Source organism: Peromyscus californicus, unplaced genomic scaffold (genome assembly GCF_007827085.1).
Source record: "Peromyscus californicus insignis strain IS unplaced genomic scaffold, ASM782708v3 Scaffold_4__1_contigs__length_199733344, whole genome shotgun sequence".
In the NCBI taxonomy this organism is placed as follows: domain Eukaryota; kingdom Metazoa; phylum Chordata; class Mammalia; order Rodentia; family Cricetidae; genus Peromyscus; species Peromyscus californicus.
The window spans coordinates 112,527,413-113,104,128 of NW_026294562.1; the positions used below are offsets into that span (position 1 = coordinate 112,527,413).

The 576,716-nt window shown below is 42.8% G+C and overlaps 5 protein-coding genes and 3 long non-coding RNA genes across 15 annotated transcripts; 4 read left to right on the forward strand and 4 right to left on the reverse strand.

Moving 5' to 3' along the window:
* Nucleotides 1-10,379: 10,379 nt before the first annotated feature.
* LOC128125158 (uncharacterized) lies at nt 10,380-20,801 on the reverse strand. The gene is made up of 2 exons (XR_008223104.1): nt 17,907-20,801; nt 10,380-17,720 (listed from the first exon to the last, which is right to left on the reverse strand). It is a non-coding gene; the product is annotated as an uncharacterized LOC128125158 (long non-coding RNA).
* Nucleotides 20,802-65,307: 44,506 nt separating this feature from the next.
* Eed (embryonic ectoderm development) lies at nt 65,308-92,613 on the forward strand. Of its 2 annotated transcripts, none has more exons than XM_052712303.1 (12): nt 65,308-65,844; nt 69,266-69,418; nt 71,355-71,447; nt 72,500-72,565; nt 73,846-73,971; nt 75,458-75,539; nt 77,434-77,525; nt 81,103-81,236; nt 83,441-83,546; nt 91,070-91,228; nt 91,865-91,938; nt 92,210-92,613. In XM_052712303.1, the coding sequence occupies exons 1-12, from the start codon at nt 65,731-65,733 to the stop codon at nt 92,334-92,336; spliced, it is 1,326 nt and encodes a 441-aa protein (XP_052568263.1). In that variant the 5' UTR covers nt 65,308-65,730; the 3' UTR covers nt 92,337-92,613. The 2 variants fall into 2 exon arrangements, with proteins under 2 accessions (XP_052568263.1, XP_052568264.1); XM_052712304.1 differs by having other exon boundaries at nt 65,623-65,844; nt 91,070-91,139; nt 92,210-92,326.
* Nucleotides 92,614-102,288: 9,675 nt separating this feature from the next.
* On the forward strand, nt 102,289-127,443 carry Hikeshi (heat shock protein nuclear import factor hikeshi). Of its 3 annotated transcripts, XM_052712504.1 has the most exons (5): nt 102,290-102,506; nt 107,541-107,778; nt 122,257-122,408; nt 125,961-126,079; nt 127,128-127,443. In XM_052712504.1, the coding sequence occupies exons 1-5, from the start codon at nt 102,477-102,479 to the stop codon at nt 127,180-127,182; spliced, it is 594 nt and encodes a 197-aa protein (XP_052568464.1). In that variant the 5' UTR covers nt 102,290-102,476; the 3' UTR covers nt 127,183-127,443. The 3 variants fall into 3 exon arrangements, with proteins under 3 accessions (XP_052568465.1, XP_052568464.1, XP_052568466.1); XM_052712505.1 differs by lacking the exon at nt 107,541-107,778 and having other exon boundaries at nt 102,289-102,506; XM_052712506.1 differs by lacking the exons at nt 102,290-102,506; nt 107,541-107,778 and adding an exon at nt 116,880-117,000.
* A 26,238-nt stretch (nt 127,444-153,681) lies between these two features.
* Nucleotides 153,682-166,805, reverse strand: LOC128125328 (uncharacterized). The gene is made up of 2 exons (XR_008223138.1): nt 163,599-166,805; nt 153,682-162,675 (listed from the first exon to the last, which is right to left on the reverse strand). It is a non-coding gene; the product is annotated as an uncharacterized LOC128125328 (long non-coding RNA).
* Nucleotides 155,153-191,404, forward strand: Ccdc81 (coiled-coil domain containing 81). The gene is made up of 15 exons (XM_052762621.1): nt 155,153-155,261; nt 159,638-159,699; nt 162,628-162,784; nt 166,689-166,945; nt 169,919-169,998; nt 171,728-171,849; nt 172,627-172,750; nt 175,993-176,083; nt 176,486-176,632; nt 178,209-178,313; nt 181,041-181,213; nt 182,590-182,668; nt 182,863-183,083; nt 187,777-187,902; nt 191,150-191,404. The coding sequence occupies exons 1-15, from the start codon at nt 155,183-155,185 to the stop codon at nt 191,289-191,291; spliced, it is 1,965 nt and encodes a 654-aa protein (XP_052618581.1). The 5' UTR covers nt 155,153-155,182; the 3' UTR covers nt 191,292-191,404.
* On the reverse strand, nt 172,757-182,694 carry LOC128125327 (uncharacterized). Its single transcript, XR_008223137.1, has 3 exons — nt 182,432-182,694; nt 177,830-177,895; nt 172,757-174,574 (listed from the first exon to the last, which is right to left on the reverse strand). It is a non-coding gene; the product is annotated as an uncharacterized LOC128125327 (long non-coding RNA).
* A 13,904-nt stretch (nt 191,405-205,308) lies between the features above and the next one.
* Me3 (malic enzyme 3) lies at nt 205,309-402,266 on the reverse strand. Of its 2 annotated transcripts, XM_052761645.1 has the most exons (15): nt 402,053-402,266; nt 401,492-401,695; nt 315,463-315,596; nt 313,476-313,625; nt 270,635-270,710; nt 259,356-259,517; nt 249,680-249,783; nt 226,767-226,876; nt 211,359-211,456; nt 210,946-211,059; nt 209,081-209,186; nt 208,328-208,470; nt 207,614-207,787; nt 206,836-206,934; nt 205,309-205,533 (listed from the first exon to the last, which is right to left on the reverse strand). In XM_052761645.1, the coding sequence occupies exons 2-15, from the start codon at nt 401,672-401,674 to the stop codon at nt 205,372-205,374; spliced, it is 1,815 nt and encodes a 604-aa protein (XP_052617605.1). In that variant the 5' UTR covers nt 401,675-401,695; nt 402,053-402,266; the 3' UTR covers nt 205,309-205,371. The 2 variants fall into 2 exon arrangements, with proteins under 2 accessions (XP_052617605.1, XP_052617604.1); XM_052761644.1 differs by lacking the exon at nt 402,053-402,266 and having other exon boundaries at nt 401,492-401,955.
* A 105,790-nt stretch (nt 402,267-508,056) lies between these two features.
* On the forward strand, nt 508,057-517,580 carry Prss23 (serine protease 23). Of its 4 annotated transcripts, none has more exons than XM_052762006.1 (2): nt 508,057-508,318; nt 515,796-517,580. In XM_052762006.1, the coding sequence occupies exon 2, from the start codon at nt 515,807-515,809 to the stop codon at nt 516,953-516,955; it is 1,149 nt and encodes a 382-aa protein (XP_052617966.1). In that variant the 5' UTR covers nt 508,057-508,318; nt 515,796-515,806; the 3' UTR covers nt 516,956-517,580. The 4 variants fall into 4 exon arrangements, with proteins under 4 accessions (XP_052617966.1, XP_052617968.1, XP_052617965.1 ...); XM_052762008.1 differs by lacking the exon at nt 508,057-508,318 and adding an exon at nt 508,443-508,585; XM_052762005.1 differs by lacking the exon at nt 508,057-508,318 and adding an exon at nt 508,477-508,585 and having other exon boundaries at nt 515,799-517,580.
* The last annotated feature ends 59,136 nt before the right edge of the window (nt 517,581-576,716 follow it).

Consider the following 576,716-nt stretch of genomic DNA (forward strand, 5'->3'; position numbering starts at 1 on the left):
TCTCTCTCTCTCACACACACACACACACACACACACACACACACACACACACACACACACACAGAGTTGCATATACATAAGCCTGGAGAAAGAATCCTGACTAATACAAATGTGACCAGGATTTCTTACCTACAATGTTTTCTGGCAGAAGGCTGACATCCACTGCTTCCTGTGGAAAAGCAAAACTCAGGAGCAGTATATTTTCCACGACTCTTGGTTTCCACTCCTAAAACTGAACGCCTTGCTGGAGAAGTGGGGTTGACAAAGGACATAGAAGAAGCAGTTCCAGAGAATGAAGAAACTGATTTATTACTAACAGACCATGCTTAGCATTTAGGAAAATACTTTCTCTAATAACCAAAAACCAAAGAAAGAGACTGAACTGGAACAGAAGGATAGGGAGATAATTCCTTTCTTGGCCTCCTGAATCACTTCAGATCAAGATCTTAATTGAAAAGTAGAACTTTTTGTTTAGTGTGTGGCTTGGCAGTGAACCTTTATAGTGTGACCTTCAGCAGACATGCTAGGTGGGTAGATGAGATGTTCAGAATCAAAACAATCATGGCACCCTGGCACGTGGTGCCACAGTCAAAGAGATAAGCAGGACGGCCCCTCTAGGAAGGACTTGCTGTCCAGAGTGTGGTCAGAAGACAGCCTTCAGCTCTCAGTTTCTTCTAGATTGTCTCAGCTGCAGGAAATCAGCTTGCCCTAGACGGGGTGAGTGCCCAGGCATCTGTGTCCAGTGGTTGAGTGGGGTACAGGCGAAAAGATCCAGTCAGGATGCTCTGGAGGACAGCATGTGCTCAAGAGCCTTTGCTTGAATGGAGGCTCTCTCAGACCCTCTGTGAAGTTTGACTTCCTCTCTGCACTCCACTTCCTCCCTTCTTCTGTCACACATATTGATCCCTAACATAGACCCAATCCTATTTCCCTCAGTATCTGCTTCCAAAGAAACCAAACTGTGACATTCGTAGACAGTTAATTGCCTCGAAAATGTTCTCAAAGAAACATCCAAAATCATGTTTGAGCAAATATCTGGGACCAGTGACCCAGAAAAGCTGACAAAAGTTAACTATTGTAATAGTATAAGTTGAATTCATGGCAGGCAGAATATGAGGAAACGTATTGTGAACATGAAACCACACTTAGGGAGATGTTCATAAGTGAGAATCACAGCTCTATATAGATTTGGGACAGAAAAATGAGCTGCATTAGCTGAAAAGGAAATGTTTCATTAAGAGTGGGGGAGGGTCTTATGGAATTCACTTGTCAATAGTTCGTGGAAATTATCAATAACTAAAGTTAACCTCTCTCTTTCCCTTCTCCCTCACCTCTTGCTCTCCCTCTCTATCTCCCCCTCTTTCTAGTTCCCACTCATCGTGGTGCCTTGTCTGTGTTTGTCTCCTCAGCCATCAACCGTGGCTGGAGACTAGGTCATTTGGGATAGAAAGCTACCTTCCTTCTAAGGTTGTAGATAGATTATTTTCTAAGAAGAGGATGTGAGAGTTAGATCTGGTCTTCTTTATTTTTTTAAGATTTATTATTCTATGTATGTGTTTGCCTGCACGCATATATGTGCATCATGCATTTGTACATCCCCCTCAGAGGTCATTGGATCCCCTGAAACTGGAGTTATAGATGTTGTAAGGCACCATCTGTGTTGTGGAATATTATTTTAACTAGGCAAAGATGTGTTACATTTGTTTATGCTGCGGAATAGTACTTTAACCATGTGAAGGTGTGTTATATTTGTTTATGCTGCACTTGTTTAATTATGAAAAGATGTATTGCTGTTTCACCTTGCCTGCCTAAGGTACCTGATTGGTCTAATAAACAGCTGAATGGCCAATAGCTAGGCAGGAGAGGGACAGGCAGGGTTGGCGGGCAGAGAGGATAAATAGGAGGAGAAATCTAGGCTTGAGAGAGAAGAGGGAGATATGCTCAGGCCAAAAGCCAGGTAGCCACCAGCTAGCTAGACATGGGAAGCAGGGAAGTAGGACATACAGAAGGAAAGAAAACAAAAAAACCCAAGGTGAAATGTAGATGAAGAGAAACAGGTTAAGTTAAAAGAGCTAACAAAACATTAGCCTAAACTAAGGCCGGGCATTCATAACTAATAATAGATTTCTGTGTCGTGATTTGGGAGCTGGTTGGTGGCCAGAAGAAAAAGCCTGGTACACATGTGAATTCTGGTAACCTATCCCGGGTCCTCTACAGAAGCAAATGATTGTAACTACTGAGCTATCTTACCGGTCCCTATATCCACTCTTACAGCTTACCAAATCACATGACCCCCAAACAGAAACTACAGAATATCAGGCTCAGTGGCCCCATTCTCTGTCACCTTAGAAGATCAGAGCCTGTGGGTCCTCAAGTAAGTCCTGACCTGGCTTCCTCCTCAGCCATCAACCGTGGCTGGAGACTAGGTCATTTGGGATAGAAAGCTACCTTCCTTCTAAGGTTGTAGATAGATTATTTTCTAAGAAGAGGATGTGAGAGTGAGATGAGTGCCTCTAACTTGAAGTGCTCACAGCTACGATGCTGTGGGGAAAATGCCCAGCTTTGAAGTCAAATAGTCAGGTCTGGATCCTTTACATACCACCTGTTAGTTGCATTAAATTGAATAGAGTCAGTTAGTGTTGATCCTGTTTCCTCAGCTGAAAACATAAGGATAGTTCTTCTGATTCAATGGGGTTTTTAAAATTTGTTTACTTAAAAAAAATGACTTTACATTTTGTTTGTTTCAAGACAGGGTTTCTCTGTGTAGCCCTAGCTGTGGTGGAACTCACTCTGTAGACCAGGCTGGCCTCAAACTTACAGAGATCCACCTGCCTCTACTCGTGAGTGCTGGGATTAAAGGCGTGCACCACCACCGCTCAGCTGAAAAAATGATTTTACAATTTTAAAAGTTGGGTGCAAAGATGTGCACCAGAAATACAGAAGTAAGATGCAGCTTCTGCTGTGGACAGCCATTTTCATTCTCATGAAGGAGGAAAGTAAGAAAGCACATAATTATGGTCCTAGGGGATATGGAGTGAAAGAGGAAAACACGCTTGGGTTAGGTGTCCTCCCTGTGTGCCCTCAGTGTGTGAATTTGTGTGATAGAGTCAGAAAAGAAAAAGGAGGGAGAATGGAAAAGTCTTGCAGAAGAGATAACCCTGAGTGGAGGCTTGACAAGCAAGAGGAAGAACTATATGGAGGGATGAGAATATCATGTACCAGATCATAAATGTGTGAGAGACTGGTCAATTTCAGAGACGAGGCAGTGGGTGAGCAGGACCAAAATAAAAGACAGTGTCTGGCATGGAGCCAGGCAGGAAGTGTGATGTGGCTTCTAGAGATGAGGCTGGACCAGCGATGAAGCTGGGTCAACATAACTTCTCTGAGAAACAAGAAGTGAAACAGTTTGTGGGGAGCACTAACCAGAAGTGCTCCAGACAGACCAGCACCCAGCACTGGACTGCTTATAGCTCAGGAATTAGGCTAAGCTGTCTCATGAATGTGTCTCTGGGAGAAAAGTATTATCATCTTTATTTTGCAAGACTTGATTTGAATAATTTTCCCAAGTGCACCTGGTATTTTAGTTGGGATCCCCGGGAGCAGACCATGGGAACAGAAGTTAACTGCAAGTAGTTTATTTTGGAGGTGATTCCAGAAAAAAACCAGTTGTCGAGTTGGACTGTGAGGCAGAGAAGGGAAGGGGTTACTGTATATCGTGCACTATCAAGCAGGTCACCACTAAGGGTACCTGAATCCCGTTGGGAATTTTTTGGAAGGCATTGAAGAATAAACCTCAGAGTTTTTTCCAGCAGGAGATGAGGCCAGGCCATTTCTCTATTAGACTCACTGGTATCGTTGTTTCAGGGCTGTTTTTCAAAATGTTTACTCTGGCATTCCCAGTTTTCTGGCACAAAAGCCAAGCACACTCTTCAGACAGGGTCAACATGTATTCTCAGTCAGCCGTCCTCAGTCATGTGTCAGTGTGGGCTGAGAGGGCATGAAAAGACACTGGCCATACATCCTACATGCAAGGAACAAGTCGGGCCATCAGTTTGGTTACAAGCAGTCTAGCTTGGTTTTTATTTGATGACTTTCATCATCGGTCTACCAGCATGGGTAGGACATGGTAGAGCAGAACCATTCACATAGTAGTAGCCAGGAAATAGAAAGAGAGGCAGGAAGTAGAGAAGAGGCAGGGTAAGTGATAATATATCTACAGAGACCTACTCCTAGTGACTTGCCTCCTCCAGCTAGGTCTCACCTCCTTTAGTTTTTAGAGCATCCCAAAATGGGGACCAGCCATTCTTTTGTAAGTAGGAGTAGTAAGGAAAAAACTCAGGCAGTTCAAGCTGGTTTTGAACTTGTGACTCTCCTGCCACCCTTTTGAGTAATGTCACTGCCGGTGTGTACCAGCCTTTTCTAGGGATACTTCATATCCAATATCATAGCCTTCTGCTTTTGCCCCCCTAGGAAGCTAAAGTCAGTAAAGCATTTTCCTTCATGACCCTGTAGGAGCAATCTACCCCAAAGATCTCTCTTTCAAATGAGTTCACAATTTTACAACTTTGCACCCTAAAACTTGTGATGGTTGGGATCTGGCCAATCTTTTGGATGCCTTCAAAGTATCTTTCCTATTTTTCCACAAAAAGTGTTTTTTCCTTCTTCTCCTCCTCTTCCTTTTCTTGTTATTTTTAAAGGCACTAACCTCTGTAATACCACACCTTTATTTCAACTACTTCTTTTCCCAGTGAGAACACACATCTTTTAAACTTTTCTGTGGTTTTTGCTCCTGAATCTTGCTGTAAACCTGGCTATAAGAATCCAAAAATAATGGTGCCACATCTTGAATGCTCTCTTTTCACGGAATTTCCCCTACTAAATCACTCTGCCATTTTTAAAGTTGGCTTCCCATTAAGTTTCAGGACACTGACAAAGTAGAGACAAATTCCATGGCCTCTACAGGGATTTGTGTTCCAATTCCCTACAGAGATTTGTCTCATCTGAAACTCATTAAGTGCAATCTCTACTGTCCACCTTTCTTTTTTCTTCTCCTTCTTCTTCTTTCTCCTTCTCCTTTCAATTTTATGTGCTTGAGTGTTTTGCCTGCATGTATGTCTGTGCACCATTTGCATACCTGGTACCCAGGGAGGGTATTGGATTCCCTAGAAACGGAGTTACTCATGGGTGTGAGCATAGGTCCTCTAGAAGAGAAACCAGTGTTCTTCACCTCTGAGCCATGTTTTAGCCCTACATCACTTAACGTTTCTAACAGCACTCTCTCTTCTGAGCTCTCAGGAGAATTGCTTATTAATCTTTGCTTACAGACTTTTAGAATTTTTATCACCTACTTCCCCAAACTCTTCTAAAGTACTCCCAAAAACCATTTTCACAGTGGTTGGGTCTTGCCACTTCAACTAATCCAATCAAGGTAATCTCTCACATCATGCCTAGCAGCTGCTCTCCTGAGTGAGTCTAGATCTCAAGTTGACAGTTGAGATTGACCATCACAATCATCACACTTAAGAGTACTTTCTAGAAAACACAGTAGGTCCTGATAAATGACAAATACATAATTGGTGGTTGGTGAATGTTTGTGGATGAATTTATTAAGTCAATACAAATTAATCATTTAGTATTATTTTTGCTATAAAAAGGCTTAGGGTAGAAATCAGGAGGTTTGGAAAAAAGGCAATTTGGAGGCCTCTCTCACTAGTATGGAGACCTCAGAGAGGTTGTTTAAATTTGCTAAGCTTTACTTTTCCAATCTTCAAACTTTGTTGACAGCCTGCCCTGTCCACTGCAGTTAGGGTTTTGAGAATGAGTGTGAAAAGATAAAAGCACAGCCTAGGAGGTGCTTATCCCACATCTCTGTCCTGGATTTGGATCAGGAGTGAGACATGTGTTGACCTTTGGATCCCCATTATCTAAGACCAAGTATTTTGGGGTCACTGAATTTATCAGCCAGGCCTTTTAGTTACAAAAAACATCAGCCAGGCAGTGGTGGTGGTGCATGCCTTTAATCCCAGCACTTGGGAGGCAGAGCCAGGCAGATCTCTGTGAGTTCCAAGCCAGTCTTGGCTACCAAGTGAGTTCCAGGAAAAGTGCAAAGCTACACAGAGAAACCCTGTCTCGAAAAACAAAACAAAAAACAAACAAACAAAACAAAAAATAAGTACTAATTACAAAAACCATCAAAACAAACAAACAAACAAACAAACAAACAAAAAACCTGAAAACAAACCAAACCAACAAACAAACAAAAAAACCCAGAAACTAATTCTGGCTAATATAATCAAAATAGGAGTTCATTGGAGGCTACCTTGAAGGTCTCAGAATAGACAGAATACTTAACTAATGACCAGGAAACACAGGTAAGACAACACCACAGAAACTTCACTGTGCAGTGCATATCAGTACCACCACTAGCGTAAATTCTAAACTTTCCTACTTCTAATTTGAGGTCTTCAGGGAGATTGGGTCTTATTCTCCAGTAGCCATGGATGCTGGAAGGTGATTGGCGTCTCCCAATTTCCATAAGTGGAAGAAGACATACTCTCTCATCCTTTGTGGTAAAATAGCAGTTTCCCCAGATATGAGAAGGGGGCTTATATGCTAAGCAGCCAGTAAGAATGCCAGCCCCATCCAAGACAGGATGTAAAGGAAATGAGGTACTGATAATAATCGGGAAACTTAGACTAGGAAAAGGGCAGGGTTTATTGAGCAGCAACACTGACTTGAGACTTTGCTAGGCAGTGTTTGGGGTCCTGGGTACAAAGACCCAGTGCTCAAGGTGCTCAGCCAGTTAGGGAATATAATATCACCACTGTGATAAGGAAGGGCTGTAACCAAGCTATGACAAAAGACAGTGGAGCACAGAGCAAAGGATTAGTTCTAGAAAACATACAGTTTCTCAGAAAAGCTCTCAGGGAGGAGATTGGTCTTGGAGGGTTGCGTCAGAAGCACGGCCAGCTCTGGTATTTGTTAATCTTGCTCATTAGCCAGAATCTGGGTCATGGTATTTCCTGTTCAGTCCTTTCCTGTTGCCACCAACCACAACACATATGCTATTACAGTTAAGGTCTAAAATTAGCATTGTTAGGGCCCCAGAACTATTAGGGTTCTGTTTGTTTTCTTCCTTTACTCTCCCCAAATTTTGACAATGGCAAAACGTAATGGCTGCTTCTGGTGCTTTTCACTATTTTAGCTGTAAGTGTATACTTAGAACCAGCATTTAAATAATAGCTCAGCCATGGACTGCTGGTATGATCACCCTAAGACCTGATTCCTCAAAGATAAAACAGGAAAGAAAAATATTCGCCTCCCAGAACCACTGTGGGGATTAACTGGGGAGACCTCCTGGGGGTGCCAGCATTTTGGCCATTAGCAGCAGGATGAGGCAGTTCACATATCTGTGAGCTTGAGGATGCCTCTGTTGGTCCCCCTTTGGCTTAGGGGCTTTCATGCAGCAGCAGAGGGGCTACAAGAAGAAAATGTCTTCCAGGAAAGCAGGAGCCCAGAGAATGTGCCAAAAATGTAAGACTATTGGAGTAAAGGAGAAACAGACAGAATTTCCCCTTAGCTATGAGACGCCCCCCTAGACACTGTCTCCATGGTGGAATGAGAGCCTGGCTTCTGGATTTGCGTGACGCTTTCCAGTCCTATGAGAATGATTTCAAAAACAGCTGTCCTGACTCCAGGAAGGTTCGTCTCTGTTCTTTATGAGGAAAAAAACGATGTACCCAGACGCCGGCCAGAGCAGGCTCCCTTCTCCATCGAGATCTCAGAAGGGTGGAGAACAGAGTGTCCACTAAGTAGACATTGTCACACGCTGTCCCCACAACATCTGAAATGTGTGCACAAGGGCAGGTTGAATGCCACTGGTGGGGCAGCTCTCTGCCCTGTCTGAGTCCTAAGCACAGTGTTTGAAGGGAACGTGCCACAGGCTGAAGGGATTTCATAAAGGCTAGATTCAGACATAAACATGCTGCGTGGCTTGGAACAGACAGTGAAGAAGTGTGCGGCGTGAGAATTAGCTCTCCTTTCTGAGAGTCCTTGAGTATAATTTAGGAGCCTCTTCTTGCCAGTAAGGCATGGTGTTCCCTTCTCACCTGGGAGTTGTGAGTAAATTCTGATCCTTTGTTCCTGTCACAGCCATCCACTGAGAACCTACACCATCCCAGGCATTGGAGGGACATATAAGATCTCAGGTCTCATTCTAAGAAAGGAGGGGAAGTTGCCTTGTAAAAACCCAGGCTCCTCCTTTTGAGGGAAAGGATGACTGCCTCTCTCGACTGCATATGGAGAGAATAATTTCATGCAGAGAAGCTTAGTTCTGGTGTTTGCCAAGCTCCTCATCCCATCTGGGGGCAAGCCCAGGACTGGGAGCAACGGAGCAGCAGAACATGTTGCTATGGTAACTTGGCATCACACACCTTTGCTCCTTTGTGTCAGCCTCCCCCTACCCCAAACCTCTAAATTACCTTTATAACCAGCGTATCTTTTCAGAATATGGAAAGCTTTTCTTAATTTTCACACAGACAGTTATAAAGACATTTTTTTCAAGGCACTGGGACAAAGGGACAATGCTTCCTTTTGAAGGTTGAGGCTCTTGCTGATCTTGCTTCCTGGCACACAACTAGATAACTGAGACCCAGACTAGCTTATCTTCTGTGGAAGATTTCCCTTTCAAATTCCCTTCATGTTGGTGGACTTTATCACCATGTTGTTTCAACCTCATACTTAAACAACCCTAAAAGAAAATGAGCCCATTAAACATGCTGTGCCTAGAAGCATCCCTGTGAGGTAGAACTAATTTTCCTACTTTACAAATGGAAAAATAAACTTCAGTGGTCCTGGAGCAGTAACATGAGAGATGGTGAACGGGTGAGGTGGGTCAGTGGATAAAGGTACTTGCTGCTAAGGCTAATGACCTGAATTCGATGCTCGGGACCTGCATCGTGGAAGGAGAACACTGGCTTCTGACAGTTGTTCTCTGACCTTTACAAGCATGCTGCTACGTACCGCATGCACACACCTGTACACTCATGCACATGCATGAGGACACATTCTCTCTCTCTCTCTCTCTCTCTCTCTCTCTCTCTCTCTCTCTCTCTCTCTCTCACACACACACACACACACACACACACACACACACACACGTAAATATAAAAAAAAATTTTTTTAAGATGAGGAATGGAAATAAGAGGAAAAAAAAAGATGAGGCATGGAACCAGGACTTTGACTTCAAATTTGATATGTCACTCATATCTCAACCGATGTTCAGTCTCTTTCATCCTTCAAATTTTTACAAATACACAAATGCAACCAAAGCAGCAGCCAGCCTGTGCTTTGGTTTCTTAAAAACAGCTTTATTAGCCAGGCTTGATGGCACACACCTTTAATCCCAGCATCAAGGAGGAAGAGGCAGTCTACCCATTTTGCCAGGCACTGGTGGTACATGCTTGTAATCGCAGCACTAGGGAGGCTGAGGCAGGAGGATATCTGCGAGTCCAGTGTCAGCTGAATTACATAGTGAGTTTGAGGCAAGCCTGAGCAAATTAGCAAGACTCTGTCTCAAAAAAAAAAAAAAACAAAAAAAGTACGCACCCATTACAACTTTGTATACAATACAATGATTTGTAAAGTTTGTAAGCTGAGGGATATGCTGGGCTAATTCACTTGCTGTGCGATTTTGCCCACTTAAAACCTACACTCTTATCATTTTTCAATATGTCCACAGAGTTGTGAATGATCACCACAATCAGTTTTAGAACATTTGTATTCTCTCAAAAAGAAGCCAAAGGTCTTTTAGCTGTTATTCCCAATCGATTGTCCCACACTCACTTCTATGCCCAAGCCGTAAGCAGCCACTAATATACTTTATATCCCTGTAACTTTTCCCATTCTGGGCACTTAATATTAATGCGTGTGTGTGTGTGTGTGTGTGTGTGTGTGTGTGTGTGTGTGTGTGTGGAGAGAGAGAGAGAGAGGGAGGGAGAGGGAGAGAGTGTGTGTCTTTCTTCATGACTGCCTTTTACTAAGCATGTTTTCAAAGTTCATGCATGTTTGGATATAATAGCATAGCCAAGCAGTATTATATTTCTTCTTCATTTACTCATGAGTCAGTGGGCATTTGGATTGTTACTATACCTTTTGCTGTTATTAGTAATGTTGCTATGAATGTTTGGGTATCAGTTTTTGTGTGGAGCTGTGGTTTTCATTTCTCCTGGTTCATGCCTAGGAATGGTCTAGCTGGACCAAATGATAGTTCTGCATACTGCCAGACTGTTTCCCAAGGTGATTTTGCCATCTTACATCCGACTAAGAAGGCATACGAATTCCAGTTTCTCCCCACCCTTGCCAATGTTTGCTGAGATCTCTTTTTTTTTTTTTTTTTGCTTCATTTTATTTCACAGTTGCATTTTCACGTCTACACGGACATCATTTTTGGTGGTTACGAAGTGTTCTGTGTCGGTTGGTGTGCCGTTACTTAATCACAGCTTTAAAGTGGAGGCTTTGGATCTTGCCCAGTTTCGCACTGTTGTAAACCGTGGGACCTGAATTATTACCACACACTCCTTTTCTCCCTTAGTCTTTTTCCTTGATGTATGTTCCAAAGCAAACAACTGATACACACAGGTTTGATATGGCTTCTCTGATCACTCTGCACAGAAAATGGCCTGTTTGTAAAATGCCACCAGCAGAGTTGGTGCCTGCCTCCCTCCCCACAGCCTCTGTTAACAGAAGGATTTGTCGACTTACTCAGGAGAACTAATAACACCGGTGTGTTGTATAAAAGAACCATAGGTTGCTTTGATTTGGGTTCCTTTTGCTGTTGGGAACTTACAACATTTAACAGCCATCAGATAGCCCAATTGAGTCATGGAGCCAAGGAAGCCAGGCAGTGCAGGAAGGTCCAGGGATCAAAGCAAAGAGCAGAAGTTGAAAGAAATTCCCTGGGTGCAGGTGACCAGTCTAATGGGTAAGTAGCTGTAGGTGAAGAGGCTGCTGGGAAGGGCGCTGAACTGATCTCGATGCTTCCTTCTCCAACACCTGCTGCATTCAGCACCTCTCCTAGCTCTGCTTCTCCCTCTGATCATTCCTTCTCATTTTCTTTAAGAGCTTTCCCGGTCACTTCCCTCTTTGGCATTGGCATTCTCTAGAATTCCATTCCTGGATTCTTTCAGCATCTGAGTCTTTCTGAGGAAGTTCTAATACTATGCAAATTCCAAAAGCTCCCATCTAGTTACCTCCAGCTTAGGCTTTTCTCCAGGAGTTCCAGTTCTTGCTGTCTACCTTACTGAACGTCTATCTCCACAGGAAGTCGTCTGGGCACTTCGAGTCCAGTGTTTCCCCTTAGGCCCCTTCTTCCTCATATGCCCTGTCTTCATGATGGTAGCAACATGGGCCCCATCTCCTCAAGCCAGGAAATTGTTCGGAACTCTCCCCTACACTAAATATTCCTAACCGTACGTGGTTTTCTCCCCTAACAGACCAGATTTGTTGGATTTGTGTTTTCTCCCAGTAATCGTGGCACTATGGCACACATTAGAGTTGTATTGGTGGAAAATGTCACCTTAGGAAGGAAAATAAAAATGAACTGAGTGAACATGTACATAGAATGAAGGTAGACTCACTATGGACCCGCAGCCTTCATGGTAATTCCTCAGGCTTCAGCAGCAATGGAGGTTTCCTGGACCTTTCGCTAAAGGGTCTACATCAAGTGTGACTTGGCTGTAACAATGTTAAACCTCATGGTTCAAAATTCCTGGGAGAGCTTGAAGACCAACACTAGTTAAGAAAGTAGGGGTGGTTCAGTGAATTACTGATGCAAGAATAGCTGTGGAGAAAGACCCTTGTGTCCTACAGTCATTTATCAAGAAGAAAGAGTTGGCATGAGATGGATGATCTACCCAGAAGCTGTCTGCCACATGGCCGTAACCTCTGGCCCCGTCTTTCTGCTTCTAGTTTTATCCTTCTTGAACCCATGTTCTGCTGTAATGATCTCCCACAACTCAAGTCAGAGAGAGAAAGAAAAGTGTAGACTTTGAAATCCTTCCTCACTTCTTAGCAGGCTGGGGGCTGGCGGAGAGACTTAGAGCAATACCAACTGCCATTTACCTGAGATCCCACTCATGTCCACCTCTGCAAAACCTTCCTGACGATTATCTCTACCCTTCATGATAGCTCCACATCCACGACAGTATGCTTAGTATGTAAAAAGCAGCAGCCGAGACTGAAAGGAATTAGTAAGACTGTCCTAGGTATTATGATACAGTTTGGGTGGCCTTGGCGGGTTGGACCAAGGTGCCCCACGGGTGAGGAAGACACGCCATACAGACCCAGCGGGGGCTGTGGCGCATGCAAAGTCATTCATACCATGAGACACAGCATCTACGTGGAGAGTTTATTATAATAGATAGAGAAAGAGGGGGAAAGAGAGAGAGGGGGAAGAAAGAGAGAGGGAGAGAAAGAAGGAAAGCGGAGGCGTGCACACCTCATGTCAAGAAAGGGAGGAAGGAGAAGAGGAAGAAGAAGAAGGGAGGGATCTTTCCCCAAAGGAGGCCTTAGTCAGGACGCAGGGCGGGTCCCCAAGGGAGGGGGCAGAATGCCAACATTAGGGCCCATGACTGCTAAGTAGTGGAACTGACCCCAAGCTCACCACACCGGTTGTTTTTATGCAATGCAAGGGCTCAAGCGTGGGGTTTTGTGCCTGCTAGGTGATCACGCTCCCCACTGAGCTACATCCCCAGTCCTGGCACAGGTTTTCTCCTGATGAAACTTTCATTTTACCACACAGGTATGCTCTTGGATAACTTACTTCAATCCTAAACCTCCGTTTTCACATCTGAAGAATAAGTATAATGAAATGGTACCTACACTTTCACGAGGCTCAAATGGCATAGCCCATGTAAAGCACTTAGAAGTTAGCTATAATTAACATTGTAATATCCCTGGAACTCTAACCACTGAATCATCAGCCTGTCCTGTCCAAGGCCGGTCAGGTCCATGTGTAGGTCTGTTCTGGGCACTGAGCATACTTTGAGATCAGGAACTCAGCCAGTCCTTTCCATGTCCCTAGTAGGGGGGTGAATACAGAGCGGTTGTGTTTACCGAAGCAAAATAGGAAAACGGGTCTCAAGAGAATACATGCTAAGTCTATTCTTGGATTGTTTCTCTAAAACATTCATCCCATCCTTATCTCCCTGCAGCGCCAGCCTTAAAACATTCCGTTGGTCTTCGGTCCACACTAACCACCTACCCTGTGGTGCCCAGCTTCCTTTTGTCGTCCTTTGTTCCTGCCACTTCCTCTTTTTTTTCCCCTTTCTACTTCCTCCTACTCAAGCTCATCTCATGCTGTGTCAGGTTTCCATCTCTGTCGTTTTTGTCAGTGCTGAGAGACTTTTCCCTCCAATTCATGTTATTGCAGGCTTCCCAGAAATCTGTGGAGAGTTACAGTAACCGGGGAAAGCCCCACCCTTCCTTTCCCCCTCCTGCAGCAAGTCCTTGAGGCCCCAGAATATCTGGTGGAGTCAGCCTGAGCTCCCTCTCCCAGCAGGATACAGGCCTGTAAACATTGGACTCGGAGTTAATGTGCCCAGCCACACAGTCAGAAATTATTAGAAGCATAGGGGAGCTTAGGCCTGGCCATCCCCATGAGCTCACATGTGAGGAAGTTGTAGCAGCATCAGATAGGTTCAGAAAATCCTCCACTTGGGCTTCACAGAGATCTGAATTCTATTTAACCCTTCCTTTGAACTCCAGCCTTGAATACCGCATAAAGGGTTTGTCACCTGATAATAGACTCTGCACCAATAATTATCCTATATAATGATCTGCCTGTAATTAAATCTGGACTATTTGATATGTAAACATTAAACAAAATACAAGATTGAATGGGATTAAACTTGCTGGATGGACACATGCCTTTAATCCCAGCACCGGCAGGAGGGCAAACCTCTGTGAGTTGGAGGTCAGCCTGGTCTGCATAATGAGCCGGGTCAGCTTCACATTGAGACCCTATCTCAAAAGAAAAGAATGAGGAAATAAAATACATTATAGCTGGTAAAGAAAAGACAGTAAGGTGTGGTTAGAAGGAGGCTAGGTTTAAGACACCCAGACTGTTTTCTTTGTTCCATTTAGGTTAGCATACAAAGTAATGGTTTTTCACCATGGTATATATATTCACGAATATATATGAAGACTCTTCGATTCTTGTTTCAGCTACCACTGTTAATGGAGTATTGGCCAAGTCTCACAACCTCTGCTGTTAAACTGAAGGGTTATTCAGTATGACATCAAAGAGAACTTTGAACTCTGACTAAGTGCTATATAAGAAGGAGAAAGGGAGAGAGGACTTTGGGTAGGGTTTATTGTGCCTGTCTTGCCTAGGGAAATGAGCCTGAAAGTCATGTGGGATTTCTGAATGAAAAGAACAGAAGACTACTGTGGAGCTAGAGATGAAACCACCCGTTAAAATAAGGAGGCACACAGCAAATGCTCCATTCAGAATACAAGGCCTCGTGAGCTGTGGGAAGGGTTGAGTGGGCAGGTTATGGAGGGGTGTTGCAGGTCATAATGGAGCCTTAGGAAGGTAGAAAGTGAGAAACCAACCCCCAAAAGTTGTTCTCTGACTTTCACAGGTACAACGTAGGGTACCCAAGCTCTGCCATACAAGCACACACACATAAACATGGAATAAAATACACAGATTTCATATAAATGTTTTATAACACTTAAAATGTTTTAAACATATGAAAATACACAAACAGATTTCTTTAAATGTTTTATAAACATTTAAAATTTTTTATTCTATGTGTATTGGTATATGTCTGTGCACCATGTATGTGCCTGGTGCCCAAGGAGGTTAGGAGCGGGTATCAGATTCCCTGGAACTAGAGTTACAGCTGTTTGTGAGCTGCCATAGGGGTCTGGGTCCTGAAACTGGGTCCTCTGCAAGAGCAATCAGTGCTTTTTGGCTTCCGTAGTTTCGCTTCTGGCTAAGTGTTCTTGCTAACTGAAGTATGTCAAGCTAGAATATGGTTTTTTTGTCTTTGAAAGTTCACCCTAAAAAAGGCTCCAGGCTATACTGGGACCCGGAGTGTAGTCACAGTCCAGCTAATAAAGACTTTCTATTGGCTTAAACCTGTGTCTGAGCAGTATTCTCTGGTGGGATACCCCACAACACAATCCCTACAGGAACAAGTTGTTCCACACACACACACACTACAGCTGGTTACAGGCTGAGCTGCCCGATCTGGGTGCTGGGACATGAACTCTGCCTGAGCAGTATGTATTCTTACACACTGGACCTTACCTCCTGCTCTCTTCCAGTGCTAAATCTTCTTTTGGTCAAAAAAACCAACAGTTGCAGGACTCTTTGCCCCTTCTCTGCTCCTGAGGTCCCACTTCCCTGCCTTCTCTGGGGAGACTCAGCCCTGCTCTGTCTGTCATGTGCTTCCTTCTTAGTGTTTCACTTCCTTCTCGCTCAGCACGGAAATGACCCACAGGCCGAAACAACCAGCAGGCAAACAGCAAATATTGCCCAATCTGTTGTTTGTTCTTTCTGACTCTCATTAGTTGGTTACCCTGATTTTTCAGTCTGCAACATCCTGTGAGTTGTTGACTGGCTAATTCTGGTGAGAGCTGCTCCTCCTTTGTATCAGAATTCCACAGAACTCTCTGAATTTCCCATCAGATGATCACAACCACCCTCTGCATTAAGGTTCTGTTTTTGTTTTTGCACGTAATTCTCTTGTCCGTGATATCCTTACTTGTGATTAACAGGCAGTACATACCCAGAACTTGTTAACCCACTGACAGATACTATATTTGATGAAACTGACTTAGTTTTAGTTACATCGAAGTAGATCTTGGTCCACAATTACACTTACTAGACTTATACTCACATCCAGAAAAAAAGAATATGCTACAAATACATTAAAATACAATTTTTCTGGTTACCTTTCTACTACTCACTTCCTGTGTTGCAGTATAGTGTTATTGTTTGTTTATAATTCATACCACACCTTCTTCCTTCCTTCCTTCCTTCCTTCCTCCCTCCCTCCCTCCCTCCTTTCTTTCTTTTTCTCAGAAGAGAGACCTTATTCTGAGATAGAATAACAAAACAAATAACTTCAGATGGAGAACAGTAGAAACAAGGCTCAGAAGACATAACTTCTCCCTCTCTGTAGAGCTTCATGCCAGCTCCATAACTTCCCACTTAACCAACTGACCAAAAAGAAGTAGACCAAACCTTGAACTTCCTGTCATCCATATACTCCTATGCCTACAGTACTCCTCATAAGGGAAATGCTTAGACCCTTGAGGACATTTACAATCTACATCCCTTTCTCGATCTTGGACCTTCAGCAATGCTAAGAGAAAATGGGAAGTCACTTTGAGGACCTACCTTAATTTACTAGTAACTTAGCTTTAACTTGCATCTTAGGTGTGTGACCTAATCTTAGTTCTAATTACTTAGCTGCACCACTAAGGAGAAACCCACAATATGCAAAGAAGCTAGGAAGCATGCACACAAACTGTGTGCTCAGAATCCTGCTGTGCTGGAGGACAGACCCTTCCAGACCAGGAAGCAGCTGCTCGGGATTACACAACCCAGCAGGAATCTGCAGATGTAGGATGATGATACAATCTCATCACAAGGCCAGACATTTTTATCAAGAAACCTGTTGTGGAGAAAGACAGCTCCGTGCTTAGGAGTATTTACTGAACTTGCTTACGAGAAGGCTTATGGAATTAACAGTGGAACAGTGTGGCTAGCCTGTCACAATGGTGCCATCGTGAGACAAGTCCATGTAATGTAAAAAGTGAGGGAGGAAATAGAAACTCCTAGTGAAGACCACGTGGCCAGGAGCTGCAGAGCCCTGCCAGACTGCTCTTCATCCGCAGCACGGACATCAAATGCACCTCGTGGAAGTGCATGAGTCTCATCTGACTAGACGTTCATAGCAAGTTGAAGCATAAATCTGTACTCTGTCATTTCTATGAACGTACTCAGATTTTAAGTTCATTTCTACAGCACCAGTAAAAGGTAAACAATATCCATTCCCCATGGAGGCAGCCTTTGCTTTTATTTTTTTAACATATAATTTATTTTTATTTTCTGTGAATTGCCTATGTGCATGTCTATGTGAGGGTGTCAGAAACCTGGAACTGGAGTTACAGACAGGTGTGAGCTGCCATGTGGGTGCTGGGAATTGAATCTAGGTCCTCTGGAAATGCAGCCAGTGCTCTTAACCACTGAGCCATCTCTCCAGCCCCCAGCCTTTATATATAATAAGGATATATTTATGCATTTTTGGTTCCTGGCACACAGCTCCTAAAATGCTGGGGACTGCTGGAATTCTAAGTATCTCTTGTATAATAATGAGATGACTGGTAGCCTAAGCAAGCTTCAGGATGGGGACTAGAAGGCAGAAAGCCTTGATTTGAACTGTAAAACTTTCAGCCCTGTCCCTAAACTCTGGGACAGAAAGGATGGATATTGAATTCAACCACCAATGGCAAAATGACTTATTGTACACATCTACTTAATTAAACCTTCATGAAAACCCCAGCACGAGGGGGCCTGGAGAGCTTCTCAGCTGGCAAACACATTTACCATCCCTCCGTGGACAGAAGTTCTTACGCTTAGGACCCCTCTGAACCTGTCCTCTGTACTTTCTATCTAGCTGTTCATTTGTAGCCTTTAAAATAACCTCAGAGCTGGGCGGTGGTGGCGCACGCCTTTAATCCCAGCACTCGGGAGGCAGAGCCAGGCGGATCTCTGTGAGTTCAAGGCCAGCCTGGACTACCAAGTGAGTTCCAGGAAAGGCGCAAAGCTACACAGAGAAACCCTGTCTCGAAAAACCAAAAAAAAAAAAAAATAAATAAAATAAAATAACCTCAGAAATGTAAAGCATGAGCCTTCTTTAATTCTGTGAAACATTCAAGCAAATTATCAAGCCCCCAAACAGAGAGGGACAAAGGAAAGGGACAAGAGACAAGTTAAGACCAGGAGTATGCCTTCAGTGACCCGTTTCTAAAGTTTCTGCCACCTCTCAGTAATGCCATCAGTGACTCTGTGGATTAACCCATATATGAAGACAGAACCCTCCAGATCCAACACTTCCCCAAAGCCCCACCTCTGAACATTGTACTAGAGACCATTACATAGCATTGCACTATGAGTCTTTTTGAAGGAAAATTCATATCTAAATCATCAAATTACCTGAACGGACATTTTTTTTTTTCCGGAGCTGAGGACCGAACCCAGGGCCTTGCACTTGCCAGGCAAGCGCTCTATCACTGAGCTAAATCCCCAACCCCATGAACCGACATTTTTACAAGGAAGATTTTTAAAAAAAGGCCGATAGGTACATAAAAAAATTCTTAACATCACTAATCACCAGAGACATGCAAGTGATGGACTAGAGAGACGGCTCAGTGGTTAAATGTACATGCTGCTCTTGCAGGGAAGCTGCGTTCAGTTTTCAGCACCCACATGGCATCTCAAAACTGTCCATAACTCCAGTTTCAGGTGACCCAATATCCTCTTCTGGCTCTGTGGGCACAAGGCATGCATATGGTGCACACATATACATACATAAAGGCAAACATTCATACCCATAAAATAAAATTTAAAATAAGAAATCTTAAAAATTAAGGAAAATCGCTGGAGAGATGGCTCAGAGGTTAAGGACTGTTCTTCCAGAGGTCCTGAGTTCAATTCCGAGCACCACATGGTGGCTCACAACCATCTATAAAGAGATTTGGTGCCCTCTTCTGGCCTGCAAGCATATAATCAGACAGAACACTGTATACGTAATAAATAAAATAAATCTTAAAAAAAAAAAAAAAAGCCGGGCGGTGGTCGCACACGCCCTTAATCCCAGCACTCAGGAGGCAGAGGCAGGAGGATCTCTGTGAGTTCGAGGCCAACCTGGTCTACAAAGCAAGTTCCAGGACACTGTTACACAGAGAAACCCTGTCTCAAAAAACCAAAAAATAAAAATAAATTAAAAATGAAATAAATAAAAAGAAAATCAGAGGGAAATATTACCTCACACCTATTAAAATAGCCATTACTGAGAAGGCAAAAAATAGTGTAGGTGTGGATTGTAGAAAAGGAAACCCCCATACACGGTTGGTCAGTGTGTGAATTGACACAGGCAGTATGCAAAGCAGTATGGAAGTGCCTCAAAAAATTAAAAATAGAACTACTATATGATTCAGAAATCTCACTACTGGGTATATACATAACCAAAGAAAATGAAATCAACATGTCAAAGAAATATTTGCAATATTATTTACAGTAGCCAAACTATGAAACCAATTGTCTGTCAGCAGGTGAACAGATAGAGAAAACGTGACACACAGGCTCTTAAAAATAAATCTTACCATTTGCGACAGTTCACATAAACTTGCAGGCTATTATGCTAAGTAAAACAAGCCCGGTATAGAAAGACAAATACTGTAAGGTCTCTCTCGTATGTGCAAACTGAAGTGGGTGAACTCAAGAAGCAGAATGTAGAATGATGGTTGCCAGGGTCTAGAGGTGAAGGAAGAGGAATATAGGGATACTGGATGAAGAATCTAGTTTCAGTAGATCAGGTGGCCAGGTCACTAAGTTCTATTGTATAGCGTGGCAGCCATAGTTAATAATATTATTATATGTTTGAAAGTTCCTAAAAGAGTAGATCTTAAGTGTTCTTACCACAAACAAAAATATGTGGTGGATGGATCTGTCAAATGTGTACATATATCAAATCCTCATGTTGCATACTGTAAATCGATACATTTTTTACTCATATACTCCACATTCCTCTCCAGGAGAATGGAAACATAGAGGTGTCTTGACATTGTGTCTGGTATCTGAAGTGAGGACTGAGCTGTAAACCTGGAGTCTGATGCTAACTCTTGGTAGTTAATGTCAGACTTAAGTGAATTGTTGGAGGCACTGTTAGTATCCAAAGAGTTGGGGAATTGGTTGCTGTGAGGGTAGAGAAAATACCTATGTTTGGTGAGCAAAAATAGATGGTCTTGGATTAAATATATCTGTTTAGTTGGGGGGCAAAAAACAACAAAATGCTAGTATAAGTATCCCCAGAATTTCCCAAACATTTTCCTCCCCCCCCCTCTCTCTTTCTCTCTCTCTCTCTCTCTCTCTCTCTCTCTCTCTCTCTCTCTCTCTCTCTCTCTCTCTCTGTGTATGTACATAAGGAGTTGGGAATAATGTTTTTAGTAGATGTTGGGGTATGCTGCATTACTTTTCTTCTAATGTTCCAGGTCAAGATTTAATATTTGCTTTGTTTTCTCTATTCCATTTCCTTTATTTACTTCTGGCAAATGTCAAGCAAACTCACTGTGTTTGGAAGCCTACATCAACTCCATTTCTCAGTCCCCTCTCCTTTTGGTTCGGCCATGCACTCCATTTTCTAGCATATTCTGTTTGGCAGTGATGGAAAGGATTTAAACTTTGAGAACATGGTGAATGTTGCCATGTGATTTGAGAAAGCCCTATGGAACACAAATTTAAAGACAGAATCTGCTACAGTGTCTGCTTCGCGTTCCTAACCATGTCGATCTTTGATATCTACTTTATTTCTTTTTAAAGACCCAAGGCCCCAACAAAGGTCATTCTAGGCTTCCCCTTTCTGGACCCACACATAGTCATTGCCATCTTCCATACCATTTCTCCCCTGGCCACCTAGAATGAGCACCTCTTTCGGGTGGGGGGTGTTTCACCTGTTTCTTAGTTAGGGTTTCCATTGCTGTGAAGAGACACCATGACCACAGCAACTCTTTTTTTTTTTTTTTTTTTTTTTTTTGGTTTTTCGAGACAGGGTTTCTCTGTGTAGCTTTGCGCCTTTCCTGGAACTCGTTTTGGAGACCAGGCTGGCCTTGAACTCACAGAGATCCGCCTGGCTCTGCCTCCCGAGTGCTGGGATTAAAGGCGTGCGCCACCACTGCCCGGCTCACAGCAACTCTTATAAAGGAAAATCATTCATTGAGGTGGCGGCTTACAGTTGAGAGGTTCAGTTCATTATCATCATGGTGGGGAGCATGTCAGTGTACAGGCAGACATCATGCTGGCTACATCTTGATCAGGAGGCAACAGGAAGTGGAACTGTGCCACTGAGCGAAGCTTAAGCAAAAGAGACCTCGAAGTTTGCCCCTACAGTGACACTCTTCCTTCACCAAGGCCACACCTCCCAATAGTGCCACTCCCTATGAGCTTATGGGGGCCAATTACATTCAAAGTACCACAACCTGCACATATGTCTGTGTACCACTTGTGTTCCTAGCACCCATGGAGGCCAGAAGAGGGTGTCAGATCCCCTGAGACTGGAGTTATAGATGGTTGTTGGTCTCCATGTGGGCGCTAGGGATCGAACCTGAGGCCAGTGCTCCTAACTGAGCCGTCTCTCAGTCCCACCTCGTTGCTCTCTGCCACATCATCAGCTTTCTTGCTCCATCGGCTTGCTAATTCACTCAGCATATTCAGCTTTTTTTTTCTTTTTCACAAAATGCTGTGGATTTAGGAAAACAAAAAGTAGTACTCGGTAATTCATATGCTGCTTGTTCAGTGCTCAAATCAGTGATTCTTATCCTCAGAATTAGAACCACCTGTTGTTGGGGACCAGCTCTGAGCTGTCAAAGGAGTCTTGAGGGGAGGAGAGAGGAATGAGGAAATATTAAATAGAAATATAGTGGAGACAACGAGAAAGACAGAGACACAGCATAGCTTCAGGAGGGCCCTGGGTCAATACCCAGTCACCCAGAGTTTTATTCTAAGGAGCTTTTTATACACAACCAAAGAGAGGCAAAAGACCTCCCCCTTTCAAGATCAAAGCACAATGTACAGCCGAGGGTAGACCCTTCAAAACACCTGGTAACCATGCCCCTGGCCAATCATCCTATTATGCAGCCCTCCTGGGTAAAGCAAGCTCAGATTCTGACCTTGATTAAGGCCTTGCTAGGGAGCCCCTGTGGGCCCCTACAACCTGTGAAGTTTTTCAAACTACAAATGCTCCTGTCTCACATAATTTAGTCACTCCAAGTTGTATGTAAAGATATGCAATTTCAAAAACCTTTTTAAGAATTTGGCTGTCTGGGACCATGACCCATAGAACCTGCTGAGTAGAAAGGTGACAGAAACCTAGAAATGTTGGGTACACTTCACATTCGAGATTTAAATTGTGTGCTGATGGCTGGGTAGCTTTCCAGTCGAAAACTACATTCCAGAAGAAGGAAAGCGGAGCGCCTAAACTCAGTTGCATTTATCAGTATAAATTTTACTAACACACAAAGAGAAGATGGGTAGAAGACTCTTTTCAGAATCACCATCATGCATGTAGCATGTTAGCTACAGAATTTGGAGGCTTGGAGATGCCTTTACTCTTACCCAGAAATGCAATTAATATAGAGAATAGTAACAGTTTGATTTACACACCTAGTTTCTTTCTATAAATTAGGAGTCTTCTCAGGAGACACACATGGGTGTTAGCATTTGTAATCTTACAATTGATGTACAGTAGATTTTATTTTACTTTTTTTCCCTTGAGATAGCGTCTTACTGTGTGTCCCTGGCAGGCCTAGAACTTTCTCTATAGACATCAGACTGACCTTAAATTCACAGAGCACATACTTCTGCCTTCTGAGTGCTGTTGTTAAAAGTGTGCACTGCCACATACAGCCTCTGATTTTTTAATCCAGAGGTGTTGAAGGAATTAATGATAGCGTCAGTGTGATCATCTTAATAATGGTCATTCATGATACCTGAAGGAGCAGATACTTACAGGTAAGCTCTCATTACACTCACAAAGCATGCAAGAATGGCCTGTTATCTGTCTACATGTTATGACCTTGTTTTGAAATACCCCAAACTGAGCCATTTTTTGACAACAGAGAATAATGAGTTTCCATTATATACCAGACCATATACTTGTATATATCCTCAAAGTGATATAAAACAATTTCCTTTTCACTATGTGTGTATATTTCCTCTCTCACCACTATTTTTGTTGTTGTTGTTTATAGATGAAGTCATGGCTACTCAGAAGATACAAGGTCCAAGCTCCTGTGGTCCATGGATAGGTGCATCAGGATTTGAAGCTAGCTTTGTTTCCCTTAAAATCACAGGGCCATCTCTTCACACTGTACTACTGTTGGGTTAATCCAAAGACCCTTTTATAAGACTAAGCAGGTTGTTGGTAAATACTGTTAAATATACAAGTAAGGTCAAACCTGAAACGGAGCCCGTGTAGCACAAACCATCAAATGTTTCCTTTAAAGCACATCGGGGCTGAAGAACCAGCTCAATTTGTGAAATGTTTGCCTTCTGGGCACGAGGTCCTAAATTCTATCATCAGAATCTAATAGCAAAATTGAAAAGCCAGCTGTAGTGGCATGCACCTGCAATGCCAGCACTGGAGAAGCAGACACAAATGGATCTCAGGGCTCACTGGGCAACCACAGCCAGTTGAGAGACACTATCTTAAAAAAGAAGATTGCCGGGCGGTGGTGGCGCACGCCTTTAATCCCAGCACTCCGGAGGCAGAGGCAGGAGGATATCTGTGAGTTCGACCCCAGCCTGGGCTACAGAGTGAGTTCCAGGAAAGGCTCCAAAGCTACACAGAGAAACCCTATCTCAAAAATAAATAAATAAATAAATAAAAATAAATTTATATATAATATATATATAACATATATATTATATATATATGGGCTGGAGAGATGGCTCAGCAGTTAAGAGCACTGGCTGCTCTTCTAAAGGTCCTGAGTTCAATTCCCAGCAACCACATGGTGGCTTACAACCATCTATAATGAGATCTGATGGCCTCGTCTAGCCTGCAGGCAAAAGCATGCAGGCATAACACTGTAGACATAATAAATAAATAAATCTTTTTTTTTGTTGTTTTTGTTTTTTGAGACAGGGTTTCTCTGTGTTGCTTTTTGCACCTTTTTCCTGGAACTCACTTTGGAGACCAGGCTGGCCTCGAACTCACAGAGATCTACCTGCCTCTGCCTCCCTAGTGCTGGGATTAAAGGCGTGCGCCACCCTCACCCGGCTTAAATAAATCTTAAAAAAAAAAAAACAAAAAACATGGTTGACAACAATGCAGAATCATCCAGGTTTATCCCCTGGCTTCTACTTGCACGCGCACACACACACACACACACACACACACACACACACACACACACACCTAGTAGCTGTTCCCCTCAATCTCCTGTTACTGCTTGTTTGCTTGTTTGTTTGTTTGCTGCTGCCAGTTTTTGACATAGGATCTCACATGGCCCAGGCTGACCTCAAACGCACTATGTAATAATGTAAACTGGCCTTGAACTCCTTCCTAATTCTTTTGCTTCTGCCTCCCAAGTGCTGGTGTTACAGGCCTGAGTCACAATGCCTTCTTCTGTTACTTCTCAAGAGCATAATTCTGAGTATTAGCAACTTTCTGGCTAACTCTGAGTAATAGTGTATTGAATTGCAGCCAAGCAGTGTTGGAGCACACCTTTAATCCCCAAATTGGGAGGCAAAAGCAGGTGGTTCTCTGAGTTTGAGGCTAGCCTAATCTACAGAACAAGTTCTAGGACAGCCAGGGCTACACAGAGAAATCCTGTCTTGAAAAACAAACAACAAAAGAATTGAGTTGGTAAATAGAAAGTAACCTAGGACCAAATTCAAGATCTGATTCTAAAATTATTAGGATGTGCTACAAGTAGGCCAGATATCTTGAGAAGATATCCATCTAACTCCATCTATAAGCATCATGGATAGATATGAGGGTAAGACTAAAGGAGTGGTCAGTATATCCATCTCAGAAACAAGAGGGTTGGTTCTATGATATATACCATATTCTGTACAGTATAGACCACTTCTCCCAAGCACCCACACACTGACTGCATCAGTGGCTGAGCCAACTAATCCATGGGGTCAAAAAGATGATTCTGAGAGATTCAAACTTCCAGAGTCCATGTTGAATGCTTCCTTGCCCAATTAGTACAGTGTGCTCTTTAACCTGGTCTTAGATCTGGTTCTTTCCTTGTTAATTTTTTTTCAGGCAGGATCTTGCCATGCAGCTATAGTAACCTTGGAATTTGTGATTCTCCTGACTCAGCCTCCTGAGTGATGGGATTATGGGCATGCACCACCCGTACCTGGCTTAGATCAGTTTCTCGTACATTAGCAGTGCGTGTTAGCAGTCTATAGGATGAAATCTTGTCTGTACACCTTAAAGGGTTGATGACAGAACATGTGGGAAGCAGTGAACAGTACAAGGCAGTGAATATACCCCTAAAATCTAGGGTACAAGCTACTTAGGATTTTCCTCAAAATTATAATATCATCAGATACACTATTTAGCCCCCAAACAGACTGAACATTAATGCATAGGAATTCTCTTTGACCAGACACAGAAGGTCAGCTCAGATATCCTCTAATTCTGGCTGGAGCAAAGGTTCCTAAGGCCTTTGACAAAATATTTTTATTGTTGTTTTGATTTGTTTGTTTGAGACAGGGTAGCTTTGGATTGCCTTCAGGTCACTATGTAGACCAGGCTGACCTTGAATTCCTAGAGATTCACCTTTTGGGGTGAAAAAAGAACACTCCCACGCCTAGTACCACAAAATTCTTTAAGGGATTACAAATTAAAGATAGTTTGAATGGGGAAGGGGTACTGCCAAAGCTCAAGAGCAGGAGCAGCAGACTGGCAGGAATTGCAACTATTAACTGTACCTTCTTGGGACCCACCACCCCCTCAGTGTGAGCAATCACCCCAAAAAAAAGCGATGTGGTGGAGAAAGAAGCCCTGAACTCTGGTGTCAAGCCCCAGAACCAAGAATATCTCTGGGTTCATCAGTAGAAAACAAACAAACAAACAAACAAACAAAAAGCAGCGATGATCGAATTGAAGGAACAGCACTCCTGACAGGTTCTCTGGACCTGAGATGAAGGGCCTATCCCAGTATACGTCCTGGGGATGGGCACTTGAGGATCAGTGTGCTGCTTTTGATCTGGGGACCATTTTCTTCCTCTAAAGTCACTTTGTGTTGACTTTTCTTATTCATTAATTATTGGTTCGTTTTTATCAAATCTGAGTTCTGCTGATGTCTGTATTCTACCCACATTTACATTAATTATTGGTTAGGTTTTTTTTTTAATCAAATCTGAGTTCTGCTGACATCTGTATTCTACTCACATTTACATTTATTGAATGAGATCGAAACAAACCACTCAACTGATATGTATTTGGCAAGGCATGACAGCAAATGGTTGATAGTGGGAATTCTGGTCTTTAAGTGCTAAAATTCTGACACTACATGCCCTTGAATGAGTTATTTAACCTTATATCCCTAAGATTAAATTTTTCTCCTTATAAAATGAGAATAATAAAATATTACAAGTTGTTAAGGAGATTAAATGAGATGGATATGTGTAAAGTATTGCTTAAACCAGTGTCTACGTGAGTAACCCTCAAAAATGCTGTTCTTTGTTCTTACTTTCCTTATCATCATTATAGCTTTAATTTTCATAAAGTACACATATAGTTCTCATTAGAGTTAAGTATTTAGTGTTTACACACAGTGCAGTATAGAGGTGAAGATGTAGGCTGGAAAAGGAAGAAAACCTGGAAAAGAGAGGTACCTTCCTCTCCTTGCTTGGCATTTAATGCTCAATAAAGTTTCTAAGCCATCCTAACACTCTGGATCTCATATATTCTCCCCCACTTCTCTCTCAGGGACTTTTAGCTCCTCTTCTAAATTCATGGTTGACTGCCATGACATCCACACTGCCACACATCACTGCTCAACCACCTCACCTTTCCTGTCCATCACTTAGTCACTGAGGCCTTCTCCATCTTGATCAGAAAAGGCTGGATCCCCCACCCCCATTGAGGGCAGCAAGGGCTCACCCACAGGCCTCAGCATGTAAGTAGGGCCTCTCTCTTGGGGAATGCCCAATGCAGCGGGAGGGCTGGGTTCTTAGTGTCACCCACAATGTTTCTCCATCTTCCTTTTGCTTGGGGCTTCTCTAGCAATCTGGGAAAACCCAGCTCACTCATCTCGTAAGATGTCTTAACTAAGATATTGATTTTACTCTGTGGTTGCCTTTGGTGGGCAGAGCGTGATGAAGTAAGTGTCCCCACCTACATCTAACATTTCACACTGATCTATGTAAGCTTTGCAGAATTTTCTGTCTTCTGTAAGAGCCTGTCCTGTCATGCCCAAATTAGTAAGAACCATGAATGTGCGGGAATTTTTTCTAAAACAATGAGTAGCACAACTCAAATGTCCTCTAACCCAGGCTGAAGGGACACTCCCTGCCCAAGTACTTTGACATTTCTTTACGGAATTTAGAAAATAGGCTTAATAACTGCTTTTATGGAGGAGGACTGTGAAAGCCCAGAGCAAGATCAGTGGATTTAGGAGAATAACAGCTGAAACTCTGCCTGCTCAGGACCCCTCAGCCTACAGGAAGGAGGTCATGCACCTAGAGTTTTGTTTGACTTACTCTTTTTTTTTAAGTACTAATCAAGGATCATCTACCAAAAATGATCATGTTGTCTCCTCTCACATTCTTGATAATAGCACATGAAGGCTAGCCTGGCTTCCTTCTTGTTATGCCACTTGAAACAGAAAAATATTAAGTGGGACTGGAATTGTAGGCCTTGAATCTCAGCTGCTTAGAAGGCTGGGACTGTAGGTTCACAAGTTCAAGGCCTGCCTGAGCTACAGAGTGAGTTCAAGCCCAGTCCACACAACTTAGTAAAACTCTGTCTCAAAATAAAAAGCAAAAAGAGAGCTGGGGATAAACCTTGGTAGTAAAGCACTTGACTAGTGTATGTAAGGCCCTAGGTTCAATCCCTAATACCATTTAAAAATATATATTAAACAGTATTAAAGAGATCATAGAGAGGCTCACACAGTCAACTAACCTGGGCTCATAGGGGCTCACAGAGACTGAACCGACAACCAGGGAGCTGGATGAAACTGACCTAGGCACTCTGCATATATTACAGTGGTATAGCTTGGTCTTCTTGTGGGACTCCTAACAACAGAAATAGGCGCTGACTCCAACTCTTACTGACTTTTGGGATCCTTCTCCTCATACTGGGTCACCTTGCCCAGCCTTAACACATGGGGAGGTGCTTAGTTATTGCAACTTGATATGCCATGTGTTATTGATACTCATAGGAGACCTGCCCTGTCCTGGATGGAGATAGAAAAGGAGGGGGTTTGGGGTGAAGGGGAGCTGGGGTGGGAGGAAGCTGTGGCTGGGAAGTAAAATAAATAGATGAATTAAAAAAAAAAAAAGAGGGGCTGGATAGATAGCTCAGAGGTTAAGAACACTGGCTGCTCTTCTAGAGGTCCTGAGTTCAATTCCCAGCAACAACATGGTGGCTCACAGCCATCTGTAATGAGATCTGGTGCCCTCTTCTGGCCGGCAGGCATACATGCAGGCAGAACCCTGTATAGATGATAAATAAATAAATCTTTTTTTTTTTTTAAGAGATGGGAAGGTTAGAGAGATGGCTCAGTGGTTAGGAGCACTTGCTGTACAATCGTGAGGACTAGAGTTTGGGATCCCAGGACCCACACAACAACCCTAGTGTCCCATGAATTCCAACAACCCCAGCTCCAAAAGACGTAGAGACAGGACTTCCAGTAGCACCAATAAAATGTGAGTCCCAGGATCAAGGAGAGCCCTTGTCTCCAAGAAATAGGCAGAGAGTGACAGAAGACTCAATCCAATGCCCGCTTCTGGCTTCTGCACTCATGCACAGGCTTATGCACCTTCACATACATGTGTGCCACATACACAGAGGCATACAGCCACACACAAAGACACATCCATAAATACATGTTTAAAAAATGTTAATGAGGCCGGGCGGTGGTGGCACATGCCTTTAATCCCAGCACTCGGGAGGCAGAGGCAGGCGGATTTCTGTGAGTTCCAGGCCAGCCTGGACTACAGAGTGAGTTCCAGGAAAGGCGCAAAGCTACCCAGAGAAACCCTGTCTCGAAAAACCAAAACAATTTTTAAAAATTTTAAAAAATGTTAATGAGCTTGATCGGTAGACTACAATGAGTAGCTACATTAAATTAGCAGGTAGATTGTGAAAGCTCAAAAATCCCCTCTGCCACCAAGGCCCTGATTTTTCTGATATCCCTCACCTTGCTTTCTGGTATAGCATCTGTGCAAGCCTTCCACCAGGCTGCTTTGGTCCATTGTGCCTCTGGCTCTTACCTTGGATCTTAGTTCTGGGTACCATTTCTTTTCTTTTACTTGAGACAAAGTCTCCCTGTGCAGCCTGGTTAGCCTGGAACTCACTAGATAGACCAAGCTGGCCTTTGACTCATAGAGATCTATCTTGCTTCTGCCTTCCCAGTGCTGGGATTAAAGTTGTGTGCCACCCTGCCCACCAGATATCATAATATTATCCTAGACAGTCTCAGTCTAAGCAACCTGAAACATTGGAAACCCACAGCCTATATACCGAACACTCAAGCCTCAATGTGACTGATTTATTTTTTTATCTCCCAATCTGATATACCAAGACTAGCTAAGTTGTTATCTTCCAGAAAATGCAATCAACTTTAAGACTGGTTCTCTTTGAAGATTGTCCCTACTCCCTTTCTATTATGAATCAGTGGGAATGCCACCCCCACCATCCAAGAGAGCAGCTGCAGCTGAATAATGACCACACGAAGATTTCCTTTTTGCTGCAAATGTTGCCTTATTTGAAAAAAAAAAAAAAAGTAGTTCAGATATGATTAATTTAAAGATCTTAGGTTGGGAAGAGTATCCTGTATACCTGGGTAGAACCTATATGCTTCGTAAGTATCTTCATAAAAGACATTTGACATTCTGAGAAGCTTGCATGCTTTGTACTTTCTCAACCAATTCTCCCATCAATTAACCAATACTTTGGAAACCTTTAGTACGAGGACAGTCTTTATAACATTACCTTGAAAACACTAAAGAGCCCTGAAACATTTTCCAAGATACCGAAAGGTTAAATTTACTGATTTCTCTATGTCCTCAGGCAAAGACATAGCCATTGAATTCCCTTGGGTCACTGGGGTATGTTTAGGTGACATTGAAAGTCAGAAGCCAGGAGGCTGGTGGAATGAGAAGTGACGGAAATGTTTGTCATCCTTGATGCATATTCACTAAAGCAGAGGGAAGAGGCCAGGAAAATCAGAGGAACTTAAGGCCTGAGGGAGTTGGAGGGTTGGAGCTTTTGTGGGTGTTGAGGGCAGAGTCTTGAAAAGGATTCAGGAGCTTAAGGAAGGCAGGAGAAACAACACTTAGTGGTTGTTAGGTCTTGGAAATGAAGAGTGAGGAGTAATCTCCAAGGCATTGAGTTTGTCTAGGATATGAATTCAGTATACAGAGAGAAGAAAGAAGAAAGACACACTTTCCAGGCAGAGAAAAGGCTTTAATAATATTTAAGTTGACGTCTGTGCTTGTTTATGGAGTATAGTATTGTAATTCAATACAACTACATACTATACAAAAATCAAATTGGGATAATTGGTGTATCTCCTCAAAAAATCATTTCCATGTGTTGGGAACCTTCAGATGCTAATTATTTTTAAATGTATATTCCTCCTCCCTTCCTGCCTTCTAATTTACTCCTATTCTTCCATCTATTCTAAATTATCAGTTGCTTTTTAGCTTTCACAGATGGGCTAGAGTGTGCGGCACTTGTCTTTCTGTGTCTGGCTCGATGTGATGAAAAGCTGCAATGCAGCTTTGTGCAAAAACCCTTGCCTGGCTCATTCAAGGCCCTGAGTCAGGTCCCCAGCAACTGAATGCTGGCGGAGGAGTGGTATCTATGGGGACCCGTGTTGAGGATTTTGAATAAAGCCAGTCAGATCAAGCAGTGGGGGTGGTAGGATGTCGAAAATGGCTTTTGTTGTTGTTGTTTTATTTTCTCATAAGGTAGGATGAACTAGAGAAGTGGAAACCATATAAAAAGCTGTTGAGGTTGTGGTTAAGGGGCTATTGATGGAACTTCAAAGTGGCAGTTACTGCATGAAGCCAAAAGCTAACATTCTCAAGGCCATTCTTAAAAACTTCCCTCTCAGCCGGGCGGTGGTGGCGCACGCCTTTAATCCCAGCACTCGGGAGGCAGAGCCAGGCGGATCTCTGTGAGTTCGAGGCCAGCCTGGACTACCAAGTGAGTTCTAGGAAAGGCGCAAAGCTACACAGAGAAACCCTTTCTCGAAAAACCAAAAAAAAAAAAAAACAAAAAAAACTTCCCTCTCAAGCTGGGTGTGGTGACACACAGCTTTAATCCCAGCACTTCCCAGGCGGAGGCTGGTGGATCTCTATGAGTTCCAGGCCACCACAGGCTACATCGTGAGACCCTGTCTTAAACTGTTGTTTAAGACAAACCAAAGCTGTTGTGGGATATTTTGATCGCTCTCTGACACCCCCAAGACGGACAATAAAGTTTGCCTTGAATCAGAGGGTGGAGCTGACCAAAATTAGCCATAGAGGTTTTAGAAGACCCAGGACGTGTAGAGACACAGGAAGTAGTAGAGAGAGGCCTGGAAAGAGGCTTGACCCTTTTGAATCAAGAAAGGAGGTCACTAATCGTTTTTCTGCTGCTTCTTTGATCAATCAGGTTTTTACCGCATTGTCTGAGTCCTGAATTTTTAATTGATAAAAGAATAACTAGATAAATGATACATTTAGTGTCCAACACTCAGCATGTAAAGCCACAGAGAGCCTGAGAAAACTGAAAAAAAATTTCTGAGTGGGCTCTGTGTTTGCAGCATAGAGGCAAGGCTCTTTGAAGAGGCCCTGCTATTGAACACTTGAATGAGGTTTATGCTCTACTTGATGGTGGGAGACCAAGTAAAAATGCCTACTGCAATGTGGACCCAAGAATTTCCCAGAGCTGGGTGGATAGACTGACTCCAGGCTGCTCCCACCCCTCCCCCCGCCGCCAAGGTATGAGGCTCTGCTCTCACGGACCCAAAGGAGGCAGAGCCAGCCACCAGGCCAAGTGCTAAGCTAGAGCTGCCACTTAGCACTTTAAGTTTTGGCTCACTTGTCAGAGAATACTTCAAGTTTGCACCTGTGGGCACTTAGAAAGTCAAGTTCAGATAGAGAAAACTTCTGAACAGATATAGAATGCTTAAAAATATGCTTAGATACCAAAGAAAGAAAAGAAAACGGCTGGGCGGTGGTGGCGCAAGCCTTTAATCCCAGCACTCGGGAGACAGAGCCAGGCAGATCTCTGTGAGTTCGAGGCCAGCCTGGGCTACAGAGTGAGTTCCAGGAAAGGTGCAAAGCTACACAAAGAAACCCTGTCTCGAAAAACCAAAAAAAAAAAAAAAAAAAAAGAAAGAAAGAAAAGAAAATGGGTGTAGACAGTCAGAAAAATAAATAGCTTAAAAATAATAAAGTGGCGCACGCCTTTAATCCCAGCACTTGGGAGGCAGAGGCAGGTGGATATTTGTGAGTTCGAGGCCAGCCTGGTCTACAGAGAGAGATCCAGGAAAGGCACAAAGCTACACAGAGAAACCCTGTCTTGAAAAATCAAAATAATAATAATAATAATAATAATAATAAACCAGAAGTCCCAAGTTCAATTCCCAGCAACCACATGGTGGCTCATAACCACCTGTAATGAGATCTGGTGCCCTCTTCTGGCCTGCAAGGACACATGCAGGCAGAATACTGTATACATAGTAAATAAATAAATCTTTAAAAAAATTAATAAGAATAAAGTGAAATCTTTAAAGAGAATAAAAAATAAGCCATATAAGGATGGGAAATACACAGGGCATCTGGATCCTGTATGTTGCTTTGTTGACTTTGAATTTTTTAAATGCGGATAAGAGAACAGCAGCTACTGAGAGACATTGGATTATGGAAGGAACTGCTGAATTAAACCAGCCCATATACTTTAGGAATGTCTTGGCTTCAGAATGGAAGTTGGGAAATGTTGTTGGAAATGAAGTTGGGAGAGTTTGTGCTTTTGTTTCCACAGGAAACAAAAAAGCTATGGATTCCTTCAACATTAATAAAGATCAGATTTGACTGGAGGAGACCTTATGAGAATTTTGCCTACAGAAGTGAGGGAGGAAGCCAGGAAAAACTACAGGACAGGTGATGTGTATGCTGATCCCTCTTCATGGAAACAGTTCTGAGACTGAATGAGACATGATGAATCTTGTTGGCTACAGAGTCCTCATAACAGTCTGGTTATACAGTCCAAATGGACTCATAAAGTAGATAGGTGCCTTTTACCTGCTCAAACATAGAACAAAAGAAATCATCTTTAGCTGACTTGTGCATATCACTGAACATTTCATACTTGTGTTAATGCAGATATGTATTTTACGTTTAAAAGTTTGTATGTTTTCAGAACAAAAGGACCAGACACCAATAAAGATAAGTAGCCCAGGTGATCCAGCCTCTCAGAATGCCTCTGTTGCAGTTTCCTCAAAATTCTGCATCCAGAACAACTTTAAAGCTGCTAGCTGAGATGGTCCAGCCTCATGCACCACTCCAGCCAGGACTTTAGATAAGCCCTGCACTTTCCCATCACACAGAGACTGGACAACAAATAATACAGCTAGCTCTCCCAGGACTTGACCATTATCTCAAATTTCTCAGGGTCTCCTAGAGATGCAGGAAGCAGTCTAGAAAACACAACTCCCCCAGACAACAGGAAGCAGTTTGGAGAAAACAACACCCACATTCCCAAGAGGCAGGGTGGGTGGGTTTTGGTCAATCTATGGGTTATGAATGTTTATCATCATTTAGGGTGGTTGGTTGCAAATTGTTACTGGTCATGGTAAGGGAAGAAATTAAGCAAGGGAGGTTGCATCCAAGGATCTCTTTCTGAATAGAAAAAAGGGTGACATGGAAAGGATAAGATAAAAGGGTTGATTATTGAATCTACTTTAAACTAAAAAGCAACTATTAATATCAAGTATTTCACATTGTATGAATTTTTGTATATTGATACAAATTTAAGGGTTTTTTGTTATACTGCATATATGTTTCAACTCTTGTTTAAGGTATTATACTTATGCAGTTCATTTAAAAATGTAATTGTATAATTAAGAAATACAGGTTAGTAGTTATCTACAATAATCAAATTTGTAGTCATGATAGGTAATATTTTCAAGGTTAAACAGAGGTATATTTTCGATAGATAGGTGGTCTTCAAACACTTCAGAGACCTACAGAATAAGGCATTTAAGATGTTTAATAACCTAAGGCTTTTTATGACAGTGAGACACATCTGCTCCTGGCAGTATCAATTCACTTCAAAAAAGGATGATGGCCCTCTGGAGCGATGGAAGGATCTTTCTACTGGCACTTGGAGGAGACCCAATCAGGTATTGGTGTGGGCCCAGGGTTCTGTTTATGTCTTTCCTCAGGACAATGAGATTCCTCTTTGGATTCCTGAGCACTGAGTGCACCCTATGGCTACTGCTGAAGCCCAACATGGCAGAGACCTATTGGGCCTTTGTGAAAAACTCTCCCCTTCTGATGCCAATGGGGATTGAGAGCCCAATATGGCCAACTTTGGCAAGTATTAACATAAGCCTAGGAACTGTAACCATGCAGTTGGATTCTCCAGAAGGTAATGCATGGTAACTGCTTTTTCAAGTATGTTTGAGAATGTGTCACCCAGACACCTTGGAGACTAAGGATAACCCTGAAGGTCACTGACCTCTATTTGTTAACAGTTGCATGCTAGCTAAGCCTTTTCATTTTCAAAATCCTCTTCAAGCTGGTGTAATACATACTTTTCAGGAGTGGCTCTGTGCAACATTTATTGGACTCGTGAAATTCATTTAGCCCCCTTTGAAGATACCTTAAAATTTATCAGCCTGGCCTTTAATCCCAGCACTTGGAAGGCAAAGCCAGGCGGATCTCTGTGAGTTCAAGGCCAGCCTGGGCTACCAAGTGAGCTCCAGGATAAGTGCAAAGCTACACAGAGAAACCCTGTCTTGAAAAACCAAAAAAAAAAAAAAATTATCAGCCTAAATGTAGCCATTATAAGACCACTAGTTATGCTCCTTGTGATCTGCCTGTTTTTTCTTTATGGTTCTTAGTTGTTCTTTTGCAGAGTTGCCTGATTAGGTTGTGCTCGGATCAAGAAAAATGGACCTTGGCAGTTCGTGTTCCTGGAGTTGTATCCATGTCAGTGGATGCCAACACACTCCAGAAGAGAATTTGACATTGCTGCTGCTGTTGTTGCTGTTATAGCAGAGGCGGCCACCACTGCTACTGTTTCTGGGATTACTGTTTCATAATTGCTTACTACAGCTAGCACAGTGGAGACCCTGGCAGCAAAAGTAGCTACCACAGTTAATTAATCTTTCATTCTATTGGGCATGATACATTTAATTCAGTAGTTATATACATTTCGATTGGCTTTAAAAATTAAAAATTTATAAACTCAAGTTCCATTTGCTTTTGGGATACCATCTTACAAGGACTCCAATTTGCAGTAAGGCTTGTTAAGGAAGGGAATGGCTCAGTTGCCTTTAGCCTACTGGCTATGGGTGGGTTAGGACCTCTGTTGGTCTTTTCTGTGTCAAACACACAGATTGCAAGCCCAGCGCCACTTTGAGATCTTTGGCAGCAGTTAACTCTGCAGCTCACACACGTGAGCCTGTATGATAATGAGTATCCAGAGACGGGTAATGCCTTGGGGGTGCTCACCAACCTAAGACAGAGCGCCTGTGTGGCCTGGGCAGGCATCTCCATGACGGGTAAAGTGACCTGCTGACGTCCCACGCAACCTAAGTCAGAAGCTCATTTTTTAGTAAAAGGGGGACCTGTAGGGCCCTGACCCTTGTTTTGGATAACTGTTGCCTTGCTTGCTGACCTTGACCTTGATATCCTCCCTATGCTAATTCCCGCCTGGGTTTCACCTTCCTGAATGCTTAAGGGAAGTTCCTTGTCTATGTATCCTGCATAATGGGCGTTAACAGCTTAGATGCAAGATTGTAAAACATCTGTAGTGAACTTCTGCCCTCCAGGGTTCTCCCATTGTGCTGTAAGCCTTTATTCAAGACCTCCTCCCTCCTTCAATAAACAGCATTCGGCATTAAAAAAAATACAATAAAATAAAAGATTATGGGCATCAAAGAACCTCCATATGGAGTTTGCTTTTATCATGACAAAGTTATCCACTGGGCAAGAAACTGCCCTTGCCTCGACTGCTGACTGTATGCTGTCCTAACTATATAAGCAGAATACAAAAGAAAGTGACTGCTGAACTTTGCCAAGACAAGGTGGGACAGTCCTTCAAAAATTCCTGTTTCACGGAAAAGTCTGTCAGATATTCTAGACCTGAAGGCCAGAGATAGATGCCCCAATGTTTCAGAGGAACCCAGGTGACTGTTCAGGCAGCCAGATGTCTCTGTCATTTATATACTTTTGGAAGTTGCTTACTATGCACTTCCTGTTTACTCAGCTAATATTTTATCCTTTTCAGGTCTCTGTTGAAGTTGATGACTAGATAGTTATAGTTGCAGTTTTCCTTGTTACTAAATTCAGAAAAGAAACTCCCAAAAGAGATGTAAAGTACATAAGGTTGAGAGACATAAAAGCTTAAGTTGTTCATCGAAGAAAATGTTTTTATGTCTAAAAAGATATTTTAGGATGATAATATGAGTTATGACAGAAAATGGTTTAGGTATAAAACTTTGGAGGGAGCTGGAGGGATGGTGCAGGGGTTAAAAGCACTGGCTGCTCTTCCAGAGGACCTGGGTTCAATTCCCAGCACCCACTTGGCAACTCACAACTATCTGCAATTCCAGTCCCAGGAAATCTGATACCCTCACACTGATATGCATGCAAGCAAAATGCTGATGCACATGAAATAAATAAATAAATAATTAAAAACAAAACTTTGGAGTCATCAAGATTGGATAGAAAAATGGAATAATTTCTCCGATTTTGCCAAATACAAATAGACTGGAAATTGTAAATGTAATTCTTACCTGATAATTGTTCTTATTGGATATATTTTTACTATGTTAGAGTTAAGATCCTCCCTTTTTATTTAGACAAAAAAGGGGAAATGTTGTGAGATACTATTACACTGTGTGAAGATATTTTGCTGTGATTGGTGTAATAAAAAGCTGAATGGCCAATAGGTAGGCCGGAGATATAGGCAGGACTTCTGAGGAGAAAGAGAGAGAGAACTCTGGGAAGAAGAAAGGCAGAGTTGCCAGCCAGAGGTGAAGGAAGAAGGACATGCAGGAGCCATGAGTAATATGGCAGGAGGCAGATTAATAGAAATGGGCTAATGTGGGGCTGGAGTGTGGGGCATACATGGGCTGCAAAGAGGGTGCTGAGAGAAATTTAGATAAATAGAGCTTAAACTTTAAGCTGTTTATGCAGAGAATAGATACAAAGGATGGCTAAGAGAAAGTTAGCTTGGGTTGTTTGTATGGAGATTAGAGACAAATGGTGAGGAAGGAAGTTAGCCAAGTTGTTTATGCTAAGATAAGATACTAAAAATAAGAGATAATGTCAGGACATAAACAACTTGTAAATAGGGTGACCTTTAAAATGATTGGTTGGTTCCTTCACCCTCTCCTAGGGTTCTGAGGTTTTCTGGTATAAAAGAGGCTTACTGCTTATCAATAAAGGAGTTCTTGCTTGACTTGACTCCCCGCTGCGTCTGATTGTCTCCGGGTAAGAGGGAGGCTGGGAAACTGGCATGAACTTTCCTTTCCTGGGTTCCAGGCCACCTCTTCACAGGTGACCTAAGTTCCCAGTGGGGCAGAGGTTAAGAGCACTGTCTGCTCTGCCAGAGGTCCTGAGTTCAATTCCCAGCAACCATATGGTGCCTCACAACCATCTATAATTTAATATAGTGCTCTCTTCTGGCATATAGGCAGAATACCATATACATAATAAATAAATTTTTTAAAAAGATCTTTAAAAAAAAGAAATGGGTTAATTTATGTTATAAGAACTAGTTAGGAACAAGCCTAAGCTATAGACTGAGCTTTCATAATTTATAATAAGTCTCTCTGGGTCATTATTTGCAGGCTGGCAGTCATGATGAGAAAGTAAGACTACAAAACCACCCATTTTACTCTACCAACTCTTCTACCTCCTGGACTCCATAAAAGAAAGCCCCAAATAATAAGTGAATACCCTTGAACTCGAGAACTCAAGAAGTCTGCTGCTTTCTTGCTGTGTGTCTGATCTGCACTTTCCTTTTCCTTCTGAATAAACTTTCCTTGCCTTTGCATCTCTGGGTGGTGGTTTGACTGAGAATGGCCCCCATAGGCTCATATATTTGACTGCTTGGTCATCAGGGAGTGGCACTACTTGAGAAGGATTAGTTGTGCTCTTGTTAGGGTAAGTATGTCGTTAGAGTTGGGCTTTGAGGTTTCAAATGCTCAAGCCAGGCCCAATGCCTTCTCTTCCTGCTGCCTCTTTTTTTTTTTTTTTTTTTTTTTGATTTTTCGAGACAGGGTTTCTCTGTGTAGCTTTGCGCCTTTTCCTGGAACTCACTTGGTAGCCCAGGCTGGCCTCGAACTCACAGAGATCCGCCTGGCTCTGCCTCCCGAGTGCTGGGATTAAAGGCGTGCACCACCACCGCCCGGCTCCCTGCTGCCTCTTAATGTGGATGTAGAACTCTCAGCTACTTCTCCAGTACATTGCCTGTGTGCTGCCATACTCTCCACCATACCAATAATAGACTAAACTTTTGAAATGTATGCCAGCCCCAATTAAATGCTTTCTCTTATAAGAGTTGCCTTGGTCATGGTGGCTTCTTCACAGCAAGAGAACATTGACTAAGACATCGAGTGTGTTTCTTCATTTCTTTGAAGATGACATCAAGAACCTGGAAACAGTGGAAACATTGTACTCCTCCCATCACAACAAAAGGAAAGATATCTCAGATAAAGTAATGGGCAAACAATCTACATTTTTAAAATAGGCAATAAATATGAACAATCTATTGGTGGAAGAAATGTAACCAATTAACACACAACAATATAATTGAAATAATTATCAAATAAGTGAAGAATCCCAAGACTTAGATGCCATGGCCATTTATACAATGCATGATTTTATCAGGCAATTTGTCAATAGATATCAAAACCCTTAAAAAAAATATGCACACTCCTTGAGTGCCGATTCTGCTTTTAGGAATTTTTTTTTTTTTGGAGTTGAGGATCGAACCCAGGGCCTTGCACTTGCTAGGCAAGCGCTCTACCACTGAGCTAAATCCCCAACCTCTGCTTTTAGGAATTTACACTTGGAAAATAATCCAGAGGAGTAACTGGGTCCTAAAAGGAATGTTTAAAATGCTCTCAGTGTACAGAAAAAAAAAAGAGATTAAAAAATTATAAAAAGGTAAGCTGGGTGGTGGTAGCACATGCCTTTAATCCTAGCACTCGGGAGACAGAGGCAGATGGATCTCTGAGTTCAAGGCCAGAGTGGTCCACAGAGTGAGTTCCAGGACAGCCAGGGAGGGCTACACAGAGAAACCCTGTCTCAAAAAACCAAAACCGAGCCGGGCGGTGGTGGCGCACGCCTTTAATCCCAGCACTCGGGAGGCAGAGCCAGGCGGATCTCTGTGAGTTTGAGGCCAGCCTGGACTACCAAGTGAGTTCCAGGAAAGGCGCAAAGCTACACAGAGAAACCCTGTCTCGAAAAACCAAAAAAAAAAAAAAAAAAAAAAAAAAAAAAAAAAAAAAAAAAAAACCAAAACCAGTAAGGTTAAAATTGTGACATTCTAACACCAGCAGGTAACAGTGTGTCTCATACCTGTGCAGGCTGCCGAGGGCTGCAGTTAGGCACCACTCTGGACTAGGAAACTGAGCATGCGTGCTATTGGCTCCTCTCTGTGTGTCACTCACGTGTCTCCCTCATTCCTCCAGATTAATCACCTCTCCAGGATCCTAGATTTATACTATCATTTGTTACAGGAATTCCCTGTTTGTTTGTCTTGCAGGCTATGTCTCTTAAACTTGAGATCCTCCTGCCTCAGCTTCCAGACTGCTGGGACCACAGGTATGCCGCAGTGCAGTCCACCTCTCCTGGCATTTCTATTTCCTCTCTCCTAAACTAAACAAAGTTTTTTCTACCCAAGAGTGCGTTCTGCTTGTAGATGAGGTGCTTGCATATCTCAGGTCTGGCCCTGCATTCCTAGAATGCCAGATATACTGGGAAGGTTTCTCTAGGCACTGAAGAGGGCAGCTTCTGCTCTGTGTGTAAGGGGCAGAGCCTCACAAATGGGCAGGTAGTTTATCAACGGTACTCCTTCTTCCTTTCTGCCCACCCCACCCCCATTTTTGTTTGTCTGTTTTGTTAAAGACAGGCTCTCACTCTGTAGCCGTGGCTGACCTGGCCCTTGCTGTGTAGACCAGGCTAGGCTCCATCTCCTCTAGTGCTGGGATTAAAGGTATGCACCTCCAATCCTGGCTTCTCAAGGAGCGGCTTCCCAGCTCTGGAAATAGGTTTTCCTTTTCTGCCTTGTAATCACTAATCAAAGCTTGGATGAAGTCTCCTCATCAAGAGTCATGCCCATCAATTCCCTGCTTCCAAAATTCTCGTTCCCTACGCCATCCTCATACAATTAGCAAGTGGAAACGTTCTGGCCGGGGTCCGGAATGATGCAGTCAGCTCTCATCGTTCCTCCCCCAACAGAGCACAAACCATGCTGGGAGCAAAGGCTCATTCTTTCCTGCCAGCTCAGGCCAGGTCCCGAACACAGCAAGCCTCTGGCGCAGTAGCCAGCAGGACAAAGGCCTCCAAGGAGACTTTCTCCCTAGTGACTTAATGTCCCAGCCATCCATCAAAGACAGGGAAGAGATAAAATATAAAAGCATCGCAAGAGCCACTCAGAGGATCCTCAGAGATTATTAATGAGGAAAATGTCTCAGCTCACTTCCATTAACCTCTGTACCTCCTCTAACTCCGCCTTCCCCTTTCATCTTGTTCTGGATTGTTTTTAGATATCCCTTAAGAAGGAAGGATGGAGATCTTGGGCTCCCCCTTGAGGCAGAAGTGTGCTAGTATGTCTCCTTGTACTGGTTCTTGAGTTCTCCCACCTTACTCTTTGCCCTCCTAAGCTCAGTTGTTTGGTTTTACTCATTTTCATTTCAGGGAGACTGTCTGCAATTCTCATGGCACCTGATTGGCAGTTCCACACTCTTTGTGTCTTAGCTACTCTGATTTTGACAAGCGGGAGGGCCCCTGGCCTGAGGCGTAAGTAGCAGTGTGTTTTCCAGTTTTGATTTTGATCTCTCCCACCCGCCCCCTGCAGAACACACCACTCTACTGGATCTCTCCCCATCTTGCCCTGCTCCCTTCCTCTGGATCTCTGGATCTCTTCATTTGCACACAATTCTTTTCCTGCCTTTTTCTCAGCCCTCTTAAATAATTCCTCTTCAAAAGCCTAATTCATGCAACACCATCCCCCACATACCTCTAAAATCCTATAAATTGGTTTACAAAGCTCCTGTCAAATGCCTTAATTGTTGTCTCTCTATTTTTTTTAATATCCCCACTGGTAAGTACACAATTTCTAGCACATGTGAGAATCATTGGATAAATATTGAATTAAGTTGTTGAAGGATGATTTCAAACACCCAATTTTCTACAAGCAAATAACTTCATTTTTAAAGATCATAAAAAGGAAAGTATGGGGGTGGGAGGAGGGAGGACAGGGGAATCCATGGCTGATATGTAAAATTAAATTAATTATAAAATAAAAATATTTGCTGGGCGGTTGTGGCGCACGCCTTTAATCCCAGCGCTTGTGAGGCAGAGGCAGGTGGATCTTTGTGAGTTCGAGGCCAGCCTAGTCTACAGAGCAAGATCCAGGAAAGGTGCAAAGCTACACAGGGAAACCCTGTCTCGAAAAACCAAAAATAAAAATAAATAAATAAATACAATATTTATTTTTTTAAAAAAAAGGAAAGTATGAAAGAGGGAGAGAAAAGGAGATGGCAGAACAGGAAAAGTAAAAACAGAAGAAAGGAAAGTGCCTGGAAGGCAAAAGTTAGGAGACTCACAGAATATTCCAGGAATAGCGCTGGTGTACCAATCAGGAAACTCACTCAAGCCCTGATGTGCTTTTAAGGCGTCAAATGGCAACCAAACTACTCTGTGAGGCCTGGCTTCTCTAAAGGAGAAAAGCACTGGGTTATATGCACTCTGAAATTTTGTGACCATCACCGCACGCCGAGCATACTCATGGCTGACTGAACAAAAAAGCATTCAGGGGCCCGTGAGATGGCTCAGTGGGTAAGATGTTTGCCCCTAAGCCAGAGGACCTGAGTTCAATCCCTGGGACTTCCACTGTGGGAGGAGAGAACCAACTCTTGGAGGTTGTCCTCTGACACTGCACACATACCATGGCAAGCCCTCCTACCCCAAATAAAATAAATTTTTTTTAAATGAGAAAGAATTTAAATAAAACATATTAGAAAAAGATACAGAGCCCAGGGAATTAAACTGTAACTTCTGGGACCTATGATGAATATAAATATTCAGGATCTTAAAGGAATAGGAGTTATGCTAAGAGACTTTGGTGATTTTATTAAAGTTTAGTTTTTTTGTATGTTTTTGAAATGCTGCTCTGAATTTGCTGTTCTTACAATGTTTTGCTGACTTCTTTTAGGCAATTTTAAGAATTATGTCTATGTTTCTGTGTAGGGACTTGTGCATGTAAGTGCAGGTGCCCACAGAGGCAGAAAACAGCACCTCTACTGGAGTTAGAGTTATAACGTCTTAGTTAGGGTTTCTATTGCTGTGAAGAGGCAGCATGACCATGGCAACTATAATAAAGGAAAAACATTTAATTGGGGTGGCTTACATTTTCAGAGGTTTAGTCCATGATCATCATGGTGCAACATGCATGCAGGCAGACAGAGTGCTGGAAAAATAGCTGAGAGTCCTGCCTTTTTTTATCCGCAGGCAACAAGAAGTGAACTGTCTCACGGGATGTGGCTTAAGCATATATGAGACCCCAAAGCCTGCCTCCACAGTGACACACTTCCTCCAACAAGATCACACCTACTCCAACAAGGCCACACCTCCTCGTAGTGCCACTCCCTCTGGGGGCCATTGTCTTTCAAACCACCACATATAGGTACTTGTGAACCAACTGATGTGGGTGCTGGGAACTGAACTCAAGTCCTCTGTAAAAGCAGCAAGTACTCTTAACCACTGAGACATCTCTCCTTCCCCCCTTTAAGGGATTTCTAAACTACTCACTGTCCTTGCAAGTAAGTGTTGCTGGTGTCCCTCTGAGCCTTCATGCATGCTGCTCTCTTCCGGAAACCTCTTCTATCCCATTCTTCACAGTCTATTTTCAGCCTTTGCAAAGACATCAGCAAAGTAACTCACTCCATTTGGCCTATCAGGCTTTTTTTTTTTAACATTTTTTAAAATTTATTTATTATGTATACAGTATGCCTGCAGGCCAGAAGAGGGCACCAGATCTCATTACAGATGGTTGTGAGCCTGTGGGGCATTTACCCAACCACCCCCACAGTTCCCCAGAGTTTTCTTGAGTGCGAGCAGCAGGAAATATTAGATAGAAGGATTTATTGTGGAGAATATCGCGGAGATAAACAGATAGAAAATAAAGGATAGCCTCAAGAGGGCCTGGAACCTATTCCAACGGCCCCGACTGTCTCTGCCCCAGGGTTTTTATAGAGATGCCAAGGGGTGGAGCAAAAGACCTCCTCCCCCAGCACAGCCAAGTGCAGACCATCTCAGATACCTGCACTCAGGCCCATGGTCTAATCATCCTCTATGCGGACCTGCTGGGTAAAGCCACGAGGAACCCAAGAACGGGCTCCCACAGGTCCCCCTTTCTTAATATATAAAAAAATAACTATTAATGGCTTACAGCAATCTCCATAGCTGTTACACCTCCCAATATGGGAGTAGAGGATGATAAAGATGGCATTTCTCTTTTGAATTAGGTCCAAGGTGACTATAGCAGTCTTAGCTGCCTCAAGCCCTTTCCAAACCAAAAACTCTTAAGGTGACTACAAACTTAAAGAATCCCTTAGCTTCATCATTACCATTAACAGGTTAACATAAATATTGCTATAGTCACAATTCTCTCAATCTTACAACTCAAAGCAAACTCTTAACAGAACCATTTGAATTAGCATATATGGTGCTATTTATAGTTAACAATTTTCTCCGTCTTACAACTTTATCTCAATCATTTGAATTTTCTTGCTAACAGAACATAGGAAAAACTTCGATGTATTCACATCAAACTTAAATATTTCCTTAACTCCACAAAACCAGGGTGCATTAATATCAATAGGTTTCTGCAAACATAATTCAATCTCATAACTCCTCCTTTTCTTTATAATTTTTTAAACAGAATCTCAAACCTAGTTAGAGGAACCCAAACTCATACAATTCCTACAAACCCATATTGAAAAGCAATCTTCTCAATCTAACCATTAACACTTTGAAAACTTAGCAAAACATCCAAAAGCAGTTTCTTAATAAAACTCTTTACAAGTAGTCTCTTAATATACATTTCTTACTAACAAAAACATGACATGAAATTAGACTACGGAATATTAACTCTCCCCCTTTTCTTTATAATTTAAGCAAAATCTCAAGCCTAGTTAGAAAACCCAAACTTTTCCATTTAAACAGTTCCATTTATAACACAAAACCAGTTCTGTAAGTAATTTCATTTTTACATAAACAGTTCCACAAAACAATCCATGAATCACCAATTAATAAAGCATATATGCATACACAAAACTGCATCTTGATTCTAGGTAGAAATAAATTTCTTCATTTAAACAGTTCCATTTTTAACCCAATTCCAGCAAACAGTTCCTAGGTCATTACTATGAATTGTCCCGTTGCAATGAAATCTCTATTGTTCATTTCATTTCTTAAGTCCCAAAATTCAAATGATAAATTCTGGTACTAGCCTTCCAAATATGAAGAAATCCACAACCAAAATCTTTTTGTAGTTTTATCTCATTTTAAGTTCAAAAAGTTCAAACAAGAAATAAATTCTGGTATCGGACTATCACTTCAAAATATGAAGAGATGTTTTTCAACCAAAACTTTTTGCAGTTAACAATTTTAGTTAAAACAAGCATATCTGCAACTTTCATTCTCAAGCTGGAGACCTTTTTAGTTACAGTAATATTCTAAACCGCACCGTTTTTTATGTTAGCTCAGGTTTTTCTGTGTTGCGTCGATTTTCCATGGATCTCAGCTGCGGATGCCTTGTGCTGGTTCTGGCATCCGCCATTCTTAGCTTCTTAGCGGCTTCTGGAGCTTTTGAAAACTGCTCAGACTGCCTGCTTTGCAGTCTACTGGGACACTAACCTTCTGTGTCTCGGGTTCTTTCACCATATATATTAGGAATAGACTCACACTTAACATTTACACTTTTTAAACTCACATATTACATTTTTTGCCTTGCAAAGCATTTAGACTCACATTCAACATTTACACATTTTTACAAACTCACATAACATCTACTTATTTATACTCCTTAAGGAAACTCTAGAACTACTTTAGCAAATATATTTCTTATTACTTATATACTTATATTCATTCCATCTTATTTCTTATTTAAACTTACATTTACAACTAGCATCTTTACTTCTTACAAGCTTATTACTACATGTCTTAAGACTACCTTAGATATTTCTTGCAAGCTTATATTCTTAAAGGAACTCTATAGATCTATTTTACAAACTTATATAGGGCTACCATTAGCATATATTTAACTTCGAAAACACCTAAAGATTACTTAACACAGAGATCTAACAAGAGAATTTTTACAAACTCACATATCTTATTTTCATCTTTTTCTATTTCTTACTCTTAATTATTATTACTATCTCTATTAGAAAGATTTTCTTAACTAGACAGGAAGTACGTAATCATTTCTAAAGTTTAGAGTTTATAGTCAGCTTTGTTATAAAGCACTGGGATTTAGTGAGTGTTGTTGTTATAGAATTGTGATACTTGTTGCTAGGGGACTATAACCTTCAGGACAAAGCCACACTCCAAAGTTGCCAGTTCTCTCAGCCGTTCTGGACCGGCAGAGATGCACTGTCAGTGGTAAACGGTTTTTAACTAGAGGCTGTTCCTTCACCCAAATTCATAATAGCTCCCCCTATGTACTTCAATTCAGACAAACGTTTCTATTACAGTAGTACTTTTGGTTTGTTCTACGGAAAAACTTCACTTCATGCTGAGGATGAAATTACCATATTTAGCTGCTGTAAAGCTCTTCGCCAAATACTGCACAGCTATTAGGTGATATAAAGTATTTTTCTAAAGGAGCTAGTAAAGCCACAAGTGGCACAGCTCCGAACTGTATTTAGTATTTTCTCTTCATTAGCTTTAACTCCTGATGTTATTAGCAGCTATAATATTTAGCATTGATTTATTATAAGGAACTTTCAGGTGAAGCAACTCTTTTGTAAGACAGCTTTTCTGAAGTTTGTTCCCCATCTATAAAGCAGTCATTTCTTTTTTGAATGCCTGTTTCCTTGTCTCCTTATTAGATTTGCAAAGGAATTACTCATTGCAGGCAGTTTGTTCAAAAGGCAAAGAACTTTTAATTTCAACATAAGTTTCTTCATATCTAAGACAACGTTCAGTGTATAAACTGCTCTCTTGCTTTCTTAAGGATTTTAAAGTGGCTTGTTTGCTCTTAAAGGTAGCTTTTTGTCATCCAACTGCCGCAAAAACTTTGCACAGCTATTAGGATAAATAAGGCATTTTACCAACCCCCAAACCGCAAAGTGCCTAGTTCCGTATCCTTTCAATGTTTCATTGGAACTGACACTTAAACTCTTAGATGATTTTCCTCCTTATTCTTTTAAAAGCTGTATTTTAAGTTTATCATGAATGTATTTTTGAGCTGACAAAATTGTTTCAGGGCAATGTCGCCATCTTTAGCGGAAAAACTATCTTTCCCAGAATGCATTTCCCTTATATCAGTCCATAATAATATCAGTCCCTTATATCATTTTCCCATCAGTCATTTCCCATAGTTCTTTTCGGGTCTGAGAGTCAACTGGTTCTCTTTTACCAGACTTGCTTACAAATTCTTGCCCGGGAGATTTGAACAAGCATTTTACATTTTCAATTATGGGACATTGGGAGGGTTCTGGTCTCTCCTTAGCTGGCTACAACAGGTGTCTCTCCTTCATTTGACACTGGCCCCCAAATCAGAACTGCACCTGCCTCGTTAGCACACATTGAGGTGGACAATTTCTGATAGCAACTTTCCTCGGGGCTTGTGTTTGTCTTAGCCAGTCAGTGAAAAACATTTACAACAGCTTTTCCATAGCTCCTTCAGAAGAGATTTTTCTCCCACTGATTTTATTCTCATTTTGCTTGTTCCTCTCTTCCCCAGATGCAGAGCTTCAGGTATCTGTCTGCGGCTCTGTTCCTCTGCTAGCTGCCTTTGGGGGTAGGGGCTTTTTTCTTCCCCCGAATCTGCCTCAAATTCTAGCAGCTTTTTCAGGTCATATTTCTGGGGAGGATTATGTCCCTTCTGTTTCTTCAGAGTCTTTCTCCCAGACAGTTCCCAGTTTGGTCTCAGTTTATCCCCTCTACCCCAGAAACAGTTTTTGACACTACAGTGGCGGCTTTCCCTGCTACTGAAGGTAGGGGCTTTTTGTCCGTTTGTTTTCGGGTCTGTGTGGTTTGCATACAGACTGAAAATCTAATAAGGGAGGTTTTTGCCATCTCTAAACTCCCATTAGGACAGGTGTTTTGCCTCATGAGGCCTTCACCTGGCCCAGTCCCCCAGTGGGTTGGGTTTGCTTGTCTTGGTGCTCAAGGACAGAGCTTATGCCAGAGGCAATCACCCCTCAGGGCTACACTCCCTCATCTCAGGGAGTCAGTTGAAACAAAGCTTTTTTCAAAGAGGTGCTTTCTCTGACAGAAAAAAAAGTTTTACTCCTGGATAGTTCTGTTCTGCCCTGGCTGGGCTCTTTCCCCAGACAGCATTCTGACTCAGCAGCACAACTGCTTCAGACACAGTTCAGCTTTACTGTTTTCCCAGAAAGGTCCTTTCTCTGATAGGAAAGCTTTTTTTCCTCAGATTTCTTTTTGCAGCTCTGGACCTATCAAGCCAGGACTTGTAGGAAAGCGGGCAACTGTGTTGTTCCCACTGGCTTTAGTTTTGTTTGTTCATTAGCAATCTTCCCCTGGGTCCTGCACCTTCCTGCCTCAGCTCTGTGCTCCAGGAAGTTTGCAACTGCAGGAGCCCTAGTATCCCCGAAATGCACTCCAACTCAGAGACGCTGGCCAGTCGCCTCTGGGTTTTTGGTCAGAATGGAGGATACAATGCTAACAGTTTGCATGCTTCAGGGGATCTTTGCATTAGGACGATTAGGAGCACCTTTTTATTCTGAAACCCTCAAACAAAACCCTTGCTGCCTCAGCTGGGCATAACTGAAAAGCTTGGATTTTTTTCTTCAAACAAAACCCTTGCTGCCTCAGCTGGGCATAACTGAAAAGCTTGGATTTTTTTCTTTTCTTAGGTAAAGTTTCCTGCCCTTTTGGGCTCTCTGTAGCTCTTTACCCACACTCTCCCAAGCGTTTCCCTCAGGGTACTCTGACCCACTGTCTTTTACTAGCTTGAAGAGACAGAGCTTAGAAGAGGTTTTTAGGAACTTGTCCCTGCCTCCTGCATTGCAGGGAAGATTTTTAAAGCTTGAAAGAACTTAGGTTTTGCTGTCTTAAGAGGTTTGTTGTTTTCCCTTAGAGCTAATCACAGGTGGTCCCCATACTAATATCTTCAGGTGATTCTAATTATTGTCCTTCTGAGAGAGTGAGTTCTGAAAGGCTTTAGTTTTTAAGTTTAAGAGAGCTTTTGAGAAAGATGAAGGCTTTTTAGAGAGTTTTTTCCCCCCAAATTTTCCAAGAAAAGCTTTTAGTTTAAGAGAAAGATTTTTTTCCCCCAAGAGAAAGACCAACTTTTCCCAAAACTTCCCAACTTTAAACTTTTTGGCTTTTTACACCCCCCATTTTTGCCTCAGGGAGAAATCACTTTCTCCTGCCGCTTGGACTTAGCACTTCAGCTGTCCCCAGGACAAAAGCTTCCATAGGAAATTTTTTCTTCCTCATAAGCTCAGAGCTTTTTTTACTACCTGTAAAGCCCAAAGAAAGTTTTTCCCCCAGTTTGCATTCAGAGCCCCCAAAGTTAGAAAATTGAAGAGTTTTTCTGTCTAGTTGCCTTTTTTCTACACAATCTTACACTTCTAAGTTTTTCCTACACTATATTACTACACTATACCTTATACTTATTTTTCAGATAGAAATTGAGAAAGGGATAGAAGATAGAAAATTTTGACAGAAGAGAATTTCGCTGCAGCATCGGACATCCTTCCAGTCCGCTTTCCTTTTCTCTCGAGGATAAAACCCCTGCCTCTCAATATATATAAAAAATATATATTTTCCATAACACCGGCATGCCTTATCCACTGGCAGGGCTGACTCAGCACTTTCGCCAAAAACTCTAATAAAACTATTATTTTCCTTTATCTTTAGTCCCTATTTGTCTTTAGTCCCTGTTCATTTGTCTTTAGTCCCTTTTTTTTGTCCCCCCCCTTTTTTTCTTTAGTCCCTTTTTCTTTTTTCTTTAGTCCCTGTTCATGGCGCCATTCTGTGGGGCGTTTACCCAACCACCCCCACAGTTCCCCAGAGTTTTCTTGAGTGCGAGCAGCAGGAAGTATTAGATAGAAGGATTTATTGTGGAGAATATGGCGGAGATAAACAGATAGAAAATAAAGGATAGCCTCAAGAGGGCCTGGAACCTATTCCAACGGCCCCGACTGTCTCTGCCCCAGGGTTTTTATAGAGATGCCAAGGGGTGGAGCAAAAGACCTCCTCCCCCAGCACAGCCAAGTGCAGACCATCTCAGATACCTGCACTCAGGCCCATGGTCTAATCATCCTCTATGCGGACCTGCTGAGTAAAGCCACGAGGAACACAAGAACGGGCTCCCACATGAGCCACCACGCGGTTGCTGGGAATTGAACTCAGAACCTTTGGAAGGGCAACCAGTGCTCTTAACCTCTGAGCCATCTCTCTAGCCCCGTGGCCTATCAGTCTCGACACACACGACCCCGTCATTTTCATCGTCACTGTGGCCATGGTTGGCTGACGCCCTGCACACCCAGTTGGCAGTTGGTGTGGTTCTTGAGAAGGGAATATATTGGTGCAGCAGGAGTCAAGCGTGAGAAACTCGGGCTTTCCTTGGCAGGGCATCCAATGTCAGCAGCTGCAGGAATGCTGACACCAGTCCTGCTGCCCAGCCTGTAGGTGAGGTCTTCCCCTGTCTCTTAGGGACCTTAGCTCACATGAGATCCTTAGCTTTGAGGAAGATCCTCAGTCAAAACAAAGCACAATCGGGGTTTATAATCCCCAGAGATGGATGTTTTTAGTATCAGTTTTAATTGTGAGAGTTAAGAAAGGAGCCCCAAGGGGCTGGAGAGATGGCTCAGAGGTTAAGAGCACTGACTGCTCTTCCAGAGGTCCTGAGTTCAATTCCCAGCAACCACATGGTGGCTCACAACCATCTGTAACGAGATCTGGTGCCCTCTTCTGGCCTGCAGTCATACATGCTGTATACATAATAAATAAATAAACCTTTAAAAAAAAAAAAAAGAAAAGAAAGGAGCCCCAAAAGAAAATAAGGCAGGCTTGGGCACGGGTTCATCTAACCGAAGCTGAAGTCCATTGTCTTTACAATGTTAATTTGATCAGTTCAGCCCAAGTCCTGGGCCATCAGCACTTCTGACCAACCACGGTGTTTGATAATCTATAGGAATGGCTCACAGATCTCTTGAAGGCAATGCGCTTAACGTTTACCAGTTTGTTGTAAAGGATACAAGGAATGTCGGGTTGAAGATATATACAAGGTGAGTTCTAGAGGGATCTCAGAAGCAGAAGCCCCTGCCCCCACAAAGTAAGGGAGTACACACACCTCTCTCTCAGCACCTTGATGGGTCACTGACTGGGAAGCTGCCCATCCCCATCATTTAGTGCTATTTATGGAGGTTTTGTAACATGAACATAAATAATTAAATCACTGACCAATAGTGAATGAACTCAATCTCCAGGCCTTTTCCCATCTTTGAGGATAGGTATGGACTATAATTCTACATTTCCAAGCAAGTTGTAGACTTCCTAGTTGTCAATCTTCATCCTGAAGCTATCTTGGAGGCAAAAGTTGCTTCATTAGATCAAAAACTGCTCCTACCATCCTTATTATTCAGGAAATTCCATGGGCTTTAGGAGCTCTGTGCCAGGAACCTGGACAAAGACCAAATATCTTTCTATGATACCACAAAGTGGCAGTGAATTCAAGGGCATAAATTTCAGGGTATATGCAGTTAATAAGTAGTTTGTAGTGATGAAGCCAACGATGTTGCTGACTGTGTTTCAAAGGTAATGATAAATCATTAGGTTGCACTTACCTTTCATTGTAATTTATTTCCCACTAACTTCTTAAATTGACAAATTAATGACATCAGCATGTCTTCACTTAGTAATTCCAAGCCTGCTCTCCCCGTTTGCATCTAGTTCTAACACTATCTTTCTCTGAGTCATTTATTTGATAATTAGATGTTACATGTACACATGGGACTGTGTGACTGAACTGGGTGTTCTGATGCTGTGCTCCACTGATGCTGTGCTCCACCGATGCTGTGCTCCACCGATGCTGTGCTCCACTGATGCTGTGTTCCACTGATGCTGTATTCCACTGATGCTGTATTCCACCGATGCCGTATTCCAGATACCTTTTCTAAGAAGGAAACGTGGATGATTTTTAACTTTGGCCTGTTCATAAGACCTCAGAGTTTAGCTCCAAACTTTGCTTCTATACACCAACACTTTCTCTACCAAAACACATGTTCTTGCCCAACAAACTAGACATATGTTAGTATTTTAAAAATATTTATTTTGTAGGGGTGTGTATGTGTGTGTGTGTGTGTGTGTGTGTGTGTGTGTGTAGTTGCCTGTGGAGTCCAGAAGAGGGTATCCAGTATAATCTCTTGTAGGTGGAGTTACAGGCAGTTGTGAGCCACTTGGCATGGGTGTGAGTCCTCTGCAAGAGCAGTTCATGCTCTTAACTGCTGAGCCATCTCTCTAGCCTCAATAAGTTGATAATTTAAGGGACTAAACCAGACCCTGATGATCGACATACTCGTGCTCAAAACTGTTCCTGACAGGATTATAAAAAGTAGAAAGTTCCCTCTTTCTTCCACAGGAAGAGAGCAAGAAGAAGGCTATCTATAATCCAGAAAGAAAGCCCTCTTTATAAACTACACTGAGTAACACCTCAATCTTTGGTTTCCCAGGTCTCAGAACAACCAGAAAGCAAAATAGAAAACAGAGACCCTTAAAACACCTGCCAGCTTCCAACTCCACACTTGCTCTTCCATTCTTCTTCCAGCGCCCCTAGTGCATCACAGGGGACTCTGCACAGGACGAATGTGTGGCGATGATGCCAGTAACCCTGGCGACGGTGAATGATTGCTGCAAAGTCTATAGAGGCAATTCGAAATGGTATTAAAAGTCCAAGATCGTATTCACCAGGATCCTGAAGAATATGGGCATAAAGTATCAGAACCATACATGCACCTGGATCACCAACCTTAAGGTCCCTAGGAACCCTGACCAGAAGTAGCATTTGGGGCAGCAGAACCATCTCTTCCAGGCTGTTAGCAAGATAAGAGCAAAGGAAATGATTAGTGACAAACTGAAAGAATTGAGGAACAATCCCAGGGCCATCTGTGAGCACCAGACAGTCAATGCTGGCAGCACCCACCACCGACTGCCCCCTTCCAGGGCAGCAAGTGCCAGGAGAATCATGTTCCTCTCTACCCAGGCACAGAGAACTCATGACTGCTTTGCTTTTGGTGATCATTGGAAGTTCTCTTGGTTCTCACCAGGACAGCAGTGATCACGGTGAGGAATAGAGAGGAAACACTAAACCATGTACACTGCAGGGAAAATGAAGAGGAAAACAAAATAAAACAAAATTAAATCCCAAGTCAGGTGTGGTGGCACATACATGTAATGCCAGCACTTGGGAAGAGACAGGAGGATCAGGAGTTCAAAGCCAGCTTTGAAAGACACGGAAAGTTCAATGATAATCTAAGCTGAATTATACCCCTTCTCAACAAACAGGCATGGCAAGACAACTCAGTGGGTAGAGGTGCTTGTGCACAGTCTGATGACCTGAGTTCAATCTTCCAAGCTCAGGCACAGATTTTGCTATAGCTTTAGAATATGAGTTAGGGGCTGGAGAGATGGCTCATTGGTTAAGAGCACTGGCTGTTCTTCCAAAAGACCAGGGTTCAATTCTCAGCACCCACATGGCAGCTGACAACTGTCTGTAACTCCAGTTCCAAAAGATCCAACACCCTCACATAGACAAATATGCAAAACATTTTTTAAAACAGGAATATGGGTTAGAACATCTTCCTTTAGCCTGAATAGAGAGCAGACATTAATTCCTCATAGAGATGTGTGTGTTCAGAACTTTTATAACAAAGGCCCCAGAAACTAAATAGTATATTTTTACCCTCTACTAATATCATTAGAGAGGACTATGGGGCTTCTTAATGAGTTGCTTGGATTTATACAATGATTTGTATTTCTTTTTTTGAAAATGTGGATGCTGTCATTTTCTCTAGTACATGACATAAGTGAGTGGCTCCGATAGTAGACTCCTTATAAAGATATTGGCAAAACAACAATCTTGGGACAATTATAGATGTTTTAGTGGAATTTGACCTGAAATAACAGACCCTGGGCATCAACTTCCACACAACTCTCCTTCTGAGTGCAGTTTTCCTGCTGATGTGAGCAGGGATTTTCTTTCCTTCTAGGCAGTATGTAAAACATAACATTGACTGCTACAAGTGTGTCAAAATTTGTACATTCCAAATGCAGGTTTAGACAAGATTATTTTAAATCCCTTTACTTACAGGGATTTCTAAACCTCTGGCGCTGTCTGTGAAGAAGCCTCAAACTATGAAACTGTTTCTATCTTTATTCAGCCAACTCCAAGAGCTTGTTATCTTTTAAATCCTCTAAAGAAGTCAACACAAACAAGGGTGGGAGCCAGGCGTTGGTGGCACACGCCTTTAATCCCGGCACTCAGGAGGCAGAGGCCTGCCTGGTCTACAGAGAGAGTTCCAGAACAGCCAGGCTACACAGAGAAACCCTGTCTCAAAAAACAAAGAAGCAATGAAGAACCAACAAACAAACAACCAAAGACAGAAAAACATACTTGGGTAGGGAGCAGAGATACAATGCTGATTTCTCGTAGTCAGAATGTACTTGTTGGGTTTGGAGGCACTGTGATGTCAAGAGGAATCAAAATGAAGTTTGAATTACAGATAGGCTGGCCCGGAATAGGACTGAGGCACAGTGGACTGAGTTAAAACAGGGGGTATTAGCCAAGTCCCTGTTTGGTCCCCAGGACAGCATAAACTTGAATGGGGTGCTGGCAAGATGTCCCACAGGGTAAAGATGATTACCGCCAAGCTGATGACCCGAGTTCAGTCTCTGAGACCCACATGTGGGGAGAACCAATTCATATAAATTGTCCTCTGACCTCCAAATGCACATACACACACACTAAACAGACATAATTAAAAAATAAGACAAATAGAGGGGAGGGGGCTGGAGAAGAGGAGGGAGTCAGGATGCAAAATAAGAGAGAAAGATAAATAAACAAATTTAAAAAACAAGCATGGTAATGAAAACCTATAATCTCTGGTCACATAGTGTGTTCAGGGCCCAACCTGGGACACACAAGATTCAATCTTTAAGTTAGACTGAGTGATGGTACTGTAGAGGGCCCCCAAAACAACTTGACCACATAGCTACCATGACAGGCTTAGATGTCAGTCCAGGCATAACTTCTGTGACAGGCTTACTGGCAGGCAACACCCAGACCCAGGAAAAGCCATAAACTGACCCCACCCAGGGAGGGCCTACATCCAAGGGGAAGTACCTGACATCCTAAATATTGCAACCATTAGATAAGGTGGCCAGATGTCCTTGAGTCTAGCACACACCTATTTTTGTTTTACAGATACCCCTAGACAAATGTCAGCCAATCAGGGTCCTGGACCCTGGAAATCCCCTCACTCCAACCATTGCTGTGATAAAAATCCCCACCCTACCTGAGCTCAGGACTCTCTGCTCTCACCACTGTCAGACAGAGGGACCAAGCTCAGAGCTTGAAAATAAAGGCTCTTTGCTTTTACATACGGGATTCGGTCTTCATAGTGGTCTTTTGGGTGTCCCCGAGATCTGGGCATAATAGGTATAGCCATTAATCCCAGCACTTGAAGAGGCAAGAGGCTCTGTGAGTTCCAGGCCAACTTGGTCTACACAGAAAGTCCCAGACAGGACTACATAAAGAGAAAGAGACTCTGTCTGAATGAGAGAGAGAGAGAGAGAGAGAGAGAGAGAGAGAGAGAGAGAGAGAGAGAGAGAGAGAGAGAGAGAGAGAAGCAACTTAAGAAGCTCGTTTGGTGGTGGTGGTATGGACTAGGATATAGAAGCCAGCAGACAGGACTTGTGGTAAAGATGGCAATGAAGTGCTTGCTTGGGGCGTTCTCTGTGTCACCTGGAGCTGCTTGTCTTGTTCCTCCATGGGCTCTTACCCCATCATTTTTTCCAGCCCTTCCAGCGTCTGGGCCCTTGGGGGATTACAAATCTTTTAATCATCAAATAGTAACCTAGCTGCACTGGGAATATTATCTTGTACAAGACTAACAGTGTGAAATATACCTTTGAATATTCAGTAGTTTGGTTTCTCTCCTTCCCTCCTAAGGAAGTAATTGGGGACAATATAAACATGCATGGGCTAGTATGGGACTGTGTATGGCAAGCTCAGAAACCATATAAAACCATTAAGGGTGAGGTGAAGCAATGGCTATCATCATGATGTAATACTAGGCATGTTTTAAAATGATGTAGAAAAACAACACGTTCACTGTATATTGTCATAATAATTGCTTACAAAACAATAACATGGTTGGGGATGTACCTCAGTTGATAGAATGCTTGACAGCATGCTGAAGCTTTTTTTGGGTTTGAGTCCCAGCACCATGTAAACCTGGGATAGTGGTGTGTGCCTATAATCCCATGTACTCAGGAGGCTGAGGCCGGAAGAGCAGAAGTTCCAGGTAATCCAGGTAATTATATGTATTATATATTATATAACATTATATAACACTAAGGGAACATTTTTTTCTGTGCTTTTCTTCTATTTAACAAATTATCCAAAATATACACCTTACTCTTGTCATTCCAAACAAATTCTATTTTAAGAAGAACCTAAAAACTGCTTAGCTTTCTTTGTGTAAAAATGTCTCAGCCAAATTCCCTAAGGGTAAGACCGGAAGGCTATTTCAGGATGCCAACTGCGCAGACTCAGAACATTACTCAGACAACATGTATTTGGAGACAAAGAAAGAAGTTACTTCCTGTCCTGCCTGTCTGGGGTATACTCCCAGGAGCTGCAGGGAGTGTTTAAAGCCCTTCACACTGTTATAATGGTTCAAGTTTTTGAAATGTATTGATAATGTGTATGTCTGGTGCAAGCTTGTGTGCTCCATTTGCATGCAGATGCCTGTGGAGGCCAGGGAAGGGTGTCACATCCCCTACAAATGGAGTTACATGTGGCCTCGAGCCTGGTGTGGGTGCTGGGAACTGAACTCAGGATCACCAAAAAAGCAGCAAGTGCTCTTAACCAATGTTCTCTCCACCCATGTTCAAGGGTTTTTTAATTCTTTGATATCTGGGAATCCATTAGAAGTCTCTCCAGGCACACCAGGCAGCTATGTGCTAAGAGGATCACTGATGGCCTTGAGTAATAACCTAGAGTTTCTGAGAGAGGGAGGCAAAATAGATCTTCTCAGGAGGCCCAGTAGTATAACTGTTAAGAACTCAGACTCTGTAGCCAAACTTACCTTAGAATCCTAACTTTGAAACTGGTAGTTTGTATGACCTTAGATTCATGACTTAATCTCTGTGAGTCTCAATTTCTTCATCTGTCAACGAGAGTATAATAGCATCTATTTATAATGTGTCAGTGATGACTAAAGCACTATTGCATGTTAAATACTTAGCACACTTGGTACACTGTAAATAGGAACACAGCGAAGCTATTAAGTTACTATAATAAGTAACACAAAAGAGACCAGATAAGAGTCTTAGATCAAGAGGGATTGTGGTTGGTTTGAATGAGAATGGCTCCTGTAGGCTCACATACTTAAATGCAGGCTCCCCAGTTGGTGGAGATGTGGTCATTAAGAAGACCTTTTTATTTATGTGCATTGGTATTTTGCCTGCATGTGTGGATGCTTTGATTCCCTGGAACTAGAGCTACAGACAGTTGTGAGCTTCCATGTGGGTGCTGGGAATTGAACCTGGGTCCTCTGGAAGAGCAGCCAGTGCTCTTAACCGCTAAGCCATCTCTCCAGCCCAGGATATGTAGTCTTACTGAATGTGGTGTGTCACTGGGGGTGGGCTTTGAGTTTCCAAAGACTCATTCCATTCCCAGTGCACTCTCTCTCCCTTGTGGTTTTAGATCAAGATGTGAGCTCTCAGCTGTTCCTTTGCTCTGCCATTATGGACTCTTAACTCTCTGAAATCATAGCCAAATCAAACACTTTTCATGGTGTTTTATCACAACAACAGAAGAGTAATTAAGACAGATATACTAGTTCTGACCAAAAAGATGATGAAAGACTTCACAAAAAGGGAAAATGTATACATTCCAAGATGAAGGATGAAAGATGAAGACATTTCAGGAGGTGGAAATATCAGAGCATAGAGGTGAGGCCATCATGGAGCATGTGTTGGACAGCTCTCATGGAACATCACCTATTAGAAGATTGTGAGGAGATAAGAAGAGCAGGGAAAGGGTTTATCTTAGCTCATGGAAGTTAATAGATGTCCCATCTATTTGTTATAATCTTCATCCTCAAACAATTTTTTGAGACAGTCTCTATGCAGCTCTAGGTGTCCTGGAACTTGACATAGGCTGGTCTCAAACTCACAGAAATCTGCCATTTCTGTCTCCACAGTGCTGGGATTTAAGGTGTGCACCACTATGCTTGGCCCTCAAACAATTTTTGTAAAATCACATAGGCCTCTCTTTTCTCAATGAATCTAATCTGAGCATGTACTGAAGTGCCTCCCCTGCCCTCTTCAGGATCCCTTACATTCACTAAACAAAATTTCAGCCAGTGTTCAGGGAAGAATCTCCTATCCAAAGTATGACATCATCTCCGGAGACAGGAGAAGAAATGGAAATCATAGAGTAAGGGAACTATAAAGCCTCCTTTGCATCACTGTGTGGGCAGTTTAAGCTTGGGAAGCATCCTAGTCACTCTTCCATTGCTCTGATACAACACTGTGACGACGAAAGCAACTTGAGGAGGAAAGGGTTGATTCGGCTTACACGATACAGTCCACCGTCAAGGGATGCCAAGGCTGGCACTCAAGCAGAGACCATGGAAGAACATTTCTTTCTAACTTGCTCAGATTGATTTGTCAGACACCCTAGGACCACCTGCCCAGTGATGGCACCACCCATAGTAGGCTGGGCCCTCCCCCATCAGTCATTAATGTGTGTCTACAGGCCAGTCTGATGGAGGCATTTTCTCAACTGAGACTCCCTGTCTAGGTTTGTGTCAAGATGACAAAAAAACAAACAAACAAACAAAACTGAACTGAGGCAGTAACTGCAGTTTGGACTCCAGTCTTCATAATTGTATGACTCAATCTCAAAAAAATATGTATGCCTGTGTGTGAATACATACATATATATCTACATGTCATATATATATATAGAAATATAAATGTTAGTTCTAGATAGTGATTTTTTTTTCTTTTTTGGTTCTTCAAGACCGGGTTTCTTTGTGTAGCTTTGCGCCTTTCCTGGATCTCGCTCTATAGACCAGGCTGGCCTCGAACTCACAGAGATCCACCTGGCTCTGCCTCCCGAGTGTTGGGATTAAAGGCGTGCGCCACCACTGCCCAGCAAATGTTAGTTAGTTCTTCTATGGAGAATCATAATATACACTTGTGTTGCAATCACACTGATACAGTCCCTGATGGAAGAGAGGGAGGAAAGAGGCTAATCAGACTCAGGAAATCACAAGAAATGTACAAGGTTCTTCCCCGGGTTGTATAAACAGTAAACAATGACCAGGGAAGAGGAGAGTCTTGGGTGGAGGGGCCTCAAGTTGTTTTATAAAATCTGTGTAATTTAATCTATGTAATTACCCTCCAACACAACAACTTCCCTGATATTGACTTACTTCAACAAAAACAGTACTATCTGATCCAACAGGACAAGTGCTATATAATAGAACACTATGAACACAGGTAAAAAAAGTAGAACCAAGTCTTACAATGAAAACCCAAGTGTGGCTGGGCGGTGGTGGTGCACGCCTTTAATAAACCAAACCAAACCAAACCAAACCAAACCAAACAAAAAAAAAATAGAAAACCCAAGTAAGTACTTCTCAGGGACTACTGTAAAGTTAATAGCCAATAGCAGGTCTTGCCACCTGTTGGATGTTAACTTTGTTAAGGAACAGTGGCTTGCTTGCTTGCTTTTTTTTTTTTTTTTTTTTTTTTTTCTCCTTTGGTTTTTCAAGACAGGGTTTCTCTATGTATCCCTGGCTTTCCTAGAATTCATTCTGTAGACCAGGCTGGCCAGAGATCCACCTGCCTCTGCCTTCTGAGTATTGGGATTAAAGGCATGTGCCACTAATTCTTGGCTAGGATTTTGTCTATAAAAAGCAATGTATTTACTTCTTAAATATAACATTAGTCATGGAGGTGTTTTGACCTTCAGTGAATAAAGGAGAATTGGGCTATTTTTTTTTTAAAGAAGATTTATTTTTGTATATGAATGCTCTATTTGCATTTGTGCCTGCATGACAGAAGAGGGCATCGGATCCCATTATAGATGTTGTGAGTTACCATGTGGTTGCTGGGAATTGAACTCAGGACCTCTGGAAGATCACCCAGTGCTCTTAACTGCTCTCTCCAGCCTCTGAGAATTAGGCTATTTGAAAATTATTATTAGTGCTTTTAAAGTTACAACAACCTTTTCTCTTACTTCAAGTCTAACCCATGCTTATAACCAGAAAGACAGAGAAACAGAAAGAGAGGTAGATATGATGGGGATGTGGCTCAATGGTACAGTGCCTGCCTGGTGTATGTGATGGACCATTGGTTAGATCACTAGCAAGACAGGAAGTGGATGAAAGGAAAGATGAACTTATTGGCAGCTTAGTGGGGAGCCATATGGTACTGGGAAAGGAACAGGCCTCAGAGTTAAACTGTATGGATTCAGACCACCTTTGTGACTTGGAGCTGTTTGATTTCTTTGCCTCAGCTTCCTTACCTATAAATAAAATGATATTATAAAAAAATTAGAGATTAAATTAGATAAATTGTGCAACAAACCTTGAGTGCGTATGACCTCTGGACACAACTTTCTGGGTCCTTTTTGTCCTAGTATCTTAAAATAGGGATTGTGCTGGTTTTGATACATTTGAAAAGGACATCTTGCATCTCAAAGTCACTTTCTATAGATATGAGGTAGATCAATGAATCTACTCTGAGAAAAAAGATGAAGAAATAATAGGATAAATGGGTAGATGATTGAATCTACTCTAAAAAGAAAAAAGAGGAAGATATAAAAATGACAAAAGGTAGATTACTGAATCTATTATGAAAAGAAAAAATACTTTTGAAAAGGACCTACTTGTATTAAATAGGATAAGTAATGAAAAATTTTTGGTCTGAGTTTATCGAATGTTCCTGGACTGGACATTGTTAATATATATAATGGAGTTTTTGACTGTATATATTGTATATACTTATTAGATAGTTTTTCTTTTATTAGTTATAAGCTTTTTTTTAAATTTTAGACAAAAAGAGAGGAAATGTGGTGGTATTGTGTTCCCCAAAATATTGTGTACCCTAATAAACTTATCTGGGGTCAGAGAACAGAAAAGCCACTAGATACTTAGGATAGGCAGTGGTAGCACACGCCTTTAATCCTAGCATTCCAGAGGCAGAAATCCATCTGTTCAAGGATACAGCCAAGCATGGTGACTCAAACCTTTAATCCCAGAAAGCGAGCCTTTAATCCCAGAGTGATGGTAGAAAGCAGAAAGGTATACAAGGCGTGAAGACCAGAAACAAGAAGCATTTGGCTGGTTAAGCTTTCAGACTTTCGAGTAACAGTTCAGCTGAGATTCATTCTGGATGAGGACTCAGAGGCATCCAGTCTGAGGAAACAGGATCAGCTGAGGAATTGGCAAGGTGAGGTGGCTGTGGCCTATTCTGTCTCTCTGATCTTCCAGCGTTCACCCCAATACCTGGCTCAGGTTTGATTTTATTAATAAGAACTTTTAAGATTCATGCTACAACTTTCGACCAAAATGTTTTCCCTGAGTCTTTTTGCCTCCTGCCTATGAGGGGAAAATAAATATACACAGATAAAATCTTACTCATAAAATTAATACTGGTAACTGTAAAGCAAGGTGAACTTTTGCTTCAAAATTCAAAGTTTATATTTCAGCAACTGTTCCAGAAATGATGTTTAAGCTCTTTTACATAAATGGTCTCATTTAGCTTACACGAACTTCCTCTGAAAGACTAAGACGTTGGAATTACCTCTATTGTTTGAGCCAATCCTTCCTTAAATCAGGGAGCGACCACTGCTGACTGTTTGAACTTAGGAAGTAAAATTACAACTCATCTTCTCAACACTGAAGTGAAAGATTTTCACCCATGTCTTCTACCTTCCCTATCTTAGTGACACCGACGACATTCAGGGAGTCAGCCGAGCTCTAGGTGGGCTGGTTAGGTCTTTGTCCAATATACTCCTGCTTTGACTCTGACATTCTATAAACTACTGGAATGTTTCTTTTTTGTTGTTTTTAGAGACAGGGTTTCTCTGTGTAGCTTTGGAGCCTGTCCTGGAACTCACTCCGTAGCCCAGGCTGGCCTTGAACTCAGAGATCCACCTGCCTCTGACTCCCATGGGATTAAAGGTGTTGAGACAGGGTATCCTGTAGCCCAGGCAGGTTACATGAACACCTGACTCTCCTACCCTCCCGAGTGCTAGGATTATAGGTGTGCTACCATGCTTGTGTATGAAAGAGTTTTTTGTTTTTTTTTGTTTTAAGTGCTGGGCATGGTGGTACATACCTTTAATCCTAGCACTTGGCTGGTAGATCTCCATGAGTTCAAAGCCAATCTGGTCTAGATAGTGAGAATTTGTCTCAAAACAACAACAAAGTGGTGTGTGTGTGTGTGTATGTGTGTGTGTGTAAGTAAAATTACAACTTGTCTATCTTCTCAATGCTAAAAATAAAAGTGTATGCATTGCTGGGAGCCAGAGGAAGACACAAGGTGTCTATCCTACCACTCTATGCCTTATCTACCCCCTTGAGATGAGGTCTCTCACTGAACCTGAAACTGGCTGGCAGCCAGCAAGCCCCCTTCCCCATGTCTGTCCTCCACAGCACTGGTTACATCATGCCTGTGCTCATGTAGCTAGCTAGTAGGGATTCGAATTCAAGTCTTCAAGTTCTGTAAGTGCTCTCACACACTGAGCCGTCAGCCTTGCCCAACACCTCTTTCTTTTTTTGCTAGAAGATTAGGATTTCTGAAGGTGTACCCAGCCAGTCTCATTTTTTCCTTTATGGCATGTCCCACCTGAAATTATCATAAACAGCACATAAATAGCATTTCAGCCATTTCTAACTTCTAAATTGTTACATAGTCATTTCTTTTTTAGTTTTTTTAAATTATTCTATGTGTATGGGAGTTTTGCCTGAATGTCTGTCTGTCTGTGCACCATGTGCATTCCACGAGGCCAGAAGAGGGCTTTGGATACTTTGGAATTGGTCTCTCACACCCTGAGCCTTCTCTCCAGCCCCAGGGATCTCTTTTTAGCTGAAACATTCCCTCCTGGTGGGAAGCCTAAATTTATGACGCAGTGCATAAAACTTACATGGTCCAGGAAGTAATCAAAACTTAGAAGGCATTACTCCAGAAGTAAATAAAGACTTCTGCCAGGCGGTGGTGGCACACGCCTTTAATCCCAGCACTCGGGAGGCAGAGCCAGGTGGATCTCTGTGAGTTCCAGGCCAGTCTGTGCTACCAAGTGAGTTCCAGGAATGGCACAAAGCTACACAGAGAAACCCTGTCTCGAAAAAATCAAAATAAATAAATAAATAAATACTTCTAAGGCTCATGAAGCCTCTGAAACAAGTCATAAGCCCCTACCAGGGTTATATAAGCAGTAAAAATTGCCAGGGAGGGAGTGACTCCTGGATGTCATTGTTCCTTTTCTCATACAAATCCGCCAAGAGTTCTCATCTCGAAAAGGAAGAGTCCTCCAGATAATGAAACTGATGTGTTCACTGTTTACATGTTGAAGTCTTTAAGTAAACTGGTATGTAAAGGATGGTGCCGTCCTTTGGGAGATGCAACAAGGTCTAAGGGGAAATATATACACTATTAAGGAGGTGCCCAGCAAATGGTGGTCCTTCTCTACCTCTTCATTTTACAGATAAACAGATGTAAACTTCTGTCCTACAACTGAGGTGGGAGGAAGCTTCTCATTCAGTCATTACATGCCTAATGATGCACCCACCAAATCCACAAGGCTCACAAAGCTACCGTCACCTGTCTGTCTAGATTGTACCTGAGGGGGCTGGTGAGATGACTCCTGGTTAAGATTACCGGCTATTCTTCCAGAGGACCCACACAGGGTGGCTCACAACCATTAGTAACTCTGTCTCAATGACCCAACACCCCATCTGACCTCTACCTGCATCAGGCACACATGTGGTGCACAGACATACATGAGCGCGAAACACTCATACACATAAAAAAAAAAAATCTGAAAATGAAAAACTAAAGAAAAAGGTTTTATGTGATACAGGCAATACTTCAGTCAACTAACAATTTGGTTACCTTTTCCTATATAAAAAATTGCCTTTTGCCTAAGTCTCACAAACTCATGCAGTGGCTCACACTGATTCATAGGCCTTGTCAGTTTCCTAGGACCTCAGTTTTCAACAGCTACAAACAACATTTTGACTATAAATCATGGTAATTTAGAATCACGTAATTTTGTTTCTTATTTTTATTTATTTATTTTTGGAGATAGGATCTATTATGCAGCTCTGGCTACGACTCCTTGTGTAGACTAAGCTGGACTCAACTGCAATCCACCTGCCTCTGTCGCCCTAGTGCTGGGATCAAAGGATGAGCCACCACACCTGGCCGAACCATATAATTTTTTTTTTTTTTTTTTTTTTTTTTTTTTTGGTTTTTCGAGACAGGGTTTCTCTGTGTAGCTTTGCGCCTTTCCTGGAACTCACTTGGTGGCCCAGGCTGGCCTCGAACTCACAGAGATCCGCCTGGCTCTGCCTCCCGAGTGCTGGGATTAAAGGCGTGAGCCACCACCGCCCGGCTATTTTTAAGATTTTTTTTTCCGGACAGATTTTTTTAATAAATAGCCCTCGGTTGGCTTGGAACTTGCTCCATAGACCAGAATGACCCAGAGATTGAAACGATCAGGTGATACTACTGTTGTTGCTTCTACAATGCTGGGATTACTGGCATACATCATGAATCGCAAGGTATTTTTACTTGAATCTAAATATATAATTTAAAATATAGCTTTCCTTAAGCCAGCAGTGGCACCAACCGGTTGAATATAATCATTGTAATAAATATTCACTAGATAAAATATCTGCCCAAAAATTTAGGCATGTCTGGAGGCACCGATTTGGTACCGTGTTGAAATCCTCCCCCGGGCTTTGGGAACCGGTGGAAGACTACCTGGTTCAGCAAACAAGAACCGTGAAGAGGAGGGGCCTGAAGGAGGCCGGTTCCCCCAACCCAGCGCGAGAATACGCCTCAGCGCATGCGCACCTCCGGGTGGGCCCCTTCCATCTGCCCGATGGGGGTGAAGGCAGAAAACTACTTATAGATTTTGATTTTCTACCTTCAAAAAAAGAAAAAGCCTAGGTTGTGAGGAGTCCCGTGACCCATATTACCACGTCATTCTCCAAACTCTGCACAGGACCTTTGGCACAGACGCCCAAAACAAGAAGCCACTTCTCGTTTCTCCCCCCTCCCTCTGGGACGGTGGTGGTCTGATCCAGGCCACAGACTTTCGCTCGTTTGCAGCGGGTCGGAGAGCGAAGGATTGAGCCAATTGCGGACCAAACGTCTTTGCAAGGAAGGGGGTGAGGGAGCAGCCCTTTGAGTTCCGCCTCTTCGCTAGGCGCTGGTGGGGAAGGGGGACGTGGGAAACCCTGCCCTCTGAGCCACCGGACCCGACGCCTCAGTGCAAAGTGCCGAGAGGACGGCGGGAAAAGCGCCCGTCGGGAGCAGGGGACGGGGAGCAGCCAGGAAGCCGTGCGGGAGGGCGCGCGCGCGCGCGCCCCTTTTTCAGCAGTGTGGCGGGGTCGCACGCACGCCCGCCTCGGCGGCTGGGCGCGATTTGCGACAGTGGGGGGAGCGGCGGAGGTGGCGGTGCCGGCAGCTTTGCGGCAGGCTCCGGCCGGGCTTGCTTGACGGCGGTGTGGCGGAGGCCCCGCCCGAGGCGGCAGGAACCTGGAGGGAGGCGGAGGAATATGTCCGAGAGGGAAGTGTCGACAGCGCCGGCGGGAACAGACATGCCGGCAGCCAAGAAGCAGAAGTTGAGCAGCGACGAGAACAGCAACCCGGACCTCTCGGGAGACGAGAATGTGAGTGCAGCCCTGGCTGTCCCGGGACCGAGGAGTGGAAGTTTCAGGTTCTTTGGAAACTGTGCGCGCGGGGCGGGCGGGCGGCCGTGGGGGGAGGGAAAGGTGTCACCCCGCGCTCAGGAAAACGCGGGCATGCGGGGACATCCAACTTCTCTGAGGGGTTCGAGCTGGGGCTGCGGCTGGTAGCAAGCAGAAAGTTGGCGAAGGAGCGGATTAAGGGTCCCAAAGGTGTGCGAGGTCTGCTCCGATCATCCTTGCGAGGGAGAAGGAGTGTTTGTGCCTTTGCGGGGCTTGACGGTGACTGCGAATCCGAGATTGTACTAGTTTAAAAGGCATGCTCGGGGTAAGAGATTTTGTTTCTCAAGAAAAGTTGGTGGAAGGGGGCTGTCGTTAGGTCCTCCAAAGGGAGCTGAGGGACTGTGTCACTCGCGGAGCTCCACGGAATCAGGATGGAAAGTGTAGATCTTTGGCTTGGGTTTGCGTGACTGGGGTGTGCCTTCGTGTCGACTTTACTGTGAGAGGAGCAGAATCGAGAAGATCATGGGGCGGAGGGGAACCACCTTTGATTAAGGCAAGGGAGGGGACAGAAAGTTTTTACTTAATGTAAAGAGATTGGAAGATTTCAGGCAATCGTGGTAAAGACCAATGTGTTTGAGCAAGTATGAAGATTAAGTGAAGTCAGTGCTTAGAGAAATGCTGCCCCGTAAAAAGTACTATACAAGTGTTGTAAAAGAAGTACTGTACACGTGTTCTAGTAATTAGTTACTTATATTATGATTGCGTAGTGTAGAGTTACGGCTTTGGCCTTTTCGTATGCTCAATTACCCAGAATTTAATGAAAATGTCAAATTTGTTTAGAAGGAGGAAATTGTCGGGGCGGGGGTGGAATTAAGTAAAAGCTCGTTTTCTTTTTGCAGACTCCTAAGGGAAATAACGTTTTTTGATACTTTCTAAAATTATCCATAACCGAATGATTGATAGGAACGGATTGAATTCTTGGTCTGTGTTCCTTTGACACATTACTGAACCCTTTGGGGTCCTCTCAGAATAAAACTTTGTTCTTTTGAGTCAGAGTCTCCCTATGTAGCACAGGCTGCCCTCAAACCTGTTACATTCTTACCTTAACCCTATCAGTACCTAGAATTCGTTCATGCGCAGAATACTAAAGATATATAGATAAAGTATATAAGATTACAAAGAAGAGCATGTATAAACCTTTAAATATATTTAATTTTTTTAAGGGGCTGGAGGCATAAAGCACATTTATGTGCTTTACATTTACTCATTTGTAAAGCACATGCCAGACGTATAGGAGGCCCCAGGTTCTGTCCTCAGCCAAAGGGTTACTTCTCCGAGTTGTATTTTATTTTTTAAATTAAATTTTTAGTTTTTTGAAACGGGGTCTCACCTTGTACCCTTGGTTGGCCTGGAAGCCCACTGTATCCAGGTTGGCCTTGAACTCATAGAGATCCATTTGCCCCTGCCCACTGAGTGCTGGGATCAAAGGCCTGAGCCACCATAAATGGCTCCCCATTTAGATGGAGTAATATAAGTTTTTTGGTTTTTGGTTTTTGTTTGTTTGTTTGTTTTTTCGAGACAGGGTCTCTGGGTGTACTTTTGGTGCCTGTCCTGGATCTTGCTCTGTAGACCAGATTGGCCTCGAACTTACAGAGATCGGCCTGGCTCTGCCTCCCGAGTGCTGGGACTAAAGGCCTGTGCCACCACCCTCCGGCTATATAAGTATTTCTTAGCCCAGTAAATAGCAGGATTTTCCGGAACCATTGGTAGAAATGATGGGCTGATTTTTAAGATCTGCAGCAATTGTAATAGAAGATGGAATTCTTAACCTGAAAATCCAAAATCAGAACTTTTTGCATATAAGAACAATTGGCAGGTGAGGAGAAACAGATAAAAAGTGATTTTTTTTTTAATTTTTTTAAAAATCACGATCTTGTTATGTCCATGCTGGCTAGGATCCTCCTGCCTTTACCTCCCGATTGCTGGGCAAATATAGATGCCTAGCTAAAATTGGTTTTGATTTATGAACTCAATTTAAACTTTTAACATTTTAAATTCCCATAGAAACTAATTGTACATTTACATTAAATTGCAATTCAAATATTTATTAAGCACCTACTTTGTGGGAGTACTTCATTCCTTGGGTGTTTTTGCTTGTTTGAGTCTCACAGGCTAACCTCAAATTCATGGCTATCCTCCTGCCTCAGCATTCCAAGTACTGGGATTATAGGCGTGAGACACTATGCCTAGCTTCATTTCTTTTCTCTGGTGTTAGATAATGTATTCTAGAATAGTGTATCTACTTAAAAAGCATTTCATTTTGTACCAGTGTGAACTTTGAAAAACCTTAAGAATTAATGTTTTTAAATGAATTAATGATTTTTTAAATATCTTTTGACACTTCCATTTATATTTAACCTTTTGTAATATAAAGCCAACTGTAGTCATCAGTAACTTAGTGACTTGCAAAGGCAGTGCAGACTTCATAGACTTCAGTCCAACAGCTGCTAGACACACTCTGACAGAAGGCTTCCTCTGGGATGATTCAGGGACCACCGCCCCAGGGTAATAGATGGAAATCTTTGTATTCCAGAGGAGACTTAAGTATGGGTTCTGAACTGAAGATGACTTGGAAGAATTTTCAGTATTTCCTGAAGCCATATCTATGTCTGCACAGATTATAGTGTACAGAGTTCAGATGTGTGCATAGTAGTATTCAAACCATGAGGCCAATTGCATTTACACATAGTATAGATTCTGTAGCACTTCTCTAAAATTCTAAGTCATTTGTGTTATAAATAAGTAGGATTTGCGTGACAGATTTTGTTTTTTCAAAACTACATCTAAAATAGTAAGCATTAACATTCCTGCTCCAAATGGCCACGTGTCTACACTTAGGCTTCCTCTTGAACAGCAGTCAAATAAATTATGAAGATGTGTACGTAGGTCGACCAGATTTGCTGAATTTATTCGGTTATTTTCTGTGTTAATGAAGTATTGAATCCTAGCAACTCTTTACCAGCAAGAGAACAGTTAGTTTTACTCAACATTTCCTTGTCTAATAGTGGCTTTTCCACAGAGCTGTGTAAGAGTGAACGATGAATTGTATTAGTGTCACTGGCATAGGCCAGTGTCTCATTTAAAGGCAAAATTACTCTTTCATTATCTTCTTAGTACTTTGTTTTTATTTTGACTGCAGTGTAAAATATCCACAAGTGTTCTAATGCATAACTGGATTCTACTTCCTAAAATCCCCAGCCACAGCCAGGAGTACATGCCCCGTTTTTCACACACTTTTAAGTTATCATCTTTCTAGTGGTGCAGTCAGTTGCTTTTAAATACCGTGTGCGTCTGTGTGCGTCTGTCTGCCTGACGAAGGTATTCCCGATTTTACTGCTCACAGGATGATGCTGTCAGTATCGAGAGTGGCACAAACACAGAACGCCCCGACACACCTACAAACACACCAAATGCACCCGGAAGGAAGAGCTGGGGAAAGGGAAAATGGAAATCGAAGAAATGCAAATATTCTTTCAAATGTGTGAACAGCCTCAAGGTATGTACAGGAAGCACTAGGCTGTGGACTTCTCTCAGGGACAGACAGGAGGATACCCTTGGGTTTAAAGTATTCTAAAATTACAGTGTTTCAAAGGTTCGTTTGGTTAAACTGAATATTATAATCCATCATACCTTTAGTCATTTCAGCTTTATTTATTGTTGTGCTGGATCAGACTTTGGGGACTCTAGACCAGGAGGTTTCTTGTAGGTGTATTTAAACACAATAGAATATGGAAAAGAGTCTCCAGGCAACAATAATTCCCATAATCAATCCACTTCCAGGTGCGAAATAAAGCTTAAGGTGTGACTACATAGAAACTCTTTCACAAAGTACGTGTGACTGTGAGGGTGGGTCCTATAGCTGAAAGGCCTAGGCTCTGGTGTGGTCTCTTGACTGATAACAGAGGTCAGCTGGCCATAAAGTACACGTGACATTTCCCCTAAGGTAGTTAATGGTCTAGGGAGGGAAGAATCTGGAATAACCATTCTGGGGAATTTGGGTGAGGTCTGCCTCCACAGATAGCAAAAAGGTCACCAGGAAGGTCACTAGGTCGTCAACAACCTCCATTCTCAGCTTTCTGGATGGAACTCAGTATTTGATTTTATCTCCTCCACTGAGGAGACACCCCTGTGTGATTAACATTCCTGGTTTTCTTAGTGCTGCTCTGAGTACAAGGCCATAGTGCACTCTACAGTGTGGGTGCTGGAAATTGAATCCAGGTCCTCTGGAAAAGCAGACAGTGCTCTTAACTGCTGAGCCATCTTTCTAGCCCTGCCCCCTTGAAAGCCCACAAAATTTAGAAAACAGGAAATGGACATAGAAAACAAAGTAAATAGCAAGTCCTTACCACCAGTGGTCTTTTTTTTTTTTTTTTTTTTTATAAATTAGTGAAAATGCTACTGAGAACACAATAGTTTAACTCCAACTGCTTGTTTCCCCCTAAATATTGCATATTTAAGTCATTAAACTGGACACAGTGCTCACACCCATCATCACAACATACTGAAGACTGAGCTGTGCTGGGTGGTGGTGATGATCTATAAAGTAAACTCCAGGATAACCAGGGTTACATAGAAAAGTTCTCAATCTGTTCTGATACAGAAAGACAGTTGGGTTTAAGAAAACAGGCAGAGGCCGGGCGGTGGTGGCGCACGCCTTTAATCCCAGCACTCGGGAGGCAGAGCCAGGCGGATCTCTGTGAGTTCGAGGCCAGCCTGGTCTCCAAAGCGAGTTCCAGGAAAGGCGCAAAGCTACACAGAGAAACCTTGTCTCGAAAAACCAAAAAAAAAAAAAAAAAAAAAAAGAAAACAGGCAGATACCAGTGTTTCCAGGATACGTATGTTTTCTAACATGTGATGTAAATCTTTGTTAGAAAACATTCTAGATTTTAAGATGTGGATGCTTGTGTAGTGTCTTAATTTTAATGTCAGAAGTAGCAAATGCTATATGCCTTTGTGTTCTATTGCTGTGAAGAGACGTCATGACCATGACACCTTGCAAAAAAAAAAAAAAGCATTTAATTGGCGTTTAATTGGGACTTGCTTAGTTTCAGAGGTTTAGTCCATTATTGTCATGGATGGAAGCATGGTGGCATGCAGGCAGACATGGTGCTGGAAAGGTAGCTGAGAGTTCTACATCTGGATCCACAGGGAGGGGTAGAGGACATTTGGCCTGGCCTGAGCTTTTGAAACCTCATGGCCTACCCCCTCCTGTGTCACACTGCCTCCAGCCAAGCCATGCCTCCTAATCCTTTCAAATAATGCAGCTCCCTAAGCATTCAAATAGACAGCCCTATGGGCTCATTCTTATTCAAACCACCACAGTATCTAAGGGCGGGAGTGGGCTGAATCTGGGGAAGAAAAAGAAAGGGAAGTAGGTAAGTTTGCTAATGTTTTCAAAACTGTGTTAAAATTTTCTTTTCACGATTTTCTAGGAAGATCATAACCAGCCCTTGTTTGGAGTTCAGTTTAACTGGCACAGCAAGGAAGGGGATCCTCTGGTGTTCGCAACTGTGGGAAGCAACAGAGTGAGTATCGGGGGCAGCTTGGCAAGGGAGGTTATTTTATTACATCTGTTACAATTAAAGTGTTGAAGTGGAATGATTTTATTATGACTAGAAAGTACATTTTATATACATTTGTTATGAAGCAGGCCTTATAGTTTCCTTTATAAGTATTTTTGAATAGCTGAAAGAATTGACTGTTATTTATCATTCAAACATGAGACAGGATTTCTCTGTGTAACAGTCCTGACTGTCCTGGAACTCGATTTGTAGACCAGGCTGGCCTCGAACTCTAACTGCCTCTGTCTCCCAAGTGCGGGGATTGAAGGTGTGCACCACCACCGCCCAGCTGTACTTTTATTTTTGATTTTATGTGTGTCAGCGGGCTGCCTGCATGGATATCTGTGCGCCACCTCATGCAGTGCTCCCGGAGGCCAGAGGAGGGCATTAGATCCTCTGGAATTAGAGTTACAGAGGATTGTTAGCAGCCATGTGCGTGCTGAGAACAGAACCTTCTGGAAGAACATGCTCTTGTCACTAAGCCATCTCTCCATTCCCAGAAGCCTGTCATTTTTTTAAAAAAAAGTGTGATTAATTGTTCTCTAACGAAAGCATAAATCTACTGGATTCAAATAATAATTTTGAAAGTGTTAATTATACGTAAAGTCATTAAAAACTACGTATTTATGGGGTATCAGATGGTGTTTCAGTACATGTGTATGTTATGTGGTATTCTTTAATTATTTCATGATACTAAAGATGTTTTGTTACAGATTTAATGAAAGAGGATAAGCCATAATTATTTTAAGGTTTTTAACTTTACTCACTTTGAAAAAGTTGTGATTATATGGGTGAAATGTATGTTTAAATGTTTGGAAATAGAAACTACTATTACCAGGCTATTCAGTGTAGTCTAGTATTACATAAAAGGTGTGAGGATTTATAACGGCTTAGGCAAGCTTACGGAGCTGCTTATAGCAGTTTCTGTAATGTTTTTAAGTTGTAATTGGGCCTAGAATGTTTTCAGAGCCAGAGACTGTTTATCTGAGGTGACATGCATATTTTTGTTTCTTTAGGTCACCTTATATGAATGCCATTCGCAAGGGGAGATCCGGTTATTACAGTCCTATGTAGATGCTGATGTATCCTTCTCTTACTGTTTTTGCATCTCTGGTTTAAGACGTTTATTTTGATAAGTACACTACAACTTTTAAAAACAAATTCCTTAAAATTACTGTCCCATCTTTCTTTAGTTAGGAGTGTTGTCATTGTTACCCAAGGGGATTGTATCTCGTTTACCTGATCTTGAATTTGTCATGAGGTGGATGTGATGGTGGGTGAAGAGGAATGGAGTTGGGAGCATTAGAAATCCATGCTACAAGTTATTAGCAGGGACCAGCTAAGCCTAGAGTTTGACAGTTTCAGTATAGTTTCAATACTTAGCTGGCAGTCATTCTGAATATTTGATCAACAAATCTGAGATGGAAAAAATAAGTGTGTGTAATTTAGGAAATTATTGGAGAGTGAGTTATGAAGAAAAGGAAGATCTTAATTTAAAAGCCCAAAGGTTTTTTTTTTTTTTTTTTTAAAGGAGTTTTAAAAAGCTGAGTGATAAGATGTTTCTTCTACATCCATTTGAAAAAATACAGCAAGTGAAGCAAGGCGGCATTGAATCTGCAGATGACATGGAGATAGTGAACAGTTGCCATTAGGAAGGTGGAAAAGGAACCATTTATAGGTTCACAGGAGTGTCAGGACAGAGGGTCAGTAAAGCCAAGCCTGCAGGCTTACCACCTAGCTTTGGTTTTTTGTTTTTAGATTTTTTTATTTATTATGTATACAGTATTCTGCTTGCATGTATGCCTGCACACCAGATCTCATTACAGATGGTTGTGAGCCACCATGTGGTTGCTGGAAATTGAACTCAGGACTTCTGGAAGAGCAGCCCGTGCTCTGAGCCATCTCTCCAGTTCCCCCCGCACCCACCCCCCCACACACCTAGCTTTGTAAATAAAGTTTTATTGAAGAACAGTCATGCCTATGTTGAGCTGCTCTTTCTTGCTGTTTTGACAGTACTCTAACAGTAGAGTAGTTAGTTCTACAGGCAGCTAAAGAGAAGCATGGTAGAGTGAAGTACAAGGAGGGAGCTCATTTGGTATGGATTTTAGACCTAAAAGTGCTGCCACTGTATTTATTTTTGAGAATGGGGCCTTGCTGAGTAACCCTAGCTAGCCTTTGAGAAAAATCCTCCAGCCTCTTGAGTCGTGGGATCGCCTGGCTAACAGTATGCAAATTTTGTAAAAAGAAAAATAAGCACTTAAATATCCAAAACCTTAGCAGTTGTTTGGAAGATTCCATTTATTGTTGCATTAACATGTTTATTTTTCAGAATAAATTATATTTCTTAACTAGCATTTCTTAGGCAGATGAAAACTTTTATACTTGTGCATGGACCTATGATAGCAACACCAGCCACCCTCTGCTTGCTGTTGCTGGATCTAGAGGCATAATAAGGATAATTAATCCCATAACAATGCAGTGTATAAAGGTGCGTCTTCTGGTCAAATTGTAGATTTGCTGCTTTTGAATACTCATAGGTTACAATACAACTTCATGGATTAACTTTAAAACTCATGTAGTCAATAACTAAAATAGCTAATTTAGGTTGTACCTTGCTTATTGTTTCCTTTTTTATTGCACTTACTCACTTTGGGTGTGTGGAGCAGGTGCATACGAGTGTGTGTATGTATCAGGTATCAGTGCCCATCTTCCGCCATGTGGGTCCTGAGGATCCAGCTTGGCTTTCAGGCATGCCAGCCAGCACCTTTACATGCTAAGTCATCTGGCTAGTCTCATTGTTTTCTTTAGAGTAGTCCTTTGAATGTAAGTTAAGGAATACATAGGAAAGTGTTGATATCCACCATTTTTGTTTTAATTTCTCTCCTTCCTTTGCTTTGAGCGTCTTTTTTTTAAATTAATTATTTTACATCCCAGCCAAAGCTTTCCTCCTTCCTCTCCTCCCAGTCTCGTCTCCCCATCACCCCCCCCCCCCCCCAATCCCCTTTCTCTTCTGTTTCTGTTCAGAAAGGGGCAGGCCTCCCATGGGGATCAACAAAACATGGCATATCAAGTTGCAGGAAGACTAAGCACCTCCCCTTGTATTAAGGCTGGGCAAAGCGATCCAGTATGAGGAATAGGGTCCCAAAAGCCAGCACAGGAGACAGCCCCTGTTCCCACTGTTAGGAGTCCCACAAGAAGACCAAGCTACACAACTGTAACATAATGCCAAGTGCCTAGGTCAGTCCAGTACAGGCTCCTGGTTGTCAGCTCAGTCTCTGAGCTCCTATGAGCCTAGGTTAGTTGATTCTGTGGGTTTTCTTATGATTGCTTTGAGCATCTTTTTTTTTTTTTTTTTTTTTTTTTTTTTTTGGTTTTTCGAGACAGGGTTTCTCTGTGTAGCTTTGCGCCTTTCCTGGAACTCACTTGGTAGCCCAGGCTGGCCTCGAACTCACAGAGATCCGCCTGGCTCTGCCTCCCGAGTGCTGGGATTAAAGGCGTGCGCCACCACCGCCCGGCTGCTTTGAGCATCTTTAACTGAAGAGTAACAGCTTTTTCCAAGGGACCCAAATGAAAAGTGTGGGTTCCAGGGCACCCTGTAAGAGGCAGGTAAAGCGAAAGAAGCTGATAAGAAGGCAGGCTTTAGATGTTGCTGTTCTTAACCTGGGGCTCATTGGCATCTTGGTGGATATCTTAAACAGTGCTATTAGCTGAGTAGTGACTAACTGGTCCCATTTTCCTTTCTTTAAATTTGTTGGGTGATTTTAGTATGTAGCCAAGGTTGAGAAGAACTTGAAATGTAACTTTGCTTGGGAGGCAGAGGGCAGCTTTGCTGGACATTGAACTTTGGGCCTTGAGTATTCTAGGCTTGTGGTCTACCACTGAACTGTATCTCCAGCCTTTTGTTTCTCTTAAGGTTTGTGAAAGAATTTATTGGCTTTTGAGATATGAAACAAAATATTTTGAATTTATTATAGCACTATGTTGGCCATGGAAATGCTATCAATGAACTGAAATTCCACCCACGAGACCCAAATCTTCTCCTGTCAGTAAGTAAAGGTAAGGTTACAGAGACAAATGTTTCCTTAGTTCAGATTGTTTTGGAATAATTGTTTTAAAGAGACAAGGGAAAATAATCAAAATTTTAAAAAAAGGTTTTAGTAGAAAAAAATAGCCTATATTAGCATCTCGTAAACCAAGACTTAGAGAACAAACCTCACTTCCTGTATTGTGATAGTTCTAGAACCTTATCCTCACATGAACAATTATTGTTTTATCGGTATTGAGTGACATATCAAATATGACATATCATATTTGTTTTTCAAGACAGGATTTTTCTGTGCAGCCTTGGCTGTCCTGGAACTCACTCTGTAGACCAGGCTGGCCTCAAACTCAGAGATCCACCTGCCTCTCCCAGCTGAGAGCTGAGATTAAAGATGTGCCGCTGCCACCACCCAGCCTCAATAATGCTCTAAGAAATGCTGCATGTTAAATGAAAAGGGCTGATGAGGTGGCCTGACCATCCTTGGAACCCTGTGAAGGTGGAAGGGGAACTACAGCCACAGAGTTGCCCTCTGACCTACACACACACACACACACACACACACACACACACACACACACACACACACACAAATAATAATAAAGGAAGCACTGCAGTGAAGAGCCATGCTTTTATTTTTTTATTTTAAAAAGATTTTATTTTTGAATCCCTATAAAATTTCTTCAAACTCGGCCTGCCTTGTTTTTTGGTTGAGACAGTTTCTTAGTCTGTATCCCAGAGTGATACAAAGCCACAGAGAACTTTGAATCCCAGCCTTCTCAGTCTGAGGTTACAGGTATAAGCCACTGCACCTGGTTATAATTCCTTGAATGGCTAAGGTCTCTGGCGTGAACTCTTGGAAGTACTTCCTGGTTTAAAAAAAAAAGCATTGCGTTGCTCCTTGTGCCTGCACTGCCATTATAAATGTGTAGATGTGTATGTTTGCATGTGGGTATGTGCATGTGAGTACAGAAGTGGGAGACATTGGATCCCCTGGAGCTGGAGTTAGAGATCATTGTGAGCTGCTGTGGATTCTGGGGACTGAACTAGGATCCCCTGAAAGAGTAGCAGCTGCGCTTAATTGCCAAGCCATCTCTTCTCTCTCCACTGTTTGTTTATTTATTTATTATTTATTTATTTATTTTTTCCGAGACAGAGTTTCTGTGTTGCCCTGGCTGTCCTGGAACTAACTCTGTAGACCAGGCTGGTCTCAAACTTAAGAGATCCTCCTGCCTCTGTCTCCCAGAGTGCTGGGATTAAAGGCGTGTTTGAGACAGGATCTCTCTCTCTCTCTCTCTCTCTCTCTCTCTCTCTCTCTCTCTCTCTCTCCCTCTCCCCCTCTCTCCCTCCCTCCCTCCCTCCCTCCCTCCCTCCCTCCCTCCCTCTTCCTCTCCCTCTCCCTCCTTCCCTCCCTCTCCCCCTCCCTCCCTCTCTCCCTCTCTCTATACACACACACACACACACACACACACACACACATATCCCAGATTGGCCTTGAACTCAGGGCAGTTCTATGGCTTCACATCCCCTCTACCCCAAGTGCTGAGATTATAGGTGTAAGGGGAGGAGGATTTTTTGCCTTTTTGTTTCAGGCTGGTGCTGGAACCCCTGGCCTTGGGTGTGCTAGGTATGCCCTGAGCAACATCCTAGTGTCTGCTGTAATTTTCATTTTGTTTGTTTTTGAGGCAGTGCCACTGTGTAGCCCCGTGTGGCTTGGAACTTACTTAACATCACCATTTCTTTAGTTAATTCTACATGTGGCATATTTTAAGTTGTTATATATCATGGATAATAAATAGTCTTTATTGCGCATAATCTAAGTTTTCGTAACTTTCACATAGTAATGCAGTACTAAAAGTTTGCAGTAGATGAGTGATAAAAGTTGATCCTTATTTTCTGTGTTTGTAATAGATCATGCTTTACGATTATGGAATATCCAAACGGACACGCTTGTGGCAATATTCGGCGGTGTGGAAGGACACAGAGATGAAGTTCTGAGTGCTGTAAGTTGAAGTTGGGGTAATGACTTTGGGTTTATATAGTGTGACTCTCTCCACTGAGCCTTTCCCTTCGTGCCTATGTCTGCTTCATGCAGCCTGCCAGGCAGTTGTCTCATCTGTTTGACAAAGATTTTGACACTGCACATGAAAGGGTAGAGCAAGTTCAGCCATTGGGAGTTTCGGTTTTATAAAAATGGCTCAGACTTTATACAAGTACCATGATCATTCCTTTTTGTGGGGTGGTTGTTATGGTTTCAGAGATAGGGTTTTACCATGTAACTTAGGCTGATGTTGAAGTCTCTATCCTTCTGTCTCAGCCTCCTGAGTGCTGGGATTACAGACATGCTCCACCAGACCCAACTTTTTTCCATTTAATCTAAAATCACCAAGTTAATTTTACCTTCTCCCTGTTACTAAAAAACAAAAGTTTAACTATCCATAAGAAATATTTTGTTTGGAGTTGAAATAAGTGATTCACTTTTAGGAAGTCTTGTGGTGTGCTTACACTTGCATTTTAGAGTGCCTCTTTCCTGGGTAGCATGCAGGACCAATAGTTGACATTTTTAAAAAAAAAAATTGTTGCTTTGTGTTTTGCAAGCAAGGTTTTACTATAACACTGGGTGGCCCAGAACTTTCTGTGTAGACCAGATTGGCATCTGACTCATAGATAGCCTGCCTCTGCTTCCTGAGTGCGAGTAAAGGCCGTGCCGCCCAGGCCTGGCCTGTGGGTTTGTTTTTCGAGACAGGGTTTCTCTGTATAGCAGTCCTGGCTGTCCTGGAACTCGCTTTATAGACCAGGCTGGCCTCCACTCACAGAGATCCGCCTGCCTCTGCCTTCCAAGTGCCGGGATTAAAGGCGTGTGTCATCACCGCCCAGCTTAATGTTTCTTTATTGTGTGTGTGTATGTACATGAGTAGGTGTGTCTTAGGGTTTCTGTTGCTGCATTGAAAACATCATGGCCAAAAAGCAAGTTGGTGAGGAAATGGTTTATTTGGCTTATACTTCCATATCACTGTTCATCACTGAAGGAAGTCAGGACAGGACTCAAGCAGAGCAGGATCCTGAAGGCAGGAGCTGATGTAGAGGCCATGGAGGGATGCTGCCTACTGACTTACTTTCCATGGCTTGCTGGGCCTGCTTTCTTATAGAACCCAGGACCAGCAGCCTAGGGATGGAACCAATCACAATGGGTTGCCTTACCCACCCACCCCCACCCCACCAATAACTAATGAAGAAAATGCCTTACAGCCTGATTTTTTGGTTTGGTTTGGTTTTTTTTTTTTTTTTTTTCTGAGACAGGGTTTCTATGTGTAGTTTTGTTCCTGTCCTGGATCTTACTCTTGTAGACCAGGCTGGCCTCAAATTCACAGAGATCTGTTTGGCTCTGTCTCCCAAGTGCTAGGATTAAAGATATGCTGGGATTAAAGATGTACAGCCTGATTTTTATGGAGGCATTTTTCTCAATTAAGATTCCTACCTTTCAGATAACTAGTTTGTGTGTCAAGTTGACATAAGACTAGCCAGTACAAAGTGGAGGTACAAAGCCACAACACTTTACTGTGTAGCAATCAGAGGACAAGGTGTTGGAGTCTCTTCTCTGTTTCTGCCATGTGGTTCTAGGGACCAAACTCTGGTCTTTAGGCTTGGTAACAGGTCTCTTTGGCAGCAGACATCTCACTGTCCTGATTGTTTAAAGACAAGCATGTACTATCTTTATGCTGATACACTGTAATCAGTGACTGTCAGCTTTAGTAAGTGTTCAGGTTTTTAACATTGTAGCTTTTACATGTTAACTCACTTGGTTTTTTTTTTTTTAAGCTTTCTCTTCAGTTTTTTCTTTTACTAATTTAACTACTTAATGATCAATCATTTTGGGTTGGAGAGATGGCTCAGTGGTGAAGAGTACTTGGTTGCTCTTCTAGAAGTCATGAGTTCAATTCCCAGCAACCTCATGGTGGCTCACAACCATCTATAATGAGATCTGGTGCCCTCTTCTGGTGTGTAGGCATACATGCAGACAGAACACTGACTACATAATAAATACATAAATCTTAAAAAAAAAAAAAAGACAACAAATCACTTTGAAGCATATATAGAGGTGCCAAAATACTGCTTTAATCAGGCTTATCTACCTTTGAGGATCCCAACTACCTAACGCCACCTTGTCAACTTGGATTTTTCTAGAAGTTGTAGTGTCATTGTATATCAGGCTTTATGTGGGAGTCAAGTCAAATGAACTGTCCTTTATTAAAAAGTCTGACTTAGAGGAACTGGACCCTCTGTACCTCTGGTTCCAGGGGATCTGATACTCTCTTCTCTCCTCCATGGGCACTACACACATGCAGTGTGTACACATATATGCAGAACACCAGTAAACATAAAAATAAATGAATCTTTAAGAATCAAGAATCTTTTTAAAAAAGAATTCTAACATAGAGCCATAGACCCTAAAGGTATCTTGTTGACAGTGTGGTTATTAGAAGTAGTGACACAGATTGGTGAAATCAATAAACACCAAGGCTAATGTTATGGTAAGAATAGTTTTCAGGTTTGAGTCACTACAGAATAGGTTGGTATAGATATCTTCTTGGCTAGAACTCTTCACTGTTCTCTCTCTCTCTCTCTCTCTCTCTCTCTCTCTCTCTCTCTCTCTCTTTTGTCGTCGTCGTCGTTGTTTTGTTTTTTGAGGCAGGGTCTTTTCATAGCCCTGGCTGTCCTGGAACTCACTCTGTAGACCAGGCTGTTCTTGGACTCAGAGATCTGCCTGCTTCTGCCTCCCTAGTGCTGGGATTAAAGACGTGAGCCACCACCTTGTTGGGGGAAAGGGGTGAATATGAACAAAATATACTATAAAACAACAACTCTTAGAGCATTCTCCTCCTCCTCCCTTCCTTCTCCCTACCCAGTCCAGCTGTGTTAGCTGATTACTCATGGGCATGGGGCATGCCCAGAAGTATGATACCAGGTGACATACCGTTCAAGAACTGACTCCCTCTCTCAGAAGCAGTCCTCAGCTAGGAGTGGGACTTCATGTTCCTTTAGTTTGTTTGTTTGTTTGTTTGTTGAGACAGGGTTTCTCTGTGTAGTTTTCGTGCCTGTCCTGGAACTCACTCTGTAGACCAGGCTTGTCTCAAACTCAGAGATCCGCTCGGCTCTGCCTCCCAAGTGCTGGGATTAAAGACATGTGCCACCACCGCCCGGCTTTCCTTTAGTTTCTTAACTGCAATTAGACAAGAAAAGTAGTATAACTGTTCAGGTTTTTTGTGTCAGAATGGTTATTTTCAGCATTTGATTTACTTTTAAAATCAAGGGAGATATTTAAATATAGTTGAATAGACGAATGTAAATTCAGGTAACTTAAATTTTGCCTTTATTTTGCACTCTAGTGGTGACGAAGTAATTAAAACTTTAAATGGAAAATACTAGTGTGACTTAGGATGTGTTGAGGTGAAGCCCAGAATGTAGTAAACATTGTAGTTGGAAATACAGTGCTCACTGTATTGTGCACCAGGTAAAAACTGGAGAAAGAGCATTTGAGACTGTAATTTACTTCTTTGCACTGTTCTGTTTTATTCCTAGGATTATGATCTTCTGGGTGAAAAAATAATGTCCTGTGGTATGGATCACTCTCTTAAACTCTGGAGAATCAACTCAAAGAGAATGATGAATGCGATTAAGGAATCTTATGATTATAACCCAAATAAAACCAACAGGTGACGGTTCTGATGCTTTGCTGTTGAGTAGCCATGTTTCCCTTTTCCTCAAGTATTGAGAAATAAGCCCCACTGCTGCCTTAGCCCTTCTTTAATATCTTATAACCTGCAGGTATCGTTTTCCTACCATCAGATTCACCTTTTCCAAAGGAATCCCTTATTTAAAATTTTTTCAGTCTTACTTGAATTGTTTTTGTCTAATTTAATGACACATTTCACTTATTTTGATTTATGTGTGCATGTTCTTGACTCACTAAATTAGAAGTATAAAAGTTTTAAATCACCTGAACCTATTGTGGGGTAGAGAAGGGAAAAGACATAATAATAAGTTCTAATTCAATATAGTAAACTATGGTTTCAAATTGGTTTTCTAGCTATAGTTCATGATAATATAATACTTTCCTGCTGGGCATAGCAGTAAACACCTTTAGTCCCAGCACTGAGGAGGCAGAGCCAAGGGCGTTTATGTCAATTGGAATATAGTAAGCCAGCCTGGCCTACAGAGCAAGTTTCAGGCCAGTTAGGACGGCATACATAGTGAGACTCAGCTGATTGATAGATAGATAGATAGATGCTGATATTTTTCTGTACACAATGCTTCATTGAATAGAGAAAATTCAAATCATGGAGTATTGTTCCATCATACCATGAGGTGGAGATTCCGTATTTTTTGAGATGTTTCAGTTGTTTCTCTTTTGAAGTGCTTCAGGTCTTGGTGTAACTACCTTTTTAGTATTTATGAGTTGTCAGTAATACTTCACTATAAACACATTTACATGTGTTATTTCACTTTGAGCACCATATGTTTAAATTGTTAACTTTGTATTTTTATTTTAGCAAAGAGTTTTTAAGTCTGATTATTAATAGGTTGTTAATTTTGCAAGCTTTAGTAAGCATTGGAGTGCACTTACCATACCTCTTTGGCTTTAAGAATTAGTACAGTTTTTAGGGTTTCTACCTTTCAATGTCAGGTGCAATGTTAAATTTATGTTTTGAAATGATTGTTAGATCTCTGGAATAAGTATAAACTATATTTCACAGTTTCCTTGGTCTTTTTGAAAGGCTTAACTCGTAAGATAATATGCATTTGACTAAAAAGCAGCTGAAGCTGTAACAGTTAAGAATTCATGTCAAGATGGCTTGGTGGGATGGTAAGAGCATCTGCTATAAAAGCATAGCTCGGCTCTGACTCCTGTGATCTCAGGGCTGGGGAATGGAGCTTGTCAGCCATGCAGCCTAGGAACCCACTAACTTCAGGCTCTGTGAAAGACCTTGTTTCATAACAGCAGACCCTAGACTTTGAAAGGAGTTTGAGATGATAAGCCTAATCTTTTTTTTTTTTACATATAAGGGAAAGGAGGACATGATTGCCTTGGGCAATTAATTGATCACAATCACAGTTATATAATTAATAAAAAGTGAATCACAGCTAGGCAGTGGTGGCTCAGGCCTTTAATCCCAGCACTCGGGAGGCAGAGCCAGGCGGATCTCTGAGTTGCAGTAAGAGAAAGAGAAACCCTGTCTGGAAGAGCAAACAAAAAGTGAGTCACAGAGGTGGGGTATGGCTGTGGTTGAACATTTGTCCAGCAAGAATGATGCTCTGAGTTGTGGCCCCCAAAAAATGAAAGAAAGAAAAGCAGACAAGCACCACGGAAGCACTTACTAGATTAGAAATGTTAAGTGTGCTTTTAATTTATCACCTCCAGAATATCTTGTTCATTGTTTTTTCACAAATATATTTTAGCAAAAATGGAGGTCAGAGGTCACGGCCACTTCTAAACTTCCCCTTTTATGTGGGTTCTATACATTGAACTCAGGCCAGACTTGTGCTGGCAAGTGCTTTTACCATCTCTCCTGTCCCAAATTTAAAATCCTAAATTTAAAAAGAAAAGTGAAACATTGTATCAGAAAGCTGATAATGAAAGAAAATAAAAATGAAAAATGGATACTTTATCTCTAAAAAACAGGTTAACCAATACATTTTATCTAGGAACATAGAGAAATTAATTCATAGTCATATTTTGTGGAGTTTTAAAAATTGAACTGGAAAATGAAGCTCAGTAGGCCGAGTGCTTGCCTGATTTGCGTGAAGCCCTAGGTTTGCTCCTGAGCACTACACAGTGTATAAATCCCAAACTGAAAAAACAATATGAACCTACTACACTTGGTTTCTTTTAACTTTTACATTTCCATTCTTCCTTCAGGCCATTTATTTCCCAGAAAATCCACTTTCCTGACTTTTCTACCAGAGACATACATAGGAATTATGTTGATTGTGTGCGATGGTTAGGCGATTTGATACTTTCCAAGGTATGGAAAACTAGAGTTAAACTGTACTTGCATTGTGTGTGTGTCTGTTTGAGAGAGAGTGTGTGCTTTGCAGGAAGCAGTTAATTACAAAATTTATTAAAATCAGTAGCAGGTCGAAACTGTTTACAGTCTTATATTTTGGTAAATTTGCAGACTTATTTAAGGAAAAGAGTTCACTAGATTGTAGTTTATGCTCTAGTAAGAAAGAAGTGAGCTTGGAAGGTGTGACTGACTCTGGGGGTCAGTGATATGAAAATAATAACCAAAACCAATAGGAATGTTTTCGGGTTTATCTCAGTCAGTCATTGTTTGTAAGAACAGGGCTAGAGGTCATTGGCTTACAGGCTGCAGTTTGCTTGCCCTACTTAACCTTGTTCATGGATATAGATATAGATGTACAGCTCTCTGTATCCATGGATTCCACATCTTTTAAATTAATCTATGATTGATCAAAATTATTGGAACAAAAGAATTGCATCTGTGCTGCACATGTACAAAGAGCTTTTATTGTCATTCACTAAATACAGTACAACTAAAATATACAAATTGCATTGTATTGGGGTTCATAAATATAGTCATGCTTGAAATTATGTGGGAGTATGTGTACATATGACGCCATTTCAATAAGGTACTTGAGCCTATACTATAGACTTCGGTGTTTGGAGTCAGTCCTTCCAGGGAATTGAGGGGTGACTGTAACTGAAAATTTCCCTGTGTCCACCCAGCTCCTGCAGCCACTCAGATCCTAGTAAACACACAGAGACTCATTACTTACAAACTGTATGGCCGTGGCAGGCTTCTTGCTATCTAGTTCTTATATCTTAAATTAACCTGTTTCTAGTAATCTCTAAGTTGCCACGTGGCATGTGGCTTACTGGTACTTTTGCATCTTGCTTCCTCTATGTCTGGCTGGCAACTCCTGACTCAGCCTTCCTGTTCCCAGCATTCTCCTCTCTCTTTGTCCATCTATACTTCCTGCCTGGCTACTGGCCAATCACAGCAACACATTCACAGCATACAGAGTAATATCCACAGTAGGTGACTGTGTCTTGTTTAGTTTTGTTTTTTCCAGTTGATCATCTAGAGGAGTGATCAGGCAGGCTTGTTGGAGTTAGAGAGATTCTTGCATGGCTTCTTGAAGTGAATGTCAGGGCCTTTCACATTTCCTTAGGCAGAACCTAGTGTGAATTTTTTTTTCCTTTTTGGGTTTAGATTCATTGATTTCATGTTCTCCTCTTTAAACTCTTGATCTTGGAATAGGCTACAGGAACTTTTAAAGGTATTCAGAGAGGTTCAGTATGACCATTCTCACTTTTTCTCAGTAGTTATTATTATTATTATTACATATATTGTTATTTTATGTGTATGAGTGTTTTGACTACATGTGTGTCTGTGTACCTTGTGCGTGTCTGGTTCCCTGAGGCCTGAAGAGGGTATTGGATCACCTGGAACTGGAGTTATAAATCAGTAGTTATATGTTACACTGTTGTGCTCTTGAAAACCTAGAAAAAGGAACATCTGTATACTATGGATGCTGTGTGTTTAGTTCCTTATCCTTTTGTCACATGATTTTGTCATTTCAAGAATGCTACGATTGTTCTTTACTCAATAGGATTCACTGGAGATCCATCCAAGTTGCTGCTTGTAAAGAAGTTCTTATTTTCCATTGCTAAGTCATACTGCATTTTATCAACTGTACCATCCCAATTAATTAATTAGTTAATTTTTGTTGTAGAGTAGAGTCTAGTGAAGCCTTGGCTAACCTGGAATTTGCTATGTAGACTAGGCTGGCCTCAAACTCTCCCTGCTTCTGCCTCCCAAGTGCTGGGATTAAAGGTGTCTACCACCACTCCTAAGCTTCATCACACACAGTTAATTTAACACCATATTATTATATTAGTTGTGTTAGTTGTTTCCAATTTGGGGCTACAGCATACTTACTGATGAACAGTTGTATACAGGATTTTGTATGGACTTAACTTATTGTTTCTCTGGAATAAATGCTTAGGAGAGCAATTGTTGGGTAATGGTTAAGTTTTTAAGAAACTACTATTTTCCAGAGTGTCATACTACACTCTCATAGCAAAGTATCCAGTGTTTCTGTATCATTGCCAGCAGTTAATAATACTGTTATTTTTATTTATTTGTTCCAATAGATGTGTAGTAAAATCTCATCATGCTCTTGATTTGCATTCTCTGTTAGTGATGCTGTTGAACATCCTTTACATTGCTTATTTACCTTCTGTATTAGTCAGGGTTCTCTAGAGGAGCAGAACTTATAGAATGAACGTGTGTGTGTGTGTGTGTGTGTGTGTGTGTGTGTGTGTGTGTGTGTGTGTGTGTGTGTTCCAGCTAATCCAACAATGTCTGCCTATGAATGGAAGGTCCAAGAATCCAGTAGTTTTTAAGTCCACAAGGCTGGATGTCCCAGCTGGTCTTAAGTATACACCAGAATCCCAAAGAAGTAGACTCTAATGCCAGTGAAGGAATGGACTTGCTATTGAGAGTGAAAGCATGCAGACCAAGAGAAGGCTTCCTTCTTCCTGGCCCTTACATGGGCTGCCAGTAGAAAGTGTGTCTGGCTCTTCGCACCTCAAAAGGTCTGGATTAAAGTGTCTTCCCATCTCAGAGATTCAGATTAGAAGTGAGTCTCCCGCTTCAAATGTTTAAGGAAAAAAAAAAAAAGCCCTCACAGGTATGCCCAGCCGATTGGATTCTAGTTAATTCCAGATGTAGTCAAGATGACAACCAAGAATAGCCATCCCACCATCCATATCCTTTTTGGGGATATTTCTTTTGTTTTTTTGTTTTTTTTTCTCGTGACAGCGTTTCTCTGTGTAGCTTTGGAGCCTGACCTTGAACTCACTCTGTAGACCAAGCTGGCCTCGAACTCAGAGATCCACCTGCCTCTGCCTCCCCAGTGCTGGGATTAAAGGCATGCACCACCACCACCCAGCTTTTCATCTTCTTAATAGGGCCTTTGGCTAAGAAAATGCTTAGTTCTTTCTTTTTTTTTTTTCTTAAAGATTTTATTTTTTTATGTATACAGTATTCTGCCTGCATATGTCCCTGCAGGCCAGAAGAGGGCACCAGATCTCATTACAAGTGGTTGTGAGCCACCATATGGTTGCTGGGAATTGAACTCAGGACCTCTGGAAAAGCAGTCAGTGCTCTTAACCTCTGAGCCATCTCTCCAGCCCCCACCATTTACATTCTTGTTTGTTTTGGTTTTCTTTCGTCTTTTTTTTTTTTCTGAGACAGGGTCCTGGAACTCACTATGTACCAGGCTGGCCTTGGACTACTCTACAGCTTCTACCCCCCAAGGCCTAGTATTAAAGGAATTTGCTGTATAGTCTGGGCTGTCCTCAAACTCAGCAATCCTCTTGGCTTAGTCTCCTGAGTGCTGGAATTTCTCCACACCCAGCTCATTTTTTGTGATCTTTTCCCGACCTTTTACCTTGACTTCAGTACTGCATAGTAACTTAAGACTGAATCTAAGCAAGTGTTCTCCCACCAAGCTACATCCTCAACCCTTTTATTATTTGGACCTTATCTTTTTAAATTTTTTTCTGCTACTTTATATTGTTTGTTAGCCCCCAAAGAGCTGAACATTAAATCCAGTATTTCCTGGCCTTTTTCCTATCTGTTTCTTGAGTTCACCGTGTACTTCTTGTAGGTTATTTGAACCTTTTGCTTCATTTTGTTTGGGGCTGGTTTCTTCTTCTTCCTCCTTCTGTTTCGTTCTTGTTTGGGGCTTTCTCCTCTTCTTCATTCCTTTTCTCTCCTCCTCCTCTTCTAATTCTTCTCCTTGTTGAGATAGGGTGTCCCACCATGAACTGAAGCCAGCCTTGAACATGCTATGTAGCCTGAAAACTTGGAAGTCTCCTGCCTCAGTCTCTCAAGTACTGAGATTATAGACATGAGCTCCATGCCTGTAATGTAACACTTTTTAGAAACCCCTTTTTATTCATGTGTAGCTTTTTTGGTTTAATTTTTATTCATGTGTGTGTTTGTATGTGTGCAGGTGTTTGCCTGCTGCTGCAGTGTGTGGAGGTCAGAAGACAACTTTCAGGGATCTGTTCTCTTCTTGCATGGAATCTGGGCATTGTACTGGGGTTGTGAGGCTAGTACATTGAGGACTTTTACCTGCAGAGCCATCTTGCTGGCCCATATATGGCACTATTATGTAATTATGTGTATTTCTTTGTGTAGCAGTTTTGGAGGTTGCTTCAGATGTATTATTTCATGTATGTAACTTCAGTCTACCATATATTGGCATATTAGCAATCAAAGGAAGTGTAGAGCCCTTTATTTTCATCATTTCATCCCCAGGTTACAATCTAGTGGAATTATCTTAACTATTTCATTAATATTTGAGAGCCACATTGGATAGTGTAATTTTTGCAGTGAAATATAATTTAGAAATCTCAGGAAACATCATTGTATTTACTGCTTTTGTCTTTTCTCTTTCCTTTTCTTAGTTTTAGGGTGCCACCTTAAGTCATTTCCTTTCTGTTCAGGAAGCTTCCTGCAGGCATTCATTTAGAGGTCTGCTATTGAAAGATTCATATTCCTTTTCATTCCTGAAGACTGTACTTATTAAATACACATTTCTGGCTTCATGGTGTCGTCCCCCCCGCCCCCGTCCCCATGCTTGGAAAATATTTGCCCCTTCTCTGGCCCCAGTGGCTTCTGATGTGAAATTCTGTCATTAAAACTTTTTTCCCCCTGTATAACTGTAGCTATGTCTTCTGTCCTAACTGCTTTCAGAGTTTTTCCTTTTCCTTTAGTTTTTCGACTGAATAGGACTATATTTTAGTCTCAAGTTTGAGTATGATTTGGCTAGATGGGCATTACTTTGATTTACCTTATTTGTAGTTCATTGATCTTGAATCTGTAGTAGATTTATATATTAGAGAAATATTTTGTCTCATACTTGAACTACATCGCCGATGATTCAGATTTTTTTCAGCCCTGATTTCTTCTCTCACTTTGAGACACTAATGAAATACTAGGTATTTTTTACACACAGTGCTGGCCTTCTGTTGTCCATACTCTAGCACTGAGATTTTTTTTGTTAGATTTGTTGTTGTTTGGCCCCTGTCCTCCTCCTCCTCCATCTGTTCCTTTTTGTTCGGATTATATTCTGTTCTACTGGGTTGTCCTTAAAATCCTTGGTTCTCCTCTCTCTTGTTGAGCCCATCAGTCAAGTTTTAATTTTAGTTATAGCATTACTTAGTAGTTGATGGGACAGAACAGCTGGCGACAGCTATTGAAGGAAGGAAGGAATGTTTTGTCATTCAGCTTGCCATTTGTAAAATGGTGCTAGATATCAAACCCAGGGCCTCACTCTGCTAGGCAAGCACTCGGTCACTGAGCTGGCCCTTAGGTCTTCTTGAGATCCTCTTGTTAGTGGGCTTTCTGTATTATCTTCTCAGCACTGGAAGGGAGCATTTTAGCTCTGCCGTGCAGTCGCCAGGTGAAGGAAGTTCAGGCTTCCCACTAGGCCTCAGCTGACACCACCTTAAAGGAGGTGAGAGGGATACCTTTTCACTGCTTACCTAGTGGCCTCTACCTACTGGCTCTATGGATAGATAGTCTGTTGTACTCTTACCAGTGGGTGGTTGTCATGTCCTGGCTGCCAGTCCTTCTCTGATACTAGCCAGGCCGGAGAGAGCTAGCAGCACATTACTACAAAGAGTAAGGAGAGCCAGGGATGTACTTGTTAAGATCTAAGGAATGGTTTCTTAAAAGCAGGTTTAAATGGAAGTGGTTTGTTTGGTGGGAGTAGAGCGTTTTTGTTTATTTTTGTTCTATTAGGCTGCTGCTATCTTAGTTCTCTGGCTTGGAACAGCAGACTTTTGTGGGGCCTTTCTGTTGGTCTTAGTTGGGGTTTTTATTGCTGTGAAAAGACACCATGATCACGGCAACTCTTATAAGGAAAACATTTAATTGGGGTGGCTTCCTTACAGTTTCAGAGGTTCAGTTCATTATCATCATGACAGGGAGCATGGCGGCATGCAGGCAGATGTGGGGCTGTAGTAGCTGAGAGACCTACATCTTGCAGGCAACAGGAAGTCACCTGACTGTCATACTGTGGGAAGCTTGAGCAAAAGAGACCTCAAAGCCAGCCCGCATTGTGACACACTTCCACCAACAAAGCCACACCTCCTAGTCTTGCCACTCCCCTTGGGGGCCATTTTCTTTCAAACCACCACACTCTTGTTATCCATTAGCATTTCTCAGTCATTGCTTTCTCAGTGTCCAGTCTAGGGTAGCAAAAGAAGCCCCAGGAAACTGTGAGAGAGTCTGTCTTAAGAGTTTGAGCCAAGATGAGTCTTTAGAGAAAACTCGAACTATAAATTAAGGGCAACATTGGGCTAGTGCTACTGTGCATTTAGTAACTTGTGTAGATATCGCTTAGCTTGAGAATTTCCAAGTTTGAAGATGGTAGAGAAGAAAAGCTGCTGTTCTTATTATAATCTTCCTCTGGACCTGTGGTTAAACTGTTTAAATATGGAGACCTCAGTGGGTTGCCATCTGTGACTGAATAGGCTGCCCTGAAAAACTCTAGAGGGCAGGGTTGTTAATTAGGTACTGTTGAGGTTGGCCCGGCTTGAAGGAGAGGTTGTTGATATTTAACAGCATCTCTGGCTTTTATCAACTAGAGGCTGGACACACTGCCAAAAATTCGGTAGTGTGCACCACTGGCTGAGACAGTGATTGAAATAATGGCCAAAGGGAGATTATTTTAAGTAGAAGTGTCAAAGACACCATGTTACAGGAATGTATAATTTCATAGCCTGTTTGATCCTATCCCCACATCAGTGTCTTGAGCTACCTTATAACCTCTGGTCCTTTCAGTGAACTAATCAATTTCCTATGATGTCTTCTAAGCATCTACCATGTAATACCCACACTGTGGATGAGGCCTTAGTAGATAACAAGGTACAGGGAGCCGCTCCTGATTACATGTGGATTGGGAAACCACTGGCCAGATTTGAAAAGCCTTCTTTTTTTTTTTTTTTTAAAAGATTTATTTATTTATTATGTATACAGTGTTCTGCCTGCATGCAGGCCAGAAGAGGGCACCAGATCTCATTATAGGTGGTTGTGAGCCATCATGTGGTTGCTGGGAATTGAACTCAGGACTTCTGGAAGAACAGACGATGCTCTTAACCTCTGAGCCATCTCTCCAGCCCTTGAAGAGCCTTCTATTGCAATACTAAATTTTTCTAATTTTCTATAGTACTCCTCAAGTCTCTGGGTGCCAGCCTGTCTGGAGCTGAACTTAATTTGTTCTGGAAGAGAAACTATTTCAAATAGCACAATTCTTTTGTATTGTTTAATTCTTTTGCTAGTCAGATTTCTTGTCCTCAGGTGTAAACCTTGACCTGGTGATAAACAATCAGTTTATAGTCCTGGAAAGCAGGTTCTTTGAGCTATTCTAAAATGATAAACAGTTTGATTTTTATTTTTGAAATTCAGTTCTAATACATGTCTCTTATTTCTCTCTCTTTTAGTCTTGTGAAAATGCCATTGTATGCTGGAAACCTGGCAAAATGGAGGATGATATAGATAAAATTAAACCTAGTGAGTCTAATGTGACTATTCTTGGGCGATTTGATTACAGCCAATGTGACATTTGGTACATGAGGTTTTCTATGGATTTCTGGCAAAAGGTAGCACATACTTTTACATTTGGAATTGTCTTCTGAAACACCGTGTAGTTCTACCCTTTCCTGTTCTGTCCATGCTCCTTGTCCTCAAACATTGGTTGTCTTGGTCCTGTGTTGATTACTTTGGCTGCCTCCTGGGTGATGCATATTATCTACAGTGTTATAAAAGAAATGGGCAGTTAGGTGTTGGTAATGTTACATTCCTAATGCCTGTTCCTAAGATACAGTATTTTAATGTGTTTATCATCTTAGCTAGCTTTTTTTCTAGAAAAACCAACATAGAAGGTAAAATAACTATTATCTAAGACATTAAATTTTGCTGCAATTTTGTCAGACATTTAACTGACTATTTCTCTAACAAAGCTTTGAAGAGCATCCCACTCTTGCTGTCTAAAGTGGAGAAAAAGTACTGTAACACCGTCTATGAAATGTCGCAGAGCCTTATTTTCTCAAGATGCCAAGGAAATATTACTCTTATTCCTACTTACAAATCAGTAACATAAGATGCAAGAATTAGTCAAGAGGGCCATCAAGGCTGGAGCTGAGGCTTCTCTAAGCAAGGAAGCTGTTTTAGGATTACTTGAATACCTTAGTGCTTGGTGGTGTGTTAATTTTATGTTTTCAACTATGTTTACACAGATGCTTGCATTGGGCAATCAGGTTGGCAAACTTTACGTTTGGGATTTAGAAGTAGAAGATCCTCATAAAGCCAAGTAAGTATAGAATTTTCTGAAGCGTTCTAAATTATAGCCCTTATGTCATCCTTAAATCATTACTTTTTGTGTTGCTGTGGATTGAGTATTTTTTGATATTTCAATTAACTGGTATTTATACTGTGGTGACAAGAAAAAATATACCAAACTTGGTGAAATTTGAGAATGAATTCTTAATGAAGATAGCTTTAAACTGCACATTTCCTTAATTCACCTTTAAGGTAAACACTGTTGTGTGTGCTATTTAACCTCTTGCCATGTTTTTCCCTAGGTGTACAACACTGACTCATCATAAATGTGGTGCTGCTATTCGACAAACCAGTTTTAGCAGGGATAGCAGCATCCTCATAGCTGTCTGTGATGACGCCAGCATTTGGCGTTGGGATCGACTTCGATAAACTATTTTTTCCTAGTAAAAATTAGAATATGTTGTCTTTGTAAAATAGAATTAATGTATCTTGCTAGTAAGGGCACATAGAGCATTTAGACTTGTTTTTCAGCATTCAATCAGGCTGAGCTGAATGTAGTGATGTTTACATTGTTTACATTCTTTGTACTGTCTTCCTGCTCAGACTTTACTGCTTTTAATAAAAATTTATTTTTGTAAAGCTGTGTTATTTTTATTGTGATGCAAACAAGTTGGAAGTAATAAAATTATACCATATCTTTTTGTAATTACTGCTTTAACTGAAGTAAGCTATTTACTGTGGAGACTTAAGTGTCAATTGTATATCTAAACTAAACTGAAATCTTGGCTCTGCCACCATGTAGCCTTGGATATTGTCTTAGTCAGTGCTGTGAAGAGTCATGACCAAGACAACTCTTAGAAAAGAAAGCATTTATTTGGGGCCTTTCAGAGGTTTGCTCCATTATCATCATGGTGGGGAGAATGGCAGCATGCAGGCAGGTGTTGAAGCAGTAGCCGAGAGCTACATCCTGATCCACAAGCACAGAGAGACAGACTCTGGGCTTGGCTTGGGTTTTTTAAACCCCAAAGCCTGCCCCCAGTGACATACTTCCTCCAACAGGGTCACACCTAATCCTTTCAAATAATACCACTCCTTGGTGACTAAAAATTCAAATACATGAGCCTCCTCTAAGGGTCGTTTTTATTCAAACCATTATAGCTATGTAATTTCATATCATTGTACTTTTAATTTCCTTATGTGTAAAACAGCATACCTACCCTAATGATATCTGAGGCATTTTGAACATTATGTGCTAAGTAGTTCTAGGCTGGAGAGACAGTTCAGTGGTTAAGAGCACTGGCTGCTCTTCCAGAGGACCAGGTTCAGTTCTTAGCACCTGCATGGTAGTTTACAACCGTCTAACTCCTGCCCCGGTGAACTCAATGTTCTCTTTTGGCCTCTGAAGGCACCAGGCATGAAAGTGATACACAGACATACATGCAGACAAAGCACCCCCCCCACACACACACAAATATATTTTCAGTTCACGGTTATTGAAATTTGATGTCTTATGGATTTAAGTTCAGGAGAAGTGCTGGTGAGATGGTTCAGTTATCAAGCCTGATGACCTGAATTCAATTCCAGGGACGCTTACAGTGGAAGGAAAGAACAACTCCTCAAAGCTGTTCTTACCTCCAATTGCATGAACCTACACACTATATATATATATATATTTATATTAAATTCAGTAGCAATAGAACATATTTTTTTGTATAACTAGGCCATAGTAATCTGAGCGGAAACATCAATAGAACAGAGGAGAGAGGAGGTTGAAGAATGAGGCTATGTAGTAAGTTACCACCTTTTCTAAAAGGTATTATTGGCTTGGTGAGACAAACAGCTAGGTCTCACAGAGTCAAGAGTATATTTTGGACTTGGGTAATAGATGCATTGGAAGAGTTAGGATTGGGCTGGAGAAATGGCTTGGTGGGTAAAAATGCAAGCCTTCACACTTAAGTTCAGATCTCAGCACCCATGTACAAAACTAGTCATGGCCACATGGATACCTATAATCCCAATGCTTTGCTGGGCAGAAACCAGAGACTCTGGGATTGTTGCAGATCCTGAAGAGACTGCCTCAAGGGAATAAGGTGATTGCTAGAACACTTGATGCTCTCCCCGGCTTCCTTTCAGGTGCATCTTCTACACACCCATGTGTGGGCCATGATCACACATGGAGCCGAGGAAGAAAGGGTAGAAGGAAAAATGAGATGAGCCAGGAAAGTACAAGCTTGATTTTGTTGAGTTTTTAAAGGTCCATATAGTTTTTGTTGGTTTTGGTTTTTTCAAGACTGGGTGTCTCTGTGTAGCCCTGACTGTCCTGGAACTTACTCAGTAGACCAGGGTAGCCTCAAACTCAGAGATCTGCCTGACTGCCTCCCAAGTGCTGGGATTAAAAGCATATGCCACCACCAACAACCAAAATACATACAGTTTTAAATTCTGAGTGACATGATGTAGCATGTGTTTTTTGTAGTCTAAGCTGTCCTAGAACTTGATACATAGACTGGGCTGGTCTTACAAAGATCATCTTGCTTCTGTTTCCCATGTGCTGGGATTAAAGATTTGCAACACCCCTCTCTGGGCTTGGCTGTAGGTTCTGGCAACATGGCTAAACGCACCAAAGAAGGTTGGGAATCATTGGGAAATATGGACCTGCTATGGTGCCTCCCTACAGAAAATAGCCGGCACACCAACTTCACTTGCTCCTCTGTGGCAAGACCAAGATGAAGAAACCTGGGCTGGAGAGATGGCTCAGAAGTTAAGAGCACCAGCTGCTCTTCCAGAAGCCATGAGTTCAATTCCCAGCAACCTCATGGTGGCTCACACCCATCTATAATGAGATCTGGTGCCCTCTTCTTACTTGCAGGCATACATGTGGGCAGAATACTGTGTGTGTATGTATATATATATATATTTATCTTTAAATCTTAAAAAGATGAAGAGACCTTTGGCATCTGGCTTTGTGGTTTCTGCATGACAATGGTGTCTGGGAGGGCCTGAACCTACAACAACACCACTTCTGCTGTCAATCAAGTCTGCCGACAACACTGAAGGAACCGAAAGATCAGGAGAAATGCTACCATTCGAGACTTGCCTAGCCTTTAATGGTTAATGTACATTGAAAAAAAAAAAAAAGATTTGTAGCATCATGCTGGGCCTCCAGAAAGCCATGTTTGATAACCCCTTCAGATTCACTAACACAAAAAGTTAAGTTGGCTGAAGATTTAGGTCAACCAAATAGTTCACATCCAAAGCTTTGCAGACAGTGAAGCAAGCTCTGTACTGAGCTGAAACATCAGATCCCCAAGCCTTGAGTTAACTAGAATTTTCAGAGGACGCAAAACAGCCTAATTAAAGTCCCACCTTTCTAGCACCTGGCAAAACCGGGGCAGGAGGACCATGAGTTTGAGACCAGCTGAGATACATCACAAGATCCTGTCTCAAAAAGAAGTCCACCACACCTTTCCCATCTCTGTACTTTCTCCTTTGCGCTTTCAGTGTCCATTTGTTAGTACATACTATGCTGCAAATACTACTTGAGGGCAGGCAAGAGGGCTCAGTGAGTTTGCTATACAAGCTTGACAACCCGAGCTCCACTTCTGGAATCCGTGGTGAGAAGGGAATCAACTCCCAGAGTTGTCCTCTGGCCTTCGAATGTGCTCATACTCCTCTATCGTGCACAGACACAACAAAGCTTTTTTTTTTAATTAACCTTGATAATTTCTCACTGTGTTGTATGTCTGGGTAGGTTTTGTTTTATTTCACCAGTATAACTCCAGCAACTAGAAGAGTGCCTTGCACACAGGACCAGCACCAATATTTACTGGAAGAATGAAATAAGAGATAGTATGACTATGGAGATTGACCTTAGGGGAGATGATGAAAACAACTTTTAGAGATGAAAGTATATTGAAGTAAAAAAGATAGTGGATGGCCTAGTAGACTACATATCCTAAGACATCACCTAGAATATGGCCCAAAGCATCAAAATGGAGAAAGGGAACATAGAGGATAAAATGAAAAGGCCTATTAATACGTTTATTTGGTTACCGAGGGAAAAAAAGGGCAATACTTCAGTGCTGCAGCCCTTTAATACAATTAGTTCCTCATGTTGTGGTGATTCTTAATCATAAAGTTATTTCGCTGCTAGTTCATAATTGTAATTTTGCTACTGTTATGAATCATAATGTAAATATGTTCCAATGGTTTGAGGGTCGCAACCCACAGGTTGAGAACAACTGCAATACTTGAAGGAACACCTAAGAATGTGTAGGGTTGGGCTGGAGAGATGGCTCGGAGGTTAAAAGCACTGGCTGCTCTTCCAGAGTTCCTGAGTTCAATTCCCAGTAACCACATGGTGGCTCACAGCCATCTATAGTGAGATCTGGTGCCCTCTTCTGTCATGCAGGCATATGTGTAGACAGAACACTGTGTACATAATAAATAAATAAATCTTAAAAAAGAAAAAAGAAAAAATGTGTAGGGTTGTTTATGACGGATCTAGGATAGATGGGTGACTTTGGCACTGTCCCCTCATTGAAGTCATAGTCACTGATGGGCCACTTGACTTGTCTCTACTACACTCAAGAGCTTCACTCCAAACTATAGCATGTCCTAGAGTATAACTTGATCTAAACTCCTTCTTCTTGGATAGGTATACAGTTCAGTAGTTAAGAGGCTGATGATATAATAAGTTAAGTATACAGATGATATAATAATCTTTGAGTTCTACATTTAACTATACAACACAGAGCCCATTTCTTTACTGGATTACACCTTCAATAGTGAATGTACCTTTTTAAAAATTACATTCATTGTGTTGTGGACAAGTGTGTGGGTATATGCATGCCCTGATGTCCATGCGGAGGTCAGATGACAACTTGTGGGATTGGGTCTCTCCTATCATAATAGCTCTTGGGGACTGAACTCAGATTATCATCAGGCTTTCTGGCAAGTGCCTTATCCCACTGAACTGTCTCATTGGCCCCAAGGAACATATCCCACCCCTAATTTTTTGTTTTGTTTTGTTTTGTTTTTTGACAATCTTCCTGTGTAGCCTGAACTTGCCCCCAAACACTCCGGCCTCAGCCTCCTTCATGTTGAGAATATAGGGGAATGCCACCACACCCAGCTTAGTCACAGAACTTTTGGAAGTATATAGGCAATTAACCTGGGCATCTCAAAAGTAGATAAGACCAGCTGGCAGAGTTTCAAGCATCTCTACATTGCTAATGCCATTTGAAGCCAAAAGCATGTGCTCTCTCCCAAGGGCACAAAGGACATGATGACAAGTGCTGTTTGAGGATAAGGAATACAGTAAGATTCTGACCTGTGATTCAGACAGTCTTCCTAGGGCCCCTGATCTGCATGGACTCCATATCCAGTTCATTTATGAAAGAAACAGAAAAAATAAAAGGAGCAGAACACTACCAGACCTATTTCTAGCCCTCAAGACAGGATCAGCTACAAAATTTGTAGGGTACAAATGAAAATGCAAGCTCCTGTTTAAAAAGGTGAATGTAAGATTATGACAGTAACTAATGTCAACTTGACAGGGCCAAGAGTCACCAAAGAAACCAATCTCTGGGCCTGTCTGTGAGGGATTATTTAGATTAGATTTACAGAGTTCCAAAAACCAATCCTAAGTGTGTGGCACCATTACAAGGGTCCTGAACTGCATAAAAGAAGTGGACCAAACAGCAGCATTCATTGTGTTCACTGATGCAGTGTGACCAGCCATCTCCTGCCCCTGCTGGCATTCTGTTCCCACCACAACAGACTGCAGCCCCTCACACTAGTCGTCAGTTACTTTGTCATAGTGACACAAAAGGTAATACCAAGTTCTAGACAAAAAGCTCTCTTTCAGCCGGGTGGTGGTGGCGGCAGCGGCGGCGCACGCCTTTAATCCCAGCACTTGGGAGGCAGAGGCAGGCGGATCTTTGTGAGTTCGAGGCCAGCCTGGTCTACAGAGCGAGATCCAGGAAAGTCGCAAAGCTACACAGAGAAACCCTGTCTTGAAAAACCAAAAAAAAAAAAAAAAAAAAAGCTCTCTTTCTGTTTTTTTTTTTTTTTTTTTTTTTTTTTTGCTTTTTTTTTGCTTTTTAAATGCTTTTTAGTGCCATTCAGGTAAATTTAAAATGTTCTGTAATTAGCATGCAGTTTAGTATTGGCTCTCATCTTATACTATGCATGCAAACATATGATGAATACATGAAAGTCACAGAAATTAAACAAGTGTTATTTTGTGATCTGTACACGTGTTTGTATATTTTGTTCTTCCAGTAAAGTAGAAACACCACTCCCTAGAAGTATTTCAATGGTTGATAACAGTCTACACTAGTGAAAAATGCTGTTACATGTGTTCAAAGTAAGTTCTGTTTTTAACTGAGAGCATGGCCTCCTGGGACTGTCAGCACTTCTGTCTATCCTGTTGTCCATGTAACTTGCTTCCCAAGCACTTGTCTGGAACCTTGCTGAATTCTACATGTTATGGGTCCATTGGCATTTCTGTGTGTCTGGGGATCTAGGAGTGCCATATACCAATGGAGGGCAGGAAACAGCTGAGTTGTTATCTCCTGTTTCACCACACATTGATAGTGACAGCAGTGTTAAACAAGACATAGGCCCTTTCTGAGGAACAGGGAGGCACAGGGCCTCAAACAGGTGTGATCTAGACAGTTGTTAAGTCAGAGCTCAAAAAAGGCCTTATGTTCTTTTCTTTTGGTGTACTGTAGTACTCTGTTAAACTACAAGTTTATATACAGCTACACACAATGTTAAGCAGCCCAAAAGTCTAAAAGGGAAGTGTTGCGGAATATTACTTTAACTAGGCAAAGATGTGTTACATTTGTTTATGCTGACGAACATTACTTTAACTGTGTAAAGGTGTGTTACTTTTGTTTATGTTGCATTTGTTTAATTATGTAAAGATGTGTTGCATCTGTTTCACCTTGCCTGCCTAAGGCACCTGATTGGTCTAAAAAAGAGCTGAATGGCCAATAACCAGGCAGGAGAGGGACAGGCAGGGCTGGCGGGCAGAGAGAATAATCAGGAGCAGAAATCTAAGAACGAGGGAAGAAGAACCAGAAAGAAGAGAAGGAGGAGATAGAGAGGGACATGTTCAGGGCCAGAAGCCAGGCAGCTGCCAGTCAGCCAGACATAGAGACAGCAAGAAAGTAAGACAGAAAGAAAGAAAGGTAAAGACTCCCTGAGAAACAGATTAAAATAAGAGCTAAAATAAGGCCGAACATTCATAACTAATAATAAGTTTCCGTGTCATGATTTTGGAGCTGGTTGGTGGCCCAAAAGAAAAAGCACAGTACAGGGAAGTCCTGAATGCCAGTTGTGACAATGTAGACACTTCCTTAATTTAAAAAAAAAAAAATTAAATGTCCCGGGGATAGAGGCCAGTGGTAGAGTACTTGTCTTACACATACAGGGGGGGCAGGGAGGGGGCTAGGTTCAATTCCTGTATCCCCAACAGAAGGACTGGGGAAGAAATGAATGTCAGCATTCATTTATGAATGTCTATATATAACCCCCCCCCCCCAGCTGAGGACTGAACCCAGGGCCTTGTGCTCTACCACTGAGCTAAATCCCCAACCCATATATATATATATATATATATATATATATATATATATATATATATATATATATATATATATATATATATATATATATGTATATATATATATACATATATATATATATATATATATATATAACAATACTTTCCATAGTGAAAGAAACATTATAAAGTAAATATAGATTATGAAGGAACTAAACACTGGGAGGTGGTGGTGCACACCTTTGATCCTAGTACTTGGGAAGCAGAGGCAGGTTGAGCTCTGTGAGTTCAAGGGCGGCCTGGTCTACAGAGTGAGTTCCAGGACAGCCAGGGCTACACACAGAAACCCTGTCTTGAAAAACAAACAAACGAAACAACAAAAAAGGACCAAATCCAAACAAAAAAAGGAAAGCACTGCATGACATTAGCTTTTCCCGCCTTCCTTGTTGTAGGAATTTAGCAGTCACTGTATCTAGGGTAGATACTGGAATGAACAGCTGTTTTTCAGAAGTACTTTGACCTGGAAAAATCCTTGTGGAAAACTGATTGTTTTCCATGATTTGTAGAACTGTTTTACTGAAGGGGTATTGTAACCATCCCATGACTGGTCACAAGATGCCTCAGGCACACCTGAAGCTCTTGTATTATTTTATATTGCAAACGATATATAATAAAAGACTAGAGTTATGAGGGCATGTGATGCTCTCCTTTAGTAAGACATGTAAATTAGATTAGGGACCTTGGTACGAGGAAATACTTCGTGTAACAATCAATACATACACCTTTGTATGGCTGTTTGGGGTTCAGTCCATCAGAGGCTGGACCTTCCTGCTGCCACATGGGCCTTAAATTTCATCTCGGAGTGCCTTCTTTCTTCAACTGATGGCACTACATGGTGCACCCCAATCCTTCCTTCCTATGCAAAAGGCACAGGAGTTAAAGCTGAGAAAGAGAGAATGAGTATCAGTGGCAGTGGATAATAGGTTTCTCGGCCAATGCAGTAAGCCAGATCAAGCCAAACTGAAAAAGTTTAACAGCAGGTTTACTGAGAAAAAGCAACTCCCAGGTGGGTTCACTGGTCTCAGAGGATGAGGCAAGAGAAGTCATATGCCTGAGCTAAGGCAGGGAGGCAGGTGATGATGTGCCTGCCACAAGCTGGGTTTGTGCCCAAGTATGGTCAAAGGTTGAGCGCTTAGGTGGCCTGGGCAGCTGGCAACTTCAGGGGAGGAAGTTGCAATAGCCACCAAGAATGCGTAACTGGGCTTTTTGGCACTGCCTTTCCTTTGTTAGGAGACTCTCTGAGTGGGCGGGGTTTGGAGAGACAGGAATAGGGCTTCCTGGACCATGCAGAGGAGAGCTGGAGGCTCCAACCAACAGTTAATCCTCGATGCTACTTCTTTTAGATATTGTTTTGTATTTCCTATGAGCCTTTTATGGAAATGCATACCCCAAAAGGGGGGGGGGGCATTTAAGCAAGGTATGGTGCTCGTGCTTGTAACTCCAGCACTTGGGAAGTGTAGGAAAGAGAAAAGTTCAAGATCATCCTTGACTACATAGCCAAGCTCCAGGCCAGTCTAGACTACACAAAACTTTTCTCAAAAAAAAAAAGGCATTTTACAATAAAATAAAACTCCCACCAATCCACCAATTAAGCACCACCAGATGCTATTCTTAGTGGCAGTTATCAATTAAATTATCATTTAATCAGCCGGGGTGGTGGTGGCCCACGCCTTTGATCCCAGCACTCAGGAGGCAGAGCCACGTGGATCTCTGTGAGTTCGAGGCCAGCCTGGTGTACAGAGCGAGAGCCAAGACAGGCTCCAAAGCTACACAGAAAAACCCTGTCTCTAAAAACAAAACAAAACAAACAAAAAACCATATATATATATCATTTAATCCTCACAACAACCCTGAAAGATACTGTTCTCATTTTGTAAATGAGCCACTGAAGAAGCTGTTATATAGCTTGCCCAGAGCTGTACAGCATATTAGTGGGAAGGAAAAAAAAAAAAGGAATATAAGCAAGAAAAGAACACAACTACTTGTTAAAATTAGTACTTCCGGCCCTTCATGGCCTCAGGAGGAAGGAGGTTCACAAGTTCGAGGTCAACCTGGCCTATATAATGAGACCATGCCATAAAAATTATGAGATAAAAATACGGAAGCGCTGGACAGATGGCTCAGCAATTAAGAGCATGGCTGTTCTTCCACAGGACCCGGGTTCAATTCCCAGCACCCACATGGCAGCTATCATAACTGCTTGCAACTTCCAAGGAATCCGAAGCCTTCACACAGACGTACCTGCAGGCAAAACAAGAGTGCACATGAAATAAAAAAAATTATAAAAAAAATACAGAAGCATTTCTGAGATAGTGTTTGGCAGAAAGAACGCTGGAATTGGATGACGACTTGAATTTACGCTCCAAGATTCACACTTTTGTCAAGTTTCAGGGCTGGTCACGCTGAACTTCAATTTTCCACTCGTATAAAACGGAGATAATATGTACCCCATAAGGCTTTTGTAGGAAACAGGCTACGTGAAGCGATTCTGGTAAAGGCGCATTACTACTCCTAAAATGTTACACAAACCTCACAAACGTCTTCTTTCAGCACCGTATTTAGAAATTTTGACTCACACAAGCACGGAAATCACGTACTAACATTCAAATTCTCCGGGCTCACCTCCCCGGAGGTCGGCGCACGGCACTATGGGATTTGTAGTCTTGGTGAGATGCCGGCTCCTCCTTACTCCCTTAGAAGGAGGAAATGGGTGCAAGACCCGGAAGTACTAGTCCCTGAGAGGCGTGCAGGTTAGGGAGGGAGGGTCAGAGGTCGCCGGGCCAGAATGCGTTCCTGTGTTGCTATGTAGTGGAGGGACACGTTCCCTCCTGCAAATTCTGGAAGGTTCTTGAGTTCACTTAGGAGAGTGGCTGCGGAATTCCTGGTCTCCGGCCCGAGGCGCCCGCTGGCGGAGCAGAGGCGCCGAGGGCGCTGCCATGTTTGGCTGCCTGGTGGCGGGGAGGCTGGTGAGGATGGCTCGGGCGGTGGCAGGAAGGGGTCGGTGACCGAGAGCCGGGTGGTGGCACGGTGCACGGGGCCAGGAGCGCGAGGAAACCCACTCGTCTTTTTTTTTTTTTTTTTTTGGCGTGGGCGTGTGCGATGGGGAGTGGGACGCTTGCCCAACCCTTAGACGTGTTTGAATGGTTGTCAGGATTTTTTTATCGAGTGCGCATTTTGCTCCACGTCCTGGGCTGAGTGCTCCAATTACTCGTTCTTTCAGCCTTCTGTGTGGCGTTTATTTCGGCATTTCGCCGTAACCGTGCTAACTCCTGAGATAGTCATTCTCTGTTTGCAGTTCAAGAACTTACACTCAATAGATGGTGTAAATAGTCGCTTAAATTGGTAATGCCACTTAGAAGTAAAGCTGAGATTTGTAATCTAAAGCTAAGTGTTTTCCAGAGATTTTTAAGTTGCTCAGGCAATGAGTTTCCGTTGGGTGTATTTGGAAGGTTCCTTTTCTGAAGTTTACTGATCCAATTTAAAATTTTCCACCCTGTGTACAATTGTGCTTAAAATAATTGGAAGCTGACTAGTAGGAATGATTGAAATTTAAGTGTGAACCCTATCTGTGGTAACCAAGAAGGATTCGAGTGAAATGCTTCCTTATTGGTCAAAAGAGATGCACTTGCTTTTCCAGAGCGTTAGAATGAAATGAAATGAGTGCCTGGAATTGTTGGGGAATAATCCAGAGCGAGTCTGGTTTGTTAGAAACCACCCGTATTTCCGTCTTGAGACTTGACTCCCTTACATTCAGAGCTCTTTCTTTGCTTTGTTTCTCCCTGCTTTGTTAAATTTTGCAGCCTCTTTGTTAAATTGTGTCTCACGCGTGGTAGGCAAGCTCTCTACTGCTCCCAATCCCTTTTCACCAGCTTTTGATAATGTATTCTGTACACTCAGCTCTTACGGAACCACGTGGTTGAAACCACGGGCTTACCAGCGTCAGAAAGCTTGGTTTCTGTCTAATGGGAGACCCCTGTGGAGGTGTGGTGGTGGTAGCACTGGTGATCTACTTTTGGAATGTCCCAGCTCCGGAATTGGAAGATGAAAGAAACAGTTTGAGATGAGTGTGGGACTCAGATGTCTGTCATTAACAAAGCCCAGCCTGCTGTCTCACACCTGTAATTCCAGCTATTCAAAAGGCAAGGGAGGAGGGTCACAGTTGCAGGACTCCTGGCTCAAAAAAAAAAAAAAGCGGAGTCGGGGGGTGGGATCGGGTGTTGGAACTGGGCAGTGGTGTCAGGAGGGAAGCAGAGGCAGGCAGATCTCTGAGTTAAAGGCCAGGCAGGCCAGCCTGGTCTACACAGTGAGTTCCAGGACAGCCAGGGATACACAGAGAAATCCTGTCTCAAAAAACAATACAAAAAGGGTGTTGGTGGTTGAATTATTATTATTATTATTATTATTATTATTATTATTATTATTATTATTATTTTTGAGACAGGGCTTTTTTGTGTAGCCCTGATGGACCTGGAACTCACCTCATAGACCAGGCTAGCCATGAATTCAGAAATCAGCCTTCCTCTCCCAAAGTGCTGGGGTTAAAAGAGTGTGCCTCCACACTGGGCTCAGAATTCTTGTTTAATAAGCCCAAGACTGGGTTCAAACCTCAGCACTACACACCACAAAAGCAAAACAGCAAAAATTACGTTTTTAAAAGAATTAAAAAACAAACCAAATCCTATGTAGAATCTATGTGTCATGTTGTGGACTAATCTGGAAGAGAATTTAGAGTTATGTCCGCTTTATTTGCCCAACATCAAATTTATATAATAAATATCCAGTAGGTATTTCTTAAGATTTTTTTTTTTGGTGATGTTTGGCTTGAAATTGTGTATCAATAGACATAAATGAAAATGCAGAACAAATAGACCTGCTTTTTTTTTTCTTTTTCTTTTTTTCTTTTTCCCTGGAGCTGAGGACGGAACCCAGGGCCTTCTAGGCAAGCGCTCTACCACTGAGCTAAATCCCCAACCCCCACAAATAGACCTACTAACAGCTCAAAACTTAGCTACATTCTTCTCTTGCCAGAAAATTCACCTATTTAAACTTATGAACCTAATTTTCATTATTTGAGTTTTTTTCCTTTTTACTTGAGATGGATTTCTCTGTGTGACCCTAGCTGTCTTGGAAGTTGCTCTATAGAACATGCTAGCCTCAAACTCAGGGTTCCACCTCTCTCTGCCTCCCGAGTGCTGGGATAAAAAGCCTTCACCACCACAACCAGCTATGAGGTTTTTTCTTTGAGAAAAGTACCCAAAGAAAAAAAGCAAGGTTCCCCCACTCCATTTTTCCTTTGTTTGCTTGTTTTAACTAAGGTCATGTATTAGAGTGTCTAGTTGGATGTGGCGGCACATCACTGTAATCATCCTAGCACTTGGGAGATGGAGACAGAAGACCAAGGAATTTGAAGCTGGTCTTCACTACATAGCTCACCCAAGGCCAACTTGGGTCACATGCATAAGGTCCTATCTTAGAAAAGGAGATTGGATTATGGGTACAAATTTACAGAATGTCTCTTACCTGTGCAATAAAAGTTGAAACATACTTATTTTGCCTTATGGTTATTTCAAGACTTGTGAATACCATAGTTTCTCATGCCTTCCAAGAAATATATGTGCTAAAACTTGGTGAAGTTGAATTTAATCCTACAGGAAGGCTTGGTTTATATTTTTTGTTTTAAATTTTATGTTTTTATGGTGGAAAATTTTAAGTTGGGTCAGTAAATTTCATAAAAGGGAATCAGAGCTTGACCTTAAAACACTCAGCCCCAGTTGAGTATAGTGGCTTGTACCTGTAACTGTGACACCTGGGAGGCAGAGCATTAATTAGGATTGAAGGTCATCCTCTGTTATATAAGGAATTTGAGACTGCTTGAAGGCTGCTGGGGCCTTCGTGAGATCCGGACACTCAGCCTTGACATCTTGGGGTTTAGTTTAAGAATGAATGTTATACTACTATATAGATGGAGTTAAGTAGTAATTTGGTTTTTAAGGTTTCTTGTATTGGTAGGATAGAAAATTATAGAAAAAAAAAGTAAGCATTTACGTAGCAGCAAATACTGGGCACAGAAAATTAGTTGCATCACGTTTTAAGAATTCAGTATTTGGGTTAGGCGGGTCATGGTAGCACATGCCTTTAATCCCGGCCTTCAGGCAGAGGCAGGCCTGGTCTACTGAGTGAGTTCCAGGACAGTCAGGACTATTCAGAGAAACCCTGCCTCAATAAGTAAATAAACAGACAAATAAATAAGTTAGTGTTTAGTCTTCAGAATAATTGTGGTGATGCAGATTTGTTGTTTTGTTAAATAGCAATTACAATAAACCAGAAACATGGGAGGCAGAGCCAAGTGGATCTCTGTGAGTTCGAGGCCAGCCTAGTCTACAGAGCGAGATCCAGGACAGGCACCAAAACTACACAGAGAAACCCTGTCTCAAACAAACAAACAAACAAACAAACAAACAAACAAACAAAAAACCCAAAAATAAATAAGTAAAACCAGAAACAAACAAAACAAAACAAAACCTCAACCCTGTGTAAGTTAAAATACCTGGGTCCTCTCAGAATTGCTATTTCTTTTTTTCATGATGCATATGGATATAGCAATATTAGTATTAACAAAGAATTTTATGTATAACCAGCCCCAACCCGCAGGATCTCATGTAGCCCAGGATGGCTTCCAACTTGCTATGTTGCTGTGCTTCCAAGGTTTGGCCATGATTTCCTGATTCTCCTGTCTCTGCTTCTCAGATGTCGGTGCCACCACACATGGTTAGTCACCACTTATTCTTCCCATAAACTAAGTTCCCTTTAGTTTGAATGGTAAATCTTTGCAGCTAGTTGGACAGCAGGATTAGGTTCTTGAGAACCTTTGGTTTCAGCATTAAAAAAAATCATGCCATTACTTTGTTTCATATGCATTTGTGTTTAAAAAGGTATGTATTTAAACACAATTTAGCCAGGAGAGATGGTATACAACGTAATCTCAGTACTTCAGGCAGGAGAGTTACTATGAGTTCTAGACTAGCAGGAGGGGTGTGGGAGATTTACATAAGCCAGTACTAGGTCAGCCATGGTTACATAGCAATATTCTGTTTCCAACAGACATCATTGTTGATTGGCCTAACACCATTATAGCTCCTTGCTGAAGAAAAGTACAACAATGCATTTTTCCATGGAGACATTTCATAGTCATCTTACAAGTAGACACACTGGAAGCACTGTATAAAGTGAGACCATTTTAAGTTTCAAAAATCACAAAACAAAAGCACAAAGTGGAAAACATGGCACTAAATAGGTTGCAAAAAGGACATTTGTCACAACATGGATGCTGAAACAAGAAGGCACCACACAGCCTTGTTCCATTTTAACTGGACATGTTTCTCACAAGGCAACTTAAATTGTTTTGTTGTGTTCTGCCCCTGAGAGTGTTGGTGAGTGTTTGGAGAAACCGTACAAGCCTTGTCTTTGGGTTATAAATCAGTTTTAGTGGTTGAATTTGCTAATCTAGAATCTTAGAATAATTCAGTACCCATTTTAATTACCTGACCTTCTGTCCTTCAGATTGAGGCTAAAAGCCTAGTAATGTTCAATTCAACACGCTTTCATTTTTACAAGGGTTTCATATTTTAGACAGAGTCTCATGTAACCCAGGTAGCCTCAAACTAGCTATGTAGCTGGGAATGACCCCACAAGTCCCGGGATAACAGGCATGTGCCACCATGTGCCCATTCTTAGAATGTTCTTGTTATAACCATAGCTATTTATTTTGTAAGTAAAAATCCATTAGGGAATTTCTGAGCGAATGTAGCAGTATTTTGAAAAGATTACATTCATTAAATGAGTATTTAAGGCTGACTATGGTTTGGGATTTTATCTTTTGGTATATTTATTTGGTGGTTTTGTAATTAGAATATTAGACTAACTGCAGGTGACAGTGGCAGTACTAAAGGTTAGAGTAACCCATCACATTCTCAAACTAAGACTGGTTTCTTATTTTCTAGGTGCAAACAGCTGCACAGCAAGTGGCAGAGGATAAATTTGTTTTTGACTTGCCTGATTATGAAAATATCAACCATGTTGTGGTTTTTATGCTGGGAACAGTCCCATTTCCTGAGGGTATGGGAGGATCTGTCTACTTTTCCTATCCTGACTCAAATGGGGTGCCAGTATGGCAGCTCCTGGGATTTGTCACGAATGGGAAGCCAAGTGCCATCTTCAAAATATCAGGTCTTAAATCTGGTAAGAACGATATTCAAATAATGTCATAGTTAAGCTTTTTCCTAACTAGTATTACACAAAATACAGCTTTTAAGCTTCCACCATGTTTTCTAAGTAACAGGTCATATATTCTATTCTTTTCCTAAGAATGAGGATGCTATTTAGAAACATTTAGAAAGTAGAAAGTGAAAGCTCCCCAGGTACACACACAGTGCTTGCCCTCTGGTCCTGAGGGAAAACACTCACTCTCTACTTTGGACCTTCCTGAGTATTTTAGTAAAGAAAGGTGGTCTCCCCACATTTTGCAGTATGCATGTCTGTTTTAAATACAAATAGATAAAAATGCAACTGTATAGGAAATAAAATGGAAATTCTTCATTAAAAATTTGAACTCTTATGGCTCAGTTGGTAGTGCCTAGCTGTAAGCATGTAAAAAGTCAGATGTGGTGGTATGTGTTTGTAATCCCAGCACCAGGGAGGCAGAGACAGGTGTACTCTAGGGGCTTGCTGGGCAGCCAGCCTAGCCAAACTGACAAGCTCCAGGCCAATGAGAAATCGGTGGCAAAAACAATTTGGACAGACTCATGGAATAACACCAAAGATTACCCCTGGTCTCTATAGACGTGTACATGTGCACTCACATATGTACTTGAACATGTACACCTGAATGCATACACACTTCCTCATGTATACACATACCCACATGCACACACATGTGAACATGCATGTACACACAGTTGTTTTCAGCTTTTGTGTTTAATCTCTAGCATTCTTGTTTTGGTTCTATTAAAAATGAGGGGACATGATCTTCACTTTAACACTCTGCAGTATTTTTTGAAGCAATGTGAAATGAGTCTCGATTGGATGCCATTTGCTCCCTCTGAAGCTTTGTTTTTCTCAAGTCTAGATGGAGGTGTGTAGAAACTCTTCAGTGTGTTTCTCATATAGAGATTGCATATGGAGGCCGAGTGAAAACTGATTTAGGCAGTATAGATAACATGTTTACATACTTAACAAATAGGTGCCTGCTCTGGGAGTTTAAAGATAACAATTAAGTTCTTGTCTGCAGTAATGGCTCAGTGGTTAAGAGCACTGACTGCTGTACCCACAGGGCAGCTCACAACTCTTTGTAACTCCATTTCTAGGGGATCTTACACCTCTTACAGACATACATGCAGGCAAAACACCAGTGCTCATAGAAATTAAAATAAAATAGAGAAAAAAGGTGAAATGTAGCTGTGAGTGTAAGTACTGGGGAGAATGGATTAGTAAGCTGCAGGTGGTTGGGGAAGTTCTCTGGAGGAGATAGAATTAGTGCTCTTGGGAAGAGTTTGTCAGGCCTATGGCCTGTTGGCATTATTTTCCAGGAGTGGGTACATTTTCTAGGTGAAGGAGTAAGTCAGAATTTGAGAACGTGCTGTGCTCAGAATGGTACAAGAGTGCCTGTGGCAGGGATAGGTGTGGATCATAAATTGAGAGGTTACTATTAATAGATTAGCAATTTTTAATGTGCTTGAGGTACAGACCTGTTTGGTGTACAAAGTTTGTGTACTAGAAATGCAAACATCATTGACTTGAGAAAATTGAAGTTCTGAATAGACATACTATGAATAAATTGAGTAGTTAAGATCTTATGTCTGCATATACAGAAAACACAAAGTAAATTGAGTTGCTATTGTTTTCATTATAAAAATTTCTAATGTATACAATATTAGATAAAATATTCTCATCATCCACTTTAAAAATGACCATCTTAGGGATATCATTTTGTTTAAATTCCTGTCCATGTCTCTTTTGATACGATTGGAATCAAGAGTCCTAAATCACAAGTAATCTATAAATATGTTAGTGTCTGTCTTGGAAAGATAAATTTTAAAAGCCTTTTTTTTGAAGGCCAGGAGTGTATATCTCAGTAGTCAGAGTACTTGCCTCCAATGTACAAGGTTCTGGGTTCAAGGCCAAGGACCACAATGTTGATCTGTCCCACAGAGGGCATCACCCCACACCACATCACTCATCTGGGGTTAGGGCTTGTGGGACTGTGCACTTGTCCTGGCTCACCTCACCTATTGGTGAGAATTCTGGTCTCCTGTGCCCACACTACCCCTTTCCACTCTTACTCTTTCATTTCTTGTTCTTTTCAGCCACCTTGTCACCGTCTTATGATTCCTGACCGTCGTTCTTGCTGACATGGTCTGTCCTGGTTCCCTAGTTCCTCGTTCACTGTCTGGTGCTGCTGTCTCACTCTGTAGGCCCTGCTTCTCCTTTGTATCCGGTCTGTTATCTCCTCCCCAGTGTAGGCAACTACTAACCTACTTTCTGATGCCATAAAATCAGTTGTATTTTCTAGAGTTACATATTGATGTCATGTAGTGTGTACTTTCTCGAGAAGCGGCTTCTTTAATTGAACACAATTGATTTTGGAGTCTTCTATATTATAGTGTGTATCCCTAGTTCATTCCTTTTGTGGTTGTTGAATTACAAGCTCTTTTAATAGAATTTCATGCCATACAAAGCTTAAGTGTGGCACATTTCTACTATGAAGCATTGAATTATTTGTGTGTGTGTGTGTGTGTGTGTGTGTGTGTGTGTGTGTGTGTAGCACACATGAATGGAAACTGATACATTACTCAGTTCACTGCTAGGTAGCATTCTATTGATGTTGAACACACTGCAATTAATTTGTTTATTTACTCCCTCTTCCTCCCCCGCCCAAGAATTTTTTTTTTTTTGACTATGTAACCCTGGGTGGCCTGAAAATGACTATGTAGAACAGATTAGCCTGAACTCATTGAGATCAACTCGCCTCTGACTTCCAAGAACTGAGAATAAAGGTATGTCCCACCATGTTAGGCTGTGTATTAATGATTTATGAACATTTGGGATATTTCTAGATAATTGGGTCCTAAAATAAAGTTGCTCAGTAGGTAAAGGCACTTGCCATCAAGCCTGAGGATCTGAGTTCAATTCCCAGGACCCACATGGTAGAAGGAGAGAACTGACTCCCACAAGGTGTTCTATGACCTCTGACCTCCACACCTATACTGTGACGTAAATACAAATATTTCTACAAACGTGTATGTGAACTTTTGCATGGCATTTACTTCTGCTTCTTTGTGTAAGAGCAGAGGAGTAGAATGGCTGGATAATATAGTACTTGGATATCTTACTGTTGAAGAAGCTACTCTAAATTCTTGCCAGCCTTTGGTATGATCTTTCTTTGCCGTGCTAGTAATTTAAAAGTAGTACATCATTGTTTTTTTAATGAACATTATTTTAATGTCTAGTGATACTGAGAATGCTTTTTCATGTGCCTTTTTTTCTTTCTTTTTTTTTGTCTTCAAAGGCAGGGTTTCTTTATGTAGCCTTAGCTGTCCTGTAAACTCGCTTTGTAGACCAGGCTGGCCTCTGCCTCTCTCATGTTCCTTTTTGAGGTCTATGTAACTTCTTGATGAGTGCTCAGATCCTGAGATCCCCCTCTACCGCTCTCCCCCACCACCGCTCTCTTTCCTCCTCAGCCAGAAGAACTTGGCATATGGTTTAGGAAGGTCTTAAACTTGAGATTTCTCTACGTCAGCTTCCTAGGTGCAGATTACAGGATCGTCTGCTGCTTCTGGAAGTTAGAGTTTGGAGAGTTCTTGGCATGAGTCCTTTATCAGATTCATGGTCTGAAAATACCTTTGTCTTCACCTTTGATTGATTACCTTTTTTCTCTTTGTGGTATGTTTATTTAATATATGTTTACATTTTTGGTATAGTCTGTATGGATTGTGTTTTTTGTTTCTGTCCAGTACAAGGTATGTTTTGAAAGTTTTTTTTTTTTTTTTTAATTCTTGGCAAATAGATATCTAGTAGTTCCAGCACAATGTGTTTAAAAGATGGTCAAGAGCAAATTGTCTTGTCATTGAGCACACTCACTTGGTTTTCATTTGGGAGTTCTCCCTACTTTGTTTTAAAAGTAAAATATAGGGCTGGAGAGTTGGCTCAGTGGTTTGAGAGCACTGACAGCTCTTCTAGAGGATCCGAGTTCAATTCCCAGCACCCACATGGCAGCTAACAACTGTCTGTAACTCCAAGATCTGACAACCTCACACAGACATACATGGAAGCAAAATACCAGTGAATATAAAATAAAAAAAATAATTTAAAAAGTAAAATATAAACATACATTAGTATTAACCTACATTTTCAATTAGAATATAATGTACATGTATGTATATAGGCACAAAGGTGCAGAGATCAGAGGGCAACTTTTGGGATTGGTTCCTTAACCATGTGTGGATACAAGATATGGAACTCAGGTTGTCAGCCTGACAGCAGGTACCTTACCTATTGAGCCATCTTGCTGGACTGTATTCATTTAGTTTAAAAAGATACAAATAAAGTGGAAACAGATGTTTTTCCTTTTTTTTTCTCCTTTGAGACAGATTTCTCGGTGGACCAGTTCTGGCTGTCCTTGAACTCACAGAGATCCACCTGCCTCTGCCTCCCGAGTACTGAGATTGAAGGTATGCACCACCAGCTGCCCTGGTGAAATATATATGTTTGTTTATTATTTTGAGACAGGGCTTCTCTGTGTAGTTTTGATGCCTGTCCTGGATTTGCTCTGTAGACCAGGCTGGCCTTGAACCCATAGAGATCCACCTGGCTCTGTCTCCCAGTGCTGGGATTAAAGGCGTGTGCCACCACCACCCAGCGAAATAAATAGATATTTTTATAGTGTTTTTTAAACAATAGAACGTTAGTTGGAAAATGATGGAAATATTGGATGCATTTGATCTGTATTTGTAGTAATATGCAGTATGGGGAGAGGAACAATGGATGGGGGAACAAAGAATACTTTTGGTTTGGAGTTGAGAAGCCCACATGGCATGATGGCAGAGCCTTAAGTATAAAGTTGTAAGTTGAATTTGTGGCAATTCAAAGCCTAGAATTTTGCTGGCATATTTTACACCCAGACTTGTAGCATTGATTAAGATGAAGGTTGGACTCTTGGTCACCAGCTAGTAGATCAGGGCATGTTGGTTTGTTTTAGAGACATACCAGTTAGATTGTCTATAGTTGGACTTTTCTTTGGGCTTCCAGCTCATAAATAATGACATGGAGACTTATGATTAATTATGAAAGCTTGGCTCTAGACTTTTTCTCAACTAGCTATTATGACTTAAATTAACCTGTTTCTATTAATGTATGTTCTGCCACGTGACTCAGCTACCTCTCCTCTGTACTGTAGTATGTCCGACTTCAATGACTTGCTGGTGTCTCTTCTGGGCCTAGATTCATCCTGAGCTCCTCAGAAGTCCCACCTAGTCTCTCCTGCCTAGCTATTGGCCATTCAGCTCTTTCTTAAACCAATCACAGTGGCGCATCTTCACACAGTGTGAACAAATATTCCATTACATTGTCAGTTTGTTTGTACCTTATCATGCCATTGCCATAGCTTTGCCTACATTTTTAGTTTGGAATGGGATTTCTCTTTTGTTGTTGTTGTTTGTTTATTTTTGTTATTTTTGAGCTTGCTCACTCTGTAGCTGAGGCTGGCTCAAAGCTCACTGTGTAGTCCAGTAGTCTTTCACAGTTAATCCTCTCACCTCAGTGTCCCAGATGTTGGGATTACAGGCGAGAGCTACCTTGCCTGGCTTGGAATGGGTTTCATTGTCCCTTTTCTTTTTATGAGCAGTACTCCATGTCCTCTTTCCAGAGGTTCCTTGGGAACAGTGAAAAGTACCCTCTCTTGTCCATTTTGCCTTGTCTTAGCCACATTTCTTTGTCTTGTGACACCTAAGAGGAGTGTACTAATCAGGATTCTTAGAGGACCAGAACCAGTAGAGTGGATATATATTATAAAAGGGGGGCTGTTAGATTGGCTTACACAAGGGGGCCAGGCGGTCCAACAATGCCCTCTTCAGGCCGGAGAGCTAAAGAACCTGGCAGCTTCTCAGGTCGTAGGGCTGGATGCCCCAGCAGTTCTGATCTGCTGCAGGCCTGGAGGATTTTGGAGACTGCTGTTCTTCAGATCCCGTTGGAAGACAGAGGAACCTGGGTTCTGTGGCAGTGAAATGGGCAGCAAGAACTGGTGGCAGGCAGACGAGCAACAGTGCTTCGTCCTCGCCATAACCAGGCCCAGGAGTTGTCTCTGTGGAGACTCTCAGTGTCCTTAAGTAGGATAACTGTCAAAGAGGCACTCAAGAATCATGAGTTGAGGCATTTTCTTACTCTTTTCTTTCATTCAGTCTGAGAACATTTAGTAAAAAATGAATTAATCTAATTTAGTCATTGTAATGGAAATTTTAGGAACGATGACATAACAATGTCATTGTTTTTTCTCATGAAGTTAGATTTAAATTGTCTAAAATTAGTTGGGTGTGGTGGCTCATACTTTGAATCTCAGCACTGGAGATAGAGGCCAGCCAGGGCTATTGGTGAGGACTTCAAATCTAGTAATAATGCTTGATCACTTGTTGATCCATTATAGGAAAGGATTTGTTTTCATTTTGATAATGAATAAGATCTTCTAGTCTCTTATTTAAAAAGTAGTTTCCCCTTATTTCCGTTTAAACATGGCTGTTGATGGTTTTATCCACTAAAAAAAATTGTAAGTAGTATTTGTAATGGTTTAGTAGAAATAATTCAAGGAGCTTAAATATTTAGAGATCCTGTGCATTTCAACATCAAATGATAAAATGCTGTTAAAATGGAAAAGGCACTTTAAAAATACTTTTTAAAATATTAGAATTATTTTATTTTATTTTATATGCATTCGTGTTTTGCCTGAATGTATGTAAGGGTGTTGAATTCCCTGAAACTAGAATTACAGACAGTTATGAGCTGCCATGTGGGTGATGGGAATTGAACCAGGGTCCTTTGGAAGCGTAGTCAGTGCTCTTAACTGCTGAGCCATCTCTCCAGCCCCAGATATTAGAATTCTTAAATTTATGTATGCAAGATAGTCTTATAATTCACAGGAAATATAGTGTAAGATCTAAAAACACATGGGCTTGTGATAGATTCCTTTTTTTGTTTGTTTTTGGTTTTTCAAGACAGAGTTTCTCTGTGTAACAGCCCTGACTGTCCTGGAATTCACTCTATAGACCGGGCTGGTCTCAAACTCACAGAGATCTGCCTGCCTCTGCCTCCTGAGTGCTGGGATTAAAGGTATACACCACCACTGCCGGCCAGATTTCTATTTTTTAGCTTTTGAGATACTCCTTCAAGCCCGAGTCTTAAGCTTGATTAGGTTGAGCAAAGCTGACCAAGCACATCGAGCCTGGAGGAGATTTGCTCTTAGCTTCAGGCAGCTGGAGCTGAAATTATTCTTACAACCACCAGCTCTCTAATAAGGTATTTAGGTCAGCTCAGGGTTGTTAGTATTCGTGTGCTCTACTTTAACTTTTTTTTTTTTTTTTGGTTTTTCGAGACAGGGTTTCTCTGTAGTTTTGCGCCTTTCCTGGAACTCACTTTGTAGACCAGGCTGGCCTCGAACTCACAGAGATCCACCTGCCTCTGCCTCCCGAGTGCTGGGATTAAAGGCGTGCGCCACCACCGCCTGGCTACTTTAACATTTTTATTTTTATTTTCTTCTGTCTTTGGCATTCTTTTCATTTGAATATTTTAAAGCTTATCTGTAAGCTATATTTCTTTACTTTTTTTTCTTTAGTATTTCCTAGAGATTATCATTCACTTTTTACAACATTCCATGAATTAATACTATAGAAGTAAATATCTATATATGTTGAGAACTATAAAGTGAAATTTGGTAACTTTTTTTTTTTTGCTTTTTTGAGACAAGGTTTCTCTGTGTAACAGTCCTGGCTGTACTGAAACTCGCTTTGTAGACCAGGCTTCCTCGAACTCACTGAGATCTGCCTGCCTCTGCCTCCCAAGTGCTGGGATTAAAGGTGTGCGCCACCAACGCCTGACTGAAATTTGGTAATTTTTATAATATCTCATATTCCATTTTCCTTGTTTATTGGTTCATTTAGTAAAATTCTGAATATAATGACAAATTTAGGGCAAAAATAATTTTGACTATTTTTAACTAAAAATATTTGTCTCCATTCTTACTGTTTTTATACTAAAGTTAACATTGGTGTTGCTATTTTGTTTTGTTTTGTCTTTTGAGACAAGGTCTCTCTACATAGCCTTGGCTTACATAGTCCTGGAGCTTAATATGTAGACCAGGTTGACCTTGAACTCACAGAGATCCTCCTGCCTCTGCCTCTCTGGTATTGAAGGCATGGACCACCATGCCTGACTATCATTGGTGTTCTTGGTAGGCATCAAGAAAGTCAGATGATGGAAAGCCAGGTGCTCTGTTAAGATACTCTGCCTGTTTTTTCCAAGGTTTGGAATTTTTACATTTTTTCAGAGTCAAATAACATAGGCAAAAAGGCTATTTACTTACACTTTTGTTTTGACTTAATTTGGTCCACCACAGCATTTCATTTCCAGATTGTCCTGAGAATTTTCTTAGTGGACTACATCTTTAATTTTCTCAATTAAATCCTTTTACTGGCCATAATCTTCTGTTGCATAGCTATCTCATTAACATAAAAGGTACTCTATGATTTCAAAATCCATTTCTACATATACCTAGTGTATCTCTCAAGTTTTATGTTAACACTGACTATTGCTTTTTTCACTTGTTTCTTTAAATGCCATACTGAGTTCTGAAAGTGGTATCTGTGCTTTGTAGTATTTATTTTTAGAATCTTCAGAAAACTTGATACTGCTTCCAGCATTCAGAGAGTCAACTAAAAACTGGTTCAAGTTAAGCATCTATCAAAACCCGTAACACCTGTGAATAATGAAATGTTAACTTTTGGGTTATGATAAATCAGGAATATGAGTATGATATTTTTAAAATTATGAGTTAAAATTTTGATTCTGAATTTAGAAGTAGAAAGCATTTTTTCTTGCCAAAGATAATTAAGTACTCTGGAAAAAAAATATCAGTAATGTATATTTATGCATATTTATGTGCATTTGTCTGTCAAAGAGAAATGTTTGCGGAGTTCATATACTATTTGAAGAGTTTGTTGAAGCCACATGCACATACCCGTTCATACACACAAAGTTCAATTTCAAACCTTCCTTTTCTCTGTAGGTTAACTATTTGTAAAGTGTTTCAAGAGACAAGGAGGAAATAGCGCAATGCCTCAGTCAGGGAGCATTCCAGTGACATCTGCAGTGGAGAATTATATGGAGAATGGGAAACAGAAGAGGCCAAGATTGGAAGAGCAGGTGGGGGAGTAGGACCTTAGGTCAGATATGAAAACACTTACATAGAGCTTGACAAATTTTTCATTGTATTTGTAGCACTTTTAATATGTGATTATACTTAATAAAATAATAAGAAATAGTTACTCAAATTGCCTGTAGCATAAGAGAAAATAAGTATGAATAAATACTGTAATAGGGTTTTATGAACTATAAACCTTGTTATTAAAAGGATTATATTTTGTGTTCCAGGCCTTTAGAGTAAATCAGGTACCTTGTAGTTGAGTTTTCCTTTATGTTCTTTTGACCAAAGCCTGATTGTGAGATACTATTAGTTTAAAATTCAAGTTTTTATTTTTATTTATTTATTTTTGGTTTTTTGAGACAGGGTTTCTCTGTAGCTTTGGAGCCTGTTCTGGACTAGCTCTGTAGACCAGGCTGGCCTTGAACTCACAGAGATCCACCTGGCTCTGCCTCCCGAGTGCTGGGATTACAGGCGTGCGCCACCACCGCCCGGCTCAAGTTTTTAAAATATCAGTTCTAGAGGCTGGAGAGATGGCTCAGTGGTTAAGAGCACTTACTGATCTGGCAGAGAACCTGGGTTCAGTTCCCAGCACCCACTGGCTGCTCAAATTTGTCTTTAACTCTAGTTCCAGAGGATCTGATGCTCTGCTGTGGTCTCCATGGACTCCATGCACACATAGGTACACATCCATGCAGGTACTCACACATACACATAATCTTTAAAAAACTCGTTTATATATTTTTTTATATTATAAAATTTTTTATATTATTATTTATATTATGTGTATGTGTGATAGGAATGTAAGACAAGCACTCTTCTACCACTGAATTACATCCCTAATTCTGCATCAGAGATTTAAGACTTTATTTTGAAAAAAGAAATTAGTGGAGAATCTAAGAGTTGTTCCTTCTACTTCCCCCACATTTATCATTTTTGCCATATTTGTCATTATCTAGATAAAAATTGCATATATTAATTTGTATGTGTGTTATGCATGTGCTTGTGTGCCATGCTGCATGTGTGGAAGTTGGGGATTGCTTCTCTCCTTCCACCATGGGGATTGAACTTAGTGTATTTACCTGCTGAACCATCTCACTGGCCCTATAGACATGCGCTTTTCTTCTGGAAGTTTTGCAAATATGTTGTACTTGCTGTTCTTTACTCCTGAATGTCGGAGCTTATGTTTTGTAGGTCCATGGAAGAATCTTGCCTATAGAAACACAGTATAATCAAGTTCAACGTTAATGCAAACAGAGTACTCTCATCTAATTTGCAGTCTGTATTAGTTTTGTCATTTGTCCCTAAAATGCCTTTTGTAACTGTACCATTGGCCTTCATCTGAGATCCAAGCAGGATCATGCATTGTGTATAAGTGTTACACCTCTCGTCTCTGATCTGGTACAATTGCTTAACTTTCCTTTGCCTTTCATAACAGTAACATTAGAATACCTGTGAAAAAAAAGCTGAAAATTGTTTTTATAAATCTCCATTTGGCTTTTCTTTCTTTCTCCCCTCTGCCTCCTCCTGTTTTCTTTTTTCTTTCAAGTTTTTGAGACACAGTCTCATTATGTAGCTGGCTGGCCTGGAGCTCCCTTTGTAGACCTGGCTGGCCTCCAGCTCACAGATCCACCCACCTCTGCCTAGTGTTGGCATTAAAGGTGTGTGCCATCACACCTGGCCCTGATTACTTCTTTATAATTCTGCTCTTTTCTTTTGGGGCTTGCTGCTGTATTTTTAATGAGACCGCTCTTAGCTTTTCCTATATGTGGTGTAAATGATCTCTTATTCAATTCAGTTGCCAGAAGGAAAACTTACACAGACTCCAGCTTTGTTTTAAAATTGGGTTGAGTTTGTCAAGAAGGGATAGAAACCAGCTCAAGATGTTACTATTAGTCTGTGTTCATGGCAGGGGCTGGTTAATCGGAATGGCACCTTGTGCGCTCCCACAACTTCCCCACTCGCTTCACTGAGTGGTTTCATTGTAAGGATTAAAGAATGAGTTAGAATGTTTACCAAAGAATTTGATGGAAATGGGTAGAATAATGGGCTGGAATGGGCTGTGACTTTGGAGTTGGGCTTCTCTCTTTTGTTCCTCAGTGGTGCTTGTTACTGGGTGTGCATTCTTTGTCAGTAAATTCATTAACTTAGTAACATATTTGCTGTTTAACATACCTGAAAAAACCTTTTTTCCCTCCACTTTTGTGTGTATGTGTATGTGTGTGCGTGTAAATATATGTATGGGGCATGTGTACATTTACCTGTGCTTGTGCTTGTGAGGCCAGAGCAGGACTTGGGGTGTCTTTCTTTTTCACTCTCTGCCTTATTCTTGAGAGGTCGGGTCTCTTATTAAACTTGAAACACCACCCACTAGAGAGCTCCAGGGATCTGCATGTTATGCCTCATAACCCCATGCTGTGGTTATTGGTCCATACAGCCTTCAGTCTAGTTCAGATCTTTCCTCTCTGAGCCATGTCTCCAGTTTCACGGTTTTTGTTGGTTGGTTGGTTTTGTTTTTGAGACATGGTCTTTTGTACCCCAAGGTGGCCTCAAACTTGTCTATGTAGCCAAAGATGGACTTAAACTCCTGCCTCTACCTTCCTAGGGCTAGGATTACAGGTGCACACTAACATGCTCAGGTGCCAAGGTGTCTTGCTATGCTGCCTAAGCTGGTCTCAACACTCAGGGCAAGGAATCTTCCTGCCTCAACCACCTGAGTAGATGGGACTGCTGGCATGTGCCACCATACCTAGCTCTAGGTGTGTGCTTTAGACCAAGATGTTTTAATCATAGAGGAGAATTCACATACAATGGAAATAATAGCTAGAGTGCAAGTTGTTTTGCAAGCATTAATTGTAATGTATGCAAAATGCAAGGATAAGATACAAGATATGGAAAATACATTAGACATAAGATATGTAAAATGGCACAGCTGGTACTCAGTACATGGTTGTTTTGTTTGTACAGAGTTGTGAAATGCCAGTGCTAGAAGAAATATTAGAAATCACTAGATAAACTGAATATGGTGGTATCCCCCCAGCACCTTAATCTCAGCATATTGAAGAGGGGAGAGGAGGACCAAGAGTTCAAAGCCAGTCTGGGCTACATGAAATCTTATCTCCAAAAACCAAACCAGAAATCACCCAGATAATGAAACTTGTTCAGAATAGTTAAGTGACAGTATTGTCCAGTTAGGAGTTTAAGCTTGTTGAGAGTAGAAACTCTTAAGATCTCCTAACTTGGTAGAGTTTGGATATTTCTGTACATACATTTTAAATATCCAAATTCAGGTATGTTAAAACATCAAGGGCTGGAGAGATGGCTCAGTGGTTGGCTCAGTGGTTAAGGGCACTGGCTGATCTTCCAAAGGTCCTGAGTTCAATTCCCAGCAACCACATGGTGGCTCACAGCCATCTGTAATGAGATCTGGTGCCCTCTTCTGGCCAAAAGGCATACATGCAGACAGAACACTTTATACATAATAAATAAGTCTTTTAAAAAAAAACATCAAATACGTTACCATTATGTAAGTTAATGTATTTACTGATAATAAAGTTTTAAAATATACACTTTCTGAAACTGTTAGTGAAAAATGTATTTTCATGCTTGTTATTCTGTTAATAAATATGAAGCAAAGAGGTATAAAATACATATTTCATATATATTAATATATAAAGGATAAGTAGTATATTATGTACAAAAGGTATATATTATTAATATATAAGATATATATGTGATTTCTAATCTTTCTGTTCAGTACTGAGAATGCTGTTAAGATGTTTTCATGTAACATACATTGTCATATTCAGATGTTACTGTGTGGCAACTTCCTTCTTTCGTCATAAGCATTTTCAGTCGTCTTCTTTGGCTGCTATGTGCACATACAGTATCTGAAACAGTGGACTTGCAGCTTTTTAGTTTTTCTCTTGAGCACCTAATTAGATGAATTAGATTTCATGATTTTCTTCTTTTTTAGAAGTCTTTTGGAGGAACAGAGGAAACTTTTACATGTATAACTTTGGGTGTTGCTCCTGGGAGATGTCCACCTTGTTTTTTGAGACAGGGTCTTTCACTGGGACCTTGGTCTTGCCAACCAGGATAGGTTGGCTGGCTGGTGCTGGGATTACAAGTGTGACCCATCATCCATGACTTTTTTATGTGCATGCAGGGGATTAAATTCAGGTCCTTGTGGTTAGGCAAGCAATTTCCCAACTGAGCCATCTCCTCAACCCCTTGTATACATTTTGGTAGAGCAGAAGCTTATTTTTATCTTGCAGTTATAGAAGTCCAGTGGGTCATTTTTAAAATCAAAGATGTATTTGAGGCTGTGTTTTACTATTCTAGTATCTCATACACTGTGGCACTCAGTCAAGAAATAATTTTACTTTCAACTCATCACTTATTTTTAACTATGCTAAAAGAAAAAGGTTGAAATATATAAGAAAGGTGGAAGAGTGATAGAATTGCTCATGACAGAGGTTAGCTAGCTTTTTTGTAAAGGGTCACATAGTAAATATTTTAGTCTTTCTAGACCACAGGTGGTCTCTATGGCATATTTCTCTTGCAATAACTTCAGACATTTAATCTGTATTCTTAGGTCTCAGGTCATACAATGGGATGTGAGATTTGCCGTTGCACTGATGTGTAATCTTCATAGAGCAGTTTTCTGTTATGTAATATTTTTTTTTTTTTTTTTTTTTTTTTGGTGGGGGGGTTTGAGACAAAGTCTTTCTATGTAGCTCTGGCTGTCCTAGAACTCACTCTATAGGCCAGGCTGGTCTCAAACTCAGAGATCCGTCTATCTTTTCACCCCACGTACTGGGATTGAAGGCATGTGCCACGTGCCCAGCTGCAGTTACACCATCTTTAAAGGAAATGGAAAAAGGAGACTAGAGACATGATCATCATGGCTGCCTTTTATTAAACAGAATCCAGAATTCACACTTTTCAGACTTTGTTCATAATGGTAAAAGAAGGAAATGGGGAGACTTGTGTTAGCGAGAGCAGGGTGTTCATGTCCACGGACAGCTGGTGTAGGTTTCCTTTATCAGTAGAGTTCCAGCACTGAGCCTGAAGTGGGGAGCAGGCCTTCAGGTCCAGAGCAGCTGTCATAGAGAGCAAGCAGACCAGGACACTGAAGTGAGTCATCTCTTAGTTATCAGAATCATAGAGAAAAACTTAATACCTCTTAATGTGTTAAGCCAGAGAGAGAGTCCTCAAGTTAGTTTGAATTTGTAGCACCTGTAAATTTCTTTCAGGAGAAGGAAGCCAGCACCCGTTTGGAGCCATGAATATTGTGCGAACCCCATCTGTTGCTCAGATTGGTATTTCAGTGGAATTGTTGGACAGTCTGGCTCAGCAGACTCCTGTGGGCAGTGCTGCTGTGTCCTCGGTTGACTCATTCACGCAGGTAAGGCATACGTATTTTAATGCTTTTTCTGCCCTCTCCCCCATTGTGGTATAGTGACAAAATTGTACATCTTTATGGTGTTTAAGATAATGTTTCGATATATGTCTGCTTTGTGAAGGAACTAAAGCCAGGTACCATGCCCCTGATGTCACATTCTTCCTTGTGTAAGCATACTTGAGCTCTGATGCAGAGTTCAGGTATACTTTCAGTGTATAGTCTTCTGTTGTACATAAACTTTGTATGCCTTGACCAGCACCTCCCCTTGTCCCCAAACCCTTGACAGCCACCATTCTCCTGTCTGCTTCTGTGAGGTCATACACTTTTTGAGCTTTTAAATAAAGGACTTATACTTTTATTGAACATTTTACTTTGAAATATTTTAGGCACATAAAGTACAGAGAATAAATTAGCTATTGCACAGATTTTTATTACGTACTTACTCAGTGTCAAGCATTTTTAAGTCCAAATAGATACAAAGTAACACCTGCCCTAAAGTAACACCTGTAGACAGAATAAAATAACACCTGTCCTTGTGGACAGAATAAAGGACCGCCTGTCTTTGTAGACAGAATAAAGTAACACTTGTAGACTTGTAAAAGCACCACCCCCTGATTTGTTACATTCTCTCATATCTACTCATTTCTGGGTTTCTCGCTCCCTTGTCTTTTGCATACATTTTTGTTTCCTGTTCTAATTTGTGCCCAGAGTCTGCAGGTATAAATTGTAGCACTTTGACCTTCTTCTGGAGCCCATCTTCTCTGACCTCTCCGCTTTTCTTTCTTTCTTTCTTTCTTTCTTTCTTTCTTTCTTTCTTTCTTTCTTTCTTTCTTTCTTTCTTTCTTTCTTTCTTTCTTTCTCTCTTTCTCTCTCTCTCTCTCCCTTCCTTCCTTCCTTCCTTCCTTCCTTCCTTCCTTCCTTCCTTCCTTCCTTCCTTTCTTCCTTCCTTTCTTTCTTTCCTATGGTGAATTGGTTATTTAGGTCTCTTATGTAATCTATTTGGGTTGTTTTTTACGATTAGTATAGATTCCTTTATTCCTCTTCTATGCTGATGAATTTCTTTATTTTTATTTTTTCTGGCCCATTGTTTTAATAATTACCCCTCCCCCAGTAATAACCTTTGTCCTGTATTATGTCACATATACTCAAGTATATTCTGGATTCTTTTACTCCAAGTAGTTTGTCTGCTTCTTTGCAGAAAGTTTTATTTTCTCTTTTGTTGTTTTGAGACAAGGTCTTGCTATGTAGTTCCAGCTGTGCTTCCTGAGTGCTGGGATTAAAGGTGTGTACCACCACTGCCTGGCTGCCAGTTAAGTTTTAATGTCTAATAGTCCAAGTTCCTTCTCATTATCAGAATAGGCCTAGGTATTGTTCCTAATAATTTTAATCACCTTGTTGTGTTCCAGATAGTACCACCTAGTCAGGCTCTGTGAAAAACTTCATTAGAATTTTGTTGAAAGTAGCACTGAACTTACACATTTAATTTTCGGAGACTTGGTTCCTTTCTTTACACATTGTCTACCTCTCTGTGTTAGAAAAGGAAAAAAAAAGAAAAAAGTCTTGGTGCTGGTGTGGAGGGTTGCTGTGAACTTTGTTTATAATGGTAATCTTTTGGTTAGTGACCTTACTAATTCTTGATATTAATGCTACCATAATGGTAGATCTTTGACTTACATTACCTCCATCCCAATGAAATGAATAATATCTCTTGTGAAAAGGAAGATGCATCAGGAACTTTGAGGGCTGGTTTTGTATTTTTGAGAAAGTAATACTGGGATGATCATTTGTTTTAAATTTATTTGTGTGTGTGTGTGTGTGTGTGTGTGTGTGTGTGCGCGTGCGTGCGTGCATGCATAAGTGTGGTATGGTGATTGTGGAGGTCAGAAGACAACTTTTTGTGAGTTGATTCTCTTCTTCCACTCTGGGTTCCTGGGATAGAACTCAGGCCCTCAGGCTTGCATGGCACCTTCCTTTACTCTCTGAGCCATCTCTATGGCCTGGGGGACTGTTTTTGAGTGGGCCCTAAGTAGCACTGTCTTTAATTTCTTTACTTTTAGGTTCATTGCCTGTAAGCACTTGGTTTTCATGAAGAATTAATGAGTTTACTTCTAATTTCTACTATGGACACTTGAAGGATATTAGTAGCTTTGATCATTTTAGGGTCAATAAAAAGAGACAGATTAACAAGTAGAAGAAATGGAATAGTACTTTGCCCATCCTGCTTTCTTTTACAGTAATGGTTCCAGTAGCTTTTCTTCTTTCTCCCTTTATCTATCTTTCTTTCTTTCTTTCTTTCTTTCTTTCTTTCTTTCTTTCTTTCTTTCTTTCTTTCTTTCTTTCTTTCTTTCTTTCTTTCTCTCTCTCTCTCTTTCTTTCTTTCTCTCTTTCTCTCCCTCCCTCCCTCCCTCTCTCCCTCCTTCCCTCCCTCCCTCCCTCTCTCCCTCTCTCCCTCTGTCCCTCCCTCCCTCTCTCCCTCTCTCCCTCTGTCCCTCTGTCCCTCTCTCCCTCTCTCCAGACAGGGTTTCTCTGTGTAGCCCTGGCTGTCCTGGAACTCACTCTGTATATCAGGCTGGGCTTGAACTTAAGAGATCTATCTGCCTGCCTCTGCCTACTGAGTGCTGGGACTAAAGACTACTGCCTGGCTGTAGCTTTTCTCAAGATAGTTAAGCTTTTATATTTCTGTCAAGACATAGACCTCATATAGCTGGTTATTGTTTTATATGGGAAAATATGGTGATTGGAGGAGAGTGATTTTAGAGGTGTGTGTGCTGTGGGATGTTCTGTATGGCAAATATGTTGCTCTGATTGGTTAGTAAGTAAAACACTGATTGGCCAGTAGTCAGGCAGGAGGAAGTATAGGCAGGACAAGGAGGAGAAGAATGCTGGGAAGTGGAAGGCTGAGTCAGAGACACTGCCAGCCGCCACGATGACAAACAGCATGTGAAGATGCCGGTAAGCCACAAGCCACGTGGCAAGGTATAGATTTATAGAAATGGATTAATTTAAGCTGTAAGAATAGTTAGCAAGAAGCCTGGTACAGCCATACAGTTTGTAAGCAATATAAGTCTCTGTGTTTACTTGGTTGGGTCTGAGTGGCTGTGGGACTGGTGAGTGAGAGAGATTTGTCCTGACTGTGGGCCAGGCAGGAAAACTCCAGCTACAGGTGTGCAGACATTGAGATGAAAGGTTTGAAGGAAGATTTTCCCTTTACTCCTGTAGACCAGTGTCATCTTATGACTACCCTAAGCTTTCCTCAATAGACTGTCTTAGATCTTACTCATTTACGTAATTTATTGTAAATACAGAGACCCTGTTTCTCTAGCACTGGCTGGCCTGAAACTATGTAGACCAAGCTGGTCTGGAACTGATAGAAATCTGCCTGTCACTGCCTCTTGTGTGTTCGAATTAAAAGTGTGTGCCACCATACCCAGCTGTCTTAGAACTTATATTCCTTAGAACCAAGTTAATACAGGAATATTTTTAAATAAATAAAAATATTGAGGTCTAAACTGAATATTTAATGTAATTCACTAACATCAATTATTAACTTTTCAGTTCACGCAGAAGATGTTGGACAACTTCTACAATTTTGCTTCATCGTTTGCTCTCTCTCAGGCCCAGATGACACCAAATCCGTCTGAAATGTTCATCCCGGCAAATGTGGTTCTGAAATGGTATGCAACAATTTCAGTCTCTAGTATTAAGACTTTAGTAACTATATATATTTTGCCTGTGAATGTATTTCCTCTTAGAGAGGTAAACATAGTCTTTTATGGTGGATATCAACATATGTTAATATATTGCATACCAATAGTGTATATTCTGTAGTGTTCAGATCTGGAATAGTTCAACCCTAAGTATCCTATTACATAGCAACCATTAGAAATTCATAAAGACAGGGAAAGATAATTGTGTTTTGGGGATCACTGTTAGGGATGATAACATTATGTATATGTTGAGTTAGAAATACTATATTGACACTTGATATTTTTTCCCTGGGGCTGGAGAGCTGACTCTGGTTAAGAGCACTTGATGCTCTTATAGAGGACCTGGGTTCAGTTCCCAGTATCCACAACCAATTGTAACTCCAGTTCCAGAGGAGCTGATGTCCTTTTCTGGCTTCAGTGGATATCACACACACACATGGTACACATACATGCATGCATTTAGAATGTTTTTACAAGTAAAATAAAAATAACTCAAAAACATTAACAAACAAAATTGAAAGTCAGCACCCCAGGCATCATGTGGCTTATGCTGCACCTTGAATATATGACCATTTTTCTCCAATTTCCTGTTTTGTAGGGATTTTTTTCACTTTGAATGTCCCAGTGGGGAGCTGGTTCAGAGCTCTGTAGGAGGTAGTACTTTTCTGAGCAAGGGCCCTGGAACATACTGGGTTTGTGTTTTGTCCCAGTGCTGCTGTGGCTTTGAGCCAACTGTTCTCAGGGATGTACAGTGATTCCCTTTCCTGACTTTCTGTCATGGGATCAGTGTGATTGGGGGGTTGGGGTGAGCGCTCCTCTCCCCCAAGAGCTGTCTATCCCACGTTACCTTAGGTTACTGTTCCTGCTCTTCATAGTGATGACTTCCAGAGTTACTGTCTACTTTTTTATCGTAGTTTTTGGAAATGACATAAATTTATTTTTGATAAAAGTTATTTGGTAAGTTATGAAATTGTGATTGAAATGTTCTTATATAAATCTGAATTTTCTTTTCTAGGTATGAAAATTTTCAGAGACGACTAGCACAGAACCCTCTCTTTTGGAAAACATAACTTGAATAAAATAATTTGTCATGTCATTTAAAAGCATGAAGTCAAAGGGGTCATGAAGCCTACCTTTCGAAACTGCTTAGTGACTATGAAACTTACACAAAACCCTTATGAACATTAGACACTTTGAACAAGGAAAATGTTCAGTATTAGTTACCTTTTCCCTTATAAGTGTGAAATACTTCTTGGAGGCAAACATTTTGTATCAGCTGTCATTCATTTCTTAAAATAAATCCTACTCACAGTAGTAGTATTTGAAATACCTTTGCATGTGTACCCTTTTTGTTCATTCCCACAGTACTTTGCTAGAGTAGTTAACTTGGTTGGTTGGTTTTAAGGGTCTCATGTGCCCAGGACAGCCAGTAGCTAAGTTAATCCACAGGCTTGATCCACCATGTCCTGCTAGAGTAGTTAACTTTAAGTCAACTATTTCATAATTGGGGAACTTCTGAAAAACATGTCAAATATGTGTTTTAAGATGAGAAAATTAGCTTCAGGGAGTTTTTCTTTTCTTTGCTCTTCTTCCTGCCCCCCAGGGTGTGTGTGTGTGTGTTTTGGTTTTGAGACAGGGTCTCAAAACTCCCTCTGTAGCTTAAGAATGTCCTTGAGCTCTTGGTGCCCAGCCCCTGCCTCCTGAGTGCTGGCATTACAGGGATACACCACCACATTTGGTTTCAGGGAATATTTCTTAAGATTGGCAAGTTTGTTGTTTTTCAGTCAAGAAAGGTTGGTTGCCAGTTTTTATATCTGCAGATTGATGTACTTTTTTTATTTAATAAAATTTCTATGTTTAATACCAGTGAACTTTTATTTAACACTGTTAATGTTAGTAGGCAGTTGTATATAAAATGTAGGACTGAATTCCTCTGCATATGAAGACAGAGCTTTTTGTCTCATTTAAAAAGGACTCATACTGGTGAAACACATTGGCTGAAGACCACCAAGATCTCATCTGCAATCAAAACTGAATATATTAGCTTACTCAGTGAAGGAGTATGTACAGTAGAGGGGCCACAAGGTCCCTATATAGGAAGGAAACATAACAGTTTGGGGGCCTTGAGTTAATTTTGTGCTGTTTTGGCAGATAATTTTATTTATTTATTTATTTGTTTGTTTGTTTGTTTTTTGAGACAGGGTTTCTCTGTGTAGCTTTGCACCTTTCCTGGAACTCACTCTGTAGACCAGGCTGGCCTCGAACTCACAGAGATCTGCCTGCCTCTGCCTCCCGAGTGCTGGGATTAAAGACGTGCGCCGCCGCCGCCGCCGCCGCCACCGCCACCGCCACTACCACCACCTGTCACACTGTTTTGGCAGATAATTCTAAAAAATTGGAAAATAACTTGTGGATGATACAGTGTCTTTTGTCTTTAAAAGGTGAAAGATTAAGTGGTCTGTATTAACAGTGTCTTTAAAAATAGGAACCCGTGCAGACTTACTTGTTAGATCAGTTTGCAGTCTTTTGTTGAAACAAGGATCTACTTTAGTTTTTAGCTGCACCCCAACCCTCTCCTTGGTAATTTCTTGCATTGTCAGAGTTTGGTAGACTTTGCATATGGTGTGACTTTGGGGGGGGCGGGTTGGTTTTTTTAGAGACTGGGTTTCTTCGTGTAGCTCTGGAGCTTATCCTGGAACTCACTCTGTAGACCAGGCTGGCCTCAAACTCACAGCGATCCGCCTGCCTCTGTCTCCCTAGTACTGGGATTAAAGGCATGCGCTGCCACCACCCAACCTGGTGAGACTTTTTCCAAGTTATTCTCAATTCTCTTCTGGCCTTCTTGAAGTCAGAAGCCTAGGTTACTGGGTTATAATAATCCAGTGTATTATGTACAGTGATTATGCTCAATCCTCCTTATTGTCCAATCATGTACCTTGACTGGCTATACAGCAGCTACTCAACAAAAAGCACTAGCAGACTGACAGGACGATTATTCTACCAGTGTATGTGTGACCAGGACCCTAGGTTACCAAACCCAAGCAACAAACTGTGACCCGAAGCTCAAATAAATCTACTCTAGTAGTGTAGCTACTTGTTTTTACCTAGTCAAAATTCGTTCTGGGGCTGGAGAGATGGTTCAGTGGTTAAGAGCACTTGCTGCTCTTTCAGAGGACCCAGTTCCTAGCACATAGTGGCCCACAGTTATCTATAACTCCAGTTCCAGGGGGTCTGATACCTTTTGTCCCCCAAGAACCAGACATGCATGTTGTACACAGACATACGTGCAGGCAAAACACCCATACATATAAAACAGAAAAAATCTTTTTTTTTTCTTCTTTAATCTGTTCTGCCTAATCACTGATTTGTTACAGGTACAAGTTATTTAACACAAACTTATCCTCGGCTTGGTAAGAGGACACCAAAGACTGTACAATTGTCTGTGATAATCCTGGGTCAAAATATTTAGACTGGTTTGTTTGGCTTTCCAGAGCAGATGGTGAGAATTAAATTTTGGATGACCTTTTCTACTTGAGTTATTCTTGCTCTTGCCATAGCATTTTGCATAGTATGAATAAAGTGAGTGAGTTTTCTTTTCCAAGAACGCTTAGATGTGGCATATACTCCTGGCATGTTGGAAATGCTTACTTTCCCCCAGGGAAACAAAGAAGAGAAGAAAGGGGCTGGAGAGATGGCTCAGAGGTTAAGAGCACTGCTTGCTCTTCCAAAGGTCCTGAGTTCAATTCCCAGCAACCACATGGTGGCTCACAACCATCTGTAATGAATCCTGGTGCCCTCTTCTGGCCTGCAAGGATATGTGCAGACAAAAAAAAAAAAAAAAAAAAGAAGAAAGTTAATTATCTGAATGATTTAAAAAATGACTCTGTATACACAAGATGGATTTTTGTGTAGGACACATGTATAAGCCTGGTTTTGCAGAAGTAATTCCTAATGGTACAGAAAATAATGGGAACATTAATATCATTTATTTTGGGTTGTTTAGTGTATATGTACTTCTTTAGAGTAGTTAGTTCAAAATGACTAAGGAAGTACCCAGGAGAAATAAAAATAGTGGGCGGACAGATAGCTAAGTGCTAAAAACTCAGACTGCCCTTACAGAGGACTCAGGTTCAATTTCCGGCCCCCATTTTGGGTGGCTTACCTTCGCCTATAACTCCAGCTTCAGGGGACCCGGCAACTCTGGCCTCTGTAGGTATATGCACATACCTATACACAGACACATAATTAAAAATAATAAATCTTTTTTGTAAAAGAAAAACATTCTTATAAAAAATAGAACATAGATGTTCATAGCACTTTTCTTAGTAGCCTAAAAAAGTGAAAACAACTTAGTTGTCCATCAACTGAGGCTGGGTATGGTGTGCTGTGTTCCCACAATGGCATGTTTCATGTGCAATGAAAAGAAATGAAGAACTAGACTTGGCTGTGGCATGGATAATCTTGAAAACGTGGTAAGTGAAGGAAGTCAATACTAAAAGACCACACACTGATGTAATTTGCATAAAATCTAGAAAAGGTGAATCTGGAGACAAAAACATTAGTTGCTGCTTAGGGCTGTTTTGGGTTTGGAGATAGGATTAACTTACTGAATAGGAGGTTTCTTCATGGGAGGGTGAAGGTATTGCAGGATAAAAAGGTAAAAATTTCAAACAGAGAAGAGTGTTCTAGAGTCAGATTGTGATGCTGCTGGCACAGCTGTGTGTAAACTAAAAACACTGTGCCTTTAGGTGGTGACTTGTGGTGGGTTGTGTCTAAAAGCTTTTTTTAAAATCTAAGGCAACTGCTGAAGTAAATAGGTCATGGGAAAATATAAAAGCTACAGAAATAAAAGAATTCTTGATGATTTTTAACCGTTCCCCTTCCCCCCCCAAAGTATTGCAAGTACAAGAAAACAAGAAGGAATGACAAATAGACTATTAAAGACTGGAGTTCAGAACAAGCATTTACAGGATCTTAAATGCTCTCCAATAGCCTGTGTACTAAAGGCCTGGTAACCAGTAGAGCTGTGGGACCTTTGGGTAGTGGAGCCTGGTGGAAGGCCGTAAAGTCATTTAGGGGCATAACCTTGAAGAGGACAGCGGGACTCTGTTGCCTTCCTGTCTCTCTTGCTGCTTGACTGCCGTGAGGTGAACAGACGTTCACCACATGCTTCCATTATGGTCGGTCCCCCAGGCCTCAAAGCAGCAGGGCTAAGCCACTGTGTGCTGAAGCCTCTGAAACCCAACCAAATAATCCTCGTTTTGAGTTGGTTATTTTGTGCCAGTGGTGGAAGTCAGCACAGCCTGTTCTAGGTCCATGCGTGATACTTGTCCATATTGGGTATCTGTGTCAGCTATGAGCATACAGAAAACACCATTTATTAAAATGGCTAGCAAATTTTTTTAATTTAAATTTTTTATTATTTAAAATGACTAGCAAGTTTTTTTTAAATATCCTTTTATTTTTCTTTATTTTCTTTATTAATTTTTTAGAGACAGGGTTTCTCTGTGTAGCCCTGGCTGTCCTGGAACTCACTCTGTAGATCAGACTAGCCTGAAACTCACAGAGATCCGCCTACCTCTGCCTCCCAAGTACTGGAATCAAAGGCGTGCACCACCACCACCTAGCTGTTAAAGATTTTTAAAGTGGCTTCAACACAATTTTTAAAATTAATCTCTGAGACAGAGATGTTACATAGCTCTTCACTTTTTTTCTAGTGTGTTGAATGCAGATGTTGACAGACTGTTCTTTGGCCCTTCATACATTTTGACTTGTTTCTCTTGTCCCCAAGACCAACCTTGTGTTCCCCAAATTCAGGGACAGTACTGGATACTGGTGAAGTGTCTCTTATGCCTGAACTCACTGGGTTTCTTTGACTTGTGCATGAAAAGATGTAAGACTTAAAAGTTTGCTTGGCATTTTTCAGATTTTAGGTATTCCAAAACAACTTTAGGATCCCTGATTTTAAAATCCAGCTTAAAAACAAACAAAAAACTGGAGTCAGTGAGATGGCTCGGCATGTCGAGGTGCTTCCTACATAATCTAGACAACCTGAGTTTGAGCCCTGAACCCATCAGAGGAGAGAACCAACTCCACGAAGTTGTCTTCTAAGGCATGCACAGGACCCCCCTCTCCCATCTTACACACATACACTAATAAAGTTATGGGAAACCTTGAGAGTTTTCACTGTCAATAATGTACTCGTGATAATCATTAAAATTCTATAAATTGTTTTGTACCTCAATAGTGGGAATAGTAGATTCCACTTTCCTACTGAAACACACACACCCCACAATCCCTTTCACCACAAGCCCACAAACAAAAACAGCATTGTTTTCTGTAACGGCCTCAATTATCTTAGGAAATAAAGTCTTCTAGAAGAGACAGAAAAATGTCGTTATGGGATGCTGTTTAACAACTAGCCTGGCAATAAACCTCCAAGATGACAATCTTTGGGCCTGTTTTCAACTACATGACAAGTATCTTTTCCAGATGGCCAGACAACAACTCCAACAGAATCTAAGCCAGTGTTCTTAGGAATGCTGCAGTAGCCAATGTCTTGAGGAAGACAACTAATTAGGCCCTTAGTGGGGGACCAGCTGCCACCTTTTCCCCCAGGGTACTCTTGAGGAGTGAGGGATAAGAGATCTAGATAGAGGGGAGAGGGACAGAAAAGCAAAGTATAGCCTAGGGAGGGCCTGGATCCTTATCCACAGGCCCCTTCTGTCTCTTCTAAAGGGCTTTTTAAAGGAATGCCAAGGGGTGGAGCAAAAGACCTCTCCCGCTGGGCGGTGGTGGCGCACGCCTTTAATCCCAGCACTTGGGAGGCAGAGCCAGGCGGATCTCTGTGAGTTCGAGGCCAGCCTGGGCTACCAAGTGAGTTCCAGGAAAGGCGCAAAGCTACACAGAGAAACGCTGTCTCGAAAAAAAAAAAAAAAAAAAAAAAAAAAAAAAAAAAAAGACCTCTCCCTAGCACAGCCAAGTGCAGACCCTTCCTAACAGCTGGTAACCATGCACGTGGTCAAGCCATCCCCTTATGCAGTCCTGCTGGGTAAAGGTAAGCTCAGATCTTACTAGGAAACCTCTGTGGGCTCCCACAGTCCTTCACATGAAGATGGCAGTGGAAAGTGGATAACATCTTTCCAAAGCAACAAGCAAGATGCATCTATTAATTCTGTCACAAACAGGGACTGGGGATTGTACAGGGCTGGCTTCTGAGCCAAACTGCCACCATCTTCATGAGTTCTGTTGTGCCTGCTTGCCAATGATCACCGTAGCTGGGCCCATTGACAACTGGCCTTTCATAGAAGGAGGGCTGGGGAGAGTCATAATACAGATTACCCAGGTACCCCTCCCAACTGGGCTTTTGCAGCTGGCCTCAGGGAGGAGCTAGAAGTATATAAGTTGGGAAAGTCTAGGGGCTCTATCTTTTCAGTCATGTGGGGGTTGTTGACCTATGCTGGGTGTAGATCTTCCAGTGTGATTGCTTTAAAGTCACCCTGTATGGAACCTTTTTCTGTCCCTGGAAGCCAGCTCCCAAATAATACATTGAGACTTATTAATTATGAAAGCTCAGCCTATAGCTTAGGCTTTTTTTTTTTTTTTTTTTTTGGTTTTTTCAGACAAGGTTTCTCTGTGTAGTTTTGCACCTTTCCTGGAACTTGCTTTGGAGACCAGGCTGGCCTCGAACTCACAGAGATCTGCCTGCCTCTGCCTCCTGAGTGCTGGGATTAAAGGCATGCGCCACCAATGCCCAGCCCAAAGTAGCTCTTATAACAAATAAACCCATGTTTTTATTAATTTACACTATACCATGTGGCTTTTACCTCTTTCCTATTCTGTGTGTCTGACTCATTCTGTGTCTGGCTGGCTTCTCTGTCTCTCTTCTTCCCAGAGTCCTCTCTGTGCTTAGAAGTCCTGCCTATACCTCCTGCTCAGCTACTGGCCATTTAGCTCTTTATTAAACCAACCAAAGGTGCCTTGGTAAGGATACAACTTCACAGTATACAAAAAGATTATTCCACAACACCGCCTAATCTCCTGTTCATGTTCCCTACCCCCATTACTATGTACGTAAGCCTAATGGACTCATTGGTTTTCCAGAGTGAACTTTGGTGGAATTATACCTTGGGTTTATCACTGGGACCTTCTGAGAAGAGTTATATAGTTATGTCTCACCCAAGGAAGGAATTTTAGCAACACAGAGGGTTGTTCTTTTGCTGTTGAGGTAGAAAGTGGGAATAGGTGAGGAGTAGCCCTAGAGCTCAGAAGAATGTAATGCTTATAGGCTAAGGTTTAAAAACTCAGAGACTTAGAGTTCAAGGCCCTGGGAACTAGAGACTTGTGACTCTAGGCCTGAAAATCCAGAGGCTCATAGCTCTAGATACCCATACCAAACCTTGGCCAGAGGCTGTGACTCATGGCATTAAGAAATAGATGATAAAAAAAAAGAAAAAAAAAGAAATAGATGATTATTCTTCCAATCTTCAAAGCCACAAGCAGCTCTAGGTGCACAAGTGAGGCTCACTGCTCTGTCTTTGAATGCCAGTAACTCTGCCAGCACCCAGGAGTTAGTGTTAAAGCTCCCATGTTTTGGAATAAAGACTCTTCACCTCTTAAGCCGTGTTGGATATCGGGACATCTTCCAGTGACTGGGACTTGTGAGTCTCACCTTTGGCTCTTTGCAACCCCTTCTGTAGTCTTAGCTGTCTAATTTCTGCTACTGGTCAGTCTGAGAAACTTTAGCTATCTTCTTACAGTTGCTAGGTGGGTCTGAGGCTAAAATCAGGAGCTCTTCTGTTCTTTGTGCAACCAGCTTAAACTACCATGGTGATTAAAACCATAAGGAGGCAATGCAAGACCATTTGGAAGATGCTTTATTTTGGGCCTGATATTCTAAGGGTAATAGACCAGAGAGAAATCTTCTATAGACTGACCTGGAAAGCATGAGAGATAGATTACTTAGACAGCCTGATGGGGAGTATGCCATGCATGTGCACAAGTTACATAAACTGCTATGTATATCTAATTCCCTCATTCACAAGCCTTATATAACAGGCTAATCACACACCTTATAGAACCAGACACAGGTATTGTGTTCCCCAAAATATTGTGCACCCTAATAAACTTATCTGGGGTCAGAGAACAGAACAGCCACTAGATACAGAGGCTAGAAAATGGTGGCACTCACGCCTTTAATCCTAGCATTCCAGAGGCAGAGATCTACCTGGATCTCTGTGTGTTCAAGGATACAGCCAAGCATGGTGACTCACGCCTTTAATCCCAGAAAGCGAGCCTTTAATCCCAGGGAGTGATGGCAGAAAACAGAAAGGTGTATAAGTCGTGAAGACCAGAAACTAGAAGCATTTGGTTGGTTAAGCTTTTAGGCTTTGAGCAGCACAGTTCAGCTGAGATCCATTTTGGATGGGAACTCAGAGACTTCCAGTCTGAAGAAACAGGATCAGCTGAGGAACTGGCAAGGTGAGTTGGCTGTGGCTTGTTCTGCTTCTCTGATCTTCTAGCGTTCACCCCAATACCTGGCTCAAGGTTTGTTTTTATTAATAAGACCTTCTAAGATTTGTGCTACACACAGGCTCTTGTTTTTACCAATCACAGGCATTTTGTGATTTCACCAGGGAGATGTTCTTGCATCCTGAGTGAGAAGGCTGCAAGGTGAACAAGGTCATCCAAAATTCACCAAGGTTTGTCTGTCTCCGAATAGTGTTCAAAGCCAAGGTAAATTGCTGTCATGACTGGAGCAAGTTGTCTCTGAGGTTTTGAGAGCCATGTACCATTCCCAGTTCACTCTGCATCCTGCTTTCAGTTCAAGATGCATGTTCTCAGCTCTTCCTGCCACCATAACAGACTTGTCCCTCTAGAGTTGTAAACCCAAATGAACTCTCACTTCTGTAGTTGCCTTGGTTATGGTGTTTTATCACAGCAATTAACTGATACAGATGGGAAGAAAACCCTTTCATCCTGAGAGAATGCATGTACAAAAGATGTAGTTCACGGTGGAGGGCTTGCCACTTGCCATAATCCTGCACTGCACACACAAGCAAGCACTCTAGCACCCAGCTACATCCTCAGCTCTGCTGGGATCCATTCTTATCACCTTATTATCTCAGTCATTCAAATTTTTATATCTCTGATACTTTTTCATCACTGAGGAGAATTGATTTTAAAATTAAAATAGCTAAAGATTTTAATAGACACCTCTCCAAAAAGGATATGTGGGTGTTAAATAAACATTAAATGGTGTTCCATTTCATGTTCTAGGAAATGCAAATCAGAACAACAGTGAGATACTGCTGCACCCTATTAAAATGCCCCAAATCTAGAATACCAACACCAAATGCTGATGGTAACATGGAACAACAGCCGCTCTTGTTGGAAATGCAAAATAATAAAACATCCTTGTAAGAGAATATGCAGCTTTTCATAAAACCAAGCATACTTTTATGATGGAATGTTATTCATCACTACAAAGAAATGACCTATCAACCTATGAAAAGGCACAGAGGAACCTTCAATACATGCAACTAAGCAAGAGAAGCCAATCTGAAAAGGTTACATATGATATGACATTCTCGAAAAGGGAAAACTACGGAGAGACTAAAAGGTTGCCAAGGGGAGGGTGAAGGGAATACGTAGATAGGATTTTAGGGCATCAAAATTCCCATATACTAGTACAGTGTGAAATGTCTGAAATGCATAGGACCCAAAGTGTCTCAGACTGAGGTTTTATTTTTATTTTAAAATTATTTCATAGACTTTGCTGGTTAGCTACCCTTAATCTGAATATCTGAAACCCTAAGTTCTCCAAAATCTTAATTTTGGGCTGTCATTAGCCTTCAAGAGCTTTTGGATTTGGGGGTTTCAGATTAGTGATATTCATCTTATGGATGGACATACCATTGTGCATTTGTCCAAATCTACAACACTAAGAATGAACCCTAATATAGATTGTGGATTCTAGGCCATAAAGAGTCAGTGTAGGTTTGCCAGTAATAACAAATGCACCACTGTGTTCTGGGATGTTATAGTGAGGAGAGCAATGTGGGGGTAGGGCTGGGTGGCTGGCAGATGAGTGGGAAATTCTTACACTTTCTGCTCAGTTTTATTATGAACCTAAAGCTGCCCTTAAAAAGGCCGGGTGGTGGTGGCACACACCTTTAGTCCCAGCACTAGGGAGGCAGAGGCAGGCGGATCTCTGTGAGTTTGAGGCTCGCCTGGGCTACAGAGTGAGTTCCAGGAAAGGCGCAAAGCTACACAGAGAAACCCTGTCTCGAAAAACCAAAAAAAAAAAAAAAAAAAAAAAAGGTCTCCTTGAAAGAGAAAAATCAAAATCAAATGACTTATGTAGTGAAAGGATTGAGAAACACTAGGTAAAGTCTTCAGTGATGAAAAATAAGTTTGTGCCAGTCAGTGGTGGTGCACACCTTTAATTCCATCACTTGGGAGGCAGAGGTAGGCTTATTTCTGAGTTTGAAGCCAGCCTAGACTATAGAGCAAGTTTCGGGACATCCAGGGCTACACAGAGAAACCCTGTCTTGGAAAAACAAAACAAAAACAATAAAAAGAAAAAGAAAGAAGTGTTTTCAGCATAGATGGATGGGTAAACAGATTGTGTTGTTCATGCAATGGTATGATTTGTGAGCCTTAACAAGAAGGATTTTTCCCATGTGCTACACCACAACAACACCAGCCAGTTACCAAACAAATACTGAACACTTCCACTTCCTTTTATCTAGTATCAGTCATAGGAACAGAACTGGGAATGGCAGTTATCAAGGTGTGGGGTGAGAGAGGAGAGCTGTTTAACAGCTGTGGTTTCAGTTTTGCAAAAGAAAGCTTTGGGGATCGGCTGGAAACAATGTAAATAAACCTAACACCATTGTATTTTACTCTTAGAATGGTTACATACTAAATTGTATATGTGTTTTCTAATTAAAAATAAAAGAAATAGTGGCAAAAGTTACTATGTGTAATTTCAAAAGTTTTATTTTATATTCTAGTCTCATGTTTTATTGGAATTTTATTAGGGCTTGTTCACTCATCTGCTTCATTCTTTTGGTTATACCAACCTGTAGCTTTCCAGGCCAGTAAGAGGACATGGTAAGCAGCTGTGTGCTCGTGGTTAGGTTGTTCTTGGAGAGCTCAGATAATGAGACGTCAAGACAGAAAAAGCAGTACTGGGGACTTCAAATAATTGCTTTTCCATCTGCAGCGTGGGAAGGCTGAAGACAAAGGACTGCCTTTATAACTAACAGCAGACCTGGAGTGTGCAGAGACAGGCAAGACGAGAGCAGGGGAGCTGGGAAAACAAGCCCAGATGCAGTTTGGCAAAGGAGTAGCTAATGTAAACATTGCCTTTAGAGTCTGGAGAACCCACATTAAAGCAATCCTGCCAGTGCTGGAAATTAGAGCCTTTTGTGAGGAGCAGTGGCAGAGACATTGCTGGAGGACCCCCTAGGAAGGTCTGAAACAAGACCCGGAAATAAACTATAAATGATGAAAAATTTCAAAGGATTATAGCAAGAATTGAATTTTTTTTTTTTTGTCTCTCAAGACAGGGTTTCTCTGTGAAGCCCTGGCTGTCCTGGAGTCCTGAACTTGCTTTGTAGACCATGCTGGCCTCCAACTCAGAGATTCACTTGCATCTGCCTCCTGAGTGCCGGGGTTAAAGGCATGTGCCACCACTGCTTGGTTAAGAATCCAAGATCTTCTGTGATGTTTACATTTACACCACGTGATAGAGCGTCTGTCACCTTTCATTAAAAGAAGTACAGTATGCATTTGCTTATGTTTAATATGCCAGATGTTGTGGTTTGGTGATGCAGAAACAAAGACGAAGAAATAAATTAGACACGATTCTCTTCTGTGAGCTCCTGTGGTATGGCAAACAGATGTTACTATGATGAGTATAAGATGCTAAAAATTTAGACAAGGTCCTTTGGGGCCATAAGAAAACATCATTAGTAAGCTCTCCATTTCAAGTTTTAATTCTAGGGCTGGGGAGATGGCTGTGCCTGTAAAGGGCTTGCCTTGTGAACATGAGGACCTGAGTTTGATTCCCAGCACCCAAGTGAAAACTTAACTGTCAACTTGATGGAATCTAGAATCACCTAGGAGATGGACATTTGGGTGTATCTGTGGGGATTATCTTGGTTGCCTTGACTGAGGTGGGAAGACCTTCCTACTGTGGGTAGTGCCACTTCCTGGACTGTATAAGCAGATAAAGGGAGCTGGGCAGCAGCGTGAACTCATTGCTTTCTTCTCTGCTAATGTAATGTGAGCAGCGGCTCCAAGCTCCTGCCCTGACTTCCCTGTGGTGATGGACCGTACCATAAACTGTGAGCAGCTCAAATAAATGCTTTTCCTTTGAAGTTGCTTTTGTCAAGACAGCAAAAAGAAAAGCAATGACACCAGGTGTGGGAGTGTCTGCTTGTGACCCTAAAAATGTCAACATCAACTTTGTCACTCCTTAGGCTTCCTGGTCAAAAGAATAGTTTATCTCTGCCTTGGGTAGAAACATGACATCCCCCCCAGCTGAGGATCGAACCCAGGGCCTTGCGCTTGCTAGGCAAGCGCTCTACCACTGAGCTAAATCCCCAACCATCTATCATTCTCTTTCATATTCCCTTGAGACCAGTAAAGTCTCTCACTGACCCTGGAGGTGACCCTCAGCTAGGCTGGCTGGTCGGTAAGCTCTAGTGATTTTCCTGTCTCTGCCCCAGAGTTACAGCTATTCTGGGTTACATCTGGCTTTTTGTTTGAGTGTTGGAGATCTGAATTCTGGTTCTCACGCTGGCATAGCAAGCATTCTTTACTCACCAAGCCATCTCCCTGCTCCAAGCTCTTTTCTCTGAATATTAGCTAGTCTTTATAACTCAGAGCAGCTCTTTACAAATGGGACAGCTGAATTCCCCCGAGTCACTTGGAGTCTAAGGTGGAGAGCAGCCTTCAGTTTTAACTGGTCTCTCCCTCACCTTGTATGAGAGGCAGGGAGGCCTGCATGCACAAGACATCCAACATCTCAAGAACAAATCTTGCTTGTTTCCTTCATGCAAGCCACTCCTTGGCAGAATAAAGTTCCAGACCCTTTGTATCTTATAAACTCTCTTGCCCAAAGTACCCATTGGTTGTGTGCATGAGCACGCACATGTGTACACACACACACACACACACACACACACACACACACACACACACACCGCTGATTGTTTCTATTTGCTCCTCTGGGAGGGAGGATCGTTATGGGGAGTGGGGGTGTGGAGAGCAGGGGCAAGCTGAGGAGTCCTTCCCAGCTGCAACTGTTTTTTTCATAAAGTAGATGATTTGATGTGCCGTCAGGCAGATTAATTTCTATTCCAGAACCACACGATCTAATCTACATTAGGCAAGCCCAATCTTCCTATTGGTTTTTGTTCTTTCTCTGGTTTTCAAAGGATCATTATGTTAATAGCATGTGAGCCCATTGGAGCCACCTGGTTAACTCAAGGTAGGATTTAAATAGATCTCTTTAATCCGATCATGATGTGGGAGAGTGGATGCCTGCCTCCTTTGATGCCACCACACTAATCTGACATTTAGTTGTCTTTATACATTTGTAAGCAATAAGGTCACAGATGTTGACTTGAATTAATTTGAGAGAGTTATTGGAAGTCTGTGGGGGAGGCTATAGAGAGATGGAAGCCGCAGGAGTCAGACAGGCAGGAATGGAGGGCGCTGTGAAAGGTGGCATTATGAACCCTGGCTTCTCTTAAATCTGGGTAGAGGAAAGCATGCCCTGTCTGCATGGTGCTGTCCGATTTTCCTGCTGTCTGTGTCTGAACCCCTGAGCCATCTTCTCACATGAGCTTCGGTCACATGCCTGACCCCCTGTCCTGCTGAGTCAGGGAGGGTAAGGTCTGTTCCCTTCAGCTTCTGAAATGCAGTGCGGCCACTGGGAAATACTGTCCCACTTAGATCATGCACAGTGGATGTTCTTAAGGAGCCAGAACATTGCAAATGCAAGCCAGCGTATTCTTACAGCAAACAGCTGGAATGTAGGAGAAAAGGATCGAGGATATAGGATGGGACAAAATGGGGAGGAAAGTGAAAGAAAATAGAAGTGGGCAAAAGAATAGAACACAATCTCTCAAAAGTTGTTTGGCCTCAGATAACATACTCATGTAGACCCCTGTGGCTCGCCCCGCCCCCCCACAACTGTGGTTCTCAACCTTCCTTGCTCTGTGGTGACCGCCCCCCCCCCATGAAATTATTTCGTTGCTACTTCCTAAGTGTAACTTTGCTACTATTATGAATCGGAATGTAAATATCTGATATGCAGGCTATCTGATATGTGATCCCCTGCCCGTGGGATCGTGACCCACAGGTTGAGAACTGCTGTAACAGCAGTTCTTTTACAAGGTCTCTGAAAGCTGGAGTAGAAATTAGGCAGTCGAGAACTAGTTACTTTCTCTCACCACTAGATGGTGCTTTACAGATGGCTGGTGTGCACGGATCCTGGCGAAGTGTCCAGCACACTTCGCAAGTTTGCTTAACCAGTCATTCAAGAAACATCGAAGAAATTCAAGCCCCAAGAGGGGTTACTTAACCCACCTGTACAGATGGGCAGAGGACGGTTCCTAATAACATTTGAGACGTGGGGACGAGGTCAGGGTAGAGGTTGGAAGGAGATCTCCAATTCAAGAAAGAATCCCAGCAGGGCAGCCGTGGATCACACCTTTAATCTCAGCACTTGGGAGGCAGAGGCAGAAACCCTCTCTGAAAAAACCAAGGTGGGGAAAAGAAAGAAAGAAAGAAAGAATCTTAAGGGGTAAAAGTGGCTTGAGAAAGTGCCATGTCTTACAAGAGTTGAAGGTGGTGGATTAAGAATGGAGAATCTGTGGCTGTCGGTCCAGACTCTGTGAGCTCCTATGAGCCCAGGTTAGTTGTGTGTATGGGTTCTCTTGTGATGTCTTTGACTTCCCTGGCTTCTACAATCCTTCCTCCCTCTCTTCAGCAGGATTCCCTGAGGTCAGCCCAATGCTTGGCTGTGGGTCTGCATCTCTTTCCCTCAGTTGCTGAATGATGCCTCTCTGATGACTATTGGATTAGGCACCAATTTATGAATATAGCAGAATATTGTTAGACATCATTATATTGACTTTTTCCCCCCTCCAATTGTGTTTGGTTCTATCCTAGGCCTCGGGGTCCTGGCACTCCAGGCAGTGTCAGGGACAGGCTCACTCTTGTGGTATGGGTCTGAGGGTGGACCAATCATTGGTTGGCCACTCCCACAATCTCCACCCTTGCTCCCCGCCCCACCCCCCACATTCCATAGTCAGGACAGACTATAGGTCAAAAGTTGTGTATCTGGGCTGGTGTCCCAATCCCTCCACTGGAACTCCTGCCCAGTCACAGGAGATGGTCAACTCAGGCTATGCATCTACTGTTGCTAGGAGTCTTAGCTGGGGTTATCCTTGTAGATTCTTGGAGTTTCCCTGGCACCAGGTTTCTACCTGACACCGACATGCTCCATCTTTCCCGCCATCTCTTTGAGTATTCTCCCTGTCTATCCACCTGTAGCAACGCCCGCGCTACTACCCGTTCACCATGTCCGATTGAGGGGCTGAGGATTAAAAAGAGAGACAAGGCAGTGGGTCATTCATCTCAGTAGAATGCCCTTTATTGAAGGAGGGAGGAGGCCTTAAATACAGACTTACAGCACAGTGGAAGAACCTGGGAGGGCAGAAGTTCTCTACAGATGTTTTACACTCTAGCATTACACCAATGTGCAGGATATGCAGACAAGGAACCTTCGGTAAGCTGTTCAGGAGGAATGGAACCGGCAGGGAATTAGCATAGGGAGGACATCTGATCAAGGTCAGCAAGCAAGGCAACAGCTCCCCAAGGAAGAGGGGCCAGGCCCAACATCCACCTCCAACCAACCAGATCCTCATGTTCCCATCTCTACCCACCCCCAGTCCACCCATAAAGTCTCTTCTATTTCCCCTTCCCTGGGAGATTCAAGTATCCCCCCTTTGAGCCCTCCTTGTTACCTAGCCTCTATGGGCCTGTGGGTTGTACCATAGTTATCCTTTACTACTAATATCCATTTATGAGTGAGTATACACCATGCTTGTCTTTCTGGGTCTGGGTTACCTCACTCAGGATGATCTCTTTTCCAGACGCATCCATTTGCCTCCAAATTTCATGATGTCATTATTTTTACAGCTGAGTGATACTCCATTGTGTAAATGTACCACATTTTCCTTATCCATTCTTCGGTTGAGGGGTTTCCATGTTGTTTCTAGGTTCTGGCTATTATAAATAAAGCTGTTATGAACATAATTGAGCAAGTGTCCTTGCGGTATGATTGATCATCCTTTGGGTATATGCCCAAGAGTGGTATAGCTGGTTCTTGAGGTAGATTGATTCTGAATTTTCTGAGAAACCACTATATTGATTTCCAAGGTGGTTTTACAAGTTTGCACTCCCACCAACAGTGGAGGAGTGTTCCCCTTTCTCCACATCCTCTCCAGCATAAGCTGTCACTTGTGTTTTTGATCTTAACCATTCTGACAGGTGTAAGATAGAATCTCAGAGTTGTTTTGATTTGCATTTCCCTGATGGCTAACAATGCTAAACATTTCTTTAAGTGTACCTTGGCCATCTGAGATTCTTCTATTGAGAATTCTCTGTTTAGCTATGTACCCCATTTATTAATTGGATTATTTGGTGTTTTGATGTCTAGTTCTTGAGTTTTTTTTTTTTTTATATATTTTGGAGATCAGCTGTTTGTCAGATGTGGGGTTGGTGAATTAATTTAATTAATTCATTTATTTTACATCCTGACCGCAGTTCCCCCTCCCTCCTCTCCTCCCATTCCCTCCTCCTACCTCCTCTCCTTGCCCCACCCCCCCAATCTACTCCTCCTCTGTTACTGTTCAGAAAGGGGCAGGCCTCCCAAAGGTATCAACAAAGCATGACATATCAAGTTGAGATAGGACTAAGCTCCTCCCCTTATGTTAAGGCTGGGCAAGGCAACCTAGTATGAGGAATAGGTTCCCCATTCTGTAGGCTGCCACCTTGTCCTATTGACAGTGTCCTTTGTCTTACAGAAGCTTTTCAGTTTCAGGAGGTCCCACTTATTAATTGTCAATCATAGAGCCTGTGCCATCAGTGTTCTATTCAGGAAGTTGTCTCCTGTGCCAATGCGTTCAAGATTATTTCCCACTTTCTCTTTTTTTTTTTAAATTTATTAATTTATTATGTATACAGTGTTCTGCCTGCATGTATGTCTGCAGGCCAGAAGAGGGCACCAGATCTCATTACAGATGGTTGTGAGCCACCATGTGGTTGCTGGGAATTGAACTCAGGACCTCTGGAAGAGCAGTCAGTGCTCTTAACCTCTGAGCCATCTCTCCAGCCCCCCCACTTTCTCTTTTATCAGGTTCAGTGTAACTGGGTTTATGCTGAGATCTTTGATCCACTTGGACTTGAGTTTTGTGCAGGGTGACAGATCAACAGCCAGGGGGCCTGCATAGGACTGACCTGGGCCTTCTACGTGTGTGTGACAGATGTGTAGCTTGGTTTACTTATGGGACTCCTAGCAGTGGGAGCAGGGGCTGTCTCTAAAGCTTTGGCTGGCTATGGGGAACGTATTCCTCATAAGAGTCATTTCATTGACTTTTTTTTTTTCCTTTCTTGGTCAGTCATGTTTGGTTCTATCCTAGGTCTCTGGGCATCCAGTCTCTGGTTCCTTGCCCTCCAGTGTCAGGTATGGGCTCCCTCTTGTGGTGTGAACCTCAAGTTGGACAGTGACTGATTATTTTTTCTTAGCAGGTTTTGAAAGTAGGAGACAAGTCTGACTATACGACTTCAATGTTGTGCTTGCTTCCCCATTTTGAGAGCATTTCAGAGGCACATCCTGACTAGAATATTAGCCACCTAGGGTATACCAACTGGGGAGTCTCCAACGGGTAGGAGAATTAGATCAGCCCAGAGATTGCAAACCTTGGTGTGGCAAAGAAAGAACCCTGGGATCAAATAAGGAAAGACACTAAAGTGAAGACAGCTCTAGAGAACATCAGCACAAGTCACAGAAGGACAAGAATCTACAAGTTCAGTTGACTCCTTCCAAAGCCTCTTAAGGGACACTAGCTGACTTGAGTAGGTGACTCTGGTAGGTCTTGCCCTTTTCTCCAATCCCCTCTGCCTTGCTAAAACCCATTAGATTACATTCCTAAAGCTAGCCACCAAGGTCTATTTGGCCACTTCCTCCTCCTGAGGCTGATTACCAAGGTCCAGCTATCAAAGTATTAAAGTCTAGCAATCAAAAACCCCCTTTGATTCACCTAATTAAAAGCCCAATCGGGTGGGGGATTTAGCTCAGTGGTAGAGCGCTTGCCTAGCAAGCACGAGGACCTGGGTTCGATCCTCAGCTCAAAAAAAAAAAAAAGCCCAATCAAAATCTACCACCACATCCTAGCCCATTCTAACACAGACCTCTTCTTTTTCTCTTCTTAAAAATTACACCCACAAGGTCATTTGCTGCTGTTTTTCTGCCTGAGTCAGAAAGTAGCCACTTTAACTTTTCCTCTCCACTTAATAAAGGATCTCTCTGTGAAAACAGGTGTTTGGGTGTGTTTTGTGCCTAATCCGGGTCGGGAAGAAAGCCCCCAGTGGTCAAGGTCTCCTTCAGCATCTACCTGACAAGACACCAGTCTACATTTTAGCAGGCCCAGAAAGCAGCCACTTCAACACTTCTCTTCTTGAATTTCTTTTTTTTATTTATTTGTGCTGGAAATCCAACCCAGGGCCTCATGCATGAAAGACAGTACTCCACCAATAGAGCTATATCCTCAAACTCTCTGTTTCAGTTTTTAAAAATGTGTGTGTGTGTGTGTGTGTGTGTGTGTGTGTGTGTGTGTGTGTGTGACATTGTGGAGATCAGAGGACAACCTGTGGGAACTGGTTCTCTCCTTCCACCACACAGGCCCTGGGGATTGAACTCAGATCCTTAGTCTTGGTGACCTATACTAATGCTCTCTGAGCTACTTCTGGCCCGGCAATGGACTGATTTCACTTCCTCCCTGTAGGTCATGTGTTCTGCTTCTCTGAATGCAAGATCCTTTCCCTTGGATGCTAGATGCTAGGAATTTCATCATGCTCCATTGTGGATACTTCTCTACTTCTAGCCACACCATGGAAGATTCGTCTGGGCTGCAGCATAGGCGTTTGGAAACAGGGAACTTGTTCTGGTCTTTTTAGCTTTGTGAGTAGAACCGGAGCATTTGGTCCAGTTAATTTTCCTTCTTTGCACCAAGTTTCTCTGTGGTGGTATTTTACTTGTACTAAAATGTGATTTTAATTGTATGTTAATAAATAAAGTTGTCTGGGGGTCAGAGCTATTAGAGTCATAGCAAGTGCGTGGCGGCGGTGGTGGCGCACGCCTGGAGGGCGGTACATTCAGGCAGTGACGAGGCAGTCACATGTTTGGGTTTACAACCAATGAGAAGGCAGAACAGGAAGACTTTAAAGACATACACACAGGAAGTAGGTCCTTTTCGGAGAGCTCTCTTGGCTGGAGAGGATCCCTGAATCAGGAAGGTTGAGGCTCTTAGCTCTGACCTCTTGGCTTTCTTCTCTGAATTGGCTCTGTGTTTCTTATTTTATAAGACCGTTGGTTACATCTACATTTCTCTCTCTCTTTTTTTTTTTCTGGAGCTGAAGACCGAACCCAGGGCCTTACTCTACCACTGAGCTAAATCCCCATCCCCTAAGTTTCTCTTGAAATAAGAGATTTTCTCCTCTGCTTGCTGGTAGCAGGCACATTGCTTGGGCCTTACTATCTGAGGACACTGTTCTCCCCCAAATCTTTTGGTTGACTTTTTTCTCCCTAGTACCACAGGCAATTTTCTCATACATGTGACTAATCAGTATTACCTTCCACAGAATTCTGAGTTGCGATTTTAATTAAAGTCCTTATTGAGGTATATTTCACACACAACAAAATGGACTCACTGAAAGTACACACTGTGGTAAGTTTTAACAGTGGTGTATTCTGTGAGACCAAACTCATTTGGATGCAGAGTAGGCCCTTCATCTCCGACATACTCTTGTACCTTTGCAGTTCATCTTCCTCATGATTCTGGCCCTGTCCAATAGCTGATTTCTTGATTTGTTATAAATTACTTGGCATTTTTGGAGTTTTATAAAAAATAAAATCACACAGTAGTCATTATTTGTATCTTGTATCTATGAGCATGGTGACTTTGAAGTTTCCTGGTGTTGCCTATAGTAAGTAGTTCATTCTGAGTCTGTCCCCGACAGTGTTCCATCGTCTGGATATATTACTGTCTGTTGTTTATCCACCAACCTTTTTTTTATATACCCAGTCTGTGTTAGGCAGCTTTCTGTGTGTAGCGAGCACATACCCTGGTTATGGGGGAGGAATAATCATTCTTGATTCAGACTTGGTATAACACTCATTTATTAACACAATAAGATTACAAGCAATATTTATCCCGTCTTCCAAATGGAAGTGGGAGTACCTCTCCGGGTGTACAGGTCCGGACTCACCACATCTGTTCCTCTGTATCTTGGGTCAGCCTTCCTTCCTCAGGTCAGCCACGTCTGCACTGGGGACAGGATCTCACGTCTCTGGCGGAGGAGAGTCGTCTCACGTGAGGGCCTGACGAGCTTTGTTGGTCGGGTCTGAGGCTTCATCTTTTATATTCTTTTCTGGCTAGGTTTCTAGTCTTATCCCTACTTCCACACATAGCTATAGCTTATCACTACTCCATTTGTGGTTTACTTACGTCATTCTATTGCTTATCACTCCTGACCAAGGTTGTTCACCCTAGGCCTTACATGTTCCTTACACTGTGGCTGTGATAAAATAACTGAGAACACCAACTTCAAGAAGAAAATTTCTACTTTGGTTCACAGTTTTCGTCCATAGTCACTTGGTTCCATTGCTTTGGATTTGCCTGAGGTAAGGCATACATCCTGGCATGAGCACAGGGTAGATCGAAGATGCCCTCTTCATAGAAGCCAGGACAGAGGGAGGTGGAGAGGAGTACAGTGGAGAGTAAAGAACCCTTCGAAGGCACACCCATCATAACTTGCACCTTCCAACTAGGCCCCATCTCCTAATTACTCATCTAGCTAGGAGTTCACCAGTGAGTTAAAGTATTGATGAGGTTATTGATAAGGAGTAGAACCTGAATTAATCACCAACGACTACTAATCATATTTATGAATTGAAACTTCCATGATACCCCTAGAGAAAGAGGTGTAAGAAGCCCCTGGGTTGGTAAGCAGACTCATTTGCATGCCAGGACAATGAGGTGTGATTTGGTTTTCTCACCACTGTGGTCCTATATCTGACAGGAAACAATTGGGGGAGAGAAGGCTGATTTTGGTTCAGAGTTTAAAGGGTGTAGTCCAAGGTGTTTGGGAAGAACCAGGAGGTGTGGCTCTTTTTTTTTTTTTTTTTTTTCCCTCAGAACTGAGGACCGAACCCAGGGCCTTGCGCTTGCTAGGCAAGCGCTCTACCACTGAGCTAAATCCCCAACCTGATGTGGCTCTTACTGTGCTGCCAGCAGTACAAGCTGCTCATTCAGCCCCAGGGTAGAGGAACAGGAAGCTCCGCTGGGAGAGGAAGCTGGGTCAAGCTACAGACTTCAAGGTCTGACTCCTGCCTCAGGAACCCACTTCCTATAGATAGGCCCCATCCCATTAGACAGTGTTTCCCTCCGAGGACCAAGTATTTGAACCCAGGAACCTGTGGGGGCACTTAACATCCAGGCTGTAACAGATGGCACACTCTAACTCCCTGATGGGGACAGACGCTCCAGTGTACAGGACCCCTCAGGACCCTGTCCTGTTTACCTTTTTATCTGGATGGATGGGTTTCTTTTATAACATTCTTTGTCATAAAGCTGTATAGAAAAGGAACATTTGGGTTCAGAAATATCAATATTTGTCTGCCGCATAAGCCCATTTATATTAATGTTAAGCTCAAAGGCAGGCCTTTGAATGCTGGGTTCCTTACTGTTGTGTATATGAAACAGAAGAAGCGGGAGATGATGGAAGAGGAGCAGGTCAGGGGTAGGGATTAAATATCCATTTTCCATCCTGTTTATAAGTGGATAGTGTTGTGTATATGGGTATCATTATCATATTTATTATTAATCAAAATCACATCTATTATACATGGCGAAGTCCTATTGTATGATTTCTGTCCTGCAGAGGGTGCAGGAGAATGGTGACGATGTTATTTCTTCTTTGGCATAGTCTATTTAAAAAAAAATTTTTTTTTTTGACTGATTGGTCTTTTTGAAACATAGTACTACATACCCAAATTTATGGGACACTATGAAAGCAGTGCTGAGGAAAATTCATAGCACTAAATGCCCACATAAAAAATTTTTTTTGAAACAGGGTTTTATTATGTAGCCCTGGCTGTCCTGGAATTCTCTCTAAAGCCTAGGCTGGCCTTGAACTTACAGAGATCTCCCAGGGTATGCCTCTTGAGTGCTTGAACTGAAGGCACGTGCCACCATGGCTGGCTCTTCCTCCCCCTCCGCTTTTTCTTTATTTGTGGAGCGTCTCTTTCCTTGGAGTCCCTTTCTACTGTCTTTAGACTTTGAACATGACACTATATGTTTGTTAAAGAGAGTTGCAGTGGATAGCAGTTAACATATGTTGACTGTAGCTGAAACAAAGCTGAAAGAAAGTTCATGGTTTTTTTTTTAAGGAATTTTTTTTTCATTTTACATACCAGTCACAGATCCCCCTCTCCTCCCTCCTCCCACACTTCCCGCCTTCCCCTCCCCAACCCATCTCCCATTTCCTCCTCCAACAAGGCAAGGTCTCCCATGGGGAGTCCGCAGAGCCTGGTATATTCAGTTGAGGCAGGTCCAAGCCGCTCCCCCTGCACCAAGGCTGTGCAAGGTGTCCTACCATTGGTAATAGGCTCTAAAAAGTATGCACCAGAGATGGATCCTGATCCTACTGCCAGGGGCCCCTTAAACAGATCAAGCTACACAACTGTCTTGCTTATGCCGAGGGCCTAGTCCAGTCCCATGGAGACTCCCCAACTGTTGGTCTATAGTTTGTGAGTTCCCACTAGTTTGGTTTGGTTGACTCTGTAGGTTTCCTCTCATGATCTTGATGCCCGTGCTCATAGAATCCCTCTTGAGTTTTAACTTCCAGTCCCATAGCAGAGTTTAATTAGAGAAGGAGAGCCTCTCTGGTGATAGAGAATGAGGAATTTATTGTGGACAGAAGCTCTTACAATGCCATAGGAGCTGCTTACGTCATCTGTGGTGTTGGCCTCTCTGAATGGTGCTGAGACTAAAGTCAGTAGAACCAACAGATGGCCATGAAGTACGGCGAAGGGAGTAAGGATATATGGGAACTGGTAAGAATAATCTAGAACCGGTCTGGCTTGGGTTAAGCCATTCAGTCTTCTTTCCCTCTCTGTCCTCACAGTTGATGTAAATGAAGTGACAGGCATCCTGCTGTGGTGTCTGTGAGTCTGTGACTTTTTTTTTTGCTTGCCCAAAGGAAGTTTGTCAAGCATCCAAAGCTAGCAGAGGCTACAAGTGGCACATCTCATAGGATGGACACACATTAACTAGAGGTCCTGATGCCTGGGAAAAAGATACAACCTGATTGTAGGTACATACTACGGTTACTGGTCCTCTACATGGGCTCTCCCTGGTTGTTCTGAAACCTGTAAGAGAACACCTGCACTTGGCCTCATGGGTCTGAACTCTCCTCGGGCCCCCACTGTGCTGCTCTACGCTTGTTCACGTTGGGAAGACAATAGTGTCCATCGCTTTCCTTATTCACAAAAGGGTCGTGTTAAATGACAAGGACAGAATGCAGAGAGAGGACAGTCAGAACAGAGGATATAATTTATTTTCTTCTGTGTGTTGCTGTAGCAAGAACCATTTTTGCATTCCAAAAGAATCCAACAGGCTTGCTCGTTAAAGCTGGACTTCCTTCTAATTTCCGATGACCATTAGTGTGACAAGGACTAGACATGAGCAGTCACTAAATACACTTTTAATCCAAAATTTTTATTTTTATATAGTTATTTAAAAATTATGCCCTTTATTTTTTGATATTAGAATATAGTGACACAGTTTCTCCCTTCCTTTCCTCCCTCCAAGCCCTCCCATGTACCCCTCCTTACTCCCTTCCAAATTCATGGCCTCTTTTATCATTAATTGCTGTTACATATGTGTATGTGTACATAATCCTGAACACACAAATACAACCTCCTCAGTCTGTATAGTGCTACCTGTATGTATGTTTTCAGAGCTGACCATTTAGTATCAGGCAAATTTGGCAAATTTTTCTTTTCTTTTCTTTCTCTCTTTCTTTTTTTTTCTTTTTTTGAGAGGGGGTTTCTCTTTGTAGCTCTGGCTGAAATAATTTTTCTTTTTTCTTTTAAAAGTATATCAAATCATTCTACATAGTGTTATTTAAATTATATTTATTTCTCTAAAGGATTCTTTTTTGTTTGCTTGTTTTTTGTTTTTATGCACTCCATAGACCAGATTGGCCTTGAACTCAGAGATCCACCTGCCTCTGCCTCCTGAGTGCTGAGATTAAAAGCATATGCCTAAAGGATTTTTGTTGTTGCTTTTGAGATGTTATGTAGCATAGCCCACACTGTCCTTGAATTTGCTGTATAGCTGAGGCTGGTCTCGAGCCTCTGATTTTCTACCTCTACTTCTCATGTACTAGAATTATAGACATTTGTCTCCTCAGCTCCTCAAAGTATCCAAGGACTTCTCATCCAAACACTATGAACACACTAAAGGACGAAAGTCAGGCTGTAAACTAAAGAGTGGGATGGGAAATTACTTTCCTGAAAGCTAGTTTAAGCTCAAAACTTAGTTCTGAGCTTCTTTTGTATAAGAAATATTTCACAGGCTCATTATTTTCCCGGAAGGAGATGCATAGGTAACACAGGTTGTATACTCATACTATTTAAAAGTATTAGCTTACAAACAAGTAGGCTTCACTACAGTGTTTTCCAAAGGTATTGTTGCTTTGTTCTGTTCTCTCCCTGCCCCCTTCGCCCCCTCTCTCTGTGCTTGTCCATCCCCAGCAGCCTGTATTCCCCTCTCATGTCACAGTGCCCCCTGCCCCCTTTCAGTACTCCCTTCCCTCTTTCATGACCCCCTACACACTTTCACAGCCTGTCCCCAATCTCACAACCTTTATTTACACACATACAAACCCTGCAGTTAGGATTTACATATGGGAGACAATATATGATCTTAGTATTTCAAAGACTTCACTTACATATTCTTTTTAGTTCCTTCCATTTTCCTGAATATTTCTTTTTTCTTAATAGCAAAATTCCACTGTGTATATATGCCACATTTTCACTATCCATTCTTCTGTTGATGGACAACTAGGCTGGTTCCGTTTCCCTGATGTTGTGAATAGAGCAGCAGTACACACAGATGTGCAAGTATCCCTATGGCAGGATAAAGAGATCTTTGGGTACATGCCCAGGAGGTATAGCTGACCTCCCCATACTATTTAAAAATGAATATAATATCTCTAGCACGAAAGATATATTAAAAGTAATATACAGTAAAATGTTACTCTAGTTTTATTTCCGTGGCTGTGATAAAATACCTTGATAAAAAAGCAGCTTATTTTATTTTTTGATTAATATGGATATTAATATGGGATTTATTTCAACTCATAGTTCTAGGTTATAGCCCCATCCTATCAGGGAAGTCAAAATAGCAGGTGTTTCAAGCAGTTAGTTACATCCATAGTTAGTTAGGGCAGAGAAAAATGAGTGCATGCATGTTTACTTTGTGCTCAACCTCCTCTCCACACATCCAGTGTAGGATTCCCTGTCTATTGGATGGAACTACCCACAGTGGGCTGTGTTTTCCCTTATCAATTAATATAATCAAGACAACCCTCACAAGCAGGCCCACAGGCAAATCTAATCTACTGAATCCCTCATTGAGACTTTTTCCAAGTGAGTCCACATTGTGTCATCAAGCCGACAATTAAGACTTAACCAGCAAAAACACTGTATTTCAATGTGTGTGTTTCTGTGGTGGATTGTAAGAAAATGACCCTCAAAGGGAGTGGCACTATTAGGAGGTGTGACTTTGTTGGAGTAGGTATGGCCTTGTTGGAGGAAGTGCGTCACTGTGGGGCAGTCTTTGAGGTCTCCTATGCTCATGATACTGCCCCGTGTGACAGTCTACTACTTCCTTTTGCCTGCAAGCCAAGATGTAGGACACTCAGTCACTTCCCCAGCACCATGGCTGCCTGCATGCCACCATATCACACCATGATGATGATGTACTGAACCTCTGAAAATGTAAGTCACCACTCCAATTAAATGTTTTCCTTTATAAGAGTTGCTGTGATCATGGTGTCTATTCACAGCAAAAGAAACCCTAACTAAGACAGTGTCCAAGTATGACTACTAGGACCTTAATGATGCTATTACAAGCTTATATCTGTATAATAATCATTATGAATGCAGCATATACAAAAGCAGCCTGGCTCAAGTGTATGGATTACAGCTTTTTTATTCTAAGCTGCAAAGCAGCCTTTTTTGGTTTTGGATTTTACATGGACATCAGATGAAATGTTTAAAAATGGTGACTGTGGAACAACTCTTTTTCCTTTCAAGTGATCTATCATGTCTGACCTCTGTCCATATTACATGCCAACGGCTCCTCTTGCCTCTCCATAGCAACAACCACTGTGGGAATGTGCTTGGCACCATCTAAACCAATCACCTGCCTTTCCCATGACCTACCAATGTACTCTGAGTTATATACACATCAGAGATGAATACATATTAGCAAAAAAATTAAAAGTCTTGTACAGAATGCTTGCACTAGCATATTCTTCCTAATGCCAGAAATGGAAACAACTCAAACGCTCCTCAACAGGAATGGATAAATAGCTTGTCCTTTATGCACACAGAATTATGCAAGTCAAAATGAACAAATAGCTACCACAGAAAGCATAAATGACTGTTACAAAAAATGTGATAGAGACAGACAAAATATGTATTACATGTTTTCAAAAGTTCAAATACTGTCAAAGCTAATATATAGTTTAAGGTGGGATAATGATCTCAGGGGAAGGAAGAACACTTCTGTGGTACTGACAGCCTTGTTTCTTGACCTGCGTGGGGTTGACATGTGCAGACTTTGCAGGAGGGAGGACACCAAGGTCATCCCGAGGTTTGTCCTATTCCCTCCTCTATAGGGAAGGGGAAAAGAGGGAGTGGGGAGTAAACGCCTAAACTCTGCCCTCCTTCTCCAGCCCTCCATTTGCTAGAGAGGAGCCCGGAAACAAAACAAAGCCAAGAATAAATTTCAGCTGGGCTCAAATCCTCAATCAGGATAGAGTCTAATCTACATCGCTGTTAGCAAAACGCACCCTCGCCCTCCTCACCCCTACCCCACCACCATTCGCTCTGGATGATTGCGACATGGACCACCTTGAAGGCCAAGTCTTTTCCCAGCCCTGGACAAGTGGGAAGGAACAATTTTTCTTTTAATTACTTTCTAACGTCTCTGCCTGAGTTCTCCAGCAGCCTAGAGATCCGATTCTCTTAGGGGGCGGAACCTCGATGCCTTAGCAACCAAGCGAGTCTTTGTCGCGTCATAGCAACGCTTTCAGCCCTCCCCTTCCCAATGCCTTCTTGGTTCAGCGACCCTCTAAGCCCTCCGTCTGCCCGAGGTCCTCGCTGTTTGGATGGGCGTGGATTTGCAGTTCTAGCTTAGCGAGGGACAGCGCTCTGGCTTCGTGTTGGGGGAACAGGTTATCCGCGGGCCAGATCACCGGGGGAGGGACGGCGATAAAGAACGTTTATTTAAGGAAAAATAATATCAAAACATATCAAGACTTTTACAGCAAATTTTCGATTTCAAAGTACACCCTAAATTCAGGGCAAAGAGGGCTGGAGGGTGGGAAAATCCTTTTTAGCGCAAACTCCATATAACAAAGCAGAGACTATCCATCAAGGACCCACCACGGAGTCAATCGGAACGGAAGATGCTGGACAGGATTGCGCCGGGTTTTCAGGACCTGTGCAGGCAGGTGCTGCCCACACTGCCTTCGCTGAGCCAGGAGGGTAAGCGACTTCATGTGGTGTCTGGGGCTGTACCTTACTGTGCTTCAAGGCATGACTCAGAGCTTATTTCGCTGTTGCCAGACTTGAACCTGCGCAGGCGTTTTTTTCTTCCGCATGGCCTGATTAGCACTAAGTATTGAGAACAAGCTCCCCCACCTAACCTAGGGTGGATGAAAACCCTTATGGCTACCTACAGAAAAGCGTTCCCAACTCGAGTCCCAAATGGCTCATTTTCAGAGTTTACTTTGGAAAGGGCACCGATATTTGTAGTCCTTGACGTCTTACGGGTATGTTAGTGGAAAGTGATGTTTCTTGACAGACAATTTTCATAGAAAACTCAGAGGGCAGTAGCAAGACGCAGTCCGTTTTAAGTATAGTAAGCTTTAGAATAAGGTTGTCGATGTGTAAAAAATGGCTTGCTGGGAAGCTGAGACTGTATCGAATCTATAGAAACCTAACATCTTGACAATGCTGAACCTTCTCATCCACAAAATGTTCTAATACGTAGTTCTTCGATTTCTTTCATCAGTTTTGTAAATATTTTCTCATAGATTTTATGTTCTTTTTAAAATCTATACCTATTTCATTTTTTAATGAATTCTAATGTTATACTGTGCTTACTTTTAAAATTCTCTTTATTCATTGCAACTATATAGACAATTCACTTTTAACTATTAACCTTGATAATTATGATTAATTGTGAAATGGCCCCCATGGACTTACATGTTTGAACACCCAGATCCAGCTGGTGGCACTGTTTGGGGCATTGTGCGACCTAGTCAGCAAAGATTGGTCCCTGGAGCATTCTTTTACAGCATGGCCCAGTCTGGGCTCTCTGCTTCCTGATTCACCTGAGAGGCTCCTGTCACCACCGACTGAGACATTCTGGTCATTGTGCCTTCCGTGGTGGACTATACCCTGAGTCAAATAACCCCTACCTAGGTTCTTTTGTTGAGTATGGAATATACAGAGAAGTGGGGTCATTGTTGCAATTAACCTGACCATGGTGTGCATAGAACTATTGGAACTGGTTTATAGGAGGCATGTAGAGAAGTTCTGAGATGTGGCCTAGAGAAGCCCTTAGGACACTGTTCTCAGCTTAATGGGTCATTCTGGTGAGAGAAGACAAAAATGTGACTAGGAATGTGGAAAATAGAGATTGCTCACAAGATTTCAGAAGAGAAACAAGACCACATCAGGAATTGGGTGAGAGGCCATTTGTGCTGAATTCTGTAAAAGTGGTTGTGTTCTGCTCATGTGCTGGAGATTTGAGTACAGATGGATTTAAAAATACAGAGTGATTTACTTCATGGAGGGAATTTCAAGATAGGGTAACATTCAGGCTATGCCATGGTTATTACTCACTGATTTTCCCCTTGATTTATCGTGAGAACTTAGAACAAAAAAGTAAAGCAGAAAAGAACATCCAGTTTCATAGCAAAAGAGCTTGAAAGAGTTCAAGTTTGCTATAACTGTTAAAGAGATTACATCACTAAAGAAAATCCTGTACTTAATGCTGGGACAATGTGGAAGGTGACCCAAGAGCATCATCTATGACTCCCAAGTGTGAAATGACAAACTCATTTGAAAAATGTTCTCCGCAAAAGATCGTTAAAGTGTGTCCTCAGCATTCTAGAACACCAGTCTGTCCCTCTCTTCTCCCTCACTCTAGTTTCATATTTGGTCATACAATCTCTTCCATGCACAAATATTCTCACCATGATGTAGCATGGACGCAAAGCCTAAATCACTGGGGCTGCCTGATCTTGAACTTGGAACACTTCCATAACGCTGAGCTCAATAAACTTCTTTATAAGTTAGCCACTTTGGATATTTCATTGTACTTAAGCAAAGTAAATGAACACACTAGTTTCTGAGGGGTGTGTATGTGTGTGTGTGTGTGTGTGTGTGTGTGTGTGTGTGTGTGTGTGTGTCTGTGTGTCTGTGTGTCTGTGTGTCTGTGTGTGTAGGGGGAAGGTGCTGGATTTTGTTAAATGAGCAGACTTTTCTTTTTTAGCCTGTTGTCATGGGTTACATTTAAACTGATCTTTAGATAGGGTTGAAATTATTTTTATTCTGAGATTTAGTGATAATCTTCCTAAAACTGGGTTATCAGAACAAATGGTTTAGAAGCCATAATTGGTAACATTTACAAATTATTCTAATTGAATTGCAGGGGCCTGAAGCCTCTTTTTCCAGTGAGAAATATCAAACTTCAGTTTAAATAATTAACTCTACTCTTGTGTAACTCTGCCTGACCTACTTTATTGAATAAAACATTACATAGACTTCAATACATCATCTCTATGAACACAGAGCATGCTCAAATTCCCAGTTAAATCAAAGACTTTTCACCAGGGTTTGGTTACAAAGTACATAGTTTCTCCTGGCCCTGTTTAAATCATTTCCTCTTTGGTATAGATAGTTTTCTTGAAGTCTGAGCTGCATTGTAGACTTGTTATCAGTTTTATATTATAAACCTGAAAATTCTCCATGTCAATCGGGATAATAAGATTTCTGTTAGTGAGTTAATTACTTTTATGGTGTCAAAGAGAGTTTTAACTCAGTATATAGTTGGGATTGATTGACAGACCTACTCTTTCTCTTCCTCCTTTTTGTTTCAGACAGGGTCTCACTGTGTAGCACTGTCTGTCCTGGAACTCTTTATGTAGACCAGACTGACCTGAAACTCAGAGATCCACCTGCCTCTGCCTCCCAAGAGATGGGATTAAAAGTGTGCAGCGCCACACCTGGTCTTTGGTAGACTTTCTTAGTTTTCAGCAGCAAGGAGTAGAATCCTTTGGGTTATTGGGTAAGGATGGAGGGGGTAACTACTGTAGGATGGGGCACAGTCGGGGGAAAGGCAAAGGTATAGAAACAGCAATTACCGGTTCCCAGTGGGCCTTGTGTTCACCGTGGCAAGTAGCCCCCGTTTCATTGGTCACGAGTTTCCATTGTTAAACTTGTTCCAAGATGCTCAGGAGCACAAGCACTGATTTCTGTCCACCGAGCTTGCCTGTTTCCTGCCACATTGTTAGTAAAAGGTATTTTACAGTCCTGGTAAAATATCAGAGTTAGAGGCTGTAATCTTCCTGCTTTAGTTAGCGGTTTAATCCATTCAGGATAAAAATAATACCAGTTTGCATTGTTGGTTTGGCCTTTTGTTGCTAGCTTCTTCCATGTCCCCAAGTGGTGGCCCAGTAGAAGTTACTTTTTTCAGCCCTTTATTTTAATAATTAAAACTTAGCCTTCTTGATTTGTAAAAAATTTCTAAATTAGAAATTATCACTAATAATAAATATACAATTAGACTTAGGATGGTGAGGTCAATACAGACATAGTTTTCTATATTGTTAAGTGCCACTCATATCCAGATTACATATTTATTTTGTACATCAACATTGGTAACTATTTTTTTTTTTGCTAGTTTTTTTGGGGTTAGAGGGAAGAGAACTGAAGTCAGTACAAGAAAATAAGAAAGTCTTTAGATCAGAGGAGAATTATGAAGTCCATCTATTAATTCAAACAAAAGAGCCTGGGGCCCCTCCCCATACTTAGTGTTTATAAGTTAACACCGTAGATGTATGTTAGTTTATTTGTTGTTTTCAGAACATATCGGACTAGCAGCAGTAAATTGGGAGGAGCAGGGAGCCTTCAGAACAATAGTAGCAGAAAGACAGGACAGCTGCTATCTAACAGTGAAACATGGACATGAAGAGCATCTCTGAGAATTTTGCAAAAGCAGATGAGTAGGGACAGTTAGTATACAGAGCAGGCAGGCAGCCTTTCATGTGTCAGTAGCCCTTGGCCTTGTTCCTGTGTTATAGAATAGTATAAAAGCTCTTGTTCATACTAATCAGGTAGCCATAGCAAATACTTTAGGAATAGCCGTTGAATGAATCATTAAGAAAAAAAAAATACAGTTGGTTAACCCTCCATGTGTTAGATAAAATGAAACATGACTTATTTCCCTTTATTATAGAGAGGTTTTCTTTATTATTTTCATTGTTATTACTGTTATTTAGTCCTTAAGGACTGAATGCAGGGCCTCATGCATGGTAAGTATTCTACTACTGAGTTACACAATACCCCTCTTGTTGTAGTACTGAAGATTCAATCTAGGGACTCACACAGACCACAGTCCCCAGCCCCATTATTGTTGTAATTAAAGCCCTATCTGTGGAATTTATCGGCATAGGCTTTAGTTAACAAGAAGATTAATTTAGGGGAATGATTTTATTTCTGTTAGTTCATATGCACTAGAAGTTACAACCACTTAATTATTCGTTTTATATTTATACTTTTGCTTATTAGGATTAAAATACTACTACATGGTTGCTCACATAAATTGTTTTCATTTTTCCTTTGACTTTCAGAAGTCTCTACCATCTGGGGGAATGTTTCAGAATTTGTGGAAAAGCAGCTAGCTATGCATAAGGTAGGTTTTTTTCTTTTCTTTTGTTTTCTTTTCTTTCCTTTTCTTTTTTGACAAATGTCGTTTATTGAAGGAGGGAAGAGGTCTTAAATACAGGCTTACAGTACAATGGGAGAACCCCAGAGGGCAGAAGTTTGCTACTGATGTTTTACAATTTTGCATCTAAGCTGTTAACGCCCATTATGCAGGATACACAGACAAGGAACTTCTCTTAAGCATTCAGGAGGGTGGAACCTGGCAGGGAATTAGCATAGGGAGGATATCAAGGTCAAGGTCAGCAAGCAAGGCAACAGTTACCCAAAACAGGGGCCAGGGACCTACAGGTCCCCCTTTTACTAGAAAATGAGCTTCTGACTTAGGTTGTGTGGGATGTCAGCAGGTCACCTTACCTGTCGTGGAGATGCCTGCCCAGGCCACATAGGCACTTTGAATACTCATTATCATACAGGCTCAATTGTGTGTGAGCTGCAGAGTTAACTGCTACCAAAGATCTCAAAGTGGCACTGGGTTTGCAATCTGTGTGTTCGTCACAGAAAAGATCAACAGAAGTCCTAACCCACCCATAGCCAGTAGGCTAAAGGCAATTGAGCCATTCCCTTCCTTAATGAGCCTTATTGCAAATTGGAGTCCTTGTAAGATGATATCCCAAAAGCAAATGGATCTTGAGTTTATAAATTTATAATTTTCAAAGCCAATCGAATTGTATATAGCTATTGAATTAAATGTATCATGCCCAATAGAATGAAAAATTAACTAACTGTGGTAGCTACTTTTGTTGCCAGAGTCTCCACTGTGCTAGCTGTAGTAAGCAATTATGAAATGTTAATCCCAGAAACAGTAGCAGCGGTGGCTGCCACTGCTATAACAGCAACAACAGCAGCAGCGATGTCAAATTCTCTTCTGGAGTGTGTGGGCATCCACTGGCATGGATACAATTCCAGGAACATGAACCGCCAAGGCCCATTTTTCTTGATCCCAGCACGACTTAAGCTGGTAGCTCTGCAAAAGAACAACTAAGAACCATAAAGAAAAAACAGGCAGCTCACAAGGAGCATAACTAATTGTCTCATAATGGCTATATTCAGGCTCATAAATTTTAAGGTATCTTCAAAGGGGGCTAAATGAATTTCAGGAGGCCAATAAATGTTGCATAGAGTCACTCCTGAAAAGTAGGTACTACACCAGCTTGAAGAGGATTGTGAAAATGAAAAGGCTTAGCTGGCATGCTACTGTTAACAAAGGGAGGTCAGTGACCTTGAGGGTTATTCTTACTCTCTAAGGTGTCTGGGTGACATGTTCTTAAATATACTTGAAAAAGCAGTTACCATACATTGCCTTCTGTAGAATCCAACCGCATGGCTACAGTTCCTAGGCTTATGTTAATGCTTGCCAAGGCTGGCCATATTGGGCTCTCAATCCCCATTGGCATCAGAAGGGGAGAGTTTTTCACTAAGGCCCAATAAGTCTCTGCCATGCTGGGCTTCAGCAGCAGTCACAGGGTGCACACAGAACTCAGGAATCCAAAGAGGAACCTGCATAAGGTAGGTTTTACACTCCAGTTTCAACACAATAATTCGAGAGCTATTTCTTCCGAGGACTTGCAGACTTCTGCTGGGGATAGTGCAGTAGATTTAGAGCCATTCTGTTTTGTTGTCTATCCTTTGTGATTTTGTTTTTTGATACATGTAGAACTTGTGGCAAGCTGGATATTATCTTTAGACAACACATTTGTAAATCTCTTTTAATGATACAGAGAACACAGTGTTGCTCCATCTGGGTTTGTGTAAAGAAACTATTTGTGGTCTGATAGTTCCTGGCATGAGTATGGAAAGGAAGAAATTTCTTGTTCTGCCATTTTGCTGGAAATAAATTTTAATTGGAATCTATAAATACAGAAACTAAATTCAGCTAGTGCAAAATAAGAAACTACCTGTGGTTGGACTATTTCTTCAAGTCAAATCTTGGGTTTAAATGCTGTAGAACTAGGTAGAGATTTTGGAAGGAGCCTGGAGGCAGTTAGGAGGTTGTGGAACTTTTATACCTTACTCACATGTCCTAATGATGACAGTCCATGACTGAATGAACCCTTCAAACTTATTTTATTTGGTTTGGGAATTTGAATTACTTATCATTAATTAAAATTGGCAAAGTATTTGTAAAGCTTCGTATTTTTCTTGCCATTTTCTTGAAAACTCAACAGGCTTAATGATATTGGTCTTTCATATTTGTATGTGATCATGGATGCAGGCCATGATGTGTTCTTCCCTTTACATGAAGCATGCATCTTCTGGCCACCACACATTCTAGTTGGTTCCCTTCATGCCCTGGCTTTTTTTTTTCTGTTCCTATAGATTTGAGTTTGTTACCACTGGTGTATGATATCTTAGAGTATCACATGTCATATCACAGACCAAATTTGAGGTCAAGAGGTATTTGTGTTTACTCAATGGCCAAGGTTACATTGTAGGAGATTCCTGGATGCTGGTTTGTCAGATTCCATTTCATCTCATCTACTTATCCCATTTCGTTAGTTAACACACAAGCACTGGGCTTCATTGTGACCTTTTCTTACATACATGATTGGGCTTGCTCATATTCAGCCCTCTCCCACTAGTGAGCTGTCTGACTTTAAATGGGGAACATAAAATCTGAGAGAAGAAGAAAACAAAGATTTCATTAAATGGGAAATGATTGAACTTCTGCCACATGATTTAGGACAAGGATAATATTTGATATGAATTTTTAAAAGCTACGGTACTCATAAACATTTTCATAAAAATATTACATCAAAAAGCACTCACAGAGACTACTGAATGTTAAGTCAGTAAGCTTAAATCTTCACTTTCTTTTTGCTGATTGGATGGTTATGAAACTTTACCCTTTAATGGAACTGTGTGTGCTCTTCTCTTTTGTCTTCTTTTTCCCTTTCAGGGAGTTCAGATTTCAGGACTCGGAACTTTCACCTTCACCAGGCAGAAGCTTGAGGTGGGAAACAACAAGTTTATTCTAGTGCAGAGGCCAGTGTTTATCATGGCGGAGAAGTTAGTGCAGAGCCATGGACTCAAACAGAACAAAGTCTTCTCTCCCGGTAAATCATTTTAACAGATGAGACTCCCCCCCCCCCCCCCGCCCCCCCCAGAAATGGATTGGCCTGTGGAGACAAATGGAAAAGGCAAAGCTTGGTCAGTGCTGCATTAGTTTCTGGTTTGAGAGACTCAGGTTTCACATGGTACTTTTGGCAGAAGGAGGAGCCAGAGTGGAGAAGTTAAAGTCTTCCTGAAGTTCATTCTGTTTACTTTTTAAATATATATTTTAGTGTGGTGTGTGTGTGTGTGTGTGTGTGTGTGTGTGTGTGTGTGTGTGTGCATGTGGTGATCAGAGGACAACCTGTGGGAGTCAGTTCTCTCCTTCTGCCCTGTAGTTCCTGGGGATTGAACTCAGGTCCTAAGGCTTGGCATCATGTGCCCTTACTCGATGAGTCGTCCTGTCAGCCCCTGGAGTCCATTTTAGACACTAGTAACTTAAGAGGCAGGCACAGGAAGACCGAGCTCTTTTAAAAGTCATGCTACAGAGTTCTACAGCCTTATACTCATGTTTAGGTCCTAAGAAACTATCAGTGACTATAAAGAAGAGAAACCTAATTTAGAGTCTCTGGGTAATGAGAAAAATAATGTCTATCATATATATAATCTAAATTATTAAAAGTTAAAATTTAATAGTGCTGCACTTAATATATATTAACTTACAGGTTCTTTTTTTTCATGCCCTACTTCCTTTCTTTCCTCCCCTTTCCTTTCTGTTCCTCTCCTTCTACAAATGTTTATCAAGGGCCAACTCTATAGGTTCTAGAGCTACAGTGGTAAACAAAACAAACATAACCCGTGTTGTATTTGCACACTTACGTCTACGCTCAGTGTGTGGGCTTCACCATACCGGAGGGGCTGGTTATCCACAGTTGAGGGCTTAGCTGTCAGGCTCTGTGTTCCTTATTGTCTCCAGTGGCATCACATTCAGCTGTGGTTAAAGAGAAATGGTGTGCCCTTGGTGGCTGAGGTGAAAAGCCTTAATTTTCCTTTAAGTTAACTCTCCAGAAAACTGGTTTTCAGGGTAACTCTCTATGAAAAGGAGAAAGCTAGCCAACTGTCCAGGCACAGTGGCTCACTCTGTAATCTCAGCACTAGCAAGCCTGAGGCAGGAGGATTGCCACAAATTTGAGGCCAGCAAGCTCCAAGCTGGTTGGACCTACAGAGTGAGACTATGTCTCAAAAAATAAAACTGCCGAACAAGCAAACAAAACATATGCTGGGGAAACAAAAACCAAGACTAGAATATAATTTACGTTGCATATATTCAATATGGTGGGTTTGAAAACATTTCAGCCATTCACCTAAAATTGTATGTTTTATCAAACAGTATGAAAGGAAATGGAAACAAAGTGGGTTTCTTTTGAAAAATACGTTTGCAGCCAGGCGGTGGTGGCGCACACCTTTAATCCCAGCACTTGGGAGGCAGAGCCAGGCGGATCTTTGTGAGTTCGAGGCCAGCCTGGTCTACAGAGTAAGATCCAGGAAAGGCGCAAAGCTACACAGAGAAACCCTGCCTCGAAAAACCTAAAAAAAAAAAAAAATTGCTTTAGAATTAAGAGTTTATTCTTCCACTTGGATCTTGTATCATAATCTTAAAAAGTAGTTTAGATCTACAACTCGTTTTTTTACAGAGTGTAGAAATTTCAGAATTAAGTAGTCCAAGAGAACAACCCTGTCTACATCTTAGATTTAGAGTTAAAAATTATTCGTTATTAACTAACTACATAATCAAACACTGTAGAATGGTTTTCAGTAATTGGTAAGAGATGACTCTTTCTTAGAAACTCTCAGGATTTAGTGCTGCAAGAGCAGCCTTGGTCAGAACTGGACCAAATGTGATGCAGGTCTGCGGGAGATTATACCTGTCTCCATCTGGGGGAGGTTTTGCTGGCAGAGAAGCCATGAGACCATATCTCAGCAAGTGTATGAACAACTCAAGGCTAGGAGACAGAGTAAACCCTGTTACGAACATCCTGGCACTTCTGTGTAGCCAGAACTGGCTGTGGCAAATTGGAGGGGCGTAATTATGATAAAAAATGGTAGGAAAAGATTACTGGTGTGATAAGGGTGTTAGGATTCATCCTATGGGCACTGGGAACTCCTGACAGGCTTGAAGTGGTGCACTTTTGGTACTGGTTAGTCTTTAGCTTAAGAGGAGCACTTCAGATTACAGCAAGTTGGTGAAATAAGTCAAAAGCTCAAGCGGAGGCAGAGACGGTGAGGAAAGAATAGGATACAGTTCAGGTGAGAGCCGATGGGACCAGGTAAGAACGGGGGAGTTACTTAGAGTAACTCAGATTTCTTGTGAGAGAAGAGCGAATGCTCACGGTGACGGGTAATGTAGCAAGCTCGTCTTGAGACACATTGAATCTGGCATTCTTCTAGGGATATGTAGACAGAGGTGATCCCAGAGCTTAGAAGAGACATGGAGAACACAGATCTAGCTTTGAATAAGACTCTCTAGAAGAGGATATGAAGAAGCAGGTGAGGCTAGAGTGGAAAAACAAACTCTCCCAAATCAATACACGTGAAAATCAGAACAACTCCGCAAGCCCCTCAGTATAATAATAAGGAGTAAAAGACCAAAGCCAGCAACTAGACCAAGAGGAATTGGAGAAGCGAGGGTGGTGTTGCAGATATAAGGGAAAAGAGGGCGTGAGCAACAGGTCCCTGAAAGGTCATGAGAGGAGATTTGCAAGTATCCACTGGCTCATACACCACGAGAGAAAGTGTCTTTCCTGGCATAAGTGGACTGGAAGACTGGCTGTGGAAATGCAAAGGGCTATGGGAAAGCAAGAAATCTGACTTTCTATTTTAAGAAGCATGCATTAAAAAGAAGCAGAGGGAGGTGTTAGGAAACCATTGTTCGGGCTGGAGAGATGGCTCAGTGGTTAAGAGCACCGACTGCTCTTCTAGAGGTCCTGAGTTCAATTCCCAGCAACCACATGGTGGCTCACAACCACTTGTAATGAGACCTGGTGCCCTCTTCTGGCCTGCAGGGACATATGCAGGCAGAATACTGTATACATAATAAATCTTAAAAAAAAACAAGGAAACCATTGTTCATTGTGCAGGAGACTGGGCTGATACAGTGTAGGTCACAGCCGGTAGAGCTGCTAATTCTTATCACTCAGCAGTAGTGGGCAGTTGAAAGAATAATTTGTGCTAAGTGAATGCTTGGAGCATGCCTCTCTGCATGTTGCTCCTCCACCAGTGGACCTTGTTATGGCCATTCTTTGTCATGGTCATCTCTGCCATCTTTGCTGTTTACTTTTTTCTGACCTGTGGGCCTTGCACAGCTCCTACATCAGTTCTAGGTAAATAGATCCCCGCTTCCTTCAAGCAACACACAATCGTGTTCCTTTGCCCTGTCGTTTGTGAGCTCTTTGGAAAGAAAGGCTTTCTGCATCTCGTCTAGCTGGATACTTTTGTATAAGACTTAGTTTCAGGAAAGATAAGATGGCTATCTTTTCAAACGTTTAATATTTACAAATATTTGTAATTACCTAAAGATGCCATGGCAGCCAGAAGACATTCATAAATACAGATGCAGAGTGTTATGGAAGAAGAGGGATCTGAAAACCTCAGAAAACAATAAATAGAAACAATTTTTCACTGCTCTCCTCCCAGAAAACCAAATCCTTGTTTAGACTATTTAAATGGCCAGTTATTTTTATCATGAGCCAATTACATTATACTTTTAGGTGACATTGAGATAATGAATACATATATTCATTATCTGAAATAATATTACAAGTATAAGGGGAAAATGGAAAATTCTATTTTTTAATATTAATCAGGTAATTAATTAAAAGTGTTCACAATATGTCTTTATTATGTCTTTAGTATAATCTTTAGTATGTCTTTAGTATAATCTCCTCCCAACCCTGTCTTTTTCCCCTCCAGGTGATATACCAGTTGTCCCACTTAACTTTGTCATGATATCTCTGGAGGGCCCATTTAACAGGGATACAATAGAAGGATGTGTGAAGGAGACATTGCTTTTTTTATCACGATCCATATCTGTCAAACAAAACGTGGAGTTCACATTCAAAGGAATCGGGGTCCTTTCCATCAGAGACAGCAAAGTGAAGATGAGATTTTCTAAGGACTTCCTTTGTACGATGGATGGAAGTGGTACCTTGACAAAAGCCCTTGCAAATGTAAATTGTTTTCTTCTAATCTTCCCTGGTTTTGTTTCTATGATTGTGATAAAAGAGCCCGATGAACAGCAACTGAAAAGGGTTTGTTAGCTCACACTTCCAGGTTACAGTCCATCAGGGTAGGGATGTCATGGTGGCAGGAACTTAAAACAGCTAATTACGCCACATCCACAGTCTGCACTCTGGGGCAGTCCAGGGGCCAAATCTAGGGAATGATACTGTCCACTGTCAGTCTGCATCTTTTCACATCGATGAAGGCAATTGAGATGGTCCTCTACAGACATGTCCACAGGCCAGCCTGAACCAGATAGTCCCTCACGGAGACTGTCTTCCTAGGAATTCTAGATCGGATCAAGTTGACAATTAAAATTAGCCATCATACAACCTCTCTTTCGATCTGTGGTTCTGAATCAAATGTGGCTGTACTTTCATGAAGAAAGTCTATTGGGGCAGGACAGGCATGGTGGTACATGCCTTTAACCTCAGCACTTGAGAGGTAGAGGCAGGCAGATCTCCATGAGTTTGAGGGAAACCCAGTCTACATAGTGAGTTCCAGGACAGCCAGGGTATGTAAAGAGACCCTGTCTCAACGCCCCCCCTACCCCCAAATACCAAACAAATAAAAGAAAAGCTTCTGTTGACATATTTTAAGTGACAGTTTTCTCAAGTGTGTGGAAATGTGTGGCTATAGGCAGCCAGTTCCTTGACAAGTAAGACAAAGAACTTCAAACCACGTTTCAAATCAGTGCTACCTACCCAAGGAATGGAAAAAGCAATAGAAACTCATAATTCTGGACATTTTATAGTACCTTATTGCTGAAAAAACTGTCCTGCATGAATTATTTCACTTCAGTCTCAAAATACCACAAAAACAGCACTATAGGATCATCACTGATTTCCCATGCAGAATGTAGAGGGTCCTAGTGGTCATATTGTGAAGCCCAAGTCAACACAGTCAGCACAGGAATTCAAGCCCAGAGTTCCCCAGCGCTCAGTTTTTGAAGCTTGTACTATCTCATCTTAAGAAAGTTTACAATAAAATCTAATTCAAGCCATGCAAACACACTTCTAAGCTTCTTGTCCTTTCACTTTATTTCTTACGTGTATGGTGTTTTGCTGGCATGCTGTCTGTGCACATGTGTGTAGTGTCCATGGAAGCCAGAAGAGGGCCCCAGATACCCGAGAATGCAGTTACAATTGTGAGCCGCTGTGTGGGTGCTGGGACTCAAACCAAGGTCCTCTGGAAGAACAGCCAGTGCTCTTAACTGCTGAGCCATCTCTCCAGCTTCATACTTTGTAGCTTTTAGTTTGTAGTGTCTTAAAATACATTTCATAACTGTCACCACCATTGTTAACCATTAAGTAGCTGGCATGATGTTCATGCTAAGTTAGAGATAGCAGAGTTTAAAGAGGCAAAGAAATAGTTAATCAGTAGCATTTATTTAGGGTTTAATGGCTTTATGTGCACATCTGGGTGCTAATAAAAATGACAGGAATTAATTAAATCGTCACAAAATCCCAAAAGCAAAAGTTTGATTTTTTTTTTTTACAGTGAAAAGACTGTGAAAACTGTCTGTCCATTTCTCCCTTCATGGACCTCTGCTGTGGGTATTGAGAAGATGGGTCCGTGTATAAGGAGGCCCCTTGGAGTTTTCCACATAATCTTATTTTATGCAGGTTTACTAAGGGGGGATGCTGCCCCACTGTGTGGAAAATAGAAACTGAGAACACAGGGCAGGATCTGCAGATGTACAAGAAGGGCCCAAGTGGCCGGCTGGCTTCTTCCTAACTTTGGAGGACTCTGCTGAATTTTAAGCACTGTTTAAAGAGGAGCTGATGTTCTATCGGTCCACTGAACTCTAAAGTGTAACTGTTCTGTGTCCCTTGCCCCGGTGGACAGAGGCACCGTGTACACGGGGTGTTACGGAGCTGAGAAGTCAGGCTGTAGTGCAGCTGGCTTGACATGAATTTAGCCCTGGAACTCTGGGCTAATCATACCCCTTAGCATCTCATTCACTCCGTAAACACTGTGAAGTGTGGTGGGAAGTGCTAGTTTGACCGGCAGATGTCCTATAACTTAAACCTGAGTGTGGTCCTGAAAATAGTCCTCTTGGGAACTTCATGTGCATAGTTTGGTGATTAAAAAAAACAAAGACAAAACACCTTTTGGGAATTTTCTTAAATTTTTTTAAAATTTATTTTTATTTTATGTGCGTTGGTGTTTGCTTCCATATATGTCTGAGGGTGCCAGATCTCCTGGAACTGGAGTTATAGACAGTTGTGAGCTGCCATGTCGGTGCTGGGAATTGAATTGGGATTCTCTGGAAGAGCAGTCCATACTCCTAACCTCTGAGACATTTCTCCAGCCCCTTTGGAATTTTCTTTAAAGCCTTTTGTAGGCGATAGAATTTATTCAGAAATAATTATATATTAATCCCCGATAATAATGTGGTTATTATATAAGGTGATAACCACAATAGCTCTTGGCTGCATGCTCTGTACACATTTCCATAGAATATCTTATTAAAATCCTGCAAGACAGCTCCAATTGTTATCCCTACAAAGCCGGTGCCTGGGGACACACAGCAGCTAGCAGTGTGCAGGGGACACAAGCCCGCTTGACTTCAGAGACCTCTGAACTGCCTAACATTCGAGTCCTGTGGGTCAAGAGGGGAATCTGAGCTGTGTTCGTTGTCTGAGAGTTTCTGGCTGTTTGCTCACTTTCCAAAGATGTGTAGAAGAAGCTTCAACTCCTAGGGCAATTTTCAAAAAGAGGAGATGGTTTGAGAAAAGGCAGCGTTTGTGGAACTGCTGTTCAGCGTCCCATGTGAACTTTGGTGAAGGAGGTCACACTCTACTGGACTTGAATCGCTGAACAAATAGAAACAGCGCAGTGGTAGCATTGCCTTGGAGGCAGCCTGTGTGTCTTGATCTGTTCTGGTTCACAGCTCAGGTTCTGTCTCTATCCTCCAGCGGCCTGGCACCATGGACTCAGTGCTGTCTAGCAGAGATGGCTTTGGAAAGCGTCCCAACAGCGCACTGGCCTTTCCAAGGTGAGTGCTCTGGGGGTTAATCCAGGCACCAGTTCTCTTTGCTTATTACGTAGTATTTGTTTTCCAAACTAATTTTCCAGCTTCTCTCCCCTTTTCTGCCACCTTCTCTGTTTCTCTCACTCCTTTCTTTCCTTTTCTCTCTCTCTCTCTCTCTCTCTCTCTCTCTCTCTCTCTCTCTCCCATCTCTGTATAGGCACCAAGCAAGAGTTTATTGCATATATTTTCTATGATTAAATTTTAGAAAAATGACCTCTTCCCGATGATTCTGACCCTACATACCACTCATCTTGGTTCCTGCAATATTTGTAATACTCTTGCCGCTGGATTTCCTCTATTTTTTTCCTACTCCCTCCATCCTAGCTTCTTTTTCTTCCAGCTCCTAGCACACCTCCTATCTAAGCTTTGACTATTAGGACTGTAGAGGAATTTCTAAACAGTCTTATTAGATAAGAAACACAGAGCCAAATACAGGGGTGCAAGCTGTAGAGATCAGAGTGATACCCACCAACTAATCTTAGCTCACCACACCACCATCACTTCCCAACAGAACCTCTTCCTGTTTAACCTACGCCTTTATTGCCTTACTGTTCTGCCTTCTCATTGGCTCTTAACCCAGGCACCTCACTTTCTTGTCACTGCCTGTCTATACAGACCTCCAGGTCTCTATGGTTGGCACTAGGATTAAAGGCATGTGTCACCATGCTTGGCTGTGTCCTTGAACACACAGAGACTCTGCCTGCCATGTGATCAGATTAAGGGCATGTACCACCACCGCCTGACTTCTATTTATGGTTAGTGATGACCTCTGATCTCCAGGCAAGCTTTATTAACATACAAATAAAATATCACATTTCAGCACAAATAAAATATCACCACATAGGACTAAGCATGCTGATTCTGTACCCTCAAGAAGATGGAGAGTGTTATCCGGGGGCTGCTGCTGGCGATGATAATTGTAACCCATAGCACTAGTAGTTGCTCCTTGGAGCAAGTGTTCAACTCTTAGGCACTCTTTCAGTAGCATTATAGTCAGTCTTCACTATATAAGCACTCTCAGGGGGTGGTTAAAGAGTTCTATATGTTTGAGAGTGTTGAAATGGGTATGAAGACTCAAATATGCAAAACAAATGTCAGAGTTTATTTCTGTAAAGTTTGGTCCTTGAATTTATTTCAAGGCACAGGCTCTCATTCCGGTGGGAGTGCCCTGAACTCGCACCTGAGACCAAAGAAAACCTTCAACTGCACACACCAGCAGAACAGCACTTCCCAAACTGTCTCTTAACGGTTCTTCTTTTTACGCAGGGAGAGATGGGGGAATGGAGAGGAGGAAGGGGATAAATGGTTATTACAGGGTGCAGTCTGGCTATCGGGCTATGATTTCTTGACTTCAAGCTGACAGACATCTCTCACAGATGTAGAAAGGACAGAAAAACTCAAATTGAAACCAAAGGGAAAAAATTTAAGTTGAGGTGTTCAAGCAATTTCTTTATATCAAGCTCTTTTTGGGGCCCATGATACAAGGGTATGTGGTTTTGTCAGGGTCCCAGTTTTGGCCTCAAAGAGAGGGAGTTCATGCTACATATTTCACAAGGCAAATCTTGCACCCCCTTGAAGGAAGTAGGCTTGTTGTGAAATCAGAGAGGTGGTGGGTTGCTTCTCAGAAGTGAGAGTCCACACAGTCACCTGTTCAGGATCAGTGCAGAGGACAAACATCTTGATTTATTCTTAGGATTGAGCACAAAGAGACAGAGAACAAACCACCCATGGAGGCCATTGCAGAGGAAGGTGGAGAGAACAAACCAAGGAAGACCAAGTTGAAAGACTCGTCAGACAAAGAAGAAGGAGCCAGGGGTAGGCCAATAGTTTGTGGGTACAGGCTATTGTTCTTTTGTGAACTAGGTGGTATTACTTAGGAACACATATGCTCAAAGTAAATAAAGTTAGTGTGTTAGTTACTTTCCTTGTTGCCATGAAAAAATATTTGACGAGAAGTGACTTAAGGAAGAAAAGGTTTACTCTGGCTTGTGATTGGGTTCCAGGAGCTAAGCATGGCAGGGTGGGAGGCCAGTTGATCACATTGTATCTGGAGATAGGAATCAGAGAGTGACCAGGAAGTGGAGTCCACCTGTAAAACCTCAAGGCTCACCTTCAGTGACTCATTTTTTTCCCCCATCAAGGTCCTACCTTCTTAAAAGTTCTTAGCCTTCTCAAACAGTGTCACCCACTGAGGACTTAGTGTTTTAAAATACAGGAGTCTATGGGAGACAGTTCACATTCAAACTGCAACTTTTAGATTCACAAATAGCCACTGTATCCTTTTTTCTTCTTCTTATAAACACTTTTTAATTCCTGGAACCCTGTATCTTGCCTTAACCCTGTGACTCCCAGCTCTTACACTGCTATCTGTTTGGTAGGACCCCCTGTTGCTTGAGCAGGTTCTGATAGACAGCATAAACGCATGAAGTGGACTTTAGGGCGTACTCTGTCTCAATAGGGTAAGAGATATTTAAAGAAAAGAGCATGTCCTACACGAAACTTTTCCTTGGTAAAGACCTGTTGGAATTTATGTGTGTATTTAGCTGTTTGAAAATCGAAGAGACTGTCACTTGTGTTTGTTATTTATTCTAGATATCTCATCACCCAAGAAACATCGTGATAGGCAAGCTATGTCTCCTGCTAAAGTGACAAGTGTCAGCCTGCTGGACAAGTTGGATCGAAGTGGGAATGGTGGGAAGGCCGTGACCTCTGAAAAGTAATGCGCTGACCTTTTTTGCTTCTGCACTTTGCTAAATATAATCTTGAAGTCTTCCCCGGACTGAGGAAATCTTAGTAATTCTTCCATTACTTTATTAAGTATTACTGAGAACATTCCATGTGGGAGGTGATGGGGACTATAGAGGTGACCAGGGCTCATAATCTAAAGGGAAATCCAGGTACATGTGAATGAATGTTATTCAGCTGAGGCAGCTATAGCACAGGGAGAGTTCAGCAGGCCTGACTGCTTTCACAAGCTGCTTCCCAACTCTGCAGGCATTGTTGATTTCTGAGGGTTTACAAATCTCACGACAGTTTTATAGGGACATCAAACGGAAGGTAAGTTTGTCACACAGGCCTGGCACTCCATCATTTCTTTATTCACCAGTGTTCTGACGTATCTGTTTATGTTGTCTTTCTGCGTGTTCTGTAATGATTCTTTGGGCAAGTTCTCTGCTTTTTCCTGCTATTCTTTTTATGCTTTTTCCTCTATTTCTTTTACTGCTTAAGTGGACTAGTATTGTGTTGCTGATTCTTGGTTGATGGTTATTTTTTTCCTCGGCATTTTAATGAAATGCCTCTACTTTCTCCTGTTACAGGTCCCAAAGAGACCTTTGAGTTTTTCCTTCTTGTAGCTTTTACATTTCCTTTCTTAGTGTTTGCTTTTCTCACTCTTCACAGGAGTTACATACGGCTTTCTAGAAAATCCTTAGCCATTGTTTTCTAGAATATTGTTCTTTATTGTTTCATTTTGGCTCCTATGAAATGCATATTGGAGCACCTGAATCTTTTTTTTCTCTATTAAAAAAACCTTTTTATTTCTCTTATTTTTGTGCTGCTTTTAAAGTAGCATTCTCATTTTTATTTCAAATATATAGTTCGGATTTTTATATATCATATTTTATTAATATATAGAATGTATCTTTCTTGCCTCTCCTCTGTTTGTTTTAATTAGAGGAGCCAGTTTTAGGAGTCAGTTCTCTCCTCCACCATGTGGGGTTCAGGGTTTGAACTCAGGTCCACAGGCTTCTACCATGTCATCAGCTCTTTGGTCTCACTTTTAATTACTTCCCATGATTCTCCAGTTCATCTCTCTCTTTGAGTACACTTGTTTAATGGTGAGTTTCTCTCTCATTGTGCCATTGCCTTTATTTCCTTGGGTCTGAATTACGTCATTTGTTGGGGCTGCCGACAGAGCTTCTCTTTTGGTTCTTACATACTTAAAGTGCTCGGCAATTTTGTTTTGGGAATTTGTAGAACTATTTTCCCATGTGTTTTTCTCTGTTACATTGTTTGCATAATGTTCATGTTGTATAGCTAAAAACACTGGCAAATATTTATAATAACATTGAAAGCCATTTTCCTGGGTAATGTTGGAAACCATTCCCACATCCTGTGTGACCTCACTTCTTGGTTTCTGGAGCCTGTGTGAAGTAAGAGAATGAGACTATGTTTGATCAGGGGGTGGGAGGTGCGGGGTTAGGATTGTGGTAGGAAACACTCTGTGGCATGGAGAGAAAGCGAAAGTTCTTTATCTTATTAGAAAATTCAGCCAACTGTACTTCCGACACATCTAGATAACATATCCACAATGCAGCCACTTCTTATGACCTCTGCTGCTACCACCTTGGTCCACACCACTTTCTTCTGAGTTACCAGAACTCTGTTCTATCATTTGCCTTTGCTTCTGTATTATTTTTCTCGTTGCTGTAACTAAATGTCTGATGAAGGCAGTTTAAGAAAAGAAGGGCTTATTTTGGCTCACAGTTCAAGGATGGGCACACCATGGCATGAGAGCTTGAAGCAGCTGGTCATATTGCTCCTGCAGCCAGAAAGCAGAGAGAAATGAATGTGGGTGGTCAGCTTGCTTTGTTTTTTTTTAATTAATCCTGGCCATAGGATGGCATCTCCAGTACCAGAGTGGGTCTTAACACCTAGGTCAAATCAGTCTAGAAACTTCTCTCGTAAACACGCCAGAGATTTGTCTCCTGGATGATTCTAGATCTTGTTAAGTTGATATTTAAACACCACAGTCCCCACCTGATTTTCTCTCAGTGCTGTAGCCAAAATAATCCTGTGTAAGACAGATGATGGCATCTACTACCTAAACCCTCCCTGCTCCCCACTCTCCTGTAAGAGATAAAGTCCTTCTCCTGGCTGTAAGGGTCCTGCCTGATCTCTGATTTCTCCTGTGCTTCTCATCCCTAACTCATCTCCCTCCAACACCATGGATCCAGGAATGCTCCCACCTCCAGGTCGAGGTCCCATTTGCTCTTCTGAAATGTCTTTCCTATTGGGAATCCATGTTGTTTCTCTCACTTCCTTTGGGTATTTATGCCAATGTTTCCTTCTTAGTGGGAACTCCCCTGGTATTTGATTTGTGATTTAATACTCCATTTCTTCAGTGCACAGCATTTATGATCATCATGGAATATACTTATTTTATTTCTGCCTAGCTTTCTCCATCAGAATGATAAATCCTGGAGGATAAGGACTTCTGTGTGCATGGGTTTTGTTTGCACTGCATTTCCTGAAGAATCACACAGCAAGCAGGCATTATATTTTTGTGAAATGAATGAATTTGTCCCCATTTTGCAGAAGTGGTAACAAGATTTCCAAGATGACATACTTGGTCATGTCATCTACCTGCAAGCCACAAAATGAGTTCAAACCCAACTCTGACACAAAGTATATGTTCTTAACTTGGATGCATGTAGCTATTCTAAAGGAAACCAGTCAGATACTTTTTTCTGTATCTTTTTCTTTTCTTTCTTTCTTTCTTTCTTTTTTTTTAGGACAGGGTCTCTCTGTTATGTAACTCTAGCTGTCCTGCTCTGGCTATGTAGATCAGGCTGGCCTTGAACTCACAGGAGCCATCATGCCCAGTCCTTTTTCCTTTGTCGTATGTTTACACTTGTCTCTAAAATTATCACTCTCCTGGGGTTGGAGGGATAAGTCCTTGGTTAGAAGCACTTACCATTCTTCCAGAGGTCCTGAGTTCCATTCCTAGCACCCATATCAAGTGACTCACAACCACCTGTAACTCCAACTCCAGTGGCTTCAACACTCTTCTGTCATCTGCACTCATGTGCATACTCCTACACACACACACACACACACACACACACACACACACACACACACACACAGCTTTACATAGTGTAAAGAATCTTTAAAATAACCATTGTTCTAGAGGCTAGATTATATTAAATAATAATTTGTGTTCCATTGTCTTTGAAGTTTATCCTCTCCAGGTGGTCAGAAAAATGACAATGAGAAGCCCAAAACATCTCCTGCCCCAGCTTGCCAGGATCATAATAAGGCAGGACAGGTACAGTGCCTTCCACTGAATAAAGTCCACTCAGGCTCATTCTCTGATTTCTGTTTCTCCAAGAGAATTCTGGGAATCACTCCTCTTTAATATAATCTATGGGCACACTCAAGTGTCTGGACTGAGATTTGCCTGCTAGTCAAGAGTGCCTACTTAAGAGAAAGGGGCTAGAAAATCCCTTCTAATTTTCAGCTCTTCTGGGAGTTCATTAAATCCAATTTAATTGCTTTCAAGATTTACTCGGTAAACCTTCTTTTGCTAATTGCGTATTAGATATTATATTCACCAATATAAATTATTTTATGAAACATGTTTCTTGACACACCTAGTCTTTAGAAAGGCTGTGAAGAGAATAAAGACAAAAATTAAAATGTATAATTTGTCCTGAAATTTGAATGGTAGGAAATGTGCTATGTGTGTTTGCAACGAGCGCAACGGAATTTCCCATTGTACTACGGAGATGACAGGAGGAGGAGGGAGATAGAGGACGAGCGACTCATGCAGCAGTACCAAATTCTGAAAGACCAGGAGGCTTTCTTCAAAAACCAGGTAGACTAACCCCTTAGCAGGAGAGGGTTTGATGTGGGATGGACACCATTCTCAGACTCGACTGAGAAGCATACTGCACATACTTGCCCTGTAACACACTTTGTATGCTGCTGGGCTAACACAGGTGGTGTGTTGGTTGGTTTTATGTCAACTTGATACAAACTAGAGTCATTTGGGAAGAGTGACTTCCAATTGAGAACATGCCTCCATGAGATTTGCCCGCAGGCAAGTCTATACAGCTGGTTCTTGATAAGTGGTTGATGTGGGAGGGTCCAGCTCAGTGGAGGCAGTGCCACCCCTGGGCTGGTGGTCCTGAGTTGTATAAAGCAGACTGAGCAAGCTGTGGAGAGCAAGCCAGGAAGCAGTGTTCCTCCATTGCCCCCGCTTCAATTCCTTCCTGCCTTCGGTTCCTGCCCGGACTTCCCTCAGCGATGGAGTATGATTTGGGAGTTAGACTGAACTCATCTCCTCCCAAGTTGTTTTTGGTCATAATGTTTTATCACAATAGAAACCTTAACTAAGACAGGTGGTGTCCACGTTTTCACTGGTGAATGTCCCTGTGTTTAACACTGGCATACATTATGGATCTTCCCCTCAACCCACGGGACTGAGTTTTAAAGGTGTTGTGCACGCCTTTAATCTCAGGAGGCAGAGGCAGACAGATCTTTGTGAGTTTGAGGTCAGCCTGATCTACATATACTGAGTTCCAGGCTAGCCGGGGCTGCATAGTGGCACCTTGCCTAAAAAAAAAAGTGAAAATGATGGGTTTATTTATTTATTTGATTTTGATAAAATATAAATCTGGTCAAATCTTTATTTATTTTTTTGTTTCTCAGTGTAGCTTTGGAGTCTGTCCTGGAACTCGCTCTGTAGACCAGGCTGGCCTTGAACTCACAGAGATCTGCCTGGCTCTGCCTCCCGACTGCTGGGATTAAAGGCGTGCGTCACCACCGCCTGGCTAAATCTGGTCAAATCTTATACCTTTTAAAATCATGGTCTGTCTCAAAGTGTGTGTGTAGGGGGGGAACGACACAGAATGGTACCTTTACACTTTCCCTATGCAGAGTCCGTGGTCTCCAATAATGCTTCTGCTACTGTGTCCTGCATTTGTAGTAAAAATCTTCCATGCCTTTTTGCTATAGTTGGAGTGATGGTGTTCAGAATCCAAAAATTGGGAATAACAAACAAAAACCTCACCTCATGTCTATAAATCTTTAAGGACACCAGAAAGTGCTGCTGCATCCAAACAGGCTTCTGTGTTGGCTGGAATATGTTGACGACATAGAATTGAAAGAATAGAACATAATTAATTAATATTAATATAGAATTAATATAGAATGAAGGGTTGTTGTCATTGCTGTTGCTTTTGTTTTGTTATTTTTGAGACAGGGTTTCTCTGTGTCTCCCTGGCTGTCCTGGAATTTGCTTTGTAGATGAGGCTGGCCTTGAACTCACAGAGATCTGCTTGCTTCTGCTGGGATTAAAGGCGAGCACCACCACCTCCTGGCAGAATAAAGGGCCTTGAAGATTATATTTTATTATTAAATTAAAAATAAAAAAAACCTGTTTGCAATAGGTGAAAAGTATGGCTGCTAGAGAGCAGAATCAGAAAAATGCTGCCTATAATCTTGGAGTCGCTGAAGCTATAAGGAATCACAAGAATGAGAAACCCGAATTTTATGTGAGTCTCTTTAAATTTCTATTGATAGCATATAAGCAACACTAAAAAAAGAGATTGTGTGTTTTCTGCCAAATTGTTTCCTATCAAACTTTTTATCGCTTAAGCATTACCTTTTTTTTTTTTTTGATAATTGGATCTTTCTCAATCTCTAATTTTTTTTTTTTTTTTTTTTTTTTTGTGTGTGTGTGTGTGTGTGTGTGTGTGTGTGTGTGTGTGTGTGTGTAGTTTCAAGACAGGGTTTCTCTGTGTAATAGCCTTGACTGTCCTGGAACTTGCTTTGCAGACAAGGCTGACCCTGAACTCACAGAGATCCTGCTGCCTCTGCCTCCTGAGAGCTGGGATTAAAGGCGTGTGTCACCATGCCCAGCTATTAATCTTTAAAACAATTTTTGTTGTTTGAATATGTGTTTTTCTGTGGGAAATGAGTGACTTTTGTAACTTCCAGAAGTATTTGTAATTCCGCTGGGGGGAACTGTCTCTGGGTGGTTGGCATTTTCCTATTCAGAGCTTGGACCAATGGTTGCTCAGCACTGCAGCGCTTACTCCCCAAGTTCTGCTACTTGTGTTGGGATATTAATAAGGCAGCAGTCATCTCTTTGCAGTTTATTAACGTTGTCTTTGTTTTCATCACATAAAAATTTCTGTGGCTAATATCTCCTCACTTGCAAGACTTTGAAGCTAATATCCTATGCTGCAGGTTGTGCCATTTGAAGTAACCAAGTTGGAAAGTGGCCTGTGTAGGTCTGTCGAGGGTCGGCCTCCACAACACGGTTCACAGTCACAGTATGAGTTCTATTCATCGCTACAACTCTTGCTAACTATAGTCTGCCAATCAGGCCTTAGGCAGGCCCTAATGCCCAGCCCTAGGATCTAAAGAGAAAGCCGCAGCATTGACATCGTCTGGGAACTTGCTAGGAATGAAAACTTTTAGGGACTCACCCTAGACTTGCACCATGTGGCTTTGGAGTAGGGTGAGATCTCCAGGCGATCTGAGTGCATCAAGGTTTGAGAATTCCACTTCAGCTGGAGGCAAGCTATCTGCTTCACTTCATGTCTTCAACCACTGAATCTACCTTTGTTCCTGCCTGAATCTTTTTTATACCACTATTGATACAATCTGCTATTCTCCACCTAGATATAATAGGAATGTACTTTGTTCATCATTAGACACACATGGAGCTTCTCTGGACTGGCCATTCTGTTGGTATCTACTAGACACATATAGTATTGTAATGAGATCTTAGTCTAGAGGAGACAGATGTATGTAACCACTATGTAAATCTTTGAAAGAGCACCATATGAGCAAAGAGGAGAGCCACTTAATCCAGATTAGGGATCAAGGGATGATTCCTGCATGTAAGAGTAAGGCAAAGACGAAAATGAAGGAAGAGCTTTCCTGGCCAGGGCATCCGGGAGGGGAAGAAAGTACCGGGCTGCCATTTAGACCTGATCACTGCCTCCCTACAGGATAAGTTACAGACTACAGTTATGACCGCCCACTTCCTGCCTCTTCATAGAAAGACTAAGAGCTTCTGTTTCTATCCTCCTCCATTCTTCTCTGTCTTCTCACATTAGTAAGTTGATTGAACTAGGTTAATGTTACAGAATTTAGTTTCTGTGCAGGCTGCCATCACCAGCCAGCGCATTGCACTGTAGGAGTGATTGGTTTCTGGTTTCTTTCTCTCTCCCTTAAGTGCAACTATCTACAAGTCCAGTTGCATTTATCTCCCAAGCATATCCAATATTTGCACCAATCTCTTTATCATCCACATTACTGTCTTTCTCTAGGACACATTACAGGCATACTTCTGTTTTGCCCTCCAATAATTACTCCCCTACAATCAGTTCTTCACACAAAAACCAAAATGATCTTTAAAAATTCCTAATCAAAGTATATTACTCTCCCGTTTAATTCCTCTAATGGTGTCCCATTGAATCAAAATGAAATCCAAATTGCTTTAGATTTTGGACACAGGCACATTGCTCTGCCGGATCAGACCCTGTGTGGCTGTCCCTCCCCTCCCCCATCTTCCTTAGCTTATTGACTTGTGCTTCTTGTTCACTATGCTTCAGCAACACATCCCCCACTTTCTCTCACTGGCCATGCCTGGTCTCTTAGCACCTGTGACTCCTTCTGTTTGGGACAGAGGACCCCTGGGTATTTGCAGTGGAGGCAATTATTCCTCTCCATGGAAAAATGTCAGGCGATGCATCCAGTCCTCAGACTCTTGCTAGGATTAGGATTTCACAGCACTTATTACAACCTTAAATGACCAGATGACTCTGTCACTTTCTGTCTGTTTCCTACAGCAGAATGCAGCTGACGAGAGCAAGGTCTCTGATCTTTGTTCTTGATGGAGGGGCACCAGTTCTAGAATGTCTAGGCTCACAGTAGATATGCAGTAGACTCTCTTTCCACCCCTGCCATGTCCATGTCCATGTCCTTGTCCAGCCTCTGCACACACAATTCCCTCTTCCTTTGTAAGGATGTTGTTATTACCAGCTCAAGATCTTTTCTGAGAGAGGCTGGGAACTTATCTTAGCTCAGCGTTATCACTGAACCTGCTCATGTCATTATTATTCTGTGCGTTGTCTAAATACTAGCTGGCTAATGTTTTGGGGGCTGGGCAAATGCTAGAAATTAAGTCATGCTTGGATTTTAGTTTGTGTCGTTAACTTTACTTTTTGGTGTGTGAGAGTAGAAGAATTGCTTGTGTTTCATTTCAGAAATCCTTCCTGTTTGAAAAACGACCTCTTAGTCCTGAGATTAATGCTTTTAAGCAAGAGGAATATTCCCAGAGTCTCCTGAAACAAATGGAAAGCAAACGGGAGAAGGAAATAAAGCAAAGACAAAACAAAGAGTTGATGGATCGCTTGGAACAAGTGCAGCTCACAGAGGAGTGAGTCCAGCACATGGGCCTGGAAAGACAGAAGTTTTGTGTTGACGCTAATTTCTTTGTGGGATTGAATAAGCATTCAACATTTTGTTAGCACCTACCTCTGTAGCCGAGGGAACAAGCTAACCCAAATGACCGCTAGTACCACAGGCATAACTGCATCAAAAAGAGAAAGCCACCATTTCTCTAGTTACAGCAATGACAGGTTCTGAAAGCTCTGTACTTAGAGAGCAGCGTTTCGTACTGTTTATGATTGGCAATGCTTCTGGTAGATACAGGGAGGAACATAGCTTGAGCAGGCATCACTGCCAACTGTGAGATGCTCAAGGGACCTCACAGCAAAGCTGAGGTCTTGCTATAAGCATTGCAGCATGTTCCATTAAGCCCAAGGGCACAGACACAGGTGACATTAGAACCAGCGATTGAAAAGCAATGTGGATCAGTTTTCCCTCTGCTCACACCCACAGCTTTTTACTCGGTACCACCTTTATTCCACCTTGAGCTTGGAATATATATAAATAAATAAATAAATATTTTTTTCGAGACAGGGTTTCTCTGTGTAGCTTTGGAGCCTGTCCTGGATCTTGCTCTGTAGACCAGGCTGGCCTCGAATTCACAGAGATCCACCTGCCTCTGCTTCCCGAGTGCTGGGATTAAAGGTATGCACCACCACCGCCCGGTTGAGCTTGGAGAATATTAGTCTCAATTCTAAATTGTCAGAAAGGAGAATCTTATTGCTCAGGTTGAGTTGTCTGAGGCCCTGGGTAGGGCCAGGGGCATGAAATTTTTATCTGCCTTAGGGGGCTCCTACTTTTGTTGCTGAAGCCAGAACAGTAATTGTGTAGCATGAACAGAGATTGCTGCAATAAACAATAAGCTAGTTTCTGTGCCCAAAAGAATATACTGTTCTAAAATTTATCTGCTCCATTATACCAATTTTATTGATCATTACTAGTTTTTGGCAGGTTTTATATGGTGACTGTAAATTATAATAGGGTAGATTACTTTTCTTAAGGAAGAATTATATATTGAATCTGCCTATAGAAAGTATAGGCATTGCCTTCTTGTCTAGATCTAGAAAAGCATTTGTGTATGTGCAAGGGGTGGGGAGGGTACCTGACGTATTCATCCCATCTGGATGATATGGCCCACCCTCCACTTCTACCTGTCCTGTCTGCCCTGTGTGAACACAGTGTCTAATAGCCTGTAGACTTGAATTACCTTTTCTTATCAGGAGAGCTCCCAGAATGGATGATGAGTTTTTATGCATCATGTACACATTCCTGTTAATACCGAACATGTTTTGATAAGGCTAGCTTGTGTTGCTGTACTCAAACTGCAAAGTGGCTCTTTCGTCTTCTCTGCTTCTTAAATATCAGGCTTGCTGCACAAAGAGCCCAATACCTAAAAGAGAAGATGGAAGAAACACAGTACTACAAGAGAGCTTTGGATGCGCAGGTAGGGAGAGGATGATCATTACTTAAAAATTGTGCACTGCATCAACACTCTTCTGTAAATAAGCACACAGTGATGCAAACATGCATACATGCTATTCATTTGGTAGGTTTTGAGGCCCCTGTTCATTCCCATAAGCCTCGGTGTTGGTATTTTACTAAGTTGTAGAACTGTCCATTATGTGCTGTCCATTTCAGTTGAAGAACAAGCCCTCCCAGTTGCCCATGTTTGAGCCCGATTCTGCTGAGCCCATCTTTGGTAAGGACGAGGGTGAAATGGAGGTGGACAGGCGAAAGCGAGAGCAGAGTTGCATGAAGCACCAGGTGGAGGCAGCTGCCAGCCTCAAGAGGAATGCCATCCTGAACCAGCTGGTGGACCAGAGGCGGGATCTGCAGATGCTTCAGAGGACGCAGAGAGAGTAAGGAGAGCCTGGTCTGACTTCTCCCTCTTCCCCTCCCCTTCTTCCTCTCCCCCAACTCTTTCTCTCTTGGTAACAATAGCAGAGAAGAAATGTGGCTAACATACTGAGGAGTTATGCAAGCCATTCTTCTAAATTTGTTACATATTTCACTCAGTTTTATACTTATAATTCTTCCAATGAAGAGAAAGTTATTAAATAAAAAAGTACCCTCTCTTGATCTCCACTTCTCCTTCAAGTCCCAACTCCACATTTCCCCTTATAACACAGTATAACTTCTTCTTTTCCTCCTCCTCCCCCCCCTCCTCCTCTTCTTTCTTCTTCTCCTGTTTTTTGAGACAGAGTTTCTCTGTGTAGCCCTGGCTGTCCTGGAACTTGCTTTGTAGATCAGGCTGGCCTTGAACGTGTAGATCTGTCTGCCTCTGCCTCCCGAGTGCTGGGATATAAGGTGTACACCACCACTCCTGGCAACAGTATAACTTTTTAAAAGAATCATAACATCAGCACTGCCCATTGGTTGTAGTAAATGAGCTAGAAATATGCTGCCACACTCATGTAGATCAAGACCTGACGCCAGGTCCTTCCTCAGTTCTCAGGACCTTCTGCTTCCATCATGGAGGATGGGGAAGGGAGTTCTGTCTCAGTGCCTGGATCTCTAAGTTCAAACACCAGACACGTGATTTCTCAGAATGTCCAGTTGGTCACCTAACTGCTGGGGAAAATTTAAAGGTCCCGTTGGTGCTCAGTCTCACAGCATCTTCATGGTTCCTTCCTAGCCTTCCATCATCCATTTCCTACTTCCCACCCCAACCCAGATTGTCAGAGGAAACTAGTTTGTTTTTTTTTTTTGTAAATGTTTACCAACTTATATCTTTGATGAGCCAAAATTATCATCCATTCCAAGGCTTCTGGCCAAGGAATCCACTCTTTTTAGAAGGTAGTTGTACTTACAAAAAGTCCTGTTATTAAATTTTTATAAATATTAGGATGGTCCCAGTGGGATAGTGTATGGGTCTGTTCTATTCTGTGCTGGCTTGGCTGGACATGAGCTGAGTGACAGACTGAAGGTGACACAGTGCTAGTGGGGTTGACTGTTGGTAGAGAGGGCATAGGAGGAGTTAAATCATGAAGTTTATTCTGTTAGAATCATGATCTATCTGCATTACACGTTTCCCTGTTTTAGTCTAATCTGTACAAGGATCAGAGCTTTGCCTTGATATATATCAAGTTTCTAAAATCGTGACATATTTCCATACTCAGTGATAGGTTTTGTTGTCCGAAGCCTGACAAGCACACCCTTTCTACCTAGGCTGCCAGGATGCCCCCTTTCATTTTTTAAATTATTTATTTTTATTTATGTGCATTGGTGTCTTGCCTACATTTATGTCTGTGTGAGGGTATTGGATCCTCTGGAACTGGAGTTAGACAGTTGTGAGCTGCCACGTGGGTTCTGGGAATTGAACCCAGGTCCTCTGGGAGAGCAGCACCTAATCACTGGGCCATCATCTCTCTAGCCCCAGGAGCCACCTTTTCAGCCCCTCATGACCCCTTCTTTGAACCCGGACTTCAGCTTTTCCCTCGGACCTCCAGACCACTTCTCAAAGGCATTCTGATTAGCTGGCATGTTTTTGTCACTGTATTATTGGTGATATAGAGCAGGCTACATACTTTCGAGGGCGCTGGGTTTGTTTTTGTACTAGGGCTAATACAAGTATTTGCCTTCTGATGGTCCAGAGTTAAGTGACTCCTGCAAATAACTTAGCCTAGTGTTTGCCTCAGAGCCACTCAGCAGAGCTACAGCCATTACAAAGAGAGGAGACTGTGTGTGTGTGTGTGTGTGTGTGTGTGTGTGTGTGTGTGTGTGTGTGTGTTGATCTTTTGCAGAATTATAAATTCGTATATAATTCTCCATTATATGAGCTTAAGTAGATAATACTTTTTGTTATTGTTATTATTATTTTTTTTGAGGCAGAGTTTCCCTGTGTAGTTCGGGCTGTCCTGGAATTCACACTGTAGACCAGGCTAGCCTCGAACTCACAGAGATCCACCTGCCTCTGCCTCTTAAGTGCTGGGATTAATCTTTTAAATTAAGTGTCTGCAGTGAGTAATCTTTTAAATATTTATTATTTGTGTGTGTATGCATGTATGTAAGTATGTATATATGTGTTTTTGTGTGTGTATGCGTGCATGCCATAGTGTTCATGTGAGAGTCAGAGGGTAATTTATAAGAGTGAGTTCTCTCCTACTACTATGTGGAAATGAGTCCTCTCCAGCCAGAGATCAAGCACAGGGCATCAGGCTTGGCAGCAAGAGCCTTTGTCTGCTGACCCACTGCACTGGATAGGTTTATGTCAACTTGACACAAACTAAAGTCATCTGAGAGGAGGAGCCTCAATTAAGAAAAAGCCTACGTAAGGTTGGGCTGTAGGCAAGCCTGTAGGGCATTTTTTAAATTAGTGATTGATGGGGGAGGTCCAGCCCATTGGAGATGGTGCCATCCCTGGGCTGGTGGTCCTGGGTTCTATTAAAAAGTAAGCTGAGTAAGCCATGATGAGCAAGGCAGTAAGCAGCATCCTTCTATGGCCTTTGCATCAGCTCCTGTCTCCAGGTTCCTATGCTGTTTGGGTTCTTGTCCTGGTTTCCTTCATTGATGAACAGTGATGTGGAAGTGTATTCCAAATAAACCTTTTCCTTCCCCAAGTTGCTTTTTGGTCTTTGTGTTTCATCACAGCAAAGAAACCTTAACTAAGACATCCATCTTGCTGGCCCTTCAACAGGTGCTTTGTTTGGAGGTCTTCCTTGGGCTGACTCCTCGTCGGTCTATTAGCATATAAAAACAAGTGATCCTAAATGTTCTACTTAGAAGAGACAATGCTAAAATCTTTATTAAATTGCACAAAGAATTGGCTGCAGAAAGGCTACAGTAGCTCTGCATCTGTGCACGGTGGTGAAGCGGTGATGAGGTTACCGAGTCATAGCCAGCAAAGCACTGCATGTGAAGACATTGCTCAGTTCTGTGGGAGTGGTGACTGCAAAGGCCTGTGCTACAAGGCTTTCCCATGACTCTAACTCTGCATCTTGGGCCATGACGGTGTGAGTGCATGACATTGACTCTAGTGTTATTTTTCACCCAAGCTTGTTATTTCATTTTCTACAGATTCTGTGGTTTAGAAACCACCAGGTTTGCTGCTTGCAGAGTCAAAGGTTATAACGCACTCATCCTGAAGGGCTTTGTGGGCATGTTGGTGGCGGGAGGAGAGAGCGTGGCAGCATAAGAGGATTGTTAAAACATAGTCAAGCCTGAGAGAAGGCATAGTTTTCCTAATGATTTTTTCTTTATGCTTTTAAAAAATAACTGTTGAGATGTAACTGGACTGTGTGTAAACATATGTATATATATATATATACATATATATATATATATATGTTTAGATATGCAATGGAACTATACAGTAAGTGTATATTTTCACCTGGCTTGTCTCAGGAGAAATGACGTTGAGAGTCATCCCATTGTTGGATGAAACAGTAGTTCTGTGTCTCTCCCTCTCCATCAACACACAAGGGGATAAAAAGAAAAAGCTCAGGAGAAAAATAGATACCTGTCAAAGAGTTCTATTCTGTGATGTGTGTGGCATGTTGGGTATATTTTATCATCTAATCTTCATGATAGCCACACAATGGCAATTAGGTTTAATGGTGGTTTTAGGAAAAAGTGACCCCGGTGAAGACAGTACTGATTTTTGTGAGGGCCCTGACACTCAGTGGCAGATGTCACTTTCACATAAAGTCTGCCAGAGTAGCATGAGCCAGTCGTCACATTTAATGAAGCTCCTGGAAAACTTTAATAAGAACTGATGGCAAAGATTTCATTTTGGCAAAAGCGGATTCACATAAATAATGTGAACCAGACTTATGGTGATTTATGACAGGAGTGATGATTTGTATGGAGACCAGTGATGGTGATTTGTAACAGGAGTGATGGCTAGTATGGAGACCAGTGATGGCAACACAGCCAAGCATTCTCTTCCTGGGTGACTTGCCCTTCTTCACGCATTCCTGTTAGCACTGGGTAGTTGTTTCCTTCCTCTCGCTTACAAGTCATTTCTCCTTTCTCCACTTCCATTTGTATGGCTCTCCATTGTCTCCTAAAATGCCTGCGGCACCCAAGTGTGATAGTGCACTTCTGTACTCCCAGCACGCTGGAGGCTGAGGCAGGGGGATCTAGAGTTCAAGGCCACCCTGAACCATGCAGAGACCTTCTCTGAAAAGGTGGAAAAAAACCCCCAAGAACCAAATGCTTTTAGCAACGTGTAGACTGATTGCTGACGGCTGAGTGGCTGGGAAGAAACACACAGTATAGGGAATCCATTTAGGATGATCCTTCAGATGAGCCAAATTAGCTCCGAAGGACATTAATGGCTGTGGAAGCTGATGTTGTTAATTGGAATAGGACTTAAGTCCTGCTAATTTAAGCCAGGATTCAAGATGAAAGATCTTAGAACCATCCATTATCTGACAGCTAGCAGTTTCACCATGCTTCTACAGCATCCATGTCTTCTGCACAGTTCAAAGACTCCTGAACAGAACCAGAATGCCTTCTGTCTCATTTAACAGAAAAGAATTGGGGCTCCCAGGGTGGTCATAGGCCCTTCCCAGCATTATGAATGGAGTCAGGCTGTTCTTTTCTCCCCAGGCACTTGGCAGACAGAGTCGCTGAGCTGGATCGAGTGAACAGAATCAACCAGTGTTTGCAGGAGGACTGGGACAGGAGCCTGTGCATGAAGAAGCAGCGGGATCTGGAGGAGAAGGCCTTTGAGCGGTAAGACCTAATGGGAACCAGCCGCTCTTTGCTCACAAGAAACTTCCTTGTAAATCAGCTTCATGTTTTCTTTTCTCTATCCCAGTGGCTCTCAACCATCATGATGCTGCGACCCTTTAATACAGTTCCTCATACTGTACATACCCTAATATATATATATGTATAATACCCCCCAACCACAAAATAATGCATTGCTACTTCATAGCTGTGATTTTGCTACTGTTATGAATCGTGATAAAAGTATCTGATATACAGGATATCTGCTATGTCACCCCCAGGCTGAGAACCACTGTGTGTCTAACTCTAGGGTGGCAGAGGGTTTGAGTGCCTCCAGTTGATTAATATGGCCCTCAACAAAATTCTGTGGGGAGAACAAGTCTGCTTAGTGAGAAATGCTGCTGCAATCGATTAGCAATGTCTTTTATTGAGCAAGGGGCTGAAAAACACTGTGTTGTATGTTAAGTTTTTACTGACCCTGCCCTGATCCTTGCTTCTGCTTTGGTGGTTCCACTTTGCTGAAGGCTGTAACTCTCTTTGGATAGAGCTGCTTTGAAGCAAGATGAGCTCTGCTCTGAACACTTCCAGGCTTTATGAATTGCTTTTTTTGAGAGAGGGTATTGCTATGTAGTCCTAGCTGGACTGGAACTTGCTGTGTAGATCAGACTGGCCTCAAACACACAGAGATTCATCTGCTTCTGCTACCTGAGTGCTTGGACTAAAGGTGTGCACCACCATGCCTGGCCCTTATGGTTAGGTCCTAAGAGCAGAGTCAAGGACAGACTGATAATGGGAAAATCAAGCTACACACAGTGGAGCTGGGCCTCTCTTCAGTTGTGTAGTTACTATTTGAATCTGTTATTTATAATTAGCACTAACTTTGGAAAGGCTTCTAACACTAGTCACGTTTTTAAATTTGTAAACTGTGAAAGGAAATAATTGCCTGACCAAGCTAGCATAGGAGTTTTAGGGGTAAAGAAATAAAAAGATGGGAAACAGTTATATTTTGGAAATAATAGAAATCCTTTAGAAATTTAAGTTGAGATTTTATAAAATGAAAAAAAGATTTCATTAAGATGTTAAGATTCCGATGAAGCTGATCCAATCTATACAATCAAATTATCAGGATCAAATGCAACCAAAACCAGTTTAAATAGCTACTTTTCTACTCCTGTTTAAGATTTCATTTTGTGTGTGTGTGTGTCTGTGTGTGTGTGTACATGTGTATCTGAGGAGGCCAGAAGACAGTGTCAGAGCCCCTGGAGTTGGAGTTACAGGCAACTATGAGGCACTTTTGGTTCTGGGAATCAATCTTAGTTTCTCTGGAAGAGCAGCAAGCACTCTTAACTGATCTCTCTGACCTTGACTTAAAAAAATTCTTTTTAAAGATTTATTTTATGTATAAGTTTTTTTCCCTCCGTATATGGCCGTGTACCACTGTGTGCTTGGTTCCCAAGGAGGCCAGAAGAAGCATGTCAGATTTCCTGGACCTGGAGTTACAGACAGTTATAAGCCACCATGTGGGTGCTGGGAATCAAACCCGGGTCCTCTGGCAGAGCAGCCAGTGCTCTTAACTGCTAAGCCATCTTTCCAGCTCCAGCATCATCATCATCATCGTCGTTGTCGTCATCATCATCATCATCATCATCATCATTATTATTATTTTAATCATGGCTAAAGAGCCATGGATGAAGATCTGCCACTTTTCGAGTTTCTTGAAAGGCACTTCTCATCTGATTTCCTAATCATGGAGAAAGTATGAGGGATAATATGACAATCAGGTGCCATAGGAGAAGTGGGGCTGTTTGATTCAGAGAAGAGGAAGAGTGTGGGAGTGGGAGAGTTCAAACTATTTTTTTTTCAATCTTGTGGAAAAACAGTGAGAAGCAGTGAGACTTATGCCAGCAAGATTTTGTTTAGATTCACAAAGAATGCTTGGCCAACATGATGATAGCGGATAGAGGAGTCACAGGAAATAATTGTGAGCTCCAGTTAGCAAATGTGCTCCAGGGGTGTATGTAACACATCAGAAGTGATACTTCACTACCCAAGCCAGGCTGTGGTATGCAGTGATGCAAGCAGGAAGCAGGTAGGAAGAAGGAAGTAGTTGATGTCAATCAAATCAAAACAAAACAAAAAACAAGCAAAAACAAAAGCAAGATTTATGTTTATGCAGTTAGCACATGCCAACTCTGTCCCATTTCTGGTGTAATCCAGATAGGTCTTCCCTATTCCTTCCAAGATTATTCTTTTCCTTCTAAGGTTTTCCTAGATCTCTCTCTCTCTCTCTCTCTCTCTCTCTCTCTCTCTCTCTCTCTCTCTCTCTCTCTCTCTCTTTCTCTCTCTCTCCTCTCATATTTGTGTATGCATGTGCCTTTGTGAGCATCAGCCTGTGGAGGTCACAGGTCAACCTTAAATGGGACCATCTACCTTGCTTTTTGAGACAGGGTCTCTCCTTGGCCTGAAGCTCGTCTATTAAGCTAGGCTGGCTGGTACCCGGGTTCTGAGGATCAGACTCAGGTCTTCATGCTTGCACAGCAAACACTTTTTTGACAGCCCTCCCTCCAGCCCCTCATAGTTTGGACCCAATTTCTTACTGGCTGCTGGGAGAGGGGTACTGACCCAGCCTTGTGACTTTTACAGAATTCTGTGTCCTTACAGAAATGTTGATGGGTCACGAGAGCATGCTTGGAACTGACTTGCAGAACCAAGAACTTTCAAAACGGAGACTCAGTCACTGCTGTCCTTCATCTCCACTTCCAGTTTGTTTTTCCTTTCTTTGTCTTTGCTTTCTTTCTGGTGCTTAACTCTCCAGAAGCTCTGGCCTCTTGGGACTTTTCTTTGCGAGTCTACCCTTAGTTCTCCGCAGGTATTAGGGATTACCTGTTAGTTAGTCAGCAGCTTCATCCCCTTCTCAGACAAGGTCTCCAGGGAGTGAGAATAGTGCAAACATAGCAAAACACCAAGGCCACACCTTAGATGGTGGGGATGACCTTGGACTTCATGTGTTTGGTGTTAGGCATGTGTGGCTAGGCATGAAGGAAGGGTCAAACTGTTGGGAATTTGCACAAGGCCTTTGATTCAGTGAAAAGTAGGAGACAATAGATGCCAGGATGTGGGGTGAGCAGCAGCAGGCAGCAGGTGGACTGTGAGAGCCGAGAAGGCAGAGCTCGGTATCACTTTCCTTCTCTCTGCTTCCAGGGACTTGGGGGACACCTGATGACATCAACTTTTGCTTTCTTCTCCCCAGGGCTTCTGACAAGCTGTTCCTCTTGGACCAGTGTGAGAAGTACCGGCGCTGCAGGCAGTGCCAGAGACGCACCACCAACGTGGGCGAGAGCAACGTGTGGCCCCTGAATAAGTTCCTGCAGGGTTCACGACTGCTCGTGTAGAACTCAAAGTTTGAACCTATGTATTCTGAGGAACATTTATTTGGAGTGGTTGAATATTTAGAGTGTCTAAATTTGTACCTCAGAGGAAAAAAAAATGAGTGCTTTTAAACCCTTTCTTGAATTCATGTCGACTATTATTTCCTTTGTGTTCTGCCTTCCGCTCACCCCTGCGTATTCCCTGAACTTGGCTCTGACAGCAGTGACAGTGTCGGAATAATTCTTAGCCTAGAGCCCATTTGCTATAGGGACTGGGAATGGGACCCAACTTCTTGCCAGGATGCTGACACAGCTCTGTGACTTCTTTTAGAAACTTCATATTTTCCCATCTGTAATAAATATATTATAATAAATACTTTTTAAGTGCTGAGTATGCATGATTATTTATAATGGTGCACTTTATCCCCTCCCCAAATCTAAACTTTTAAAAATATGTTTTTATTTATTCTTTGAAAATTTCATGTACTTATACAATATATTTTGATCAGATCCATCTATCACTACCTTTCTCCAGTTCTCCCTAGTACATCCTACCCAACATCCCTACCAACCTTATGTCCTCCTTTGTTTCTTGTTATAACTAACCTCTTGAATCCAATTAATGCTACCCATATGTGCTTGGACGTGGGCCTTTCCACAGGAGAATGGGCATATCCCCAAGGAAGAATGACTTTCCTCCCTCAGCAGCCATCAACTGCCTCAAGAACGTCTCCCTCACCCATTAGATGATCCACTAGAATTCTGAGTCACTGATCTTATGCAGGTCTTGTGCAGATAACCACAGTTGCTGCAAGTTGATATGTGCAGCAGCCATGCCATGAAGCCAACAGTTCACAGTTCTCCTCCCTATCTGCTATCTCTCACATCCTTTCTACCTCCTCTTCAGCAATGTTCCCTGAGTCTTGGGTAGGGGGAGGTTGATATAAATCACTGAGCACAGCTAAGCACTCACAGTTACTTATACCTGGCACTTTGACCAGTTTAGTTTTTCCTCACTGCAAAAAAAAGCTTCCCTGATCAAATGCCAGTAGCTGGTAGCCATGTCAGAGAAACAGCAGGTGGCAGTTGGGGTTCAGGGTGTCAGCACACTAGGAGGAGACTCTCTGATGGGCAAACATTGTTAAGCAAGGCTACAAACTCCAGAATGTCTTTTGCTTCTGTTGTCCCTCTTCATGTTTGCTGCTACAGTCTTTTCTCTGGTATCTGACATGGTGTATATTGGATGTGGGGAGTCCCCCACTGCCTGTATTGTAGTGTGTTTATCTCATGAAAACATCCCGATCTACTGGGCATTTATATCTGTGGATTGTCAGGAAGATGATTCCTCCTTAAGCTGTATTGGATAATTGATAGAGTTTTGATGAATAAAAATAAATACAAGGATATGTTTCAGAGCTAAGGCCTATGAGTTCCACAAGGCCTGTGAGTCCCACTTAGGGGCTGCTTTAGATCACAGCTCAGATTTATGATTTAGGAAAACATTTTGAGTTCAGGAGCCAGGCTGGCTCAAATTTCTTTAATCTTAATGCTGAGAAATGAAGTCACAGATTTCATGTATACCATTAGGTTAAGAAAAAGCTTCAAAATAGCTCTAGATTAGACCAGATGCCTTGCTAATGGCTTTTAAGGTAAACATTCCCAGAAAAAAAAAAAAAAAAAACATTCGCAATGACACGGCTGAGCCGTCTGGCTAGGTTGTAAATACAAAACAGCCCAATTATTGCCAGCTGGCAAGTGATTAATTCCTTGCACCCATTCCTGACCTCAATTTGTAAAAATAAATTCTGACTAGTCAAGGCTACAAAAAATAATTTGACTCTGTAGCTCCAAAATAAGGGCTACAGGTTTCTTTTGATAGTCAGGAATCACACACAGGGCAGAAAGTACATTTTGAGTTTTGATGTGTCATAGTATCTTGGAAGTGCAGACAAGCTGATGCTAAAAGATTTACAGTAGCTCAGAAATTTTGTCTTGAGCCTAAATTAGAGGATTTATGGTGTCTCTTGCCTGGAGACTCAGCACTCTCTAGATACCTTCTAATTGCAGGGTGTTAGTTCGATATGTTTACATAGTCATTGAGTCAGGTTAAATTGCTTTTCCTCTGCCTGAGAGATTGCAGGGCATAAGGTCAAAGCAGCTAATACACTCAGACAGGTTGCAAGTACACAATTTTCTCATTCTCTGGAGCTCTTCAGCAGTTTAGGTTTGTGATTCTTTTAAAATTCCTTACAAGATTACCTCTCAAGATAGATAATAAAGTAATTGATTCTTTCTTTATAATTACAATTTGCAGGCTGTCAACAAAAGGGTTGGCTGAGAAAAATGCTCCTTGATTGCTCATCACAGGCTACTTAGATGTATTGCATGTGAGTTGTTGGGATGACTCTTTCATTGTTGTTTTGTTTTTGTTTTTCAAGACAGAGTTCCTCTGTGTAGTTTTGGTGCCTATCTTGGATCTTGCTCTGTAGACCAGGCTGGCCTCGAACTCACAGAGATCCACCTGCCTCTGCCTCCCAAGTGCTGGGATTAAAGGTGTGCGCCACCACCACCCAGCTGATGACTTTGTTTTAATCATGTCTTTACCAATGGAATGTAACCTTTTTATGACTCCTGTATTGCCTGAAAGAGTTTGTTGGGGTCCATAAGCTGTGAAAAGACACGAGAGCAGAGCAACAAAAGAAAACAACATAATGAGAGAACAGCATGGTGAGAACAACATGAGAGAATAAAGAAAGGAACCACCAAGGGAGTGCAGCAGTGTCTTGCTTCCCTAAATGCCCTCAGATAGAAAAGTCTTAGTTTACACTAATGCCATGGATTCCTTTTAAGCCCTGTGTGCTGCCTTGGAGGCTGGATCCCCGAGACGGCATTAATCAAAGTTTCTGAGCACACACATCTATGGGCACAAACATAAACAGCATGGTCATTTAGTCAAACAATAGCAGATTCCCCCACTAGGACCTATGAGCTTCTTAGTTACGGAGTTTTTACCAGGTTTACAGTGCCAGGCATGAATTCCCTTCTGTGGTGCTGACCTCAGGTCCAATCAGAACAGCAGTTGAATACCTCCAGTAACAGTTTTGCCACTATTGTGCCAGTGGTCCCATCTTGCCAGGCTGGTGGGGATTTTAGCATCTGGAGTCCAGTGCTGGTGGAGTGATTGCCACCTTTTCTCCCCTAGCAGCATGCACAGCACCTTCTGGTACTATGTAAGCTAGCTGGCAGCAAGAGTTTCCTAGTGAATTGGGGTTGATTTCTCTCAATGCTGCCTCCCAATAGTGCCAACCTTAGACTTTTATGGAAGTGTACATCACCTCAGAGGTTCAGAGCAATGTTGTCAGAGTGTTTTAGTTAATGACAACAGGGACTTAGTTAATGTCCCAAGGAATGCCATTCCCTTGGAGATCTCCCATGATGCATTTTGTTGTCCCGTCATTTCTACATCCTGGTCATATTGCAGAAATAAGTATGTACTGTAGGGAGAGTCTGGCTGGCTTGGCAGGTACCCCCTTCTCCCACTGTTTTTCTCATGTCTGTTCTTAGGCTCCATGCACTGCTGAAGAAGACTTAGGTTCCCATCAGAGGGCTGACCAAGATGTTCAATCAGGATCTTTTTGTTTTGTTTTGTTTTTCGAGACAGGGTTTCTCTGTGTAGCTTTGGAGCCCATCCTGGAACTTGTTCTGTAGCCCAGGCTGGCCTTGAACTCACAGAGATCCACCTGCCTCTGCCTCCCGAGTGCTGGGATTAAAGGCGTGTGCCACCATTGCCCGGCTAAAGAATTATTTATCATTATATATACAGAAAAGGGTGCCAGATCTCATTACAGATGGTTGTGAGCCACCATGTGGGTGCTGGGAATTGAACTCAGGACCTCTGGAAGAGCAGTCAGTGCTCTTAACCTCTGAGCCATCTCCCCAGCTCGTCTCCTGTTTTTTTTTTTTTTTTTTTTGATAAATGTGGGTTCTGGAGATTGACCTCACGTCCTTGCAAATACAAGCACTTTTTTTCTTCCCTCTTTTGTTAACTACATATTCACACAATAACCATATGTATTACAATTATGACAGTGAAAACCTCACCAGAAAATGTTAACATTTTTTGTTTTAAAATTGTGTGGCTTAAAAAAACAAAACAAAACAAAACAAAACAAAAAACAAGCCAAGCAGTGGTGGCACACGCCTTTAATCCCACCCCTCGGGAGGCAGGTGGATCTCTGTGAGTTTGAGGCCAGCCTGGTCTACAGAATGAGTTCCAGGACAGCCAGGGCTGCATGGAGAAATCCTGTCTTGAAACTCTGTTCCCCAAAACCCCAAACATACACACACACAAAGCAGCAGCAACAACAAACCAAAGGAGAGAAGCAGTTGTTAATATTTACACCAAGTTTTGCTAACTCTTTTATTCATTTTTGAAGGTCTTATGATTCTGGTATCATTTCTCATACTGAAAAACTTCCTTCAGCATTTCTTTAGTTCAAATTTGGTAGCTATAGAATCTGTTAGCTAACTTGAGCTCACAGGGGCTCACAGAGACTTAACTGACAACCAGGGAGCCTGCATGGGACTGACCTAGGCACTCTGCATATATGTTAGAGTTGTGTAGCTTGGTGTTCTTGTAGAACTCCTAGCAGTGGGAGCAGGGGCTGTCTCTGACTCCTCTGCTAGCTTTGGGGGCCATTTTTCTCATACTGCATTGCCTCATCCAGCCTTAATAATGAGGGAGGTGCCTAGTCTTACTGCAACTTGTTATACTAAGTTTGGTTGATATCCCTGGGAGGCCTGCCCTTTTCTGAAGAGAAACAGAGGAGGAGTGGATGAGTAGTACAGAGGAGAGGTGGGGGAGGGACTGGAAGGAAGGAGGGAAGGGAAACTGTGGTCTGGATGTAAAAAAAAATAATTAGGGTTAGGGATTTAGCTCAGTGGTAGAGCACTTGCCTAGCAAACACAAAGCCCTGGGTTCAATCCTCAGCTCAAAAAAATAAAAAAATAAATAAAAAAGTGAATCTTGAAGCCGGAGAGATGGCTAAGAGGTTAGGAGCACTGGCTGCTCTTCCAGAGATTTAATTTCCAGGAACTACATGGTGGCCCACAACCATCTATAATGAGATCTAGTGCCCTCCTCTAGCATGCAGGCATATATGCAGGTAGAACACTGTATATATTTATTTTTTTAAAAAGATTCTGTTAGCTTTTTCATCTGAGAATGTACTATGCCTTTATTCTTGAAGATTTTTATTGGATATATGAATGTGATTTTGTTGAATATATTTTCTATGCCCTTGAGTTGGTATTCTTCTCCTTCTTCTATCCCTATTATTCTTAGGTTTGGTCTTTTCATGGTGTCGCAAATTTCCTGGACATTTTGGGTCATGACTTTGTTGGCTTTAGTGTTTTCTTTTTCTTTTTTTCTTTTTAAAGATTTATTTATTTATTTATTTATTTATTTATTTATTTATTTATTTATTTATTATGGATACAGTGTTCTGCCTACATGCATGCTTGCAGGCCAGAAGAGGGCACCAGATCTCATTATAGATGGTTGTGAGCCACCATATGGTTGCTGGGAATTGAACTCAGGACCTCTGGAAGAGCAGCCAGTGCTCTTAACCGCTGAGCCATCTCTCCAGCCCCAGCTTTAGTGTTTTCTTTGACTGATGAATCTATTTCTTCTACCGTATCTTCAACACCAGAGATTCGCTCTTGCATCTCTTGCATTCTGTTGGTTATACTTGCATGTGTAGTTCCTGTTCATTTACTCAGATTTTCCACTTCCAGCATTACCTCAGTTTGTGTCTTCTTTATTGACTCCACTTCAGTTTTGAAATCTTGAACTGTTTCCCTCATTTGTTTAATTGCTTTCTCTTGGCTTTCAAGGGATTTACTGATTTCTTCCCATTTTTTGTTTGACTTTTCCTCGATTTCTTTAAGGGAATTTTTCATTTCCTCTTTTAAGATCTCCAATATCTTCTTAAAGTCATTTTTATGGTAGTTTCCTTCTGTTTCTTCTGTGTTGGGATGTTCAGGTCTTGCTGATGTAGGTTCTGATGGAGCCATATTGATTTTTATGTTGTTGACTGTATTTTTGCACTGGCATCTACCCATCTTTTTCTCCACTTGGTGTAAGTGGTGTCTGTGTCTGAGGGAGCCTCTCTTGGTCTGATTGATACTCTTGATCCAGTGGGAGCTCTTGGTCTAGTCGATGCTGATGGACTTTTTGTCTTAGGGAGCAGCTCTTAGTGCACCTGGCACTTGTGGGCTCTGTCTCAGGGAGTAGCTGCAGTCTTACTGTGTGGTAGATGGTGATAGTCTGACCTGTCTGCAGGAGGTCTGCCTACCAACTGGCCTCTTAGTCCAGTTGGGTGCTAGCAGGCTCTGTCTCAGGGAACAGTTGCAGTCTTGGAGGGTGGATCTCTTTCAGTATTTTAAACAAATTATTTTGTTTAAATTGTTTATTCTGTGGGTTTTGATGAGAAGTCAAGTGATTTTGGTTGTATATAATGTTTTCTCGATTTTCTTCTTGATTTTTGATTTTCCGTAGTTTGGTTATGATAGTTTTTTCTGAGTGGTCTTGTTTTATGTACATTGTGCATGCCTGTGTGGGAGTATGTGCATGTGAGTGCAGGTGGCCTTGGATGCTAAAAGAGGGCACCATCTCCCCTGGAGCTGGAGGTAAGGAGGTTGTGAACTGCCTGGCATTGGTGCTGAACTCTAGTACTCTGCCAAAGCAGTATGTGCTCTTAACTGCTGAGCATCTTTCTAACCCAGGATCATTTTTATTAATCTATGCTCAATTACACTGATATAATTTTAATTTTTAGACTCCCCCTCAGATGAGTGTATAATGTATCTTAATCACAAGCAATCTAAATTCCTCTTCTCACTTCCTCCCTTGAAGTACCACCTTTATGCTTTCCTTCCTTTCTTCCTTCCTTCCTTCCTTCCTTCCTTCCTTCCTTCCTTCCTTCCTTCCCCTCTCTCTCTCTCTCTCTCTCTCTCACCTACTGGGTCCAATTGAGCACGGGGCTAGCCACTGGAGCATAACAAACCTACCAGAGGCCATACTTGTAAAGAAAAAAATGACTTTCCCTCCCCAGAAACCAATTGCCAGTAGTTCCTCAGCTAGTGCTAGAACTCTATGAGCCCTTCTCCCATCCCTGCTAGAATGAGTCAACCTATTCTCTTCCATGGTGCTGTCGACCACGCATTTATGGGGGTCTGGGGATTATTGCAGGCTCATCATAATGCTTTTGAATGGATTGTAGGGAGCCATCAGTGCTCCAGCAAGATGCCTTTAGAGTCATGGGTTGGTCATCAGAACACAGGTTCTGAGTGGCCTCAAGCAAATGGATGCTTGTTGGGTGGTTCCTTTTCCTGTTATACCCAACTTCAACTTCAAAGCACTGGGACTTGCAGGTGTTGGGTATTGGATTTTGGTTTCTTGAAATAATTTCTGTATTTTTTTTTACACTTTTGTAACCATATGAAGTATTATTTTAAACTAGATTAGCGTGACTCTGATGAACAATCCACCTGCTGTAGCATTCACTTACAGGAATATGAGATTTCTCACCACACGTAATCCAACCAATGTAACGCTGAACAGATTTAGAGCTGCTATGGAATTATCACGATAGTATGAGTATGTGAAGCAACTTATGACATGGCTCTTATTGAGAAAGAAGGCCTTTGGTGATTCAGAGCCATCACCGTCCAACCAGATTGTGGACGACCAGCTAAGTCTTGTAAACATGGAATTTTGGGGGGAGCCTGGTTGAATGGCTGTACCTTGTGCTGCAGGTCTTGGGAGGACTCCAGTGCTTACTGCCTTAGAATTAATTTAAAGTGCAGTGGAAAATGAAAATGTGCTACAGCTTGTAACACAAAAGTGGCATGGAGGTTACAACACCAAGCAACTTTTGGACTCGGAGAAATATTGTTCTACAATGCACCTTGAGATAGGACCAAATTTACTGCACATATTAGTCAACAATATACACTTAACAAATGAGTCTACTAATGCTTCCATGGGAGTATAAAAGCTACAAGCTTGACAGAAGTGGAACCTCCATGTGCATATGACTATCACATGTAAGATATGTAAGAAACTTAGTGGGATTGGCTGCCAAGACACAGCACAGTACTTGTCTATTTTTAGTAGTATAGAATTAAAATTCTAAAGAAATATAAATAGCGTTCCAGACCTTATGTGGTTTATTCCTTCAGTTGTTTCAAACATTGCAAGCAGATAGGTATTTTCCTGCCCTTTGGTGTTTGCCTCCCTGAAAATGCGCTGGTGTACATCAAGTTTACAGCAGCTGCTGCTGTGAGATTTTAAGTTTCACAGTGATTAACGCATTTCCGTAAATCTCATTTTATGCTGTTTTGAAACCTATTTTGAGAAGTCAGCTTTGGGAGAAGCTCAGACGAGATCCATTTGTACTGCGTGTGTTTAATGTCTTCTGATAAAAATGCCTTGCCACAAATGTTTATGTTTGGCATATCAGTTAAAGGAGGAGAGTTGAAGACAGAATGGGAGAGACTCTGAAGTAAAATATTGTGTAGGAATAAAGTTTTTAATTTAGTAAGCATTTTGTATGTGTGTATGGGAGTGTGTGTGTGTGTGTGTGTGTGTGTGTGTGTGTGTGTGTATGCCTGAGGTTAACCTCAAATGGCAAGTGGCTTTCTCAGTTGCTCCCTTCTTTTGTGTTTTGAAATAGGGTCTTTCAACTTTTACCTGGTGCTTGCCCACTGAGCTAGGCTACTTGGTCAGTGAGCCCCAGAGGGAACACCTCTCTTTGCTTCCCCAGTGCTGGGATTACAAGTGCATCTCACCCCACCACTTCCAGCTTTTTAAATTTCTTTTTATTTTTTATTTTTTATAGGCTCTGGGGATTGTACTCAGGTCCTCAAGCTTGCATGGCAGGCACATTACTTACTGAGCCATTTCCCCAGCCCCTAGTATTTTATAAAAGGTAGAGGTGTGTTTTCTTTGTCGCTAAATCAGTGTTTAATTATCCAATTTATGAGACTTCTAATTTTTTTTTTGCCAAACTTTAGAAATTGCTTACTACTTGTACTTTGGTTTAAAGTGTGCTGTTTTCCTCTGTTTTCCCAACCAAAACAGGGGTGAGTTTCTACTAGTCAACTGGACATTTAATATTTTATGGTTTTTGTTTTTGTTTTTTCAAGATAGAGTTTCTCTGTATCCTTCGCTGTTCTAGAAGTCACTTTGTAGACCAGGCTGGCCTCAGACTCACAGAGATCTGCCTGCCTCTGCTTCTCAAGTTCTGGGATTAAAGGTATGTGCCATCACTACCCAGCAATATTTTATGTTTTTAAAATTATGTGAGTTAAAATTAGGGCTCTTGATAATTATTTTATTATGAAATTGATGAAATGATTCTGTGTTTTATTGTTAAGACAATCATATTTTCACTGTAGGGGAGAGTGGTTTGAATTCTGTGGCAGAAATAACTGGAGGGTATTTGCCATCACCAGGTACTATAAGAGCTTAAACATCTTTTTTTTTTTTTTTTTTTTTTTTGGTTTTTCGAGACAGGGTTTCTCTGTGTAGCTTTGCGCCTTTCCTGGATCTCACTCTGTAGACCAGGCTGGCCTCGAACTCACAAAGATCCGCCTGGCTCTGCCTCCCGAGTGCTGGGATTAAAGGCGTGCGCCACCACCGCCCGGCTTAAACATCTTAATAAATAATAAATTGCAAGAGAGACTTCCAAGATGCTATAATAGAAAAAATGCATTATTAATAAAATCACAAAGTTTCAGAGTTTTGAGTTCCTCATAAGTTATAACAATTCTAAACTTCATGTACCTATTAATAACACTGGGCCAAAATATATAAAGAAAATATGGACAAGGAAAAATTGAAGTTTCCCAGAGCTCTAACTATTTATCTTTCAGATACAGGTCGAGTAGATAAAACATCAGTGATATGTAGTATTGAATAAAATAAAAGTCCCCAAAACAAAGAGTATTGCATCCAACTATGTTGATGTACATATTCTTTTTGAGAGGATATGAACTGTTTTCTTAAATTTGACCATAGCACTTGACAAAAAAATTCCCCAGCAAATTTAAATATATTTCAATAAGTCATAACAAATTCTCTGAGCATAATTCACTGATATTAGGAATACATTCGGAATTTTGAAAAATCTATGTTTAGAGCTTTCTACTTCTCTACATGGGATGTATAGATGATGAAACCCTAAGATACTACCTACAATTAAGGAACTATGAAGACATTTCCAAAGCCATATATTAAGAGATACATGAGAGGCCTTCTGCATGGCGAGACAATTGTATAGCTCGATCTGCTTGGGAGGGGGCCCTGGCAGTAGGATCAGAATCCATCCCTGGTGCATGAGCAGGCTTTTTGGAGCCCACTACTTATGATGGGACACCTCGTGCAGCATTGAGGCTGGGGGAAAGGCTTGGACTTGCCTCTACTGGATGTTCCTCCCCATGGGAGGCCTTGCCTTCTTGTGGGGGGGGGGAAGTAGGGGGTGGGTTGGGAGGGGAGGCTGGGGTGGGTGGGAGGAGGGAAGAGGGAAGAGGGGGATCTTTGGTATGTAAAAATGAATGAAAAATTTTCTTAATAAAACAAAAAAGAAAAAGAAAGATATGTGAGAACTATGAGAGGAATTTGGACTAGCTGTATAGGGATCCTATGGGGGGAGTCTTTTTGACATAAGAGGCTATTTTCTTCTCTGGGTGCGCTTACAATTCTGGGCATGGAATAGAAAGGATTATGCTGGGTCCAGGTAGATGGTTTCTCCTGTGGAAATGAGAAATCCAACAAGGCTATTGGTGCTCAAGTGGGGCTGATGCAATAGGTCAGAAAATTGGAAATCTTAGCAAGTTTTTTCTATTGTTTGCAATTGTATTCCTCAGGACACAGGCGTTAGATATGAGCTTGTAATTAGAGATTTACTCGTGAGTCTTCACGAGGACTTACTGCTTTATTCTCATTTAGAAATGTATAGTGTTAGTTTTTACATTGAGGTCTACACTCTGGGGATATTGGTGGCTTAGTACTAGCCCCAAGGAAGCTGATGCTGGAAGAATAAGACCTGAACAAGGGGTAATAGATTCATGACTCTGCTAAATACTCTTCATGGAGCTTAATAGTTTACCTGGCTTGCACTGAGAGACAGTCAAATACCTCATTATATGCAGTGGAAATCCTGGCTGAGGTGGCAACGTGGGTAGGTCTCAAAGAATGATTTATACAGTGAAAGGAGATGGGAAGCTGATATACCAAACAGGTCACAGCAGGGGCTCCAAGTCTGTCTTTACTCTTTGCATGCAGGGTGTGCACTCATGAAAATGGGGGAGGTAGAGAATCCACCGGCTCTGATTGGACCAAGAGGTGAGTGTCTCCTCTCAGAGCCTGAGAGAGTCCTGTCTCTAGGACCCAGGCCCTGGGGGCACTACACATGCCCCCCTTTCCCTACCAATTGTTGCTCCAGGTGCAGGCCAGCAGGGAAGACTCCTGTGGGTAGGCATCGCCACCAACACCCTCCATCGGCCTGAACCCTACAATCTACAAGACCCGCTTCCTGCCCCAAACCCACCTATCCCCCTGATACCTCAGTGGCTCTCTGAGACACAGACTCCACCAGCTCTGATTGGACCAAGAGTGGCCCCCTGAGACACAGACCCAGCCATTACAGAATAGACCAAGAGCAGCTCCCTAGACACAGACACCTCTTGCACCTATTAGAGGAAGAGATGGGTAGACACTAGTGCAAAAATACATACAACATAAAGAGCAATATGGTACCACCAGAACCTAGCGGTTCTACAACAGTAGGACCTGAACATCACAACGTAGAAGAAACAGAAGAAAGTGACCTTAAAAATAACTTTATGAAGATGATAGAGGCCTTTAAAGATGAAATGAAAAAAATCCCTTAAAGAAATTGAGGAAAAGACAAACAAAAAATTGGAAGAAATCAATAAATCCCTTTAAGAAAGCAGCATTATTCTTAATAGCCAGGACCTGGAAACAACCTACATGCCCCTCAACTGAAGAATATATAAAGAAAATGTGGTACATACACACAATGGAGTATTACTCAGTAGTAAAAAACATAAAATTTGCAGGCAAATGGATGGAACTATAAAATATCATCCTGAATGAGGTAACCCAGACTCAGAAGGACAAACATGGTATGTACTCACTCATAAGTGGATACTAGATGAAAGGCAAAGGATAACCAGAGTGCAACCCACAGCTCCAGAGAAGCTAGGTAACAAGGAGGACTCTAAGAGGGACACATGGAATGCCCTGGGAAAGGGAAATAGATAAGATCTCCTGAGTAAACTGGAGGTGGGGGGGGGAACCATGGAGAGTAGGGAATGGGGGATGGGGGCATGGGGGAATGGGATGGTTGAGCTGGAACAGAGGCAGAGTGGGAGAGCAATGAGGGAGATATCTTGATAGAAGGAGACATCATGGGGATAGGAGAAACCTGGCTCGAGGGAAGTTCCCAGGAATCCACAGGGATGACCCCAGCTTAGACTACTAGCAGAGGTGGAGGGGGTGCCTGAGCTGGCCTACCCCAGTGATCAGATTGGTGAATGCCAATTCAGTAACTGATGGAAACAGATGCATAGAGCCATGACCAAGCACCAGGCCAAGCTCTGGAAGTCCAGTCAAAGAGAGGAAAGAGGAATTCTATGAACAAGGGGCATCACGACCATGATGGGGAAACTTACAAATACAACCAAACCAAGCTAGTGAGAACTCATGAATACCGACAGCTGTGGAGCCTGCATGGAACTGGACTGGGCCCTCTGCATGGGTGAGGTAGTTGTGCAGCTTGGTCTGTTTGAGGGGCCCCTGACAGTGGGCATAGGATCTATCCCTGGTGTATGAACTGGTTTGTTGGAGCCCATTGCCTATGGTCAGACACCTTGCACAGCCTTGATGCAGGGGAAGGGGCTTGGACTTACTTTAGCAGAATGTGCCTGGGCTTTGCTGGCTCACCATGGGAGGCCATACCTTTTCCGAGGAGCAGATGTGGGGTGGGCTGGGGAGGAAGGTTGGAGAGGGGAGCAAGAGGAGGGATGAGGGAGGGATCTGTGGTTGGTATATGGAATGAATAAAAAATTTCTTAATTTAAAAAAAAAAAGAAAAGGAAAGGAAAATGGGAGAGGTAAAGGTTTTCACTAAACTGGCCTCAGAAACACCCAGGACAGACTGACATCATCTCTACAAGAAAGCTGCTTTGAATTGCTCGATTACTTCAGTGTGAAGGATGGAAGGGAGAGTGTGTTCCAGAGCCTGGAACATTAAATCAAGTCTTCCTTAGAAATTAAATCAACACATTCCCATGGTGTTCACTCTCTTTGCTTCTTTTTTTCCTCATACTTTGGCATACTGACCCTTCCCACCCTATTTCTCTATTTTTCCCTTTTGTAGTGACAAAATAGAATGTACAATACTCAACAGCCCAAAGGGCAGTGATCTTTCTTATGAGCCTCTATCCACTCAGCCCACACACCCTACTGAGTCTTGAAGGTAATGTATTCTTCTGAGATGGATTAACTCCCTGATGGGTGGAGCACATTTTCTGGCTTTGCTTCCCTTTCTTGAGTGCCTATGACTTAACCCATCCTTTACTCTTGGGGCAGATTACAAACACGGCTCTCCTCTTGTGTCTTCATGGGAAGTACCCTTTCTTCTTTGAGCACTATGACTTTTGTATGAACATTTTCCATGGCTGCAACACTTCCTCTCTTATGAAAAAGGACTTGTGTCTAATCTAGACCTTGAGATCTACAATGGTGGGGTTCTAGGCAGAATTTCCCACAAGGCTAGGTTAATAGTTAGCAATTAACAGTAAGAGAAACATTTGGAAAGGAATTCAGAAAAGGGTTATAGGAAAGTGAGCTTCCAGGGCCTTTAAGTCATCCACTGTATGCCTTAGCATCTCCCCAAAACACACAAAGGAAAGCAAATGACAAACAAAAATAACCACGGTGACAAGGCTGGTCATTTTGGAACCTGTTTATATTGTATTTCTTCATCCAGCCCAAACAAGCCCCAGAGAGTGCATCAGACCTTCTGAACATTCATAGCTTCCTTAGGCCAACTGTAGGTATCTAGTGTGAAGGAGTCATAGTCTGGAGTGTAGATCAGAGATCTTACAAAAGCCTCCTTGTCCTTGGGCTCTGGGTAGTAGGAGGCCAGGTTGTGTTTATACGCATAGTTGAGGACCTAGGAAAAACATGTTTGGATGAGAATCTAGATCTATGAGAAAACCTGCCTTAAAAGCCCCTTACTTGGCAGCCAGGGGCAAAGAAACATCCCCTAAAGGACCAGTCATGATTCTCTTAACACCACTGAAAGGGGAGGATTAAAACTTTCTTCTTAGACAGTACTTGCTTCTTTTCCCAAGGGGCTAGTAGTCCCCCTCTCCCAGAGCTCTGGAGATGGATTCATACCCAATGCCTGGACCAAGGTCAAAGAGGCCCAGCCTATTATGTCTGCTTCTAATTCCCTGTGGGTGTCCAGCCAATGATAGACTTGATGAGTACTTCAGCTTACTGCTTGCTAAGCAGAGTAATGATAACCTTCTTCTAGAGTGATGGGAATATAATGAGTAACAGTCACCCAGAACCCATTCCCATGTAAGTTCATGTGGTTGAACTGGATGAACATCTTGTGAACAAATACCCCCCAGTGAAGGAAGTGGACTGGGTGAGCTGGACTGGGACCTGGATTGTTGGACTTCATGGTTGCTTCTTAAGGGCACCTGCTTTGGACAACTCATGGGAACTATGTATTGCTGTGCAGTGCACTTTCTGAAATTATTTGTTATTCTTACAGAAAAATACACTAATGGAAAGGATATCATGTACTTATTATCCAGCTTGGATAATTATTGTTTGAAATTGGTCTTTATTGCATTATGTTTTCTTTGAAAACCCATTATCTTTGATAATCTCATAGTCTGGAATATTCTGTGAACCTGATCACCTCATCACCCCTTAAAGAGAGAAAGGGTGAAAATAAGTATCTACTTTGGCCAGCAGGAGCTTTTAATCTCCAGAGTTTTGGGAGGGAGGAACTACTGGCCTCTATAGAAAAGCAGCCAAGGTTGAGGGAAATGAAACTACTGGGCCATAATTACTCCTCTGCTGATTGCTAGAGTGGGAACTCCAAACCCTGAATCCTTTCCATGATGCTGTGCAAGCTGACCTTTCCCATAAATGAATGATTATGATTCATTAAAAAAAATTCCACCCACATTCTGGTTCACAAGACTGTGGCATCTAATGACCTTCCTTCCTGATGTTTGTTGGGGAATGTGGGAGCTTTCCTAGAATTGGCCTGGGTGGGTGTTTGGGGTGGGACTCAGGCTGTTGAGCAGGCAAGAGCTTGTCACCCAGTCTGTGGGTTGCATGCAGCAAGGCTCAAGGATCTCAGGTTCCCATGTTTTCCTAGCCCTTCTGAAGTCATAGGAAGAGGTGGAGCCTTACTATACATATTAGAGGGTACGAGTAGGATGCCCCTTACTTTGACTGCAATTCTCAGAGACACATCTCGGATGGTGCTGAGTGGTGGGTACAGTCTCCCCTGGGACAGGTGCTGCTCAGAGACTTCTTGGGCAATATGCTAGAGAGAGAGGGAGAGGGAGAAGGAGAGGGAGAGGGAGAGGGGGAGGGGGAGGGGGAGGGGGAGGGGGAGGGGGAGGGAGAGGGAGAGAGAGAGAGAGAGAGAGAGAGAGAGAGAGAGAGAGAGAGAGAGAGAGAGAGAGAGAAGAGATTCTTTCTTTACAGAACAAATCCATCCCATTATCCCAAATCTTGTCCAGGTACTGCCACCTGTGCCATGCATAGCCCTAAGGAAGCTTAATGCTCAGGCTTAAACAAAGACTCATTCTTTCTGTACTAAGCCTGACTGAAGTTTAAAACTGCACGAGGTTCCATGAATTCTAGAAGGAAATCACCAAGACCAACATGAATAAACTTGTGACCAGTAAACAAAGACTCTGTCCTCTGTTGCTCACAGCTTGTTACACAGGAGTCTCTGGGCCCCTCACTTACTTCTTGGGTCCTAACACCCCGCCCCCCCACATCCTTGGTATCATTCTGGGTGGCCATCTAAGCAAAAACATTTCTCTGTTCATGGTTCCATGAGCTTTCCTTTCCAGCTTGTTTCTGGTCTGATGCCAGGGTTGGGGGTGAGTGGGTAGGAGACAAGAGGAGATGAATCCAGGGGTCACTGGGCTTAAAGCCCTGGTGTTGATCCACCAACCCTATAAGAAGCATCCTAGGAAGAAAAGCAGCAGTACCTCTGCCGTCAGGAGGAAGATTTCATCTGGGATGTGTCGGATCCCACCAGCGATGACACCCAGTGCTACCCCAGGAAACACATAGGCATTGTTTCCCTGCCCAGGAATGAATGTCCTGCCATCTTCCAGAGTCACACTCTTAAAAGGGCTTCCACTGGCGAAGATTGCTCGGCCCTGGAAGTAGGAAGAAAAGCAGAGTTGGAGCTGGGGGACAGGTTTGGGGGCAGTTATGGTAGTCTATTCTTATCTCTTAAATGTTGGGCCCATCTTCACCCTCCCCTAAGTGTCCAGAATAGAAAGAACTTGGTAAATAATCTAAAAACAGTTCAATTATTTGACCAGAAGGCTAAGCCTCGCCTCCCTGAGTTACTGACATCGAAGGTCATGGTGCCTCTTCCCCCAACATCTGGGAGGGCCAACACAAGGTAGTTGCCTACAGAATCTAGAAGCCATGGGTTCTGGACTAAGCTCTGTTGTTTGAGGGGACCTGGAGCAGTCCAGTATCATGGGAAGAGCTTTGGTTTTGGAGTTAGATCTAGGTTGGAGGGCTAGCTCTATTCTCTATTAGCTTGATGGTCTTGGCAAAGTTGACTCATCTTTCTAAACCTCAGCTTGCTCTTGATGATGGAGCATTCTTTGTTACCCTTATAGGGTTGCTGGCAGTAACTGCTAGTACTTTCTCTCAGCTGGTGGGAGGAAGGACTCCCCGCTGACCTCGGTGACCCGGTAGCACTTCTCAGCTGTGCACTCAGCCTTGCTGGTGGGGTTGCTCAGGGCAAAGATGATAGGGCGCTCATGGAAGGAGGCCATGTCCCTCAGAATCTGCTCCGTGAAGGCTCCTGCGATGGCAGCGACACCTACAGGGAAAAGGGTGGTAGTAGGCAATGCCTACTCTGTATAAACATCCCATTTCTCTTCTTGTGGCGCTGGTGAGGGAACTAGGTACCCCGTGACAGACTTGGGAATCTTGGGGAGAGAACCTGCTAGAGGGGCTGCGGGTGCAGAAAGGAAAAGAGTCCTCTTGCTTGAGCTAGCTAAGACCTCTTGTTCATTCCAGGTAGACCACTGGTCCATTTCAGGTCTCTGATCTTGAAGGTGCACCTTGAAGGCATTCCTGAATGTTGTTGTTGAGAGCAGAGTGTTCCTCAAGTACAGGGACAGGTGCCAGGGCTCCAGTTTTGGTGTGGAAGGAGTGTTCATCTCCATGCTAGAGAGCAACACTGTGCTTTCCCACTGTATTATATATTTATCATTCTGTGTCAACAAGGCCCAACTCTGGTCCCTCATTTTTATGTTTCCTGTACAGAAATCACTCAATAAAAGTTTATGATATTGAACCAGACATGGAATAGGGAAACAGCTGTGCTTCCATAGGTTGTTTATGACTCTTCACTGAGTCTCAGACTATCCATCTGCAAGTCAAGAGGGTTAGCTGGGCTGGGTAGTAGGGCCCCTTCATCTCCCTACCTATAATTGCTGTGGGCTTTACCAGCCTCACAACCTCCTCCAGGGAGTTGACTTCAGGATGGTCTTGGGCAAACATCTCCTTCTCATGGTTCAGGTGGCTCCTACCCTGTAGGAAAAGAAGGAAGATGGAGTAGCTGTGGTGTTGAGGGCCTATTGAGCAGGGCCTTAGTATATTAGGATTCTGACAGTGTTTCTGACTGAACATCATGTTTTGATCTGAGCCTTCAGAATAGTGGGGCCCAGACCCTTTATCAAATTTCCCAGTAGAATCTAAGGCAGACCCTAAGGGAATGTATACACATGTTTCTTGTCTTTCTTTCTTTTTAAAATATATGTTTATTTTAATTGTGTGGGTATTTTGCCTGCTTGTATTTGTGCTCCACAGGCATGCAGTGTCTGTGGAGGCTAATGAGGGCACCAGGCCCTGTGTAACCGAAGTTGTTAGCTACCATGTGTGTGTGCTGGGAATCAAATCAAATATAGGTCCCCTGAAAGAGCAAACAAGTGTTTTTAACCTCTGAGCCATCTCCCGAGCCTCACAGAAGAAGAATGAATAAATCATCTTTTATTTTTATTTTATTTTTAGCTGTTGGGGGTCATGGATAACTGAGCCAAGATAGAAAGACTGCTATAGCCGGGCGGTGGTGGCGCACGCCTTTAATCCCAGCACTCGGGAGGCAGAGCCAGGCGGATCTCTGTGAGTTCAAGGCCAGCCTGGGCTACCAAGTGAGTTCCAGGAAAGGCGCAAAGCTACACAGAGAAACCCTGTCTCAAAAAACCAAAAAAAAAAAAAAAAAAAGAAAGAAAGACTGCTAGGAAATTCCTTAGCCTCACTGAACCCCCTCATCACAAGAAGTGCAGTCTACAGGACTGCAGAAGGACAGGGCCTTGACACTTTCAGTGCCTGAGAGCTAATGTGAGTGGATTTAATAGGATCCACTAGTCTTCCTGTGAGCCTCAGTAAGCTGGAGGATAGGTTGGTTGGTCATGGCAGCTGCACCTGAGAAGCTCCAGATTTCTTTCCATCTCTTCCCACAGAAGCCCAGGGGTGACAGGCTGCCACAAGTGCTGGGAAATGAGTCCAGTCATTTCTGATGGCTCCAGCTGGCCTCAGGAGTGCCAGAGGGATAAGGCCAAGCCTACAGCTCCTCGATGAGAAGTCGGCTCAATAGGGCGAACAAAATGACGCTGGAAAATGCGCCAGTGAACAAAAGGAGTCACCAGTGTCTGGTAAGACTATTCTCTGAATGAGGGGGGATGGGAGGATGTATCACCAGGCCCACATCCCTTTCAACAGTGCTCTGGCTGTGCAAAGTTGTGGAAAAGAGTGAGTCTGGGTCTTTTGGAGGACTATGATTCAATATAGCTGAGATAAACTCAAGGCAGGAGGTGGTAGGTGAAAAGGCTGGAAGGGTATTCAGGTATACATACTGCACACCCCCCACCCCCCACAATACACACACACACACACACATACACACACACCATCAGAGCTTTTGGACAACAGCAATTAAAGCTTTTTGCTTCCCATCCTCTCTAAGCATTCTGTCTCTTGGAAAACCCTTCCTTCCTTCCTTCCTTCCTTCCTTCCTTCCTTCCTTCCTTCCTTCCTTCCTTCCTTTCTTTCTCTTTTCTTCCTCCTCCTCCTCTTCTTCTGAGACATAGTTTCTCTGTGTAGCCCTGCCTGTCCTGGAACTTGCTCTGTAGACCAGGCTGACCTCAAACTCAGACATCCCCCGGTCTCTGCTTCCCCATGCTGGTATTAAAAGCATGCACCACCATGCCTGGATGAAAAACTCTTTCAATTTAGTTCTTGGCAGCTCTAGGTGCTGGGAAACCTTTAGTTTTTCAGACCTGAACAGTACCTTGACAATCAGACCCCTGGAGTCCACCATCCAGATCTTCTTTATGGCTTCTGCCTTGGGTATGCCTTCCTTTTCCAGGGCCATGACAAGGAGGTGGGCAATGCCCATGGCAGCCTGGGGAGTGGCATAAGGGTGATATTTAAACTCAAGGCACACAGTTATTCAGCACATACCAGATGTTTCACCAAAATGAACCCTTCTTCTTTTCCTTAGCGCTAGAAATCCTAGGAAGCCCAGTTAAATCCTCACTTTGAGAAACTCAAACATTGAGACTCAAAAACCTGCAATGATCAGAATACACTCATGCTGTGTCCTCTTGTGGGATCCCAGACCACCTCTGAATACTACCATGAATATTACCCCACCCATTCTTACTCTTCTCAGAACAACCACCTTCCTCCTGATGTACTTACCTCACCTGCACCCTGGAAAACAAACACGTGATTGGAGAGCCTGTTCTTGGTGATTCTCAGAGCAGCCAGGATCCCTGCCACAGCTACAGAGGCCGTGCCTGCAACAGAGTGGACCGTATCAACCTGTGGCTTCTAGCCCTCAGTTCCAAAATAAAGACTTGGCAGAGTTCCCAACATCGAGGATCTGAGGGAGAAGAAGCAACTTTTCTTTACTTGTAAAGAAATCCTATCTCTGCCAGGTGGTGGTGGTACACACCCTTGATCCCAGCACTCAGGAGACAGAGGCAGGTGGCTTTCTGAGTTCAAGATCAGCCTGGACTACAGAGTAAGTTCCAGGACAACCATAGCTACATAGAGAAACCCTGTTTTAAAAACCAACCAACCAACCAACCAACCACAACCCCCCCCAAACAAACAAACAACCCTCCCCAAACCAAACCAAACCAAAACCAAAACCAAAACAACAACAAAAACTAAAGAAATAATATCTGCAGGAATGAGGGATTCAGGGCAAATTGATTCCATCGTCTCCCTTCTATTGTAAATAACTGTTTGTGGAACAGTCCCTGGAATTATTACTTGTCAGTGGGAGACAACTAGCTAGCCAGGTGCTGCTATTGCTATTATGATGTGGATATTTGATCACACTATGAACCGAGAGTTTGCGTTTGCATTAATTAAATAAAATCAACCTTGGGTCAGGAGGCAGAGCCAGCAACTAGTTGACAGAAAGTAATCATAAAGAGTCAGAGGGAGTCTGAAACACGGATAGAGAGACATACAGAAATGAATAGAGAGACACACAGGACGTTGTGGGTAGGGACTTTGAGTGTGGCAGTCTTTTGAGTTTGGCTGAGCGGAAGGATGCTCTCTTTCTGAGATACAGGAAAAGAGGGAAGGCCAGCTAGTTGCTCTTCCACCTCTGAGCTAGGAGGTTTTCACCCCAGCCTCTGACTCCCAAGTCTTTATTGGTTAATAGAACAATAGAGATTTAGTTAAAAACTGTATTTGGTGGCAGCTGCAGGAGGTGGATCCAGCAGGATGTAAAAGTCCCACCAGGCCACTACCAGAGAAGTGGGCCAGTAACTGCGGAGGTGTAATGACTGGCTGAAACAGCAGTAGATTCAGGTACAGCTGCTGTGCTGGCAAAAAAACACAACACTATTATTAACAAATGAAGCCACGGGATAGATGTAATTAATAGATGCCAAAAAAAAAAAAGAAAGAAAGAAAGAAAGAAAGAAAGAAAGAAGGGAAGAAAGAAAGAAAGAAAAAGAAAAGAAAAAGAAAAACAAGTGTGGGGGAGAGGATGAAATTCTGAGTGAATGTTATTGCTGACATGGGCAGTCATGTCAAGGACCCCAATACCTTAGATCCATGGGAATGGGCAAAGCCTTCCCCTAGTCTGTGTGGGAATATTGAGAGTATACAGAAAGCATCTACTGAAGCTTCCTCCTCCCAGATGTTTACAGCCTGAGACTCCTCCCTATAGAGACCTCCTACAGAAACTAGCCAAGCCCTCCTCCTGTGCTGTACATAATAAGCACCCGTTCACTGTGTAGTGCTGGTGCCCTCCATCAGAGTGAGCATGGTCCACCCGATCCCAGCTTCTCTATATGTGTGTCTATCATTCCTTAGTGTCTGTCACTCCTTCATTCCTGTTGTCATCCCAGTCAGGTTTCCCTGACCAAGTCACGAAGGACATGACACCCATAGGATTATTCATTTAAGGGATAAAGACATTTAAAAATAAGACATGATGGGACCATGAGACACCAAGTGATCGCGTGTCATGAGCTGTCCATCTTACGCACCTCATCATAAGGCTGTACAAGGTAATAATAGGTAACCCATGATCTGACTGAGCAAACAACACAATGTGCCCTTTCATAGCCACAACACATGGGCCTCTCCCAGTTCCACCAGATAACGCACTCACAGAATTTATGCTTCCTGTGACTTCAAGTTCGTGCCCCGCCTGGTTAGAGGCCTTCACTCCCAAGAGAAAAAAATTTCCATTAAGAATCATAACAGGCTTCTATTGAACTGGGGATTGAGACCACCACCTGTGATTGTCTCTGCACTGACCGTGGGGTTTGATCCTGATAACTGAGAGGAAAATCACCACCAGGAAGGAAGATGGCTGGAGCTGGGGTATCCTCTGGGGGAACTGATATTTCCATGCTTCTTAGTAAATATTAATGGGTATGTCAACCAAAGATAGGCAGGGCTATTGATGATATGCAGGGAGAGGCCACCTTCCTGGGTAAAGAACCCTGGCCAGATAAAGTCCTGTCTGAGGACAAGAAAACAGGAATAGTTGAGGAAGAACCTTAGGAGCACCCGTAACATTATTTGAAAGGAAAAGTATCAGCACAGGACCCTCAAGATCAAGTTCTCAGGGCAAGATTTGGTTGCCCCAGAGGGACAGAGGTCAGGGAATAACAGACAATAGGTAGAGGATGAGTGAGAAGGGGAAGGGAACAAGAGAAAGGGGCAGGAATATTTGTTCAGGAGGGACAAAGGACTGCCTCTGGATAGAGAGGAGACAGACGTGGCACATAGGAAAGTCATGGTTTATAAAAGTAAAATGAGGTGTTTAATTTTAATTGGGCTTGTTCACTAGGTGAACTAACAGGGAATTTTTGATTCCTAGACTTCAATACTTCCATAGTGGGACCTTGGTAGTCAGTCTCAGGAGGAGGAAGTGACCAAATGAGGAAACAGACCTTGGTGGCTAGCTTTAGGAATGTAATCTAACGATTTTTAGTAAGGCAGAGGGAATGGGAGAGAAGACCAAAGCCTCCTAGAGCCATGTTTGCTATGCTCGAGCTGGCCAGAGTCCCTTCATTATGACTGGCTAAAGCCAGCAAGCAGCCATGCATACTTCTTTATTGGTTAGATCACAATAGATAATGGACGGTGTTGGCTAATTTCTTCTCCCTTCTTTTTCCCTTACTCATTTTTATAAATTTTTGGAAGTTAATACTATACTTCAGTCTTGGAGTAACAGAGTTTTCAACAGTGACTGGGTTTGAAGAGCAAGTGAATTCTTCCTCGCTGTGGTTAGTGTAACTTTATTACAGATAAAAATCAAGACGTGTCTCTTCTTATTTTGGGGAGAAGATGAGACTGTCTTCACTTGTTGGAGATAGTTCTCTTTTGTTAGAGTTTATTTTGCCATCTGGAAGTACAAAGGCGTGGAATTATGGTCAAAGATGACGAGTGGGCAAGAGGATGGACTCTACCAGTTAACACGGACTTTCTGAGCTCCAATTAACTGAAGCACGAACCACCAACTGGCTCTACACTGGGATCTGCCAATTCCCAGCATTGCCTCAGTCTTGTAGAATCACAGGTAAATTGTAGATATTTAATAAGATTTGAATTTTAGATAAAAATAATTTCAGATGGGTTTATCCTATAAACATTAGTATAGTTTTAAAAAGCATTATTTATTTGAAATTGGAGTTTAAAAGGCCCAGAGTTCTACTTTTGCTGTCAGACACCCCCAGACTGGATTCTTCACTTCCGCAGCGGCGGCTGAACCCCTTCTGCAGTTCATCCATCATTTGGCTCACAGCATGCCTATCAGCACCAGCCAGCTGCCGCCTCTTCGCTTCTGTTCCTCAGCCTCGGGGTGGGAGCCGAGGCTTATTGTTTCTTTTCTGCATTTCAACGCTCTAATACACAACGAACACTTTTGATATTGAGTGTTCTCTGTCCAGGTCTCACAACAAAACTGTAATTGCAATGTCAATATTGATGAGGTCACAGGAAAGGAAATTAAAGTGGCACTGTTTACGGTTTGCTTCATTTTCACCAGTTAGACAAAAAATGACACAATCTATGGCTGCTGATAGGGCGACGGGAGGTTCCAGCATTCTTTGCAATTTAAAGAGCAACTTTTTCTTTTTTTTTTCTTTTTTTTTTCTAGAAAACGGTTTCCTCATATAAATTCAGGGCATAAAATGTTTTTATGTTTTTGTCCCTTGACCTTATAATTCTACCTTTGGAAATTGATGTATGGGAAACTCTGAAATATGTGCACTGGAACATTTGGTACAGTGTTATTTATAAACATAGTGACTGGAAATAATCTAAACATCTAACAAAGGAAAAATGATTGAGTAAATTAGCTAGGACAGTCATTTAGGAGAGTATTTTCAACCATTAAAAATGGCCACTGTGGGGCTGGGCAGACGGCTCAGTCTGGAAAGTGCTTGCTGCTCAAGCATGAGGACCTGACTTTGGGGCCTCAGTACCCATGTGCAAACTGGGTTTGGTGACAGGTGTCTGTAACCACAGATCGGAGTCAGGAGGATCCCAGAGGCTCACTCTCCAGCCATGTTAAGAATGACACAGTATCGGGCTGGAGAGACGGCTCAGTGGTTAAGAGTACTGACTGCTCTTCCAAAGGTCCTGAGTTCAGTTCCCAGCAACCGCATGGTTGCTCACAACCACTTATAATGAGATCTGGTGCCTTCTTCTGGCCTGCAGGGACACTGTATACATAATAAATAAATCTTAAAAAAAAAATGACACAGTATCTCAAAGAATAGTGTGGAACATGTTAGGGGAATGGACCCAATGTCAACCTCTGACCTATACACTTGGTACATAGGAGCACACACCTGCATAGACCTCATGCAGATATTTGTATTAAAATTTTTATGAAGATTTCACAGCAACACAGGAAATACCACCAGTAAGTAACTAACATACATCAGGTATGTATTTCCAAAGCTCTCTAGATTTTCTGTGTGCTCATTCAGTGCTGACACGAACTGGGGAGGCATGGCTTGGCTTCTCCCACTGAGGCATCAGTTCTGTCACTTGGAATCAGAGTTTCTGCTCCTTAGAACGCTTTCTGCTTTCAGGGAGGCCATTTGCAAACCATACACCAGTAGATGGCGCCAAAGATATTTCATAGTAGATAGACCCTCATTGATGGCTTTTCTCTTTTTGGATATCAAATATCCTTTGAGGTTAGAACCTAAGGGTTGAATAACTGAATTTATCTTTAGAATGTAGTGCTGGATGGAGGAGTCTGAATCTGACCTCCTGTAATTGTACAGAGGAGGACACTGACCTCTATGGGTAGTATAGAAGAGAGGGTGGATTGGTCTAGTTAGTGGTCTAGTAGAAAAGCCAGGAAGCCTCGGTGTGGTCTGCAGCACACAGCCTTTCCTGGGTAGCTGGAGGCAGCAGGAACAGCATTATGGGCTTTGTGGGAGAGAACTGTGGGATGAGTGGTAACGTGGAAGCTGATGGATGAGAACTTTGGCAGGAGACATCAGTGTTCAGCTGAATGGGGTCAGGACAAAAACCAGCGGGGAGTCTCACAGAAGAGCTGCACACTGCAATAAAACAACACAAAAGCAACTGCATTTACTTGTTACGCCTTTGTTGTTGTTGTGTGCTGTGGTGTATGTTTGGTGTGTTTGTGTGTGATGGGGTAATGCATGTGTGGTACATGCATGTAAGGCCAGTGGAGGGTGTCAGGTGTTTTCCTCTGTTGCTCTCCACTGCCTTGGGACAGGAAGTCAGAAGCTCACTGTTTCAGCTAGGCTGGCTCAACAGCAACCCCCCAGGATCTGCCTGTCTCTGACTGACCCTCACCCCCAATGTTGGGGCTAAAGTCAAGAGCAGCCTCACCTGACTTTTTTTTTTTTTTTTTGGTTTTTCGAGACAGGGTTTCTCTGTGTAGCTTTGCGCCTTTCCTGGAACTCACTTGGTAGTCCAGGCTGGCCTCGAACTCACAGAGATCCGCCTGGCTCTGCCTCCCGAGTGCTGGGATCACCTGACTTTTTACATGGGTGTTGGGGATTCAAACTCAGGTCTTCAAATTTGCACAGCAAATGAGCCCCCCCCCCCCCCCCCCCCCCCCCCCCCCCCCCGCCCCCAAGCTCTATCAATTAGTCTTATGGTAAACTTGGCTGTGTGCTACTTTCTTATCAGCTTTTGCCCATTTAATCTTCATAAAATCTCTAGGGGGTGGATATTTTTGTGTTCCCTCAATGGAGGTTTTTAGAAGCAGCCAGGAGAGGTTGAATGGAGTGCTTACCCAGGGACCTCACTTCAACGGATAAAGAAGAATGAAATGTTCTCAAGACACTGGGAATCTTCTCAGCAGGCCTCCAAACCCTCCACCTCATTCCCCACCCTTTGCCACCCCCGCAGAAACCATGGAGGTGATTCGGCTCCTAGCCAAAGCCACCTCCGCGTGCACTGGGATCTCATTCTCATGGACCCGGGAGATGTGTTCTCCAATTCTGTCCTCTGTTCTTCATCCTCAGTTTCTCCCTCTCTGCGGGGTCATCCCCATCAGGGCATAAACACACTGTGAAACTTTGATTAAAAAAAAAAATGTCTTGCCCTTGGAGGCCCAACTCCACTTCTTACTGCCTTTTATGGTCAAACCTTTCAAAGAGCAGAACGTGACCCCTGCCTCCATTCATTTTCTTCTCTCTGTGGAATCCAGTCTACACAAGTGACCGGCCCACTTCTTGTCCAGGTCCCTGAGCAGCTCCACCTTGCCAGGTCCAGGGGTCAGTTCTCACTTTCCTGCCCTTCAACCTCTCAGCAGGACTTGGCACTGCTGCCCATTGCTCCTTGGGGGAACTCCTTCTGCATTTGGCTCCTGGAGCTATGCACCCATTGCCTATACACCCTTCAGCTACTTCTTCATGGTCACCCTTCTGGGACCCGCTCTTGAGGCCTCACTCTAGGGGGGGGCAAGCTATCTGACTTCCAGATCAGAACTCAAGAGAGAAAGCAGTAGTTATTAATTATGAAAAAGGAGCTTGGCAAATCAAGTTATCATCTCCACCACTAACTTCCACTGTTGGGTGAGGTGGGGGTTATTAGTTCTTGGGCCATGTGCCTGGAATTTTAAAATGGAGAGGAGGAGAATTGCTTAGATTTTTGGAGGTAATCACCTCAAGAAGTCTGAGAGTCTAGGGCTCTTGGGAGGACATGGCTCGTGCCCACAAGTGATGTGAACTAGTTGTTCCCATTCGTGATGAAAGATAAACAAACTCTCTTATTCAGTGGGAATGTTTCATAATTACATTTCCTGCAAACAGAGTGCTTGAGGCTGTAGGTTTAGGAAATGGCACAAAAGGACAAAGTGGAAATATTCTTTGTAATAGTCACATTTGACCAAGTCGCAGCAGTTTCTCTGCTAAACAGATTTCGGGAGGTGACAGTGTTAAGAGCTGGTAGCTGGAAGGACAGGGAGTGGTGGGCTGGGTCGAGGTCTGGCTGAGGTGGCTGTGGAGCCCTGAGTCTCTGAGGACTGGATGGCTTCTGCTAAGCTACACAGACCTTTGCCATGACCCACATCACTTCCCTTCCCACAGCAGCCAGCCACTGCCTTCATTTACTCTTTCGCTCGCATGCCTCGAGGGCCGACTTGGGCCATCAAAAGCACAGGACGCAGAAAGAGCAACAGAAGGGCTGTTCTCTGGGAGCTGCCGGCATCACTTCACAAGAGTCCCAGTCCTCTTTACAGACCCCAGCAAGGCCTTTGAGGCTGCTTCAACCGTGCTGTGTCATAAGGGACTTCTCTAGAGCCCTGGGCTGCCCTAGAGCACAGAATATTAAACTGTGGGTTGTAACCCCATGTGAGGCGTGTACTGAGGTAGAGGCTGAGAAAAGCAGCGGCAGTCAAACGTTTCTGAACGTGCAGTAATCAAAAATTAATTCAGAGCCAAGCGCGGGCTAGGTCTGAGGTGATCTGGCAGTGCTCGCCTCTCTTGCATTGTGGGGCTTCTCTGCAGCCCTGGTTCTGATCATACGACATCATGCCCACTTAGTAGCACTGCATGTGTGGTCCTAGCATACAACACCAACCAAGGCTGCCTGAGCTGCCCTGGCTCAGGTTGGAGGCTGGTGTCTGTTCCACACTGCAGCGTCTCTGCTGTGCCCACCAAGTTTTCTGCTCTTAGAGAAAAATATGGTTTAATTATGGAAAAAGAAGATATAATACTTTTATATTGTCATTCCTCAGGATGTAAATACTAAATTTGTACATCTTTGGGTTGCTTTGTGTTAGAGTGTTTGAATGTTTTTAAAATTGCTTTTTAGAGTTATTGACTCGAACTTTATAAATCATTGTTCAATGAATTTGGGCTTGGGAGTAAGACAGAATTTCCAACAATTTCTGACACAGCCCTAGACACACTTCTGCCATTTTATACTCCATATTTATATAAAGCAGAGTTCTCAGCACTGACAATTTTAAAATTAAAATGCATCAACTCTGAAAAATGTTGAAGATAACTTGTGTCCTGCAGTGTCAAATATTCAGCCATGATTTGATTTTTACTTTTTTATTTTATTTTAAAATTAATTAATTGTACCCATACCATTAGCATGAAAACTTGCATTCATCTTTGATAAAAGGTAAAAAATTATAGGCATACCAAAGAATTGTTTTAAAATAAATTTTGTATTGATTTGATATCAGTAAATGTTTGAATACTCATTCTATATACTTTTGGATGCAGGGTCCTGCAAAAGTCTGAGTTTCCTCTAAAAGTTCCTCTGAGGGGTTGTGGGTGGGAAAAGATTAAGAAACCCACTTAATCACAGCAGTTCCCAAGGCCAGAGTGGGCCTCTCCTGCCGTAGTGTGGCAGGCCCTGGAGGGATAACTGCCATTTTCTTAGCTTCTCCAGGTCCTTAGCTGCCTGGTGGCTGGAAGAAGGTTCCTGAGGAACCGCTTTCAGATCCAGGGTCGGTCTGGGATTGGTCCCAGGAATGAGCAGCCTCAGAACACAGGACGGTGAGTAGGAAGGCTGTGGTTGCTGAGGAGAAATGAGATGGGAGTGGGTGGTGAATTTTGTTGTAGGGAGACCGAGGAAAGGCCTGGGACTATGGATGTGTGTGGTGGGCGAGGTAGGAAGTGAATCCTTGGTGGCTTTCCATGACATTGCTGTTTTGTAAACAGGACAAATAAGGTGACAAAATCTTTGGAGCTCAGCCACTTGTGTCCATCTGTCTGTGCATATGGTGGCATCTGTAGCCAACTGTGTCCACTGAGGTCATCCTTCAGCTGGTGGTTCTGGGGGGACAGTCTGCATCGTGGAAAGCCATTGCCCAGTCCTGGGTCATGAGAAGAGTGGGGTCACCTAGGTGCCTGTGGTCTAACCATGGATGTAGTATCACATGGGAGGCCACATTTGCACCTTTAAGTATCAAATAAAATTAGCCAAGAGCAGGAAGAAAGTTCTAGGTGGAAGAATCAGCACATGCCAACTCATGGAACTAGTAGAAAATTCACAGAGCAGTAGTTCAGTGGTGTAAGAATAGGCGCTTGTGGGGATGATGGGATGGTTCAGTTGGTAAACGCTCTTATTGTGTGAGCCCAATGACCCGAGTTCAATTCCCCAAACCCACAGTCGAAGGGGAGAATTGACTCCTGCAAGTTGTTCTTTGTTCTTCCATGTGCAATATAGTGTGCACACCGTCATACACACACATTTGTACACAACAATAATAAATAAAATAAAATTTAAAAAGGAACAGAGAGGGCGGTCTAGAGAGATGGCTCAGAGGTTAAGAGCACTGGCTGCTCTTCCAGAGGACCTGAGTTCAATTCCAAGCACCCATATTGTGGCTCACAATCATCTGGCCTGCAGGCAGAACACTGTATACATAATAAATAAATGTAAAAAAAAAAAAAAAAAAAAAAAAAAGAGCCGGGCGGTGGTGGCGCACGCCTTTAATCCCAGCACTCGGGAGGCAGAGGCAGGTGGATCTCTGTGAGTTCGAGGCCAGCCTGGGCTACCAAGTGAGTTCCAGGAAAGGCGCAAAGCTACACAGAGAAACCCTGTCTCGAAAAACCAAAAAAAAAAAAAGGAACAGAGAGCACGTAGAAAGGTGTAGAAAAGCATGGCGGCCATGTCTCCTTTTTCATCAGGCTTCAGTGCACTGTGCTCACACACTCTTCGAATTTGCATCAATTCCTCCTGCCCAATGTATGCTCTATAAATATTAGTAATAGGTTCCATGAACTGAGTACTGCTGACGGGCTGTTCCTGTGCACACCACACCACACAGCACACACACACACACACACACACACACACACACACACACACACACCAGTTAGTGCAGCTTAGGTCATGCTGGAGATACTTAGCAATGAACTGGCATAGGTTTCAACTCACTGGCTTGGGAAGAGCATACAGGCTGCTCTGATATTTTCTGATTATTAGTCACAGTTGCTAGTTCATTTCAGAGGAAAAGTAAAGAATGCTATGAGAACAATATACCATTTGGCTAGAATCACAGAGCAGAAAAATGAGGGTTCGGAGACAGACCCATCTCAGTCCGATGCCTATTAAATACCCTGGCTCATACACTGAAACTTGAAAGTAAGAAAGTACCAGGCTTAGGAGCATGCACTTCCGTGATCCCAAGCAGTAGGAAGGCAATGGAGGCAGGAAGATCACCTCAAGTTCAAGGCTAGCCTGGGCTGCACAGCAAGACCCTATCTTAAGAACATACAAACAAACAAACAAACAAACAAACAAAACCAAACACACAAAAATTGTGAAGGGATGGCATAGCATACAGGCATCCTGTCAGGCTATCTGTCCTTGAAGATTTAGAAGGACTAGAGGCAAGGGTAAATTTGGTAGGGTGGAGTGTGTGCTGGAGTTGATGAGTTGACTGTTTCTTGTCCCCCTGTCACACTATGTGATTAGCTTGCAGTGGAGGTCAGACCCCAAGGTCACTAGGTCAGCAGCATTCTGTACCCGATTCCTTTCATGCAAGCTATCCTTCCCAAGGTCAAAATTAGTCTCTCCCCAGCATGACCACTCCCACCTCCCTTCCCCTTCCCTGCCTCTCTCTTCTCCCCCATGAACAGAGACGGTCTCAGCTGAAACAACAAAAGTCACCTGAGCCTCTCCCTATTCCAAAATTCCTGAAGAGGCTGCCAGCAATGAGTCAGTGCATTGGCAGCCCTGTTCATCAAGAACCAGCCTGGCCTGGGTCAAGGATTCCTGTGAGCCAGAGCTGGGGTGAGGACAGAGGAGACAAACAGAAGGAAGTCTGTCTGTGCTCTGGCTCCAGAGTTCAATCCTGTGGGTCCCCTGGGGTCTGATTCAGACAGTACAAATCAGGTGCTTGATGTCACACATAGTGGAGCCCACAGGAAGCTCAGCCTGGGGGCTCCTGAGGACTGTGGTTCCATCTTCCCCTGTTCCACTGAGGGTATGAAGCAGGGCTTAGGCTTAAAGCAGGCATCATGACTCTAGTCTCATTTTCATGAGGGCTACTTGGTTCCAGTCTTTCCAGCATGTTGGTCACAGGCAGATTCCGAGACTATTCCCACATCTTGCTGGGATGGACTGTACCCATCCAAGCTTGTGCTTGTGTGGACAGAGAGAACAGGATGATATAGAGACTTAGTGTAGACCTCAAAGCCTCAACTAACCCCACTAGGAGCTCAGCCCAGAGCAGAGATGGAGTGATTAGACACATTTCTTCATCCATGGGGAGGGTAGCCTGTGGCAGGTAGGATTGTGGGTAAGGGGCTTTCTGTGGCTGAGGCTCTGCATCAACTGAGGCAACAAGTCTTCCCGAGAAGGAAGATGTGGCTGGATCGCCATGCCGACCTCTCCACATTTTGATTAGTTACATGGGCACATTTACATATCAGGCTGGGATCCCCAAAGGCTGTGATGATCTGCTAGAGCTCCTCTCATTCTGGTTCTGTCTCCCAGCTCTTCTCATAAGTTCTAAATTCATGACTTCTGTCTTAATTTCTGAGAAAAGAATAGGAAATTTATCTCTCCCTGCCTCCCCCCCTTTTTTTTGTAAGAACCAGAAAACTCTCCAGCGGGCTTTGTCTGGGAGTCAGATAAGACTGAGAACTCAATAAATTTAAACAAATGACTTGGTTTAATTTTAAAAATTGTTCATGCATATGAAATTATACTTACATGCATACATCTCTAACATCTGAGTGTGAGCACATGTGAGGTGCATTTGTATGTGAGCATATGTATGACAACCAGGAAAGCGAGAGGCCGCAAGGCAGGGACCAGCATAGACATTTCTACAGGAATAGGTGTGATGATGAGAATGTTGTTTGTATGTGTGATATCATGCATCGTCATGCATCCAATGTGCCAATCCTTGCATTGGGAACTGGGGATCAAAAATAAGCAAGCCATGGTTCCTGACTCCAGAAGGTTACCATTTAGTGGGAGACAGAGAATGCAGCAGAATCATCTAGAGTAAAGTGTTTTGGATATGATGTACCTTCCAAAAGCTCACGTGTTAAAATCTTGGCCCTGGCTGGTAGATTCAGTCATTGAGAAGTGATTGGATCATGAGGGTTCTGATGACTTCACCAATGTGTCCACTGATAGATTCAGATTTTTAGGGTGTTGTTGGGAAATGTTGAGAATTAAGAAGTGGAGCCTGGTTGGAGGAAATGGTTGCCAGGGGCATGCATTTCAAGGATGGAGACCTTGGTCCTGAGACCCCTTTGCTCTTTTCTCACCTTTTTCTGTTGCTATCAGCCAACTAGCTCTGCTCTAATTCCTGCCATGATGCTCAGCCTCATCACAGGCCCAGAAACAATGGACCACAGACTGAAACATCTCCAAAAGTGAGCAGCAATAAATCTTGCCTTCTTTAGGTCGTGTTTCCCATGTATTTGTTATAATGATGTAGAACTGACCACGGTAAGAATAGCTAGAGGAGAGCACCCAGGTGGGTACCCAAATGAGACCATTTCTGGGCAGGTTACCCATTGAGCTGAGTCCTGAAGGATAAAGGAATTCCTCAGGTGAAGGGGATGGGAAAAGCTGGGCATAGTGGCATACTCTTGTACCTCCAGTACTTGGGAAGTAGAGACAAGAGGAATAGGAGTTCGAGACCAGTCTTGGCTGCATGAGACTTTATCTCAAAAACCAACCAACCAAACTGAAGGGACGATTAGAGGACAGGGAAGAAGTCCTTGCTCCCCAACCCATGCATTTCAGCAAATGAGTGTAGTTTCTCACAAAGGGATGGCTAGCATAGTGAGTCATTGTTTCCATGTTAGAGGAACATTCCAGCATCAGTGTGGGGGAGATGGAGGTGGATGGACAGCAAGGTCCTGCTGTGTTCCTGTGCATGTTTATGAGGATATAATAACATGTTGAGGTTTACAAATCTATCTGTCTAATGGTGCATCTGGAGTTTGCATACCAGATGTGCTGACCATATGGATTTGTTTTCTACTTGGTGGCCCTGGGAACTCTGAATATGGCTGACCTGTTGCTGACTCATGTATGAGTGGCATAACAGGGGAGCCAGCCAGCAGGTGCTTCCTCCGAGGCCAGAGGTGCACATTTGCCAGTTAGGTTGGCTGTGAGTTGACTAGCAGGCAGTGAGAGAATGTTCTTCTGCTCCAGCCAGTCCTCTTGGACTGTACTGCTGAAGCTGGAGAGTACCTGGATTGTTGGGATGCAGCTGGCACAGCCCACCAGTGCCTGTTGCAGGCCCAGGCATCGGGGGGTGGAGGGACAGTTTGAGAAACTGAGCTTTCTTTCTAGATCTCCCATTCTCTGGGCATCTAGTCCCCAGGCCCTGAAATAATGTCTGAACTCAGTTCTCTAATAGTGTGCTAGAACTGCATTATATCATCCCTTGGAAACTCACAACAAATGAAAAAAATCATTTATCATATTCCTGTTACCCTATAATGTGGACCAAAAAAAAAAAAAAAAAAAAGACATTTGGCTTTGTGGTTTTAGACCTGGAGCAATATAGTAAGTGGTTATGAATGTGGAATTTAGAGTCCAGATATCTGAACTAAACTTTCAACTGGGCACTTACTGGGTAGGCAAGTTACTTATTCTCTTTGTGATTCAGTTTTTTCATTCAGAAGACACAGAAATTAGTATATCATAGGCTTAAAGGTGTACATTTCCCAGAACAGTGCCTAGTATGTCACAAATATTCAGCAATAAACTTTAAATTGGGTTTATGTTCTCTCTTGTATACTCCTAACCATCTTGATGAAGAGTTGTTCTTATTTCGGGGGGTTAGGGTGAGGAATCATCTGTAGAATGTCAGCTAACTTTTGTTCAAGAATGAGACCGTTCCATACCAGCTCTTTCTTTTCATCTGACATGTACTGTTGGTTTAACAGGCTTGGCTCACCAAACTTCATCTGTTAAGTAACAAGATATGTGGAGCCATCAAGGTTTCCCTTGGGTCTTAGAAAAATCTAGGAACCATTCTCAACTGAGAACTCCTGGGTCAGATAACAGCATTGCTGAGAAGTCTCCGTTTTTTTCCACCTTCAGATATGGGCACCTCCAAAGCAAGAAGCAACCTCCTGTGGGGTTTTTAAGGCTCTAGAACAGGTGGCCAAGTGACATGGAGTTAAAAGATGCTTTACATTGACCTTTGAAATGCTCTGTATCTCTGGTTGCCAGTGTCTTTCAAGCTTATAACTTTCAGCCAAGCTTAGGGAAGGACTTGTCATGACAATCTGACAGGGATGCACCTTGTGTTTGAAAAGTCTATGGGCAAGATATTATGGCCATGGAAAGCCATTTTTATGAACATTGGTGTTTTGATCTGATAAGTCATGGAGTACTATTTTCTGTGTATAAGCTCTCGCTCTGTGTATGTCTCTCTGTGTATGTATGTGTGCATGTACATGTATGTGTGTTGTATGTACCCATATGTGTTGTATGTACACACATGTGTGGTGTACATACATGGTGTCAGTGTGCCTAGAAGCAGAGGCGGACATTGGGTATCACTTGTACCTTATTTTATTGAGACAAGGCCTCTCATAGAAACGGGAGCTAGTCTGGAGGTAAGAAAACCCCAGTGATTCTCCTATATCAGCCACATTGGGGTTATAGGCATGTGCAGTAGGCTTTTTATGTGAATGTGGAATCCAAACTCAGGTCTTCATGCTTGGGTAGCAAGTGTTTTTTTACCCACTGAGGCTTCCAGCCTTCTAGCCTTGGCTCTCTTTACAATGCTTTCCTAATGTAGTTATTGTCATCTCAGAACAGATGATAAAATTACAGTCAGAGAAGTGATTTTCCAAGTTCAGGTAGCTAGTCATTGACAGTAGTGTTCAGAATTTCTTATAAATATGAAATCATCCAGTTCTTACCTACCTCTGAAGTAGTAATGACTTCCATTTGGTGCTTAAGCACACCAAAGCTTAGCCAAGTGGAGAGATATGTTCAAGGTCACAGAGCTAAGAATCAGCCAAGTGGAAGCTGACTCCAAGTCTAATATTGTTTCTTTAACAGCTTCTGGCAGCAAACCAGCTATGAGATGACATTTCCCCCCTCTGCTTTTGGCACTTGGGTGAGCCTTGTGAAAAAGTGTTATTACCCAGGGACTCTGTTAGGTGGGTGAAAGTGTACCTTGGATATCATCGTTGAACATGCAGTACTTGTTGCGGTATTTGTTGAGCAGACGGAAGGCATTGGCGTTGGCAAAGTCTTCAAATTGGATGAGGCAATTTATTCCGAACCTGCAGGGTGGGGAAAGAGGCAGGAAAGAATGTATGATTACCTCCTGGAGCAGAACCTCCCTGAACCGGATACAGAAGAGGCTCAGGACAAGAGGTAAGGGTGATGTGGGGCCTTCCTCTTATTTTTTTTTTTTTCACCTGGCTGGATCAGCAACTCCTAGAACTAGACCTTCGTCTGCTCCATTACGTATGTGAATGGGAGCATGTAGGGGCCAAGGGCTTCACAGTCTACCAAGTCAACCTCACTGTATCTAATGTGGACTACGGACTCCCCACGAACCACCATGCACACTGTAGGAGTATCAGCAAGGCTGAGAAAGGTCCTGCCTTCTCTGCAGCATGTGGCCGTCCAAGATCCCAGCAGAAAGCTGACTCCAAATGCAGCAGTGAGCAGAATCACTCTGGGTCTGGAAGCTTCCGAAGCCCGCTCCCACCCTTTCCAGACCCCGAGGCTAGAAGTCATTCATTCCACTCCTCTACATTCATGTGTTATTCTCCAGCAAGTCACAAACAAGGCTGAGAAAGGCCACCCCGTGAAGCCACTGCTATCCTGGTGAAGACGTTCCCCAACCTCCAGAAATAGAAGAACAGTAAGCCCAATGAAAGCATGGATCACAGGGTCCATTTCACAGATGGCCTCACTCAGGGACAGTCGGATGAGGCTCAGGAATCTGTATTTTCAACAAGCACCCTAGATGGTGTGATTCCAGAAGCCTAGAAAATGAAGAAACACAGCCTTGGTGGATAAGGCAAAGTCCAGAAGGCTGCTCGACTTGACTTACTGGAATCTATGCCTATTAGGCTTCATGGTCTTGATAAAAATAATATTGGATTTATCAGTGTTTCATAATCCCTTTTTCTTTTTAATATGTGTTGCCTTCTGGGAAGCTGAGAGAGAAGTTGTTAGCTGTTTGTAGAAAGAGTCCTTAGCCTGAGAGCTTTGCATGTAGGTTTAATCTATCATTGTCCTTTCATTCTGGTGTTTGGTAGCTGTGTCTCCTAGGCTTCCTTTAAGCAGGCATGGTATGAATTGTTTAGTTTATTAGTACATGATAAACAATAGTTAACATCCCATGAGTTAATCTGTGATTTCAGGAACAGGTCATGTTCATTCAGAAAAAAAGTTCTGATTGATCCATGCTGGGTGCGTGAGAGGCAGAAGGAGCCTGTTCTTGCCAATGTGATGTGGATCACAAGCATGAGGCCTACTTGGGACCAGCTATGGAAAGATTTATTACCTTCTAGAAAGGATGTGTGAGATCTATTTGGTGGCAACTTTCTGATGAAGTCCCTGCCTATAAGGGAGTGAGTAGCATTGATATGACCCAGAAAACACATTTTGACTTCCTTTTTTTGAGCATGGCTTACTCTGTTGGATATAGATGCCAGTGACTGCGGAAACCTGTGTATCTGCCACGTGTTTCAAGAGTCTTCAAACTGCTAGTGGGGACACTAGGAGATGGATGGATTCATGTCACAGAGTCCTGAGCAGAGCATGGCCACTGCGGCATCCTGGTACTAAAGAGTGCCAGGCCCGAGTCAGGCATCTCGTGGGCCTGGCCTGCATCTCCACATACAACTGAGTGAGCTGTACGTGTAACTTCACCTTCAGGCCTGCTGTAGCTTCCTGTTTGTTCAACAGGCACAACGCTATCTCCCTTGTCAACCTCTGTGGGCTCTTGTAAGGATTAAATGATGAAGGTGATCTTCTTCAGTGTTGTGGAGGTATAACTGATAAATAAAACATCTCTGTATTAAAACATAGAACATTTATGATTTGAAATTTGTGTATATTGTAAAATAATTGCCATGACTAGGCTAACTGACTACTTATTACCATACATGGTCATCTTTGTGTGTGGTCTAAAAACTTGAGGTGTAGTCTCTCAGCAAATTCCAATTACACAAATTGAAATTTGTACTTAGCAAATATGGCACTATTAGCTAGAGCCGGCACGTGAGTTGTAGACTGCAAAGTGCTAAGTACAAGTGTCATCCTGGCCCCGTTTCTTTTTTTGTTTTTGTTTTTCAAGACAGGGTTTCTCTGTGTAACAGCCCTGGCCGTCCTAGAATTTGCTTTGCAGGCCAGGCTGGCCTCTAACTCCCAGAGATTCACCTGCCTCTGCCTCCTGAGTGCTGGGATTAAAGGCGTGCACCACCACCGCCTGGCCTTCTGGTCACAATTCTTATTTTCACTCACGGAGTAAGTACTGATGAGGTGGTTAGGACTCTCTGTCCTTCTTAGCCCATCACCCAGGCTTCTTTTCCTTCTATATGAGTTCTTGAGGGAGGACTAGTCACAGCTGGTTTAAAATGGAGTTGTAAGAGAATCCCATGTGTAAGGGACAACACAGAAGGCTGTAGGGGAAGTAGTGGTCTCGAGGAAAGTTAAATTTCAACCAGGCCAGGCCAGGGAGCAGTCAGAGTAATGGGATGTAGGAGACTTTTTAAATCACAGGTCTAGCTCCAGAGGATTCCAGAAAAGGGGAGAAGACTGAGGTGTGAGGGATTGGGTTGGATGATGGAAAGTGTACAACACTGGCCCTGGGCTTCGGCGTGATCCTCAGAAGACTTAATGTTTGTCCAGGTGTAGCTCAATGGGACAGTAGTAGAGAGGGCTATGACAAGTTTCTCTTTGAGTTTCCCTGTATTATTAGGTATGATTATCAACACTCCATGTTGCTATCTCTGTGTATAATTAAATACAGACTGCCATATTTTTCTAGGTCTTAGAAAGTAGTTCCATAATTTCTCTCAATAATTCAGTCCATGGTTTACTATTCTTTTGTTGTTGTTTTTTGTTTTTCGAGACAGGGTTTGTCTGTGTAGCTTTGGCGCCTTTCCTGGAACTCCCTCTGTAGCCCAGGCTGGCCTCAAACTCAAGGAGATCTGCCTGGCTGGGATTAAAGGCATTCATCACCACCACCCGGTAGTTTACTACTCTTTAAGAAGCAGCACTGTACAGTAACCAACACATTGGTTCCTGATAATATGTCAGCCCTTCACATCTGTAGATTCTGCATTCATGGATTCAATTGATCCCATCCTGAAAATGTTTAAGAAGATCCAATACATAGAGAGACTCTTTTCTCATCATTAGTTACTAAAGAGTGTGAAGCATTTTACATGCAGCATTTATAATGTAAAAAGTATCATAAGTAATGTACAAGTAATAATTATATAGGACAATGTATGTAGATTACATTACATAAGGGACTCGACCATCTACAGTTTTGGTATCCATAAGGAATTCCACAACAAATCTTCCTTGGATACTGAAGGACAATTGCACTATGAATAGAAATAATAAATAAAACCACCCACTCATAAATATAATGTCATGTATGTCAAGCCAAAATTTACTGTGATTTTTTGTTCAGGTTATGAATTGCAAATATTTGGACTGGGAGTAGAGAACAGAATGTCTTGACATTTTACTTTACATAACACTTTCAGTGTTGTTTCACAACTAGCCTGGGGCTAAAATTCTGAAAAGCTTAGACAACAAAACAAGTGATGTATGTGTATCCATCACATACTAATATATACTCACACACTTGACCTTGAAGCAATACTGCCACCCATTTACTAAGGTAAGAATAAGGCAAAAATTATAAATACCTTTGTTCAGTGTATATCTGTTTCATGTTTCATTTAATTTTACACAAGAAATTCCCCTGGGTTCCATGGGATATAGAACAAAACCCCAACAATCCAGGTTAATCTAATTCCAACTTGGAATTGCATAAAAGCCACATGGACCTAATAACCTGACAGTTCCTAGCACTTCTGAAGAGCCCCAGTCAGACAGTTCATACACTGTCCCCTTCCAGCCTCTGACTAAGGCTCCTTTCTCCACTTCTACCCTCCTTTGCTTCTACTGTATCTGCTCTTTCTCTCCATCATGACCTGGGAGCCTTCAATGGTGTTATCCTAATCCCTTAGCCTCTCCTGTATGGCTTCTGTCAAACCAACCCAGTATGAATCAGGAACCACCCACCCATCCATCAATCCATCCATCCACCACCCAGTAGTCTTCTATCCATCCAAATTTATGAAAACCTGTGATGAGCCAACACTGTCGTTCAATGTTTTAGGAAAAGAGTAGACACATGAAAGAAGTGGTGGGATTTTGGGGTTGTGAATTTACCTCCTATCCTGTTCAACTATTACAACCTGGTTAAGAGCAAAACCAAAAGTTCAACACGGAAATCTAAACAGATCAGGTAAAAGACATGGCTCTCAATTCATTCATGTACAGTCAAACACAGGCATTTATTGATCATAAATTCAAATGTTAATCATCAATTAGATACTTACGAAATTCCAAGGACAACGAAAACAAAATAGTTGACCTCTGAGGGGTACCAGCAGCTCGGCAGCACACCAAGCTTTGGATCACACTCTCTGTCTTCACACTACCTTACCATGCACACACTGCTTCCAGAGAGGAAGTCCTGAGTGGCCCTAATCTGGATGTACTTCAGTTTTGTGTCAAAAGCAACCCAGATTTATAAAAGATAAAACTCAACAGGTAGCGGAGCTTAGCTTCTTTCCAAGTTGGAATGATCCATGGTGCAGAAAACACTAAACAGGGAGCCAGAAACATAGTTTTCCTCTGTTGTCTCTGACAAACACCGAGTCTTGCCTGAGTTTTCTTTCTCTCTGGCTCACAGTTCCCTGATTTGAGGCCATTAGAAGTGGGCATAGGTTACCTAATGCTTGAGGTTGGGTTTGACATCTGGGCATTTCCCTCAGACATTTCTTTAAGACATGGTGGGGGAGGCAGGAGACGGGGCCCTTCATAGTTCCTAGTAGGAGTTACTAATGACAAGGAAATCTGGAGACTCAGTCTTAGGGTCCTTTCTGTACTTACACAAGCAGACCAGCAGGTGGCCATCGCTCAGGAGCAACCTCAGAAGGACGGCCCAGTCTCCTCCGTCTGCGCCCTGCTCAGAGCCCCTTACTCTGGGCTTTCTCCCAGTCTTAGAGGAGCCTGTGCACTGACGCCCTTTATTCTTGCCTTGCCAGAAGACACTCTGACCCGAGAGGCTCCTGCTTATCTGTCCCCATTTGTCCCTTTGAACTATTCACCCTGCAGCCCTGGCAGCAGCAGAGGAACATCTGACTCTCCTCCCACAGAAAAATCCTGCCTTGGAAAAAGAGGCCCTCCCAAGACAAATGGGGACTCCCAGACTTCTCCACTTCGGGGTGCATTCTGGAAGTGCTCTTTGACCTATCAAGGAAGTCATTCCATTCCAGGGCTAGGGCTCTCTTATAGGCACAGGAAGATGGGTGAATGTCTGATTTCTCCCCCAGGCTGTGTATGGTGACCTGTGTCTGTGAGATAGGTTAAGGAGACCTAGGCCAAGGCCAACAGAGTTTACTGGGGCCAAGCTGCCCTGGGACAGGGCCGTCTGAGGCTCTTCCCCTCATAGGCTGACCAGAGGCACAGAGAGGGGTTCTGTTGCAGAACGTTCCAGAGACTGCAGACCCATCTCTGTTCTAGAGACTGGGGCCTGTCATTCTTTCAAACACCTGGTCTGACCCCTTTCAGGCCTGAATAAACATGAGGGAGCTGGAAGGAACAGGTGAGCTTACTCAGCCTGCATCTGAATCCAATGACTAAAAGCTACGACTCATATTCCCAAGGGAGTCTGCTCTGTTTTCCCTATGAAAACCTCATGCAGGTCTCCCTTGGCCTAGCGCCCAGCGAAACTATCAGTCATCACCCCATGGAAAATTATTTCTTTTCTTTCTTCCAGAAACTAGAACTGGCAGAATCATGAAACTCTAGGTCTTTAAAACATTTTACACATTCCATTAAACTGTATGCCCTTGAAATGCTCTCAGATAAATGTTTCTAGTAAAATAGGCTTGGGTAACTCTCTATAATACATGTACCAGACGTAGTGCATATGAAAGGCTTTGTAAAGTTATGCGTGATGAAAAAGGTTTAACCCAGCAGTTTTTAAACTTATTTGACCATAGACTTCACCTTGATGTGTCCCTCCATCTCCCACCTGAGGCAGAGTGCACTTTGAGGGATGTGGCTCCTGCACAAACAACGTTGTGCATTTGGGGCTGGGGATTCAGAGCAAAGCCATCGCTCTCTGGAATGACTGCATTGCTGTCGCTGGCTGGGACCCTCCAATGACTGTTCTTACCTCCTCTATGGTGGCTCCCCTCCCCCACCCATTCTCCACAGGCCACTTAGCCACATGTAACAAGAATAATTAAAGGAAAAGAGTACATGGATTTGGTGGGGAGGAGGAAGAGCCAGAGGGGCAAAGGACGGGTGGAAGTGATTTAGGTATGTTCATGAAGTTCTCAAAAAATAAAAGATTTTAAAGTTCCTCTTGCCAGGTGGTGGTGGCACATGCCTTTAATCCTAGTACTTGGGAGGCAGAGGCAGGAGGATCTCTGAATTCAAGACTAGCCTGATCTACAGAGTTCTAGGGACACGCAGGGTTACACAGAGAGACCCTATCTCAAACAAACAAACAAACCAAAACAACAACAACAAAAAACCCTTAAGCAGCTTCCTCTGCCTGTGGGAGTCAGGTTCACGTCCACAGGTGTGTTCACTTTGGACTTAGTCTAATTGCTCATTAGACACTCAGGCATCCAGAGACTCTGGGTACATGTTGCTGCTTCTAAACCACTGTGTCCCATTGCACATGGCTTCGCTTCAAATGATGGGTCTCTCAGCCTAGGTTTCTGGATGTCTAGGTCAACTCCTATTCAAACTGTAGGCCCTGTCTCCAACACCATCTCCCTTCAGGAGCCCTCCCTGAACTATCTTTTAGGACAGTGCGAATTCTTTCTCCTAAGGGAATCACATGATATACTGTTTGTCCTAGTTAGGGTTTCTGTTGCTGTGAAGAGACACCAAGACCATGGCAACTCTTTTAAAGAAAACATTTCATTGTAATAGCTCGCTTACAGTTTAAAGATTCAGTCCATTATCATCATGGCGGGACATGGCAGCGTGCAGGCAGGCATGGCGCTGGAGAGGTAGCTGTTGCATGTTGATATTCAGGCAACAGGAAGTGGACTGACCTCAAAGCCTGCCTCCACAATGACACACTTCCTCTAACAAGACCACACCTACTCCAACAAGGCCATACCTGCATTAGTGCCACTCCCTTTGGGGGCCATTTTCTTTCAAACGACTATACACTATTCCTATCCATAATAACATATGCCACATTATATGGCATTTATTAACATTTTCTAATTTAATTAGAGTACTATAATGAGCAGGGTATCCTTTATGCCTGGAACTATACACTAAGTATGATAGAAAAATTCACTTCAGGGCTTGTGAAGTGGCTCAGTGGGTAAAGACTGATAACCTGAGTTTAATTCCCCAAATCCATTCAGTGGAAGGAGAGAGTTGAGTTCTCCTCCTCCTCCTCCTCCTCCTCCTCTCTCTCTCTCTCTCCCTCCTTGTAGTCAAGTAACTTTTTAAAAATTCTTTTCTCATATATTACATCCTGACCACAATTTCCTCTCCCTCCAGTCCTCCTCCCCATCTGCCCTATCCCCAGATCCACTCCTCCTCCATTTCCCTTCAGAAAAGGGCAGGCCTCCCAGGGATGTTAACCAAACACGGCATATCAAGTTGCAGTAAGACGAGGCACGTCCCCTCATATCAAGGCTGGACAAGACAACCCAGTAGGAGGAAAAGGGTCCCAAAAGCAGGCAAAAGAGTCAGAGACAGCCCCTACTCCCACTGTTAGCTGTACCACAAGAACACCAAGCCACACAACCATAACATATATGCAGAGGACCTAGCTCAGACCCGTACAGGCTCTCTGATTGTCAGTTCAGTCTCTGTGAACCCCTATGAGCCCTGTTTGGTTGATTCTGTGGGCTGTTTTCTTGTGGTGTCCTTGACCCCTCTGGGTTCTACAATCCTTCCTCCCCCTCTTCCACAGGATTCCCCAAGAGCTGACTTCTACCTGTTGTCCTCCGACCTCCGTATGTGTGCCACAGCACAGTCTCCTCCCAGATAAACAGATGTAATACAATTTAAACACTTCAATTCCACAAAGCTGGTCTTAATATCTGCTATGAGCAATGGAACCTGCTAGAATGCAAAGGTCTTACAGCTAGAAGGGGGCACTGGAAAATGGAAAAATAATTGCAGCCCACCGTGGCAAGGGCAATAACATGGGTTTGTGCCGACATGTGGGAAAACTTTAGGAGGGCAGGCAATTCTGTTTTTTGGGGGGAGGCAGTAAGGCCCCCAAAGAACAGGGACTCAGAGTTGGAGCTTAGAGAAAAAGCAAAGGCTCCCAGACAGACTGTGTGGGTGTGGACGGGGGAGGAGAGAGAGGTCTTAGGCAGAGGGACAGCATGCACATGTAGAATGGGGCAGAATTTTCCTGGATTTACAGAAAAATGCATAAAGCTTAATCTTGGGAGAGGGGAGTAAAAAGAGATGAGTTTGGGGAAGATGAGGCTGGGTGGAATCCAGGCTCACACCTTAAAGTGAATTTACAAAGAGCCAAACATTCTTCTGGAGAGCAGAGACCCACTGAGCCTGTCTGTGCTGGCTGGTTTTGTGTCAACCTGACACAGTCTAGAGTCACTGGGAAAGGAGGAGGGGGACTCAATTGAGACACTGCCTTTATAAGGTCTGGCTATAGGCAAGCCTGTTAGGCATTTTCCTAATTAGTGATTGATGTGTGAAGGCCCAGCCCACTGTGGATGGGACCACCCCTAGGTCCTAAAAAAGCAAGCTGAGCAAGCCTTGAAGAGCAAGCCAGGAAGCAGTGTAACCCCATGGCTTCTGCATCAGCTTCTGCCTCTTGGTTCCTGCCCTGTTTGAGTTCCTGTCCTGACTCCCTCTGCATCAGCTTCTGCCTCCTGATTCCTGCCCTGTTTGAGTTCCTGTCCTGACTCCCTTTGCTGATGAACAGTGAGTGATATAGAAGCATAAGCCAAATAAACCTTTTCTCCCCTAAGTTGTTTGGTCACGGTGTTTCATCACAGCAATAGTAACCCTAAAGAAGACAGAGGAGCATGGGCAGGAAGCTGACTTGTGTTTCAGGAAGTTCATTCTTGCAGCAGAGTAGATGATAGTTGGATAGCTGGGAGGGCACACTGGACACACACAAGTTCTGCACAATGGAGATGATAGGGAGTTGGTGTATGACAATGGGGATATGGAGGGGAAAAGGGAATTGAGGAAAAGATGTTCAGGAAGTAAAAATAATAAATCACAAGGAAGGCAGATTATGGGGGACTAGTGAGAGTTTTGAAATCAAGAGTTCAGTTCCATCACTTACTACATGTATGATCATAGATAAGCAATTTGACACAGATTTCAGTCTCCACCTGCAAGGCAGAGGGATGATGACACCTCTTTATAGGTCCCGTTATGAATGCTAAATGAGATAATGCATATAAAGTCCTGACACACTGTAGGTACTGATGAAAAGGAACAGGATTTGATAACAGGGCAGAGGCAGAAGATGAGGAGACGGAGCTCTGTAAGAGGGGGACTCTTCAAGGTAAGGGATAAGGAAAGAGCTAAACTTACTACATTGGACAGTTGAGCCTGGGGTTCTGTGTGGCATTTGAATGGAGTTGTCTATGAAGCAGAGAGCTGTGCATGTGGTTCAGGAGGGAGAAGAATTTAACTGGGGTTTGTGTGAATAGTTGACATCACAGGGCTGAATGAGGGTCCTAAGGAAAGTGTTTATATAACAGGCAGGGAGCAAAGCTGAGAACAAAATCCCAGGACACATAAGATCAGAAAGAGGCCCAGAAGAGTTCAGTAAGGACAGTGATCAGGGGAGCCACAGAAGTAGAGACCTACAGGGCAGTTACTACAGAACCCATGTGACAGACTGGGATCAGGAGTGCCGCTTGGGGCTGTCAAGTAAAACAGAGATCCAGAGTGTCCATTGAGACACTGTTTGAAAAACCCTGGTGAGCTTTGCAGACTACTGTGTTCAGTGGAGTGGTGAAGGGGACCGCGACGCATGGGGTTAATGTGGAAAATGGAAGAGGAATGTCAATGATAAATTGTCTTAAGAAGTTTGGCTTCTAAGTGGATGTGGTGGGGCAACCACCAGGGGATGCAAGACTGAAGGATAGATTTGTGTTGGAGATGGGAAGTGTACACAGGAGATAAATGAGCTAGATTGGAGGGGAGGTAAGAGATAAGAAATGAGGGATGAAACGAAGGAGGAGAGGATGGGGGAGATCCTAAGACGCTGGGAGGAGGCAGGAGCTGGGAGGAGGTAGAAGATGTGGTCAGATATGGAGCAGACATTAGCTGTCTCACCACAATTTACCCACAGACATATTTGAGGGGGTGACTATTCTGGAAGTCATGGGGAGGCAGAGGTTGAAGAGGGATTCACAAGGATGCCAGGGAAGCTAACCCACAGGCAAGGGAGCAGGAGATCATAGACTAGATAGTGGGCCCACTGAGCCTAAAACAGAGAAGACAGTGGACCGAGGCACAGTGAACATCTTCAAGACTGTGAAGGACCGTTCTGTGGGCTGGGAGTTGACCTGAACTTATTTTGTGCATAGCTAATGGGCAGAAGAAAGAGATACCCAGATTCTAGTGATATGTAACGTAGAAATTTCAAATACGGCCCTGACTGAGGCTTCTGGATGCTGGAGGTGATTTGGGGTCACTGAGGCTCTGTTTGGTGAGGACTTGTGGATGGTATCCCAGCCTGGAGTGTGAGGGAGGGACCTCAGAGACCTTCTCCTTCCCATAGCCCAGACTGGGAAAGGCCCTCGTGTGCCTGCCTGGAAGCCAGACTAGTGGGCTCCTTGCATGACCTTCTGACCTCACTGAGGGGAAATCCCCTCAACTATCAAGACAGTCTCAGGAAGCAGCAATTTTCCAGCAAACATCTCAGGAAAATGTGGCCACTCCTCAATCATTATTAGGGGGCAAATCCAGGCCAGACAGAAAACACTTGACGAACAGTTGGATTTCCTCCTGAATTTCCCTGTTTGTCTTGGTTCCTAGGCAATCACACAAGGCATCTAATCTCAGATCTAGGAAGAGGGTGGTGGCTGACTGCTGACCTTTCAACCTCTCACAGGTCAGAGGTCATTCCTGAGCTTTTTTTTCCTTCTAAGTTACAGCAACTCACTCCACAAACTCTTGTTCATAAACCTCACATCCTTTTCTCTCAACCACCTGGAGCTTCACAGATAACAGATCCCATTTTCCCATAGACTGTGTGTTCCAGTAGTCACGAGGCCACTGGTATCCTCCACAAAGCCTCTCTGATTATTTGTATATCTCTGTTCAGGGCTACTACAATCTATGATACCATCATATATTGATTTTCCTCAGAGTCAGAACCTCTCACTGAAAACTAGCTATGCTCCACTGCGAGTTACGTCAGCTGATCTTGGGACAGATGATGGTAAAGGGGGAAACAAGACTGTATTTGGAGACTGTCAGCACACAGTGTGTGAGGACCATCTTTAAATGTTACAGTGAGAGCTTAGAGCCAAACAGTGCTCTTTCTACAATCTTTTAAAATGAAAACACAATCCTTACACTTTCACTGTGGTCTGGCTGCCAGAAGCTAAGGGGCTTTCCCTTGGTAGTGTTGCTTTAAAAACTACCAGGAGAAGCTGGGAGCACACGTGTCTCATCTTTCCCCCTGGGGTTAGGTTGAACTGGCTGAGGTTTGAGGTTTGATGAGAGCTATGGGGGTGGCTCAGTTCTGGTGAGTGACGGGGCAACTGGACAACTGTTGTCTAGAAGGAGAAACCAGATGACTAGCCTATGCAGTAAGAGGATGCACATTCACCATTGGGAGCTAGAGAGTATCTACAATGGTGACTGATGTCTAGTCCCTCTATAGTGCCCTTCTTGTGAGGACAGGTAGGCACTAACCTTGCCCTTGAACAAAAACAGAGAAAACAAGAGTAAGCTAATTGGAACAGCTTTAATAAGATTTCCTTCTCATCTACTTTCTTTGTTTATTAAGGTGCATGCTCTCTGTGGCTGGAACATGGCACCATGTCTGGCTGCAAGCCACCATGTCACATGGTGATAATGGACTAACCTCTGAAAATGTAAGCTACCCCAATTCAATTACATCTTTACCAGCTTTCTGTTTTCAGTAGTTTCCTTTACTGCCTAAGCTTGGCTATTCTGGAACTTGTTCTGTAGACCAGGCTGTCCTCACACTCAGAGATCCACTAGCCTCTGCCTTCTGAGGCTTCTGCACCACCACACCCAGCTCTAACCCTTTCTTCAATTCTTTTCACAAGTTGGAAATTTAGCTGGGTGGAATCTTCCCCTGAGTTCTCCACTCCCTTTATTCCGTTTCTTAATCTGTTTATCTCCTTGAACACAGGACTTAGCTCCATTCCACTTCCTGGTGCTCCTTTTCTCCTCAAATTTTACATTTTGTAATTTACCCTGCTCAGCTTGCTCCCTTTCATTATAAATCTTCATCAGAGTTACTTCCAATAACCATACAACAGAGTCTATACTAGGCTGTTTTGAGACTTCCTCTGCTGATAGAATTAATCCAAATGTCTTTACTTTAGCCCCTGGAAGACTCTTCAGACAAGGACAAAAAGCAGCCACATTCTTCACCAAACTATCACAAGAATGATCTCTAGGCAACATAATAAAATTCTTCTCCTCTGAAACCTCTTGATCCAGGCCCCCACAGTTCAAATCATTCTCAGCACCACTGTCTTCTGTGCTCCTACTAGTATGGCCCATTAAGCTGCACTTAAAGCTTTATACTGCCTTGCTAATCCAAAGTACCTAAGTCCAAATTCCTCCAAACAAACACATGGTCAGGCCTATAACAGCAGTACCCCTGGTACAACTTCTGTCTTAGTTAGGGTTTCTGTTGCTGTGAAGAGACACCATGACCATGGCAACTCTTACAAAGACAAATATTTAATTGGGGTGGCTTATATTTTTAGAGGTTTAGTCCATTATCATCATGGGGGACATAGCACTGGAGAAGAAGCTGAGAGTTCTCATTCTTGATCAGCAGGCGACAGGAAGTGGTTTGTGACACTGGGAGTAGCTTGAGCATAGGAGAGCTCAAACCCACCCCCACAGTGACACACTTCCTCCAAAAAGGTCACACCTACTCCAACAAGGCCAAACCTCCTAATAGTCTCACCTCCTTTCAGGGCCATTTTCTTTCAAACCACCATATTTTAGGTCCTTAGAAAATGGGGCACTTTCCCTCCAGAAGGATTATGAGACATGGCTCATCTTCTTCTTCCTGGTCATGAGACAAAGTGGTTTACTCTACAACATACCCTGTGCCATGATGGTACCTCCATTAGAGGCCCATAGCAGTAGATCTGCCTGATATTGAACTGGACCCTCCAAAACTATTAATAGTTATCACCTCTATAATTATCCCTGGTATTTCATTAGAGTGATGAAGAGCTGACTAACTTAGCATTGTTGACAATGTTAAGTAACTTGAAGCAAGTGAATTGCTTATTGTCCATAGGTATCTAGATTAGATCAGTATCCAGTTTACCAAGAGAGTGAATAGATACTTGCTTATTAATTGTATTTTTTAAAAATGTGAAATGGGAATATGGGTAGATGGCTCAGGGGTTAAGAGCACTGCCTGCACCCACATGGCAGCTCACAATTGTCTGTAACTCCAGTTCCAGGGGGTCTGACACCCTCACATAGACATTAGTGTGGCCACACTAATTTATTAGCAGGCCACACACCAATGCATATAAAATACATAAACAAACAAACAAACAAACAAACAAATAAATAAAAAATAAGAAATGATCTCTGGGTGAGAATTGGTTTCTAACACATTGTGGTAGTTTGAATGTAATTGCCCCCATAACCTCAGAGGAAGTGGCACTATTAGGAAGTGTGGCTTTGTTGATGTAGGTATGGCCTTGTTGGAGGAAGTATGTAACTGTGGAGAAAGGTTTTGAGGTCTCATATATACTCAAGCCACTCCCAGTGACCCAATTCACTCCCTGTTGCCTGCTGATCAAGATGTAGGACTTACTGGGTGGTGGTGGCACACGCCTTTAATCCCAGCACTAGGGAGGCAGAGCCAGGCAGATCTCTGTGAGTTTGAGGCCAGCCTGGTCTACAGAGCAAGATCTAGGACAGACACTGTCTCAAAAAACTCCAGTTCCAGGGGGTCTGACAACCAAGCCAAAAAAAAGACGTAGGACTCTCAGCTTCTTTTCCAGCACCATGTCTGCCCTCATGCCATTATGTCCTACTATGATAATAATGAACTAAACCTCTGAAACGTAAGCCACCCCATTAAATGTTTTTCTTTATAAGAGTTGCTGTGGTCATGGTGTCTCTTCACAGCCATAGAAACCCTAACAAAGAACCTCATAATGAAAGTTTTTTTTTAATTACAAAAGAAGTATCTGTATGTAAATAAATAAGCATGATAAAATGAGTAATTTGATAAACAAAAATCTCAGGCAATCTCATTCTGTAGTGGTAATCACTATTAGTAATTTGGTTTATATGCATGCAGATGATTCTTTGCTTATGTCAGTACTGGTCAGTTTCAACTGTCAACTTACCACAACCTAGAATTGCCTGAGAAGAGACTCTTAGTTGTGGGGTTATTTAGATCATGTTGGCCGGTGGCCATGTCTGTGGGGGAATTGTCTTGATTGCGACCCAGCCCACTATTGGTGAGACTATTCCCTAATCAGGGGGCCCTAGGTTGTATGAGAGTGGAAGAGACTGGCTGGGCAGTAAATGAGCAAGGACCCATGAGTTTATTCTCTGTCTGCTCTTGACTGTAGATGTGTTATGTCTAGTTGCTTGAGTTACTTCCTTGACTTCTTCTCAATGATGGACTGTTACTGGGAACTTGTAAGTCAAATAAACTCTTTTTTCCCTCCCCTATCTTACTTTTGGTCAGGATATTTTTATCATATCAACAGAAATGAAGCTAGACCACTTTATACCAGAGTTATTAGGGGAACTTCAAAAACAGAGATGTTCATGTTTCAACTCAGAGACTCTGCATTTTTTATAAGCACCCCTTGTGATTCAGAAGGAAAGTTAGAGGTGTGTGTGTGTGTGTGTGTGTGTGTGTGTGTGTGTGTGTGTGTGTGTAGGGGGTTAGTTCAGCATTTTCACACCTACTTTATTGGATCCTCTGTTCTATTCTGCAGTAGATAGGGAGTGGGGAAGGAGGGAGTTGGATGTACCCAAGGGAGCATAATCCAGCATATTTTTGTACACTAGAAGAATCAGTTTTCATTTCATAGAGAGAGAGGAGGAGGGATAAACTTGGTTTAACTCTGGAAATGTCCTGAACACATGGAGAATAAGCTGGAGGCTGCATTAGCCTCTGACTTGCTATTGAGTTGTAGGAGTTGCAGGACCAGTCGGAGTAAATGCTCATGAAATCAGAAGCCTGGACCACAGAGTCCTCATAGATCCAAGATGTATTATGTAGCATTTCATATGTGCTACACACCTTACTACCTGCTCAGGGAAGACAGTGCCACCACAACACTCTTCCCTGTTGAACACAGAGTCCCGAACAGTGGAAGCTAGAAGCAGGAATGAGACCTTGTGCTTAACCTTCCCCACTATCTACCAACACGATCCCAGCCTAATCTCAAATTTCATAGAGTACTTGGACACAGTTCAGGTAGTGGTGGTGAGTCATACTCTCTTTTCTTTCTTCTGTAGCTGGAGGTTTTCCTGTGTCCTGCCCAGTCCTCCGTGGTCCAGACAAATCTCTCTCACCCATGGTCTCACAGCCACTCAGACCCAAGTAAACACACAGAGGCTTATATTATTTACAAACTGTGTAGTCTATGGTAGGCCTCTTGCTAGCTAGCTCTCATATCTTAAATCAACCTGTAACTATTAATCTATGTATCACCACATGTTCCATGGCTTTACCTGTATCCCATTACATGCTGCTCCTTGGGTGACTGGCTCATGTCTCTCCTATCTGCCTTTCTTCTTCCTGTCTATCTGCTTATATTTCCTGCCTGCCTCTAAGCTGCCTTGCTATAGGCCAAATGGCTTTACTTATCAACCAATCAGAGCAATACATATTTACAGCATGCAGAAAGATATCCCACAGCACTTCCCCTTTTCTGTCTAATCAAAAAACAAGGTTTTAACTTTAATATAGTAAAATTATATATAACAAACCCATGTTGGGCTCCATATGTAGTCTGAAAGTTTATCTGGTCCCACTAAGCCTCCACAATTCCACAGCTTGCTTATAAAATAGCCATTCAGAAGCTTATATTAATTATAACTGCTTGGCCATTAGCTCAGGCATATTACTGACCAGCTCTTACACTTAAATTAACCCACAATTCTTATCTATGTTTAGCTATGTGACTTGGTACCTTTTCTCAGTTCTGCCTTGACATCTTACTTCCTCTGTGTCTGGCTGGTGACTCCTGACTTAGCCCTTCCTCTTCCCAGAATTCTCCTCATCTGCTCACCTGCCTATACTTCCTGCCTGGCTACTGGTCAATCAGCATTTTATTAAACCAGTGTACAAAAGCATTATCCCACAACATTCTTCCTTCTGCCTAGGTGGCCATAACTGTTCCCTCAACTTTAACATTTATGGGCTGGAAGCTCACAACACTCACTCTTCTTGAACTACTGACTTACATAGACACTGAGTCAAAGAAATCATAGAAAGTCAAGTTATCTAAACATCAGCAGATACAGATGAAATGTTTTTAATGCAGTATTTTTGAGAACAGGATCAGGATGTTTTGATACAGGGTCTTACTATGTAGCCCAGGCTGGTCTTAAATTCATGATCCTCTTGCCTCATCTTCATGTGTGCTGGTTACAGGCATGTGTTTCCATGCTCTTCTGAGAGCAGAGATCTTTATATATCTGCAGATTACTTACCAGCCTGGCTTAGTATCTGGAATATAGCAAATGCTAGGTAAAAATGCCTTTTGATTTCATATAATACATTTACCTGGATATATATGTAACTATGTCATTATTTTCTTGTATTTTCAGAGCATCTTTTGTACTCTTGGTACCCTATTTCTTGTCCCTCTCAGGATGATGGGCTGTGGTAGTCTATTCGCTGGTGGCTCCCAGTGAACCATGCCTGGTATTTGTACCCTTATGTTACCTCCTCTCTTAGAACTCAGTATGTACCCATGATTGGGCTTTATTAGTACAATGTGGTGGCAGTTATATTGTGCCAGTTTCAGATGTCATTCTTTATATGTTATCTGTTGTCGAGAATTTTGTACATATATAGAATGAAATATGGTAATATTTCGTCACTCTCTAACTTACCCCACAGTTACCCAATGTGTTCCCCTCCTAGCTTCTTACTTCCTTCTTCTGTTTGATAACCCACTAGTTCCAATCAGTATTGCCCATGTAAATGTTCACAGGTGTGAGACCATGCATTGGGGCATGGGAAACCTACCAGTGGCTACAGGCTAAAAAACAAAAACAAACCAACCCCAAATGATTCTTCCTCCCTCAGCAGCTATCAGCTGCCAATAGCTCCTCAGTAAGGAGTGGGTCCTGGAGAGCCCCCTTCTTCATTTAGGCTGGAATTGGCTATTGATATCGTGTAGGTCTTGTGTAGGTAACCATAGCTGTGGTGACTTCATGAGCGTGGTAGCCATGTTGTGTACAGAAAACAGCATTGCAGAGCACACTTTCTATCCTCTCCTGTAGCTTTTACATTTTTTCTGCCTCCAGGTATCATTCTTTTTGAAAAAAAAACCACATTTCATTATTTTATGAGTATAACTGTTTTGCCTGCACGTAAGTCTGTGCACTACATGCATTCCAGGTGCCCACAAAGGCCAGAAAAGGGTGTCAGATCCCCTGGAGGAACTGGATTTACAGACAGTTGTAAGCCACCAAGTGGGTGCTATGAATCAAATCCTAGTCCCCTGGAAGAGCATCCAATGCTCTTAGCTACCAAACTATCTCTCCAGTCCCCAGGTATCATTCTTAAGAAAGCCTGGTAACTTCTACGTGGTGTTCCTGGGAATACTAGACTGACATATAAAAATGTCAGCTAAGTTGTTAGAAGAGGCCACACAAAGCAGCCGTAGGACGAGGTAGAGTCTTTGAGACCGTGAGGAAAAGCCAGGCTCAACATTTCTAGAGTAGCCAAGTGTAGTCACATTTAGTGATCAGTAGTGAGATCATAAGTGAGCTACCCAATTAAGTTATCTCAGCTTGCAGCAATCAAGAACCTGTAATGTAACCAAGAAAAAAGCTGGAATAAACTTTCTAGCTCTACTACACTTCAGAATTGTTATTACTTTGTTTGTAGAGCTGGGGAACCCAAGTCAGACCCTCATGACTGCTAAGCAAGAACTCTCCCACCAAACTACCAAGCCATTTAGATTGCTTTCAGTTGATCCTAGAAATCACTGAGTTTGGAGCTTGTACAGCTGAGCAATGCATTAGTCCACTAGCTTTGCTGGGGATGGCAGCTGAGACTGAAGCCACCTAAGAGGGAAGAACTGTTTTTCTGGAAAGCTTGCACCTCACTATCTTCTCCAGGGAAGTTGCTTTCCCATTCTCTTCCTCTGTCCTCCAATGGAAGACACCTAGCTACAAGCTCAGTTAGCTCTTTGTTGGGGAAAGAAACCGAAAGACACACATCATAAGACCTTCCACTCAGTAACTTCAGGTTGACAGAATTGAAGATATCTGGACCTTACAGGTCACAGCAGTCTGGTGGTGTTTTGTGTTTGTTTTGTTTGTTTTTTTGAGACTACTAAAACTTTGTAACTTCCTGGGAATTTCTAACTACCCTGGCACCCATCTTTCTTTGCTCTCTCTCAATCTAATCAGGGCACAGTAGAGATAGTAAGTTGTGCTTTTCAGATATTTGGGTTTGAAACCTTTAGGTCACCCACCAAACATAATGGCAGAAACAAGTAGGATAAGATACAGAGTGGGCACTGGGATGGGGAGGTCCCACTTAGACTGAAGGAGTACTGGGAATGTATGACAGGGTGCAGGAGCCTGGTTCCTGAAGGTCAGGGGTGCACATCAAGGTTGAAAGGCAGCATTAGAGGTGAGCGTATGTAGTGGTTGGCTTCAGGAATGGGAGATTGAAAGCTGTCTATAAATATATCTTATCTGCAAAGATCATTAATTGTGAATAGTGACTTCTATTATGCTGTGAACCTTGTGTGTGTGTGTGTGTATGTGTGTGTGTGTGTGTGTATGTGTGTGTGTGTGTGTGTGTGTGTGTACGAGAGAGAGAGAGAGAGAGAGAGAGAGAGAGAGAGACAGAGACAGAGACAGAGACAGAGAAAGAGACAGAGAGACACACATACAGAGGAAAGACACGGACAAAATAGTCATTTCATGAAGCTAAAAAAGTAGATGGCTTCCTTTGTACAGTGAAGGTCTTTATAATCAGGTGTTTTTCTTATTACTCAAACCCAAGCAGCTGAAGAATCCAAAGATTTAGAATTGTGCAGCTAGGGCTGGGCATGGTGCACACCTTTAATCCAGCACTTGGAGGTGGAGACAGGTAGATCTCTATGAGTTTGAGGCTAGCCTGGTCTACAAAGCAGTTTCAGGATGGCCAGGGCTATACAGAGAAACCTTGTCTTGAGACCCCCCCCCCAAAAAAAAAATAAAGAAACCCTAGAATTTGTGGAGTTAATGGGAAAGGAGGTGGTTTCCTTTCCTGGCCTGCCTGAAAGCCGAAGCTGCAGGTAATATCAGAAATCTGTTAAATCAGGCAGAGCTGGGTTTCCAGGAACAATCTTAAACTAGAGAATTCCCTGTTAGTAACACAAATAAGAAATATAAACAAAAACTGTTGAGGAGAACAGTACCCAGTTATGATGCTTTGAGTCCTACCACACAGGAGAGGAGAGAAGGACAGAATGACCAGTGATTGGAATGCCACTCTGCCTCTGATTTGAGAACTACACTCAGCTTTCTATTGTGGTTCATAGATTTATTTTTTGTTTGTTTGTTTATTTATTTATTTATTTTTTAAGATAGGGTTTCATGTGACCCATGCTGGCCTAGAACTTGTTCTGTAGCTTAGGATAACCTTGAACTTCTGATTATCCTTCGTCCACCTCCTAAAAGTTGGGATTACACTTGTGTGCTGCCACGCCTGGTTTATGTGGCTCTAGGGATTGAACCCAAGACCACCGAGCATGCTAGGCAAAGCACTTTACTAACTGAGCTACACCCCAGCCCCAGTGGTTCACAGACTTAACTGGATATTCCTTTGCTTTGGTGTGTCTTCCTCAGTGACCAACATTCAGGACAGGAATGGAGCCAGAGTGAAGTCTTGTTCACATTTCCCTCTTTTATCACCCAGAATCTACAGACGTCTCAGTAGGGAAGGGTGAACAGAGGAAGTGTTTTATTGGCAGGGTGTTTGGGCAGCAATGAGGACATTGAAGGCAGGAGTCACACATTCCCAAAGTTCTTTCTTAAAATCCAGTGTGTTTGGCTTCAGGCCTTCTGACTCACCCCCCAGGCCAGGCATCCCATCTCCCGGCTAGCACATTCCCAAGAGTACCTGGGGAGACCAGCTCATTTTCCATCTACAATATCTACAGAAACATCTGTTATAGCTTGCTAGAAAGTCAAAACAATGAACTGTCAACCCATCCATCATCTCTTCTGCAGAAGGACACATTCCTGGTGGCTGATGCACACCCTTCCCTAAGGGCTCACCCTAGACTGCCTGTGTGACTGTGGAGCTGTGAATTGATTTTTGATGGTGATTTGAAAAGCCTCTTACATCCTAGTTTATTTAACCTTCTCACATGAATAGCAAAACTTCTCTTTGGGGAATCATGGGATGACTACTGACTCATAAGCAAGTGATGAGCCCTGGAAACAGGAAGCAAAAAATAGGCTCTCTAAGGCAATGCCGTTCCCTTTGCTCAGGTCACAAAACATTATAAGAAAGAGCCTGCAGGTGGAGTTGGCACACTGGGTCCACCTCACAGTCCTGCAAAGTACTTTGTGAGTACTTTGTGAGCCAAGACAGTGGCCTTGTTATTTTAGGGTCTCAGCTTCTTCCTCCGTTAAAGTGGGCATGATAGTACCCATCCTGCCAGCTACATGGCATTCTTAAGAGGTCAAACTAGAGTAACAGAGTGGGAAGAAACATTCAAAAGCACGTGCTGCTTGAACCCATCCATACTATCACCACCAAAACACCAAAAGACATATCCTAGCATTCCTTCCACGACAGAGAACACATATCCAGAACTCAGTGTATCGTGGCACTTACTTTGTGCCTAAAATGACCTTTGTTGGCACTGTACCCTTTGGCTCTCCTTTGGACACACAGAAACAAATCCAATTCTCTTCTGCAAGAATAGCTTTCAGATGTCCAGAAGTAGCCCTGCCCCTTGATACAGACAAAGTGGCCGCTGAGCCTCTCACTACCAAACCAAGCATTTCTTTCCCTACACTGTCACGGCTATTGTTCTTCGAAGGTACATTTTGTATGGACTTGATGGCATTAAGATAGTCTGAAAGGGGAAGAAGGAAGTGGGAATCACCTCCTTTGTTCTAGATGCTATGCTTCTATTAACGCACCAACTTGTGAATTAGCTTCCTTGGTGGCTGCGTCCCAGTGGTGCATTTCCTCTGCAGTCTTGACTACAGACATGCAGCATTTAGAGTGTTACTTCCTTTCAACCAGTTTCTTCTGCCTGGTAGCCAGTGCAATGATTCTGAATTCTCACCAGGACTTACCATCTACCGACCCTACACTTTTCCTCATCCCTTCCCTGCTTCCTGCTTCTCCATGTCCATTTTCCCCTTCTCTCTCAGCCTAGACCTTTGGCACACCATTGTGTTATTTCCTTTGAGTACATTCTCAACTCCCTTCTTTCTGGAAGAATCCCAAGCCTGATTCATCTATCTCACCCCCCCCTTCCCCCTACCCCACTCTGCCTCTGCTCTCTTCTCATGGTGTAGCATGTGTTCCAAAGCCTAAGCTTCTCCAGGTATGCACTGGATCCCTGATCCTCCAGCTTACTCGAACTTCTGCTCCCACCCTGTGCCCCACTATTAATTTTCTTTTTTTGTCTGCAGCATCCTTCCCACCCCACAGAACCACAATATGATTTTATCTCTTTTCAAGGGAGAATGAAATATGTTTTGTCTTCATAGGTCCACTGAGTCATAGAAGCTCTGGCTTGCCCAGCTTGTGGAGGGCATTGCTAGAACTCCTGGTAGCATGCCAGTGGGTGTGGGTGGCCATGGTGGCTGGCAGAATAAGCAGGGGCAGAGAGTGGAGATGCCAACATTATGGTCTCCAGAGAAGACATGAGCGCTCATAAAGCTAGAAGGCTTGGATCTGGGGAATCTGCTGCACTGGTCTATTAACATTCCCCTAAACTGACCTAACCGTGTGTGTGTGTGTGTGTGTGTGTGTGTGTGTGTGTGTGTGTGTGTGTGTGAAGATGAATATGGTGAGCTGCTTTCCAAAGCCATTTTATCAGGAGGGTAACATCTTTTCACTGGAAGAGCAGTGTCTGTATACAAACTGCTCTGAGCAGCTCAGACCAAGAGGGTTTCCCTCCTGAAACAACAGGTATTTAGCTATCTCCACATCATAGTGCCTTCTTGAAGGTTATCCTGGAGATAGGCCCACCCCACGTGGCTTCCAGACTTTCAAGTGCATGTGTCAAGTTAAAATTTTCAGACCACCCCCAAAGCATATAGTCACAGGCTCTTTTGTAATTCTCCCAAAGCTAGGGTTGACTTTGGCTACGATATTTCTTAAGAGCTCTCTCTAAAAGGGACAGCATGGTCAGTCCACTTACTTATCTGTCACAGCCTGCATGAACTCATCCAGTAGGTCATCATACTCCTTCCCACGAACACGCTGGTGTTTCAGGCCAATGTACAGAGGGTCTTTGAGAAGCTCCTGGAATAGAGAGCATCCATTTACTGAACCTGCTCACTCTTCCTGCTTTATTATTGTTTTCTGCAAAGCAAGTGTCCAGGTTTAGTGGGAAGGACAGGAGGTAGGAGGAGAGAAGAAAGTAGGAATCTGCCTGATTTCCCTACCTCCACCTAGGGTAATCCCTGGAAGGGACTGGAGGCTAAGCCCCTGACTCAGGGTGGATTCCCATGCAATCCCCACTTTAGGAATGAACAATGCTTTGAGGCAGGTGAGCTTCTATCAGTCACAGTCTTTCAAGCCCTGGCTATAGGTTCTGGGTTTATTTCAGGGTTTCTCAATAGTGTCACTAGTGACACCTTGGTTTAGATAATTCCTTATTCTGGAAGCTGACCTGCACATTAAAAGATTTTTAGCAGGATCTCCAATCTATACCCACCAGAACTTAGCAACACCCGCAGTTGAGACCATAAAAATGTCTTTAGACATTGCTAAAGGTATTCTTGAAGGCAGAAGTGCTCTTGATTGAGAACCTTTGAAGCTGACCTTAGGTAGCATCTGGATTGGCGATGGGGGTCTCATCCTCTTGTCCTCAGTATGACTTATAAAACATTAATTAATTCAGTAAAATCTTACCTGCCATGTACCTCACACTATGCTAGGTCTTGTGGATACAAAGGTAGAATGATGCAACTAGAAATTTCATCTAAAAAACAATGCTCACCTTATCCCTTAGCCTTGGCAGGTGACTCTCCATTACCTCTTGCAACAACACTTTCCATCACAGTAGCCACATGCATATTGGGTCTTTTCTTTTGTTTACATTGGCCTGACTAGCTTCTCCCACTGAGCTTTCTATTTCATCCATACCCCTATGGATCAGTAGACAAACTCCTGTATAACACATTTATTTTAATAACTGTAGAAGCTTCATCATGTAAGAGCAAAAAACCAAACCAAACCAAAAAACAAAATAAAAACCCTTGAAAAAACCAAAATGTCTATTAATGGGCAAATCTAGATAAATCTCAAGCTATATGATTTGAAAGAAAGCCAATCCCCGAAGATTACATACTGTCTGATTCCATCTGTGTACCATTCTTGAAATGATAAAGCTATAGAGATGGAGAGCCATCACCAGATGTTAGAGAGAGGAAATGGGGACATGGGTGTGGTTACAAATGGATAGCATGAGATATCCCTATGATGAAAGTATTCCATGGCTTGACTGCCTTAGTGATATAGGAATCTACACAAGTCACAGAATTGGAAGTAAATAAACACACATGTACGCACACACACATATGAATATATGCAAAACTAGTGAAATGTGAATAAGATCCACGGATTGTGTCAAGGTCATTTTCCTGATGGTATACAAGATGCTACCATTGAAGAAAACTGAATAGTTGCATAGGGACTTGTGGTGCTTTGAATAAGGAATGTCCCATATAGACTCACATATTTGAACACTTAGTCCTCAGTTGGTGGTGACTTTGGGGGTGAGGTTGTGGCACCTTTAGGAGGTGAAACCTTGCTAGAGGAAGCACAACATTGGGGTTGGGACTTGAGGGTTTATATTCTTGTTCCTCTTCCTCTCTCTATGCTTCCTGTATGCAGACAGAATGTGATCAGCCAGCCTCCTGCCCCATCACCATGCCATGTTCATGAACATTATAAGCTCTAGCCTTCTGGAACAAGTTGCTGTTAGTCATAGTATTTTATCACAGCAACAAAAAAGTAATCAATACAGATCACTGTATCTTTTTTCTGAGAAATGCATCTGAATGTATAATAATTCAAAATAAGAGTTAAAAAAATAAACAAGACTGTCAAAATATGTGCAACTCATCAACACCCCTGACTGCAGCCTGGAGAGCTATAATGATCAGTGAGAATGATTGATTCTGTGAGGGTGTTCACAGGGTACTGAGGGTGTGGATCAGTAAACTGACTGTCACAGAGAAGGATGGCACTGCCTTGGGAGATAGTGTAGCATATGAATATCCAGAGTGGGAAAGTGACATTACTTGAATGGTGAGTGGGAATTGTATTGTGGGGGAAATGATCAGGCCGGAAAAGATGATCAGATTCTAAAGAGTTAGCTGGGTCTCCAGGCAGATGAGCACAAAGGAAGGTTCCAGGTTGGAAGCAGAGTGAGGGGAAGGTGACTGATATGTTTGGGGAACAGGAAATAACTCTCTGCTAGAGCCTCTTGGGATTTCCTATTTCTGTGTCTAATTCATCCAGAATAAGAGCTCATGGACACATTCATGTGTCGGCTCCATCTGAGCTGATGCTGCAAGTTGTGAAGACAAGGACTACATGAGCCAAGTTTTACCTCCATTATGACAGGCTGCTGTGACTTTGAGAAAGCTTTTATGGCCTCCCAGAACTTTCTTCTCATCTGCCAAATGAGGGTAAAGTGTAGCCACACTGAGTGGTTATGGTGATTGTGTGAAAGAATATGAGAGAGCTTTGTGAATTACAATGTCTGGTTAAATAGTGGCAGGCATTCCAGCTCTTAAAGCTTCTGATGTGCCACATGCTGAGGACTTTAACTGTGATGTCACAGCAGCCACAGGAAGACTCTGAACTCTCTAAACAGAGTCTGTGGCAAGAGGGTAGTTTAAGGGCCATCACACATTGCATCACATCCGTATTCTCTCCAGAATGCTCAGGAATGAGATGAGTGTGTGTGTGTGTGTGTGTGTGTGTGTGTGGGGCGGGGAGTTAGGGCAGAGCATTCTTCCTAAATGAGGCCATTTGACGCAGTCTTTGCTTGTCAGAGACTCTTCTGGGTTCTTCTGTAGCCAGAGTTCTTAACGTTCCATCTTTCTAGGAGAGTCTTGTCAGTGTTGTATAGTCTGAAGGTCCAACTACCGCTCTCTCTCTCTTCAGTCTTCAGGAGTTTCCTCTTAGGAAGCTGTTACATATGTATTTCTAGGAGGATCTGAGAGATGGGTTTCATTTTTTATTGTTCTCCTATGTTATGAATGAAGCCACAAGATACAGAGAGGTTGAGCCACCTGCCCCAAGACCTTCGGTTAGTAAGAGCAATAGTCAGTATTTAAATCCAGAGTCCCTGCTCTTAACATGCAGCTTTGGTGGGTTCTTCTACTCATAGGTAAGAACTGACATACTATTTAATCCACCGACCCAGACGCATATTGCAGCCCTGATGCAGTGTAATAAGCCCCTGCCTTATCACCATCCCTGACCTCAAGCTCTACTATAGAGCTATAGTAATAAAAATAGCTTGGTACTGGCATAAAAACTGACATGTGGACCAATGGAATCGAATTGAAGACCCTGACATTAATCCATGCACATATGAACACCTGATTTTTGACAAAGAAGCCAAAACTATACAATGGAAAAAAGAAAGTATCTTCAACAAAATGTGTTGGCATAACTGGATGTCAATATGTAAAAGATTATAAATAGATCCATATCTGTCACCATGCACAAAACTCAAATCCAAGTGGATCAAAGACCTCAACATAAATCTAGTTACACTAAACTTAATAGAAGAGAAAGTAGGAAGTACTCTTGAACGTATTGGCACAGGCGATCACTTCCTAAATATAACACCAGCAGCACAGACACTGAGCACAACAATTAATAAATGGGACCTCTTGAAACTGAGAAGCCTTTGTAGGGCAAAAGACACTGTCAATAAGACGAAAAGATAGCCAACAGAATGAGAAAAGACCTTCATCAACCCCACATCTGACAGAGGACTGATCTCCAAAGTATATAAAGAACTCAAGAAACTAAACATCAAAATACTGAACAATCCAATTAAAAAATGGGGTAAAGAGATAAACAGAATTCTCAAAAGAAGAATCACAAATGGCTGAAAGACATTTAAAGAAATGCTCAACATCCTTAATCATCAGAGAAATGCAAATCAAAACGACTCTGAGATACCACCTTACACATGTCAGAATGGCCATGATCAAAAACACTAATAACAGTCTATGTTGGAGAGGATGTGGAGCAAAGGGAACACTCCTCCACTGTTGGTGGGAATGCAAACTTGTACAACCACTCTGGAAATCAGTATGGCAGTTTCTCAGAAAATTGGGAATCGATCTACCTCAAGACCCAGCCATACCACTCTTGGGCATATACCCAAGGAATGCTCAATCTTACCACAAGGACACATGCTCAACTATGTTCATATCAGCATTGTTTGTAATAGCTAGAACCTGGAAACAACCTAGATGCCCATCAATTGAAGAATGGATTAAAAAAATGTGGTACATCTTTGTATTTTAGTTTTATAATAGGATGTTCCATGCCTCAAATACTTCAAAACTAACTACAAAAATGGGGGAAACTTACATATAGAGATGACACTAAAAACAAATTCATCTTATGCTTGCATAGAGTTTGCGAGGAGAAATGTCCTCATTGAATCTGGTGTCTGACTGTCCCATTCCTGTTTTTACAGAGCAGGACATTGGAGTTCAGTGGTTTAAACAACTGCGCAAAGCCAGGAGGAAGTGACTCAGACTAGTTCTCATGGTAGCATCCTTTCTTCCCCATCATTTGATGTGGGGACAAAGGAGCTAAGCACCAGCTTCTTGTCCTTACTTCTGTCTGTTCCCGCCAGAAGAGTTTAGCAGTAGCTGGCGAGGTCTAGCAGGTCTGGGGTTTTGGGTTTTGGAATTGGATGGATCTGAGTTTGAATTCACACCCTGTCAGTTAAGCTCAGAGGCTTTGGGCAAGAAATATAACTTTGCTGCTTTGTTTTTCCTCTGTGTTGAAAAAGGATAATAATGAGTCCTGTCACATAATGTGATTTCTTGAGGAAAAGTATGTTCCTTTCTCTTTTACATCTCCCCAGAGATTGCACAGTGTCAGCACACAGCAAATCTGTGAACTGTGTTAACTGATACCAGCTGCCAGAGCGTTAGCGTCAAAGCTTAGATCTTGGGAATCCCTCACTTCAGCTTCCTCCCAATGGACTTCTGAGGCTTGTAAAGGTGAAGTAAACTGCCTCAGGTCACCAAAACCCACTGGTGGGAATAAAAGGGACTAAGTCATTATTTTAGAACAGGATAGGGACTGAATTTATTCATTCCCAAGCTCCAGTATGTACAAGGTACCCTGGTACCTAAGTATTAATTTGGTGGCTAAATCTTTTCTCTCTGTTAGATGGTTACTAAGTTCCATTTGGAACTGAACAAGTCAGTGATTAGAATTGTAGGTGAAGGAATTTACCCAAAGAAGGCAAAGTGGTTCTTCCTCTGCTGTGGGAATTGGATTGAATACATCCTCTGGGGTTGTTTGCCTAGCTCTGCCTTTCTAAGGTTTTCCCTGGAGACAAATTATCATAGAAAACAAATAGTTTTTCCTCCTCTTTGCTGGATATATCACAGAACATTGTACTTAAGTTGGAAGATAAACCTTCTGGTTAAAAAAATATTTACCTTGAATAGCAACAGGCATGCTAAGAGGTCATGAAAATCATCTGTGTCCTGAGGTCACAGCTTGGGGTTCACCCATGGCCATAGCACCCTTTCTCAAAACTGTAGTTATTTCTATTGCTTATTTCTTGGAATACTAAGTCAAGCCCAGGAGAAAGCTGCAAAGATTCTGGGAGTAGCATCCTCACACATGCATGCAGAGAGGGAGCTCTCTGGTAGTAGCACACCAGGAAGTTGAGTCTTCTAGTCACAGACAATAAATAGGCTTGCAAAATAGAAGAATCAGCAAATCCCAGCACAGCCAGTGACTCTAACTCTGTTCATTCTCACCAAGTCTTCAAAGTCAAGGTTTCTGGTTCAGCGGTCAGTCTTCACCTGAGTCTGTCTACAGATGCCAACATTCTCATCAGCCACACAGTGGCTTCCAGAGGGCCACACGGCATCTCTGTCAGAGGTTCAGGATTTCAGGCAGCAAAAGACTCTTAGGGCTCAGGATGGCAACCAGAGAGCTAAGCCTGTTGGGGTGCTCCAAAAAACCTCACTGTAGAGTACCATGTGCACAGGATTTTGGAACGAATCCTTAGAAAAGCATTTACACTCTTCCTACCTAGAATGAAGGACTTGTATGAGATAGTGCTTCTGGTGCCTTCTACTTTGAACAATATGACCATCTTATACTTGGTTTCATCCACACACAGCCATGACTGAGGGGTTCCTCTCCCCTGAGCCCCTGGAACTGAACCCTGGGGCATCCTTCTTCATGGGCTCACTGCTCCATGTGTTTATTTTTCCAAACGTCCTTGGTGTTGGCAGGTAAAAGTGACTCGGTTTTAGGGATGTAGAAAGCAGATGTTTTCCTTCAACATGGAGCTCAGAGAGGTGTTCTGACACTGATTAAATTGCTGTCATCTCAGGAGCTTTTTTTTTTTTTTTTTTTTTTTTTTTTTAAATAGAGAAATACACAGTGATGGTTTTGTTATTTGGACACAAAAGCGTCTCACAACAGCATTTTCCCTGTACTGCTATAGGCAGTGGAAGTGATAAGGCTCAGTTTTGCTTCCCTACAGCCCAGAATTGCTCTCAGGGAGATACACTTTAAGACTCTTGGGGAAAATGCCTTGCAATGAGACGCATTAAAAATTTTATTTTAGCTGGGCGGTGGTGGCGCACGCCTTTAATCCCAGCACTCGGGAGGCAGAGCCAGGCGGATCTCTGTGAGTTCGAGGCCAGCCTGGACTACCAAGTGAGTCCCAGGAAAAGCGCAAAGCTACACAGAGAAACCCTGTCTCAAAAAAACAAAAAACAAAAACAAAAACAAAAAAATTTATTTTATTATTATTTTTTAGAATTTTATACACCAGTATTGTATTTACATCATTTCAACCCCATAATCTCCCACCTCTAGCCCCTCCCATGTCCCTTCAGCTCCCTCTGAACTCTCAACTTCATGAACGCTTCTTTAATATATAAATATTTATATATATACATACACACATATATAAATACATGCATGTGTGCAAATATATAAAAAATATATATGAATGTGTATATATTATACATATTACATATGTATACACACACACACATTTTCTCCTGCATCCATTTAGTGTTGTGCTCATACGTATATGGTATATGCACTTAGGACTGACCACTTAGAATTGGATAGCCTTTCAGAAGGATTGTCCCTAGAGAAGACTGATTCTCACTCTCCTAGCACCCTTTATTGCCTGTAGCTCTTCACCTAGGAGGGGACCTTGTGACATTTCCCCAGTCTACACTGGTATCTTAGTTGGTGTCATTGTGTAAGTCTTACAAACAAACACATTTTTAACAAAGAACTCTACTATGGGACATGACATAGCAAACTCATTTGAAGGTGGATAAATCACTGTCTTTGGAATGTTAGTTCACTTGGCAACATGGAGTTCTCATGTTTGGAGTAAAGCACTCAGGAGAAGCAGACACTTTGAGTAGATCTACTACACAACTCATTAAAATGATCCATTCTGTGACAGTGTTGAAACACTGACAGACTATTCACCCAGACCTGGTTCGTTTATCTCTCTCATGCCTACCAGAGTGCCTGACACCTACTAAACACTCAATAAACTTTGATTAAATAAGTAAAGAGAGAGCGCTCACAAAATAACCTTGATTGAAAAGATGAGAACAAAATACAGTGCATTATGATTACAACTAAGTAATAAATACATCTGTATGTGCATGTGTCATTAGATAAATATTGAAAAGGGGGCACAAATATAGATCTGTGGGAGAGATGCCATTTCTTTTAAGAATTTGAAATATATTCTAGAGTTACTTTAGTAATAAAAGTCAAGAGATGTTGTTGGCTTATAAAACAACTGAATCCCAGCAGGGGTGTGATATGGCAGAGGCTCTTGGCTCTGATTAGAATCCCTTTGAGGCAATTAAACCCTCTAGACCTGTTTCCTGAAGTGGGAAGAGAAGGCAGTGACAGAGGCTACTCTGAGGCTCAAACTAGGTGTAAGGTCCTGGTCCTTGATTGCCACTTGCTTTTGGAAATCCTTCCTGACGGATTTGTTACAAATCAAAGTCAGCCTTGAACTTCATTCACATTGGCGGGTGCTGGACCTTCAACAGCAAAGGATCTCCAGTACCTCCTGGGGATACAACAGTTCATATTAATCTCAGGCTCTCTCTGCTCCAGCTCAGGGCCAGCTTCTAAGGCACTGACAGGGTGACAGTCTCATCAGGAGTGCTGGAAGAATGACTGAAATAAGGTTTGCTTACTCATCTACACAGAGGCGATGATGACCTCTATGAGTCTGAGGATAGCTTTAATTGTTGTTTCGTATAAACTTGAACATCTGGCTGGAAGAAGGGAACCTGGTTTAGAGCAAACCTTGAGGTCTGGCCTTATTGAGCAGCTGTAAAGCTTGCGCCACCACCCAGCCCCCTTTCCCATAGTCCAGTCAAGAGGCACAGCAAGAGGAAGAGGTTCTAGAAATGGCAGTATTGCTGTAGGTGATCAGGTCTAAAGAGGTGCATGTATAAACATATTTTTTATAAACATATATCCAAAACATTAAAATGCTCTCTCTATATAAATATACTGATAATGTGACTGATATTTTACTTTCAATGTATCTCTGGATTTTGATTTTTAAAAGAAGAACACATACTGATTTTAAACTCAAAAATATATGTTATTTAGAAGGAATTCCTTTAAAGTATATTATGGACGAATATGAAAATACCACAATGGAACTCATTTTTATATAATTCATATATTCCAATGAAATTATAATTTGAAAAACATGACAATTGGACAGAGATATATTTTGTTTCCTTTGTGGAAAGAACTAAATTGTTTCAAAAGTTTGAATTAAGCAAATATTTTGAAATAAAGAAAAAAAAGGAGGAATCTTTTTGTTTGTTTTTCAAGCAGGATTTCTCTGTGTAGCCCTGGCTGTCCTGGAACTCACTCTGTAGACCAGGCTGGGTTTGAACTCACAGAGATCTATCTGCCTCTGCCTCCCGAATGCTGGGATTAAAGGTGTGAGCCAGCAAAGGCACTTTTTTTCCCCTGCCAACCACAGGGCAGAAAATTACAGCCAGAGACAATGTGCCAGGGTGGTACCAGGAGCAGACAAACTCTTGCCTGGGGGTTAAGCTCCTTCGGTGACGAAGCCCCTGAATCCTGCAGCAGGAGTGACCTGTGTGTGGCTCGGCTCAGGTCCTCTCTGCTTCAGCTGCAGAACACTCATCTGCTTGTCTCAGACATTTCAGCCTGGGGGCCTTGTTTTTGAATTTCAGTTCATGCACTGAGGCCACTTGCCTTGAAAACACAGAACACAGACTCGTCTCACCACTGACTGCTCTCTCAGAGTGGCCCCAAGGAGGATTGCCCGCTACATGGGATCATGGAAGCAAGGGAAGAAGTAAGTCCAGGGCATCGTGGACACAGAGGAGGAAGATGAAAAAGCAAAGGGGGAAGTGAATGGGTGGGAGAGGAAAGTCCTCTGCTTCATAACCATGTGGGAAGAGTGGGGGTCGAGAGGATCCTGGGAAAGAAACAGCCCATGTGGATATAATTATTCCACAAAAGTGCCCACCCCCCTCCACCACCTCATCTTCCTTCTGGCTCAAGAGCTCCTGGCTCAGACAGCCTGTTACCTCATTGTTGGTGCCGACATCTAGCAGGACAGGAAGGCACTGCTGTGGATTCACCCCTCCGCATGCTGTGTACAGGGCCAGCTTGCCCACAGGGATGCCCATGCCGTAGCAGCCCAGGTCTCCCAAGCCCAGTATGCGCTCTCCATCAGTCACCACCACAGCCTGAAAAACACAGCAGGGTACCTTCAATCAGGAGCACACCTCCATGACAAAGCACTCATTTCCAAGTCCTAGCAGTCAGGCCTGACAGCTGGATACCCGCTGCCTTTGCTGGGAATAAAGCAGCTTGTCTGGGACAAGGCCAGAGAGGATTCATCAACTGCAGGTGGCTGGTCCCTTCTGGCAAGTGGTCAAGAACCCTCATGGAGGCCAAATAACAGAAAGACAGTGTTCCTTGCATTCTGAAGATTGGGGTGGGAGCTGTAGAAACAGCTGGAGAGAAATCACATCTAGTCTCTCTTTCTCTCTCTTAGAGAAACTGGACAGTCTCAGCCTAAAATTGGGGCATGAGACGGGAAGGGAGAGATGTAAGAAAGCTTATGCTGCTGCTCCAGCTGCAGCATTTTGAGGCCAATTTGCAAAGAACAGAGCCTGTAACATTTCCTAGAATCACAAATCATGGAATCAGGTAGATTCTTTGGTTGTATGATGATTGGCATAGAATCACTGAGGGCCAACTATGTACTAGACACAGTTCTGGTACAAATCTTACCTTTAAGATCTGATGTTGATGGAGCTTATGGTGATGATAGATATGATTATATATGATCATGATGGATGTTTATTTATTCATTCATTTAATAAATACAAAGCGCCTGCTTGCTAGTAAGACATATCGTGGGGGGAAGGAACTTTAGTTTGCTTACCTATAAAATTAAATATGTGTGGACCCAAATGAGAGAGGGAGCATATTTATTAACAGTTATAGCTTTGAGACAGAAGCCTGAATGCAGCAAGACAGTGCAGGGACAGTAGAGATTGAGATATTCCTGTAGGGTGACCCACTCTTGTAAGTTCTGTAGATGAGAGGGCACACACACCAGACAAGAAGCCAGTGTGAGGGTGCAGGTGGAATGGAAGACCTTTGATAGGTGCTGCGGAATACTATAACTAGGCAAAAATGTGTTACATTTGTTTATGCTGCGGTATACTACTTTAACTGTGTAAAAGTGTGTTGTATTTATTTATATTGCATTTGCTTAATGATGTAAGGATGTGTGTCTAATTATGTAAAGATGTGCTGCATTTGTTTCACCTTGCCTGTCTAAGGCACCTGATTGGTCTAATAAAAAGCTGAACGGCCAATAGCTAGGCAGGAGAGGGATAGGTGGAGCTGGCAGGAAGAGAGAATAAGCAGGAGAAATCTAGGCTAGAGAAGAGAAGAAGGAGGAGAGAACAAGGCAGAAAAAGAGGGACATGCCCAGGGCTGGAAGCCAGGCAGTCACCAGCCAGACATGAGAAGTAGTGGAAGTGAGAAATACAGAAGGGAACAAAAGGTAAAAAGCCCCGAGGCAAAACAGACAAAGACCAACAGATTAAAATAAGAGCTAAGATAGGGCTGAGCATTCAAAACTAATAATTAGTCTCCGTGTCATGATTTGGGAGCTGGTTGGAAGCTTAAAAGAAAAAGCCCGGTACAAATAAGAAAGTTGAGGTCCAGGATAGACTTGTGTGAAGTGTGTGTAGGAGGCAAGGAGGTGTAAATTGTATGAATGGCAGAATGGGAAGTCAGGGGTCATGAGCATCAGGACAAGGGGAACTCCATGGAGTGACAATGAAGTTTATGTGTCATTGCAATAAGCTCACTATCACAGACTCCCAGTGTCTCTGGAAGAGTTTTGTTTATAGGCATCTCATCCATCTACTGAAACCAGACTTTTCCAGGATTGAAGACTGGCTCTGAGCTATAGATGTCTTACATGACTCCATTGTGAAATGAACAGATAAGGGTTGAATTAGTCTATGCAGGGGCAATGCTAGGATAGAGATGAAGACCCATTCTTGCCCTGGTGTGGTTCAGTGCACAAAAGTTTCTTCCCACTTGTTTATCTCTCCAGGGGTAAAACACACATGGGCTGCTTCTGCCTTCTTTTTTTTTGTAGAAAAAGGTGCAAAGATTCTAAAAACACTCATTCTCTTCAGGAATTGAGTTTTGAAGAGTGCAGCAGACCCATGAAAATCCATTTCCCTTTCAAATTGCTCTATAACTTCTGTGGTGAATGATCACAAGCCACATCTCACAACCCCTCCCTCTCTCATGGTCTGGGCACAGGAATGGCTAATGCTGTTATTCCACTTGACAAGTGAGCATGTTGAAGCTGAAAGCCTTCCTGATCTACATATACCTGCCATGTATCAGTCAAATTCCAGTAACTGGGTTGATGGTCCCATGTTAGTTATCTTGGAAGGTCTAGATAACTTGTCAAGGTCACGTTGGCAAGTGTGGGACCCCTCTTAGTCAGGCTTTGGGCTTCTGGTTCAAAGGTGTTTTTGCCACCCTATCTCCCTGGGATAAAGCATCTGTGCTCTTGGCAAGTCTTGCCCTGCCTTAGCATCCAGTGTCTACCTGCCTTTGACCTCCTCCTGGCAGAATTTCCAGCTAGAGCCTGTGCCCTCATGCTGCCTCTGGAGTCCCAAACTCCATTTCTCTACTGTCTGGTCTGTCCAAACCAAAGCTTACTGACTTGGGTTCCCCGTCTGAGGGAATTCTTTGCTCTGTTTAGAGGGAAATTGTTGTGTACCTATTTGCTCTGAATTAAAACATTCCCTCCTGTAGAGAGAAAGGAGGCCAATAAGACTCAGGAAGTAAATACAACACACAGGGCTCAGGGATGAGAAAGTTACAGGAAGCCCCTGAAAGTTACAGGAAGTCAGGGGATCCTTCTAAAAGATGACGTAAGCAGTGATAATTGTGGGGGTGGGGGTGGGGGGAGAAGAGACTCTTTGAATGGCCAAGCTGCCTGCAAGTTGAGGAGGGAGCTCCAGGGATGCAGCTTTCGTGAGTTCCCACTATACTGGAGTGGGCTTTTCAGTGATGCAGGCTGCCTTATGCTCCCTTAAGTAGGCCCTCAGCCATACTCCACAATAAACTCACTGGTTCACTAAGGTATAGTTAGGTGGGACAATTTCTTTGATCTGTTGTTAGTGCCCTATCTGGGGTGAATGTTTGTTTATGTCAGGAAAAGTCAAACAGCACAAGATTAAACACACGCAGCTATCTACTCTGATGTGTTATTCTTACAACCCTAAAATGATGAGGGGCCATGAGTGTAGTTTCCCAGCCTGGGACTATCCCAGGGAATTCCACTAACATGTTCAACTCTAATGTGGGAATGCCTCTCCATCTGTTATCAATTCTCAGTTCTACTGTGCAAATGGTTGACTTGGTACAATAGCTTCGCAGACTGCTTGGACCCTCTTCTTACTTTTTGTCTCTCCTGCCAACCTATGTCAAGTTCATTGTATCTGAAGCTCATTTTTATCATGGTATTTCCGGGATCAAAGACTGCTGGCTAGTTCTATGTCAACTTGACACAAATTAGACACTTTAGGAAGAGGGGACTCATAACTGAGAGAATGCCTCTACAAGATTTGCTGGGAGGCAAGTCTGTAGTGCATGCTTTTGGTTGTTGATTGATGGAGGAAGACCCAGCCCATTGTCGGTGGTCCTAGGTGCTATAAAAAAAAAGCAGGCTGAGCAAGCCATGAGGGAACAAGTCAGTAAGCAGTGCTCCAGCATGGCCTCTGTTTAAGTTCCTGTCTCTAGGTTCCTGCCTTGAGTTCCTGTCTTGTCTTCCCTTCATGATGGACTAAAAACTGTATGATGAAATAAACCCTTTCCTCCCCAAGTTGCTTTTGGTCATGGTGATTTATCACAAAAACAGAAACCATAACTAAGATAGGGACCTTCACTGATTTCTAACTGCCCCTATGGACACCTAAGTCTTTATATTGTTTAACATACCTTTTGAAAGTTATTGTTGTATATCTCTAAGTGCATCCTCTGGCTAGTGGCTTCTTCACTCTTAGGAATATATATCTCTCAGTCTTTATATTAATTTTTTTTCTGGAGGATCTTTCTTCCCGTTCTCCAGCTGGACATATGTAGTAGAGTTTTTCATTCTTATGAATAGTTAGCACTTGTTACATCTAATGCACATACTCCCTGTCACCTTTATACACTCTGCAAACACTTATTAAGAACCTACTGGGTACCAAGATTCACACAAAATACTACTGTGCATCTGTATGTATAATAAGCCTCTCAAATCCCATCACTCCTTGTCTAAATGAATTCTTATATTCTTCTCTCCTTTGATATTTTTTACTTTGCTCCCTTCCTGTCAGGGGCTAGGTAAGGTCAAAGGCTCTTTGGGGTTCTGTGCATGGAACAAGGAGCTCTGGGCTTTTGTTTCTGTCAGGGTCATGCTTGGCAAGGCCAGCAATGGACTGGCGCCAGAGCTCTGGAGGCTACCAAGGCCAGAGCCTGGAGCTTGACAGTTTCCCTGTAAAGCTGTGGCTAAATATTCCAGACACAGATGTGAAATGCTTTGCTTATTGTACCAGCATTGATCTTGCAAAGAAGAACTAGAGTTACTCTGAGTTCCCCATAATTCTGCTGCCTGATGAACTTTATGGATTTGTTTGCTGCTTCCTCATTTGAAGAGTATATTAGGAGCTATGATTAATAAATGTGCTAGCTTGGGTCATCAGCCCTCACAGTCCTCCTGACCCCCACTTTTGACTTTTCTCATCTCTGATCTTCCCCCTCAGAGTTCCGGTACAAACCCAGGAAGAACTGCTGGTCTGATTCACCTCCTCTCTTATTTCCCCACATCTTCCAAGCTCAAGACCACCCAGTCTTCTTTGGTTTTTCTTTGAGCTTTGTCAATCATGCCCAGTTGGCTATTAAGTTCTGTTGACCTTGCCTGCTCCAGGCCTCCGGCTCTTATTCTGTGATCCTCACACCGTTTCTATTGCCTTTGACCAGACAATCTGCTTGTCACTCACACCACCCTGTGGTTTTCTGACTGTTCTTTTCACTCTTGGAGTCTCCCCATCCGATTTTATGTTTACAGAGCATATCTGGATGTATCAGTTTCTTGCCCCTATAAAACAAAGATCAGGAATTTTCTTTGCCTGACCTTTAAGATTTCCACTCTGCCTTTTGGAGTTTTCTGTCTTTTCCATGCTCCATCCTAAACTGAAATATTTCTGGTTTTGTATGGGATATATATGTCCTGCAATAGGTGGCATTTTACTTGTCAACTCTTTCATTTCCTTGACTGGAATTCTACTATTTTTTGTGTGGTTCAAGGAAGAGCTAAAAATTCCCTTGTCTCGACAGGTAGTGGTGGTGCACACCTTTAATCCCAGCACTAGGGAAGCAGAGGCAGGTGGATCTCTGAGTTCTAGACTAACCTTGTCTACAGAGCTAGTTCCAGGACAGCCAGGGCTACAGGGAGAAACCCTGTCTCAAAGATCAAAACAATAAAATAAAATAAAAAAAAAATTCGCTTGTCTCCATGAAGCTTCCCTCCTGGGTTTCTCACTCTTTTCCTTTGAATTCCCAGAGCCTTTTTCCTTGCCCAGAGTAGCTATCACTCTTTTCCTCGTACTATAAACATTCATGTTTCCATGTCTTTCATAAAAGCTGTAAGCTTTTTAGGGGCAATATTCGGTTGTGTTATTTTTGATTCCTTAGCTGTTGGCTCTGAGGCCAGCAATGTGAAACGTACTCAATTAGCCAGGGAAACTATAGCTCCAACAGAGCATCAAGTGGTTCTCGGCTGGACAGGATTCAAAGCCAGGACAGTTAAGTTCGGAGAGAAGATACTGCCTCTCATTGTCCCTGATAGCAATCCAATTAATGCTGGGAACCACTTAACCAGTTCAGTGGGTTGCCAAGGGCTTAGGGAAAGTCTGGGCAGTGTCTTTGGTTTTGGAAAGCCAGCAACAATGTCTGGAATGACAGAACTCCAATTTCCTTATTTGGATGTTGGAAAAGTCATGACGTCCCTTGTTTCTTCGACAAATGGAGAGGTTTGAAGGATGGTATGCTGTGTTCTCTCTGGCCTGCCTTCCTCAGACCTATGACCTTTCCTGACTTGTTGGGTATGGCCCTTAGCTTAACTAACCAAAGGCTGACCTGGATTGCTCTTGGGCTGTTTTAGATTTATTAATAGGATTATGGGCTGCCTGCAAAAGTTTTCCAACCCCTTTTTCTTCTTCCTTTCATTTCACCCTTCTGTCTCATCCTCTTTCCCCTACTCCATAACATAAATAACACACATTCTTTAGTTTCAAGTCTTGGTTCCACTCTTCACAGAGAACCTAGCCTCTCAGATTCCTTGTCTCTGAAACAAAGACAGTAAGAAGACCTGTGGTTGTCAATAGCATTCAGGGAGTCGGTCTGTGTAAGGCACTTGTATAACAATACTGCATGAAGGGACTGGTACTGTCTGCCCAAGGTTGCTTCTTATTCAAGGATGAGGGAGTTTCTTCTTTACTGCTGATCTTAGCCACCAGCCTATCTGTAGAATTTTCTTTACCTGAGCCACCTTGCTCACACCCCTTTCCAAGCCTGCCTCGTAGGCTTTGCTGAGTCTTCCTCCAGACCCTACTACAGGCAATCTGTGTTCCCACCTCCTTCCAGTGTGTTCAACCAAGATGTTGAACAAAGAGCCCTTCCTGACAAGTTCATTTCTGTCTCAGAGATTTTCAGCAAGTCCAGTTTCTGACCCCAACACAGAAGGTGTTCACCACACCCTGGGCCTGTGCATGGTAATAGGCACATGGCTCTAGCAATCTGGACCATGTTTTAACACCCGTGTGCTGGTGCCTCATGGTAGAGGCTGCTGCGTTGGCTCTACTCCTCAAAGCTCTCTCTCCTCAGAGGTGTTAGTACTGGGTGGGGAGAGATATTTAGGAGTCTGGGGAGCTGACACGGAGAGAAGGTTCTCATTGAGCCTTTCTCCTGCTGGAGGCAACGGGCACTGTGGGAAGGAGACGGGGCAGCGATTCTCACTCCTTTGTATGATTTACACTGGACAGTTTTCTCCTCCTTGAAGAAGAAAGGCTACAAAGCTTGGGTAGTCCTGGCCTTAAGCAGCAGGTTCCTCATAATTATCTTTTCCTGTATTTCAGTTTCCTGGCTTTCTAGCTGCGAAACCACAGAAAGTTCATTTTTCATCTTCCAAATTCAGAAGGTCCTCTGAAGTTAACCCTTCTGGGTTCCTCAGACTTCCTAGGCCTTGAGAAAATGCCTCTCTGAATCAGCTGCTGCTGTGTGTTTGTGGAGGGGGAGGGGAGTTTAGCTACAAGATGTAGTTTAGAGACCTGCATTCACCTGTGGGTGACCTTGTATTCCTCTCAGCAATGTCCAATTGACCCTTGCATGCTCCTCTCAGCAATGTCCCCTCCCCATCCCCATCCTTCAGGGCCCAGCTTGGGAATTTCAGAAGGAATCCATCCTGAGTGTTTCCCTCAGTGCCTGGGAAGATGCCCCGTGTGAGCTCTGAAAGGGGGGGGGGGTGAGCAGAGAGTCCCTGTGGAAATGGAGAGATCTTCACCCTCCCTTTTTTAGGGAACAAGAAAGAAAAGACCGCAGTTCAGAACATTCTGAACTTCTGAAAGGGCACCTCAGGTGACAAGGGAGGAAACCTTCAGAGAAAGACTATTGAGTGGGGCAGGGTAGAGTGTGGGCTGGGTTAGGGGAAGTCCAGTCGGCTCCTGTTCCCTTGTTTACACACCATGATACAGGCTCTATATTCAGAGTGCCTAGTTTCCAGAGAAGCCAAAAATCCAAGTGTTTTTATTTTTATTGTTTTAAATGAAATATGCTTTTAAAATCAACAACAGAGAGGGAGAACAAGGAATAGGAGACCATGGTAAATGAAGACCACACGAGAACAGGAAGAAGCAAAGTGCTAGAGAGGCCCACAGAAATCCACAAAGATACCCACACAACAGACTGCCGGCAATGGTCGAGAGACAGCCCGAACTGACCTACTCTGGTGATGGGATGGCCAAACACCTTAATTGTTGTGCTAGAAACCTCATCCAACTACTGAGGGATCTGGATGCAGAGATCCATGACTAGGCCCTGGGTGGATCTCTGGGAGTCCAATCAACGAGAATGAGGAGGGTTTATATGAGCGAGAATTGTTGAGACCAAGGTTGGATAAAGCACAGGGACAAATAGCCAAATGAATGGAAACACATGAACTATGAACCAATGGCTGAGGGGTCCACACTGGATCAGGCCCTCCGAATGGGTGAGACAGTTGATTGGCTTGATCTGTTTGGGAGGCATCCAGGCAGTGGGACCAGATCTTGTGCTCATTGCATGAGTTGGCTGTTTGAAACCTGGGGCCTATGCAGGATTGTTTGGCTTGGCCTGGGAGGAGGGGACTAGACCTACCTGGACTGAGTCTACCAGGTTGACCTCAGTCTGTGGGGAAGGCTTTGCCCTGGAGGAGATGGGAATGGGGGGGGGCATTGGGGGGAAGGTGAGGGGGACGGGAGGGGGGAGAACAAGGGAATCCGTGACCGATATGTAGAACTGAATTGTATTGCAAAATAAATTAAAATAAATTAAAAAAAAATATTGCCTATAAATTCAAAAATTTTAACAGGCACTGAGGGCCAAACCAAGTATATCTGGGTACAAGTTATGTGACTACCCATTTGTGGCCTCTGATTCCCAGAAGAAACCTCTGTTTCCCTGGCTGCCCTTTGGTCATATATAGCCACAGATGGTACAACTGCTTCCAATACCTCCTATAAGGACAATGCTCATTTGTGTGCTCTTCAGTGTCCATGGGCATCATCATGATTAATCCACAACAGGACTCCAAGGCTCGGAAAGTCAATCTGCACACACAATAGGCAAGGGGAAGACTCATGATCAGAAGCCCTATGTGTCTGCTTACAAATCAGGGCTGTTTTCTCTATATGGTCACTGGAACCTCTCTGAAGTGAGACAGAAATAAAGGGTGGGGGTTGTCCCAGGCATTTACCTGGCCCCTTTGGATCCTCAAGGGGAGGGAGGCTGGACAGCTTGTGGCCTGTCTACACCTTGCCCTGTATGTTCCTCTCTTTGGCAGGAGAGGCACGGCATTCTGCCCTTGTTTCCAGGTAAGCCCATCTAAGCAGAGTGTGAGTTCCTTGAATTTGGTCCTGCACATCTTTATCACAGAGCTCCAGGGAGTTCCCTCAGAGGAGGCGCTCCCTGAAGGGTGGCCAAAGACAACTGAGTCAGATGGCACTCGCCAGCCTAGATCAGCTCACGCATCTTACACCCTTCTGAGAGGTCTGGCTGTCTGTCTGGGGCCTACTTTAGGCATTCTTCCTCTAGAGAGTCTAAGGTTCCTGTGTCTATTCCCCTAATCACTGTCACCACCCCTCTGGTAGTTAGTATTCAGTATTTAGAAGGGTTTCAAAATGTTTATTGAAGTCAATAGTCACTTAGCTCCTATGGTTCTATTTTGAATTTATATCCTGGGTTTTCAATTGTAACACGAAGAATCTAGAGACAAGGCACCTTTCATTTTCATTTTGGAATTCTTGGAGGAGGACCTGATAATAATCATGCATATTGGGACTGGCCAAGGAAACAACCGAGGTTCGATCCCTGTGCCAGCCTGGAGAAAGAGATACCTTTTCACTTCCAGTTGAAGAAGAAGAATTCCCTTTAGTTGTTCCGATTGCTCCTAATTTGCCTGAAAGTACTGTATGCATTATCTCTATTCTGGCACAGTGCCTGGTACACGGAAGATGCTTAATGCATCCGTTGACTGCATTTATTCACCTTGGCAAGCATCTGCGGAGGGTCTATTGATGCACAGGTTTCTCCGTGGTTGAGCTGTCCAGGCATGTGGAAAAGATTAGTGGGCAGGACCTCAGCCTTGTGCCCACTCAGGTTGGCCTAAAGTTAACTCCCTACTAAGTGAGCTGGCTTCCTTTAATGTCCTCAACATTTTACTAGAGTTTCATCCTAGACACACCCTGGAAACATGTTTCCCTGGGAGGGAGGCCAAAACTTTCAAGGCCAAGGCCTTACACATAACTGGAGTCCAAGTGGATAAGCACAGGGCAAAGTCACACCCAGATGGAGATGTGAGGATGAATTATTCCCGGTGGCCAGGACTGTACTTTGGCTGTAGCTCAGATTTGACTGCAGAGAGCCGAGGTCCTAATCCTTTTCTACTCTTGTTCTAAATGCTTACACTGCCTACAGAGAGCCCGATTTGGGTGGAAAACCAGTTGAGGCTCTATTCGGTACCTTCTGGTAAGGCATGGGCTCCGGGAACAAGCAGGGGTGGAGGGAGCGGGACCTTGCAGAAAAAAAAAACAAAAAAAACAGTAGAGATCCACAGCCTGCCAGGGGAGCCAGGGTAAGGTGAACAGCCGGCCCCAGGGTTACCCTGTGTTTAACTCCAGTACTTTGACTCCCAGGCTGGAAACTCCCTCACTAAGGGGCCATCAGCTTCACTTACGTCGCTTCCAGAAAAGCTAATTGCCTCAGATGCCAGATCCCTCAGACTCCTCCATATGGAGCACTGTGCAGTTTGTATTCCATATTGCAATCTCATCCTTTTCTTCCTAAAAATTTTAAGGAGACTTGATATTTGAGAAGCAGTGGCAGTTTTACTTTGTCACTCTGCACATATACTCTCTGTTCTGTGCTACCTGGGGCACACCTACCCAAGTTTGCTTACCATAAACTTTTTATGCAGAAGGTCCTCACTGACATCTTCATAACCCTCAATCTAAGGCCCAGTTCCAAAGTGATTTCCCTATGACATCACCTCAGAATTCTCCGAGATGACAGTCCTTCTACCTCTGTGGTCACCTGAAGCTCTCTCTGTGTGGTTCTCTTAGCTCTGGTCACATTCCACCTGGCTAGCCTGCTGTGTTACTGTCCTGTTTTCATCATGAAGTATTCGTTACTCCAGAAGAGGTCCATGCTTGACTTCTGTCTACATCCACAAGGAAATTGGCACTGTGCATTCAGTAGGTACTCAACACGTGCTGAACAGTTCTTTAGACTAATGTTAATTAAGAACAATTTCACCTAGATGTGCAGTTAAGGCAAATCTCTCTTCTATTATGCATTTGTGGCAGCTACAGCTGGTGTGTGATCAGAGCCTGGAAAAAGGGGGAAGTATCCTGCCCTCAGTGTCACAATGGCTCATTTTATAGGTAGAAATAACACCAACACAGACGGCATGCTTCCTCCAACAAGCAAGACATTAGCAATAAAACCAGGATCATACCTTAATATTGTCCTCTGGCCAAGAGTTCAGCATTGTTGCAAGGTGACCCTTGTCATGAATGGTGATAAACAGCCCACTAGGAAAAACAAACATGTACACATGGAGAAACCAAGCAGTCAGTGTAGAAACAGAGCAAAGATCATGAGCACCGCCATCAACTGCATTGCTGACTTCTGCCCCCAGCCCCAAGGAAGATGGGTTTTGTCTCAAAGCTCAGGAGGGTTCTAGTGTCTTTCCTTTCTTTAATTGCTTCTCTCCATAGGACCAGGAGTGCGCCGGGTCAAGGGCATGCTTGCCTGGAGCCATCTTCTCTAGAGAATGCATCTTCTCTTCTTTTCTCTCTAGATCTGGTCCCAGAACGCCCTGACTCGCTAGTCCCACAACTGCTTTAGCAACTGTATGGGTCCAAAGCGCAGACCACATGGCCAGGGCCAGAACTTGGACATGTGGGTTGGGATTTTGAATCCCTGATTGTGGGTTTTTGTACCGATGCAATAAGCCAAATCAAGCCAAATTGATAAGACCAGGTTTGATCTGAGCAAAGCATTCCTAGGAGATCTCTTGGGGGACAGGGGAGAAATCACGCTGCTGCTCCCAAGGAGGGGGCCTTAAATACTCTGTAGGCATGGTCTTTGAGTAGCTCCAGGGGAGGAGCCATCGCTTGGTGGGCTTTCTGAGGGAGGGGTATGGAGAGGGCGGAGTGGGGCCAAAGCGAAATTCGCGGCTAAACAGGGATGTTCAGACATGTGTACACCAGGCCTCTAAAATGGGAGATGTAGCTGGGAAGGGAAGCAGGGGAAGGGTGCTTAATGAGATACTTTTCTCTATGGTACTGGAGTCTAGCAATACCCAATTCAAACTTAGCCTTCTGGGCCGGGCAGTGGTGGCGCACGCCTTTAATCCCAGCACTCGGGAGGCAGAGCCAGGCAGATCTCTGTGAGTTCGAGGCCAGCCTGGGCTAGCAAGTGAGCTCCAGGAAGAGGCGCAAAGCTACACAGAGAAACCCTGTCTCAAAAAAACAAAAACAAAAACAAAAAAACAAAAAAACAAACTTAGCCTTCTAGTCTACCAAGATGGTGCAGTCCCAAATGCAAGACAATAGAGCATACTATGTTTATTAGCTTGTTCCTTGATTTAGAATGTTTAATGTTTAGACTTAAAGGATGTGGGTATGAATCTTCTGTTTTAGGATTAGAGATGAGAGAATTCATGTGGGATTCCCTTCTTTCTCTTTTTCATTCTAGTAGATAACCCATACAATTTACATATCAAATCTCTATTTTTTTAGAAGTGAAATTAGACTCCTGGCTTCTGGTAGTGACACAGAATAACCCTTCAGAAGACAATTATTATAAAATCACTCATATCTAAACAATTTATATTACTGTCATGCTATGAAATATGTGGTTTTGGTATACAGCAATGGAGTTTGGCAAAGTAGGGGTAGAAACTGGAGGAGCAGATGCCTTTGAAAGCAGGAACTATTCTTTGAGATGTGCAGCTTTGCAGCTTTTTGTCTGAGCACAGGCCAGTCTTCAAACAGCTTGGAATAACAGAAGGGCAGAATTACAGGTTGAGTGCCTGAGAGCAGGGCTGGGGTTAGGAAGAGCTGCTGGACAGTGCAGGGGGGAAATCAGAAAGGAAGAAACTTCAGGGACTCTCAAGTCTGGGTACAAAAAGTCCTATCATTGACTGGCCATGAATACACAGGGGCACACACACACACACACACACACACACACACACACACACACACACACACAAACCAACAAAAACAAAAACAAAACTGAGCAAAGACCCCAGTTCTTGCTGATTTGGGCAGATGGAGCTTGGAATTTGAATTAGTTAACTTGCTTAGAACAAAAAGCTACAATCCAGCATCCATATAGTGGATACTAGAGATATCCATTATAATGACCTGCTTATTTCATTTATGTTGGAATTTCCAAAGTAAAATAAGTGTGTGTGTGTGTGTGTGTGTGTGTGTGTGTGTGTGTGTGTAATGGTCATACACATGCCTGTCACACATTTATGTGAAAGTCAGAGGTTGAAATCATGAATTTTCCACCTTATTTTTTGGACAGTGTTTGGCTGGATTGGATGACCAGCAAGCCCCAGAGCGACCTTTGCCGGTCCCTCCCTCATTGCTGCCCTCAGCTTTTTCTCTTAATGTAGGTGCTGGGTATTGAACTTAGATCCTCATATTTTCATGGAAAGTGCTGTTTCCCACTGAGCTATCTCTGCAACCCCCATACAGCGTCCTGAATGCCAATCCCTTCCTGGAACTTCTCTCTCCTCTCTTCTTTCACTAAACTAAAAACAAACAAACCAAAACCAAAACCAAACCAAACCAAACCAAAAGAAAACTTGCCTGCAGAAGCTGCCTGGACTTTGTCCCACCTTCTAATTCCCACCACAGCAGTGTGCCTTTTATTAGTATCTCGCATTATCAAACCTGCAATGGCTCCATCTCTTTAGAAACAATGAACACTTCTCAGCCCTCACATCCTCTGGTTTCTTTCTTTCTTTCTTTTTTTTTTTTTTTTTAGAATTATTTGCTTTTATTTTATGTGTATAAGTGTTCTGTCTGCATGTGTGTATGTGCTCCATGTATGTGCAGTACCCCTGGAAGCCAGAAGATGGTGCTGGATTCTCTGGAGCTGGAGTTACAGGCAGCGGTGAGCTGTCTGAGGAAGGGGCTGAGAACTGAACTCTAGCCTCTGCCAAAGCAGCAAGTACTCCCAACAGTCGAGCTGCTTCTGTCTGTCCTCCGGCTTTGTGATAGAATCTGATACTTTTACTATCCCCCTACCTGCAAATGTTGGCTTCTGTGATCCCCGTCCCTCCTTTTTTTTCAGTTTTCCTCCTTTTCTGAGTGCTCTTGTTTACTCTTTTGTACTGACGGTCCAGCCATGTTTGTGATAACATTCCTCAAATACTTCCTGTAGCCCACTTTCAATCTTCCTCTATGTTTTCTCATTAACACCAGAGGCACTTGGACACCAACTTTTAAATATCTGAACACTAGAATTTCTCATTTTGGATGCTATTGACATTGGGCTAGAGAATGCTTTGCTGTGTGGGTGAGGTTGCCCGGAGCCCTGCAGGGTTGTTGGCAGCATCCTTTGCCTCTACCCACTGTGTGCCAGCAGCTCCTCTGCTGTAACAACAATGACAATAGTCTCCAATCATTAGCAGATATACCCAGAGGGGACAAAAATCATCCTGGGCTTGGAAGGAGTTGCTCTAGACCTCTATTAACTGCCTGCCTGACACGTGTCAAAGGCACTCAAACATAACACGTCTTAGACCAAATTTATGACCTAGCTTTTCACCAACTGCGACTCAAAGACAAGATAAAACTGATTCATTCCTTTCATTCTCAACTTGTCAACCATGCTGGCTTCCTTTCCAGACTTCTACTTCGCTCGAGGTGTTCAGTTCAGGCTGTTTCTTCTGCCCAGCACTACTGGGCTTCCTCACTCTTCATGTTATGAATTCATTCCCATTCTTCTGATAATTTCCAAGTCAAGGGAGAAGGTTCCTGCTAGCAGCTCATGGTCTCTTATCCTTGCATGCACAGACATATTTACTGTGCCGCTCCTTGGCTAACGTTCCACCGTTAGATTGTAAGCATCACAAGGACAAGCTCTGCATCTCTTTTTATTATCGTTCAGCATGGTTCCCTCCAGCTTAGTTTATAATACGTGCTGAGTACATCATCTTTGAACAAATGGAGACGTGAGTCAGCAGGTGATACTGTTCAAGTGATGAAGGAGGAAACTGTTGGGTAAATCTAGGTGAGAGTTGGCACTAAGGCAATTTGTCTGTGAGCCCTGAAGGGACCTGTGACCTCAGTGATAGTGGGTGGTGCTAGGCAGTGCAGGAAATGCACAGAGGGTGGTGGATGGGCCAGGGAAAAGAAATACACTGAAGATTGGTTGTATAAGATTCTGTTTTTGAAGCAGGCCGTGTAAGCATCTGAATTAACTTACTCATTAAGCTTGATGGCTTCCAGGTGAAGAGTACTAGACAACTCTTAAATAAGCCTCTCCTGCTTAGAGACTGTTCTGAGCTATATCATTGTGAACTGAAGTTTTCAGGAAACAATAACAACAACAACAACAACAAAAACAAAACAAAACAAAACCCCCCCCAAAACACCTGTATTCTACAAGGCTGATTAAAATTCCGATTGCGGAGGTTGGAATGTTGCCAGATTATCTTCTGTCTTTGGTTCTCTGTGTCTGACCTAACATCCTTTGATTTTTCAGGTAAATACTTTTGGGATGTATTAACAGATGTCTTATTCCACTGAAAGCTAAGAATGCGATTAGATAACATCTGAAACCTGTAACAGATTAAAAAATGGTTTTTTTTTCTGTGTTGTAACCTGTCCACCTGATATTCCATCCAATGTATTTGAAGAATGCCTTGATTTATAACTTCCTTTTGTTCTGTAACTATAAGAATTTCCTGCAACTGTTATCATATTGAAATATGGTGTTTGAGGAAACCTGAATCATGTTCCTGGGCCATGATCACTCATATGTGGTTCCAGGATAAGCTATGTCTTATCCCTTTGTGTTGAGAGCTATGTTTTGCATGGGTAGACCCAGAAAAAAGGCATGGTTTTTCTTTCTTCCTTCCTTCCTTCCTTCCTTCCTTCCTTCCTTCCTTCCTCCCTTCCTTCCTTTATTTGAAAAAGGCACTCACTGTGCACCTTGCCTGGCCAGAAACTCACTGTCTGTACCAGGTTGGCCTTGAACTCACAGAGATCCACTCGTCTCTGCCTGCTGAGTGCTGGGATTAAAGGCGTGGGCCACACTCGGCTTGTTTTCCTTTTGTAAAGAACATTTACTCTTATTTAACAGTTTCTGTTTGTACAGATGCATCCCTCTTATGTGCACAGTGAAACTGACTGATAACCCTTGCTTACCTCACTTGTGGACATCTCATAATCTCTTTCCTTTAGGACCCCCACCCCATCCCCACCTTTCTTTTGTTTAATCTACAAGAGTATTTTAGCTTGAAGTTCTAACTGCTCCTTAGGCTATACTTGTTAAATTCCGTTTTCTCTTGTTAATCTGTCCTTTGTGAAAAGGGCTCATTCCAGCCGAGAACTATGAAGGGCAGACAGGCTAATGTTTCTCTCCTACACTAACAAGGAGGCCAATTCCTTCAAACTAGGATAACCAGGTGCCAGCTCCCGATTTATTGAGGTCTCTCTCACTTAGGGAAATCACTTAACCCACAGTAATGACCATGACACATTTCTGGCCTCTTGGTTTTATTTTGGAAAGGTCTCCCACTCAACATTCCTTCTATACCCTGAACCCTGATAGAGGACCAGTAGGATGCTTGGGGGTGGGGGTCGGGGGCACACATGTGTGAATGGGTACCAGCCATGCTCTGATGTAGAGCTAAATGGAGCGGTGTGTGGCTAATTGCAAACACAGGCAAAGTGTGATTACTAAAATTATCTGGTGCCTTAAAATCAGTCCTCTTGATTGACAATAAGAGGGAGAGGGGACAGGGGAGCTTGAACAGTTTTACATTTAAAATTCTGACCTGATGAAATGTTGAAAGGCTTGTTCACTCTCTTTCTCTTAAAGCTTATTTACAGGGGCTGCAGAGATCAGACTGCAAAATTTCCTCCTTTTGAAATTTATGAAGAGCTTTTAAAATGTGCATATAAGCTATAGTAAAGGACTGCCCTGGATGTGTTTTGAGCTTTTTGGGTTTTTTTCCCTCTGTGATTCTTGTTGGCAAGGGATTATGATAATAAACAAAAGGATTGTAGGCTCCAGAAGGATTCTCAAGGGAGAGGGTGAAGTCCTGAGTGAATGTGTATTGTTGACATGGGCGTGGCCATGTTGAGGACCCTAGTGCTTTGGCTCCATGGGACTGGGCAAAGCCTTCCCTGAGTAAGGCTCAGAGGAACAGCAAAGCATCCTTGGGTTTGAGTGTGAATGCTGATGGTGTGCAGAAAAGTTCACAGCAGCTTGCTTTCTCTGGATGGTGTATATAGTAAACACGCCAAGCTTCCAGGGTGCTGCAGCTTTACCATCCAAGTTTTTCTGTGTCCACGTGCTTTCATTTCTTCATTCCTTTAGTTAGGCTCCAGTTAGGTCAATCCCTGGATAGGGAGGTGAGGGGGGTTTTCATCATCCACCTGAAAAGCATCTAGACCAGCTCAGAAAGAATCGCTTGTAAAATGTTCCCAGTGAACCATTTTCAGTTCTAGCCGCTTTTCACTCAGGGGAAATCAAAATTTCCAGCAGTCACTGTGATGGGATAGTTCTTCTCATTTCCATAAGACGTTTATTAGTTGAGGAATGCATTCCTCCTCAGTGACCTCAGAAAGAGTACCTCGATTCCTTGGGAAGCTCCCCTTCCAGTTCTGCTTGGCTCCATACAGAAAACTCGATCATAGGGTAGTCACTGTGGCTGGAGTGAGAATTTTTTTTTTTTTTTTTTTTTTTTTTTGAGACAGGGTTTCTCTGTGTAGTTTTGGTGCCTGTCCTGGATCTTGGTCTGTAGATCAGGCTGGACTTGAACTCACAGCGATCTGCCTGGCTCTGCCTCCCAAGTGCTAGGATTAAAGGCATGCTCCACTGCCGTGCGGCTGGAGTGAGGATTTAAAACACAGCACTGACAAATGACAAGGCTGCCCATGGCTTAACTGACATTGAGGGGTTAATGTCCCTACTCTGCAGCCGCAGCACCTGGACTCAAAGCCTGGTGCTGCCAGTCCCTAGTGATACAGCTGTGCACGACTTTTCTGTTCCTAGGTCTTCTGATCTTCACATGAAAAGGGAAGAAGTGGCCCCATGGGCCCCATCTGCTTTCTACCTTGTCTATAGTGGTTAAATAAGACAGTGCATATTAAATAGTGTGTTAAAGTATCTTCTATAAACTGGTGTACAATGTCTGGTAACTCAATAAATGGTAGCTCTTCCTGTTGCTGGCAGAGTAGTACTTATCAGTGCAGGCTCATGGGTCAGCTTGTCTGGGTTCAAATGCTGGCACAACACCCTGGAGGCCTAAGATGCATACTAATTGCCTGGCAAATGCTAGCATTTTGGCTAGAATGATAGCCCGTCTGTCCCAAGCTGTGATTGGCAGTTGCAGTATCTTTTATTGGTGTCAGAGGAAGGTAGTCATAAATAAAGTACAGTGGGCAGAAAATTTCTCATTATATGGGTCACCCAATGGGGGCATGTGGTGGTTTGAAAGAAAATGGCTCCCAACGGGAGTGGCACTATTAGGAGGTGTGGCTTTGTTGGAGTAGGTATGGCCTTGTTGAAGAAGTGTCACTGTCAGGGTGGGCTTTCAGTGTAGTTATGATCAAGCCACACCCAATGAGGCAGACCACTTCCTGTTGCCTTCGGGACAAGATGCAGGACTCTCAGCTCCTTCTCCAGCACCACGTTTGCTTGCATGCCGCCATGTTGATAATGGACTAAATCTCTGAAGATATAATTCACCCCAATTAAATGTTTTTCCTTTATAAGGGTTGCTGTAGTCATGGTGTCTCTTTACAACAGTAGAAATCCAACTAAGACAAACGTTGGTACCAGGGACTGGAGTATTGTTGTGATAGGCCTGACCATGTTTTCATTTGGAAGAATATGGACTTTGGTACTTTGGGTTAGAAAAGCAATTGAATGCTTTAAGTGCTGCTTAATGGCCCATCCTAGTAAAAACTGGAAGACAATGATGCTGAGTGTAATTTGGGCTGTGGGTGCCTGGATCAAGAGGTTTCAGAGGAGAAGAATGTTAGTTATGTGGCCTAGAAACCAGTCTTGTGATATTTTGGTGAAGAATATGGCTGCTTTTTGCCCTTGTCAAAAAAGTCTGCCTGAGGCTAAAGTGAAGAGTTTTGGATTAATTCCTTTGGCAGAGTAAATCTTGAAACAGCCCTAATATAGACTCTGTTGTGTGGTTATTAGCGGTAATTCTAATGAAGATTTATAATGAAAAGGAGCAAACTGAGAAAGGAAAAATACAAAGTGTACAAATTGAGGAGAAAAGGAAGACCAGGAATGGAGTTGAGTGGAATGGAGCTAAGTCCTGTGTTAAAGGAGATAAATGGATTAAGAAAAGGAATAAAGGGAGTAGAGACTTCAGGATCAGACCCCACCCAGCTAAGTTTCCAGCTTGTGAAAAGGAACTAAAGAAAAGTTTAGAGATGGGTGTGGTTCCCAGCACTCAGAAGGCAGAGGCTGGCAGATCTCTGAGTCTGAGGCCAGCCTGGTCTACAGAGCAAGTTCCAGGATAGTCAACCTTAGGCAGATTAGGAAACCAGGGAAAGCAGAAAGCTGGTGAAGATGTAATTAAGCAAGGGGCCATGTTCTAGCTGCAGTAAGCAGCAGAACTTGGCAGCTTTGGCCATGTAGTTCTGGCTTTAAGGATAGAAAAAAAGGGTTATGGAATATTCCTCCATTACTAAGGAACACCTCTGAGTTCAGGCATGTGTCAGAGGTGTCCCTGAATGGAGGCCCAGAGAGGCCATTGTGTGAAGCTGTGAAGGAGAAGCCTGAATTGCCTTGGAGACCCCAATATGTTAGAGATTCCAAAGTCATAGGATACCTGCCAAGGAAAGCTGTTAACAGGGAGTGGAACCAGCCCAAAAGAAAGAAATATGTCACAGTCAACAAAGCTAAACAGTGTAGGAGATCTGAAGAGCGTTTTGACATCAGACTTGGATATGCAGACATTTTGACATCAGACATGGAGATGCAGAGTTTGGAGTATGCCCAGCTGGATTTCGATCTTGTTTTGGTGCTGTATTTCCTGACTATGCTCCCTTCCCTGCATTTTGAAACAGTAATGTATATCTTGTGCCATTATATATTGGAAGTATGTGATTTGCTTTTTGCTTTTGATTTTATAGGGGATTACAGTTAAAAGGTTGCATGAATCTCAGAAGACATTTTGAGCTTTGGACTTTTAAACATTGTTGAAACTGTGATAGACTATGGGGACTTCTGAAGTTGGACTGAATGAATTTCTTTCATTATGATGTGGTTATAAGCCTTTGGGGGCCAGGGAGTGGAATGTGGTGGTTTAAATGTAATTGGCCCCTATAAGCTCATAAGGAGTGGCACTATTTGGAGGTGTGGCTTTGTTGGAGTAGGTATGGCCGTGTTGGTATGAAGTGTGTCACCATGGGTGTGGGCTTTGAGGTCTTCTATGCTCATGTTATTCCTAGTGAGACAGACCACTTCCTGTTGCCTATGAGTGAAGATGTAGGACTGAACTCTCAGCTCCTTCTCCAGCACCATGTCTGCCTGCATGCCACCATGTTGCACCATGATGATAAGTGACTAAACCTCTGAAAATGTAAACCACCCCAATTAAATGCTTTTCCTTTATAAGGGTTGCCATGGTCATGGTGCATTTTCACAGCAATAGAAACACCCTACCTAAGAGAGGACAAAAAAAAGGGCTGTTTGGTGACACACGGTTGGGACTATATATTTTCTATTATCCCTGCAAGAGCTAATGTTCAATGAGAATGAGATCATAGGCGGCTTGGAAGGAAGCATACGCCACAAAAGGACAAAATCCACTCCATTCATCCAGGCAGGAAGCTGCTGTGATGATCTCTGATCCAGGGACTCAACAGGCCCTGTATGTGAGTACCCTGCGCACAGGTTGTGCTCTCAGGGGATCGCCCCATCATCCTACTGGCATCTTCACAAGACAGTGATGTGAAGGCATGGGGAATTTCAAGTACAGGTCTCCAAGATACCAGGAGGTGGTTCCTTTAGGGCTGTGATCTGGGATGAGATGCTTTAGCTATCTATGCCTTAGTTTTCTGGTTAGAAGAATGGGGACCTCAGTTTCTTTGTAGGATGATTGTGAGCAACAGACAGGGCAAGGCTGCAGAATCCCTGTGCACCACAAAGCTCTAAGATGTACCAGTCTTAGCAATATCTGTTTGCCTATTGATTGTCCATTAGAGTAAGTCTGAGAGGTCTGATAGCACTGGCTTTCTGCAGTCCCAGCCAGAGAACTGGGGTGTAGCTGGAAGTTTTCCTGTGTCCTGTCCAGTCTGCAGCCGCTCAGACACAAGTAAACACACAGAGGCTTATATTAATTAAAACTGGCTTGGCTATTAGCTCAGGCCTACCACTGACTAGCTCTTACATTTAAACTCAGCTCATTTCTGTTAATGGGCTATATGTCACCATGTTTTCTGTGGCTCTACCTGTGTTCCATTACACGCTGCTCCCTGGATGGCAGGCTGGCATGTCCTGCCTCAGCCTTCCTCTTCCCAGACTTCTCCTTGTCTGCTTATCCCGTCTATACTTCCTGCCTGGCTACTGGTCAATCAGCATTTTATTAAACCAGTGTACAAAAACATTATCCCACAGCACTGAGGTGGTAAGGGAGTGCTAGGAAGTGCTGCCTGGCTCTGAGGTACACAGGCATCTCCAGAACTTGAGTGAATTGGTGGCTGCCAAGGTGCTGGACAGCCTACAGAGTCAAGGCAGCAACAGGAACACACATCAAGGCCAGTGGCTTCTTAGAGGAACTAGAACAGAATGCCTCTCATGCTTCTGGTGATTCCCAGATGAGCACCTGGGGCAGAGGCATTGGTGGAAACCCCACTGTAGCTGCTAAGTGGACCGGGAGAATAACTTTAGCTACTTAGGGTTTCTCCTAAGTTTTCCTTACTTACCTCAGGGAAGCAGATTTAGGATTTAGAATTTGAGGAGTAAGAAAAACACACTATGGCAAGCTGCTGATGTATGGAAGCCATTTTTAATGAATAAATGCCTTGCTTTACATAAAGCGCAACGTGTTCTGAGAAGCTGTGAGTAATGTCGTTGTGAGTAAGTAATCCAGACCTACAAGCATACTGTATTTGTACTCAGGATACTGTTGTGTAAAGCAAAACTGGAGAATGGCTTGGCAGTAGGATACTCTGACCTCTGATGTGTTAGTCTGCTTGCTGTCACTGTGACAGAACGCTTTAGATAAACAATTTATAAAGAGGGAAGGTTTAGCTCAGCTCATCATTTTGGAGGTTTCAGTCCATGGTGGCTTGGTTCATTGCTTCTACCCCTGTGATGGCACAGTACACCATGGTAGAAATACAAGGTAGAGGAAGCCCTTGCCTCATGGCAGTGGGAAGACAAAGAAAGAGGAGGGGGCTGTGGTTTCAAAATCCTCTCCAGGGGTATGAACTAAGTCACCTGTCTTCTTCCATTGGCCCTTCCATTCTCAACAGCACCGAAGACAGACAGGAAGGTTTTAGCACCTGGTCTGTGAGGTTTGTTTCAGATCGAAACCATAGCAACTGATTCGTGGCTTTCCCAAGTTTGGATTTTCCTCCTGCAGTTCCTAGAAACAGAACTCAGACCCTCCTAGCTGATGTGTGGTCACCAGGGTCCACTGGATTGACCTGGGTCGAGGTGGTGCAGGGCTCTTCTTGCACGGAGCTTTCGAGTAAGGGTACAGAGAAAGAGAAAGGGATAAATTCATGTTCATCAAACATGCACTGAGCACCTAAGCTATTCTTCCACACACCTAATCAACTGGACCCAAAAGGCATATTTGTTATGGGCTGCTCCTCTTGTCCCAAAGCCGAAAGCCTTCTTTCTACTCATGTGTGGAAGCAATTGCTTCTGTTCCCCAGAGACATTGTATGCTATCTCATCCAGGCACAAGGATTTGCTGACAGGTAGCACAGCCTGGTGGCTGCTGTGGTTAATCAATAAAATAGAAGTGGACACAACACAACCTGCCTAAGGGCCAGTGTGTGGTTTACCCTCTTCCCCTTCCTTTGCCACAGCAACCCATACAGTTCTAGATAAAGCTACTTCATTAGCCTGGGAGCTGGAGTGAGGGAGACACAGAGCACAGCACTAAGTAGTGTGTGTGTGTGTGTGTGTGTGTGTGTGTGTGTGTGTAGAAGCCTAAGATGAAGTACAGAATGAAGCTTATTTTAAAGATTTGTTTGTTTTATATATGTATGCATGTGTCTGGGTGATTGCATGTGCACACGTACAGGTCCACAGAGTCCAGAAGAGGGCACAAGAGCCCTTGGAGCTGGACTTACAGGTGTTTGTGCGCCATCTGATGTGGATGCCGGGATTTGACCATGGGTCCTCATGATGGAGCAGCAAGTGTTCTTAACTGTAGAGCCATCCTTCAGTCCCATGAACGTTGTTTTAAGCATTGCGATCTTAGAATTGTTTGTTCAATAGCATGACATAACCATGGTCCACTTTGATCAACAACCTTCTCCCAGGGATGTCACAAAACATCATACACAAAACACTGGCACTCTGGTGAAAGCAAAAGAGAGAGGCCCTGTCCTTTTGATGGGGTTCTCAGTTTTTATCCCTCAGCTAGAATTCTGGCCATGAAGGCAGGGAAGAAGATTTCATTACTGAAAACATGCTATGGGAGTAAATGATGGCTAGGAAATGATATAGTTCAAATGCACATCTCCTTCCATGAGACTGTTGTTTACAGAGGATTGGGCTGCACCTGTTTTATTTGTGGCTGTAAAACAGTGCCATGCACACAAAAGGTACTCTCCAGACAGTACATGCATTAGGGATGATGAGTGGTGCAGGATGCGGTACTGAAATGACATAAATCTGGTCCTGTGCCTTCCCAATTAGAAACTGAGTCCATATTATGTCAAGATGTTTTTGTGAAGGCCTCCACCAAGCCATGTGGATATTGTGTCCTCCTACTTAAAGGTTAAAATTCTAACCCCACACACCTGTGGCCTTGTTTAGAGAGAATGTCTTTGTGGAATAATCACTTAAGATGATGTCAGTAGGGTGGGACCTTATTTAGAAGAGTGCTGCCCTTGTAAGAAGGGAAGACAGTGCCCTACAAAGAAAAGACTGATAATGTAGGGATGGAGGCTGAGAGCAGACTGCAGGGATGGAGGCTGAGAGCAGACTGCAGGGATGGAGCCTAAGAGCAGACTGCAGAGATGGAGGCTGAGACCTGACTGCAGGGATGGAGGCTGAGACCTGACTGCAGGGATGAAGGCTGGGAGCGGACTGCAGGGATGGAGCCTGAGAGCAGACTGCAGGGATGGAGGCTGAGAGCAGACTGCAGGGATGGAGGCTGGGAGCAGACTGCAGGGATGGAGGCTGAGACCTGACTGCAGGGATGGAGGCTGAGACCTGACTGCAGGGATGGAGGCTGAGACCTGACTGCAGGGATGCAGCCTGAGACCTGACTGCAGGGATGGAGCCTGAGATCGGACTGCAGGGATGGAGGCTGGAAGCAGACTGAAGGGATAGAGGCTGAGACCTGACTGCAGGGATGAAGGCTGGGAGCAGACTGCCATGTCTATGAGACAAGGACTGCAAAGGCTTGCCAGTAAACAAGAGAGGTCTGGAAGGGCATAGGGGATTGTTTCCTTCAGTGTTCAGAGAGAACAGGACCCTGCTTTCAGAACTGTGTCAGAATGACAAATCCATTCCTGTTGTTTCAAACCACCGGGCCTATGCTCACCTGTTCCAGCAGCATTAGGAGCTGAAGAATCCAGCTATCCAATTTTTGTTATGTCAGCCCTGAGTCGTGGGTCAACACAATTTCTTCTCTATATGTTCCCAATTCTAATTAACTATTTCATTCTTATTTTGACTTTTTGTTAGGTGATTTCTTTGATAATTTCATGCATGTTTATAACACAGTCTGACTGTTCTCTTCCTCTACTCTCTCTCATCACCTTTAAGCTTTTGTCAAGATCCACCCCACCAATCTGTCCCTTTCTCAGATGAATGACTTTTAGTTTATTGTGTGACTCACTTGGTTTAATCAGGGCCGCCTGTATGATCATCAGCTGACTCTCCATTGGTGCCTGGTGGGGTCACCAGTGGGCACACCACTGAGGGCAGCGACTCCCCCTTTGCTGATTCTATCAATAGGAAACGGTTCAGCCTTGACAGGCAGGGCCTGCAGCATCTCTCTTCTCTTCCCTTGTCTGACTGCTAATGTGACCATGGTTGTGTAACCATCTGCGGTTGTCCATGACAACAGTGGCTGTGTGTTGCCCACAGAATAGCATTTCACAGTGCTTTTCCCATCTTCTGGCTCTTGTACCACACTATTCTCTGAGCCTTGGAGGGGTGATGGAAGTACTTGTTTAGGGCTAAGCAGCCAGTCAACACTTACCCTCAGCACCTTGTGAAGTCCTAGGTCTCTGCCTTCCTCACAGTTCACAAAATAGAGGCGAGGCTTCTCTGAGTAAGGCCAAGAGTGATAATCAGTGTTAGAGGCCAAGCTGGCCTGAAGCCTTGATGAAATTTCCTGTGGCGGTATGGGCAGGGCTAAAGTGAGCTCATGTAGCCCAGGCTTGCTGTGGGATGGTCTGTATGTCAAGAGTGTTGCTGATTGGTCAATAAATAAATCACTGATTGGTCAGTGGCCAGGCAGGAAGTATAGGCGGGACAAGAAGGAGAATAAAGCTGGGAAGTGGAAGGCTGAGTCAGAGAGACACTGCCAGCCGCCACAATGACAAACAGCATGTGAAGATGCCAGTAAGCCACGAGCCGTGTGGCAAGGTATAGATTTATAGAAATGGATTAATTTAAGCTGTGAGAACAGTTAGCAAGAAGCCTGCCACGGCCATACAGTTTGTAACCAATATAAGTCTCTGTGTTTACTTGGTCAGGTCTGAGCGGCTGTGGGACTGGCAGGTGAGAGAGATTTGCCCTGACTGTGGGCCAGGCAGGAAAACTCTAGCTACACAGGCTAGCCTCACACTTGTTATGTAGCTGAGAATGACCTTGAATTCCTGATCCTCCTACCTCTACCCTTGGTGTGCTGGGATTATAGATATATAGCCCAAGGCCCAGTTTATGTGATGCTGGAGAACAAATCCAGGATTTCATAGATAAGCATGCTACCAAATGAACTACATCAAACTCAACATCTGTTAGTTTTCCTAAATGCTGGTGAAGTTTCCCCCATCCAACAGAGGTCTGTGAACTACATCACCATCTCCAGTTTCCATCAGGAGGCAGAAACGTTTTCTCAACTTTGAGAATTCAATTGCACTGGAGAGAAAGCAAAACAAAGATAATGTTCACTCTTGAGGATGTTATTTTTTTGAGAAAAAGTCTCTTAACCTTTATCTTGAGGTTCTGCTGGGGAGTGACCCTCAGACAGGTCCCCAAATAGAACTGGGAATAAATGACAACCCAGCACAACAAAGTCCATTGAAATCCACGGCATTCATTTAGACCCCTTGGCACCAAGTCCAACACAAAAGGAAGACTTAATTAAAACAGGGTCAATTGCATTAGGCAGCCCTCTGCTGTGGACTCAGGAGGAGGGACCTAAAGTTCAGCTCCGTGTAACAAAGACTCACTGTTGACAGCAAACCACCGTTCCACACATTTTTGGCTGGAAGGCAACCTGTCCTCTGAAAAGCCCACAGGAAGCTATTTTTAAAGCCCACTAGCACTTTCCCTGAAGTCAGCAGCATGCAGGAGAAGCAGTCTAAGAAGTGTAAGAAGTAGATCGAGGCATCTCTGAGGCTCTGCAGGCCAGATACCTAGGGAGTAGGAAGCGAAGCCAATACCCATGGTCTGTGTGACATGATGGAAGTGTGAGACAGGGTGCCTACAAACAGGGTAGGTGTCAGTGGTGGGTCACTCACACAGTCATTGGTTTTCCTTTCTCTCTTGAGGAACAGTTTGCTTATTGAAGCACACTGAAGCCCCACAGCTTATTTCCTGTGTCCTGGACAACCCATCCTGTTTGGACTCCACTTCCTTCTGCGGTGGATGTTACAAAGGGAGTGTATGGGTGTGTGCTCATCCCCACCCAAGGGAGGTCCCCTTTCTTCTGACCTTCTTCGATGACAGTGAACTTCGAGTGAGCTTGTCTTTGGAGAGAGGCTTAAAGTTATGGCAGTGATTTTTATCTAAGTGACACCATCAACGTGACCTTGGGGTGAGTAGGGTTATCTTGATCTCACACACTTAAGGTTAATCATTACTTTCAGCCTGCATGGCTTCGTGTATTGTGCTTTGTAGTAGACATAGTGCTGGGTATATGCTGGGACACAAGGACAAAGTAATTGTCTCTGGTCCAGAGGCCATTCTGATTTAGGATCAGAAAAAAAAAAAAAGTGCAGCACAATAGAGTATATAACGAAGCCATGAAGCCTTTATTGGAGGATTAAAGACAAGCATAGAAGAATAGGACAGCTATATCTCAGAGTGACAAAGCAGAGCTGACCCAGAAAGCCCATTGGCCATCTCCTTTCTCTGTCTGCTCCTGGCTGCCGTGGTATGGGTTTCCCTTAGTAGACTCAGCATTACAAAAGCAGGCACCATACCCACCCCTTCCAGAGGATCCCCGTGGGTGCGCACTTATGCAACTGTATAAATACAGTTCAATTGACAACCACAGGCCAACTTCATTCTCTCTTTCCTTGAATGTGGGAACGGGGCAGTCAAAGCAGGGCAGTGGAAGTTTCCCACCAGCTATGGGACTGTGAGAGTATTAGACCCTTTTCAATCTGCTTCCCCATCTGCGAAACAAAGGCAGTAGATCAGACAACTACGAAAACTTGGCCTATAATCTGGCAGGGCTCACAGAGGTCCCTGGAATTGTTGCAATAACTTGGATTTGAAACAGGATAGAGATGGATTTCAGCCCCAGATCCACTGAGACCTGGATTGGTTCATCACTAGAATGAAGCTGGAATCATTAAATCCATCCCATTCAGTTGATGGGAGCATACCCATGCACATCAACACAACACCATCAGAAAAACAGCCTCTTGATAAGTTTCAACTTGTCATAGAAATGTTTGCCAAAAGAATATAGGTCAGATTCCCCCAAGAGACACTGAATTTCCTGCCCTGGTTCAAAGCTGGGGCAACTGCATACTCTGGTTTCCATGTGTCCTGACACAATTACTATTTGTTTCCCCCTTTGCTCTTAAAAACTTGCTGATCTGCAGATCTAGCACATTACAAACATTTATTGGATACCAAGTATAAAAACTGAAGTGTTTTTTCATTTGTTTCGTTTTTTATTATTATGGGGGGGGTACATGTGTGGAGGTCAGAGGACAACTTCCATGAGGTCTGTTCTTTTTCACCTTTATGTGGGTTCTGGGGCTCAACTTTAGATTGCCAGGCCTTTGCAGCCAGCATCTTTTACCCACTGAGACATCTTGCCGACTCCACCCCCACATTTTTTTAAAAAGATCATTCTTTTAGTTGTATTGTTTCAATTCTTGTCCACATAGCTATTGAGACCCAAGTAATAAGGGACTTGAAAGATGTCTCAGTGGTTAAGAGCATTAGGGGATCTCTTTTCAGGGGATCTGGGTTCAATTCCTAGCACCCATGTGGTGGCTCATAACCGTTTGTAACTCCAATTGCAGGAGATCTGATGCTCTCTTCTGACTTCCATAGGCACCAGGCATGCTAGTGGTGTGCAGACATACACACAGGTAAAACATCCACACACATAACAAAATAACCCCTAGTAACAACAACAAATAATAATAAAACAAACAAACCCAAACATGCCGAGTGGGACACTTCTTTTGCACATGGTACAGCATCTACTCAATGTCCCAAGTCTGGGAGTCAAGTGTCGCTCTGCCACTTACAACCAGGAGCTGGGTAGACATTGCTGACATAAGAAGGATTCAGAACAGTGGGTGGGGCTGAGGAGACAGTCAGGAGATAAAGTGCCTGCTGCACAAGCCTGAGGACCAAGTCTGCACCCCAGCACTGACTTTTGTAGAAACTGGCATGGCCATGCACATCTGTGACCCCAGCACTGACTTTTGCAGAAGCTGGCATGACCATGCACATCTGTGACCCCAGTGCAGAGACAAGCCGGTCCCAGGGCCTTGCTGGCCAGTGGCCTCAGCCAAATTCTGAGCTTCAGGCTCAGCCAGAGCCTGGTCTTAAAAACTAAGGTGAGGAACAACTGAGGAAGGTACCTGACGTCAACACTTGGCATCCACATGTGCCTGAATGCACACTTACCACACACACACACACACACACACACACACACACAATACATACACACCATACACACACACACTACATACACCCACCACACACATACCCATACATACCACATATACTACACAGACACCTACACATACTACACACACACACCATACACACCAACACATGCACCACACACCACACACCACACACACACATATACACATACACCACCTGTACCACACACCACACACATATATACCACACATACACACACCATACCCACACACACCACACATACATACACGTTACACCTCCCCAACCCCCCAAACACCTATACACACCACACACATATATGCACAAACACCACCCACACTACACATACACACACATACCACACACACCACACACATACACCACACATACACACCACACACACACCTACACACACCACACACTCACACACACACACATACATATACACACACATACCACACAAACACATCCAACAACAAAAAGGAATCAGAGCAATGTGCAAGAGCAAGAGAGAAGCCACTCTGCCTCCTGTATCTTGTTAACGTTTAGACAGTCTTCTCTTGACACAGAGAAAAACACATAAGAAGCTTGTAATCATTTTTTAAACTCATTTTTGGCCTTCCTGGGTTTTGCAAATACAATATATTTCTCTAGCCTCTTTGTTGATTATGAGATGGATTTGGCAGCAGAAAATTCCTGAGTTGAATTCCACAGGTTGGGGAGGAACATCTCCATCTACGTTCTTTGAATAAGAAGGGTCTGAGGGGTAGAGGAGGTATGTAGACACTAACAAGTGCAGCTTCCATAAAAAGCCTCCAAGCAGAGGGAAGCCAGTAGACTGTCCTGCATGTTTATTGTGTCACGTGCCTCCTCTGCAGCTGGCAGGGAGGAAAAGGCCACACAGATAGCATTTCAGCTCAGACACTCTAGTCTACATTGAAAATGACCGTGGAATCTAAAAATGCCAACCCTGCAGCTCCCAGATGCTTCCAATTAGACCAGAGAAGGCTAATGTAGTTTCAAACATTACTTGAAATATTATAATATGCCAAGGAACCCAGGGAAAGTGGGTACAAAGGAGTTTCTTTTTCTATAGTAATATTTACTCTTCCAGAAATAATAATCACAGATCTCAGGCCCCCTTTATTCTGAAAAGCCACACTTCACAACTCTTTGCTTTCTTTCCTGGCTGTGAATGTGGCAAAGGCTCACACATGCCTCTATTTTATAAAACAAACTCTTTGCTGTCTCCTTCCAGGCCGCTGGCTAATCTGAGTCTCTGGGAAGTAAGGTTTTTAGAATGTGTTCTAGCTCAAACTTTTGATATTTGAAGCAAATACTCATCACCCCGTGATTCTGATGTGGCTGTCCTCCTGACTCAGGCAGCTAGTGAGTCACTTGTTTACATGTCTGTGCAAGCTGGAGAAAAACATCCTTTCTGCTTGCTTTCCCAAAACAGGTTGAAGAAGTCCTCACACATACCTTTCCCTACTCACTCATAAATCTCTGCAGCTTCCAGGCACCCACAAGCACGTGGAGACACCCTGAAACAACAGGCCCCCACACAAAGGCTATAAAAGCTCAAATCTATTTCATGTAGCATTTATGAGGCAATTCGAAGAGTAGGCATTGGAGGCCTATCTTGAAGCAATTTGTAAGCGGAAGCCCTTACCCTCTTTCATTTATCATACAAGCATTTCTGGGGTTGTCACTGCAAATTAGTCATGAAAGCTGGAATTTAATAAGAGAGAGAGAAAAACACAGGTTCCAAGAGGACAAAAGTTCACTGAGAACACATACACTGGGATCCCACAGACCTTACACACTGGAAGCTAATGTAAGAGACAGAAAGCGCCTGGGACTATTGTCTCAAAAACTCCACTCATCTGGTGCTGTTAATCAGGAAGGACATATTTGACCTAATTTGTTGTTTTGACCATGTTTGGCCTTCAGACTACCCATGTCATTAAAGGAAGAAATCCCAGAACACTCAGATCAGACTAGTCAATGCCCAAGAAAGGATTTGCTTTGAAATGACTAGAAGGTTTGCATCCCAGGAATAAAAGGCCTCACTGAAGTACTACATCTGTAAGATGCCGGTGTGATTTCAAAGCCTGAGAGCACAGGCTCAAATGGGCTTTCCCATGTTTCAGGCTTTGTGGTAGCAGCGGCCCCACTTTGGCAATCAGTCAGGCTTGAGCCTTAATTTTCTAATCCATCAAGTAATAGCAACAAACAAACAAACAACACATACATGCAAAACAAAAAACAAAAACACAAATTAAGAACAGTATAATTACATATGAAAACTAAAAGAGAATTTATGGAAAATAGTGAGCACAATGCTTGTTGCCTTTGGATTCAAAGAATATAATTCTTTGAAGAAAAGACTCAAAGCATTTTAATATTAAAAAGCTATCAGACCATGTGGGCATGATGAGATGGCACAAACCTTTCATCCCAGTGCTGTGGAATGTCGTTCTGTATGCTGTAAATATGTGTTGCTCTGATTGGTTGATAAATAAAATGCTGATTGGCCAGTAGCCAGGCAGGAAGTATAAGCGGGATAAGAGGATAAGGAGAATTCTGGGTAGAGGAAGGCTGTTAGGAGTTGCCAGCCAGACACAAAGGAAGCAAGATGTGAAGGCAGAACTGAGAAAAGGTACCAAGCCCACATGGCTAAACATAGATAAGAATTATGGGTTAATTTAAGTGTAAGAGCTAGTCAGTAATAAGCCTGAGCCATGGATAAGTAGTTTGTAATTAATATAAGCCTCTGTGTGTTTACTTGGGGGATGTGAGTGGGAGAGATTTGTTCTGACCTGTGGGCTGGCTGGGACACAAGAAATCTTCTGACTACATCCCAGCACTCAAGAGGAAGAGGCAGGCGGATGTCTGTGAGTTCGAGGCCAGCCTGGCCTATAGAGCAAGTTCCAGGATAGCCAGGAATACACAGAGAAACCCACCCCCACAAAAAACCCAAAAAAATGAACTGAAAAAACTAGCAGAGTACAGGAAGAGACATAAGATAGACAAGAAAGGTACAAAGATACAGAACTACTAGAAAACTATTAGCAAAATGGTAGTAGTCCTTACCCATCGATAATCATTTTAAATGTAAATGGATTAAATTTGCTAATCAAAAACTATAGAATTTCTTAATACATCAAAATAAAGAAATCAGACACATGTTTCCTATAAGAGACTCACTGTTCTCTTAAGGAAACAGAATGAAAGTGAGAGAGTATAAAAACTATTCCATGCAAATGGAAATAAAAAAGGAGAGGTGGTTATACTTACATCAGAAAAAAATAGACCATACATCAAAATTGTATAAAAGAGGTAAAAGAAGGTTATTATATGATGGTAAAGGAATCAATTCATCAAGAAGGATAAATGATTATCACCCCCAAATTAGAATTAATGAATGAATTCAGCAAGGTTGAAGAACCCAAAAATAGTTATAAAATTAGTATTATTTCCACTAATAACAATAAGCTATGTAGAAAAAGAAATTAGGAAAAGTCCTATTTGCAACAGTCCCACAAAGAGTACTTGGGCTGGGCATTTTGGTGCTCACTTGCACTATAGCACTAGGGAAATTGAGACAGGAGGATCAGGAGCTTGAAATCAGCTTAAACTATACAGGGAATGCAAGGCCAGCCTGGGCTACATAGCAAGATCTTGTTTCTTAAAAAAGTCAAACAAACAAAATTAAACAAATATCAACCTTGGATTAAATGTTAACCAATGAGGTAAAAGTATGAAAAGTTGATACGATACAATCAAGTGGCATATTTAGTGAATTTTCAATCAGTAAAGTTATTTTTATAATTCTTATTTCATGTAAGCTAGCCTCCAGGACTCTCCACATCTGTGGTTTACCATCAGTGGAGGAATGTTGGGAGCAGGGCTACCCAACAGTGGACTTGTTCTAAATTATGCATGAATGAGCCAAATGCTTGCAAACTTCCTCTTTTTTTTCCCTCTGAGTAGCTTAGGCTTACACAGCTAAACTTCAGACTCATCACTGGCAAAGATCTAATAACATTCTCCACTTTCATCTGCTTAGGAAGCTCCTCTGAAAAGTCACGTTATTGTGTTAGGAGACACAGCAGGTGCATTCTTTTGTTTCTTTAGGCTTGTTTAAGTTTTTGAATTTTTTCAATAATGGTTTACTAAACCTTTTATGTAAATACTTGAGATATTTATCTCAAGGGGTGAAACAGACAAAATCTTATTCTCACAGAACATATTTCTACTTCATCCATCCATTCGATTCTATCATATGATAAAGAGCATAGTAGATGTTAAAGAAAGAGGAAAAAAATACGAAAATGAAGAAGACACAGAGCTCCCTGTGCAGCATGGCCCAGAGCGACAGGGCAGATCTGTGAGGAGCTACCAGGACTCTAACAGAGCGATTTCTACAGCAGAGAATTCCAGAGGGCACTGTCCACAGACTCAGAATCAGGAGCAAAGCAGTCTGCAACTGAGCCTGGAGGATGGAACCTGAGGTGCGGGTAAAAGACAGGTGTTTGAGGTGGATTTCGGAGCAGGAAGAGACATATTATCTGGATAAGAAGAGAGGTCCTGGGCATAGAAAGCTGCTGTTGGTTTTCATCAATTAATAAAACACAGGGTAGAACATCAGAATAAAGGAAAACAAGACATACTAACTAAAGTTGCTGATTTGGAGGGAAAAAAAAAACTTATCAGTCACCTAGTAATCAAACTCTCCTGTTGTGTTGCTTTAAAACTTAGGCTTAGGTAGAAATTAGTCTTGATTTTCTCTGAGTTTTCCAAAGAGGTGCCAGGAGTGGAGTGGGCTTCTGCTTGGGTCAGCTGTTGGATGCTTTGTGCTGACCAGGAGCAGTGTTTATAATATACAGTCCCCAAGCTTCCTGCAGCAAGGCCGGTTGTGGGCATTTTTAAGTAGAGACCCTTGGGCCCTCTCCTGAGACAGTGGATCGGGATCTTGAGAGGGTGGACTGGAGTGTGTAATTTTCTTAAGTAGTTTCTTAGGAAACTTTAAAACAGGTGCAGCTCATTCATTCTCAAGCACCTTCTCACTTTGATGATAAAAATCCTTTGCTTTTCCTCTTCATTATTTTACATAGCTCCCTTTCTGTTTTTCTCCTACTGTTACTTGAATTTAAACTTTTCATACTTTCTCTGACTAAAGATATGTTTTTTTTCCCCCTGCTCCTCACTCCTGGACACCCCCACTTCTATCCCCATTGAATCTAGGGGGTCATTTGGCTTCATCTATTCTTCCAATAAGTAAAAAGGTCACCATGACAACTTCACAACTATGTCCCTCTGCTTGGCTGCACATGAGAGGCACTGATTGGCTCACCCAGGGTTCATCCTATACTGGGAGACAAGGGCAATTTCTTCAAGCTCATTTGTGATGAGCGTTGGTCATTGTTAGTAGACCTTGGAACCAAGGGTTCAGGACATGTGGGTCATGATCTTATTCCACTCCAGCTGTTTATTTCTCCCCAGCTGATAGACTAGATTTGAGGGCCACATTGTTTTGCAAACAATGAATAAAGTCTATTCTTTAATTATCCTACTAACATAGAAACTCTTTGTGATTGCTATAATGTTCTTTCCCTAGTGCTTATATATAACTAAATCACAGGAACACTTAGCGAAAATTGATCATGCCTTGTGCAAATATTCTTGCTGAAAATTCTTAAGTGAATCAAGCCACATTTTATTTTCACATTAAACAAATTTAAGACTCATTGTGCAAAGCTACAGTTATAGCTCTTTGTGTTTAAGGAGCCATTGATAACAGCAACCCACACCTCTATGTTTCTATCAGAAGTTATCAGGAAAAGAAGATTCCACGTATTTTCCATCGATCCACCCCTCCTTCCAGCTAACAAGTACGGCAAGGAAGGACCTATGGGGAGCAGGATGTTGATATTTACCTGTTAGCAAATGAATAGGGCTCCCCTGTTGGAGTTCTTGGCTCTTCTTATGGAAACAGTTCTGAGTGGCAAATAGGAGGCTATAAATCCTAGGACCTGGCTCAGTTCTCTTCTTTTATTATTTGTACAGCTTTGGGGTGGGGTGGGAGAGGGTCACTCACCCTCTTGAATTCTTTATTTCCTTGTGGGAAAGTGGGCTCCCCTGCTTCACAGAGCAGTCTAAAGGACTATATTTGAGTTTGCTCTAAAACATATGGTTACAATTCATAGATAGTATCTATCTTCTGTAGACTGGAGGGCAGAAAAGGTTTGAGAATAAGGGGTGGAAGACTTATGTCATTGTCCTGTCACTTGCCCTGACTTGGACCACTGGCAATCAGGGCGTCACTTCCTCTCTTAGCCTTAGTTTGAGCTGCTTGATTTATAGATCTGTGATCCTGCCATTGTATGCTGTGCAGGGAGGCAAAGCTACAGAAATGCAGAGCTCCAGGGGCTTGTAAGAGCTAATCAATTCCAACCAATTTGTTCCCAGGCAGAGTCCCACCCACTGCTTCCTGGAGAGATGAGTCTCCTACTCAAAGGCCTCTTAGGAGGCTAATTCCACACTTTCTCTTGGAACCTGAGTCAGGGAGCTGCTTGACAGTGTTTGGAATGGGCTGCAGGGGCATATAGGTATGTTGGCCAGAGGTGCGTTTTAAAATGTAAAGGCTGTTAAATATTCGGATCCCAACTCAGTGTGAGAGCAGAGGGCCCATAAAGTCCTTGCTATGTGTAAGAAGCTGGGCTTTCTTTCCGAGCTTGTATAACCAATCACCTTAACTTGACACTGTAATTCACAGTCCTACCACACCTTGTTTCATTGTGAGGGACAGTGGCCTGAGACTCATACACATGGACTCCTGTAGGTACCTGTTGCTAATTTCCTTTAGCCTAGGGATGTGTTTGCTTTGGTGTTTTTAGGGACAGAGGGGGTTGACCAAATTTTTTAAAGAATACACATGATTCAGAAACACTGGATTTTAGCAATGTAAGACTAATGGAAGTTTTAAAATGAATGGCGAGAGAGGCCTTGAGGTAGTACTAATACAAGCTGGAGACCAGCAACTTACTAGCACACAGTCTTGGGCATGCTGCCCTCTGCCTTTGAGTGTCTCCTCTTGGAGTACAATACACTCTGACTTCTCAGGGCTGTTATGGGATTCAAAGATAATGAAGACACCTTGACCAACCCAGTACGGCCAGTCAATAAAAACAAGTGAATTCAGTAGTGTTGGTTGTGATCTGGCTCAGTGTTCTGTTTCAGGAGCCCAAGCTCTGCTCCCTACACTGTCAGGTTCATCAGAGCACAGCCCACAGTCTGAAAACCCTCACTTCTACCTGTGGATCCCGGCTTCTCAGTGACCTGTTTCCATAGCTCCATCTCATACCTGAGGTGTTGACAAGTTCTTTGGTTTTACACGTCAGTGAGTTCTCGGCAAAATCTCTCCAAGAGGCACTTCTGGTCCAGTGTTCCCTCACTCAACTGTCTATCACCGCCCCTGAATAGCCCCATCCAAATTCCTCACTCTCTGTATGGTCATTCTTCCTGTCCCCATTCTGGCAACATACTGATCTTGTAATATCTTCTGTCCAGGGTGGACTGACTCAGTGGACAGTTTCCTGTCCTGGAGAGAGGTGTTCATTGAAGCAGTCCAGGAAGTGTAAGAAAGGATAGGGAACTGATCAGGGCACTGTCTCTGGTGTAAAGTGTGGCTCTACTAGACACTAGATGGCTAAGCCTTTTAAGATTTACTCAGCTGCTCCATTTTCTTCCTCCTGAAAACTGGATCGATAGTATTACACACACTGCCATGGTTGTTTTGTCAACTTCAAACAATCTAGAATCACCTAGGAAGGGAGTCATAATGAGGAATTGTCTAGATTAAGTTGGCCTGTGGGCATGCTTGTAAGGGATTTTCTTAACTGAGTTACTTGAGGTGGGGAGATCCATCCTGAATGGGGCTAGGCCCTGGGCTAAATGAAAAGGAGAAGGTGAACTGAGTACCAGCATGCATCCATCTTTACTGCCGATGCAGTATGGCTAACTGCCTCAAGTTCCTGCCATGGAGAAGTCCCCTGCAATGGGACCCTATAGTCTTGAGCTGCGATCTTTCTGCCTTGTTTCTGGCAGAGTATTTTATCACAGCAGCAGAAAGGGAAATGACACATACCACGTCATAGTTAGCTTCAACTGTCAACTTAACACAAGCCCAGAGGCTCCTGGGAAAAGAGAAACTCAGCTGAAGAATTTCCTTGGTCAGATTGGCCTGTGGCCATGTCTCTGAGGCATTTTCTTAATTGCTAATAGATATGAGTGACCAGCCCACTGTAGCTGTGCCATCCCTAGGCAGATAGGCCTGGGCTGCATAAGGAAGCTAGCTGAGCAAGCCAGAAAGCAGCATTCCTCCATGACCTCTGCTTGCATTCCTGCCTCAGCCTCTCTTGATGGGCTATGACCTGGAAATGCAAGCTGAAGTAAACCCTTTCCTCCTCAAGCTGCTTTTGTACATGGTTTTTATCACAACAACTTCAAATCATCCTATTCCATAGGAAATACTGTGGGGTCTGTGTAAGCATTCTGCACGTCATCAGCAGGTGACTGCGTCCCAGCCTAAAAGCCAGAGGTGCACGCCTACGTCTCTCTCGGTCTCTGGCGCCTCTCTGTGCCCCTCTCTTTCTGTTTCCTATCTGCCAGGCCTGGCTTCTCCTGTCCTATCCCCTCTTCTCTCTAATAAAGCCCATTCTAACTCCGGTAATCATGGCTCCTGATTCCTCCGCTCTCTTCCGCCGCCAGCCAAACCACGGCTGACCCGGAATCCAGTGCTAGCCAGACACTAGTGCCGCTCTATACCCTTACAGTCTGAATGAGGGAAGTGCTTAGAAGAGTACCTGGGGTACTGGATGCTCTGTATACAGAGATAAAGGCTACTGTCACCCGTCAAGGGGGCAACTCAAGCATTCCACCAGGAAGGGGAATTGTTTTCAACTGGAGGAACAGGGGCCTTTTATTTAACTAGTTGAGAAGAGGAAATTTACTTTATATAACAAGAAGTCCAGAGGAACATGCCTCCAGGATTTGTTTTGTGGCTATAGACTGGATTGCCCATGTTTCTACTTTGCCGTCCCTGGCATTGTAGTGTTGGTAGTAAGGACTGCATTCACTGGGGCTGTGGAGTGACTGTTACAATCAGTTCCAGACTTCCAAGACGGTTGTCAGTATGTCTAGAAATGTCTAGAGGCTTTCTTCTGAAGTGAAAAACAAAAACCAACCAACCAACCAACCAACCAACCAACCAACCAACCAACCAAACAGAAAAGAAATCCCCTGAAGTCCTCTGGCAGATCACGTCTATCTTTTTTGGCCAGAATTGGGTCAGTATCTACATCTAAATCAGTCACTGGCAAGGAAGCAGAACATTAGGATAACCTGAGGATAATTAAGACCTACTGATTGGTTCTGGAAGGGTCAAGGCACCTTTAATCCTTACAATAATTGGGAGGACAAAAGACAACTGGGAAACTTGGTGATGTTAGGAAGGAGGCAGAGGCTACCAGCAAAGCCCTCCACATGCCTTGCTTATGCAGTTTATCTCCTTGGAACTCATCCAGTTAATCTTTGTACACCATGGCCTATGTTGGAGCATCTTCCCAAAGTACACCAAAATCCTTTCAAGGTTCCTTAGATCTAGGACCGATCATACAAAGAAAATTTCTTTACCATAATGAGTTATCTCAGTACTAGTGTCTAGTAAACTAGATAATCCAAATTATACATTATTTATTGGTTTATATGGCCTCAGAATCATTCTTAGTTGAGCTGTAAACTCTTGAAGGACACAGACCAGGAATCCATGGACAAATATCCTTATTCCATTTGGAACTTTATGTGTTTATGGTGACTGACCATAAAGACGATGCTTAGACAATGCTTGTTGAATTTCATCAGAAGAGTCTCTCTCTCTCTCTCTCTCTCTCTCTCTCTCTCCTCCCTCTTCCACCTCTTCCTGTGACTTTTTTGGAGGCTTGAGTTTGAACTAAGGGTTTTGTGCATCCTTATTACATGCTTTTATCACTGAGATGTCCTCTTAGTTGCAGAAACCCTTGTTCAAGTGCTCTCTCTGATAAGGGCTTCAAGAAAAGATGCTCAGGAGATCTAGCAAAGTATAATACATGATTCTTTTCCTGGAAGCCTGTGAGCCAGGAGAAGAGATAATCCAAACATATGGAGCTGAGGAAGTCCATTGTGGACCCCAGTGTTTCCTTTTATCCTTTTGGTTTCCCACTTGCTCTATTCCAGGAACCTTTTGCACAATGCTGGTAATACCACATCTGGTCCTGCTCTAGTTTGCTTCTCTGTTGCTGTGATAAACACCTCAACCAAAAGCAACTTGGGGAGGTATGCTGGCTAGTTGATGTTAGCTTAACACAAGCTAGAGTCATTTGGGAAGAGGGAATGCCAATTGAGAAAATGCTCCCCCCAGATTGGCCCATGAACAAGCAGGTGGGGCATTTTCTTAATTGATGATTGATGTGGGAGGGCCCTGACTACTATAGGTGGTGCCACCCCTGGGCTGCTGGTCCTGGGTGCTATATGAAACCAGACTGAGCAAGCCACAAGGAGCAAGCCAGTAAGCAGTTTTCCTCCAAGGTTTCTGCTTCTGTCCCTGCTTTGACTTCCCTCAGTGATGGAGTGTGGCCTGAGAGTTATAAGATGAAATAATCCCTTTCTTCTCCAAATTGATTTTGGTAATGTTATTTTATCACAGCACTAGAAAGCAAACTATGATAGGAAGAAAGGGTTTATTTCACAGTCCATCACAGATGGAAGTCAGGGCAGGAACTCCAGCAGGGGCCAAGATAGGAACCATTGAGAAAAGCTCTTCCTGGCTTGTTTCTAGGCTCTCGCTTAGCTACTTTTCTCTTATAGCTAGGCCCACTTGCTTAGGAATGGTGCTGCCCACAGTGGGCTGAGTCCTCTAACATTAGTTAGTAATCAAGCAAATGCTCCACAGACATGTCCACAAGCCAATTTGGTGGAGGCAATTCTTCAATTGAGGTTTCCATGTTTGAAACTGACAACCAAGATTAGTCATCACAAGTCTTGAATTTTGTTTTTGTCTCTAGCACCTTAGACATGCCCTTCTTGATCCACTCCTTCCATTTGCAACATTACCTATCCTTCTTAATTGCTGATCCGTATTGGCTTGAGAAATAATAGCTCAAGAGTCTTTAAGAGGGGGCTGGAGAGATGGCTTAGTGGTTGAGAGCACTGGCTGCTCTTCCAAAGGACCAGGGTTCAATTCCCAGCACCCAGTGGGCAGCTCACAACTGTCTGTAACTTCAGTTCCAGGACATTTGACACTGTTACACAGACATACACGCAGGAAAACCCCCAATGTACATAATAAATAAATAAATAAATAAATAAATAAATAAATAAATAAATAAATCTTAAAAGTCTCTAAGCAACATGTTCAAAAAGTTCAATGTTACCCACTAAGACATGGGGATTTCCAGAGATCTGCATAGGTGAAATGGTCTAATGCCAGAAAATAAAACAATAATAACTCTGGGGGCAGGCTAAGTGAAGGAGGGGCTGTTTATGGCAAGGTAACTTTTGCTTTTCTCAAAAAGTTTTATGCCAGGAATTGGTTAGTCTTCCTCTATCCTAGAACCTTCCAGAACATTTGCACCAATTGAGGCTCTTTTTGAACTAAATTTAGCATGAGTCAACATAGCCTTTAGCACATTTTACAGGTCAATGGGAGATCAAGGTTGTTCGAAGAAAGGTCTGTTCAACTCCTGCTTGTACGTGTGCGTGTTTCCTGGTTTGACTGAGGAAATTCCCTCTCACAATTAGTCTTTGATCACATGGCTGGGATTGCCAGGGACAGCGGAGGAAAAGGACAGAGCCAGTGACAGAGAAACAAAATCAGTTTGTTTAAAATGCCAGGGAAATCTGCCTTTGGCTAAAGGAAGTCAAACAGAGAACATCCCGTCCTACTTGATAAAGTTCATGTGTCCCCAGCTTAAGTAAGAAGAATGCAGTCTTTGTGTCTACATGGGACTGCTCAACAATTCCCACCTCCACATCCAGCCTTCTATGCTAAAACTCACAGATGGCCAAGGAGTGCCTTCAGTCCTGTCCACAGAGCAAGCTGCTCCTTTGGAGGGGAAAATCCTGGGCAGGTCCCAGACAATGAAGCAAGTACTTTTTTTTTTTTTTTTTTTAAAAAAAAAATGCAAGTCCTGACAATCTCTAAAGAGAATAAGCCAGTTCTCTCCATGATTCAAGTCTGTGTAATCTGGACACACAGTAAATGTTCTTTCTCTCCTCCACCTCTGTGCTTCAAACTGTTTCAGCAACGTGGGATGGGGGAACTAGTTAGTACACTCCTGTGCTATTCGTGACAAATACTAGCTAAACAATGTCCCTTGGAGAGGCTCCTCACGCCTTATATCCATTCCAGCAGAGATTCCAAGTCACAGCCCCAAACCGTACTTAACAATGCTGGTCTGCCCAGCTGGTCTGTTTGGAAAAGTGCCCGCTTGTGAACCAGAGCTCTCAGAAAAAAAAAAAAAAAAAAAAAAGACACGTCTACAGATAAGCCTGCAAGCTTTCTCTTGTCAGAAAATGAAAAGAATGTGTTTTCACCTACCTTTTCATTTTTATCTTAAATACCACAAACCTTAGTGGTAACTTTATCGTTCCAGGCCTTCAGTCTGCTCCACAAACTGGAGATTGTCAGGGTCAGAATTAACACTTGAAATCCCTAGTAAAACTCCCCATTCTGTAGATGAAATTGAGGTCCAAGAAGGGGTGGGAGACTTACGGAGGGTTACACTGTTGGTGACATGCATTGGCATCAGAACCCATGTTCATGACTCACCGTTGTTTCTCCCTGTGTGCAGTGGGGGCCTGGAAGTGCCTACTCCTGCTTCCTTAAACGGTCTCTATTCATTTTGCTGTGAGCTTCCTTTCACTTCCCCTTAGCCCAGTGATTCTAGCAGCAGCATCTCTGGACCTGGTTAGGTATGGACATTTTCTGGTCCCTTCCCGGACCTGTGGAATGTGTATCTCAGCAAGTCCTCCAGTTAGCTTTCATGCATGCTAAAGATGGAGGCGCTTTGATGTCAACGCCAGCCAATCTAAGAAGGTCATCAGATCTATCTGAGTTCAGAGCTCCTTTTCAGTTTGGCTCTTCTAGTTACTCACAGCAGAGGTTCACTTAAGTTACCTCTGGAGAAAGAGGGTGCATTGTAGATTCGTGGACAGGAACTAGTATGGAAAACTGTGGGCCAGTCAGGCAGCAAGAGGGACCAATTGCTGACGGCTCGCTCTCCCATTTTCTCTGTTTCCTTTCCATGGACCCCTTCACCTACTGATCTGTTTCCTGTTCCTTTCCAGTTGGCATTTGTCTTTGACTCACCATGACCCTATTCTAAAATCTGAACCACAGCATCCTTTCTGTCCTCATGTCTCTTCCAAACTAGAAAGTTCTCTCTATATCATTTTTTTTCCAGGTCAAATTCCTGGGAAGGACATCAACTGGTCCAGGTTATCTTTTGAGCCAGACCTCGCTAGCCATGTACTCACTCAACTGATTCACCTTGAACATGATGTCTGCTACTGTAACTAATTACTTATCAGGTGAGTGGGCGTCTATGAATACAAGGTGGGCAGTCACACAGGGAAGTCAGAAGAATGCCAGCGTGTATTAGAAGAGACATAGCTCCCCCTGGCCCAGCAACCCTGTAAGTGAGACATGAGAGAACCTGGTAGTGGAGATCAACAACTTGATTTACTGAGCACTCAATTAGAGAGAAGTTCTGTTATATTGGGACCTTAATCTCCAAGTATACGTCCGGGCTGGTATGGCTTACAAAATATGAGACACAGGTTGTTGACTCTCTAAAAGTCATAGCAGTTCCAACTAGAAGGGATCACCCAGCTTGATGGTTTGCAGTGTGGCTCCCGTTAGAACCTTCTGGAGAGCCTTGAAAACCAAAGAGCCTTTTTCTAACTCAGGGATTTTAATGAATGCTTCACAGGTATTTTCAAATGTGTTTCTAGGACTGAGAACTTCTGCCCAGACAAAATTCTCTTAACTTCACAGGTGGGAAAAATTAATCTCAGTCACACAATGTAGACTATGACTTACTTCAAGATCTCGTTGCTAACTTGATCATAGAGTTTCATTAATTGGATCATAAATTGTTAGAACTGGAAGACATTATAGAAGCCAGGTAGCCTAACTCCGCCACTTTACCCAGTATGAATGAGTGAGATGACTTGCCCCAGGGTTTGTAGCCTGGAAGGGGATCACACATGAAGAACCTAGACCTGATGATTCCTAAGACCAAAGACCTGGAGGTCCAGAGGAGATGCCAAAGAGACCCAGGGGCAGACCTCACAGGTTCTCCAGGGAGCCTTTCCAGCAGTGCTGCTGAAATAGTTTGGCAGAGGAGTTTGTTAGAACACAGTATGGAACAGGGAATCTCTGCTTTAGCACCCTGGGGGTAGAAGTGAGGTGGGTCCAATGATGTTAATTCTTGCTTTCTGCCTGCCTTCTTCTGATTGTGCTAGGTGGGGTGTGTGTGTGTGTGTGTGTGTGTGTGTGTGTGTGTGTGTGTGTGTAAGTGTGATTCAAAACCGACAGTTGGGTAAATCCTGATTGTAATGTGCTCAAAGATTGTGTCCTGGGTATCTGGCAGGGGGGTCTCCCTGTTTGCTGGGATCAGTTTGCTGTTGTTTTCCACATTGACTTTGTTCAGGATATTGACACCCATTTTTCCTGTTTGGCTAGAAATGGACTCCAGTGCACATTTAGGAAATATACGATGTGTGTCCCAGAGGTTCTCTTTGTGTGTGTGTGAAGATAAAAATGTTCCAGTGTGAGAAAATGAGGCTCATTAGACATACTGAGCAGGAAGCAGGAAACTACAAGGTGAATGAAACTTAACCACAGCTTCTTACGGGGATTGGAGTGAGGAAGGAGAGAAGGAAAAAAAACCATTTAAGTTAGTGGGGAACTTTGCCATCAATAAAGCATTTAGCACCTCTGACCTTCACAACAGGCCCCATGAGGTGCACAGTTTCTGTAATGCAAGCTTGGAGGTAGGGTAGCTAGGCTCCAGGGTTGCCTGGTTATTATTATGGTACGGAGACTGACACTACTGTGGACTCCAACCCCAATGCTCTGTCCATCCTGGCATACTGCTCCTTCTGCCTGCGGGTTTTTGTGAGTTCTATGCCTCTCTTCTGGGCAGGTCCATTGTGCAAGAGAGTTTACAAGAAGGCAGGTGTTTATCTATGAAGCATCCTGTTTACCAGGGCCACAGGAAGCATGACTACAGGTACAGAAAAAGCACAGAGAACTGCTTCTGAGTTAGCTCTAAGATCTTGAGCAGGCTGGTTCCAGTTTCTTTCTCAGTAAAATAGCAAGTGCTTTGTGGGAGTTCCTAGCCTAGGGCCCAATCACAGACACTGTAAGCATTCAATCAATGACAGCTATTAATATCCTGTATGTATGTCATACTGGCCTGGGTGCAGAAACACATCTGTTTGCAGGAAAGGATGGTGGCTGGGCTCAGAGCCAAGGGATGTTATCTTTTTTCAAATCCAAATAAATCTCTAGGTGTTTTCCACAGAACATCCAATTAGTCTTTTTTTTTTTTTTTTTTTTTTTTTTTTAAACTCAGCACACTTTTCTAAGTTTTTGTGGATACTTGCTAATGAATTTGTTACTTAAGATTGCAGGTAATTTTGTTTAGGATCTGGACCAAAAAATGGAGTATGGTGGCATTTCAAAGGACGGAGATGCCCATGTTCTTGAGCAATGTCTCAGTTAGGGTTACTATTGCTGTGATGAAACACCATGACCAAAGCAAGTTGGGGAGGAAAGGGTTTACTCATCTTATGCTTCCATATCACAGTTCATCATCTAAGGAAGTCAGGAGAGGAACTCAAGCAGGGCAAGGACCTGGGGGCAGGAGCTAAGGCAGAAGTCACGGAGGAGTGCTGCTTACTGGCTTGCTTGTTCAGCTTGCTTTCTTATAGAACTCAGGACCACCAGTCCACGGGTGGCACAACCCACAATGGGCTAGACCCTCCCCGTGAACCACCAATTAAGAAACTGTCCTACAGACTTGCCTACAGCCTGGTCTTATAGAGGGATTTTCTCAATTGAGGCTCCCCCACCCCCATGACTCATTTTTTTTTGTTTTGTTTTGCTTTTTTTGAGACAGGGTTTCTCTGCGTTGTTTTGGTGCCTGTCCCAGATATCACTCTGTAGACCAGGCTGGCCTTGAACTCATAGAGATCTACCTGGCTCTGTCTTCCAAGTGCTGGGATAAAAAGCATGTGCCACCACTGCCCAGTTGATGAATCTAGTTTGTATCAACTGGACATAAAACTACCCAGTACACGGAGGGTGACTGAGTCACATGACACATCCTAGGGATGGTGAGTCAGGGAGCTCCTGGTACCTCATAGGGCCAGGCCCTAGCCAAAGGGAATCACAAAATCTTCACATGCAGCATACTCATTGCTCCTATTTCCTACAGAAAAGGCCGGGGGTTTATTATGCTAATTGTCAAAGCTACCAGTGTTAGGATCCTGCCCTCACTCCTCGGGTCTTGTGTCTTATGTCATCAGTGGGTGCTGGCGACTACATACCTGCCACGTGGTCATGCAATCTGTGCCTTAAAAAGCCGGATGTGGACCCCCACCCTCTCCCTCTGATCTTTCTCTATTCCCTGCTCTCTGCTCTGCTCCAGCCATCTCTCCCTCCCCCCAGGCCTGGCTCTCCTCTTTCCCTTTCCTCCCCTTTCCCTCCTAATAGAGCTCTAAAAAGTACCACTGGGTTCTGTCATGACCTTGACCTTTCCACAAGGTAACCAGCACCACAACCAGCACTGCAACCAGCATGGCAAACAGCGCTGTTTATCATAACTATCATTTGGTGCCGTGACTCTGTTCTCGGATGGGAAATTCCACGCACTCAGCGTCCAGGGCTGAATGTTGTCGGAAACCTAACCGAGGACCTGTCACTGCCTACTATGCTTTTTTCATTCATTTGCCCAGCTGCGACCGCCGCTGCCACCACACCTCCCTCCACCACATGTGCGACTGGTGAGTTTCCCCGCCGTTTCCCATGCCTGCAGCCTGAGCTATATTACTTATGCTGGACCCTGAGGTGTCCTCAGCTGTGTACCATGACACATTCTCTCTTGATGAAGTATAGGATGCTGTCTGGCCCCCCCCCCGGGGGGGGGGTCTCCGGTATGTTTGCCCCAGTCCTTACCCTTATCGTGAGGATGGTTGGGGTAACTTGTGCTGTTAATGCCAGTTCACACTCTGACTATTCTCAAGGACACTTGAAATAGGAGCCTGAGATCCTGTTTGTTATTTTAATTTTTATTTTTTCTCTTTCGGCTGCAGCCGTGGGACGTAGGGGCGGATACCAGTAAATATGGCTGCATAACGGCTTCACAGAAATCATCTAACTTCTCCCAATGAATGGGCAAATGAAAAGAGTTACCTTATCCCCAAGCTTCCTACTGAAGCTCTGAACCCTTCTCCCTCCCGCTATGGCCCCCTGCCATGTGCAACCACTTCTGTCTATCTGACTTCTGCTCTCCAGTATTGGGCGGGCTGCTTCTGCTGACTTTCACCCTAGCTCACCTTAACTCCTCCCACTCATTCTCAAGCTGCTGTGAGAGGTACAGACGGGTCTGAAAGTAGGCTAGGATCCATACAAATAAGTTTACAGGATGGCTCTTTAGTTAGAGATCAGTTTATAGCCTGCCTCCTGGCAGGTCTTCCAAAAGCTGTCCTCAAGCCAGCAGACATCAAGGAAAAAAAATTCAAGACATGAAGCAAAATCCGACTCTTGTCACTCAGACCTCCCTGACATAGGGCTAAAACTTAAGCATCTGCAGAGCAAGGCTCCTGAACCACAGGCAGAAGTTTCATCTGTGACATTTAAGGTGTACTGGGGAGAGATTAAAAAAGGCTGAGAACAGAATTGCTAAGTGCTGGTGCATGCTGGCCCCCAAAAGCCATTGGGTCCCTGTTTTAAGTACGGGGGTCGGGGGGAGCCACACGGGCTAGTGCGTGCCCTGCCAGGCCAGGCCATCAATTGAGCCTTGTTGAAGGTGCCACCTAGAGAGACAACTGGTCAGCTGACTGCACCCAGGCACCAAGATGGCATGGGAACATCAAGCTAAGACCTCAAGCAGACCTAAGCTTGGTCACAGGCTCGCAAGGAACCCAGAACGCAGCATGGAAGTGATCCATTTCTTCCCTTTTGGACACCAGAGTCACTAACCCAGTCCTGGGAGTTTTGGGGTCTCACCTCTCCTCATTTCCCTATTGTCGGACTAGGGAGGACAGCTTTACCCACCTCACCAGACTTAATTGCACTTTCAGGGTTACTTAATGGGAAAAGATTTCCAGTGGAGCTTTCATTTCATTGCTCCCTCCATGTGCCTCACTCCAGACCTGTCAGCAGTGCTTCTCCTCCTCATGCACACAGACAGGGCCCTGATCTCTGCCTCGTTCCTAATTCCAAAAAGTAAATTCTTATGCATCACAAGCTTTTCTCTTCCCAGTTCCCTCTTTTAATTCACTGCTCAGCTAATGGTTACAGGATCACCACAGAACCGGAGTCCAGAGATCATCAAGTAAGAAACTGTAACAGCTAAAAGGTATTTACACCCCCAGACCCAAAAGTGTCTAGGCTCTACAAAAACTGACTTTAATATCATCATCTTTTACTGTTAAATGCTCTCAGCAATTGATCACCTGTCTCCTGGATGCTAAACTAGTAAAAGAAACAGGTGCCTTAAATAATCTGTTTTTGATAAAGCTTAAAAAGATGTTCCAATCTGTCTCTACCATTAACACTAACCAATATAAGCAGTGTACTAAACACTACAAATGGTCACTCATCTTCTCATGGCTGCTTCTTAACATGTTCAAAATTTTTCCCAAGCTCCAGAAACCAGCTTAAATCCATCTGGAAAGGTCAGATCTACTTCAGGCTTTTTCTGTCTCATCAGCATCCTGTCAGACCCAAAAGTGGCCAGAGTGCCAAGCCAAGAGGGATGGATGGCTGCAGGGCAGCAGGACAGCCCACCATCCCAGGATACCTGTCTACCTCAGAAGGCCTCCTTTCCCTACCCTCCTAAGAAGCCAACCAACGCCCACCAAGTCAGCTGGAAGCAGTTTTTTGGAGAGAAATGACACCTCTATTCCTATTCACTCACTTTTTATAATAAGCAAAAAGTCTGTAATTTTAGGATCCTGCTCTCACTCCTCGGGGTCTTGCATCTTATGTCATTAGTGGGTGCTGGCAACTATGTAGCCACCACGTGGTCAAGCAATCTGTGCCTTAAAAAGCCGGATGCAGACCCCTACCCTCTCTCTCTCTGTTCCCTGCTCTCTGCTCTGCTCCTGCCATCTCTCTCTCCCCCCAGGCCTGGCTTTCCTCTTTCCCTCCCCTGCTTTCCTCCTAATAAAACTCTAAAAAGTACCACTGGGTTCTGTCATGACCGTGACCTTTCCACGTGGTAACCAGTGCTGCAAACAGCGCCATTTATCATAACTATCAATCAGGACCTGAAATTTGAGGCCAAGATGGCCTGACTTTAAGATCTGATCTCTTTCTGCTCCCCATGGTCCAACTCTCTGATAGATTCTCCTTCAACCAAACCTTTAGTCAGGCTCCTCCGTCTCTTGTGATAGGCCAGGCAGTGGACTTCACTCTCTGTTCTTGAAGAAGCCACTCTGAGGAAGAATTCTGCCAAGTTACTTTAGCAAAAGTTTTCTACCTTTGATATTACCACCCACCCCTACTCCACTTCTTGGTTCTAATTCCCATTTTTCATTGCTAGAATTGAATCTAATCTTTTCCCTTGGGGAAAGAATTTGCACAGTGGTCTCTATACCTATTGATAATGTCCTCCACTTGAATAAAGTTTGCTTTATCATCTTAATTGACTACCATGAATAATTTTTTCACTAACACCTCCATTCACCCACACAAGTGGAACAGCACACTGAGACTCAAAATACTATATCCACAATTGTGTGTGTGTGCATCACCTGGAGTCTAAGAGAATGAGGAAGGTACGTACAGCAGTGATGAAGGGCGGGTAGCTTGGGAGAAGAGCACTTATGGACCCTGGCTACCATATTGGTTTCCTCTTGACACCTGTCTTTTGGGTTGAAATCTGTCCTGGCATCTACCCAGCCATCCCTCTGGCTTTCACTTCTTTCCAGTAACTATTAGTGGGTGCCCCTGTCAGTCAGACCTACGGAAGCACAGGCAGAGGTTGTTCCAGGGGAAAGGCACTAAGGGATGAGGGATAGCTACTCTCCTAATAGAGCTACTCAAGACTTTTAGGTACCCTGAGATACTCTGGTCCTTCCTTCCAGGCTCTGCAGTAATGTGGAGCCGAGGTGTCTTGGAGGCCTCAATTCTAGTGTTGGTTGGACCTAAATAGCTTTGGTATGGGACCAAGCCCTTCTACAGAGCATTTCTTTGTTAACTGCAACCTGGCAGGAATATTTATCATTTCAGAAACTGAGAGGGCCTGGCTCTCCTCCTCTTGGCCCTGGGACTGTCCTCCCCTCAGATGTTAATCTATAAAGCCCTCCTAGCCCTGAGCCTCATCTGAGGCCTGGCCTAAGGCAGAACCCAGTCTCCACTCCCTTGGGAGCAAGGCTGGCATGAAATTAACACCTGGGAAGAGGCCAGATGGAAACCTAGAGCAACAGCTCAGAATGTCACATGTCAGATCACTTAATTGGGTAGTCATCTGAAGAAGGGTTAGTGAAAAACACACTGTACTAGGTGTGAGGAACTAATCCGAGAAGACATTTCAGTCTGCCTGAACCTGTCTTAGCGTCAGCCAGCTGCGAGCCAATGGCATGACTAGATCTTTCCTCTGGGGAGAGGCTCTGAAATGGCATCTAGCTAATCTTCACCTTAGGTCCTGGGCAGTCAATCATTCTTAGAACTGCAATGGTTCCCAACCCTGAATGCCCATTGTGTGCGCCCACTCCTGAACTGTGAGGCGGTGTAGCGAGCAGTGTGGCAGTTTCCTGCTCACACTCTAGTTCTGAGTACACAGGTCCAGTCCTGGCTTTGCTGTGAGACTTTGGGTAACTTATTTCTCTGTGTCTCAGCTTCCTCATTCTGCAGAAGATAACAGTACCTACCTCCCAATGGTGTGACGATAATAAGTAGGATGCGTAAAGATTTGAGGATAGTATCTGGCCTTAGAGTTACGATTTTCTCCACATTCCAGTCCATCTTTGGATTTTGTGCTTGGGTTGTTGCCTATTTTTCCCCCACACTGTGTCCCCAGCTACAGCACCCTCACTACCTACACATAAAGATGACCTGGTTCCCCGTGTCGAAGTGGTTCAGGATCCTGTTTCTGCACACATTGAGCCCCACCTTGCTTCCACTGCTCTGCCCATTGCTGACTCCTTAGAGCACCACAGATCCTACTTGACCTGAGCCAGGAACAGCTCCCCATCCATCCAACTCCCTTGATCACGTGAAAGAGACTTCATTTTTGGGCAGAAATCTTTGTCCATTCTACCCAGACCCTTGGACCTCCTGTTTTACCACCTCAGGGAGGTAGATGCCATGCATGCTAACAAAGATCGGTATCTAGATAAATAAAATAAAAAATTCCATACTTTTTCTTGGCAGAAGTAAACACATACAGAATTATTAGAGGCAGGAACAAGTGCTACAAAGACAATCAAACAATATCACGAGACCAGGACCAGAGAGTGACACGGAGCTGAGCATGGAAGATGGGAAGGAAGCAGCCATCGGACCCTTGGATGTAGTCATTAGGATGACTGCTCCAGCCTGTCTCAAATCAGAACACACCAATGAAAGACAAATTCCTCTAGATCCGCATATCTTCCTGAGTTTCCAGCAACTACAACTAACAACACAACTTTTCAAAAGAGTAGTTATCTTTTTTTCTGTTTTCTCTTCCCTGTTCCCCAGTGAAACATTCATAAACTCCACCACATGGTCCTCTGTTAGGTCTGTCAGGTCCAAAGGAAACTTCATTTCCCCAAATTCTGGTGCTTAGACAAAAGTCAGCATTCTTTGGGTACTATGAAAGGAGCCATTTTCCTTCGTACTGGCAGAAGAGGCACATGGCTACCTAAGGTGCCTATTAGCACACCAAAGCTCATGCTGGCCTCCAGGCTCCCTCAGTATCACAAGTACCTGCTACACATTTCAGGGTCCATGGTGACACCCTGGCTCTTCTCAACTCTCCTCCTGCCCTAAACTTCTTCAGCTCATGTCCCGTCCTGTGTCGTCCCCCCCCCCACCCACCCACCCCCCCCCCCCCCCCCCCCCCCCCCCGGCAGCCACTCATTCCTGCTTCTAACCCCGCCATGTCAGCTATGCGTCTCTCTCCCTCGGTCCTTTCTGTCTCCCCCACTCGCTCCCCTGCTTTCTCCCTCTCTGCTCTGCTCCTGCTTTCCCCCTTGGCCAGGCCAAGTCTACTGGCCATGTCCAGTCTACTTTCTCTCTGCCCTGGACTATTCCAGGTGCCTGTTTTCTCCCTCATAGCTACAATCAAAACCTCCCCCTTAACCACATCACAGAGTCGTCATGCCATCCATTTATACAAGGTCACCACCAGCCTTCTTATGTCACCTGCTGACCCAGGGAGACCGAGTCATCTTAGTGGCTGGAGTGGGTCTGTGCATTCCTAACCCTAATTAGTTTTCTCTTGATTCCATGGGTCCCGATATGATCCCCCTACCCCTTTCCCCTGAGTTAGATTTTTATGTTTCTATTTTTTTATTTTTTAGCAATTTCAAACACGCATATTCTGCATTTTTGCTCACTTCACTCCCATTACTCTCATTTCCCTCTGTCCCCACTTTGGAACCCTTCTTTTCCCTAACAACCTCCCCTACTTGGATGTCTTCTTTTTTTTCGCCTCACTGAGTTTAACTAAAGTTGCTTATATAGACATTAGTTGGGGTTATTTACTGGTATATGGGCAACCTGTTAGTGGCTACATCACTAAAGAAGATGGGACTCCCTCTCTCAGCACTCATTACCTGCCCATAGTTCCTCAGTGAGGGGTAGAGTCTCATGAGCTCCTTCCTCATGTATGACACAAAGGGATGGCCTAATGCAGCTACAGTGAGTTCACGAATAAAATGTCCCTGCCGTGTCCAGAAGATGCTATTGTGCAGTCCTCCTCCCAAACATCTGGCTCATGAGTTCTTTCCACACCCTCTTCTGGACGTTTCCTGAGCTTTGGAGCAGTTGATAATAGATGTCTCACCTAGGGCACAGCATTCCACATAGACAATTTTTTTTTAATCCCAACTCTTTATGTTCATCTTTCACAGCCCAGCACAAATTAACAAAAGGTGTCATAGATCCATGATCACATGTTCCCTATATAACACATCCTTTAAAAAGTGGTTTGTAGTCAGGTGTGGTGGCAAGGGGTGGACGCAAGAGGAACAAGAGATCCCAGACAGCTTTGCTGTATTGTGAGTTTCCAGATCAGCCTGGGCTACAAGAGAACCTGTCTTTAAACACTTAGTCACACCAGGTGGTTGTAGTGCACACCTTTAATCCCAGCACTCAAGAGGCAGAGGCAGGCAGAGCTCTGTGATTCAAGGCCAGCCTCACCTACACAGTGAATTCCCGGACAGTTAGGGCTACACAGAGAAGCCCTGTCTCAAAAAAAAGCCAATAAACAAACAAACAACATAAAAAACTAAGCCATAACAAATGAAAACAAAGCAAAACAAAAAAATCTCATTTATAACTACTCTATAAATGTAAACTTTGTATCTGTTTTGTAGTGGTTCTCAACCTGTGGGTCACAACCCCTTCCATAGGGGTTACACAACACTTTCACAGGGGTCACCTAAGACCATGGGAAAAATCAGATATTTACATAACAATTCATAACAGTAGCAAAATTATAGTTATGAAGTAGCAATGAAAATAATTTAATGTTTGGGGGTCACCACAACATGAGGAACTGTATTAAAGGGTTGCAGCATTAGGAAGGTTGAGAACCACTGGTTTACAGGACACTGTACATTTATTATTGCTTTCCTATGACATTCTATTACACATAACATATCTAGACCCTCCTTTTATTGCTAATGCAAGAACTATGCAGTTACAATGATCAGATACCTTGTACTGAGAACACTGAGACCTTTCCTATTTTTCTGGCACAAATATATTTATACATGTATCTTTCAGGACTAAAAATGAAAGCAAAAAACGATTTCTTTAGAAAGCTTCTCTCACATCCTTTAGCTTTAGGAGAAAATGTAATGCCATAGTTTTTGCCTACAAAGTGACATTTTTGTATTGAAACTAAGTTGACTCCAAATGGAGGTGTAGTGATTTAAGGGCTGGAAAGGGAGCATGTGTTTGTGTTTGGTATCCAGTGCTATTCATTGTCCTCAGTTACCCAGAGGGCTGTAGGTATGCTGGAGATGAACAGAAAAGGGAGAGGACATGGAGAAGTGACAGGTAGGCATTGTTAAAACAATGCGAATGACTTCTCAGGCCAACTTTGAGCAACATGTTGAATATTTATCATTTGGAAGTGGAGAAGATTCAATATCCCCTTGCTAACTTCTCTCTCAGCGCATTTCCTGGTTGGCTGGTGTTAGTTTACTGACCATGTGTTTAAAATCTAATGTTTCCTTGTTGGACCATTGACTCCAAGGGAGCCTCTAAAGGTCAAGAAGCAATTTCTTACCCTCTACAGGCCAGCCTCTCTCTAGCCCCCTTAGTAGGTACTCACCGAGGTCGGCGGAAGGTCAGACCATATTGCTGACAGGCCAGCCCCACAGTGGGTGTGTACACAATAGGCATGAATTTCTCCACGTCTGAGGTCAGCACCCGGTAGAAGAGCTTCTCATTGCGGTCTTGGAGAGTCATGAGAATGATATACCTTGGAAAGGAAAGAAGAAACCAGCTGATCCAGGGACACCACTGTTTGGTAGATCCGGGATGACGTCACTATGCTTAAGAATGGAGGCCTTGCCCAGGGAGGATTTACACTCAGGGTTAGCCATGCCCTCAACCCTCTGCCAGTGTAGGGCATTCCATTTCCCTAGCTGTTTGTGTACATGTCTCTCCAATTCTCTACTCTCCTTCCCTCCTCACTGGAACATTTACCAGCATACCACAGCCTGTATGGCTGGAGAGCCCTGTTAGCCTTTCTCCCAATCACCTGTCAGAATGAGAGTCTCTTGGGAGTGAGCTAGGAAAGTAGTGAGCCAGGAGCAAGCCCTCTAGAGCTCTCGGGAATATGCACACTCGTTGCTTCTTGGATCTAGAGCATCACTTTAGGCAAGTAAGTGAGGCCCATTAAGTTGGAAAGCATTGAGATGGCAAGCATTAGAGAGTGTAGCTTTTATAATTTCATATTTGAAGCAAATATTTTACCTTGGACTCTAATTCTTTTTGGTACATTTAATAGGAGTTTCTGATGGTTCAAAGTTTGGACATGTATCAGTTTGTTAGTCTAATCTGTTGTGTAACTTCTGGTTTGCTCTTCAAGATGACGTGACTAGATGAACAAAAGGGAGAGAATATTTGACTTGGTGGCAATACGGTCTTGGAGTTAATGTGAGTCATAGCCCTGGGATTCAGTGCTTTCAGAGTGAGGACATGGATGTGGGTAGGGACAGGCTTGTTAACCGCATCTCAGAAGCTATGGGTGCCTTGGAGGAGGCACTGGGAGCTAGATACAGAATGAGCCTCATGTGCTACTGAACTCTGCCCTTCATGGGCATTTAGCTCTAGTCACTTAGCTCTATGGATATTGAGAGAACCTTTATCTTCTTCCTATATATCTGCTAGAGCCCATAGCAAGATGACACAGTTTTTAAAACAAACTTATACAGAGTTTACTATGTCCCAGGCAACATTCTAATCACATCACAAAGACATGCGTTTAATTCTCATAAAACCCAATGGGTCATTGGCACAGTCGTTATACAGGTAAAGGGCAGAGATTGGCAGACTTAACTTTAGTTATTTAGTGCAGGACAGTGGGTTTCACTCATTCTAGAATTGGTCTTAGAACAACTAGGCTTTGCTGTGCTGACATGGTGTGTACCTGGGTGGTGACTACCATCTTTTGTAACACTTAATGTTGCCTCGAAGACTCTGGAACAAGATCTTTGTGGTTGTGTCTCCACTGAGGAGTATTCAGAGGAAGCAGTGCTCTTATTTGCTGCCCATGACCCTCAGCATAGCATCTAGATCCTTCCCAAGGCATCCCTTCTCCACTTCTCTAGCTATTTGTGTACATGTCTCTCCAGTTCTACACTCTCCTCCCCTCCTTTCTGGAACATTTACCAGCATACCACAGTCTGTATGGCTGGGGAACTTTCTTAGCCACGGTTCCTTTTGCTGTATTTCTTAACTGATCTGCAGTTTTTTTGTCCCATCTCCTTCTGCTCAGTGAACTGCCCTCCTCCAAGCCCTTGCTGACTGCTGAGCTGTTTCATAGAGGCTTCTGGGGCTGACTCATCTCTAACATCTCTCAGATGGCCTCCCAGACTCCGCTAGTTGAATCCAGGTTCAGTTTAGCTGGGTTTCTGTTGTAAGCCTCATCTCTAGGGAGACCGTAACGCTTTTTAAGGACAGAGCTGGATCTGAAGTCTCTCGGGGCTCCCAGCCTTTCCTAGCTATAGAGAAATTAGAAACACTCTGGGGGCCACAGGGTGGGGCAGCTCAGCCTCAGGACTGGGCACAGAGAACAGACTTCAGCCACTGACTTGTCCAGGTCACTCTGCTGTTTCTCATAGTATCTCATGATGCGGAGGAGCTGGACATCCTGGCTGAGGAAGCAGGGGGGGATCAGGCCATGGATGCCAAGCTGAAGCCTTTCTTCGAGTGTAAAGGCCATGCCCTGGGGAAGAAAGGAACACAGACTTAGTGAGCTTCCAGGAAGCCAAGGAACTGACATTCCATTTGTGGCTGGCTAAAGTTCTTGTCAATCAGCAAAAAGGGATGGACCCAACCCCCACCTCTGCCGTTTAAAGGGGGGCTTTCTTGTGCTAGTTAAGCCGAGGCCTCCCGATCAGACAAATGAGGAAGACAGTCACTTCATCAAGTCTAGATTTTGCTTTTTTTTTTTTTTTTAAAGAAGCTGAGATCCATAGAAAACCAGACTATAGAATAATGCTCCTGTATATGCCCCCTTCTCCTCTACTTTCCCTGACTAACTTTTTACACTAGTGTGGTATATGCATCAAAGTTAATGAACAAACAGAGTGACCCATTATACAATTAATGTTTGTAGCTTATTCAGATTCCCTCCGTTTTTATTATGCCCATGTGCTATCCAGGATTCCATCCAAGCAAGCCACATTATGTCTAGTCATTTCCTTAGGTTTGCTTTAGCTATGGCAGTCCCCAGATACCCTCTGCTTTTTATGACCTTGATCTTTGGGAGAGTGTTTGTCAGGTATTTTAGATAATACTTCTCCATTAGAACAAGTCCAGCTTTTCTCACAATTACAGTGGGGCTGGAGGCTTTCAGGGGAAGGCCATCAGAGGAGAGGGCATTGTCTGTTGGTGTGGATCACAACCACCAAGCTGAGGCAGTGCTTGCTAGTGTCTCCTGCTTTGGAATTATTCTGCCCTGTGAATTGGTCTGTGTCAGAATTGATATATATTAGGATAGACTCATGGACTATTGTTTTCTACTTTGGCTTATGATCCAACACTCCCTTATTGACTTTGTTGTTCCAGCTTTGGCCTTTGGGAACTCTTTCAGTTGATTCCAGTATCTTTCAGTATCTCTTTGACACATCCCATAATATAGAGTTTTGTTTTGTGTTGAGTAATCCCTCACTTTCTGACACTCCAGGATGCTCATCTTGTATATTGCCTATTCTGGTTCTAGAAGCAGCCATTTCTTCTAAGAGCTTGGAGTTCTTTTCCTGGAGTTTGGTATTAGAAACCAAGGTTTGGCATCTTTACCTTGGTGCAAGGTTTCCTAGTTTGCACTATCTCTCGGCTTGTAGAGCAAGGACACATAAGCATGCTGTAGCTAGAGTTTTCCTGCCTGGCCCACGGTCAGGACAAATCGCTCTCACCCACCAGTCCCACAGCCGCTCAGACCCAACTGAGTAAACACACAGAGACTTATATTGCTTATAAACTGTATGGCCGCAGCAGGCTTCTTGTTATCTAGTTCTTATATCTTAAATTAACCCATTTCTATTAATCTATAAGTTGCCACATGGCTTGTGGCTTACCGGTATCTTTTACATGTTGCTTGTCATATCGGCGGCTGGCAGTGTCTCTCTGCCTCAGCCTTCCACTTTCCAGAATTCTCCTCTCTCCTTGTCCCGCCTATACTTCCTGCCTGGCTACTGGCCAATCAGTGTTTTATTTATTAATCAATCAGAGCAATACATTTAACATACAGAATATCCCACAGCAGCATGCACTATAAAATGTGTATTAATATATATTTGCAGATATTTCTGTACCTATTGGAGCCTGGATTATGTTCATACCAAGGCCTGTAACTCTAATTCACACCACATGGATCATTCTAGCCTAATCATCTTGCTGATCTATAAATTCTCACTCAGTCAGAAGTTCACCTCCCAACATCTGTCATCTGTTTATTAATCTCTTAGTTCCAGCACACACATACAGTAGAGTCAAAATTCTTAACTATGGAGAACAACTTTCTAAGACAGAGTATGAAATTCTTTTGGCTTTTAGTCTTACAGACTCCATTAATTTCCAAAGCTACTTAAGCAGACACTTCCCCCTCCTCCATCTTCACTGAGATTGTTATGTGAATTTATAACATGTACAAAATCCCATGGGCCTTCCCTGCCCATCCCTTCTCGCTTTGCCAAACCTCTGGCAGTCACCGATCATCTTTTACTGTTTCTACAGTTTCACCTTTTCTCAAATGGCATGCATCTGGAGTAAGAGAATATGCAGGCTTTCTGGACTAGGTTCTTTCTCACTTAAGAACCCAGTTAACTTTAACCTAGTTTAAGTTCTTAAACTCAAGCACTTTAAGGCTTTTGTGTCTTTCATGACGACAACTCATTCATTTTATCAACAAGTAACATTCCATTTTGCACGTGTGCCACAGTTTGTCTCTAAATATACAGTTTCATTCTATATTTCACTTACAACCACTCTGTGAGGGACATTTAAAAAAACCCCAGTTTACAGACAAAAGGGCTAAAGTAGAGAGGTTACCTAGCTTGCTTTATACTGAATTGCCTCTTGAAAGCAGGGCGTATCCTGTAGCCAGTGAGTGTATTTGGCAAGGTAGTTTTACTGTGATTATCCTAGGTTAGATGGTAGCAGATTTGATCAAAGGAAAAGAATTGGAGGGAGGGAGAATGAGAGAGTCCTTGGCACCTTCTAATTGCCTCTTGTATGTGATTTGAAGGCCAGAGATCTCTGGGAAGGGGCTCCCCATAGATTTATAAAGTGGTAGCCATAAATCAACTCCTGCATGTCTTGAAGACCATTTCTTCTCTGGGAAGTACATGAACTGTGTGAAAGGTCTACCTTAAGACAGGTCACTCTCTGAAAAGATGATACACACGGACATGTCCCAAGCACTCCACACAAATCCCAAAGTTGCTTTACCAAAGATTTTCCTAAGTTACTGAAAGGTTGGAGATGTGGGGTTAAGAAGGGGCACGGAGGGGTTCAAAGAGGCAGAATGAGGGGTGCTGAGGCAGAATGGAGATGTGGGGTTCAGGGCAGGTGCTGAGGTAGGATGGAGACTTGGGGTTCAAAGGGGGTGTTGAGGCAGGATGGAGATGTGGGGTGCAAAAGGGGGCACTGAGACAGAAAGTCTTTTTGGGTAAGAGATTTACTAGAAGAGTTATTAATGGCACAGTTGTACATATAGGCAGATAGACAGCACGTCAGGGACATATGGCAGACAGCAGACCCATGAGGCAGAGTGAGACTCCTCTTAAAAAAACATTTTTTATGTTTTTCATGTTATAATTACATCATTTCCTTTTCCCTTTCCTCCCTCCAAACCTTCCCATATGTCCCCCTTGCTCTCTTTCAAATTCACAGCCTCTTTAAAAAATTGTTATTACATATATATGTTTGTGTGTACTATATGTGTGTGTATATTCCTAAATATATAAATACAACTTACTCAGTTCATACACTGTTACTTGTATGTGTATGTTTTTATGGTTGAGGGTCCTTTTTTATAAATCTCAGAGGAAGTGATGGGGGGCATTGTGCAGCCTGTTTCTGATTCCACGGTGGTAAGGGGAGGAAGGGGATTCTGGAAGGAATATGCTATTGTGAGGATGTGGGAGAAGAGGGGCACATTTAGTTTTGGCAGACCTTTATACTGGTTGGGGCTATGCCTGCAAATGGTAGCCTTGTGTTATCCTGGAGTCTGGTCCCTTGAGCCTGTAACTCCCTTGGAAAAATGGCAATGGCCCCGTCATTCTCAGGCAATCCAGTTACCTAAAGATTCTGTTAGAGGGTTAGATTCCCAGACAGGTTCTTGGTAGCCACATTGCCATTTCCTCTATAAAAGTCTTAAGAAAGAAGTTGCTGCAGGAAGCTATGGCTTGATCAGCCTGTAGCCTCAGACCTACCAGTTACCAGTTTCATACATCCCTGGTGCTTGCCAACAGCTTTGGAGGCAGGGGGCACCGTGCTAGTTCCCAGATTCCTTTGCAGGAAACTACCTTGCCTGCAGACTGGTCATCTTTATTTTTCTTCCTCAAGTAGGGTCTCACCATGTAGCCCTGGCTGTCCTGGAACTCTCTCTGTAGACAAAGCTGGCCTCGAACTCACAGAGATCTGCCTGCCTCTGCCTCCCAAGTGCTGGGATTAAAAATGTGCACCACTACGCACAGCTAGACTGGTCACTCTTACCAAACACCACTGGGTAGGTGACTCTTAACTGATTTGGAAAGATTGTGGTTGCCTCTCCTTGGCTGCAGGGATCCCAGGGATCCCAGACATTTAATTATGACATCATCTTTGTTAATGGCCACTGTGGCTTTTAATAACAGCCTGCTTCTCTCTACAAGCTTAAGTGTTTCTCTTGGCTGACTTCCATCAACTTCTTTTGTATTTGAGGAAAACGAACGACTGTTTAGCAACTGGTAATTTTAAGGATTTAAAGAACTTGCTTCTAGAAGCTCAAAATTTATAAACTGGCAAAGCAGAAAGACAATTTAGCAGTTCCATGGCTCCAAAAGGGTAAGTCCTTATTTTTTGCAGGGGGTATGGAGGACTGAACCCACAGCCTTGGGCATGCTAGGAAACACTTCTCCCAAGCTGTATCCTCAGCTTTCTCCCAGCCTTCTTTTTATTTTAAATTTGAGACAAGGCCTGACTAAATTGCCCCAGCTGGCTGCAACTCACTAAGTAGCTTGGGTTCACTTGGACTTGTGATCTTGCCTTGTCCTCCAGTACCAGGATAATATAGGCACCTTAAAGACCTTTCCCTATAGCAGAGGGAAAATGGGCTAGGACTTGCATTTAGTGGCACTCAGACTCTTGGTTCTGCATGTCAGAAAGCCAATTTTCACAAAGTATACCAGAGGTCCTTTGATAAGAGTGGGGATTGTACAACATGGAGGAGTCGGTAATGGGTCACTTACCCAACATTGCCACACTGAGAAATTACAGCTTTTCTGTGCTTGGTAAACAGAGCTACAGGTGATATGATCTAGTTTTTTTTTTTTAACCCTCAAAATAGAACAAATGGCTTTTGGAAAATGATTTGCTCTCATAATTAAATTTCAACCTCATTGGGCCTGGAGAGATGGGTCCTTTGAGAGGACCCAAGTTCAGTTCCCAGCACTCACATGGCAGCTCACAACCATCTATAACTCTGGTTCCAGGGTATCTGATGCCCTCTTCTGACCTCCAAGGGCAACAGACACACATATGGTACACATACATGCAGGTAAAACACTCATACACATAAAATAAAATTAAAAAAAAAATTTGACCTCATACTCAAATGGCATTCTTTAGCTAAGATCTGCATGTGGGGAACTACCAATTGTTACTGGTTTGAAATGTTTCAGCTGTTTGAGATTTCCCATTCAAGTGTCCATCACCTACTCTGGCTTTTTCCAGGAGACCACTGGACTGTTATAAGACCCAACAACCAGTGGGCTGCCACCTGTTTAATAACTGAAGGCTTGTGGCCACTCTGACTATCAGTGACTGTGCATCTGTTTTAATATTTTTCTTATTGTCCCTGACTTTGCCTGGTTCATCATCCCCCTTCAAGCCCAGGCCCTGAACTCTATTTGCCAAGCTGCCCATGTTCTCAGGACAAAACTTACTGGTATCAGAGAGAGGATGTTTGAATATATCTCACTATCAAACGCAGGGCTCAGAGGTAGCAGCCCATCAGATCAGACTCTGTCCTAGGCCCTGCTGTTCAGAGATCTAGGCTTTCTAGGGCCCTTGCTCCTGATGACTGAGCTTCTCCGATTTTTTTTTTGTGTGATCTGCCTTGTGTCTCTGGACCCAGAGCTGTGTGGTTCATTTGGCAATCTCTTCTTGTTTATTTCACAAGCATCAGTTAATTCCTATCTGTGCCAGGTCTGCCATACAAGGCACTGGGGTGCCAAATAGGAATAGTCTCTGGTCTCTGTCCTCATGAATTTACTTAAGTAGACACATGGGTCATCGTGGAAAAATGATCATGGCCCCCTGCCATGGTGGGTGAGGCTTTTTCCCCACCAAGGAAATAATAGGGCTGCCATTTCATGTGTTGTGGGATTAACCAATAGTGCATGCGAAAGGCTTAGCACAGACACGTGCACATAAAAAGCATTAAGTGAGCAGCAGATTCTATTATTATTATTATAATTTTGTTCAAGGGAGGTGGCACAAGAAAGCTCACTAGCAGATGCTGGAGATGAGCCTTAGGGGCACTTCAGAGTCAGGCAGGGAGCAGGGGTTGAAGTGACATCATCAAAGTGTGACTGTTTGTCCTTAGGCTCTGACAAGGCTGCTGCACCCGTTACTCCAGGCATTTCCTCCTCACAGTCACATTCATTCTGGCTGTCACAACCGGACTCACACCAGTGCCCATGTCCACCATGCTGACTGCTTCCTGCTGCTGGTCTTCCAAATCATAGTCAACCCCTCCCAGGGGCTTTCCCCGACACCCCTATTTCATATAGAAACACTGAGAGTCTATGACTCTTCAACCAGTCCATGGCCTTCTGCAAACAGAATTGTACTTCTGAATTTATACATATGGACCACAGTATACACAGAGTTGTTTCCTCTCACCAACATAATTATTAGCAGGAAGCATTAGCAGATACATGTGTCCCAGGCTTTCTGTCCCACACATTACATCATGCCCTTTACTGACTGTTTATATGATTACCAGCTTCCTTCATCAATCAACTATAAAGCCTAGAGGGTAGTGTAGGTGAGTCAGGGCTGTGTCCTCAGCCCCAAGGCATACAGTTAAAGCTGATGAGCTGTTAGGGAACTGGATGGCATTTCCTCCTCCCTTTGAACATTACTTCTTGACTCTATTTGTCTGAGACTTTCAAGACTTAGGGTAATGTGATTTCTGGTTGGAACCGGAAGTGGGATTACTAAAGCTGCCGTTCTCTCTCTTTGCATCATGTTTCTGAGGGCTCTTAGCACACTCCTGGGATGGATATACGGAGTCTCAGAAATACAAGCTTTGGTAAGTCTCTGTAGACAAAGACCCGAGAATAGCCTTTCTCCCAGACATACTTCTGTTCTCAGGTATAAAATTACATACCCAGAAAGCCATTTCAAGTTCCCCAGTGGGGAGTGGAGGAGAGGGCTCAGTGCTGGGCTCTGCTACCTCCAACTGCACTTATATACAGGAGGCATGTGACTTTTCAGCCACAATATGCCTGGAAGTTCATGCTCAAGTTTGCAGATACAATTTGGCATTTCTCCCTGTGATTACAGACAGGGCATGGAGGTGCCGCCATCACACAGGCGGGGTGGGGAGCAGGAGAGAATCTGGAAGATGAAAATTCTACATTAGGTTTCTATTGGCTGGGTGAGCTTAAGGAAATCACCTCACCTCTGAGATTCCTCATTGCTCTGGGCTGTTGAAGCAGATTGGAATATGGAAACTAAATTCACTTTAGATGAAGTGTTTTCAGGTTATGGTTATTGAAGTTTCAGGTTAAGGACTATAAGCAATAGCTATTTGGTGTAACTAGAAAAAACCACTTAGGTGTTTATTTCCTTCCTATGCAGGTCAATAAATTCTTTCACAGCAGAGACTATATATAAATCAGCTGTGGGCTCATTGCCTGGCACAGTAGCCAGTACAGAGCAATCACTCAATACATACATGGATGGGGGATGAATTCATTTTGCAAGAAAATTATAAGACAGAAACTAATTTAGATCCTGTGGAATCTGAATGAAAGACATAGAATGTTCCAGATATCTATAGGCCCCAGGTGAACCATTCATACAGCAAACTTGTAGTAGTGGGCCCTCACTAATATATCAGTGCATTGATCTGTTCAGTGCCTGCTATGAGAAAAATGTATAGTTGTCTAGACAAATGCAGTAGCCACTGCACACACATATCTACTGAGCACTTGAAATGTGGCCAATATAAATGAGAAACAGGATTTTTAAGTTCCTTCTATTTTAATTAATTTAGTAGAGAGACACATGCTGCTTTGGACAGGGCAGAACTTTCTCACACTGGAGGTCTTTCCCAGCCAGGCCTAATAGGAATCATAGGAACTGAGATCTGGATGGTTCTGGACCACCGTATACGTGCTGGAAAGCAAGGGACTGAGACATCATGTCCATGGCCTCGTGTCCTGCCTCAGCTGCATAATGAAGATCCTTGAATCTACCACCATGCAGAGCAGTGGTTCGCTGTGTAGCTGAGGGAGCTGGGGAAATCAGAGCCAGAGGTAAGCTCAGTGACAGACCAGCACCCTGAGGGCTTCAGCTGCACCTGGGTGGCCATGTCAGAAAAGGGGCTTTTCAAGGAATTTAGGATCCTTCTCTGGCCAGCCCAGTGGTGTGAGGAGCTTCAGGAAGGCCTGTTTTTCATGATGGATGATTTAAAAATTAAGGATAAAGAAATAACTTAAAATTAAAAAAAAAACTGCTAAGTATGAATACATGCAAACAAAACCTATGAGGGGCCAGGAATTCTCATAGAAAGACTCTTTCTTCCCAAAAGCCTACATGGACATGCTTTGCAAATATTGGAAATAATTGGAGTGTCTCATGACGGAGCTCTGTGGTTTCCAGGATGTACTTACACAAGTAGATGCACTCTGAAATAGTTTTCAACCTGGTCTGGGAAGGCTTTCGGTGAAGTGTGGCCACGGAGGGGGAAGTAAGAAAAGTCAATACAAGAGCGGGAGAGGCTCAGTGGGTAAGAAGAGTACTTGTTCTTTTAGAGGACCTGGGTTCATTTTCCAGCATACACATACTTGCTTAGAACCTTCTGTAACCCAATTTCCAGGGAATCTGATGGCCTCTTCTTACCTCCATAGGCACCAATCATGCATGTGGTGCATAGACATTCATGAAGGCAAAACACTCACATATAAAATAAAACAAATAAATCTAAAAACAAAATTGATATAAATCTTTAAGGCACCATTAGAGATGCTGTCTTCTTAAGCTGTGGGCTTTGATGGAGGGTCTCAGTAAGAAATTTTTGCACAAAGTTATCTTGAGGTCCTAGAGATATAGTTCTGTTTGTAAAAACCTTGAACAGCACCCAAGCCTGACTGTTCAAGCTCATCTGGAGCCTATTTTGTTTCAGACAGGGTAAGATGGCAGTGTGGTTGGGATCCCTTAGTGCCTGGAAAGCGGTCACACCTCTCTTTGGCCTTCAAGCATCCCAAGATCAACTTCCTCTAACATTTAAAAACATGCTTCTAACGGCAGTAATGCCAATATAAACAGCTACTACAGGCAGGCCAGTTGGGAGAACGTACTCTAGGTCTGTCTTTCTCAGCTCGGGTTCCAGTCCTAAGTCTCCAGGACAGACCCATTTTTACCAAAGACACATTGTACTTCAGCTTCTTTTTCCCCTCATCTTCATGTAACATCACATAAGTGAGCTGTGTTTTTCCAGACCCTAGTTTCACCTATTTTGGCAAAGTGCACAATACATGCTTCCTCTCTTCTGTGGGAATGTAGATGGTTCAGCAAAAATAATACCCAAGGAAATAGTGGTTGCGTGTAAGGGCTAGTAATTGTTAATAATTACAGGAGTAACAAAGAGAGCTCCATTCACTCCTTTTGCCAAGATTCAACATGTATCTGGACCTGTTGTTTTTGGGGACGATGTAAGTACTGTGTGTAGGAGAATTTCAGAAAACAGAGATAAGTAGGGTTCTATACCAGCCTGGGATCCCCACAGGCTATATTCAGAGCCTTATGTTCCTATAGAATCCTGTGTATTTCTCAACCAAACTTCAACCTCTTGCCTTGAAAGAGCTATTTGTTAGTCCATCTTCCTTGAAGACAAGGGCTTGAATTGGTCTTAATACCTTTACTCCCAAGATAACTCTAGTTTGTTTTTTTGTAACTTATATAAGAAGCATGAGTGGATAAATGTAATATAGGAGTCCCATATTACTAGGAGAGCTGTGTGGTAACACCTTTTCTTATCCATCCTATGTGTCATGCCGTCAACTGACACCACTGCCACAAATTTCCCACCAAGGGATTTCCGTGAATTTCAAGTAACACTAGTTTTGTGACCAGTGTTTAGTGAGCACCCAACAAGTGTCAGCTAATGCTAGTCATTCCTTGAAGATAAAGGCAATGATGTGACTAGGTCTATGAGATGCTTAGAGAAAAGTGGATGGGGAGGCAGACAAGCAAGGGTTGATCAAGGTGAATATTCAGCAAGGTGACTGACCATGGAGAGAAAGAGTGATAGAATTTGCTATACAAATATCTCTAAATTCTCCTCATCCTCAACAGCCCTCCAACAGTGATGGTAAGGGGAGGCCATGGGTAGAGAGGAGGAAAAGAGGGGTGTCCTTGCTTGGAAACTCTCTTGCCTGCTCTACTTCCACTTACCCCTTTCTCCCAGGACCTCTTTCAGCTGAAGGTTCAAGCCAACTTTCTTTTCCATGTCGTGCCTCCCTGACTGAGCCAATGCAGCTCGGACTTACTTGTGGCCCCCTGTCTCCTTCCTTTGTGCATTTTTACCAGAAGCAATGATAAGAAGCATTTTTCTTCTCTCTGCCGCACAGCACCACCGTGAGTTCCCTGCAGTGGAGCCCAGGGTGGAAGTTTCCCGCTGGCTGACCTTTTCTCTCTGGACACCTCTTTATTTGGGGTTCATTTTAATGTACATTAACCTCAGTGTGGTAGACCAGTAGTCTCTGGTTGGTAGATAGACAGACAATAAGAATCATGTATATCGCCGGGCGGTGGTGGCGCACGCCTTTAATCCCAGCACTCGGGAGGCAGAGCCAGGCAGATCTCTGTGAGTTCGAGGCCAGCCTGGTCTCCAAAGCGAGTTCCAGGAAAGGCGCAAAGCTACACAGAGAAACCCTGTCTCGAAAAACCAAAAAAAAAAAAAAAAAAAGAATCATGTATATCTCTTCAAAAACTAGTATTTAGTCTTTAAGACCAGAGAACCATGAGTCTTCATAAATTCTTTATGTGATTCTGACACTATTCAGATTTGGAAACTGCTGTCCTAGGACTTTTTTCCATCCGAGCTTTTTGGAAGGGAAGAAGGAGGTAGGACCCCACAAAGAAGAGCTTCAGGGACAATGTAAGCTTTCCTTGTTCTACCCTGGCTCAGTCCAGTAGCTACATGGAAGTGGTGGTTGCTCAACATCCAATTCTGCCATCTTTCCCTCCAAATTGCCAGCCAGATCTCTGAGATTCCTGTTGTGGTAGAGCCCAGGTCTCCATCCCCCCACCCAGTGGGCAATATTGCCCCTCTAAACTACTCCAAATTTGGCTTTAACCTTCAGTGGACACCTGTAATTTGGAACAGGCAAAAGGCTGCTTGATCATGTGGAGAAACAAGATTGCTTAGGAAGCCCTGGGTTCATTTTACTTGATAGAAACTATATATGCAGGGGAATCAGGAAAACAATATCAAGTAAGACCCTAGGACCACACATATAGCTTTGTTGAAGCCCTCACAATAGTCTACTAAATCAGAACGAGAAGCCTATCATCTCTAAGTCTGAAGCTTAGAATGCTTTTCTTATCAATGTCTGACATCCTTAGAAGAGAGGAAGACAGTTTTATTCTTGTACTTGTTTATTAAATAAATTTCAGATTCTTCTTCTGTACCAAGCGCTTTGCTAGATGCTTGAGTGGCCACTATTTATTCTCATCTGTGTGGATAGGTCCTAAATCTTCACTTAATATTGGTATAAAGGTTGTGTCTCATGTCAAATATTAATTAAGATGAGTTTACTGCTGAGAGGTGAAAGGAATCTTGGCCTAGTATCTTTGTTAATGATAAAAAATGCTTCGCATATTTTATGGCTTTACTGCATTAAAAATGGTCTCATATGGCTTATGCCATATGAGCCTAGACAGGGCAGGTGTTATTATTCTCATTTACAGAAGAAGAAATTGAAGCTTAAATGTGTCATGGGGATGTAATTCTCAAGGGACATTCAAAGTCACATGAAAATAATGGCTATTTGAACTGTTTTTCTCTTGGAAGACTAGTTTCTGCAAAAATGTTGGTAAGAACCATCATGGGAGAAGAGTAGAAGGATCTGCTCCCAAACTACTTGACAACTCTGGAATTTTGGCCCCACTGAACAGGAGATAAATAGACAGAAAGATTATGAATCATTCTCTTGGGAAAATTCAGTGGCACTCTGAATGCTGCATGACCTTGTATTCCCAAGAGTTTATTATTTAAATTTTAGATAATGTTATTCTTGGCACCCTGATGGCTCTCACTCAGCTGAATCTCACCAGGATAACAGCAGAGAGCAGATGAGAACAAAGGAGGCAGTTTCCGTCCTCCAACAACATAACTGCACTTTGATGGGTCCAGGCTGGGAGGAGTGGGTCAAAAAGTAAACTATGATTAGAGTAATAAAACCAACAGACATGCTTTGGGAGGGGCTCAGAAGTGACCTTGTACATGCATACCTGGTGTGTGTGGATGAGTGGGAGGAGGTGCCAGAATGTGATAGAACACAACTAGACAAGCTTATCAATAGTGTCATTCTCTAGCTGTTAATTGAGCTGTTCTAGGCCTTCCATGGACCCAATCCTCATTCTACTGGGTCTTGACCAGCTCTGTTATCTGACCAGGTGAACGAGGAAGGAGGTCATTTTTCTAGGGACAAATGACCATTGTGTATCACAGATAAGGGTAACCAGTTTCTCTCTGTGTCTTGTCACCAGGAAGTATGAGTTCCAAGACCCAGAATCCATTGGGGAGTGGGTTTAGAACAACTGTCTACATCTAAGTACATTGTTGGTGTTCTGGTTAGTTTTCGTCAACCTCATACAAGCTAGAATCATGTGAGAAGGGAGAATCTCAACCTAGAAACTGCCTCCATCACACAACCTGTGGGCATGTCTGTAGGAGCATTTTCTTGCTTGTGATTGATGTAGGGGAGCCCAACCCACTTGAACGGTGCCACACTCATGAAGGTGGTCCTGGAGTGTATAAGAAAACAAGATGAGCAAGTCTTGGAAACAAGCTAGTAAGCAGTATTCCTCCATCGTCTCTGCTGCAGTTCGAGCATCCAGGCTCCTCTCCTGAGCTCTTGCTTCGGTGTGGTGGTTTGAATGGAAATGGGCCCTATAGGCTCATATATTTGAGTACCTGTCCCCAGTTGGTGGAACTGTTTGGGGATGATTAGGACCTGAGGCCTTGTTAGAGGGAGTCTTGAGGTTTCAAAAGACTTGTGCCATTTCAATGTGTTCTCTGCCTTCTGCTTGTAGGTTAAGATATGAGCTCTCAGTGGCCACTCTGCTGTTTATTGCTTGCTACCTCTGCTCGGCCATCATGTACTCTAATCCTCTGAAATGTAAGCCTATTTAAACCCTTTCCATTATAAGTTGCCTTGCTCAGGGTGTTTTATCATAGCAATAGAAAAGTAACTGAGACCCTCGGCTTTCATCGATAATAGACTGTAACTGTATGCCACATACACTTCGCTCCCTGAGTTGCTTTTGGTCGTGGTGTTTATCACAGCAGCAGGAAGAAAACTAGGATTGTCAACATCTGCAAAGAATTCCTATTTCTTATGAGAGTGGCTTCCAAGCTATCTAAAAGGGCTACTGTTGGGTCCAAAGGAGACTCCAATTCCCTAAACTCCAGAAATGGACTCAACCTGGACTATAGGAGCATTTCTTGCAGTTAGATATAATCCAGTATTTCTCAGGAACTTGTGAATCCAGTTCCCCTCTACCAAAAGGAGTTATTTTCCATGGGACAAATGGGTATCTGTGGTGACTATTAGCATACCAAAGCTCATACTGACCTCTAGGCTCCCTCAATATTACAAGTACCTGTTACACATTTCAAAGTCCATGCTGGTTCTTCTTAGCAGATCCCACTCCCTCCCCTGCCCTAAACTTGTCCAGCTCATGGACTTCCCTCCCCCAGCTATTCATTCTCCTTATAATTCTGCTGTTTCGCTCCTCTCTCTCTCTCTCTCTCTCTCTCTCTCTCTCTCTCTCTCTCTCTCTCTCTCTCTCTCTCTCTGCTGGCTTACTTCTTTCTCTGCTCTGGACTCTTGCAAATGCCTTTGGCTGTTCTCTCTGTCATATCTACAGTAAAAACGTTCCCCTTTACCGTAAAATGCAATGGTCATGTCGTCAATTTATGCATCTACCACTATATAAAGCAGGCCTTGAAAATATCCCCATTCTGCAGATCAGAAAGCTAAGGCTGAGTCACTCCTAAAGTGGCCCTAACAAAGTACAGAGATGAATCTTGAGTCTCAAGTCCGTTTCAACATGCTGGCTCTTTAATTCATTTAAACATTCATTCATTTAACAAGCACACTTTGAGTAGCAGATTTATCCCAGGTAGTTGGTGTTTGAGAGATCATGCATATATACATACGTGTGTGTATACATACATACATACATACATACATACATACATACATACATACATACACATACACACATGCAGCCTTTACCTTTATAGATCACCAGTCTTGGACCTTTTAATACAAACCAGTTTCCTTTACAGCCTTCCTATTTCAGAAGTCATTTAGATTTTTGTGGTCTGGTTTAGGGCCTGAAAATTTGGGAGATCAGCAGAAAAGCAAGAAATGCACAGGGACCTCTTCTGCTGCACTTCAGGTGTGCACAGAATGATTTTTCCCTAAGAGGCAGGGGGCCCAGCAGCAAGGGAGAACAGGCCTTGAAGTTAGCTCCTGGGTTCAAATGGTGACTCAGCCTCACCTGTTGTGCTCATGGAAAAATTTCTAATTTCTTTGAGCTTCAACTTGCTGCTCAAGAGAATGAAGATTGTAACATCCACTTCAAAGGGTTGCCGGGAGCCTGGCTTGGAGACCCCTGGGTGATGTGCCTGGCTAGTTAGTGGTTAGCACTGTGGTAAACACAGCTGTGACTGGGCCCTTTCTAAATGCCTGGAGAACATGTGGTTTCCCAGGCCTCCTATGTATTTCTTTTAAAAATAATCCTCATCCTTCCAGCCTTTATCCTCAGTTGGTTCTACTCATTCCTTGGTTCTCAGAGTTAAGATACTATTTATTTGGGATATATGAGCTAGTGCTCAATAATTTTTAACTGGTAACATATCCAGATCTAAATGGAATGAAGCGAACACAAAGGGGACCTGACTGAAAGCTGAAGGTTCAAGATTGCCTCCTGAATGACAATTTTTGTGTTTTATTAGATTTATATTAAAAGAAGGAGGTGGGATCTCAAGCCATGTGGGTCTTTGTCTTCATCAGCACTTAGCTTACATAATCAACACTAAGTTGTTTTCTTTGTTCCCTCCTGAGATAGAATCTGATCCTAGACTTGATGAATTTTAGTATCCCTTCTTTTTAGTCCTCATTTCATAACTGGATTAGCTCCAGGGTCTGTGTGCTTAGGGACTAGTTGCACATGGTTAAAGCACTCTTGTCTGTTCTTGTTTTCCAGGAATGTCACTGGAATTCCTGCACATGTGGCTGGGCCCTTCTAGAGTAACATCTCCTGCTCTGAAGGAGGCCATGTTGACATTCTCTGAGACCCGCAGGGTGACCTCTCCTCTATCTGCTCCAAGGAAAACAGCCCCATGCCAGAAGCTATATTTAGTGTCATTTGGCTAACAGACTCTTCTAAAACCTATATCCTGTGATAAGTAAAGTCAACATTTAAAATCTCCTTTAAATGACTTCTGCTACCCCTCAGGGATAGACTTCAACATAGTGAACAACTTTACCATGCTTAGAGCAAGCATGCTTTCCCATGCCTCTGTGTGTGGATGTGAGAAACCCTCTGTGGGAAAGCCTTCCTGTGCCTGTCTGCCAGTCACTAGAGTAGGTTAAAGGGGAGGGCATGAACTTAATGGCATATTGATTCTTAAAATTCAGTGTGCATCAGGAGCACCTTAGTGACTGACTTCTAGTTCAAGTCTAAAAACAATGACATCAGCAGGGTTATCTGCATCAGAAGAGAAAGTTTTGCTAGACTTAAGCCTCAATTCTCAAATTCAGGAGGGAAGGTGACTCCCCCAGTCTGTGAGAAGTACCTGAGTTGACATAATTGATCAGGAAAACTTACAAAGGGGAAAAGATATGTGAAGATGTACCTTTTGAAGGAGAAGTAACGGCAAAAAGGAAAAACACTGTTATTTGACTTAACTATTTAGATAATTGACTTAAAATATGAAAATCGCATATTTCAAAAGCACAGTGACGGCCCTGAAATGACACTGTTGTGTCATGGTCTATGAAGGAGGTGCATCAAGGAGGAGAAGAAGAAGGAAGAGAAGAGAAAGACCAGGAAGAAGAAGCTGGGTAGGGGTTGTCCAAGTCAAGTGACTGACTGTGCCTTAGAGGCAGTTAAACCTTGGTGAGAAACCAAGACTAGAGATTGGCTTCTTATAGGGAACAAATCTCTGAGCCATACCCTTCTTTCTCCCCTTAAAGCATTTTAACCATTGAAGATGAATACAAACAAGATAACCTAAGGCTTATAAATAAGGGTCTTAGAACAGATTCCTCACTGCTGTTTCTGTTGAGTGGAACCACCCTGTCCACCCTCCTTAATCAATTTTATCATTGTTTCTCCCTCATTTCCTTTACTCATTCATTCATTCACATTCACTCATTCATTTTTTCAGTGAGTGCATACTATGTAGCATGTACAATGCTAGAACCAAGAAAAGAAATGGAAAGTCCCAAAAATAATACTCATTTAGGTAGAACTCACTCAAAAAACACAAGATAAAGGGATTTGCCACTCATTCAAAACAAAATGATACCATTTCTTATACAAAAACTTGTGGAGCGAGCAACTACTTTGTATTATATAGTAGAGTAGGCAGTGGGAATGCAGTTGGAAAAAGCAGAAGTGCACTTTCAAATGAGGATGGCAATACTATAAAATTCCCCAAACAGCTGTTGTAGGAAAGAAATACTACAAGAAGAAATACTACAGAGCCGTTATAGATGATGCTACAACAGTATGTAAAGATCTGGAAGCCTAGATGTGGGTGATTTTGGGGGTGTATGTGTTATGTGATTAGATGAGGCTTCCACGAAGAAGCCATATTTGAAATAATACCTGGAAGATAAAGAGTTAATTAACTTCAACAAGAGTGTTGGGAAAACTGGATATATACATGCAAAAATTGATATCGGAGTCGTAGGTAGAGAAATGGATTAAAGAATTAAAGCAATATTTCCCAGGGAAAAAGCTTTGCACCTTTGGTTTGGAAAATGATTTCTTCTTTTGATTGATACGAAAACCCAGGAAACAAAAGTGAAACACATAAGTGGAACGGCAGGAACTCCAAACCCCAGGCTCAGCCAAGTTAGCAGTTGGCACAATTACTGGTGATCTGAAGAACCGAAGAAAATAACTGCAAACCACATAGCTTAAAATATAAAAGGAACTTGACTCAGGGGAAACAACAACAACAAAAAAAGCAAAATCAAAACAACCCCAAACCTAACCTGACTATTGGGATATAGCTTAGTTGGTGGTGTGTTTGCTTGGTACACATAAAGCTGTGCTTAGTGTTCCAGTACCACATAAACTGGGTGTAAATGTGTGTGTCTATAATCCCAGTGATCCAGATAGACACTGAAGTTCAAGATCTTCTGTGGTAGTTTGAATGTAATCAGCCCCCGTAAGCTCATAGGGAGTGGCACTATTAGGAGGTGTGGCTTTGTTTGAGTGGGTATGACCTTTTTGGAGGAAGCGTGTCACTGTGGAGACAGGCTTTGAGGTCTGATATATGTTCAAGCTATGCCAGTGCCTCAGTTCACTTCCTGTTGCCTGCAGATTAAAGATGTAAGACTCTCAGCTCCTTCTCCAGCACCATGTTTGCCTGCATGCTGCCATGTCCCACCAAGATGATAATGGACTTAACCTCTGAACTGTAAGTCACACAATTAAATGTTCTCCTTTATAAGAGTTGCCATGGTCATAGTGTCTCTTCACAGCAATAGAAACCCTAACTAAGACACCATCCTTGATTACATGCTATGTTTGAGGCCAGAATTGAATACATGAGATGCTATCTTCAAGAAGGGGACAAAAGTGAAACAAAAAATCTCACCCCCCCAACAACCTGAATAGAATAAAATAGGGGCAAAGGACTTGAACAGACATTTCTCCAAAGACCAACAGCTGGTCAACAGGCATAAGATGTTCAGTGTCATTAACTATTAGGGAAATGCAAATTAAATGTGCTGTCACCTCATCTGTGTGAGGATGGCTATTATCAAATAAAATATAACAAGTTCTGGCTGGAGATTTTAGAACACTAGAACTCTACCTTATTGGCAGAGATATAAAATGGTGCAGCTCCCATGGAAAAAAAGTAAGGAGATTCCTCAAAAACAAAACAAAATAAAAAGTCTACCATATAATCTAAGAATGCTGCTCATGATGTTTTTTTCAGAGAGTTGAAATCAAGACCTCAAACACATATTAGCATTCTATGTTCATTTTAGCCCTGTCCACAATAGCCAGGATGTGGAAACATTTCAAATATTGCTTGATAAATGAATGGATTAAAAATATGGTATGCATGTTCAACAGAGGATGCTGTTCAGCTTTGAAAACAAACGAAACCCTGCAAAAGTAAACAACATGGAACCTTGAAGTCATTTTGCACAACAAAATGAACCAGTTACAGATAGACAAATCCTGCACAATTGCACACATCTGATGTTTACCAAATAGTCAAACTTGTGCAATGATGGTTCCATTGGCTCAGGAGAGGATTAAATTGGGTTAAAATTTCAGTTATGCAAAATGAAGGTCTAGAGATCTATTGTACAGTATTTGCACTTATAATGGCTTACAGTAACATTTTAAGTGTTTTATATTCATTTGTCTGTTTTAAAGGGTAGATCTTGTGTTAGGTGTTCTAAGATAGTAGTTGTAGTCATAGTAACAAATAGAAACTCTATGGTAAAGAACAATTATATATTTTTAATAGAACAACAAAAAAGATAGCTATTTAAGCTGTGTGGTTGAATTAGAGTTCAACAGTGCTGTTTAGATGGAGATCAGTAGGTTCTTGAGGCTTTGGGAAGGGAAGGAACATAGAGTGTACCAAGCTTATGTGGGGTGCGGGTGGCTCGCTCAGGACTAAGGTTTGCAGACTTAGATAAAAAAGAAATCACTCAACATTTTCAGCAGAACAGAGATGCAATAAATTCCCCACCCTCCCACCAAAGGTCACTTTGACTGTAGCAACAAAGGGAATTTTTGGTGGGAACTAAGAATGTGCTGATGAATTGAGTTTCCTACAATTGTCTGGATAAGATGAGATGGTAGCCTGGGTTCAGACACAGATGGAGAGCAGCTGAAAGGTAAATGTATTTAGAAATAAAATGAACAGGACCTGGTGACAGATGAGCCTTGGGGTTGGGTGAGAGAAAGGGGTCAGGGGTTCAAGGAACACTGTCATCATAACCGGATGGCTGATGATGGCATTATTCAGATGTTTCTTCCTCATTTCCTTTACTCATTCATTCATTCATTCATTCATTCATTCATTCATTCGCATTCACTCATTCATTTTTTTCAGTGGGACACAAATGATGAGGACCACAATTATTCTAGAGAGACTTTCTCATATTTTACCTTGTGTACACCAAGTTTCATTTTAATACATCCACTTGGAGATGCCGTGTAAATAGCTGGGTGTCTTGAAGTCTGTATATCTTATTCAGTTTTTTATAATATTCCCTTGAGATTTTGTGTCAATGAAAAGAAAATGTCTGTTTTGCTCTGTGTCCAAAAGAAGTATTCAGAGAAAAATATTGGGCTAGGCATTTGCTTGTCTCCTTGAATCTCCTCCAGCTTTGATTTACTCTGTAATGGACAGGGCAGGTACTTGTTTTGCTTCAGCCTTTAACCACTATGGGACATTTTTTTTTCTACTTCTTGTCCTGGATTGCTTCATGAGAACATGAGTAAAGGATTTTGTTCATCACAGGTTTACAGCATATTCAGTTGTACTAGGGCTCAGACAGCTACACTGAAGTGTGTGGGCTTCACACCACAGTGACAAGATGCATGGACTTTTGAGGTCAGCAGTGGTTTAAGCTGCTGCCTCCGGCTCTAATTTCATGTATCTAATTTTAACATAACTGATGCACTTTATAGCACTTCTGCTGACTAAAGTGCTGTGGGATGGTCTGTATGTTAAATGTGTTGCTCTGATTGGTTAATAAATAAAACACGGATTGGCCAGTAGCCAGGCAGGAAGTATAGGCGGGACAATCAGAGAGGAGAATTCTGGGAAGTAGAAGGCTGAGGAGAGAGACACTGCCAGGCGCCACCATGACAAGCGAGATGTAAGGTACCAGTAAGCCACGAGCCACGTGGCAAAGTATAGACTAATAGATATGGGTTAATTTAAGATGTAAGAACAGTTAGCAAGAAGCCTGCCACGGCCTTACAGTTTGTAAGCAATATAAGTCTCTGTGTGTTTACTTGGTTGGATCTGAGCGGCCGTGGGACTGGAGAAATCTCCAGCTACACTGAAGTGTTGCTTCAGGTGGGTGGATCAGGGATGCTCTTCAGAGGTTGTTTATCACTCATGTTTGCAGAGGACATTATCAAATAACCCACGAATGCCACAGCATAGACCATCAATGCTACCAACACCATGAAGAGACTCCATTATTTAACCTATCTTTTTGTTTAGCACCTCTTTACTAGGTATGGGATGACTAGATGTGGGATACTGGTACACATAGCTCCACACCTATGGTGGTAGATAAGGGAATGTGCTTTTGCTCAGGAGCCCACATCCTAGTGAGGCAATATGAAGAAATTGTTGCCGTTTAAGATAATGAGCAGCACAGATATAGAATGTTCAGTGCTGTGGTGTTGTAGAATACAGAGAAGTCATCTCCTTGGGGGCTTGGTGTGTATGTGTATGCAGTGAAGACATGCCTTTGAAATATCATCTTTAGACAGCTCTTCAAGTCTGAAGACATGAGATAGAAAGACAGAAAGGGATGGAGCCACAGCCAGAGGAAGACTAGCCCCTATTTAGGAGGTAAGGGTGACAGTGTAGTGGTGATAGGCAAGGAGGCTGGAGATAGGGTGAGCTAAACAGAAGTGAGCTCTAGAAAGTTACTTTGGAAGCAATGAGGATCCAGTGAAGGTGTTATAGTATGACCCCAGGTATGTGCTGAGCAAATAGTTGATGAACTAAGGGCAACAGGGAAGCAGTCTAGCAGGCAAAAATAGTCCAATTGTCACTAAGTAGAGGACTGGAGAGAAGCAGAGGCTAGAGACCATGAGGCAGTATAAGCAAGGCTGTTGCCATGGTCTGTGTGAAGACTTAGCATGCAGAATACTGAATCTGCTTTTTTTTTTTTTTTAATTTATTTTGCAATACAATTCAGTTCTACATTTCAGCCACGGATTCCCTTGTTCTCCCCCCTCTCGTCCCCCTCACCTTCCCCCCAACCCCCCCCCCCCCCCATTCCCATCTCCTCCAGGGCAAAGCCTTCCCCACAGACTGAGGTCAACCTGGTAGACTCAGTCCAGGTAGGTCTAGTCCCCTCCTCCCAGGCCGAGCCAAACAATCCTGCATAGGCCCCAGGTTTCAAACAGCCAACTCATGCAATGAGCACAAGATCTGGTCCCACTGCCTGGATGCCTCCCAAACAGATCAAGCCAATCAACTGTCTCACCCATTCAGAGGGCCAAAAAAAAAAAAGCAACCAAAAAAAAAAAAAAGAATACTGAATCTGGTTCTCCACAGGCCTCCTCTTATGAGATGAGTTGAGCCCTCTTAAAATTCATGAGTTGAAGCCTCCATTCTCAGTACCTCAGACTGAGATTGTGTTTGGAGAAGTTTTAAAAGAGGAGTTAAAATGGAGTTGTTAGGAGAGGCCCCAATATGATTGTTGTCCTTATGAGAAATGGAAATCAGGACATGAACACAGAGGGGCGACTTTGTGAGGACACAGTGAGAAAGTGGACATCTCCAAGGCCAGAGGCTGAGCTCAGAAGAATTACAACTTGCTGGCATCATAGCCTTGTAGCCTCTTAAAATATGAGAGAATGAATTTTTGCCGTATAAGTCACATTGCTTATGGCATTTTGTTATGGCAACCTGACCAAACCAATACACTCCCTGTGAGCTAAATCTCACCATGGGCCAAGCCTACCTGGATAGGGGATACAAGAAGTCTCTTGGGAACTGAGACTATGTCCTCTGGTTTTTATTTCTCCCATTGGCCAACCTTCTCCACCACTACAATTACAAAAACCATGACAGCATAGGCAAGAGAAGGAGGGGAATTTGGCCAGTTGACCAAGAATGTCACTGGGCTGTTTTGTCCAGGTTGTGGCTTTGTTATAAAGAACTCGTCAATTGGTTCAAAAGCTCACAGAGACTCATCACACTGGACTAGTTCAGAGGCAGAAATGTAGGCTTTTGGGAGGGAGGACATTTAAGCTCAACCTGGAATGTCCACTGAGCTCTGTTGACAAGTACAACTTGGGAGAATAATATATAATATATGTAAAGAGAATCTGTCTTCAAGGAGAAAGACCACTGAGAAGTCAAGGAGCACTTTGTAGAATCCATCTTCTTCTAGAAGGAGTGACTTCATTACTACTTCCAAAGAGATGTAGGAAAGTGAGCTTTAATAGGTTGCCTTATTTGGGCAAACATAGAAACACTGTTTGGGAATCTCACTGTAACCAATAGGAAGATAGAGTTTTCACAGACAATTGCTGGATGTGACCAAGTCAGTCTCTAGATCTAAGATAAGCCGTAGTGGTTATGTTAAATTAGTGACAAGGAACCTTTTACCCAGCTGCCCTTCAGATTTGGAGATGCCAAGTTTTCTTGTGGCTAGCAACAAGACAAAGATTAAACAGAAAGCAATCTAGATTATCTACGGAAGCCTTCCCAGTTCAGCAAGACCTGAGAATATTCTTTCTGGCCACTCCTCTGAGATGGGGTACACTGAGCAGGGAAGAGTCAGAATTTAGGAGACAAACAACTAGCATTTGAGTCCTGGCCCATGGGTTACTCTGCATAGGGCCTCAAGACAGCTATTTAATCTTCCATTGCCCTCAGAATATTCATCGACAAACCTGGCCTACTATGGACTCTTCTGCACAGAGTGACTGTGAGGAGTCAATGTGACTGTGGATGAAAACAAAACAAAACCAAACAAAACCCCAAGAAGTTGGGTGGAGATGACAAAGGTGGGCTTGGCTTGCTGCCAGGAAAATGACTCACTGCTGCATGTCAGTTTCCTAGTTCATGGTTATTGGGACAAATGAGTGTGGAAGGTCAGCAGTTCCCCAGCCTTCCACTGCTCACACAGCAAAGGGGAGCAGCCACCTGCAACGGGCAAGGAACTCTGCACAAAGCAGACAGATTCCCTCCTCCAGGCACTGGCAGAGTTCTTCCCAACAGGTTGAGAATTTTAACACATGTCATAAAGGGATCTCTTGATGCTTTGGAGGCTTTCTTAAAAGTACTACATGCCACAATTTCAGCAAGATAAAAAAAAAATCAACCAATACTTCCTATTCTGGCTTTATGTTTAATATTTTACAGGGCAACACTGTTGCATATAACATATGAGTCCCACACAGGCTTTGGGACTCCACACACAGCTACTAAGCTTTGGAACTGGATCATGAGCCTACTGCCATGTTCCTAAGTTTAAAGATAATACATACTAAGCACATGCTAGAAAAAAATAATGTCTTTCATCATCATCTAGAGATAAACACTGTACCATTTTGATCTGTTTTCTCTTAGTCCTTTTTCTATGTCTATTTAAAAAAAGTCATAAAAGCAAAAATCTTAGTTTAAACAAAGTTCAGATCATCCTGGATGCAAAATTTCATATTCATCTTTTTCTCCACCTAGAATTACATGGTTAATACTTTCTTATACTAAAACTCAAAGCATCATTAAAAACTAAAACCAAAACCAAACCAAAAACCACAAAACAGAAACCAAATATGTTACCCAAGTATGTAACATATATAACCCAAGTGACTTTGTTTTCTAAATATGTATATGTAGAGCTTATTATATATGGGATACTGTTTTAGGCACTTTTGTTGTTGTTTTTTTTTTTTTTTTTGGTTTTTTGAGACAGGGTTTCTCTGTGTAGCTTTGCGCCTTTCCTGGAACTCGCTTTGGAGACCAGGCTGGCCTCGAACTCACAGAGATCCGCCTGGCTCTGCCTCCCGAGTGCTGGGATTAAAGGCGTGTGCCACCACCGCCCGGCGGCACTTTTGATTTATGAGTAGATATGATCATCATCTTCCTTGACAGATGAAGAAATTGAACCTAGAGAATTAAGTACCTGTATAGCCGGGATCTGATCCCATGGAGCCTACCTTAGAGTCCATACACAACACTACACCAAGAGAAGTTAATTGTGGCCAGAACAGTACTTCCTTGGTTCAATGGGTTGGGTCAAGAGAGACTTCTTGAGTGTCTCTTATGAATCAGTTCCTGTGCTAGATTCATAACCAAGCTGATGACTGGGAAGCCAAGAGTTCAGACATGGCTCCAAGTTTGCCAGACTGCAGGCTTTGCTCATTCTAATGTATCCTGTATCATTCTAATGTATTCAGAAGTATTTTCTCACTGGAGTTGGTGTGTTAGAGGCAAGGCTGCACAGGACATGGCCCTCTTGGAATCCAGTGTCACAAATGGAACTCTTCTCTCTCATCAGGGCATGTGTGTCAGGGCTGTCTCTGAGTGGACCCCTCTTTGCAACCTTGCAGGTCCCAGACAGTGTAATGTGGTCCAGGTGACTCAGGATTTGTCTCTTGGGTTCAGATGCCTGTAGGCAGTGGACAACTATCTTTAAGATTTCCACCAAGTGTTCTTACAATCCCAGGCTTTGGCATCAGAATCCACTGAACTTCCAGTTATTGAAAAATCCTTTATATTTTTTCCCTTGACAGCTCACACTGCACGTTAGACAGCTTTGATAGCTCCCCTAACAGTTGCTTTCATGTTTCAAAACCTATGAAATGACATTTTTGAAGGGATTATTCATTTTTTTCCAATGGAAAGTACATATACCCCATGATGTTTTAATAATAATAACCAGATAGATTGTGGGGGATCTGACAAGGGTTTTCTTTAACTAATTTGAGAACATACTGAATTTCAGTCTCTTTTGACTAGTATAAAAATGGGCAAAATAAAAAGTGCTTTATAAATTTCCCACTTGGGCAACTTTAATATGTTCATCATGGTCAGGTGAAATATATTAAAAGTTAACTCTCCCTTTTTCCATTTTAGAAGTAAAGGTTCCAGACTTTATCCAGGAAATCCCTAGAAAATATTTAACCATTAGAACTAGATGCTCCTAAATAATAATAGTTTCCACTTAAAATTTTGGCAAACTACTTCTAAGTTAATATGCATGCTCTGGCTTTCTTCTCTCTGATTCTCAAAGGATCTCAAAGATTTTAAACAAAGTTCTTATCTACTTAGAAAATCATACATTTTAAGTGATGGAAGGGACCTTAATATTAATCTGTCTACCTTATTCAGACTGTAGATGAAGAAACAGCAATTTCAGAAAGGTTCAGTGACTTTTAGACATAAAAACCATTCCACGTGTAAAGAGCACTTATTAGATCACCTTGCCTTTATTCCACCTCCCTTTTTTCTGAACTTTGCCACCATTTTCTTTATTTTTCCCATTTCCTTTGTCAGAACCAGATCCTGGATGGTAGTAGGAGTGGGCCGGGTTGTGAACAGCCAAATTTTGCAAAGGCGAACAGAAAATAAAGGGAAGGTTCTGGAATCAGCCAGAAAAAATATAGACAAGTTCAGAGAAGGCAAGCAGCCAGGTTATATCTGCAGTATATTTAGAGCACAGAATCTGTTATCAGATTACAGGCGTGCTGTAAGTAGATAAGGGAAGCCTTGGTAACAGGCACTCAGAGGAACTGCTCCCCATCACAAGAACTGAAGTTTAGAGTTAAGGCAAGAATGTGACGACAAGGGCCCCGGGAGAACTGGAATAACAAATCTGGAGCACAGTTCCAAGGAGCACATTTGCAAGGTCAAGGCAGAACCAGAAGTGAACTTCTGGCTTAGAGTTCTTTGGACTAATGCGAAACAACATGGAAGAAACAATGGCTATCTAAATACATCACGCAATTCCATGTGTTTCGTAGCTTTCTGTGTCCTGCCTGGGGTCATGTGACTACTTCTAGTCACATGACTGGGATGGGAAGCAGAAGCTATGAGAACTACACATGTTAGTGAGAAAGGGAAGGTCCTGGGAGTCCTAGAGAATAGACCTATTGTCAGTTCTGTTCATGATGTATATTTCTGGAACATGTACAGCTTAGACATTGCATTTTTTTTTTTTTTTTTTTGTCTGAGGACTTAATGACAATGTGGAAAATGCCTTTGATCAAGAAAGTATACCTTGCTACACAGGTACTGCCTCTGAGAACAAAGCAAAAGCAAAGACATTTCCTCTATAAAACTAATGTTCTCAGCTATTACAGCAGCCTGTCTTGTTGGAAAATCAAAATGGAAAAAAGAGCAATGGTAGGGAATTCATAAATTAAATATACTGAAACTGGAGATTTAGCTCAATGGTAGAGAGCTTATCTAGTATGAACATGCTAAAATGTGATATAAATGCAAACAAATTTACCTGATTGCAAATGTGAGTACATTTCCATTTAAATCTAATACTTAATCTCAACAATGAATGTGGCAAATATTATTATACCCACTTGGCAGATCAGGAAATTGAGGCACAGCAAGTACAGATAATTTCAGGCTGAGAAGATGACCTAGTGGACAAGACATTTGTCACACAAGCATGAGGACCAGAGTTTGGATCCTTAAAAGTCGATATGAAAACTAGACAGGTAAGGCAGCTACCTATGATACCAGAATTCGAGAGGCTGAGTGTGTGGTGCCTGCCCCCACCTTTTTTCCCCAGGGTACTCTTGAGGAGTGAGGGATAAAAGATTTAGATAGAAGTATAGAGGGGAGAGAGACAGATAGAAACACAGGACAGCCTCAGGAGGGCCTGGATCCTTATCCACTGGCCCCTTCTGTCTCTTCTAAAGGGTTTTTAAAGGAATGCCAAGGGGTGGAGCAAAAGACCTCTCCTTAGCACAGCCATACACCTGGGAACCATGCATGTGGTCAATCCATCCTGGATAAAACAAGCTCAGATCTCACTAGGAAACCTCTGTGGGCTCCTACAGCCCAGACAGGGAATCCCAGCTAGACTATATGGGATCATCCAGATCTGAGTTCAGTGACAGCTCCTGCTTCAATTAATAAAGTGGAGAGCAAGTGAAGAAGACGTGTCCTTCTAAATGCACCTGTGCACATACATGAGCCCCCACACATGTAAACATGCATACACACATACACATATACTACAGACATATAATCCAAGAAGAAAAAAATATGAAATGTGTAGAGGATAATTGACACAAACATTCTGAATAGATAAACTTCTAGGTTTGTAATGAATTATTGTAATGACTAGTTAAGAAATTTTATTTTTAAATACAAATTTTTATTGACTCTTTGGGAATTTCACATCATACATCCCAATCCCACTCATTTCCCAGTTCCTCTGTATCAACCCTTCACCCTTGTAGTGTCCTCCCCAAAGGAAAATGAAAAAAGAAATAATAAAAAATAAAAAAATTAATTAAAACCAAAAAACCCCCAAACAAACAAAAAAAGCAAACAATACCCACTTCACTCCTCCATCTCTCCCTCTCCTCCATCACCTCTTCATTCCTTTTAATGGCATTGGGAGCTGCTGTGTATCATGAAGTATACTCTTTTGTTCAAACAGCTTAACTTGCAAATGATCACTGTGTAGTGAGTTGTTGGTCTGGTTCAAGGCCTCTAGCTTCTGGTATACCATCAATACTGGGCCCTCACTGAAACTCTTCCCTGATACCCTGCTGTTGCCCTGAGTCATGGATATCCTTTGTCCTTGCCTCCATAGGAACAGTTCCTTCATGTACTCTAGCAGGTCATAGATGGGGTAGGTGTTGGGGATTGCCACCTCAAAGCTCTGGATGTGGTGTGTTTGGGTGGCAGCTGAGTTGGTCAGTCTGGGCCACTGGAACCACTCATCTCAGGTGAGGAGTGGAGCCAGCTTTCCCAAGTGTGTGGTGGGAAAAGCTCTCCTAGTGGGGGGGGACAGCTCTCCTGGGGCCAGTGAGGAGTGGGGTCAGCTCAGCACGACCCTCTTACTTCAACACAGGGTTTGCATGGGCCCCTGGAGTAATACAGGCAACTGATATCAACACAGACTCCAGCTGTGGTAGAGTAGCACAGACCCAGCGGCTGGGCTGATACCAGCAGCTGGCATCACAGGCCACTGAGATTGGCATCATCCTGGCTGCAGGGTGGCCCTCAGACACCAACATGGCCCGAGGTGGGGGCCCGGACCCTGATATCCACGTGGCCTTTGATGGTAAGAGGTACCATGGATATCAACAGAGACCCTGACTGTGGCAGGGCCACAGACCCAGACATGGCCCTTGGCTGCAGCTCAAGCATGGAGGTCTCAATGGTCCCAGGCAGCAGTACAGGCCACTCATATTGGTATGGCCTTTGTGGAGGCATGGCCCTCTGACACCAATGTGGCCACATGTGGTGGCCCAGACCATGGGCATCCTCACGACCTTTTGTGATAACAGGAGCCATGGACATCAACACACACAGACCTGGCTGTGGTAGAACCACAGACTCAGACATGGTCCTTGGTAGCATCCCATATCTGGATGTCACTATAGCTCCAGGTGGCAAACAGGCCTCCCATATCAGCCCGTTCCTCACTGCCTCACCTCTTCAGATCTGTCTTTCTCCACAGGACATGAACCATTCTGCCTCTCTTGTGGGGGCCCACAGAGATTTCCTAGTGAGCTCTGAGCTTACTTTACCCATCAGAGCCACATTAGGGGATAGCTTGATCACATGTGTGGTTACCAGGTATTTGGAAGGGTTTGCACTTGGCTGTGTTAGGGGGGAGGACAGCTTAGCTCTGAGTCCTGAGTGGCAGGGGCAAAATTTTCCCTGAGGTGGACAAGGACAAGACAAAACCCTTCACTCTAGTGCCACTGGATAAAACACTTGTTGATAACATCGTATAATCAGAGTTAGTTCCTGCTTGGCCATGAAGCCGATTTAAGGGAATAGAAGTCTTGGGATGAGACAAGGGAAGAATTGAAGAGCTTAAAAAGTTTAGTAATTTTTTTTTAACTCAAAAAACTGGAAACTCTTCAGGTCTCTCCTTCTCAGAAGGGTACTCATCTTTCTTCTGTAGGGAGAAGATTAGACTCACCCTGGAGGAGGGTGTCTGTTAGAATAGAAAGGTTGCTGCAACTGCCTTAGCCCAAAAATCCCCTAGAGCATTGAAAAGCCTCACTGTTAGCACTGCATCTCCTCTTCAAGCCAGCATTCGGGAAGTGGCTAGCAGGGGAGAAGAAGGGCAAGGCCTTCAAATGTTCCCCATAACAGAGCAGCAAAACACCCAGGGAAATATCATGCGAATGCATGTTCCAAATTCCTTTCAAACAGCTTGAGGAGTTAAAAACTGCTTGCTGCTGGTACAGGTACAGCCCCAAATGCTGCTTTTTCCCAAGCACTGTTAGAAAGCTTAGCTCCAGGGAACAGAAAACAGGTGAACAAAGCTTGCCTGTCAGGAGGCAATTAAAATGCTAATGTCACACTTGTCAAGTCACTTTGAGACCCTTTAGAAAGCAAGGGAATGTGGTCTGAATGTGGAAGTTGCTTTGGGTGTAAAAAAGCTTAAAGTCGAATAAGGAAACTGGGTTGTGCCTGAGATATAAGAGGGAACCATTGGGCTAATAGAAATTTATCAAAGACAAGGCATCATTGAAAGAGCTCATAGCAATCTTAAGATGCAGCCTCAAAAAATTAAGAAAGGGGAATTTGTACCATCAGTCATCAAATGAAGCTTAATGGCTGCCTGAGCATTTGATACAATGTGTGAAACCGAGGAACCTCAGCTTCAGTGATACTCCTCCAGAAGAGCTGGAGGAAAAGCAGTGGAACCAATGTTACTGATACTGAGATTCCATCCTGCAGTCTGGGGAAAGTAGGAGAACAAGGGAGACCCCAAACTGCTAAGAAGTTTGGGACGAAAGGTTTTGTTGCCAGTTAGTAATGAAACAGAGCCCAGGTCCACACCACTTCTGTTTACTAGCAGCAAATTAATGCGTGGCCCCTTTAAGGAACAGTTTTGAGTCTTACCAGCTGAATAGAGAGGTGGCTCAGTTAAGTTACCATGGCAACCATTCTTGCCCTGAGGCAAGACTTCTTAAGAAAGCTAACTGAAAGTGCTGCTGTAACTGAGTGAAGTTTCAGCAATGTTTGTTTGAATTGCGGCACTTAGGTAAGCTGAATAAGTAAAGGGAGAGCTCCTTGGCTGATGACCATCCACCGCTGGATGCACTTCTGCCGGTTCCAGAATGGCTGAGAGGGCCTGGTGGGAAAGGTGGATTTGGGGGAGTGGTGTCATCCCAAGTGTTACAGCCCCCCTAGCAATGGCACTCACTGAATTCCGGGGTCTAGGAAGCTGCATACAAAGACTCCTGAGCCACTGATGAGTTAGGCTCTGACTTTAACTTGTCAGGAAAACTTTGAGGATGATATCAAAGCTGACTCTGAACTCCAAACTACAGGAATGAAGCAGTTTTGAGTTCACCTACAATTTTAACTGTGGTAACTCATGATTTGTATACTCTCTGTCTTATTGGAAGAAAATATAAATAGTTCTGTTAAGAGATCTTTTCTAGATGTTTGCTAAGGTTTGTAAAGTAGTCCTATAGAGTTTACTTTTGAATGTAAGTTTGTAAAAAGTGTAAATATGTATAGTGATATTCATGCTAGTTGTAAATATGTATAGTAATGTTCAGACTAGAACTATGCTAATGTATTAATGAACCATGGTTTGGTGAAGTTAAGGGAACCTTTAAATTTGATGCAGTTTATTTGATGCCTTTGCATTGAGAGTTTTGATTTAGAAAAGGGCTTGGCACAGCTAAGGCTGTTATAGACATCTTAGACCCATTCAAAAAGAACATTCCCTCTTTATTATCCTTTACTCATTTACTGGGTGGTGTGGCAGCCCAGAGATAGCTGTGGATGTTGTAACTACTTGTAAGTTCTAAGTAGGGACCTGAATCAGAGCTGAGTTAGGCTCTGTACCCCCTCTTGTCAGAGGCTGGTAATTAAAGATGGGCAACTTTCTTCTTGCTAGCTTCCAACCTAAGCCAGTGTATGCTTGATGGAAAGTGTATCTCCATGATGGGTAAGGAAGATTAGTAAAGAAGAATGACCTAATTCAGGCACAATCTATCTGAAGGGCCTGGGGGGCCTTTTATTATATAAAGAGGGAGAGCTGTGGGGGCCCACAGAAGTTTCCTAGTGAGATCTGAGCTTGCTTTACCCAGCAGGACTGCATTAGGGAATTGCTTGACCATGTGCATAGTTACCAGATGTTTGGAAGGGTCTGCACTTGACTGTGCTAGGGGAGGTCTTTTGCCCTGCCCCTTGGCATTTCTATAAAAGCCCTTTAGGAGAGACAGAAGGGGTTGCTGGATATTGATCTAGGTCCTCCTGAAGCTATCCTGTGTTTCTGCATGTCTTCTCACACTATCTTTCTATCTAAATATTTCTTATCCCTCTCTCCTCAAGAGTACCCTGGGAAAAAGTGGGAGCCAGCCTCCCATACTCTCTCCACCACCATAGATTTGCTCACCATAATTGACACCTTACTGATAGGCACTTAATAGTGGGTCTGTGGTTTATTCTCTCCACCTAGGGCAAGCAGCCCCAGGTGGGCATGTGTGTGTCCTCCTCCTGCCAAGTCCCCAAGAAATTATTATTATTTATGTATCAGCTACTATAATTAAAGCAAAGCCAATCCATTGTATCTTATGTATTTTTTAACTAAAATGAACCACCTTAAATTTAATGGTTTGGTAACATGAAGTGCATTCAAAACTGTGCAGTCACTACCTTTATCAGATTCCAAAATACTTTCATTATCCCCCCAGAACCCTTTACCCACAAAACAGTTACTTCTTATTCCCCCTATTCCCTTAACCCCAGGCAAATTCCAGCTCTAAGCAATCACTAATGACTTTCTGTGTCTATAGATTCCTCATTCTGGATGTTTCATATGAATGAAATTGTATAATATACAGCCTTTTGTCTGCCTTCTTTCATTCAGCATGATGTGTTTAGGTTTATTCATGTTTTATTATGTGTCAGTATGTCCTTTCTTCTATGGTATATCAATATTCTATTGTATAGGCATGATGCAAATTATTTATTCTTTCATCTATTGATGGATACTTAGGCTGTTTGTCCACCCATGTGTTGATGGACAGGGCCTGATGCCCAATGGGCCAGCCTGGATTCCACTGTGCACCACCTCCTATCCCCCAGGGCATCTGTATATGTAAGTCCACCACAGAGGCTGAACATGCTTCTAAGTAATGAGGTTTTTGTTCTAAGAGTTCATGGCCGTGTATTGCTTTTGGGAAGTCTTTGAGGACAAAGAAAGGAAATTACTTTTGCTGGGGTCTCACTTTATCACCAATAGCTGTGTGACTGCTAGTTCACCTCTATTGGGCTCACCCACCCAATATTAATTCTAGAGAGCTCTGAGTCCTTTCTAGCCCTGATAATCAGTGACCTGTATCTTCATGATGTATTGCATTCTGTTGTGTCACAATTAAGTCAGTTTTCCCCCAAAGAATGGTCACTTTTCATGGATAGCTTCTATTTTCAGCTGTTTAACTATAGTTTTGAACCTTTGTAACAACCCCTTAAGTTAGATAAATTTAAAATTATGCCCATTTTACAGATGGAATGGACAAGAAACAGTCAGAGGACGAGGAGCTAGGGCTTAAACCAGACAGCAGAAATCCAAAGACCACACTTATTTTTCTTCCCATTTCTGACATCAGTTCTCTTTCAGCCATCTTCTGTTCACTGATTTTCACCTTTCCCAACATCATCAGCCCCAGGGCTCTCCCACTGCTGCCCAGACAACTGACTGTCTTTCAGTCCTACTTAATTATTATCACCCCTTTCCTCCTCCTCCTCCCCTCCTCTTCCTCTTCTCTGTATGTGTGTATGGTATGCACATACGTGTGTGTGTGTGTGTGTGTGTGTGTGTGTGTGTGTGTGTGTGTGTGAGTGTGTGTGTATGTGTGTGGTGTTTGCAGACACCTGGCCATGTGTATGTGTGCATGCATGTGTAGGCCAGAGATTGGCATCCAGTATCTTCCTTGATTGCTCTCTCTTATGTAAGATAGGGTCTCTTGTTGAACCCAGGGGTCACTGTTTTGGTAAGTCTGGCTAGCCAGCTTGCCTTAAAGACCGCCCCCCTCCCGTCTCAGGATGCATGCTGAGATTACAGGCAGCTTTCCCCCCTATTCAGATTGTGTGTGGGTTCTAGGCTCTGAATTCTGGTCCTCATGCTTACACAGCCAGCATTTTACCCACTGATCCTACCCTCAAACCCTGTCCCAGCTCCATCTTGTTTCTAAAAGCTTTTGAAGTCCATTCTCCAATGGCAGGCCTAGGAGTTCTTGTGGCAGAGGGAAGACTTTGCTTTTTCCCCCTTCCTGTGCTATCTGAACCAATGAGAACAACAACATTGTCACGTGACCCTTACACAGAACTTAACAGTTCATTGACTCATTACTTCCTAATGCCTTAGGGGACCATGACAGCAGCCATAAGTTAGAAGAGGATTACTTTCACAGGCACTGAGACTGAGGTATCACTTGCCTCTAGTCACATTCCTGGCTCCAAGTACATCTTTCACCCCCCAGGCCTTTGACATGCTGTGTGCCTTGGAGTTAGGGAAATATCTCAAGACCTAGTTTAGAAGATTCTTTGTGAAGTGGGGTCAGCTTTTGCCACTACAAAAGAATGAGAGCATCTCTGACCATTTACAGCTGAACATACAAGTGCCACTCAGAACCCTAACAAGTGGCCTGTCCCTAGAAGCTGTCTCAGGGTGCTTTGGGTGATGTCACATTCCTCTACAAAGGCTTCTCATTATGCTCCAGAAGTCTGACAACCAACATTCCTGGCAATCCACTGACAGATGGGCCCAGATCCTGCTTAGGGCTTAGTCCTTTTTTGGAGCTAATGGAAAGCCCTTCACTGCCACTGGGAAGTGATCCTTATTCCACAGTGCTGATGACGCTCCAATCAAAAAGAGAAGAGGAATTTCAGTATGGTGACATGGTGCCTCTGCTTGTTGATCACTTAACTTAGAGGTCGTTTGTCTGGAAAAAATTTGCTTTAAATTAACTGATGTTTATCTTCCTGTCTCAACCAGCCCTACCTCATTTTTAGTCCATGTGTCACCAGGAAAAGGGAGTATAAATAGGTGAGTTGCTGTTTGTGGTAAATAAAATCAGCCGTCAATGCCAAGCCAGGCTTTGCCTGAAGGTCACTACAGTGCCAATGACCAGAAAAGGAGATAAAGCTTTGTTTCTCAGAAACCAAAGGTTGGACTTTCATTTTGGCCTACTGTGGGCTTTACTATGGCTGCTGCTGCCGCTGCTGCCACCCTGGACTGTGCTCTACAGGCTTCTTTCCATGGCTGAGTTTGGGACTCCAATCAGCATTTCATTTTGAAATGACTTGCTAAGTAAATTCTATCAGCTTCACACATTCACTAACACTAAGACATTTAGCAATCCAGCCTCCCCTAAGGATGATCTCAATTGCAAACGTGATTGCATTTCTCCTCATTTAGGATAATCTGGCCAGAAGTTACTTCTCAGGCTTACTGGCAGGTCAGTTAGTTGCCTAGCACTTCACAGGGATCTGAGTTGGCTGGCCTCCATTTTAATTGGTTCAGAACCATGCCATGCTCGGCGTTAAATAGTTGGAAATCACCCTTACTTATTAACCTCTATTTCTACCATTACCCTGATGGCCCTAAGTCAAGTCATCCCAGGACACACACCATGCATTCAGTGAACCAAGCTTTTCTGTGTTCTCACGCCTTTGCTGCTCTCCTGCCCATTTCTAACCCTTCCTGTCACTCAGCACTCTGTAGCCTTCCCTAACTCCATCTTCTCTCCCTCCCCCACCATGTACACCATTAATCATTTCCTCTTGACTTCACAGTACTGTTTACAAACCAGTTAGGTGAGACATGGGTCTTTTGTTTTTCTAGAGGGGAAAAAATATTCACAGAGAGCCAAATGGATAGCTTTGGAAAAAAATGAGTCAGGAAATCGGCCTTTATGAGAGATCTACAGAGCAGTAGAGGTGGAGTGATGTTCTTGATAGACCGTTTCTGGCTTCCAGTTGAGTGTGTCCAGAAATACGGAAGTCATTTTTTAAAATTTATTTTATCTGTTCTTTCATAATTTCATGGATGTACGTAACATATTTTGCTAACACCCATCCTATTACCTGCTCTAATCTCTCCACTTCTGCTGAACAACTTATTTCCAATAAGTTCCCTTGCACTTTGATGTCTTTTGTGTGTAATGAACTGAGTCTAGTTAAGGTTGCTTAAGGAGCATGGCTGTGGGATTACATATTGGAGCATGGACAATGTACCAGTGGCTACACCGCTAAGTCACTGATTTTTAACAAAGAATTTTTCTTTTCATTATTGAGCCAAAGTTGGTCTTTCTAAAAACTCAGTGTGTCCTTGGTCTGACTTGAGAATGGTGCCAGACCAACTCTCTACTCAATGAGCCTATGACAATGTTCTCATCTGCTGTCAGTCTTTCAAAAGGAGAATAGAGCTCTGGAATCATTCTCTAGATGACTAGGAAAGTGGAACGTCAGGGACGGGAATGCTCAGGATACATGATACACTTGAGTGGAAATGGTTTTGCAACACTGCATCTCTTGTGCTAGAAAGGACAATGCACAGATCTTCACGCACATGCCTATTGGTTATTTCCAACTGTTTGGCAGTAGGCAGTACTTTGGGGGATGTAAACACCTTCTGACACAGAATTGAGTCCAGTATAAGCATAAGCAGTATACTCCTTGAATATAAGTTTATGGTATAAAACAAAAGACCCAAAGAACCCAGAGGGTGTTTGTCAAACAGATAAGGAAGGTTCCAGAAATTCCACAATAAGCCTAACTCTAAAGTTCAGCTGCAGCGAAGAGTCCAAGAGACAAAGCCTGTGTCTCTCTGTGCATCTATGTACCATTTCCTTAATTTGGGAAAAATTCTTAGGAGAGGCCACTGTGGAGAGCTGAAGACCACTATACAGTGAAATCCAGTTCTAGCAAAATTAATTTTTCATGGGATTCAAACAGTCTGGGCTGTGTGTGAATGGAGTTTGGGAAAGGATTCTGGGAGTTTCGTTTGAGGATCTCTTGCTGTAGTGATGTCCATAAGTAGGGATTCAACAGTTTTTCCTGAAGTCAGAGCAATGGACTCAAGCACACTGTAGGCTCCCTCTAGAGGTGGGAGTGTGCAGCTGCCTGTGGAGCTCTGGGGCTTGGATCCTACTCTAACTCCTGAAGAGCAGAGTCAAAATGAATACAAATGGCTATGGCTACGGAGGAAGAATGCGGGGGATGGGCATGCTCAAGGTACATTATACACCTGTGTGGAAATGACGTTGTAACATTGCATTGCTATAGCAACAGTAATAATAATAACAATAAAACAAACACTGGGAGTTATCAGTTCTTTTCCTTCATTACAATTTTATTGGTTAAAAAATTAAAACTACATTTTATACATGGGTGAAGTTCTCAGAATGCTTAGAAAGAATTAAAAATGATGTACTAAAAAAAGGACTTCAAAAATTTAAAGGGCATAAAAGTTTTCTTATTTTCTACACAGCAAGGCTGAGATCAAACCTACTGTGAGTACACGTCTTATGAATGAGGCTGTAGCCTGTAATATGAGATTGCAAATTAGATAACTTGATTATAACTGATGATTTGTGGTACAGTGGAAGTAAGTAAGTAAAAAATTCCATAATACTCCCTAGATGTGTTGGCTCCTGGAAGGGTGTAGCTTGAATCTTAAATGGTCTTTTAATAAAAAACACGGAGTCAGATATTGGAGTAAATGCTAAAAGATTAGAGAGACAAAGGAACAAGCCACCTCTTACCTCTAGGACTCCTCAGCCTGAAAAGTCCCTAGCTGAAAGGGATGCTTCTGCCGAAAAGCCTTTAATTCCCGTCTCCTCATGCCTTATATACCTTTCTCTGCCCACCCATCACTTCCTGGGATTAAAGGCATGTGTGCTTTCCAGTACTGAGATTAAAAGTGTGTGCCACCACTGCCTGGCTCTGTTTTCTCTCCTAGACTGAGTCAATCTCATGTAGTCCAGGGTGGCTTTGAACTCACAGATATCCAGACAGATCTTCCCGAGTGCTAGGATTAAAGGTGTGTGCCACCACTGTCTGTCCTCTATGTTTAATCTAGTGGCTTGTTCTGTTCTCTGATTATCAGGCAAATTTTACTAGGGTACACAATATATCACTACAGAAGGGCACCCATCTTGGCTTGAGGATGACATCATTACCACTATTATCATTGGAGTACCAATCACCAAACACTTATTACCTGTCTGGGACTAAGTAAACACTTGCATTTTCTCATGAAACTTCTTTTAGGTGGACAGTAAAATAGCAACAATTTACAGACCTGGAAGCAGGAATCAATAGCTGGGTTTTTCACTCTTTGCTCTTTGGAGGCCTGCCACCCAGCTCCCAAATAAATACCCAGAGACTTATTCTTAATTATGAATGCCCAGCTTTAGCCTTGTCTTGTTTCTAGCCAGCTTTTCTTAAATTGTCCCATATATCTTTTGCCCTTCTCTATTCTATATACTTTTCTTTCCTTCTTACTCCATGACTGGTTGAGTGGCTGGGTGGATGCCCCTTGGTGTCCTCCTTTCCTTCTCCTTTTCTCACTCCTCATTCTTCTTGTCTTCTCCTATTTATTCTCTCTGCCTGGCGGCCCTGCCTATCCCTCTCCTGCCTAGCTATTGGCCATTCAGCTGTTTATTAAACCAATCAGGTGTTTTAGGCAGGCAATGCGACACAGCTTTACAGAGTTAAACAAATGCAACATAAAAGAATGCAACACATCTTTGCATCATCAAACAAATGTTCCACAGCATAAACAAATGTAACACATCTTAAACTAATATTCTACAACAGGAATCTATCAAAGTTAAGTACTTCGTACAAGATCATACATTTAGCATGGGGTGATTTAGGAATCTGAATTTGGTTCTTAGCACTTAAACACAATAAAACAATGCTTTCTCATTAGATAAAACTGGACTCAGTGAGGTAAGTGGTGAGCCCTACCGGCAAGTGGGGCTGTTAGTGTTTGTTGGAATTAAAGTGCACATTGAATGCTTAATCCAACATGAATACTCAATGAAAATCAGCCCCTAACCTCATAAGGGACCATGGTTCTGACTGTGCAATCTGTATCTTCAAGAGCATATATACACTAGCAGACAGCTGCTGTTGTTTTATTTGTTTTGTGTGTGGATGTTTTGTTTGCATACAAGTACAGTGCCCAAGGAGGCCAGCAGGCATCAAATCCTCCGGGATTGGGATTACAGATGGTTCTGAGCCACCACGGGGATTCTGGGAATCGAACTCAGGTCCTCTAGAAGAGCAGCCAGTGCTCTTAACTACTGAGCCAGCTCTCCAGGCCCTTAGCTGCTGTTATTTAATATTTGAATTTTTGCCACCTTGACCTGCATGCTTTCTATACTAGGGCATAATGAACATGTGTAAAACTAATTACTGAATGCCTGAATTCTACTAGGCTTTTCTCTATGGAGCTTAAAGTGACCTAGGAATGATAAAAATCTGTGCACACAAATGCATATACCTGTAAATACCCATTAGTATACAGAAGTGAGCTAATGTATATTGAAGAATTATATGCTCATTCCTCACTATTATAAACCAGTAAGATTTGCCCAGGCATGAGGAAACATTTGAAAAAATATTGATCACAAAATAGTTTGCAGTAGCAAAAGTTAGGAACAGCCTTAAAGTTCACCTATGAAAGCATGGAGAAGTACATGTGAGTTTAGTGGTACAAGGAGATTGAAATAAGTTGAATAAAACTAAATGTTCAGCATGGATGAGTTTCAAAACACAATTGGCAAAAACAACGGTAATGCTAGTTCACACCTGTTATGCTAGGCACTATTGTATTGTTTATATGTATTAACTCATTTTGTCCTTATAACCTTTTCAGCCCACCATAGAAACGAGGATGTTGAAAAATAGTTACATTTGACCTGTTTTCAAACGTTTGAACATGACCCAAGAGGTTTAAGATTATCCATATATGTAGGAAAAGCACACAAACATACATGGGAATCAAGAAACATAATGGGGAGGAACATGTGATCAGAGAGGAAAACAGCGGGGAACAGATGCGATGACGATATTCCACTCTTTAAGTCACGTGATTTGTGTGTACCTGTGCACAAGCGTGCGGTCAGTGTACGGTCACAGTGTGTGGTCACAGGATGGTCTTGCATGTTGTTCCTCAAGTGCCTCCATCTTTATTTTTGGTCATTTGTGCTACCCCTGAACTACACTCACAGCTTTGTTTCTGTTTATTTTGCTTTTGAGACAGTGTCTTTTACTGGCTTGCAACTTGCCAAGTAGGTTATACTAACTGGCTTGCAAGCTGGAGGGACACATGACTACCTTCTCAGTGCTGAGATTACAAGCACGTACCTTCATGCCTGGCCTTTTGTTCTTTTTTTACCCCCATGGGTTCTGGGAATCAAATGTATACCTTGGTGCTTGCAAGGCAGGTTAATTTACCAAGTTATCTCCAAAGACTAGTAATCAGATTTTTAAAAAGTTATACTTTTTTTCTATGTCTGAACTATTTTATAATTAAGAAAATGATCTGTAAGTAGAAACTAAACACCTTGCGGGCCCAGTGCAAAGAAACATCATCCAGTTATCTCATGGAGAAAGGATCACTTGTCCTGAGTCTACGCAGAGGAGGACAATGTGGGAATTTAGCCAATGTGAAATCATTGCTAACGGTCCATGAAGTAAGCTGTGCACTGAGTGGGAAGATGAAGCGAGGCTCAGAGTGAGAGGAGAACGTCCACTTTCCATCCCAAGGCCCCAGGGAGACTGGCTCAGGTCCTGGACAACACCCTACTTTGCCTTTCCTCTGCAGTCATTGCTGGGAAACTGGGAGATGCTCCTCTTTCTGCTCATCGTGACTGAATAAATGATTCAGCTGGCCGCCTGTGGTTCTCTTTCAGACTGTGGGTGGGTCGGGGCCATTGTCTGCTGCTCAGAGGCAGACTGGTTGCCAGGGAGGATCTGTGTTAGCACATGTGAATAGCAACTGAGATTTGAGAGAAGGATGAGCACTTGCTGCAACCCAGAACTGAGACAGAGACTGCCTGATGGGAAGCAGGTGGTACGTGCGATACATGTTTTGCTGCTTAGGACCCAGCCAACTGTTTTCTAGAAATGCCAGTGCTTATGCAGCTTTGGGCTAGGATAGCCCCAAGCTCCAGATGCTGCATCAAACTGAGATGATTCCTCAAATAGGTTTTGATCTTGCCTTCAATCTCCTCCCTATGCTACTGCCTATTCTTCCGGAACACACTGTTTGTAGAACATACTGCTGTACAGTAGAACTGTTTCACTGGGTGTTTGACTAAGCACCTGTAGTTAGGATCAGAAAGTCTGTGATGGCCTAACTTAGAGCCTGGACTGTTGTTCACCAGAGTCTCGGTGGGCAATAGTGGTGACTGCTTGGTTTCCCTGCTGCACATTCAAGAGAAAAACAAAAACCATATCTGGAAAAAAAGTGAGCATCCTATATAGAAGGGCCTGTTAATAGATCACAGTGTGTGTATGTATTTTTATATGTGCAAATAATATTCAGCTAAAGGAAATCCTGTGACTTATGACAATGTGGGTGAGTCCAGAGGACATTATTTTGAGTGAACTATGCCAGATGCAGGAGGATAAATACTAGATGATCTCACACATAAGAGAAACTAAAGAAGTCAGTCACAGAAACTAAAAGTAGAATTGTAGTTGCCAGAGGTGGGATCTGGAGAGACACTGTTAGGAAGGCAAAACTTAGTTACAAGACAAGGAAGCTCTGGGTCTGACACATAGTAAAGTGACAGCAATTAGGAAGCGTTGTGTGCCTGACACTTTGGAAAAGGGTAGATTTTAATGTTCTCACCAGAGTAAAGCAGGGGTGCGCGAGCTAAATTGTTTGATAGTGGTCATCACAACACAATGTATTACATGTACCAATAACCACAGTGTAGACCTTCAGTCTAGATAATTGCTGTTGGTCAATCATGCCTCAATAGATCTGGGAGAAAAAAGAAAAGGGATGAATGTCTAGATAATGCTTCATTGAGAGAAAATAATAAAATAAATTTGTAAAAAGAATATAGGCCATTAATTAAAAGAGCTTTTCCCCATCAGGGAACAGGGACACCCAGAAGTTGAGATTGCAGCAAAAGCCTTGATTGTTGACTCATCCTCTGGCTCTACAGGTTGGATCTTGGAAAACCCACCCAGCTTTCTGTAACAGTTTTCTCACTTGAAAATTGGCCATCATCTATCTACCATCTACTGAATATTCACTGTGTGCCTAGCCCTATGTTTGGATCTTTGAAACAGAATCCCACATTTTTTTAATCTCTTACCTCTAAGAAGGAACTGGGGAAGAGACGGTTAAATAAATTGTCCTGGTGATTCTGCTAATAAATTGTGGAGTGGGGACTCCAATGCAGGTTGCCCTCTTCTGAAATGATTAAGTGTGGGATTAATATACAGGGTTGGAATATGTTTTTGCTGTGAGTTCCGGAGCCCCTGTGCGTCATATAAGCAGACTGGAGACCCATTTCCTTTCTCTCTGGGCCATCAGTAGGATGACTAGATAGCAAGGGCTCCCTAAAGGAAAAGCATCCATCTGTGAGAGACACAGGTCTCCCACTTTCCAGGTTTGGTGCTCTTACCATGGGCCTAAGTATCTTGGCTTTCTGCTTCTTGGCAATGGTCACTGTCTTAGGGTTTCAACTCTGGGTAGGAATAGTTGCTAACTTCTCTTTCTTGATGGGTGCAGAAATAATGGTTTTGAGGTGGATGACTCATTCAAAATCACAGAGAGGAAGAGTCCACCGCTGTCTGGGTGTGCCCTTGCCTTCGCAAGGTGGTATGGGGATCTGCTGGTGTGCAAGTGCCATGGAACAACTCGTTCCTCCTTTTGAGTAGCGCTCTCCCTACTCAAGAAATGTTAGCATCTTGCTCTTGGTGGTGCTGTGGCTTGGGGCTTGAAATTGGGCCTCACTCATGGGTCTTACTCTCTGGGATTCTTTCATGAAATCACCTGTTGTAGTCACAAAATGTTCCTGTAGTGGCTTAAAAGCAAATTCCTTTGAGGGTGTTTTTGTTTTTTCTCCCCTCCCTCCCTCCCTCTGTCCTTCTCTTTTTTCTTTTCTTACAATACAAACCCAGAACCATTTAAATGGCATGGAATGTACAGAAAATTAGAACAAAGTAGAATGGCAAAGCTGGCCACCCCAGGACAGCCATTGTTGACATTTTCTGTGTTTTCCTCTGGTCACTTTGGGACAATGCCTGTGTTGTTAGTCATGACTAAAAGGAATGCTCTATTATATCTTTTCCCTCAACTAAATAGTATCCATATTATGGCCCACTTTTGTAAATGTCTTTTTAAGACACTGATAATACATCATTTTGTGCATGTTCTATAATTTACTTAACTATGTTCCTGTTGTTAGGCATTTGTGTGAGTTTTAAATGTTTCATCATCATAAATAACAGCCCATTTTTTTCCTCCCCTGAATAAGCCCTTTGTGATATTTAGGCTTATTTCTCTTAGAACAATTTTCAACATGAAAATACTGGAACTTCTTTATATTGAAAACATTATTTCATTTAGAATTTAGTGCTGACACCAGTTCTCAAGCTGCTTTATCATTATAGAAATATTCAGGTCACCTTGGGGTTTTCAATTAAATTAGTATCTTAAATAAACTTTTTATAAAGGCCATGCCAAGGTTCTATTTCACACATTGATAGAATTTAAAATGGAATAACATTAGAAACTTATGATGTAAATATGTCTAAAAATGACAGTGACAGCACCGGAAAGTGGCTAGAACAAGGGTCGCAGGTCAGGTATGTGGTGCCTGCCTGCAGTCCCAGCACTTGGTAAACTGAGGCAGAATGAACTTCCAGGCCAGCCTGAGCTACACAGTGAGAACCTGTCCCCAAAATAGCCTGGTCTGATTGTGAGGAAAATAAAACGAGGCGAACACAGTTAGGGGACATTCTACAGGATGTCTGAGCAATGGGGCCTCAACATTGTGAACGATAAGAAACTCCTAAGGACACCATCACAGACATCACAGTGAAACACACCGAGGTCTCCTGCATGGAGTCCTGGAACAGAAAGACAGTGGAAAACTGTTGAAATCCAGCTAACATCCGGATTTTAGTTAACAACAAAAGGGCATCATCGCTTTCTTAGCTTGGACCAATGTGCTGGAGAAACGTTACACACCGAGGACACGAGAGGTGCTGTGAGCTCTCCGTGCTATCCAGACAAGTTCTCTGTAAACCTAAAATTCTCCAAAATGTTTAAAAGATGAAGAGCAAGAACCTGCAGCCTGGTTTGGTTTTGAGCCCCAAAGTTGGCATTTGCTATAGTTGACAAGCCTTGAACAATTGTTTCTTTGCGTTTCAGTTCACCTATTATATACAAAGAGAATAATCTACACCATACCGGTAATGATGTAGACATAATTAGCATTGTGACTGGCACAATTCAGCACTCATTGGTTTAGACTGAGGGTGCATCTTTCCAGTTTTTAGTTTCTTTATGGCAACTAAGAATTTTATAAAATAGAAATGCAGGGTTATGTAAAAAGTGGAAGATTAAAAGGCCTCATTAAAATTCTAGATTCAACATAAAGGATCCATTACTGGAATCTGGAAATGGTAACTGATGTGGGATTTGGGGTCATGATTTCGCTTTTCTATATAGTTATTGGGACATTCCCTAAGAGTAGGTGTAGTGAGAACATGCAAGATATTAAGGAGACTCCCATGTTCTAGCCCTGACTGCCCAAACACCCAACTTACAAATGTCCATTGTAAGACGTGGACATGCTTTCATTTTGGCTGCTCAGAAAAACAATCTGGCAGAACACTGAAAATGGCCTGTGCTTGGCCACTGTCCAAAGGCAAATTATTTTAGTATGAAAGTCTAAGGAAAATAATTTAACCACAAGTTCTGTGTGCAGGAAAGGAAAAATAACCAAAGGGGAAAGAAAAACACACGCTGGCTTTCTCACATATACAATTCCCTTTGCTGGGCGCTAAACTGCAGCACAGATGTGCAACCTGATCTAAAAGTTAGACTCTAAACGACAAAGGCAAAGTAAAGAAATCAAAATGTCAAAAGGCATTCTGAGCTTTGATATTAAACTGTAGTAGAAGCCTATGAATGGGGACAGTTGAAACAAACTATAATGCCACCAGACTAGAGGCTAGGACAACGTGTGAGTTTTCCTGGGGACTCAATTTTTTATTCTCCTTGGTTAGAGAAGACAATAACAGACCAAAGAAGGGTTTTGTCTAAGTCCAGCCCGTGAACCAGTGGGTTTACTGGTGTTTCAGGAGCACAGGTGACTCGGAAAGCCACATCATCAGAAACCCCCTACTCCTGCACAGGTGACCACTCATGAAAGCTGCCTTCCTGGAGTCCCTTGTACAACTTTCACACAGCTGCTCCAAGAAGTCTCCTGTCCCACAGCACCTTATTACTTCTGTCCCCTCTGAAAAGGGCCTTGTGAGTATTTTGAGTTTCATGAGCTTCCCACATCTCTGCGGGAGGGAGTGTTCCAATCTGCAGGAAACAGCTACAACACAGGCCTTGAGTCCAGAGCTACTGAAAGAATCGCGGACTATCTCATAGGTATCATACATCTCCAGTCCCCTCATTCTAAAAATTGTGATAACAATGACATAACAAGACCCTATAGAGTTAACACAAAGGTTAAATGAGGTAATACATGTAAAGACTGTTCATGCCAAGCTCTCAAAAAGGGAGCAATGAAGAGATACCAGGGACTGGAGAGATGGCTCAGTGCTTAAGAGCACATAGAATTCTTTCAGGGGACCTGAGTTAAGTTCCCAGCAGCCCCACTGGGCAGTTCACAATCACTCCAGTAAATCTAACTCCAGGGGATCCAACATCCTCTTCTGGCCTCCACAGATACCTGTGTTCTTGTGAAAATGTCTATATACAGACATGCACACATACACATACACATTCCCCTCTCCCCCAAATAAAGACCACCAGCGAAGTCTGACTTATAACTGACCCAGCTAAATACATGTCTTTGTCGAGCAACTTACAATCTTACTAATAGAAATAGCTATTTCTATTAGTATGAAAGTTTATGGACTAGTACTGAAGCTGCGTACTGAATTGTTACACCGAGGGGCAAACATATGGCATTGATTAACTTCAGCTTCTTTCTTGCTGCAAAATTGGACCTTGCTTTTCAATGTAATGCTTTTTGGAAGTAGAGAGAAAGAAGGGTGTGGACCAAACATCGTCATACATTAATTAGAGGCAGCAAATTTATCGTTTGGGTGTGAGCCTGATTAGCTAATTAATGTTCTTCCAGCTATGAGAACTAGAAGGACCCATAGCAATAATTCATTAACCCAGGGAATGAGTTTTTTCATGGAATCAAATTTTCTGATATACTTATATAACACCAAGAGTGCTAAATTTTGATATTTTTTGATAAAAATGGAAAAATAAAACACTTCGTTATCTGTTTCCTGCTCCAGATTGCAAACATCTGTCTTATCTCCCCTTGAATCAATGGCCCTGAGCACAGTACCTGGCGTTTACTAGACATTCAGTAAATGCTTTATTAAAGTGAAGTGTGTGACTCATAGTCCTGACCTTAAGCAGAGGGAATAGATGTGATCAGCCTTATCATTAAGTACGGTCATTGTTCAAAGCATAATAACCATGTATCCTTTCATGCCAACAAAGCCCTCTGAGGCAATTTGCTCTCATAAAGTGGTCTAAGATGTGATTTTAGTTTTCTTTCCAGTGTGCTTTTTAAGTTTTCCATGCTCTCTCTTATCAAAAAGCCATCAGCCATTGTGGCTAGCCATCCTGCGGAGGCTGACTGTTTTCTCACATTTGTGCATTGTGATACCAGGAACCCAACTGCTTAGGATCCTATCTGAAAGTAAGAGTATATAAGGTTCATGCAAGGGTGGGCAGAACTACAGCTGAACTCAGATCTTTGGGTTGCAATGACTTCTTTTAGGAGAGATGACAGGCACCGTCACCAGTCACCCCCCTGGAGAGTTAGCCTCAGCTACTAGTTTACGTTGATATAATACTTTTTTTTTTTTTTCCTGATCGAAAGTTTTAAAATTCCAGTACTCTGCTAAATCTGCCAACGTCTGTTCTCCTGAGCCTCAGCCCATGTATTTTGACCAGGCTGGCTTCACCTAATCCTCAACTCAGATCATTTTCCCATCAGAGTGTGAGCTTTCTCATGCTTGTGATTGGTTAAGCTCTGGCCAAGCTCCTGGAGGAGAGCCTCCTCCCAAACAAGGGTTGGGTTGGGATCCAGGGGTCAGCTGATGTCAGGGAGTTCTTCCAGGTCTCACAGTGAGGTGCCCAGACCATAATGTTTCTGTGTTGAGTCTAGATCAGAAATTAAAAACAAAACAAATAACAACAGCAACAACACCTATTCTCACTGTCTCCAAATTCCTCCCTGATTGCTTTGGGAAAAATTCTTGGCCTATTTAACATATTCATTTTCCATCTTAATATAATGTTTTATGAAGTTAGTGAAAGAAGAAAAACAACACTTAAAGCAATTTCTATCCAGGTCTAAAGTCAATAGAAAGAAAATATTGTTTTTATTGGCACAGAACTTGTGACACTTAAGAACAATGGAGGTTAATTGCACTGTTTCAGAAGAAAATAAACCAAAACAAAGAAACTACTCGGTGCCCTTGGTCTTAGCTAACTTGTAATTAGGATTCTCAGAATTCTTAAACAAAAATATAGAACTCTGAATTCCAGACACTTGGCCTGAAGTAATCAACAGGCCAGGACTGATTTCATCACTTCGAAAAAATTTATTTATATTTTTCCTTAATGTACTTTTATTTTAATATTTGTAATATATATTATTTATATATTTACACACACACACACACACACACACACACACACACACACACACACACATATATATATATTGCAACCAGGTGTCTCTGGATAGCCCAGTGGCTAAAATTTTCTGTGCTCCCCACACCACAGCCCCACAAGTGCTGGGATTACATGCAAGTGCCACTATACCTGGTCCCTCAAAGTCTTTTTAAATGTAGGACCCTCCCCTCCCCTCCCCTCCCCTCCCCTCCCCTTCTCTGTCCCTTCTTTTCTCCCTTTCCTTCCTGTCTCTATTTCCCTTCTTTTATAACAACTTTCCAGCCTTAAGCTTGTTTTTATGAGTAGGATTGTGTCTCAATCGCAGCTGACCTACAACTCAAGATTAGGGTAAAGTTAGCATCTAACCCAGAGTAGAGTTAACAGCACAGGCTGAGAGGGTTTTCTAGACAATCAGCACTAAGATCATAATCATTATTGAGATTAGAAAAATGGACATGGTGGGGGCTCAGCATGAGACTTGAATTAAAGCAGATTCATAAAAATTATAAAAATATTTGTCCAGTAAATTAGTTTTATATATTCACCACCCAGGTTGGCCTCAAAATATATGACTCTCCTGCCTCAGCCTCTAAATTGCCAGGACTACAATTGTGTAGCACCTCACCTGGCAGCTCTTTACATGAACTTTTATATAAAAAAATGAATATTTGAAACAAAAGATGAAATTTCCCTTTTTGCATTACTAAAAGCTTTGTTATTTTTTAAATTTATAGAAACTTTTGGGATAATGTAGTCTAAAGAGATGCTAACATTTCAATTGGGAATCAGCTTCAAGAAATTGTTGGTGATGCCTGTGTTGTGTATTAGATTGAATCACCCAAGTTAAAAAAGGCATACTGTAATTGACTGATTAATAATGTGCTGCATGGCCAGAGTATGGTAGGGGAGCTGTAGGACTTGTGGAAGAATATGTGATAAAGAATGTGTTCCAAACTACAACTCAATGAAGGAAAGCTCTGAGAAAGCAGAGAAGTTAAGGTCTACCAATGGTCATGCAATAGTTTGCAACAGAGATAGGACTGAAACTTAGCGGTTCTGGTTTTAGACTATGCTATCAATGGGAGTCATTAACAAATACAGTACATACTTCCCTGTCATAGTAGATATGTAACTACTGTTATCATTGTGGAAAGAGTCAAGGACCAAAATGCCGTACTCGATGACATCTTCAAAGTTATAGGATATGTAAAATAAAAGGCTGTTCACCACATAATCAGTGTTCTAGAGAGATGAGAATCCCTAACTGTTAGTTGCACCTTGGATCTCCTCAGAGAGCTGAGTGATTTCTGATTCAGTTAAGGGTGAGGCCTTTTTCAGACATAGTGGTAACCACCTGCAATCTCAGCATCCGAGAAACCAAGGCAGGATGACCATGAGTTCAAGACCAGTTTGGGCTATGTAGTAAGACCTTCCCTAAAAAAAAAATGTCTTAGCAACTGAATTTTTATTAAGAGCTCAGAGGTCCCATGATCCACAGCTGGAAATGCACGAGCTAGGGCCTCAATATACAACCCAGCATGGCCAGAACTCACTAAGAAGCTGACACTTGCCTCAAAATTATGATTCTCTTGCTTAGGCTCTCCAAACTGGGATTAGGTGTATGCCACAGTATCTCGCTGAACAATGTTTACTTCATAAACAGCTTTGAATTCTCTATTCTCTCCCCCCAAGATTTAACCAGATTGTTGATAATCCTATTTTTCAGAACAGCAGCAACATCCAGTTACAGAAAACTACCCAATATCAATACCACTGATATACAAATCACCCAGGTAGGAAAGTTAGCTTGGTGCACTGACTAAATAGATTGTATTAGCAGGCTTGAGTTTTCAGGAGTGAATGTGTTGTATTTACCACACTTCTGCCTTCCTATATCGCCTTCTGATGCCTTTGAACAAACTTCTACTCTAGCATCAGTGGAAGAGGACAAAAAAATGGGTTGCTCTGAAGACCAGATCTTGGAGTGTCTCATGACACTGGTGTGGGATGGTGGCTTTACTCCAAGAGAAACTGTTGCACAAGGCACATGCAGCTCATCAAGTGTCTGGCCTATGCGGCAGAGTGAAGAGACAGGAGACAGAAAATGATGTAGGAAGGAACACACACATTGCCCTAAGATGAGGGAGTACTATTTAGCTATGTTCAGATTTGCTACGAGGAATATTTGCTCTCCTTAGCGATTAAAATGAAATGTTTCTTTAGTATGCTCATTGAAGGAACTATAAATGCTTGAACAGCATATGATACAAAAACCCCAAGAATTCCCATTCCCATACCAAAGTCCTCACTAGACACTAGCAGTAGTTAACATAAGATGTATAGGACCATTGTTTTTGGAGATGGGTTCCCTGGACAATGAAATGTAGTGATTTTTTTTGATGCAGTATGACCACCAAATGATAAGTGTAGCTGATCACATTTTCTGGATAATTGGAAGGCCAGACAAAATACATCATTTGTTCAAAATGCAAAAAGCAGTGGAGATTTACAAGTCTCATGCACATCGTCAGGAAGCTCACTGTTACCAACCAGCAAAGCTCTACTGTGCCAGCTCATGACTGGGCAGATTATGGCATCTGAGGTCAGATAGCCTAGAATATGATCTCTGCTTTGGTTAGTAACTGCTGCCTTAGCTTTTCTGACAGATTTCTCTTCTGTTTATTTAGTCGCCCAACAGACGTTTATCAAGAGCCTCCTATTTGGCAGACCTCATGGTGGGCTGAGGGGATCCATTGGTCAGCAGAGAGAGACCCAGCCCCACCTCAGTCTAATGAGAGATTGAGAGAGACACTGGGCAAGACTCTCAAGGAAAAGTGAAGTTGAAGGCAGAACAGTATCATCCCGAGAAGACAGACCCTGGACTAAGACTGTCTGTTTCTAGCTGAGTGTTCCATTGATTTCCCTTATCTTGGTGCTAATTTCACCTGGAAAGGGAGACTAATGTGTCACTCTGCACTGGCTTTTTGTGAAGAGTGAACATTGAAAACTATGCCGAGGCGCCCTGAGATGCGGTTCTTCCTAGTATTTTCATGAACTATTGCTGTGGGATGTTCTGTATGGCAAATGTGTTGCTAATTAGTCAATAAATAAAACACTGATTGGCCATTGGCTAGGCAGGAAGTGTAGGCGGGACAAGGAGGAGAATAAAGCTGGGAAGTGGAAGGCTGAGTCAGAGAGACACTGCCAGCCGCCAAGATGACAAACAGCATGTGAAGATGCCGGTAAGCCATGAGCCACGAGCCATGTGGCAAGGTATAGATTCATGGAAATGGATTAATTTAAGCTGTAAGGACAGTTAGCAAGAAGCCTGCCACGGCCATACAGTTTGTAACCAATATAAGTCTCTGTGTTTACTTGGTCGGGTCTGAGCGCCTGTGGGACTGGCAGGTGAGAGAGATTTGTCCTGACTGTGGGCCAGGTAAGAAAACTCAAGCTACAAACTATAGCTAACCAAGTGGAGAAACAATACACAGTACAATAAAGACGTGATGGAGGGCACTATGACATCACGGGATCCCAGGAAACCTTCTTACACTAGTTGTCAGATCAGCCCCTTTCTGTCACAAACCTCCTTCACTATCACCTGGAATGGTCAGGACTGGGACCCTGCAAACCAGACTTGGGCTTTGCAAACTGCCCCCGTTTAGCTCTGTCAAGATGGCATCACAGAGGGAGACTGGAGGCAGGAGGCGGGACTTGTTCCTTTCTACTTCCTGGGTGGTTTCTGTGACCAAACCTGGGCAGGATTCTTCACTGGGAAGTTGCAGACACATACCTTCTGTGGAAGCATTTCAGGAGGATGCACAATTTTCTCACTGTTCATAAAGCCAGTTCTAGCCTACCCTGCCTCAGAGATGCCTGTTCCAGGCAGCTGTGCCCCCACTTCAGTGGTTGAGGCCCCTTCTCCAGCTTTCTACCTTTTAATAATTCCAATTCTTACTCACTAGAAATGGCAGCTGCTTCCTACACTTGCCACCTCATGAAACTTTAGAGTGGGAGGTCAGGGGTGGGTGTTGGGGGGTGGGGTGTCACTGAGCTTTTCATCTGAAGGGGCAGCTAGTAAATACTTCACACTCTGTGGGCCACATGCTGTCACTGTTGCTATTTTATCTGACAATCCTTACAAAGGTTAAAGACAAAAGAACTTATTAAAATGTTTTTAGCACACTGGTCCACCAAAAACAGACCATGAACTGGATTTGGTCCACAGTTTGTCATAGTTTGTCAATCCCAGCTTGGAGTTTCCTTTTCTCTTTTCTATTTCCTGGTTAACACCTTTTCAAATAATTTAAAATTTATCAAATTATTTAAGATTGTTAAAAATCATTATTAAATAATTATACACATATTTAATAAGTCATCATATTATCCCCATCCCTTCAGCTCAAATGAGTGGTGTGGTGGTAGTTTCTGTCTCCCTCCTAGACCCTGGTATATTTATGGAGAAAAGAAGGAAGACTGGGAGCTAGGTAGGCAGAGGGCTACTGCAGGACTCAGGGGGAGGTGGGAGAAGGGCGCTCCAGAAGAAGGACAAAGGTGTATAAATGTCATCAGCAAAAGGGAAGGAGGCTCACTGTACAACTGCCATGTCAGAGAGGAAGGAACTATGGAGCCCATGGAAGACCTCAGAGGCCATGCTGTGGACTTAGTTTTCTACTTTTCAAGTCTGATGGAATGCAGGCTCATGCTTGTGTTTTGAATATCTTCATGAGTCAAATAGAGTGTGGCAAGGACTAAGTGGGCTAATGTTTACAAAATGACTTACAAAAACCCAGCAAATTCCCAACAAATCTCAGAACCCCACTTGTATTCCCTCTCTGTAACCATGGCTCTAAGGACTGTGCAACCAGATCTGCTTGGCTTCGGTGGTGTTCAAGGTTGGAAGGATGCCTTTTTCAAACAGTGAAAAAAATCTCTCTGCCAATATGCAAATCAATATTAAATATAATTCTTTTGTTCTTGCATTGCCCAACCACAAATATAATTTTTCAGACTCACAGTGAAATTACCAAGGTTCTGAGAATTATGTTCATGGTCACTTGGCAAACATGTCCTTGGCAGCTTTTCTGCTGACTTGTGAAGGATTTAGTATCAACCTCAAAATCACAGCCCTTAGGACTCGGTGAACGTTCTAATGCCTCCCCGGACAAGGGAGATTGAGTGTTCAGCAGAAGCGTGGGTACCTGGAGCAAAGAAAGAGGACATGAGGCTAAACCTGGGCCCAGAGGCCGCCAAACTCAGCGAGCTATCCTGGTGTCCTCAATTGCACTGCACAGAAGCATGTTCTTGGTTTTAAATGGGAGAAAATAGCTTCTGGGATGAAAAAAACTGAAAATACCACCTTCTCAGGAATGTTTGTGCCCAGTCACCATTTGCTAGGCCTGTGCTGTGAGGCCTGGGAGACAGTGAGGAAGAGTAACTGAAGACCTCCTTATGGAGGATGTAGTTAAATGGTGAAGATGACAGATATCTTTGGGTGCTAGAATCTCATTCTGAAGAAACTGAGACTCTAGTGGGAGAGCTGAGATGTAAACACACAAAATATTCCTGAGCCAGCATATAAGAAGATTCACCTGTTGGCTTTTATAATTATCACCACGGGAGTGGCTGTGACAGGCTGCTCCCCAGCCATATAGAGCTATAGACTGCCTGCTCCTGTCACCAGCATCCTCCCAATATTGCTGTGGCCACAGAAACTTCTGGGATCTGCTCCTGAGGCAGCAGATACTTAAGTGGATCCAGGCCCACAGTCTAGGATACAATGTCTGTCCTAAGAAGTGGTTCTCAATTCTACAATTCTGGTTACACATTTGAACTACATGGCAAGACGAAATTCCAATGCTCAGGCCACACTCAGACCCATAGACTGAATCTCTGGAGTGAGAACTGCAATTAGTATTTTAAGAAATCATAGTGATAATTTAAAAAAGATCACGGAAGTAAAGTTGAAGTGGAGAGCCTGTATTCTACAATGCATCCACCTTGACACTGCAAAGTATTAGATGAGTCATTCTCTCTTCCCATCCTACAACAAGAATGAGTATTGAAACTGGCAATACACCTGTCCTGGTCACCTGAGTCTGAGGATTACAGGTATCTTTTATCATCAGGATGACAGGTGTGTGCAACCATCAGAATAGCAGTTGTATGCTACCATCATCAGGGCTAAAGGTGTGTGCTATTATCAGGAACACAGGTGTGCACCATCATCAGGATTACAGGTGTGTGCTTCCATTAGGATTAAAGGTGTGTTTTACCATCATCATGATCACAGCTGTGTGCTACCATCATCAGGATTACAGGTGTGTGCTATCATCTACAGGATTACATGTGTGTGCTGCCATCATCAGGATTACAGGTGTGTGCTGTCGTCTACAGGATTACAGGTGTGTGCTACCATCATCAGGATCACAGGTGTGTGTGCTTTCATCATCAGGATCACAGGTGTGTTTTACCATCATCAGGATTACAGGTGTGTGCCATCATCAGGATCACAGGTGTGTGCTATCATCTACAGGATTACATGTGTGTGCTACCATCATCAGGATCACAGGTGTGTGCTATCATCATCAGGATCACAGGTGTGTTTTACCATCATCAGGATTACAGGTGTGTGCCATCATCAGGATTATAAGTGTGTGCTATCATCAGGATTACAGGTGTGTGCTACCATCATCAGAATTACAGGTGTGTGCTATCATCAGGATTATAAGTGTGTGCTACCATCATCAGGATTACAGGTGTGTGCTATCATCAGGATTACAGGTGTGTGCTACCATCATCAGAATTACAGGTGTGTGCTATCATCAGGATTATAAGTGTGTGCTACCATCATCAGAATTACAGGTGTGTGCTATCATCATCAGGATCACAGGTGTGTGCTACCATCAGGATCACAGGTGTGTGCTACCATCAGGATCACAGGTGTGTGCCATCATCAGGATCACAGTTGTATGCTATCATCAGGATTACAGGTGTGTGCTACCATCATCAGGATCACAGGTATGTGCCATCATCTACAGGATTACAGGTATGTGCTATCATCAGAATTACAGGTGTGGGTCATCATCAGGATTACAGGTGTGTGCTATCATCATCAGGATCACAGGTGTGTGCTATCATCATCAGGATCACAGGTGTGTGCCATCATCTACAGGATCACAGGTGTGTGCTATCATCAGGATCACAGGTGTGTGCTACCATCATCAGGATTACAGGTGTGTGCTATCATCAGGATTACAGGTGTGTGCAACCATCATCAGGATTACAGGTGTGTGCTACCATCATCAGGATCACAGGTGTGTAGTGGGTAGCTGTTTCAGCTTTGATCTGGAAGTTCCAACCCCCATTGAGGCTTCGTTAACTGTCACGCCTACAAGGCGGGGCTGAGACAGGAGCCCTGAAGACCCGAGATCCGAGATCCGGAGCAACGGCTCTCTTGGTTCCTGGTTCCTGAATTCTGGACGCTGGAGGTAGACCGAGCAGAGTTCTCCAGAGAACACCGCTGGACTGTGATACACTTTTCCCAGACCCTGCAACCTATCCCTTCACTTGTAAGTTACCCCACATAATAAACCTCCCTTTTAACTATGTGGAGTTGCCATAATATTTCACCAATACAGATGTATGCTTCCATCAGGATTACAGCTACCATGCTTTACAGTCTTTCCTGGAAGCTCTTACTGTTTCTGTTCTGGATCACCTGTCCAGGAACAATATTTCAATTTAGGAAGTGGTTGAGGCAACCGAGTTAGGGAATGGATATTCAGACTTAGTCTGCTCCCTGCAATGTATTCTGCAGTCTCTTGTCTTAATGTCACTCACCTACTTTCAGGGAACTATAACTTCACACAGAGAGAAGCTTCTAGATCTTGTTTCCTTTTCTATTGGCAAACAAGGGTTGAAAAAGCCAAAAGATGTCGGTGCCAACTGTGGTCTCCATCTGATAATCTAGCGGGCTTCACTAATGATTTGTCTTTGGGGAAAGAAAACCCAGCCTGGAAACTGGAGCCACACTATCTTTCTCACCAGGTCATGAGAATGTCTAGTGTCCTGAGTTCATGTCCTTGAACTTGTATTCCTTTGTCATAACACTGTGAGCAGCTGGGATACTTGTTCCCAGGGGCATGGCTCTGTCTGCAGGGCTTCAGAACACATTTCAAGAGAAAGAGGCAGGACTCAGACTCACTTATTTGTTTTCTTAAAGAAGCTTTTCAATACAAAAATAAAAATAAAAAACACTGAATCAGCCTTTTCAGTTCGAGAAAGGAGGTTGACTGAATATCAAATTTTAGACCAGACCCTCCTGTTTCCCCTATGGGTAGAGATGTCAAATTCCTATGACCTGGAAATTATCCTGGTTACAACATCCTTCATCATTCCAGGCATAGGAATGCATAAAGATAACCACTTAAGGTTTTATTCACTGATAGAAGAGGACTGGCTGTCTTTTTTAGGTTTTCCATTGCTGTGATGAAACACTGGCCAAAAGCAATTTAGGGATAAAAGGGTCTCTTTGGCTGACACATCCCTGTCATAGTCCATTGTGAAGGGAATTTAGGACGGGTGCTGAAGCAGAGGCCCTGGAGAACACTGCTTATTAGCTTGCTAAACTGGTTTTCATATACAACCCAAGACACTTGACCAGGGGTAATACCGCCCACAGTGGGCTGGGCCGTTCCACATCATTCAAGAAAATGGCCCACCCTCTTGTCTATGGGTCAATATAATGGAGTCAATACCTCCATTGAGAGACCTTCTTCCTAGCAAATTCCAGGTTTGTGTCAAGTTGACAGAAACCAGTCCTTTACTATGCTAATATAAGTCTTGGTTATCTTCTAAACCTTGGTATGCCAAAGGTAGTTTCCAAGGGTCAGGAGTGGCTTTAGAGATACAGGCCTGGGATCTTCAAGGTCGTGAGCCCAGCAGTCATCCTGACCTAGTGAGTCAACCTCAGGGCTTACTCTGAGGCCAGGCTGGCTAGGCTTCACCACCCACCCAGCATCACCAGTTGTCTCACACCAAGTTTTACTGGGTGACAAATCATGACTGAAGTTGAATGTCAATAACAATGTGGCTTTAACTGCTAAGTTTTCATTCTGCTAAGCCTGAACCATGACAGTGGGGTAGTATGATGCATTTAAGTAGAAATCGAGCCTGATGAGATGGGTCTAAAATGCTCCAGCACCCCAGAATTAAAGACACCTCAGGCTCTGCTGACATTGGCTTGCCACCGACAATAAAGACTGAAATTCTATGATGAGGCTTTCACAGCCATTTTGTGTTTTAATGGGAGTGCTTGGCCACATCACTAGTGTACCAGCAAAAGACTTAAGCCTCCTCTATCACCCAAAAGGGGGAAAGAAAAAGGGATGGGCACATGGCTTCCTATCAGGAGGGCCTGGATGACACCACTTTGCTTGGAGTGTTTTGTAAAGACAGATGTACTTGGAAGGCTTGGGCCACCCACCAGGGAAATATCTAGGGGCTTGAGGGGGGAAGCTCGGTGGTTTTGTTTATATTATTCTCTTGTCTCATAACATTGCGGGCTGTGTTGTTTCAATGGCAGATCGCTGGGGATGTTTTCCTAGGTCCTTCTGTTCTCTGCAGACAGAATTTTTGTTTCTCTTTGTGGTACTGGTGATCAAACCAGGGCTTCTGTATGCTACAGCACCAGCCTCAGAGAGTATCTCCCTCCTCCCCTCCCTCCCTGCCTCTCCCTCTCTTTGTGTGTGTTATGTGTTCATGCTTATGTGCACATACATGGATGTGGGTGTAGATACATGTGTATACATCTGTGTGGAGACTAGATGTGGATGCTAGCTGTCTTCTATTCTCGTTCTTCATTTTTTTTTTCTTTGGGGGGGGCACACAAGATTTCTCACTGAACCTGGAGCTCACTGACTTCAGTAGATTGCCTGGCCGGTGAGTGAGCTCCAGGAATACACCTCCCCCAGAAGTGGGGTTATAGACCCCGCTTATTTTGAGAAACCTAAGTTAAACACCAGTTTGGTGCACTGCATCCACATTTCTCCAGAGCGACACGATTTTAGATACAAACTAAATCTCGTGCAGCACTTGCTTCAGACAAGTTCCAAATGCCAAGAAACAGCCACAGGATGAAGTACACTTATGGGAACAACCCATGGCCTGGAGGAAAGACACTCCTTGGCATCCTCCTTGAATATCTACCTCCAGCATTTCTCCTCAGAAACTGCTGTTTCGTGAATAAATATGTTCACAGGCATGAGTCATGCCGGAGACTGAAGTCAGGGTACTCAAAGGCTTGCTCCTCAGAGTTGCATAGGTCATGGTCAGTGGGAAGCCAGGCAGGTATGAAAACAAGCTTGAGATGTTAATCACAACTTCTCAAGACATGCTAATAAGGGGCCACCCCGGACCAGGGAAAGAGTGAGTCAGCACCTGCAGGCAGCTGAAAGGTGGTATGGAAATCTCATTTCCAACACGGGCAGCAGGGAGGGTAGAAAGACATGAACTGAACAGCAGCTGGGGTGAAGGACTGACCAAGTCAGCAGAGGACCCCAGGCTTAGAGCCCTGAGGTTCTGGACAATCAGAGGGAGGGGAATAGTAGGATTTGGTGGAGGATGTGATATGCTAAATTGCAGGGTTGGGCTGAATAAAATCTTTTGAAAGTCAGTTTGAAAACTGCGGTCCTGCAGCTTGGTTTGGGGAGACTAAGCCTCTGTTAAAGGTCACGGCAGAACTTGGTCTTGAACAGTGATTTCCAGCTCTGAAGTCTTTTCAACCTCTGTGCTTTCCTGCATTCCTCCCTCTCACATTAATGTCTTGGTGGCATGTAGCTCCTTAATGGGGACAACAACTTAGAGACACAGGTGACGGTTTCCTACACTAGTGTCAGCCCACTTACAAAGCTGCCTTTAACCTGTGAGCAGTGGAACCAGGTGAAAGACCAGAGCCACACTCACAACAGGGCAGCATAGACCAGACCACACTCACAACAGGGCAGCATAGACCAGACCACACTCACAACAGGGCAGCCATTGAACAGAGAGACGCACACTCAGAACAGGGAAGCCATAGACCATGAGGAAAGTTAGTTCCCTAATCCAGTTGTAAATCCCAATCTCCTTGGTGAACTTTTTAAAAAGCCCCATTACTTTCCCAACCTACCAAATCAGAGTGTTGTGTTTTTAGGCAGTGGTTCTCAACCTTTCTGATGCTGGGACCCTTTAATACAGTTCCTCATGTTGTGGTGACCCCCAGCTAAAATTATTTTCATTATCACTTCATAACTATAATTTTGCTAATGTTATGAATCACAATGTGAATATCTGATATGCAGGATGGTCTTAGGTGACCCCTGTGAAAAAGTCATTCAACCCCCAAAGGGATTGAGACCCACTTGTTGGGAACCATTGCTTTCAGAGCCTCTCTGTTAATCTGGTCCTCGTGGCAAAATACTACCATCTGAGAGAACTTTTGTGATACTCAGTACTGCTGCTAACCATGGCACTGCACTCCCCACAGGATGCCAGTGTTCTGCGGGAAAGCTAGTCACTATTTCATTGTCTCTTTATTACAGACCATTGAAAATGAAGAATGGAGGTGCAGAGAGGCTAAGTACCCTGCCCGTGGCCATGCAGTGGCTGCCACTCATGCTCAGACACACTACTGATGCTAAAGCCATAGTATGATGGACTGAGTAGCTTGGAAAGTGATGCCTTTAGGAGATGTTGGGAGAAAAGGCATCCATGCTCTCCTGGGACAGCACCATCACTTCAAACTCACAAGCTGCTAGGGAAGTAATAGGAAACTGGCCAAGACCAGAAGTAAATGGAGGAGATGAGAGGTCCACTGGACTGCTGTGTGGAGCTGAGGGGTGGTCTTTGCTGGGCTATATACCGAGCTTGTTTCCCTAGGCTTGTGTCCGCCTAGTCCTCATACTAGAGCCAAGCAGAGCCATTGAAAGGGTTTCCGGAACAGAAGGAGGACTTGAGAGTTAGTCCTCAGGGTTTCCCTTCTGCTGTACTTCAGCCAGTCTCCACATTTACAAATAACAAGTTTCCATATACCCCATTGCTAAGGCTGAGGCTCCTTCCAACACCATATACATTGATTCTCTTGTCACATACTGGAGAGCTGGCCAAATCAATGACAGTCTCACATCCACTGTGATGAGGGCCTCGAGGTATTCATAGACCTGCCACCCTGGACCCTGGGCAGTAGAACTGGCTGCTCCAGGTGATGAATGATGGTAAAGGCCAACGCTTCCCTCAGGCTAACCTGAGTTGCTGTGGATAAACCCCACGGACACAGCTTCTCACAACAGTGCAGACCACAGGTCATGGCTGTATTAACAGGAAACATATGAGAAGGAAGGGTTTTCAGAATTCCTTTCCCTCAGCCCTCCCATTCATGAGTCAGCCACCACAGCTGAGCCACATTTTGTCACTCTCCTCTGGAGTACCCCACAGTTCCAAATTCCAGGGACACAGTCAGGATGTCGAGGGTTCCCACAGGAAAATGCTGTGTGCATCTGGTATGTTCTTCAGCGTCGACCACTAAGTCCCCACCAAGCCTGGCTGAGCATTTGCTTTCTTACTTTCTGGCCACAGAAACTTCCCCAAAGAAGTTTCAAACCACTTCATCATCTCCATTCAGCTTACTGTCTCACCAGAGGGATAACACTGAGGCCACACCACAGCAACAGGTAGACAGTTAGTTACGTCCTGTATATCAGATACTGATCTGAGAGCTTGGAGAGGATTCAGATCATTTAATCCTTCCAATGACTCTATTATTGATCTTGTTTTGTAGGTTAAGAAATTGAGCATAGCATGCTTACAGAATCTTCCCAAGCACTCGTGTTTTGGAAAGGCAAAGATAGAATTTAAACCTACAGGGAAAGCTTGTTCTAACACCCCTCAGTTTAATGCTGTTTTCTATCATCACATTAAAACACTAGACAGTAACAGCATGGGGAAGACATACAATAAGAGAAATGAGAGAGTACAGACAGGTTGCTGAGGATGTTGAGATTTGTGGGGGTTGCAGTGACAGAGTGGGAGTCTATAGAGGTACCTAGACCGCAGGTCAAGATTATCCTTAAACCCAAATTATGTTCTTCCAAGGCCAGGGGTGAAAGAGGACAGTGCTTAGGGGACCCAGAGGAAGGAACTATGTCTGTCTGATGTAATCATGAGGAGTTTCATAAACAGAACGTGTTTACCAGGGGCTGTAGGGCTTTCCAGGCACCAACGGTCCTTATAGGAGGAAAAATATATTAAGGCAAAGGCAAGCAGGCACAGACTCAACAGTGAGGGGTTTAGCTTTCATCAGTTACAGGCAAAAGGAAACAGTGGGAGAGCCGGGCTGGAGATGTCCGATTAAAGAAGACTCATGCCAGCCTAAGTTTTATTCATAAAGCAGGTGGTAGTTGTGACTCTTCCCAAGAGCACAATGTGAAACAGAGCAAAGCCCTTGGAAACTGGCTCAGGGTAGGGCATGGGGGCTGACTGATACAGGAATAGAGAAGCCAGCAGCAAGGCCAGGGAGTGGGTGTGGGATTGACAGGCAGCTCACAGAGACAGGAATTGCAATAGATGTACCCTGGGGAGGCAGATTTGACAGGATGTTGGGACAGAGACCATGTGGGCGTTCAGGAAATACAGGAGTCATGAGCACAGAGGTGCCCATCCAGTTGTATTGGAGAACAGGCAGGAAGGAAGCAGACTATACTTTTAGACAACTTAGAAGCTTTGGTGTTGGAACAGACACCAGTGATAGGCCAAATAAGGTGGGCTTCACACAGGCTGTTGGGTCCCAGTGGAATGGCCTGAGGCCACCAAACAGAAGGAAGCTAAGATATCATGAGGACACAGATGCAGCATTCTTTACTCTAGAAAGGACCAAGCAGCTTTCTCTTGTGTGAATGGTATTTAGAGGTATTTATTAGAATGGTATTGTGTGAATGGTGTTTAGAGGAGATGGGTCCAGAGCACAGACGGTAGAGCTTGAGTGCTCTGCTATGAGACCCTGCTGTGCAGTCACACTGAAACAACCTTCTCAATCTCTCTAGGCCTTGATTTTAAGATGGGAATAATAATAGCCCCTGAATTCCAAAGTTATTAAGAAATGTAACATGTTAATACATGTACAAAGCTTAGAAGAGTACTCGGAACTCAGAAAACTACACGGCATTAGTCAATGCCCTGATTGTCAATATGTATGATACTTTCTGTCTTCAAGCCACATTCACAGTTCCTATCTGATCAAGTTACCATGGTGATGCTGTGAGGCTGCATGTCCACATCTAGGCTGGGAAATCTAGGCTCCACACAGTTATGCAGTTGGCCTACATTTGGTGGCATAGCTGAGAAGTGAGTGGGCCACTGGATCTCTGACCCCTCATTACCTTTGGAGGATGGGCAGGAGGAAAGAAAGAGAAGGGTTTCTATTGCTATTCTTGGTATATTCTGTTAGTTCAGTCCCTACATCCTGTTCCCAATATACTACCTCATATCAATAGCCATCTTGTGCATGAAGAACAGAAGGAAGAAAAAAATCAGGAGGAAAAGAAAGTGGAACAAAGAGATATGAAAGAAGTGGCTGTTTCTACTTGCCCAGTCAGAATGGAGGCTCCTATTCAAGTCTTCCTTAATCGGGACCTGGGTTTATGGAGGCAGAGCCCAGGGTACATGCCTTACTGTCATCCCTGTCAGGATGGTCTTGTCACTTCTAACCTGCCAGCAGCCTGAGCAGCTCCCAGGCTGTGTGCTGACATCCTGAGAGCAGGGAATCATGCCAACTAATGGACAGATGCTACTGGGGACCACATCTTAAACCTTTGGTCTCTTCTAATGAGTTTACAAACCATAGGATGATCTGTGTTACTTGGTGTTCCGATTACCTGCCTCACAGCAAAGCAGTGGACCTTGGTTTAAAATCAACTTACTGTGCCTTCTAAAAAAAACAAAAACAAAAACAACAAAAAGACACCTTACAAGCCAAGGATGTCTGGTAGTATTTTAGTCCTGTGCCCTGGGTATTGTCTACCGCACACAAAGTCTGAGTTTGAGAGGATCACATTCTCATGCTGGGAAATGGTTCTGGGTTCTTTGTTTGCTTCCTCTATTTTCTTTCTTATTCTGAAGAGGAGGAAAAAAAAGGTAGCAGCTGGTTTGTCTCTTGTCTTCTTGCTGGGGAACCTCCCCTAGGTTCCTTCAGACATAACACTCCTAGCTGACTCTTGTAGAACAAGCTGAAACTGTGGTTGTTGATAAGGAACAATACAAGTTCACTTGGACAGAATTCTCCATCTTCATTGACTTGGAGTCGTGAAACAAAAACTGAAAACCCAAGAAACCTTAAATGACCATTTGTGAGGGGCTGGATAGTATTGCTGGCTCTCGATGTCCCCAGGTACTCTTTAAAAAGTAGGAACTTCCCATGGAGTTTGGAGATTTGTGGGTGACTTTAACATGTCTCCCAAACTGTGAGACCATGGTAACAGGTCCTACATTCCAACTCTTACCGACAGCCTTACTCCTTTGCCCTCTCCATGCTGAAAGATGTTTAAGGCTGAATATCTATAGTCCTCTAATTCATGTGTTGTACCCCGATTCTGAATGTGATGGCATTTGGAAACAGGGTTTCTGGGTAATAATGCAACTTAGATGAAATCATGAAGGCAGGCTTTGCTTTGGGATTTGTGTCCTTGCAAGGTGATGGAGTTCTCGCAACATCTCCACATACCAGAGGAGGGTCACATGAGGACACAGTGAGAGGGATCTAGGAAGAGGACCCTCACTCACACCCAACCATGCAGACACCCTGATCTCACATGCCAGTCTATTGTTTAACCCACCAAGGCTATGGCCTGGTATTCTATCATAGTAGCCTGAATTGAGATACTAGGTGTACAGATCATAGAGGACCTGTGATGGGTGCCAAAATGGGTGAGTGATGCTATGCTCAGTCAGAAACAAGGACTCATTTATAGAGGTCCAGGGTGAGCACAATCTGGCAGAGTGAGGAACTGGAACTCTGGTCTTTGGTTTGATAATTCCTTGTATCTTGGAAATGCTCAGAGCTACAGTACACACAGTGTCAAACACGGATGGCAAAGACCAGTTCACTGCTTGTGAGGATTAAGAAAGGAACTTGGGCACCTGAAGGCCCAGAACTTAAGCATCTGAGGGTGGGAGGAATGGGTTGAGTGTCCTTGTTGGGGCTTACGATGCCTGGTCTGAGACTTGCAGGGTTAAATTCTCTTTAATACCTAGGGATACCTTACTTCTCTATGTCTCAGGGGAGTATTTAACCTGTAAAGTGGGAGTAATAGTTGTATATTCCCCTTGAGGATTTTATAAGCTGTAAAGTGAGATAACATCTGTGAAGTGCTTTTAGGGCACTATGTGGCTTCTAGTAAACACTTGTAAAGAGAAGGATCAAGGTCACGGCCTGGATGGGATAGTGGTGGCAGAACCTTGCCAGATCACTCTGCCAATGCTAATTAGAAATGTCACTCCAGTGAAAGCCCAGAGTGACAACCTTCCCCACACTTGGAGACACCTGCACAGCTGCTATCCTCTACCTTCTGTGAGGTTTCAGATGGGGAAATGGAGTCTCAGAGAGGACATTATTAAGCAGATTGTCCATACATTTTGAAACCAGAGCTGCATATCTGTACATTGGCATTTGTGTACACATTGTTAGCTTCTCCCTCTCTCTGCAAACCCACCCCTCTGGTTTCTCCACACCCAAAGTCTAGCTGTTAGACTCCACTCTGCCATTCGCCAGCTCCTATGTAGCTATGGGAAAACAAAAAACAACGTTTTTAGGAACACCTTCCTGTCATCTTTTGCACTTGGTCCCCACAGCACCTTTTAACATAGCCATCTCTCAATTCTTTCTTCTTTAGGATGAAGACATTCAGGATCTGAAAAGTTAACTTTCCCAAGATCTACACACACACACAGCAAACACTGTGTGAACACAGCAAACACCGTAGAAGTGGCACTGTCTTTAGGGCATAAGACAAAAATAAAAGAAAAAATGCTCCACAGAAGTGTGATAAGGGCCACTGTAGTTGGATGCACATGGCTACGAAGTGCAAAATCCTATTTGGTCTGGGGCTGCCAGAGCTAAGAGAAGAAAGGCAATGGAACAAGCTGTGGGTTTGGTGCACTCAAGTGCTAGGAATACACAGACTACTCAGCTAGGTTGAGCCTCTCCTTCAGAAGAGCTGTGCATGGTGTTGAGGGCTATGACTTGTGTTGTGTAGGATGAAGAGTCACAGAAACCTTTCTTAGAAGTGGGGGTTCGTGTTTTTAAAATTGTATCTGATAGAGCACCCTCTAACCAGAAGTTGGTAGAGGTAAGTAGAAGTTGGACCCAGCAGGGGGAGAAACTGAGGACAAGGAAATCAGTATGAAGACTCTGGAAATTTCCACATGGGAGAAAGTGAGGTTCTGAACTTTCCCCGGCAGGCACTAAGTGGAGATTCTGATGATGCCAGGGCCTGGGCTCCAGTTGCAGAGATAATATGTTAATGAACAATGTGTGAATACATGAACGCATACAGGTGTGCACAGGTGTAAACACGTGTACAGAACCAACCGATTCATTCTGTGTTTACTATAACACCTTGGCCTGTGTCCCACCCAGTTTCTTGCTCTTCACAGGAACCCTCCCAGCCTGGCTCTGGCTCCTAACAGGTTGTCTCTCAGGTATGTTGTGTCCTCTTCTCTGATGCAGTAAACCCAAGTGGTTTTTCGTTTCCAGACTAACTTCAAACCCAGAGTGTTTGGTGATTAAGTATAGCCTGTGAGGCTGTGGTACTGGGAACTTCCTCTTCCTCCAAAACACTGTAAGACTGACAGTGGCCAATCACGCACAGCCTATCCAGGGGCATGAAGTTTGGGAGCAGTACAGCTGTGTTCCCTTCTGCAATCAGACTTCTAAATTAACAGAGGTGTTACAGATACCAAGGGAAAAGGAAATTAGTACTTACTGTGGATTTTTATGAAAAAGAAAAGGAAACAAAAGAAATATGGTAATGATTTACAGTACACATTGCAAGAAATAAAAACAAATGATCTTCATGGATTTTTTTTTCAGTTGTACTTCAGAAAGGACAGAAATCCTTGGAGTGGGAATCGGGAGAGATTCATTTCGGGTAGACTGGGCTCAGACCCACTGTGCAGCTGCTGAAGACTTTGAACCTCTGATTCTCCAGGCTCCACCTCCTGGGTGCTAGGATCACAGGCATGTGCCTGGTTTATGTGGTACTGTGGATTAAACACAGTGCCTTGTGCATGCTAGGCACACATCCCAGCAACTGAGCTACCTCAAAGTTCCCGAAGCTCTTATTAACAGTGTCAATGTTTGTGACAGGACTGAGAAGCTAAATCAAATTCATTAGGACCTTGCTATCCTTCAGATGTATTGAGTGAGCACTTCAGACAGATGGTACCACTTTAGGAGGCTAGGGTTCTTGAACTCCTTCATAGATAGAAAAGTTTGGACAAGAAGGATGAGGTAGGTCTTCTCAAGCACAGCTAGTATGTAGCATGTCAAGATACAAAGCTCAGAATCCCTGGATTTCACATCCTGTGTGGTCTCCACTGCTTACCTCACTTCACTCCATCAGACTTCGAAAGACTGTTCTCCCAAACGTGGCTGGAAAGCCCCTCAGGAAGTCACGCCCAGAGTGCATTCCCTATCTCTAAGAGAATGTTAGATTGAAAGGAGCCTTGGCAAGGACTAGCGATTACCAGCAACAGACGTCCCCAGGTGAGCTTGGGAGTTGGTCCACTCATCTATAATTAATGTCTTCTTTTCCCATTGCGTAGCACTGTCTAGGAGGTTAACTGCTTCCTATAGAAATCTGTCACTATTGTTGTCTTAATTGTGAAATTCCTATTCTTGCCTTGCCTGAGAGGGAGCTGAAGAATTAATAGCTTTCCTTTCGCAGTGGAAACACTTGAGCTGAGTCTCCCTAGATAATCCATATCAGAAAAGTAAATAAGAAATGATTCAATCGCAGCAGAATGCTTCTATTTATAATTAGTGCTCAGTGTCTTGAAGCACAAAGCTCCCACCCAAACACTTATCCCAAGGATAAACGTCCCCCCACAGGTTGTTGTACTCTTGCTAGCATGAAGTATACATCTCAGCATCTGAATCCGGAGTATAAGGGATGCCTGCCTGCACAACAGAGGCTCAGGGACATTCTATGGAGGAGCCTGTGCTGGAAACTGAGTCTGAGCTTTCTACTGGTCTGCACTCAAAGTGAACGTTCTTTCAAAGGAACGAGTGATTCATAGTCTCAATGATTCACGTGAGTCTCAATGATCTTGAACAGAAATCTATTACATTTTCTTTAAACCGAGAGTCTAAAGGGATTAAAAATGAAGCTCCACCTTAAGGCTGGGAGCTTCAACATAAAAGAAATGAGAATATTCTCTTGCTAAGTAAGCAAGAAACATGAGGTTTCTCAGTTTTACATGGATCCAAATCTCCAGTGGGTAACTGGAGGCTGCTTGTAGTTAGGTGGATGTGGAGAAAATTGAGTGAGCACACCTGATTCAAATCAGAATTCCTCTCTCAGATATGTGACCAGAATATGGATTTGGGCAGAGTGGGTGAGGCCAGAGTTGACCTGAAACCTCAGGCCAAGCCTCTGCTGAGGACAGGTTTCCAATGCAGTTTCCACCATCCCCTCACTTGTAAGGGATGGGTAGGGTTAATTATAACCATCCAACAGGTCCTTGATGTAGGAAAAATGACAGTAAGATTGTGTGGTAGTCCTCTAGGGCTTTTAGTCCAAATCCTTCTAGGTTGTACCCTGGTTCAAAGGAGAATTTATGCTTGGTGACTTCACAGAGCATGTTGAATTCTAGTAGAAAAGGCAACCAGAGTCTATGGAAGAAAGAGGCCAGAGAGCTTCCACCCCAGTTCATGCTTTCTTGCACTGACTGCTCAGGCTGCAGCCTCCTGTGGATTTTAAAGAGAAGCTGTCTTAGGCTTCTCCAGTGTCAAGATGCACTGGAGAATAAGTATATAATAGGAATATAAGTATATAATAAGAATAATAACATAGTAAGGCCACATCAATACTCCGCAGTCCCTTGCCCCGACTCTGGTCTGCTGCATGTCTCACACCTTATTCTTACCCCTCTTCTCCTGAGTTGGACATGCTCTACCTTCAATTGCCCTTCCAATATGACATGCAGCCTGGTGCTTCTTAGCTTACACTGCTGACACACTTTTCTTGCTCAGCTTCTTTTCTTCTTGTCTCTGCCATTGATAGATAGTCCCAGACACATCACTCCCTCTCATCAGTCCCAGGATGGTACCCCTTTCCTCAGCCTCCCGATGGGAGACATGGTAATTTTGTAGCTCCCTAGAGATAGATGTCATCATGTTAACAACTAGGATGTTAGTAAGATACGCACAATGGCCCATTCTCTATTTTATTGTTGTCAATGAAATACTCATGGGAGCAGATCTGAAAAATACACAGAGAGAATGCATGATGACATATGACTATAATCAAGAACTTGGAAAGCTGAGACAGGAGGATGGAGAGTTGAGGCTAGCCTTGGCTATACAGTGAGACCACAACTTTCCACCCCCAACTAATATGTGCATACATACACACATATGTATGTGTACATTTATTTGTACACACATACAGGGAGAGAGAGAGAGAGAGAGAGAGAGAGAGAGAGAGAGAGAGAGAGAGAGAGAGAGAGAGAGAAAGGGAAAGAAAGGATATATTTTTAGTAATCTTGATGCAATTTTCTGGGCTAAATACTAAGTCCTTGCATCAAGTAGAAAATACAAAAGCAAAAATTTTTTCTTTTAACTCACTGGATAAGAAAACACTAGTAAAATTAATGAAATAACATAGACCATAAAAAGAATTATAATACACAAAAACAAAGGGAAATGCTATAGAGAAGGCTATTTAACAAAATGTTAGTACAGCATCTCCTTTGGAGAGGGCTGATGGAAGCCACACTTCTGAGGCAAGCAATAAAAGAAGCATTTCCCCATGTACAGAATGGACCCACAAGTCCTTCGGATCTGCAGACCATCAGCTAAATGGAAGCAAACATGCTTACAGATTTTCTCCTTTGAAGTCACAATGTCATGAAATGTTTATAGTGTTAGATTCCAGTATAAAAACTTCTTTTGAAGGGGAGGTGAATTAAAGTCAACCACAATGGTTTTATTCTACAGTGAGTTACACACTATTAAAGATTTTGGAACCCATGGTATTTTTAAAACCAAAGGTCTTTTACTTGTACAAGCCTTATAAGACTAAAACACCAGAGTATTTTATTCTGGGAAATACGGTGTGTGGGCATGGTGGTTAGAATCATACCATGTGACATACAACCTTTCCTAGATAATACCCAAAAAAATGCATGAAAAACAGGAGAGGGTTTACAATGGTATCTCCACTGCTTGTACTCTTAAAATTCTATTTACAAAAAAATCTTTAAGCAGCTTTTAACTTAGGCAAGTAGCTGATACTTGGTCAAACTAGCCAAGAAAATCATTCCTGCAAGCTTCTGATTTTCTATTTTTATTCTCCAGGAATTGTGGTTCATAAAGACAAACTAGAACTTGGCAAAGAGAAAGGCAAGCTAAACTTCAATCCAGTGAAGAAAGAGACAACACTTTCCCCGTGAAGGCCTCAATTTGTGAAAGGTTCATATTGCACGAACTCTAAATCCTTTTTATTCTACCTGAGTCATTAAAAAAAATAAAGTAAAGGTGTGTGGGGGTGGTTGTAGGGGGAGGAAAGTGTATATGCATGTGGATGTCTATATGTGTGTTTGTGCGTGTGCGTGTGCATGTGCGTGCGTGTGTGTGTGTGTGTGTGTGTGTGTGTGTGTGTGTGTGGTGGGTTTGGGTGTAGTATGTTTGTGCGTGTGGGTGTGGGTGTGTGGGGGACTGTGTGTGTCTGTGTGGATGGGTGGGTGGGTGTGGGTGTGGGTGTAGGCTAGAAGCCAACTTTGAGTATCATTCCTTGGGTGTCATCCATCTTGTGCTTTGAGACAGAGTCTTTTATTGGCTTGGAGCTCGCCTATTACATTAGGCTAGATGGCCATAGAGCCCCAGAGATTCTCCTGTCTCAGCCTTCCCATTGCTGGGTCTACAAGAGCACACCACTATGCTGGGCCTTTTCTTTTAATGTGGGTTCTGGGGATTGAACTCAGGTCCTCATGCACCCCAAGTACTTTCTCAAGTCAGCTGTCTCTCTAGCCCTTCATTTTCAGTGAAAGGAGTTACTTTTTCCTCCAGGAACTTGAGAAAAAGAAGTTTTTTGAGTTCTTAGAGCTGTTGAAGTCGAGTGTCACTATATGTTTGTGATGTGGACATTGGTACCAGTTACTGCATAGGAGGCTGGAAACTGAAAATACCAGCTAATGCAGCCATGCACGGTGAGTGGCAACCTTCCCTACACTCTGGAGACAAAATCAAAACCAGAATGTTGCTTTATGAAACCAGAACCAGAACAAGGACAGGTAGTTAGATAAAAGGCAAGGACATCAGCATTTATAACAAACATTCAAAAGAGCCTAGCCCTATCATCCTTCACATTTTTACAGTTTCAAATAAAACCATGAAGAAAAGTATATTTTGAAAGATTTTGCATTTATTCCTAACCAACCTACTTTCTAATATTTAAGACTTCATGACTGACAAGCAGAACTTCTGACTCTGGCATTAACCATGGTTTTATTTTCTTTAATTCTCTAGGCAAAGGCATAGAAATGTAACATCCTGGTTAAGCAGTGTAAATCTATAAATATGAGGTTTCCACTTTTTCCTGAATATTAGCAATAACTCTTAGACTTGCTATCATGGAGCTCACGGAATTCTGGAAGGGAACCCGTTTCTTGCTTCTTCAGCTCTCACATCTGTGTCTCCCTCATCATCAGTCATGTCAGATCCTCGTTTTCCTCATGGGGACTGAATCCCTTTGTAACTAGTTTCTGTGATGTTACTCTTTTACCTGGAGCCAGGTGATATGTCTAAAGCTCAGATCCAGCGGGGCCATCTGCTAGTGTCCTGTTGTGGAACATTAGTTTAGCTAGACAAAGATGTGTTACATTTATTTATGTTGCAGAATATTACTTTAACTGTGTAAAGGCATGCTACTTTCACTTATGCTGCATTTGTTTAATGATGTAAGGAGGTGTGTTTAATTATGTCAAGATACGCTGAATCTGTTTCACCTTGTCTGCCTAAGGCACCTGATTGGTCTAAAAAAGAGCTGAACGGCCAATAGCTTGGCAAGAGAAAGGATAAGCAGGGCTAGCAGGCAAGGAGAATAAATAGGGGGAGAAATCTAGGCTCGAAGAAAGATGAGAGAAGAATGAGAAGAGAACAAGGGAGATGCCTGGGGCGAGAAGCCAGGCAGACATAGAGAAGTAGTGAAAGTAAGACACACAGAAGTAAGAAAGGTAATAAACCCCAAGGCAAAAGGTAGAGAAAGAGAAACATGTTAATTTAAGTTAAAAGAGCTAGCCAGAAACCTGCCTAAGCTAGGCCGAACATTCAAAACTAACAATAAGTCTCTGTGTCATGATTTGGGAGCTGGTTGGTGGGCATAAAGGAAAACGCCTGGTATAGTGTCCCTCCTCACCTTCAGGGCTAAGGTCAAACTGTTCACCCAGACAGTGTTGGTCCTGGACTACTCTTTATCTTGTTCTCCAGTCCCATCACTCCACACTCTTTCCTCTGTCTAGAGTCACTCATTTTCTCTCACACCATGCACTTATACTTCCTTGGAACATCTCCTCCCCATCCTGTCTATCTAGGGAATTCCTAGATACCTTTCAAATTTGAATACTAGAACACCAGGAAATGAAATGTCACCTCAGGAAAGGGATTTGAAAGAGAACTTTCCTTTTTCTTGATGCAAAAAAATTATTTAACATGATGACCAAAAGTTACCCACTTTAAGAAACCTACTTACTATTTCTACTACCAACATAAAAGTTACTTGGACACATTATTAATTATACACTTTTAATATAACACAGAACACATCATATATAGCTTTATGGGCTTGAAAGGGTATTTCTTCCCTGAATTCCAAGCTCCTTGAGACTAACCACCATGAACCCAGCACAGTGCTGGTAATACAGCAAGTGGTCCACAGGTGATTGTTGAATCTATCAGCAAATGGTCTCAGGAAATCTGGAGTTGAATCTTGCCTTATTTTCTGGGACATCAGGGGTATTGTAGAGCTATTTCTTTCGAATTGAAACCTTTTCTCCTAGATGGAAATGAGGCTCAGAAGATTCAAGAACTAAATGAAACCTACAAGGCTCAGAAAGTTCCTGAAATTTAAAAGATTCACAAGGCCCCTCCCCATGATGATATAAATAGTAAATAATTACTGGGGAAAGAGCGTCTCTGGTTTGCCAAGCTGCCTGAAAGTGGTGCAAGGACATGGCTGTTGTGAGTCATTACCCATTCTGGGGTGGGCTTTTTAATGATGCAGCTGCCTTTGAAGCATCCATGCTCCTCTAGTTTTTTTTTTTTTTTTGACATGTTTTTCTTCCTATGTTTCTGTTTTTCTTTGCAGTAATGTGATCTCAATGACAGTCCGCCAACTCTCAGAAAGCTGAACTCTCATGTCAGACCCTCCTTTAAAGACTTAAAACTTAAGTTTGGTCTTTTCTTTTCCATGGTTGTTTTGACTGGTAATCATTCCTATAATTAGACCCTCACTCACGCTTCTGTAAGTAACCCCAATAAACTCACTGATTTGCTAAGCTAGGCTTAGGTGAAATCATTTCTTTGGTCTGTCATTAGTGCTGTATCTGAAGAGTGGTAGTTTGAATGAAGTGGTCCCTGTAGGCTCACATATTTGAATAATTGGTCTCTAGTTGGTAGAACTGTTTGGGAAGATTGGGAGGTGTGGCCTTGCTGGAGGAGGTGCATCACTAGGGGTGGACTTGAAGTTTTGAAAGACTCATGCTGTTTTGGGTGTGTTCTCTACCCCCTGATTGTAGATCAAGATGTGAGCTCCAAAGCGGTCCCTACTGCCATGCCTTCATTCTATTATCATGGACTCTATCTCCCTGGAACCATAAGCCCAATTAAACACGTTCTTTTATAAGTTGTCTTGGTCGTGATGTTTTATCACTTTAGAAAAGTAACTAAGACACTGGAATGACTAGATATCCTTTCACTTCTCACCAGGAAAGTCACACAAGGGGCATCTCAGTCTTCTGGATCCTAATGTCTTCCTTAGAAAGCAAAGGTAATAACACCTTACTCAGAGGCACTTCTGTAAGAATCAAATGAAATGACCAGTCAGGAATCCCCATAAGCTCTAAGCCAGAATTAAAAACAAATGTACGATTTCCTTATAATGATGAGCTACGTATGTTGATAAAAGAAGAGAAGTAACTACAATAAATGGTAGTGGTTACTGTGTGGGGATTGAGGGCTGTGAGGGGGGAAAATACAGATCAAGTCCTGGTGAATTAGGACACAGGGCTTTGCCCTATCTGTTCTACCTTCCAACTCTATTTCTAATCCAACCACTCCTTTCTTCTTGACAGCCCACATTGCAGTCCCCACCCTCTCTTGCTTCTAGAACTGCCCTGGCCTCTACTGAATTCTTCTTTTCCCTCCCTTGCCATCCTCTAATCTGTCTCCTCACAGCAACTAGGAAAACCTTTTATTAGTACAAATCATACCATGCTCCTCCTTGACTGGAAGCATTTAGTAACTCTTGCTTTATAGCAAGGACTCCTAGCTTACATCCCATATGCACCAGTCTTCTCCACCCTGATCTTATGTAGTTCCCCTTTCTCATCATACTCTTACTAGCCTGTCTATTGTTATTTCTCAGAACCAGCCATGTGAAGTCACTTGGTACTTCTGGACTCTATAGGAACTGCTGCTTCTGCCCACACAAGATTAATCCTGGCTTCTCTTTTGAATGGCTTTCTTTTTTTGGTCTCTTATTAACTATCACTTCTTCCAGAAGCTCTCCCTTGCCATCTGAAGAGAATTCTTTATTATTTTTCCTACATGTTATGGTTTAGATATAAAGTATTCCCCCCAGGCTCATGTATTGAAGGATTGGTGTCCTGCTGGTGGCACTATTGAGAAGTAATTTCATCAATGGATTCATCCATCAATTAATTTATTCATTATCAATGAAGTTCATAGCTGAATTGTCTATTAGGAGGTTGGGCCTAGTTGAAGAAGGAGGTCACTGAGCATGTGGCTTTGAAGGCTATCTCTTATCCCTAGACAGACACACACACCCTCCTTATTTCTCTCTCTCCCCTGTCTTTCATTTACTTTTTTTTTGTGTGTGTGTGTGTATGTGTGTGCATGTGTGCCTGTCTGTATGCACATGCATCCCATGGCACACAGGTAGTGATCAAAAGACAACTGGAGGCAGTCAATTTTCTCCTTCCATCATCAGCACCTAAGTCAGACTTTCCCACAAGCCTTAGGCAGTGTCTGAGGCTTCACAGACACGCAAGCAGAAGCTGCCTCCCACTCTTGTGAGAGCAGGGGGGAATGTTTTAACTCTGATGGGTGGATTTCAAAGCCTGTTTCTAAAAATGGCTGTTAATGGGTTTTCTCAACACCAACCCTGCCTCCTCCTGTTTCATCCAGGAGCAGCTGTGTTGCTATTTGCTGTCCTTGTGACCTCAAATGGTTTTACCAGTCAAAACAAATAACGATGGGCTAGAAGAGATCAAAAATAAAATGAAAGAGATAAGAAAGGAGAGTCTGACATAAGGGCTCAGCTTTCTGCCAGGAGTTTGTGGCCTGTCTCTTAGGTCACGTTACTGCAAAGAAAAATAGAAACATAGAAAGAAGTTGCAGTTGGGAACATGCTCACTCATCAGAATGAACCCAGAGGAGTGGCAGCAAACGTTACATCAGCAGGTGCTTCAGTCTGAAGTATATGGCAATGATTAATATTAATGTACTTTCTTTGGAAATGAAGGCTAGAAAGTACTCCTGTATATGTCAACAAAGACTTGGTTCAAGGTGGTATTTATAAATGGCAGGCAAAATGCTCCTTTTTTAAGGAGAGGGTATGGATTTGATCCCTAGAAGTCATATAAAAATGTCAAACACATGGATGCACACCTGTAATTTCAGTGCTAGGGAGGGAGAGACAGGGGCATCCCTGGGCTTCCTGTCCAGCTGGTCTACCTGAATGAATGAAGTCAATGAGGGACCCTGCCTCAAAAAATCAAGTATAGTGAATTGAAGACACCAAGTGTTAACCTTTGACCTTCACACACATGTTCATATAGCTCCCTCACACATACACATATGTACACATACACACACACACACACACACACACACACACACACATACACACACACATACAGAGAGAGAGACAGAGAGACAGAGACAAAGAGAGACAGAGAGACACAGAGAGAGAAAGAGAGAAAGAGATTAAAAAAAAAGAGGCAGCTATAACTTGTGTCCGCATCCACTACTCATACCCTAGGCAAGATGAATGTGGACTCACCTATGCTAGAACTTGATCTGTAAAATGATATATGATGCTAGAACAGTTTCTTTCCAAACACAATATGCTGGGTGAGATGATCACCTGCTCTTTTCAGAAAATGTTTATCCTGAATTCTAACAAAGGGAAATGCACACTTAAATACACACACACACACACACACACACACACACACACACACACACACACACACACACACAGAGTTTTATTACCCACAGCAGAGCATATGTAGATTCTCCTGGGATGGAACGATCCCCAAATTCCCTGTGTTAGCAAGGTAAGTTGGGCCAGTTGGACTGTATTTGTATGGGTCTGAGGCAATGCTCTGACTTTCATGTCTCTAAATTGTCATCATCAACATTCTCTTATATGCTGTCTTACTGTTATAATCTCCTGAGACTGGGAATGTTATCGCAATGATGAAACAGAGGTCCACCCAAATTTGAACTTTTAAAATTTGAGTTAGTCTTTTAAAATGCTGGTTATCATGTGCCAAAACATTGCGATCACAGTTCTGAGATTGCTCGTGGCAGCACCATCTTCAACACCAGACTCAATTTCCAGAACATCTATTGGAGGGACACCCTGATGTCTACTTCGAGGCCATTCTTACCTCAGGTTCTTCCAGACAAATGTCTAGTTTCTGGAGACACAGGCTCCACAAAGCACAAAGAAGTTATCAGTGGACGGTCTCTCCTAGCCTGCCCCTTCCCTGACCCACTCCTCTTCCAGCCGGTCTCTCACGTCCATGAAAATGGGTTTGGTGTTTAAGCCTTCCCCTCCCCTCTCCTTCTGGACAGATGCTCTACACAGGCACCAGGTCCTGAATCTTTTGATGTCTGTGGTGCACAGAGAGCTTGCACTGTGTAGAGATGTTAATGTTAGAAATGGGTTAACTGAGAATTAATTGAAGGCTTGTGAGGCACTTTAGATATGTTGTTTCATTTAATCATTAGGACAGCCTATCAAGAGGGTATGTTTTATTGTGGTTCCCATCATAGGTGAGGAAACAGTCTCAAATAAGAGCTTTTCAAAGGCCCTGAATCTAGTAAATGGCAGGGCTGGGGTTAGAATTGTTTTAGTCCATTTTTAATCGCTACACCTAAATACCCTAGGCTGGGTACATATAACTTTATGGAGTTTTATTTTGGCTCCAACATCTAGGGGTCATATATGGTAATGGATTTCTTACTAAATTGGTCCCCAGGTAGCATAAGGCATCATGTGGCAAGAGACTCTGTGTGTGTTTATATGTGTGTGCACATGCGCGTGTGTGCGCATGAGCCTACATGCATGCGCTTGCAAGTGTTTGTATCCCATCTTCTTATGAAGCATCAGTATTCAGTTCTGTGGGCTCCACCATGATGGTTTTATCTAATCCTAGTCACCCCCCAATGTCCCTACCTCTTGATATCATAAGTGTACTGGCTGGTTTTGTGTGTCAACTTGACACAAGTTAGAGTCATCAGAAGAAGGAGCCTCAGTTGAGGAAATGCCTCAGTGAGATCCAGCTGTAAGGTATTTTCTCTATTTGTGATCAATGGAGGAGGGCCCAGTCCATGGTGAGTGGTGCTATCCCTGGGCTGCTGGTCCTGAGTTCTCTAAGAAGATAGGTTGAGCAAGCCAGGGGAAGCAAGCCAGTAAGCAGCTCCCCTCCATGGTCTCTGCATCAGCTTCTGCCTCTGGGCTCCTGCCCTGTTTGAGTTCCTGTCCTGACTTCCTTCACTGATGAACAGCAAAGCTGAAGTGTAAGCCAAATAAAACCCTTCCTCCCCAGTTTGCCTTTTGGTCATGATGTTTTGTGGTAGCAATAGAAACCCTAACTAAGGCACTAAGTATCTACTCTCTAAATATAATAATTACATTTCATCATATGAATCCTCAAGGAATGTACTCAAACCATATTGGAAAGCATGGGAATTTCAGATCCCAAGTCCCCTAGATTTCAGGCTATGTGTTCTGCTGCCCAGTACCTGGTTACAGGTGATACTTCTTGATGGGTCAAACATAGCTGATTCCAGCTGATTGTTTTCCTTTACCGCCAAAGTCCTTGAGCCTATTGCTAGTTACAGCATAGCTAATGTCTTTGCATCAGCCACGGAGACAAATAATCTCATCATAAAGATGGTATTCTTTAGCTGTTGTATTTAAAATTCTACAAGTCCCATGGACAAATCTAAAAATAATTTATATTTTCAAATCAAGTTTTTCACTATTTTTTTTCTCAGAAAATCTGAAAGAGCAGTTGGTGTATTATTTGTCTTCATCCTTGTTGTTTCTGATCTGTTGAGGTATACAGAATGTGCTCTACGTGGTGTTGAGTGCACGCTATGGCTGGCTATGTATGTCTAAGAAAATACCTTGGATCTAAATATAGTGCGAATTTATGGAGACAGACACATGGCTAATAAGTGAACACTGAGACCAAATTGGAAAAGAGCTAGTACCACCTCCATACACTAAATGTTGAAAGAATGCAGAGGATGAACAAATGGCTTCCAAGTGGCACTAACAAGGAAAGAGGTGTGGCAGAAGAGATGCTGAGTCCTGAAGTGTGCTGAAGATTTTGATAATAGCCTGATGTAAATGGTACTTCCATCTTTGTGCACTGTAAAAGCAACAACAATAAACAAACAAGCAAATAAGTGCAAAGGCCGTATCCAAGGGCTGGAGACATTAACTCTATTTGTCAAATTAGAGATTTTCTAATTGTGATGGTTTGGGTGTGAAATGTTCCCCATGGGCTCACTTCATCTCCAGCTGGTGGTGTTTGGGAAGACTGTGGCATGTTTAAGGGGTGGGGCCTCAGTGGAGAAAGTGGGTCATAGTGGGTAAGCCTTGAGATGTTATAGCCAGGCTCCACTTCCTGTTCTCTCCTGCTTCCTGAATGTGGATACAATGTGACTAATTGCCCACCCCCTCGCTATGATGGACTGCATCCCCTTGAACTGTAAGATCAAATAAACCCTTCTTTCATTAAGCTGATTCTTAACAGGTCTTTTATCACAGCTGTGAGGAAAGCAACTGTTACAATAATGTTGCACAGTTCTCTTAAAATAAGGCCCATTACAGACTACTCAGTTTCTGTCCATTCCATCCCAACAGTAATAGATGGCCAGCCTCTTATGGTTTCATTTAACCAGCCTCCCCTCCATCACCTTCACCTGCCAACTCCATTCAGACCAGCCCCCAAAACACTGCCATGAAAGCATGGCTGCACATTTTTTCATGGTCTGTCCAGATGCCCCTCTCATTACACTTACCCAGCAAATTGAAACTGTGTACGGATCCTCCCTGGGCCTCACCTGCACCTGTCTTACACTGTAAGCTCCTCACAGGCAGAAGAAGCGCTATATTTACCATGACTTACCCACTGCTTAAAGTGGAGTAGGGACTTATAAAATGGCTATTGATGAATCTAATATGTAAACAATGAGTTTGAGCAGAATTACACATACTTTAAGAGTGAGTAGAAGACACTTAGTGATATTTAAAGCCCCCTCCAACTTCAGGATTCCCTGATTTGAACCAAGCAAGTAGAAGTAATCACAACCTAGTGGCCACATAAGGGAACAAGGACTACCTTAGTTATTACCATGGGAAGGTCGCAGCTCAGCAGGCTGCATACAGTAAGTACCAAGTAAGAGGGATCTTGTATGCTGAGTCTAGTGCACACAGTGGGTGCAGGTGTGGCCCCCAAACTAGATTGCCTGGTTGTAAGTACCATTGCGCCTTACTGAGCAGACAGAGTATTGGGCAGTTGGTTATTCATTTCATGTCTTTTTTCCTCATCTGTAACATAAGAATAATAACAATGTATACCTCAAAAAGTTGAAATAATGCAATAAATGAGTTAGTACCTATATAAACTGCTTAGAAGAATTCTGGATACAATATATCTCCTGAAACTGTTAGCTGTTATAATGGTTGTCTGAATCCCCTCCATCACAATACTAAAGGGAAATGGGCACAATAGGCATCTAAACTGGAATCACCAATGCTTTTCTTAAAACCACGTGGAGAAGGGATAGGGACAATGAACCAGGTTGGAGTTTCCCCACAATGTATGCCTGGTGATTTCAGCCTCGGAAGCCACACAACCACACAGCTCTGAAGAGATGCTCATTTGGGTGGACGAGAAGGGCATCCTTCTATTTCGCAAAAGAACTCAATAGAGCCTGCTTTCCCCAGAATTCTACACTGTAGAGAATGTGTTTCAAGACAAATCATGTGGATGCTCTGTAGTTCACAATCAAACAAAACCATCAAATGAGACAAAAAAAAAAAAAATCTCAAGTTGCCAACCATTCAGCTACCTACAGGATTATTCCTCTAGATTCCACTCACCGTAAAAGCAAACACAGCTTTGATTTTCTTTTATTCAAGTCCTTCAAAAGCTGATGATCTTTCTATCAAAAACCCCTCTCCTCAAATGACTGGGTATATTTTCCTCTTTTCTCTGTCCTTTCGGTAAGAACTGTGTTTTAACCAGGCTGCCTGGCAACCCTTTGCGTACAAAATGAATGCGTGCTTTTAACGGCTGACCTCGGCACCTCTGGTTGTAGAATTTTCGCTATGCCATCATAGAGCGCCTTTTGTGTTCTGCCTTGGAAAGGCAGTCAAATGCCACCCCAAAGGACTTCCAAATGTACTTTCTCCACATCAAAGTGGAGGGATTGTAAGTGAACTGTAATCCCTGTCTGCAAACAAGAGTGCTCACATTAGTGTCCTGCAATGGCCAACAAATCGAAAGGCTACTTTCCCACCCTCGCTGTATGACTGCATTTAGAAAGCAGATAATAAAAGAAATCTTTGGTAGAAGCGGCAAAAATGTAGTCAAATAAAACCAATAAAATCATAAACCTCAGAGTGTTCGAAGACCAAGGGCCACAAAGAGAAACCCACGTGGAGAAAGTAGAGATGGGCTTGAAAACATGAGCATAGAAACTTTATGTCCAGCCAAGACTTCGAACCTTTGAAGATGCCAGTTGGCCCAGGTTAGAGCCAGACAGCACATATGTCTGTAAAGGATTTGTCATCCATGCAGCTGCTAATGCAATCTAGATATTGCTGTTGACAACAGTGTATAAAGCTGGCAGCAGAAGATGGTTAATTATAAAAGATTGAAATGGGACTACTACTAAGAGATTTCCTCACACATTTCCAGACACATCAACGTCTACAAGTTAAGCTGAATGTCATTTACTCAATTTTAGAAACTCTGCTGCAATAGAAACTGTTACCAAAATTGAAAAGACAATGGGACATTAAAGAACTATGCAGAGAGAAAACGAAGTTCCCAGTATACCTCTGTTACAAAACAGGTGTTTTCAGATACTTATGGTCAAACCATTTTCCAGACTTGCAATAGCAACAGTCATGGTTATAGAGTGTACTTAGCATTGTACATTTCCCTTTAAGAATTCATTGGCAACAAATTCTAAAGGTCTTCTTAATGAATATACAGATGCCCATTTAGCACATGTTCTATGTTCTCTAGAGAATGATTCACCTATTTATAGCCACGTGCTTGTGAGAAAACACTTTGCAAATCAACTTCAGGTTCCGGGAACAGTAAATCTCCTTCCTGAGCCTCTGGCAACCTGTCGCATACTTATTCCATTTTCAGGTATTTGGAAGGGAGGCTGTTCCTGCTATGGTATCCTTGAAGCCCCATCCTGCAGTTTTGATGCCTTAGACCAGTGGTTCTCAACCTTCCTAATGCTGTGACCCTTTAATACAGTTTCTCATTTTGTGGTGACCCCCAACCATAAAATTATTTCATTGCTACATCATAACTGTAATTTTGTGGCTGTTATGAAGTGTAATGTAAATACTTGATATACAAGATATCTGAGATGCAACCCCCAAAGTGGTCATGACCCACAGGTGGAGAACCACTGCCTCAGGGCTTCCATTCCCGCTGGAATCCCTCTGCCTCCTCTGTCAGTCACAGCAGGAATGGAAGCGAAGGCATCAGAAGTGGAGGATGAGGATTCAAAGGCACTAGAGGTACTGACTGAAGCTGGACCTCCTTTCTCTGATCCATCCCCAGATATCCAATGTGAGATTGTCCCCATCCCACTGGGCATGTCAATATCAGTGATAGGGATCTGAGGGGAGGGGATGCCCCGAAGAAGAGCTGTTTGATGAAAAGAGAGGTAAAGGAAAAGGAGGAATTTAGGGAACCAAGCAGAGGTCATTCTGAATGATTCATTTAATTCGTAGCCATCTTGGCAGGAATAATATAATCAGAACTTCTAAAGTGAGACACTTATGTCTCTTCCTTGGGCTATTAAGAATATGGAGAAAATAGATTCCAAGGAATTAGAATTTTCTAAGAAGTCTCATTCTGAGAAAGGAAAAAGTTGAAGTCCTGGTGCCAGCCAGAAGGGTGCTTGTCTCCTAGCAAGAGATTTCACCCAGTGCTGACCACTTGCTGGGCAGACCAAGGACCAGGAGACAGTGATGTATCTGTGATGGAATGATAGACAGGACCCTGCCTCACCCAGGGCTGCTGAGTTACGCTTTTGCTCTCTTTCTAAACCCAAACCTCCTGCCAGTATCTGGAGCATGGACCAGAGGGTACCACTGGGTCTATTCATTTGTTCCTCTTTCCAACATAGCCATTCTGGATACATATCCCTTCTCTGGTTTTCACTATTACTTGCATCTTTTATTGGCCTTCTGGAGACAGGTAGCTTGTCGGGGTGACAGCAATCAAGCTTTGATCCTAGTGAGTCTGTTAACAACTTAGCTCCTTCACTCATTCTGTCTATTAACTGTGAGCTAAATACCTGAGATGTATCAGTCCCAAATCCTTGACAATATGAAGCTTAAGTCAGACAAAGGAGGGTTAGGTCTATAGCTCAATGGTAGAATGGGTGTCTAGCTTACAGAAGCTAGCCACGATGAGATATGTGGGAACAAAGTGGGCGTTAGTGGGGATGCAGAGAAACAGACTTTAAAGGTTGAGGAAAAACTGACAGACTAAAAGAATGCAAGTTTCAGTTCAACATTTTCTGACAGTTTCCCCAAAGATCCTTTCTTTAATAGTGGAGGATTTTTAACTGGAAACATTGATGCTCAGCCAGACACACCCCAACCCCTGTTCTGTTACAGCTGAGCGTGCATATCACAAAATTCTGACCAACTGGATCGGAATGGAAGTGATAGTTAAGTTTTCTGGGCAATGCCCTTAGAAGCAATGTTTCCTCTTGCCCTTGGAGTCTATGGAATTAAAGACATGGCTGGAGTCACCATTTTGGAGCATCAAACATAAAAGGCACAGAGAAGATTACTGAGCAACAAGACCCAGCTTCATGCCAACCCACAAATTCCCACCCAGACTCGTTTATCTGCTCTGTAATTCTATCTTGTTTCAGTCTCTGTGTTTGCAGTTCACTTTGTCAGATTGGCCTGACCTAGTCTAACTAGTACAAATTCTAGCTGTTCTAAGCACATAGTCCTAACATTTCTTAGCTCTTCTAGCACATAACAAACAGGTCCATGAAGACAGGGCAGTATTCAACAGGAAAGGACTGACCTTCAACCTGGTTTTGCTCATTTTGTCTTGAAATATTCAAACAGCATTTGAGCTTCTACTCACTGTCCCACTGAGCTGGAGACTCGGGTCTAGAGTCAACTGCATACGGGACTCATGTCCAGTCAGTAATCCACTGTTTCTCTTTCAATCAAGCCCGATTCTCTGTCATATCTGACACCGAGGTCTCAGGAAAACATATTACTGATGTCACCCATAAACCTCTACTTCTCCATTCACCCCAGCCAGCATCTCCTGAATGGTGGATGAAGCAAGTTTGTGGTGGAGATACTTCCCTCATTCAAGGAGAGGAAAAGTCAAGTTCTGTGTCGCTGTTAAGTAAAAAATAGGCACTTCAAACACAAATTGTATATGTAGGAGTCTAACAGACCCCCCCCCCCCCCACTGAATACTAAAGTGATTCTGCTGAAACCTGAGTATCCCCAGAATCTCAGCCCCTGCTGCAGTGGGGGTGACCACCCTTCGTACCTTCATGGACTGAAATATGCCAAGTCTGCATGGAAAACTGTTTCTGCTCTGTTCTGAAGTAGCTGAAGTGGAATGTGTCAGTCAACAACCAGTGCTTTAAGTATCCATTTCATTCACTACCTCCCTAAACATTAAGCACAGGAGATAAAAACAAAACAAAACAAGCAAGCAAAAGAACAAAAAACTGCAGAAGAAGCAGGTGACTGGTCCAGTAACATATTGTGAAAAAAGAAATCACTGCTGGTGTTAGGTCAAAGGGATGCTGGTGCACCCTAGGAAATAACACAGACTGCTTTGTTGGAAGACTGAAAATCTCGAACTATTAGGATCAAGTCGGTATGTTGCTTCCACAAAAGGCCATAGTCAATGAGAATGTAGTCAACGAGAGCTGGGTTGTTACACTACCACGTTAATGTTAACACAACTGAGTGGAAAGCGCCGAGACTCAAGATAACTCAAGAGCAAATAGTTACCGAACATCAAATCAAGCAGAGAAAACTTCATTTGACAGGTCAGTCTCTGTCCTCAAGAAGACCATGGTCTACTGTGGATAAGAACCTAGTCGGCCATTGTAGAAGTATGCCTGGTGGCAAAGGAAATGGCGAAAAGGACAATACCAAGAGACTCACATTTAGAGTGAGGAGTGGATGAGGATGGCCTTTATATCAGCCCCAGAGAAGCCAACGAGACCCACCGCAGATAGTACGGCCAGGACATGACAGCGCCAGGTCCAGAAGACGGTGACCACATGATAGCAGCAGTGTCTACCCCACCCAGTAAGGAGCCCATCTTCTCTTAACAACTCCACTTCTCTTTTACTCTCCAGTTTCAACATAATGCCTTTCCTGATCTGCCAAAAATGGAACACGCAGTACAATGGACACATAGCTAGAGCTGCATCACTAGATCCCCAAGGCACTTCTCTGTGATTGTGCATTCTAGGCACAGGCGCACAAAACACTGTTTCAGTCTTTGCTCTCAAAGAGCTTACGTTCTAGAAAAAAGTCCACCCACAGACCCGCCCACTAACCCCAGCACCAAAGGCCCTTTCAAAGCTGCCCATTTTGTTGTTCTTGCTTTGTTTCCCCCGGCCCCTCTGGTAACCTTGTGGCTCTGTTTAACCTCATCACAATTGTCCCATCTGGCAGAGAGAAATCCTGAAGCCTTCTCTGGAAACACCAAATGCTGGGGTCACCAGAGGGGAGAGAGGGGCATGTGAGCAGCTCCTTGGAAGACTGCTTCTTCATTGCAGAAGAGAGAAGCAAGTGGCCCTGAGCAGAATTTCAGCTAGCCTCCTCATCTCTAACCAGTGTCAAGCATCTTCAGAGATGTAAGACATTATTATACAAATGGCAGGCCGCATGTATTTATGAGTAACATTCCATTCTTGTTACTTGGAAAGGCAAGTCACTCAGAGAACTTTACATAGGGGACAAGAATGTTTTTAGGGGACCAAAACCCATCACTGAAAAACATTATTTTCTTAACTACTCATGAAGTAATAACTGCTGGTTGGCAATGTACCCATACATCTAAGGCAATTTTCTAATAATCGAAGCCTGTAGTAATAATAGATTATTTTGCTCACCAGACTCTATCTGTCTTACATCTTACGAGATATACAGGTTTATTTTGGGGGAAATGTGTCTTTTCTATTGTAAGGCAATAGGTGTGGGTGACCCTACCTAAACCTTATCTTCCTTTCTGAGTAGAGGCTCCAATTGGCTTAAGTCACTGGTGATTGACTTGGATAGTGGAAGAAAGTCCAAGCAGAGCCTGGGAGTGAGAAGTGACTTACCCAGAGTCACATACAGGCTGCTGTTGAAGCTGACATTGTAAAGCCAGAGTAGAGAGCAGAACATGACTGAACCATTCAGGAGTCACCTCCTGCTCCTCCATCAAGTCTCTCCTGCAGCCCTTCCTTTAGATTTTGTTTCTGTAAAGGAACTTTGTGTTTGCTGAAAGCTGTTTGCATCTTCTAACTCTACCAAAGCAACTCACACTGATGTAAATACCTTAACTGCTTCGGAAGGAGTAGTGTACAGAGAAGTCAAGGTCTCTTTGGAGAGCAGGGGGTCAGTATGACAGGCGAAGAATGAGTAAAAAGACTTTTTCCTTAGTTTCTATTAACGCTGCAGGAAACAATCCATAGCATGGCACAGCTGGCCCCACCCCTTAAAATCACATTTTCCTTACAGGTTGTTTCATTTGAATTTCGCTATCCTCAATCAGAGAAGCTTAACTTTTTTTTTTTTTTTTTGAGAACTTCCTACATGAGGTTTATTACATTTTTATTTGCGGTAATTTCTTAGCCAGCACTTCTTATAGTTTAAAATATTACTTCAAATCCAGTGATTTTGAAAAATTTCACAATAACCAAATGAGGTTGGAATGGTGGATCTATCATTCATTTTAGGCTGAAGAAAATTGAGCCTCCTAGTTAAAAGTGAGGAGGTGGGCCTGCGGGCCTGGCTTTGGTCTTGGCTTCCTCGGCTCACAAAAATCCTCTGAACCAAAGATTCGAACTCTCGAGGGCAGGGGTGAGGGGAGAGGGTATATTCTTAGGATAATACACATGTGTTTGCAGTGGGATGAGGCTGAACACAGCCAAAGCACTAGACATATGAATTTGGTCACCTTGGCCAAGACCCTTCGTTCCACATCCTGTTCCAGGACCGGTTTGAACTCTGATCTCTGACATTCCCTCCAGTGCTAAAAGTTCTATAATTCTAAACCTGTCTTCCAGATTCATGTTCCCCAAACAATCATCATAACTGTGGCCGATATTTATCTCACTGGTGCCCGAGTCTGCGCTAAGAACTCGGCCTCCATTTTCCTTTTAAACCTTGCAATATTCCTAAGAAATCTCTAACCGATACAGAAACTTTAATTCCTGGAGGTCAAAGGAACTGTCCTCAAGATCTGCTGGAAATCTGACTCGATCTAGGTCAGAGGAATCATCGCGAACCTTCACTGGGTCCGTACTGGTTTTGCTGAAGAAATTAAAGTCCGCATAACCTGTCACCTCTCTCCGTGTCAAAAGGGAGAGAGAAGGGGACGAAAAGGCCAAAACAAACAGAGCAAGCAATCTCCGCTAGGCAAAACCAGAAGGGCCTTGGAAGGACGCCAGAGGCTTCTTCCCAGGCCCAGGGGGCGGGGCGTCCGTCCCTCCAGCCACAGGATCCGACGTCCCACCCTTCTAAACCCGGACCATTACCTTGTTGAGATGAGGGTTCCTGGTGACATCGTATCCGCGCTTCTTCAGGGGCACTGGGCGAGGCGGACCCGACTTGGAGTGGCAGCCCTGGGCAAGAACGGAGGGTGCCTGGCGCCGGAGGGTGCCGCAGGCCATGCGTGGCAGGGAGGCCAGCCGCGGGCCAGTGACCAGCGCGGCGCCCATGGTCCTGGCGCAGATCTGGAACTAGGGAGAGACCAAGGTCAGGGTTGCCTTCTAGCCAAGCCAGGTCCTGCGCGCCAGCAGAGCGCGGGGCCTGAGTCAGGACACGTATTCTTGGAGAGGCTGGGGGCTCCCGATGGGTTCAAGGCGCCAGCCTCCGCCCCTCCTCCGAGGCCACCTGCTCTGCGCTAGGTTGCAGATGCTCCAAGCCTCACCCGGCACCCAGCAAAGCGAAAGCAAGCTCAGAAAGCAGATCCTGTGCGTGCGGATGACAGCCCGTGCCACCCCGCCCCCATACTGGAGAATGGGTGACTGCGCCCCGAGGGGTCCCTGCACTCTCAATCCCTGTGGTTAGCCTTGGTCCCTCCTTCCTCTGCTCACCTGTCTAGCTTGAGAAGCTAAAGCCTACTCGGTCCTGCTGCAGGTAGGTGGGGAGAGGCGCTACTGTCCCCTGTCACTCTCTGGTCAAAGGCTGCACCGCACAGGCAGTGCGAGCGAGCTCGCGGGACTGGGGACTGGTGCGTTCAGGAAAAGCAGTCCCCAAACCTTCCCTCGTGGCACCAGACTTCCCTTGAGGATGCACGTGGAGCTCTTCATAACAAGACAAGATGAAGCTCAGTTTCCTCCCACCTCAGGTTTTTGTACTTTTTCACCCTGGCCCTCTCCATCCAGAGAGAACTGAATTGCAACTGAGGGGTGAGCGCTTAAGGATCAGCATTCCCTCTTCTGCTTCCTCCTTTAGAGCTGGTCCTGAGCAAGGATGCTGTCCAGTATAACAATCATAAGCCGCACGTGGCTGTAATTTTTCAATAAATTCCTCTAAATAAAGTACATCTTTACACCCATTTCCTCAGTCATGGTAAGCACTTCTTTCAGCAGTTGAGAGCGTGTGTGTATGGGCACAGGTGCAGGTCACTTCCAGCTTTGCGCAAAGTTCCTCAGCAGTTCCTAAGTGGGCTCTTAGAAAGCCCATGCCGCTGGCCATAGATGTTAGGGTCACACCCGCACCTTGATAACCCCCCTATCCTTGAATTTAAACGTGTACATCCTCCTCACAGTAGTCAAAAGACTCCTTCTACAGGAACTATTTACTGTGTGGGACAGCATCCAAGTCCTCGGGAGGCCTTTCGGTTAACCACAGGCTGGCTCCTGCCAACTTCTCATGTTCATCCTCCTTCACCTTGTGTTGGTTGCCCTTGAGGTCTCCTCTCTCTTGCTTTCTTTCTCCGCCTTACTCAGTCCCCAGCCTCCACCTGAGGGCCTTTGCACCTGCTGTTGCTTTGGCATGGGCTGTCATCCTCCTACCTTCCAAACAACTTGCAATCTCACCTCTCAGGCTGCTCCCGACTTGTCAGCCTGGAGGCCATCACCCTAGCTATTCCAGTCAGTGTTGACCATCACCAGGAGATGCATAAGAAAAGGGTTTTCCCCTACATATAAATTAACAAGTCAGTTATGAGCTCATCGTTCTGGTGGCTTAGTGTCTGCTTCCCACCCTTAAAAGACAGGCTTCACTAGGCTAGGGCCTTTGCCTGTAACCATTTGTCCTCAGGGCCTGGCATGTCTCTGTACAATAAAAAATAGTTGTTTGGTGAATGAAGGTGAGGGACCGCTCTGTTTATCAGGGCTACCAACTCTCAGAATGGCTGCCAGACAGATGGTGTGCTTCTCTCAGACTCATCTTCAAACCTCATCCCATTCTCATGTCCCAAGTGCAAAGCAGGCATGGTGGAGCTGTCAGAGTCCTCCTGTCTGGACTCAGCATTTGGTCTCCTCAAGAATGATGGCCTTCTCTTGAAGTCCATCTCCTTTCTGCTCCAATTTCCAGTTCGCAGTTGGAAAGATCTATAACCAGTGCTTCTTAGAGCAACATCAGGATTCCTTGTTGAAAGGATAGAAGCAGGGTCAACAGTACAGATTTTTCAGGTCCCATCCACAGAGTCTCAGCCAGTAGAGGTTAAATGCCTGGTTAGGATTATTCTTAGGCTGGATACTTCCATAAACCTATCAATGGTATTTTAATTAATAAAGCAAATTTGAGTTAGAGCTTTTACAGTCTGTAACCAAGAGCATCAACTTCTTTTAATATTTTTTATATTTGCATATATCACCATCAAATATCTTAAGGACAGAGATTGCGTATGCATGTTTCCTTCTTCAGTAGTGACTAAAGAGCAAATTACTAGAAGCTGTTTGTTCAGTGAGCATGCCCTTGTTCAACACAATGATCTTTTCCACCCTTGCTTGGGTGTAAACCCAGTCTTTTGAAAGCCAGCTAGAAACAAAGATGCAAACAGTGGAAGGATTCAAACAAGTACATTTATTTTTTACGCTATCAATTCACTGAAGCTTATAAAGTTTGCGTGAAAGTCTTTCATGTTTCATAACCTGTGGCTGATTCCCTCAGCCCAGTCACAATGCTATCATATTGATTACAGTAATGTGCCAAGTAGAAGCCATGGGGTGCATGGCAAGAGAAGGTGAGTTCTCAGGCCATGTTTCCTCAGGATACAGATCCTGCTGTTGCAGTCCTCCCGAGGTGATTTGATGTGCTCCACAGGAGTGCTAATCCCACTTCATTATCCCATTTCTTCCCTGTGAAAAGGCAGAGAGGAATGGGAAAGAAAGTAGTTCTCCCCGAGGGAAATGGGATGGCTGTAGCAGTCATTTGGCATCTGCTCAGTTTTTTTTTTTTTTTAAAGGGGGGAAGTACATCACAAAATCACATTGATTTCCAAGGAAGTCTAGAAACTGTTGTCTGCCATAAAAGCATATATGCTTTACTGAGGCTCATCGGGGGAGTCTATTACTACAAGGAAGAAACTAAGAACTGTTTTTAGGGGCTGACGGTACTAAAAAGTACAGTCTAGATATAATACTCATTTTGTGGTGAGGAGCTTGGCATACAGGGTAGGCTCGGAAACTGACATCTATAACTGCTCTGTGGGTTCCAGTTAGGCTTTATAGTGACCTCCTTACTTTTCAAGATGAACACAAGATTTCAGAGACAAAGTTTAGAAGCAAGGGAACAATCTAGAACTTTTCCAATTCCATTAAAAAAAAAAAAAAGAACAAAACAGCAACAAAAAACCCTAACTGTGGAGACCCACAGAGGCTTCCTAGTGGGACCTTACTCAAGGTCAGAGAATCTGGGCTTACTTTACCCAGCAGGGCTGCATAAGGAGATGATTCGGCCACAGGCATCTTACTAGGTGTTTGGAAGGGTCTGCACTTGGCTGTTCTTTGTGCTTTGATCTTGGAAGGGAGAGGTCTTTTGCCTTTTCCCGTGGCATATTATAAAAAGCCCCTTTGAATAAAGCTCTGGGCACAGCTGGGTATTGACCCAGGGCCCTCCTGCAGCTATCCTGTGTCTCTGTCTTTCTTATCGTCTATCTTTCTACCTAATATTTCTTCATTCCTCTCTCCTCCACCCAAGAACCCTTCAAAAGGTGGGAGCAGTCGGAGCTGGTCTCCGGCAGACTCCCACACCTAACGTCCTTAACCAGCCAGTATGGTAGTCTGTTCTAGCATTAGATAAAACTAGTGACTCTCTATCATCTGCCTTGCTCCTCCCCTTTCACATCCCACCTACTGACTCCTGCTGCCTTTGTAATGTTGCTTCCTGAGGTGACAGGGTAGGAATCTCACTTTACCAAAGGTTTCATTTCTAAATTCACTTAATACCTTTGCTTTTCTAGCACAAGCATAGAGATTTGAGTATTTATGTGCTACCTTACTGAATTGTGGCTTCCTTAAAGACTGAAACCACCACCCTACAATGGGGGAGAATACTCCAGCTAGAAATCATACATTACCAAATAAAACCTTAGTACCAGGAATGCGTTACCTCTTTCTGAGTTGGTGACCCTTAGGGCCTCAAAGACCCCCAAAACATTACTTGGCAGTAAGACCTCATTGCTGAAGACACCATATGCTTATGTCATAGAGCATCAAGAAAACTAGGTAGCACTCAACTGGAAGCTTCATTTATATCAGCTGGCTTTACAGTTTTGGAAGGTGCTGTACATGCTATGGAAGGAGAAAAGTAATCATCAATCTCACCCAGCTCTTAACTCTGCGAGATATAATGATGATCTACCTGGTAAGTTATCTCCCCTGGTGCAATAGTGGTACAAATGTTATGGGAGTGGTCAATTACTCTTTGATGTAATTAAAGCCTGCTCCATGAGATGGGTCCTATATCAGATACTATCAATGAGGCCAAGAACTAGAGACTAGATAGATCACAGCCCCTAGAAGGAAACCTGCTTATATTATTCTGCTAAAGGAACATTGTAATAAAATGACTCCTGATGACATATTGCTTGCTATACCCACAGATCAGTGAGTATATCACTCAACCTTCACCAGAGGTGCTGCTTTTTGTAATAGACGGCAACTAACACAGAGACCCACAATTGACCAATATACAGAGAATAAGACACTTATGAGTCCTCAGTCTTAAAGGGGATGTCTATCACACCCCTCTTATCAAGGCTCAGGGATCTATGTGGAAGATGAGGTGGGAAGATTTTAAGAGCCAGAGGTGGTAGATACCTTCAAGGAAGCAGTGTTTTCCAGACTCAGCAGGGCAGATGAACATACAAACTCACAAAGATGGTGTCAGCATGTGTAAGACCTGCATAAGCAAAAGCCAGACAAAATCCCAGCAGGGAGGAGGATAGGTGGGCATAAAATCCCACCCCTTGGCCAGGAGCTATTGGCATTTGATTGCAGCTGGGTGAAGGAAAGAAAGTTTTCTTCAGTGGAGTGATATTTGGTAAATGGGTCACACTCCAAGGCAGGTCCCATGCCCAGGAGTAGTTGGCCAACACAGACAGGATTCCATGGGGTTTGTTTTGTTTTGAAACAGAGGTAAAAACATGATGTTGGGTGGATAGAAAAGAGGGGGAGGGGTTTGAGAGGGGATGGGGAGGGGGATGAATATGATCAAATATATTGTATGAACCTTTCAAAGGATGGATAAAAAGTATTACTTAAAAAAGATTACAACAACCATTTACAAATCTTTGTACCTTTAGTATCTGGGTCGGTGCCTGGCTAGCACAGAGAATATACTTGGTTTGTTGAATTTTGACATCTGTCAGGCAAGACCTTTCTCCGCCATCACTTCTGTTTAAATACTGTCGTCACTAGCCAGTCTCTCACAGTCAGTAAGCTCGTCGTACTCCTTCATGATCCCCCAGTGCCTCCACGTGTATCTACTACATCACCAAAACCAGTCTCTCTTGCATGTGGTTTATTTATATGCCTGTTTTCTCTGAGCCTCTGGGGACCTCATGAAGGCAAACAACTGTAGATTCCAAAGGTCTGGATTCTACTAGTGAATAGTTCACGTGACCTTGAGCATTTTAAGTGACCTTATACAACCTCACCATCATCATGTTAAAACTGAGATCCTACTGTTATTTCTAGCATTTTTTTGATGGATTTATTTGCTTATTCAAAGCACTTGTAATGCACTGACATGATGCCAAGCACAGTTCTAAACACTCAAGTGGAGACTTGAGATTTGGAAACTGTAAGGTAATTCCATGGAACCTATGCTTCTAATTTTGATCATTTCCCAGGCTGTCCAGATTCAGTCTCCTCATGCTGGCTAGCAGCAGTAAATTGTGGTTCCCAATTGCTCAACCATGAGAATAAACGACGGGTGTTTGGCAGTGTACTAGCTGCTAAGCTCTGATATTTGGGAGGTTGGGTATTGTCTTAGTTAGGGTTTCTATTGCTGTGAAGAGACACCATGACCACAGAAACTCTTATAAAGGAAAAACTTTTAATTGGGGTGGTTTACATTTTCAGAGGTTTAGTCCGTTATCATCATGGCACGACAAGGTGGAACACAGGCAGACATGGTGCTGAAGAAGGAGCCGAGAGTTCTACATCTTGATATGAAGGCAACAGGAAATAAACTGTGTCATTGATTGTAGCTTGAGGATAGGAGACCTCAAAGCCCACCTCTACAGAGACACACTTCATTCAACAAGGCCTCATCTATCCCAACAAAGCCACACCCCCTAAGAGTGACACTGTCTATGGGGGCCATTTTCTTTCAAATGGTAGAGTGAATGTATTTTCAACTAATAATATTTCTCACTCAAAATGGACTTACAGGTGGTAGGCCAGTTAACTGTAAGTCAAAGAGCACCTGTAGGAACTCATTTACTCTTACTGTAGTTTTGTAATTACTCCTTTACAGAGCTATCGTTCTGACTTATGGCTGGAGCATGCGTCTTACAAACTGTTTCATTGGCAGCAGATTTCCCAGTAATTCCTGTCAGTGGGGGAAATGGGGGAGACTGAAGGCTGGAGAGGACAGACTTTACTCTGTTTTGACTGGTCCCTTTCAGTTCAAGAGCTCAGCCATAGTCCATTGACTGGCATCAGTCACTGGTCCCAGAGTGCAGCCTCCTTCCTTACCAAATACAGCCTCACCCAGCGCTCGCACACCTGCCAGCTGGCCTCTGGCTCCTCAAGTTCAGCCTTTGGCAGTTCCAGCAGCTCCTTTCATTCCTCACCTTAAGCTTCTTCCTGTGGTTTCTTGTACCAGGCTTTTTCTTTTAGGCCACCAACCAGCCCCAAAATCACGACACAGACTTATTATTAATTTTGAATGCCCGGCCTTAGCTTATCTCTTTTCTGGCTAGCTCTTTAAACTTAAACTCACCTGTGTCTCTTCATCTACCTTTTGCTTTTGTGCTTTTTTTAAACCTTTTTTTCTGTATATCTTACTCTGTGTCTGCTGACTGGAGGCTCCTTGGCTTCTGGCCCCAGGCATCTTGCTGATTCGCTCCTTTTTCTCTCCTTCTTCCTTTTCTTCCTGAGCTTAGAGTTCTCCTCCTATTTATTCTATCTGCTAGCCTCACCTATCCTGTCTCTGCCTAGCTATTGGCCATTCAGCTCTTTATTAGATCCATCAGGTGCCTTAGGCAGGCGAGATGAAACAGAGGCAACCCATCTTTATATCAGTAAACAAATGCAGCATAAACAAAAGTAAGACATCTTTACCCAGTTAAAGTAATATTCTGCAGCATAAACCACTGTGACACATCTTTACCTAGTTAAAATAATATTCCACAAACTTCTAGTGGCTGCCCCAGCACTCCCCACCTTCTCATTCAGTCCCCTAGCACCAGTGAAAACCATCCTTTATATTGAATTCATTGTTTGGTTCTGTTTGCCCAACTTAGTCCAGCCTAATGTGACCTGGAAACTGGTGTTACCCTCAGTTTTCAAACCAGGACACAAACCAGAGGAGCTACTTTGCCTGAGTGGGCTGGGATTTAAATCTGGACTCCAGATGCCATAGTGGTTCTAGGACACCAAAGACTTAGATCTGTGAAGTGCTCCAGCAGGCCTGATGTGTGGTGAACCACAAACAGACTCTTCTGGTCTGATAGCCAGTCACCTCATTCTCGCCTTCTCTATCATCCCTCGATCCTGCACCAGCCCTCGCACAGGGTTGTGTAACCACCAGTCAGAGTGGGAGACGGAGCCTCTCCTTCCTTTCCCTCTGATCTCCTTTGTGCGAAGCGTTTCCAGGGAAACGGATTCTCCCTCTCTTCTTAGCCCTCTCCCACTTCTCGGCTATGCCTCACTCCTCACCGTGACTCGGTTTCTTGACTTCAGGCTTTCTGTTTATTAAATGAGAAGAAACAGCTGTTGGACAGTCTGAAACACAACAAAGAACAATTAAGCAGTTTTGGAGCAGAAGAAAACACGTTCTTTATTTTTGGTGCATTGCACTCCTCTCTGTTCTATTTCACTGTCATAACCACAATAGCTAACCTGAACCAGAAAAGGATATACTTTTACCTAATCACATTTGTAACAGAGAGCCATCCAGACTCAGCTTTCCCTGCCTTGTTATCGCAAGAGCACTTTGGAATCTGTTTATAAACTCTTGCAGCCTTCCTAAGTCATTGTTAGCGCAGGTATAATTGCTCCCAGATAGAAGAACACGATACACTGCCTTTCTCAACTGGCTTTCTCTGCATTCTCATTTTGTTCCGCAGTTAGATCTCAGCAGGCCTGCTTGGAGTCCTAGCCCTGCCTCAAGGACAGCCCTTATTTTCATGGCTCGTTTAAGCCCTAACAATGCCCAGGCCATTTCATACACGGCTCTACTTCCATTCCGCGATATGGGTTCTGAAAAGAAATGTTGTCTTTGGTCCCAGTCATCGGTGCTTTCTGTGTGTTTTCCAGGCCGGTGGATTTCCCAGAGGTTGTTTAAGGGGCGGTGTGTGTGGGGGAATCTATTTTCTGCCCTTCTTGAAATCCTCTATTCAAGCGCTCCCTCCTCTGACAACCACTGTGCCATCCCACCATTGTGTTCCGGCCCCTCCACCTCCTCTTCCCTCACACAAAAGTTAGACAAAAAGGCAACTGTCGGGCGAAGGCAGGCTTCGGAAACAGAAACCCATGGCGGCAGCTGCTGAGCCACACAGCTGATAAAGGGGAACAAATCTGTGCCCTCCTTGTTTGTTTGGAGGTCAGAGCAGCAGCCCAGTAGGGTGAGGGGAGGGCTCTTTGTCCACGGTGTGATTTGACCATCTGGCCCATTCAGCATCCCCTGGACCAGCTGACCCTGGCCACTGGCTGCTTCCCTGGCTCCTTCACAGCCTCCCGAACTTGTTAAGCTGTAATGAGCATCTCTCCCCGTTTCCTAATTGACTTTGCAACAGTCAACCATACACTTCCACAAAGGAGGGGCAAGGGAGAGGTTCTCCCCGCTGACAGTCTTTTCTTTGTGGGACAAAACTCACGGGCAAGCCGGAGGAATCCCGAGTTTTCACTGGAGAGTTTGGGTTATTTCCGTTCGACGTGTTTTTAAAAGCGTGTTTTCTCTCTGTGTAATTGGTGAGATTAAGACAGGCTGTTGTTTCTAGAGAACCTGGGCTCTCCTCGGGTCTTTATTACCTCAATTAGTTTTTGTGTTCCCGTCTCACAAGGTTTAGCCACTCGACCCCTCTCTCAGCTGGTATTCAGCTTCAAATCCCTTTGCCTGATTCACCCAGCCTTCCCCCAAGGAGATGTAATTTGTTTCCTTTGTGGATTCGCAGCTCTTGAGTTTAGCTTGTGCAGGGTGTTATTGCGATGGATGTTATCTGGCCTTCAGGCGGCATTCACACCGAGCCGCATTCACTGGGCTGTGAGACCCAGTGTGGATTTTGACTCAGGAGCCAAGAGTTCTCCCTCGAAGACTACCAGTTTTCCAGTTGCAGGCTTCTTATCAGACGTATCTGTACTTCTAAGGACAGGTTGATTTCCTTTCCCTTAGCTTTGCACTTTCAGCTTGGCCTCAAATCTGGAAGAATGGCTTTCAAAGGTGAAAGTGGAGACAAAGCCAGCCCTGTAGAAAAATGCTACGGACTAAAGAGATGCTGCGTTGCTTTCAGGCACCACAATTATCTGTAGATCTTATTTATCTTTGTTTTTATTTGTAACAGGCTCCACACTGCTGTTTCAAAGCAGATTCTGAGGTCTAAGCATCAAGGGCATGCTATACAATGCTTTTATTTGCATGATGAAAGAAAGCATGTGAGCCAAGGTTGCCATTTCATGCCATCATCTCAGACTTTTGCCCAATATTAATGTATTATATACATTATTATACAGTACAATAATTATATATTGTTGTATAGTAACTCAGAGTTTTCTCTTTGGAGTCACAGCATGTGGAGCTGAATCCTGGTTCTGGCAAGATCACTGGCGTGTGATCCTGAGAGAATTTGTTTAATCCTTCTGAAAGCCCATGTTGTCTATAAAGCAAGCCTGATCCTAATAGTAATTAGCTCACACAATGGCTGTGGGGATTAAGTAACTGCACACAGTAAACCTTCAGTAAATGTTAAGTATTATTTCCATACTGCATCTGTATTTCCACAAAACAGTTCCGAGCATGTGATACTGAATAAACATTGGTTAAATTGGACTTGACTGATTTTTTATGGGCTCAAATTTCAAAAGCTCTGTATGAGATATTTGTTTATCTCCAGAGCAGATATAGCCCTGGGGCAGAGGCTGAATACTCACAGAGTTTTGTTGTTTTTAAATGACAAAACACGAATATGCTTTTAGGTACTGTGTCGGTTTCTACCAAAATGGGAGTTGTATGACCTCATGGGCCCCAATTACATCGTGTTGCAGGTAAGTTCATTCTCCCACACGGCCTTTACTTTTCTTGATCTACTTCCATTTCAGCAACTTCAAATACAAGGACCTCAGCTACCCCCAAGTTTGTGCATATCTAGCAGTCCATCTGGCAGAGGAGAAGGTTTGTAATCTACTTAGCAGAGTCAGGTTCTGTGATTTGAGCCACACCTCTGGCTGCTCTGGTCCTTTCCTGCAGCGAAGAGGGGTGTGTGTGTGTGTGTGTGTGTGTGTGTGTGTGTGTGTGTGTGTCTGTGTCTGTGTGTGTGTGTGTGACAGAGAGAGACAGAGAGTCAGAGACAGAGTCAGAGACACACAGAGAGACAGAGACAGAGAGAGACAGAGAGATCCAGGCATTGCTGTAACTCTGTTTCTGTTCCTCTTGCGTCACTGGCCACCATAACTTCTGAAGCCCTGCGGCTTGCTGCTTTCTCAGCTGTTGTTGCTTGAAACTGGGATCTCTCCTGATGGGGCAGAGGAAGGTGGGGATGGATGCCTAGCACTCTTCTTTCTATGCTTGGTGTAGATTTACCAGCTCCAAGAAGGCAGCTCAGAATGGAGAGCATCTCTAGGGATCCAGCTGCTTTACCTCTCGTCTTCAGTGCACATGAAGTGGGCTCCAGGACAACCTTATACCACACTTGGAACTTCTGTTTACTCCTGTCCCTGCTTCTAATTCAAGTCTATCCTAAAGACAGTTTTCTTTTTTTGTTTACTATGATTTCCTGGAGGAGAGGCATGCATTCAGGCCTTGTAGACCCACCAAGTCAAATAGACATAAAATCAGCCAACTGTAGTTACGTGCAAATTCTTCTTCACGAGGCTTCACGTGTAAATCAGTGACATACCCAGGCATCCAAATAAATGTTTAAGAACCTCCATCATATTTATGACCTTTGTCGGTCTATAATGTACAGGAACACTGTGTAATGTAGCACACCTATCCATGATATATCCACATAGCTTTAAAAATACTTTCTTTAATAAGATTTAGTAACAGAGGGGAGGATTAGAGTTTCCTTATGAGTCAGAACATTTGAAGCTTAGTTGGAAACTGTCTACAACCTCCAGTAATTATAGAGCACATGAAATTATATAATTCTAAAGTTGAGGAATCATCTAGGCTTTATAATTAATGAAAGATGGTGCCAAGAATAGAACCTTTTCTCTTTGGGAAGTTTTCTGGATGCCAGAGGTCACTCAGTGGGTCATCACTAGCAAGATTCTGGTGGAATGGGAGCAGTCCCTCCCGTGAGAAGTCCCTCTTTATGAATAAATCAGAATAACCACACATGGAAGACTTATTTTGTTTCTTCTCTTATACTTTTAAAGATGATTCGTAGTTCAGATAGATATTTTCTCATTTTAAGCAAGAGATGAGATGGATAAAGAATCCAGACACTGGAACTACCATAGAGAGGAGGTTTATAAGAATGAATAGACTCTGAGTTGGGGTTTTAAAACCTAATCATTAGTTCTAACAAGCCAAGAAGATAAAAAGATCATGGACAGAATGGGAAGTGATCTATAATAAATGATAATTGATAGAAAAAGCTTTGAGAGTTGCACAATATATTTGCATTTTAGAAATCTTGCAAATTCTGTATAGTGTATGACAGAGTATTGGATGGAATTTTTTTCCTATTAACTCACAATTTTAGTAACAGATCAAAACCAAGATGAATAGGCAGTACTCTATATCCTACAGAAAACAAGGAGCCACCAGACATGACCTCCAGTGGTCTCAGTTGAAGGGGTTCTCTATTGCTCACTCTCAACACTCTGTTAGTAGAAGATGAGAGCCTGTGACTGAGAAAAGTCCATAGACAAAGAAGATGCCAAGGCACCGTGCATGAGCAGGGCCTTTGTCACAGAAGAGAAGGGTCCTGGTTTCTGGCTAGATGCTTATTGGTGAACTAACTTGGGTCCACCAGGTGGACCAGCATGAGACCACTCATGGGAGAGCTTGCAAGCAGCCTTGCAAGGTGGGGAGTTTGAAAAGCAGAGGTTGGCTGGGTAGTTGGTGACGGGAGAGGGAAGAGATCAGATGCTTTGGGGTGACCAGTGCCCAGGAGGTCTCAAAGCAATACCAGGGAAATAGCTAAGAATTCTAGGATGTGGTACCCAGGAGGGCCCCGGAGTACTCCTTATCCTGTTTTTGGAGAGGATTATAGACTTAAGAGGATGTTGTGTTCAACATGCCAACTGAAAACTGTCTGAGCAGAAAGTCACATGGAACTAATGCTGGAGCTAGTCTCTGAGGCCAGGATTCCACGAGGCTCCTAACAAAAAAAGCGGATCTTGCATCTAGTGACAAATCCAGCTTTGGAACACCTACTTCTGAATGAACATTGATTGTTCCAAGAGCACGACAGGAAACAAAATCTAAATCAAAAGACCTTTTGTCTTTCGTCCCCTTGTGTTAATTTCCTAGGGCTACTGTAATACATTGCTATGAGATTGGTTGCTTACACTATCCTAGATTTATTCTCCAACATTTCGGGACACTAAAGTTAAGGTGTCAGCGGACTGCTTTTCCTCTGAAAGCTCTATGAGATATTGTTTCTCTTGCTCTTTGAGCTTCTAGTGACTCCAAATGCTCCTTGGCCTGTGGTTACACCATTTCAGTCAGTCCCTGGTCACCTTGCCTCTCCTCTCCTCTGTGTGTGTCTCTATGCCAACTCTTATACTGCAATGTCATTGGATTTAAAGCCTGCCTGGCATTATCTCAGTTCAGCACCTTTAACACAATTACACTTACAAAGACTCTTTTTTTTCCCAAGGAAGTTTCCAATCACAGGTTCCAGGTATTAGAACATCTTTTGTTGGGTAACAACTCAACCCTCTGCATTCCATGTCTCACGTCCCATCTCTAATCAGGTGGCGATCAGATTTAGTGAAGGCAAGAGAAGGCAGCAAGCCCAGGTTTGGGAGAAGAATCTTTGAAATGCCTGTGGGATTGTAGCTTTAAGTTGCACTTCACTAAACTTTAATTACCTCAAAGTAACTTTGAAGTCGTGAGATCTGCCTTGATTTCCTCATGGCCGGGCGTATCAGAAGGCAGGGATGGAAAAGGGTAAAATGGAATTCCTTATCACAGTCCATTGAGTTTGGCATTTTCAATAAACCAGTTAAATTAACAGTAGTTAATGATTCATTTTTCTTCTAATAGGAGAACTCTGGCTGGCTCTCTTTTTCCATAAGAAAACCACAATTTAGAAGGAGTCTCGCCAATGCATGTAATTCTCAGTGTTGTATTGAGAAGGGATTGAGCTGTTTGGGATAAACTGTCACAGAAATCTAAACTACAAGATGGTATTAAATCTCCATCGCTGAAGTGGAAAGAGTGAGAATACGTTCTTTTAATAACAGGCATTCTATGCATTGCTTAACGACTAACTCCTGTTGTGGTCAGATAAGGAAGGCACACCGGGACTCCCACTACCCCAACCCATCATATTCTAGTAACACAGCTAAATTAGTGTGAGCTCTGCCACGATGCTGCTCACACTGAGTTGTTACTAGTGGGAACCTCCAAGGCAGGGGCATTATTAAAGAGGCAGTCATCTGACAAGTGTTACAGGGAAGTCTAAACCTTAATACCTTCTGTTCTTTTGTGACTTGTCATGAATTTGAATTCATGGTTTCATATTGCTGTAATCTTTATAACACCGATTTTTCCTGTTCATCGTGTTAGCTCTCGTTCATAGTTTTTCATTCTATGTACATTTGATAAACTGGCTGTCTGGGCCTGTGTTAATAGGAACTTTGTGGGTAGGACAGGCTCAGAGGCAGTGAAGACTATTGCTTTGGTATTCAGTAAGTTAAAATATAAACACTTAGAGGGACTCAGTAGTTTTTGCAGCATCAGACATTTTAGAGAACTGGGAAAAATGAATAAAGTAAACTAATATTAAAGTTAGCAGGGCCTGAGGAGATGGCTCTGTTAGTACAGTGTTTGCTGTACAGGTCTGAAGGCCTGAGTCTGATCCCCAGCACCCACGAAGAATGCCAGGCGTGGTAACGTGCACCTGTAATCCCAACACAGAGGTACATGGGGAGGTAGAGATGGACCGATCCCTAGAGTTCATTGGTCAGTCCATCACCCTAATCAGCAGGACCTGGATTCTAGTGAGAGCTGTCATCTCAAAAATCACCTGAGTCAGACCTCTGACCTCTACAATCACATGCAAAAAGCATGCATATGCAACTGTACCCACATCTGCATTCTCTCACACACATACATGAACCAGTATGCATGCATTTATTTACACACACACACACACACACACACACACACACACACACACACACACACACACACACTGCACTTTAAACAAAAGAGTTTTCAAATCTTGACACCCCGACCTCCTGTCCCCATATTTTTCTTCCTTCATGAATTATGTGTTTTGAAAAAAAAAGTTACCCAAGTAAACAGCACTTATTAAGAAAAAGTTCATCTGTTCATCAGTGCTTTCTTAGGGGCCGTTTTTTATGTGGTTATTAGTAATGTGGTTTATATTTAGTGTCATGAACTGCATAATCACAGCAGTCACAGTCATGGTTCATACATCATCATAATGAAGGAAATATTATGACTCCAGCTGCTGTGCTTCAGGTCCAGGGTTATATGTTCTCTGGATTTGTTCCATTGGAAGACCAAGGCTACAAATGAGTATGTAAAACTGTTACCCACCCATTTTATCCTAGAGATTCTGATGATGCTGACACAGAATCACAGCTATGATGAGCAAAAGCTAAGCTAGGTTGACAGAGTTGATATTACTTTTACCCTAGCGAAATTTAGCCTTTGGGGTGGGAGAGATGGCTCAGTGATTAAGAGCACTGGTTACTTTCCCAGAGCGTTTGATTCCCAGCACCCACGTGGTGACTGTAACCATCTATAGCAACTGTTCTAGGAGATCTGATGCCCTCTTCTGGCCTCCGTGGGCACCAGGCACACATGTGGTGCACAGACACACATGCAAGCAAAACACCTGTACACATCTAAAAATAAATGCATGAAGATTATGGAAGATATATATATATATATATATATTAAAAAACCTGTACTTTTATTTTAGCTGATGTGATAAATTTTGAGTTTCTGTAAAGATGTTTTCTATTGTTGAACTTGAGGCATTACTTTCTGAGATCCCCAAGGTTTAGGGAGCCTCACAGGACAGTGAGGAACCTCTATTCTAAGACTCCTTGATTCTCTGACAAAACTTCAGCTGCATTCAACACTGTAGTAACTTCACAAGTTCTGGGTCATGAGAAACATTCGTCATAGGGGGACTGCAAAAGGTGAAGTAGTGACTGTTAAGTGGGAACGTTGGAGTCACTTTTCATGTCCGAACTCTTCAAACACCCTCTTGGCTGAGTTTGGAAAGAACATTTTTTTTTTTAATCTTTAGTGTCAAAGAAACAGCCACTAAAAACAGAATTATGTGAGCAAAAGTTCACGGAAGCCCTACTGTGTGCCTGGCACTGTAGTAGACACTTCACCTTCAGCATGTTTCCCCCACAGCTCTGCACAGTAGATTTCATCATCTCAGTTCAGCATTGTGCATAAGGATTTATATTTTGAAAAAAACATTTTTTCCTTCTATACATCTGGTGCCCTTTCTCAGTTTAGACTCACCTTGGGCACTAGTTTTCCATAGTAAGGCTCTGAGAGCAAACAATTTAAAAGGATCAAGAGAAGGTGATTTTTGCTTATAAAGACTAAACAGTAGGTTTGGGAAAAATATTTTCATTGTGAACTTTAACCAAAATAGAAAAGATATCAACTTTTAAACTAACAGTCTAGAAGAGAAGTTAGAAGAAAAAGAACTTTCTTATTTCATGTTCTTAAAAACATCTTGCTAGCTACTTGTAGCTCAAACAGAGGACCTAGAATAGTTAGTGTCCATCCACTTTAGAGGGCTCTGAACTGTCAGTTTGGGCTGTTGAGTTGTGTGACCTCAAGGAAAGTTCATGTGAGTGGCTCTGCCTCCTGTCACCTGCTTTTATCTTGGGGCTCCTTGTGTGTAAATGAATGGTTCTTTCCCACCCACCTGTTCCCAGATACCCCAAAGACGCTTCCCAAATAATTGACTTGGAGGCTTAATGTTGCTTATAAATGCTCAGCCAATAACTCAGGCTTGTTACTAGCTAACTCTTACATTTTAAGTTAACCCATATTCCTTATTCATGCTCTGCCATGTGGTGGTACCTGTATTAGCATGACACTTTCATCTCCTGCTCCCTGTGTGTCTGGCTGGTGACTCCTGACTCTGCCCTTCTCTTTCCCATCATCCACCTATACTTCCTGCCTGGCTACTGGCCAATCAGCATTTTATTAAACCAATTTGAGTGACAAATCTTTACAGTGTACGAGAGGATTATCCCACAGCACTTTTGCCTTGGCCAACACTTTCAGGGCTCCTTCTGCTGCACTTTTCTTGTTCCCTCAAGGTTCTTGCCTTGGTGTCTTCCTCAGCTCAGACTGCCATAACCAAAGTACCATGGGGTGGCAGGCTTAGGAGCAAACACTTGCTCACTTTCTTGAAGCCAGAAAACCTGAGATCATGTGTGTGGGCTCTCTTCTTCACAAATGTTCTATCTTCACACAATGAGGAAAGAGACTGAGGAGCAAGCCCTCTCCCACTTCTTATCAGTCTATTAAAAGTCACTCAGGAGGCTCCACTTTCATGACCTAATTATGGCCCAGAGACTCCTCCTGAGACACGCTCACACCAGGGATTGGGGTTTCAACATGTGTATTTTTGGAGGATGCAAACCTGAGCTTGGTAACCTGCACTCTACTTCTGAATGTCAACTCCATATGCCTTGAAGCACAGATCCACTGCTACAGTCTGCTTTTTGCTCTTGGCCTTTTCTACAGCTCACCGATTCTGGTAAGTAAATACTTCACAAGAAACAGCACAGGATGCTGTCCACTTAAATATTTTTCTCTTCTCTCTAGGAGTTTGACACTGGGACCTAATTACCAGCTCCCTTATAGTTCTTGCATGCCTTCAATCAAGCTTTTTTATTTCAAGGTGTACCCTATTGTAGAATATTATTTTAAGGTGTGTTCCTTTTATTTGCGTTGCATTTGTTTAACTCTGTGAAGCTGTGTTACTGTGCCTGTCTAAAACGCCTGATGGTCTCATAAAGAGCTGAACGACCAATAGTGAGGCAGGAGAAAGGATAGGCAGGGCTGGCAGGCAGAGAGAATAAATAGGAAAAGAAATCTGGAAGAAAAAGAAGAGCAAGAGAACAAGGAGAGGAGGACGCCAGGGGTCAGAGACCCAGGCACACAGCCAGTCATGGAGTGGAAATGAAAGTAAGAGATACAGAAGTAAGAAAAGGGAAAGGCCCACAGGCAAAAGGCAGATGGGATAATTTAAGTTAAGAAAAGCTGGCAAGAAACAAGCCAAGCCAAGGCTGGGCATTTATAATTAAGAATAAGCCTTTGTGTGTGATTTATTTGGGAGCTGAGTAGTGGGCCCTCCAAAAGAGAAAGAAGCCAAAAGAGTATAAAACAACCAACAACAGTATCCAGCTCTTTGAATTATCCCCCAGAAAGTGATTTGTTTGAACGCACCCATAGTCAGAAATGGACTTGAGAATAGTTGAGTAGAAGTGATGGGGGACGTGTTTTCTAACTAGGAATTCCACCAGCCTGTGGAGTCTATATGCTCTCAGTGTTCCTCAGCACTGTGCCTCTTTTCCTGGGCTGATATCAACATAGAAATTACACCAGCTGATGGAAAACCCAAGGATTAGCAGGGAGGATACAGTTGCTGATGATGACCTTTGCTGCATATTAGAGAGTAAAATTTTCAAGTGTTCTTCTCACGGAAGAGAGGAGCAGAGTGGGTGTTTCCTAGGAGGAAGATGTTTTCCACGCTGATATTCCATGATGGCTACAAAAACACTTGTAGAAGTAGCTCTCAAATGTCTGAGTGAAGCTTCTGTAGTGATGTGGGATCTTGCCTTTGGTTCTTCACAAGAGATGGCAGATGGTGTCAAAGAAAACCAGGCTGTCCAAAGCATTAGCCTATTAACATAGGCTTTGGAGGATTTCTATCTGCAACTATTCTGCAACAACATTGGAGAAGTAAGCATGGCATTAGTGACTACTCCCAGCACACGTTTCTAACTCAATGGAGAGGAAAGGAGTTTGGGAACACATTGACTTTACAAAGCCTTTTCTTGCTTTAACTATCATATATTAACTCATACAAGATAAAAGTGAGAGTTTTCTATTATATGATGTGTCATAGATATCTGCGGTGACATTTTATTTGTACTATAACAAATAAAACTTATCTGGGGATCAGAGGACAAAAAGCCAACCACTAGATTAGACATAGAGACCAGACAGTGGTGGCACACACCTTTAATCCCAGGACTTGAGATCTCATGTCTTTGCTTGGGAAGGACACAGGCCTTTAATCCCAGGAAGTGATGGCAGAAAGCAGAAAGGTATATAAGGTGTGAGGACCAGGAACTAGAAGCTTTTTAGCAGCAGTTCAGTAGAGACACTTTTGGGTGAGGACGCAGAGGCTTCCAGTCTGAGGAAGCAGGATAGGCTGAGGAGTTGGCGAGGTGAGGTTAGCTGTGGCTTGTTCTGTTTCTCTGATCTTTCAGCTTTAAGCCCACTATCTCGCTCTGGGTTTTTTTTATTAATAAGATCATTTAGCAATTTGTGTTACAAATATCAATAATATTATTTATATCTGTAATAGATACTTTCATGAATTCTTGTTTAAAAGTCCAGATACAGAACTGGGCAACCCTACAAATTTGTTTTCATATTCAAGACTCTAACATTTTCACAATCTAGGCCTAATAATCTCAAGTTGTCAAGACTGCAGCATGAAAACTTGCAGTTACATAAATCTGAAATCTAATAAACTTCAGATGATCAGAACTGCTACATATCTGCCCAACTTTGTCTTAAGCCTGCAACCACTGGTCAATGGAGTAGCAGGCTTTAGCTTGTCTGCTTGGCTTTAGCTTGTCTGCTTGCACATCTTCCTTCATTATTTAACATCTTCTTTCCACCAGGTACTGTGATAGAGTTTCTATGCATCGTCTTTTTCAATCCTTAGAATAGCACTTTGGGTTAGATAATAGCATCGTCTCTGTTTTGCAGATGAAGAAACTGAGACCCTTAGAGGTAAGATTTGTTAACAGAATTCTCTTTGTCTGTCTCTCATTTTCTCTCTCTTTCTGTCTCCTCTCTCCCTTTTTCAGGAAGTGAGCCCACACTGGGTTGGGGGTATTAGCCTCTGGAAGACAGTTTTGGATGCAAGTTTTCTTTCATTGTTATTATTGGTTAGAACCAGTGATGAATATTCCCAAGTTGAACCAATCAGAGTCTCTTTCTTAGAAACTTGAAATAAGAATTCAGTCTGTTCTTAGGCCTGGGACACAGGTGCAACATACTTGGGGAGGCAGATTCCAGCAATGTGGCTGGAGAAATGTAGAGATGGGAAACAGTCATGCCCGCTTTTTAGCTCCTGGTTTCTTGAATTCTAGCTGTTACCTCCACCCAGAATTAAAAACAAACAAACAAATAAAAAACTCAAAAAATAAAAAATAAAACTCTCTATCCTTACAACGAATCCTCTCTTTTATCAAAAGCTAATCTAACTTGTCTCCATTACATGCAGTTTGATAATTTTAATACAGATAGCATGTGGCAGAACTTAAACAAAGCTATAACTCCAGGTTGTTCCTAGCCAACACACTACATCGACTTCCTAGGCAAATAATTGCTTAGCCTGTGGACAGTTTGCTAATTCTGGGTCAGTATGTGAGAATCATGCTATTGATAAGTTATCACTGATTTATTCCAATGTTAAAGAAACGATTTCATGAATTTATATACTCATTCACATGTAAGAAGCAAAATAACTGAACAGGCTTTGGTGAGGAACTCACTAGCTCATCTATTACTCTTTACTGTATCAATAGCACTGCACTCATGATGTGATCAGCAAGCTAAGCTATATTGGATCTCTGGGGAGATTTGCAGATACTTTGCAAATCACATAACTATTTACAGTGACTTCAGATGCTGTAGAATGATGTCAGACACCACAGAGTAAAGACACCCATTACCTGTTACTATTGCTCTCGATCAGTTTTCCCAGGCTATCATGTTACAAAAATGATTTGAGCTCCTTGAAGCCCTGGCCCCTAGAAACTCCCAACTGTCATCCTCAGTGTTCTTTCTTTACAGGAAAAAATCTTGCAAGTCACTTATTGAAGATGGAGGGACTCAACATGGAAGAAACTTGGGTTCCTTAATTTGTACTAAGGGCAGAGCTAACCACCAAGTGGGAACACACACTTCAGAGAGAAGTACATTTAGCATTGTTAAACTGTTAGCGTTTTAGTTTATGTGTTGTGGCTGTCACATTAACCTTAAGAGGGACTGTCGCTTCAGTTTATGACCAACCAGCACACCTTCCAGGACAAAGGCATATCACTAATGCATAAAACTCGCATGCAGAGGACACACTTGAGTGCCAACAGTTCATGTTTGGAATTTCCCCTTTTGAGTCTGACTCCATGCCAGGTCTGCCACAGAATAAGATGACTTTGGTTGATTAACGTCCCAAGCATTTGCCTTATGAAAGAGGCCAGTGTTTTCCAGTATTTAATTGGTGAATCACATTTCTAGCCATTAGCACTGAAGAAAAAATATTCTTTGGTTTCTGGCACACACTGTCACCACAGAAGAGAACCTCCCCATGACAGCACTCTTATTAGCTGATTTTGCAAGGATGGGGTTTCTTCAAAGATTTATTTAGAGGTCAGGTCATAACTACTTAAGCAAAATTGGACAAATATGATCAGTGACAGAGAAATCTTCAGAGGGGCAGAATGGTGCAGTTCTGTGACTAACCTATTTAATCATACAGTTGTAGACCTACACTCCAGATAATTTAGGATACAGTGGATTGCTACTGTTGCTGCCATATGGATGATCTATAATTTATATGTAAAGATTGTATGAGGGTTCTCTGGAGGAACAGAACTTACAGAATGAATATATATGTGTATATATGGATTTAGTACAATGGCTTACAGGCTGTGGTCCAGCTAGTCCAACAATGGTTGTCTAGCAATGGAAGATTCAAGAATCCAGTAATTTTTCAGTTAATTACTAGATTGTCCCAGTGGGTCTTTAGTACACACCAGAATCCTGAAGACATAGGCTCTGATGCCAGTTAAGCAATGGACTTCCAGTGAGAGCAAAAGCAAAGAGCAAAAGCAAAGAGTGAAAGCTTCCTTCTTCCTTGTCCTTTATACAGGTTTCCACCAGAAAGTGTGGCCCAGATTAAAAGTGGATCTTCTTACCTCAAAAGGTTTGAATTAAAGGTATATTTTCCCACCTCGAAAGATGATATTAAAAGTGGATCTTCCGCCGGGCGGTGGAGGCGCACGCCTTTAATCCCAGCACTTGGGAGGCAGAGCCAGGCGGATCTCTGTGAGTTCGAGGCCAGCCTGGGCTACCAAGTGAGTTCCAGGAGAGGCGCAAAGCTACACAGAGAGATCCTGTCTCGAAAAACCAAAAAAAAAAAAAAAAAAAAGTGGATCTTCCCACTTTAAATGAGTTAAGAAAAAAAATCCCCCACAGGTGTGCCCAACCACTTGGGTTTTAGTTCATTTCAGATACGGTCAAGTTGACAGCTGAGACTAGCCATCACAATGGGTTCAAATGGAGGAGTCAGTTCACACACCAGGAAAAAGTCCTGTCTTTTTCTTGTCCACTGTCTCCTTAACTCATAGTCAGAATGAGCTGGACTGATTGCATGTGTAAGGACTGATTGCAGAAAGATGTGATACGTTTCCTTGACCCCATGCATAAAGGTCATAGATAATGCCCCCGTCACAAAAGAGATTATTAGCCTGGTAAGCCTGTAACAGATATATTTAATTAAAGTTTTGTGTATGTCATTTCTAGAGACTAAGAAAACCCAGGGAGGCTATCCATTTCTGTTTAGAATCCATGAAGAATGACCTGATCATAAGAGGCTGAGAAAGGAAAGGCATCCAATCCCACTGGGAGTCTTCTGGGAGTATTCATTTCCGTGTGATGTTCATTCTCAGAAACAGGGCAAGACCTACTGTAGAAGGAGGGTCTTGTGGTCTATTAACAAGGTCAGTGAGAGAACTCTTCATGTCAAGCATTTACACAGAAAACCTAGAGCTATTTCTAGGTTTCATAACTGGCTTTTTGAGAGGAGTACTGAGTTTCTCTGACTCACTGTGGGGAGAGGAATTCTGAATTTTATGGACTTTCTTGAGAGGAAGACAGTAACAGAGAAGGGCGGGAGAAGGTCACAACATCTGCTTTTGATGGTTTCCAACATCTTTCAAGTTACTCACAGGCAAAAGTAGCAAACTTTGGGGTATCATTTTGTGAGTCCTGCTACACACATGACATTTTTGCTGATTAACACACTGTGCCCTGCTTTACTCCATTCTGATACTCTTGTTCAGGATAAGACCCTGCAAATTAAATCAGGGAGAGACTATGGGTCACACAGGTTGGACTACAGCATCTTAGGTGGCATTGAGGAGCCAAGACTGAAGGTGACCTAGAATGAGAGCCTACGTGACCTGTTGGGCAAAGAGCAGAGATCCCCTGGGAGCATATTTCAGGGCCATTGTTTCAATGCAATGGGTTAGAATTGCAAGCAGACTTCAGAAGAGTGGGCATTTAATCCTGGGGAGATGTGGAGATGTGGAGATGTGGACAAGTGAACAAGAAATAAGTCACCAGGATAGAGCTGTTTAACTGCCCTAGAACCCTGACCTACATCTCTCCTGACTTTCACCTTATGGTGCTGTGGTTGCTGCTGTTTCTCTTTGAAGATTTGGGACTCTATGAAAGTGCAAAGCTGTTGTTTTTTTTCTCTCTCTCTCTTTTGTTGAGGGGCCTGCCACCCAGCTCCCAAATAAATCACTTACAGAGGCTTATTCTTACTTATGAATGCCTGGCCTTAGCTTGGCTAAGTTTCTAGCCAGCTTTCCTTAACTTATCCCATCTACTTTTTGTTTCTGGGCTTTTCCGGTTCTCTTACTTCTGTAAATCTTACTCTTACTCCGTGGCTTGCTGTGTAGCTGGGTGGCTGGCCCCTGGAGTCCTCCTTCTCTGGCTCCTAGATCTTAGCTCCCTCCTCTCAGTTTTCTGCTTCTATATATACTCACAGAGATCTACCTGGCTCTGCCTCCCGAGTGCTGGGATTAAAGGTTTGCGCCACCACCGCCCAGCTAAAGCATGAGGTGTTTTACACAGCACAATTAACACAGCTTCACAGAGATAAACAAATGCAGCATGAACAAAAGTAACACACTTTAAAACATTCTGCTACACAGAACATAGACTTTATGAGAATCACTCAAGTTTAAAACACATTTGTAGCTCGTGCCAAACAACTCAGTGGAAGAAGAACAGATTTTTTTTTCCCAGCAAATCATGTAGGAATAACTGGAGATCGCTAGGTTGAAAAAAATGAATTCAGTCTAAACTTCCTATCATGTATAAAAATTAGTTACAAAATTAATCATAGAATTTTAAGTTAAAGTACAAACTTTTGAGAAACAAGCAATCTACTCATATATGAGCACACTGTATTCACATTATTTTATTTCCACCTCCTCTCTTTCCTCCCTCCAACTCCTTGTCCATATCCAACCTCCTCTTAAATTCATGACCTTTTCTATAATTATTATTGTTACATAAAAAAAAATCCTACTGCATCAAAGGAACCTCTTAATGGAGGATAAAAAGGAAAGCTAGAGAAGGAAGGAAATACTTGTAGATCGTCTATCTGATAAAAATATCACATCTTTTTATAGACGCATATTTAAAACTGACATACATTAAAACTCTAAAACACAACATTAAGAATCCAGTTAAGGAATGGGACAAAGGAGTTATGGTTAGAAAAAAAGCAAAATAATTGAAAAGATTTTCAACATCATTACTCACTTGGGAAATGCAAACTAAAGTACCAGGCTTCACTATCAACCTGCAAGAATGGCTAAAATAAGAACCAATGATACCATTAGATGCAGAAGAGATGCTGAGAGATTAGACCTTGTATACACTGAGAGTGGTGATGTGAGATGACGCAGCCTCTTGGAAAAGAGTTTGGCAGATAAATTCACTCTCAAGTAGTTATCCCAGATATTTAGAGATATGTTCGTGCATAGCCTCTGCACAGATGTTCATGGCAGCTCTATTCCTCGTAGGGGAAAACTGAAAACAAAAATGAACACCATTCAGTGAATGGATGGTTGAAGAGGCCATGGTACATCATGCTATGGCATACTATTGGGTAACAAAAGAGAACAAGGGATGCTGAGTCATGCAATAACTCGTTTGAACTTCGTGAGAGAAATGGGTAGGTAAGAAACCCTACACTGGGGGATCCGGAAATCCAATCCCCTTGGGACATGAGCTTTTGGTTCATGGTTATCTTCCTGTATATCCCTAAACCCCTGAAAAGTGCCTGGCTTCTTTGCTGAATGAGTGAATGAGAAACGAGACAGAGGAAACAAAGCAACCCCAAGTGAGGCTATCTTACTACTACAGGGAATACTCTCCTGGGCACGGGACATTTCCTTATTCTAGACATTTGTAAAGTTGCAGCTACATGCAAACCAGAGTCGTGGAACTTATGTGTAAATATCAGAAACAAATGCACAGTGGAAAGCCAGCCAAATTCCACCCTTTCGTACCATTTCTATGTTACACATTTAACAGGCTTTGGGTTGTTGCTTAAATGTGTGACTTTCATTCTCATCTCAGTGTCAACCAGGTCTGACCCTGGTTAGCCTGCCAGGTCCGATGAGGAGGTTGGGCACACTCAGGGTGGTATGGTGCTAGACACGGCTATTATTTTTAACAGTGTGCTCCAGCCAGACACCTGCTAATAATAATGTATATGAGACTGTCATATTCTGGTTCATCAATTATTTGATCATATGGGTTTGGGAGCCTCTTCTTGCTACCTAGATTGGAACCCCTTGTGGAAAGAAGTATTTTTGGTTCTGTTTTTATAGCTTATTTATTGTACCATGCACACCATGACGCCTATGGGGAGGTTAGAGGATGACTTGAGGAGTCAGTTCTTCTGCTGCTACATGGATTCCAGGGTCAAACTCGGGCCACCAGGCTTGGCAATAAGCTCCTTTACTTGCTAATCTATCTCACTTGCCCACATGTTTGTTTCCTAATGTTTTGTCATAGAGCTTCTCATGTCTATTCGGTTTGTAAACACAGGCACACACATGAAGCTGGTTTACATTTTAGGAGATAATTTTTAGCCAGCTTCTATGCTCCCACTTGCTTCCTAACACCTAGAGCCAGGAAGTACATCAGCTGTGCATCCTTTTACATGAATTTTCCATGTTCATTGGCTCAAAATTGTGGCCTCACGGGTGCTGCATCAAAGGATATTTGAATTAGAAGTTATCTTCAAGACCAAGGTCACACACATTGTTGATGACATATAAGAAAACAGCTGTCTCCAAATGTCCAGTCTGTGATCCGAAGGCAGCTTTCTCTGTAGGTACTCCTTAGCTCCCATGGACCGATCCACTGTGAGTCTGTTAGCAGTAGGTGACAGTTGCTGCATGGCAGATAAACTTTCTTCTCCAAGGCTGGATTTAGAATCTGGTCCCTCCTGTCCAAGTTTATTGACATGTGAAGTTTAAGTTGTTTTTAACTTCTGAAGGACAATTACAGAAAGATATTTACGATTTGTGCTCCTCTCCTTGCTTTTGAAACCCAGCAGGTTTCAGCAGCAATCATTCCTGGGATTAGAGACTTTTGAGAGCACAGCCTACCACATCCTCGAATCCGTGTATGAGCATGTCTACAGTCTCATGTCAGGTGGCACAGAGGGATGCCTCGCTGGGGGAACAAAGACTCCTTTGATTTACATTTACCAACATACCTGGCTCCACATGCCTTATTATGGCATTTCCCCTAGAGGTTTGTTTTCCAGATTTCGGTGGAGAAATAAAAGAGAAGCTAAATAATTACAGGACTTAGGATGTGTCAAACTTTCACTGGTGCAGATACTTTTATGCAAATCATTTTCCCACTTGCCTGTGGCTTAAAGCGTTTCCTTCCTGGACCAGGGAACTTAGAAAAATTGGTTCAATTAAATTATGTGTTACATAGAATGAATTAATTTCTTGAATATAATTCAAACAACTATGTACTGACATGTACAAGCAGTTTGTTTCAACAGATTAAAATGGGTGTGAATAGTTTAAAGGGACAGGTTAATCAAGAAAGATATGATCTAAACTGAAGTTGCTTCGCTCTTAAATGCACGTTTTCCTTCACAGTGGTTTCAGAGACAAAAGAAGTGAGTTACAAATGTAAACTTATTTCCAACTGCCTGTCCCACCCAACAAAGGTTTCTTGCTTGCTGGATCTGTTAGAAGAAGTTGGGAAGTGAAGGAGGTATTGGAATAATTTCATGAATAATAAAAAATAAAACAGAGAGACTCAGTTGATCTACATAATACAGAATTCACAAACACGCGGAGGAGATATGGGACTCTACGGTGGTTGGGGGAAGCTTGGAAGAGTTAAGGGTGCAGTTGGAGGATACATGGGGTAGCTGTGGTGCACAGGAGAGAGCAAAAGTATGCGAGATGGAAAAGGAGAATGCCAAATGATCTTTCATTATCAGCCATTTAATGTTTTATGAAAAAATTCAGTAAGTTTGAACTTCATCTGAATTACCTTAGATTCAGGGCTAAATCTCTTTGCTATGAAACTATTGCCAAGATGCAGTCTGTAGATAGTTGAGACTTACGTGTTTATTTGCTGAGTGTCAAATAGTGTGCATCTTTAATATTAACTTGCACTTATATCCTCACCTGCTTTTGTGTACAAGTTCATTTACTTAGCCTGTGCCATTATTAATATTCTCTCACTTCATAGTCAAGAGGAATGAAAACTGTGAATGACTGTGTTGGGCAAGTCTGTCTTACCGACTGGTGGAAAATCAAACTGCCACTTTGCCACTAAATCACAGCAAACAAAAGACTACATTCTCATATAGTATTAAGGGTACACAAAGGATATTGTTGACAAAGAGATAAAAGAATCTAAGAGAGAGAGAAACGTGTCAGTCACAAACCTGGACCATCATTTCACACTTTCATGTTATTATTATTTATTACTTGGTAATTTCACATATGAGCATATTCACTTCCTACCCCTCCTGGAAATCCTCCATATTCTCTCATTCCCTACTTCATACTTTTGTTTTTATTACCTACTGTGTACAATTAATGCTGCCCATATGCGAACAGATGTAGGGCCATCCAGTGGCTCATGGGCAACCCACTGTGGACCACACCCTTGAAGAAACTGACAAAAGCTCCTATGTTAGGGGCCGGGTCTCATGAACCCTTCCCCTGTCCACGATGGAGTGCTGGCTGGCTTGATCTTGTGTAGGTCCTATTCAGGCAGCCACAGCTGCTATGAGATCATAAATGGAATATGGCCATGTCATGTCCGTCAGACATTACTTCTCTCCAACCTCTGGCTCTTACAATCTTTCTGCCCTCTCTTAGATGATTTTCCTGAGTCTTAGAAAGGAGATACGATATAATAGCCCAGTTAGGGTTGCTCACTCTGCAGTCACTTTTTCTCTGCATTTTGGCCAGTCGTGAGTCTTTGTATTAGTCATCACCGGCTGCAAAAAGAAACTTTTCTGATGGGGGTGGGGAGGTGCACTGATCCGGCAGCATACATGGCTCACGAACTGAGGGGAGTTGGGCTCACTTCACGCACTTAAGAAGAACTGCATCATTCCATCACACCGTGCCTTTTGTTAGATAGGATTTCCTAGAGACTTCTACAGTAGTGATCTTAATCATCGGTTGGATCAAGAACATCTTTGAGAATCCGATAAAAGCGGAAGACTTACCCTAGAAAATGCAACTGGGTAATGTACACATCACTTACAACCTTACTCATTTATAAGGCCTCTGGATGCTGGCCCCCAAATCTCTACATCTTTCAAGTTTATCAAAGGCTTGCAAGGGAAATGTCCTATCATGAGCCGGGAGCTGACAGAGGTGAGGTTCTTTCATTATAACAATGCTACTGTACACAAGACAGGTAGGAGAGAAACTACTGGTCACCCTGTACCCAAACATATATGACATGTAAAATAAAAAGTGCTGTTTCTGTGGTAAAAGCACCTCTACTCAAGAAAGATGTCTTAGCACTCTTAGATAACTGAAAAAGAAAGCGTGCTGTTTTCCCTACCCCACATGAAGAAGAAACAGGTTAAAAAGGATTCATAAAACAACATTTGTACGTCGTTGGAGTTGCAATTAATTATTTCACTGAAGTTTAAAATGCATACCTCTTTGCTCCATGGCCTTAGGGATTTCTTAAGCAAACTCTAGAGTTATAGATCAAACTACAAATTAGCAGCGAGATCACTTTTCTCCAACAAAATTTAAAAATAGACGTTTTAATGGAAAAATATGTTTTTTCTAAAGTTTAAATGTATAATCTTCCATTTAGAATGTACTCCTTGGATTCTCTTACAGATACTTGACTGTAATTGATTGTGTATCTATTGGCTCTGTTACTAGAGAATGTTTGCAGTAGGATTTAAAGGGGTCCTTTATGCAAAGCTCTTGGGAGGCCCTCTCAGGAGGCAGGGGATTTTACTTCTGCTCTGCAGCTGTCCCCACCAGTGCAGATGATTTTTCTGGTGACTTGGCTGTCCAACACAGCCTGTGACCATGGCTAAACCAAAGGAGACCCAATTCCTACTTCTTGGTATTTAGTCACAGCAGAAATGGGACCCATGTCTTTCAGTTCCTCATCTTTGGTTGGTAGAACAGGTATCCGTCCTTCTGTTACAATTGCTTGCTATGCGTTCTTTACGTGACTAATTTCCTATTTGGTTTCTTCCAAGCTGGAGGTAGACTGTGAAGGGAGTCCTGGCATGTGTTATCAGTTCTATCCGCTGTTTTCTGAGGTTTGCAGGCATCTACAAGTCATTGAGTTTGCTCTTGTCAACCCTGAGGGCTCATGGACAGAGACACTTATCCTTGCTCTGTGAATTCTGATTTTCACACACCAGCTCCAGCTGGTCCAAAAGTCCTTATGATAACCATCCAAAAGCCTTAGGATGTATTTTCTATTGAAATCTTATTTTGTTTTTCTCACCCTATATTTCCGGTCTTATCTGCTATTGCTCCTTCCCCAAATGTTCAACTAAATTATCATCTGTTTGACAAAATTTTAATTTGAGGCTCATCTTTTCTCTTGACCTCCAGACTTGTATGTCTAACCGGTTAGTCACACCACCTAGATGGAGAGTAGCTGATCTCAAACTCGTCCCATGATTTTTCTTCAGTTTTCTATTATCTTTAGTATTTCTATTTTCTGAACTTTAGTTCAGCCTATTTTCTAGAGAATTAAAAAATCCAGTGTCTTATTCATCTCCCAGGCAGGTGGACATGTTCAGCTCAGAACTGCAGTATGGTGTCCGGTTTAGCAGAAGAGGTCTCCTGTCTCCACTCTGTATTGTTTACCAAGAATATGCACCTTCAATGACTGATCAAATCAGGATTCATCGTCACATCTCAGTTTTCAAGTCTTTTCATTCATCTGTGCCTCCGATACTCATTTTAATGCCTCGTCTGTTCCATCATCCTTGTGAAAAGATGGCACTGTACCTGTGGACCAGGGTCTTGGCCCCCAGAAACTATAAAATAGAGGAACTTGTATGGTAAAATGTAAACTAATAAGTGAAGTTTCAGAATGCTATAAGAAAAGAGAAGTGAGGGGCACTATAATGTAGGTGTTTCTGGAATCACAATAACCATTTCGATTCTTTCAATATGGTTCTATCTACAGGCAGTCTTTGCATTTCCTATACCCCCACCACCTGTACAGCTGAGCACTTTTGAGTTTCTTGGCATTTAGGGAGCACTCATGTAAAGTGCATTCACCATTTGTGATTTACCAGAGATTTAGGAAATCATAAATTTTCTGTATATTCTCTGTGTTTCTGCTGCCAAAATTCCAAGCTGGTTTCCTCTACCTCCATCTGTTTCCATTTGGGCTGGATTACTTAAAAGTCCTTCTTGGGCTTTTATGGAGTTCTTGCCCATCCTTGTTCACTAGTGTATTGTCCAATTATTTGTTGCATTGGGTTTTTGAGTGCTAAATTTTCTTATTCAAGTTATTTGACATTTTCTCCCTTTTTCCTTGAATGATATCATCTACAGTCTTTCTGAATTTAGGTGTCACCTAGTAAGCTTTATATATGCATACATATGTATATCTATGCAATTTATATATACATATGTATGTATATAGCAATATATGTGTATGTATGCATGTACATATGTCTACACACACACACACACACACACACACACACACACACACACACACATACACATATATGTATGGTATAGTTGGTTTGGCTTGGGCCCATTAAGAAGTACCAGCTTTATCTAGTATTCTTCTAAAGTATTTCAGCTAGTATTGGCTTTGTGTGTGGGTGTGTGTGTGTGTGTGTGTAAAATCCAGAAACATCACATTCTATAAGATAATGTTATGTGATTATAAATCATATTGAAATATGCTACAGTCTAAATGTGCTATCCTTGATGAATGTCGTGAGTTAAATATCATTTAGCGTGTATGATTACACCACATCACTCCAGCCTCCTTTTATCCTTGGTTTACTGATAAGGTTTGCCATGGTTGAATTCCTCCAACCTAGTACATCTCCTTATAGTGTGGTCAGGCATGTCTACTGATGACGTGGTCAGGTAAGGCTTCTCTGACCTCCCCATTGTGTGTTCCCACAGTACCTGTGTCTTTCCTTCACGTGCTTCACCCACCTGAAGCCATTTGATTTGTTATTGTGTATATCATAATTAGTTTGAGGCTCACCATCATTGCCAGATTTTAATCCTGTTACGGATAAGGGTTGGGTTCATAACTGCATCTGCAGGATCAAATAAACTATCTGAAGCAAAGTAAATGTCTAGCCAATACAAGTGACTAAGGGACTGATGGTCTTAAGCCTTCATGTCGTGAAATAGCAACGATTGCTGATGGTGCTGGCCATGCCAAGAGAGTACATTGCTGTCATGTAGATCACGTCTGGGAATTCATGACTTTTCAGGTTAAGTATTCACCAGCTCCTAAATTCCAGTTACTTGAAGGACCAGACACACCTTTCGGATCCTGAAACACAGTGTCTGTGGGTTCTCACAGCCTCCATCCCACACTCCTGGTTCTGTCATTTGGGGAGCAATGAAATTAGCTTTTCACAGACGCTTCATCAAAAACGTTTGCCACATGCCGTGTTAGCTGCAAGGCTGTAGTGTTTTTTTTTCCCTTGGAATTCTTCCAGCTCAGCAGAACACAAAGAACAAGCCCACAATCCACCGCCTGGGGCAAAGCTGAAGAAGAAGGACGTTTTCGACACTACAGGACCCCACCCTGTCAGCACGGTCTTTCCTGGGCTTGCTCTCTTCACGTGGCTTATCTCCTCTGCCACTTCGAGGTGTCCAGCTCTGGTTTGGCATCTGCTTTCCGGTCTCTCCATGTTCTCTATTTTTAAACCTTTAAAATGATCTTTATTTAGTTGGTGGTGGTGAACCTCACAAAGCACGCATGTGGAGTTAAAGGGCAATTTGCGTGAGTCTGTTCTCTTTCCACCCTGTGGGTTTCAGGGACCAAGCTCATGTTATCAGGCTTGGTTTGAAGCTCCTTTCTTCACTGGGCCATCTCCCCACATCCATCTCTTAATGTCTCCTCCAGCCCTCCTGAACCCAGACCTCACCACTAAGAAATAAAGTGCTGCCCAGTTGAGTGATGTCAAGATGCAGGCAGAGTCCTCCTTGCAACTCCTGGTCTTGTCAATAAAACAAAACAAAACAAAACAAAAACTACAAACAGACACAGAGGGAACTCTAAGACAATTTTACTGGCATGAGAGAGAGACAGTGAGGCAGGGAAGTCTGGGGTCTTGGCAGCTGCGTGGGGGGTGGTGTAGGGGATGGGTGGAGGGGGATGAAAAGAAGAGAAAGAGGAACACCAGTGATTTATAGACTGCAAGTAAAAGACACACCTTTGAGAAGAAAGTGGGCATACAAGGGAGGGGAAAGAATCCTGAGATACCCATGGCTTTCTATTGAAAGAGGTTCAGAAGTGCCCACCTCCTCCTGCTCTGTGGCCTTCAGGACTGTGTGCAATGCTCCATTCTTTCAGATCAAAGGAGGAACTATTTAACCATAATATTATTTGGGTTAACTTTGTAGTCAGCGAGAACTCAGGTTATAGCTAAGGGGAAAAAGAATAATTAACTGATCGATTGCCATCAGCTTGTTCTTTACCTTTGTGGCTGCACCAGTTCATGGTTTACCTTTCAGTTAGTTCCCAGCTGTCTGGGAGATCTTCACTGTGTACTCAAAGGATGGCACTGGTTAATTTTTCCCTTTTATTGAAAATAGATTTTTCCCCCTCACATAATATATACTGATTATGGTTTCCTCTCCCTCTACTCCTCCCAGTTCCTCCCTACCTCCCTTCCCATCCTGATCCATCCCATTTCTGTCTCTCATTAGAAAACAAACAGGCTTCTAAGGGATAATAATATAACATAATAAAATAAAATGTAATTAGATAAAATGAAAACTATTACATCAGAGTTGGTCAAGACAAACAAACAGAAGGAAAAAAGCCAAGAGAGGAAACAAAAGTCAGAGACCCACTCATTTGCACGCTCAAGAATCCCATGAAAACACTAAATTGGGAGCCATAACATGTAGTCAGAGGACCTGGTGCAGACCCATGTAGGCCCTATGCATGCATACTCTGTCTTAGTGAGTTCATATGAGCTTTGATGATGCTGATTTAAAAGACCTTGTTTTCTTGGTGTCCTTCAACCCCTCTGGCTCTTACCTCTTTCTGCCTCCTCTTTGGTGGGATTCCCTGAGGGGAGGGATTAGAAAGAGGCATCTGTTTAGGGCCCAGTGTCCCAAGGTCTTTCACTGTCTGCATAATGTCTGGCTGTGGGTCTCTGTATTTGTTCCCATCTGCTTCAGGAAGAAGCTTCTCTGATGATGGCTGAGTGAGACACTTATCTCTAGGTATAGCAGAATGCTGTAAGAGTCATTTTATTTTGACTTTGTTTGTTTGTTTTTATCCCTTAGTACTTGGTTTTACCTAGGTCCCTGTACTATCTAGGCTCTGGATGTGGTCACCCAAGCAGGGTAGGGTATGGGTTCCATCTGGTGGAGTGGGCCTAAATCAAATCAGATTTTGGTTGGTTACTCCCACGAGCTTTGTCACCACTACCCCAGCATATCTTGCAGGCAGGACACCATTGTAGACCAAAGGTTTGTGGCTGGCTTGGTGTTTGTTTCTCTTTTGATAGCATACAGAATGCCTTCCTGTACCAAAGGCTCTAGAGTGCAGGGCTGAAGGCTCTATGGAGGCACCAGTTTGACGTCTCCATATTCAATGTATTGTGTAGGTGTTGTCTTCAGCAGTGGGGCTTTGCTGTCGGTGGAAGCTTCCTAAAATCTATACACATATGAAGGCATCTAAATGAAATCGCTAAATAATGGGGAGACAGAGTCTCAATTGGGTATCGCATGTCACCAAATGAAACTTCCACTTCCAGAATTGGGTTATATCCAATTGAGTTGTTGGCCTGAGGGGTCCCATGGGAATCTGCAAACAACCCAGGCTGTTGCCAAGACTATAGGCACTGGTTTATTTTTAAGCTGTCAATGAAATGCCAGCACTTGACAATGTGTTAAGAGCAGCTTGGAGATTTACCACTCCAATGCTTGATATCTGCCCTCTTCCACATTGTTTAATTCCCTACCTACCAGTGTATTCCTGATCATGGACTACGCCGTTTGTCATATTCTGTCTTCGTGTTTTTCCAATGGTGCCTGTGAAACAAATAGTTGTGGGGGTACTTCATTCCTCGCTATCCTGTTAATGTTTCCTACCAACAGTGGTTACATTATGTGGGGACTTAGCGGGACACAAAATAATCCAGGTAATTGACGTGACATGTGAGAGTGTCAGGATTCCAGGATAAAGAAAGAGGCAGAGGTACAGATGGAACCCTGCTGGAGTCAGGATGGAAAATAGAGGTCCTTGAAAGAACACTGGAGCCTGACAGATTTGGAGTGGGAAGAACCCCGCAACTATTGGAACCTGTAACTTAACATTCTCTTCTGTACAAGAAAACATTTGCAGTAAATAGCTTTAAGTTATTTTACTATTTATCATATGATAAACATTTCGTAATTCCACACCAAATTAGTTCAGAGACCTTCTTGTGGTGTCCTCGTAGTTCGTGTTCATTTAAGCACACTTTCAGTGCAGTTCACGCTTCCAGCCTGTGTGTGTGCGTGCTTTTGTGTGCACATATGTGAGTGTATGTACACACATGTGTGTATAGGCCAGAGGTTGATGTCACATATTTTCCTTGGCCACTTTCTAACATACTTCTTGAGACAGCCTCTCACTGGAGCTTACCGTTTTGGGTAGACCAGTTAGCCAGCAAGTCCCAGACACCTTGCTGTGCCTACCTCCCAAGCATTGCTATTATAAATGCATGCCACCATGCCCAGATTTTTATATGTGTTCCGGGGATCAAATGCAGATACTAATGCTTGCATGGAAAGCACCTCACCAACTGAACCACCTCCCCAGCTCTCTTGTTGGAACAATAAGAAGTGTGGTGATATTTTATTTGTGCTCTAATAAATAAACCTTGCATGGAGATCAGAGGAAAAAGCTAGCCACTATATGAAACATGGACGCCAGGCAGTGGTAGCCCATACCTTTAATTCTAGCATTAGGGAGGCAGAGATTCCTCCGGATCTCTGTAGTTCAAGGCCACACTGGGAACAGAGCCAGGCATGGCGGCACACACCTTAAATCTCAGCATTAGTTAACCATAGAGGTCTGGAGGTCTGGACAAACAGACAGTAAGTGATAGAGCTGGGTGGAGAGAGGAAGTAAGATGGCAGGGCATAGAGAGGTATACACGTGTGAGTAGACAGGAAGTAGCTCTCTCTTTGACTGAGGATTTCTTAGCGGTAAGAATGTGGCTGGCTTCTTTCTGCTTTTCTGATCTCTCAGTTTTCACCCCAATATCTGGCTCCATTTTTTTATTAATAAGACTGTTTAGCAATTCATCTTATAAATAAGAACTAGTAATTACATCCTGATTGAAAAGACAATGGAATAGAACATGTCCTGTTGTTGCGCTGTGTGCTTATTTGTATATTTATCTGCTCAAAACATAAAACCAGGGAGACAGTGTTGCTAGAATGATTATTTGAAAATGATGCACAACTGAATATGACCCAGGGGAGCCTCTCTAGTTTATAATGTGTGTCAGAGGCTACTGCGGTTTGTAGGTTTTAAATATATTATTGAAACTCAACGGTAACTGTGCAGTGCTGCTTTGAAATTCTTAGACCAAACAAAGATATTTGAAGGAAGACTATTTGACATTGTTTTGAATTCTTTAGGCTTAACAATAATAAAAAGCAGGCCAACTTTTATTCAGTTTTGTTGGAATTTTAAATGTTTTAACTCTGCACCCCTTTCTTGCCAGTACCCAGGACAAATCACTTCACCATCACCCTGGATTCTTACTGGGATTTCATTGTGGCATTTTCTGTATGCCTGAAACAAAAATTATATAGCTTTTAAAATTGTGTGTGTGTGTGTGCGTGTGTGTGTGTGTGTGTGTGTGTGTGTGTGTGTGTGTGTGTGTGCGTGTGTGTGTGTAAGTGTACATCACGACAGTTGTCTTTGGAGGCCATAAAGGGCATCGGATCCCTTGGAACTGGAGTTATAGGTTGCTGTGATCCACCTGATATGGATACTGGGAATTGAACTACTTGACCCCTGCATTCTTAGCAGCTGAGCTGTATCCCCAGTCCCCATACTATGTAGATTTCAAAGTAAATTTCTACCATCTTGATTTTTATCATTCACATGTACTTGTGACATGCTGTGCCCATTTTGAAGCTTTGCACACCATACCTTGTTTACCTCTCCTGAATCTGTTATCTTTAGTTTAGTTTGTAGGTGACTGAATGGGACTCCAAGAAGTGATATTACCCGTCTATGTACAACAGCTTTCAGACCTCAGACTAGGGCTTCTGATTTTAAGAGGTAGGCATTTGATCTAACACCTTCAAGTCTCACTTCCTCCACCCCTGCAGAGGATAAGAATGTCTGCCTCTCACACACGTCTGTTATCTGTTTCCTCTCTGTGTCTTCAGCTTTACTTCCAGATCATCCCCAGCTCTGGCAAGACCTCTATTGTGTCCTTAATTCCCCAGACTCACTTGACTCTCTCCTACTTACTCTTGAAGAGCACTTTAGAAATTCCCAGGATGTGTTTCTGAACCCTTTTCTTCACCAAAACCAATGCTAACACTAAGCAACCCTCCATTATGCTCCCGTAACGTCTTGACTTAACTTTTATCTAGATCCTAACATGCTCAATTGAAGTAGTCTGTTTACATGTTTGTCCCCCAAACCATCCTAGATATATTTGGATGGATTTATTTCACCTTTATGCCCCTAACAGCTAACACCATGCCTGAAACACAGAGTAGAAACTCAAAACATATTTCAGAACAATTTAGAAAAACTGGATCTCAGAGCTAGCATGATACCTGAGGCTCAAATAGCTCACTAACTTACTCATCACGTGCATGACTCTTTGTACCCTGTGTGCCCCAGCCCTTTCCTGCAACACATTTCTGCTCCAGTCAGATGGGTAAGCAGTGGAAAGTGCCGTGTATAATGAACTTCACCTTGCTTCTCAGCTTCCTGAAGAATTAGCCTTTTGTTATTATTGTTGTCGTTTTGTTTTGTCTTTCAAGACAGGGTTTCCGCTGTGTAGCCTTGGCTATCCTGGAACTCACTCTGTAGACAAGGCTGTCCTTGAACTCACAGAAATCCACCTGCCTCTGCCTCCCAAGTGCTGGGATTAAAGACATGCGCCACCACCACTTGGCACTAGAATTAACCTTTTGTATTTGTGACCATTGAAGTGATTGGCTCTTGTCGACATTTCCAGTCTTGCTCACAAATGTGTTTTATAAATGCATGTACAATGTCATTTTATAATTTAATAAACAAAATATCAGGATGCTTGAAGACCCTGTCTCAGTGAATAGCCAACTACACTCAATATTTTAGTACTAATTAACAATCTCTGAAGATGCCACCTGCATACTGTGACAGTACATAGTTTGGTTGAATGAAAAGATTGTAAAGGAGGTATATGTGGGTAGGTGGGGGAGGGTCTTCTCTATGCTCATGGAGCGGCCCCCCCCCCCCCCCCCGCAGGAGATAGTCTATCTAAAGAGGTTCCTTTAACAACTGTCACTATAAAAATGTCCTGAGCAAAGGACCCCTGAGTTTTTTATTAGTCCGAATTTCACATGAGTTTTGTTAGTCCAGAGCCACTCACTCTGACGTTTGCCTTTTTAGTTTTAATTCAACTGGGTCAAATGTCTACATGTAAAAGTTATCATCCCAAATGAATATGGCATGGGGCTAGGAAGATGCCTTCCAAAGGGCTTTTGCGGCCCAAATTGTGGTTAAGTGAAATGCGTTTGACAAGTATCAGAAGGAGGCAGATCTGGACCTATCAGGTTCCTCCCTGTCCATCTGCCTGGAATAACTGATAAGCTTGTGGGAGGTCTGCAGACTCCCTGAAGTCCGTTGCTGTTCCCTGTTCTCAGTGTTAGGTTTGCTCTGCTGTGTCTGCCGTTGGAACTCTGTGCATTAGGCAACATCCAGCTTGTGTGTGCCTGTGCATCTAGTTCCCTCTTCTGTTTCAGAGTGAAGGACTATTTATATTCCAGCCTTCAGTATGAGCGGGGAACCAGAAATAGACATGAGCCCTGGGGCCGCTGGGCAGCACAGGCTGCTGGATCCTGGGGTCAGAAAATATAGAAATTCTTACAGTGCAGAGCCAGATAGAAAGGTCTCAGAACCCAGATTTGTAGAATTCTCTTCTAAGGACAGTGATGAGGCCTGCGACACAGGCAGGGTATGGTTTTCCAGATAGCCATAATGACTGGGCTCCACCTATCCCAAAGCAAAGAGGTGTTCGTCATCCTGGTATCAGACAAGCGAGGCTCCTGGTTCTGTCACTTACTGGCTGTGGTTCCGTGGAAAGGTCCCTTGCTCCAGTTTTCCCATCTCTAATGAGGCCGATAATAACTTTGGGAATTAATGCAACTGGCAAATAAACAGATAAACAATTGGTGGGTCCTTAACAAACAAGTTCAGTCTGTGTTGTCAGCTCTGTGACTTCTGATGTCACATTTCTCATTACACCAGCTGTTTTCTTTCCTTCCAGTGTGATTGATATAATAATGCTAATGAGCTGACTATTTAGGACATAAAATCTTCTTTTTGTTTGTAAAAATAATGCTAACAATGCTAATATATTGATTATGAGTTAGTATATTTAGACAAAAAAAACCTTCCTATAGCAAATTGCTGGAAATCATCTTTATATTGCAATACATGGCAAATGCAAGCTTAATGCTTTCAGTATTCTATTTCCCTCTTGCTTCAAAATATTTGTGCTTGACTGAGAGTCTTACATTTCATTTAGGTTCAACTATATTTACTCTGACCTTTCAATTTAAGAAAGGAGAATTTAAAGTGACTTCATCACTAAGCCTCAGCTTTTATACTTGTGCTATAGATATTGAAGTTTTTACCCATAGGTGAATGGTAAGAAAAGTAAAAACACTCACCAAGTTTCTGGCATGAAACACACACTCAGTGAATGATAACTAGAATCATAATTACTGGGTTTTTTTTGTTTGTTTTTTGTTGCTTTGGTCAATTGATTAGACTCAGTTTTACTTCTTAGGTTTAGACTATCGATGTGTTGGAAATGTTCTTGAATCTTTCTGGGTATTATTTATGTACTTTCTTTGTTTATTAATAAAGGATGAGCTTAGGGATTATGATATTGATTAGACAAGGGAGAATAAACCTTCAAAATCAGGAGATTAAACTGAAGGAGGGAGAGTACCAGAGGGAGTGGACTGTTCAGTGTTCTATTTCCTTCCAGGGATGCATACTTTGTATCTGAACTGGGTATTGTTTCTAGCTTCCCAAATAAGACACTCTGGTTACTATCTGTTACTGGCATCTAAATAGAATAAATATGACTATCATGCATGAGTAATAAGCAATCAATTTAAAATTTTAAATATTCATTCCAAATATTCACAGAAATGTTGTAAATAGGTCACAGAATATCTCTTTAATAACTGCACAACATTAAATGTGTGCATTTCCTGTCTATACTGTGCATTTCCTGTCTATACTGTGCATTTCCCCAATCTTTCCCAACCTATCTGCTTTTTGCTCCCATTCTTAGTATAAATCTAAGTAGGATCAGATAGAAATAATCATGTCACAGGCCGAATGCTGGGTGGCCTTGAAGTTTTCTCTGCCATATTATCTAGTCACTTTTGAATTCATCCCCCTGCAAAGTCTCAGGACAGAGACAAAATGTGGAGAAGTTCTTTACCAGAATGAAACATATTTAGCCTCTGTTTCTAGACCCAAGAAAGTCATGTTGCCACCCAAACCTTATAAAAACAATCTGATTACCTGAATTCCTCTCTGCAGTCTGGTCTTCTAAGTACCATCATGAACTACCCATTGCTCTGTTTATAGTTTTCTAGGCATTTGCTAGCCCACTCCAGAGTTTCCCACACTCCTCTTGCAAACCAGTTCCAAAGGAGTCTACCATGTTGTTAGGTGTAGTCACAATAATAACCCCATTTTCTGGTACCAATTTTTCATGTCAAAACAACGTTCATCACTGTGACAAGTGCTTAACAGAAATAACTTAAGGGGAGGAAAGATTTATGTTAGCTCTTGGGTTCCGATGTTTCAGTCCATCACGGTGGAGGGGTATAGTAAGGCAGAGCAGTTCATATCATGATCATCTGGAAGCAGATACAAAAATTCCTATGCTACTGGCTTTTTCCTTTTTCCCTTTTATTTTCTATGGGCCTCCAGTCTGTGGGACAGTACAACTTCCATTCAAAATAGTCTAGTCTCTCTAGAAACATCTGAATGCATTTTAGTTATCTTCTAGGTGCTTCTTAAGCTGCTGAAGTTGACAAGATTAAACAACACAAATTTGATAAAGAGTGCACAGTCATATAGAAACGTGATTTTAAAAGCTATGGGCTGTGGATGATGGTGGAAAAAAGAAGGTCCTGTTCATTTGGTCTATTCTTAGCTTTCCTGTAACAGTATGTTCCTCAAGTATAAACCAAGACATCTATTACATGAGAAGATTCAGAGGAAAGTGAGATTGTGGTGACTGACATTTTTAAATTTATGACTTGCTTGGGAGGAGAGGAATTCAAGTTTCTAGTATCTACTTCTGGGGGGAAATGTGGGAGGGAAAGGGGGAGCAGGAGAGAGGACCAGACCAGATATACTTTCTAGCTTCTGAAGCCATTTAGTCTTCCTTTGCTCAAAGTACACACAAGTGCCAAAGCATCATACTTCTGGATATCATATACTGAACTCCAATAACAGTGATTGCACATTGAATAATGGGCTCTGATTAAATGTTAATACCCAGGCGACCTTGTAAATCATTTTCCTGGTTTGATTCCTCATTTTTCATTTGTGTATAATAAAGAGATATATCATAGGATAAGCTGAAAGTGAACAGTCTGTAGCTAGGCCAAATGTACTAACTGGTCAGGCATCTGTAAACCAGCTTTCTTCATTCTAAAAGTATTATCGAAAGAGTTAAAGAAAAAAGTTAAATAAGATGATTAAAATTCACAACAGAAGCACTAAAATGTTATAGGAATACTTAAAACTTTCTGTAACTCAAATGCCCCTAGTCCCATCAACCTGAAGGAATGAATAAATTCTCACTAATGCTCACAGTGTTTGGTCCACAGCCTCCCCTGAAGGACCTCTTTCTCGAAGATCTTCTCGCTCATTTGGTAGAGCTCTTGTCTCATTATCACCCAGGAACAAGTCTGACTCCTCCTACTCCTCTGCCCTCTTGTTACTATCCACTGCTCCAGGCACATTCTGTTCCTCCACTGCTAATGCCTTTGCTGCCAAGTCTGGTTTGCTGTCTGATTCTCCATCTCTAAGCCCCAAATCCATGCTGTATCAATGTCTCCCTGTATCAGTGTTATACATCCATCATCATGATGCACATGATCGGAAAGAGAGCCCTCACAATCTCATTTCTTCATAATATGCTCATCCCCGGAAGACATTCATGATAATGAGACATTAAAAAAAGCATCAGATGAGATTAAATAGAGCACTGGATCCTGAACTAACCTTTGTCCTACCCTATCATTACTCTATCTCTATTCACCTTCCCATCCACCCACCCACCTTTTCCCCCACCCACCGATCCACCCATCCATCCATCTCCACAGACTCTAAAATCTACATCTTGGTTTCCAACCGCATACACAAAAGTTCCTTCTCTCCCATTCCCATGTGTTTCTTTAGCCCTTGTAAATTCTCTACAACTCAAAATGCTCTTAATATTAAACACATGTATAAGGTGTTTTATCCCATATTTTAGATATATTTTCTCTTATAACTTTACAACAGCAATCTAAGGCAAGTGCTATACTAAAAATTATAGGACAACTGGGAAATAGACACATAGGCGTGAGGGCATTTGCTCATGTAAGAATGGGTGATTGATGACAGAGCCAAGATAGGATCCTGGATTTTATGCTTAAGTCTAGATCCCTTAATCGCTACATAGTCTTGCTTCTTTAAGAAAAACCAAGCATTAAAGTATAGGATAGCTATAGTTTTATTCTTTACTTTCTCCTAACAATGAGTTTATTTAATTTAATCTCATATTAGTGGGCATTTATTAACTGCTCTTGTGATCACCCTTCCTCTTTTGAGGCAGGACCTGATTGTTAGGCTTCTTCATAGCCCCAGATCCCACCAGTGCCCAAAACTTAGTGTCTTCAAGCATCTATGGCAAAAATCACTAGGTTCATTAATACCAATCAGAAAGCAAGGGTAAGGAAGAAATTAAAGAGATGTGAAAATACTAAGAAAATCACTATTCTCTTGACATTTATTTTTTTACCAGCCATCGTGGGTCTTTTTTAGAAGGATCTCTCCTGTTTGTTTAGGTAGAAGAGAAAAACATACTTTTATTTATCAATTTTTTTGTTTTAAATTCAGCAGGGTGTTGGATTCCAAGCTGCCAGCATAAATTCCTGCAAGCACCAACAGCACTGTCTGCTTCGAGTGAATCACTGTCTTTAATCCTGACCTCAAGCTGGTTAATGCACCAATACTTGTAGGGACATGCTTGACAGTCAGAGCAAAACAACTTACTCTGTATAGAAGAATGGCCCCCAGAGACTCCCTTCGTAGTTCATGGTACTCACAGGCTGCAAACGCAATGGCAATACTTGTCCTTCTGAGGATTTACAGCCATCTCCAAGAAGAGCCTCACTCACAAGGTCCCTCTGATGCTCCACAGACACACTCTTCCTCGTTACTGGCATGAGTTCAGGATTTAAAAAACTTGAGCATCCAACAGAGTTGAATAGAACTGATGTCAAAGGATGTATCATGAAGGTCTCTGGGTGGACCAGAAGCAAATCTAGTGTTTTCATGGCCAACACAGAACTTAAGGAGAGACCTAATAGTTCTGTCTGTCCCATAAATGAAGCTGTGATCATAGATGTACCAGGAAGCTCACAACAGTTTTAGGGCTGCTTAATTCTGCCTAATTCTGTGTTCCCTTCCAAGGCTCTGTTGCTACTTTTAAACTTGTAATTCTGTATTAATTTTCTTAAGGAGCTCTTTCTCACTAAATTATCTAGCCATTGGGACCAAAAAAAACCTGGATCTGTCCTAGCTCTAGGCAGATTACTCTGCAAGATGTGGCCCAGTCTTCCCAGATGACTCGGGAGTTAATGATTTGACTTCATCCCCTCGTTTCCTTCTCCTTCACCCTTTTTTTGGTGCTGACATGGATTTTAGGAGTTGTCTACCAGGGTCTCCAAGAAGAAAATAAAACCCAGGCGGGAGAACTCTTTCCCACACTGAAGGGTCAACTAAGAGATACATTTCCTGCAATTTTCTTAGTAAAGATTTTCCCTAGCACTGTCTGTCATCAACTAGCACCCCAAAGTCATCCCAGGCATGCTAGAAATGAACCACAGAGGTAGGGAAGGATTCTGCACATTCTTTTCACTAAGCCCAGACTTTTAACCCCAAATTCTTACAATTCATACTTTTTTAAAAACCCCAGCTCTTATGTATAGCTTGGAGAAAAAAAAAATCTTATTCATCCCTGAACCAGTAGTACGTGACACTTTATAGGCATTTAATCAGTTTTAACCTTATAAACGGACAAATTATCTATGAAATATGAGAAGTGAAACATTAGGAGAGGAAAAGAAATCAGTCATAAGTAAAGAAGGAAAATGGAGAGAGAGATGCAAGGGCATGGAAATATGACTTTGAGCAGTATGAATAAAATCTAATGCAAGTAGTAAGTAGCTCTGACCCCTGCTCCTTTTGAGTTATAAGACATTAGAAGTTTCTCATGAAGAGGTGGTTGCAACCCTGGAGAGAGGTCTCCATCTTATCTTGCAGTTTTCAAGGCCCCAGGGAGCTTCAGTGCACAAAGGAAAATTGCCAAATAAGGAAAGGTCAATATTGACCTAGAGATACGTTTATTTTTCCTTCTGCCTGGAAATTGGACCAATCACGTTTAATTCATGGATGAGCATAAAGCTTTGAGAATTATTTCAAATAAACAGCTTAGATAGGAAGATAACTATCTTAATGCAAATACCAACAGAATAAAAGTGGCTTGATTTCTTTAATTCCTCTACTCCTGCAGCACCAGGGACAGCGGATTAAAATACTCTTCATTTTTCTATTTTATACTCACTGTCTCTAAATCAGCACATACATCTGATCACATTTCTTAGTCTCTACAAAGAGATTTGAGTGACATGCTGAACTTGGAGCTTCTGTTTCATTATCAAAAACGTTCTAATGTGCCCTGAATTACTTCTAAAATCTCTTCTTGTTCTAACATTCTTTGATACAGCACCGGGCAATACATGTGGAACTGTGTATTGAGCTGTGAATCCAGCAGTGAAGGGAGACCAGATTCTGGGTCTGTATGATGCTGAAAGTGGCTGGATGTTATGGCAAGCACCATGGAGCTTGAAAGGCCCTAACACGGCTGGAGATTTGTTTACAGCACAATGGGACAGTGATGAAGGTCAGGTCATGGTACCAGAAGAGAGCCAGGAGCTTGTATCAACTGATGAGGTCCGTACACTCCATCCTGTACTCCTGTTCCCCAAACTTCATCATACTTTTGGTTGACTCTATCATGAGTTTTTTTTAAATTTTAAATTTAATCTAATTTTACATATCAGCCATGGATTCCCTTTTTCTCCCCCCCTCCAGCCCCCCCATTCCCCCCAGCCCACCTCCCGTTCCCATCTCCTCCAGGGCAAAGACTCCCCTGGGGGTTGAGTTCAACCTGGTAGATTCAGTCCAGGCAGGTCCAGTCCCCTCCTCCCAGGCTGAGCCAAGTGTCCCTGCATAAGCCCCAGGTTCCAAACAGCCAGCTCATGAACTGAGGACAGGTCCTGGTCCCACTACCTGGATGCCTCCCAAACAGATCAAGCTAATCAACTGTCTCACTTATCCAGAGGGCCTGATCCAGTTGGGGGCTCCTCAGCTATTGGTTCATAGTTCATGTGCTTCCATTCGTTTGGCTAATTGTCCCTGTGCTTTTTCCAATCTTGGTCTCAATAATTCTCGCTCATACAAACCCTCCTCTTTCTCGCCAGTTGGACTCCTGGAGCTCCACCTGGGACCTGGCCATGGATCTCTGCATCCAGTTCCCTCAGTCATTGGATGAGGTTTCTAGCATGACAATTAGGGTGTTTGGCCATCCTATCACCAGAGTAGGTCAGTTCGGGCTGTCTCTCGACCATTGCCAGTCGACTATTGTGGAGGTATCTTTGTTGATGTCTGTGGACCTCTCTAGCACTTTGCTTCTTCCTGTTCTCATGTGGTCTTCATTTAAGCATGGCATCACTGCAGCTGGGAGCACAGGTTTGTGTTTCAGCTTTGTTACTGTTTAGCAATGTGAACTAGAAAAAAACCAACTGCCTTGTGCCTCTGTTTCTTCACGGACACAGTCATAGATCATAGAACCACTCTACTGACTCTGTGTATTCTTCTGTGTCAAATGCTTACAGTGCTACCTGGCATCTGGAAAGAAAAAGCTATTGGCTAGCTTTATGTCTGTGAACCACTGGAAATGACATATGTCTTAAAGAGTTAGCACTATTCATGTAAATTAAGGATGTGTAGAAGCTCATACCCTGCCACTTACTGCAAGGCTGCTGAACACACCTTTTGTTGCCAATTGCCTATTTGTTTGGTTTGTTTTGTGTGGATGTGTTTGTGTGTGTGTCCACATGTGTGTGGAGGAGAGGTGTTGACATTAATCACTACTCTATTTTATGTTTGAGATAAGTTCACTCCTTGAACTTGGGCTCACTGCACTGGCTACAAGATTCTTTCTGTCTCTGTCCCCCAGTACTACCGTACAGATGTGGCTCTTATACGTGGATGTTGAGGATCTGAACTCACGTCCTCATTCTTGTGTGGCAAGCACTTTGTTAACTGAGTCATGTCCTCAGACCCAGTTACTTATATGTTAAAAGATAACAGGATGTGATTAGAAAATGAACCTAAATGAACCTCATCAGCTTTGAGTGACTCGTCATGGTCAAAAATGCTTGAGCATTACCCTAAGAAATAGTGTATGTGAAATCCAGGCATGATAGCTCACAGCTATGGTCCCAGCATGAAGAAGGCTGAGACAGAAGAATTTCCCTATGTTCCAGGTCAGCCTGGGCTATAGCATGAGGCCTTGTCTCATCCCTCCCCAAAATAAAACAAAACAGAAACAAAAACAAAAAATAGATAAAGAGATAATGTATGAGTAATCACATTATTATGGTGTAATTTATATTGGACACAAGAAAATGTATATTTAAATTTTAAATTATTCAACTCTTAACTTCCTAAAATAAGATATTCATGGAGAAAAATCCTTGTAAGCAATGAAGAGACATGGAAATCTTTCAGGACTGATATGCACAGACGTATCTTTAAAATTCATGGTAGCATCAACTTTTGCTAAGTCAAAGGATGGATAATTCAGCTTTTGACTGCAATATTTTCAATAGAGTGAAACAACTTGCATTCTTTAGAGTTGAGGCCACCACAGGAAATTTAGACAAGTCATTATTTGATCTGGAATACTTGTTAATCACTCTTCTCTAAACTTGTACTTTACTTCAGATTTCAATGGAGCAGTGATTCCTAGGGAAGCTATTATGATGTAGCTGGAGAGATTATCTTACTGTTAACACATCATGATGTACATGTATGTGCCTTCCAAATTTACTGTACTTGCCATTATACATTTATTTTTGTGACCACTTGGTTAATATTTATCACACTAAACTGTAAGAAATGTGAGTAAAGGGAAAGTCTAATTTTACCATTGCCATCAATATTTTATGCAAAGCTCGCCACATAACAGGCTCTGGAAATGTTATTTGAATGTATTAGTAAATAACTGAAACTTTTTAAGTTATTAATATTTTCTCATTGTATATGTAGGGTGTTTTGCTTGTATCTGTGTCTGTGTACCATGTGTATGCTTGGTACTGACAGAGACCAGAGATGGTGTTGGAGGCCCTGAAATTGGAGTTATAGATGGTTTTGAGCCGCTAAGCTAGAAATTGAATCTGGTTCCTCTGAAAGAGCAGCCAACACTCTTAACCACTGAACCATCTCTCCAGCTTGAAACATTTTTTTTTTAAATTTTGCAATACAATTCAGTTCTACATATCAGCCATGGATTCCCTTGTTCTCCCCCCTCCCGCCCCCCTCACCTTCCCCCCAGCCCACCCCCCATTCCCACCTCCTCCAGGGCAAAGCCTCCCCCAAGGACTGAGATCAACCTGGTAGACTCAGTCCAGGCAGGTCCAGTCCCCTCCTCCCAGGCTGAGTCAAGCGACCCTGCATAGGCCCCAGGTTTCAAACAGCCAACTCATGCAATGAGCACAGGACCCAGTCCCACTGCCTGGATGCCTCCCAAACAGATCAAGCCAATCAACCGTCTCACCCATTCAGAGGGCCTGATCCAGTTGGGAACCCCTCAGCCATTGGTTCATAGTTCATGTGTTTCCATTCGTTTGGCTATTTGTCCCTGTGCTTTATCCAACCTTGGTCTCAACAATTCTCGCTCATATAAACCCTCCTCTTTCTCGCTAATTGGACTCCCAGAGCTCTACCCGGGGACTAGCCATGGATCTCTGCATCCAGATCCCTCAGTCTTTGGATGGGGTTTCTAGTACGACAATTAGGGTGTTTGGCCATCCTATCACCAGAGTAGGTCAGTTTGGGCTGTCTCTCGACCATTGCCAGCTGTCTGTTGTGGGGGTATCTTTGTGGATTTCTGTGGGCCTCTCTAGCACTTTGCTTCTTCCTATTCTCATGTGGTCTTCATTTACCATGGTCTCCTATTCCTTGTTCTCCCTCTCTGTTCTTGATTCAGCTGGGATCTCCTGCTCCCCCAAGCTCTCTTTCCCTCGACCCTCGCCCTTCATTACCCCCACTCATGTCCAGGCTGTTCGTGTAGATCTTTTCCATTTCCCCAGGATAGCCAAAAGAATCCTGTACAATAACACAACCTCTGGAGGCATCACGATCCCTGACTTCAAGCTCTACTATAGAGCTACAGTAATAAAAACAGCTTGGTACTGGCATAAAAACCGACATGTGGACCAATGGAATCGAATTGAAAGACCCTGACATTAATCCGCACACCTATGAACATATAATTTTTGAAAGAAGCCAAAAGTGCACAATGGAAAAAAGAAAGCATCATCAACAAATGGTGCTGGCATAACTGGATATCAACGTGTAGAAGGCTGCAAATAGATCCATATCTATTACCGTGCACAAAACTTAAGTCCAAGTGGATCAAGGACCTCAACATAAATCCAGCTATTCTGAACCTGCTAGAAGAGAAAGTAGGAAGTAGTCTTGAATGCATTGGCATAGGAGATCACTTCCTAAATATAACACCAGTAGCACAGACACTGAGAGAAGCAATCAATCAATGGGACCTCTTGAAACTGAGAAGTTTTTGTAGAGCAAAGGATATGGTCAACAAGGCAAAGCGACAGCCTACAGAATGGGAAAAGGTCTTCACCAACCCCACATCTGACAGAGGACTGATATTCAGAATATATAAGGAACTCAAGAAATTAGACATCAAAATGCCCAACAGTCCAATTAAGAAATGGGCTATAGAACTAAACAGAGAATTCTCAACAGAGGAAACTCAAATGGCTGAAAGACATTTAAGGAATTGCTCAACATCCCTAATCATCAGGGAAATGCAAACCAAAACAACTCTGAGATACCACCTTACACCTGTCAGAATGGCTAAGATCAAAAACACTGAAGATACCTTATGCTGGAGAGGATGTGGAGCTAGGGGAACTCTCCTCCACTGCTGGTGGGAATGCAAGCTTGTACGATCACTTTGGAAATCAATATGGCGCTTTCTTAGAAAATTGAAAATCAATCTCCCCCAAGATCCAGCTATACCACTCTTGGGCATATACCCAAGGAATGCTCAATCACACCACAAGAGCACTTGTTCAGCTATGCTCATATCAGCATTGTTTGTAATAACCAGAACATGGAAACAACCTAGACGCCCTTCAACTGAAGAATGGATAAACAAAATGTGGTACATATACACAATGGAATACTACTCAGCAGAGAAAAACAATGACATCATGAGGTTTGCAGGCAAATGGATGGATCTAGAAAAAATCATCCTGAGTGAGGTAACCCAGACTCAGAAAGACAAACATGGTATGTACTCACTCATAGGAGGATACTAGATGTGGAACAAGGATGACTGGACTGCTACTCACATCACCAGGGAGGCTACCTGGAAAACAGGACCCCAAGAAAGACACGGGGATCGCCCAATGACGGAGAAATGGAAGAGATCTACATGAACAGCTTGAAACATTTTTAAAGCACTCTATTTCATCTGCATTGTGGCTATAACTAGGTAGAGGAGAAGGTAAGTCATTTAAAACGGGGCATTATATTTTGTGTTTACAATTTTTCTCTTAGTAACACCGACTTTATATATATATATATACACACACACACTAACGTTTCCTGGCTTTGGAGTCCAGAGATATCACTAATCTCTAGGATTCTGGTGAAATTAAATAACACATTAGATGATAGAAAGGCAGCGGGCAAACTCGATGGCAGTAACAAATGTTAAACCACTTACTGCTGTGAGTTCAGCAGATACAGAATGTCACAGAAAGCCTTCTTCCCTCAAATAATACGGGATTTTTTTTCGAGCTTTTGAAGCACATATGTCCTGATTACAGAAGTTGTCACAACACACTCACATCCATGTACACAACAGTTGCAATGATTAGACACTGTGGTTTTTAAAATGTGAGTTTTGCAGTTCTCTGAGGTGTATCTTGGTGTGTCTGGAAGCAACGTGACAGTGACAAAGTGTGATGGGTTTGGACTCTAACCCTTGGTAGTATAATTCCAACCCTACTATTGACCGCCTTGATAACCTTAGCTAAACCATTTGTTCTCCTCCACTTTCCATGCTGGAAGTACAGGTGATCCTATCCTCCTACACCGTTGATGCAAAAATTCATGACGGTGGTAAATTCCTATCTTAAAACAAGAATAAAGGCTTGATTGACGCCAATAGCCTGAAAAAACAAAGACCTCAACTCAAGAGCAAATTAATCCCAAAGCGGACACAAGGAAAGGAATAATAAAGAGCAGCATAGAAAGATTAAGTTCAGAATATAAACTTAGCAGAGAAAAGTCAGTAAAACAAAAATAGCTTCTCTGAAATGCTCAATAAAACTGAGAAGCTGTTACTAAGAATAGAAGAGGAGAAGGAGGAGGTGAAGGAGGAGGAGGAAGAGGAGGAGGGGAGGAAGAGGAGGAGAAGGAGGAAGGGAGGGCAGGTGAGAGAGACCGTAAATTAAAACAATCATGAATGAAAGACAGGATAACATCAGAATACATCTAACAAATAAATACAAATAAGGCGATTATTAATGACCAAAGATGTCCCTCAAAGAAAAACCCTAAGCTAGATAGATTCCCTGGTGCCAAAGAATCTTTGAGGGAGAATTTACATAAAATCTTCACAAGTTTTTCAAAAAGTAGAGAGTATTTCTCAACTGATTTTTGAGACTGGCATACCTTTTTAGAAAAGCCAGGAAAAGATAACATGAAAAAAAAACTTACCAATTATATATCTTATGCCTATATATATGCCTATATCACCAAAATACTAGCTAACTAAATCTGGTAACATGTAAGGAGAACTATACACCATGTGGTACAGGATTGATAACCAGAGTATATACAGAACGGCAATCCAAGTGTAAATGGGTAAAGAAATTGCAGTAGCATTTCTTTAGAGAAGGGCTCCACATCATTTCTACTCACATTCTGCACCTGCCTGGACCCCATCCTAGAGGACTGAGACAGGGCCTAGTGCAGCATGAGAAGCATTTAGTAAGGTCAACCTCAGGGTAACTACCAGCCCTATCACATGGCCTTTTTCAAAGCAGAAAACCTACACTCTGAGGCCTGAAGGATCTGCTCAGCCTCAGGGTCACTGCCGTTTGATTAGGCTCGTCTTTGACTTCTATATCTCCACACTGTTATTCTGTCCTAGAAGAGCAGAAATCCTCTCATCCTCAGCACTTAATATCCTTGTGGTATTTCTTCCTTTTATCCCATATAGAATATGCAAACTTAGATTTTAAAAAGTGTGTGTGTGTTTTATGTCATTTTTACGTAAGGCATTTCCTCTCTTGGCCTCTGTGAGGCTAATGAAGGACATTATTTTTCTCCCTAAATACTCTGCGTGCTTTGTGTGCCACAGTGAAAAGAACCAGCTCCCTCCCTGTCTGATGCAAGAGCATGCACATTGCATGTCCTGTCATTAATTAGGCTTCTCGATTCACGGTAGCCATGTGGTGACAGTATTTCCCCTTTATGTTCAGCAGAGAAGCCTGGGTGGTTGGGGGAAGGAAAGGAACACCAAGCAGTTTGGCTACAGTAGGATTAGTGAACTAGGTGACATGACAGGACAAAGGATTGACCCACGTTCCCAAAGGGTCAAGTGTTCAGAATGGTATTGTATTTGTAGGATGAGGGATCCCAACCACATTTAACCCCTGTTCTCCCCGAGCAAGAGATCTGTTTTCCTGAGGTCAACAAAAGAATGATCATTGGAGTTGCAAACCTGTTTGCAACTTGCAAGTATCTTTCTGATTCCTGGCTATAACATGGCAGGACACAGCTTTGTGCGTGCATTGAATGCATACAAGGCACTTTCCTAGGCAGTGTGTTTATTTCTGTTGTTCAAGAGGAATGTGAGGCTGAGACATGTAGTTTGCTCATGGTCCAAGGTGGTGAGGTTGGGACATATGTGTGCGTGCATGTGTATATGTGTGAATGTGTGTGTATATGTGTGTGCATGAATATGTGTGTGTGCATGTATGTGTGCATACATATGTATATGTGTATGTGTGTGCATATATGTGTATGGTGTCTGTGTATGAGTGTGTGGGTAAGTGTGTGCATGCATTCAGGTCAGAGGGCAATCCCTTGGGTGTTGCTGTTTAGATGCCAGCCACTGTTTTCTCCTATCAGCCTGGAGCTCTCCACATAGGCTAGGCTGGCTCGCCAGCGAGTCCCAGAGATCCACCTGTCTTACCTTTCCAGTGCTAGGATTATGAGCTGTGCCTCAATGCTTGGCTTTTTATATGTGGGCTCTAGGGCTCAAACTCAGATCCTCGTACTTTCTTGACAAGCAGTGAGGTATCACCCCAGCCCTGGTACACATGTGTCTTAGCTCTAGTTCTCTTAAATCAATATTGAATTACAGGGGACATTTAAGTATTCATATGCATCATGCAAAGTGGTAGACACTGTGTATACTATACCTCATTTAAACATCAGTCTTGTGAATAGATGTTTTCCCCTTTCCCAGATGGAGTTAAGGCTCAGAGAAGTCAGGATATTTAATTCCTAGCTCCTGCATTCAGGAGAGCTGAAAGCTGAACTCAGTTCTGTCTGGGACCAGCACTCCATCCTTACCGCACTGCTACTGTTCTTTGTCCAGTGCTGGTTGGCTATACCTAGGAGACTCTCCCTCTCCTTGAGGTCCCAGATGATTCAATTATTGACACCTGTTACAAGAGCGTCTCTCCAAAGCACCCCACCGTGTGGAGCACATCACCCTGAGTACCCTTCAGGGCACAGCTCTTGTGGCAAGTTGATCCCCTAGTCATTGCCCATTAGCAATGAATGGGTCCCTGACCTCTGTCTGCTTCTATTTGGTTCTAAGTCACTTGCTTTCTCCTTTCCTAACCAAAATGAATCTGCCCACCATCTTCTCTTCAATCTCCCTTCTAGCTTTAATTAAGTCCTTGGTTAAACTCTCCTCAGCCAATCCCAGTAATATGGTTTCTAAGGCCCAGTGAAACATTGAAATGTTTCTTCCAGAAAAAAAAAATGATTAAGAATTCCAAAATGACAACTGCAAAACATTACATTGAGCACGGGGCTCTCCTGATTGTGTGACCCTGTGTAATAACACAGGTCACATCCCCCTGGAACCAGGCTGGTGTCTGGCACTATTTGGGCTGAAATTTTGGAATGGCCGTATTGTTACTGCTGATTTTTTTCTGTTTCATGCAGCACCTCCCTGCTCTACCCTGAGCAGGCTAGCCTCCCCCCCACCCCCCCACCCCACGCCCCGCTAGGACTGGGGCTCTGTCTGTTGACTCCTGCTCCTTTTGTAGTCCTTCTCTAATACCCCGGGCTATAGCACACTGCTTCCCTCTCTTCCCTCTCCCCTCCCCCATCAGTGCTTGCACTCTGACTCTCACCCACTCAGTTCTCCAGTCAGAGACCTTGCAATGCACACGACTGAGTGTGTTTGGCAAAGCACTTGTTTATAACAATTTCTGGCATCCGCAGTGATTTTTGCTTTTTATTAAATATATATCTGCATTCTTTAGTTGGCTTTTCAACTTGTCCTGGGCTTCTTGAGGGAAATTTCAGGATTTGTCTTGCCAAGTAATACCAGAAAGCTTCATATTGATGTTATAAAAGCCAGCAGCGTCATCATAATCCACTTCCTCTGCTGGAGCAATTTTATGAAGCACACATCACAACACTGCTCAGTGCAGTGAGCCACACCCTCCGCCTCCCTCCTTCAGTGTGATTGGTAACAGCAGAGCGAAGTATGCAAGTCACTTCCAAGTGGGAAAGAGTGACTCCAAAGCATTCCATTGTGAAATCCTGGAGCACGGACATGGGTTCACAGTGCTGATACCAGGGAAGAAATGAAGAAACATCAAGAGGAGAGGAGAAATTGTCCTAATGAGAAAGACAGCAGAAAGAAGTTCAAAGGGCCATAGGTCAAAACAGGTTACAGATTCTTGATATTTGGAGTCTCCTGAAAATACTAGTTAGTAACAGTAATAATTGGTTAGGCCTTTGCCATCAGTTCACTAGCTATGTGTTTACCACATCGTCTCAACAATCTCATGAAAGTGGGTATTACTGTCCTCATTTTACAGACAAGGAACACAATGCTCAGAAGTGTGAAAAACCCAGGTCCAATCCTAAGTCTTATAAGTCAAAGCTCACATCTGTGTCTCTTCCCTTCAGAGGGCCTGTGGATCCCCTGTACCTGTGGCCACAGAGGATTGGATAAGTCCTGGCCTGGACACCTGTCACAGAGAGGCTCGCTCATTGGGTGGATACCAGACTAATTTATGTGGAAAGGCTCTGAAATGTGACTTGAGCCAATTTGGGTTCTCTCCCATAGCTTATCTATCTGGAAACGTTGTGATCCGTTAGCCTCAGGAGCCAAGCTAAAGGGTGAGGCAGACTCTGCATACAGGAGTGACCACTGGGGGAGTCATGTGTCAATGAAAATACGGAAGAATAAAGGTAGTGATACAGGAAGCTAGAATATGGAGAGATCAAGAGAAAATGAGTGAGGAATTAGAGACACACAGAGAATCATGACAGATGAAGACAGAGGGTGGGGTCAGTGACAGAGACACAGAGTTCAAGAGAACGGTGCGTAGAGCCAGCCACTGTAGCTCCTAACAGGATTCTGGATATACTGTGGCACACACCCTTGGGTGATATCTCTGTTACCTCACAACAAGCCTTTCCACTCAGAAGTGATCGGGTCTCATGCAATCCCTTAAATTTTAACCATCAAGTTTAACCATGCCAAATTCAGCTTGCCTCCTGATCATGTGACACTCCTCCATTTGTAACAATATCAGCATCTCCTGTGTGTTGTGAAGATAACCGACAAGTCACCATACGCATTCTAAGACCTGAATTTCAATGACATTTTGTTTGACTGAAGTTTAGAGAAGAGGACCTTGGACACCTTCTCAAACTTGAGCTTTGTTGTCATATCCGTTCTGACTGCACATGTCAAAAAACAAAAACCAAAAACAAAAACAACCTCCTAAAAGTGCATACTGCATGTGTGGAAGGAAGTAAAGAACAGAAAGGCTATGGCAGCAAAATTGCCTTCTAAATATTTATATTTATCCCCACAGACCTGGGCTTCTCTCCACCTTGGTCAGAGAAGCTCCTTTCTGAAGTAGACAACAATCAATGTAAAGACTCATAACTGGTCAGTGTGCTGAGCAGAGACAGAGCACCATGCCGAAGCTCAGAGACCATCACAGAAGAGGAGGTGGAAATACTGTAAGCAGAATGATGGGGACAAGTGCTGTGAAATGTTGCCTGGACATGCCAGGTCTAATTGCACTCACAAACTCATACCAGCTGTACAAGACCTGTACAAGATCGAGCCAGCCAAAATTCCCATAGAGACACAGGAGAAGATCTCCAGTCTCACCCTTTACTGAGGGTGTTGGCAGTTGATAGCTACCTAGAACGGGGGAGTCATTTCTTCTTGGAGGATATGACCACTGGTAGGTAGCCAATACTCCAGTGGGTGCCCCTCACTCATGCACATATGGACAGCACTAATTGAACTCAGTGCACTAGATTTTAAAAACATGAAGTTATATTCAAGAGATGTTGGGAAGGATATGGGGAAAGTTGGAGGGGAGGAATGAGGAATAGGGGGTGTATATAATTGTATTTCATCTAGACATATATGAAAGTCTCAAAGGATAAAAGACAAATAAAAAAATAAGAAAATGATGGCAAGAAACTAACTGAAGGTTTGAAAAAACAGGCAGGGATCTCACATCTGAGAGAAGATGTTGTGGAATATTCCTTTATGGGTTTTTTTTTGTGTGTGTGTGTATGTGTGTGTGTGTGTGTGTGTGTGAGAGAGAGAGAGAGAGAGAGAGAGAGAGAGAGAGAGAGAGAGAGAGAGAGAGAGGAGAGAGAGAGAGAGAGAGAGAGGAGAGAGAGAGGAGAGAGAGAGAGAGAGAGAGAGAGAGAGAGAGAGAGAGAGAGAGAGAGAGAGAGAGGAGAGAGAGAGCTGATGGCCCAAAGAAAATCTGTTTACAGGAAGACTTGTCCCACAGTCCCAAGAACTTGTGGGTAATAGTGTGAACAGCAGAGGAGCAAGGGTGTGGACTCTGCTGAATTAGCAGATTCTAATGCATGTATCACAGCAGGCTGGGCTGGTAGGCTTTATTTAGGTAAAACTCCCATTGAGCTCTGGCTTCCAGCACTCTGTATTATTCAGAGCTTCAGAATGTTGGCCTGCAGTTCCATGAGTCATGCTGATGAAATTCCAAGAGTCGAGGACATTCTTAAAATTAGCTTGGAGACAGCAACTGGCTCTGCCTCTGCCCTGGCGGCACCTTTTTGAGGTTATTTCAGTTTGACTCCCCTTCATGGAGACCTGGAATGGCCGAGTTCAGCTTGTCCTCTGGCCAGCGGACCCCCAGACTCTGCCCAATCCCGAGCCTCTCTGAACTTGCAGGGAAGCAATAAAAGATAGGGACACTCACCCTCAGGCCTGCCTCTTCCACAGTTCTCCTTGTGATTCCAAGAGATGTTGGAACGCTCTCAGCAGCCCTGAGGCTAGGGGCACACTGGGCTGGGTTGACCACTAGACAAAGATTGAGTGTGATCAACTTTGTTCTCTCACTGCACAGGCAGGCCCACTCTGTGCCTTTGACCAAGCCTCCTCTGGGGCAGGAAATCAAAGCTGACACGGACTTTGCAGTCAGGACATTTCCATCAGGATGAGATTTTTATGTAGCTGAACAATTTCCCCACTGTTCTCTGTCTAACAGAGGGGTCTGTTAAAATCTGCAGCTACATACAGTTCGGTACCCATTTTTTTTTTTATTTGCCCTGATGGAGAACTTGTCTTCAGTGTCTCCATTCCTTCTCCATAGCGACATGCTGTGCCTTGGGTATGTATAACTGGGATTCCCTTGAACAAATCTGAATGAGTTACCCAGGACCCAGGTAGCTTGCCTGAAGCTTTAAGCAAGACTGTGAGTGCCCAGGCGGTAAGATACAAGATGCCCCAAAGGATTGAAATACCCCTGTGCCTTCCCATCAATGCGGCTATATTCATTGTCATTCCTGGAACACGATTCTATCACATACAAACCAAATGCCTCACCATGCTGGGTACAGAGAATATTAATATGATTATTAGGTACTGACACTGAGAGTTCAGATTTTTATATGAGAATACTGATAAACCACCATTTATATGTGTTATTAGAATCAAACGCAAAGTATGAGTTACAGAAAGAAGGCGTGGAAATGCAGGGATGTGGCCAGGCTCCAGGGTAAAGGTGAAAGTATTCATTAGTAATCAGGAAAACAAAGCAAAATCTATCCTGGCTTCGGTAAATGGTGTGCTGAAAAGTGCAGCTTACATAATGGCAGAAATGCAATTTATTATTGACTCTTCCTTCGCCCTACTCTCTCATTCTGCTATTTCAGACCCGTTGTGATTATATGACCAGAGGGTAAGGGGATTGAACAGTTTTTTACTTAATCTTAGCCGTTGGCTAAAGAAAGCATCCCAGAGAGGCCCAGAGCAGGCCTCTTCTCTTGGGGCCATGCCTAGGGTACCTCCGACATCCCTTTTTAGGACTTCTGTCTCATAGTTCCCTTGACCCTGACAGATGTGTTCCTATTCCTGGTGCCACTTGTAGCACTGAGAAGCAGAGTATCTCCAGTCTTCCTGTCAGAATCCCCCCACTCCTTCAGCAGGCACTTGCAGACAAGATCTGAGATAACCCTGTCACATAATGGTTCCTCTCTGGTGTTCTGTCCTTCTAGTGCATGGGAAATGGCTGCATCCTTGACAGTGAAAAAAAATTCTAGGTGTGCAGTCCAAACCCACCCAGCACAGTCCCCTGGCTCTTTCACCTTCTCACTGTCCCTTAGGAGCGGGAGCCAGAACCCGATCCTGGTCTACTTTCACAAGCGTGCTTCAGGCTTCTCTGCGCTCCACCTATAAGGAGTGTCTTGGTACCATCCCCTCTCCCCTCTAGAGAGAGCAGTAACAGCTCCAGTCCTTGTTTTCTATTCTTGATCTGGCTGAAGCCAAGACTGAAGATACACAGGCCCCCTTCCAGCACCTCAGGGTATGCTTTTATATCTATTTTTGAATCAATATTTATTATACTAGAGTCTGAGATAAACCAGGGACAAAAAAGAATCTCATTTCAAACATCTTAATGTTCACTATTGTGGTAGGACCTCAGATTGAGAACAAGGTGTCCCAAGAGATGGTGAAATGGACTATGTCCTGTGAGTGAGCTGAAACTGGGGATGCCTTAAAAACCAAACCATTCTCTAGATCCAGTCTATAGTACTCTGAGCTTACTGCTCACATTCCGGGTGAAATTTTTTTCTTTTCTTTTTTATCTCAGAGTTTACTGTACTGTGATCAACACTTGAGCTAGGAATGCAAAGTTGTATCCATTTTCTCAGTATTGTTGAGAGAAGACAGGTTCACAGAGGATCCATGTTTATTCACACAGAATTTTTTTCATCTACATACAAGATGGTATTCCACTGACCCAGAGACTATACACACACTGGATTCATGCTGTGTCACAAGAAGCATTGAGGATGGTCGTGAGTCTATTGCAGTTTGTTTTTTCATAATGCAAAGGAGAGACGCGTAACTCAGGATTCCTGGCCCTCCAGCACATCATTGGTCTTTTGTCACCCCCATATAAAGCCATGCCCAGGGTCCCAGCAGTCCAGCTCTGAGCCCTGCGTGGGATGCAAAATCTGAGTCACATGGTGGTGACTCACTAGCTTGAGACCACACAGTGAGTCAGACAAGAAAGGCCCGGGGACACTCTTTTAAAAATCTAAGTTGTCCTGACTGTCTCTTAGAGACCCACCCTTGAAGTAGAGAAGGCTCCATGGTAAATGGGTGGGAAGACTTGTCAAGACACCCATCCCTCAGCCTGGAATAATGACATGCATCTGAAATCTTAGAGCTTTTTGCAATAAATTCTAAAGTTGCTTTGCAATCCTAGACCCTGTTTACTGATAACAAATTTGTTATTTCCTTACATCTACTGGTAGCCCCTGCTGACTGAGCCCTGTTCATTACTATTCACCAGGGGCTCAGGCTTCAGTACTTAATGAAACCCCAAGCACAGTCAGTCTCAGGGTACAGCAAAGGTAACATAGAAAGGACAGGACACAGACTTGGTTTGTTGTGCCCAGATCGTTACCCCCAGAGAGACCACCAAAGACGAGCATGCCAGAATGCAAAAGCAAGGTTTAATTCTGGGATATCCAAATACAAGCCTAGGCAGGGACTTCATCCAATACATCCAACGCAGTGGAGGCTGGAGGAAGTGCCCGCCTGTCTGCAAGCTCAGTTTTTAAAGGCAAAAGCCACAAGGTTATATCATTTAGGGGTGCTAGTACAGGTACAATTCTGATTGTCTCGCTTCTAGGGGCTTTCTAGAAATCATGGCTTAATCTTACTTCTAAGGGAGTGATTGCCTGCCACCATTTCTCATTGGCTGCCCCCAGGTGGGGGCTTTTTTATGGTCAGTTACCCTGGAAACTAGGGAGAGGACATTCCATAGTCCGGCAGGACTTTTACACTTCCTGGCTTCTGGAATCTGGACTGACTTGTTTCAGTAACTATTGGCCTATTCCTAGAAGGAGAAATCTTAGGCCTTAATTTTTGGGTGAAAGCATTTTGGTCTTATTTCTAAGATGGCTCATTTTGGTCTCACAGGTTAACACCGTTCCATTTGATGAGGTCTTGAGAAAATAGTTTACGCTATTAAAAAAAAAAGAGAAATAACAGTGTACTTAAAAGATTGCACAGAAGATCAGCGAGGTACTATTTGTAAATAATACGGGATGGAGGATGTGTTTTTATCACTGAGCACATATATTATTCTTTAAAGACTTGCATGACGCCTGGAGAGAGAGCATTCACCTACTAGAGACAGGCTGAGGACCCTGTGCTTCCATTTGCTACAGCCTGACTGAAGAGGCTTTTCTGGCTTTGTCTCCTTCTGGGCATGAAAAAGACGAGGCAGGAGGTAGCAGATGCTCTATTGATAATGTATTTTATGATCTTGGTCCAATCACATCTGCCTCCTGAGCTTGAGTTTCCTCACAGAAGTGCTGAGTGGGCTGATGTGCACTCTACATCTCAGTGTGCAGATGAGCAGTGTGGGGCATGAACCCGGAATTCAGATCCTGGGGCTCCTCTGTCAGGTAGAGAGCCCTAGCTCTGGGTGCATTTTACAACAATGCAAGGTGAAAGTTTGGCACACTTCATGAATATGAGGGTGCTTTTTACGGCAACTAGTTTTAAGACACTTTCACATGAGTGAGCTGCATTTTATGCTGTGAGTTTGAAAAAGAGAACTGACAACTACCTATGAATGTAGTAAAATTTTGAAATGTAATGATTTTCTATCACATTTATAGTTTTATATTCTATCAGCTTTACAATACACAGTACTAAACACTCTACGAGCATGGCCATGCTCTATTAATTTCAGAACAGTATGTAAGTTTGAGAAATGGTGTTATATATAGGTAGGAAGCCATGCGATTTATTAATAATCTAGACAGTATTTGACACTCTTTGCATTAATGTATTATAATCTATTGCTCCCGGGCATGTAGCTTAGAAGTTCTCTGTAAATTCCTACCTCATGACTAATAATTTATCATCATTCTAATTGGAGACCTTTTGGCCAGTTGGCTAGACACTGGGCCCTTTGCTTATACTTTAAATCTTAAAAGGAATCTTGGCTGTGCAAGGACCATGGTGGCTTCAGGAAATCCTGGCCCTGCTTCTGCTCCCCAAAGGAACACTGCATCCACTGATTTGTGAGAAGGCTGGAAGAGTCTATCAGGAGGGAGAAGAAAGACTGAAGCCTCTTTACTAGGAGAGTTTAAGTATAATATACACAGGTTGTCAGTAAAGAAGCAACTTAGTGAAAAGGAACTATGTATTCGTCTATAACTGAATCACACACCAGAGGAAAAGGATCCGGCCAGCTGCCAGGCACACATAGGTCAGGGCCACAGGGCAGATCACATGTCCAGATCTACTTCATTAGGGCCAAAGGCTGTGCCAGCTGTAATACACAGCTGGAAGGGGAACATGTGTGTGAACTTAAATAGGTTTAAAATAAAATATACCAACCCTATGAGGCTGAAAACTGTGGGCCTGTGTGTGGCTGAGGGTGGTATGCAGGAGCTTGCTCTCTGTCTGTTGGCGTATGGAATCATCCAGCCTTCAGCAGTAGCTACAATATCTGGGAAGAAATCAGCCATCCTGATTCTTGGGTGTGGGGTGTGGGTAAGCATTCCTGAGGCTTCTCATAAATGACTGGCATGGAGCTCTACAGGACTTGTTCTCCTACCTTCCAGTCAGTCCAGGCTCCGTACCATAGAGAGAGGTTTGGGCTCTCCATGTTAACATGATTGCCTTTGAAATGCCTGTGATGTTTGGAGAGCAGAACCTAAGTCAGAGAACAAAGATGACCAGACAGCTAATCATCGGACACTGTCTGGGGGTTTGGGCTTCTTTGGGTTCACAGTTGTTTACTCTGGTGGTAAATGACCTGAAAACAAGCACCTGGTTCTCTTCACAGACGATGGAGCACTCAACTGCCATCTCTGTATCATTCAATCTCATCTCAGGGCAGTGGAGTGTATCACTGGGAACCTTCCTTCCATAGAGTCCCTGCCCTCTCCAGATGTGGTCTTGTTTCCTGGGTGACAGCTGATGTTTATCTATAGAATTGGAGGAAAGACCTGGGGTTGACTCCAGGGAATTCCCTTCAGGGAATTCCTCGATGCTCAGAGGCATTCTTTTGTGACTCTGCCAAGCAGGCTGTGGAGAGGGCAGCTGCAAAGTGGGCAGCATGGCTGCAGTGTGTCCTCAAACTCCTGCCTCAAGGGTGTCACGGTAGCAGTGCAGAGCTGGAAGGATGCACATTCTGGAACACAAACGGTGGGTTTGAATCCTAACTCTGACCAGCTATGCAGCCCTACACAAAGCATTTCACCTCTCGGAGCTTCGCTTTTCTCATGTGCAGAGTAAACTTGAGAACCCTGCATCCTGGGGTTGTTGAAGGATTAGTGCTAGGGTATGTAAAGTGCCTGGTGCCTGGAAGTCATTGCTCTGCTACAGGATGGGAAGTGGATTTCAAAGCCTGCTTCACAGATCTGTCCATACCCCTCCCATCCCAGCCTGCCAGGCATTGTCTTGGTCACTGGATTATAAAGATGATCAAAACACTTTGGCTCCTGCGACCACCACGCCAAGAGCTCAGCCCAGGGGCCACCTAGTTTCCTTCTCAGCGGCACAGACCATGTGGATTTCTTACTGCCTCTGTGCGGAGGCCCATTCTGGATGCTCACACTCAGATGATAATGGGAACAGAAGGAGCCGGAAATGTGTCAGTGGGAATGTGAAAATGCAGTGTTGGCTGAATAGCTCTGACAAATATTCTCAGGACATTCCTCCACTGCTTTTAGGGTGAAGAGGAAGAGCATTCACCCCAGACTGTGGGGTGGGGAAATCTGCTCTTCATTAGGGGGGTATTGTGTGCGCAGTGGGATCAGCCCTTCAGAGCGGCACAGCGTTCACAGCCTGGGTGCTAACGAGCTGAGGCCAGCTCTTCCCAGCATTCAGAACCAGGTTCCAGAGCTCAACTCTTAGATTTTTTCTGGCCTTCTCTTTTAACGAAAATCATGTTTCCTATTCCAGTATTTATCTGTAAGCAGAAGAGGAACAATCCCCTGCGTCAGGAACACAACTTACTGAAACTTCATTCACTAGCTATTAAGCTGAGAAACCTAGGAGCCCTAATGGGCATGTCTAGCCAGTCTTTTCTACAAGCACCTGACCTTTACTCCTTTTCCTTTGCTTCATTATTCACAGAGAAGATCTATTGCATAAGTCAAGAACATTTCACTCACTGACACTCAGGGTAAGACAATAAAAGCATCTCTAAGAATTTAAAACAGTGAGAACACGGTACCAGAAAAAGGACCAAAGAAAAGATGGAAGATAAACGAAACCAAACAGTGATGAAACATCTCAAAATGAACCTCAGCAAGAGGCTCCAGGCACCTGCGGCTCAGAGGAGAAAGAGAGGAGGTGCTGTTCCCAACTGAGGTGCTAGGCTCACTGGCTGAAACCAGACTGTGGGCGACATGGCTGTAGGCATCAAGACCCACAGAGGAGAAGTGGCACCTGCCAGGTGCAGGAAACGAAAGGAGCACCTCTTTTCTTCCTTCCTTCCATCCTACACTCCCCTCCAGCACTTCCCGCTGACCAGCCCAGACAGAAACCAGGGGACACAGGAAATGCAGCTGCAGCCCCTGGTATGCAGGATAAAGCAAGAGAGCATGGGGCTATTTCTAAGGCAAGCCCATTCACATTCTGTTACTTGTCTACCCACAATCACATTCTCAAATAGAATATACTATGTTGTCAAACACTAGGCGAAGCCAGAGGAACCCTGCAGAAGAGGGAGAGGAAGGATGGTAGGAGCAAGCCGGGTCCAGGACATCACGAAAACACAGCCGACAGAATCCGTTAAGCAGGGCTCCTAGAGGCTCACAAAGACAGAAGTGACAAACACAGACCCTGTGTAAATCTGAGCTAGGTCCTCTGCAAATATGTTACGGTTGTGTAGTTTGGTGTTCTTGTGGGACTCCCAACAATGGGAGTGGGGGTGTCTGACTCTTTTGCCTACTTTTGGGACCCTTTTCCTCCACTGGGTAGCCACATCCAGTAGTGATATGAGGGTTTGTGCCCAGTCTTATTGAATCTTGTTATGCCATGTTCAGTTGATATCACCGGAGGCCTGCTCTTTTTTTTTTTGAAGGGTGATGGAGAAGGAGTGGATCTGGGTGAGAGAGAAAGTAGCAGGAGGTACTGGAATGAGTGGAGGTAGGGGAAACTGTGGTAGGGATGTAATATATGAGAGAATAATAATTATATACGCATATAGTCTTTTTTAAAATTAAGAGACTAGGGTTTGGAAGAAAGCAATATATATACATACATACATACATACATACATATATATATATATATATATATATATATATATATAGCACAATTTGATATCCTTCCTAATCTAAGCTCTGCCTGAGTTTTAAACACTCAACCCTCCTCCCCACCTTTTGACAGGAAAGCTGGGAAGCTTAAAGTTAAGGAAGATCAATCTTGGAATCATATCAAAGGGTTTTAATTTGACTTTTGAAAGCCACAATTAATGAGAAGCATATTTGATGCAAAGAGCCAATAGCTAAACAGTACAAGCCTTTGGGCTACTGGAGCTTGATGGCCAATCATCTTTGGAAAATGAGCAAGGATCCCATCAGGGAACATGCTATAGCTTGGCAACATGGACAGGGTACCACGGGGTCAGCTCTGAGTCTGGTAAAGACGCCTGCAGTCCTGAGGAGATGTGTAACATGAATTGCTAAATGGTCTTATTAATAAAAAAAAAACCTGGAGCCAGGTTTTGGGATAAAAATCTGAGAGATCAGAGGAATAGGAAAAGCCACAGCCAACGTCAGACAGACGCCTCAGTCTCCAAAGAGCCCTACTTCCTGTATACCCATGCCTATATGCCTTTCTGTTCTGCCATCTCATTTCCTCTCTCCGCCCAGCTACATCACTTCCTGTCTGTCTGTACAAACCTTCAGACCTTTATGGTTAACTGGTGTTGGAATTTAAGGTGTGGCCACCATGCCTGACTCTGTTCCCAGTGTGACCTTGAACTCACAGAGATCCAGATGGTTCTCCGCCTCCTGAATGCTAGGATTAAAAGCATGTGCTACCATTGTCTGACTTCTATGTTTAATAGTGGCTGGCTTTTTCCTCTGATCCTCAGATAAGCTTAATTGGAGTACACAGATAAAATATCACCACAGAGATGTGAACAAACACTTTTCCAGTGACCCTATTTGGCACCGCTGCTCTGAAGTTCTTCCAAATGTATCAGTGGTCATGCAGGCACCAGAAGCCCCTACCTGTGGCAAATCTGTGACCCCCAGGTCAGGTTATCTGCAGTCTCCTTTCATCATTCCAACAGAATTCTATGCTGTATTTATCATGGACTTCATGTTCTTACTTGTCTGCCCCAGCTCCATGAGCCTAAGGCCCCTCGTACCCTCTGTGTGGACACATCATAGGATACATAGAAGATGCTACCATGGGAATTTGAGGAACGAGAGAGGGGAAGGGTCAGAGAGGAAACCAGGATATTCTTAACTGCATAGTGCAGTGGAAAGAATGTGCAGTCAGGAATCTAGGACTTAGAATTGTACTCAGTGTCCTTCTCACATGATATGTAAACCCAAACAATCGCCTGAAACCCAAGCTTCCGGTTTCTGCTTGATTAATCCGGAATCAATTCACTTCCTGGAAGGTTATTGTGCTTCTGAAAGAAATAGCATTGCTTAACAATTATCATTTCCTTTCTCCTGTTGAGAAGAAACCACCCTAAAATGTAGGAGATAATCATCAGCATTAAGTATTATGATCAATACACAATGATTTTGAAGTAAGGTGATAGTATGAATTAAAATTCAGTATATGAATAGAAGTCATTTTAGGTAATTTAAGATTGAAGGAATTTAACGCAAATAAACAGAAGGAAAAAAGCTGTTAAAAAGTCTGGAAGAGTGAATGTTAAGGGCCATCACCATCACTGAGTCCAAGGGATTCATTTCCCTGTAACTGTCAGACCCTGTCAGGAAGCTGCTACTGCTGCAGCCATTGCATTTCCAAATACTACCTCAAAACTTTAAGCCTCAATAGTATTGAGTGTTCTTTCTGTCTCTAAAGTCTTCATCTATAATAGATGATGTAGCAATAGTAAGTACAATATAGAATGCTACCCACAAAGTCAGCACTTGCTAGAACCTACATCTCATCGCTGCTATGGTCAAACAACTTCCAAAGATACTATTCATATTAGTCTTCATCTAAAGCTATTGCCTTATGTGGTAGCTATTGCTAGTATCCCCGTTTTACAAATGAGGAAACTGAGTCTCAGAAAAGTTGTATAACTTCTTAAATACTAGTGAAGTCAGTAGAGTTGGTGAGGTTCTTTTGATTAATAAGAGGAACTGTCTGCTCTGTCCCTAAATGACCAGAATTATTTTGTTCATCATATTAACAGAAATACTAATCTCTTAAAATTGTGTGTAGCTGGGTGGTAGTGGTTCACACCTTTAATCCCAGAACTCAGGAGGCAGAGGCAGGCAATTAGATGTATGAAATTCACAAGCATAGATTGGAAGCTATAACATGTATATTAATGTATACACAAGACACAGAAGGACTAAAAGATAGTATTCATGAAGTAGTTGTACACTGGATTTAAATGATATATAAAATACGTGAGATATGAGACACTGAATCATTTAGACGCATTAACTGTCTAAACCATGAATAAGCATCATTCATGAAGCCTGATTCAACCATAAATCAATTACATCCTTGATGACTCCATGTCCTCTGCACAGTAAATATAAATGAAGGCCCTGGCTGCCCTGTGGGAGAACTGACAAGCTATAGCTGTTTCCTTAGCTATTGTTCAGATGTACTTCTTTCCAGGCTTACCAACAGAGAAAGCACATGCTCTTGGCCACCCTCTTTCCCTCTATGTGGTCCCTCTGTTTCAGTTTTAACTCTGGTCCCATAACTAAACCATCAGCGAGGAAGGCCACACAGCAGATGTTGTGTTGGCACTAATGTAGAATGACTGTTCCCCTTTTACCACACCTTGGCTTAGAGTGCTAGTATACCCCTTATCTTTTCTCTTTTCATCTCACTAAACTTTTCCAAAGTCCTTGTTGGTTTTTTTTTTTTTTTAAACGGTACTGATCCAACCCAAACCTTGTGCACACCAAGCAAGTACTCTAAAACCGAGTTTCACTGTACTTCCAGCCTCTCAGTATACTTTAAATTGATTTAACAATCCATTTGAGTCAGGCACTGTGGTGTGCATCTGTAATTCCCACAGTGAGAGGTAGAGGCAGGATGATCAGGTGCTCCAGGCCATCCTTGGCTAAGTAGCCGATTTGAGGCCAGCCTAGATTACATAAAATAGTAATAATAATCCACATGACTTGAACATTTTAATTTGGATAGTGAAGTTTTGTTGTTACTGTTTTACGAATTTTGGTAGGAATTACGAATTGCTTGGTAGTGACTTTGGTGGCTCCCTTTGTATCAAAGTAATTTCATACTTGACAAATAAAAACAGGTAGATATCTTGAGCTCATCTTTACAGAGAAGGAAATTTAAAGATGTAAAGGGCACCGGCCTTGCCCCAAGTCGCACAGCTCTTAAGTGAAATAACTAAGACTCACACAGTTTCTCTTACTCAAAGCACTGTTGTTTTTTCCCTCAACAAGATCGTTATGGAAAAATATATCAGTGAGTATTACACAAAGCTAAGTTTATTGTGGGGCTCTGAAGACAGGTTACAAAGAAGGATCCAACGACGCTCTGAGCAGCCATTCCTCAGACAAAGACTTTGTTTTGATGGGGCCACAGCCACTTGGCATGCCCATGCTGGGCACATCATCGGTCAGATGGCAGCCACCCTCATCTGTTCCTCGTCAGTTCTGCGAACACTTACTCCTATGGACAAGGTTCCCTACTAGCAGATAAACTGAAGCTCAGGTGGTGAGGAGCTAAGTCCAGGAAAGGGGGACATCTGAGCTGAGAAAGCCTCGGTTGTCTTTACACCTTCCCAGTGTGGGACTCCCTGCCAGACATCAGCCTCAGAGTCCAGCCCAAGTGTTTGCTCTGGCTCTTTCAGCTGCTCACTTTTGGATCAACTCTATATTGGTTTTAGTCTGCAGATTGCTTTCTCCAAATTAATGATTCACTCACCTAAGCACCTTCTATTCTCTCTCCCATCCTAGCTTTGAAATCACAAGCAAATAAAAACTTCTATCTGGAAAGCTTCTTAGACTGTAGGCACAAGGTCATTGGAGAGAAGGCAGGTTCTCCAGGAAGGGGAAAACTGCAAGTCTCATTACATGTGAGTCCCTTTAGTTGGTCTCTGAAGAGGCAATGGGTAAGACTCAAGGGAGTCTTCCAAATAACTTTCAGAACTGTTTAATACTTCTGCAGGTTTTGACTGTTTTTGCCCTTGTTTCCATTTCTTCTATCCAGACTACGTTCTTTGACTTTTCACCATGTCACCAGGCAAGAACAACATCACAATGACCACAACTCATGTTTATGAATTTCTCATCAGATTAACACGAAAACTAAGCACAAAGCAATCCCTGTATTCGTCTTTCCTAATATTGTGTTGTTGTTGTTGTTGTTGTTTTCTGTATGGGTGTTTGTGTGTGGACAGATACTAATAGCCAACAAATCCAAATTCTCGATGCAGGAACAGCACAGTGCTCAAACACATGTATAATGGAATGGTGAATAATTGTACTTGGCTTCTCCTTATTACCCTGTATTATTCAAATTCTTCTGATCACCTTTCAATTATAAACTACCATATTTATATTTTGAAGAGAAATAAAGATGTTTGACGAGTTCTTTATTCTTACAAGAATCCTTTTCCATTATAATCTTAGTTGAGCTTCCTCACATCTCCTGGAAGTTGGTTCTATATTTTTATTCTTTCTATTAATTGCTCAGTGAGACTGTTGTGTACAGCTTAGATTGACTGCTAATGATTGACAATATGGAGATGTGGCGTGTGCATATGTGTTAGGAGTATACTTGTTAGTATGGATTTGTGCATGTGTGCATGCAGGTAGAGGTCCAATATGGACAGTGAGATTTCTTTCCTCAATTTCACTTCACTTTTATTCTTAGAGACAGGCTCTCTCAGTGAACTTGAAGCTCATTGGTTCCCTTGGCTGGCCAATGAGCTTCAGGGATCTGCCTGTCTCTACTCTTCCAGCACTGGGATCATAAGATGAACCACTATTACTGCCTTTTCATGTGGATGCTGGGTCATCACGCTGAAGCAGCAGACACTTTCCCAACTGAGCTATCTGCAGAGCTTCTGGACACTCCCCCCCCCCCCCCCCCCCGCCATTTATCTATTGTGTGTGTATGCATTTTTTTTTTAATTAAAGCACTGCTTTGCACTGTGTCAAGGCTGCTTTCAACAGTGTGCTTCAGTTTCAGTCAGTAATTACTGTTTACATGACGGTGCTACAGAAGGAACAAGAATGAAAGCATTTTCCTCCAGGAACTCCTGATCCGCAGCCGAGTTCTCGCCATCGGGTGCTCATTAGTCTCACTGAAGATGGGTCTTTAAACTCCTGCCGCCTGGGCCAAATTTCAGATGTTCTTTAACACTCTCCAGACCATTCACTGAGAAGCTAGGAAAATACCAGCTGATCTTCCGAGGAGATGGCCCATCTACAAAGCATGCTCAGTTATAACAGCTCATTGCCTGGCTTCCAGGAATCACTTCGTGGCATTTCACGGCTCTTTGTCACAAGGATCCCTTCGCATGGATATCATCAGAGTTTAAGACCATAAACAGCTTTCAGAATCTATCCTTGAGATGATCTGGATGTAATCTATCTTATGGTTGCATATGTGGTTGGAATGGTAGTATGGCAATTAGAATTCTAGAAGCGGTACTCTAAAGAGCTGAGTTTAGCCCTGCCTCAGGCTGTAAGAAACCATGGTTTGTGACAAGCTGCTTCTCATTTCTTATTTGTTTTTACCTCTGTAAAATAAGAGTCTAATTAAATACCTTAAAGTCCCTCCAGATTCTAATCCTTTAATTCAACAGAGAAAACAACTGTAAATGACTTTTAAGAAAAAAAGAAAAAAAAGTGGGTAGTTTGTGACAGATGATGGATTAAAAGCATTCCAGAATGTGGTGGCCTACAAGAACCATGGCTATGTAACAGGCCCTGAGACCTTAGCATAACTGACACCATGTTAGAGGCACCATTCTGACCTTAAAACCCAGCAGGTAGGCCCCAACAACTGCCAAAACAGGAACTTAGACCTAGTCCATGGTTCCAGGATCCAGGAAAGTCTCTAAATGTACTCACCTTGCTGTTTGGCATCCCACAGTGTCTCACTAAATGTTCTTGCTAACCAAAGTGTGGCAACCAGGATGTGGTTTTTGTGCACAAAAGACAAGGGACAGTGAAGCTCGGGGCTGCATGATTTGGCCAAGTTCACCGTGCAGTCATTGGCTGGTAATATAGACTTTCTATTCAGCTTTAAGAGTGTCCACATGCGTTGTTTGGTGGAATTACAATGGTTACACTGGTTATTTTTTTCTGACTGTGGAATGGCTGGAGCTTTGGCTTGTCTCATCTGGGCTCATGGGGTAGCTGCAGGCAGGACTTAGCTGAATTTAGGACATCCAAGATGGTTTTCGTCAAGTGGCAGGTGTTGAGTAGAAAGCCTCAGTCCTGTTGCCTGTGACCTGCCAGGAGGACAAACTGTACTTACGAATGATGTCATGGCCTCAGCACCTTTATAGAATGGGTATAAAAGCTGATGAAAAGGTCTAGGCTCACAAGCTTGTACTATGTCACTTTGGTTGTATTCTGTTAGCCAAAGAGAGTCATAGAAGCATCTTAACTTCAACAAGTGGAGTTATTTACTCTATGTCATGATGACGTCAGCGATGACACTTTGCAAGTAGTCATGGGCACCGGGAAGCATGATTCATGGCTAGTCATTATTACTGTGCTCCTCCATATTATTTTTGTCTGGAGAGGCTATTAATCTATCAGTAAAGAGTACAGTCTCTGGATTCTATTGGCTTCAAATGCCACCCGCTGACATTTACCAGCCCTATGGCATTCGGGCAAAGAACTGAAATCATTCTGTGACTGTTTTCCAACAGGTAATTTAAGGAGGATAATAATGTGGATGCAATAATTAAATGTGGTCATGTCTGCCAAGGTCTAACCAACTTTAAATGTGACCTAAAACTCTCTGCTCTCACCACCCAACTGGCTTTCCTGAAGGAGGTGAAAAAGCTGCTTCATTTCTCAACTAAAGGCATCAACCTGTCTCTCCCTCCTTCCCAACATCAACGGCAGCTAACTAACTATCATCTCTTGAAGGTTTTGATATGGAGAGTCTTACACATCATGTTGTAAACATTAGGCATCAAAATTCTACTGTTTTGGCTATTATTAAACATACAATCTATCAGCAATAGGCTCAGTTTTGGACACTGATCTCAAAATGAAGATTGTGCCCTGTGGCTTCAGTGGGAGTAGTGGGTGTCTGGCGTAAATGGCTCCTAGTGTTGCATGGCAGGACTTGGTGGGACTGAGTGTGGTTCTAGTTGAGCGCATCCTTCTGTCCCATGGGAACAGCCTCATTGGCACACACCAAACCACCGCTTACCGGTCTTAGCTTCCATAGGGACTTAACTGATTGAGGGTAGAGGGGAACCTCAGATTATTAGTGTGGTCCAATACACTGCTAAATGTTTGACATAAATCCCCCTCCATCGAGTCATTCTTAGAACTTGTTATCAGGAATATGTAGCCTAAGATTTCTTTAAGGTCATTAAACTGTGTCCTGCTGTCTGATACAGGGTATTGGAGGTAGGTCAGCATCATAACACAGGGTAAGTGGGCAAACTTCCTGAGCCTCAGTTGTGTTCTCTACAAAACGAGGCAGTACTATTTGCCTTCCTAGAGTGGAGTGAAGTTCAGAAGTAAGAATATAAAGTATATATATTTTATTAGGATATTAGGAGGATTAAATTATTATAGGGATGAAGTGCCCAAGAGTGGCTGGCATGTGATAGCTTTACAAAAATCATTTCCTATGTTTAATCTTCATTGTCTCCTTGACTGGACTCAGAATCACCATCAAAACACACTACTGTGTGCGTCTATGAGGGCGTTTCCAGAAAGGTTGAACTGAGGAAGGAAAGTCTATCCAGAATGTGAGGAGCACTGTCCCATGAATTGGGGTCTGAATCTGAATACCAGGGAGAAAGTGAACAGAGCACCAGCGTTCAACTCTCCTCTGACTCCTGATGGCTGAAGCGGTATGACCCAGCCACCCTACACTCCTGCCGCCTTGGCTTAACCACTGGGATGAAACTGTACCCTCAAATCATGAGACAAAATAAACCCTTCTTGTTTTAGACAGAAACTCTGTCACAAACAACAATAAGAGGAGATCCTTTCCAGCACCAAGAGGAATTTAAGCTTGAGGTTTTTCATTCATTTTTACACAAACTAAACGTATTTGGCTTCACGGGTAGCATAAGGGAGCATTACATCATTAAACATTTATGATTATGAAAGTTTTAAGTATATTAATCAAATAGAATCATTTTTATGACCATTTGAGCAGTAATTATATTTTTATTTCACTGTGGGGGGGGGCACGTGGGTGCCCGTGCGCTATGGGGCTTCTATGGAGGTCAGAGAACAACCTTGCCAGAATCAGTTCTTTCCCTCCACTATGTGAGTTTTAGGGCTTGAGCTCAGGCAATCAGGCTTGGTGGTAAGTAGTGCCATGATCCACTGAGCCATCCTATCAGCTCTGGACAGTAATTATGTTTTATAGCATATCCACTTTCCACATAAAGATAATTTCAAAAAAACTGGGAACATGGCTCAGTGGGTAAAAAATGTTTGCTATACATCTCTAAGCACCTGAGTTTAAATCCCCGGCACCCACAGAAGAGTGGGTGTGTTGGCATGGGCCCTGTCACTCCAGCTTCAGTGAGAGGAGTGGAGCCAATCAAATCCCAGAGGCTTACTATGACAAGTCTGACCAAAATGAAGTGGAGTGAGAGACTGTCTCAAAATAATAAGTTAATTAATGAAGGTGGAGAACAACAGAGGCAGTCAGCAGACATTGACATCTGGTCTCCACACACACATGCATGGCTAACACACACACACACACACACACACACACACACACACACACACACACACACACACATCTGGTAACTTAAAGACTTGGACTGACTCTAAATTAAGTTAATGGATGTTTATCTGATAACTAGACAGTTTACAAGTAGGTATACTGCTGAAAGAATATTACTAAATATAATTTAAAGTTCACACACGCATACAATTTTTCTCAGTCTTTGTGACTGAATCAAGGCTAAGCAGGTACTCTACCCCCAAGATACATCCCCAGTCTCTTGCGACAGGGTTGCACTATACAGCCCAGATTATCCTGGAACCATAATCTTACTGGCTCAGCCTCCCAAGTGCTGAGGTTACAGGCGTGAGCCAGCACACCTAGCAGTTTCATATATGTGTGTTCATGAAAATTCTGTTATGAACAAAACTGACTAAGAATTCAGGTCTATTAATGTTATATCTATGTTTTAAAGCTATTTTGCAGTTCTTTAATTATGGGCTATGGATATGCAAACCGCCTTGTCTGGAAGAAGTAAATTGACTTACTACTTCCTTGAGGAAAAACCTTGGTCATCTATCTGAAAGTTGAATTGAATCCTGTCGTCTTACCCAAATTATCAGCCCTTCCAAACTTTCCAGTCCTTCCAGATTTCCTCAATATTTGGCTACAGCATACCAAACTAACTTTTATGATTTATTGTCCATCTACAAGGATTATTTCTGGGGACAGAAAAGCCCCAGTGGGACAGCCTTATTGGGTCTATCTCCCACGCATGTGATCTAGAGCCAGACAAAGGCTCATGTGACTTAAGAATTACAGAGGCACAGAGTACACAGTCAGCTTCCCTCTGTGCATCTATACCACCAACTGCACACCGTGCTCCATTCGAAGGAAAACATACCGGATGACCAGGGTATTACAAGGACATCTTAGACATAAGAGAAGGCAACTGGGTTTCCAATGGAGAGAATATCCATATTCTCTTACTTAATGAGAGAGAAGGAACTAGAAGGCCAGGCAAGATTTCCTAATAGATCCTGCCTTCTGCCTGGTGACCTGGTGGAGAGAAAAAAGAAAGTAGTGATTTCCTTCATTCAGTCTTACATAAAGACTTAAGAGACACAGCAAAATACTTCATCCAGACACATTACAGGCCAGTGAAAGGCAAAATCCCCATCCAGACATCTTGAGATCACATACATACTTTCCTAAAGTCCTAGGAACTCAAACCCTTAATGACCTTTCCCCAAGCCTCTGGTCTTACCTCTGGAAGTGGTGTCAGAAATATAGTTGTATGTAGTCTCTAGACTTGTGAGGGGAGAGAATTTAGGATGGTTATCTGGAGTGGTGGCCTTCAAAGTGAAGGCCTTCAAGTCTCTAGAGTCCTCAAGAAGAAATGGACAGCCTCCACATAAGTGAGAGAGGGACCAGAAGAGATGGATGAACTTTTGGTCTTCAGTTCCCAACTCAAGTAGAGCTATCTAACTTTATCTGGTCTTGTTGTTGTTTTTGTGTGTTTTGCTTTTGTATAAAATTCTACTTGCCAAAAGATTCTAATGCTAGGGGAAATGATTCTTAAACCTCTGAGACTTTGTATATATTTCTATTTCCCCATCCCTTTCCTGTGCCCAGGGACCTGGTAGATGCTGGAAGTGCGTGTGAGCCTCACCAGTCTCACATTCCTTGTTAACACAAAGGATTGGTAGTAAAGACCAAGAGCAGGAGAAAGCCTGCACCCATTTATAACAACCGTGTTTTGAAGAAATTTACTGCTAACTTTTCCTAATAAAACTCAATTGATCTATACTATGGATCTCTCAGCAGAGAATAGGAGCTAGAAACTCTCCTTCCCCCTGGGCTCTGGGTGCCTCCCAGCTCTTTTGATTTTCTCAGTTCTTTTTTTCATGACTTCCATGGCATGATGTATCCTCAGGATTCTAATTCCTGCTGGTATGAGCTGTTCTCATGGGCTTTACCTTATTATTTCATAGAGAACCCACAAGTGGCTATAAGCTAACTATCCAGAGGGCAGGCATCTCTTGCTGCCTTTGTTCCCATCCTGTTGACAACCCCCCTTGCCTAGAAAATTTTCTGAAACATTTTAATTCTTTCAGTTGCAAGACTGAAAAACAATGTTCTCTCTTACCAACCTAAGTTTGCTTTGAGACAAAATATTCCCCAGTGATTGATGAGAATAACTTCATTCTTCAAAATAGGATCGTCTTGAATGTGACTATGACTTTATCCTTTCAAATTTAAAGACACTGCTGTTATCATAACCCTTTTATCATGATATGGGGAGAATTGTACCAGGATGCCCCTAATAAAAATATATTTTGACCTCATTTGTGGGAAGTGGGGTTATAACACTTTTATAACTGATTAGTTTATCTTGATTCCTGACCCACAGACCAGGTCTACTCTTGGGCTGGACAATGGCTGTGCTTTTCCATAATAAAGATAAAGATTTGAAGTTCTAATAACTAGCCTGGGGAACAAAGACAGGCATCTTAGGGTGGATTCTGTGTGCAGGAAGAACCTGGAATCTAAAAGTAGATAATGTGACTGCTATAAATACTTCCTCTAACTTCTCTACAAATCTTAGTGATGTCTACATTGCTCAATCACACTTGGTTGTGCCAGTGAACACTTTTGGATGTTGACATTCATATCTGGTTCAGTCATTTTTGGTACAGACCAGAAAGAAAACAAAACCTGGAAGAAAAAAAATGGACCTGAGATTCCCAGTCTTCAGAAACCAAATATCAGTGATGAATGAGGTAAGGCTCATCTAGGCAGTTGAGCTGAGTTGGGTTTATTTGGATCTTGCCGGTCAAATGAGTCATAGCTAACTTTAGCATTGCATCTGACAAAGTCTGATAAATCAGATGCAAACCCATCACCTAAACCGCATCCCTTTTGGTTCAGGGCACTGCTTTACTGGAGACTTTCATTAAACAATTTTTCGTTTCCTCCTAAAATGGCAACGGATTTCTTTCACAAACTTTGTATCTAGACTAGAATTTTCAAAACAACTAAACATTTAAAATTGACACTAGCAAAGCACAGAGCTCCATGTCTGTGTGGGAGGGGACACCCTTTAAAATCCGGCCTTCCCAGCCCTCCACTCTCCTCTCTCTCTGCCGTCCTTATTACTGTGCTCAATGTGCCCAATGGTACCCTGTCTGTAAAATGCAAAATGTCCATTCTTCCAGTCCATCTTCTGTTTATCTCGCTGGAGCATAGCATGCAGAAGCATTTTGTACAAATACTCATCTACAGGCTTCCAAAGTTGAATTCTAAAATGGGAAGGAGGCAGGAGACACGGCTGGGTGCCAGTTCTCAACTAATGATTCTGGAAAGACTCCTCAGTCTCTCTGCATCACTGTATCATCTGTCAATCATGGCTACTTTTTTTGACTTTAGAGAATTTTAAAGTATATGAAACAGCTGAAATACATCAAACACACGATCGATCATAGTGCATGTAAGTAAGTGCTCACTGTTCACCTTCCAAGATCTGTTTTTCTTTCTGAGCCATGTAACTTTTTTCTTTCTTTCTTTTTGCTTATTTTTTCTGTTTGTTTTGAGAAAAGGTCCCAGGTAGCCTAGGATGAGTTCAAACTCACTATGTAGCTGAGGATGACCTAGAATTCCTGACTCTTCCACATCCACCTCCCAAATGTTGTGATTATGGGTGTGTGCCATCACAGCAGGCTTAACTATTCCTTATCTTGACCCTGCTTCCTTTCATCCTAGAGGGAAACCCCAGGGCTCTCATAACATGGAGTAAAATCTACTGCCTTAGAGCAGCTTTGGGAGCATACAAGTGGCAGGATGTGAGATGATTCAAGTGATGTAAAGACATAGAATCAAATGACCTTGGCATTTATACTTTCCTAAGTTACTAACTCTTTATAATTCTTTAAAATTTCTTCTGATTCTAGAGGAAAAATCTCAAGTTGGTGATAATACATCTGTAGCCCCCTAGACCTCCTAAGGCTGGAATAGTAAAAGGTAACAGACTACAGGCTCAGAACTTGAGGCAGACAAGAGCTTCTTCTGCTGTAAGGTTCTTCTGTTCCCATCTTTACATGGATTATGATTGTAAGTCTAAAATTATTTACTAAGATCTAAGATCTCTTTATTTGTAAAATGAAAGTGACAATTCTTGTTTCATCCATGTGGATTGGTGTGGTTTCATTCTAAATGTAATCACAGACAGGTTTCTATGTACCTGGTAGCCCAGTGGAATGCAATGATGAATCAGAGCAATGTGACCTTTACCCTTATGAATCCAGAAAGAGAAACAGATAAGGGAGTGATTTCTTTGTGTAGTGTTTGAAGTGCACAAAGGGCATTATAACTTGGGAAATGCTCAAGAGGGGCACCCAACTTGCACTTGGCACAGTTGGACAAAGAAGATTCTGTAGGGAAAAAAAAAAAAAAAGGCAGTTCAGTGGAATTCTAAAGCAGCATCAGACAGCTGTCAATCATCCAGGAAAAGCATCTGTAAGGGCATTTCCAAAGAAGACTGAGTAGGAAGACCCACATCAGAGACACCTTCTTGAGGGCAGCCCAGACAGAAAGAGACTCTTGTCTACTCTGCTTCTTCTTCCTAAGTGGATGTTGCTGCAGTCCCTCACTACCAGACTTCAGCATTGCCTTCCAATGTAGACATAATAGCAATGACTCTAGGACTCATCCAGGCTTTCAGGGCTGGACTGGGACTGCTGAGGTATCCCTCACCTATAGGGAACCATTAAGAACAGTCATTTAATGAGCAGATGGCTATCAGGCCACTGTTAGACTATCCAGCCACTAGCCTGTAAACCAATCTAATAAATTCCTTATCTGTCTGTCTGTCTGTCTGCCTTTCTGTCTATCCATCTGTCTGTCTGTCTGTTGTCTATCTGTCTATCATCTGTTATCTGTCTATCTTTCTGTCTGTCTACGTGTCTATCATCTATCTATCTATCTATCTATCTATCTATCTATCTATCTATCTATCTCTCTATCCATCCATCCATCCATCCATCCATCCATCCATCCATCCATCCATCCACCTACCTACTTACCTATGCACTCCTTTGATTCTGTTTTTCAAGAGAACTCTGCCTAATCCACAGAGTCTTTGGTTGGTTTTTATTAGAATGTCTGTCTTAATGGAATCTTTCTACAAAGCTTGGTGTTTAAGAGTATGTATGAGGGGAGTAAGAGGAAGAGAGAAAAACAGGGAGAAAGAGAGGAAGAAAGAGAGAGAGAGATGAGAGGGGAGGGGAGAGAAGAGAGAAATACACAGAGAGAGGTAATTGTGCCTGCCTCATATCTCATATTCTAAGAGTTATACTAACTTGTGGCTTGTGGAGCAACTTAGCAGGTAGAAGTTCACTGAAACCCTAAGAGTGAATTATAGGAAAGACTGAGGCTTACACTAATCAAGAAGTAAAATTAATTGATCACTTTCTATTTGCTGATATTATATTAAGGACTCTATCTATATGCATTATCTCGTTTAATCCTCTAAGGGCCCTTGGACTGAGATTATTCACATTTTACTAGTAAGGAAACAGTGATATGACATGCCAAAGCGACACTTTTAGTGAGAGGCAGCTAAGCTCAAAGGCAGTCAGTATATTTCAGCAGACAGGAGAGCTTCAACACTGCCATATGCATCATCATCATCATCATGGTTTTAGCATGCTGCTGTACCTAGAACATTAAAAATCAGAGCTACACCAAGAAAACTCATGACAAACTTTCTTTTTGTCGACTTTGAGTGCCTATTAGAACAGTGAATCAATGTTTATTCAGACAGTATAGGAAAGATAAGAAACATTTGAGATAGAGTTGGTCACTCAAGTGATCCCAATAATAGAATTGTTTTCTCTCTTGAGTCACACCACACTGGCTGCGATGTGCCATAACATTTAGCAGTTCAGTCATCATTTGAACAAGGTCACTTCTCCCCAGGACAACAAAGCTGCTCTTTCTATCAGGCCTTCTTTTGGGCCACCAGCCAGCTCCCAAAATCATGACATGGAGACCCACCATTAGTTATGAATACTCAGCCCTATCCTATGCTCGCTTCTTGCTAGCTCTTGCAACCTATATCAGCCTGTTTCTCTTCATCCACATCTTGCTTCGGGGCCTTTCACCTTTTTCTCCTTCTACATTTCTTACCTCCATGCCTGACAGGCTGGTGGTGACCAACTAAATACTCTGTGAATTAGGCAGAGTTCTCTAGAGATACAGAATCAATGGAGTGCATAGGTAGGTAGGTGGATGGATAGATAGATGACAGATGATAGCTAGCTAGCTAGATAAGGAATTTATTAGGCATCTCCCTTCCTCCCTCCCTTGCTCCCTTGATCTCTCCTCTTCTCTTGTTCTCTTTTCTCTTCTCTCCTCCTACTTATTCTCTCTGTCCACCAGCCCCACCTATCCGTCTACGGCCTAGCTATTTGCCATTCAGTTTTTTATTACGCCAATCAGGTGCCTTAGGCAACAAGGTAAAACAGCAACACATCTTTACATAATTAAACAAATGCAGCATAAACACATGTAACACATCTTTACATAGTTAAAGTAATATTCCACAACAGGTCTCTAACCAGCAGGTTCTGAATTTGGAATTGTTTCTACATGTGAGCTCATAACATCGCCCCTGTAGCTGGAGAATTTTTCTCCAGCTCCCACCGCCAAGTCCCACCAGTCCTGAAGCCCATTTATAAAATAAACACACAGACTCTTACATTATTTAAACTGCTTGGCCATTAGCTCAGGCCTATCATTGTCTAGCTCTCACTCTTATATTCAGCCCATTTCTATTAATCCTTACTTTGTCACGTGACTCGTGGCTTATCGGTACTTTACATCTTCCTTGTCCTGGCAGAGGCTCCAGCTGGTCCCTCTTTCCTTCCTCCTTCCTCAATTCTCCTCTCTCCTTGTCCCACCTATACTTCCTGCCTGGTCATTGGCCAATCAGTGTTTTATTTATATAGAGCGATATCCACAGCAAGCCCCCTTGCAATATTTTCTTGCTTTTAAAAGCTAGCTATTTACTTTCCAAATTTTAACATCCAGAAATTAAAGAGCAAAGTACAAACTATTAAATCTTTTCTTTAGACATTTGCCTTCAAAACTCTCTATATGGTTGGCTGTCGTAGTCTTTACTGCACTCATCCAGCGTCCTTTGGATGTTAATGAAGCCATGAATATGTTCAATAAAATGCCATCCTCAACAGGGGTCATTGCAGTCACAGGAATGCCCAGTGCACATGTGAAGATCAGAGCTCGTGGGTGTCAGTCCTTGTATGCCGTCTTGTTGGGGTCTCTTGTCACTCACTGTCAGCTTGGTTATCTGACCCACGAGCTTCTAGGACTTCTCTTGTCCTTGCTTCGTATCTTGCCACAGGAGCGCCGGGATTACAGATGTCCATTGCCGGGTCCAGGTTAGGGTAAGTTCTGGGGATCTGAATGCGCATCTTCATGCTTGCAGGGCAAATGCTGTATCTGTTTTGCCATCTCCCCCCACCCCTTGTCTTTGCCCTTCGTTACCAACCAGTATTACTGTGGAAAGTCAAGCAACAGCTGTGATTAGCTTGGCTACAGAATCCCCTTATCTAATCTCTGAAGGGCCTGGGTGCTGCCCAAAAATCCTTACTAATCCTGGTCGCTCTCCATCACATTTCCCAGGGCACATTTTCCAAGTTTGCCCTTTCCTTAAACTCCCAACCCATATCAGCATCATGGCCTGGATCTTCCTTCCTGGAGGACTCAGGTTATTGACTTAGTTCTTCTCTCATGAAAAGCCTTGCTGATCCTTCTTAGCCTGTATATGTCCCTTCTCCAGAATTTGTGGGGGTGCTTCTCCCAATCAGCCGTGGAGAGACACAACTAGGGTGTGAGCTCAGGATCTCTGACTCTGAAACCACCTCAGTTCTTTCCGCCACGCCTCAGCTCGTTCCAACCAGTGTGGACAAATGAGCTGTAGTGTAGCATTGACTTGGTGTGACTCCCTCCCTCTTCTCTAGAATTACTGCCATGCAGTCAGTATTTTGAGCATCTCTGAGTCAGGTTTCAGTTATTTCCCTGTCTTGATTGTGTGTGCCACACCTCTCAAGGCTGGGTCAGCTGCATATTACATTTGTATCACGTTGACTTCTTCAGATTGCACACCCAGATAAGGAAAGACACAGATCTGAGATCAGTCCCATCACCAATCAGCCAATTCAACCCCACCCAGAAACTTGTTTAGATCTCCTAGGCAATTTCTAATCAGTCTTTTTAGATTTATGGCGAAATATGATTTTTTTTTAAAAAATTTATCATTTTGAATGTGCAGCTCAGCAGTGATGTTAAACACAATCATGTTATGTAACCACCACCCCTATCCAATTCCAGAACATTTCCATTTCCAGCAGAAAGAAACATCACACTCACATCTCTTCCCTCTCTTCCTCCAAGCCTCTTACAACTCTCACTGTACTTCCCAGCCCTCTGAATTTGAACCCTGTACACACTGCACGTTAAACAGTATGCAATGTGTGTCCTTTTATGCCTAGCTCATTTCACTTGGCTTTCTTCATGGTTCATCCAATCTGCTAAATATATCAGAATTTGATTTCTTTTTAAGGCTGAATGAAAAGCATCATATGTATAGACCATTCGTCTGTCCATGAACACTTAGGTTGCCTCCCCATTTTGTATTTTGTGAATAATGCTATGAAGTTGAATGTACAAATACCTCTTCAAGTCCCTGCTTGGTTCATTTAGACATGCTCCCCCGGAGTGGAACTGCTTGACCACATGGCTTTTGAGTGCATGTTTAGTTTTGGGGCAGGGACTGCCACACTGTTCTCTATTTTAACAGTTTGCTATACTGGTTTACCTTCTCTCCAGCAATTCACAAGGCTTCTATTTCTCCACAGCTCCCAACAGGCTATGGTTTGTTCTGCTAATCAGGGCCATGATGATGGGAGCATCTTTCTGTACACCTTATCTCTCAGACGATTGGTGGTGTTGAGTACCTTACATTTGTTCACTAGGCCTCTGAACACTCCTTTGGAAAAATGTCTATCTGTGCAAGCAAGTCCTTGGCCCACTTTTAACCAAGATATTAGAGATTTTTGTTGTTGTTGTTGGTCTTATTGTCAATGCCACTTTAAATAAACTTTTTTTTAATTTCAAAATTAACATATCAACTATCTTAGGAATTCAAAGTCACATTTGATCCTACCATCTGGAAAAACAAAGGATGCCACAATCAAAGTGTTCCTATGAGTAATTTGAGGATTCTGTATGCAAAATTACAGTAAGGGCGAAGCAATGTTCTCTTTGTTAATTTAGGGTTCTAGTATCTGAAAGGCAATTTCTTTGGTTTGATAAACTTCCTTTGTAAGTAGCATCATATTGTAGCTGACTCACTGTATTTCCTTCTTCCTTTAACATCACCAGGGCTACTTACTCACCTACATGAGCATTCATGTTCTTGCCAGATGAAGCAGGATCTCTATCTTTCCTTAATACAAGTCAGATTCCCAAATCTGTCCTCCAAAACTGTTATCATTTTTTTTTCACATGAGCTAATGTAAACAGCAACTTCTAACACCCATGAGAACATGTATCTAGCTCTACTGATTCTGCCCAGTTCTCCCATGCTGAATGCTTCCCAACCAGCTTTCATTCAAGAACTACCACAGTATTTTCATTGCCTCATAATTCTCCATACTGCTGGACTTGGGGTTTAAACAGCAACTAGGGTGTAAAGATTCCACAGAGGTTTCCTAGTGAGAACTTACTCAGGGTCTGAGAATCTGAGCTTGCTTTACCCAACAGGGTTGCATAAGGGGGTGATTTGACCACAGGCGTGGTTACTAGGTGTTTGGAAAAGTCTATACTTGGCTCTGTGGTGTGCTTTGATTTAGCAAGGGGGAAGTTTTTGTCCTGCCTCTTGGCATTGTTATAAAAAGCCCTTTTGAAGAGGCAGAAGGGACCATTGGGTTTTGATCCAAGTCCTCTCGAAGCTATCCTGTGTTTCTGTCTTTCTCTTCTTCGCTATCTATATAAAAGTTTCTTATCCCTTTCTCCTCCTCATAAGAACCCTTTTAAAAGGTGGAAGCTGGCCTCCCACACTAGGGCATTTGCATTTTATGCTCTTTAGACACTATACCTTCGTCTAGAGAGCCTAACTTCATGCAGCATTTCCTGTCTTATCATTAGATATGAGAGCTATTTTCTCAAAGCCCTCAACCTTGTGGTATTGAGTCTCATTTTATTGATTCCTCATCCTATTTCAAGATGTATCAGTGTACATTTTCTTGTGTTTCTCCTTTCCACAAAGTGACAGCATTGCTATTAGTGTGCTAACTTCTAAGATGTGGTCTTGATCTAAAAAATAAAATATCTAATAAAACTGTATTCGGAGAGGATGTAGTTCACTCTTAGTCACAGTACAATGTATTTAACCGAGTAATTGATACTTATGGTCCTGCTTGGTGAATTATGTATCATTTACTAAAACATTTCATGAATGTGTACTATATGTATAATAACAAAACTCTTGTAGCATCTTCCAGAACTAGAAGTATAATCAATAAGCTGCTTTACACCCTCAGTGCTCTGATTGTTCCCTACCCCGGCCTGGTGGAAACCTAGCTTTCTCCCTGTGCCCACCCTTTCCCCTAAAACCTCCCAAGGCTGGGTTCTTGTGCACACCAAGTGTGTCTCCAGGCTAGGAAGTGGGATGAATATAGTTAAATATTCTTGTTACTGTTTTAAACTATTTGTCCCTAATCTCTCTCAAAACTGTCCCTTTTCACAGGTGCCTTGTGATTGTCCAGTATCGGCCTCTCCGACCCACAGGCACTCATCCTTCTCTTGAATTGAAGACTTTGCTTGGGAGCCCTAGCTGGTCCCATCCTCCTGTTTTCATATGCTCTGGGTGGCTTACCATATACACAAACAGATTCTAAATCCATGGCCTCTCTGCTCTTCATCCTTTTCATCTCTTGCCACACCCAGGGTCACAACCCAGACTTTGTCACCGATGGTGAGCCCACCCTGATGTCAAACATTCCACTCCCGATGAACACCTTATCAGGGCGTCCGGTCTGCGGACCCCATCACTTTTCTGCTTACTATACTCACCTCTGTCCTCGCACCCTTCCTCACACACTTTAAACGACCTTTCCCTGCAATTATCTCTGACTCTTACCTCCCCTCCCCCCCCCAACCCCCCACCCCCCCCCACCCCCCACCCCCCCCCCCACCCCCGTCTCTCATTGTTAATACAAGAACTTCCTTCAGCATTCCATGAACCAGCTCACTGCCCTTCTGGGCTACATTCAAGCAGTTGAAGCCTCCTGGGTGCTCGAGGGAGCACAACTGATTGTTTTTGGGTTTGTTTTTGTTTGTTTGTTGCTAGAGTGGAAGAAATATAGCTTTTCCACCAGTGACTAACCCCTTCACTCATGTTCCTTGCTTTGTTCCCTCTGTCTTTCTGAGGAAATGTATTTGTTTCTTGTTTTTTGGTTTTTTTTTTTTTTCTGTTATATCAGTATATTGTGTGTTTGCAGTCTTAGAGCATAGTCCGCTAATGGCCACATCCCCTACACTTTCCCTTCCCTGCTCTCCATGCTAAATCTCAGGACTTTCCCTTGCTTTCTCCCTTCCACCCTCCTCAAGCACACCACGAAGTCCATCAGCTCTCTTTCCCATATAAGCTGTTGTCTGAACACTGCTCTTCTTCAGTTCTAAGTCACTATCCTCTCTGCACTGAGCTGGCATAGCATCAGCTAGCACACCCCGCACACCCCATCACCTCTGCTCATGCTCCCTATCATGCATTCTCTACCTGACAGCCTGCTGATCTCACGAAATCCCATAATAGAGCATGTGACTCCCGCAAATGCACGAGCTGGCGGTTGTCTCCTCTGGTTCCTGCCTGATTCTACCATCTCACCACAGAACACAGGCGGTTCCTTTTCTTTCTTTGATGTACTTAAATCCCTTTTCGCCACCTGCCTTCTTTCATTCCTTTATTCTCAACTCAAATACATTGTTCAAGGAGAGAGGCCCTAACCCCATATCCTAAGCATTCTTCGCATGTGACTTCTCAACACTGGTTATTTCCAATTATCATGTTTGTTTGCTTACTTATCACCAGCAGTGAGTTCCTTATTTCTCTTGACTGTCCTTGGATTCCCAGAAGCCAGAGCAATGCTTAAAAGAAAGCACATACTCAAACAACATTTGTTAGATAACTGAATGGGTTATAAAAATAACTGTTGTTCTTCAAATGCATTGTCTCACTTGATGACTGTGACCATCTTACAAGGCATCACTATATTATTTACATTTGAAAAGTGAAGTCGAGGAGGATTATTTCATCAAGAGACATATAACTAGTGTGGGCTCCACTCATCTTTTCAGATGTCCATAACAAGACGCTACAGTCTAGGTAGCTTAAACAGTAAGAATATACTTTCTTATGGTGATATTTAGAAGTTCAAAATCAAAGTCGAATCCCATTTCCAGTACAGGCTCTTTTACTGGCCTATAGATGGCTACCTTGTCACTGTGCTCTCACATGGCGTGTGTGTGTGTGTGTGTGTGTGTGTGTGTGTGTGTGTGTGTGTGAGGGGGTGAGAGGGTGAGGAGACACAGACACACATAATCTATCTAATCTCTCTTGTTAGAAGGACACTAGAACATGAATCATGTAAGATCAGACCCCCATCCTCATAACTTAATTTAATCTTAGTTACATCCTTAGAAGCACCATTTTCAATCATAGCTACAGCAGAAGTTAGAGTTTCAATATAAATTATTGGAGGTGAGGAACACAAGTGTTAGTACATATCACCCACAAAGCCAGGACTCAAATTCAGGTTGGTCTAAATCCAAAGCCCCTACTTCCCACTGCTAACTCCCATGGTCTTATGATTTCAGGTCCCTAACACTGTCGCTGAGCCTCTAGGTTTTATGTTGCCAGGGGTTACTTATTTGCTTCTCTCCTGGTGCACACTTTCAGTGGAGTAAGGAGTCAGTGGTACAAGGCCTAGCTTACCTTTCTCTATCTTTGTGATTCAATAACTTAACTATAAATGTACCTCAGCTTCCCCGTCAATAAAATATAAGCAATAACACAAGATACTATAACTCCTTTCAGATTCTGACAAAACAGTCCTAGGGTAAGTGCACAGAATGCTTTGGGGCAAAATCATTGCACAATTCCAATTCTTGTAGAGATGGTTATTTTCTTGTGGGGCATTAACAGCTGTGTGGAGAAAGGTAGAGAATTCTGCCTCAACACCAGCCTGAAATAAAAGCCCTAATATGACCACAGTCCATGTTATTCTCATCTTTACCCCATTGAGTCATTTAGTTTTTGTTCTGATTGAATGAAATATTTTGTTCATTTTATTTTTGCTCATTTGTGCTACATGTGAGCTGGGAGACATTTCCCTAAAAGGACTGTCCCAACATTTTAGCCTGGCCCCATGGAGATGAACACTGCTCTGTCTGGAAGTTCTCAGGAATGGAATTTGTCTACTTCAGATCAATAGATAGCTGAAATAGCCTAAATATAAATAGCAATGCCTAAACATTGTTGTAATAACCACCTAGATATTGATACTTCATGTTCCATGGTTACCCTGGTTCTCCTGTGTGAACGCTAAATGGCTATCCCTCCCTAACCCTCCCTTCCAAACTCAAACCAACTGGGGATGGGAAATTTTAAAAACTCACATTTGTCCTGAACAATGTAAAGATATTTTCCTGTTATTTCCTCAAAACTGGTATAGCAACTATTTACAAAGCATTTGCACTATATTTAGTATCACATGTGACTGAAAGAGAGAGTTTAAAGGATGCAGGAGGATGTGCATAAACTATAGGGAAATACTGTGCCATTTTACATAAAGGACTTAAGTGTCTGTGATAGTGGCATCCCTGGGGTCTTACAGCCAATGACTCATGGATACTGAGGGATGAGTATAATCATTCTTGCAGTTAGTAAGTAGCCACACTGAGATTGAATTATGGGGTTTTGTTGTACAGTTTGTGCTCTGAACCATGAATGGCAGCATAGGTTTCTCCTTATTCCTGCATTCACTTTGCCTCTCCTACAGTCTTAAGTGCTAAAAGATGAGACCATTCTGGAGTTCAGAGACATGAAGGTCAGTGCTCTTGGGAGGATGGAGCATCAGAAAGTGCCGTTCTGGGAGCAGAGGCAATGGAAAGAACCTGGGATCTTCAATCACCACCGAAGAGGGTTGGGGATGGCCCCTTGGCCAAGGCTCCTCATCAGCCTATGCCTTTCTCTTGTGGCACTCATGGCCTGCACTGGAACTATGAATTCAGCAATCTCCTCCAGGATGGATGAGTTCTTTTAGGGCAGGGATATTGTCAGGTTAGGTGACTGTCCCGGTGTTGAATCAGCTATTAGTAAGACAAATACCTGGGAAAGTCAACCTAAAGGAGGAACATTGGTATTGGTTCCTGGCTTCAGAAATTTCAGCCCACGGCCACTAAGATCCATTAACTGTGGACTTGTGGTGAGGCAGAAATATGGTGACGATTGTGTAGTAAAGCAAAGCAGCCTGTCTCATTGAGGATAGAAAATAGAAAGAATAAGTGAGGAGACAAGATATTCTCCAAGACCAAGGCATGCCTTAGGCCTTGCTTCCTAAAAGTTTCCTCACCTCCCAGTGGTACTACAAGCTGGGGAACAAGCCTCCAACACATGAGTCTTTAGTGGCATTCTAGATCCAAACTCTAAAAGTCAGTCAGCATTAGGAGGACATAGGCTATCTTATCACCTCAACTGTTATCCTGGGCCCTAAGCAAGGATGCAGTTATTGACTATATGCTCATGAATGAGTGTTCAAAATAGGCCAGGAAGTAACACAGTAGACTCTTGGGTGATGTTTTTTAGTATTTCTAATATTTTACCTTCTATATATTTTTCCTTGGTATAAGGGCCCCCAAGTTTGGATCATCCAAGTTGGACGTGTGGCATGTATCTGTAGGAAGAAAAAGATGGAAGAAAGAAGGAAATATAAAGGAAGGAAAGAAGGACAGGGGAAGAAAAAAAGAAAAGAAAAAAACCTAAATTACTTGAGGTGGCTGTAATTTTTCTCAGCCCCCAGACACTGATAACCTACTCCATCAATTTGTGTATTTTCCTGAACTATTTTAGTGAAATATCATATGTAATCAGAAAAACACATATACCATAAGCAAATCTTTAAAACTGATTGTGCTTGTGTAGCTAACACCTACAACAAAACATTGAATATCAATCAGAACATATAGGAGTTAAAAAAAAAAAAAGTAATCCGTTAATTCTCATACATGCCCCTGGACACTAAGAACTGTAGATGGATGTTTCTCTGGTCCTGCCCAGCCCCACAGTCAGGATGAATCTCTCCCACTTGCATCCTGTAGCTGCTTGGTCCCAAGTAAACACACAGAGGCTTATATTATTTACAAATTGTATGGCCTATGGGTCAGGCTTCTTGTTAACTAGCTCTTACAACTTAACTCAACCCATTTCTATTAACGTATATGTTGCCACGTGGCCACGGTATTACCTATCTGTTAGCATCTTGTTGCTCCTTGGGTGGCGGGCTGGCTTCTCTCTCCACTCCACCCTTCTTCATCTCATCTTTAGTTTGAATGTACCACCTAACCTTATCCTGCCCTGCCATCGGCCAATGCAGCTTTATTTATCAATCAATCAGAGCAACATATATTCACAGCGTACAGAAAGACATCCCACAGCAGAGAACCACGGCAGAAGTGGTTTCTGGGATGCTCTTGTGCACCTTTGGGAAAACACAAGAACAAGAGAACTGAGGGAATCATTCCTTAGCCAGCAGCACCTGCAAGGCAGAACAGGTGGCACTGTGTTAGGGTGGGGGTAGAGAAGTCCCACAGGTGACAGAGAAGCAGAGCTTATTGTCAGCACAATGGGAGAAGGTCTATGGCAGTCTGGACAGGCCAGTGGTTATTAAACTGATAAAGCCAATGAGCTGTCAGAGCAAAGATGGGGGACCATGGTCTCAGTCACCTCATCATCAGTTTCCTAAAGGGTAAATCTCCTCCTACAGTCACCATCTGACCTAGACTGGGTCAAAGCCTTCAGAGATCTCCTCTGTCTCCCTTTCTCACTCTTCTCTCCATCTCCTTCCCTCCCACTTCACACACTCCCCACCCAAGACTTCCCTTGGAATGCTATTTCTCACACTCTGAGTAAGGTCTGGGGGTCAAACTTGCTTTGATTCTTGGAATATCTTTGTCTTTTTTCCTCCTATTTTCTTTTTTAATGAATTTTCGTATTCAGACTTAAGGGGAAAAAAAAAACAACAACTAGAAGTTATAATCTTGAGCCTACATAGAAATTAAACTATTGAGTGGTGGGAAAGAAGAAACTGTGTTATCTTGATTATCTCTCAGTCCACATGACCATCAAGGCACTAGAGTGCCAGCCTTGGTGTTCCAAGCCACCGCTATACCTGTCCTCTCATGCCCATTAGAACACCGTGAGAACTGAAGCTTCCAGCAGGCACAGACAGAACTGGGAAAGGGGAGAGCCACTTTGGCACTGGACCTTGAGTGGTTTCTCTGATTTTCTAAAGTTAACCATTATCAATCCATCTAATTTTTAATTTTTTGAATGCTGCCTATTCAATAGAGGATCAGATTTTTTTATTTTCTGGGTTTGACTCTTAATTCTTTGCCCAGATTTTTTTTCTGTAAAAAGAGAGTTGGAAACATTTCAAAGTAAGTTTTGAAGGAGTGGTCTAAGCTCTCTAAAGATCAGGGATGAATAAAATAAGTTCTCTGCATAGCTAGCTCTGTGTCTCCCATCCCATGAGTAACAAAATGGACGGTCTCCATCCGAGGTTCCACAGAGCATTCATGAATAGCGCACTCCAAGGAAAGTCACACTGAGGGACCTCCTCACACTCTTCCATTCCCTCCGTCCTTCACTCACCTACTCACTCACTCACTCACTCACTCACTCACTCACTCACTCATTGATGCTGTCTCTTGCTCAAAAACTAAATTTTTTTCTTAGTCTATCTACATATCGGGCATGACAGCGATTGTGGCTCTTCAAATACAAGCTCCCTTCTTGGTCTCTCGTTTTAATCACTTGACAGGAACACTGCAGTAAAGGAATGGAGCACAGATCTCAAAATCATCTTTCTCTTGCACATGTCCCCAGGCTTCCCAGTGCCTAATTAGGAAGCTGCATAATTGAGGGAAAATGGTTCCCTCTCTCTTGTTTATCAGGATCATTATTGACATCTGTGCTTGTTTTAGGACTCTTCTGAAAGCAATGGGGCTTCTGAGGCTTCCAGGATTTGCAGGTCCAGCTGACATATTGCAGCAAGCCTCTTAGGAGATGTGACTATAGGACCTGTTTAGTGGAGTGAGACACCCAGACCTGGCTAGACCTGTGTAAATGAATGCACATCCAATCTAATCAAGAGTAAGAGATTTACCTCACAGAATGATTTTTTTTTTTTTTAACCAAAGAAAATTTCACAGTATTTTTTGCAACAGGGAAGAGTTCCTGGTTGTTTACGTGCTTTGTAGAGTGCTGATTCAGCATTTAGGTATCATGTGCACTGTTTGAAGAGAAGACAGCTCAAATTGGGAAGCTAGCTCTTTCTATGACTTCAGCCATTGCCCCATTTCAAACAGAATCCATTTCAGAAATGCTGTAAGTGGAGAAAGACTTATTTTGGCTCATAGTTTCAAAGGGTTACAGTCCATTATAGCAGGGCAGACATAGAGAAGTGGCCCAGGCCATGATGGTAGGGGCCTGTGGCTGTGCCTATTCACACATAACAGTGGACAGGAAGCTGTCATTAGCATGAACTAGGGGCAGGGTAAAAAACAAAACAAGACAAGGTAAAAAACACACACTTCAAAGACCTGCTCCTGGTATATTACATGCACAGAGAGGTCAGAAGGCAGCTTTGGGTGCTGGCCCTCAGGTGCCTTCCTCCATCTTTTGTTTGAGACAGGGTCTCTCCTTGGCCTAGAAAATTTTAAGTCAGGCAGTTGTTCTGTTAGCTTCCAGGGCTCTTCCTGTCTCTACCTCCAGTCTCTCCATGGCTGGGATTGCAGGCCTGCGCCTCACTTTTCACAGGGGTTCCCCTGACTCTGAATTCAGGTCCTCATGCTTTGTGAAGGTGAGTGCTTTACTGGTTGAACTTTGTCCCCAGCCCTAAGAATTCCAAGTCTTTAATATGTTGTCTGAACCCTGGTATCTAACAGTCCTGAGGCTATTTTGAAATTATATGGAAGAATAAAGTTACCTCTTTTGTGGGGCAAGTTTGGATTGCGTTTTTATCATTTCCAAAGCGAGATCTCTGACTCCCTCTCTCTCCCAAGTGGCTTCTACATCAGTTACCAAAAGCTATGGTTTCTTCCTTTAACACCTCAAACTCTGCTTGTCACCTTCATCTCAATATAGTTAAGGTTCTGTAAAACACGTGTTTGAATGTTCAAAATCTCAGTCTCTCAGCTTCCTCTTCTCCCTGCCGCCAAATCCCTTCTCAGAAGCTGCCCAAGTAATCCTCAGAGAGCAGGTGTATAATAATGAAGATACGACTATACCATCCCCAGTGTTTCACAGACTCACCATTCCCTGCAGAATTAAGTTCAAGTTTCTTGGTCTGACCTTCCATCCCTCTAGAGTCTCACTGTAGTCCCTATCTTTCCCACTTCTGGTTTCTGCTACCTCACGCAGGCAGTTTGCACTTGAGGATTATGGATTCTTCTCAGGCATTCAAATCCTTGGAGCAAGTTGGATGTAAACCTCAAGTGAACTTGCTATCACCCAGTCCAGATCTTCCAGTTTCCAGGTCAAGTGGCATCTTGTCCATTTGAACTTGAAGTCTTCCCTAACTCATTACTGGAAACCATGTCTGTGCTCTCCAAACACTTGCACAGCTGTGCTACTTCGCCCTGGTAACTTTCCATATTACTTCCTCTCATCTTTACATTCTTTTATAGCTGTGTGTGGATACTGTAGCTAGCCTGCTTTCAAGAATTCTTCTCTGTTAGACAACCACTCTCTACCATAGCTCTATTTCAGAGCACATTGTATGTATGCCTTCTCTTCCTATCTAATGTCTTATACATGGTTATCTAGTTGGTATAAATGAAAGGACAGAGGTTGTTTAATGAATTTATTTTATACAAGGTCATTTTATATTACCCAGGCTAGTTATGGTCCTCCTACTTTGGACTCCTAAGTGCTGGGATTACAGTGTTACCATTATGTCACCACACAGTCTAGATTCTTTTAAACTTAGGTTTTGAAGAACACCAATAAATAAATAATTAAACAGATAAGTAAATAAACAAACCTTTCCTACTCATCTACCCTAATTCTCAATAAACCTACTGAAGTTCATGAGGTTGCCAGGAAATTGGCATTCTTAAGTACTAGTATAATCTTCATGTTCACCCCTAATTTGCACTATAAATTTTCCCGCATAAACTAAAAGTTAGGCAACTCTTTGACGTATCTCTTACAAGTTCTAAATTATTGTTGCTGAGCTCAAGAACCACACACAAGTGTAATTGGAAAGCTTTCTCTGAGTCATGTCAACAGGAGGAAGAGCAGGCATTCAAGTAGTGAGCCGCATGTTACCAAATATTTCCACAAAAATGACATCACTGCTTTCTCAGAACAGCCCTGTGAGATCAACAGGGTAGGCATCATCAGCCCTGTTCTACCAATGAGGAAAAGGTAACATGTAAGAGGGGCTAATGAGTTAGCAAGTTTCCATACCTAATTATTGGACAAGATTAGCACTAAAACTCAGTATTTCTGGCCCTACCCCAAGCTCTGCCAGCTGACCCCCTACTCTTGCTACCTTGGCCTAACATAGGTGATTTCATTTCCTCACTAGTTACTAATTTACCAAAGGTCACATGACCACTGGGTTCCAGCCATTTCCGTGTAAGGAGTGGAATAGAGAATAGTATAATTTTCTTATTCCTAACTAACTTTCCATCTCTCCTGGATGTAATTGTATAAAGTCTTTGTTTCAGCTTCTACCCCCATCTTGCCCCAAGCCTGTGGGTAGAGCCAAGACAGATGAGAGACAAATCCATCAAAGCAAAATGGAAACTTAAGTTGCCCTCACCTGGAGTCACCCTGTTCTTAGATTTCTTGATGTGAAAGATATTTTATTTTCACATTCCTGTGTGGCCTTCAAGTCTCTTGGTGTGTAGAGGCATCATAGCAGAGACAGCATGAAACTGTGAGATGTGTATTTGGGTAGAGACTCCTGAGTCCCAGTCCTCTTTTTTTTTTTTTTTTGGTTTTTTGAGACAGGGTTTCTCTGTGTAGCTTTGCGCCTTTCCTGGAACTCGCTTTGGAGACCAGGCTGGCCTCGAACTCACAGAGATCTGCCTGGCTCTGCCTCCCGAGTACTGGGATTAAAGGCGTGCGCCACCACCGCCCGGCCCAGTCCTCTTTCTAACACTTCAAACTGGGCATTTTATTGTTTGGTGTTTGGGATTCTTCCCATTAAAAAGAAGAACATAAGTTTGATCGTGCTCAGTGTACCCAGAAAACGCAGCAAGGAGCAAGAATCACTTGGTGCATGGTGGGTTACAAATGTCCATCATTGGTATTCTACCTGTGTCGATGCTGCAAACACTTTCACAAAGGACTCTCTACACAAAACATTTTTTATGGGTTCCTTTTCTTCTTTTGTCAGAGAGGAATTGGGGCATATCAAAGGTAAATTCTTAGATCAAAAATACCAACCTCTGAGTGAACTTCATTTCCCTAAAGCTTGGAGATCTCGGAGCAGGGTTGGGCAGGGGATAAAAGGCTGGATAATAAAACTCTGGATTGGAAGTGGGTTCGGAGGGCTGCTACCAAGATGAGAATTTGCCTTGAAGTCAGCAATCAATTCTTCAAAGAATAGTCTAACAAATCAAAGACTTGTCATTTATTTGTTTTTAATTTTCCTGCAGGAAGGTTTTTAAGGATTTAGTAGCTCAATTTTACGGCATTATCAAGAATACAGAAAAAGAGCGAAGAGCTTCCATCTCTTGTCTTAAAGGACAGGCTAGCTTAGATAACCTGACTTCACCAGGAAGCTGTTCACAACAGTCAAAGCCCCTTATCCTTGGGGAAGGAGCCCCAAGTCACTTAGCAAATGCTAGAAAACCCAGACACTACCAAATCCCTTGTATACTCTCCTTTTTTTTTTAACTGTATGTACATGCCTATGATAAAGTTTATTTTATAAATTAGACACAGCAAGAGAGTAGTAACAATTAATAAAAAAATAGTACAGTTATAACAATAATTTATATGAGCAGGGCTCTCACTCTCTCTCAAAGCATCTTTTGTATGTAGCTGGAGTTTTCCTGCCTGGCCCACAGTCAGGACAAATCTCTGTCACCCGCCAGTCCCACAGCCTCTCAGACCCGACCAAGTAAACACAGAGACTTATACTGGGTACAAACTGTATGGCCGTGGCAGGCTTCTTGCTAACTGTTCTTACAGCTTAAATTAATCCATTTCCATTAATCTATACCTTGCCACATGGCTCGTGGCTTACCGGTATCTTCACATTCTGTTTCTCATCGTGGCGGCTGGCAGCGTCTCTCTGACTCAGCCTTCCACTTCCCAGCTTTATTCTCCTCCTTGTTCCGCCTACACTTCCTGCCTAGCCAATGGCCAATCAGTGTTTTATTTATTAACTAATTAGCAACACATTTGCTATACAGAACATTCCACAGTATTTGTATGCCCACCTTTTCATTTAAAGGGACTGTTTACAGCTTCGCTTTGTCATATCTAAATTGCCAGCCTACTGCTTCCTACTTTTTCTTTGCTCGTTTGTTGATAACCATTACTGAATGAAATAAGGGTTACCTGAATACAACTACTAGGATACTGCAGTAGTTGCCCTGACAAATGAGATGGATACTGAGCGATCTGGGGGGATTGGCAGCATATATGGCATGGATACATGGACAAAATCCATGTCCTAGACAGGGTTGAGTGGCCCAGCACAAGATTTCATCAGATTACTCTAAAATAGTGAGCAATTTAAAACGTGTGCATTGCTTATTTCTATGCTTTTCCATTTAATATTCCCAGCCTTTGGTAAGCCATGAATAACTAAAACCCCAGAGAACGATAGCATGGCCAAAGCGAAGCCATTTTACACAGTGACGCTGTCAAAGTAGCTTTGGTAGTTTAGACTTCACAGTTTTCCTGTATTGAAACCAAGTGAATTTCATTTTTACACATAACAAAAAAAAATCATATCACCATGGATGGTACCACATTGATATAAAGAAGTCATTTTTATTGCCAGCATAAGCTACAAAACCCCCTGTCGCCTGCTTTTCCCACTCTTTGGCAGAGGAAACTATGGCTCATCTACAGAGGATGCCTCACTCTGGGCATGCGCAGTTGCTCAAACAGTGCACCAGCTGGCCTTGTGAAGAAATAAAATGCTTGTTTGTTGCAGGAAAAGGAAGAGAACCCAGCATCCTGGCCACCAGGAGAGCACGAGGCTTGTGCCCACAGTTACCAGGGAGTTACATGTTCACAGTTGTAGTTTATGTCATGATTTCCCAGTGGACAAGGATAGAAATGTGAGTAACTACTTAGAGATCTCACAGAATCTAGGGGATAAATGTCCTCACTAAATTTAGTACGCTGAAACCCGGATAAGAAAGTCACCCCTACTTGAAGGAAGTTCCCACCTGCAGCTGCTGGTGTCAGTACTGGAGTCTTCTGGCAGGGTGACCTTCAGTGCCATTGCCTTATGACCAGGTTCTCAGAACTGTCACCCTCCCAGAGCCCAGGGAGAGAGCCGCAGGAGTGCCCCACCTACCTTCCTATGGTAAGTCCCGGCTCCCAGGAAGGGGCCTCCTCCTGTACCAGGGCAGCAGCCCCAGGAGGGCCTCTCTCATGTCAGTCTGGAGAACAGCTCTTCCCAGTGTTCTTCAGGGCTTTGACATGAAAATAACACTGCCGATTATTCCGGCAATTTCCTTAATCCGTGAGCCCAGGGCAGCAGGAACCAGGTGCTGGGGGGTTGTAATAAAGCAGAGTGCTTCTGGAGATACAAACCTTCCCGGCCTCGCCTCTGGTGGGCCATCTTTAACACTCTTTCAATATGAGACCTGCTATACTGCTCCTGGGCATGCACCAGAAAGACTCGAACTACAGAAGTCCTGGGACAACCATATTTGCTGCTTGTCTGTGCACAATGAGAAAGAAATGGAGCCAGTCCAGATGTCCATCAACAGATGAACGCGTAATGAAAACGTGGCACATAGAAACAATGACGTTTTATGCAGCTGTGAAGAAAAATGAAATTATAAAATTTGCAGGAAAGTGGATGGACCTGGAAATGATTGTATTAAGTGAGGTGAATCAGTGAATCAGACTAAGAAAGGTAATGCATATTATCTCTCGTATGTGGATCATAGCACATAATGCTTTTTTATACATGTTTGCCATTATATATTATATAATATATGCATATATAATATGTAAATATATATATGAACGTAGTTGCGGTTATTGGTCATGAGACTAGAAAAAGGACTGCAAAGGGGGTAAATGAGGTTTTGAAGGGAATGGGTGGTAAAAGAACACACGTGACACGAAGGCTGAAAGGCAGTGAGGGGTGGGGGTGGGGCAGGGGAACACTGAGAAGAAGCAGGAGGAAGGTCAACCATCAACAATGTTCAAAAATGCCGTCGTGGGGTCCAATACATTGTGTGTAAACATACACACGAAGTTCCACACAGGTTCAACACAAAATGAAATAGCAACATCCACCAGATGGGCACGGGAGACTAAAAGTGTAACCAGTGGCTGCCGCTTCCCCCATGGCTCCGGGTGCTCAAAGCAAGCTGGCTTTTCAGCAGTTTCCACCTCCACAGACACAAAGGCAAACACAGAGGCCTCTGATCATCTAAGCAGAGCAGGGACAGTTTGTCAAAGCAAGAACAGTCTCAAATTCAGTGTGCTGGGTCTATGCCAAGGTCAGATTGACTAAAAACTTCAAACAAAACAGCCAAACATTCCCTGTCACCTCTGTTCAAAATACCTGCCTGTCCCTTGCTCTGTGACCTCCATCACCAGTGGTGACATTTGTCTCTATGCTAGATGGACAAGGGTGACAGAACCAAAAAAAAAAACCCCAAAACCAAAAAAACAAAACAACCCCCCCAAAAACAAACAAACAAACAAACAAACAAACAAAAAACCCAAACAAACAAAAATCTGGGCGGTGGTGGTGTATGCCTTTTATCCCAGCACTCAGGAGGCAGAGCCAGGCCGATCTCTGTGAGTCTGAGGCCAGTCTGGTCTACAGAGCGAGATCCAGGACAGGTACCAAAACTACACAGAGAAACCCTGTCTCGAAAAACCAAAACCAACCAAACAAACAAACCCAAGGGTGACACAATAGTAAGACATGGTGTTTTCCTCTGTTAGCTTTTAGATAATAATTTGTCATAGCTTTTCGTAATAAGAATAATGAGTAGCTAAAATGGATAATCCGTCATTATGAAATATGTTAGTGTTTTATGTGTTTGCTAGTTTAATCAATATAGCCCTATGAGGTAGGTGCTTGTCACACCTGGTTTGACTCTTAGTGTGCTGGTTACTCCGCTGATGTCTCTTCCATGCGTTATCCACCGTTCACTGTCCCTGCTCTATGCCCAGGAGCCTTAGAAACAGCTGGTCTGGCTGTCTTGCAAGCTCATGTTGGTAGATCCAGGATATCAGAGGATGAAGGAGCATTACTGGGCCACTTGTCCCATGTCCCTTCTTCCTTCTTCTCCCAGCAGCTGTATCTCTCTGTGGACTTGGCAATCATTCCAAACAGGCCTCTCTCCCTGGCAAGCCTGCTCACCTGGCCTTTTGTCCCCTCCCCCACCCCAGCCTAGCGCACTTCAGCTGCATTGGGGGGGGGGCTCTCTTCCACTCCTCAACCCTTTCCCCACCTCTGCCAGTAGGCATTTTGTTAGAATCTCTTCATTTGAAGCCATCTAAGGGGAACCATGTTCCCTCCAAGTCCCTGCCTGACTGACAGGCCCAGTGTAAGATCCTGTGCCTCAGAGATGCAAACCTCAGATCCAAACCCAGTGCTCAACAGCAGGGGATGGGACTGTCGCATGACAATAAGGGAAATAAAATTTAAAAGCCATGAGAAAGTGGTAGAGAATCATTACAGGAACTCACAGGCTGATAAACATATTTCCTAGAGAATGGACATTGTGTTAGGCTTTCAAAAAATAGTTAGAACATAGACACAAGGATTTGAAATAGTGTTTCAAATATGAGCAGGAACAGTGAGGGCAAAAACACAGACCACATCTTGGGGCAGAAGTGGCCCAGTCTCTGAAGTGGAGTACACTTATAGGAGATGTTTCGCAAAATCCTTCTTTAGAACCTTATTGACCTGTGAAACATTACTATCATATTGAAAAAAAATTAAAATTCCCCAATCAAATAAGACTGGGTACCTTTGAATAAATGAACTGAACCAGACTGATTTATCCAGAATTTCTCAGAGCATTTAGGATGCTAATAAGCACATTGAACTAAACTATATTTTCAAAGATAACCTGTTAATACCTACAAGAAGTATGAGGGGGATAATATTTAGAAAATACATATTGTCCAATAAGATTCTATGATACTGTAGGTCTTCCTGGTAGAGTAATTCAGAACACTGTGGACCATCCAAATTCAGAGCCTCCTTGGAAATGCCTCCAGAGTTCCCGGGAATGTCTCAAGTCATGGACAAAAGCAATTTAGAATGCAGACATATATTAAACCAAATTGAATTTATCATCTCGACATGACTTGCAAGGAAACAATGGTGATCACAATTTAAACAGAGATTTGGACTTATATATATATCCTGTACAATACTAGAATCCCGGCAGTAAAACTTCACAACCTGCTCTTCATGGCTAGCTGTTCAAATTACTTTAGATCTAATATTTTTAGCTAATTAAAATGTTATCCATTAATTCATTTAATCATTGATTATATACCAATCAATAGAGCCTTTACTAGGAGCTCTTGGCTCCACTATAAAGGAAGAAGTCACACACTAACGAGAAAAACGAGACAGAATTCCTGCTCATGAGGTGCTATGCACTTGAACATCAACGTGCAAATACACACAGTCAGAAGACACTATCTCCATACAGTTTCCTGAGAGCAAAGAGTGATCTCAAACACCCAGCACCCGAGGGTGGGAAGCCTTCAGAGAAGGGTTGGTGTCTGAGCTTGAAGGGTGAGTAGAATTTGCCAGACAGAAAAGTAGTCTCATGAAAGAAACTGAAGTCAAGCATCCAGACTCCATACTTAACCACATTAAAGCTTGATTCATATAAAAGAGAGACTCCAGTATTTGTGGATAAATATAACCATAAATTGAAAACAAAACAATTTTCAAAAAAAACGCTTTCTAATTTGAGAGAAATTTTTGTAATGTAAAAAAAATCTTTGATTTCTCTTTTGTTCTTGATCATGAGGCTCTTTGTAAAGTTAGGGTACACCAGAGAAGCCCAGCATTGGCCTCTGGAGACTTTTCAAATTTAACCAAGGAAAATGAGAAACACATAGTTGTCTTGAAATGTTTCTAATTTTTCAGTTTAGAGGAGTGCCCACAGTATACAGGAAATTGCCAGTGCCGGAGCCTGCTCCCCTTCCCGGCAGTTTGAGCTCGATCTGGTCTTCACAGTCGGGTTAGAATGAAGCTTTCCCTTGCTGTGCAGCTTCTGTTTGTCACTGAGTCCCACGAGTGCCACCGTGAAGATCAATACTTAACACTGTGCATATATTACATTTATATATTTCACCTTCATATGTTTGTATTTGGTGAGATGATGGCATATATTTTTAAATACTTAACATTAGGAATCTCCAATAAAACTAGGAATTTTTAAAGTTTTATTATATTTGCTTTGTTTTATTACATGCTTGAAAGACTTTGTATTTTAGTGGTTCACCTTGCTAGCTTTTTTTATTTAGTTATGGGATCTGTTGTGCTCTTTTTTTTAACCACGTAATGTTTTAAATATAGCACTGTAAGAAAAAAATTATTTCCTGCCCTTAAGACACTAATGAATATAAGTATAAAGCCTTGTCAGTATTCATGGTTTAATAGATATTTGTTGATTCAATAAGTTGGTGATGGCACAGAAATTAGAGGAAGAGACATGAATGTGAAATTTAAAAGTGTAATTTTTCACAAATTCCATACTAAGAGAAGCGTTCTTACGTTTGGACCACATCAATAAAAGCACCTGAGGGCTGACTAGAGACCTGAACTAATTTATTCTTAGAAATTTTGGATTAAATATTTAGCACTGATAACATAACAATTTGATTCATCTGTTCAATAACTTTTGAAATGTCTAATGAGCAGTCACAATAGTTATAATGATGATTATTAATAACCGTAGCTGATATAAATTAGAACTTATTTCGTGCTGAGTATTGTGCTGAGTGCTTTATATTGATGGTCCTGGTTAGCTCCAAGTACAGGTGAGAAGAGTGAGGCGTAGAGAGTCACATCCTTTCCTAATGTCACCCAACAAGCAAATGAATCAATTCTACATTGTTTCCAAGTCAGTGTGATTTTAGAGCTTCACATCCCACTGTAGTTTAGGTCCTCACCGCAAACCCTGTGGATACCTACAGATCTTTAAAAAACTGTTGTGTCAATGTCACAGACTCAGACTCGAAGAGGGTGTCACCAGGCATTCTGATTGCAGATGAAAACCAAGGACAGCGAGCGAGCGAAGTCCGAGCAAGGTGTTTTACTTGAGGGCACACCTCCTTTATGTCTCAGATAGGGTTTGAAGGCCCCCATCTACTTCCTTATCTTTCATTCTAGCCTTCTTCTCATTTGCTATGTGGATCTGACAACGCCCACTTACTGAGAAAACTACTAGCTCCACATAACACTGTAAAAATCACCAAAGTAGTAAGAAAGCATGTGGAAATGATTTTTATTTAAGTTATGTTTAAATGCTACATTAAAACATAGACATTGTGCATATTTATGGGTACTGTGTGATATTTCAATATGTACATATACTGTACAGTGTTTTATTTTTAGCAAGGAACTAGATCTCCTCAGAAGTATGGTTGATAATCTGGTTGATAACCTGGTTGATAACTTCCTAACTGACTAACTTGCTGAAGCTGAGTATGGATCGTGGTCTCATATAAAATAAACCCTAAATTGAATTTCACAGTTTAGAACTAGTGTGAAGTCTCTCGTGGTCCTGTGGCTCTAGTTTCCAATTATCATTTGTTTCCATTTCATCTTCTACTGCCAGGTCATTTTTTTTTTTTTTTTTTTTTTTTTTTTTTTTTTTTTTTTTTTTGGTTTTTCGAGACAGGGTTTCTCTGTGTAGTGTTGCGCCTTTCCTGGAACTCACTCTGTAGTCCAGGCTGGCCTCGAACTCACAGAGATCCGCCTGGCTCTGCCTCCCGAGTGCTGGGATTAAAGGCGTGCGCCACCACCGCCCGGCCTACTGCCAGGTCATTTAACAAGATCTTATGAGCACCTCCACAACTGGGAAGAGGTAGCAGGTGTCCACAAGAGGACAGTGACAGTTGGAAGATGTGGTCATATATTGTGTACCCTAATAAACTTGCCTGAGGATTAGAGGACAGAGCCAGCCACTAAATTAGACATAGAGATCAGGCAATAGTGGCACACACCTTTAATCCTAGCACCCGGGAGGCAAAGATCCATCTGGATCTCTGTGAGTTCAAGGCCACACTGAACTACATGAGATTGATCCAGTATAGGAGAGAAACAGAGCCCGGCAGAGGTGGCACACACCTTTAATGCCAGCACTTGAGATCTCATGCCTTTGCTTGGGAAGCACACACACCTTTAACCCCAGAAAGTAATATGGCAGGGCAGAGAAAGGTATATAAGGCATGAGGAGACAGGAACTCACTCTCTTGAGGCTGAGGATTTCATAGAGGTAAGAACTAGTGGCTGGCTGTTCTGCTCCTTTGATCTTTCAGCTTTCACCCCGACATCTGGCTTTGAGTTTTTTATTATAAGACCATTTAAGATTCGAACAACAGAAGAGCTGACTCAGCTCCTTATGGGAAGGAGGGTGTGGAGCAGTACAAAGACTCTCAGCGATGAGTCAGGCCATCTCATGCTATGAGGAAGGCCATCCCATGCTATGAGGTAGCAGAAGTATCAGCCATGCTATCTGCTGGAGCAGAGCTCAGGATCCTAAGTGAACACTTGAACCTCCAACTGCAAAATGGAGAAAACCATGTCCCTTGGTTGAATGTGTATCCCCAAATCCCTGAATTCTCATTGTAATAAGTAGGACCATTATGCGGTAGACACCTCATGAAGTCAATTAATGTTGTGGAGGAATGGGATTTTTACTGTGAGGTTGTGTGTGGTATGGAAGGGAGCCAGCCATGTTTGTTCTTGCATCTCCACAATATGCTCAGTGTTCCGTTATAGTAGCACAGACACCTCCATCTTAGATTTCTCAGCCACTAGACTCAGGAGCCAAATAAGCTTCTGCTCATTATAAACTATCCAGTCTGTGGTGCTCATATGGCAGGCTAACATATCTCTCTTTTTCTGTTTATCTTAAAGATTACATGCAATAAAATATATTCCACACCACAGAGCAGAATTTAAGGAACACACCCGTAATCTTTGCAGCTGAGTCCTAGCTCTGCTCCTTTGGTCTTGCATTTCTCCTTTATACAGTAGCAATTCTCTTCCTATCCTTTTGCAGTATGGTTCTACAGACCCAGTAAGATAAAGCCTTGCCCAGAATCTGGGAATGTATCATAGTGGTAAAGCTTTAGGCTTGCTTGGCTGAGCAAGGTGCTATATCTAATCTCCAGCACTTCAAAGGCGGAAAAACAATAAAATGAAACTCCCAGGTCTTTCTTTACCTTTTGAGCTTCAGTTCAAATCCCATAGCCTCAGGGAAGCCTTCAGACCTGACATAATAAGAAACAATGATTCTCTCCTCCAGGTTTTCTAGCTCATGTCTATTCCCCAACCTAGCCCATATTTCAGTTTTCCTTGTGTTGAATTTTGTTTTATGTCCATGGTATTTAATGCTCTGCACCACAAGGGTGGGGGTCGCTTGCTTGCTGAGTCCCACAGCCCCAGAGATTTTATACAGAGGGGACAGGCAATAAACTCGCAGGTCTCGCCCTGAGTGCACTTTTAACTCCTCAATCGCAGCGCCCATAAAAAAGGTTTGAAAAGGCAGCAATGGGGTTGGATTTTTTCCCCTTGGGGGAAAGATGGACAAGTACAGAAAAAAAAAAAAAGAGCAAACATCTATGCTTAGCATGAGAACACCTGCTGTTTACACAGCACGTTTCTCTCAAAGGTCAAAGCACTCTCCAAATCCATCATGTTGCTGTCCAAATGGCCATCACATAGATGACCTAAGCGCCAAGTTATTTTTCTTTTTCTTTTTTTATTAAGGAATTTTTTTATTCATTTTACCTACCAACCACAGATCCCCCTCTCTTCCCTCCTCCCGCCTCTCCAGCCAAGTTACTTTTCGATGTCAAACCTAAGAAACATCTAAAAACAACCAGTTGTATTTAAGCCCTGGACCCTCTCTGTATTGAGAACTACTGTTTGTTTGTTAGCTGTTTGGGTAGAAGACAATAAATAGCACCTGGAACTGGCTGAGAGAGGGATGTATTCTTAGGCTCGTCTGTGCCTTGATTTCTCTGTATGACTCATGGGAGTAACATGTATTCTCCGAGGCGCTGCTTTGAAAATTACAACTGTTAAGACAATGAGTAATGGATGTCAGTCAGAATGGGCTGAGGTAGCACTGGACGATAACGCTCCAAAACACGATCTTTTCGCACAGTGGATTAACCACAGCGAATGTTTATTAGCTGCTATCTGCATTTAAAGAACTGTTCCAAAGCACTGATTCTGTGTACTGATCTATCCAGCCCTTAACCCAGCCCCAGGAGCTCTGCTTGCATAGAAGAAGCTACAGAAAGGTTAGGAGAAAGGCCACGCAGCTTGTAAGTGGCAGGCCCTGGTGTGGTGTGTGGTACATAGCTGTGGGATCTTGTGACACAGAAACCGTAGCAGTGAGACCATGCCACATCCACGTAAGATGGGCAAAGCTCCTTTATTGTGATAACAAAGGAGTTGACCAGGCTGCTCCGCTCAACAGAGGCAGCAAGAAGCTTTGATTTAATTTTAGGAAAGAGTGGGCTGAAGTTTGAAAATTGTTCATTAGTCATGGGCACAGCTTCAAAAGATATTTTCCTTTTTTTGTGTGTGCACAAGTATTCTGGCCTTGTGCAAATGGGAAGTGAATTAATCTAGGAGCCACACTGAGTTCCTCCTGTGCCTAGCATCATTAGTGAAGTCAAAGGACTTCTTTTTTTATTTTTATTTTTTTTAACAGCTCTTAAATGCTCAATGTGTTTATATGTAGAGCTGATAACTCCGATGCTGGGGGTAGACATGATATGAAAACAGAAAGGCCAAGTCTTTCATGCCATTTTAGTCATCCATCAATTTAGGCTCAGTGCCTTCATGTTTCTGTAACACAGCCAACAGCTTTGTTCGCCTAAACATCAGAAGAGCTTTAGTATTGAAGCTGGTAGGCAGCTAACAACATGTCATCTGCTATGTGGTCTCTAAAGTTAGTAGTTATTAAGTTAGCTAAGAGCAAATGAGGCTGGAAGGTTTAGCTAGGTTTTTCTCTGGTGATAATTCTCTTGACTTTGTCATCGGCATGGCCATCTTGAACCCCACTAGATTTCACTTGGTTTAGTCATAATGAGTTCCAAGTCCATCAATATTTCTATGGGGAGCTATAAACGCTTAGAGACCCATCATTGACTTTGTTACACTTGTGTGATTTTAATATAAGCATACCCTGGATCGTTGCGATTATCATCTGCATCAGTTACTTTTTTACTGCTGTGATAACAATGCATGGCCAAGGCAACTTACAGAAGAAAGAGTTCCTTTGGGTTCAAGGGGGTCAGAGTCCAGGATGGTCAGGCCTAGCAGCAGGAGCAGGAAGCTGAGAGCTCTCTTCCTAAATCCCAAGCACAAAGCAGAGAGGGTGAACCGGGAGTGGTGCCAGATTCAGGCGAAGCCACACCTCCCAAGTCTACCAAAACACCACCACCTACTGGGACCAAGTATTTTAAATGCCAGAGACTATGAGAAACATCTCAGTCAAAGCACCACATGGATTCTACCAAGAATTCATCTGGTTTTCTGTGCCTGTGTGTACTACTCTTTGGCCCGAGGGGGTTACCACTTTAATTGCTATGCTAATAAGAAAGAGACCGAGGGAGAACGAAGGCCTGTGGTAGGCAGGAGGGAGAAGACAAAGGAGAGGAGAGAGTCCTTAAGGGCACCTCACATACCACAAGGGTGGTCCTGCTGTGGAAAACTGAAGGGAACCCCTCTGGCCGTCAGTAGCCATTCGCTGTCAACAGTTGGGGAAGCAGTCCTATTCCAATTGTACTGTTCTGGAAGATAATTTTTGTATTCAACTTAAAAATCAGTTTTGGTTTTATTCTTGAGTTGTTCAAAAGTTTAAGTTTTTATCTAGTTTCATGTATATATTCATATCAATGAACTATTTTTTTAAAAAGTTTAAGCTAAGACTGGGGAGATCTAAGAAAGTTTTGCCTTTAATGTGGTGGACAATCCTAGTTTCCTTTATATTTGAGAAACACTACTCAACAATGTGTTCAGGGCCTTCCGATGTAAAGGCAAAGGCAAACACTAGCTCACTGGGCATGCCATTACCATCCCGGTGTGGAATAGGATGTTAGGCCCTCCCTTTCCGAGGGCAGGCTTTGACAGGAAAAAGGAAAGCTACTCTGGGATTGACAGGGAAAAAAAAATGACCTCTGTGCAAAAAATCTTGTCCTACCATTCAGTAGCTGTCTGACTGTGAGCAAGACTGGGCCTCTCCAATCCTCCAGTCCTTAGGGGGAAATCCACAGCGTCCTTACCCTTTTCATCTTCATGACCTGCGTGAAAGGTTGGTTCACAGAAGTAGATGTGTGTGGGAGACTACCGAGGCTCTGGCATCAGATACTTAAATAGTGAGTTCACCAGGCTGGCTTGGAGAAGACCCCCAGCTGTGGACTCCTTGGAGTGATTTAGGGAAGCAGGCACTACAGAGGCTAGGAGGTGGCTCCACCAGCTGGTGCCCTGGTGCCCCAGTAGAGACCAAGCCAGGGGCATCACCAGCCAACCCTTGAGAAGCTGCCAAGCCCGCAATCCCCTGCTGTGCTCTGGACCCAGCACGCAAGTGGCTGAAGTGCAGAGCCTGCAAACTTGGTAGTCCTGCCTCTGGGTTACAAACTGCTCCTCTCTGGAGGCTCTTGAGGCAGACTTAAGTTGGAGAGGAGTCTGGCCATCACAATTTCAGGCGCAAGAATGCGCATGGGTAAAGGAGCTCACAAGTTTGTAGTGAGCTTCGCAAACTTGCCCAGGAACGGCCCATGCACCCGGTGTGCTGATGGGCACCGCTCTTGCTGAAGCACTTGGCTTTGCCGACTTCGGACAGTGCAGACGTCTAGAACTCTGTACGCGTTCTCGAAAGAGGGAGGGTGTCCCTGGCGGAAGGGACATCAAGAGGCGACAAGCCCGTTGGTGGTGAGGTGCCGCGGAGACCCACCTGCGCAGGGCCGCAGGGTCCGGGATCTCTGAATGGCAGGCTGAGGATGAAGGCAAGCGGCGAAGGGAAGGGGCGGCGTCGGCGGGCGGGCGGGCGGGCGGCTCGCGGCCGGGGGCGGGGCGGGAGGGCCCGGGAGGCGCGCGGGGTGGGGGTGGTAAGGGGGGGGGGGGGCGGACCCGGAGCTGCGGACGCTGCTGGCCCGCCGGCTCACACTTGGTCGCGCTGCGGAGCAGGCATGGGAGCCGCGCGCGTCCTCCTCCGAGCGCCCACACCTGTCTGAGCAGCACACGGCCCAGCCCCGGCGGGCTGCTCCGCGCGGGTGAGTGCAGTGCGGGCACCCGGTGTCGCCCGATGAGTGCGGAGGACCCAGGCGTGTGCCGAAGCGGGACAAAGGGCCGGGTGCGCGCGGGGTGGGGTGGCTGCGGGCTGCGGGGGTGGGGTGGGGGGCGACGCGGGGAGGACTGGAGACCTGGTCCCGGCCTCTGCACTGGCTCTAGGCTGGAATGAGAGCCCGAGAGAGCCCCCAGGGACACACACTCTGTAGGGCATAAGGATTCACGCAGTGTCACTTGTAAAGTGGGTGGGGAAAGCAGGCGTTGAAACTGCCGTCTTGGATGCGGGGTGCTGTGTGGGAGTCGAATGGAGCCTTGTCTGGCAAGTTGTCCTCGGACTGGTCAGGGCAGGCTCTCTCCACGAACACACACCGCCACCTCTACCACTTGCTTTCCGTGAGCTCTGCATATACCGTATCTGATTCCATCACGCTCTGAGCATTAATTTTTAACCGGACACGTGATTATGAACACACCTTAACAAGCAAGAGAAAGTCAGCAAACATAGGTTGGAAACAGGCTTTGGCTCTGAGTGATGGCTTAGTGCAGTGCGCTAAACCTAGAAAATGCTGCCTGAACTTATCAACAGTTGTGGGAAGCAAATATTGCTTCAGCCTGTAGCCATTTATCACAAATCGTTAACTCTAAAATAAAAGCTTTTTCCTCCCCCTGGAACTTTTAAAAGAGGGAGACTTGTTTAGATGAAGCAATATCACCCCCCTCCTGAAGTGGGGCTGGCTCTCCCCCCGCTCCTCCCTCAGAGCATCTCTTGAGAAAAGCCTCTGATAAAAATCCTGTTTATTTTATTGTCCATTGGGTGACACCCAGGAGAATTCAGAAACAGCCTGCGACTGGTGGAAAGCTCCAGACTACTCAGTAGCTCAGTTAGAAGAGGAATTGTTTCTCCCAGCTCTTGAAAGTGAACTTGAGGGGTCCTAGTGGACTCCTTAGGGAGAGGTAGGTCGATACTAGAATAAACTCACCAGGCCCTGTGGGAAGAGTTGAGTTTATAGTTAAAAGTTAGCTGTGGCCAAAACCCCTATCACAAATTAATATCAGGATGTTCTTAGACATTGTGTCAAGAGTATACTTGGGCAGGAGAGCACTTAAAAAAAACTATTAACTATCTTTCAAGGAATCTCTTAGGAGTTAGGTACAGTAGTGCAAGCCCCTGAATCCCAACACTTAGGAGACTCGGGAAGCAGGATGGTGAATTTGTGGCTAGCGGGAGTTACACGGTGAACATTTTTTTTTAAGAGTCTCTTAGGAATAGATTGGAGGTGGGATGAAGGGACTGAAGATCCCACAGAGGCACTACATTCATTTCCCCCTGAGTGGTACACCATGTGCATATGAATAAATCCTTCACTTGTATTTTTCCATTATTATAAAGTCAGTAAGTAACTTGTCATGCTGTCTCTGAACTGGGAGGAAGCAATTTTCCAAGGTAATTAATATGGATCTCATTTCTGTCTCACTGACGATGATTCAGGTAGACAGTGAATGAATATAGGTGTGTTTTTCTGCCTGTAGCGTAAGTGCCAAAGTGCCCATTAGTGTGTCTGAGAACATTGTTGGCCCAGGTCTGCAGAGTTTAATAGTCTCAGGTTCTCCTGAGCATCTCTCCCATGGATGCTTTAGGAGCCAGTGTACCAGGCATTATTCATGCGTAATTCCAAATGACTCCAGGGAGTTTGTTTCTCACGGTCTTACCACTGACAGCTCTATGCACTCTGTTCCTGCTCTGCTTCAAGGTTGTCTTGGGATCTCTAGGGTGGTTCCTTTGCCTAAAACCTGATAGAGAAGAACTTAAACTCTTTATGACGGCAAGATTGTGTTTGAGCTGCCAGGCTTCCTAAGTTTCCTCCAGTTCCCCTCCCAGACCATCATTCTCAAGCTCTCATGTGATTAGGTCTGTTTTGCTCTAATGGGTTATGTGGCTCTGGAAAGTGAGAGCGAGCCTGGCTTCAGTGTATTCACAGAGCTTTGTTCATCTTTAGGCATTTGCTTTGGGAATTAGCAGAGCCACATTGTTCAGTGTCCCTGGCTACAGATCTCATGGAGGACCCTTTGTCATCCTTCCAAATGGTGCCTAGAGTGAGCACTTTCATGTACTTTCTTACCTTTTATCGTGGTCACAGGAATTCATACCTTGTATAGGAGAGAATGGATGTCTGAAAAAATTAGGCTTTCTCTTGGAACACTTGTTTGCTTTTAGGAGTTAAATCAGTCTCTCAAACACTGCTCCCTTGAGGAGAACTGTGTTGTTGCAGTTTTTAAGACTACTGTGTGGAGAATCAGAAAAGGCAATCCCAGTAAATGATTATTATCATTGGCACATCTGATAATGTGCACAGTCCCTCCACCATAAAATTATTGTAGGGCTTATGAAGTATGTTTATAAAGTGTGAAACTTTTGAGACATCAGACAGCTAGACAGTGGCTGATATTGCAACCTGGGGGAAGGGAGTGTGTAGCCCTCTTGTGAGTCAGATACCCAGAGCTGGAAAAAAAAAATGCAGTTTCTATATTACTAAACATGGTGAAAAAAATAGTTGTTCACCTTACTTTTCCATTCTGCTTTGCCATTATGCGAAGTAATGCATAAAAACATTTAATTGGAAAGCTTAGAAGATAATTTTTGTGTATGAGGAGTCTGTATCCTGAAAAGATGTATTCTTAGAGATGGAATGTGATAGACCTAACATTTTTTTTTTTGGTCTAGAGTTAGCTATATGGAAGATAAGGTTTGGGAACCTTCATTCCTTTAAAAAAAAAGTTGGTTTTCCAAATAGCTCTACAAAAACAAGACAACCCACTTTTAAACATTAGAGGATTTAAAGTTAAATAGCCCATGTATCATGTCTCCAGCTATGGGATTAGGATTGTATATGTTAAATCTGTTTGTTTACATCCCTGAATGTCTATGAATAAATCAATTTAGATGTGCATAGCACATGCTTACTTTGAGTTTGTGATATTATAAACAATATTTATCTCTATGGGCATATCTTTTTATCAAGTGAGCTGAGAAATTAATGCAAAGCTACTTACTTCATTTTAAAGCATCCTGGTTGTTATTGGCTGTCTTATGACTCAGAAATCAACTCAGCCAATAACAACTGTCAGGGTGGGGTGTCCGTGTCTCAGAAGGGACCCTCAATGGCAGTAGGGTTGTTTCTCTCTTACTTTTTCTTTGGAACTTTCCAAAGCATCCTCCAGACTCAGTCATCCCTCCACTGGGTTCTTAAAAGCCGTCCCTGATAGATTCCTTTGTGATTTTGTTTGCTTGTTTGTTTTTTGTTTGTTTGGCAGTTTGGCAGTTTGAACATGGAGGTTTTTAACTCCCAGTGAAGTAACAGATGAATGTGATACATTTTCCTTCCCCCACCCACGGTACCTCCAGCTTCCATAAACAACATAGTCCCTGACCTGTCTGGACATTTTTGATCCTAAATGCATATATATGCAAGTAGAAAATCCTGGAATTGCAAGAACCCATGAAAGTGATTCCCTGGCTTGGGTTGCTTAAAGAATAGTTTTCCAACCCATGTTAAGTAAAGTTTGATGACACAGCAAGTAACTTTGGATGCTTATAACCTTAATAACCAGATGCCAGTGAAAGTCTATGAGGGCTTTACATCCAGCTTTACCAATCAGTTGCTCACCAGATATTCCAAATCAATTTGGAATAATGACCTGCACCAGTTTCTTGACATCTGTATCCCTTTCTATGTTTGGATTAGAGCTTTAATTTTCAGATGCACCTATAAACCGTAGGGAAAACATAAAATGAAGATCATCAAGGTGAAGTCTTAGTTCCACAATAACACTGGGAACTTACAAGCCTTGTTTCAAGCTAAGAGAAAATAGTGCTTCCAAGGCACCTCCCAATTTGATCTTACACAAAGAAAGCTGTGCTCTGCCCTAAGTAGATAGCAATCTTTCCCATAGATGGCCGACTTCTCCCTGACTCCTGGCTACGTGATGAGAACTTAAGTTGTTAGGAATCTGAATTGGTAATAGTCTATCATTTAGTAGATCCCTCAGCATTATTTCATTTGTAAGTGATCTCCAAAGTTCTTGGCACGTAGTCATCTACTGTTTTGCCAAGGAGTAAATTTGACCCTCTATACTGAGAGCTATCAGGACAGGAGCCAAGCTGACTGACTACCCAGCACCCACCCACCAAAGAAAATGGGTACCCCTCCATGCAGTACCACATACGTGACTGGTTTCTTTTGCAAACAGGCTGAGGGAGGATGTCATGTTGGCATTTGTGAAATAGAGCGTACTTTGGGACCTTAGAAAGTATTCTTTAAATAAATAAGGATTCACTGTACAGGCAAAGCACTTAGAAAGAGGGCTTAACTTTGCACGAGAGGAGGATTAATTCATTAAAGCAAAGTTCCTAGGTGGATTTTTAAAAATGTGTTTGCAGGAGTTTTCCGAGTCTCTCCTGCTTTTCTCTTCCCTGATACCTTGTCATTAAACCATTTAGCTCAAGACAATTAGCAGCACGACTTGGGTACAGTTGATAATTCAGACTCTATACAATTATGTATGTGTTTCAGATTTGGAATACAACGTTTCATGTGCTCATATCAGCATAGCTTAACTCTCTCGTTCTTCTTGTGCACTGAAAGTATCATATGTATCTTGTGATAAGTATAGCATGATGCTGTCTCATTTCCTACTCTCTCCCACACAGTCATACTTTAAAAACAGGGACCCTTGACAGCTTGGGCCTCTGGATTCTGTATCTCTTTAGATAAAACGAAACAAAACTTGGTGCAGCAGGCTTAGCAGAATTAACATTCTCCACATCAGTCATGGGAAGAGGATAGTTAGGTTGCAGCCTAAGAGGGAAACGCCTGATTTCTTTAGTAGATCATGTTTGACAGGGATTCTGATGTGAATGGGGAGGCTAGTCGAGGCAGGAATAACCATAGCACAAAGGCTATTCTAACCCAAAATGAGCTCGAGCTGGGTCCCCACCAGTAGGTGGGAATAGTCAGGCAGAGAGCTCTCAGTGTTACAACACCACCACATTGCTCAGCCCTCCATTGCGGGGTGGACTCTGTTAGCATCAACACACCTCTTCCCTGGTCCATGTTGATGTATTAGTCCTGACATTAGCATCCCCAACAAGAACATACAAATACACTTGTGTTCGTATCCATGTACCCCATGATTTCAAGGATGCAAGAAAACAGCTTACTGCATTTCCTCCCCAAGTACTCAAGTACTCCCAAAGTACCCAAGATTTTTCCTATTTACAAAGACGAAGGGAAGTAGAATTTTAAGGAGTTAGGAAATGGTGAGGAATTGGATTTTTTTTTGAGGATCTCATTCCTTCATTTCTTCATTCCTATTATTCCCTCACAGAAGTAGATTTCAAGGGAGTGGGACAAAAGAGGTAGCAGAGATGATGGTACACATTTTAGTGTGCGGGTATTGGGGATGTGGCTTGGCTTGCCCAGGTAGGCTAGGTCAGATCAATGGAGTGTTTGGTCGTACATAAAGCAAGCTCAAGGCACCCCGAAGTTGCCAGCCTATCTGTACCCTACAAGAGGAAGCAAGTGAGAATAAGGAAATCACTGTTTCCTCTTGTTCCTGCTTTGTTCATGGAGCTGGCCTCTTGAGAAATCCCCCTCCCATCCCATTCTGGGATGCCTGGTTGTGAATGAATTACCCCACCCGCTGAGTCAGCTGAACCAGAAGATTTGGAGCCAGTCAGAGCCCACTGATGCTTGAGCAATGGAGAGAGCCCTTCCAACCCTCTTTGTTAGTGCTTTTCTCCAGGGATGATTGATCAAGGCTTTACATTTATCTTTCAGGGTAAAATTTGTGCTCTTGCATTTAGCACGCACAGTGCTCGACAGGGGGGTTCTTACCTGCGGCCTCTGTCATCTTCTCTGTCCACTCCTACTGCGCTGGATATAATTCCTGAAGTGACTCACGCTGTTGCACACCCCCATGCTCCTGCATAGACTGTTGTTCATTCAAGGGTCCCCTTCTCTGTCTCATCATCTATCTAATGCCTTTTCAACTTCACACCTCCCTCCGGGAAACCTTTCCTGTTCCACTTTGTCCCTGCACCTGACTTTCTACCCTCAGTCTGAGCTATCCCATCATCTATGCATATCTGTCACTGGAAGTCACTATGCATCATTCAAAAAAATGTGTTTTCTGAGCTACAACGCTAATTTATTCTTCCAATAACACAAGCATTTATCCAAAGATCCTTTCAAATTCTAGCACAGGTCCAAGGCGAAGGCATTAGACAAGCAGAAAACATGGATACAGACACCTGAATAAATAACCAACAGTAATAGTCATAAAGTTATTAGACTTAATACAGTGTTAAAGCTTCATATCTTTGACAATGATTCCTTTAGTATGCAGCATAATCCAAATGTCTACAATTATTTGTTTGTTTGCAAGTGTAAAGATGGTTGTTTAGGAGCTGACAGCTGGAGTTCAGCCATGCCCTAGAATATAAAACTTCAGTGGATCAGAATGAAATGTACCTATGTTCCCAAAGGTTGGAGCAAAGGCAATACCTAACATGTTTCCCCCTAAATTCAAAGCAAAAAATCTGCAAAATTCTCATATCATCTTCCAAATGCATGCATCAGGTAGGAAAGATAAGATTCCTAGTAAGTATGACTCCACCTTTCCCAGATGCCTTTGCTACCCAGTAAAGTGTGTAATTTAGATTTACTATTCAAATAAGAATGTTGCCCAGAAAATTATGTAAGAACTTACTGTGATAGGAATAAGAGCTAAGAAGGAAGAAAAAAAGGCCTGGAGTGGATGGGTAGTTAAATAGGAGGGAATAAGATGTATAATCAAGTAGAAAGAAAGTTCAAATCATGTAAAAATGAGAGCTGGCCATATGTTCACAGAGTAATGGTAACTATGTAGATGTAGCCCTGAAAGGATCTGTGGTCTTTGCTTCTTAAGCATTAAGGGAAGGAACACCCAGTTTCATTTGGGGCTGAGGTGTGGGAATGATCCCAAGGTCAAGTCCTTCCATGTAAGTGAAACCATTACCTGAGGAATTCTCTCCCTGGAAACCTGAGAAAGGCTCACAGTCTTAGAAACATGACCAGCATGCTGCTACCCTTTGCCAGGCTGCAGGAAATGAGCTGTAACTCTTGTCCTCCTGACTCCTTATCTTTGTTTCTACAGCAGCTCTCAACATGGCCGGGATCCCAGGACTCTTCATCCTTCTCCTCCTGCTCTGTGTCTTCAGGCAGGTGAGTCCCTATAGTAGTCCATGGAAACCCACTTGGCCGGCTTACCGCCTCCCTGTCGTCTTGCCTCAGTCTACTCTCAACTTAGCCAAGCCAGACTTTGATGCCAAAGCCAAATTGGAGGTGTCCTCCTCATGTGGACCCCAGTGTCATAAGGGAACACCACTGCCCACCTATGAAGAGGCCAAGCAGTACCTTTCCTATGAAACCCTCTACGCCAATGGCAGCCTCACAGAGACTCAGGTGGGCATCTACATCCTCAGCAACGCCGAAGGCAGGGCGCGAAGTAGAGACTCCGAGGCCGCGGGAAAATCTCGTAGGAAGAGGCAGATTTATGGCTATGACGGCAGGTTTAGCATTTTCGGGAAGGACTTCCTGCTAAACTACCCTTTCTCAACGTCAGTGAAGCTGTCTACGGGCTGCACCGGCACCCTGGTGGCCGAAAAGCACGTCCTTACTGCTGCACACTGCATACACGATGGGAAAACCTATGTGAAAGGGACGCAGAAACTCCGAGTGGGCTTCCTGAAACCCAAGTATAAAGATGGTGGCGGAGGGGACAACAGTTCGAGCCCAGCCATGCCTGACAAGATGAAATTTCAGTGGATCCGGGTGAAACGCACCCACGTGCCCAAGGGGTGGATCAAAGGCAACGCCAACGACATCGGCATGGATTATGACTACGCCCTTCTGGAACTCAAGAAACCCCACAAAAGGAAGTTCATGAAGATTGGGGTGAGCCCTCCGGCTAAGCAGCTCCCAGGGGGCAGGATCCACTTCTCTGGCTATGACAATGACCGGCCAGGCAATTTGGTGTACCGTTTCTGTGACGTCAAAGATGAGACCTACGACCTTCTCTACCAGCAATGTGATGCCCAGCCTGGGGCCAGTGGTTCAGGGGTCTACGTGAGGATGTGGAAGAGACCACAGCAGAAATGGGAAAGAAAAATTATTGGCATCTTTTCCGGCCACCAATGGGTGGATATGAATGGCTCTCCACAGGATTTCAACGTGGCAGTCAGAATCACTCCTCTTAAATATGCGCAGATTTGCTACTGGATTAAAGGGAACTACTTGGATTGCAGGGAGGGTTGACCCGGCTGCTTCTTCCTGCCAGCACTCCAGGGTCTTTGGGCTCAAGTTGTAGGAGACACCAGCTTTTTATCATTGACTCTTGTACCTGTGTGTCATATAATATCTTTTACCCAACATTCTTCAAGTGGCAAAATGATTGGCTCTATTATTTGAAAACTGGTGTGTGCATCATAGCTTTTAAACAGTCTGAAAGCATACTTTCATACAGAGATTTCAAAATATTGATGTTTGGGGCAATAGGGAATATTTGGCAATTAAGTTAAACTTTCAGTTTTTATGAGAACTCTTGCTTTTTTGTCTTATCCAAGCTTGCTTCAAAGGTTTATATTAAATATGTGATATATGGAGGATTTGAATTCCTATGTTTGTATATGTATGTGTTTTCTTCAGAGAGTCATATATTGATATTTTTGTAATGTGTGGTTATAATGCATCTGGATGGTGACATCATAGCACTTCAATAGGCAATTATAATGTTTTTGACTCAACATTTTCATAGTAGTCCTTGAAGAGAAACAATAATTTATTGGCTATATTGATACACATATAAAACTGTGTCTTACAGTAAACAGAATTTCCATGCTGCTTTTAGTTTTGAAAATAAAACTTTCTCTTCTAAAAACCATTGCTCTCCTTTGTGGGAAGTCTGTAAATGCCTCTGCAAACCTTGTCATTACACCCGAGTAGGCAAGATCATTTATCCCAATCCCTCCACTTAGCAAGATTTCAGTCACGTATCTGGGGCTAACAGTTTCTCGAAAGACAGTAAGTGGTGCCTAATTAGAACAGGCTGAATAGATTCCCAGCTAACAGGTTGTGGCTACAATAAAAAACAATCCTTGCGTCTTACCCCCCAGAGTGCATCACATCTCACTGTTTATCATTTGGATGGGTAATTTAAAAGGAATTTAATTCCTAAGAACAATGGATGCACTGCTCCCTGGGTGTTACAGCAGAATAACTGCTTGTTTGAAGCTGAGCATAGTCACACAGCCTAATCCAAAATTATTCTGCATAGTTTTCAACGTGCTTCCAGAGAGCTGTGTATTTTTTTTTTAATTTGCAGACTTTTCTTTTTCACTGTACTTATTTTATAGTTTTAAAAAATGCTTGGAAGTTGCTATAAGAAGAACCAGTGTAGCTCTCTTTTCCCATCTTAAAAGGGGGTCTCTTGATGGAATGGTCTAGGCTATCAGCACATAAAATCAGACGCAGCAGTCAGAAAACCGTTGAAGACAGTTGGTAAGACGGCTCAGCAGGCAAAGGTCCTGGCTGCCAAGCCTAACAGCCAGAGTTCAACTCCTGGAACCCATACAGAGGAAGGAGAGAACTGACCCCCACAGGTTGGTCTCTGATTTCCACAGACGCATGGTAGCACACGAGTGCCAACCCATAAATAAACAAAGGTAACTTAAAAATTGGAGGGCTGGGGGATGGCTAAGTAGCGAAGAGTTGTTTGCTGTGGAAACGTGTGGATCCGAATTCAAATCCGCAGCACTCACATGAAAAGTGGACCGTAGACACACACACACACACACACACACACACACACACACACACACACACACACACCCCTGCAATCCCAGCACTGTCAGGGACAGGAAGAGGAGGATTGTTGAGTCTCGCTGTCTTCTGGCATAGCTCCAAGTTCAGTGAGGGCTTTGGTGCAAAGGAATAAGGCAGAGGATGAATGAGCAGGACACTCGCTGTCCTCCTCCGGCCTCTACACATACACAGAGGTGCAACACACACACACATACACACACACACACACACACACACACACACACACACACACACACACACACACCTGCTGTGGGATGGTCTGTATGTCAAATGTGTTGCTGATTGGTCAATGAATAAATCACTGATTGGCAGTGGCCAGGCAGGAAGTATAGGCGGGACTAACAGAGAGGAGAATGGAGAGAACAGGAAGCTGGGTGGAGGAGACACTGCTAGCCGCCATCAGGATAAGAAAGATGTAAAGTACCGGTAAGCCACAAGCCACGTGGCAAGGTATAGATTAATAGAAATGGATTAATTTAAGCTGTAAGAACAGTTAGCAAGAAGCCTGCCACGGCCATACAGTTTGTAACCAATATAAGTCTCTGTGTTTACTTGATCGGGTTTGAGCGGCCATGGGACTGGCTGGTGAGAGAGATTTGTCCTGACTGTGGGCCAGGCAGGAAAACTTTAGCAACACACACACATACACACATACACACACACTACATAAAATAAATTCAAACAGTGGGGAGAACACAAAAACTAATCAGAACCATGTATTCCAGTAAATGTCAGTGAACAGAATCACAGAACGAAAAGAAACGAGTGACGTGTTTTGTAGTTTCATCTTGTGCCTCTGAGCCTAAGCACTTCTTCCCAATTCTATCTGTGAGGAGAACAGTAATAGGAGGTAGATGTTTGTGGTGTCGTATGCTGGGTAACTTTAGCTTACATTGTGGCTGTGAGGACATCCAAATAGAATACTGTCAGTTAAGCATTCTTCTTGTGGCTTGTGTTTCTTGAGCTTTATGAAGGATCATCCTGGTAAGGCCCTCAAGACAGCGCTGCTGGTGCTCTTCATATTGTATGTCAGGCATAGTGAAGGGACCCAACAGGGCTGGTGGGAATCCACTGAGTACAATTTGCTTTCAGATCGAGCAGGAATCTCATCTCACCTCAGGAAGAAGAGGCATGCCCATTTCTATGTCTGGTATTTGGGATTTTTGTTGTTGTTGTTTGCTTTTGAGAGAGAGAGAGAGAGAGAGAGAGAGAGAGAGAGAGAGACTTTGAAAATAGATGTTCCTTTTATGAATCTCCTTGATATTTAGATTTTGATTTTTTTATAAAGGTAGACAAATGGCACAAAGTCAAAATAATATCAGTTCTTAGCTCACAAGTAGATGCAACACACTAAAGAATAGTACCCACATGCTGTATTGGTGTTTTCAATGGAATGGAAAGAGAAAATTATAAACTATTTCAACGTGTCCATCTTTTCATTAGTGGTAAACTGTGGTGTTAGTGTCATAGTAGAGCTCGGGAGATGGCTCAGTGAACAAGGCATGTGTGCAAGTGTAAGGAACAGAGTTCAGATCACGGGACCCACAGAAGAACTGGGCAGCCTACAAGGCCAGACCTGGGAAAACAGAGACAGTGGATCCCTGGAGCAAGCTAGCTAGACTATCCAGAATCAACAACTTCCAGATTCAGCAAAAGACCTTACCTCAAGAAATAAGTACAGTGTGATGGAAGAAGACACCTGGCATTGATTTCATGCCTACATATGCATGTGCACTGGCACATTTGTTTGCCAGAACACACTCAAACATGCACACACATGCAACCATACCATAAACATATACAACAAGAGAAGAAAGTGTCCCAGTAATTGAAAGACTGAACTTTTGGTAGCAGTGTAGTTAATATACCTGCATTAGTTCTATACATTTTAACAGTATATTTCTACCAAAATTAGTGGAACCATGGTTCCTAAAGCATGTCCCTTAAATACATGCCATTCCAAATTTCCTGCCAGAACTGAAAAGGGTACTGTCATCAAGTAGGAGGGAGATTCCTCTTAATGCCCCCTCACATACCTGTTTGCATACTGGGAGCTATAAAACGTCTTATAGTAAAGAGACCTGGTACTATTTTTAAATCTGCATTTCCGTAAACATCTCTGGTCAGAGAACCTTTGCTTTGCCCTTGTAATAGATTTAGGTGTTGCTGTACAAACCTGTGGGAAGTGTGACAAGCCACAAACTGGGCTAGGTATCTGTGCCTTTGGGGCTCACTTAGGCCATGCAACTAGGATTTGGAAATGTTCCAAGAGGGAGAGTAACCGTGAAAACCATTGTCTCCGAGGATCAGAAGGTTGGGACAGAATTTAGGACACACTTGGTAACATGATTACAACCTGTAGGAGGAAACTATGTAAAAAGCTGTTGGAACAACACCCGGAAGGTGCAGAGTGTGAACCAGTAGGTGGCTGAGCTGTGTATGAATTCCTGCCTTACCTGTTTTGGATGAGAATGGGGTTAGAATGCTGAGACCATGCTCCTAGTTCCCTGTTCGTTATGAAGCTTGTGCTACCTGCTCCCTGGAAAAGCTCCAAGGACACCCAAGCCACTACTTCCTTGAAGATCTTTTTGAACTCTCACGGGGTTTTCAACCTAGAACTTGTGAGGATAATGGAGGTTTGACTTGATGGTCTATCACTGGTTAATCGGAGACTAAAGATGGCCATCCAGGCATGCAGAGGAATTCCAGTAGCCGTTCTCAGTACTTCCTTATCCAGGACTAGTGAGGGTCCTGGGCAAGGATGCCAGTGGAAAATCCTGCACTAGATTTGATTCTTGCTTTACCTGGTATATGCTCCTGCTCACTTCTGCCCTTCTTCATGCTTGTCATGAGCCATCGCAATGATGCTTTGAAGTGGTCTCCATCAGTTGGGTTCCATGGATGTTTATAAGCTAGCCTTTTATTTATCATCCCGAATGGGGTTGTTCTGCGGCTGGCCAAAAAGGGATATTGTAATAATGAGGCTGAGACCACAGAACATTTCACATGCCCTAGGCAAACTAGTACGTTTGGTCTCTGCTCTAATTCAATTCTGATGACAAAATACTCTGTCCAACAGAGCTTAGGGGAAGAAAGGACTTATTTGGCTTACACATCAAGGTCTCAGTCCATCACTGAGGAAAGTCAGGGCAGGGACTCAAGGCAGGAATCTGAAGGCAAGGGACTGCTTGCTGTTCCACACAGCACAACCTCCAAAAAGGAACCAACATAGCCAAGAAGGTGATGCAGAAAACAGAGAAAAATTCCTCCTGGTTTGCTCGAAGACTCGCATTTAGCTGACTTTCTTATATAGCTTAAGACCACCTGCCTGGGGATGGTGCTGCCCATAGTGGGCTGGGCCCTCCTGCATTCATTAACAATCAAGACAGTTCCTGCAGACATAACTGCAGACCCATCTGATGTAGGCCATTCCTCAACTGAAGCTTCTCCTCTCACATGACTTACCAGGATAGTCAGTCTGGCTGCTAACTCCTTGACGTATTGGATAGACTAATGGATTAGAAGCATTGCTAACCTACAATAACGTGGGGCTAAAGTTCCCTGCAACTCTCAGCTCAGGCTTTCCCGTGGTTCCTGCTACAGTCCTTCTGTGCCTGCATCAGAACCCTGAGGTCCTCCTGGTAGCGAGGGGCATTTCAAAGATCTCTTGATAGGTGCTTAGGTGCTGGTGAGATAAGCCAGTAAATACAGACCAAGCATGGGCACCATTAATGTCTCATACTTGGTGCTGTTATTAAACCAGTTTTTTAATGATATGGTATGAATTACTATGCTAATCGCCATTTATCGTGAAAATTGTATATGTCCCAGGAAGGTCATATATGTCATGTAAAATTTCATCCATAGTATAAACAAAGAAGTTTTTAAATTCCTGAATGGTTATATTATCTGCCATGATGTAAGAAATACTTATAATTTGTAAAAGAAACATTTTTTTTTATTTATTAATCAGTTTAAGGTGTAAAACTATCAAGTAAGTTACCTCAGATAAGGTCCTCGAGAGATTGCCCTAAGTGTCCAGATGTTCCAAGCTCTTAATTAACCAGGTAGGGGGAAAAGCTGGCTCCAGGGATGATTTTTGGGTGTAGTAGTAGCAATGTTCGCCCAGCAGGTGTGGCAGGTCTGGTGTGAGCTGACTCGGGCTTCCTGAGTGGGCTCCCGTGAATTAAACACTCACCCAGGCAACCCCCACCTGGGACCCGTGAGTACTAGGCAGAGCTGCCAGGATCACAACAAATGAGGTAATACACCGAGCAGTCGGGAGCGCTGCCTGGGACTCCTGCAGAACGGCTCTGAGGCTGGAGGTGCTGACGGCAGCGGCTTGGATCGGATATTTCAAAAGATGGAGTTGCCGGCAGCCACACCGAACAGTTTTAAACAGAAAACAAAAACCAAACAAACAAAAAACCCACAACCTGCTGGTAGTTGCTGACCTGTGGGCTGCTGTTCCCAAATTGCAGAGCTGGAGCTGCTCACTGGTCCTAGGCGAGTGGGCTTAAGTGGGTAAACGCCAGTTCCCTCGCAGGTTCTGGCACCCACATATAAAGAAGTAACCGCGAGCCGGGCAGCGGTGGCACACGCCTTTAATCCCAGCACTCGGGAGGCAGAGGCAGGCGGATCTTTGTGAGTTCGAGGCCAGTCTGGGAAAAGTAACCTCGTTAGCTCAAAGTGGGAAGTGCACAGATCATTTAGGCAAATCTGCCACTTGAGTGGGCCCAGCCAAGTGTAGCTGGCCCCCCGGCAGGGAACACAGGCATGGGTTGGGAGGGGCCGCAGCGTGTGTCTGACAAAGCAGGAATTTCTGACCTCCAGACGGGATGTGAGCTACTCCTAGCAGGTGGGGTTATTAAGCTAGCCTGCGTGAATAAGGGCCGTGGGGGCGGCCCACCAACACGTTGTGGGCACCAGACACAGCGAGGAAATCCAAGGGAGTCTGCTTAAGAGTTATAAGGAATTTATTAGGAGATAAATCAGAAAAGACAACTCACTAAACAGAATAGGCGAATCGTTGCAGGGTTCTGGAAGGCTGAGGTCCTGTCTCGCTCTGTTCCCACCGCCTAAGCCAGTCTCCGAGGCCATCCCGGGGGGGGGGGGGGGGAGTGGTACTTCAAGGTCATAGAACAGGTATCCACTACGGGACACCCTTTAATGAGCCATGAAAATGATGGGTTCATGCATGTCCACCAACCAAGAATCATTTGGGAAGAGAGTCTACCTGAAGAATTGTCTAGATTAAGTTGATCTGAGGGTACAACTGGGAGGGGATTGTCATAAGTATTAACTGATGTGGAAAAACCCAGTTCGTTAATGGTGGCACCATTCCCTCCCTACACAGGGAGTCCTGAACCGTAGAAAGCAGATCCATTCGATCATGCCTATTTGCATTCTTCTCTGCTCTGGACTAAAGGATGTAACTAGCTGCCTAAGGCTCCTGCTCCTGTAGCTTCTGTGCTATGATGGACTGTAATCTGGGATTGTAAACTGAAGGACTCTTTTTTTTTCTCCCATAAGCTGTTTTTTGTCAGTGCTTTGCTTTATTTTGCTTTATCGACAACTGAAATAAAACACTCACTGCCATCCGCCCTGCCAAGCCTGATGACTTCTGAGGGCCAGGAAGTACAGGCCGGCTCTGCAGTGAGCTTTCTCTCTGTGTGTATCAAGTGTGTAAAGTGTCAACTGCTCTCTTGGTTTTGATTGATCACTTTCCCCGTCTTTTTCTAAAAGGACTTCAGGTGTGCCTTTTCATAAAGAAATGACAGTTTTGAGAAACCAGAGTCCCGATCCAATGAATCAAGACTGAAGTGTTTGCACTGGGGAGAATGAGGAAGGCAGGTGACTGGCCTGAGCGCCTCAGTGCGGGAACCGCTGTGAGGTCATGCCACCGACAGGATGGACGTACTCACATCTTTCCGGTTGTCTCTGTAAGTTCAACCTTCCCCGCCCCCATGTGCATCAATTCTTCTTGACTTTCTCTGCTGTTTTCTCTGCATCCTGCTTTTACACTGCATTACAGATGTTCTGTGTTGCTAGACTACAATTTCATGAGGGCGGGGCTTTTATCTCTTGTATCTCCACAGCAGTGCCCAGGTTCCTAATAAATATGTTCCAAGGGAATCATTGCATAAATTACTTTATTAGGTTCAGATAATCTGTTGCACCATAGTTGTGATTACTTGGGTTTAGATCGCTCTTGAACCCAAACATACTCCTGAATAAGACTCTTGTAGTGTCTTGTACCCATCTTCTCTCACTTACTTATCTGACCAAGCCCTTTCTTATCCTCTCCTACCATACCCTACCCACCCTATCCCATCCATCCACCCTCTCCTGTCCTGTCCTGTCCGGTCCTTGCATAGTTGCTATCATTTATATCTGTCTTCCCTGCTAGAGTATGAGTCTTGAAAGAGCAGGAGTTGAATTCTGCTCTGTCTCCCACATGGTACAGCCTAGGGAAAGCTCCCTACACCACATCTCACATGGGATCGGGTCTGAGCCTTCGGACTCCTCTGCAGCTCCTCAGCACCAGTCTCCTTCCATTGCTGCTGCTTTCAACGATGACAGCAGACCCTAGACTGGAATGCAAGCCTCCCAGCTTGCCATGGCTGCCTCAGACATATCTGAAGCAAAGACTTGATAACCTATGTTTTCTCTTGACTACAATCGGGTCACTAGAACCCCAAATTTCATTTTCTTACCTTTCAATCTAATATGCACATATATATCCGATGTATTGGCCAAGTTTTTTCTTCACTGCTCTTTAGACTCATGCAGTCTGGCTTTCAGCCAAGCTCTACTGAACACACGTATGTTTCTCAGCTTCTGTCACTGGCCAAGCTCTCCTCTCCTTAGGTCGCCCTCTCCCATCTTGTCAGTTGTTTAACTGCTTATTCAGCAAATTTTGGGCAATGGGTACCAGCCCTTCTCTGTGCTCATCGTGGAGCTTCAGAGAAGATATTGCACATCTGTGTGTTCAAGATGGTCCTGCATCACTGTAGCAAAGACACTTGCCCCACTTCCCAGAGGCTCAGTAATTACCCTCTCCACAAAAATATCCTGGCATCAGTGAAATGGAATTACCGCTTTGTGAGCTAAACTAGTCAAATATTTCCCATATACTTTAATAAATCTCCAAGTTAGTGTCCAGCCTCACTGGTGCATTTCCTTTCTTGGATTTGTTACTACTGATTCTATATCCAGCTCCCTAATGGAAAAAAATGCCATGTTTGGCAAACCAGTGTGACCCAAGTGTAACTAATGTCCTCTGTGGATAAGCCATTCTGGGACACAGAATATCATCCTTTAAAAATGACATGTTTTATTACCCCCAGAAAATTGCCAGAGCAGTCAAATGCAAAGTTAGGAAATTCCACAGAAATAACACATTTTGTTTTCCCACTGTAGGAGATATGTTCATTTGTCAATTGCAGTATAATATCAAGAATAATCATTCTTTATCGATCAGCTTCATTGTAACCTTTTTCTTTCTTTAAAGTCTCTACTCTTCCATGTTTCTTCTTCTGGAGATCTTAGATAGAGTAAAATGACATAAAGACTTATTGGGAGAAAAGGGAATTTGACCTGAAAATCCAATTTTTTATGAGATTTGTAAAAAAAGGATAAAACATTGTGATCACACGTGAATATATAAATATTGGCATTAACATGTGTGATCAGATTTCCTTTCAATGTATCTTTTATCAAATAGCCCGTGTTGGGTAGTGAGATGTAAGGTAAACTATGTATGAGTCTATCCATGTATAATCACTAGCTCAGGCTTTCTTTATTCTCTGGTCATATTATGTGTACCATTAATTAAAAACTATTTCATTTTGCCCACATTCAGAAGTTTCCCACTGCCCTGGAGAAGGGATCTAAATTCATCAGATGCATTGTCCAAGCTCTGTGGCTTTTCATGATGGCACAATTCTCTTCAGAGTGTTGTTGCAAAGTGTTTCTGATCATTTCCAGGAATTTTCCCAAGTCAAGAGTAACCTTGGGTAAAAAGCAACACCTTGAGATATCACCTTTTTCTGCTTACCAAATGATTTCTGATACCTTGTTCTGCTTACCAAATGATTTCCAAAAAGCAACTTTTCTTGGCCACTACTGATTTTCCCCCCATTCTTGGATTGCCCCCTGGTGGTTTAGTTAACTAATGACCGTATCTCAGAACCTAACCCGGGGTTTCTGAAGACTCTAATTATTTAATTTTACTTTGTCTTTTCCACACCTCTTTCTGTTTACAAAGGAGACGTCCAAACACCCCTGAAAGGAAAGTAAGCAATGTGCCAAGCGGTGCAGACACTTTGGAATAATCGATGCATTCTGTGGAACACTGTGAAATCCTTTGTAGAAGTTGCCCGTTCTGGTTTTCTGTCAGCAACGTTTTTCACTTGCCTGGCGTTCACTTTCTCCGTCAATATTCTATTGGAGTTACGCCAGGTAATCTAGGGGTGCCAGGATGACTTACAGGCTGTGTTGCACTTTGAAAATACCAATTAGATATGCTGAATACAGCTGGGCGGGATTCCCATACTCTCACTCATAATAAACCAATCAGCACTCTTGGGGCCTCAGTTGGTCCCAGACTTCTTGGCTCCATCTGGGTAGTTGGAGCTGTGACTTGTCCTCGCCCAACCACTTGAGCTTCATCCAAATGGCTTGGGAAACCTTTGAGATCGTGTAGAAAATGAGAGAGAGAGGCCTGGTCAGTGTCATAGCTGGCTCTCTGCTGGATGCTGGATCCTAGACATCTGTACCAGGAAACTCAGTGTAGCAAACATCACTGATCTAAAGCTTTCAACAAGCAAAACTCCAAATATTTATTGGCTCATTAAAGAATACCAAGAAGTATTCAAAACTCAAGACGCTTTATTAAAAGATTTTAAATCAGAATGTTTGCTTTTATTAAGATCTGAATTGTAAGAGGACAGTTGATATCACAGACTGATGGTGAATAAGGAACAGAAGGTATTTCTGCTCTAGGAACAGTGTCTGCAGAATTGGACTAGAGACTTCTTTCAAGCAGGGTGTGAGGACAGGGAAGGGAGGGACGACTCTGTAGTTAGGAGCACCTTCTGCTCTTGAGGAGGACACTGGTCCAATTCCCAATACTCACTCGCATCAGGTGGCTCACAATCACCTGTAACTCCAGTTCCAAGAGGTCCAACATCCTCTTCTGGCCTCTATAGGCAACCGTATGCACAGGGTTCACAGACATACACTCAGGTAAACATGTACATACACACAAAATTTAAAAATACAGTGAGTATAAAGTGATCAGTGGGTTATCAAGTACACAGTAGAAGAACATTTACTTATTTGTATTTATAGTTATTGAGCACCTACTGTGTGTAATGAATTCATTTAGGTAAAACTGAAATGACATATGCCCCTCTGAATTTCATATAGCCACTTCCAAAGACATAGCATGTGAGAAATAACTTCATCTTTTAGAGATGTGTAGGGTCCTGTAAGAGAAGGGATCTTGTGTTCTACATGACTGTGGTGAGAAGAGCCAGGACCAATGTGTGGACTCTCAAGGGAATCTGTCTTCAGTGAATGAAGGACCCAGCACTGACCACAAACAGAATGACCAGGGTCATAGGGAAGAGAGAAGCCTGTCCTAAGTTTTTCCTCTAAATAGAAGTACTTTGTAAGACATTTAGGATTTCATATGGAAGATTTCTGTAGTATTGGCAAGAAGGGACTAGATGGGATCCATGGTTCTTTCTGCTGCTTAATTCCAAAAATCTGGGAATGTAATGGCTGCCAAGATCATTGCCATGGCTATGTCTCTTGTTAACTGAGAGAGGGAGCTTAATGGTAGGGTCTCTCTTCTCCAAGCCTCTTGTTCTCAGTACTTGATGGAAGTAGGGAGAATTTGCTTGGCTCCATTGAAAAGAGCGGAGGCATGGGGCGGGTGTTATCAGAACTAGGTGTCTTGCTTTGCAGTCTGTTTGTGAATACACTTCTTTTGGTGAACTCCGCCAGGGTCTCATTTATTCTAGCATCTCTGCTCCTATCCAGCTGTTGGAACACAGAGGGTTAGGAGCTGGAGGCTTTGAACTGGCATAGAAATTGGCAAAGAGGGACTAGATGGGATTCATGATTCTTTCTGCTGCTTAATTCCAAAAATCTGGGGATGTGATGGATGCTAAGGTCATTGCCATGGCTAGGTCTCTTGTTAACTGGGAGATGGAGCTTAACTATAGGATCTCTCTTATCCAAACCTCTCTTATCCAATGACCAAGAGGCACAGATTCCTGACATCTTCCTCCTCTAGCAATTAAGTCCCTGAGTCTGGATCTGCCCAGGCTGGGGGTAGGGGTGATCCTGTCAGGCACTCTCTCCTAAGAATCAGGAGCCTGTAATTAGCACAAACATGACGTGGTGGGGGTGACAATGAATACACATGATTCACTTAGCTCTTATTTTTCTTACTTTGGTGTTTTTTGTTTTTTGGGTTTTTTTTTTTTGGTTTTTCGAGACAGGGTTTCTTTGTGTAGCTTTGCGCCTTTCCTGGAACTCACTTTGGAGACCAGGCAGGCCTTGAACTCACAGAGATCCTCCTGGCTCTGCCTCCCGAGTGCTGGGATTAAAGGCGTGCGCCACCACCGCCCGGCGGTATTTCTTTTTTTTTTTTTTTTAAGATTTATTTATTTATTATGAATACAGAAAAGGGTGCCAGATCTCATTGCAGATGGTTGTGAGCCACCATGTGGGTGCCGGGAATTGAACTTGGGACCTCTAGGAAGAGCATTCAGTGCTCTTAACCTCTGAGCCATCTCTCCAGCCCTACTTTGGTATTTCTAATCAGAAAAAAAAAAACATGGAAAAATAAATACACTTAATTCCATTTTATAGACAAGGATACTGAGGAGCTGAGAAATTAATGCTGTGCAGCTAATTTAATAGTGAAGATAGGGCTTAAATTTATGGCCTGTGTGCTTCCTCTATTCCAGATGCCTCTGCCCCTGCTCAGTGGGCAAAATGAACACTGGACTGAGACAGGCAAGTGGTATCCCTCTTCCACCTAGGACCTTTGTCCTCATCTATGAAGATAAAGAGAGTGGGCAGAGGAATATCTATGCCAGTTCAAAGCCTCCAGCTCCTAGCCCTCTGTGTTCCAACAGCTGGATAGGAGCAGAGAGACTAGAATAAGTGAGACCCTGTCGGAGTTCACAAAAAGAAGTATGTTCATAAACAGACTGCAAAGCAAGACACCTAGTTCTGATAACACCCGCCCCATGCCTCCGCTCTTTTCAATGGAGCCAAGCAAATTCTCCCTACTTCCATCAAGTACTGAGAACAAGAAGCTTGGATAAGAGAGGTTAAAGGTTTCAAAGAAAAGTCAACACACCCAGGAGAAGAGGGAACTGAGAAGAGTGTGCTATGTGGCCTAGGGATCTGAAATTCTGGTGAAATCCACTCTTTGCTTTAGAGCTCTTAAATGTACAGTACCTGGTGAGTAGTAGAAAGGGCCTCTGATAGCTCTCTGAACTCCTTTTAGGACTAACTAGACTATTGCACCTATTTCTGTTATGTCTTTCTTCACAAAACATCGCTGAATCCTGGCTCAGAGTATGTGTTATGTATGAGCAATGAACCAAGACAGAGACTTGGGTACCAGTCCTGCCAGAGGGAGGATTTCGTTGGGCATGGCTCCTTGACTATGTTTGCAATACAAAATATTACTAACCCAATGAGCTCGTCTTTCTGAGCCTTTGCAGAATAGGATGGCGGGAAGCTGTCACTTCTGTTGGCCCCAGCAGATGGAATTGAGATTATGATTAGATGTCTACATCAACAGGACAACTTGAAAGACAGGTCAGCACACCTGATTACTTTCAACAACAGGCAAAAGAGCAAGCCTACCTTTTGGCTTTGTGGATTGTGACCCAGATTCTTCCATAGAGTAACAGCTCCATGGTGTCATGGAAACTGGAATCTCAACGTTTGCTTTGGAAGACTGTAGGAAGGATGTTCTGATTGACCACCCAATGGCATTTATTGGAAGAGAGAAGGTATTGTATCTCTTTGCTTTTTAAAACGTTTCATTCATGTGAGTTAATGTCACCATTATGGGGAGCAGTATGGAGATTTCTCAGAAAGCTAAAAATAGATTTACCTGGGCCTGGGGAGATGGCTTTGTTGGTCAAGTATTTGCTACAGAAGCATGGGGACCCATGTTTGATCCCAGAAGCCAAATAAACAAGCTGAGCATGGTAGTATATATTTGTAACCTCTGTGCTGTAGAGTCAGGACAGGTGGAGCCCTGGAATTCACTGGCCAGCCACCATAGCCTAATCAGTGATTTCTAGGCCAATGAGACTTCTTGCCTTTAAAAAAAGCTTGAAAGCTCCTGAGAAACACCTGAGTTTGATCTCTAGCCTCCACATGAATGCACATAATATACATGTGCTTATATACCCACATGAAAAACATCCACGTGCACACACATAAGCATATATGCACATGCATGCACACACACACACACACACACACACACACACTGATCTACCACTACAGAGACCTGTGTGTTCAGTCTGTGCATGATTGGGAAGTGTTAAAACTTTTAGGAGGTGGGGTCTAGAGGGAAGAGATTGGAGATGCTTGCCCTTTAATTTTGAACCCCCTCAGTTTCTTCCTCTGTCTTGCTGCTTTCTAACTGCTGTGAGGTGTGAGAAGCTTCAGACCAAGATTCTAACCCTACAGTGATTTTCTGCCTCACCATAGGCCCAAAGGAAATGCCATAGATGACTGTAGAATGGAGCTAAAACTGTAAGCCACAATAAACATCCTTCCTAAGTGTTTATCTTGTATTTTTTTTCCACACAGCAGTGGCAAGCTAAAACATAGGTGTATGTCTGGAGGAAATGAATATTAAAGAGATACATCAACATCTATGTTAATTGTCATTTTATTCATAATAGCTAAGAGAAGGAAGGAACATAGATAACTACCCATAAATTAATGATAAAGCAAACATTCTTTCATAAGTGATAGACATATTATAGATAGATAGATAGATAGATAGATAGATAGATAGATAGATATGATAGAATATTATTCAGCCATGAAGAATATGTAACCCTGCCATTGGCAGCAAAATGGATGGAACTGCAAGACATTGTGTCAAGTGAAATAAACTCAACACAGAAAGACACACACTCCATGATCTTTCTCATGTGTGGGAGATAAATAATGCACCTAGGTATAGAACAGTGAGCGGGGAATGCAAAGGGGAAAGGAAAATAAAGAGAGGCTAGATTTAATCAATGTCAATATGGAAATACCACACTGAGTCACACTGATACGTAAGATTAGTAAATGTTTATGAAAAGCTCTGTTCTGATGTGTCTGGGGCTGACAAGATGGCTCAGTGAGTAAAAACACTTGTAAGTCTGATGACCTCAGTTTGTTTGATACACGGAATCCATAAAAGGTGGAAAGAGAGAACTGACTCCCTAGGGCTGCCCCTGACCTCCGCTTGTGTGCTATGGCATGTGCATGCCCAGCCCCTTACCGTACACACACAAAGATAATAAATAAAATCTAAAAATGATTGTTAAAGAATTGTATCTATTATACTGATCCACAAACAAAACATGTTTCTTCCATCTTTCACTTTCTGGCTGACTTTTTTTTATTATTATTTTTCTTAACTTGGTAACTGAATTTCATGGAACACTTCACAATTAAATATCTCTTCTGCTCCCCTTCCTTAATGATCTTTTTAAAAACACATTTTCTCAATATTATGTGCTGCTCTTCACAGTTCATAAAACACAAATTCATGATCTCACAAATCCAGCAAAAGCCCACAAGGCCATAAAGCAATCATTATACACATTTCACAGGTGAGAGAGCTGCAGGCTAAAGAATTAAGTCATTTTCTCCATGCTGCTCAGCACTCTAGATGAGCTTTGACTTGACCTCAACTATACAGTGGTGATTGCTGTGCCTACGCTGTATCCCACATCAGCAAGTTCACACACATGGGGTGTGGCAAACCTTGTTTAGGACATGGATTCTTCTTTCATATGATTTTTATGAGTCCAAAGACTGAAGAACTTGGGTGTCGTAAAACATGAGCAAAGCAGTCATGTGATACAGAAGGCCAAATCTATGAATGGAAAGAAAGGTACATGCTTGGATTCTAAGTAAACTTTTTATGATGCAAAATGGCGCCTCTCTAACATTTCTAAGGCTCTCATCACTAGACATCATTCAGTCTACCTGGGGAAGATACCCATATATTGTTGGGCAAATGGATGAGTAAGTGGCTGATAGCCATACGCTGTGCCCTGGAAATACAGCAGTGAACAAGAAGCTAATCTAGAGGTCAAGGTGTACCTCTATGAGAAAATACTGTTTACTTTGAGACTAAAGGCAGAGAAGGATTTGTCCAGTGGAAGGAAGTAGTGAGGCAGATAGAGAATGTTTAAGCGTAGAGAATAACATAAGCAGTAAACATGGAGCTCCAGGGGTGAGCTTTTAGGAATGTAGGTAATTTCAACATAAGCACAGGGTAGCAGGGGTGGGTCATGATTCTGGGTGGACCAGGAGGCAGACAAGGCCTGATAGATAAGGGTCTGGCCCTGTATACCAAAAAGCCTGAGACAGGGGACTGTTTGTGTTTTGCAATTAACCACCATTGAAGGCAGATCCAACATGGACATGGAAGGCTGGGAAACAACAAGAATCAGTTATAGCTACTTTGTATGAAACAGAAGCTTTAATAAAAGCAGAAATGGAATATGGGGTCAGGGGGAAGGTGCCCAGGGCTAAAAGAGTAGCATGAGCTAAGGCCTATGGGTATTCCAGAAATGGGCAGCAGTTTGCGTTGCTCAAAAGGAAAGGATGGAACTAGGGAGACAGCTTAGTAGTTAAGAACACATGCTGGCTGTGAAAGCATGAGGCCCTGAGTTCAAATCCCCAGCATCCGTTGTAAAAGCTGCTCGTGGCCATGTGTGCTAGAAACCCTGGCTTTCTGGGTCAGGTGGAACCTGGAAGTTCCCAGGATCCCAGTGGCCAGTCATCTTATTCAATGAGCTTCTGGTTCACTGTCTTAAAGGAATATGGTGAAGAGCAATAGAGGAAACAGTCAGTTTCCTCCTCTGACCTCTACATCACACACCTGAAAATTTACTAATGATACGGAAACCAAACAACCTAACAAATAAAGCTGGTGTGCTCCTTCAACTTGACCTATGTACAGATATCGTTAGTGGCAATTTTAATGTATACACACACACACACACACACACACACACACACACACACACACACACGAATTATTAAATAATTACTTCTTCAGAAATTCTTTCAGTTATACTTACATGATAAGATTGACAACAGCTACCGAAGATTTGAGGGCCCCGACCCTGGGATGGAGGAGACAGCCCTGGCTGGTGGCCCCAATCTCAGGAGAGTTATTCAGAGAACTACCTGTACCTGTATTTGGGTTTCAAAGGCTTCACTTTGGTAGGATGTTTGCTCTTGGTGGCAGCGCATCTCTTTGCCGAGCACAAATCAGTGAGCTTTGGAGGAGAAATGAATTTGTTCTTAGATCGGGTTGAAATACGAAGTTCACTTTCCTTGGCTTTATGTGAAGCACTGGCCATTCAGACGCCCCACTGGCAGTGGTATTAACCATGAATCCCTCTACAGTGTCTGGGAAAGCTTTGCTGGGCCCACTGCTCTACCTGAGCTCTCTCCATGTCTGATAGCAGAAAACGGGACTGAAGTAGAAAGAGCAATGGCATTGGTCATCAGCCCTGTGCAACCTCCAGATTAAGATTAAAGAGCTGACAGCTCAGTATCCTGTATAATCCCACATGGACCCTCACATGAGGGAAATAATCATAATGAACATAGAACAATGGGTAAAGTTTGAATACAGACTCTTACTGTGTAGTATTGGAGCAAAGCTAATTTAGCTTTTTTTTTTTAATAGAATACACCCTTATTAAAGGAAATTATCTCTGAAGTATTGATAAGTGACTTGTTACTGTGGTGATAATAATACTCCTTACAGGAAACCAGACCCCTTCTTGTTGGAGGCTGGGGACACAGTGCTTGCTGATCTCGTGGTGCTGATCCAACATTATTTCTACCTTCAGAGCCTCCTATGGCCACACCTGCAGGGGAACAGAGTCAACAAGTCCCGATTCCTGCCATAATCAACACACTGATGAAGACAGTGAGTGGGGTGTTCCAGAATTTAAGAGGTGGTAGCCAGAAATTCAGACTTAAGGACAGTAAAATTAGGTCACTTGGCTCTAACAGAAGAATTTGTCAGCAGTGGGACTTTCCTGGGAGCAGAGGCAACAAGCGAGTGAGCTTTGGGAATATCTTCTGTAAGGAGGCAACAGTTCAGCATCATCAGCCCTTAAAGTTAAAAAGTGCTGTGAATGTGCCCTACCTAAATCACTGGGACTGACGGCAACCGACATTGACCATTATCCTGGTGAGCATCATGTCAACTACTCCACATAGATGAGGAAATGCGGATCAATCAGAGCTCCTAAGTCACTCACCCAGTTCCTACAGAGAGTGGGTGGCAGAGTATATTGTCTCAGTCCAGTTGTCTCACTCCAGATCATATCTTCAGACTTGGTTTTCAGCAAAAAGGAAGCAGTCAGATGTGTATCTGAGAATCGCCCTTCAAATATCATGGCAGGGGTCCAGAACATTCATGAAAGAAAAAGAAAAGTGCTGAAGGCTTCCTAGAACTGAAACCAGTCAGCTGAGTTCAGAGCGGTTGTACTCCAAAGGGAAGAGACACACCCACCCACTGGCTGGGACTCCTCTGCAGTCATGCACAGATAACGTTCAAGCCAATGGATAAACAAGAGCTTGGGCGAGTCCTTTAGCTGTGAAAATAAATATATGCTTTGTCAAAGGCATGAGTGCACAGCCTTCACCCACCCAGTCTCTGGAGCTGGTGAGGCTGAGCCTTCTACAGGCACCCAGCAGAGGGCCAGGCTGTCAGGGTCCTGTCCAGCACCCAACTCTCACATCTACATATTCTCCAATGTATCCAACAAATACTTACGGCATCCCACTATGTGACAGACAATGAGATAGATGTGGACATGGATGTGAAAATTCCTAAATAGGGCTTTTATACATGTTTAGGGAAGGGAGATTCTAATTACAGAGCCCCTAAGTTAAAGATTTAATCTACGATACAGTGGTGATGGTCAACCTTTATGAGGACATCATTGCCAAAGCATTTCTCTAAGCCCCTCCATCTAAGCTAAACTACCCCTAATCATAAACGTGAAACTCGACATTTAGTGAGTGAGCCTAAGCTATTGTTCAAGGTCAGCTTGACTTCTGGAGGAAAACTCACTGGAGCAAATGCCAGTTCTGCTGTAGCTTCTGTGTGGTCATGGGCAAATTGCCACCCCTCCTGTACCTCCATTTCCTCGTCTATAAAATGAGACTGTGGTGGTTAATTTGGGGTGTCAACCTCACCAGATTGAGGATGCCTATGGCATAAAACCTTGCTTCTGGATGAGTCTGTATTTGCAGAACAGACTGCTGTATAGGTCAGGCAGCTGAGTGTTGATGACCCATCTCAGTGTGGGCTGCACCATTCCATTTTCTAGGACCTGAAGTGGAAAAGGAAGGTGGAAGAGAATGTCTCGCTCGCTGGCTCTTCAGTGAGAGAACATGTTCCTGCTGCTGCTCTTAGAGCTCAGGCTCCAGGTTCTTCAGCCTTTGGACTCAAGAGCTCAGCCTGTGGCCTTAAATTGGGAGCTGCATCACTGGTCTCCCTGTACTGAAGTGTGGGGGCCCACAGAGACTCCGTAGTGAGGCCTTAGTCCATCTTGACTCAGGGTCATAGAGCCCAAGTTTGCTTTGCCCTGCAAGGCTGAAAAATAGGACATTTTGGCCAAAGTCGTGGTTACCACGTGTCTTATATTCAAGACCTAATTACAAGATGCTTTGCCATAAGGCGTGGTTACCAGATGTTTTGAGAATTAAGGAAGGGTCTACACTTGTTTGTACTTTGTACCTTGACCTTGAGAGGGGGAGATATTTTGCCTCCCCCCTTGCTGGTATATAAAAAGCCCATTAAGAATAAACTCAAGGCGACTGCGGTATTGACACAGATCCCTCCCAATGCTATTCTGTGTATGTCTTGAGAACCCTGACTAATAATTGTCCATTATCTTGATATAAGATTGAAATGAGTTAATAAATGTAAGGTGTTTTGAAGTACTACATAAGTGTATGTTATATGTAAAGAACATTAAAAAATGACCACAAAAAAACAAACATAACAAGAAGCAGGGCTAAAAGAGACTTTGGGGCTAGTAGAGCCAGGCAGACATCAAGGAAGGGAGGCATGGGCCAAAAATGCTGGGGGGTTCAGCTTCAGATCAGGAGGACCAGGCAGGCAGGGGTTAGGAGGCCGGGCTAAGACTGGATTTAAAGTGATGATGTTAAAATTTCAGGGAACTAGTGCAGATTAATCTTTTCTAGCATTCTATAAATATGAGATTTATGAGCCCATTTGGAAGAAGGAGTCTCATTTGGCTAAGCAAAATGAACTCATTCTGTTCTCTATAGGCAGTTTCTTCCTGGGTGTATCCTCGTGGTGGATTAGGTTGATCTAAACTTGCCCCCTCATCACAGATAACTAAAAATCTACACACTGTGTATGTGCAAATGATTTCAGGTAATACATTATGGGCATTATAAAAATATGACTCCACTCCTGCTCAGTGCAGGGTGTTGCATAGGAGAACCCCAGGACAAGGGGGTCATTCTGTTGAGTTGAAGAAATAGATCCCTGGGAAGAGAAGAAGTTGGAAGGTTTGAAGTGAAAGAGCTGTGGAAGTTTCACATAAGTTGGCAAGGCTCCCTTTCTAGGATATGCTGTTAAAAAAAAAAAAAAGCAAAGGGCAGAGTAGCATGCTACTCCTCTATGTATAGGAAGAGGAAAATAAATGTACCAATATTATTTTGAGGGAAAAAACCCCACAAGGAAAAGCGCCCAAACCCCCTGTGAATCTGGCTGAGCAGTAAGGAATGCACATGTGGAGAGAGACTTCACCAGTCAGGAAAAAAAATAAATAACTGCAAGCAAGCAAACCCCAGAATTGGCAAAGCTGCTTCTGAGTTCCATTGGGCCAGAGTGGGGAAGTGCCATTGAACATGAGGACATTCAGCTGGGCCCATGGAAGGGTGTGGTCCAGTTGGAGGGCTGAATTGGTCCTAAAGTAGGAGATAAAAACAGTCTGGCAATAGTTTCATAACAAGTACCAAAGAGACAAGTTTATTAGCAGGCAGATTACCTGCCCGCTGGAAAAACTGTTTAAAAGAAGAGGTGGGGTTGAAAAATGCAGCACCACAAAGTCCAGCATAACAAATCAACAGGTCTGCCAAGGAGTTGATGTGACTCCCAGAAATCAATTAAAAGTGATTTTTAAGAGGCTGCCTACAACAGGGCCAGCTATATTTTTGTATTGCTTTGACTTTTGGAAGGCTGTTGCAATGGCTCTTCTTCATTGTCAAGTTGACTACATCTGGGATAAACTACAATCCAGAAATGGAAGGCACACCTGTAAGAGATTTTCTGCATGTTTGAAGTGAGTGAATCGAATTCTAGTCTGGACTGTAGTTCCTTTTTTTCTTTTCTTTTCTTTCTTTTTTTTTTTTTAACTCTTTGCTCTTTTTCTTTGTGGGTCCACCACCCAGCTCCCAAATAATCACACAGAGACTTATTATTACTTATAAATGCCCAGCCTTAGCTTGGCTTGTTTTTAGCCAGCTTTTCTTAACTTAAATTGGCCCATCTACCTTTTGCCTCTGGACTTTTGCCTTTCTCTAGTCTGTATATCTTTTCTTTCCTTCTTATTCCATGTCTGGCTGTGTGGCTGGGTGGCTGGTCCCAGTATCCTCCTCTCCTCTTCCTCTCCTCCTCCTCTTCCTCCTCTTCTTTTTCTTCTTCTTCCCCCCCTCTCTCTGTCTCTCTCACATTCTTCTCTTTCTATTTATTCTCTCTGCCTGCTTGCCCTGCCTATTTCTCTCTCCTGCCTAACTATTGGCCATTCAGCTCTTCATTAGACCAATCAGGTGTTTTAGACAGGTAAAGTAACAAAGCTTCACAGAGTTAAACAAATGCAGCATAAAAGAATACAACACATCTTTGCATCATTAAACAGATATTCCACAGCATAAAAGAAAGGAACACATCTTTAACTAATATTCTACAACACTGGACCTTTGAATTATGAAGACACACACCTTTGATTGGAATCTTAAGGTGGGGAGACATACCTTTAATATGGGCCATACATTCTGCTGAAAGTCTGTATAAGGGCATAGAAGAAGAAAGCTTTTGTTCTTTGATGTGTTCTAGCACATCCATTCCTTTACTGGCATTAGAGCCTATTTCTTCAGGATTCCAGCACACACTGAAGACATCCAGTTTTGTGGGACTGAGAAACTACTAGATATTTGGACTTTCTGTTCATAGCCAGTTGTGGTATTGTATTCCCCCAAATATTGTGCATGCTAATAAACTTATCTGGGGTCAGAGACAGAGCAGCCACAATATTAAACATAAAGGATAGGCAGTGGTAGCACACACCTTTAATCCTAGCATTCCAGAGGCAGAAATCCATGTGTTCAAGGATACAGACAGGCATGGTGACTCATCACACCTTTAATCCCAGAAAGCAAGCCTTTAATCCCAGGGAGTGGTGGTAGAAAGCAGAAAGGTATATAAGGCGTGAGGACCAGAAACTAGAAGCATTTGGCTGGTTAAGCATTTGGCTTGTTAAGCATTCAGGCTTTTGAGCAGCAGTTCAGCTGAGACCCATTCTGGATGAGGACTCAGAGGCCTCTAGTCTGAGAAAACAAGACCAGCTGAGGATCTGGTGAGGTGAGGTAGCTGTGGCTTGTTCTATCTCTCTGATCATCCAGTATTTCACCCCAATAACTGGCCCCGGGTTTGATTTTATTAATAAGACTCTCTAAGATTCCTGCTACAGCCAGTCATTGTTGGATTAGCTATTATAGCCTGTAAGTGATTTTATATATATAATAGAGAGCTTCATTCCATAAATTCTGTGACTCTAGAGAACCCTGACTAATACAGATGCATTATATATTAGAAATGAAAGTCAATCATTAAACCAATCAGAACAGAAAGACACCAAGACAAAATGCAAGCAAACCATATTTAACTTTATCATATTAGAAAAAAGGAAAGGCAATCAAAGTCATATTTGAAACAGAATTTCAACTATGTCATCAGGATCTAGGGAAAAGAACTATGAGCCAATGTTGAACTATTCTACATTTGTGTTTTCCTAGCAGGATTCAAACCCTGAAATTATGTTGTGTGCATTGAGAGACTGAGCAACTGTATAAACACCTGATATTGTTGGGATTCTCTCTGCATGAGAGGGAATATACAAACACAGGATGGGAAGGTCACAAAGAAACCTCTTGAGGTTTGATTGGAAATGAATGTTTCAAGAGAAACTCATGCTCGCTCGCTCTCTCCCTTTCTCTTCCTCTCTCCCTCTCTCTTCAGGTAGCAGCATGTTTATATGTGTGTTATAAAGACACACAGACAGGAAAAACAAGAAACACAGAGAAAAATGTTACAACGTGGGCAATGTTTTTTAACTGGTGGATCCGATTGAAGAGTATATGAGAGTTATCTTGCTATTCTTGAAAAATTTCTATACATTGGAAAAATCCAACTGAAAAATTAAGAATAATAAATGCATGTCTCTTGCCTTTTGGAAGCAGTCTGTGGTGCAACTGATGCTCCAGAGCCCACCACCTGTTCCTTCTACTGGAACCAGAAAGGTGATCACACCTTGCTTGCCTCTCTTCTTCCTGTCCTGTGTCATTCCCTCTTACATAAGTGTGGTGGTTTGAATTAAAATGGCCCCCATAGGTCCATAGAGAGTGGCACTATTAGGAGATGCAGCCTTGTTGGGTAGGTGTGGCCTTGTTGGAGGAAGTATGTCACTGGGGGTGGGCTTTGAGGTTTCACATACTCAAGCCAGGCCCAGTGTCTCACTCTCTTCCTGCTGCCTGCTGATCCAGATGTAGAACTATAGTTCTCTCTCCAGTACCATGTCTGTCTCCATGTCTCCATGCTTCCTACCATGATGATAATGGACTACACCTCTAAACTGTAAGCTAGCCCCAATTAAATGTTCTCTCTATAAGAATTGCCATGGTCAAGGCCTTAACCTTTCTGAGGAGTGGATTGGGGTAAGTTGGGGGAAGTGGTGGGGAGCAGGAGGAGGAGAGGAGGGGGAACTATGGTTGGTATGTAAAATGAATTTTAAAAACTAATTAAAAAAAGAGTTGCCATGGTCATAGTGTCTCTTCATAGCAATAAAACCCTAGCTAAGACAACAAGGGTGACCTGAAATACATGAACTGCACCCAATTCTCTGTCTAGGGTTCCCAGTGTGCAGCATCCGTCTGACCACTCCCATCCCTCTTCCCTTCTTAATCCCCAATACTCCTGTGGTAGGCTAAATATGTCCACTATCACAACAGGTCCACATCCTCACTCCTAGAACCTGTCGAACACTACCTTATATAGCAGGAGCCTGTACAGACGATTAAAGGTTTGGAGATGAAAGGTTATTGTGGGCTATCTGGGTGTGCCTGGTATGAGTGTTGGGGTCCTTACAGGAGGAAAACAGGAAGTCAAAATGAGAAAGCAATGTGGTGACTGAATCAGAGACTGGCACGATGAGCTTTGTTGATGAAGGAAGGGGCCCTCAGCCAGGTGGCAACTTCGGCCAGGCGATGATGAGAAGCTGAAAATGGCAAGGGAATGGATTATTCCCTCACAATCTCTTGAGGAATGCCTGCCAACACCTGGATTATGGGCTAGTAAAACTTTTATTGATCTTAGTGTCTGGTACATGGTATGAGCACAGAATGGGAAATCAGACAAGCTGGTCCAAGATCCTGGCTCTCTCACTTATTGGTCGTAATGTATGGATGAAGGGTGAGTGTTAGGGATACAGATAGCAGGGTTGAAATGCCAGACACACTGAGAATGTTCTGTGAATTTTAGCTCCTAAGGAAGCACCTGATGATATTGCTAATCATACGGTTTCTTTTGCTGTCCTTTAATTCTGCTGCTGTCACATAACCTCAACTTCAAACATCCCAATCCTCTCACAGCATGCAGTGAGGTACCAAAAGCTGAAGATATCTGGGCAACTCAGTACACCACTGGCACTGCCTCAGAAAAGGGACCCCTGTGGAGCTCTGAATGCTTATGTGGGGGTGCAGAAACATTTCTTACCACAGAATGTCAACCTTCAGAAATTAAAACCCACAAACATTTCAAATGTTGTAATACTAAATCAAGTCTCTCTCTATTTTCCACTGGCCAGCGATTCTAGATCTGTTTTTTTCTAACACAAAATGACTTAGCACATTATGAATCCTCTTTTTTCTTTTCCTTTTATTTATTTATTCTTGTTTCATACATTACACGTCATACTTATATTACAGGCTTCTTTAACAAGCTCTGGAGACACTTTCAAATGTTGACATTCTAAGGATTAACATAGAAAGAAGAAAAAGCCACATGCTTTAGGTACAACTAAAATCCAAACTGAAGTTTGAATTATAGTGCAAGTTCTAATAATGTGTAATCCTGCACTCCAGCACTATGTCTGACACCAAGGAGGTGGCTTCCTTGCAAATATTTGCATGGCTATTAAGCCTGAGGTCACCTGGAGCCCAGGGCCATGACTAACATTTAAACTGCACAGTCACAACAGTAATAACATTGTTATGAGGAGGGTTGACATTGGGCCTCATACGACAAAGTATATTCTGCATAAATCAACTCACATCCTCATGACAATGCCATGAGTTTTGTGTTCTTTCCCTCATCTTATGGGCCAGATCACCAAAGCTGAGACAAAAGGAATCGGGACCTGACAGCTTATGATGGAGATTTGAGTAACATCATTTTTTCCAGTCAAATATAGCTGGTCTCACATGGGACTAGGCCAGCGGTTAAAGACAAGAAGTGGTGGAGGCAGTATTGGCTGAGAATTTAACAGCTGCAGCACACTCACTCCTTGATGGGGGGTGGAGGGGGGAAGCAAACACCTGGAGGGTACTGAGGGCGGAGTAGCAGAGGAGCTGAAGGTAGAAGGGAGCATCACATGGTTATGTCTGAGAAGCCTGGCCACTAGTGTCACTACTTCTGCCAAATGACACCAGTTTTTCTGCCTTGAACCATCCCAGATCCGTGCTTCCTTTTGTCCTATGGTGACCTGAAATGTCTCCCTGAACATCTCTCTACCAGTCCTGTTTTTCAGGCTAGATGAATGTCCTATGGCTGCTACAACAAATGATTGTGAATTTCATGGTTCATACAAAACAAATTTGTCATCTTGTGGTGCTGGAGGTGAGATTTTTCAAAATGTGTCTGGCAGACTGAGGGTCTACTCCAGTCTGAGGATAGGAAGGAAAAGGATGTGGCCATCTTTGGTAGCAGTGAGGGAGATAGCAGCATTATTCAGCCTACCACAAAGGAGGAGCAGAAGCTCAGTGGGAAGCTGTCCCTAGCACCTAGCACCTAGCACCTAGCACTAGCCCTGTGCTAGTGTAAAAGCATGTGGTATACAGACTTTGTGGCCAGGCAGACCTGAGATTCAGTTTCCAGCTCTGCCATTTCCTGTGGTCTTGGATAAGCTACTTAGCTCCTTAGTTTCTCTGAGTTTGAGTGCCCTCTTGTGGGAATGGGCATAGTATGACTATGCTCACCATTTGAGACAATGCCGAGCAATTAGGACAGTGCACACTCGCATACTTAATATGTGAGGCGTTATCATCGCTGCCATGCTCACGCTGTTTAAGCAAGTTTTGTGAACATAGTGATGGAAGTGCTATGCCCAAGGGCTCTGAAGCAGAGTGGCTCCCTGCTGGGCCTTGGTGGATGCCAGATGAGCCTTCTATCCAAGAGAACAGGCCAGGTGGCAGAGAGGAGGAGGGAGATCATTAGCTGTTGACCAAGCTCAGCATAGGCTCAGGTCAGCAGTTAGCAGGCCTGTGCTCATGTGCTTGTTGGCCGTTTCTACTCAGACAGCCAATGTCTGGCTTTGGTCCCACTGATTACCCAATGGGCAGTGCCTCAGGGTCAGGCCCCTCCTCCTACTCACCTAACGCTGCCAAGGTGTTCTCACAGTTGGTGGAAACTGCAGAGCTGGGATGAGAGGATGACTTGCTGAAAACTCATTTTCCATACACGGAAAAACAGCTCACAAACGGTCATTTGGATTGAAGTTGCCAAGTGTTTCTTAAAGAAGTCTCATGGGACTAAACAATCACACCCGGGAAACTAGCCATCCACCATCACTACTTACAGGTGGCTGTGTGGGAAAGTCAGGCTCCTGGCACTAGAACAGGAGAGAGCCTTGCCTCCCCGGCTCTAAATTGAATAGAAATGTTCTGAGAACCAGCCTAACATTTTTCTACTGTATTTTTCTTGCATCTACGAAAACAGTGGTGTTGTTAACATCTCAAAGTGGCACATTCTCTTCTAATATCCAGCTTGGTTGTACAGTACAATCCACAGAGGAAACCGGCCACCTGAGGGAAGCACATGGCCAGGGAAATGCTAGCAAAGCATCCACAGTGCTGAACAGGGTAAGGAGCTTCGGGCTGCAAGAACAGTGGGGCTGGTGGCTGGGGAGATGGCTTCCAAGAGCAAGCTGGAGAGCCAGACCGGCTGGATCAATGAGCTTCAGGTTCAAGGGAGAGTCCCTGCCGCAAAGAATGAGATGGAAGGGTAACTGAGGAAGATTTCTGACATCAACTTTGGGGCCCTACATGAATGCTTACATGCATGCAACCACACACATATGAGCATGTAGACACCGTATACACACAAGAAAAGAAGGAGGAAGAAAGAACTGAGTTCAGGAGTCTGGTCAGGGTATGCAGGGATGACAGGAGGAGATAATTGGCTTCCTGCGTTTTTAAGCAATGTCATCTTGAAATTAAATTGATTTTCTTAAATTCTTTTCGTTATTAACAACTTTTCAACTCAGTTTGGCTCAATAACTCACCATCAGCTCCTGCTGATCTATCATCTATTATTTTGCAAAGAAGACAGTAGCTGGTATTGCCTCCCACGGGGACCACTTGGAGTTAGCTGTTCCATCACTATGCACTCAGTTAGCCCACATGGTAGGCATTACACTGGATTCTGGTTGTTCAGGAAAAGAGACCTAGTACACCAATGTGTGGCAGAAACAAAGTCAAGATACCTAATCTATGCTTACAGCATAGCAGAGCATCTTCATGTGCACACACAAGTTTCTGTGTCTTCGTTTACATCATTCTCATCACATGGACTGTCCTCTACAATATCTCTGTGATAAAAATTATTTCACCCTTTAAGACTTAAACAAGGCCTCACTAAGACCCCTCTGAGCATGCTCCAAGACTATTTTGATGGACTGGATATATAGCTAGCAGCAGAGCACTTGTCTGGCATGCAAGAGGCTCTGGGTTCAAATGCCAGTATAGCAAACAACAAGGGAAAACTATTCTCTCCTTCCTCCATGCTCCCACAACACCTCACACCTGACTCCCATGAGAATTGAGGTTTACAAGTTTCCTAAACTCGAACTGAGTACTGTACATGTTGAGTTTGCTCAACATCATCTCTGCAGAGTGTGTTTGTAAAGAAAGACTCAGATGGATGCCAGCAGGCCTCAGTTTCTCCCTTTCAGGTACATAGCACATATTCATCCTTCTTCTGAGCAGAGCACAGCAAACTAAGAAGCACAGGAGTGGTTTCTGCTGTGCAATTCCAGGCAAAGAAGCAGAAGCCCTTCTAACAAGACTCTGGGGAGTTACACTAAGTCAGCACCTCCTCTATCTCAGCCCCCCTAGCCTCCAACAGCTCCAATGTATGTAATGAATGACAGCTTGACCTTATGGCCAAAACTGGGCTAGAGGGAGGATAGATAAAGATAGCAGAGAGGATGACAGAGAAGCCTGAGACTGAAGGAGACTAGGAAAGGATAAGAAATGCCCCCAAGAGACACTCAGGACATCCATGAGCATAAAGGACAACGACTTCATATTTCCTAAGAGTTAAGCAGAGTAGAAGGCCACTGTCAATTCTCTACAGTGTGGGATCTTTCAGGGGACCTGAAACAAGAAGCAATGGCTACCCTTCCTGTTGCACTGGGGTGCATCGGGATGCTGTGCATTATTGTGACTGCACTGGTACACCCTTAGGAGCAAGGACACCTGGAATATAGCCTTACTCTGTCACTTCTCAAGTCTGATGCTTTGAACACATTTTGAAATTCCTCTGAAATTCACCTAGAGCCAAACCAACCAAACAAAACATAGAAACCTCTGTGAGAATTTTTCACTCATTAATTCAGCTCCAAACCCCATACTAAGCTCTGAGAGAATACGAAGGTGGAGTACATATGGCTCTTTACCTCACATAAATTGAGATCTGGTGGGTGTCCACTTCAGTGATCAATCTGGGAGGTACAGAGCACCTATTGGGAGATCCTGGGCTCCAGCTCCTGTAGGTCAGTTCGTAGTGAGCAACATGACGATGCTGTGATACATTGTGAAGGGATTGGAGAAGTTAGTCCTACTGAATGTTTTTGGATAAGGAATTTAGGTTCTCTGAGCTTAAATCTGACTTGTCAATTGTTTTCATAAAGCACAGCAGGGCTAGAGCAGACTCAAGACCTTCGACTCTGGACAGACTTTTCCTTCTAACACTGGGCAAAGGAAAAATGAGGAATCCATCCTGCTAGTAGACTTAGTCTCTCTGTCTATGCCTCTGTTTGTCTCTGTCTCTCTTTGTGTCTCTATCTCTGTGTCTCTGTCTCTGTGCCTCTGTCTCTGTCTTCCTGTTTGTCTCTGTCTCTCTCCCTCTTTCTCTTATGTGCCAGCAAGTTATCATGGGATTAAAAATACATAAAGTACAAGACTCATTTTTTTTCCTTATTGTTTTAGGAAATGGAATAGGTCAACATCTCTTTCTGACCAGCAGAGGGCGGGCTTGGACAGACTCAGCATCCCAACCCCTCCAACCCATCTTCCTCAGAAGATGCACTTTTAACAAAAGGAGTTGAAAGGTACCAGAGCTAAAAGCCTTTTCCCAACTATCCATCTGCATCAGCACCACCCATCCTGTTTCTTGGAGGGATGCTTACATTGTGGTCACTCTTCAATGTATGATTAATGGACAGGAATGTTAATGCATCGACTATCATTTTCTGGAAGTAGACTGAAAAGCCTAAAGCCTAAACAGTGGTGTGGTTAACTAGCTGATACTAAGGAAAGAAAAAATTAATTTTATAAATGTGAACTGGCAGGAACATTATAATATGTCATTTTATTGAAAACTTAAGTAATTGTTACTACCTAGGAGTCATGTGTTTAGGCAGAAGGTTAGGTTGAAGACAAAAATAGCTGTGCAGAAATCCAGTCATTTTTCTCTATCTTTTCCCTTGTAACAATATAAAATTCAATCCAGTGACTCATCAGTAAATAAAAAGTTATTTTTTAAAAATATTTTAAATATTTAAATAAATTAATTAAATTAAAAATTTAAATAAATATTATTTAAATCTAAAGCAAGGCTTCCCACTTGCTTTAGATTTAAAATTTCAGATTCAGGATTTTACCTGCCCCTTGAGGACATATGTACCCAGATGATGTTTGCAATCGTTCATTTGTTTGATAGTTTCCTTTATGTTGTCTCTGAGTTCATTCTCCTCTCTTCTCCAGGAGTCAACTTCCTCTTACGTCTATTCAGTAAGATGCTTGTTTCAGATATTACAGTTTCTGTCCCATTTGCTTTTTATTGTTCTAGTTTTTTGTGTTCAATTCCTCATCTCTTCAATTGGAATCTTTTCCTTTAAACCATTAAAGATATTTATAATCATTTTAAGTCTTTGCCTACTTACGCCAGCTCCTATATCATCTCTGAGAGTATTTCTATTGACAGCTTTACTTCCTGACTGGATTTTTCCACATTGAATACTTTTTATAATATGCTGGACATACGATTTTCCTTTGAAAAGTGTGGGGTTTTTTTGGATAGGTAAGGTTCTAGATCAATCTGACCTTGTTGGGCTTGGCTGTATACTTTGTTGGAGTGAGTTCAGAGTAAGCCTGATTTCAAGGCATGATCCTTACTCCTAACATGTGCTTTCAGTGATGCCTTAACCCATTCTCTGCATTTTCAGTGAGATGATGTCACTCTTAGTGCTAACAACTCCAACATCCCCAAGCACTTGGAGATCTCTGGAACCTCTCAGCTCTTCGTGAGTTCCTGTGGAGTTTTACCTGGTATGTGCTTGTAGTATCCAGCCTCTTTGAGAATTTCTGGAGTTTCTTTTCTGAACATCACCCTCTTTTTCCTTTCTCTGCCCCACAATACCCCTCACCCCCACCTCAGCAGCCCCAGGCTTCAGTGTTTACTTTTTCCACTCTGCATGACTTTTGTTTTGTGTTCAGGTTCATCTTCCCAACTCATTCTGTGAATTGCTCTTCTGTTGAGCCTCACAGTCCTGTGATTTCTAACGTACAATGATGATAGTTGATGATGGTTGTCATGTGCAATTGTCATTAAGTGTAGGGGGAGTCTGTACTCTCTATTCTTGGTGAGAGCAGAGAGAAGCAGAAAGGAGAAACGGGCAGAAGGTATTGGGGAAGTCTTGAGGTCCTGGCACTCAGTTTACCCATAATAAAACCATAGTTTACCTGTGGTTTGGTTAGTCAGCATTTCATTCATGAAGGGCTCCTTGGTTATTACTATGACATGCAGTTTCTGCAGATGTTGCTGAGGGCAAACAGAGAGGGAACGAGAGGACTCAGGGAGAATCATGTAGCCAAGTTGAAGGTCAAATCCTTTCGAAAAGAATAATGAGGAAGGAAGGTTGGATGGAAGGGTCTTGGACTACAGTACAGTTCAGAGAAAGTTCAACAGATCCAGTGGAGAATCACTGAACCAAAGTCATCCTTCAGATGAGTTCCCTGTCTTCAAAGAACAACCCGACAAAGAACCCTGCCATGACTAGTCATTGTTTGGGAGTAACATGTGTGCAGTGGCCAATATATACATACATAAAGATGCCCAGTTTAAACTTGAATTTGAATTCAGATAATAGCATTTAATGAAAGTAAATTTCTAATAGTTCCTGTGCAGGTATGTTTTTATTTGTGGAATCTGTTGTCTCTAAGCTTGTGGATCTCTTGGATCCATGTATACACAAGGATGGATCGTACTGAAGCAGTCGGGACCATTAGTCACTTTTGCTCTCCTCAGAATTGTGAGGCAGTGTCTTGGGGCTCCCATAGTGCTTTTTCCAAATATATCTTTCAGCAAATTTTCTCTTAAGCTAGTGTGCATTTTGTTTTCATGACTTGTAGCCCAATGAGTTCTGACTGACTACTATGATTATTATTAGAGTAAAATAAACCACTCAAAGTTCATCGTGTAAAATAAAAGCCATGGTATTATGTCTGAATTCTTCAGATTATGAATTAGGACATATTACAATGAAGATAGCTTATATCTGCCCCACAATGGCTTAGGGCTTATCTGGCACACAGATAACAAGTGTCCAAAAGACTGAAGCACGTGGTAGCTTCTTCATTCACATGTTGTCTGGTGTCACATTCACATGTCACTGGTGTGGCTTAAAAGGCTGAGTTCAATTGTGATGCCAGCCAGAACATATGTCTTCTCCTTGTGGTTGGGAATTCCTCCAACATGGCTGCCCTGGGGTAGCTGGACTTTTTACATGGTAGTTCTGGACTCCAAGCATGGACTCCAGTTTAGATAAACAAGGCAGAGATGGCATGGCTTGTGCTTAGCCTCCCTTCTGCAGCATCCTACTGGATAAAGTAACCACAAGCCACTTATATTCAAGGGGAAGGGACTGAGATCTTTCCTCCTGATCTAAAAGATGTTATAGGCATGTTGTTAAAATGTCACACTAATATATCGACCAAGCTAAGAGTATTTTTGCTAAAAACCTCAATGTGCCTCTTATTGTCACTTGAGGACTCCCAACTACCAAGAACTGCCTCTCTCACAAAGAGCAAAGTGCTTATGAGTTCACAGCGTAGAGTATTTCCCAATATTGTTTCAGACCACTCCCAAGAACTCAGCAAGACCAAGAACTTGTTCTGCACTATTTCTTGACAAAATCTTTGATTAAAAATTTAAGCAACTGCATAGTGTAGCAGGAACATCAGACCAAGCTTACTTGCTTTATAGGCAGGGGCCTCTAATTTCATCAATTATTCTCTGTTATTTGGTGTAAAGCTGTGGCTAGCAGTTGCAACAGCTGGGAGGATGTGCAAACGGAAGATGAGATCATCCCTTTTTATCTTCTGAGATCTCAGGCAGATCAATTTTCATTCTCATGGTCAAGTTTCTAAAGATTTCTGACAACTTAGATGCCAGTACTAAAGAAAGAGCTTATTGACAAGCACTTCACCAAATGAAGTATAAAGGGCTCTGTAATTTAAAAGTGAGTTAAAACAGAGTTCCTTCAAAGACAAAAGTAGACTTACACTTTACTTTCCTTTTTCATTCTTATCCAGGTAGCTTTGTACAAGTAACCCCTCCTAGCCAAGCCCTCAATTCCTCACCGTGTGAGTAACTGTGAAAATGGGAGCAGTAGGTATTAGATCGAAGCCGTGAGCCATGGCACAGCAGCTTTGGGGCTACAAAGGAAACTCTGGGATAAAGCACCGTCAGATACTTACCATCCGTCAGGCACTCTGCTAGAAGCTGCTGTGGACACTGGGGTGATTCAAGTCTGGTTCCTGACATCAGAAATACCAGGACCGAGTAAGACAGCACCACATCTGCTCTGAAGTAGTCCAACTGCCTGTTTCAGCTACAGTGTTTCCTGATTTCCTCTAGCTAGCCAGAAACTGTGTGCCTCAGTTTCCTCCTTTGTTATCATGAAAATAATGATAACAACCTTACCTACCTGACAAAATTTTTAAATATATAAATATTGAACACCAAAGGCGTTGGTAGATATTAAAATAATAAAGATATAATCTTGCCTTGCTAATCAAAATGACCCATGGATCATCAGAATTGGGATGATGCCTGGGAGTTTGTTAGAAATGTGATCTCAAGTTTTATGCAGACCCATAGACTCTGAGTTTATAGTTTAACTCAGTGATCTATATAAAAATATAACATTCTGATAGTAGCAAAAGAGCAAGTTCAGATTCGTTATAAAGTGACCTATTGGCCAATGCAAAATAACCTAATAAAATTAAAAGTCTAAGGATGATAGAAATTAAAAGCAAACAGGACTAGGGGCTGAGAAGATGACTCAGTCAGCAAAATTCTTGCCTTGCAAACACAAGGACCCAAGTTTGATCCCCATAACTCACATTAAAAAATAAAAAAGGCAAAACAAAACACCAAGCATGGTGTTTTATAGCTTCTGTGTGTGGGACACAGATGGATCCATGGGGCTCAATGGCAAGTCAGCCTGGTCTACTTGGTGGCCTTCAAGACATCAAGAGCCTCTGTCTCCAAAAAAAGACATCTGAGGGATATTATCACCTGAGGGATAATAACTGAGTTGTTCTCTCACCTCCGTATGCTCATACACACACACACACACACACACACACACACACACACACACACACACACACACACACACACAGACAGAGACAGAGACAAACAGACGCAGACAGACAGACAGACAGTCAGACAGACGGCGGGGGAGGGAGGGAGGGTGGACAAGCGAGAAACAGAGAGAGAGATAGAGGATGTGTACTATACATATAATCTTTCATCTACCTGGCAGGTATGATCACAAGGCTATTGCATCCTTGATACACTATCCCCTGAAGTTTCCTTAAATGTAGGAAACTTGACTTCATAATTTGCAGTAGTTGGGGAGCTGCATTTGTTTGCAAAGGAAGGGAGGGAGGGAGGGAGGATGTAAAAGTGGGCCCCTAAGTGAACTAGTCTAGTTATAAATTCCCAGAAGTTGTGGGATTTTGAGCACATGCTTCAGTATCATTACTAGTGTCACCCAGTGAAGAGTCTCCATTATTAGACTGAGCTGACTGACCCCTCCTTTTTCTGCATGGCGGAGCCTTGGCCACGCAAGTCATTGTAGTCACCTCAATGAGCAAGATGTCTCATGCTGCACTAGGTCACTGTGGTAACCACAATCAAACCAAGAAGGGCAGTATGTAGGATGGGCGACAAGCACCTACCATACCTCATTCCCTACTTATCCAATCATGTTCGAGTTTTTGTTCATGCTTGTCTCCTCCACTGCACAGCAAAATTGTTGGGGTCAAGGTAAATGTGTGTTTTCTCTTCAAGTCCTAAATTCTCAGCATAGTGCCACTGTGAATTGGATGGGGTACAGCTGTCTCAACCAGTGTGGAACTCTTTTTGGCTCTTTGAATAGTTCCAGGACTTCTATATTCCCTCTGTGTGTGTATCCATCTCAAAAATTCTTATCCTTTACATATGCAAAAGTTCTAGATTTTGATTGATTGATGACTAGTTAGCTGAGTGATTATTTGCAGTAGTGGGAATCAAGCCCAGCACCTTTGTGCATTTTAGGCAAGTTCTTAGTCCAGGACTTACACCCTCCACCCTCTAGATACATTTTGAACACATTTTTTTTTCACTAAAATACTTTTATGAAGGTTTCTTCATACTAAAATACCCTCTGAAAAGTTATGGTCTCCTAATTTGTTTCAACCCCTAAATCTGAAATAAGTAATCAAACTACTTTAGATATTTAAATAGGAAACATCCACTGAATCTAGGTTTTATAAAATTGTGTAAACATTGGGTGAATATAAGAGGGAAAGAGTCTATAATTTAGATGAAGAACTTTGAAAAAACACTGTCATCTCCAATAGCTACTAATTCTTAGCATTTGTTTAATGTGCTTGTCATTTGTAGCTTGATGACATGTCTATTCAAACCTTTACTATGGATTGTCTCTATACTGTTCTGTACGAATCTTCCATATATTCTGGAGTCCCTATATTTTCTGGATCATGGATATGGGCTTGTACCCCATGTGTGGTTTGGGAATATTTTCTTCCACTCTCTAAGTTATATTTTCACTTTCTGGAGCACACCATCTGAAACACTGGCATTACTGTTCATTAGGTCTGTTTTGTCTTCTGTTGTTTGTGTTTTAATGTTAGTTCAAATGGCTGTTGCAGATCTAATACAAGTGAACAAAGAACCCGACCCCTGTTTCCATTTAGATGTTCCTGGTGTTGCGCCTTACATTTAGATGTTAGATCAATTTCAGATCTTATTGACAGTGGGAGATATGCATAGTATTCAACTGCATATGAGTACTTAATTGTCCTTCTCCCATTTTCTAAACAGACTATTCTTTGCCACCCTGATGACTTACCACCCTTTCCAAAAAAAAAAAAAAAAAGAATTTATCATATCTGTTTCATCTGCGTCAATCCTAATACAAGTATCATACAGTCTTGATTATTGTAACTTTGTTCTGCATTGCAATCAGGAAGTATGAGTTTAATTTACACATTTTGTGAATTTCAATCAACTCCATGCTCCCCAGTAACCTCAAATAGGATTCCCAACTCCAATTAACTTAATTTTACCTCCCTTTTCTACCTCGGATTGCTGCTCCTACTATAAACCTTAACACTATAAGTGAATAATTTTTTTTAGCTAACCTCCCAAAGCAGAAACCCTGTAAACAACCAATACTATTTACCTCTCTGATGTTTCTATAAACAAAAGTCACCTGTCCTTATTGCCTCCACACACACACACACACACACACACACACACACACACACACACACACACTCACATACTCGAAGTTTCCCTATGTATACTGGCCTCTGTTTTTAATCTCTACCAACATTGTCCTAGAGTAGATCCCACCCTCATCTCTCTCCTTGATGGTTTGAACTATCAGCTCTTCCCTGCTATGTGTTAGTGCTTCCAGTTCATCCTGCACACTGCCAAAAGATCCTTAGACTCGTATTTTACTGTACAGTTTTCCTGCTCAAACCCTCATCGTCCATTATCTTGGCTAGGTTTCTGTTGTGATAAGACACCGTGACCAAGGCAACTTACAAAAGAAAACGTTGTTTAGTTGGGCTTAGTTCCAGAGGGTTAGAATCTGTGGTGTTGGAGGGAAGGCATGGAGACAAGTGGCTGGAGCAGCAGCTAAGAGTTTATGTCTTGATCTACAAGCACGAGGCAGAGAGCACCTCGGGAATGGCAGGAGTCTTTTGAAACCTCAAAGGCCTTTCCCAGTAACACACCTCTTGTTCCAACAAGACCACACCTCCCAAATCCTTTCCAAATAGTTCTACCAACTGGGGGTCAAGGATTCCAATATATGATCCTATGGGAGCCATTCTCATTCAAACCACCACACCTATGAAACAATCTCTGGACTCCTTTCTCATGATGACATAAGCCTCCGAGACACTGTCACTGTTTCCTTAACCAGCCTCATGTTTCATCATTGCCCCTGTGCTGTCCCGTCTTACTCTAGCCATACAGAATATGCACAAATTATTGAACATGCCTGTGTCTTCCATGCTTCCATGATCTTGACTGATGTTACTGCTCCTTCCAAATTTAACATCCTTCCAATTGGCATCTTTCAAGTGTCACTCAAAGTCTATCCCTCTTGAAAGCATTTCCTATATCTCAGACATACTTAAGATGCTTCTCCTATACTTGAAATATGCTATATTACATCCCCAATAAAGCAATTCTTTTATTATACTGTTTTATTGACATTTTATTAGAAAATGCTTTCTAGGGGCAGTATATGTATTCTATTAGTCTCTGCATTCCAGTACTAGAGTAAAATTTTGTCCCAAACAAATATTCAAAATTTACAGTCCCATTGTCCAGTACTATACCATGTACTATATTGCAACATGGAATTTCTCACACCATTAGTAGTTCAAGAATGCTTATAATTTAGCTATTACATCCAAAGTCCTTTATAGACACAACCCAGTCCCTACCCTCTGTGTACCTGCTTCCAGAAACTGCATGAAGAAAGGCTCTGAGTGATTGAAAGGATACAGGATGAGTAAGGGTGAGCCCAGTTTTGGAGTTAGTCATATTCATATTGGGAACCCATCTTGAATTGTACTACAGAGCGGATAGCTCACTTAACATTCTTGGGAAAAAATCAGTATCACTGTGGGTGAGCAGTGAGCTATAATCAAATGTCAGTTGTACCCCAGATATGAGATTGCCCTTATGAAAGTCAGAAAGGAACTTGAGAATATCCAGGGGGAAAAAAACAAATATTAAAGTCTTAGGAGAGAATCTAAGAGTGTCACAGGAGCACTTTCATAGCCACAGAGGAGAGCATGAGGAAATGGATGAGAACCCTTGGGAAACATTCCTTGAAAGCATTTGAAACATCTTTATCAAAGCATCTTAAAGTCAAGCATCCCAAACACCCATCATAAAAATATAACTGTCCTGGTAATCACAATCCAATCACATACATGTAATATTTACTCCGTACCTATTTGATCCCTAGCTTCAGAAGTTTGCAATCTGGTGTATGAGAATGGGGGTGGGGTTCAGAGATGCAGCTACATGTACTTAGCAACAAAACAGCATGCCATGCAAGGGGCTGGGGAGATGTGTTTGTGTAAATTCATAAATAGTTTGCTGCACAAGCATGAGGATATGAGTCTGGATTCCCAGTACCCATGTTTATAGATATAGTATATGTAGTAGCGTGTGCCTCATATCCCAGGCATGGGTGAGTAGAGACATGTGTATCCAGGGGATATGTTGGCCAACCATTTTAGTCAAAATGGTGATCTCCAGGTTCAGCGAGAGACCCTATCTCAAAAAGTAAATGATAGAGGAAGACACCCAAAGTCTACCTCTGACCACTACATGTGCATGTGCATGTGAATGCACCCATACACAGTGCACACACATTCATACACACAGATGCTACACACATATACTCACACACAAAAACAAACAAAAAACTCAGAACAGAACAAAGAACAGCGTGCAGTGTTACTGAACATCAAGTTAATTTAACACATAAACAGACAATGAAGGCATGTTGGTCCAAGATGACCCCCAAAAGCTTTAAGCGGAGGTGATATTTGAACAGTCTTTGAGGGGTAACAGGACCCCCTGTAGTTAAGTCACTTCTCTTTTCTTCATAGAAGAAAGGGCCTGCGTTATCATGTGCTTTTCTCCAGAACAGAGAACACACGCAGTCTCCACTCCAGTGTCTTACAATACACGATGAACACTTGTTATTTTCCATATTTCAACAACTGGGAGGGAGCTCCTTTGGGAGAACCGCTGTAAATCCAAGCACTTCACCCTTTGAAAGGTTTGTCATGGCGCAGAAGAAATGGCCCTTTGAATTCACATGTTATAAAAACCCTGCCGGACAACACGTGTGTGGGGAAGGCAGCCTCATTGGCGGAGCTACACGGAGGAAGCAGATGTTCTTCTGCGTTCAGAGAGATTGTTGATCATTCCTGAGACTTTGTTGAAAGGTCGCTCAATCATTTCTGAGCTACAACCCTCGACACTTAACGGCGAGCCCCATCTTAGGTCCTTGTAGTGGGCTTTTGTGTCTAGACCACAGGAATTCTATCCTCAGTCTCCAACGCTGGGGTGTTTGAAATTGAGAAGGTAGCTTCATGCTGACAGCCCAGCTACCAGCCAGATGCTTCAAAGCAGGAGGAGCCAACCGAATGACTTCAGAAGGAAGGGTGTATTAACTCCTCGTACTGCCTAGCAGATGGCCGGTTTGCGCTGGGGGAACGTTTGCTTCCAGGATGAAGTCATGTCTTTCGCAGTTACTGCCTCGTTATTTTTAATGGATGTTGATGTAGTACACCTTACAAAGACCTGGGGATGTGCCTGGTCCAGATCCTTCAGAGGGGATGTTTTGAAGATTTAAAGGAAGTGGAAACGGTGCTTTCTGCCCATCTTTGTTAACAGCTAGTGGAGGCGAAGAGGCATTTGACAGTTTTTCTGTTACTCAAACTTCCTGTCTAGTTCAGTGAATGCCAGCAGACAGGCACAGTGAGCTGGTCCCATGCCCTGAAGATCCCAGACCTCTGCAACCCAGAGCTTCAGGCTTTGTCTTGAAATGACCGGTGTCACAGAAAATACCCAAATCACTAAAATGAAAGAACTTGTGATAGTGAGGGTTCTGTCCCCATTCTTATAACAAAAAATAGCAGAGTGGGCCATTTATGAAGAACAGAATTTGAATTCTGTCAGTTGCAGCTTGGAAGGACAAGAGCAGGGTTGCGAGCAGCATTGGTGTCTGCTGACGGTCTGGTCTCTCTCCATTGGTTGCTGCATCACCAGAAGAGGCAAATCTGTGACTTCACATGACAAAGGGGACGGAAGAGGCAAGAGACCAGGCTGAGTTCACCTACTCCAGCCCACTCACGATTCCTAAGTCTGTCTGTGAGGCAGAGCCCGGAAGGCCTAATTTCAAAGGGCCTGCCTCCTGATCCTGCTCTTCTAGAGAAGAAAGTTCACCATGAAGGTTGGAGGGACACACACATTCAGACCAAGGTACAGCCATACAAGTCCTGCTGGCCTGCAACTCTGGGGAAACAGACTGAGCAGACAGCTTTATTTGTTACCCCGAGACTGTCCACCAGACATGCCAAACCTTAGATATAACCCCTGAGTAATAGATTTATATTTCCCTGTTCTGTGTCTTTTTCTTCTGTGCAGTGGTCCATCCCCCTGAATCAGTCAGAGAGCTTTTTAGAAACATCAATATCCAGGCAGGGGAGATGGCTACTTGTTAAAAGAGCTTGCTGCTCTTCCAGAGGACCCAAGTTCCATTCCTCATGCCCTTGTAGGCTGCTCACAATTGCCTGTAATGTCAGCTCCAAGGAACCCAACATCCTCTTCACCACAGGCACCTGTGCACACGTGTGCTCTCACACACAAACATAAATCAAAACAAGTCTCCTTTTAAGATGCCAAGGTCAGGGTTGGGAGGGTAGCTCAACTGGCCAAGTGTCCACTATGTAAATATGAAGATCTGAGTTTGAGCCCCAGCATCTACACAGAAACCTGGCTATGAAGATATCCACTTAGAATCCCAGTGGTGAGGAAGCTGAGGTGGGTATGTCCAAGGCTCGCTGAGCAGCAAGCCTAGCCTAATCAGTGTGCATCTGGTCCCAGTCATTATTTCTTGTCTCAAAAGCAAGGTAGACAGCTTCTAAGGAACAATACCTAAGGTTGCTCCCCTGCCTTCACACAGATGTGCACATACTGCATGCATGGACATAAACACAGGAACATACACACACACACACATACACACACTACCAATGTCCCAGCAAGTACTATAATCAACAAAACAAGAGCACCCATTTTAATCAGGGTTATATATTTTTTTAAAATGCAAAATTGAGGTCTAAACTCCAGAGGTTTAAATTCATTTGATCTGGAGTCTGGGAAAGTCTCAATTTTGTTTTGTTTTACTTTTAAAGCTCCCCAGAGGAGCCAATATTGGAGGAAATATCAAAAAACATTGTCCTGGAATTTCACAGCTTAACATAAAGCATACATGTTTGTATTCAGCCTTATCCCAGAACAAAATTTTGTATCGGTTGCTGATAATACAAATGAGAGCAAAATATTGTTCATAATTGTTGCTTACATTGTCCAGTCAAAAGCCATGTGGTACAGTCAGGCAGAGTGGCTCACAAGGAATAAGCAGACAGCACATGCAGAGTCTGACCTGAAACACCAGGCTCCTGCTGCTGGCATGGAACTTGCATATTTCACCCTGGCTCCTCAATTACCACGCCTGTTTTCAGTTATCACATGGAGGCTCCTGAGACATCTACAGCTGGCTCTCGACTGGACTGGATTGTGGAGGTGATTATCTGAGTAAGTCAGGCCATGGCAGTTTATTTTTCCTGAATTACCTGGATAATTACCTCAAGTCTAATAAGATGGAATGAAGCCAAAGCCACATTCAGATGGTTCTATTGCCCCCTCAACAGTGCATTGTTATTTAAGGGTCTTGGTTTGGAGAAATGAGCAACTATCTCCCCATTTCCCAAAGGGTACCCTATTAATCATCTGGGGAAAGAGAACTGTAATTGTCTAGCTCCTGTGGCTGCTGACAGCTCCTCTGGGCCTAGGAAAACAGCTGTCCTTGACTCCCAACCTGTTCCCTGTGCCTCTGAAAGTCCTCAGCTCAGCTAACAGGGTGACAAAGGGGGGATTCTGAGAGCTGGCCTTTCTTCTTTTTGTTGTGCTCTCTTGTATTCTTAAGCTAAGGAATTAAACATTTTTGCTCGGCCTCCTATGATCTTGCTCTGAACTTGGCCCTATCCATACAAGAGCATCTTGTCCAAGTGACACATAGCATCACATCAAGGTTCATGACCAAAACAGGTAACCTAAGCCAAACAAAGGAAGGTGAACCCCTGACTCTGCTGCTGTCACTATTTGCTTTGTTAAAATCACTAAATGACTCAATGAGGGTGTGCATGTGTCCTCTTCCTAAGAAGAACTCCTATAGTGAGCCTTGGGTCATCTCTCTGGAGCCTCGCTTTATTAACCACTTGCTCACCTTCATCTCTCTTCACTGACTCTTTCCATTCTGCACACAGACAGGACATGGTCTTTCCCATCCTTGTGAGTAGGAGAAAATGAACAAGTAAGATCGATGGCCAAGATTACCAGAAGGGAGGTACTAGGAGATGGGAAGAAAATGGAAGCCAGAAAATAGAGCCAGATCAAAGATGCCCAGATCAATGTGGTAACATGTTACGAGACTGGGGTGAATTGTAGGTAAAGTTAATTGGAAAAATTATGTACTGGTTATTACTATTAATAATGCCCTCAAAGGAAAATTGGCCAGTTTCTCTGGAACCCTAGTTTAAAAGGTGGTACAGAGTCTTTTGAAACATTTGAAATGTCTCAGAGATAAAAAAACAAGACTCCCTTGCATAGTTGCTAAGATTGTGTGTGTGTGTGTGTGTGTGTGTGTGTGTGTGTGTGTGTGTGTATTCATTCTAGAGAGACTATGGTAACCTCCCACTGTCAGGGACAAGCTCCCTTAATCTTGGCTCTTCCCGTCATTTGGGTAATTTTTTTTACACAGACCAGGATCAATGCCACAACCACATCGCTTTCAACAGGAAAGGGACGTAGAAGAATGGCAGTTGTGCAATTGCTTCTGATCTTTTCCTACTGCGCTGAACTTACATATGTGTATAACTTGCTGAAGGATTGACAGGTACAGTTTATTCCATGTACCTGTGTGACCAGATAAAAAGTAAGACATCTCTCCCTAAATATCACAGAGACTGCAGGCACGGGAAGACCATTGGCAGGCTGTGGATTGAAGGATTAATGAGTTGTATGGAAGTGAATGCAGAACAATTTTTTTTTATTTCTTAAAGAAGTTTGGTAGCGAAGGGAAGGCTCTCTGACCTGTGGTTTAAGCATAGAAAGGACAAATCAGACGGAAGGAAGAAAAAAAACTGATCCTGATTGGATATCTGAACGTCAGAGTTCACAGTGCAGAATCCATCTCCTCCAAGCAGCCTGGTCCACAGCATAGCTAAAACTTCTTCCTCCCAACCTCCCTTACTCCGTGCTGTCCAGCTTTCTGTCTCACCATACCCTGTTTACTCATGTCTTGCTTTTGTCTCTCCTGTAAGCTCCAAATACCTTTATTTATCTTTTTAACCCGCATAGCTTCTGGCATAACACTGTCTTGGTTACTGTTCTTGTACTCGCTTATTGCCTGGCTGCCCATTATAACCCCTTCACTGCAAAGTTAAAAACAAAAGGAGCCTGTGTTTCTCCTCTCCTTTCAGCTGTGTGGAGTTCACCATTCTCTTTGAATAGTACTAAAGTGAGCTGTAGACCTTGATAGTCATGACTTTAGATCGGATTCTATTTTGATATATATAGTAACCCATAAGGATTCAACCAGACAATTTAATGTCTGCTTAAACCACAGTGGTTTGACATGTTAGAAATGAGAGGAAGTTTGAATACCCCACACCAAGGGAACCAATCCTGATACAGCTACTTAATCACTTGTGTGACTTTGGGTAAGCCTCTTAATTTCTCTAGGCTTCTGCTTTCTCATCCATTGAATAGCAATAATAAATTCATCTTGCAGGTTATTGTGACATGTGGTTATTGTATATGTGGGTATCTATCATACACTCAATGATGGTCATCATTATTTTATCACTAAACATATCATCTGAATGTATTACTACATTTATACACTTAATTAGATGTTTGGTATAATTCTGTCAACACAGAGTTAGCAAAAGGCCACATTTGTATTTATTTTGACCAAACAAAGATGAATTAACAAATGCTTCTGATCACTCCATGGCTCGATTAAAGCAAATTACTGGGAAGTACCACAATTATTTGTAAAATAAAACTAACCAATCATCTTTCTGTGAAGTGTATAAGAAAGAAAATCCCATCCATATATATATATATATATATATAATTAGCCTCTTACAAATTTTAAATAGGGGCTGAAAAGATAGCCAAAGAGGTGAAATATTGGCTACACAAGCACAAGGACATGAGTTTGGATCCTGAGAACCCATATAAAAATCCTGGCCTGGCAGCATGTGTCTGTAAGCTCCGCCCGGTGGACGTGGCAGACAGGCAGATCCCTGAAGCTCAACTGTCAGTCAGCCCAGCTGAATCCATGAGCTTAAGGCTTAGTGAGAGACTTTGTCTCAGAAAATAGAAATGGAGAAGGATGGAAGAACACATTGAACTCAGGTGCATGCAGGAGCACACACACGCGTGCACACCTGCACACACTACACATGTATGTATATATACAAACCGCACACATTTTTAATAAGTCTCAAATACTGTAAGACTACACATTTAGTTTTCACACACACAAAAATACCTCTTTTCAAAACATGATTGTAGAGCTACTACTTCAGGAAGTGTATAAGGAATAGGATCTTGGTAATTTTATTGAACCTTAAGGTATGGTGCCATGCACAGCACACTTTTCCTGTTCGGGGACTGTGTGAGAAAATGAGAAATGTAGAGTGGAATGGTTTGTTCAGCTTTCCCATTCTTTAATAAGGCATTGACCCTTGTCAAAGAAACATATACAGGCACATGCAAACAAGGACTCCCATTTACCTTATTTTCAAATTTAAATTATAGCATCCGGCCATTCATCTTTGTCACAACCCACCAAACAGTTTTGTAAGAACGTGTTTCACAAACAAGCGCTCCTTTCAGCGACAGCCAGGAAGGTTAAGGTTGAAATCCTGTGTGATAGAAACCCTTTTTTGTAATTCTCCCCCAAACATCTGTTCAGTCGCTCAGCATAAACATCTGTCACCCATTTCTGGGCTCAACCCAGACAAAGCTATGTTTTTCTAATGAGCTCCATCCCAAATTGTTACCAAGCGACTGCTATGCAGACTAATCATGCACAAGAACTGGGAAGATGCCTTACTGCATCAAATTCATCTTCCACGAATGCAACATCTACCCTACAGCTTTGGCAAAAACCCAGGGGCGCAGAGGAAGGCAAATTCCTAACACTTTCCTGCCTTGAATTGTAACATTGAACACTTTCAATTCTGTTTAACCCTTCAGGGTTAGTTAAACAACCTTCACGACCTACACATACATTTATCTTTAACTTACCCCACAATTTATCCTTTTTAACCCACCCCCCTAACCCCATGAGATTACATAATAAAGTAGCTGAAATAAAAACCTACGAAATATTTTTGAACCTTTGGCTCTGTTGTTTTTGTGAAATAAACATGGAGTTTTGGTTCTTTTGAAAAAGCAACTCAGCGATTAGAAATGAGGAGAGAGGCCTGAACTGTTGCCTTGGAATTGTCACATACAAATCGCAAACCATAGACTATTTAGTTACTGATTCTGAGCACTTATCTTTCTCATGGAATGAAAATGAATGATGTACAGAAGCATGAGAAAGAGAGGTGCTACATCTGAAATACCCTGCACAGTGCTTGATACCCAGGACACAGCTTAGCGACAGGTAACTCTTGCTGTCGCCGTCACCATCATTGTCTGGGAACACTAGAATGGCTTCATGTTGCTTTTTTTGCCCTTTCTCATTTCATCATTCCTGTTCAAACCAATATCAATTGAGAGGCAACTGGGGATCTAAACGTGTGGCAGTGATCAACATGATTCCTTGCCTCCAGGAACTCTCCTAGCGAAACAGACAGGCCAGCCTCTGCTTCAAATCAAACTATAAGTGCTACAACCTTACAATATTCCCCAGAGATTATTTGAAGATGTTTTAAAAGTCAAATCTCAAGTTTTCTCACTGCTAATTTTTAAGTAATGGCTCATCTTACACCATGAACTAGGAATTTTAACCATACTGCTGATCTTTCATTTCAGTGACAACGTAACAGTGATCATTTAAATCACAGCTGTAATGCCAATAGTGCAGTGGAGAGGAAAAGGGGTTTCACCTCCATTTCCAGAGATGTTTGAAGAGGTAATAATGAAGAAGACCCCCAAAATGGAATCAGATGTGACAACTGACTTATTCTGACCTATTTACTCCTTAGTAAGTATAGAACTGAGAAGGCTACCATTAACTTATGAGAGCCTATTTGTTTTAAAAGAGTACTGAATATTAATGACAACATACAATATATAGATACATTATTGGGAAGCATAATGCCAAGAGCTCCATTTTCTATCAAACCAAATGTCAGGAAAGAGGCCCTTTGAGAAATCCACTCTGGTCAGTGTTGTGGGTCCCTTCACTGCCTGGAGAGACAGCCAATGGAGCTGAGCACCCTCCGGAACTACACCTCTGCTGCCATTCCTGAGTCCCTGTCCTGAGATACATACGCCTTGTTGGGGAGACAAGTGTGTCGCAATAATATGTAATGCATTTGTTGAAATCGCAGGAAGAGTCTTGAGCTGATGGAGAATGAGGTGAGCCCAGGCTCTGCAGTCAGAGGGAATTGAGTGTGCAATGTGGGAGTGGGGAGAAATGCAGAAGGGCAAACGTGGGAGGGCAAACCAGGAGGAGTGAGCCAGGAGCAGCTTCCTCTGGGCAGACCATACATTGTGTGTTGACTAGAACAACTTCCTGGGAATAGGTGAGATCCCAGATCCATTCTGGAAATGCCCAAAGATGCTCTCTGACACCATGGACGTGTCTTTATAGAAGCTTCACAATTTATAAATTGCTTTCTCACGACTCCCATACAATGAGATGTTACTAACTTCCTTCAGTGAATCGAAAGGGGAGTGCACCAGCTATGTGTCTTTGAGTACTCCACTTTTCTACACATTTTTGGTCCCTAAAAGGAGAACAATACCCGTGTCTCTTAACTCTCAGGAGCATTCCTTCACATTACCTAGTAGTCATAGGCATGCTTCCATGTTAAATCCGTCATGATCCCTGACTGGACTATTAGCTAAGGGTAGAGATGGGGCCCTGCTTATCTTTGTACCTCCTGTACTTAAGCCACACAGACCATTCCATGTCTGAAGTGACAGCTGTGGGGAATGGGAATAATAACATCTCCTGCCTGCCTTGCTGACATTTATGTGTGAAAAAGCATGTGAAACCACCTTTCAGTAAGGACCCTCCACCCCCAGAAACACAGCTTTATGCTTGCTCTGAAAGCATTGCCAACAGTCATTCTGGGAGAGTGGAGAGTTGGATAGCGCATGCAATGTTCTGCCAGAAGTGTACCCGGTATAAAAAAAGTGTACCCCACCTAAGAATCTTGCTCCTCCTAGACTTAGATGTCTCAGAAGAAATGGCTACTGCACCGTATTTTGCAGGACTACCTGGGGATGTGTGCTGAGGTGAAGCATTTCCAGTAGTAGTGAAGTCACAAAGCCACCTTCAAATGCAGCAAAAGCCCCGAAAGCCTAGAAATGCTGAGAGTTTGCCTCCTCCCTTTCTTTCAGCCCTTCTTTAATACATTTCCTTCCACTTATTCTCTAAAAATGTCTCTATTTACATCTGTAGAGCCTGTTGTTAAGCTTAATAAATGGGATGGATAGAGCCAGCAAGATGGCTCAACTGGCAAAGGTACTTGCCATGTAAGCCTGATGACCTGACTTCAATCTCCAAGCCACGTAAAATGATAGGAGAGAACCAATTCCACAAAGTAGTCTTCTCTATCCTCTACATGGGTACTATGGCATGCATGCACACACACACAGACAATACTACTACTACTACTACTACTACTACTACTACTACTGATGATGATGAATGAAATCTAATAAAAATGAGAGAAAGGTCTGGATCCTGCAAGATGAGGACACAGGACACCTCAGAGTAAGTAATAGAAAGGAAATTCTTCTTGCCTGGGATGTCTGCTCACTCTGCAGTACTGGTCTCTTCTGAGGGCATACTGACTTTGCATCATTGCAATCAACACCACGAGGGAATTGTTGAACTGCTGTACCCTCTATCACTAGCACACATGATGATGCAAGCAATAATGTCTATTACTTAGGGAACACTTGCGGTGTGCCAGGGCCCTTATATATAAAACCTTTCTAAATACGCATGTTACTCATTTATTCTCCTCAGCCTAAGCTAGCATTTACATCTAGTTTCTAGAGTGAAATAAGGCACAAGGAGGCCAAACAGGAATAGGCAAGAGTAGGGTGGGTTTCCATCTACTCTTCCCTGGAAAGAGATCTCACTGACATCAGGAAACGTATGATTTCATGTATCTATCCCAACCTTTATGAACTTTTGCACATAAGTGAAGGTGTGTGTGTGTGTGTGTGTGTGTGTGTGTGTGTGTGTGTGTGTACACCCAGGTAGGCAGAACATAATTATTGATATACCCTGGGCATAGTTAATGATTTTGTTTTGCTTTCCACATAAGTACTGTAAATGAAAACAATCTCAATTACAAATGTTTTTGTATTATGTATAACTCCGTTAAGTAGATGACTTTGTATGTACTCCTAAAGACTCCTCCCTGTAGTATCCTCAATACCTAGCATTGTACCTGGTACATTCTAAATTTATATAACAAATTGAATTCCAAGAATCAAAATGTTAGTGGTAGCATTAATGCAACTATCCTTTTGATACTTTCCTATGAGGCATGTTTTTTTATTCAGCATGAGATTTACCTTCTTGAAGTTCTAAGTGCACAATACAATGCTGTGTGCTGCAGTAGCATGCAGAAGCCCCTCTATCACTGCTTCATAATGCAGGGCTGACACTTTACTTAGTTGGGTTACCACTTCCAGTTTCCTTTCCCTCCTGACGATTGGCAACTACCTTTTTACTCTAACGTCTACGTTTTAGCTACCTCGGGTGATGAACTCATGCAACATTGGTCTTTCTATGACTGGTCCATTCACTTAACATGATGTCATCAAAGTTCATTCAGGTGGAACACAGCAGGATTTCCTTCTTTTCGAAGGCTGAAAAATACCCTATTGTATGTATACAGCAATGTTCTTTGTCTATTTGTATAGCAATGAGTATTTATGTTGTTTCCACTTCTGAAATATTGTGACTAACTGCATGGGTGTGCAGATGTCTCTTCCACATCCTGATTTTAATCCTGTTTAATAAATACCCAGAAGTGAGATTATTATATTATTATATCATACAGTAGTTCCATTTTTATTTTTAGCTTTTTTCTGAAACCCCTCCATTTTCTGGAGTGGTTACACTGGTTTATATTTTCACAAACAGCATGCAAGTAGAACAAGTGTTTTGAAAAATCAAAACACACACACACACACAAACACACACACACACACACACACACACACACATATATATATATATATAATGTTGTGGGACTCTTGGAAAACAACACATCAAAACTAACCATTCTGTGTGATTGTGTGATTCAGTCTCAGACCAGTGTGTTCCTGAAGAGTCTTTCCAGAGAGGAATCGAAAACAAGGCTCACCTACCCATTGCTCCAGACCAAAGTGTTGGCACTCACTGGCCCAACACTGCAAAACCATCTGGATAAATGCTATTTCAACACTGGAACATGGTGTCATTATTTGAAAATAATAATTATGAAGAGAGTTAAAAACCAACAATTGTAGAAACATGGAAAATATTATGATATAAACTTATATGAAAATAGTATGAGGGACAGAATTTAGAATATTTATTTGTTCTTTCAATTTCAAAACTGTTAATGGTGTGTATCACTTCCCTCCAGAATGTGGCCCAGTTCAGCAGTGGCACCACCAGCTAGACTCACCCTAGAGCCTGGGAGAAATGTGAATGTTTTAGCCCCAGGGGTATTAGTCAGGGTTCTAGAGAACAGAACTTATAGAATGAATCTCTCTCTTTTCTCTCTCTCTCTCTCTCTCTCTCTCTCTCTCTCTCTCTCTCTCTCTCAAGGGGAACTTATTAGAATGACTTACAGGCTGTGGTCCAGCTAATCCAACAGTTCCTGCCTATAAATGGAATGTCCAAAAATTCAGCAGTTGTTCAGACCATGAGGCTGGATGTCTTGGCTGGTCTTCAGTATATACCAGAATCCTGAAGAAATAGGCTCTAGTGCCAGTGAAGAAATGGACTTGCTAGTGAGTGTGAGAGCAAGCAGACAAAGAGAGGGAGCTTCCTTTTCCCATGTGGTCTGTATTAAAGGTTTCTCTTCTTACCTCAAAGATCTGGATTAGAATTGGGTCTTCCCCACTTCTAAATGATTTAGTTAAGAAAAAAGCCCTCACAGGTGTGCCTGTCATTTGGGTTTTAGCTAAATCTAGATGGAGTTAAGTTGACAACTAAGAATAGCCATCACACCAGGTCTACAAAATCAGTTTGCATTTTAACAAATGTTACATTTTGAATGTAAAATATCCCTCACAGGATATTTGGCCACTTGACTCCCAGCTGATGTCTTTGTCTGGGGAGACTGTGATGTGTCTATGAAGTGGGTCTGGTGGCAGAAGTATGTCAACGAGGGCAAAACTTTGCTGGTTGTTCCCACTTCTGCTTCTGGCCTAGCTCTCTCTGCTGTTGTGAAGTGGGGAGCAATGCCCACACATGGGCCCCCATGACCTATAAGGTGTTGTCACCACCATGGGTGGAAACTCCCATGAAACCATGCATCAAATAAATATCCCTTCCTTTAAGTTCCTTTTGTGGGATAATGTCACATCAATGAGAAAAGTGACAAGAAGATTCTCATCTCAGGTACCCTGCACCAGGATGCAGCTGACGGCCCATAGAAGGCTTCTATGACAACCTTCTTTCCCACCTTCCCCAAAAAAGAAACAGTCTAGACAGGAAGCCATCAAAGAGAATGCTTAAAAATTGTGATAGGGATCCTGAAGTGTATCTCTTCACTGTTGATGGCTTCTAGTGGGCACAGGGGTGGGGAAGGACTTGGTTTTCTTTAAGGGGCTAGCCACTGGGAGTTTGACCATGCTCCACTGAGTATGTGGTCAACACAAATTGGACTTGTTGTTTTGTTTTGTTTTTTTCTGTTCTTTTTCTTGGGGGAGATCACAAGGCTTACATGTGCACCCGGGAGGACTGGGAAGTGAATGTGATCAGGGTGCAAATAAAAATATTATGTTGGGGAAAAAAAGAAGATTCTCAGGTGATTCCTAACATATCCTCTTTTTAAGAATCAGAGATGTCCACTTAATGAGCTTCCTCATTTAGTACTCAAGCTCTCCTGTAGGTTGTTAACACGGAACTTGTGATCTCCATTCTACAAATGAGGGAATGAGATTAGAGTTCGGGGAGCTTCCAGAGACAGGCATGATATAGTGTGAGCTCTCATGCCTACCTTCTAGTTGTGAGCTCCCAAATCGAACAAAGCTCACTCCACCATACTTGGTTGCATTCATGTGCCATGCCTTCCCGTCTGTGGTATGAAGTGAGTCACCCAACATTGTTTTCTTTAGGCCAGACTTCATGTGAGAGAGTCAACAAGCTTAGGTTCCAGAGGACAGGCCATTAGTTCCTCGTGGTACTAGCCTGATTCCCAGTCTGGGAAGATGAGAATGTCTATGAACCACCTCACAAGTGAAGAGAGAGAAGTCCTAAGTTTGAAACCATCTTGACGCTCAGCTACTGCAATCATATACGTGTTTAAAGAGAGAAATAGACTCTGAAGAGAAGGTGACTCGGCTCAAGTGAACTTCAAGAAATAAAATGAACACTTTCCAAGTCCTGCTGAAAAGGCAAATTTTTATTACATACCCACCATATGCTGCTCAAAAAAACTTTTTTTTTTAAAGTGGGACTTAGAGACAAAGTTGTTCAGAAGGATAGAATCGCACACTCAACTGAAAAGTTTTAAAAGTTCAACTGCTTTGAATTTGACTCCAAGAGGACTTTTGTAAAAACTGCAGGAAATTGAAGATCATTAAAAAACATGATTATGTCAAGACTAATCTCCGGAGAGATAGAGTAGAGCAGCAATTAATATCACTTGGGCTCAGATTGCTCCTTTAAGAGCTGCAGAAATTCCACAACAAGGCAAGGTTCTGAGGAACAGCCATTTCATCAGGAGACAATCGCAGTATGTCATTAGGCTAAAGGGAGACGATGGATGATAGATGCTCAATTTTCATTACAGCTCCTTGGTTCATAATAATGCCCATGTCTTCTCCAAATGACAGAAAAGGGTAATTATATGCTACCTAAATAAACCCCAATACTGAGCCAATTTGGTATTTAAAAAAAATTGTACATTATTTATTTTCCAATGATAGTCAGGCAGGAAATTTACATTATTAGTCTAGGTAGAATGTATCAGAATTTTAGAGGTAAAAACTAACATGGATTTTACTGTAAACAAGATGTTTAAGTGCAAAAATATTTGTGTCGTTAACATTTACTATTTGGAAGTAATTTTACAAAGTGTCTAGAACATGCTGAAATGTTTTCAGTAAAGAGAAGTCCTCTAAGTGCCCATAGTTATCATTGTAAATATTTTCTCTATTGCTCTTTTTGTTCAAGAAATATGGACTTTATTTTCTTTAAATCTCCACTTTAGTGTGTTACACACCCATTTATTTACTTTCCTCTTATATAACTCACCTATTAGAATGAAAGCACAGTTTTAAAAAAATCATGGGTGTATATGTTTGTGTATGTGTGTGGTATATGAGTCCATTTGTGTGTGAGTGAGCACACCTGTGCATACATGTACAGAGGCCAGAAGAGGATGTCTATGTCCTGCTCTGTCACTCTGCCTTATTTCTTGAGACAAGGTCTCTTGTTGAATGTGGAGCTGGAAGACCAGCCAGTATCTAAGCAATCCTCCTGTCTCTGTCCCCCATAACTTTGGGGTTAGAGCTGTACATACAGCCATATACTCAACTTTTTATCTGGTGGCTAGATATTCTCAGATTCCCAGGCTTGTGTATCAAGCCCTCTTACCCTCTGCCCCATTTCCCCAGCTCCTCTGCCCTTTAATGCTATGTTCCAAATACTATGGACAGTTCCCAGCACAAAACAGAGGCTCAATAAATAAGTGCTGATCGCTGATGTCTTCTAAATGCCCTGTGTACTCCTTGTTCAATAATAAGTAAAAATAGCAAGTTATTTGTTGATGCAACAGAATTGCAAGTGACCAATAAGGATCATTATCTGGTAAGATCTAAACAATAAATATTTCTGTATTTTTGTCATGTCCTCGGTATCTTCCCACACTTGGTGGGTTTTTACACTTGTTTCACGATGAGATGAATAAACAAATCAGCAAGTGACTGTTATCATTGGGAGGCCAGTCTCCAGCAGTGCAAGTCTCAAAGGGAATCTACAGAGTCAGTGCGTACTATGACTTTTTATCTGATGGGTTAAGGGAAAGACACTCACTGTCTCTGATGGTTTCCTTCTTTATTCTTCTGTATTCTTCTCTTGCATTCTCTATTATCTATTCTTATATCTATCCAGAAATGTCCCTTCTGTCTCTCTTGATGTTTTCCTTCTCCTTTATCTTTATTCTTCAAGTTTTCCTCCTAATTAATTTTAACTCTCTCATTCATGATTTTTCCTTCTAACTCACTTTTCCTCTCTCATTCTTGATGGTTTCCTTCTAACTCTCTCATTCATGATGGTTTCCTTCTAACTCGTTTTAACTCTATCTTCTTTCTTTCCCTTACAGCTTCTATACCCCGTAAAATCTTTCAGGCAATATAAAAATTACAATGTGGTTACATTCTGTTTTTCAAGTGAATGATTGCAATGAATACAGGTAAAAAACAGCATGCTTTCCATATCTTTTATATGATTAAACACTTTACATATTACAGGTGAAAAACAAATTATCTCCAAGAACCCACAAACATTCCCATCCAAGCAACTTCTTATAGATTAACAGAGTATAAGTAAGCAAAATATTCTTGTACTGGCAGGCTGTGTTCATGGTTACAAAGAAAGGACCAATTACTTTATTACTTATCTTGAAAGGTAATCTTGTAAGGAATCTTAAAGGAATCCCAAACCTAAACTTTTATACATGAAAAACAGTCAGCTCTACTTAAATCTTTAGGGTGCATACCACTCATCAATAGTTTTTTTTTTTTTTTATATCAGGATATTGAGGGCAGAAATGGGTACAAGGATTAATCATCTCTTTTGGTCATCAACTAATCCTTGCAAGAAAGGTGTGTCAGGTAATGATAATTGGACTGCTTTGTTCTTGTTCCCTGGCCTTAATGAGTTCTTCACTTAACTATGTGCCTTTCTAAAACTTTAGATTGTCTTTTGGGTTTTTCACCTCAAAGCTATTAAAAAAAACTATTCTAAACTTAAGTTATTTTCAAAGCTTTGTTTCAGCTATGATGCACTCTGAAACCTGTGAATGAGTCTCCCAACATTAAGATTAAAAGAATTTGAACCAGCCTGGCTTATGAGACTTAATCATTTTTCTTAATCATCAACCTGAACTGCGTGCGATCTATGCAGCTCCTTAGGTGAAACTCATAGGCCCTAGCTGTGTAACATTTCCTTGTATTTATTTTTAATCATCAAAACTCTATTTAAACTAACATTATTATTATCAGTTAGGCAATACAGCTTAAGAAGATATCGTCTTCATACTAATCCACAGGTAAAAATGCCCAGTAGAGTAGGATGTATCCATGAGATAAACATACTACATTACAGGCAATGGGGATCTCCCCACACTCATTCACACCATGCCAGATACCAGAAAAAGATGGCAGCAGCCAACATGTGAAGGCACAGCAGGAGCAAAAGACATTCTGGAGTCTGTGGTCTTGGGGCCTTGCCTATCTGAGATTCACCCATCAGGGATTTCCCTCCTCATGGGCTGATACCTTGAACTTCAATTGCCACCTGCTGCTCCTCTGACATGGCCACCAGCAGACTGTATTATGAAAAACAGAAAAAGGAAGTGGAAAGTATTTTATACGTAATTATCCTGCACTCCCATCTCTGTCCCCTTCAATCACACCCCTTTTTAAACTGGATTTTGCATTTTCAAAAGTATTGTCATAAAGCCAGCAATATCAATGAAGTCACTTGCATTCCTGCACCACCAGTTGAAAAGAAGTCTCTCTTAAGTGGGTTGTTCATGTTTGTCTCCAAAGGGTAGTGCTGAGGAGGAAGACAAGGCCACACCATGTGATTAGAGACAACCATGGGTTTTGCTGTTATTCACTGATGAACTCTGTGGTGCTTATTTTTATGTGTAGCCTGTTCAGAAATCCATGAAGCATAACTCTCTAAGTGTGTCTTTTGTTATATTTAGAAAACTTTTGAGCATAATTTCTTCAAAAATGTTTTCTGCAGGATTTTCTGACTCGTTAACAATCGTACGTATGTTAGATTCTTGATATTGTCTTAGTTTTTTCACTAAGACTGTATTAATTTTTTTACTCTTCCTTCCCTATGTTCTGTAAACCATTGATTTCTATTGAGCTCTGCTCAGGCTGACTAACCCTGTCTTGTGTTACCTACTGGATACTATGAAGTTTATCCAGAGAATGTTTTATTTCATTTATTGCATTTTTAGTTGTATATAAGTTAACTTTTTTTTTACTTTTGAGTAATTTGTTTATCTGCAAAATTTTATTCACTACTTGATCAAAATTATTTATTCTCTGATGAAAGATCTAGACCTAAGCCTTACATTTTTGCAAGCACATTGCCCTTGAGTCTTTGAGCATAGCTATAATCAGCTGCTTTAGTATCATTGCTAGCTAATTCTAATATCTAGTTCATCTGAATGTTTGTCTCTGTGTATTGCCTTCCCTATAAAGTATGATTTACATTTTTGTATTGTTTTGTAGTAATTAAACATTATCACACATACCCATTTAATTGTGTATATGTGTAAATATGCATGTGGATGCATGGGTATCACTGTACACAGGAGATCAACTTGCAGAAGTTGCTTCTCTCCTTCCATGTGGGTCTCTTGGGTTAAACTCAAGGTGTCAGCCTTGACAGCAAGTGCATTAACCCATTGAGCTATCCTGCTTTTCCCCCTTACAGTAATTTTGAATTCTGTCTTAAACACTGTGATATGTTACAGAGACCTTTTACTGTCGTATTCATCTAAAAGTTGATACTTTCATTTCAGCCAGCAATTATTATGGCTAAATTCAATCTCTAAGCCCTTATGTAATGCAAGCATCAGTGGAAAGGCCTATTTCATTCTTTCTAACTTAGCTAGACTGTTTGGAGTCTGTCTCATGTATGTGTACATAGTTCAGGGACGAGCAAGAGACTTAGGCAGTCATGCACAAGAAATTTTAGGGACCCTCACTTAACTGCTATTGTAGTTGGGCTTTATGTCACTGTGACAAAATACTTGTCATATATAATTATGCAATAAAAGATTTATTTGGGCTTATGATTTCAGTTTGTAGTTCTTAATACCATTGATTCCAGCATAGAGAGAGAGAGAGCATCATTGCTTCAGAAATGTACCAGAAGCTACTTACTCCATGGATACAGGAAAGAAAAAGGAGGGAGCTGAGAGACGGTGAGATACCCAGGATATGTCCGAAAGGATACTCTTTCCATCACTCACTTCCTCCAGCTAGGCCACACGTTCTGAAGTTTCCCTAACTTTCCAAACCAATGCCTCTAGTTAGAGACCATTCTTCAATTCATGAGCCCTTTGGAGGGGAGGGACACTTCTTAAACAAATCATAACAATTCTTTCTTGGACCTGTCCTCCTCCTAGCTTGCAGTGGTTAAGGTCACCATGGATGCTGTCCTCTGGTTCTTTCTCAGGTAAAACTGTATGCTTCTCAGTTCTAGCTGCCTTGCTTAGTACTGACTGTCCTCAAAGGAGTAATGCAAAAATGCACATGTGACATTTCTTAGTCCCAGGGACCTTTTCTACTCCATCTGCTTTTGTTCTCTTTCCAGTGCCTTCAGGTAACTGGGTTTATTTTTTCCTGTATTTTCTAGATGTTTTTAGTTTTAATTTGTGGGAGAGTGGACTTTATAGGAACCATTTTGCTCTAGTAGCGACATCCATATTTCCATGTCTTAGAAAGGATTGCATGGGCACTTAAAATGGGACTAGAGCGAAGACACCACTCAGCATCTTTGACAACAGTGCAGAGAAACCTGCAGGGTTTGGCAATTAGATGAAAAGGAAAGTTTGTATTAGTTTGTATTGAGAGAATCAGACCCCCTAATTTCCAACTCTCCACCAAACGGCTGAAAACTGAGCCTGAGCTGAAATGTCACGAGCTCCTGGATATAAATGTAGTTTGTTTTGAGAGGCAAGGTAATGATTTGAAGTGGTATTTTCACCAGAGGGAGAGAACGTTGTGACTTTTCTTGAAGAGACATGAACAGACATTCACACCCCACCGCTTGCATAGGGAATCAATAATAGAACAAAGAAATGATTCCACCCAAGTTTAAGTTAATGAAAGAGTGAGTTTATTGGAGTTGCTCAGAAAAGCATGGGTGGGGTTACCTACAGAAGCACTCCTGATTCAAAGGCAGCTGCATTGCCCCAAAGCCCACCCGATGTGGCGATACCTCAAAACAGCTCCTTCCATAGAGTTTCCTGAGCATCTGGAAGGAAGCTTCATCTGTTTGAGGGCCTTCTTTCTTCCAGAAATTGTCACTGTTTCTGTAACCTTGGAGAAGGACCTTGTGAATCTTGTAAGCTTCAAGAACTTTCTGAAACAAGGGAGTTTTATTTCCTTTCTGAACCCTAATGAGCCACCACACTCCTTCCAATATTTTAATATTAGAATATTTTAATTAGGAGAAAATTGCTACAAAACAGATGTCTTAGTTACTTTTCAATTGCCATGACAAAACACCATGACCAAGGCAATGTATAAAACAAAGCCGGGCGGTGGTGGCGCACGCCTTTAATCCCAGCACTCGGGAGGCAGAGCCAGGCGGATCTCTGTGAGTTCGAGGCCAGCCTGGGCTACCAAGTGAGTCCCAGGAAAGGCGCAAAGCTACACAGAGAAACCCTGTCTCGAAAAACCAAAAAAAAAAAAAAAAAAACAAAAAAAAAAAACAAAAAAAAAAACAAAAAAAACAAAGCATTTGATTTGGGGCTCAAGTTTCCAGAGTCTGTGATTGTCATGGCAGAGAGCATGGCAGCGGGCAAGCAGACAGCACTGGAGCAGTAGCTGAAAGCTTATATCCTTATTCACAAGAATGAGGCAGGGGGAATGGCATGGGCTTTTGAAACTTCAAAGCCCACACCCAATGACACACCTCCTCCAACAAGGCTACCCTTTCTAATCCTTCCCAAACAGTTCCACCAACTGGGGACTCATTAAGTATGGGAGCCACTCTCATTCAAACCACCATGGCATAGTATGAAAAGGGAAACAGAAACAGGAGTTGATCCTTGGGGAAGAAACATCTGTCTATAGGACAGACAGATGAATAAAAAGATCCAGACAACCAGGAGAGTGATTATGGTGACAGAAGAGAGAGTGGACAGAAAAATGCTAGTTTATAACATGAGGAGTTTCAAATTAACCAGGTAATAAGCTGAAGTCCAAGGAGCTGTCATTGGATCCTCAGTTGGAATGTCACCAGTGGCTTTTGTAGGAGCAATGAATGACAGATTGGAAAATGGTTAAAAATTAAAAAAAAAAAAAAAAAGAGGTGTGGTGGGGTGCGTATCATCCTGCATCTACAGATTCCTTCAAAGCTTTTCACCATTTTCCATACGTACATTTCATAATCATGTACCACATGATTTTCCAAGAAAATTGTTACAAATGGTTCTCAACCTAGGGTGTTTGATTTACATTTTTTAACTTGGTAGTGGTTTGAAAGCAATACACATCCAGTGAAAACTACTTTTGCTTTGGAAGTTTGATCTTTCCCCAGACTAGCTGTAAGTGGAGTGCTATTCTATCAGAATGCAAATCAGTGGCACCATACTATAACTCCAAGCCAGCCATGCCCTCACAGCAGTAGACAAGCAATACTCTGAGCAATGATGGTCAGTAGTTTACTGTATTAAACTCAGTTCTGACTGACAGTGTTTTATTTATATTAAGTTTGTTGGACCATAACCCCATCACAAGTTCAGTAGTGTCTACATATAAAACCATTTTTGGTCAAATATTTATGTGGCTGTCCTTTAAAACAAAGCCACCTGATTAGTTACACCTTCAAAAAATTTAAAGTAAGCAACTGGCAAAATGATTGTGGCAGAAAATTTCAGTAGTAGATCAGCAATTTTTTCTTACCTCAAAAGATATAATTTCATTAATTCAGTCTTCCAGTTGGTTTGAATCCCAAGCTGCCATTTGCTAATGATAAGACCCTGGGCTTAATCTTTCTGAGAATCGGGTCCTGGCTGAGTTAATAACAGTGATAGCAATACTGTTTAAGTAATTGTACTCCTCTGGGCATTGCTGCGAGCTTTACATATAACGAATGATGCCATACAGATAACTGTATCATGTAGTGCTGCTATCTTTCCCATTTCAGGTGACATAAGGATATTTGCCTGGACTCACATAACTGAAATGGCAGAGCCAGGATTCAAACCAACAAACATGTTACTCATTAGCTGAAAACTGATATCATTATAATTTATTAATTCATTTAATAAATATATTTTTTAAATCTTTGAGTGTGAGTTCCAATTAGATAGA

What these genes read in the sequence shown, in the direction of transcription:
- Eed (XM_052712303.1), top strand. Translation starts at nt 65,731, where the DNA reads ATGTCCGAGAGGGAAGTGTCGACAGCGCCGGCGGGAACAGACATGCCG. An exon ending in ACCTCTCGGGAGACGAGAAT is followed by an intron (nt 65,845 to 69,265) that starts GTGAGTGCAGCC and finishes TACTGCTCACAG; the next exon opens with GATGATGCTGTCAGTATCGA. An exon ending in AGTCCTATGTAGATGCTGAT is followed by an intron (nt 72,566 to 73,845) that starts GTATCCTTCTCT and finishes AGCATTTCTTAG; the next exon opens with GCAGATGAAAACTTTTATAC.
- Me3 (XM_052761645.1), bottom strand. Translation starts at nt 401,674, where the DNA reads ATGGGCGCCGCGCTGGTCACTGGCCCGCGGCTGGCCTCCCTGCCACGC. An exon ending in ATGTCGGCACCAACAATGAG is followed by an intron (nt 249,784 to 259,355) that starts GTAACAGGCTGT and finishes TCTCTATTCCAG; the next exon opens with GAGCTTCTCAAAGACCCTCT. An exon ending in CTCTGAGAATTGCAGTCAAA is followed by an intron (nt 205,534 to 206,835) that starts GTAAGGGGCATC and finishes TGTTTTTCCTAG; the next exon opens with GTCCTCAACTATGCGTATAA.
- Hikeshi (XM_052712504.1), top strand. Translation starts at nt 102,477, where the DNA reads ATGTTTGGCTGCCTGGTGGCGGGGAGGCTG. An exon ending in GCCTGGTGGCGGGGAGGCTG is followed by an intron (nt 102,507 to 107,540) that starts GTGAGGATGGCT and finishes CTTATTTTCTAG; the next exon opens with GTGCAAACAGCTGCACAGCA. An exon ending in CGGTTGACTCATTCACGCAG is followed by an intron (nt 122,409 to 125,960) that starts GTAAGGCATACG and finishes TTAACTTTTCAG; the next exon opens with TTCACGCAGAAGATGTTGGA.
- Ccdc81 (XM_052762621.1), top strand. Translation starts at nt 155,183, where the DNA reads ATGCTGGACAGGATTGCGCCGGGTTTTCAGGACCTGTGCAGGCAGGTG. An exon ending in AGGCTTTCTTCAAAAACCAG is followed by an intron (nt 176,633 to 178,208) that starts GTAGACTAACCC and finishes TGTTTGCAATAG; the next exon opens with GTGAAAAGTATGGCTGCTAG. An exon ending in ATGAGAAACCCGAATTTTAT is followed by an intron (nt 178,314 to 181,040) that starts GTGAGTCTCTTT and finishes GTTTCATTTCAG; the next exon opens with AAATCCTTCCTGTTTGAAAA.
- Prss23 (XM_052762006.1), top strand. Translation starts at nt 515,807, where the DNA reads ATGGCCGGGATCCCAGGACTCTTCATCCTTCTCCTCCTGCTCTGTGTC.